This window comes from Apteryx rowi, unplaced genomic scaffold (genome assembly GCF_003343035.1).
Source record: "Apteryx rowi isolate R43461 unplaced genomic scaffold, aptRow1 scaffold_84, whole genome shotgun sequence".
Classification (NCBI taxonomy): domain Eukaryota; kingdom Metazoa; phylum Chordata; class Aves; order Apterygiformes; family Apterygidae; genus Apteryx; species Apteryx rowi.
The window spans coordinates 1,701,865-2,152,650 of record NW_020451138.1 but is presented as its reverse complement, the minus strand read 5'-3'; the positions used below and the strand labels follow the sequence as shown (position 1 = coordinate 2,152,650).

Genomic DNA, 450,786 nt, shown 5'->3' with positions numbered 1-450,786 from the left:
GCGCCCCCCAGCGGCCGCGACCCGGCGCGGCTGCCGTCCAGCCGCGGGGCCGGGCGAATCGCTCATCCTGAATCATTGATTTCAAGGGTTTTCGCCCTTTTTCGCTGTTAGCAGATAGTGCGATAGCAGCCCAGCGCTTTCTCTAAACTGCTTCTTATTTATAAGCCTCTGCTACACAGTGGCTACACACAGCTACAGGTTTTCACGTGGGGCGTTGGGTGCTGCGCCAAAAGTGCACAGAGCACGGTGCAGGCAAAGCACAGGGGCTGCTGCATCACCCAGCCACGGTTCCCCCGGCCAAAGAGACCTCACTGCACCACAGCCCCTTGCAGCACTCAGGACCCTCACAGCACCCAGGTCCCTTGTGGCACCCAGGTCCCTCGCAGCATCCCTTGCAGCACCCACATCCCACACAGCACCCAGGCTTCTTGCAGCACCCAGGTCCCTCATGGTACCCAGGTCTCTCGCTGCACCCAGGTCCCTCACAGCACCCAGGTCCCTCACAGCACCCTGGTTCCTCGTGGCACCCAGCCCCTCACAGCACCCAGGTCCCTCATGGCACCCAGGTCACTTGCAGCACCGAGGCCCCCCCACAGCACCCAGGCCGCTTGCAGCATTCACATCCCTCATGGCACCCAGGTCCCTTGTGGCACCCAGGTCACTTGCAGCATCCCTCACAGCACCCACGTCCCACACAGCACCTGGGTCCCTTGCGGCATCCAGGTCCCTCGTAGCACCAGTGTGCTACACAGGCACATCCCAAGGTTCAGGTCTGGCTCCTTCCCAAAYGCAACGTCGTTCCCCAGCTGAACTGTCACCAAGCTTCAGGTCAAACCTGCTCTGTGATCACTCTTTGGGAATTCCAGACTACCCAGAAAACTCCAGCAGCTGGTCTTACTTGTTAGGACATGCACTCTAAAAAAAAAAGCCAGGCACAATTCATGGGCCAGGCAAATTCCTCTGATCACTGGCATGTCACCTCAGCTGGATGTGCCACCAGTGACTGTCACCTCRGCCATGGCTCCACTGATCACTGCCTCCATAGAAAACATGGCTCTTTGCTTTTATGCAACTGCAACTATTGGCTGGTCTGCTGCTTTTTGGGGGGGTTCTTTTCACTGAAGGAGGCTCTCTGTACTGTATGTATTGTTCACCTTTTGTCACAAAATCACCTTCAGTTTGGTCTCACTGAAATCAGCAGCAGAATTCCAACACACTTCTCAGCACAAAAGGATCACATCCCAAGCCTGTAAGAAATGCACAATGTGCATGAGATCCRCAAATACAAAGGAAAAGGGTGGTCTTAAGAGAGTCATATACAAATTGAAGAGCAGCCCCACAGAGGTGAGGTATTGAAAAACTCTTCTCGACTTTTTTTCTATTCACAGTTACTCACTGAAGGAATGTAAATGTTATCAAATCCAACAGGGACTCCCTAGAGACCAAAGATACAGTTCGGAGTTGGTATCAGGCAAGTAAGTGGTGGAAGAACAAGGCAAAGATTAGTGCTGCAGAGAGATATTGGCCTAAAGAACAAAAGAAGGTTAAGCCCTGAAGAGTCACTCACCATGGAAAAATATCTCTTCTCCTCACTTACATTTTGGGATTTGTTTTATGGAATATTTGAATGACATAACAGAAACTTAACAAAGAAGCCTGCATGTATAGAGAAGCTGAAGGATTATATAGATAGCACAGCAGTGACTTCTGATGTGGCTGTAATTGAATTATGTTTCAAGTTTTCTAACAAAAGAAAACACAATGATTTTTTTCCCTTATTTTTCTGTGTACATGATGATAAAAAAAGCCTGAAGTTTTGTTTTTTAACATTAATGGTTTAGGAATTCTGGTCTTTCCCATCAAAGGACTTGTGAATCAAATGAACTGCTGGCATAACTAGAGCAGAGAGTTAAAGCTGAGCAACTCAGACTGGAGTCCAGGTACCAAACTACACAAAACTTTGTGTTTCACAGTTTGCAGACTATGAGTAGGGAAAGGGCAAGAGCAAGGAACCACAGTGTTTCTTAAATTTGGTAGGAGACCAGATACTTTAACTCCCTCTAAAATCTTTGGGCCTTTTTCATACATGGTAAAAAGAAGCAGAAGTCATCAAGCTAGTCTTAAGCTGCTGTGATAAGCTTGTTGATATTCACAGTTCCCAGCAATGGCAGTCAGTATGTGCCATTTGAGATTAGGTACAGAGCAGCTCTAAAGTTATTTGTGCCATCAACTTCATTTTCCACTGCCTGTTAACTCCTAGAGAGCCACCCATCAGGAAGGAAAACTGTCCACCCTGTTACTTTTTTGAAAAGCCCCATCTATATTGCTGGCACCAGACATTCTGTTTCCAATACTAAATTAATAGAGATGGGCCAAATCCTCAGACCTTTTCTTCAGGAAGAAATCCTCTGCCATCTGTGAGGCTTTAAAGAGTTGACCAAATTCCCACAGTCACTATTCTTCTTTTTCAGTCAAAAAGACAGGAGCTAAGGAACTATGCCTCGTTCTTTTTCCTGGCTCTTGCCCTTTCCTCCCTGAAGTGAACAGCCATTTTCTCCCCTCTCCCATCCTGTGCTCTCGAGGCTCTTGCCCTGCCCTCTGTGAGTGCCTGCATTTTTGACTCATTGATTTGCCCATCACAGAGCACCTGACTTTTCCATCCTAGCTGATGCTTCATGAGGGCTGATGCAACATCCCCTTTTCCACAACATGTTTTTTTGAGATTACAATTAAATATACACTTTAAGYCCCCTTAAAGTTAAGCTGCCACTTCATGCATGCATCAGACCATCTCCAAAAAGAAAAGCTTGGATGATCTATATCTACAAACTGCTCCATTAAAAAAAAAAGCTTACAAATGTTCAAAAGCTCTGCAGCATTGACTGCTAATGGACATCCAGTCCTTCTAAGCTGTAGCATATGAAGGACATTTGTGGACTCGTTCTAAATCCAGACTTCCTCTCATCCAGTGGCAGCTACATTCTCAGTCCTTCAAAATTGTAAGTCTTTCACAAGTCATAAAAATGGTTTTGAAGTACTGCCTTTTATTTTAATCACCATCATCAGCTTCTTTTGAGTTGCCTGTTCATTCCCGAGCATTCAGGAGTTGCTCACTTAGTCTCAGACTATCTCTCTCTCTGAAAGAAATAGAGTACTTCCTAAAATTGGCAAGTGAAGTTCTTATGCTATCTCTTGATTCCTTTTGCTGGAGCTTTAACAAATACCAGCTCAAAGAGTGGATAATGCTGCTGCTGGCTTCTAACAAACTTTGCTTGGTAACTAAATATTTAGGAAACATTTCTCTCCTGACAATCCCCCCTCCAACAGACACACATTATTAAACTAATAATCAGTCTGTTTTGTCCTTACRTATTAATGTAATAGTGCCCTGTTTGCATTGTAGGCACTGTTTCTGCAGTATGCAAATACAGATATTAAAAATGATTTCCTTTCTTTTTTAAGAACATACCATAACATTTAATTAAAGTTCTGATTTACAATACTTGCTGCATTTACAAATCTTAATATTTTGGGGTTAATTATTTGACAAGATTTCTTAAAATACCTAGGACAGTCTTACTGACCCTTGTATGAGTATGTAGGCTTGTTCTAAATGGGATTATTCCATCTTCTATAATTAGTACTGTAGCATGTACATGAGCAGCTTTAGTCTGTGGAGACCTGATATAAAGAAACAGCCTAGGCAAGTCAGACCAGACAGTACTGACTAGGGACAATGTGAGGATACTGGAAATACAGAGATGATAGTGCTGCTATACTTGCTGGCGAGCGTAAGCCTGGGACAAGACACATTTTCAGTATAAAATACTCTTTTATATGGGGATGTTATAAACTGAAGAAGACCAYGCTGTTCTGCTTAGGTGTGTGGCTGAAGAGCTTTTATTTGGCTGCAGCTGAAATTTAGTGACAAGTTTTTGTATGGAAAACATTGTTTTCTGATACTTTCCAGTGTAAGAAAGACTTTAGGATGCAGGACAAGATGCGATATTGCTAAGCCTGTCTAGTATCTGAAGACCTCACAGCTGCATTTTCCACATTTATGCTCTGCCCTTTCCACCTTTATGTCTGAAATAGGGTATTGCACCTATCCCCATTTTACTCATCAGAAAACGCAGGTACAAAGAGACTGATACCCAGGTTCTCAAAGTCAACCAGAAGCCTACGTCCATAAATGAGGAGGAAATGTGAAAAAAAAAGACTCTAAATCTTGACCTAAATGAATTTCTGCAGACAGAGGAAATACATAGCAGATGTGGATATCACACAACCTTTCACTATGTACCCAGTGTTTTTTTTACAAAGTGAACCATTRCTGATTTGTAACTGCATTTTGGCAGGGCTCTGAAATTGTAGACTTGTTAAAGAAAGGCAATCAGAATGAATAATTCTGAGTTGTCTAAGGAACATTATAATAAGTAACTGCTGTTCATCAGTTTCTAAAAATAAGTTGTCCAGAGTCCGCCTGTGGGATTCTGCTAAGCCCTCAGCTGACTTGCTTCCAGCAGACTATTAACCGAAACCTCTGGGAGGCTCAGCTCTGGAGCATGCTTTCCTTGTGCTAGAAAAGACATAACTGCAGGTATGTAAAATTTGACTCGCCTGGACTGCTGCATTACACTGCAGTCTACAGATTGTTACTTTTTACCCTTTCCCTTAGTTACTACCAGTGCTGAGTGTTAGATGTTTTGACTGAACAAGGCAGGATGTCTAAGACTTAATGTTCTGATGAACAACTATGGCTGGAATCATACCACCTAATAGGAAGTGCCTAACTCAGGGGCATTTAGTTAGGCACCAGGCTGTGCATTCAGGAGCTGAATCATCCTCAGGAGCTAAACTATAGAAAGAGTCAAAGCAGTTCCCCTCCTATTGCTGGCACCTCAGGCAGGAAGAATCTGGATCACAAAACGCAGAAAAAACATTTGATTTATATGACATTTCTGCCACCCAGGCATCTTTCATRGCCATAGCATTTAACTACCAGCATATGTGGTCATCCACTGGGAAAATACATACATGACCTATGTATTTCCTTTTCTYTTTTCTTCCAGAGAGAAGTGGTAGGGCTGGGAGGGAGGTTTTAACTGAGAATGTTGTTAGGCTTGATGTATGTTACTGGAGTTTTAATCACTCAGTACAGCCAGAATACTCATTGCCTGAGTTGAGAAACCATGTCCTTTAACAACAATCTACTTTGTTGCCAGTTGCTTTCTACTATGTTTGCAGAATTACAGTAGGGTCACATGGGATGAGTGGTTGGAGCCTTTAATAGGAAGAGCCACATTGCTTTCTGGCCTGATTTTCTTCACTTAAGGCAAGACAAGAGTATTGAGGCCCATAATCCTTTTTGCCGGAATTAAACGGGTGATAGACAGTAGAGTAGTGACTACACAGGAGCGAGCAGAAAACAGCCACTGGTAGAACAGAAGACCTCATAAACGGCAAGTTACAGGCTATTAGTAAAATGTTGGAGTATACAGAACATTTCTCAACAGCCACTGAAGAACAGATCCACTCTGAACTTTTCTTCATGTTGGCTAGCATGCATATACAGCATATCATACGTGGGCTGAACTCGACTTTCAGGACTGTAATCGGCCATGAAAACAGGCGGCAACAACAGTGCATGTAGAATTTCTCTGGGAATTACAAAGAAGGAAGGTCATGAAGCTCTGGTTGTTCTACCCACTCTCAGCAATTCTGATACATCTGTACCACAATGGTCTAGGCCAAAAGCTTTCTCTTCTCCCACAAGAGAGACACTAAATTTGCATTTCAGTACAAAAATGTAGAGCATTTACTCATCACAAGGAAAATAAATGCCTGTTTACATCTCAGGAGTTATGAGTTTAGTATCTTTGCTTCTTCCTCTGCCTATTATGTATAAGGCAAGTACAGTGTTCTCAAGGGAAAAAACAGAAGGGAAGTGAAAGTTGATTTATCTTTGTATTATAATCCCAACACTCAGCAATGAGCTTTCAAAAGGCAACAGTCCCTGGAAAGGAGAGCAGTGCACACAGTTTATCTGTCCTAGCACAGTCTACTGTTTCTTTCCTGAAGTCTTCGCATATATGATCCCTGTTGATCAGAAAAAACACCATAAATAAAATAGTTCAATATGTTATTTGATGATACATTTTCTGTGGTCTAGGGGGACTGGAAATGCTAAACTGTATTGTTCAGGATCAGAAAGGAAAAGATATCCCAGTTTTGGACACAATATCCAAAGCCATGAGATTTATGAAACTGAGGGCTTTTGCAACACTGTGATAAATTCTATATTTAAACAGAGCACTCCCACCACACAGAAGCAGAAATGTAACATGTCTTTTGTTCAGAGATTTACCATGTTTAATTAAATTATTCATTTTTTTCAATAGCTTAACCATGTATTCAGTTAAATAAAGTAATTAACAAAAGTGTTCAAAGTGAGGCAATATTGTCTTTAGGTTATTTAAAAATTGTGTTCAGGTATCTGTGGGACATGGAAAACTAAAATCAAACAAAGTACATAATCTTTGCTTCTCTAATAGTAAAATTTAGTGCCAAATTCTGCTCTCGGGTAAATCGTTATAAAGCATTATTCATAATGAATAATGGCATACATTGACACTACATTGGCATATTTCTGGATTTAAACAAGTGCAAATGATCTGAAAATGTTCTTATGTCTTACAAGCTCAGCACACACCAAATACAGACCTGGTGCCTAGTTCCAACACATACTGCTCAGCTGACCTAGAGTAAGCAGATGCAGCATCACTCAACCAAAATTTGCTGATTGATTTCACCAGAATATAATTTGGCTAACTGACTTCAATTTGCCTGATTCAATGAATGAGAGCACAATTTGGCTTCTTTCTTGGTGCAAAGGRAACCAACCAAACATGACTTTCACCAGGCCTTAGTTTTTGGCCTCAGATTTCAACATACGCTATTACATCAGTCAAAAGAACCACAGAAATTACTTATCATTTTACTGTTCCTTAACACATTTCACACAGTCCTGCACTGAGCAGAATCACAGATGAACCTCAGAACATACAGAGAGCACAACCACTACACTGGACATGAAAAGGAAATTTTATTAAACATGTTTACATAACATGAGTTGGAAGTTCATTTAAAAGCACAGGGGAGTGTTAAGACAAGTGGTCAAAATAGAAAGATACTATTGAATTATAACTAGTTGGTTTTTGGCCACTAAGACAGAATGGAAGCTAGTAGTGGTGCACCAATGCTTGAGTTCTTCCTGCTCAGCAGGTCGAGCAGTAATCAGTCTGCGCCCTATGGAAAGATGGGCAGAATAATTCCGACATGTTGAATAATAAATAGTTCACTTGGTGCAGGCAGTATGTCTATGAATTAAAACCTAGTGTGTACACAGTTTCTACATGTGTTACAGCCCCACAGTAGGAATCTACACCAAAATATTTATTAGAAGGAATTTGGTCCGTACTACATCACGTTTTCCATAGGGTAAAAAATAAAGTCCATCTATAGACATTTAGCACCAGACTCACAGACCTAGCCTGGCTAAAACCTGCAAAATGTCTATAAGAAAAATGGATGGCTTAGATTTCTTGGTTACTTCAGTATAGTAATTACGAGCAAACTGTACAAGTACATGCAACATACAAGCTGGTCTATGTGGAACTAACATACATTATTAAATAACCTTTTTCATTTCTTTTTACAAAACGTGCATGCAGCTTCGAACAGTTCCAAGTCATGCTGCTCTATTTGTGTGATCACAAAATTGAATGGCCTGTAAAAGGAGGGGAAACATATCAATGCACCTGCAGAGTCTGCAGTTTTTAGCACATTTACAGAAAATCACAAGGGATTTCAAGGCCAAGAACTCAAACGAATAAAAAGCAAATTGAAATTTGACTTYTTTTTCTCCAAAAAGTAAGATATCTTGCGTTAAAAAATCAAGCCTTGTGCTTGCATCAAAGAAATGTAAACTAAAATTTGATAAAAACATTAGTAAGTGCAGAATATTTCAACTGGAATTTCCAGTGAAACATTGAACAACTCATACCATGCTCTATCCAGGGCAGACAAGTGTGTCTGAAGTGACACACATCAGAGAAGCCTGGGTACAGCTGAAAGTGTCATATGCTCAATCCATTCCTGGTCAACATTTTGGGAAGTCAAATATACATTTATACACAGAAACGTAAATATTTCCTCTCCATTTCTAGGAGGAAAATTCCATTACCAGTAACATATTCAATGTCAAAATTATGACTAAAGCTGCTTTTTACCAGTCCCCAGCATTAGTTGCAGAATTCTTCAAAATTCTTCCATGCAAAACATCATAAACATAAAAGTTACTATATATAATGCAAACGTATCTGCTTTTTACAAAGAAAAAGTGACACTGTGATGATTATTTATTTTTAAAATATAACCTTGATTGGTCATTTGCTCTGGATTTCCACATGAAAGACTTTGAAGTACCAGAACTGAGAAATAATTTGAACTTGCTGGAATAAAATTGTGGCTGTTGAACACTTTAAGCAATGCTTACAGAGATATACTTCAGCCCTTTTTTTGTTTGGTTTAGAAAAAGAAAGGAAGGGTCTCTGTTAACATTGTGAGGACTTCTACAAAACTAACAGAATCACATGGCAAAAAAACTAGTGGAAGTAACAAGTACAGAAAAACTGCTGAAACACCAGGAAGATAACACTGCTTGAGGGCTCTGTCAAAATGTGAAAAATACAACATTGTTAACAATGTGAGAGCTTCCAGTTTGACTAATTTTTGACTTGATTTGAATCTAAAGGTCCCCCTCTCTTTTTTTGGATCAATATAAGCATCAGTGACAGTTGCTAATAGATTGACTGTATGTATGTGATACACCTTTATTCTGTCAGTTTAAGCCATCTTTTAGCAAACAACTCAGACATATTTTTGGATAACTACTACAAGCAAAACCAGAAACGATTGTCTCTCTCCAACAGTGTTTTTGAACATGTGAATATCTAGTTCCAATTGTTATCCTGGGTGATGTTTTTATTAGACAGCACCTGCTACTATGATCTAATGCAGGGAGGCCCAGCTGAACTCTCCAGAGATGACTGGGAAGCCCTGCGTGTCAGGGGAGTCAAGGTTGGATCCACTAGTGATGAAGGCGGAAATAATTTATACCAGCCTATTACCACACTGGACAGATCAAGTTCCTCCAGAAGGATCTGGGCAACTCCCATGAAGCATTTGTGATCCATTCGGCCATAATCTCCCCAAACTATTACCTGTAAGAACAGAAATGCAGGTTCAGCATTGTCCCACAACCTGTGCTCATATGTTCATTCCYACTGTATTTCATTATGTGTTTTGTAAAGAAAATATTATTCTTAAGAGTGAATGATTGCTCCTTCCTGTGGGAAAACCTAATGGCAGGACTGGAGCAAGAGTCAACAAAAGAGAAATGTTTAATACAGCCAGACATTTCACAGGTCTGAAACCACAAGCCACAAGGATGTGTTTGCTGGTATTTATAAAATCAAATGCTAAGTGAGTTGGAATGGGGTTAGTCATATTGCTTAAACTTAAGTAAATATGTATGTGCTTACTAAATGATAGCCTAAATGGGATTAAGAAGCAACTGACCTGAAGGACTTTACCCTGTGGACTTTCATCAAAAAMCAGTGTCTGTTGGTACAAAGGATCAAGGGTCTTCCGTGCAATTCTTGTCTTCTTCTTAGCTATGCATGCTCCATTTTCCAATAAATACACTTTGACATAGGGAGCTGCAAACAGAACATCATGAATTTTATGTTTGGACATAAAAACTTCTACATTGCACTTCTGAGCTGGAGGACAAATGCCATAAAAGGAAGTTGAGTGGAAAGAAATGACACACACTATCTTCGCTATATAATCTGAATGCAACTACCTTCATTAAATAAATGACACAGAACATAAGAAATCAGTTTGATTTTTATAAACCTTGAATTTAATGATCCAAGATGTTACTAATAACAATTCTGTTTCATGTCTGTCAATTTAAAAACACTTTCCTCTGCCAGGAATTAGGTGTCACTGTTAGTTACTCTGAAGTCTCTATGTATATCTAGGGGTCACAGATATATCAAAAAACCCCAGAAGACTGATGTTTCATTGAAAGGAATGTTAAAACTAAGACATTCAGATAACAAGGGCATTCATTGCTCTTTCATTTTCAGCTCCTAAGGAGGTTATAAAGTACCATTTTGGCAAAATGCACTCTGAAAACAATTGTTCCAATTGTTTTGGTAAGCAGCGGCTGTGGTGGAAATTATAAATCTCTTCTAATAAAGATTTTTGTAAATAACTACAGTTTCAAAATAATTTTCTTATAAAATGATACAATATTAAATCCCATTCTTTATAAAAATTATTGGCACTGGCACTGGTGCAACCTGCTATGTTGAAGCACTGTTGTACCACAGAAGACCATGGCATGTGGCTCTATCACCCTGCTTGTTCAAACCACTTTCATCTGTTTCCATCTCTTATTTTGATGAGGAAAAAATGCAAAGGACTTCTTCAGCAAAGCCTCTCTGAGAGATAAGATTTGCCTAGGACATGCAGAAATACTTCTGCAAAGATTCCTTCCAGAAAGCATATTGAGTTGACAAAAATCACTCCTTGAAATGTTGCATGCAATTAATACATGCAAGGTGGTAAGAAGTGAACGTAGATATAAAGAATATATCCATGCATGCMCCCATTGCTGAAAAACAAACCAAACTAATGCCAATGTAGTGATAGCTAACGAAGAGCTCAAAGGTCTCCAATCCCCAGTTCATCAGCATATTTCATATTCTTGTTTTACAGTCATATATTGTCTATTTTCCCTTACCTGGTGTCGACTTGGAGCCAGGTTTTTGCGTGAGGCCTCGGGCTCTAATGACTTCTACTTCTAATTGGCCCTTTTTATCCACCATTCCAATCTGAATATCACCTGAGAGGGAGAAGAAAGAAACTCACATTTAGAGAAGAAGTATGGCCTGGGGGATAGGGTGTAAGAAACACAAAGACTAGTTTGCTGTTAGTCTGCTGGGTGCTGTTGTCACTTCTCCTCCTTAGTCCTTACATTTCTCCATCCTTAAAACAGGAATGAAAGATGCATACTTAGGAAGCACTGTGCCCTCTTGGTGAACAGCTTATACCAGAGCTCAGTATTGATGTTCTGATCCAGGGAGGGGAAGAAGTTTTACAGCAATGCTATGGTATCACCACCAACCTTCTGATTTTGCATGGGTGAACTATGTGGAAACTTCCTACCTAGGACCACTGTCCTTGTGGGCCAGTCCCTGACATGCCCTGCCCTGAGAGCAGTCTCACTCTCATGGAGCCTAAAGCCCAAGTTCAGGTTCAGAAATCCACTCAGCTGGAAGTTTCTGCCTCCAAGCTGAGATGCAGGAGCTGACAGTATGAACACTCCTCATCTGATGCAACAGGAGGGACAACGGGTGAAACAGGCTAACTTTGTAAACCTCAGTAATTACAGTTGTGTGACGGGATCCCCAGTGTAAGGCAGACTGATCAAGCAGATGAGGCACAAGGTCATAGTACAGCTTCAGAGAACGATGTGCTGCCCTCCAGGAGCTCACAATGAGGTCTTTTCCTCCAAAGGTCTCTTAACAAGTGCAGGGGTGATGATTTCCCCTGTTTTTATCAATATTTCACACCCATTTTGGTGGGAATAAAATCACCCAACATGTTCAAAAAATCAGCTGCTTTCTCACACAGACTACTGAGCAGCCAAGCAGCTGTCTCACTAGCTGAGTTCTGACGAACGACATTTCCAGTTACAGCTGCAGAAAAGGAAAACTGCTTAGTCTGGGACCAAGCACTCTTCTGATCAGACTAATAAAAGGCAAATGAAGAGAGAAAGCCTTAACAATGGGCTGATGCTCAAAACGCCAGATCTCTTTAGCTTCATATATAATGGCATCAGCTTAGACTCAGAAACACACAGTATGACATATGCAGCTATATGATACTTGTCCAAATTAAAAAAATAATCTATATCARTGACACACCTGGCTTTGATTTTATATATTATATATTTGATATGCAAACCCTGAATTACTAAAAAAAATCCCAGTATAGGCAGTCCTGAACTACAGAATTTGGGGCATCCAGATTTATAAACACCACATTTTGAAATTAACTGGGGATGAGATTTTCATGTGCTTGTCTAACAGTGTATTGTAGCAGTGTTTATATCTTGGTACTTGAGGTATGACAGAACAGCAAAGAAGATTTTTTATCTATCAAATTTTGCTTGAATAAACAGAATTCTGTGTTGCACTAAAAATAGTTCCTAGGAAAATTCCAACGAACCATTTTGAGAGTGCGCCTCAATGTTGCATATCCGAATAAAAACATGCTACAGGCAGACAGCAGGGGGAGCAATAATACAAACATTTTCAGATCATCACCGACTAAAGGATGTCACATGAAAGAGCTTCTGAAAACTGCTAAGAAGCACCACTGAGTGCTTTTKGGGGGCCAAAACCTTGCTTGAGCCTTTAGTAAGAAAACAGCTCTAAGAAGTGGAAATAAACATATTACTCAAGTAATCTGCAGGAAAATATTTACACAGGAAACAAGATTAAAATAAGAAAACAGATGGAAAAAATCTAGATCCTTATATATGTGGATAATCCATASTGACTGAGACACTTAGATTTTTATTAGGTGAATAATGTCACAAATATCTTCTCTTTCAAAATAAAAAAATGTATGTATTTATAAAATTTGGTGCTTAATAATGTGCTAGCCAAGCAGCAGCTATTTGTGCTTTATGGAGTACTCAAAGCATTCTCAAGAAAGTTTCCTTTTCATTCTGCTCATGAGTTGAGAGGGAAACACCCTCTTGTGTGATTTTTCTTTCTGTCTTTCTTTCCTTCCTCAGAAGCGTCTCAGCGGCCCTTCCTGCACCTGATCTGAGACAACTTTGCTGAAGCATTGGCCATTCATGAGTTCCAACATGAGGAGTACGTTCAAAGTAGCAAAGATGAGAAGAACTCCACACTTTGCACCCTAAACATGTAACATTTGAAGCATATCTAAGAATTGCTTACATATTCATCAAACTCTTCCAAAAATACTTACACAGTGCTATGCTGCTGCACAGCTTATAAACTTATTCCCTATTTGTAACCAGTGTACAGTTAATGCTACTATAGGGAAATCCGGACTGGTTTGGAATACAGAACAGATCACAGACAGCCCCAGGCGGCTGCTGTGAGAAAGGATTTTGTCACTTTCATTATAAACACTGGCTTTATCAACAGCTGATTTTTGGGCACTGCAAATGTGGGCTGAAATTTCAAATCCTGAGGTTACTTCAGGATGAACTAAGCTTGGACGAATGCAGCATTTGGCAAGAAACTGTCACATCCAATATAATCTGTGGCAAGCAAGCATAAACTTTGAACTGCTGAGATTTGGCAGTAAGCTAAGATTGGAGAAACCGCAATAATTGTGAGTGGGAAGGAAAGCGCAACCCCTATTTCAAAATGCAAGTAAGATTAGCAGGCACCTCACCTATGAATCAAATATTGTTTTTCACCTCATTTTAGATGCCAGTGTGCCAGCAATACTAGTGATCGGGGACAGGACATTCATGTTTAAGGTGAAGGAAGTCACTGTGTAAAAGTTTTTCGGCTGCTGCMGTCTGGCAGTGTGTATTATGCTTTAGTTAATGACTATTACTCATCTAACATAGGAGAATGTATTATTCTTACCCATGGCAGGGGTTGCTAGTGTTTGTCGGCCTACTAACTGTGCAGGTCCAAGTCCGTCGAGGAAATCACTAAATTGACTGTCAGCACCCAGCCGTACTCCAGGGAATATTAAGCTGAAGCAGAATAAAAGCTGGTTAAGCATAAGTACAGTAATAATTCCTTTTGTCCTGTAGTATTTTCTCTAAAGTACTTCTTATACAGTGAAAGCAGCTCAGGATATGTAACCACAAAGTGTCCTGCAAAGCTAGAAACAAGCTATCTCCCGTGGACCCCAAAGAAGTATAGTGAAACTTCCACATATGGAACCAAAGCAGTCCACGCAAACATTTCTTGCCAAGGAGTTCTCCAGGAGCACTGAAGAGCCTGACAGGTGAATAAACTATGAGCAACCTTGTATGAGAAAACAGAAAAAAACTCACAAGATTTAATAAACTTACTGAGTTCAAAATACAAGACTATATATTCTGCTTGAATACACAGGCCATGCAAACATTTTATGAGATGCTTCTGGTATTTCACATTGGTTCCTCAATTCAGCTGATTCAAAAATGTCAGTTTTAGAATTTTTATGCATTTCTTATAATTTCTGCATATTTCCCTCACTGCAGTTTTATATGGATAGCCAATTGCGACTTCCTGAAATCACACACACAAACAGAAGATTTCACTTGGTCAGGATTTTCTGATGATCTTCACTATGGGAACACTATGAAACATATTTGAAATTCTAGCAGACAATTGAAAAGGGTAGTATGCTGCATATTTGTATGTGTTAACTTGATTTTGGTCTTCTGCTATGGTTTTCCAGTTATCATTCTTCATTTAGTCCAAATTTACCTAAAATAGGATTTCAGGATTTCAGTATCTTTGTATGTTTGAAGAGCTCTGTTTCAACTGGTATTCATCTCAAAGAGACGAACTGGAATCCAGAAACGATSCCATTTCCTCAGCAATCAATGGAGTATCAAATTGAGTCTCTCCAATATTTACTCACATTAACATGAAGGTTTGTGTACAGTAACTTTACTTGCAACTATGAAATATGAACCCATCAAAAATGAGAATGAGATCTCTTTGCCTGTTCATTTTCTTCACCTTTCTTCCAGATTCTTCCCTCACTCTCACCCAGTAGAATTGTCCACTTCTTCCCCTTCCTTTTCCAGTTTCTTAGTCCCTACTTCCTGTTAAATATTTCCATTTGCTTTTGTCCATTCAGGGCTCTGCATTTCTGCTTGCCCTAACTTTCTGCCTGTGCTCAGGATAGTGGGATACTGCTGCTGTCAGCCATTCCACTAGGAGAAATGGCAAAGGGCTGCAACAAGATTCAGAAGATTCCAGCCTTTCTGCCAAAGCAAATGTGTCACAAGAAAGAGTATCTTTTTCTTTCTCTCCATTTCATTTATAAGGATGAAGGTTATAAAAGACCAAATCCAAATCTATATCCCATAAATGGAGAAATGCTGACTGCACATCACTCAACACTGACATTTCTTCATTCCTGAATGCTTGATTTAATTTGTAATACTGTCTTATCTCTATATGTACATCCAAACACCATCTACATCAGTTAGGATATACAGGGAAAACTCATGTATACACTAAATCTGATTGTTGTAGCTGTTTAATAAAGCAGTTAAACAGGCAGACATTGCTACTGTGGATTAAATCCAAAGGTAATAATGCCCTAGCCAAAATATTCTGGTAGCCAGATCTTGATGCTAATCAAGTCTTGCCAATCAAGTAGGTGCCAATCCATCTTTCAGGACACAAACTGAACCATAATACATTGGCACAGCGAACATATGCTTCTTCAAGCTGCTTTCCTCTTGTCATTATTACCTGTCTACCATAATGTCAAGAGTGAACAGCACATGAAACACCACTCAGCCAACTCAAATAAAGTTCTCATTGATTTTGATGGGAACCTCACAGGAGACAGGAATAACCAGGCAAACAGCTTTGCTATTCGAATGTAGGCTAAGTGTGAATATAAGGCACTATTAAAAATGGATTCATGGTCACACTGAAAGTAACATCTAATGTTAAAGGTGACATTTCTAAAATTTCTAAATAGGTCCAGAGGATGGAGGGAAGGAAGGAGAAGATTTTAGGATCAGCTGCTGCAGTGTATGTACCCCTGACTATGTGATGTAGTTGTGCAGCTTTACCTCCACCTTGCAGTTGCATCTAGTTCTCATTCTAAATATAAGCCAGTGATGCACTTGGAGGAAGTGATTATACAGTAGAAGCTTGTTTCATTGGTTGTCTTTCTTACAATGCTTTATACATTCTTCATGGACTCTTCATGGACTAAATCCAGAGCTGCTGTAAACTTACACTAGTCTACCAAATTGCAAGCTTGCAGAGCACCTGACATTCAATCTCAAGTAAAATCACAGAATCACAGACAAATGAAAGACCTCAGAAAAGTCTTCTAAGCTACAAAGCACACTACCATAATGAACACATTCCTCTGGCTTGAGTCATTATCCCTTTTACCTGTGGCTTTCTATCCTGTTCAAGGAATGTTTTTCTTCAGTGCAGAAAGATACATTTAACTGTTTACTCTTCAACCCAGGAAGTTTTGTTACATGCTATCTGCCTTCTTAGGCCCATCCTCTTGGGGTTCCCATCATATTCACTGTTAGATAGTGGTCTTCTTTTCATGTCACTGTTTCTTTGCTCTTGCCAGGAATTGAAAGATGGATGTGGAGATCAGGGACAGTGATTAAGGTTAAACTCATGCTAAAATTGGGTTTGGAGCCAGAAACTAGTTGAGGTTTACTGAGGGCCAGGAATCAACCAGAAGAGATGGGAACTCTACCAGACCAAAAGTCTGGGACAGAAATGTAATCAAAAGTTAGGGAATTGGTGCCAAAAGTATGGATCTGAAAGGCAAGCCAAATGTGGTCAGATGATAGGAAATTTATCGTATGAAAGAACTGAGAGAGGTATGGAGGCTTGTCAGAGGCAGAATGGGTGCTGGGACAGTGGAGGTGGGAAGCAGGCATAGGAGCTGAGGAGGCAGAAACAAGGCATAAGATACAGGACCAGCTTATGACAGTTCACTTTAACTTGAATGTGGACCCTCTTTCTAAGGATTCTTTTCAAACTAAGTCTCAATACACATGCCCAGCCTGTTACAGACGGCAATAAGAAACAAGCACCCTGTTTACCTCCTGGGCTTGCTCTCTTCACTGCCTTGCCCAGAGGCTGGTTCTCAAGTCAACAGTTTAAGCCTCTACTTTGCAGTACCTGCCCTCTAGATGCCTGCTGGGACCTGGCTGGTCTGGCCTTGCCAAATGTGCTCACACACTCTGAGGGTGGAGCACGGGATTAGGCTTTTTCCCAGAAAGGGCCCTCATCTTCAGTGCTGGGCTCCCACCTCTCCCGTATAGCTGACCAGGGAAACTGGCCAGTTCCCAGCAGGGTCCAGTTTATTGGGGCCTCACCATGGTGACTGGTGGCATAGAGACCAACGTAGAAAGAGGAAGGATGGCAGGGTGTAGTGCAGAAAATGACCTATTGTCTGATGATGGAGAAATGGAACACTATAGAGCTCCTTGCCATCATCATGGCTACTCTGGCTCTGCATGCCTCATAGCCCTTACAATACAAAATCCACTAACAATCGTGGCAACAAGGTAGGCATACAGAAAGATGATGCCAAATAAGTCCCAATCTCTTTTTTTTTTTTTTCTGGTCTACAAAGCAGATTTGCCTACCTCCTGTTTCCACTTTTGTATGAAGCAATCTTCTCACTTCCAAGAATTCTCTAGTGACCACAATACATTCGCAAACAAGGTAGAGTCTCACTAAGATCTGTGGCTGGAGTCTGGAGGAGGCTGGAGTATTCATGCACATTTTTGTGCCAAATCTGCCTTTGTTTGCCTTTCCTACATACTTAGTCATGTCAGCAGTGAATTAAAACAGCTGCCCCATTACCCACAGTTGTGTGCCTGATTTTAGCTGATGGTGCAGTTGGATGCTGGTTTTAGAATTCTCCACAAGAGAATTGGACTAACTCCAAGCTAAACTTTCTTTGTATACAGTATTACTGAATGGAGTTTCATATCACAGGGGTTTACATACAATATCTGAAGCTTAACTCTGAATTAATCCAAACATAATCCAAAGAAAAACTACTCCTATGTTTTTCTTTGAATAATATGTTCTGAATTTAGTTCTTTCTTGGTGAACAAAATACCTCAGTGGATGGCAGGCAAAATGTGAATCTCTAAGAAGTGCTCTCTCAGTTTCAATTTTCAAGAAATTGTCTACATGCCTAAAATAGTTCAGTTTTGCAAACATTTTCTCAAGAGGAAGAATTGCTATCCCCTTATTCAAAGCAAACCAAGTCTGGGACTTCTATTCACAGACCAAGTTTTCTTACTAATATTTCAGTAGTTTTCTTACAAAGACAAGAAACTTTTCCAACATTATTCATATTTTAATGCCACTTACTTGCCCTCAGAACTATAACTATTTATGCTGCCATCAGTGGATTCCCGACTTGGCTGTCGAACCATACGACTTCTCATTTCTGCTGCCATTCCTGTCTCTGTGCTTCTCTGTATTGTGCTCTTTAGCTTCTTGTTGCCAGCCTCTGAAAGCAGAGAAAGAGAAGTGATGGTTATAATGACAGTCTAGCACAAAACCTTTCCTTATAGCTGTTCCCTAACAATGATGATCTGACTTGACCATTACTATTCAAAAATACAAACTAAAAAAGATTATTCTGATCAAAGAAGGAATGCCCCTTCTTCATCTCCAAACTGGTGATGGTTTCTCTTTTAAAGAGAACTGAAGCCTGAAGATCTTTCTTTGGGTAAACTGTTAGAAATTAGGTATGTTATAATATCCTTTATACAGTCAGAATGTAGACAGAATGGCTGTGATAGTGTTTGCTAACCGCATACTTGATATCTCTAGCCACCTTGTTAGTTCAGCTGGATGACCACAAAAAAAGTTAACTTACAACTCTCACAGAAAAAAAATAGAAAAAACCCTTCATGCATTCAAYAGAAAAATGTTAAGTACTAAAATGCTTAGCATCAGAAATAAAAGATGTGTTTTGATCCAGCAAAATCTTGCTTTTCACCTCTGAAATTCTTCAAAGTAAACTGTGAACTTTATGTAACTTCTGATCTTAGCACTTTCTAAGCAGAATTAACTCTGAGAATCCATTTGGAAGATAATGGCCTTCACAGAATCTAGGCTTGCAACTGAACATTATAAAGTAGYGTAATTCTTGTGAAGTTATTTAATGACTTGATCCATTTGGAAAAGCTTCCATCACACAYTCTTTAAAATTAAATTTGAGTTCCACTTGGAAAATTTCAAGTTACACTTGAGCAAGGAGAGGTCCCAGCCCATTCCAGKGGTAATTCTGAGCTCAGGATGCAGTGGCTGATTTAAAAACAATTTGTTTATTGCACGGGGAAAAAAAACATGCTTCTAAATGATAATGATCACTCTGAAAAATGTTTAACTGAAATATTTCTAGCAAAGTCTCTATGTAATGTAATCACATGTGTTGACTTCAGACTCAGTGTCCTGTTTGTTTTCATTCAACTGGCAACATTATTCTTTTTCAGGAAGTAGCAGATTTGACAAAGTTTCACATAAATGCATGCAAAACCATTTTTCAGTGTTTCTCCCACTCATTTAGGTGCTCTTTCATTCACTGTCCCCAAAGTCTCTATTTCCCTTTCACAGTCAGCTTAGGGAAATACCTGAAAAATAAATGCCTCTTCCACCTCCACCTGCTGTGGAGGCTGAATTGCTCTGAAAACTTTTCCACTTTTCTGTTTCACATAGATATAGTTATGTTTGAGGCTATGACAAATCTTGACCTCTCTTCACATTAAAGTCACAGATTTGGTAGTGCACCCTGTCCTGCCCATGGCTGAGGATAATTAAAATTGCTGCGGAGAAGAGCTGGCCTGCACTCTTTGGGTCTGCGGAGCTGGTAGAGAGCAGGAAGAAATCACACAGGGGACAGCAGCTCTCCCTCTGCATGGGTTATCACAATAACCTCTTTGGAGCTATCAGAGAGACAGAAAACATGGCCAAAATGCAAAAGAAAGAATTTGTATATTGGGCTAAGAAGAGACACAGCCACAGCAAAAGTAGCTGTGGTTTTCCTTTTAGGCCTTCTGGACAGTGGGTTGTATGTCTGTGGCCATCCAGCAGCAGAGACTCAAATGTCTCTGAATGGAAGAAATCAGCTACGTCCAGGACAGCCGTAGTTTMTTCACTCCCTTCTGAGGCCAGCAGCCCCGAGTTTTTGCTGTGGGCAACTGAAATTCATCCAGATTCCTGGTTCTCAGTTAGCTTAAAACATACTATTCAACATCTCTAAGTATGAAGCAGACGAGGCTACACTCCTAGACAGCATAGATGGTTGTGGAAGGTATTTCCTGCAACTTAAGTGATTCTAATGCAGAAAATCAGAGCATTATATTTTGAATCCCTAACCTTTAAAACAGATGATGTGTCCAGCACATCAACCTTGAAATGTGAGCTGAGCATCAAAAATGAATGATAAGGCAGACCAAGAAGTATAACCCACATGCAGAACCCTGTGACAAAACACTAGTCTCATATTTTCGGTAGCTACGCATTTGCCACCCATGTTGTTTTGTGCCTCTCTCTGTCTTGCTGGGACCTGCCTGAAATTGCCTGCTTGTTTCCATCTGTTCCCACAAAGGGGGTTTGATTATGTGTTTCACCCCCTGTATCCTTTTCTGGAGCCAGTCAGATCAGGCAGCATGACCAGATAGCTAAAATATAGTAGAGCCTGAAATGCAGGCAGCCAAACAGGGTTGCCTTGAGGACTGTGAGCATTCTCGGATCAGGAAACAGGAGAAATGAGACACTGAAGGGGGCTACAAGCTCATCACGAGCTTGGCACAAACTGGGGAAAGGGAGTCTGCTCTGGGCCACCTGGACAATGCTGTGGGTGCAGAAACTTAGCAATTACAGCCAGGTTGTTAGGAAAGCATAATTAAAAAACATATTCAGAAAAATAAAAATCACTGAAAAAATATCCACTGACTAATTTACAGAAGTGAATATTTTAGGTCTGAGCCAAAACTGGGATTACAAATTAGAAGCACTTTGTTATGACAGAGTAAGTTAATATTACCATGGGTAGCATCAGTGTTGCTGCTTGAACATACTTCTTTTCACCACAGATTTCAAATGTACAGACGGTGAAGTAGGAAACCTTGTGCATGGCCATGTGCAAGCCTAAAACCTTATCTTATTATGTTATAAATACCAAATTTTCTTGTTCGGGATACTTTACAAGTCACTGTTCTCTGTCTTACTGTACTGGATTCCACTCCTTTTTTTCTCTTCAACATTTTTTTTCAGGTTGAAGATAAAAAGAATTGTCTTTTGCTTCCTCTTGTAACTGCTAACAGTATTCACAATGTTTCCTGGAAACATCCACAATGTTTACTGGGAAAACTACACAGCCCCCTTGTATATTTTATTTTATAATCACAGTCTTAACATTCTTAATAAAATCAGAAATATAACATAAAAGAAACCCAAGACAGAATGATAAAATACAGAATGAGTTTTATGGCATAAAGAGAATTGCCTTTACCCATGACTAAGAAACACGCATTTCACAGATTTTTCAAGTGTTACACCAGTCACTTATACACATCATATTTTTTTAATCCACTTATAGCACAAAAAGAAAAGAGAACAGTTTACCTCACTGGTATATTCTTATAAGCTTCTCAGCAAAACCTAGCTCTGCAGCAGGGGTGGTTAGAATACAGCTGAATTAGAAACTGGTCTTTGTTACTTCTTAAGCCCCTCTGGTACTGGTACAAGTCATTCTGGTGTACAACTTCCAGTCATACCTTGACTGCACAATGAAATGCAGGATYTGGACAATTACCAGTCTTTCTCCAGTTCTTTATAATGTCTGTCTGCTTAAAACTTTCATTTTCATCTTGAACTATTTTAAATCTAGCACTTATGTGTATACCTTTGAAACCCTGTCCCTATACAAACAGTACAGATTCGTAAAAATATTTAAGTTCAATATCTATGCTATGATATACTGAGAAGATTTTCATCTCTTGTCTGGATATGTACTGGAGAGTGCTTGTTCCAGCTCCTGATTTTTATTACTGTTTGATATGTACAATTAAGTTTTATAATACATTACAGATATTTGCCTGCACTATGTAAATTACACTATATTCATCATGCAGACTGAAGATAAACTGACTCGATAATGAATACCATTTAGGGGCAAAATTTACTCCAGAATGGCCTGTATGCTTCGATTGTGTAAAGCTTTCTGTGTGCAGAAATGCAGATTAATGTGCATAAATTGCTTCTAAACACAGTTTAACAGCTACAAATTAGAGAAAAGCTATTACAGAGCAATTGAGATGGAACATTTTGGCAGGTTTAGTAACATGCAAAGGGATCATAAAGTAACCATCTGCAGCTATAAAATATTCTTAGTTTGTATGCTTTTTGCAGTTTATCAATAGCCTTGTTGTAACACCCTTGCTACAACACACCGATGAATGTGTGCACTTTGCTGTTTCACTCCACCTATTATGAAAACAGCCTGTCTAGTGATTCCTCTGTTGATCTGACAAGAAACTTGTTCCTGTCCCTGGTTTTCTCAGACAAGAATAAATTAATGAAGATCCTGATCTATGTAATGATGAAGAGCAAAACACAAGTTTCTTAGTGCATTCACTATCTTAAATTTACACAAAATACCAACACAATTGATATGTTCCACTTTCTGTATTTCCAAATCACCTCGAAGTATATTAACCAGGAGCAAAACACTGTTGAAAGCAGAATTATACTAGCGAGAACAAGTCAGTGATTGTATCTATAGAATTAGGATGGGCTACTACAGATACATCAAGGCTAACTTTACGGTGCTAAAGGCATCCAGTCCAGAGAGCAATCCCTGGGTCCCAGGACAAAGAACCCAAAACGACTCATATCCACATTGCTCTGGGGCCATGACTGCCCCCAATGAAGGCATCACCCGGGCTTCCTCTGGGCCCCATATGGTGTCCTCAGACATAACCACTATATTTTGCAGTTGTTTCAGTTCAGTGAGTGTGAAATAACAGGAGGGGCTGTGTCACAGCCTGCTGGAGTAAAGCTTTTATCGTGTGATGCCAACAGTATGTATTTCATGGGACAGGGCTGGGGGCATAAGGGCATGTGCCAGGACACAAGCTTGGTGGCTTAGTCAATAGGACTCTGTTAGCAAACTGCATAGAACAGAAAAAGCCAAATCCGTTATGGTCTTATGCATACTGAGTGACCATGACCAGAATCATACCTGAGGGCAATTAGTTGCTTAACACCAAAAAAAGATCTGGGAAGCAAATTTACACACATGCAGCACCTATGCCTGACCTGGATATATGGAATGGAAAATTCATGAATGGCTCAAAAGAACACCAAGGAAAACAAAGCATAGACCATTGCTAAATCCACTAATGAAAGGTGATAATAAGCAAGGTACTAACGCTAGTGTCCTTGCGTGACTCAAGGGTAAATGATTCATTGTATCAAGCATGCTCTTGCATGCAGAGAAACAAGCCTAGAAGGACTGCAGCTCCAAGCCAGCTCTGACCGAAATATGGCAGCACCGTGACCGTACTGTTGGTTCACTGTGTGAGACATCAGCAAGACTATGCCAACTAGCATATTAAGGTTCACCCTCAATTCAAAGAAGAGTAACAAGAACAGCAAAGCGGCACACTGCCTTCTGGCCACTTCTGCTGTGTTACCGACTTTGCAGCCTCCAATTTGCCTGGCTGGAGACCCGCTGAGTTAGTTGTTCTGCAGCATCCCCCTCACTCTGCATGTCAGACTTCTGAACAACAACAAATCGTATTTGCACATGAATCAGCAAAGCGCCCCTTGGCCTGTAGTCCTAAAACAGGCAGCAAAAGAAGGGAAGAAACAGTTTAAATGACATTTGTTCCTTTTATATGTGTACACCTCTCAGATGGGCACAGTTCATCTTTGATCTCAAAGCTGAGATCAAAGATAAATAGTAAAAGAAGATGACATTTAAATATAAATGTTCCCTAGACTTTTTATCCTACAATGATCTGCAGCATTTTCTATTTTGCCTATTCTGGCATACTCTCTTGATTCATATAATGTTGTTTATAGAAAGACATCTGAAATATTCCAGTAAATGGCTTTCAAATGTTTCCTCCAACACTGTGTATCTCACAATATATTCAAAGAAAGCAGAATACTGTTTATATTCTGTAGAGTTTGATCCTGAGGTTTAAAATCCAAATATAAAGCATCATGTCTTTTTTCCTATTTCTGTTTACTAAAACATATGCACAAGTAAAATTTATACTATTATAAATAACAAAACCAATAAATTAATGAATAAAGTTTTGAAACCTTCTAGAAAGAATGCTAACCTTTTTAAGCTGGGATAAATTATCAGGAGTTTGAAAAGAATTGCATTTCATAACAATATTAGCAAATTCACACATTCAGCTGGCAAACTAGTTTCATTCCCAACAAATATCTTCAAGTAATACAAAAAAGACAATGTAATTAATCCATTAATATAGACAATATTTTTTCTTAAATATTTGGATGCAAACAAAGGAATAAAAAACACCAAACCTAATAAAAGGAGGCTTGACTGAAATGCTATTAACAGTTATGTTAGTGCTTCGATTTTCATTACTGAGCCATTTGCAAAATGTATGGCATTTTAGCCAGTGCATTGCGGAATCTCAGCCTTTGGTTGCGTTACTCACTCAAAGGCAAACTTGCAAACTCAAACTCTTAATAGTTTAAATTTAGATTTCAAAGCAAAGTAACTTTAGTTACCCAACAGCTCCTATTGATTTCTACCAAGCTGAAGTAGTACTTGGTGAATAGATGACAAAAACTGTTTAAGCTCCATGTTTAAAATAAGAAAAAAAAAGTAAATAAGAACCTGAAAATAAGGCCACTATTTAGTACCTAGCAATGGACTTATGGCCTCAAAMCTTTAGGCAACTACCTTTCCAAATCCTGCGTCCTTAACAAAAGATGGTCTTGGTCATATTTGACTGAAAAAAAATATGTAAAAACAAGCATGTGGTTTTATATGATTTTCCTGACATATATGATTTTCTCATGTCAGGGAAAAGAGCTGGGTCTAACTGTATCAGACACATGTATCTTAAGGAAAAGCATGGATACCTGCTCAGGAGAAGTTCACTTACAGCTTCTTAAAATACTAACACTTTTTGTCTCAAGGTTTTTAAATTAATAATTTTGGCCACATACTTGTTATGAGGTGAAATGAGCCACTCTGTCAGGCAAAATGAGGCAATCAGTGATGATGTATGGTAATGAGTTTTTACTGCTGGGATTGCTAAACAGTCTTTATAAACATACAGAAATAACATCATCCTAATTTTCTTATTCACATACATGGAATGAGCTGTATAAATTTAGAATATGTAAATGAAACTGATAATATGCATACATGCCCAGTTCTTCAACTCTTAAAGCCTATTTCAATGAAATTCAATTAGTAACATAACAAAGTCATGTTTTCAACAAATTATTTCCTACATAAACAGTTTATAAAATTTCAAGCACTCATTTTCTCATATACTCATTGGGTTTGTTATAGAATGGTGAAGAAAGAGACATGGAATGAAATGAGCAGCTCACAAGAGCTGTTTGCACTTCAACATTAACATTTTTAGAGCAAAACATAGTGTTATATTATCACATTGCTTATTGCTGGCTAACCCTTACAAGAAAACTGGCATATGGCGTAGAGATACCATTTGTCCACTTAAAGGGTGCTGGGACACAGATGCCGGTTAGAGCCAGAGGGGAACACAAAATTGGAATACAGAAAAGTCAAAGAGATTCTTCAGATAAAGCAAAACAAAGTTTTATTTCTTTAAGGATGTAAATATACTTAAATAACCACATGAAGTCCTGAAGTTGTTTTTGTTTATGGAGAGCCATAACAATTTTAGTATATTTCTTTGAGACTGCTTTTTAAATAAGGGTAGAAGCAAGAAAGTAAAACACAAAATGATTTCAAATCAAAATTAATACCAAGTCACTCAGTAAAAAGCCCAAACAAAACCTCAGGAAAGTGCTCTATCTTCCTTAGCTCCCAGGAGTGCAAAAATGTTGAACATACTTCAGATATACATAATTCACAGTTACAAAGCAGCATTTATAATCAGAAACATAAAATAACAGTATGATTACTAAAAAAGAATATCTTATAAGATGAGATGACCAATAAGATAATTTTTAAGACATCACTAATAAGACAACTTATTAATTCTATGCTTCTTCAAAATTTCCTGAAAACTATGTGATGTACATAATGGAAACCAAAAGTCTAATTCTTTTAATAATATATATAAAGACTGTAAGTTGAAACGCTAACAAAAACACTGCTTGCCAAAGTATTTTCCAGGAAAAAAATATTATATTCCCTTCTGTACATTTGTATTTGAGTAATAACTCAGAGCTAATTTAATGAAATAGAACAGGAATCACAACACGTTACAGCTTAAACAACAGTTCTCTTTTTCCTCAGAACTTCCATTCTGCTAATTGCTTGGAATATTCTGTAGCTCTTCCGTAGTTTGATTGTTTAAACTGCAACTTTAAGCTTTTCTAGTTGTATTTAATCACTACCAACATCTCCAGTTTGCTATTACATTTCCCTTTAAAAATGTTTCTAATCTGCCTTTAGAAATCATTTCTTGTATATCAAATCAAGAGTATCAAATTGTTAGTTTTTTTCTCAGTGCCTGCAGCTTTGCAAAGTTATAACCACAGATTAACACACGCTGCTAATTCAAACTAATACAAAGGCTCAGCACACTAACACACAGAAAWTACAGGCTTACCTCTTTGGTTTAAGCAAAATTAAATGTCAGCTATGATATAATCCTTAGCAAGCAGTCAGCACCTAAAGAAGCTTCACYTTTGCTTAAACGTCTTGAGTTGTTTCTGGGTAGAATAATCTCTGGGTTCCTCCTTTGCCTCTCTCTCTTYCTCTTTCTCTTTTAACCACTTGGCACTGTAGCTCTGGGAGGAATGATCAAGTTGCTTCAGCCACCAGTTCCTTTTACAACCGTGATTACATTATAGGGCCTTGGAGTGAAAAAGTACTGAACTACCTGCCAGCTAATATTTCATAATATATTGCTGAAAGGTTCAAAAATTCAGTCAGCGGTGTATTTTCTTGGGATGTGTAAGTACAGAAGAGCACAAAACATTCTTGGCAACCTTGTTCGATGCATTTTTTCTAATATAGTTGTTCAGAACTAGATCAGTAGAGGCAGATAAACCCAGAAACATATTTCTCTATCATGTTGAATTTGACTCATTCTGCATGAATTTTGGTATAAATCCACCCGAGAGATTGCAAAACTGAGAAAGCATCATCAACACTCATTTACAGTTACATTGCAAGAAATCTTAGTGATGTTATTGTCTTAAAGTGCCTATCTGTATTTTGAAAATAGTATTTAATTATGCAAATACTCCTTCCATCTTTAAACTYCATTTTGAGGGAGGAAACAGACTTTGCTTTGGGGTTGTTTCCCTGTCAAGTTATTCAGTTTCCCTCACACTAAATTCTAAACATGTCGTATGTTTTCCTCTGGCAATTGGTTCTTTTTAAGAACCAAATAATCTAACTCACTTCAAAAAAGCTTGGTCAAGCATTATAGGGTTCCTCTCACTCCCTTTTACAAAGTAAGAGGAGGTGTCCAACTTAATGTACTGAAAGAACATGTCTTTGATTTCATCACTGCTGATACATACTGAATTAGGATATTAGGCCAATTAAAGACAGAAGGGGGAAAGGAAGCAAGTTAGCATTTGTCAAGCAAAAAGAAGACAAATTATTTCAACACAAATTATAATGGGAAAATAAAAAAAAACATGTATGCAATACATTTCTCTCTTATGGATGTTCAGTTCAAGTTATGGTACAGTTCTGAAGATTTAAAGTATTGTAAAATTATTAATGAGAAAAGTGCCATAAATTATATTGTGGATTTCACTTAACAAACATATAATAAGACTTTTGATTTCAAATGCTCTATAGGTGACTAATAGATTTAAAATCCTATGCAATAGGGATGTGGTACATCTCAAGTCATGCCTACTCAGAAACTCCTAGGTATTTTCTTTGTATAGGCACAGAAGTTTCCCAAAAGATTGCAACAGTTAAAGCAGTTTTTATCTTCTTGCTCTGGAGTACACATACAAAAATGATGTTCAGAACACTACAGAGAAAGGATTGTTCACAAGCTTTGTATGATGTATTTAAAAAAAAAAGAAAAATACAACCAAATGGATAAAAGTCATCTTCCAAAGTCCAATGGCATGCTAGGAGTGAAACGTTTGCATTGCTAGCCGCCAATGCACACACATCACCTTTGCAAGGGACATGCTGTCAGCACGTGTACRGAAAGCACCCTGGACAAGGCTGGGGCCCACAAGCAGTTTAACATGAAGTTGGTCACTTCTGCCAAGGGTGCAGGAGGGTTTCCCCACTCAGGTGTCTTCTCTAAGCCTGCGCACCTAGTGGAAACTTAACAAAGGTTCACATAAAACCCACGAAGGGAAGGCTTTCATGCTGTATGCTCCCAGAAGCCCCCACTCCCATCACAGCCTTTCCCCCTTTAGGTTCCTGCTCCTTGTCCCAGGAAAAATCATTCCTTATATTTCTTACTGGTATTACCAGGAATCTTTTCCAGGATTACAACTGTTTGACCTGCTCTTCTGGATCAGTAACAAAAAGGCTCACCAAAAGCTTGGCTTGTTCCTTCACCACTGCAGGAAGAGAGAATTCAAGCTCATCTGCTTCTTGAAATATTAGCCTCAGACTCTCAATAGGGTAAATTTTTCTGAGCAGTCTGCAAAATACTGAACCTGAAAACTACTTCCTTTAAACTTTCCACATTCCTAAACACAAGTTTGCATATATCATCATCAGTGATCACATGGACATTTCAGTTACAGTAAAATACAGCAATGCTCTTCTTCATCCAAAGTATCTACTTTAAGGTTTATTCTGCTTTTGAACTTCAAAACTTCATTGCATTACCTCTGAGTGCTGTTTGAAATATAAATATATAAAGTCCCAAGCAAGCTCTGTTGTGATGATAGGAAGAAATAACCCCTCACTTTCAAGGTCAGCTGAGGTAACAGCTGCCAGAAGAGGGGCTGAAAAGCCAGAGAGGCTCCTTCTTTTGCTCGGCTAGAGCCCCAATCTGTTCAATGTCAGAGTTGGTGCAAAGTTTATCTTTTCATCAGGTTTTTATCTTAGCAGTAGTTAGGACAGGCAAGTAGTGAGTGAGACTGTTACTGAATATTTCACTTGTAAGACAGCCGCTTCTGGCATTATGTTCAAACTGTTTTACATGAGTTACAATAGTCAGTATGTAAAAACACCTACAGACTTGGGCAATGGGTCTGTGCTAGATAAACACTGCATAACTGGAAGATATAATTGTTCCCTTTGTGTTTATATTATTGAAAGTGGATGACTGTACACAAAGACTCAGTTTAGAGACAGACCGTTCAGCCAAAGTTCTCAAATAGATGCTCCAGAATAACTCTGCTAAGAAATTGTAAGCTTTACATCCAATATTGCTGGTTTATGTCAGTTATCAAATATGCACTGAAGAAAACTCTGCTGACAAGATGCAAAGGTGCTGCATACAGAAACCAGCACAAAGAATTACCACAGCAACAGTACTGCTTTGATTGCAATGCAAGGTAGGGCAAAATGTGAGATAGAAGGGTTTTGTTTTCAACACCTTTCCTTTTGCCATTAAAACTGAATTCAGGTTATTTTTATAGTTTCCTATGGCTGCCCATTTCTCATTCTTCTCAGTTCTCCTTTCTGGGTTGCAAACCTTGCTTACTGAGGAAGCACTGTCTTTATTTAAGGCAAAGAAGATGAGACAACAGCCAACAAAAAAAGAATACTTACACAAACAGAAGAGAAGCTCTGTGTCTTCTCCAGTAAATTATGCTAAATTTTCATTACAAGGCAAGATTTCTTTATTGCAACCGGTGGCTTGTGTGATAATACATTTCTGTGTATAATTCATCTGTTACAAACATGATAAAAAGCTAAGACAAACATAAGGATGAGAATTAGCAATATACTATAAATTAATACTTGAGAGTATCTGAATTACAGCCAACAAATTTAAGCAAATTGTTTACCAAGTTTTAAAGCCCTTTCAAAACAGGCAGAATGAGTTGAAAAAAGAAAATGAAATGGTGCTTATATTGCCTATTTTTTATAGAAAAACCACCCCCCMAAAACAACCACTAGCTATTTATGAAGTGAAAATGCTTCCAAAGCTCTACATCAACAGAAAAACAGGTTTACTTGAACTGCAATTTTTCAATGCAATGGTGCAGGTATATTAGTAAGTTCAATGATTAAATACACATTTGTTGAACTASTGTGACATCTGCAAATGTTGCTCTACATATGCTAATACATACCTGTCATTACAGTACAAAATGAAGCAAATTCCAATACTTTCTAACTATTTAACAGGCCATTTTCATTCTTCTACATTATGTAAAAGCAGAAGCTGAGATTCAGGACTAAATTTTATTGCTRTTTGGACATAGAGGGCACTGACAAACATATCACAAAGAAAGAGATGGAAAATGAGTAAACTGGAAATCAAAATTGCATATGAATATCAGCACCAAAGAAAATGAGAAGAGGTGGCAGAAAATCAAACAGCTGCATATGAATGGAAACTTGCAAATCAGTATCATCCAAACAAACAAAAAAATCTACAGTTATCCTGAACTACAGATTTCAAAGTCTGAATTTACTTGTCTGTGGCATACAGAAGGATGGCTCCCAAATGAAAATATAATAAGCCAAACTTATTTTCATGGTGCTAGGCTTACTCTTGATTAAACAGGACTTTTTATTTACCGCATTTTTTTCTATATCCTGGCACAGAATAACTCAAACCAAGTAGTACTACATCCTTCCAGAGATTTCAATATCTATTAGCTCATAGATGAAGATCATAAAATACAAAAGTAAAACAAACTTGCCTTTCATAGCAGGATTACACCATGGTGCTTGAGTCTTGCAGAGCTAATGGTTTGAAAGTCAGGGTCTTTGGAACAGATGTACTAATCTCTTGTTATCATATATTATACAAATTATTTCAGATAGCTTTTATTTTTTCTTGGAAATGACAGATAAAGCTCTATTTGCTGCTCAGGATTACTATCATCATTAATGAGAGTGCTTCTTTTGGGGTGTGTTCATACTGTGAGAGGTTARCTGGTACTGAATATCAGACAGTTATAAAAATAGCAATCTCCAGCAAAAYACTAGGCAAAAATAAGATACGTAAATTCTATGCAGATAACACATCATCAGAATAAGGATTAAACATAACTGCTGAACAGAAAACGAAGCTTGAGACTGCTATACACAATATGAATCAAAATCACGTAAGGTAGAACATTAGATCAGAACAAGATCTTGCTCTGTCATTAACAAATACTGTTTAAGGAAACATTCATATTTTTTATTACAGCCTCTACGGTATATTACATTTTACAACTCCATGAATAGAACAGAAGCTAATGTGATGGAAATTTGTAGAGCAAACAACAAAAAATAAAATATGTACAAACCCTAGCTCATTTATACAAAAATGACATTACTAGCCTCCTGAATAAATAAAGGTAGGATGAACATAATAAAATTAGCTAACTGGCAGGTAACTTCTAATAAAACCATAATGAAAGATGACATCAATGGCTTGCAGATAAGGTCAGGCATCACAAAAGAGAAAGTCTGGGAAGTTTCTTGACAGGTTAAATGACATAGTTACTGCCAGAGTAAGAAATAATAGAAGAGTTATTTTGAATAAGCTTAACTAAGATACATAATTAGTTTAGTAACTGTGTTGGAGCCTTCTAAATAATAATGATTACATTCAATTAAATACACCATGTTTAGAGTAGGAACAATATCAAAACCAGCACGTTAGGTATTAAAAAGGGGGAATATTTTTAGAAAGGAGAATCTAGTCACAGGGTTTAACCTGTGCATTAGTGATACAACTGAAGAGTGTGTTGGCTTCTGTTCTGAAGAAACGCATATGAAGATAAGCTCCAGTTTCTATCTAAGTGAGTTTCGTTGTGCATTTCAGTGGGGAGCCAATGTCACCATACCATGACTCATATCTAAAGATTATTTTACTTTAAAATTCTTTCATATAAATGTGCCTGACTGATACAGTTTCCAAGAGAAGGTATATTCACAATATCTCTTTATTCCCAGCTTTAAATATATGTATTTAATATTTTAACTAAAATAACATGTTTTAGAGAAATAGTGAAATCAGAAACTTCAAATATGGGCAGAAATACAGTCATGTTTGCTTCTGCAGGGATTTTTAAGCCAATGCAATCATTCTAACCCTTGACGTGATAGTCCTATCTCCTTCTCTCAAGATTCTACTATGTGCAAGCCAAGCCGGGAACGTAGGAAGATGCACAATGAAGAACAAAGCTTTTTCAAACGCCTTAATTTTTTTATCCATTTTCTGTCATTTTTAGAGGATCTTAGGGCTTCACAGGTTCATTGACTGCATCAAACCAAACATGAAAGCATGGGTAATTTGAAACAAATATGAAGTGCATGGTCCTACTGAAACTTTTTCTTCCCTTTATATCCAGAAGAAAGCTTTTTTATGTCTTATAATAATGATTCATAAAAGCATGCAGAATTTTCCCCAAGGCCCCAGTTCATCTTGTGTGGATCTCCATGGGACTATTCCCTGACCAGAGCTCAGCCTAAGCCGAATACTTAATGCATCACATTTAAATAAAACTAACATGCTTTTAATGTGACAATATAGTATTTCAATTAGAGTGATGAAAATTACGTACATTAGTGATGAAAGACAACTTTCCCATAACTTCCTGCTCAAGCACAATATGTCTGAAAATTTAAATGATTTATAATTACCTATTTACAGAGATAACATTTATATAAAATAATGCTATATTTTGAATATAACTCACAATCAGTCTACTAATATGAATCCACTAGTTTATAAGATATTCTGTTCTAACAATCCCARTAGCACAATAATACTTTAAGCATCAATCCACAGTCAGAGTGAAATTCTGGTCTGCTTTTCTCCAGAATTTATAAAAGGAAAGGAGAACATTAGGCATCTTCCTATTCAGCAAGGCAGGTTATCACAGTATATTCAGGTACTTCTCAAAGATAACTTATGACAGCAATAAACTTTTGACAGAAATACTGGCAATCTGAATATAAAGATCTTACAGACAGTTCACCACTGTACTATCAAGTACKATAATAAATGTCACCATGCTACTTTCTGAGATATAAAACATCAACTGCAGGAATGGTCAACAGAATGTGAGTATAAATGTTTAAACTTTCAAGGCTACCCAGTGATGGATGAATCTATTTGTAATTATTTTAGAACTAATGACCTAGTCACATATCCTATGCTCTTCTTCACAGTTCAGTTGAGTTCACCAAAGATTTTAGGGATCTTTCTACAGTTAAGTCCTGACTCAGATGTGGTCAACATACCTTGTATAGTAATATCACTAAAATATGGCAAATAATCAGGTATGAGTACCATTACTTGCTCATTAACAGCTAATTTACTACTGTGGAGAATAATTCATTCTATTATTCTATTCTATTATAAATTCTATAACTTATTCTATATTAGAGTAAGTCCTTYCTGTTAAATAGACACATTCTCACTAGGAGGATACAAGAAATTAAAATGCTAAAAAAAGCCAAGGATGTTTTTAGCCATAGATTCCCATTTCAATAAGGCTTACACTGTTCTAGTTTGAGTTATAAACACATTTAATACATATGTGATAGTCAGATAAGTTCTAATGTATGGACATTTAAGGTCTCATGGCATTTTTGCTTTGAACAGTATGTCTAAATAAAGATGACACGCACACACACATGCTCACATACAGGCACGCTGTCGGCACTCTGGGTTATTTCTGGACACATGACAGCATTTCAGTAAGATTACTATATCTCTTATAACACACTTTTGAGTCTTTTAGAATAAAACGATTCAAAATATTTTTTAATTTGGTAATTGTAACCATAGTTTTTTAGGAAGTTGGCTCTTCTGCAGACTGTGAGACCTTCAGTAGGTCACTTCCAGCACAGGAGTTTGTGCCTCAGTAAAATGGGGCAATGCCACTTACCGTTCCTTTGTGAAATGCCTTGAGTTCTATGATTGCCAACATTACAAAGAACAAAGAACCATCACTACTATTAAAGAGTTCTGAGATGAACTATAAAACTTGGTATATTAAATAAGAACATATAAAATAAATTGCAGTAGAAAGTGAAGTTCAAAAGTACACGCCTACAGTGTCCATGGCAGTCTTTGCTTCAGTTAGGACTGCAAAATGATTGCCAAAAACATTGTTACTGCAAGTCTGAACAGGATAGAAAACTCTGTACAACAAACAGAAAAAAAAATCTGAAAAGATTTATTCTATGGAGCCGTCCTCTTGGTTCCCAAATTCTGAAGCTTTGAAATCAATAGGTTTTTTTTCAGCACCATGCTCTCAAAAGCAATTTATTCCTTAAAAATAAACATATCCCACCAAACAGGAGAACTTTTTATGCATAACCAGAAAATACCTGTGCATGTAACACTGAGCAGCACATCTGTAATTAATAAAGACATGCTGGGATGCAGACCATCAGGGTCTCACTTTTTCAATTTTACTAATTTGTGCCATTCTCAGTTCCTTTTAAAAACACTGATTATCCTACTTCTTTACTGCTCGTGGCTTCTGTGATAACTATTGCTGACACTGTAGTGATAGGTACCACATGAACACAGATAAAGAGTAAAAGATGAGAAGAAAGCCAGGAGAAGTCAAGTCTGTCACTCTACATTGACATCATTCAGACTTGCTTTTGGGACCAATCATTGATCCAACTGGAGATTTGGGTTGTCTCACTGTTTTTCTCCTTCATTTTTAATGCAACAAAAATTCATGTTGTCCAAATGTTTTTGCTCTTTTAGCAGCAGATTATTTGCAATGAAACATGGAAAGTAATATTAATACAATACTAAAAAAGCATAGTTCAAATAAAAGCATTAACACATGGAAAAGTTAGCCCCCCCAGCAAAACCAGGATAGCCATGTTTACTTCTTCTTATATGCAGCACCAAACACACGGCAGCACTAGATGAGTAGCAGCACAGTGGTGGTTATAATCGTCTCAGATTGCCCTTTCAAAAAGAAAKGGAAAAGCATCATCATATTCCCAGCCTGTAGAAACTGGCAGTATTGTTGCCTAGTGTCACATAATAGAGAAAACTTTGTATTTTCGTTAATGGTACTCTACAAAAAAGAGCGTTATTAGTGAAATTACCTAAATTTTCATCAGAAACAAAGGATCACAGGAAAATGCTATTATTACATATTCCGCCTGATGAATGACAATGTATGAAAGTCTTGGATCATGACAGTTCTGCTGATAGCATTTCCTAGTTAAAGTTACAACAGGATTACAATTCACTGATTACTTCCATCTACACAGTTATTCAATTTAGTTTGACTGGCAAGATTTATACCAAGCACAAGATGAAGATATTTGCTCATCAGAATAAATAAGATATTTGAGACAATCATCAGATGAAAAAACACCTCTGGTTGTTTCTTCTGATTTGATCACATTTAAAATAATTAAGCAACTGCCTTCTTGAAGGCTTCTCATGGCAATATTTTTCATCTGAGATTAAATGTTTCACTAGCCTGTATAGAAATATATTAATGGCTCCCTTCATGCAAACAATCAATGCAAAGGTATAAAACAGATACACATACACACGCAATTCTTGATTAGTATTCACGCAGAGGCCTAGAAAATTCTGACTTTACAAGTCTATAGACGCTGTATTGGAGCTAGTCATTCCAGACTCTTCATTTGAAGATGTGGTTCATTTTTAGTATTTCAGACATTTACTTAATGCCACACCCAAAAGCGCACATTTCTCTCTGCTGGCTAGAAAGCAAGCCTGAAGTGATAGATGGACAGCTACTTCATGGACACCCATACTTGCTTAGATTAATCCCATTTTTTGTGATTACTGCTCCTGGTCTGCGCCTTTGAAGAGTGATGCCTCTCTAGTTGTCATTAGCAGTGCTCTTGCTCTCTATCCCACAGTCTGTCTCCAGCTCATGAAGAACAGGTTGCACCATGTAAGTGTATCTAAAAGGCATTATCTGAGAGACATGGACACATGGGATTGGCCATAGAAGAAAATAGCGTCTGGAAGTTAGAACTCAATCCTTTCTAGATATAGCCTCAGATTTTACCCCAGAGAATAGTAAAACCCATAAAAATACAATCTCTATCTTGGTTCAATACTGGTTTAATAATTGTTTTTAAATGTAATACAATGGTAAAATATATTGTTTCAAAAGCAACTGTTTTCCAAAAATGGATGAACAAATATGACTGAACTTTGGAAACGGCTTTCAACACTCCTCAATGAATGCCTGTTATTTCCAGTGCCACAAAAAATGTGGCTTAGCAAAGGCCAGCAAGAGTGGGAATTTGTATCTAAAATAATTAGACCTGAATTTAAACTGTGCATAAGGAGTTTTGTTCAGCCTTGAGCAGGTCATCTGTATTCGGTAAAATTTCCTAAGTGACCTTTCATATTTTGAGGTACAGAAAATCTGTGGGAGCCATATTATTAACAGCTCCAGTCTATGCATTATTCACTGCATTCAGCATCATGTCCTTATAAAAATGCCACCAGCTGACATTCAGGAAAAAGGCTGGCTGGACCCAAAGAAAAGGAAGGGAGATAAGGCCATCTCAGATGAGTGTGACTGGCTCATTGGTGCCATCTAAGGGATATCCAGTACATAGTTACTCATGCACACTTATTCCAGACATTTTTCCTGGAACCAGAGCAAGTAAAGAAATGAAGGCAGCTGCCACACTCAATTGAATGACGCTGTGTGAGTGAAACAATCCATACCATTAAATATTCAGGCACCAGTATTTGCAGAGGAAGATTTTCTCTGGGCCACAGTGACTAGGACTGGACAGGGGCTTTTCGTCTTCTTCATAGTATACCCTGCAATGTCAGCAAGCTTTAAGGGATATTGCTTTAGTCTGTCCCAATCTGGAGGTGGTCACTGGGAAAAGGCCACTCTTCTGAATATTTGGGGAATATGGTCAGATGTTTAAAAACACATGCTCCAGAATAAGCACAAGACAATTTATTGGGCCAGGGATTTTGGCCATTGGCAAGCTTTAGAACAGCAAACAGTGGAAGGCCCACTGGATGAGCCTGAACCTTGGGTAAGAATGAGACTTTGGGAACCTAACGAAACTCTTGCTGTTTTACCAGCTGAGCCATAAACCTTTCTGCTCCCTTGGAATAGAGAACAGAATAAAGGTACGGAAAATATGAATATTGCCTGAAGAAAAATAGGTAAAACTGTATTTAGAACTATTTAAGTGCAATCGAAGCATGGACTGTCACTCAATTCCACCTCGGTGTCTTATGCCACCTTCTCTGTCACTTCTTTTCCTGGATTCCCCAGTCAACAACAATGGCTCATTTGTTAAGAACTAAGTACAGACCTAGCCCTATAATGACTGCATAAATACATCAAGGTTGCCAATTCCAATTTATGCTAGAGATGATAGCTCTCTTCTTGCTGTAATGAGGCTGTTGCCAGAGCTGTAAATTTTTCACATCAAGGGGGAGGTAAGTGCAACATAAGTGCAACTCAATTCTGTCACATTTAACTGTGGGAATGGCTGTGACACGCAAAGCCATTGCTGAGACTCCAGAGAAAGAGTTTGGTCCCTAGATTAATCAGATCCTCTGGGCAACCTTTGTTAAGTCACCCTTTCACAGCATTGTGGACCATGTGGAACACATCTACCTAAGCAGAAGAACCAGGCTCTTAATATGGCTTGCAAATTTCCCTGTAAAATATTTTCCTTTAAATTATTCCTTTCCACTAAATTTTAACAGAATTTTCTATTATTACAAAAAAAMCCCMAAAACAACAAAAAAACAGGCCTACCCCACTATGCATTTACCCATCAGTTTGTTTTCAGTGCCCCTTGAACATCTTCCCTCATTAAAATTTCAGTCATTCTGGAGTCTGGACTGAAGAAAGCAGATGAATCTTGTCAAAGAAATCCCTCACCATAACCATGATCTCTTGGAGAGAGCTGCACGGGAGAATAGATGGATAGTAGGATAATTTTCAAAGGGAGAGTGACAGGTAAAACTGATTTATATATAAATCCTAGGTCACTTCTATATCTAATTCAGTGTTTCAGTCTGGCCAAGATCTGAGACAGAACACTTTACACCATCAAATCTAATCAAACTGCAGAGCTATAAATAAACTCACAAGCCATCAACAGCAATGTGAAATCAAAACTAATCAAAACAGCAGCACTGAGATTCCTCCCTGGAAGAGATCTTCATATATTTTAACCTGCTTTACGAAAGGAAATCTATTTGCATGTACCTGCATTAAGATAATTTGCCAATCTGACAAGTTCTGTCCTGAGACCAGAGAAAACATTCCAAATAAATGGATTCCCAAGAYACTGAATTTTACCCCAAAGACACAAAAGCCTCCATAAAATATCTTTCAATACTGTTTCACACAGTATTTGTTTAAAAACAGAACAAGTTACCCAGTTATCCCAACCTTCAAAAACAGAAGTTGGGCTTCTGTTTTGGGCACCCACCCTATCTTGTCCATCCATGCCTTTCATACTTCACAAATCACAAAAACAAAGTAAAGCAGAAAGACAACTGCTTCCTCTAGCCTTGGCATTTACCTGCCCTGGGTGCTTATGTCTAACCACACTTGGGAGCTGTAAGCCATGAGGAAACCAGAGAGGAGGCAGCAATGCTGCTCAAAGGAGAGGAAAGGAGGTTTCTCTTCTTTCCTGACAATGTGAAGAGGCATTATCTCACTTTGCCTTCTCACACAGACCATTCTGCCTTGGTTTCTTTCTTTAGTAATATAAAATCTTGCATTTTTCTTAACTTGGAATGCAGCAAAAATGGCAGAGTAATTCTAACTTGCCAAAATTCCATCACACATGGAATTTCTACTGGAATTGCCAGACATTTACAGCTTCCCAAAAGAAAACTACCTCATTTCTATGATTTCATTTCTTCTAAAGCAATGGTGTTAAGGGTATCAGGCACCAGAAACTCAGTAATTTTGCAATATGAAAAATGACTGTGCATTTGTAAATAAAATAAAATATGTATGAGTGTYTGCCAATGAGTATCAAGGACTTTTATAGCCACTGAGTGATTTCAGAGCAATCCTCAGATAACTTAAGAGGACAAACACAAAACAGATCATTGCAAAAAACTGCTATAGTTTACTTTTTCCGTTCTTTGAATGTCTCATTATAAGTCTATCACACTGCACTGAAATATTTGTAGAATCTAGTCTGAAAATCTAAATATATTGTCATATTTTAGCTAAATGAACAGCAAGTTAATGTAAGGATGAACCTGCCTTTCAACAGAGGAGACCTGAAGAAATAAAGAGAGGCAACAYGTACTCTATACTGAGGTCAAAGCAGGTAATTCTACTCAGGTCTGCTCAATAGGAAGCAGTAATTCAACTTCAATACTGCATAGTATTTTCATTGCTTACTTAGAGCAAGCTAGACAAATAACCCATACATGTAGCACCTATCACTGCAATAGAAATCAATACATATTTAAACAAAGTTTATACTTTAACTATTGGTTCCCTCTGGAAGTTATATGACCACTGTATTCCAAAAATGACATACTTGTCAAACTAAAGAAAAGCTGGCACCACATTCAAAACTCTGATGAAAAGTGTAAATATATGCCACAGTTGACAAAAATATTTGCATTTTGACAACGTGCTAACAACTTAGTCACAGATACCAAGATTTCTAAGTTCTGGGGCTTTATGTTTTCTTTGCCTTCTCTTGGCAATCTGAAGAAAATTTACCAGGTGCCACAAACTGTCTAATTTAATGGAGTGGCTAAAAATTACTAAAAGTGTAATTTAAACATATCTTGAAATACTCACCCATGTACAGAGGAAAAGAGGCAAAAGWGAGTATAAAAATAATAAAGCATATTCAAATATAATCCTCTGTTAAATTCTTACTAGTCTCTGATGATTTCCTTAAAAAGAAATCACACCAGCTATTTTATAATGAAAAAGTCATTCATATGCATAGAGAGCAATCATTTCCATAGGATAATCCCCATTGCTCATGAATAGGGTTCACACATAAAAGTGCAAGTGTACTCCAGCAGATGGGGCAGTGAATGATAGTGAAAATCTGAGCTTTGTTCTGAAGTTCCACAGTTCCACTGATTGCCTCAACCCTTTTTTTACCTTTGTATACCACATTGGTTGGCAGGAAGCAAGTTTGCATGTAAATAAGTTCTGGACTAGCAAGTTTTATGATGTGCTCATTTTCATCTCTTCTATCTTTGTTCTATTTTAAGACTTTGCCAAACTAGTTATTACTGATACTAGTTTAATTTATGTGCTATCTAAAGCACAGAGGAGACTCTGGGCAATAACTGTCCCAGGACACAACCAGAGATCAAATTCCTTTGTCACACAGTTTATATTAGACTGTTGCTCCTTCTCTTCTTGGCAGCAAAATCAACAGCATATTTGGCTGGCCACTAGCCCTGGCTAGGGGATACACCGAGAGACCAATGCACGTGGGCATGAGGCCGGTTCTCTCAGTTCTGTGACTGCCTTTGTTCATCATCTGTCCTTTCCTGTCCTGCAGCATTGCTGCTATCTGGGTCTCAGTCAGCTGAACCCAAACTCCCTCGTAATCTGTAAAAAGCAATGGAGGAAGGAGTTGCTTTTAGCACTGTGCCTTGGGTGTGCTCAAAGAGCAGATACACTGTGCAGGGTGGCTGCTGCCCAGACACTTCCCTATTCATATGCAGAGCTCCTGCATGGCGAGACAATGCTACTGCACAGTTGCTCTTCCCATGTACCAGCACGGCTCTCCAGAGCTGGGTGAAAATTGTCAGCTGAAATGTTTTTTTCAGCAAAAAAACAGGAAAGAAAGAAAAAAAAGGAGCAACAGTGCAATGTTTTGTGAACCAATATCTGTTACACCTGCTGGTGCCAGATTTTTGTTTTAAAAGTTCACTCATATTTATTCATATTTATTTGAGAAAATAATCAAATTGAATTGTGTCTTTTCAAGTTGAACATCATAAACTCTCAGACTTAATGATTTGCTGAAAATCTTGAAAATTATTTATAAAAAATCCTATGAAATTGAATTTCTGTAATAATCTTACTGAGTTCTGATTATTTCATTATTTATGAATTGAAATTCATAGTATCTAAGAGCTATTATCTGATTACTCTGTACCACAGAATTCTGTTAATTACTTTACAGATATGTAGATTATGTATAAATACATTAACATCATTAGCAGCAATAAAAGCAGCAAATGATATGATCCTTGAACATCCTTTAGAAAACATCTGCTGATGTTTTGCTTTGTCCTAGATTATGTTTATTGGTTTTGATGTGGGTTCTGTTGCTGGTATTTCTACTTCTAGCCAAAAAAAATGAAAATTGCCTCAAAGGTCTCTTCGCATTCACAGTTGTAAAAGTCTCTGAATAAAAGGCTAAAATATAAAGAGTCTTTGAATCTAGAACTTCTTTCCTTTCAGCTCAATGCACTTTTTCTGAACTCGCCAGCATCTTAGCATCAAATGTACGATTAACTCTTCTCTCTTATACCAAACTTTTAAGAYTTTTAAAAGTAAATTCTATTTTCTAAAAATTTCAAAACTACATAATTTCTTGGCCTACACAGTTGCAGAGATATGATATGCATATTCGCATTTAAATCCCTGTGCACTCAAAGTTTTAATCACAGACTACAGAAAAGTGTTTCACTTTTTTTTACAGATATAGTACATTATTGTGCAGTTCATAAAATAATGCCTTAATTCACAGAATCACAGAATGGTTGAGGTTGGAAGGAACCTCTGGAGACCATGGAGTCCAATCCTCTACTCAAAGCAGTGTCACCTACAGCAGGTTGCCCAGGACCATGTTCAGACGGGTTTTGATTATTTCTAAGGTTGGAGACTCCACAACCTCTTTGGGCAACCTGTTTTAGTGTTTGACCACTCTTAGAGTAAAAAAGCTTTTTCTTATGCTTAAATGGAAATTTCTGTATTTCAATTTATGTCCATTGTCTCTTGTCCTGTCACTGATCACCACTGAGAAGAGTCTGGCTCTGTCTTCTTCACTCTCCCCCACCAGGCAGTTATATACATTGATAAGATTGGTAAGATAAATGAGGTTTCTCTTCTGCAGGCTAAACAGTCCCAGAGTCCCAGCTCTCTCAGCCTCTCCTCATATGCGAGACGCTCCAATCCCTTCACTATCTTTGTGGCCTTTCACTGGACTCGCTCCAGTATGTCCATGTCTTTTACTGGGGAGCCCAGCACCAGACCCAGCACTCCAGATGTGGCCTCACCAGTGCTGAGCAAAAGAGAAGGATCAGGCCCTCCTCCTGTAGATGGCAAGTTAAAAAAGAAAAAAGTGTCTCCCTATATTCATAATAACTTATTAAAAAGTAGGTTAGGGTGAAGGGATCTGAACTAATATGCTGCAATCAGAGAATAAGCTATGTTCATATTTAGATGCAGAGTCCCACTTTGACCTTGACTGAAGCTACATAGAAATTACAAGCAAGTAAGCAAAATATTAAAGATGATTTGTAAAAGGAAAGACTGCAAAGAAAATTTCAGTTGTGTGTTTGCAGGGAGGAATTAACAATATTTTTAAAACATTTTTAAAAATTATTGCAAATTCAGTTATATGAGAGAAATAATACCATAAATGGTCTGTAAGAAATATCATACTATATTGGCCAGATTTCAAAATTTCTCTTTCTCCCAAATATTTTGATCTGTTCTCTACAGCTCTGGGTTACATTTAGTAAGAGTAGCAGGGAAATGGCCATCATGTGAGAGTCTGCAAAATTCAACAAAACGTAGTGACATTAACAGAGTCTTGAGCACCCATTTGAGTAGAAGATTTTATGTGACTGTACCAGTCACTTCTTCCTGAACTCCACTTAGACAGTAGGAACATTCCTGTGAAGGAAAWACTGCAGATCTATCCACTTCTATTCTTCCTGGTTTTAAACTAGACAGCCTTAGCTCCCAAATCAGCACTTAAAAATTGAATGAGTTGTTTCATGCTGAACAAGGCATTTCATTCAAACCAAAATCAAACTTTATTCTAGTTGACAGGAGGACTATTTTGAAAAGAAAGAAAAAGATTAATTTCAGGTCTATCACTACCAATTCAGATCATACGATTTTATGTAGGAGTGGTTTATTTTTCTGTGAGACAAGAATTCATTCCTGGGCTACAGAGCATGAGTACTTTTCCTCTGGAGAACTGCAGGTACTCTAAACCTTTCTATAAAATCCCACAGTTCCAGAAGGTTACATATTGCAGACGTGATYGGGCAAAAAGTAGGTGAGGAGTAATAAAATTCAAGTTTAAGCATGACATTCTGTTACAGATAGACATTTACATACAAATGCCTAATCTGAAGAGAGATTTTTTTCCCTATTGACAGTTCTTTGGAATTGCTTTATTTCCTTTTTCTGTCATAATTTTGATAATATTTCAACTTAGCATTTATACTTGCATTAAAATTTGTGAACTAAGTGGGAATCAGATGAAAAAGTAAACGATAATTCTCTTTAAACAAAGCTCAGTAAAATCCACTAAGAATTATCAGTAGGCCTTTCTATAAAATATTTCATAAACATCATTTTATAGACTGATTCACCATTTTAATATAGAACAGAAACATAATGTACACTTTCATTAAATACATCTGACATATTTTGAAATTATATTTCTGCAATATGTGTATCACAGCTTAGCTAAAATCAAGATTGTACTTTTTGAAAGGAATAAAGTGTCCTGAAGCCCATACTACTTATATGTTGGAAACAGCCAAAAGTACAGTTAATAGAGGTCAATTACTGTAGTAATATCTCTGCTAAAAATCTAGGGAGAAAGTGCAAATAAACAGAACAGCAAATGAATACTTCTGATTACAAGTTAACCAACTGCATACAGGAGCCAAAGCCAAAATTTATATTTCAGGAAAAAGGAAAAGAACCACATGTAACACATTCAACAGAGCAGCTGGACTTTGTTTGAAAATACTAGCCCTTATTAGGAAATCTTTTGGAAGATGAGTAACTGGAACTGAATTATGTTTCTATTAAGGGTAGTGAATTCCTCAGCTRGACGGCAACAGTAAATAAAAGAGAACATGCTTACATTCACTCAATAGTTTCAAAGAAGTAAGTGTCACTATGAGAACAAAGAGTTCCTCTTACAAAAATAATCAGGTCTTTTTTCTGTGTTTTTAGTATTATTCTTCATCTGTTGTTTCCCTCTTCCTGCTGCAGAAACATTTGAGTGCACAAAGGATCAGAATGAAACTTTTGCTACTTCCAAAGGGGTGTTCGGTGCTACTGGGTTGTCGCGTTTAGAGCCCAGCTCTTGTCACTGTCCCTAAGGCACCATCACCAGCATGCTGATGCACTAAAGACTTTTTTAAGATTGGCTGAAAAGAAAAACCCATGTTAACGTCAGTCTCCCCTCACTCTTCCTTTTTGTGGAACAGAGTAAATATCTTCACAGATCACCACAATTATGCAAAGTAAATTTTAATGGCCTGCTCTGGGAAAATTAGCAACCAAGACAGAAAAGACTCTCAATGAGACAATATTAAACAGCAAGACAAATCTGGGCTGATGGCTAAGGTGCAGGAAGGAGGAAGGGCTAAGGTGCAGGAACGCTATGCTTCTGTCAGGTTGCTGAGAGCTACTTTACAAGTACAAAGAGTCTAATGTTGAGGAAAAGATTTGCAAAGTGTGCAGTCCTAGATAATGAAATGGAGATATCTGTAGGTAACGAAGCTTGTATGCAAATGCTAAGCATTCTTGCAGAGATAAACAGCCAGTGCAAAAAACAACCTTGGAAATGCTCCTCCAAAACTCAGTGGACATACAAGTGAATTACAGAAGAAAAATTAACCCTGTGGAATAACTGCATAGCTGTAAGACTCATACTAATTCTGATTTCTAAGAAGATTTTCTGGATCTACTTCACTATCAGAAAATTTGAGATCTTGTAGCATTTTACCTGGATGCACAGGAGATAGTAATGAAAAACAAACACAACATAAGAAAAGAAATCCTACAAAAACAGAGACAGGATATTCTACTAGCTAACAGAACAAAAAAAATAGCCTATTTCATCCCTACCATGCTAAATGCCTTGGAAAGTTTAAGATACCTTTCTCTCTGTTCTGTTAGAAACTTTATTCCAATTTTTAGACAAAGTCAGAAGTTATTCACGACCAATTTATACCCATTTTTTCTTATACCACAGATACTGACAACACTGCCCTTCAGATTCAAAAACTCTTCTGCCTTTTTGATGTTTACTCTCACCAAATTTTTATAGAACAAGCATATCCCTGTTCAACCTTCATTTTTACAGGCCGAACAAATCAGGCAATAAATCATCCTTCAAGGTCTCTATTCCCACAATCAGCCAGCATTCATTTTCTTGAATGTGAGTGACCGGTATTCCAGATGAGTTGTCAACTGAGACTCATACGACAATGTTAACATTTCCTTAGCTCTCAGGGAAATACTTTGCCTGATTCATCTAGGATAGTATTTGCTTTTTTCATGGCCAGATCTTACTGCTAGCTTATATTCATCCGGAGATTTTTATTATACCCATGTTTCCCTCTGATCCTTCTAGATGACAGGCTCCCAGATTACACCTGGAAATCCTCATTAGTCATTCTGAAAGGAATGATCTTGCAATGTATATCACTACATTTTATCCTAGTTCTATTATTCTGGCTGTCAGATTCATCAACCCTTCCTTTACATCTCCTGGAATTGATATACTTTCCAACTCAGTGTCAGTAGCATATTCTAGCAGCATACMTACTGCCTCTCATTAAAATACTAACAAGATCTGCCTACAATTTTTGTCTTGGGAACTCAACCAGTAAGCATTATCTGGCTGTTGTTTTATTAAAACCAGCTTCTGCCTCCCTCTTAACCAGTGTCTTCCATGACATACAGCTTTCCTTAGTAATGTGCATATTCTCCATCCAATCTAATAATAATATATGATTTATTGAAGTCCAGGTAAAGTGTATCTATTGTACTTTGTCTACCAAACAGATTTCTTATAAAATAAATGTAATTTTTTAATAAGCACAATTTCTTTCACTACAGTGATGAAAAAGTTAACTCAGACATTGTGAGGTAAAAGAAGCAGATTCTAAGAAATGTATTCGGGTCATTTTTTATAGTTGAGACTTGATCAATCAAAAAGAAATGTGAAAAAAAAAAGAAGACTGACCACTAAAAGAAAAGGTCATTGTGACCCTTCTAAAAAAGTAACAAAATTATTTCCCTGAGCTGATGAAAAGAAGAAATGGCTTTCTGGAGGAAGACAACAAACAAACTACTCCTCTTTTTCCCCAAAGCCCCCACCCTCAGGCATGTTTTATTTCTGATATATCATCTGCCTTATCTTTCCCTACTAATATCTAAACTTGTATGAAATCTCTTGTTATCTTATAAAATTACTACAAGGATGGACAGAAAATTATCCTTGCTGACATGACCAAACATCGCAAAAATGAAAGACTGGGTTTTTTCCTTTCGGCATATACTCTGAAATGATGTTGCTCTGAGGTGGGAAGACTGCTATGCTCTGCTTAATTTTCATGTTTCTGAGACAGTGTTATTTTTATCACAGCATAATGCTGCTTGTTAACAGACAGTAAGTAGTCTGTTAGTGAGCCACCATATTCTGTATCGCTAGAGTATGCTTTCTTTGTGTAATGGATGGGGCTGTCTTTCCTAAATGTTGCCTAAACTACAATCATCCAACAAAGTCACGGGACAAGGAATTCTTAAGATTGTTCTCAAAAAGTGAAATGTGAGAGAGTCAACCAGACTAAGCAGAAGTTTTCTTAAAGCTATAATGAGCACACAAAAATATCACTGCTACAATCTACTGTACTGTAGAGAACCTGATTATTAGGACTTGACTGCTTGCTGACAATTTCCTCATTCAGATGATAGTTTCTTTTCCAAAATTGGGAATCTTGATTTAATTCAAGAGAATACACAGAAAGCCACTTCCAAGGGGGAAAATTTCAGGAAATTACAGAAAATATACTCTGTAGCAGCAAATTGCATGGGAGGGTATGTGCAGTTATAACAGAAAAATAGCTGTAAGTCTCTCAAGTGGTTTTGCTCAGTTTGCTAGTTACTTTCTGAGTGCAGCAATCAGACACCCTTCAAAGTCTGTCTGCATGAGCATGAACAGACCATCTCTTCGATGTTTAAATGTATTTTGCATGTATCCAGTTCACATGTGTACACACAGGTGAATAGTGTTTTACCATCTGTTTTCAGTTTGTGAAAATACTTGATTTCAGCTCCACCTTGTAGTAAAAAACCTCTGTCTGAAACATTTATGACTATGGCTTGATTTCTGGTTGCTGAAGTTAAACTTTACAAAGAGGAGACAGGCAGTTAATAACTTTGATACTTATGTAGCAATAGCTCATCATGGTTCATACCATATACATGGCAAGGTATTTCCATTTGGAAAAAACACTCAGTATCAATTCAACACAAGACTGGAGAGGATGACTGGGTTGTTGCGTACAGTCTCCTGACTTTGCATATCCTGTATCATTCAAACCCTTTCACAATGGCCATCTTAAAACCAGTTTAGGTACCTACCTCAACTATTCTCATGTAAAGGCTGTTTGAAAATCTCACTCCTTTAATGGTTAAGAACATACTTGTGGTATCTAGCTTATATGGGCTCTGTTCTTGTGTTACAGTCAAAATGCCTCTTCTCCCTATCTAGTTCCTTGGAGGAAGGAGTAATCCCTTGTAGACTCCCCTCTCTTGTCCCTTGTCCCAGTATAGAGCAAAATCAGATATCATTTGTTAGACTAACCAAATATTAACAGTTTCCTCTCATATGAGAAGCTTCCCATTCTTCTAACCTCCGTATTCTCCTTCCCTGCATCTCTGTCACTTTCACCTGTTTGTCACCGGAGTCATGGGACCAGGACACAATATTACAGGCAAAGTCTCACCACAGCGTCTTGTGTGAAATCATTAATGCTTCTCAAGCAGTGCAAGTGGAAAACTAGCCAGAATACTGATGTTAACGGTGTTCAGCACCTTGGAAAATAAAATCAATCTCAAAGGGCTCATATTTTGAAGAAACAGAGTCCATGTCTCAGAAAGCTCACCAGTCACATCTCTGGTGGTTTTATGCATATTTCTCTCAGAACTGGCATTTTCAGTCTTTCTATCTGTACTGGTTATCATGTTCTGGATGTCTTAATTAAGCAAACACTCCCAAATTGTTTTGTAATTCCTTTTAAATTCCTTTCTCACTGTTTTTGACTGAAAGTTGGCCTCCATTACAAGTGACTGAAGAATGAAAATCCTCTAAGTCCCTCAACAGAACAAAAAACACAGCCAGCCAGCCTTCCAATTTGCCTTAAAGAGAAAAATCTCTCTTCCTTCCTCAGTAGGCAATTGTATCAGGCTGAATACGTCATAGAAATGTGACACTATGTTAATCTAGGGTAGCAAGATAGGCAGTTACAATGGCAGAATGTTTGCAAAACGCTTTAAGCACTTAAAAAGGAAAAAATGTGCTCTTCTGAACCCCTCTCCGCTGACCAGTGGTTAGCAAGCAAAATGGAGAAATCCATACCTCTGCGTGTACCTGGAGAATTTAGAGGCACTTGGGATGGGAATACTTCTGTTTATGTGAGATTGAGTTTTTCCCTTCCTCCAGAACAGTTTTCACTGGTGATCCTCCTACCAGTAGGGCCATCTGCCCTGCATTATTACGTCTTCATTTATGGTATAAATTCTTTAATACTCATCTGTGAGATTCTTCCAAAAGTAGTAGTTTCTATCTATTGCAAAACACACCGAGAACCCCAAACCAAAATGCAGTACAATCAATATGGCCCTAAGTCACTGTTTGGCAAGAAAGCTATAATATAAGAATATCCATAGGGAAAGAGACAACTGCATCACAAATCAAGACAACAGATTATGACATCCTATTTTTAATTTCTTAATGCACTGTGAATTCTATCCGTAATTAGTCAATTTAAATAGAATTCTTATAATTTAGTTGCTGTAATTATTTGAAAAATCTGCAGTTAAAGGGTTATAAAAATTCAACAGGCAAAGACAAGAAAGCCGGGTAAGTTGTATTATAAATGAAATACTACAAAATACACCAGGACCTGTTTTCTTTTTTTTTATGGTCTTATTTATTTTTTTTTTAGCTGTGATAGCACAAGCAGAGCTGGATTTTCACTAGGAATACTGCCAGCAGATTGCAAGCTTTTTTCAACAAACTAAAAAATCTACCCTACTTGTGGGCACAATGAGCAAACCATATGAAGCAAAAATTTCATTGTTTTAATGTACCATTACAAAAAGCATTATGAAATCTTAAATATAATTGAAAGGAAGGTGCAATAGAAATATATACTTTTCTTTGTAGATTTATGGAAAATTGAAAAAAGATCTTTTCACCAACAATCCTATAAGGCACAAACTCAGAAAGAAATGTTTTCCAACAGCACTGAACAAGAAGGAGTACTTGCATAAAATAAGGTGATCATGGATTCCTTCTAAATCTAACATGCAAGTGTATCTGCCACATTTACGCACAGAGGTTCATGTATGTATATCTACATTCATACATGCATGCACAGGCTCACACACACACACACACACACACACACACACGCTTCTCTTTCCATTTAAAGAAAAAAGATTATCTCTGAGCAATAACTGCTACCTAGAAGCTATTTCATACAAACCATTTCTCTACTTACATAAGATTAAACATGTACAATACACTAAAAGCAAGAATTTTCTGTAAAAAGTGGCATTCAGCCCTTACTGACCATTTTTTCAAATGGAAAACAGAATGATGAAAGCTGATTTTACTAGTTTGGAAGAGATTAGTAAACTGCAATTTTCAATCTGTGTGTTCCTCCAAAACATGGAACCACATATTTTCAACAAATATCAAGCCTTTTATTTCTAGTCTTCTGTTTTAACTGAGTTCTCAGAAACAAATGTATATATAAATCATGAGCAATTTTTTCAGACATGAAAGTCTCAAAAAATATTGTTTCTTTTCAAGTTACCTGACCAATTCAGGAAAAGTAATGGAGCCTACTTATACATTTCTGCATTTTTTATACTTCTTTAAAACGCATGCTCCATGTCAACAGCATACCTTCAGTTACTGAAGATCTGTAGCAGAAGTTCATATCTGACACTGCTTTTGTGGAGGCCTGTACACTCTCATACCAGTTTTAATACTTCAGTATGTGGCTATTAGAACTGATTTTCACATCATTAATCTTAAGGGTCTAGCTTATAGTATATCAGGAAAACAGATATTTTATTGTGAATGGTGGAGACAGTATTCAGTTACCTAGGTACAACACATTAAAATAAATTAGAATTGTTTTTAGATTCCTCTTCCCCTCATGTACCCTCTAATTTCTAGCCCAGTAGCAGCTTTTTTAATCTAAGCTGTGATCTTGAGTTTGTTTCAAGTGCCATTGAAACCACTTGAAAAGAAAAAAACCCACAGAAGTAAAGATCTGTGTCTTGAACAATCTCTCACGCATTAGCCTTACGCTCCAGGAGGGATGGGTAAAGAGTTTAGACAGAAGCAAAACTAAATTACTGTGGGGATATTTACCTCACAAGGACTCTCTGGCCRAAATCCTTTTTACCTTTCATCTTTGAAAGAAAGTGTTTCCCTGATTTAGGATATGAGTATTTAGTCTCCAACAATGAGTTTCCTTTGAAAAAAAATCCCTATCAAGTCTCATGTGTATATTAACCTAAAAAATGTATTAATTCAACTCACTTATTTATGACACATAATTAAATGCAAAAATATTGGGTGATAAAATATGCCACATACTATTTGCTCTCATTATACCATATTTAGTACTGTTTGCCTGAGCCAATGTAAGGCAAACTAAAAATCATTCTCAACTCTGTTTTACAATATTGAATAATACATAATCATACTTTTTGTATTTGATTTGGTGTTTACACTACATCATCACTTTAAGGTAAGAGGCTCCATTCTTTGCAGAATTCCTATATTTTGAAAATTGAACCCAGCAAAATTGGGAGAGCAATGTTATCTTTATGTGAGAAATGAGAACATCTGAACTTTAAATAGATAATGCCAAAATATGTTCAGAAGTCACAGTTTAGATTTTAAGTTAATTACTAACTTCCTTTGAGGAGTAAGACCAAAGGTTCGTGAAAGGCAAATTATCCTAAGTCTGGTAGTCTCCTATGCTTTCCTCTTAACCATATAGCCCTGATTCCTGGTCAGAGCTGGACTACTGAGTAAGATGGAGCAAAGATATGTTCTGGTACAGCCATTCCTATTTCAATGTGATTTAGGAGCTAAAAGGAATGCCAGATCAAATCATAAGAATGCTCGGTAAAACAGTTAAAATATTTTGTTCTTTATTCAGTGGAGTAAAACATCAATTTAAAATACTTAAGAACCTGTCATTGATTCTGATGCATCTGAAATAAAAACTTACTGTATATAACTTTCTATATTCTAGTTTCTACATTCAGGCAGAATGCTAATGATTCTACTGCATTTTTGAGCAACAAAATATTACTTCCGATTCTGGGCTTCAGATATGCCTACTATATTTCTCATTCAGTCCAGCTGCATGATTAAGTGCTTTTTGGCTTAAAATTCATAAGCAGTTAGTGTAGAAAAGTATTAAAATCTATTTGTTGAAGCTGACTGAACTTTACATTTTGAAAGAACCACTCCTACAGCTCATCTGGCAATAAAAGAAAAACAAGAAAAAAGGATGAGATATTTTATGATATGAATAAACAATATCATTACTTACCTTAATTTAGATTATCCTGACTATGAGAATGGAGTGCTGCAATATGATTGCATTCGATGCTAGGCTGAAGCTTTTTTTTTTTTTCACCCCTTTCTTTTAGTAAGAAAGAACCCTTAGGGTCAGATCCTGCTCCAACTCAAGATGAGAACAAAAGTCTTCACTGCAGTTCAATAGGAGCAGGACACAGACTTTAAAACATTTTTCCTTTTGTGTCTGTCTGTATGAGCTTTTTTTTCCTTCAGGCCACTGAGATGACTCTTTTAAGATTTCTGAAGTAGTAATAAGGATTTGGAACTCTTATGCTCCTAATGAAGCAACATGCTGTAGTCTAACTTATCTGAATTCACTGACCCTATTTTGCCATTGTTGTTTTTAAATAAAAATATCAGGTTTACTCAACTAAGAAATCAAAAATAGTTTCTTAAAGCATATTTTTGKTACTGCAGGTATAACATTTTATATGAATTACATAATTGACATTCATTTGCTCAGATTTCAATTCCCCTATTTGCACTCAACTATCCTGCTAAAAGAAATTTCATATAAATAAAAGACTGCTCTTAGCCAAACCATTATCCACTGTTGATACCCACATATATCTCTTTGTGTTTCTTTGCCTACCTGCAAACAAAGCTTTTAAGACATAAATACATTTTTTATTGATCAGAACCAGGAAGTTGCGATGGTACATATTGTAAAAGATGTTTGTATATGATTTCTTGTAGATGGCTAATGGTCAGACAAAATTAGTATCTCAAAAATCCTTTCAGAGCTGGAAAAGCTTCTCCTGAGAAGACTATATCCAGATACACGTAACACAGATGTCACAGATGAAATTATGATAAACTATGCTTGGTGAGTCCTGTTTCCAAACAGCATGTGCCTCACTCACCTGTTTGGCTAAGCTGAGATGTGCTTCTGCTCCTGCGAGACACTATGGCAACCACTTTGGCACTAAGGCTGGAACGTCTTTTCTTCCCACCTGTTCCAACYGTACCAACAGCGGTGTCCGACTGACTCCCGTCGTTGTGCTCCAGCTTGTACATCTCGCCACTCACACTTGTGCTCTTAGTGATTCTCCCTGACGTCCCCATCCGTCTGCCTTGCATTTTAGGAGTAAATGTACTACAGTTACAAAGCAAAAACAAACATGTTAATTTGCTTGCGTAACAGTGTTTCCAAAACCAAAAGCTTTTTATTAGTAAATTAATTTTAAGTCTTGACACATTTTCATTTATTTGATTCACATATATGTGGTTAATTTGACATTCCTCAGACCATATATTCCCACCATTGCAATTTATTCTTCATTTTTTTGAGGCGTAAAAGAAGAAAGAACACTTTCCTGAAATTTTTTCAAAGCTACCGAAACAAAGAAACATGACATTTAAAAGTCACATGGAGCCCTCCTGTATGTATCTATTAACTATAGACAGCAATACAACAGTAATTTTACTGCCCAAGAAAATGTATATGGGTCAAGAGACCACATCTAGGTTAATACATATATCTTGTAGGTGTTATTTGTAATAGCCTTAAGCTCCAACAGATAAGAAGTTATCATCTTCTATGTCTTCATACTTCACAGAAAGAAAAGAGAAAATAACCAGTAGTATTTTCTACATTTTTGCTCTCTCACTTTTTAAAAAGTAAATGCAACAGTCCTAGTATGAAAGAAAAGTAATTTTCAGGCAAAAACAACTAATAACCCAAGCAAACTTCCATTGACTGACAGGGAGACAAACTGACCTGTCAGTTCTGTTTCATTTTCCTTAGCCATCTCATTGCATTTGAATGCYTCCATATGAATTGCCTTTCTGGTCCTGCACGTAAAGACTGAATGAAGTATTCAGAAACACATTCTAGAGAACAATCTCTTATAGGCACAGACATACTAATATACAGTCCTGACAGTGCTAAGAGCAAGTGGTGCCCTAGCTGTTACGGTGATACTAAGTTAGCCATCACTCTGCAGAGACCTAGAAATTTAAAATGTAGCCTGACTCACTTCATAGGTAGTCATTAAATCAGTTTTAGGGATTTTTAAAAGTAATTCTATATTTTGAAGTCAAATGTAAAATCTATTTGTTGAGGGACAGTCATGTTAGAAACCAATTCCCTTCCCAGCAGATGTGATGACCTCCACCCCCATCACCCTAAAAAAAGAAAGAAAGGGTGCATAGGCACAGGCTGCAGAGTTTCAGAGAGCTAGGAAATTTTGCCAGTGAGGAATGAAGGAGTTTACAGAAGGAGGAACCAGCATGTGGTGAGGACCTTACGTTCTATGGATCTGGACTGTGCTACAGCTTAAATCAGTCCTGTTCAAAGACAGATCCTAGGGAAGCATAAAATGTTGTATATCTAAATTGTGTTTTACTTACGATTACCAAGATTTATTAATGTGCAATATGTAAGAGCTGAAATAATAGACAATATTTTCCAAGAAGCAGCAGGAAAAGCAACATCTTTGAATAAACAACACTCAAAAGAAAGGTAATTATCAATATCTCTGTAGGTATTTAACTGTGTTCAGCACTTAGGATCTCCTCCTGTTAAACCCCGATAAAAAATATTTCCTGCCTTACAGACACAACAATGTGCTGTGCTGCATTGCAGTGCTCACAGATACATTTTAGGGGACCAACCAAGGCACACTGAGCTTAAAATAGGTTTTCTTTTTCTCCCTCCCACCCTGTTGTAGCTTTAATGATTGGCTTTTGGTTTTGCATGGGAAAGATGGAAGGACACCTGTATTTTCATATTCCTATGTAAAATTCCCTTGTATTTTGTTGTACATCTCTGTGAACACACACTTCCTYACATGCAAGCATGTGCACACACACACACATGCACTCACACACACATATTCAAGGCAAAAAATGCCTTACAATATTTTCCACTTTCAAAATAAGAGAGATTTCTTCCTGAAAGCCTGTAAGAAGTTATAAAACTCAACAGATGAGATACAAATGGAAAGAATGACGCCATATTTTAGGCAAATATTAAAATGAATGTGTGCCATTAAAAAAGGACATTCTTGACTGCAAATTCTTCTCACATGAGTAGTTCTCTTGCTTGAGCAGTAGCTCAAGTCACTCGTACTAGTAAGAGTTTGTAAAGCTCCAATGTTCTTGCCTTAATGAAAGACACATTTGCTAAAATACTTTAATTCTGTGCCCACAATTTTAAGTTCAGATGGTGCAAACAGAAGAATTAAATACATTAGCACCTGAGTGTTCCTAACACTCCTAATTTGCCTCAATTCCATTATTTATATTACCTGCATTATATGAAGCTTTCTCATGAGTGACTGCATGTTTCCAAAAGTTAAGTTATAGCTTCATTTCAATGCATTTTACATACAGAAGTAACAATAAAATAAAAATATTGCTATCTACATCTGAAGGTAGACTTCTCCATGGCAGACTTCAATCTGACTGGCCAGACTGACTGGCTGAAAACATGCACAGTGCAGAGACAGAAGGTTTGGACATGTAACATTTCTGACAAGTGCTTCAGTCAGAAGCATGTCCGCTATGGTTGAAAACAGCATTCTAGGAACATTGTGCATTGCAAAAAGCAGAGTCTGAAGTCACTAGATGATTACTAGATGATAGACGGGAACACAGAAATTGCTTAGATGTGGGTCAAACACTTAACTTACTCCCTTTAAGCTATTGGTGATGCAATATAGAATAGAAACACTTCTTATGATGCTCTTTCTTTTATATTATTTTATATAAAATGTTTATTGACATTTGTCATTAGTGAAATTTATGGTTTATAAAAATGTGTCTACGCTATGCTTTTGAAAAACAGTACTGTTGTTTTTGCTTTCAGTTCTAGAACAAACAGCTTTTAATTTGGGCGGCAGGGGGGAGGGAGGGAGGGCATGCTTTAGTAAATGAGCACCCTACCAAATGCATACTCATTAATCAAGTGATGAATGATGCCATCTCTTCTGTATCTCACCCAAGAGGGTGGATTTGATTCTGTTACAGTTCCAGAAGTCATAGAGAGCATCTTTTTAATCTGAAGCAGCATAAACTCATAATCAATGAGTATCTGCCATTCAAATACTCATTTCCATAAAGGCAATTAATTGCCCACATTCCTGTGGTATATGTCTTAGCAGTCATGATAGTAACTAACAACCTGTTTCACAGAGCTCAGAGATAACTCTAGATTTGTATTGTATCAGCACAGTAACCCATTTCTCCAACCCTCCTATGGCCCTTTCTCCCCCACAAAACCTTCAGCGACCCTACCCATCCGTGGCATTCAACTTTTTCCCATATACCTTAAACACCACCTGGGGAAGAACGTAGCGCATGCTAATGCTGGTAACAAGCTGTGTGAATGAGGCATGGCTAATCAGCAGGCCAAATGAAGCAGGTAACTATGGAGTTCCTGATTCAGTCTTTCATTCACTGGGCACTGTGTTTCTCTCCCCTATCCAGCTACTAATTCTGACAAAATCTTAGGAAGATCTCTGTGATCTCTACAGTTCTTCACATTGGACAGTTAATGAAAAGTTATCAAACAAGATTTTCCTGGGGGAAATAAATAATCTTTTCTTGGCCTTAACAAAAATCATGTCTGTAACATATTACAGATGCTTACTTCATAGGCTACCTATACTACTGTCTTTTAAAGTAGTGATGGTCACTAAATAATGAGGTTTTTATTGTTCATAGAACGCCACAAGCTCAACTTTACAAAATATGTAAGCTAGCAGTTACTTTTGTTTCAAGTATACACATATTTCTTTCTTTCCCTTTCCAATATGAAACAAAAATGAGTCAGGATTGCCCAACATCTAAGAACATAGTAGTCATTGTTCCTCAAATAGCAAATTGATTTAAAAAGCAGTGATGAACGTTACAAAACTTTCGCTGATATCAGTGCCTGATAAAATTGATGAATAAAATAATTTTTCTACAATTTGAGAAGAGTTAGGGAAGATTATCTTTTTTAATTTCATTGGAAAGATGAGAATTCTTAAGTTAAATCATACCCATTAAATATTTTAATACTGTATTGGGCTGTTTTGAAACACTTCAATCACCTTTTTAAAGTAAGTGAATACTAGTTCAGCCGCTGTAGCCAGATAGCATATTCATAGAATGAAGGCATATTAAACAGCCACAGGATAAGCACCTGAGCACTGCATAAGTTGTTCTTTACCTGGACTCTGACTTGACAGAAAGGCCCTCCTTTACTCTAGCTATACTAGAAAATACTAGCTTGTGTTGGACAAGTTTAAACAAATACTGTTCAGCTTGTTCTCAGCAGCCCTACTGTACAGGCTGAAGAACTACTGCAGGCTGTGCTCACTCCAGTTCTTTTCTAAATGACAGCAGATGCAACTCTTCCTGGATATCTAACCTATTTGTTAGAAAACAAAAATCTCCTTAGTAGCAGGATTTCAGGAGATTTGGGGCTACTGGTAGGACAATTACTTGAACTGTTTTAGAGTATCTCCTACCCATGCTGTAGTGGTGATGGTTGTTCATGTTAACACTTAGTTCAAATCTTCTAAAACAGGTTCTCAGAATATTTGTAACCTGGTTAGAGCACATATTTATATGTCAGCCAACAGACACTGAAGCAGAGCATGAAGAAACTTGGTTTTTCTGAACAGAAAATATCTCTAATCCAGACTTGCAAGGTTTGCTTTTTCTAGTTCTTTTTCACTTCTCTACTAAGGTCATCAACCACTCCTTAAGAACTTAACTGAAATGAGTAATGTGTTACCAATATACCATCAGTGTTTATTGAAAACAGTATACATAATACATATTTTTATATATACATATATTTAAACATAGTGTCCTACATGCGGTTAGATATTGGTCTATAGCTCTACCACAGGATTCTGACTATGGTCAGAAAATCATAGAACGTTTTCTCTTTAAAGAGAAGTGATGCTGCTACCTTTTATACTTATCAAGAATGAAAATACAAATAAAATATAATGTTATAATACTGCCTGAATAATTGATCAACCTGCAGCAATATTTCAGAGTGGTATGAACAAATCCAAGTATTCAAATAGAGTCTTAGCTTTGTAACACAATACACTAGAGCTTGCCAATGGCGTTCCTACACCCTTCAGGTTCTGAACAATATGTCCCTTCACCTCCTCTGTTGAGAGGACAAGACCCCATACTCATGCTCATAGGGCAAGAGTATTCATTGCTTTGCTTCTCTGGAGGAGGCAGCATTTTGCTATTACAAGCAGACGGCAGTGGTGAAAACTGGGGGGGGAAGAATCACACAGGCCTCATTTTACAGGGACCTACTTTCCACTTTGATTAACATGGGTAAGTCGTTTCCACTAGCACTCAGACTAAATTTCAGTGACTATTTCTGTGATACAGATGATGCCTCCTGTTCAAAGCATTCAGTAGTCATTTTGTTCCCATTTTGAGCCACAGAGTTCTTGTCACTTCTGTAACTGAGTTTATGAATCACTACCTTAGCAATAAAGAGGGAGAAAATTGSAAATATTTCTGTTGACCTCTAGTTTGTTGACATACTAATTTATAGAACATTATTATCTAGAGCAATAAAGATTAGGGACAACAAAATTTGCCATGGAATTAAAGAAATAATTGTTCATTACACTATTGACTTTGCTCTACTGAATTTCAAGTGTTTGTAAATATAACAGAGGCTAATGCTAAGATATTTTTATGACAAACCTTACTTTTCTGTGTAATGAAGCTCCTATTGTTGATGCTTTGATCTTACACTTACTAATCTTATATTTACTAATAAGAGTTTAGGATAGAGTGATATCAACCAAATGAGAAATAAGAGCTGATAATTTAATAAACCTGAGGAAAATCCTATTTTTTCATGTATTAAGTTCCTAATTCAAGGGCTGTAAATACTTTCTGATTAATTGGTAAATGACTTTTTTGAAGAACACATTTATCTCAGTTTTTCATTCTTTGTGACAGATAGAGGGACTTAGAAATTCACCTTTAAAAAAAAGATTGGGGAGTCTGGAATTCAAATTAATCTTGTGCTTGTTCTTACCTTGCAAATATCAAGTCCTGCTTTCCTTGTCTTGATTAAATAAGTTCTAGTATGCATAAAACAGCTGTTAGTTTTCTAGAACAGAGCTTAAAGGGATAGGACCAGAATTCTGAGTGTCAAATCCCTCAGCTGTCCGATACTTCCACCTGCCGTAACTAAGCAAATAGGGAAAAGATTAAGCTTCCTTTGCATTCRTTTAATCCCTGAGCTAGTTGATTCTTTGACATTAATTGCAATAGTTTCAAAAGAACTGGCATTTCAAATTCAGACATCTTACACCATCTGATTGAATACCCTTAAACACAACATTTTTCCATTACATTACTGGCTATCACTTGGAGAAATGGCTCGCAGCTCAAACTGCTACTTTTGTCAATACACATAGAGTTTAATTTATGAAGCAAAAGACCTGCATGAATTCACATATTTCCTTTTGCATTTAACCCTTCTGATAATAACATATCTAAAATCTTACTCTACTCTATTGGATTTGCTGGCATTATTACTGCATTAATTTATATACAGACATAAATTTTTGCAGGCCTGTGGCTAAAATTGGAATATTATGAAGTTATGAAGTCAATTCAAATCAAGTTATCACAATATGATATATCAATAAATTGAGTTTTCAATAACAGGGCAACTGAGACTAGCATCTCAATCAATATACTCCATTTATTTCTAAATCAAATAATTCATCTAGATTTTTCTTTAAAATTATTGATTTTCTTTAGCAAGTCTTTCAGAGACTATTTCAGCAAAAAAAAAGTGATATTATTTTTAATTATTGGCACAGTAACATCATCAATATGTATATTAACAATGGTTATACAGAACCTATTTGTACATCTGCTTTATGGACAGAACTTGTATTTCAAAAATACTGGAATGATAACATSTATTTGTAATTAAATTTTAGTTCATCCTAAATACATTCTGTTCACTGATAGCTCCCTCTTTTTAACAAGAGGTCATGTTCAGTTTTCAAACCGCTGATTCTGTGTACTTCTGGGCCATGCGCGATATATTAAGACAAATGAATCAAGTCACTAGCAGCTGTTTCTCAGCACAAATGTTCGAACTTTGTTCCAAATGTTTTAGTGGCATCTTACAAGTTCTTTGCTTATGAGTAGAATTAAAAAGGCTTACATGAAAATTATATATATCTGGAGGACATTATATACCAATTATATTTTTTCCTGCTAAAGCAAGTATTTTTATCTAGATCAGCTAAACATGCTGCAAGAAGCTCAGCATTTCAAAACAGACAAGCCTCAAAGATATTTAGTACTACAAAGAATCACCTGCTTTGTCTTTCATTGAAGCAAACCACTAAAGCGAAACCCCCTGTGACCTGGCAGGAGAAGGCTGGGCTCCGCGCCGCGGAGCTGTCCTTCAGCACCGCGCTCAGGTACCGCCCCCTCGCCTGGGAGCAAACTGCTTGTTTTCCGAAGGAAAAAAATGCTTATTTTTTTCTGCAAAAACGTATGCAGTTGAGATGGAGCTTATCTAAAATGATATCTGTGCTACACAAGGCAAAATTAAAGCTGTATTTACATCTAAGCAGTCAGTGTTGTATGAGAAAAGAGCACTTTCAGTTTTGTAAGTTACTGCACAYACATGAAAGTTTACTTCACTTATATCTGTGGGAATGAACTATTACGATAAAAACACTTACTGAAAGAGCAGTAAGAGCTAGAAGCTTCTATAATTAACCCTGAGGTAAATTCCATAAAATAAATACAGTACAAGAACATTGTGGGTTGGTTATACTTGCTTAAAATATACACTGTAGTGTACACAACTATATAAAACTGAAACAAAGCCAGTCAATTATGCATATTAAATCAATGTATATCTGTTTGAATATAAATACCTTTTACATATATTCAACATGCATAAAAAGATGCTGCAAAAATGATTTGGATTAAAAATATAGTATATAGCTATTCACTTAGCATTTCTCACTGTATCAATACCTGCCGATAATACATATCACCCAAAAAACAAAGGGAGCAAGACACACGAAGTTAGAACAAACTTTACCCATAAACTCACCTATATAATGTCTGGAAGTATATCCTTTTAGGGAAAAAATCTTAAGTGATTAGCCATTGCTCAAATTATAATATTTCCTTCATTCTCTTAGACTTACTGAAGATTTATAAAGAAATACTCTAGGTGTTTATGCTCATGGTCACTCATTTTTACTYCATCTGTTTTTCCAATAATGCAAGCCATGATTAAATAAACAATCCCTTGTATTCCTGGCTGTACAGATGATATTTTAACATAAGTTCTTTTCGCACAGTTGCAGAATCCCTGGCCTCACCAGCAGGAGCCAGTAAGCTTCCTGTCTCTTCTGCTGAATGCAGCCTCACGAACTACTTCATAGCCCCTTTGGCACCCTGTTGCAATGAGGTAACTCATGAATACTAATAACCTCCTAAACATTTTATAGTTGTGGAACAAAGGGAAGATGAGCACTCCTTTACAATGAGGAACATTACAGTTCTAAAAATAAACTAAATCTTGTTATTAGTAGTATATCAAATTTAATTAATAAATCTGAACTGTAAATTACCTATTGACAAATTGCTCTGTCAGTCTCTGAATATTTAGCTATATTCACCTATGATGAATTGCATTTGCTGTAAGATTAATGACTGTACAATTCATAGTATTTCATAAATTAATTGAAACATGGTGCTTTACAAACCAAAGGACAAAAACACACACCTTATTAAAATTCTCTCCAACAAGTCAAGGGATTTTTTTTACACCACAAGGTTAGTTAGTTCAATGAAATAATAATTTTGTACATTCTGAACAGTCTGCATTTTGTACAACTGCAGTTACATATTGAACTAGCATGCATATTGATCGTACATCAAATCCATGATATAGCTATTAGAATCTGAAACTACTTGCTTCTCCTGTAAAGTCACCAAATAGAGTCCTATTGCCACATTATGATAGCTGAAATACAGCCACTCTTGTAGATCGTATCTGCTCTTGACAATTTTTGTATATTGTCAAAAAGTGCCTCCCAGGAATACAGATATTTCACCCGGAATTTCAAAATCCCGGCTCCATTGTGTTCAGTGGGAAAACTCTCACTGATGTCAGGACTGTGGAAACTTTCATCACAGATGTACCCTCTAGGAGTGTAACTGGTTAACAACCTACTCTGGAAGATCAGGTTATTTCCAGGTTAGAATACAGCATCAGAATCAGTTGTTTGAAAATGCCTTTCTCAGTAACATACTAACCAGCGAACTGTGCAAATTTCACAGCTCTGACAGACTTCTATTTTTCAAACTTGTAAAACTAACATTTCTTAGTGAAATGAAGGAATAATAATTCAGAAAGTAATTCTGAACATTACCAAAAATGAGCAAATTGCACCTATTTTGCAAGACTATTTTTGCAAGTTAGTTTTTATTCTTTGAAATAAGCATAGAAATTGTCTCTGCATGTAGGAGTGTATTAACCATGGCTGTGAGGGTGTGCACACCCATGGCACCACTGACCTGAGGCCAACTAATCATACAAATCAGAAATGGAAACCAACAGAAAAGCAGTTAGCTACTGCGGGGGCTCTACACAGGGTTAAGTATTGCTACTAATGCTGACATGGATAGGCCGATGAAATCAAGCTGCAAACAGGTCAGTTGACCCAAACTAGACTGCAGATAGCCATATATATATTTTTAAATCTATATAAAGAACGTATTCATTGCAGTGTGTGGGGGTGCATTGTGTGTGCCAAATATAAAAATGTGTTGTTTTTCAGCCAATTATCAAACATATAATGCAATTTATTAGACCATTAATGGTAGCTATCAGAAGTCAGGACTCATAAACTTCAGATTCTAGTTGCTGATTCCACAGATAAATTATTTGGTAAGAAAAATGTGCCATTTTGCTGTTTCCATATTGACTAAATAAAGGAAACCTGAATGAATGTTCTGGTACTAAACTAAAATCCTAACTAGAGAGTTGAGGAGTTCCTGAGAGGAAAGGTAGGTCTTGGAAGAAATGCCAATAAGCAGGATCTTGCTGCCAGATAAAATTAAGAGCTCTCTTGAAAGACAGTCTGAATGCCATTTAGTTATCAATCCAAATGCTTCACATAACTGATGACACAACACAACTAATGAGTTACAACGATCAAAACCAACAAAGCAATAGCAATAATAAATTACCTGAAAACAAATCAGAGGCAGAAAYATGCTCAGATCAACAATTTCCTGAATAATTGCTTACCAAATAAAATCACACTCAGAAAGCATTCTCTCTGTGGACAGTTGAGTGAACAAAAATAAAATTCACTAAATTAGGACACTGGCTAGAAGGACATTTCAGAGAAAAATGTTTTAAACTCTTATTGAAATGTTCAGAATAAATTTATGCTCACCATTGAATGGAGGAAAGTTTCTTCAGTATCAAGAGAACTGAAATAATCAGTTTTTCTTTCTTTTTAAAACTTTAAGCAATGGCATATTATTCTCCGTGTTATAACATACTATACTGCTTTTTCCCCTCTAATGCATGAGGTATTAAAGTACCTGTGATCTCACTGCTCTTCTTTTAAGAAGGCTACACCTTTGCTATGAAATACATTATTCTCTGTTCCTTAACAAAAAGCAAACCGTAGCAATAACTGTACAGATAATAACAACAAAATAGGGAATGGAGCAGGAAAATTGGAAAGGCAAAAGGAAACAGTGGAAGGACAGGACTAACGGAGAACAAATAGAGGACATTTTAAAAACATAAACAGAACTGAGATGAAGGTAAAGCAGGTGAGAGCTACTTTGATGTCACAAGCCATGGCAAAAGTTAGCTTCCTGTATTTCCTCATTCTAAAAATAACATGAATTGCCTTTTAAAAATGTTCTTATACTGAAAGGCTATGCATTATATTTTATCATAATCAACTGCAATAATTAAATGAAAAAACAGTTAAAATTACTTTTCAGTCTTTTTCAAATGATTAGGACAGGTGGCTGGTAACATGACAGTTTCTTTGAAAGAGGAAGCATAATTAGATAATTAAAAATGTACAAGCAGTGCGTCATAGTAGATTTTTCATGTACAGATGTTGTGAAGGGATTACAGACTTCATCTCCCTCTCTCCCTCCCTGACAGACACATAAAGCAGTTTATAATAATGATGGATTTAAAAAAAATCATTATCTTTAGATAATGAATAATTAGAACATTAATTGCTCTGGCTTCACCTTGGTTTTATAGATAAATGACCTCCGAACCAGACGTTTCTATCTGTAATAAACTGTTTAGGGATAGAAAGGATACATTATTATATTTTTAAATAGTTTAGCTTAATTGTTTTCATGTGTCTTGCCTCCATGTCCATCATTTGGAGGCTAACACCCTCTATTTTCCCCCATAAAAGCATGAGTTGTGACTCAAGTTACATCAGTTTGCTTACCCTTGCCGCAAAAGAGATCATCTAAGGAGGAATAGTAATTAATCTCCATACACATTCAATATTTTTGTCTCTTTAATGAAACTGAGAAATGAGCTAGTCAATGAAACAGTTTTGATGTTGGTTTTTGAGCTGCAGTGATTTGTGGATAATCAGAAACAAAACAGGATTGCTGATTTACTTCAGATATTATGGTGGACCCTTACACTGTAGAGATATTAGAGACCGTAGAGATTTTAGATCCAAAATACAGGTGAATTATCCTATTGGTTGCTTGGCTCTTAGCAACATCTATCATTCAAGTTTATCCAAAAATATGGTCAGTTAATTAATAACTTTGACAAATATCAGCAATTTGGGCAGAAATTTTTCATGCTTGGTTTCTTCTATTTATTCTAAGTTCCAGCTGAAATACAGTGAAGAAAATGTCTGGTCATTTTGAGGCAGCTAAAAACCCCCCTCCTCTCCACCCCCTTCCCCACTACTGTACAGCAGCATAAAAAAACAAATAAATTCACTTCACTCTAAAAAGTACTTGTGGCAGTGCCTGACTGAAAGATGCCAGGGAGGTGGCCCTTCTATCAGGAACAGATTGATTCCTGTTCTTTGGAATATCTATGTAAACTTGTTAAACTAACATACTTCAAAACAAAACTAAACAAAAACCTCTCATACGTTCAGACACTTGGAAGAGATTAACAGTTAAAATACCAGAAGACTTTTTATTATACAACCACGTTGCACTCACTCAGTCACAGCTCCTATTGCTAATCAGACTGTACATTCCCTGAATATTACAATTTCAGCTCAAGGAGAGAGACAGAAAGTCAATATTTTCCAATAATTGCTTCTCTTGGCTACTGTGGAGCTGGGAAACTTGGCAGAAGTTGGCCTATCAAAGATGCAGAAAAATTGCATCTATTTTGTTGGAAATCAGACAAAACTCAAGACAAAGTCACCTGATTGGAGTGCAAAAGAGAACAGAGTTGGACGATAACCTCTGGAAGGAGAGAAACTGGTACACGGTGAGACTGAAGTGTGTGKGGGGGGGATAAGAAAAATTGGTAATACATTTTTTTCACAACTTCTTTTGGAGACAAAATGGTTCCTAAGAATCTCTGAAACTGAATGYGAGCCTTTCCGCTATATCATCACATATATTTATTATTTTATGACCCTCCCATGAGACAGTCAAATTATCTTTTGTAAACAGAACAGAGGCACTGAGGGATCAATGATTTTTCAGTGAGCTTGTTAGGTAGTATATAGCCCTCCATATGTCCAACCAGCCACATGGCTTCAGCTTGAACAGTGAGTACAAACTGGATTTCAAAGTCTCTGGTAGCACCCTTGGGGGAACAAAACAACCTATGCAAGCATGTAGCAGCAGCCTCTGAGAGGAGAAACCTAAGATGACACTAGACACCCCCTAGGGTATAAACACAACTGGTCAGTTCTGGGTCACTAAATAATACAGCCTTGAGAGCTGACTAGAGCCAGTTTCTGGGTATAACAAAGAGAACCAAGAACATACATCCAACACATGTAAAACTATATATGATGAAAACACAGAGGAGGTAACAAGAAACTACAAAAGCAGTTACAGCTCCCGCAAGTATGGAACAACAGAGGAGCAGAGAGAGAGGAATTGCTCCAGCATGGTCAGCCCCCATACAGGGCACTGCACCTGCCCAGTGCTGCTGCTTATCTACAGCAGGTCCCCTCACTTCGGCACAGAAAGCATGATGCTTTTTCAGGTGCCATTGCTATACAACTGGGTTAAGTAAACTAGAATTTTAAAGAACCATGTGTATATGTGTGTTTTCTGCTCCCAATTTTCCACATGATGAGGGGATTGAACGCACAGCATGAAGCCAGAGTAAACTCAGATGCAATAGGCATTCGAGCATGTGATCACTGATGAGTACTTGTTTGAAGTGACTTGTCCATCATCACATAAAAGCTCTGGGACATAGGCCTGAAGAGATTTCAGTTTTCCAGAGCAATAATTAAGTAGCTGAGCCAACAATTCCCCCCTCTTTCACTGAACATGTTCTAGCTTCTGGAACAAACAGAATTAGAGTTTTAAACACGACAGTCTCTTTATATGCACAGTCTTCATTCATCCCTGGGATGGGCCCATACTGTGCACTGATTGATAAAATATCTGTGGAGAAATGTGGTAAGATAATTAACTGAGTATGTCTACACACAAAAAGGCCAGCTTTGCACATACATTTGAATTCAGTGCTTTATGTCATTAAAACAGTCACATGAAAGCAGGATGGCACATGTAAGCACTGACGGAATATTTTGGTCATGTACACAAGCAACAATCCTGCTGTCTTCCAGTCACTTTCTCATGATTTTTTTTTTTTAAAGTGTATGCCAGTCTAATAGCCATAGGATGCTTTTTAAAGTGATCAACTGTAAACTTATCAATTAAAAACTTTAATTTTTCTTTCTGTTTTCAGGTGAAGTATTGTAGACTCAGGGGTTCTGGTGATTTTAAATTTATCCTGACAGCTCTTTAAGTCAATTTGCTGGTAATTCTTCCGTTTCTGGTCATTATCAGTTTCAGTCAGTGCACTGAATTGCTTAGCCAGCCAAACTTTATTACAGTTGTAATTTTCTAACTTTCTACATCTGAGTAATCTTTATCGATAAACTTAAACATACCTTCACTATTCTGTCTGAACTCTAGTATTTCTCTGTGCTTGATTTTCTCTTTTAGCTATGTATAAGTTATGTTATTTGGAGGCATGGAGGCTAACTATAAAATCACAGAGTAATGTGAAAAATCACTCAAGCCAAATTAGTGTATATACTCCTTCAGCGCTTGTTCAACAGAAAACAGCCCTCATGGTTACTGTTCTGTGGAGTCACTCTTCATACAGAGACATGAAGTAACACAGGGACCGTAAACTTCCTGTAAATAAAGTAGCTCTGAAATCAGAAGCCATATAGCTGCCCTTAATGGCACTGTGCCCAACCGCAGGAGCCCTGAAAGGCAGGACCCCTGGCCTGGGCAGGGCAAGTTGCTGACACAAGCACATATATTGGGATAAGGCTGCTATATATGAGCAGCTGCAGATGCACTATGTGATTATACCAGGCACCCTAAAAAAGGAATCAAACTGCAAACTACAGAGACATACTTTCAGCCACTGTGACAACTAACCCAGGGGAATATCCGGACACACAGATAAGTACGGACAATAGGCAGCACAATGGTACCCCAGTGTCAGTTAGAAAAATCCCTTCCTTCTGCTCCAACTGTCTATTCCTGTTGTTTGTTTCTTACGCTCTGTTGCAGTTTAGGAAAGCCGTCCTACAATTCAGACATCACGCTCCCCTTAGCTATATTCTTTTAGTTTTCTTAACAAAGTCTGACCAGCTCACAATGTGATAGTTTCTGTCCTGCTAACAGAAGGCAGGAAGAATTTTACAGAGTTTTACCTAAATATATCCCTATCAAAAATATTCATCCTTTTAACTTAATGGCTTCATACTAATAGACAGAAAGTAGAAGAGTTTACTGCATGTATATTTATCTACGCATACATAAATACATTCACACAGTCAATATTCTAGACATGCCTGTATACGAAAACTGAGAAAGAGTACATGTACTCCCTCCTTCTCAGACAGTCAGGAATGCAGATGGGGCAACCAATTCCTAAAGCTGACCATTGCTGGAAAGATCCCTAGAGAGGTTTTATCCTTATGACTTTATCTAAAGGTCTTGAACAGGCTTCCTGCTGCATAAATGCTCTTTCTTTTCAAGAATGAACACTGTTATCATCCTGGAGCTTTGACAAGTAGATGCTCCTCCATTTCGCAGATCTGATCACAGCTAACACGCACAATTGTCCACATCTGGAAGCTCTAGTCATGCTAGCCGTTAGGAAATCTGCATTAGTTAGAAGTTGCATTTTGCACTATATTGTGTATATTTTTCAACACTATTCGGCTCACACTGAATGGACTTACATTCATATTTCTCAATTTTAAACCACTCTATTTTAAGCAAAATAGCAGCATACCACTACTACTCAACATTCAGTTACACTGAAGACTGACAACTTTTCTATCAGCTTGACCTTTTGATATGTGTAAAAAATTAAAGAGTATTTTGATTGTTAAAAAGATCTCTCTGTTCTGACAGGTTATCTCTCTAGGAAACGTCAAATAAAGGTCTCTAAGTATCAGTTTCTTAGTCACAGAAACTAGTCGAACTCTGAGCTTTAAAATAAAAAGATGAGCTGATGTGCTTTTGAAATCCAGATTCACAATGCTGCCCCTAGGCTCATGTTTTCCAGAGCATAATCTTCCAAATAATCATTAAAAGTGTAGTAATGCTTGTAAATTATGTCTACAGCAAATAGATCACTATCTTAAGTACAGGCTGGTTTTAGAGAGTTTCAAGTGCTATTTATCACACTCTCCTCTGAAGGTCAAGTTATCTTTTGGCTCATAAACTTCCAATTCAGAAAGATTAAAAAAATTACAGTGAATCGTATTTTTAACTCATATTGAATTTTCTGAATCTTTAGCCTTGTTTCCTGTGTTCCTTATGCAATCTTTCATTTCTGTCACTTGTTCCCCAGATGACTCATGGTGGTGAGTTTCAACCAGAATTGCTACAGAGGAAAGGAGTTAAAGATAACAAGTTGTAACATGTTTTGTGAAGTTTGATAACTAGGCAGAGAAGAGAGACCTAAAAAGGGTCCCTTTCTGAAGAAAGGCTACTATAGTTATAGCAGCAATAGTTATCTATTCTTTTTGGTCTACCAGCTGGCCAGTCAGCACAAGCGTAGTTCAAAACCACCCATAATGGTATTACTCCTTACCTCGTCTTAAGGGACATGGAAAATTGCCAGGAACAGTCTGGGTAGGGGAGGAATGGTGGGAGATACAGTGGAGGAGTGAGGTGGTTGCAGAGAAGGTTGCTCCAGGATGCAACACTTCATTAATTGACCTGTTCAAACACTTCTTATATGCATGGTCTTTTCATTGGGATAAATATTATAGTTGAATTGAGTTTATTTTTTATCAGCCCTCCATGTTTTGGTTAACACATGTTTGTGTTTGGTGAGCACAGCACTAACACAAACATGTACCAGGGACACGAACATATACACATAACATACACTGCAAATGGGGATACTAAATGTGGAAAGCCTGCATCAAAAACCTGAATCTAGTACCCACTACTGATGGTCTTGATGTCACCTCATTTTATTTTTGCAATATGAGTTTTATTAGCAACTATGGACTGGATAAGTGCAGTTGATGATTTTAAAGCATACTACACTTTTAAAAATATTGATTTTTATAGTGCTGCCCCATATGCCATCCTTTGTTTCATTAATACTRAGAGACTCTTTGGATGGAATAAATGCTAACACCAGTCACATAGTAAAATGTTAATTTAAACATCCTATTTTTAAATAAAGACTTTGTAATGGAAAATTCCAAGATGAAAAGGAATCTTCTGAAAACATGGCAGACATATGGCATGAATCTCATGAGGACTTTTATTATTTTATTTTTAACGGGCAGGAGCCATGGAAAGTCTTCAGTCTGTCAGCAGCACTGGCTACATTCTGGATGCTATGGGGTGCCATTTGAGCTATGCAACTGAGTATGTTCTTCATAGTAATATCAACTAATTAATCTCATTCAGTATTTAAACACAAAACTATAAATCACTGAAGTAACCTCACCATAAATGTTGCTTATTACATTAAATAAAAAATGAGTCTCTACTCAGTGATCCTAAACGTCTTGTTTACAGTAGAAACCTTGACTACAAAGAAACAGTTCTACACAGGCAAATTGTCAGCAATATAATTAGTGTTGTAAATACAACAGTCGTGCTGGTATCTATAACAGTCTTTCTCAGATCGACCTGGAATTCCATTAATCTTTTAGTCATGCTGTACAGAAGTTAAAACAGTCTAATATTTTAGTTCTAATAGTGACTTCAATAGTTTGTATTTATAAATGACAAATAAAGAGTTGTTAAAAACATATCTGGGAAATCAAAACAGATAGTCAGTACTGACATGTGCTCAATTAGTTTCTTATCACAAGTGCTGAAAGAGTCTAACTCCTGAAGCTAAGGGAAACGGAAAGCGCCTGACAATTCAACACAAGTACTCAACACAATGCAGAAGTCCAACCAGCCAGAATTAAAAGTACAAACAAATGTTAAACATCCTGATTCAGCAGAACAGTTGCCATGTACTTCAATCTATCCCTTTCCAGCAAAGCATGAATGGCAAAGCATAGCATATGTACTTTGCTGAACCTCTGCACCAGTCGCTAACCATAACCCTTCCTTGGTTGTGTGGGAGTTCTCATACACCTTTCAAAGCAACACCTTGGTCTTTCTTGCACATGTAAGCTGTGTCTTACTATCCTTCTCCAAGTTACTGGTGCTCACTCACTGTTGCTTGTTGCTACTGTGCAACAAAAAAAAAACCTATTAATCATTTTCCCATTTATTCTCCCCTCCCCTCAAAACTGTGAAGCTTGTTGACATTAAGATATGTTTAAAGGTTCAATTTGCTGAAAACTCTAAACCCCAAATAGTTATCTTAGTACAAATGTCAACACGACAAATGCACACAGAAGAGAAAGATACCTTCCGAGGAAGAATTAAACCACTGTGTTTGGCTGGCTACCCTATGCGATGTTTGTTTTCAATATTCAGAGTGACTGTTTAAACACACCGAGATCCCAGGTCACCAGGGCAGTACAATTCAAGGGAAAGCAATCTGAGCTCTGTAATATTCTCTTGAACTAAAAATTCCTTTCCTTCCATGAAGAAAGAGGTGGTCTCAATGCAAGGTCAGACTGGGCTGTTCTGACAGAGCTACTCCAAATGTCCCCACTCGTACAGTGTCACTGGTTTGATGACTCTTTGAGTCAGAGTCCCGGATGTCTGATCTCTCTCTGCAAAACTCTCTCCTTCCTTACTCTAAACTCCAAGGGCCTATGAAGTTAAACAAGAATGTGTAAGACAGAGAATTATATGTTTTTCTGCTCTGTTAGAATCTCTGAATCATAAACATAAATGTATGACCTTGCACTTGTGTGGGAGTTAGCTGAGTAAAGGTGATAAACTGTAATGAAGTCTCTCTTAAATCACTTGTATTATTTTATTTTTTTGTATGACARAAAATGGAAGGGAGACCTCCTGCTCAAAATTTCCAAAGAAGAAGGAATATTAACAATAGAATTTTCTTTAAGGTGAAGCAGTTTAAGGTAATTCTCTTTCTCTCTCTCTCCCTCTCTCTCTCTCTCTCATAAAAACACACAAAAATCCCCCACTGGTCAAAGCTGAAAAAATGGACTACAGGATGTTCCAGCAACAGAAAGTCATTCAGCAAATTTGATCAAATAGGCAATGGGGAACACTGTACATTGTCCTCACCAGTAGGAGACAAGCTTGAACAGGGACCAACAAAAGAAACAAGTATGTTTTATCTGGCTTTGAAGAATTCAGTTCTACTCATTATATTATTTAGTGGGAAATTACATAGGTTTAAAAACTTTGCCCTTGAAAGCCATCTAGTACTAGAGGACTATTACCTAACAGACAATAGTATAATAAAATGCAGTTGCTAAACATTTAAGTTGGAAAACAGATATTTAGTTCCTTAGAAGTTTAGAGATTTTATGTCCTTACAAATGGTGTACACTATCCTAGTTACAGCTTACTGAACTGTAACTCAGAACCTAAAGGTTAATCTTGTAGGTGTATGAAGTATGACATTTGAAAGTTGATTTTGAACTTTAATACCTATGAAAATCAGTAAGATTTAAATATTCAAATTAGAAGGAAAAGCCACATATTTCTGATTATTTTTGTTATTTGTACATTTAAGCAGGAAACAAATATATTACTGCATTATAAATATATGAATTATTTTAGCCAGTATAATTCAGTTCTAATTAATCATATTTCCTTCTTAGAAAGGAGGGATACCTGTTTTCATGAAAGATGATGTATTTCATATATATGTGAAGTGCAGTCTAGTCATCTAGAAGTTGCACCTGAAAATTACAGGTTCTACAAATTGTCATGAAGAAGAATACTCAGGTCCTCAGTCAAGCTAAATTTACAGACAAAGTTTTAGAAATAAATTGGGGAAATCTCTCATCGTTTTGAACATTAAAAATCATGCAGAAGAAGAAAAACTTCAGAAAAGAGGACAACTTCATTATAAACTCTCCAAATCCATGCCAGTTCATATTATGAACAGAAATGAGTATTGTTTCAATGAGAGTGCCTTTGCATAGGGGCTTTCAAAGTTGGTAAAAAGTCATATTAATGTATGGATTCTGATCCATGATTCTGATAGATTACAACTGTAGCCATCTGTAAACATGCAAATACTTAGCTATGAAGGCTTTAAAGCATATATAATATGAAAATCCTTTAGAAATGTGACTACATACAATAATTGTGAGTTAAAATTTCCAAGCAGAAAGGCTGATCTGATTCATATGCGAAAACAGATGCAGCATAATGCATTATTTCTATTACTGCTACAAATACGCAATCAAGCTGTGGCTTTAGAAGTGTGGCCTGAGAAGTTTGGGACAGACTCTCCACAATGACATTTTGAAATGCTGCGCGTGGTTGAATTCCACCACAAAAGCAAGAAACATCTCTATGAAAACGCAGATTTAAGGACCAGATTTTCAATTTGATACAGACTGGTATTGCCACACCGTGGTTTGTGAAGCTGTGGAGATTTGTAATAATTGGGATGCTGCAACATCTACATACAAGATGAATTTATTTTGTTTTCGACTATGACATCCTGCAGGCTCCCAAAATCCTCAAAAGAGGAACCTCCGCACTTCCATGTGCATGAGAACGTCTCCTTTGCCAGACAAGGAAGGATCTGGGTTGAGGGCATTTTGCATAACTAGAAGAATATTCCCTTTTATACAGAATACAGAATACCATACCAGTATAGAGAGCTTTAGAAATCAGGAACACCCAATTTAGTTTAGGATACCCAGTCTAAGATCCATCCTTCTTGTGCTAAACTACAGGAGCTGCAGTATTTCACTGCAAATTTATATAGCTCAATCCTTCTTTCTGTATATAATGTGAACTACCCCTGAAACAGGTTTGTACAAGGATGATGGTATCAAGCCTATGTAAGGTACAAAAAATTCTGCAATATCCAACACATTTTCAGAAGGTTTAGATGCTTAGCATGGCATGTTGAACACCCCAAACAAAACCAGTTTGAATGTGCCTGTGAATTTGTTCCCTTTTCCCAGATGATTTGCTTTTTTTGATGAATAAATAGCAGTGTTCTTTTGCTGTAGCTTCCACTAATTCTGCCTGTAAGTATCTATAATAAACATTAAAAGATTTTACATTTCAATTTTTTCTATATCAGTGAAAAAGATTAACTACACTGTACACTGCAGCACAAATTCAATATACAGATTTTAATTACTCTTGTAATTAACACGAAACAAATGGGTCTCTTTTTTTCAAGACAGTACAGCGATTCATCAACTGAAATACATTAAAAGCCTTTGGTGTGTTATATTCTCCTGGACTGTCATGACATGAAGCTAAATTTTGTTCAGCTGGCTATGTGATGCATATGAAGTGAATTACTGAACCGACAAGGATGGATACAGCCCCAATCTAAACGGAGGGTGGGGGAAGGAAGGAATAACTTTATTGCACAGCTCACATAATATATGCTTATGGTGGCAACAGTTTGCACTACTGGGAAAGCTGAGAGGAGGTCAGAAGATCCTTCAGACTCTCTCCACTTCATTCTCCCATATCACTGTAAATTATGTCAAACTAGCTTCAACATGGCAGGATGGAAAACCAATGGGATAAAATCTATTTCCAAACCAGGGAGTCCTCCATGGCTACACCTCCTTGAGATATCCTTTGCAAATCAACACTGCTGTCTTGTCCTCAAYGATACGGCAAACCTCCAGTTCCTCTATCTGGCTCCACATTCAAGACACTGAGCATTTTATGTAAGAGRATAGTGTAATAAGGAGTGTAAAATGAAACTGAACAGAAACAAGCATATACATTTACAAATGTTACCAAGTAAGAGGGGGCTACAAGCACAGAGAAGAAGCCAGTCAGCACTCACCACGTCCTAAGGGACTCCAAGCAGAACATCCCCGTGTCAGTCTAGAAGAGGGGAAGGGAGAGGTCTTAATTCAAACCACTGGGCAAAACAGACATTTTGTCTGGCTTAGAGTTTGCAAGCTCATCTCCCTACAAGCTTGAAGAAGCTGGCTCCACAGTAACCGACAGAACAAAAATTACAACAGGATGAAAAGGACAGGTGATCCTACTCCATGCTAAGGAGTCTCCTGCAATTACACAAAGCCAGAGACTGCCGACTCAAAAAGCGGGAGTCTCCAGAACTGTCACAGTAACTAGGAAAGTCCTCAAAAGCATTGAGAAGAAAATGCCATTTAAATGGCCTTATTTCCTGTCAACTCCTGTCATGACAGTACCATCAGCAGAAGTAACATTAGATTAGTTTCTTAGAGACTGACACAGACATAGCAGTGGTTACTTCTAATGCCCGCTGAGAAACCAGAAGAATTGTTGGAGTTGAACCAGAAGTGTGAGTCCATAAAGTTAACTTCGCATGATATACTGGCTTTGTTATCTTCAGTTTCACAGCCACATTCAGAAGGCATCAATTTCTGTGCATCCTCAGACACGGTCAGATCAAAATTTAATAAGTTCATTCCTTTTAAAGGAAAAGAATGAACAAGAGATTCATTAGTATGGGACATTTTCTTTTCAGTATAAAAATTTAAGTATATTTGGAAACTACAGTTATAACTGACAGCTAATTTGGATTCACTGAGTCTTCCCTCTCAGTAAATATTGCTAATTAAATCTGAGAGGGGATAGTAAAAGACATAAGTTTCTCAGATTTCCTCCCCATTTTAATGGCATTGAGGGCCTATGGAGAAAAGGCCAGGAGCAAGCTTCTGAAGGGAGCACTGTGCAGTGGTCCATGTTGGTAATGGCTATTTCTTCAGAGATGCTCAGTATCTGCAGAGAATGGACACTGAGGGAGATGCTGGGAACTAAGGAATCCATCCAGGTGTAGCTATGTCTCCAAAGGCACGGCTTCTGACATGATGGTAGTTTTTTGACCATTTTTGCCACTTGCTAAGCAACTGTTCCAACCAAATGTTATGACTATGAAAAAAGCAAATGGAATCTTTCACATGTTGATTAGGGCAGAATTAACAACACCATATAAGATACTGGTGAGACTTCATCTACACTATATTCTTCTGGAAACAAAAATTCAAGAAGGTTTAATTCCAATTAGAAACTGACAGAGAAGGGCTGCTAGGATGACCAGGAAAATGGAAAGTATATAATATACAACTGACTAAAAGAACAGCTAGTTTAACCAATAAGTTACAGTTGCTTGCTATGATACATCAGGGAGTAAACAGCAGGGAGAAAAAACTTTAAATAAGAAGCCAATATTGGCACAAGGACAAATGTGAACAAAATGTTTAAACTCTTTGTGAATAAATTTAGGCTGTAATTAAAATAAATTTTCAGAACATCAAAGGAATGAGATCTGGAAATACCTTCTAAGAGAAGCAGGCAAGATCAAAAACAACTAATTAAGTTCAAGATGGAGCTTGAAAATATATTAATATGCAATAGTTCTTTGTGACAGGATGGGTTATATTCACTGATCCTAGAGAGGTCCCTTCCAGTCCAAAGGATTATTTATATTTTCAGAGTAGATGTATGCATAAGAGTGTTCATGCCCAGAGAAGTAAAGCAAAAAGCACAGGGTTCAAGAACAGCCTCCTAAATTGGTTAAGAATCAACAGTTTTCTCTGTGTGTGCATGTGTGTGTGTGCATGCGTGCATGTGTATAATGTGAAGATCTGAACCTGAAAGAGGCCATAAGGAAACCCAAAGGAAGAGGTGAACGCTAAAAGCTAGCATGCTATGACAACAGAGGATTACCTTTGATGAATGCAAACTGAGCTGCAAAGTACGCATGAGTGAGGTAAAGGGTCAGCATCTACAAGAGATGATATGAAAATGGGAGAAAGACCTCTGGCTTTGAACGCAGATGAAACATATCTTTTCTTTCCTGTCACTTGTGTTGTTTCATACTTTTTAACTGTCATCTATTTTTCATTCTGTATCTAAATATTTTACTTTCATTTAGCTTCAACCTAATCTGGCTTGAATTAGAAGTTAATTCCAGATACAGAATTTTACCTACCTAAGACATTGTTCATAGAATAACAGACTTGCTGAGGTTGGAAGGGACCTCTGGAGATCATTTAGTCCAACTCCTCCTCCTCAGAGCAAGGTCAGCTAGAGCAGAGAGGATGTGGAATTTCCATCGTTGTCCATGACTGTATCCACTCAGGTTTTATATATTTATAATATCTCCAAGGATAGAGACTCCACAACCTCTCTGGGCAACCTGTTCCAGTGGTCAGTCAGTAAAAAAGCTTTTTCTTACATTTAAGTGGAATTTTCTGTATTTAATTTGTGCCCATTGCCTCTTGTCCTGTCACTGGCCACCACTGAGAATAGTCTGGCTCTGTCTTCTTTACTCCCTTCCATCAGATATTTATACACATTGATAAGATTCCCCTCAGCCTTCTCTTCTCCAGGCTGAACAGTCACAGCTCTCTCAGACTTTCCTCATATGAAAAATGCTCCAGTCCTTTAACCATCTTAGTAGCCCTTCACTGGACTTGCTCAGTAGCTCTATGTCTCTCTTGTACTGGAGAGCCCAGAACTGGACACAGTACTCTAGATGCAACCCCACTAGGGCTGAGTAGAGGGGAAGGATCATCTCCCTTGACCTGCTGGCAACGCTCTGCCTAATGCAGCCCAGGATGCCGTTGACTTTATTTTCTGCAAGAGCACATTGCTGGCTCATGGTCAGCTTGTTGTCCACCAGGACACCAGGGACTTTTCTGCAAAGCTGCTCTCCATCTAGTTGGTCCCCAGCCTGTACTGGTGCATGAGGTTATTCCTCCCCAGGGGCAGGACTTTGCATWYCCCTTTGYTGAACTTCATGAGGTTCCTGTCTGCCCATTTCTCTAGCCCGTCGAGATCYCTCTGAGTGGCAGCACAACAGTGTGATGTACCAACCACTCCTCCCAGTTTTATATTGTCTGTAAACTTGCTGAGGGTGCACTCTGTCCCATCGTCCGGGTCATTAATGAAGATGTTAAACAGTATTGGCTGCAGTATCGACCTCTGGTTACTCTACTAGTGACCGGCCTCCAGCTGGACTTTGTGCTGCTGATCACAACCCTTTTAGCCAGGCAGTTCAGTCAGTTTTCAGTCCACCTCACTGTTGACCCGTCTAACATGTACTTCCTCATTTTGTCTGTGAGAATGTTACAAGAGACAGTGTTGAAGTCAATATGTCCACTGCCCTCCTGTCATCAACCAAGCCAGTCATCTCACTATWAAAGGCTATCAAGTCGATCAGGCATGATTTCCCCTTCATAGATCCATTCTGATTACTCTCAGTCACCCTCTTTTCCTTAGGATGTTTGAAAATGGTTTCCAGGAGGATTTGCTCCATCTGGTAACCTGACTTTAGTGATGAAACAAACTGACTCCAAATACTACTGCAAGCCAAATACAGAAGTCTGGTTCTGATTTAAGTCAGTATTCCCAGAACATCTGATATTTGCCTGGACTTCCACTAGAAAGCATGACAGTTAAGCAAAATTCCCAGTACGGTAACAAGAAAGATGTTTGAAATAATTTCATAACTAGACAAATTTACTCATGCATAGCTGTTTGTTGAAACATCCACCTGAAAATGCTAATCAAGTTAGAAATGAAGAAGCTATTTTATATACTTATATGTAGAACTTGCATCAATCATAATTCCCTCTTGTAACCTATTAGAAATGTTAATCAATAAAATCTTCAGACTGAAGATGAACTAATGGTATTTGCCATGCAGGCTATGTCACAGCTTTCTGACAAGTAATTCAATTACAAATATACTGTGGGAATGAGATTAGCCTGGTGCCTTAAAAGGTTTAGACAGAGTCTTGTGGTTGATCAAGATTTGCTTTCATTCTCCCAATGTTACTAACTTGTTCAGCATTCTCAAGTTTCCTAATACTACAAAACTTTACATYTGGAATTTGAACCAAAGAATGGATAGTGTGTCATCTATTCAAATAAGATGCACAGTATTTCTGTGTTGTTATGCTTCAATTTGTTTTATCTTTATTATATAGACAGTATTTTGTTCTGTAAATGATGTGTATTATGAAATACACAATGTAATTTGAATGTAATGTAACTCAAGGAGTTATACATGAAAATTAAATATTACTGAACAAATGCAAATTGTTACACATTTACAGTTAATGCATACGCTATAAAAGTCATAAGAAAAAGGTGTGGTTCCAGGCTTTAAAACCTTTACTGATTGCAAAAAGAAATAACTATTTATAAATATAAGGTAATATAGAATACATTGCCTGAAATGAAAGAATACAAACCCCTCAAAATTGAAAGAGAGCAAGCTATTGATCAATTCTGCCTGGATTGATGGGAAAAAAGCATTAGCTACCTTTTTTAAGGATATTTCCCCCTTTAGGATTTGGGAAGAAAGGTCAGGAAGCTGTTTATGCTGGCAGGAGTGGCAGTGAAGTCAGTGGATATAAATTGCATTCACTGTGACCAGCAACCGCCGCCCTTTTGACATCCAGGAATAATGATACCTTGTACAGAATTACAAGAAAACTGTTGCTGTTTTGCTAGTGACAGCCTAAACAAGACAGTGTGTTGTACCTTTATATGCCTAGAATCTTAACTTATAACCCTTTTCACAGATGCATTAATTTGAGGGATAATCAGGTTACATTAACTAATAATATTAACTAAAACTACTGCTTTCTTAAAAACAGCTAGCCCACTTCACGTTCAGAAATTGACACCACAACCCYTTACATGAGTAAGTAACCAATGTTTTTCAGTTCACATAGTGATGTTAAAGGGGTACAGTTTAACTTCAGGTTACTAATCTGATGGCTGGAGTAATTAATCTCCAGCCACACTTCTCCATTTAATTTAGTTAACTCAGCTTGCTGGTGATTATCCCTAGGCTTCATTCTCCTCTACTCAATGTAGAGAGAGAGTGATGCAGAGCAGGAACCTTCCTTGTGTATTCTGAATTTGTGTATTTTTCTCTTGACTACAGAGGGCACCAAAGGATACTGGYTGGATGAGTTAGTTAAGGGAAGTGGCTAAAACTGGGTCACCTGCTTTAAGCTTCTACATGCTTACTAGGTTCTTCATAGCTCTCATCTCCAAAAGGTACGAAAGTAGCTGCATAAAAAAGGCAGTTTAAGTAAGTTTCTGTGTTTAAACTTAACATTAACAAACTCACACACTTGCCATGGTCACTGGGCTGATGCACTTGCAGATGAAGATGATTGTGGAAATATGGTTTCAATAAAGTAGAAGACGGGAAGTTTAAAAATGCTTTTTTTCTTGCCCCTCCTGCTCTAACCTTAACATGCGGCATGACTGATATATGTTAACATCAGGTTCTTTGGAGACAAAAATAAAATTAAACATCAAATTACTCATAAACTTTGAACTTCAAATCAGTATTTACTTGAACTCAAGGAAATACTAGTAACTAAAAGAAAGAATTAATTTCACTTCATCTAAACTAGTCCTTTAGGATTCCTTCAAAAATTAATGTAAAAAGAGAACAATTTGACCATCTTTGACATCTATCTGAAGATGAGGTGAACCACCCAAGATAAGAGGTCTTTGCCTCTTTCTAAAGATGACTTAGGGAAGTTAGACAAATAATCTAACACATAAGTTTTAGATGAATTCCACTGTAGATGCGTAGCTTTTAAGGCTGAAGTTAAACAGGATGAATCTCGCTCTGAAAAACTGCTCATAATATAATCAACCCCTTACCCCAAACTTACTCTTCACTTCCATGTAAAAAGTAAGCTGCACAAAAAAGTGATTAAAACCTATGTGACAGAGGCTACCAGTAGAGACAGAGGAGTGGTGGAAGCTAACTTTGCCTCAGGTCATCAGCAAAATGCCTTCTTTTCTTTTCTTCAACATCTAATTTCTTTCCTTTTTGACCTCTCTTGATATCTAATTCCCATGATACATCACTTTTGCAGGTCTTTAAGGACTTCAGCCTTTCCTTAGTCACCAAGTGCAAATATTCAAAAATAAGCATAGATAGCTCGCATGGAAAATTATGAACAGCAGAGGCTAATCCTAAATCTGCTGGATACAATGCTTTCTAACAACATAACATGAATATGATTTTAAACCTCAGTAAGAAACAGTATTTGACTAGCATTATAAGTACCTATGAGTTAAATCTAAAAATGAATTAAATGATTAATTTTAAGACATACTATATCACAAGACCAGATTCATTATCAGTAATGGTAAAAGAAAGATCAAGTACAGCATTCTACAAAAACAGTATTAAAAGTCTGATCTTGCAATGTTTGCTCACATGAATGGCCCTATTGATTTCAGCAGTTTTATATGCCCAAGAAACATGTACATTCATAGGGACTCAGTCCAGGATAAGACTTTTACAAGCAAATAATCTAAAAAGTTCCACTGAAGTGAATGGGTCAGCTCATGTAAGGAAAGTCAGTCTTATACAGAAAGTCCTCAAAGAATTGGGATGAAACAGTAGAGAACCACTGATAAGATCAGATTTCAATGTGATAAATTTATGAAAGTGATTAAATCCAGTCCATCTCTATACTTTTCATGATCTTAAAATTTTGCTCCATTGCATTAACTGCCAAGGCAGTATACTAGGCATCTCCCACTGATTTTAATGGGATTTTGGGGGAGAATAAACACATCAAGCTTAGAAGAAAAAAAATTATGACTGACTTTCAAAAGCAGTTAATTTCTTTCTCATATTTGTTCACCTGTTCCCAAGGTGCTCTCTCTGCAAGAGATTGAATCAGAACAAGGATTTGACTCTAGGTTTCCCCCTTTCCAGCCTAGCATGAGGTTATTGATTCTCCTGCGGCTAAGACCCTTCTGATATTTGTGATCAGACATTCTGAACCCAATGAACTTTCCTGATAAAATCTTCTCACCAGAGACATATTTATGGGAAAAAATTCTATTTTGTTCAACCTGTCAAAGATACTGTGACAGTGCCTAGTTGAGGAAATTCGGTGTCTTGAAAATATAGCCATTTTGGAATGATTAAAGTCCTCTGTAAGAGACAAGCACTAAGAAGTTACGCTCCAATGAAATGTAGCATTTAAACACATGATTTAAAATAATTTTAAAAACACAAATAACTTTAAATACATTTACAGTTCCACCACAATGTTCTGCTGGATTATAGATTACATTATTAATGCAAGTCTCAGGTTATGATTTCACCCATTTGAAACATGTTTTTGAATATATTTGTGAACTTCCTTTAACGACAAAATGAGGTGGGCCTAGTTCAAATATAGAGCTCAGTTTCTGAGTCCCCCTAACATCCCTTCCCATGGAGGAAGCAGACCAAACTATACCTTGCAGTTGAACTTCTTTGTTGGCAAATCTGTTTAGAAATGTTCTGAAGCACTAAATAACACATCCAGACTTTTATCATACTCATTTTCTTCATAGGGACAATTTTTTAGAGTTCTTAATTCATCCCCTGTCTTGTAACACTTATGTAAAGTCAAATGTGTGAGAGCTCAGATGCTAGTGGATGTGATCATAGACTACTAGCCCAATCCTACATCTATTCTAGCTGGTGGGAGTTTTGTCATTGACTTAAATCAAGATAGGACTCCATCTGTATATCTCAAGAAGTACTAAACTGAGAAGTATATTATTATCAAGGAAGAAAGARATATTTGACTATTGATAACATAAACTACTTCAACCACTTTTGAAGCAGAGATTAAAGATTACTATATAAATATTTGTTTCAATGACAGTGATTTATCATGTGTGTAGGTAGGCAGATAAATACAGAGATAGAAAGAAAGAACAACAGAGTTGTCTTATGACAGAAAATTCTTCGGATGACAACTATAGCAAGATTTCTGCTCTAATACTTTTTTGGCATATAGTTTACACTGATTCATGCTTAKTGATGAGATGATAGTGTGTGTGCAAGTTCCACTTGCAATAAATATATTAATCTGCTCTTTCTTTATGGCAATTTTTGCTTTCTGTTTTAGAAGCACAGGCGCAAAAAGTACTGTCATCTTACGCTAGCAATGGAAGACTGTATGTACACAGATACATTTCATAAACTCTTATGTTGCTGTGGTCATCTAATTTCCATCATTTCTAGTTGTATTTTGGCACTTCAACAAGAAAAAGATGTGTGATACAATTCAAGCTGCATTGAGAACTCACCTGATCCTGCCCCGAGGGCGTTCAGATTGCTCTGACATAAAACTTGTGCTGCTGAGGCGTGAGGCACTGCTGGTTCGGGAAATGGCTGACACATCACTGACATCGCTATCTGATGATTTGGCAGAGACGTTATCACAACTTCTGTACTGATCTGTTTGTATATTATACTAAAGATCAAGAAAAGAAAGGGTGAGGAGTCTCATCATGATATAATGTATATATTGAGACAACAAATGACCTAAGTATGACAAATCTCTCTAACTGCTTTTAGATGCAACAAAATTTCATGAAATTCAGTGGAACACTTATATTAATGTCTTTATGTCTATTGAAGAAATGAAAAATGGTATTTATGGAATAAAACAGATACCTGAAATAAACTACAGTATTTAAATTTAAATAGGCTGCTGGTTCTTCAGTACATTGTAATTATAATAATAATATATTTATGCAGTGGATGCACACCTTCTCAAGCACGTGCTTACTGTCTACTTGACTATGCACTTTTTTCCCATTTTTTCAAATATTAAAAATACACTATGAAATACCTGCACAGAATCAGTTGGGAACAAGAGAACTTCATATGGGTCTGGATGAAATATAATGCTACATGAGTTTTGCATTTAGGGTTGATTCCAATACCTAAGTTCTATCAGAAAAGAAAAAGAGTACATTTTCTACTTTCAGATATCTCTTTGTATCATGATACTAGAGAACTAGTCTGGCAAAGCTAAATCAGCAAAAAATAGTATTTGTTTTCAGGGAGATCAATTCCCTGATCTAGCTGGGTGTATATGAGAACTAGCAGAAGACCAGCAGCAGGAATAGGTGGTCGGGGTGGACATTACTACTCTTTTGTTAACAGCAGAAGCTTTGACTGGTTGAAACTGATTGCAACACCACACCCTCTATCACATACTACTCACACAGTCATATTACCTACATTATCAGTAAGAATATATACAAAAAGGGACTTCAGCCCCTGTAATGTCACACTTACCTAAATCTTCAATCATACAGATAAGGATCAAATCGTAGTCAGGTTCCCCAAAATAAAATTCACTATCATTAGAGAGAAAGGGACCTATGGCTGAAAAGTGACTTAAATAGTGGTATACTTTTCCAGTGCATATTATGTGAAAACTATTAACAAGTGCTAACATTAGTCAGTTCTTGACATGACAACTCTAGGGAGTCCATTTTCCAGATCTGTGCTAGGTAAAACTGCAAGTCATAAAAGTTTATTTATGAATTGCACACAAAGGTGTGACAGTTTATGAATAGCCCCAGCTGAACTTAGCACTGGGTTACAGGCTGAGTCAGTCAGCAAATGTCATGATTTAACTTTAAAAGCCTGGCAAACATGAGCTGAAGTTTGTGCAGATGAATGTATCACAGTTCCTGTCCTCAAGCCATGTTTTTCTTCCTTTGCCCCAGTGCTTTTCAGCAGCTCCCTCACAGGTCTCCACAACACACTTGGGAACCTCTTGTAAAACAACCAAAAGCAAGACAAGGAAGCTAATTGGAGTAAGGAAGGGGAGGAAATAAAGAGGATACTAAGGACTGATTTTACATATGGGATTCCTGATGAAAAATCAAAAAGTTTATTTAAAGTTTAGCTTCTCAGCATGTGTTTCAGTGTCACTCAGCTCCTGTACAGCCAAGATTCAGAACACAAACCAACTTCTGAATAAAATCCTGTGGGTTTGACCTGAGGAGTGTGCCCTGCAGAAACTCTTAGCAATATCACGTTAGGGGTTTGCATAGACTGCCTGAATAAAAACTGTTGAGATAGAAAAAACTCTGGCTCACTAAAGGTAGATTTTCAACCTCAAATACTAAGTGAAACTCAGCAGCATGATTCCAGAATACCACAACACCTTGGAGCTCAAATAAAATGTCTCAGAGGCAGTGACATGGAAACATATGCAGCAGAAATCTGATTTAATAAAGTAGGTGACACAGAGGATTCAGGAATGCCGATATTTAAAAACAGTTTCAACTCCAGTAAGGATTTATTTGAAGATTCTCTTTCCAAGTGACTTTGTGTGACTTATCTGAATATAAATTACCAATGGGGTTAAGGTGAAACTATGCTGATATATTTATCCCGACCATCTTTTGGAAATAGCTCACAGGGTCTTTTAAATATTTTCACTGCTTGCCCTCTTCCAGACTGCAAAAAGCCTCTCTCCAAAACTAAAATACAAAACGCATCAATTCTTATCAGCTCTATTTCATAATAATGAAACATTTTCATCTCTGTAGATATCACATTTTCCTTCTAAAATGTATACTTTAAAAAATTCCAAGCAAGAGTAAAAGTGATAAAAATTTCTTACTTTTATGGCTAAACGTACATGTTCAGAGGCTTGGAAACCAAATGGTTACTCTTTTCCAGTTTACGTTAAAGAGTTCCACTCCTTAGCCAGCATTGCTATTTTATGCAAAATTCCCATGGAATTCCTAAAGGAATCCTTAAAACTTTCCTAAAATGAGACATCTAAAAATATGAAAAGCCTCTAAACATAGGAATGTTCTAGTTTTCCATTACTTTAAACAGAACTTGATCAATCTGCAAAGGAAATCTTGACCATATTAAAATAAATAGGAAAATTTCTGTTGACTTCAGTGGAATAGGAATGTTACTCTACATATTTATTTAAACTACATCTAGAAATGATTTCTCCACAGTAAAGTTTTAAAAATACTTACAATATAAAAATGAAGTCTCTCTGAAATACATGGCTTGTTATGCATGGCAACAGAGTAAGTGCTCCAGAAATGTCTCCATGCCTTATTTGCATTTGCTGGAGACAATCCGACTTCCCCTCTCCATCACAATGACGTCTATTTACTTTTCTTCCTCACCAGAAAGTTTACATTCTCATTGTGGCCTTAATGAGTCTGTATATAGCTGTTACGTGACAATGTATCGTCTGTGCAAGTTGAAACTTTGCCCCCTTTCAGTGGAGGACGGGTCTTGGTTTGAAAAAGCATACAGTGAAACTGGAAAGTGCATACAGTGAATCTGGAATGATAACAGAAGATTCACGTGGTCCCTGGGCAGGAATAATGTGCTAGTTCAGAAGACTGACACAATCTGAGCTCTCCACTCCATCAGTGAGCAACCATAACCAGATGCACTTCTTTCCTACCTCTCTCTCTAAACCTTTCTTCTTCTTAATGTTGAGGGACATACAGGCTTGCTGGCCTTTCTCCCATGCCAAATCTGAATTTGGCCTTTTGTTTAACATTTAATATTCAAACACAAGAATAAGAGAAGTTGAACACAGTGGACTATATATGCTACCTGGGGAATGGGAGGACCCTCTGGTTCACTCTTGCTGCACCTGCTCCATTTTTCATGGGCCACTTATACAGGCTGGGAAGGATGGGGAAGAGAGATAAAAAGCAGCATCAAGCATGGTTGTCCTGCTTACTGGTTAAGACACTTGCCTGCGAGAGAGAAGATCTGGGTCCCAGCTTGTGTGTCAGTGACTGTTTAGGAACTCAGCCTCATAGAATGTCTGTTCAATATTAAATATGCAACCATTTGTTGCAACAGGGTCTTGAGCCCMGGTATCCCCTCTCTTAATTGAGTGCCTATTCACTAGGCTATATAGTTGTCTTCCTACCTAGTCCAATACAGTCTACACAAAATGGAATTGTTTTAAATATCAGACTGGCTTAACAGAGTGGCTTTCAGGTGTTGGTAGACAAAGTATTTCACAGTGAGCTGGGAGATGATAACAAACTAAATACAGGTCTTCTACTTCTTGCCTTGCTATTCCAACCACAGAGTTATTGTACAAAACATGGAGCTTCCCTTTCTGCTGAGATTGGCATGAAATGGTTCAGCTTTTACTGTCCCTTTGTACCCTTTCCCAGGACTGTGATTCCTGAGAGAGTGAGAGAGAGAGAGAGAGAGACCCTTTCCTTTCAGAGATATTGGGATTAACACAGAAAGTGGTGATGTTGACAGATAATGTTGAGTGCTGTAGCATTTACATTTTAGTTGTTACTGTTATGAATTTTGCCCTTTCTTCTCATAGCAGATGTTTCTACTGAATTCCTCATCCTGTACAGGAAGCATACAACTTTTACAAACGTCTACCTCTTCTCAGTACAATCTGATAATTAAACAATACCCTCAGCTAACAGTCTCCTCCCCAATTCCTTATCCCAAGAGACTTACAAGAAGACTGCGAGAAGGAAGAAAAAACCTAGACTTTTCCTGTGTCTTTCTCCCTTTCCTTCTTGCAGATTCTCCCATGGAAGAGTATAGACTACTTGAGAATTTTGAAGTCAGCTGATATAGCCAGTTTATTCTGTTCCTAGTGAACTTTTCTTGGCAGAAAATTCATATAAATAATTTGCACTACTGCCAATCAAGTACCTTTTTAAAATTCCTTTGAAAGATCGCTTTATTTTCCTTACCGATATTTCAAATAACATGAATGGTTTGGGGGAAAAAAACAGATGAACAAAATGAAAGCAATTTCGAAGTTTACTTTTTTTTCCTTCAAAAAGAGACAGAAGTGAATAGTACTCTTTCACACATCACTGCTAATTAAAAGAAGAGTATTTTACTGTTGCAATACACCTGAACTTATAATTCAGACGAAAATTGTTATAGTCTAAAAGAGACCCACTTATTTGATACGTGCACTAAAGTAATGCCTGAAGGTTTCCAATTGGGATCAAAGGTAATATGATTTAGTCCCACTCATCTGGAATCCTACTGCTCTTCAGAATAACACCACGTTTTAAAAATATAAATATATTTGTTACAGTTTTCCCTATCTTGTTACACTTACATAAAACACAAAAATAATTTTGAAGCTTCAAGATTAAGTGAATTTTCAGAGCAATCACTTCTCTCTCAACTCTGTGTCTAAAGCAGTTAAAGCCTGTGTAGCACTTCCATTCCAAAGTGTACTATTTATCACATGAGAGCTGCTAAGGTTTGCAGCAACTTTGATACCAACTACTAAAGAGTTCTGTTTTTCAAACATTAATAGTAGCTAGCTTGAAAAGCCCAAATTGTCTGCATTGTCTGTCTGCTTCTGTATTACAAAGACAGACATTTTTTTCAATATAACTATCTCAAATATAAACACTTGAAATGCAGTTCTTCCATTCACTTTACCACCTATGGAGCCTCTTACTCTTCCTCTATGTCAGCAGAAGGAGAAAAAAGGGCAGTGACGAACTCCAGACATGTTAATGCCAATGGAAAGAGCACAGATGCAAAAAAAAAAGACTGTACATCATGGATACTGTTACAGTTCTTCAATGACTAACAAAGTTAGAAATTTACTAATTATAAGGCATGTTTTAGAAGTAATTTAATAAACTACTGTAATTATGTTATATATTAATAAGCATTTGCACTTCTGCATTTCTCTCTCCACCCCCATGGATGATAGAATAGTTCAGGGTTTTGAAAACTGAAGGAGTGTCCCCTTCTTCGACTACAGAAAAAGCTCAGGCAACTAACCTCTAAAAGTGAGTGCATGCCTCATTAAGTGCTTAAAATGAGGAAAAATAAATCCAGACCAGAAACATTAAGGGCTAACAGAGAGACTTAAGCAAGACTTGAGATCATACCTATCTTTTGAGGCACCTTACTCTAAAAAGGAATTTTGCCCAAACATGCTGAACCATCCATGAAGCACCTTGAGTTTTACAACTTTTCAGTGACTCTAGCACAGAGTTCCTCTAAAGGCTGCATGGATTCATGGCCCCGCAGTCAGCATCCTGGTGCTTCTGGGCCACCATCTGTGACCCCCGCCAGCATAAGGGTCTGTGTCTTAGGAGTAGCTCACGTGATGGTCCAGAGAACTGTAAGTAACTGCTTCTAGGTAACTCTTCCCAGGTCTGTATCCAGTTCAAGTACTGTGAACATCACTCAACTTTCAGATGTCTAACGGCCAACAGTAAAAATAAGCAAGTCAAACAACAGAAAAGCTGTAAGCAAAGCCCAGGAATCAAATGAATGGATCTTATTGAATTTAGTGAAATTGTATCAGTACAAGAGAGATTGTAATATCAATATGCTACTTATTAACTATTTTCTCTTGAAGGTGGAGGAAAGAAGATGAAGGGAAAATATCTGAGATCTCCTGGAGAATCCCTTTCTATACACAGCCCTAAGTACCTTGCCCAGCATCACATAAAACTTTGATAATCAAAGCTTCCTATCATCCTGAGTCTCCTGTCCAGCCTGCCCATGTGGACTTTAACTATCAAGTTAAATCTGTATAGAATGCCATTAAATTAATGCCACCATTGTACTTCACTTGCTTTTAAGCTAAACGCTTTCAAATCACACACACTGTTAACTGAGTTAGTAGTGCATTCAACTATAGAGTGATGCCATTTTAAGTAAGTACTACAGTGCTCTGATTAATAACTCTCTTAAATAAACAGTCCTAAAAAACTGTGTTGTGCACTCTCTGGAAAGCCGGAGCAACTGTAGCAATGTGTTTGTGTTCATGGTATCTGTAATAAAAGCCTACTGAATTTTGAATTACAATCCTAACTAAGATATTCTTTTATTAATATCTGTGCAAATCCAGAATTATGCTACTGAAGTGTTTTGATTCTCCTAGACACAGAAGCAGCACAAACATATGACAGGGATACTATCCACTACAGCTTTACCAACATACAAGAAAGGAGAAGAGAAATTTATTTAAAGTTCTTTTTTAAACGCTTTTACCAAATCCACACAGTATTTTTTTAATTTGGCTTTTTAGAACTGAACTGTTTCATACAAATTACGGACCTCTTCCACTGGAACTGAAGGAAGTAAGTATGTGAGGACATATCTGTGAGGATCTCAAAACAATTAGAGTAGAAGAGCCATCAAGACCTATATAAATGCTCTAGAGCAGACAGTTACCTATTCCCAGTGTGTTCATTGAAAAACAACCAAGAACTATTTAAAAATGTTTACACACTAATCTGCACAGTGTATGCTTGAAAAACATGCATACACCATCCATGTCAGCTGATTGATATGAGAAGCAAAAGGAGTATTTTCTTTATGTACAGCACAGCATAATTTCTCAAATACATATAACCACTTCTTTCCTGAAGCACTAGGCCAACATTGCTACTTGAAAAAGGAAGCGTTTCTGTTAAAAAGTGACAACCTATGCTTGCAACTATGATGAACAATTTCTTAATAGTTACTATTTCTTTTTCACTATTCTAAAATGTCTATTAGACCACTATATATTTTGTCTTTTTCAGTTAAAATAAATCCTGCTCCTGCAACTTTCAAAGATTTTTCACAGATTTTGGGACCAGAAATTAGGCATAGTCTTAAGTCCTTAGAAGTCAGACTCATCAGCTTTACTGCATCACTYGATATGACTTACTAGATCTTCCTCAGAACTGCCTAATCTGAATCTGTCTTGTCTATTTTCTTGACGCTTTCAGCATTTGCTGAAGGTAAAGAAAGACAGTAGCACTAAGAAGAAGATTGCTTGGTTTAACAATATAGTCATCATAGTGACATGAAGCAAACAGTTACATCACTGAATATTGTACAGAGTGTTAGTATGTGCTAATTTGTTCTTATCACTTAAAAATTTATTATAGATACATATAAAATAGATATATCTATTCATATAGATATAAAATTTATTATAGATTGGATTATCCTATCCAGGCAAAAATTAATGCAAAACCAAAGACCTCCAGTTGGAGTAAGGACCACACTATTAACATGTAGAAAATACCTGAAAAGTTAGGATTTAAAATCCAGTAGAAGTAATTCATTTTCCTTACTTCTTTTTTATCATGGAAAGCAGCACACATCTGTCAGAACACCAGGTACCCAGAACGTGTTTTTCTCACCAGAATGGACAAAGAATTTGCTTCCTTAACGTTGTGGTCATACATTTTTTAAAGTTTCTGAATCAACAATACTTCAACAGAGTTCTTTCCATCTAGTACTCATCATGCTGAGATTTCAAGTTGGATTTCATTTCCACATATACTTAGAACCTAAAGACAGAAACTCCAGACACTAGAGGATAAGGGAAATTGGTAGCATGGCAGATTGATGYTTTCCAACAACCACTTTACTGTATACCAGATTCACAATAGCCCTAGTTTGAAAAATTCATTGAGGAGCAGAAATCATGCTTACAATAAATATTAAAGACAGTCAGACTTAAAAATATGTTTTGTAATGGAAAATATAGTTTATGAACTTTTGAATCAATGTGTAAACATGGTTAATCCAAATAAGAAATCTGGCCTTTAACTATGAACTGAGGTTGATTTTTGTTCATCCCGGCCAAAGTCCTCATATCACGCATTACTTTTCTCACTAGCAAACTTTATCAAGCTCATTTTTACTGTGTTTTCAAAATGTTAACTGCCTGGGGGTGCCACACAGACACAGTGCATAAAGTCACCCTCTTGTCCTGAGCTGACAGAGTGGATCTCCTGTGAATGTTATAGGAAACCCCATATCAAATGAACTATTTTAATTATACAAATTCTGGCTTCTTATAGATGATCTCATTGGAAATTTCCATCCTATTCTTTTTTTATAGCACTGATATCTGGCAGTTCGGCAACTGAGGGCCTAAAGCATTGTTTCCATTATTCCTCTTCCCTCTGAGAACTGTTTTATTTAAGTTCTACACTCACAGTGAGGTGGTTTCAAAATAGAAACATCCTTATTAAAGTTCCCTTCACATTTAACCGTAACAAGATCTTGACCAAGTTTTTCATCCATTAGATGTTATCAGTTAGATGTCTGATTCCTGATTTATCCATTCCTAAGTGACTCTCTGATTTTTCAAACTGCTGAACAAATTTTGATATGTATTACTTTAACCTGTTCCTCCCGGAACATGCATCAATTCTGTGAAACACAGGGAAGTGATACTGAAGGGGTAGGGACAGAAAGTCAGATGGTGCTACTACAGTGAGTGTCAGGAGCATTCTGACGTTCTCAGCTGCTGAGAGCTGGACAATGTGTGCTGTTTTCTGTAAGGCAATGATTCTGCAAATGGAGAGTTCATCTCTTTTAAAACATAGAAATAAAAACCTAAGTGTTGAGTTCTTATGTATATGGAGGAAGTCTTGCAAATATGGCTCCTAAGGCATCAAAGGCAAAATTAATCAAAGCTGTAATTTTCTCTCAACAACTTCTATTCTGAGATCTTACTTTTAATGCATGCTGTTGTTAAATGTCCTGTTTTTTACAGTACACTTTTACATTTTTACTGCCATCCCGTGGTCCCCTGTTGTAAACACACTACTATCCTGCAATTCTCAATGGCAGTGAAAGAACAGAATGGCAGGAATGCTGTCAGCAGACCYGAATTATGGCTGGTTTTGTCTTTGCCCTTTATTTAGACTGCACAAACAGTGCTGTATCTCTAAGAAGGAAACATAAAAGTGTAACTAAATGTCTTCCCTCACGAGTTCTGCAAATGATCCCCCTCAGCCTGGCTGCAGTTACCGCCAGTTTTGCTAAAGGCAAAATGTCTTTAGCAGCTACACAGAAGATGCAGCTCTAGCCCCTCACAATTTCACTTGTAAGAGGCAATGCAGATCCATGAGACATTTTCAACAATTTGCTCAGAAGCCTGTACAGTTTTAAAGTTACACAGCTGTGGAATACCATTTCATCATTTTATAGAACAAACATATGGTGGCTTTATATAACTTCATTAATGCAATTTCATATACACATAATTATTAGAGGAAACCTTTATATTTTCATTAGAAAAGGAGATCAAAACTCAGAGTAATTAATATGCATTTCCAGAAAGGAAGTATTTTATCTGTGAACAATATTTGGATGCAAAAATACTATATGAATATGAGAACAGGCCCACAAGATCAGATCTAACTCTGTTTAGGTTTCTATACATCAGGCAACAGTGAAGGCCTAGARGAGAATAAAAGAATAGGGCCATCATCCAACAATACTTCCATGGTCCACTTTTCCAGCCTCCAGTAATTTGCAGGCCATGGACTTCCTAAGCTAGACGCGACATGATTTTGTTTAACCACTGTTGATGGATTTTTCTTCCCTGAGATAGTTTTGAAGTGTTCTGCATTTTGCAGATTCACTTTAGATGACATCAAAGACTAAGTCTACTGCACTTCAGATGGGGCTAAAAAGGATTTTGAAAAGCTATTACTCAAAGATACTTCTGTCAGGCTTTATACACAGTATTCTTGAGGGTTATGTAATATTTTAAAGAATCATGTTTATTCCTTCAATTTCCAGAACAAAATAGCATTTTCATACTACTAATTTTACCTTGGTATATTGCTCACGCTCATGTTCTTGACTAGAACCAGACCCTGATGTCTGATTATAACGGTGCACTTTCATTTTCATCTGTCTCGTGCGCTCCTCCACTACTAAGCTTGCTGCAAAAACACATAATGAAAATCAATTAAAAGCAGTGAAAAACTTTTGAAAAACAAATAGTTTAGCAACAATTTTAACTTATTTCCATCTCAACAAAACAAAGAAATGTACAAACATGTAGAACAAGCAGGGTGTAAACACAGAACGAAGGAACACTAATGTCACTTCCGTTGCCAAGAGTCTTTACCTGAAAATGGGCAGACATCCCAATTTTCTATACATAATCAAGTTGGTGCAACAGATATGAAAAGAGCAAAAGAATTTAGGTGATAGGCTGAATTATAAACCTGTTAAGCCCTCTGGATGCAGGGGACATAAATCCATGGTCACCTAACCATGCATTTGCTTAACTGTAGAAAACATTATAGTAGCATTCTAAGGGTTAATACATCAAACATGTATGAAAATTTTCTTTTGAAATAATTAACTCCTACTGCTATCTTAAAACATGACTGCTTACCAAAGCTAAAAATTATTTTAAAGAGGAATAACTTCTCTATTTAACTAGACAGTAAAAAATGCAATAAATAGAAGAAAGTTTCTAATAATTTTATTTACAAAAAGTCCTTTAAAAAAACTTCTTTGCTCTCTAGCATTCACTTCTATTTTAAAGAAATTGTATGTTCCTATATTTTCAATTTCCCTACTATAATGTTTGCTTAAAAATATCTAATCCTAAACTTTCAAGAAGCTGTGGTGCTATAAAGAACATCTTCTTTACTTTGAACAAATTATGACAATCATTATGACAATTAATACTGGCTGTGCTTGCCACAGGAAGATAACCTTAAATTAAAGATGTATATGAAAGCCACTGTACATATGTGAAAGCATTTCCTCATTTATTCCTATACTTTTGTTCAATATTTGTTGGGTTCTTTTATGAAAAGCTTTCTTAAAATAAGTTAACCTTTGTGGTAGTACATAATTCTCAGAAAGAACTATGTATTCTGACATTCTTAAACTTAGTAGCACTATAAATGCAAAGCAATTCCAGTAAAATCAAAACTTTGAAAACTGGTACTCTGTAACATTTCTAGAACTTGACCCAAATATACATTAGCTAGTAACTATTCTAAATTACAGGAACACTCACTATGTTTATCAGTTTTTACATGGTATAACATTCTAAAAGAACAACTTTCAGTTGGATTTTTTTGTGCAGTTACAAATTCAAAGCTGATATTTATGTGGAAAACCTTTCCAAAACGCTTTTCTGCTTTTGGGTCAACCATGGATTTATATGACTCTCTCCAAAACGATTAATTTTAAAAGTCAATAGTTTTGTAAACAGTCACTGCCCAGATCAGTGACAGGAGAAAGACACTAATTTTAAAAAAAGCTTGGAATTGATTTGCAATCAAAAAACACATAAAATTTCAAATACCAGAAAAATAAACACTCTATCATGTGTTTATAGATCTGTACTGGGGATTAAAAGGTACCAAAGTTATCATATATGGGTTTTATGCTGCTAGTTAACTATGAGATTCTTTATTTACTTTTTCTTTGTACTTTGCAAGTACAAAGATACACAAATAAAGCAGTACACATAGGGTTAGATATTTTAAACTGTGTGATATTACCCAAACCATGATTGTGCACACACATACCTCCTGTAATGTGTTCATGGAAATCACAGGATGTCTGTGCACTAGTTGGGTATGAAAAAATATATGAAAATATCACTTTGAAAAATATGTTGTTTTCATGTTCTACTTACACATTTCTTATTTAAAATAGGAGAATTAAATATAGCAAATTACATTAAAGTGCTGCTACAGGTACAAATTTAAGGCAAGAAATAAAGATATCATAGTAATCTTTAATCTCCCACACTGCAGAGGGTATTCTGCACATGCAGAATGTCATTCTGGGCCCAGCGAGTATTCCAGATGACCAATTATGTTGGTAAATGTGTACCTTAATTGCAATGAGTCCAGTTCCACCATCAGATATGCAGGCACAGCTCCAATTACTTCAATGGAAGTTGCATGGAGGTATCTGAAGGCAAAATTGATCACTTTAGGTGAAATTTTTAAAGATGGCCTCTTATTTTATGGACAGGTATGAAAGGATTAAGATATGTCAATTAGTGACTGAACTCAAAAATTTAGATATCTTAATCCTATCATACATGCATGGAATAGACTGAGGATGTAAGATAAGAGGGAATATTGAGACCCCTTTAAAAATTTGGCCCTATATGTGTACTGTGCACAGATTATAGTTACGCTAAAAAATAACCCTTTCATTGTGTGACTTTTAGGTGTTATACCCTATAAATTGTACATTATACTAAATAATTTGTATGAAAGAATGTTATTCTATTACTTATGATACTTGACAAAGAATATTCTATCATATAATAGAAGACATTATTTCAGTGATTATGCAAAAAAACTACTGCAGTCAAGGTTGGGTAAATATTCAACCTTAACTCAGTAATCCCTGATTTTGTTGTCTTTTAATCCTTAACCCGAACCCCACACTTATGTCCTGTTTCACATTATTAAATACCGTTATATAAAGTAACATGAGAACAACTAATGAGGACTGTGAAGAAAATCTAAACTCCCTAATGGAGAAATTTGGTTTTATGTGCACAGTAAAATGTATTTAGCTCATCAGTTAGCTCTTTTCATGTATTTCTAAGCAAGCAATTGTCCAAAATGTAAGTCTGTTCTCCTAGAAAATACAACTGTGTTCTTTTTCACTTTGTTTACCATGCACATCTGAGCATCTGCTGCATCTAACTGAATTCTGTGATGGAAAGTTTAGTCAGCTCAAAAAGCAGCCTGGTCTGCTCTTTACACGTTAATCACAAGAAGCAGAACGAATCTGAGACAGGAGCAAAAGCACATTACCAGAAGCTCTAACAACCATAGGCAACATCACCATGCAATCACATTGCTTTCTTGGAACACGGTTAGTTACCACAGGTAATGCAAACTTGACATAAACAATACTTCAAGAACTTAAACTGCCTCTGAGAAAAATATGGGTCTGACTTCTTCACGGATATGAGTATTTACAGAGTGCTTTTCCTGGAGCTCTTGAGAGGTAGGACTATGCACTGGAATCCCAAGACCTCTAAACTCCACAGTGGCCCTAAAATTAAAAATATGGAGATGTACTACAAGCATCTCAAATTAGTGGTACAGCTACCACCAGGATCAGTTGGGCCAACATGTCACTGTAGTGTCAGAAGCCACACTCTAATCTCTTTTACAGCTGCTGATTCAGACATGAGATGAATCAAGATCACAACTAACTGAAAGAGGAGAGCTCATAAAGTAGACTGCTTAAATAAAAGCAGCAAGTTTAGAGTCAAAGCTTTTATTATAAGGGGTTTTTATTTTCTTCTTATGCAAACCACATGAAGGTTGTATAACAATGATGTGCATACGCAATCAAGCCATGCAGAAGAGAAAAGACAGACATATGAATGGAATCAAAACGTCAGACTTGAGCTCCAGTAATATATTTATAAACCGGTCTGATTCCTCGTATTCCCAAGCTATGAAGAATTAACTGCCCAATGTAGTGCTGAATGGTCTTCTATCCAGCAAACAAACCTCCCTTAGCTATTACTTAGTTTATTATTCAACTCACTGCTAAGTCTCATTTCGCTTCCACTGTGAATGGAATTTAAAGGAAGAAGACTTGGTCTACAAAGATGAAGACTTTCTCCTATCCCATAGGCTAGCAGCATCCATCAGCTCCTCCGGGGTCTTTTCCTCAGATGTCATTCAAGAAACATCCTTTTGAAGACTCTGCACCCTGTACTGTAATTCATGAGAAAGCTTACAGGATTCTAAATATGTGACATATTGGAAGTACAACTACACATCTGGACTTCTAATCTTTGTRGAAGTGCTACTGGTATGAGTAAAAGAACAATTTAACACACGTACATAAAGGAAGAGGGTTTTTTTACTCATAAAGTAATCTCAAAAACTTGAAAATATTTCTTGTTAAAAACTAAGGACAGTTCTTGATGCATGCTTCCATTATATGGAAAGCACTTCTCATTTTTTATTGACAGCCTATAAAATATATGATCTCCTTCAATTGTCTAAAATATACAAATCCATAATAGGTTACTAATAGGAGGCAGGGAATAAACTAAAGAAAATGGCTACAGCTCTCTCACTTGCAGCCTACAACCTACTCTCAGAGAAAATTAGGCCAGACCAATATCTTAAAGGAGATGGCCATTTCTTAATTTTTCAAAAAGATTATCTTTTTACTAAAATTTTATACCCCTTTTAATATGTCAGTGCTATGGTAAGGTTTTTAGAGTCACATCTGATAGCATTAGCTAGTTGAAACTAGAAATGAAACTGAACTAATTTTGAGTTTTTAAGTCCTCTATTTAAGGTCTGAAAGTGGGAGTAAACAATGCATTTTTGTAAATTATCTTAAATGGTATGGTGCTATAAACACCTGTACACTAAGTTGACAGTATAATCTATAAAATATTTATATGTGGGTTCATCTAAATAAGGACTGTACCACAGGCTGAACTATTAAGGAACAGCAAAAATGTGACAGCTGCCTTTCTAACTCTAGCTTTTAATTCCCAAACCTGCATGTTTAGATATCCATCTCTTTCACATTACAACAGTCATCAAAGACAGTCTAAATTCTGCAGACTTTAGAAAGCTTTGGATCTTGATAATAAATAACATTTAAAAAGAACTCACTTAAACATTTGAAAGAAGGGATTAAAATTATTTTAGCACTAAAACTACTTCCTGTGGAGCAATGTGACCATCTTGATTCTTGACCACCTTCAAATTCCAAGCCAAACAACCTTCCACCCAACACTGAACTGCTGGACATACTACACATGTACCACTAGTGAAAAGTCACAATATCTGAAGTGGAGACTTGCTGCTATCTAGCAAACAATAAAGCAAGAGATCAGAAGGGAAATTTTGGCAAAGTATATCAAGATAAGTCTTTATACTTAAGAAAAGAAAAATAAATCCTTAAATGCCATACAGATGAAAAAGATAGGGAGTTTTAGGACATCAAAAAACTCCTGGAAACTGGAAGATACTCAATTTATCTAAGGGCAAAGAGATTCAGATATTTTAGGAAGACTATCATTCCAAGCATACAGCTGTCAAAAAAGATTCAGGGACAAGTCATGAGAATTATATGAGGTCCATAGAGCTGTCTTGCAAAAACAGATTTAGTGATTAAAAAGAAAGCAGATATATGACTTGATTTCGGTCCATAATCATTTACATGTTGGAAGATTTCTGAGAGTAGAAGGCTCTGTAATTTAGCAGATACAGGTACAATAATATCCAAAAGCTAAAAAGAAGTTAGAGAAAAGTCAGACAAGTAATATGATCTATGTTTAAAAAGTCAGGTAGTTAAGCACTGGAAAAATTTTCCATCACTTGCAGCCATTACATTAAGTGAAGATACCTTTCTAGAAAGGCAGTCTTGCTCAAACACAAATATAAGCTTAATGCCACAACCAGAAATGACATTACCTGGTCAGTGATTAAAATAGATAATCACAGTCCTCTTTGCTAGCCTATATAAAACCGATGAATGTTTTAGTACTGGTTATACCATTTCCTGTAAAGGCAATGTCTGCAACAAACACAGATTCTGCTCTTGAGCATATATCTGCACAAGGTGGAGAAAATAGAAAGGAGGTGTGGGCAAACAGTACAAGCTGGAAATCCTCCAAGTCTTACCTGTACTATTAACTGCTGGAGTAAGCTAGGTAAAAAGAAGAAATTGGCATCAAGATGGCTGTAACCCTTACCAGTATATATCATATTCTTTATGATGCAAACTTTAAGTGAAAAAGTCTGAAAGTGAAAAATGACAGAAAGATTTGCATACACATGGAAGCTACTGAAAAGTAAGTTGAAATGAAATTTTATCTCATAAAACCTATTTCACAGTAGCAATGTATCAGGGCATTCCTATATTGCACCAGGTGTTTTTACTGTGGCTTAATTCACTACCTAAGAGCACTGCTAACTCCCACTGCACCTATGCTTTAAAAATATGCTAATATGCTAAAGGCCTATGCTTTAACAATAAAATGGATTTCATTTGATCTTCCAGGGTATACCTGGAAGTTCAGGACTTCCACAAGCGCTATAACAAATACGGGATTACTGGCAACAATCAGTGGAATCTACTGCCAGGACTGTGAGGCTACAGATCTGTCAATTAGCAACAGAGACCACGACTCTGCTCTTGTGCACTTTTCTCCCTGTTTGCGCACAGTCAAGGGAACAGCAGGTTCAGGAAGCTCTTCCTCATTACAGAAGCTGGCACACAGAGATCTGACCTGTTCTTCAATCTCAGTGTTCATACTAAGAAAAAAAGGTGAACCAATGACAAACAGCTACAATGAGGTCTAGAAGCATGAGTAGCTAGCCCTTCTGCACTGCAAAGGCCAGGAGCTCTATCTCTCTACACTGCCTAGACGTTCTGTGGGTTGAAATCAGGAAAAAAGTGGTATTTGTTTTTAAGAACTGAGAAGTGGAAACTGGAGAAGAAACTAGGCAGAACCAATGGCCAGAACAAAGGCAGGGGAACAAAACAGCAGTAAGAGTTGGATTGGAGAATTACCCACTGGAGTGCGTAAGGGAAGTGAGTGAGAGGGAAGGGGAGTATTCATGGAAGGACTGGCTGTGTAACAGAAAGGAGAGAACCGAGAATGGTATTGGACTCAGAAAGAGTGTTTTAGAAATAATACAGGAGAGTCTCCAAGTTACTTCTTTGCAGCCTTCAGGCTAAATTTTGCAATGTGCACACACAAAGCATCCTTGTGGTACGCTTCATGACTTTAAAAATTCACAACAAACTAAAATGTGAAATCTAAAAAACACCCCAAAATTTGAAATCATGAGCAGATAAATGTGTTTTGAAATCTAGGGTTCCTAATACTGAAAAATCAATCTATTACTAACACACAGACCTCATTAATCGCTTCTCTGCACATACAACTTTAAAAAGTGCCTATCAGTTAGATTTGGATGTGAGGTTGACATGCTCTGAAGCAGGCCCTGCAGCCTGGATCCCTGGACATCACTAGAATGTGTTGTGGCTCCCTTTAAGCTTGTGTGCATAGGTTTCACTTCCATGACAGTTGATATGACTCTAGGTCTCTTCCCAAAATAGAAGTGAGGTATGACCAAAACACAGATTCAAGCTGTCAAGCTCGGAAATGAGTTTGGGTCCCCCAGTATACACAGAGGCATAGMGGCCACTTCAAGTTGAACAACTTACTCCTGAAGGAAGATATGCTAATATAAAAAACTGAACTGGCAGCTGCAGCAGTCAGTTTGCACTTTTTCCTCTAGCAGTTCCAAAGAAGGCCCAAACAGAAGCTGCTATTTAAAAGAAAACAACAAGAAAACACATACTTTTTAGAATCTGAAAAAAATTAATCCACTGATTTTGGCAGCAATCCAAGTCAGTTTGGCACTTTAGCAATCTGAAGATTTTACAGTGACCCTTCCCACTGATTAAGTGGAACAGATGCTTGACTTGTGTATTTGTCTGGCTGAAATGTTCTTCACATCTCCTGCAGAGTTATTTCTCTTTTCATACAATATCTGGTGACATCCAAAACCCCTATCTCTCATTCATCTATTGTCCATTCTTTTTATCTCTTGGTCTTCCCTGGGGAAAGTCAGAGGTGACAGTGGGCTACTAGTGCCAGTCAGTTGARCTTCAAGTTATTCCTGGTCCCCCAGAATGGCCACTGCTCCACTTTCCCCTTATTCTGCTCAACTCTTCTGCCTCCAGGCTGCAGCTGCATTCAGCCCCATCCTGCCTGGGAAACCCCTTGAGCCAGAGGAATCTATGTGTGGAAAGATCCCATCACCTTCTGTCAACTCCCAGAATCTGGCCAGGTCCCTCCAAATGTGGTGGAAACAAGCTCTTTTACAAACCTACAGTTATATAGGCATGTTCTAGTTTCTTTGCCTAAAATAAATTGTTTTTAACAAAGAAACATCCACTGCTGTCTAAATTAGAGTGAGGTCTCAGAACTTGAAAGAAACATAAACAATAAACTGGAATAATTGATTTGCACTGTTCTGTTTGAGAGAAATATAAAGACAGAAGAAAGCAAAAATGATGGACTCAAATAATTTGTAAAATCAATCATTCTTAGTGCTATTAATACTGCAAAATAATCTGTGAGAGTGAATATCTGATTTCAACACTATTTCTTTTTCATCTAATTCTTTTCAGATTGTGATGAAAACACTCTTGAGCATTGACATGGATGTTGGTGTTCTTAGCTAGTAAAACAGCTACTGCATTTTACCTAAGAAACTCTGAATGGATCAGTGGGATCCATCCTTTCACAAAATAAAGAAGTCGTAGCAGATATTCTGATTCAAATCCATGATACAAATTGGCTTTGGTCCACCAAAGCCTGGATTCAGACCAGAATTTCCCCAGATCTAAAGAATTCAACACTGAAGTTCACTAAAGGTTCATCTGTGCTATTAATGTTTATGTGGTATAGTATTTTGCTGTTAACATTAAATAGGATTGTTTTTTTTCCCTCTCCAAGTTTTATCCTGACTTTGAGATAACTCTTAATTCCAGAAAAAAAATAAAAACAGGACTTATCTGCAATATTGCCTTGATAGGGACAAGACAGATTGCACTATTCACTTCCTGGAACAGACTTAGTATCATCAAAGCTCACTGACTGACAGATATTAGCACAGACCATGGAGAATTCATAGGAGGTCAAAACTACACCTGCGAGAATTTTATGCCTGCCTGCAGAAACCTGCCCTAGATCATGCTTAGCTTTCTGAGAGGGTTAAGGGCTTGTCATGAAAATAAACAGGTCATGTTGAACTAACTTTTCTTCAGAATGTCTCTGCATATAACGGATAGTGTCTGGCCAGCATCACTTTCAACTATCCTAACCACAGATCTATGAAACATCCTTCACTGATGCCTGTAGCCATGGCTGCGTCATTACCATTATATTAGAAGCAGACATTCAGACCTCAAGAAGGGCTTAGGTAACTCTTAATTAACTCTTAGTTTTTGAATAAACTTTAACCCAAACTAGCAGGTTCTGAGCCAGGTAAAACACCATGACCACTCCTGTTAATACTATACTCCAGCATATAGCATTTCCATGGGAAAATTAGACATCACAAGAGAAATCACTTTCAGATTCGAAAGAGGGATATCAGATAGCATACGGATATTTAAGAAAGAACCTTATCACTGGGTAAACACTGTTAACTAAATATAACATACTGACATGGAATATATTGAGGGAAAAGCCAGTATTAACAGTTGCCAAACATTTGTAAAAAATTACATAAATATTTACCTTTTGTGGAAGAGTTAAAATTCTCTTGTTCTTCAATGAATTAAATGCACGGAATGATGGAAACAGAAAAAGAAATCAGCAAATTTAAAGTTAGATAAAGAAATGTGTTACAAGTGACAATGGCATGTACAGTAGGCATACTACAGCATATGTAAAAGTAATGTAGAAAATTAAAATGATAAACCATGACAAATAATAAAGCCTATGATCTCTTCTTTAAAATTAACAGGAACAATGAAGTCACTAAGATCCAGATTGTGGATTCTTTAAGTATTCTGCTACAGTAGTATTGTCAAACCCAAGTTTATGAACGATATAAAATCATAAAATTAAGTATCTTTCTAACTTCTGAATCATATAGCCCTATTTTATGTTTTGAAGCCTTTTTCTGCAATAATGAGTTTTACATATTTACTTTCTATGAACTGATATTCAAATTACTTGACTATTGAAAAAGGGTCTTTAAGGAAAACCTAAAACATTATGAGGCTTGAATTAATTTGCAAGAGTTAGCAGTGCTGACAGAAAATACTCTTCAGTGTGAGTAAAGATTCCACAAGCTGCCTCAGAATATGTAGTGCCACCTAATAATTTCAAAATAAAACCAGAAATATGAAGACAAAAAAAAAATACTAAAACATTAAAATCTAAAATTAAAATGACTTATTCTTTTCCTTTGGCACCTCAAATTTTATACTGATAGATTTGAAAAAAGGTTTTAAATGAAAGGGTCTGATCTTTTACCATTACTCAAGCAAAACTCTCACTGGCTACAATGAGACTTCAATGATCAAACACATATACATAAAGCTGCTTTTCTCTAACTATTCATATTTTAGGTTCTTAAGCTGATTAATGATGAAAAGATATTTGCAACTCAAATGTATTATTTAACAACATACTGTTTTTTCATATGAAATTCTGATTCTTGTTTGTTAAAAGGAAACTGAACATCAACACACTTCATTCCTCTATGTTGTGATTATCTTTAGAGATTTGTATATGTTTACATACATATATATTATATACATGAACTTTATAAAAGTAATCACCATTCAGTACAAGCACAGTCTTCAAAGTAGTTTTCCTTCATGAAACAGCAACACACACACACACACGCACACACACACATGCACTTCAACGTGGATACAAGATATGTACAAGGCTCGTGCAGTTTTTTTCTAACACGGGTTAAGATACTGCAACACTTAATGGAGGTATAATTCTCTCTTTCTCTGGTCACACTTCCACTTCTTTAAAGGCCACTGCATAAGGCTTATTGCTATTTATGTCACTGTAAACAGATACAAAAACACTAGTTCAGTCATGTTTACAGATGTTCTTTAGATGTAAATAGGCTGCTGATTATCACAATCCTTACTGTCATTATAGGACTTCTGAAACATGAAACCACATTCTTGAGCATATGAAAAACAACTGTCCTGCAAAGAGTCAAATAAAAGCAGACACAAGGAGAATGATGTTTGGCCTGAATTCACTCCAAAAGATCATTTCTAGAAAACCAACAACTATCACACCTTTATCTTGCTAGTTCATAAATTTTAACAGCACATAATATAACTTTTCTTATTCACTTGTTTGATTTCTGTCCTAATATTATCTACGGCAGCTAACAAGTAGTGTAGAACAATGCTACAGATCTTCAGTCTGTATTCATTGATCAGTAAGATGATTAACCACYATACAAAAAGTACACAGACCCACCCTAAAATCCTATTCAAGCAAGAATTCCTGTGAAGTTCCATAGTCGCTATGACAGAGAATGGACTGAGCAAAGATTGCAGAAATAAGCTTTATGCAAAAGTATCATTAAAAAAAACCCATGCAACTACACAACAAAGTTGTTAGATAAACAGCACGAAAAACAAAGTTAATGCAGAATCCCCCCCCTTAACTTTCACACACGATTTGCAAAGTTCCGTTCCAACGTTGCGCCAGTAACAAACACTGATGCAAATCTCTTACAATTTGGCACAAGATGACATATTGAGAACACGGCATTGTCCTTACCATGGCTTAGAATTTCACTGCTTTAGGCACTGAGTGAAAATACCTTATTATTAGGTCCTTTTACAAAATTGTCAGGAAAAAAAAAGAAATAAAAAATGCTTCTTAAGTAGAGTAAGTTCAGATAATGACTACTGAATTGTGATTTACTGAAAACAAAGGCACCCAGCCATACTGATATAGACTAAATTTCATAATCTAGCATCTCAGAACCTTATCCTGATGTAAGATCTCCGTGCATCTTGGAGTCTGGGAACTAGTGCTGATGGGGCTGCACTGGAAACAGGTACAGCCATGCCTTGCTTGAATATCATTGCAATTAAAATAAAAATCCCCTTGCTTAAAAGAAGTTTACAATCTTAACTAACTGCTTTAAAAAGTCTTTATGTATTGGACTTGCTAAAAACATTATTTAAATTTTTACAACTCTTCCAAGTGAAAATACCTAGCATTTATTTTTTCTTCCAAACTATCCTAGGCAGCTATTCCCTTTAGAACACAATCTCCAAGAACTTTTTTGTTTGTTTTTTAATTATGCTATTCTGAGGTTTAGTAAAAAGATTAAAATGGACTTTTTCCTTTACATTTATGGTTCCTGATCAGTAGCACCTTGTACCTCGTTTTCTCACAAGTTGACCTTTTATGACCCTCAAACTGTTGACCAGAGCAGCAACTAAATAGACATGACCTGGTACAGACAATGAAATGACGGGTTTTTTTWAGTTCTAAATGTGACAATGACAAAATGGAATGTCTAAGATACAATGTCAGTCCTAGAAGAAGCCTTATATTAGCATGGACATTATCATTTATAAGAGAAGACTGAATGTTACAGTATCACTGTTTCTCAAGATAAAACTACTAACAGCCTCTTGCTCCTTCATTAACTCTCATTTTTTCATAAAGTGAGCTTTAAAGAGTAATAAAACTACATTAATAGAGTCTCCTATGCCTCCTGAATATGCAAATAGCAAAGGAAAAAAAACATTCTTGATTTAAAGAAATTCAGTCTTTTTACAACAATTACTATGATCTGTAAAACAGATTTAGATTCACAGATGTATATATTCAGATGTGTATTGGTCCCTTCTGACACAAGAGAATTTGTGTAGAGCGTAAAACCTAAAGGATTATTTTAATATCAAAATGATAACTCACAGTGTATTACAGAGAATTCTCTTGAAACACAGGATATCCCTTGAAACACAGGATGTGTCACGAACAAATAGCTTTGTTTACAAATGAGGGAAATGAAAAGAATTTTGAAATGCTACTCCCTATAACAGCTGTAGGTTGCACTAGATTTTAACATCATTTATATCCACAGTGACTGTGAATTTCAATTATTAAGAACATAGTTCAGTTCCAAACACAGTTAATGGAAAATTTTACACTGACTTCAACATGTTTTGGATTCAATCCTACATTAGGGTCAAATGTCTTCTAGTCACTCCATTTGACCATGATACGGAATTGCCAAGGATTAAAGAGATGAAATAGATGTCAAAATTTGATACATTAATTCAGAGCAAATATTATGGTTTTATAGCCTCACTGAATTTATTTTCTTACAGAAGCTTGAAGTTTATTCATACTGTCATAGGTATTTCAGAAGATATTGACAACAAAAATTAAATAGTGTCATTTTATGAAATTCTACTAAATTTAGTCCTTATTTGCAAATATAGTCTCAGCTTGAAAAAACTGGTAAACATGGAAAAAAATAGAAAATTTCTCTTTCAAAAGGACAAGTCAGTCACCTAGACGAAACCAAAGTAGGATGTAGAGAAGGAAATCTCTTTAGTCTTGGATTGCATTGCAGTAATACAGCCATATTGACATAGGGGGTATAATGCATAACAGTGAAGTGAAGGATATGTAGCGTCTTCCTTGTACATTTTATACATGTCACAAGCGTATCAATCACAGATGTAAATAAGTATTCAATGAAACAGCATTACTTCAGGGATGTTCATGGTATCAACAACTTTCTAAACTTACAACAGCTTTAGCCTTCTGTTTAACTTTCAAATTTTCTTTTTTTTTTGTTCTTCTGTATAATTACAACCCACCTCTACTCATTTTCATGGCATTTTATTCGCAGCATAYTAATTACCAAAAACAAGAGAAAGATGATAGATGAATACCCAAAGGAAAACCAAATTAAAATTAAATTAAAAGCTAATTCATCATTTGTAGTCTACCAAGTTCTGGAATTGCAAAAGAAATACGAAATAAACACGAAATTCATCTCTCATTATGTTTCCCTAAAAAACTCCTAACTTACTAATATGTAAAAATAGAAGCTGTAAATGTAGTCTGTTGCTAGTTCATAACCCAGAGAGTCCTTCGTTCATTAGGAAACAAAACTAGAACGCTCAAATATAAAGTTGAAACTGAGTAAGAGCCACTTGTATTAGTATAGCAATCATTCACAATAAACATGTATTAAACAGGAAAACATTTTTGATAAAAGGTTATTTGAAAGTGTAGTATGCCATCACAGCTCAAAGCCACAAAATTAATGTAAGCTGATTGTATGTCAACATAAACCATTGTGCATCATATAAAAAAGCTATGGTAATCTAACTTTATAAAAAGGTCATGGTCAGGAACATTATGTATTGAAGAAAAAGGTCCATTAACTGTTGTAGAAGCACTACAATATATCAACATTAGAAACATTCCTTTCATTCCCATGTCGAAGAAAACCTTGTAGTATATGGCAATCTGAGTTGTTGCTTGTAGTCAGTGAGAAAACAGGCTTTTAAAGATAGAAAAAAATCCTAAATGTACACATATTACCCACTGTGATATTAAAACTAATTTTACAGACATTTCATTTTCCCATAATAGCTCATACTGTGTGTAGAGTTTGTTGCTAGAAAAGAGCAATATTCATACTCATTTGATATTTGTATGCAAAAAACATCTTCCACAACCACTAGGCCTACATTGTGCTTTCCAAAAAAGAACGGTTCTCTTTTCATGACTAATTTATTTTTGCGAATGTAACAGCAGATAACCTGTTCTTTCACATTTCTCATGCTCATTGTTTTCATTCTTTACTCACTGGACCAATGTCTCACTCCACAGGAAAAAAAAATTATGATATTTATTTATTATTTATTTATGTTAGCAATGCACAACAATTAAAATAAATCACAAAATAAGAAATTAATAATATTGTTTTGTTGTGAAAATTTTGTCTCTTGATTTCTTTAGTTGAACACAAACTAAACGTGTTCATGGAAAAATGTGAACGGAAACTATAATGACTCTAATAGAAATTTTAAAGTGGACAGACAAAAAAGGGTACTAAAAAATTAAGGCAATTATATCATGTGTAATAATCTGCTAGTCAAACTCTGCTGGACTTTCCAGACTAGAAATATGCCTCCATTCTCTTCTATTGCTTTATGGGTAGAAATAGAGCATTGAATATGTAGTTACAAAAGCAGACTTTGAGTAAAGCAAAGAAAGGTAAGAAATCAAAGAGTCTGAGCTATGATGAGCTCATTATTTGATACCTTGCTCTATACTGCCACTTCTTACTGGAACTTGCGGTAGCTGTCTTCCCCTGCGACTGCTGAAGGATGTGTCTGCAGGAGGAGACTGTGTGGGACTTCCTTGTTGATGTATTCTGCAGATGAAATGAAGATAAAAATAAAATAACCCAAATGAAGAGAATTTATATATTCTGAGTTCTAAACACATATTTAATTGCATATACAGAAGATAGGTTTGAAGTAGTTAGCTTCTGGTGTATGCCATACGCACATACTCAGGTCTGGATACCTAGTGAATTTATATGGCTTTATCTTTAGTTTCTCTAACTATCTTCAACTCAGGAAAAAGAGCTTCAGTCTTTTTTTTTTCTTTGAGAAAGTACTATTCAAAACCCAATGAACTGTAAGCAGTTTTCTAGGAATCATTTGTGATTATAACACACGATTCTAAGAGTATGATTGTTCTGCTGCACTGGTACAAAGACAGCACAAAATGCCACCTTTATGTTTTATTAACATTTGTATTCCCTTTGTGCTGATGCAATAATTGTGTGAGGCCACAGAGAATTGGACTGTAAGCAACTAATCCCATGGGATAATGTTTTTTTTTCCCTGAATTTGAGCAAAAAAGAAAACTTTTATTAATGTTGGTATTGTGTGCAAGTGTGTGTGTGTGCATACACAGTACAAAATGGAAAGTGCAAAGAGCAATGTGTAAGATTTTTAATATTCCCACCTAAATAAATATTTTAAACCCATTAACTTTGGCTGAATTCTAGCTAGTATTATTTCAGAGCCCCTTGGCTACTTGGTTTCTTACAGATATACTGAGTATCTGAGTTTAACACATCACACATCTTTGGAACGCTCTAAGTTGGTAAGGCAGACCACTTCCAACAACTAGGGGAAAAGAAAGGAAAGGCGAGAAGCGCATCACTCACAGGGAGAGCTTACCTTTAAACTTTCTTGCCAGTTACAGTAATGTCACACTCATCATAGCGGAGAGGCACTGTTTGTCTACTACACTAAAGTTGCAAGTAGATAATTTGCCAACCATTTGCAATTTTAAGCAAAACATTTGTACGTGTTCAAAATACTGTTAGGGTTCATAATATGTAGATCAACTGACTTTCTCTTAGCCTGTAGGATGAGAGTTAGCTGTGTGAACAGCATGTTATTTCCTGCACAGTGTTTAAGCAAAATGCTTTGATAATTTGCATATGGATACAAAGCAAAACACAACAATGGAAGGACAAAACACAGCCAAATTTTTACTCTTACACTGCATAACTATTTAAATTCAACAGTAAAAAGTACCGTCTGGATGGTGAAGCTAGGCGGAGTAAAGGATATGGGAGAAGTGTAAATACCATGAAGAGAGGATAATCTACAGTGCCAGAATGAGTGAACGCGCCATGTATGCTCAGGAAAGTACAACACCACACTGACACCTGGGAGGCAGAACACGAAAGCTGGGCTGTACATGGAATAGCAACCTTGTCAGAAGTGGAGAAGGTGGTGCCGACCCTCCGGGCGCTAGGTGATGTACAGAGCATAATGGTCTGATACTAGAGTGCTCACTCGACCTTGAGCGAGTGTGATGTTTTCCCCTAATGACTGGCTGTTCAGTCGTTCGTGGGGTTGGAAGTTCCCTTCCAGAAAGACATGGTAGCAGACCCCTAAAACATCAGGGCCAAAAAGAAACTGTTCAGTTGTTAGCTCCAGGCACACTTCCCCATGCCCCCCTCCACCAATGAACAAACCACTGAGCCCAGCTGCAGGACCAGTGCTGACATTTCAGACTGAGGTTATTAATTCAGACTACAAATCAGTTTTCAAAATGACAAACTGCAGAACACTTACAACTGCACATACACATGACTCTACTTGTGGAGTTGATATACTGCACTGAGTAGAGCAGTTAGCCAAAAACTCCAGCTGCATCTTGAACACAGCAAACACAGGCTAACACACATCACAGAAAAGTACTACCACAGAGTAGGCTATGAATATCTAGTTTTAACACAACACATTTCTGTTTTCAAAGTACATGTTTTATTTTGATTAAAAATATTAACTAGATTCCAATTAATGTCCTAAAAAAGGACAATATGTAAGCATATATGTAATTCCCTTGGTTTCCTTAGGAGCTTGAAATAAGTTATGTATTTCAGTATCTTTCTGCAGTGATCCCTAAAATAGAAAGGTTCTGAAGGAACACTAATGAAAACATCATTAACATATGCAGTAAAATGATTGTGTTAGGAAAATAAAGCATAATTATTAGTAGTTTAATAATTGCATATATTGTATGTATAAGATAACCTGAAACACTACAGGTTTAGAGAGTGATAAGGTAAATCTAGCACCCAGTGTTTGAGCTTTTGTTTCCTTCTAAGTATTRCAACAACAGAAGAACGCACTCCCCAAACTTTCTAAGTGTGTGCTACCTTTGGTGTTTTTTAAAACATACCAAAAAGCCTTTCCATTTATTTTTCATAACTGAAAACTTCCTCACTTCTTTGAAAGTTAATTCTCTACTTCAGAGAATTTAAATAAGAATTATCTGAAATAGCTGCTATCTCTTTTGTACTCAGTCATACAGTTGGTTCAGTTAAGATGTCATTCTCTAAACAGCTGTCTTCTCACTTTGTCCTCAATGAATGGAAGCTACAAGCAAGACTGGTTACTGTCACCCTTCAGTAATTTTATTAACTGTAGATGGGGGCCTCATTTCTTTAGATAAGGACGAAGCCAGTGCCAAATTTGAAAACAACATCTTTTGAGAAGGTGGCGAGTATAACACAAAGATGCCTCCCATCTTGAACTTTGTTCTTTGGTGGTATTCTGGACAGGAAACCACTCTAATCACAACCATAATCAGAGTGTTTTTATGACATTGTTAAAGGATTGCAATAAATTGCTTGAATGCTCTAATTGCATATTTCCATCCTCTGGATTTCTTTTAAGCTTAACATTAATTCCAGGCCTGCGTGGGGAACACCTGTAACATTCTTGCAGAGATTGATTCACCTGGTTGCAAGAGAAACCAAAGATAAGGAAGATGAACTGAGTTCTGAAAATGCCTGTTTCTCTGTGTTGACTTAAAGGGAATCCACACTATTGCACACAACCTGCTTTTAAACATCTAATATAAGGCAATACAGAGCCCACTCTGTTTGTTTTCACAATGGAAATATGCTCAAATTTAACATGGTCATCATGTGCTCAGTTCCAATCTGTTTCACTTTAGAGGCTCACTATCCTGGAATTTATCTAAGAATCCAATGAAGCATTAGGAGAACTTGTGCCTCAGCTACAGAACAGGCACCTGACCCGAAACTCAGAAACTTACTGCTGTTCTTTCAGTAATACACTCTTTACAGACCTGTCTCCTTCCACTAGACAAAAATAGAGAATCTGCCTAATCAAAATGAAGACAAATCAGACTCAAGACTTGCATTACCTGGGGTTTTAGATAGCGACAAAAAATGCTTGGGGTGAAAATGAAGACTAGAGCTAAAAGGAAACTGCAAAAAAAAAAAAAAAAAAGAATGCAATTAAGGATTTACTGGGTTAGAAGAAAGACCAGTTGCTGAAAGGAAGAATCCTGCAAATAGCTGGTCAGGAGAATGAGACAAAAAGGAACAAGTATGAGAGACAAAAGCTGGTGTATGACTGAGGAACTGAGGCAGAAGTGAGGTATAATAGGAGAGGAATGAGACGTGGTGAGCAATGAGACTGCAACCAGCACGTATGAGCATATGCCATCTCCAGGCACTGTTGGTCCTCACAGAGGAACGCAACCCCGCAAGCAGCTACTCTGTTAACCCAACTGGCAACCGTCTGTCAGGGAATCTAAATATTCCAGCACTGCTTTCCCATCAGAAAACTCAAATTCCTTTCTCTTGAGACTCATGCCTGACTGCCATGTATTAAATGAAACATGCTGCTGCATAGGGCACTATGAAGAAAAACTAAAACTAAGTGATAACCATTGATCCAGCACACCTCTGGCAGCRCATCCTATGGCAAATACAGGAGGTACCATACAGTTAAACACTGCATCATAATGTTGTGATAAAACCTGACAGGCAGCCTCAACTCTGGCATTTCTGGGGTGAGCAGTTAGGGGTAAAAGAAAACAAATCAAGAGTGGTGTGAAACAATTTTTCATCATAGTTTTGTAGTCTTGTTCATACAGACACAAAAAATGTTAGATGTTCTAGTAAGCAGTTTTACCACTTCAGAAAAGGTTACAGTCCCATTTTGAAGGTTCACCATGGAATTATTAAGAGAACTCTTAACCTCTGTAAACTATTCTGAAAGGATTTGCTTTCTTCCATTTATGTAAATTTCCTAAGATATCACAATACATAGAAACTTAACCTTACATATTATGTTGAAGGGCTTTATAAAGAAGCTGACAGTATGCTGGTTCTTATTCCCAGTAATCACCTTAACTTGACAAGATCTGTGAATTGGAAAACAAGGGCCAAATCTGAGACAAAAATGGATATTTGGGGAAGAACTAGTATTGAGCTGTATTTGCCATTTGACTGGCCTGTTAACAAAACCTTCTGGCATTAATGCAATGTTAACTTTTTGATTAAATACTAAACTAGAGCACTCGGATTTGTTTAGACATTTTTGTGTCTAACATCTAGCAGTAGTGAATCACTTTATGGAAAACAGAAGCCTACACCACATGCTATGGAGGCGTAAAAGGAACAGGCGTAATTCACTTTCCCCTACACTGCTGTTGCACTGGGTTCATTGCTTTTAAAATCATCAGAATCAGCGCTCTCTTTTCTGCTGGAATGTAAAAAAAGTAGCTATGCAGACTGACACTTTTGGAAACTTTCCTTAACTTGGGGCAAAAAAAATCAGACTGCTTTTTTCTAGTTTTCCTAAACACCTGTCAAAAGTTTTCACACTGCTTAAAAAAAAATACACTTGGCACTAAGTGGTGACTACAGCCATTACCTGGTGACTGATCAATGAAAAAAGGGAAAAAAGTTCATCAAAGCACATGAATCATTAGTCCAGCTGAAGGCCTCTTTAGTACCAACTTTCAAACCATTAAATCACACAGAAATTCTGCATATAAGACATTATATGCAACATTTCACAGTTGCCTCTGGAGTCACTTTTTCTCATATACATGAAGAAATGCTCAGATGTATGTTATTTTGAGTTAAAACTGTAAGAAGCCCTGAAATGTCCAGAAAAAAAAAATCAGACCTAGGGTGGTCATTTTAAGCAGAGAAACACATTGCCTACACCTCAAATAGCCCATTTTTCCTAAATATAACTACATGCTTATCCTTAGAGGTAGAACACATGTGCTGCTAATGTATTCAGCGTAACACTTCACAATCATAGTCCCTGCAAATCAGTTCCTACCATCTGCAATATTCGAAATTCCAAGTATTTCAAAATTATGATTCACACTCCCCATATAAGATTAGTATTAAACCACAGGATTTAGTGAAGTAAATGTTTTTTGATGTATGCACTGATGATGATTTTAGAAGAAAGACACCCTCAGGTTGTACAATGTCATTTCAGGTTTTAAATGCAAGCATACATACGGATACACGGACTTCTCCAGATGCAGGTCTTGTGGGATTTTCTTTTGGACTCCGCCAGTCTCTCTCATTCTCTTTTCCTTGTCCTTTTGCCACCACTTTCTTTTCTAAACTCTTACTTATCCTTTATGCTCCCATATTTTCTATTTATGTTCCCCTTATTTTTTCTTCTCCATTTACTTTCTATCCCTCTCTCATATTCTCTTCTTTCCCAGCTTCTTTCAAGTTTTTTAGCCATACAGCATGAATGATTATCAACAACTGTGAGACCACTGTAGCCTCAGTCCCACTGGAAGTCAGGGAAGCAGTAGCTCCCTTTACTGTTCAGAAATCAGAAAAAAAAAAGGGGGGGACCCCCCCCCCGACTTTAAAGAACTCAATGGCAAAACCCTCCCTGCTTTAAAAGCAGAAAGGATTTCATCCATAATTTAGGCAATGTCTCTGGTCTAACCTGAAACAGAAACTCTGCTGTTGTGACAATGAATTCTTCAAAAACAAGAAAAATATAACCATTGACTTTAGGTTAGGAACAGCCAATCTGGAACATGAAGCGGTAAAATGAAATAAAAGATGTGAATTTTTGCTGCATTATGCACATTTTCTTTGAAAATAAAAATGTTTGTTGTTCATGGAAGTTTTTCAAACCTCACAAGGTAAACAGATGTGCACTTCTGCTAATCAAAACTCATATAAATCTGTTTCTGGCAAGAGCAGGATCTCATCCCTTGTTACTATTCATACTTAAGCTGACACAAACTTTAGAACTTAACTAGATCTAGCCATGTTTCAGTACCTATCTTTCCTTTATTTTTTTCACTTTTTCTTTAGAATTTGAATACATAACCCTAAATTACTGTAGAATCAAAGCTGAAAGTTACAATCATAATAAATGTACAGGAAGATTCAATGAAACCAGAAATTAAGTCCCAATGTTGATTTTAACTTTATGTAATGACAGATTATAAGATTTTCTATAGTTACTTAAACATAGAACTTACCATTTGTATATTATAAAGTTAAATTAGTCTCTCTGAAAATAAAGGTCTTTCCCCAGGTAAAATGCATATTTGAAATTGCCATTTTTGTGCATGTGTGATATCAGTTGTGCTGTAGCTTTTATGTTACGTTAGTACACTATGCCATGCCATTTGTTTGTTTGGAATTTGATCACAGATCTCTTGAATTATTAATCTGTTTATATACTTTTTTCATCTTCATTATAAAAGACAAAGATTTTAGAAAGAAATTTAGTAGTAAAGCACAAGAAATGTTTAATTCCATACCAATTAAATATGCTACATATTCTGCTCCAAATTTCATCTTACAGAGACCAAATTAGTGGCAACGGATCTCAGATTTGGCTCATTAAATGGACTGTTGATCTTTACCTTTCAGTTTATATGCAACAGTGGAGAAAGCCAGAACAATTTTGTATGTATGGCAACATAGCAAGCAGTGGTAATAATATAGATACAGACTAAATAATATTGTCAGTTACAACAACATAGCTTTTGGTACTGTTACACATTTTCTGCTTTAACAGTTATATTAGATGTATACTCGAAACACTGGAATCAGTTTGATTATGAGAGATGTTTACTGCATATTATATCATCAATCCTACCTTTCTGTTTCAGTTGCGGAGCTTTTCCTAGTTTGTTTTTGGCTGCTATATCTTTCCACTTTTCTGGACTGCCTGTGAAATGAGATGTCAGAAAAGAAATAAACAAAGAAGAAAAAGAATACAAAAGATATGAAGATTATATGAAGATTATTAATAGTGTATTGTAAAGGTAATGACAGAAATGGCTGACAGATGACGAAGTGACAACTATCTTCCTGAACAGGCAGGTGAACAGGGGGTTTAAATCACAGGACCTTGATTAGCTTTGTTTGAGCCTGATGGTGTRAAGGCTACAAGGTACCAAAATAGGGAACGTAACATTAACCCTGACTGAACATTCAGCTAGTTCCCATTTAAAAATCTGTATTTGATTAGAAACAGCGCCTTCCTCACAGGCCTTTTAGTCCTCTGTCGACAACACCAAAAACCAAATGCAGAGTAGGCAGCAAGAAAAAACTGTTGTAGCAAGGATCAGGAAATAATATTAAATATAATTTAAACATTTTTTTTCCTTAACCTAGACCAGAGGTCAGTCATCACCTCTCAAGCAGCAAAGCAGATCTTTCTTTCAAAGGCCACATTTTGATAAAGCACTAGTTACCTTTGTGATATAAGGATTTACTTTGGTAGTAAATAGTAACAATGAACAATAATACAAGTCAATGAATTTGAGAATGACGGTAAAGCATGCTTCACCTTTATGACCTAGATATATATTATGAGAAATCTCTGCAACAGTCTTCCATGTTATAAAATTTATCTTACTATCCATGGCAATGTGGGTATTTACAAGTTAGGATTTACAAGTTGAAACCTCTGATAATCATCAACATACATTAGTCTTTTGGAATAAAAAGTGCATAAACTATTTCAAGAGCGGACAAAAATGGGTAGTGATGATTATTCATGGTTAAACCAGAAATGCTGACAAACCCTAACTTGCATGTTACACAGCAAAGATGACAAAGAAATATGTAAGGATCTTGCACTGATATAATCAATGTCATATATTAAGCTAGAAAAGAATTACTGAGGGCAAAACAAATAGACAAAAAAATTAAAAAAAAAAATTTTAAGATTGCATTTTAAACCTTGGTGGTTATGAAGAGAAATCTAGTGTCTGAGCTGGAAGATACCTAAACGGCTGTTATACCAAATTATGCTCAAGGAATACAATCACAGTGGATTTTCATGATTTGTACCCATTGCAGTATTTGAACAGCATTATAGTGTAACACAGTATGCCTCACAACAAAGAAAAGAATACAAAATAGTAAAGCAAAATTAATTTTTTTTTTTCAGGAACAGAGATCATTACTGCATGGTTTCCAGTTCTTAAAAGACTACATGTTCTTTCAATAAATACTCTCTCAGATTACAAATTAAAATTCCCTTTGCTCTCCTCAGACTCTTTTCTCCAGTAACTTTTGCGTTTATTGTCTTTATCTTTTTTTTCTTTACCAGGACAAATACAAGGTGCATACACAAGGAAACTCATATTAAATGCTGCAACTTTTATTTAAACCCTAAGGTTAGCAAATTATTTAAACTTATGTGCAGATGCACTGCATGCAGCATTATCACTCAAAAGATACTCTGTCACCACCTTCACCTTCTATTTGCTTTGTTAGGGTGCTTATTTTCCCCTTATGCCTTTACACTTGCTTAGACTGTGACATTAACAGCAATGGAAAAAAAGAGCACATAGTGACTTCTTTGCTTCATTCTGTTCCCTCAAAAGGACCGGGCAGAGAAAAGCTGAGAGTAAGAAAGCCGCTCCGTGAAAAGTGACAAAGTAATATACAGTCCTAGTGAGCTGAACATAGTTAGTTCTCTGCTCTCTGTGCTGCCACTGAGAGCAGCACATCTCAGAAATACGCTTTAAGTCACTAATTCCTTTCTGCTTCTTCCCTCTTGCTCAGATGACGCTGTATGCATGCTGTATATCTCAATAGCACACTACAGCACACTCAGTCCCAGCTCAGCTCTAGAGAACTATGGGCCTCAGCAAGTATATATTCACAGGTAGGCATTCTTTCCTGTCCATACCAAATGTACAAAGTGTGCATTGGGGATAAGGAGGACACTCATGTCACATTAAAATTTAGTTTTTAAATGTACTTAATAGAGGATTATATATTATGTATGAAGAATACATGCATACCAGGTACTTATACATAAAGAGAATAAAACGCCAAATACATAAAAATATTAGGCAGAGCATATCAAGAAGGTACTCATAGCGTTTAAGTACAACCAATGCCTCATTTACTTGGAACTAAAATTTGAGTAAATAAGGATACCTCTGTGCTGCTCCAGGTTTAGCACTTAGGTGGTCTACACTGTCCTGTTTTGGAATGCAAGACTCCAGCGTCCTTGTTCTTCACAAAATTTGGAAACATGGATGTGAATTTGGACAGAATGAGCAGAAACAGAGAGATGGTCACATGCAGTGAAGGTGGAGACATGCAGTCAAATATATTAACCAGAAGCATTAAAGCACTATCTGCTGAGCAAGGCTATGATCCTCATTTCCCCTTTTGTTGATATAATCGATATACTTTAAGGGAATTTTGAAATTCTGAGGTATCACTTTAACAATATATGGTGCAATAAAGTAAAAAATGAAAGGCACAAGACATTTTAAAAAATCTTTATATTCTATATTTTGAAAGGCAGCACTGTAGTTTACCATTATCCCTCACAAGAATTAATCTACAGGATTTGTTCATTAGCCTAATATATTAACCTATATCCAACACCTTCCCCTTAGGATTTCAAAAATACATATTTTGCCATTACATTGTCAAATTCTCCTGAAAACGCAAGCAAATTTCATATATAGATGAAAATTTCATATTCTATTGCAAACTGTTCTGCTACAGTGATAAGTGAGAAATGATAATAATCCAATAACAAAAGCAGAAAAAACTGTCTCAGCACTATTAAATTTTTTAAAAATTCAAATGATGTTCAGAATATTTCTTAACTTCTATAGTATTATTATTTATGTTGAAGCTGTTTAAGAACCTCAGAATTTGTTCACAGCTTCCAATTTGCCATGAATATTATTAGCTTGTTGGTTACCAAATGGAGCACATGGTACAAAATAAAACTTTTTCAGGATAAGGTGTATTAATGAACGATTTTTTAAAACATACCTCTTACTGAGCAAACTCAGCAAAATTTGTAGTCTACTAATAATCTAGGGTATATATTAAATTTGCATCTAAAATTTTAGTATGGTGAGCAAGTGCTAACATTCCTTTTAAGGTCATAAATGTAAAAGCTAAACAACCACTGAAGAAGGTGAACAGTTATCTTACGAGTCATAATACAATGAAAAGTGCTGACTTCTACATTCAGCCATATTCTTAACATTTGACAATGTCACACAAAAATAATTTTCTTAGCATGAATGCTTGAAATTTATTTCTTTATCATTTGAATACCTCCTAAGAAACTGGGAAAAATATTTCTCATTTTGGACATAATCCTACAAACACATGGATAACTTTCTCATTTGAGTAACCTCACGAAACACTGCAGGAGTTGTTACATCTGTGAAAGCTGCTGTCCCACTTACTCCATCTTACATGTGGGTGGGATTTGCATTTTGGGTAAAAGGAATTAGAGCCAAACACAAGAGGTCTCTGCAAGAAACTCTTTGAAATAGATAAGCTTACATAGTAAATACAGCATTTAGAATAAATACTATATCTATTCTGAGGCCAACAAGATTTTTGGGCAAAGTAAAATTTGTCAGGCTTGCTTTCAGAAATTAAGTGGAATCACAGAGCACAGAAAAAACAAACCTGTGTTTTGTGAAATAATTGCTATAGTTTTTAGAGTTTTCATCAAGAGATGAAAATTAATCAAGATTGTATTCTATTTCTTGCTATTTACATTTCCAAAGCAAGCCTTCTTTCAAAAATCTATAACATACCGCTTTTTTTTTCAGAAAGAGATTAACAAATGTTTCTTTATGGCAACATAAGAATAGGGACACAGAGAGCCTTTATGCTATATTTATGCTGATTTTCTTTTTCTGATGTAGAGGGATATGTCTGCATAGTGGGATCTTTCCAGATTTTTATGTAGAAACATAACCAGCCACCCAGGAGTTTTTGGGGGACTGCTGAAGCCATTGAGGATTTTTTTTCTAACTATGGTGAAGGCTGAGTCTCTGTATCGTTTTCACAGAGAATTTGATACAATGGAATGCGTTGGAGAGAAAACCTCAGTCTATATACTGATGCTCACTTACGTCTCCTGCCACTTCTAGACAAGACCCTGTACTCAACAGTAAGAGCGTACAGTAAACATGTGGTCTCCTATCCTCTCCTAACTTCTTCATTCCTGAAAACTCCCCCACTAGACACTTTCTTGCTAAGCACCAAGTAAAGGAGGTCAAGAATACCTACATCCATAAATTTGCATCTAGTGGGGAAACATGTACTTTGAAGAATACCTTCTAAAACAAAAAGAGATGATACATCTCATATATTCAGAATGGATGGTTTGCTAGTAAAAAAAAGTTCTTACTGACACTCATAGTACCTACAGGTTTTGATACCATCAGATCACCATGGGGGATGAACGTCACGACAGACTCTCACACTACATGGAGATGTTTTTAAAGAATGATGAGATCAGCTACGTATGGTACAGGAAAAGAGTAATTTTTTTCCTCTTCATTTCCTACCTTTTTGAAAGTAGACATCACAAAGGCCATAACTTTGCTAGAAAACTACAGCTGCAGTTTGTTTTGTCATACTTCTAACACATCTTATTACATCTGGATATTCTTGAATCTGAGCATGGATATTTTTAGTTTCTGATCCTTCCAGAAAACTTACTAACTTGCTTTTGATTTAAATAATGGGGAAAAAAATCGAGTCATCTGGATGTATTTTATAACAGCGAGTTATATTTGTAGCAGGTTTCTGATAGGTACGTCTCCCTTATCTGGGGCTTTAGTGTATTTCCTATGGATGTATTTTGTACCAAATCACAGATCAAGAAGGCATTCCAATATTCAGACAGGCTATGCACACTTGATGAAGACTCACATGCTTCAAAAGTTATTGCTGTTGAGTGTAAACAAAAATCTACAAACAGAAATGCATTAATATTCTCATCAAAATTAAAAATTAATATTCACAAAGCAACAAAATAACCGTTTTATAAAATTGGGAATCTAACTTTTTAAATAACCGATTATTGACTGTTATAAACTACTGTAAAAGAGACCTCAGTGTTTTTTGGTGGGTTAGTTTACTTATTTAGCCTTAAGATATCAAGAATGTTATGTTCAATATTCCCTGATTTTTCCTGAAGATTTCTGAAAGGCTGTACCTATGTGGCATGTGAGCTGAGTGGTCACAACTACTCTGAAACCTTGGTCACGCCTCATATTCACACAAAGCATTTCAAATTCATGTCTCGCAATTTTGTCTCACAGTGTTGCTGGGAAGACAGGAAAGACAGAATCTACCAGGCCAAATGAGTCTGCCATTAGTCTGTACATGGCACTCCTCCAGTTCTCTTCAAGAAAGTATCGGTAGGCTACTTACCCCACAGCTGGCTTCAAAATCACTCTTACACAAGCATATGTGACCACCAAAAGCTACCTCTCATTAACTGAAAGTATATGATAGCCAAATTTAAAATGGTTTATTTTATCTAGTCTTGATTATATGTTGAAATTATATAAAGATTTCTCAAAAAGCACAGTCTGAATAAAATTCCCACCTACCATTAAGTGCTCAACTTTCATTCTCATTATTTCATCCTTTCACAGTTCTCCAGTTACCAGGAAGTCTTGCACTTTAGAAAGGCTTTCTAACTGTAATCTAATATAAAAACAAAAAAGACTCCCAAAAACCAAAGTGGCAAAATAAAACCAAAGCCTATTCTTTAAAATGTCTGAAAGAAATAAATGATATGAATTTGATACTAATTTGATACTAATAAATGATACAATTCTTAAACATTGAAACATAACCCATTTCTTCATTTTGTCAAGGTATATCAAGTCACTTGTTCTGATATGGCAGGTGAATGATTTCCAGAATAACAATAATCTTGCCAAGACCTTTAGTACAATTTACGGTATGATTATCAATAAATACAATACTGCAAATACTGAATTTAAATGATCAAAATTAAAAATAATGCACAAGTCACATGTTTAAGAAATGTACTCAGGAATAGTTCTTGATTCCACCTTGTATGCAAATTGGGCCAATTTGTAAGATAATTCTGGAATGTATGCAAATGAAGAGTGAGATGACATCTGTCCAAGTCAATTAATCTGTGAAAATGTGATTTGAAAGTGGTGATCAGAAGTTAGTTAGTTACCCTAGTCTATCCTCCAGATATATATTCCCCTGATGCCCACTACATTAGTTGTTAATTTGATAAAAATGTATCTTAAAAGCACAAATGTCACAACTGAGCTGTTCTGACCAACTGTCAGCACTACCTGTCATATAAAGCTATGGGAAATAATCAGAATGAATGTAAACTTAAGCAAAAAAAACCTTTTACAGTAAGGGCTTTGATGCTCTTACTGATATTCTATATACTAGGCAGACTATCTAGCTTTAAATATGAGTTGTGTTAATTCATCTGCTGATGGGCCTTATAGAAGAACCATACTTTCTCAGGAGCTGTGTTGGAACAGTGTGTGCTGGGAAAGCCTAGTCCCACCACTCTGCACTACATGACCTATCCTGGTGATAGGAAAAAWCATGTGAAATTGGAATCCTCCTCAGAGGAAGGTCAAGTTGCAGAGGAGGTTCAAAGGTCAAGACATTAGTCAAGCTCTACAGTGCTCACCTTCCTTTAATTAATCCTCTTCTCTCTGGAAGAAGAAAGTTAAACCACTCCAGGGCAGTTACACAAAACTGCATGTTTTGGACTCCTCCTCATTTTCTATTGGACACATAATGTGAAGAACCCCATGTTCTTGTAAATCCTTTTAATCAGGCAGAAAGAACACGGAGCAAGGAGGCTGCGAACAGCCGGCAGGATGGGGTCAGCCTCAGCTGCTTYGAGCTTCATCATTGTATCACTGCTTTTAGTTACCAGATTACCCACAAGACTTCCAAACACAGCATCCCTTCTGATCCTTTTGATTTTTGCAAGAGCTACAGAAAGGCACAGATTTCACTAAGAAAGTCAGACTGCCATTCTTCTTTGATTCAAAATCTTACTCATAACAGTTTCTAATTCTACAGATGTTTTACTGTAATGTGTTTGCTAACATGTATTAGATGATTTCAGTCTTTGATACTCTCGCCAAACTTCGACTGACATTGAAAGAATTACAATTCTGCAAGAATTAGAGTATTCAGATGAAATCCTTGTTTCACTGATGTATATGATATAAATACCAGTCACTTTAAAGACAACAAGATTTTAACATTAGGTCTGATCCACTGAAGCCAAAGGCAGTCTTTCCATAGACTTCAAAAATGGGAAACAAAGTTACTTAAAAACCTCTACAATTTCCAGAGTACATCTGTGAACAGTAAACAGTTGTCCTATCAAAGGGCCCAGGATTAGCGTTGGTAAAAAGCAGTATCTGTAAGACGTATCTGTAAGAACTCTGTAAGAGTTTGAAATAATGTTTCCCAAACTTAATTTTGTAATTTATAGTGCTGGCTTACACTTGGAAAAAGAGAAACGGTATTCAAACACAGTTATAGGTTTCACACACTCTCCACCTTATATTAGTGGAATACAGCCAGCATCAAGTAAGAAAGACAGATTACAGTACAAATGTAACTATGGTGGATAGTCTYAAGCAAAGGTAAACACTAGCACTACAGTAATTGGAAAAAAAAATTATCCATATATCTGTCCTACAGTTTTAAGACCAACTTCATAAGAGTTTACAGAAATATGGATTATTTACATGAATCACCTTTATCCTGTCATTTATTATAACACAAAATACTTGAAGGGCAAATTTTGAATTTAAGTACAATTATCACCTATCTGCTTTGATTAAAAAATGGATATATCTATAAAGACAGACATAAAAAATTACTGCTACCAACAGACTACCAAAACTGATTTGAGTAGGAAGTTCATGACAGGAAAAAAATAAATAAAGATGGATGCTTCTATTCATCATAGTTGGTAATTCAGCAAAAAATATATTTAAGGCACTGGCTTTTTTAAGCAAAACCTACCTTTTTAGGAAAACCTGTTCCATGAAGACCATCCTAATTTAGGACAGAACTCAACAACAGTGCCGATTTTTACATACACCAATTAATGCGCGTTACAGACAGTTCCAACATATCAGATTTTTTTCTCTAGAAACAGTGTGTTAAAAAAGAAGAACAACAACTCAGATAAAAATAAATACCTAGACAAAAACAGGCTCTACAACAGATACTTATCATATTATAAAGCACCACAGTGAAAACGCCACGAACATTTACAGAAGCAGGTAAAAACAGACTGAAGAACACTGACACAGATGTTGCTCTGTTGTATTAGACATCTTATTTCATGGCTTGTCACTGTTCAGACAAACAGAAAATTTGAACAGACATTAATTTCTAGGTGCTTTATAACAGTTCAACAAATGCAGAGATGATATCTAAGTTGCTGTTTTATTTTGGGCTTCTGGAAGTTAGAAGTCTATTTTTAAATTTCAGTATACTCCTGTGAGAGTGCAAGATGCAGTAAGTCACTTTTCAGCTGGGAGGACTTGACCAGTACCTGTCATCCTCCGGAGATGCATGCTGGATATGAATCCTGGGACTAGTAGGTCGTCTCCTCTCTAGGGAGGGGGACCATCTACCCCTGTTTGCCCATTCAATAAAACAGGAAAAAAATAGGATATTTAGTTTGTGACAAAATTAAAATATATGGGGTTTGGGACTGGAAAAATACCCTCAAAAGTAAGGAAATGGATAATGTGTCATTTAATAATTTTTCTTTCTAACAGTTTTCTAATTCCCAGGTGTACTGTCCTTACGTCTGTTTACTGCAGAAACATTATAGCTGAAACAAATAGAATGTGTGCCCAAATAAACAGGATTTAGACTGATTTAAATCTTTCTCATAGTGTACCATAAGTTTTCAAATATTCTCAAATGATAGATTATCTAGAAGTCTGTCACTCACATAGAAAGTTGTAATTCCAAACTAGAAGAGCTTTTCAGAGACTGTATGATGGTCACTTTCTGTTGACTGTTGGCTGACATCCTAGTTTTTCCTAGGTCTTTGCATTGAAAAAAATGCATTTTCAATAAAAATGTAGGGGTACAAATTAGGAGAAAAATTCTAAAGCATGAAGTGACCCTTTTTTTCCAATACAATGACAAGAGTCATCTCCCGCTCTGTTCATCAGTTCTAAAGCTCCCTTACTCCAACTGCAATGGATGGGCCTGAATAGCCTCTTATGTACTGCATAGCTGCTAATACGAAGAAGCTCTGTACATTTTAAAGGCTATACTTTTGATTATACTATATATCACAAAACAGAATGACTGTCTCAAGCATTTGCATCTTCATATTCTGTTCCTTTTGAAGTTTTTCTAGCAGTAGACCCTTTGCATCCATTCAAGTATTCTCTTAACTGAATACTTTATTAGAAACTAGAGCACAAATTTTAAAGATGCAATATGACAGTACTGATTACTTCCTAAAAAAGTTCTTTCACAGAACCAAGAAGATAAAAAGTTTAAAGTGGTGATTTCTCACAGGAACATTACTCAGTAAGCATTGTTACTCTCTTAAGTAACTTAAAGTACTAATGCTAATGTTTAATTTATTGTGTTAATTTAAATGAAGTGAGCAATACTGTATCCATTTTTCATTAAACACTGTCATTTTTACATACTGTAAAGGCACATTAATTAGTTACAACGAAGCTATTCATGTCTGTGTACAAGAACTGAGGTAATTTTTTTCATTTTAAAATATATACTAAAGCTGCATGCAGYGAACTTTTGTTCATTTCTTGGTAGCCCTGAAGTGCATGCCACTAGGTTACGTGTTATATAATTAAATAAAAAGATCTGGTTTGGGAAGGAACACTGGTGTCTTATATGTTTTTTCTTTAAACAGCTCACTTAATTTAGAATGATAAATAATATACTACAGACATGCATTGCTTATTTTGTGGTGATGTTATATGGCTGTGAAGTGCACTTGTGAGTACAACAATTTACAGTGCCAAAATATACTGTTTAATTTACAAAAACAGCAAAACATAAACTACATAAACTCTGCACAACTATCTAATATTTCTGAGGAATTTTTCCAGTCCATGTAAAAAGGAAAAGAGGGTTAGTTTATGGAACATGCAAATAACAAAGGTTTCAAGGAGATTAGCATCACTTGAACATCTAGGAATATATTTCAGAAGATTTGAAAGGAAACAGGTTGTTAGTAGTTAGTTTCTTTTTCTCTCCAAAGCAAGAGTTAAAGAAAATGTTATGCATCAGTGCACTCAGTCAAAGCCCTTAATATGCTGATATCTACTATAAATATTAAATAGCATTTGATAAAATTAACTAGGTCATGCAGTATGAACTTTGAGAATATGCTCTCTTTCATTGAATTTTGAATGATCATGAGCCACATTACAATGCAGACAAACATGCAACAACCTATACTTTTACATGGTTGAAAGGAAAAAAACCCACAGTACATTGCACACCTAATATAAACAGCTATTTTCCTATGCATTATTTTAAATATAAATAGTGATAATCAAAATAACCTTTAAAAGCATGCAATATAAACAGCTAATATTCCTAAGTCACTAAAAAACGTTAATAAAATCGCACTGAAATCGATAAAAGCCTGGAGCAGGATAGGACTTAACTGGATTGAATGACTGCTTCAAATTCTCCATCATCTATTTATGAATAGGTAACAGGTAACTTTTTAGCTTTGTATATTTGTTAGGTGGCAGTGACCAGCTGGCAGAAAAAATCCCGAAAGGTTTTTGCAACATTTTGATTCCTATTGCAGCCAATCACCTCAGAATGAATCTGACAGAGCGGGGCTGCATTTTGCAGGTGTGCTGAGCGTACTCTGTATCAACTGATTGCTCAGATGTGCTGCTCAGAACTCCACCAACTAAACCTCCCAGGACCAAAGCTTACAAATACTACCAATTTGCACTACCCATTTTGTGCTAACTGCTATGACACACCACATTTGCTTGCAATACAAGAAACTTAGAAAGTAAATAAAAACCACACCATGTATTATTCAATAACTATCACTGGCTAATATCTCAAATATTACCAGATCATCTAGGGAAGATGATACCATGATGAGAAATCACTAGTGAACTGGTTCAGGATAATGCACTTAAATCCCAGGGCCTGGGTGCCCTCCTGAGCTGAAGCTGCTGACTGCGCACAGATTTCTCTCTTCTACAGACATGACACTCAATTTACAAGGAAAAAAAGTGGAAATTTTGAGACACAGTGAAGAGGACAGATCAAGAACGAAAAAACACACTAAAGGAAGCAGTGGCAGCACAAAAGCATTTTCAATGGCATTAGAGGGTATTTAAGACTATTTTATAAACTAACATATGTCTTGCACATCATCACAGAAACTTCAACAAGACAATTTTTTTGACCAAAGGAGTTAGGAATAAATGGGAGGGGAAAAAAAGACAGGCACAGTGTAAATGTATATACATGTATTAAATAAAGGCTAGATCTTTTTGAATATCCTAGCATACTGTGCCAAATATACGAAGGATTAAGTTCTGTACCAAACTATTGCACCTACAGAAGTGCTTAGGTAGGCCTGCATCAGGGCAAGGTCAGTTTGCCAGTCCAGTTACACTAGCAGACTTTCCTTTTTCAAATGATGTAGCTTACAACAGGAGAAAGAACTTTTTTTCTAATTTGTTTTTAGTGCAACTGAAAAGGCTTATACATTCCAAACTAATACATACACTGCTAAAAGTATCTTTTCTGCTGGCAATACAATGACTTTTACTGGCACAGCAGCTTCTTAGAAATAACAATTGCTCCAACCATTCCAAATGACAAGAAGAATGTTATATAGAATTCAAGGATCAAATTTTTTTCCAGTAAAGCATTAACACAGAGAAATGGTGTTCTATTACCAGTCAGTAACATAGAGCTAATAYCATTTATTAAAAAAGTCAAGTGGACTGTTTTAACTTGTGGTGTCAATTGCAATCTATTTTATACTTTCTGAGACAAAACGTTGGGGGGATGGAGTAGAAAAAATTTTCCATAAATAAGTATACTCATAATTTCATCRAAGAAAATATGTAATGCCACATTTGGAATTCTATTTTTATATTTTGAGGTCTAAAAGCCTGTATTTTTAAATAAAATCTACAATTCTATTCTAAGGAAAAAAAATCCACTTAATAAAAAAAACAAAACCTTCAACATATGTTTCTTACATATAATAATAAAAAAGTGGTGCTGTACCAACTGTACTTCACAAATCCATGTAGTATATCTCTTTGCTATAAGCAGGACCAACTACAGAATTTTGTCTAATCTCTTCTTAGAGCATCTCCAGTAATGAAGTCTAGACAACCTTTCCATATCATCTATTCCAGTTTTTAATTACACTCACTTTCAGAAGCATTTTCTGATGTTTAACAGGAACCTATCTTACTGTAATTTAAGTCCATTATTCCTGTCTTGTCCAGCACAGACACAAAATACTTTCTGCATACCTTGAACTTAATTCTTTGTTCTTCAAACTAAAAGACACCGCTATCATTACAAGTGACTGATCTCTTATCTCACGCTAAAGCATTCAACAGTAAAGGATGAAACCTTCTAAAACTACTTCCCCCCAAAAAAAAAAATTCAATATTTTTTATGTATGTACATGTATGTACATCTTGCTCCAAAAATTTGGTCCACTGGAATAATGACATCTGTGTCCAAAGGAAAGAAATGCATGTCACTAATCCCCTAACAGAACCACAAAGGTGCATATTATTTGCAGCAAAACCATCATGGAAATTTTGAACATAAATGTCATAAAAAAGAGCTTTTCTTTACCCCCATGAAGAACTCAAAGCCAAAAGCAACTATTCAATCACCCTCTGGGACTTCTCAAAGCACAGACAGAAAAATTTCATAGTGACACACTATTTTTCTGGATCATGCCCACAGATGATTCAGCAAAACCTAGTGTTTAGTGATGTTAGAGGCCACTAACACAGACTAAATTTTTTTTTTATGAGGCGCTCACAAAAAAAGCTGYAGATTCTGTTCAGTGCCTAGTGGATAAAAGTTGTTGGAGATGAATCCTAAGAACATGATAGATCTAGTTTGCGACAATGACAAATTTAGTTTCAATTATAATATTTTAACAAAATATTTTACAATTAACAACTATCATTTCATTGAATGCTCAGCTTGATGGATGACATCTTGAAACGAAACTACAAAACATACACTACTTATGTCCATACACTATTAAACAGCTGCTTACATATGAATGCAGCTGTATATATCTACACACATAGTTACTAATCTGCTGCTGCTATAAAAAATTTTTTTTAATCTAGAACAGTATCTTGGATTTCATTGTGCATTGCCCTATTTCCATCATATTTTTTGGTAACCACATATATATTAGTTATGATATCTCAGGCTAGATCTTTAAAAAGAGCAAACTAGTGTATATTTAGTTGAGACATCATCAGTAGAAGACTTAGTCRCTCCTGTACAAGAGCACAATTTTGAGAATACTAAAATTCCAGTCAGGGAGCAGTGGGAAGGGGGGCAGAGGGAGAAGGAAATTCCACATACCATCAAAAGAAGAGAATATTTATCTAAAAGAAAAAAATTCTTACTGCTTTTAGTTACAGGTCCTCTCTCCTGACAATGAAAAATGAGGCAACTGATTTAACAACCAGATTGTGGGTTGCTTGATGGATCATCTTCATATTATTAGCTGCCATACTAATTAAATATAAATTGTACAGATGAAATTATATTTCCACCATAGTCAATGGGAATCTGTTATTGCCTTTAGTGAAGCCAGAATTTCACCCTAAAATGGAATAATTCTCATACAAAAATGCTGAAGGCACTGAAAAATTCCCTTGTAGAACAATCCCACCTATCAAACACATCATTAGTATTTGGTTCACTTAAGATTTTGAACCAAGCTATTATAATATGAAAAATTAAGAAAGTATCCATAATAAACCTGCAGAATTTAAGGAATTAATCAGTATTTAATTTAAATTGTAGAACATGTCTTCCTAAGACTTATGTGAACCTTAATATCAAGTCACAGAGTGAAAACACTAATGCACTGATCACCTTGTTATTTAAACAGATGCAAAAGCAGATGCAGCACATTAGATTAAGAAAGCAATGAAGTTTGGCTGACTGATTTGTAGAAAATACACCGTTATACAAACTAAAGTTCTGGTTTAAAATATGAGTTTTGTCATCTAATTTGTAGATTATGTCACTGCCTTATGAGCAGTCCACAAAACAGGCAAGAAATAAATGTTATACTTTTTAGCAATGATGATGAAGATTAACAATCAAGTGGTGCTTCTTCAAAATACTTCACTTAACACTGCAACGCTATTATCAGCATACTGAGGACTTTTGTAAGCAATGACGTCAGCTTGAACTAAAACAAGGAAAGAAGCCAGAAGCAGTTATAAACTCCAACACACAACTTACATGACATACATGAATATAGGAGCAAAAACGTCTACAAATACCAAAGCAGACATGAATGTACAGATATGTAGAGTACTCATGTGAAGAAAAACAAAACTGATAGAGATCACCAGCACAGATGACAAAAAATTCAGAAGTCTTTATTTTATACCTTTCTCGTTCTGGTGAATGCAAACTAGTATCTGGTCTCAAGCAGTTGGTACTAGCACTCCTAGCCCTGTCAAGGGAGGGCTGTAGTTCACTAGTGCCAGTGCATTGCATCCAATGGTAGAAGAGAAAGAAAAAGAAAACAAAGAAAGGAATACAATGTTAGATATTAACTCATAAAATAATGCTCTCTTTACAGAAAATGTAGAATCACAATGATTTAATTAAGAAAAACATAAAAAGAGCTGACTGGATGACAGTGCAAAGATTTGCTTAGAAAATAAAGCCAAACAAAAGACTGCTAGAAATTTTTTGTTACAAATTCTTGAAATGTTTAAAACTAAATGAGTCTAAACAATATCCACTAGTAAGAAAGTAGAATGAGCAATACCAAACAATAAATCTAAACCCTTATTAACAGTAGCAAACCTTAAGCCAACATAAAAGGATGTGATACACTATATATTATGTGAGAGCAGTTTACAGTGAAGCTAATTTATTCTGCAAAGCCATATTAGATACTAAACAGGAGGGGGAATTAATCCTCAGTTTCTTACCTAACCTGTAGGTCATCTCCAAATTTTGGTATTCGTGAATTAAGGCAACCACGAAGAAGTGAAATATCCTGTCTAATCACTGATTTGGTCTTAGCACATGCAGGCAGAGTTGAGCTTTGTAAATTAAAACTATTTAAACAAAACGAAAATAAATCTGACATGTAACCAAAATCATATACATAAAGAAAAGAATGTAACAAAGAAAAGTGTAACATATAATGTTAACAGTGATATTTTAGTACAGTTTAATGATGAAGAAAATTCTCCCTAATATAAAGTGTTTGTCTTTTATAGGTAAGGGTTAATTTAGACACTTACAGCAAGTTATTTTAGGACTACATCCCTTATCTCTCCATTAACAAAACTGTATGAAACATGAATTTTTATAAGGCAATGCTATTTATTTTTTTAAAAGACAACTAACTACTTAAAGGGGACTCTAAATACTTCTTACCTGTATATGTTCCAATGAGTACCATTTTCTAGTAAAGGCATCTTGGGTGGTAATGTTTTATAGTGCCTAACAGAATTTCTTGAATGTGGCAGAACAGAAAACAAAGCAGAAAAGAACAGAACAAAAACATACCAAAAATAAAAATACAGATAAAGGTAAGGCAAGACTGACCAGAACTTAAAATAAATGCAGGATATTCTACTAAGTTGAAGAGCTTGATGAGTAGATTTCTCATATGTTTTTCTCAATTCAGCTATGGTGATAGGCATTTGGGGGACATATTTATGTATTTACACTTTTGTTAGTATAGACAAAATCATGACAATATTAGCACAGACCAGATTTTGTCCTTGTATTAAAAGTAATCTAAATTCCTTTTATAGATATTTTTAATTAAAATATACAAGCTGTTGTAAAATATTAGGTTGATATTAAACTTGCTGTTTATTTCTGTCAGTAATGCTTTATTTAGACTTACAAAGACATTAACTTCTCCAGTAGCTAAGCATGAAAAGCTTGCTAAAACATCTATATATATAGTGTCCCAAAGTCAATTATAGATGCATTAGCATCTGGCACTTTAGAATGCTAAAGTCTTTTGGAAGTGGTGTATCAGCTTCAAAAACCTCATAGTAATTAAATGCTATTAATAATCATAAACTAATTTAAAAACTAAAAGAACTCTTATGTCAGTCATCACAGCAGAGCTCAAGGGTGCTATATGACAACTGTCTAACATCATATGATTACTTAGAGTACATATTATTTTAGAACAGGGGATATAGATTGCTTTATCCAGTTCTGCCCAGGTGAACAAATGAGAAATGCAAAGGCAGATGGTGGCTGTCTACATTATAACCAGGAGCATTTCATGGTTTAAGGGTTAATAACCAAGTTCCAGCAATTTTCCACATACCCTACACGGACAGAACTGCGGTGGTGTTAGCAAAAGGACCAGCAGCTTTGAGGGTTTTGCCAGCTTCAAGAACAGTCCTTCTCAATAGGACATTTCTATTCCTACTGACACTTAGACCTAGGTACAGCAGATCAACATTACGAACCTGGCTATGTCATCCAGAGATGAAACAACCCCCTTTCTGGAAACCCTAAGATCGGAAAAATCCTAAGGGATTTAACAGAGGAGCTTTGACAGCTGTCGTACTGGTTTAGTTGTCATTACTGCTGAAGTCACTGAAGTTGGAAAAAAGGAATTGGTGTCCATGAGATGCTTCAGTTCATCCTGGCTTACTGCAGATATTACCAATCAAAGCAGGTGTGAGCTAAGAGGTGGACTGCAAGCTGCATGGTCTAGAGCACAAGTATGCATTCCTTTCCACCGCCTCTGCTACAAGGCAATACCTGCCAGCGGACAGACAGGATGGACAGCTAGGAATAGTGTTATTTAAAACTGATTTAGCAAACTAACCACATGACTCAACTTGGTAGCTTGGAGCATCTCAGGTTAACATGACAGACCCTCAACTTTTCTTTCGCATTTTAAGCTGAAGCTGTCAACTATTCATAAAAGGATTATTCAGAAAGTTGTCTAGAAAACAAAAATAATGCCATACAATGCTATTTCTAACATGAATAAATGTTTGTCAGGCCATTATAAATGAGAAAGCAGAAAAGATATGCAAAACCAGTATGCCAAAAGCAACTATTCAAGTATTTGGTACTTATTTGAACATAAGAAAATAACAGCAATAACTAGAATGGCAAACTAAAAAGGTGAGCAAGGGCTGCACTGTCTGAATTTTGTGTTCCTCTTGTTCCTCTTACGTAATCTAAGACTGCCTATGGAAAATTTTTATCAGAAATTGGTTATCAGGACAGACTGAGTAGCAGATTTGTAATGCAATTGGAAATCTATAGTGGGTGGGCAAAGTTCATCAAAAGTTCATCACACAATGTTTAATTCATGGATTAAGTGACAATTTAAACATTGTCACTGAAGAACTGCAAAGCAAATTATAACCTTTGAGAGGAAAAGGAACAATCCCATAGCTGGGAGGGGAGGAAACTGTAGAAAATGCATCTGAAAGAAAAAGGCAGTAGAAAGGAGGCAGAAACTACTAGAAACTATTATGTAGGAGAAAATCCTACAAGAGGGGATGTACATTAGATAACATGGTTTTAAAAGTTCCATGGTTTTAAATACATAACACCTACCTAAAAACCCTTAATAACACCCAGTTCCTGAACCAAAAAATGGTTAACTACTTCATTTATACCACTTGCAGATGACAAAACCTATGATTCTATTGATTCTAACTGAAAGATCTTTTCCGCAAGCTGACATGTATTCCTAGTAAAGTTACCAGATGTGTTAAAAAAAAAAGCGGAGGTGGGGGGACAGAGTTAGATTTATTAGTCAAGGGTATTTCAGTCCCATTTACTTTTGCAACACTGGGAATAGGGAGCTTCAAGCACTGGGGGAGATACTACTAAAGATTAAAGATGAGCCCAAACTGCAAATTTTATGCATGGATCTAATTTTTAGCACAATTCTGAAATGAAAGAACAAGTAATGAGATCCCCTCAGATGTGGGATTCCAAGGAGCCTTTAAGTCATGCCCTCATAAATCACTGTTCTTTCCTCTACAAATGACCAAAGCCAGCCTAGTATTAGGTGTCACAAAAAGTAAAGATCATTGGCCTGTTCTCTGCTGTACTATGGACATTTTCAGCTAGTGTAGACTATAATCACCATTCTCCATGGCTATACTACACTTAATACTCTATAAGATTTAAGTTAAATATTTGGAAAGGTCAAGTTTTTCATTATGGCAATAAAGAAGCCCTCATTCTATAAGGATGAGCAGCCAAACACTTTATTTATTAATACATTACTATAATTTTATGCTACTATAATTCCCTAATATCAGACACATGAAATGGGATAAGACTGGTATACTCTATTGAAGAATCAATCCACAAATAGTTATGGAATGCTTTTCAAGTTAGGAAGAGATAAAATATGACTGTCAGCAGCAATTTTAAGAAGCTCTTTCAAAAGTATCTGGCCTTGTTATTTATTTGTTTAGCAAGTAGAAATGTATCACTTCTTAAATGTCACAAGGTCAGTCCTATCAGCTTGCTCATTCTGATTCAGAATAAATTACTTTCCATTTAAATGATGAAAAGAATTTTCAGGAAGTTCTAATTCTAACTTGTTCTCTGCTTAGACCAGCACAGTCTATTTTGGTCTTAAAAGATTAATTACCTGACTACAATTTTTAAAAATCTTTCAAAATAACGCAAGGAGAGAGATCAAAATTAGGTTCTACATCCTTCAAGGTAGTAAATTGCTTATATTGCACAACACTTACAAATGCATCAAAACATTTTAGACTCTCATTCTAAACCTGCAGGCAAGCTTAATTTCAGACATAAAAGCTAAACAAAAGCCCAAATCCCACTTTCTCTTTTTCCTCACAATAAAGTAATAGCCTAGCTGAACTACACTAGATCTATTCTGTTTGAATTTTAGGTGCTGTGGCACTTAGAGGAGTCTGAGATGTTTTRTACATCAGTCCTGCAGTCTGGGATTTGGCATGCTAACATACAGAACCTGCAACCCTTGCCCAGCTCATCATTCTTCTGAAAATGTATCTTCAACAACTTGCTGTCAAAACTCTAAGAAGACGGGTCTTTGTATGTAGGCTTTTAGCACTGTGCAATAAATAAAAATGGAAACGAACATAAAAAACAACAAAATAGGAATGTATAAAACTATAATAATACTGGCATGCATTGGGAGATCAGGACTTCTGTGACTAGACAGATAATCTACCACAAAACGTAGCTGCAAAATCAGTACTTCAACTACTTTATCCTTACTACTGAGGTTAACAAAAACATACACTTATTTCGATCTGATTAAAAAAAAAAAGAAAACAGCGAAAAAGAATAATTGACACCCAAATTACAACACATTAGAAAATTCTTTACTTATTAGGACATAAATACAGATATGGAAAACAGTTGGGCACGCAAAGTATACAAAACTAACCAGATGTGTTCATGATTACCAAATTCCTGTATTTACCTGATGGTATGTAGGCACTCTGCACTTCTTCCTCGTTTTGCTCTGGGCAGCATAAGAAGCTCACTGCACAGACAGGATGGGTGGTGAGTGAAACAGATATAATTATGAAGCATTAGATGACATGAGTTATGCCAATGATATGCAAATGAAAACATAAAAAGAAACAAGAAGCTTGCACCCAGATAGATAGCCTGATAATGTTCAAACCCAGGCAGCACTTCTCAAAGAATGTGAGCCAAAAAAAGCCTGTGACAACTACATTTGCAGCAAATTCCTTTTGCTTTGGCACCTAATTTTGTGAGTTTTCTCCTTTCAAAATTCAGAAGTACTGTTTCCAAGTTCTTCAAGATAAAAGCTAACAGGAATCCACAAACCAGTTATATTTCACTAGTAATCTCCTTTTTCAAGAAGTAATTGCTTATTAAAATATGGAGAAATATTTTAGAAAAAGGAAAGACAGAGTCTTCTGGGTTTTTTTAAGCCACAAAAGCATACATGAAAACACAGTGAGGGCTACTTAACTTACTGCAAACTGTTTTATGCTGTAGCAAATGCAATGGGAAGAGTAACCAGTTGCCCTTTTAGGAAAAAGGAAAATATATGTTCACTGAAAATATTACGTTTGGACAAATGTAAGTTCTGACTCAAAGCTCTTCACAGTATTTTGCAATGCAGTCCCTAAGGAAACAGAAAATTTGCTAATCAGCCATCAGAATTTTGTTTCTAGTTGTTTCCATTTCATGGACCAGCCATTTATTATAGTATTACTTTACTGTAACCAAACACATGCTACAGCCAGCAAGATGGTAAAATTAATATATATTTATGCCTATGGTAAATATGACTATGATATGACATATCGCTTGAATTTATCTTGTAGTTTTATGCACTTCAACACAATCACAAAGACGAAGCCCTAAAATTCCTAATTATCATAAACAAGAAAGTAAAGCTAAACTTCATGGAAACATGTTTTTAAAAGCTGGGAATCATATGAAGTACTATGGCGACAGAGAGAAAAAAGATTACAAAACATATAAAGGAGCAGTTGTTCAATGAGTTTTGTGCTTCTTACCATTATAAAATGACCAACTTAACTGATGCAGCATAGGTAAAATTTATGTAAAGTTCTAAACTTGGAAAATTGAAATAATCACTTGTAAGTCACATGTGAGATTTAAGTTTGCATCTGGAACCACTAGCCTGATTTTGATGCAACAAAACATATTAAAGGTGAACTGAATTGTTTTTCTTAAAGCGCAAAATAACAAACCCATTCAAGCTCAGAGGACTAACAGAATTTATCTTCAGGTTTCCAAATTACAAATAAATATAATTCATTTTAAGACAAAGTTAACATTTTCTGTAGATACTTAAGAGTTTCTGTGATTTTCCTGCAAGAACTGAGGAAATTTAACATCAGCACTACAAACATGCAGTTTCATGGACTGCTTACTTATTAGAGACAGTAACTGCTACGGGAGAAGGAAGATAAAAACCCCARCAGTCTGAAAGCCAGTAGATGCAAAGTCCAGCTTAAATCTCAGGATACTTTGTTAATATTTACTCTACCTTTGCTAAGCCAAAGCCTATCTATTATAACTGGCCCATGGCAAGCAGTGATATAAAATACATCCAGGGGTAAGGGATATAAAATAGGAAATCCAGCACGAAAGCACCTGGTTAAAAAATAAAACAAAAGAATCCATAGCAGTAGGGCACTGATAGTATCAGAATATACTGGTGGTTCCATAATAAATTAAGATTGTTTTGCAATAAAGATTATTCTTCTAAAACAAGTGTTTTCTAATGGGAATATTTAAGTACTCAGATTAACAGATTTTATTTAGGAATAAAAAGAACATAAAAAATTGAAAGAGCTATCACTTTGAGAATAAGATAATGATACTAAATTCAGAGCAAAGATATACTGCTTAGCTAGATTTCCTAATATAAAGCTTTTCCTAGTAGATATATATATTATTTTCCATAAATATACATATTATATTATATGTATATAATGTAAGTATATATAAAAAAGGTGAAGTGGACAAATCAGTTCCCCTGGAAATGTACTACACCAGATGCTTTGGTAGGAGGCTATAAGAACTACTTCTATGACAAATTATTCAGAATATTCAATATTAATTTGGGACCAATAACAGATCACTGAGAAAATGACCAGAAGTAATCAGGAACCAATTACAGATCACTGAGAAAATGACCAGAAGTTATCAGGAACTGCAATTTCTGTTATCAGAAAAATCCTATGGGCCCATTCTCATTTTTCTAACCAAGTGTATGTTAGGTATGGTCATGAAGGCACTTGTTTATATGAGGGTTTCAGTAAATGAACAACAGATAATACTGATACTAATACTGATACTAATACATAATACTGGTGGTAATACTGAATAAAGATTTTTTGAAAATCCTTGGATGTGAAAAAGAATCTTCCTCAACAAGGACTGCTTTGGCCTTCCCTATGATGCTGGTTGTATTTAATGACAGACARACAGTGGAAGCTGTAAGAGCTAAACAGCTTCCACAACTGAAGAAATCTGGGAGGAAGAGAAAAAGGAAAATGGGAAAAATGAGACCACTGCAAACAAGATTCTTACTCAAGGACAGTAACTGGACCTGTGTTTAGATCCTGCAGATAAGCCATGTATATTCTTCATGTTTGACCTTTAACTTCCGAAAAGTGTTTTCTGAGCAATGACAAGAAATGAAGACCATTTCTTACTCCAGTCTTAACACATTCAGAAGCCCATTGCTGCTGAGCTCTGTTCTGATGGTTTATCCCCATGACAGCCTCAACGCAAGCCCTGTTCTCCAAGCATAATTCACGCATATATCATTTATACGCTTTGAGATGTTACTGTAAGATAATTTTATATACAGCTCTCTATATTTATTCCTAGTGAAAAAAGTTACTGTTTAATGTCTCCTCCTCTTCAAATCTGCTCAATAAGCAAACTGTTCAATAAATATTTTCAGGAATATTTTGAATATATCACTACTTATAAATGATAACATGAAACATTTGCAACAGTGGAAATTACTTGAATTAGCTTAACGATAAATCTGATTTTACTACAGGTAAAAAGCATTTCAATTCACCTCTAAAAGCAAATTCAGTACCACAATCCAACTCAGACAATTCTGTACATACTTCTTGCCTATAAAATATGACATGGAAATTTTAAATTGTTCCGAATAACTCATTAATCCCCATATGTGTGTTATCATATTAAAAAACAAAGCAGGCAAGATCATATACAAAACTGAACTAGTTTAACTGCAAAAGCCATCTGTTATTCAGTTTCTATGTTGCTTCAAAACTGGACAAAGAGTTCCAGAGATTTTTATGCTTCATTTCTATCACATGTCTTCACATTACTATAGAATGCATTTTCTGTATTGAATTTGCTCAATCATTTGGAAAGGTTTGTCATCCTTACCCATAACAAATGTTAACTTACTGTAAAAAAATTCCAAGGTTTTCACTAGGACAATTGATAGTTTATGAACGGTAAAACTTTGCCATTACAGCTTAGCTATCTGATATTTTGCTAAGTAAACAAATGCCCCACAAACGTTGATAATCTATATGACTGTCACCATTAAGTTTCCCAAGCACTGAACTAAAATACCTTTTTAACTTTTTTCAGGTATAAACTAAGCAGAAATTTTCTTTTTTCTTCCATTTTATTAAAAGATATTTCTATATAATTGAGAACATGTCTACTGCTAGAGAACCAGTGTTCTCTGAGGAGTGTAGTCACTGCATGTATTCCGGGGAGAGATGTATGTATGCCAAGCATTGAAGACTAGAGATTTTTGCTAATTACAAGCACCGTAACTATCCTTGCTATCTTTGGTTACTGCACCAAGTTCAAGAGAATGTTATATAAGATGTTGTGAGACCACATATGTAGATGTCCAAAATATATTAGCATAGGAATACAAACTACGGTATGTGCAACTCCCAAGCAGTAGGAAGGCATGCCTGGTATTTTGTTGACTACCAAAACAGACCAACATGTGTCTGTGTTCTCCGTGCTACAAGGATAGCTATGGCATATATGTAGATTAATGGATTTCTAGCAAAAACCTCTGGGTTTACATTCATGAAACAAACAAAGGAATACACTCAAGGACAAACACTCAAGAACCATTATTCTAGACACCTGCTATTACTGCCAGCCTAGTGCACATTTTTGCCACAAAGGAGCCATAGATAATTTAATCACGATTAGTTTTGACCATTAGGATGATTTCTCTCTCCTTTCCCATTATTATCAGACTGTGTTTTTCTACTGAACACTTGAAAATCAGGCAAAGAGACACAGACACTTCTAAACTTGTTCCCAAGTTCAGGCTGACAATGTACCTTTCTTGATCTGACAAATACTGACTATCCATGTCTCTGGATCTGTAATCAACTGGACTTCTGGAGGCATCATGGTGTCTAGTTGGAGAGCGTGATCTTCTCATTTGATGAATTTCATCTAAACTCCTGAAAGGCAGATATATGTACAAAATTTTCATTTGTCCCGTAAATAATATACCTTAATGGATTACAGTACAAGTCAGTTGGAGGAAGTCTTTAATCAGTAAATTGTTAATATAAAACTTTTTTAAAAAAATACTGGTTCCTGAAGAAAAAAGTCCCTCTTAAAGCATAGAGAGAAGCCATTTCTACCTTTATCAGAAGTATGTCTATTCCTATGTACACTAACGGACACAGCAAAAGTATTTTTAATGCCTGTACTTAAAGAATAACTGAGAAAACGTAAGAACTGATAATACTTCACACTAAATTAAATGAAAACTTCATTAATCCCAAAATAAGTGTCATAGAGAAGGGGAATAATTCTGTACAACCTTAGGCAGCCTCTGACCTCCATGACAGGAATTTAAAGCTCTCTCCATAAGGAACAAAACAAGAAAAGAAACTACTCATTTCCTGAAAGGTGGATTCTGCCTTCAGTGTAATAACTGGCACTGGAGCAAGAGGCATTAGTTTTACCAAGTATCAGACTAAGGGATGGTGGAGCTGATTATCAAATATTTTGTGTGTTGTGCTTACAGACAGAAAGACACAGACTTTGTCCAGCAAGAGCACATACATCTGTTTGTAAAAGAAGAAAGAGGAACTGTTTCATTCTTTCAACTATAGGAAGAGGAGTAAGTGCCGTAGCCTGTTTTAGGTACAGCCATACCCCTCTATCTATTGAGGACGCATTACGGAAAAGTGCAACTGCTAGTGATAAACAAAAATACTCAAGTACCTTCATAGAAGATTCAGGCACTGACTGAAAACATTTCTGAACCTACATTTTCGTCATGGTACAACAAACAAAGATGATGAATCACAGGGAAAATATCAATAAGAAGAGTTTTATAAGGTTATGATTAAGAATTTGTTTCATGGGTGCTCTTGAGTGATTAATGAGAGCATGCTTCAGGTTCAAATGCTACACTTTAAATTAAGATACAAAAAAACCCGAAAGCATCGTGAAAAAATGGATAATTGCTGAACATGAGAAAAGTTTAACAGGAACCAGTGATGTATTATACAAACTTCAAACTTCAACACTCAGTGTTTCATGATGCCTACCTCTGTAATGGCACATTTGGTAAACGTGAACGGGTCCTGCCCTGATCGTCGCCACGGTGAGGAGATACAGATCGTGAACGATGATGTGTTGTTCTTTGCTGTTCTGGTACAGTTAGCGTTGTAGATTTACTTTCTCTAGAACTAGATCTATAACCTACTGGTAAGAGGGCAACAAAAGGAAATCAGAGAGTAAAAGTCTGGGTTTGCAAAGAATTCAAATGGTTAGTCCTTCCAGGAATACACATCTAAATGTTCACATAACTTTCAAATAGTCATTCAGCTGTTGGATATCTTGACACATCATGCAGTCAGGACAAATTACTAGCATTACCTTTAAATGTCTACATGTATAGAGGCAAAGAAACTGAGATGACTTTCAGTAGGTACTAGAAGAGTGGGGGAGAAGACTGAACTAGTTTTCTGACTTGGGGAACAGTACCCAGAGTAACTCACATTTCAAAATTGTCATACAGTAGTGAATATTTGAATGGAATCTAAGCAATATAGATTATTTCATCTAACAAATGGAAAAGGCATCCTTGTGAAGGCATCCGCAGAGACTCACCAGCACTACTCATATATAAAGTGTCCTTCTGACTTTTGCTTCAGCTAAATAGACAGATGTTCTCCTGCTGAACTTAGCCAAAGCTACCTTGTTTCAAAAACTATGAGCATTTAGAGTACATTCTATAGAATATTGGCTGTTGCATATATTGTAGAATATTTTTTTCCAAATACTATGAATGAGCTGCAAGATTTTTGGTAGTACATTTCTGTTTAGGAYTTAAAACAATTATCAGAATGTTATTCCATTTGAAGTGTTGATATTTCTGTGCCTTTTCCATTTAGCATGTTGTTTGCCTTGATACACACTTTGAATCTCATCCTAAACTAGATAATGAAGGTAAGTAAGATTAACTGCCTATTATCTTTCAGACTTCAATTGCTAACTTCTAGACATCTGACAATAATCCACCCTCACTGGCAGAAAATTTGTCACTTCCCAAATTATTGTTTAGATTCCAAAATAAGCATTTTGCTTCTTCTCTGAATTTATCTAGCAACAGTTTCCTACATCTGTCCCTGTAATACGTTATTCTGTTCAGCTAAAGAACCAGCCTGTATCAGAAATCTTCTCTCTGCACAGGAAAGGACCGTTATCTAGCCATTTCTTTATCTTCAGTTAGATAAATTAAATAAGTTGCTCTTCTTAAGCCTCTTGCTATGCTGGTCCAAGCTTTTTTTGTTCATATTTTGTATAATTTGTATAATTCTTGTAGTTCTTTTCTGACCTTCTACCAAATTTGTCATAGCCGTCTTAAAAGTATGGACTGGATAGAATCAGTATTGGGCTTGGTCATGTTTTCAATGAAACTTAATAACCTGTTTCACTGCAAGTCTGAACCCTGATCACAAATATCAAGGAGGCATTCATGCTTCTTTTCCCCAAATTAGGCATCAGTTTACCAACCTATTCTAATGGACATCTAACCTATCTACATGCATTATTTTAACATTAGACCTGGAGGAAGACTTTTCTTAAAAAGTGGTAAGTAATCCTAGGATCAGAACAYATTCCACCACAGAACAGATTCATCTATATAATATCTAAATGAGAAGGGGGACCTATTAGATTATGCATTTCATCATCCAAGGAACTCTAAGACTGTTTTCCCTGATTATATAACTTATAATATCACAGGCTCAAGAACTGTGATTATCTTTTTCAATATGGAGCAAACTAGTGAAAGTTATCCAAAGATAACTGAAGAGCATCTAAGTGTTGTAGTGTCCTGCACTAGCCTCCAGACTTATATCAACTTGCCAGCAACTTTAATCTCTAAAAAAAGATCAGCTTCACTAATTTCTTCCTGGCCTTAATACATTTATCACTACAAATATGAGACAGAAAAGGCAGGTGGGATGTAGACAATGCTGACAAAAAGGATGACTAGACAGTTTTACTATGGACTTTTTGGTAACCATCAGAGCTAGAAAGCATGTGCAGACAGACCTTTGCAAATGCAGCTATCATTTTGTCTAATTCTTGCTTCTTAGACTTCATACTAGCCAGGGTTGGTGCAAGAGCATGGAACATACCTTTTTTCTTCCATTTGTTGAAGCAGGGTGAGGGGGAGGTCAACAAATCAGGGAATCAGGAAGCATTATGACTTTTGATGGAACTTTGAGGGTAGAATTGGGCCCAGAGAAAACTGCTCTTCATAAAAACATATCACATAGCTCAGAAACAACCAACATCAGTTACCATTATGCTGTGTGCACATGTGCACTGTTCTCAGACTACATTGAGTTTGACACCAGAAATAAAAATAATGAATGCAGTTTCATATTTAAAATGTGACATTATCCAAGTTTGGGGAGGGTAGGTGTTATCATTTGAAAACCAGAAAAGGGCATGGACAAAAAACTTCCCAGAGAGCTCATCAGTAGCTATATACACAGCAAATGCTTGCCACTTATGGGCATTTTTAGTAGCAAAGGTYAGTGAGTGCTGAGTGCAAGACAGCCCTGTGCAAGTTGATCGCATGCATGAAAGTATCTACGCAGAGGACCTAGCAAAAACTGAAAATTTTCACTGAGGTTCATCAACCTTTTAACAAAGAACACCAGTGTTTCACAGGTTTTGATGTACTGTGATGCTGGAATACTTTTATCTGCTGAAAAAGAGTTTCAGAGTCATGTAGTAAAACTAGAAAAAAATAGGAAGCTCTTGCTGACATCAGGACAAGGACTGGGTGCAAATTTTGAAGCAAAACAGGGATTCCCTCAGAAAGATTGCAATGGAGATTCCCTCATCTCAAGTGCTAAGAGATTGCTGCTGAAGATGTGCCTGTTTTTTGTTAGAGGAAGACAAAAGACTACACCAGACAGGAACTGGATGTGTTCCCTCTCCCAGGATGACTAAGTCTGAGCTGTATCTGCTAAAAGACATTTTCTGAACAAGCTTGCTTGAGATAAAATCCTGTCTCTTCAATCAGAAAGAACACTAGTTTACACTTATTTGAAAACTAAAATCAAAACAATCCAAAACTTCTTTACAAGCTTTAGGCAACAAAATACATTTTAGTTTTTTTCACTATAAATTTCAGTTTAAAATATAATTCTAGAATATTTCTAATCCACCTAAAAGAACTATACTGAGGGTAAACCTATACACCCAAATATCCAAAGATGATTTTTTGCTATATATTTGCTATATATTTTTCATAGCTAAGCTGTCTGGAAAACAATATCAGAAATCTGTGCATCCTGTTTACACAAGGCTTATAGAACAGACAGAGCAATAGCAAATAACTTTTAGCTTAAATATCAGCTGAAGTATTGTCAAGCTGGTCAAATTGTATGCCTACTTCCATAGTGACCATGACAGTGACAGCAACAATAACATTTCCTAATATATTCAAATAGAAAGGCTCTGTGCTCTCTAGAGTGAGCAGAGAATTTTTTGCATGGCCAGCGTGATAGCAGCAATAAAGCTCATGGCAGTTTATGTAGAAATTTCTCAGTTGCTCATGGGAAACTCTCAGGTGTGATATGGAATGGAAGCTGCATGGATGATGAAATGTTCTGATGCAGTCTTAACTGTTATTTCTAAAAAAGGACAATACAGAAAATGACAAGGTATTACTGTCACCCTGCTGCTACAGGAGGAAGGTAAGTACAATACAATCATTTATACAAATTACTTATGATAGAAAATTAAATTATTCTGAAGATTTACCCATAGCACAAGCAATATAGCTTATTAAAAATACCCCTTTGAATATTGTCAACTATATATCAGCTTTTTATTTTATTTAATTGAGAAATTACTTGAAGATTTGATTGAAAAGACATACCTGTTTTTGCAGACACTAATGACTTAAACCATTTTTTTTTAATAAATAACTGTAAGCAGAATAATAATTTATGTTTTTGATCATTTTCAAGTCAGTAATTAGAAATTAGAAATATTAGAAATATTTGAAAATGCAAAGACTATTTTACAAAGGCATGAGTGAAACTCAGATAATGTGTTACCATTACAAACGCTAATCTTAAGTTTTGAAAACTCCTCTTCTCTTTACACGTTACTGGAAATGAGGATGAATACTTGTTTACAGCTAAGTGTCCCTGCTCATAATACTAAATAATAATCAAAATGAGTTGTAGGTACATTCTATTTTGATCTTAAAAAAGTGGAAAGGGAATTTTCTATTGTCATATTATCAATTCTATTATCACCTACCAATAACATTTTTCATTTGCAGGCAATGTTTCATCAAGTTAGCCTTGAATGCATGGAAATGTTGAGGTACGTCCCTATAAAATGATCAGCTGTACACTCTGCAAAAGTTGACAGGATCTTAAATGTTTTCCAAATACTAGAAATATCTTTTTTAAAGAACTGAGGATTGGTCAGTTGCAGTTTTTAAGTTATTTAACGATAATAAAAAAGTAGATGATTGAGGAGGACTTTCCTTTGCTGAATCCTACTTATTTCAGAACATATTAAGTATCCTAGAGCTTATAATTTAATGCATTAAATGAAGTAAATTACAGTAAAGAATCAGTGATGAATTTTTATCCAAAATCATACAATAGCATACTAGGAAAAGGGGAATAAACTTCATTTATTAATATACACTAGCTCTCAAAGATCTGATTTCACATTTTGATTCCAGGGAATAACATTACTTCAATCTGCATCACATACTTCCTCTATATGTAGTTTTCTTTTTACTTTTCCAGGAAGTGTAGGAATTATTTAACAGTGGAATGTGACAAAACGTGGAACTTGGATGGTTTGCATAAAGATTATTTTGGATCCAGAGATTTAGTGTAGTATAAGTATATAATACAAGTCCCTGTACTAGGCAAAGGACCAATTTCTATCTTCAAACACTTCTTTTCTTTTTTTTTTTTAAGAAATGCACATAATTCTTTATATTGCCTCCTGCTGCAATGCAGCAGTTAATAAAATATTTTCTTCATATAAATAGATGGAGGCATACTACAGAGAAACTTGTTAAAAATAATTCTGTTACAACTGAGCTTCAAACTAAAGGTGCTTTGAGTTGCTGATATAAACTCTCTTTATTAACAATTCTATGAATTGATTGAAAAAAAAGAGATTTAYATATATTACTGCAAGATACGAAATGATAACTGTGGGCAGTAGAATTATATAAACATAAGGAATGTATGTGTGATATGACAGGGAAAAATATTTTCCTTAAAATATTCTTGAAATTGTAAAACTGCCATTATTTTTGATGTAGCTGTCTTTACTTTCATCTACAAGCTGTGATTCTTTGCAGCTGCTGAAACCTCCATGAAAACAGTCTTCCCTAATATTACTAAATGCTAATGCTGCATTTGCCTTAGCAACTGGCATAACATTTGAAATTATAGTTAAGAATTTCCAATAAATTTGTGAAATTAATCACAAAATTTTCATCATTACTTCTGCACTTACATTGATGATGAAGCCGAGCTTTTGCACTTGTACATTTTGCAGTTATGCATTTGGTTCTTTAGAAAATGAGGACTAACCTTTGTGAAAATTTTGAGATATTAAGAAGGCAAAAAACCTTCTGTTCTGAATGACTATTTTAAGTCAAGAATAGATTAACAACTGTAAGAACATACCTTTGATAAAGACAGAGCTTCTTACCATATATAAGCAGCAAGGTTGGTAATGTAAGCAAATAAGTAGTAAAGAAAGGGGGGCTTTTAAAAAAAGCTTTATATTTTTGATCACATATTGTGAACTGAATTTTGATATTCTTATTTCTGTTGAGAAGGAATATCTTAATCCTAGACTAATCTAGTTGAAGTCAACCAAGACTGTGCCAAAATGGTCCAAGCGTGTACCTGGGCTGCACTGTGATCCTGCATTACGGAGAAACGCGGCTGTGCACCACTCCCTAATGATGTGTGGAAATCTGGACCAGAGAAGAGCAGCAGTGCACTCTGCTGAGGTCCATGACTTTTGGAGAGATAGGGAGGAGAAGAAGTAAAGACCCTGCAGCACAAGGAACCTGCATACAACTTAGATGTAACACAAAAGACTGTTAGATGGAGAAGATACTAACAGTATCACTCCATGCAAATAAAGGTAGCAGGCCACAGTCTTAAAAGATTTAGCAATGTGGTAACTAAGGAAAGATGTTGGATAGGAAGGCAGAAACGCAAATCTGAACTTGGTGCCCACACACATTTGTGAATCTGTGCCTAAGATTCTCGAGCAATTCGGTACACAAAGGGACCAGCAACATTTCCCAGTTCTAGCTGCAAAATACATTTTCATATGCTGTCTAGTCTGTCACACAACAGTGATTTATGACTGAAATTTCTTTGTCCCCAGTGTCTAAAGTCTGCCCCATTATAAGAATTCAGGCTGCATCTACAAAGAAAGCACATACTTATATGTGTAGCCACTTATCTCATAGGAATCACAAACAGATGAACTCCACCCACATTTGACAAAAAATGTACCCATTAAGCTCCAAAAATACAAATTTGTGCTTTGTCAGATCAGCTGCCAGAATGCCTCTAAGCTGACTTTAGAAAAAAAGTTTCCTCACCAGACCCTTCTTATTTCTGCTTAGAGACTCTTAGTTTATTACAAATTCTTTTGTTACAGATGAAATCGAGGGCACACTTGAGCATGCACAACCCTAAGAAATTTCCATAAGAATCATAGTTACTCATGTGTTGACCCAATGAATATAATCGAACGTATTCAGCTGTCATTTTAATTTTGAATATTTCCTTTGTCAGATGGAAAATGATTTATTTAAATGGGAAATGGATGCCTTGAAGAACTGGCAGCTGAGAAATGCCCCTATTCTTAATATGGCATACTGAAATCTTACAGGTAAGTAAGCCTACATGGATACACCAATATCTACATTGCCAATTAAAAAAGCAAAATAATAAACAGGAAAAAGTATTTGGAAATATATGATTTATTTTTATTTGAAATGTTCTCTCTCAGCTGATGGAAAATTTTCAAGATTAATCACCCGATTAAAACAAATATCATTACTGGAGAGAATGGAACTAATTCCGCTCTTAGTTACTCAGGTGCAATTGTATTAAAGTAAGGTAAGAATGCAACCACATAAAAGGAAGGAGAATTTGGCTCACTAAATATCAAAATAATGTTGCCGTAATAAAATAACTAATTTGTTTAAATCAATATATAATGAATAAACAAGTAATCAGGTTATTTTAAACACTGATCAATAAAACAGAGAACTTTCTAAATGCCACCATAATTTAATTCAACAATTTTCATCAGGAGAATCCACAGAAAACCTGATTTAGTACATGGAATAAAGTAATTTAATAATGGATTTAGTAATGGAATAATGACTCTTCAGTGAGTTTGGGGCAACTGGGAAACATATTAATCTAATTTGTGGCAACAGTCAAATGAAATAGAAATATGTGGCATCAAAAATGATCCTCAAAATTTTGAGTCTGTAAAGAGTGCTGTACTCAAGTTAAAATCATAATAATCTCCACAAATATGTACTTATGAACATTTAGGGTAATGATAGTTCATGAAGGCTCATGAAAACTCTAAAAGATATAGCCATGCTACATGCATCTTAATCTACAGCCATGCATTTTCAATACAGTCCATGGAAGACTGCATTATATCTAAGTTTCAAGCAAAAAGCAAAATAAAAAAAATGCTTGCAATAAACACTGAAAACTTAATTACTATTTTAAAATGATTTTTTGAGCTAAGTATCTAATTTTAATAATGCTTGGAACATTATGAAGTAACAAGCAATTTTGAACCATCTAATGGTTCACATATGAAGAATGGTATGTAAAAGAAATATCAATGAATGAATACTAGAACCTTTTAATTCCCCATAATTTAAAAGGACAAGTACCATAGAATAATCAGTAAAATTACTTTTTCCACAAGGCACTTTCCAACATCAGTATTCTCAATAATCTGAAATGATATAATGAAAAAACAAGCGAAAAAGAAGAAGAAAGCAGGACCATGCTGTTCACCCACGCACCTGGAGGAACAACTCCAATACCATCATCAACATCATAATCTGAGATGTCACTATCACTGATTGGCCGAGATCCTGCACAACAGTAAGGTAAACAAATACCTGAACATCTGGTCATACTGTAAAATGTAAAAATATGTTCTTTTAAAGTACTGCTAAAATTCAAAAGATAATCTTAACTGTAAACAATAGAAGAGGAGAACTAAACTGCAGCAATTTACAGCGATGTTTCAGGAGACAGCTGAGCCAACCCAACAGCTTAATGCTGCTCCTGCATCCTCCTGTCTTCTTCTCCTTCCCCTCCCCTCACTAATCCAGGTCTACTAGGTCAGCTCAGCTCACTAAACTAAACTAGCAAAATGCTAACTCAATATAAAGAAAAGGGAATACTTTTGTGCTATTTCAGTGAGCTGAGTAAGCTGAATCAGCTTGCTGAACAGGAAAGGAGATGTGGCACCATATGGTGAGAAAGAGGAAAAGGAAAGAGCACTGAGAGCTTTTAGGAAAGTTCAAATATCTCACAAAAACTAAGCTTTCATTTGCTATCTCTATATGTATTCTTATGCAGCCATTATAACAGTATCACATTTCTATAATTTATTCTTGAACATGCCTCTATTTGCTATACATTGGCTGAAATTAATGACACATTGAAGAAAAATCAGAAAAATAGCTCTGGATTATATTTAAAAATCATCCCCTATGACCTTCTTATTTCTAAATGTACTTWATATTAAGTTAAACGAACAGAGAAGCTATAATATTCAAATATTTTGAAATATTCACTAAATTAATACACATTATACAAATATGCAATCAGATTCCTGAAAAATAGCTCTTTTCAAAAACAACTATACCTCCCAAATACACACACAGAAATTCTCTTTGCTGCAAAAGTAGCTTCTCATCCGATTGTACAGTAAGTATATTGGAGGTTGAAACTAACTATATGCTGAAAACTGGTTTTAGGCCTCACAAGTCTTCAGGCTTTTCTCTTCTAAAACAAAAACTTTTAATTATTATCAAAGAATCCAGTAATGATGAACCTCATCTTTGTATTTAAAAGGAAAGTTGTGCAAACAAATGTTCTAATAATTCTCTTTTGCTAGTGAAAACCAAAACAATTTCAACGTTTCACATACTTAAAAGTTATACATTGACACGTCATAATGTCGTAATTTCACATCTCTTTTGTGCCATACATTTTTGTCATGTTGAAAGACTTTGAAATAATGTTTTTACCTCGCATATGAAAATTCTAATTAAAAATTTTAAAAGATGAATGGAATTTGAACATACTCTGTAATTTTTTGCTAGAACTTTCTCCGCCATGGACATGTCTTCTTGGCATGAAGGGTGATGGCTGAGGCAGAGGTAGTGAAGATTCATCATGTGTTTGTAGCTTATACCAATGTGGTTCATCATCTAAAAGTGCTGTCTCCAGCTCTATAAGAATCTAGTAGAAAAATTATCAGGTTTAATTTTACTTTTAAGGAACGATAAAATTAAGTAGCATGCACACATACACAGAGCCACATCTATAAAATATATATGTATATGTATTTAAAACCAAATAAACAATGAACTAATGAGAAATGCAATTTTATATGTCACCTCTCCAAGAAATTCACTTTCTTCTTCTTGTACTCTTGGCTGATCCCATACGGTTATTTCAAGCATTCGTTCTCTAAAATCTCTACGATGTACGTGTGAGTAGAGAAAAGTTTGGTTCCATTTTGGTTCTAGACTTTTCTTTACTGTTTTGGTCCTCCTTTTACTCTTATCACTGAAACATAAATATTTCTTGTAAAATGCATGTAGAAATAAATCACAAAAGGCCATCTACTTATCAGCACTTACTGTTTTCATTCTTTCTGATCTGATAGTTCCTAAAAGAGAAAAGTATTTGCTGTATAGTAGCACATTCATCCAAATGTCCACAGAGTTAGTTTGATACCGGCTTGCATACCTTGAGTGCAGTTTTTCCTGTATTTAATCTAACTTTAACAAGTTATATAAAGGGATTCTGTCATTTGTAAGCATTAATTTTACAGTTGATTCAATAATTTACAATGGTCAATTATAAAATAGATTTCTRAACTGAAATGCTACCTTCTATCTGGAAGAAAATACATTTTTACATAGGGATTCCTGGGGCGTCCATCTACTCTTGGTGGCAAATCTGTTGCTTGCAGAACATTTACTATTAACTGATGTCCCACTTTGTCATACCACAGTTTCACCTACAAGAATCAAGTTACCAGAAAATATTAATCAAAATGAGAAAAAAAAGAATTTTCATACTGCATCACATTAACTATAATCTAAAAGTAAGCATTTTTTCTCAAGAGGCAACAAGATTTATTTTATTTCAAATCAATAATATTTTGTTAAGTTAGATGGAAAAGATTTTGGTATTATACCAGACTTTCGTATCTACCAAAGCCGAGTAAAATGGTGCTGCCCCATTGTACTTACATTGCTTATCATACTCCCTGCAAAATCTTTTATCTGTGAGTCCAACTAAGTGAGTATATTTCTCAGCTGTGTACCTTTAAAGTTACATTTTAAATGGGAAGCCCAGACTGCAGCAAAGCCTGAGGCATGGCTGAAAGGCATCTACCCTGATTTGTCATCTTGCAAGCCTTCTTATGAAAAGTATAATATACAGCTAAATTGTTTCTTAAATGAATCATAACAACATGACATTTTTGAGCCTGCTGTATACTCAGAAATTAATATAATCACTAAGTGATTTCARTCTTTTAGAGACTCTGTAAGTATCTACAAATCAAAGTCTAAGTACTCACAATATTTTTAATAAGCACAGCATCAATCAGCATTACAGAGAACTCCAGGATGCAACGTTTATCTAAATTAAAATGCATCACTGACTAAACAGTATAACAGTTACAAGAATATAGCTCTTTAAATGCTCCCATAAAGATGATAAAGTGGTACTATGTCTGTTATCTGCAGATTACTGGACATGTACAGAATAGTTACTATTTGCAGTGTAGAGGGCACACGATGGCAAGTTACAAGGCACTTTCATGGGCTCTTCACAAACGTTACTTCCTGCGTTCTCTGGAGTCATATGACAACAACTCTGTCTCCCATGTGATTACAGTAATGGTTTGTGAGAGTGTACAGGGGGTCTAAAAAACATTTGAAAGCTGTTGGACTTTACCAGCAACAGCCATTCCCCTTGAACTCCCCACAGACCTTAACAGAGAATGTGGAGGGCCCTGGGACCAATGCTTGAGACAGTCTGATAAACTTGCATTATTAACTCAAGAAAAACAAAATATGCTTACAGAAAGCTGCCCTGGTAAAACTTGTGGTGCATCCCTTAGAGCTCCAGGGCTGGTTGGAGATATAACAGAAATAGAAGGCCTTTCCATCTTCTGAGACTCAAAAGAACTTGAACCTAAAAACACATGAGAAACTCATGAACTTTCCATCTGAAATTTTGAAGCCAATTTGGATAATTTATGAATTGCTTTTTCTTCGAATTGTATAAAGCTTGAATACACAGTATGACTCAATTTATATATAGGAGAATTTTAAACTGATGTAGGTAGGCTGGTAGAAAAGACTGTCTAGCCCCCCTTATCCCAGATTAAACCGGTCATTTTTTATTCTATTCTAAATAACATATTAAAAAGGTGCTTCTCATACAACACTGACACATCAAACTGTATGTTTTAAACAAAATATTCTCCATAGACAGAATTATGCATGTGAAATCTTTGATGAATAAGCCCATATTTATTGCGCAGTTTATAATTCCAGTAGCCTCTGAAATGTAATTTCCATTTCCAAGGAGTAGAGATGTAGTAACATGTGGGAGCAAGACACGTGTCTGGCACGGAGGGTATTCCTGCCGAAGTAGTCTATCAGCAGTTCTCAGCCAGTGCAGCAGAGCCCTCACTAGTGAAGACAAGCTCATTACAGGTAAGGAGCAGCACTGCAACAGCACTCACTGGCCCTGCTCTAACACAGTAAATGACTCTTTGGGGGCATAGATTTACTGATAGACAGTCTTGAAATGCAAAAAGTATACACTTGTATGGCCCTAACAGCATGGGATGCAAAAGCAAACAATAAAATCCTGCCAACATTTGAAATAAGTATAGCTTTTAATCAAAAGAATATTGTTTCAAATTTCACATATAAAACAGAAAATACTCTGAATTTTTTCATATAAAATCCTAGGAGTTGTCAAAGTTTCCCAGTGCTTATCTTTCAGAAGATTCATAGCTGAAATGATTATACTTGGTGAAAGACCTTAATCAGTAAAAGGAACRAAGTGTGTACTCACTAGACTCCAGTGGGGGATGAGAACTCTCAGGAATCCGTGGAATATCACTAAAACATGAATATACATATAATAATTAGAAACAACTGAAATGATCTTCTGCTATAACAAATAAAACGGTTATGGGACACTTTTTTTAGAAACACAGATCTGTTTTTGTTCTAATGCAKTGGGGAATAGAGGGAAGGAAAGGGGAAATATTTAGGCAGTTGACTGTTTTCCACTAGCGTTCATGAAAATTTTAATAATGCAAACCACTATTTCTTTCAAAATGAGGAACTAGCAGAAGTAACAATATGAGCACTACAATGTTAATATTGTGGATAGATTCCACAATATTTTTACAAATAAAACAACAAAGAGCTTTTATGAAGAGAAAAGTGGCAAAAGGGACTATATCTACTGGTGTTCAAGTATTTTGGGAGAAAAAAGAGGCAAAGAGATAGATTAACTCACTAGTAATCTTTATATAAACGTCTCAATGAGTTCATGGAATGAAAGTGATGAAAATGTCTTATGATAATAAAAAGAAAAGGCAAGTAACATGAGCAGTGTTAAACAAAAAAAAAATGCATTTCTTCAAAGGCTAAAAAATTATCACACAGCATATAACAAATGAATATGGTCATTTTTCTGTATACATGTACAAATACCTAGCATAAAAATACATATGTATATTCAAAATCAAATTGGTTAAGTCCATGTACATCGATTGAAATCTTGCCATCAACAAAATTACTCCTCCATCAAAATCTGGATGATGTTAGCTCCTGGCTCTGTTCTTCTCTCAGCACTAAGTAAGAAATGATGGCTATTGTACAAAAGTTAGTAAACTGGAGCAGGAAAACGGAAATAAAACTCTTCAATGAGTTACTTAAGAAGATTGTTCATCTAAATAAGATGATACCAACTTGAAACTACAATAATATTTCTAAAGAATATTTACAGGATTTGAAGTATAAAACTGGACATTTTAAAGGTATTCAGGCATTTCTCTGTTCAGTGAAACATTATGTTACTGACTTGGAAATGAGTCAAACTAAGGCTCCTAGGTGTATATGTCGTTGTCAAAAAAGAAACAGCTGTGGAAGTGAGCAAAGGCATGTAATGGTGCCCATCTCTTAGAACTCCAGTTCCAAATACAACCAAATTTCAGTAAGAACAGCCACCGACACTGCACAGGCACTTTGAAAATCTTAGCCCAGATGCCCAATCAACTAGTCGTAAATCTGCATTTCAGGTCCTCTTATTTTACATTTCTGGTCCATGTGATTAAATAAAGCTTATCTGAGCTCCCAGCCAATATCTCACTTTAGTTTCCATCTCATATCACTGAACAAGAATGTGCTTCTCCTTGTCTTGACTTTGTAGTTCAAGAGTAATGTGGTTTTCTCAAATTCATGGAAACATAATGGCATTACTCATTCTCGACATGGCATATTATTGTTTCGCAAACATATATCCATAAACACAGCAGGTCTGTGGAGCAGATTTTTTTCTTTTAATATTTTCTTTCTTCAGTTCTCATCATTCTGAAATATTTACTTAGAATATTCAAACTGATTTTTCTGTTCAATATGACATTGTTTGTACTTTTTTTCCTGTGCTAGAATATGAACACTCTCTTCCCCAATATAGCATTATTTGTATTAATATCATATTTCAGATAAAGGAGTGTTTAAACACAGAAGGTTCAACCTCCAGAGTCAAGTTACATATGCCTGGGCTGGTGGAGAAAGACAATAAAATACATTCATTTCAATTTTTCCTGTATTGTACACAATACAGTGGGTAAAGCTTTGGAGGATCAGAAAAGAAGACTAAAAACAAGCCCAAATAATGATTATGTACACATAAGCACTCAAGAATTGATTCATTTTTACACCAACGCCCCTTTACACTGGTAGACTGACAGAACAGTCTAATAATGAAAGAATATGAGAATCAGATCCACACAGTTTACAAGAGAAAAACTAAATATTACTATGAAGACAAAGATGCTATACCATGAGAGAACTGGTCAGGATGATAGTATTTTCTCCACTTAAGGCTAGTAATACAAAAATCCTTTTAAATATTCACCAGGCAAGGGTGAGTGACAAAAATAATCTGTCCTTTTTAAAGACTATACGCATCTGACAGGAAAGAACTGAAAGTACAATTTATAAAATATTTTTCTAAATTCTTCATAATTCTTATGCAAAACTCACAGCAACAGAGGAATCTAGAAGATAAATTTCAACTGTGGACAAAATTCATGGTTTGCAATGGAAATATTATTTGGCAACTTTCTCACCCACCCCTTTCATCCCCACTGTAGTAGATCTCATTTACCCTCAGCAAATCTCTAAAATTTTGTGCTACAGTGGAGAGTGCTTTTTTTATTATTGTTAAGAAATCTTCTCTTCTCTACAAGTATGTCAAACATATTTATCTTGTTTAAGTACAGCTCCACACAGAAATGCAGGACATAAAAAGCAAAGAAATCAATAAATTAAGTATGCAATACAATGCCAATCATAAAACTTGTGGCACAGTATTCTAACAGGCTCTGTCATACACAGCTCTACTTTATAAGTGCTATTGATTTCAAAATCTACATGAAAGAATTTAAAGCTATACTTGTATCAGTATGTGATTTTTTTTAAAATTTAATAATCTAGTTTATATAATCATTTCTTAAATATTATATGCCCACAAGAAAATTTATTGGTGTACTGGATTTTGTCAAATGTATGAGTAATTTTTTTCTTTCAAATGTTAGCATTCTAATTAAAGAACAAAGTTTCTAAAAATAGACTAGTATCTAAAGCTTGTAAGGTAACAAAATGAGTCTTATCTAGACTACTACTATTTCTGGATTGCAGGAAATACTCCGACATCATTATTTACAAAACTGCTTTTTAGAAGAAATAGTAGAAACCTTACAACTTAAAATATTCAAAACTCGACTAGCCAAAGCAATGGTAAAAAAAGGATGACGTAGTTAAAGCACGTATTTAAAATGGAAACAAAATTTTACTCCCCTTTCAAAGCTATGTGAACTTCAGAAAAGTAATGTCAGAAACTATGCAGTAAAGAACTGCCTACACTAAACTTTCTTTTAATCTCTACTTTGAAAGGCAAAGTTAACACTAAGTCTTATGTGATGTTACATATGAACATCTATTGTCCAACCCTTCCACTCCTCCATGAATACCTAAATCCAAACTGTAGCCGAGGTTGAGACTATTGTGTGCAGATATATGGTCTGTGAGCTTCTGGAGTCAATCACTATTCTGTAAAACATATGCACAGCTCTTTCTAATTTTCTGAGTATTAGGGAAGCATCATCCCCTACAAGTTATATTTTTCAGAGTTCCTGAGTTCCTGTCCCCAATATTCATCCTCCTTTTTCCCAAACCATTCTTTCTTACCAGAACCTGTAGCTCAGTCTGTAGTTTGCACCGATTATATTACTTGAGCAACTCTTGGGAATTTAGTACTGCCTGCTTTGTTACGGCTGAACCTTCTTGCGAGGACGCAGAGTACAGTAACAACCCCTACACAGAGGAGCTGAACCACACCAGAGAAACAACAACTTTGGCACTATTAATAATATCTGTGGAAATCCAAGCAAAGATAATTAGGATCAGACAAAGAAAACAGAAGAAACAAAAAGCATTTGTTTTACCTGCACTATCTCCTCTAAGCTCACCGGAACACGCAAGAGACAGTTACCATGCCAGATTTCTTCTCCGAACAGCATACTGCCAGAGGACTTTCTATGCTGTCTTATGTTAACCGCCTCTGGTGTTTTATGCATATTCACAGATATTTTTTTCCCTCATATTTAGATGTCCAATCCATTAATTCTACTTTTTATAGGTTACTTACCTACCTTGTGTTGCAATCATCAGCATTAACGTCAATTAGCTCCTATGGTGTTTCTATGGTATTATTGTGGTTATACAGTTTATTGTTGTTGTGCCTTCATCTGTTAATAGCACTACATTTTTCACATTTTCCCTAATAAACACCCTTCAATTATCCATTACTCATAATTACATTTGCTGATAGACACAGAAATCCAAATTTACAAGACTAAGCAAATTGTTCAGGCATCAATTTTGTAACTTGCAGTCATCTAATTTGTGCCTTTACAGTCCTCCACTTAAGTCAAACTCTGTCATAGTTGGGCTTTTTAGACCTAATATGCTAGAACTTTTTAAATAAAGGCCATTAAATGTGCTGGTACATTATTTGCATTATTAATACCGAGAGATGAAAACACTTAAATTATGCAGACGAAATATCATTTTTCAGGTCTTTCGGGAATCTGCTTCCTCACAGGAATTTGAGGTGTAATGGATTACCACATACTGCTGCTATTAATCAGATAAAATTTTGCCGAATCAGCACCTGAAGTAGCCACAAAGCTTGACTCATTGGCTTGAGTGAGAGTCACTTTCATGAATTTGAAATGCCCACATAATTCAGATAACAAGACAAGGAGAAGCTAGGAAAAAAAAGAGGTAGTCTGTCATCCAAAACAAACAATTTTGCATTACATAACCCAATGCACGTACATCGTAATTAAAAACAAAAAACAAACCAAAAAGTCTTGTGCACTGTTCTTTTTTGTCAACCCACATAAATATGTCTTCTGTTGTACGAGGTATGACTTTTTGTTTTGTTCTTTTTAAATGATAGGCAGGTAAATCCCATCTGATACCAAAAAAAGGACTTTGATTCTTTATTATTGGGGAAAGGAGATATCTTTAAATTTCAAAGTTATATTCTCTCGTCCACTTGTGATATTTATTTGCGCTCTCAAAAAAAAAAAAAAAAAAAACCTCTAATCAGGACCCAGTCCTAGTCAGGAATAAAGTTGTTATACTATGTAAATACTTCCATACCAAGACTCATTTTGTCTCATAATAAAAGTGCAATCTGAGGTGGTCTATTTTTGCCTCTGTCTGGAAAGAAATATGCATGGGTCATCCAAAGCAAAACATTACATTTTTCTTGTTTCAGAGTGCACTTCTGAGGGTAAAATTCACTGTTCAGATTTAGAAATATTCTTTAATATGGAAGTCCTTTTCAATCTAAGAAATTAGACTGCACTCTGCGTTTGGTGCCTCAGTTCAGCAATTGTGGTATTTTCCCTAGATTTTTCTTCAAGAAGATGCTACTGGAATATCTTCATTCTGTACATCATTTTTTGAAATTATGTTTATAAAATACATAAATTACAATAACTCATTTGTTTTAATAATCAAATTATCTTAAAAGTCTAAGGATATATGACATTTCTTAATGCCTCAATAGCAATAAATGTATCTAAAACTCACCTATAGAAAATGCCAATCTAGCACTTTCATTTTGTAAAAATTGTACAAAACACTTTTCAGGTTTTCCTTCAGTTGAGACAAAGAGTTCAAGACAGGTCCAATGGACAACATATTTTTCTTCTGCTGCTTTAAACACATGAAAATCTAGACTTTTAAAAATCTCCTTATGGCATTTTTTTTTTAATTATAAAGATTTAGGTGTGAATCTGCAATTTTCAGTCAAGAATATCTCCTAACTTATCTGACTAAAGGATGTACTGCTCCTCCACAGTCTCCATCTGGACGGTAATATTAGCTTCTCAATAATCAAAATTATTGCATCAAGCTTTCATTTTCCATTAAAAGGTCAAACTCATAATTGAAATTAGTAACAAATGTTAATTTTATTTAAGGACTGTTAATGGTGATCACCATCAAAAAGGCAGAGCTCATTTGCAAAACACAGCTACACTTGCACAGTACAGACAAAATCAAACATCAAAAGCTAATGTGAAACAAATGTAAAAGACGACTGTTCTAGTCAGAAAAGAAATGTTTTACGTTTCTAAAACTAAAAGCTGTTATTAGATTTGAGAGAGAGAAAAATTATATTTGGATGAAATCTGGCAAATTCAGAATGAGATAATAAAATGTATTCATATGGAGGAAATAGTTTACCATCTACCTACAAGATAAGGACTTGGGAGATGCACAGTGACTGTATGTGAACTCTGGGAAGCTGACAGACTACGGATAGATTTACATCTTTTTAATTTGTTTCGAAACTAGCCAGTATTCACTTCTTGGTGTTAATCACGTGACATGGCACTGAGATATACAACAAATGATTCACATTGAAACCCGTCCGACTCAGCTCAAAACGGTCCCAGCAGCAGCCTGTTCAGGGACGGGCTGCCCGATGTGATGTAAAGCAAGTGTGACAATGACAGGGCCCACCCGGTTAAGCTTACCAGCTGAATCAGATTTTCTGACTCTTCCGATGCCTATTTGGGAAATCAAATCTAGAATAACTGTTACCAATAAACTCAAACTTGGATTTATTATAAATAAACATTAAGACTATAAACATCACGTGTTAATGTTAATTTTTGATTAAAACTATATTCATAAAGGTATTTTTATGTTTCCATTTTTGATTCTGATGACAGTATCACTTGACACTATATATAGCCTTTTTAAATAAAACAGATAAAAGTTTTTTTTTTCTTTCTAAAAAGTTCTACTAGTACTGACTTATTTCAAATTCTAAAACGCTCAATGTTGTTGATGCTTCCTTCTACTCACTAATACTTGTGTAAGTTATTCTGATTTAACAAAGTTAAGAACCTGACAAATAGGTTTTACTCACTCGCAGGTCCACCCGGTTTTGAGAGAAGCCTTGCTTAATTCATCATAAACAATAAAAAACAATTTTCTTTTGCCATTTGGCAAAAACCTTGTTAGTATTTTGACCACACAGAAATACTAATATATATCACTGTACAGATTCAAGATTGTAATAGGCAGTAAAGAAAATGGAATATACATAATATTAATAATAAAAAGTGAATCATTCCATTATTAAAAGATAAAAGCTAATGAAGTCACAAAAAAACCCTTTAAAAGTTGCATTAGTAGAAGCAATAACTATGCTTAAGAAGCAAGTCTTTAGCCTTACCCAATAGGCCTTGAAACAATAATTTCAACTTGAGGTTCTGATTTTGATTCTAAAATAATGTTGTAAACTTCTTCATTTGTAGCTCCAGGCAGGGGTTTACCATTCCATTCTAGAACTTCATCCCCTTGAATTTAAAAAGAAGTTTATCTCATTTCCACGTTCTTTTAMAATGAAGTGCAAAACATTCATGAAATCAAAGGTAACTAACTTTCATTCCCCAAAATGAAATAAAATAAAACACTGTTGAAATCAGACAAAGGTTTTGAGTCACTACCAAGGCTCCTTTCTCAGAACACTGCTACAATTTGTACACCACAAAACACGTTAAAGAAACCATCTGTGGAAACTTTAAATATTTCAGAAATAATATAGCACCAGTTATTGTGTTGTGAAATGAAAAAACAGTGCTTTTTGAGAGGTCCTTTATAAACTAGTGGAAATGAACATTGCAAACAGGCTGATCTTCAAAAATGAAAAGTGTGAATATCTAATGTTAAAACTTTTAAAATCATGCCTTTTTATTACAATTTATACACTGTGCATTTTGATTTCTCCACAAAAAAGGACAGCTTTCATTGTCCATGTCAAATAAACAAAAAACAAAAGCAAAGAATGAGTCAATGTCTCCTGAAGATGTTAGAGGGGATCGAAAACAAAACACAATGTGAATTATTAAATAACACTCATTTTTAAAGTTTGCCATTTCTAGAATTTAAATATATATGCATAATGCTTTGTCCTTTGGCATTATTATAAAAGGGGGAAGTCTTTAAATATAGTTTCTAAGGAAAAATCAGTATATAAATTTAAACTGCAGGGACCGTAAGGTAAGTTTACTTTCTCATATCCCATCATGCAGTGGTCAAAACCTCCACAACCTCTATCTAAAGTCACGAATAATTTTATTTTACATTTTTTTACTGAGAATGATATCACGTTTATCAGATTTGGTCAGCTGCTGGCTTTGCTCCCTTCCGAGGAGATAAAAAGCAAGTGATAGAACTTGTGCTTGTTAATAAGCCCAGGAAAATGATCATAAAAACTGACATCCTAACTACCAAAACATGCAGCTTCAATTTCTCTTTGTGTTCAATGACTGTCATTCCTTCATCCCAAACTGCCTACATTCTGGTATTTTAAGAAAGCACTCTAAAAAGGATCACATTAGTTTACAAAGCATTTTGGCTTTCATTAACGCATAAGGGTTGGCAGTTTACTAATGAAAGACATAACGCTTGCTTGCTGAGGCAAGTTTAATTTTCCACTATGAAAGTAAATAATCATTTAATGGAAACTGATTTAAATAGTTTGTATATTTATTACATCGTCTTATCATGAGAGGGGTGGGGAACAGGTAGTAATTCTAGATATTGCCGAGGAACTTGATTAAAAACTCATACAACTTAGTGAAAACACTCCCAATTTCTTTTGTGATTTTGATTATATTTTAAAGCTAACAACAGCTATAAACTAACATGACTATTTTTCCTTAAAATAAAATCTGATTTTTTTACAGATAATTTGTTTAATTTCTAAAATCATCACAGGCATTAAAAGGAACAAGTTTTGCAATTCTTCTAATTTAATAGCAAAAAACAACAGAGAGATATGCTGAATTTGTAATACAAAAAGATCACATGATTTAAACTTAATTTGCAGAGCAATGAATCTATCACATTTTGAAGTAGACAGAATAGGTTACAATAGCTGAGGACCCTCTAGAGCAACCTGTGAGATGTCTGTACTGCTGTTTTAGAAATCTAAGCAGCTTTTTCACTTAGGAGAGTCACTAGTGGAAGAAAACAAGTTAAAAAAATCTCCAATCTGATTAAGCATATCATCATAGTCAGAATGTTAAATTAACAGAAATGGCTCTAATTATGCTTACAAATAAGAACTAAAGGCTAGACCCAAATGGAGATTTAAGTGTGATGACACTCCTGCTAGTTCTAACCAGATAACCAGCAGCCATCAGAGGTACTTTTTCTTTTGCTCAGCTGGTCCAATTCTTGGCCTCTTTGACCAGCCTTACATTGCCTTCTTCATCTAAGATTCTGTCCTTAAGGCTTGCACTCTGATTTCTCCTCTCAGTGAAAGGCATGGAGACAGGAAAACAGGAAAACACCATACACTGCTGCAAATTCAGGTGAGCTGAGCTCCCTGGTCTCAAGTCACACTGTTGTAGCCCAGAGCTGCAAGCGTAAGTCAGCCAAGGAGCTGTTAAAAATAAGTAAAATAGTAAAATAACTGTAGCAAGTTTGGTTGCTGCAATGAGCCATTTTAAAAAATGTTTACATTGTTTATTTTAGGAAGTGTGACAAGCAGCTCSTGAGATAGCAAGCAAAAATTTCACTGGTGATACTCAATACTGACACTTCAGCCCTAACCAACAACGTCTTGTGTTTTGTTCATATATCTAAGCCACTGGAGTTAATAATAAACTAGAAATGTAAGCAATTTTAGCATTCCATAAGGGCTTGAAAAATATTTTTCTGTATTTACAAGATATCAGCATATCACTATCACTTGACTGATGTTAATATATATTAACAGCTGCATTTCCAAAAGCCATAATTTAAGACAATATATTTTGTGTGCAACTGGTTTATTTACCTGCTCTGAGATGCCCCACCACATCGGCCAAGCTACCTTTCTTCACTTTGGTAATGAAGGCACCGAGTCGTCCTAATTCTGTCATTTTTCCTCCAACAACCTGGATAATCATAAATTTGTGAGTTTTCAAGCCACAAGCCAGACATCACATCAAGCATAAATCTATAGACAGATTATTTTTTGCATTATTTTTAAACTAAACCTAAATTATGCATAATCAAACCTTTATTTTCAATTTGGGATTTATGGAGGCTTAAAGAGAAAGTTACATGCACAAAAAAGCCAGTCCTACTTGAAAAGAAGTAAAACTATGACACAGAATTAATAAAATTGAAATTCCTTTTCATATGTTTGCCTAATTAATCTGTTACAATATACTAAGTATCTAAAATTGTTGCAAAAAGAGGGTTTCTTGATAAATAATCAAGAACATGTACTTTATGCAAATAGATGGCTGTTTGGCATGTGCATGAGTGTAAACGGCAAGTGCATATCAAACCAAAGGTATGCAAATCCCAAAATGCAATAGGTAGACCAATTAAAAATTAAAAAGAYGGAAATTCCTAAACCAGTACACTGGATCCCCCACCACGCTTCAGAAGTACCTATCTCTCTAAGTTTACAAACAACTGAGGGACAAGCACCTAAAAGTCCAGCAGGCAATGCCTAATTTAGGCATTTAAATGAAGTGGGTTGAATGTCACTTATAATGTCTTAATTTGGGGTCACTCAATTAACTGGAACTAGCTTTCCTGAAAAAAAACTGTGGATTTAATACAATCTCAGCTATCTTTTAAAAGGAATTTTGTAAATCTTAGCTTAAATATTGAGTCTTATTGTACATGATTTCTGTTTCTGAGTGGCGGTGTAGATTTAAACACTGACCTTCTAAACATTTCCATATGGATGACACTAATGAATGTGGAATATGAGATGACAGTTACTTGACTGAAATACAAGCAGTAAAGCTAGAAAAGGCAGAACTCCATTAACACACTAGAATTTATAGTATATGCCTTGAAAACAGGTAGCTGAATAAACATATACTTCATAATCAAAATGGTTCAGTTCCTTTGCCATGGATGACTGAAGACATGCACAAAAGGATGAAATATATTCAGATCAATAATTTATCTGTATAACTTTCAATGCTTACTAAAAACAAAATATTTTAAATTTCCTCAGCTAAATGTAAAATTTCTGCATCTTGCTTTATTTGAGTTTAAAGACATATTTATAGCTAACTCTTGAGAGGCAAACACTGCCTGCAAACCTTAATTGCTTCTCAGTGCTTGGCAAGACAGTAGCATGAATTTCATGTTATGTTTACCCAGGTTTATACCTACTTTTTTTCTGCATGCAATATCTGGAATATCTGGAATTCAAGGGATTTAACAGAAAAATAAAGAAATGAAGTGATGACTGTATATTAAGTGTCCCCCTGTGTCCAGCCCATCAAGCATATGAGTTGTTACAGCTTCCAAATACTAATGCTTGTTTCTTTGGCTCAGCCTCAAGCTCTAGGGGTCTGTATTAGGCTCTAGTGGGCTACAGTGGGGCTCTGATTGGACCTAGTTTAATTTTTCAAGTGCTTATAACACTATATATGTAGGAAATAAATGTTGTCTTTACCTGAATATGGGGTAAAGGCTTTTCCTGACCCATATTTTAAGGAAAACACCCTGGAATATTTCCTGCTGAGATTCAAACACCATACTACATTTTCAGTCAAACTTCAGGTGCCACTACCTTCATAGACACAAGTCTGCATCAGCCAGCTGTGGTACAGGCACAGGGGCTGCTGTCACACATATAACCAGGATGGGTAGTACCTTGTCCTTGGGCAAAGCAGCAGCTACCCTAAAGCAGCTGCAGGAACTCATTTAAAACCTGAACACCTATTATATGACAACAAATGTAGAAGATGCAATGCAAACAGGCTTGGAAATAAAGGAATATAGTATTAGGGAGATGCAAGAATGTGGGGGGGAATGAGAAGGTCTAGAGAATTAGGATTGTGTGTCAGAACAGATGAGAAAAGGGAGATGAGTGGTCACTACCTCCCACTCTCTACTCACATCCTAAAGGATCTGTCAATATTGGGCATTAYCTCATATTTTGAGGAAATACAGCATGTGCAATAGCATGTGGAATATATTTTTGCCAAATGACAGTATAATTGGAAAGGCCTCTGATTCAGTGTTAGGCTTCTACATATTAGGTCAGTGATAATTTCATTCCTTTAGCATGTAACCCCTTTAATACTTACTTTTAGCCCCAGTAATGCACCTGATTCTTTTGGCATGGTTGTTCTCTTGTTAAGAATAACACGTCCAATTAAGCGATCTCCCTCTTTAGAAGGCTGCCACGTTACTGGATGCTATTAAAAAAACAAGCAGTGGAAATAAAAAAAATAACGATCTTCCTGTTTTCGTATGTACATTTATATACAAATACAATTTGTTAAATCATCATGTCATGGTAAACACAAACACCCTTCTGATGTATGATGTATCTGAGCTTTTTATTGTTATATTTGTTGGGTTCTGGCTTTAGTAAACATATAATTAACATGCCCACTGCAAAAACATCTCAACACTAAGTCTGCAGGTAAAATTATAGAGGAGTTCAAAGGTTAATACAATTAAACATTTAAAACATACCTTAGGTAATAAAATTAAACATTTACATTTAATTCCATAGCCCTGAAAAGTGCTTTTATAAATTCTGTCCTTTAAAATAATACATATGTTATTCAGCTCTGCTATATGGGTTCACTATATAATAAAAGTCAATATCCTTTTCCATTCAAAATCAACAGAAAAATTCACTAATCACAGTCGGTGCAGCCTCACACTCACAGCTTCCTTTGTGGTGTGTAACTGGCAAGGTGAAATATGGTAGCAACGTACACACAAGAATTCATTTTATATTAAAACTCAGGTAATTTTTCTAGTATAGATTTTGACAAAAATCTCTTTCTGATTTTGAGTTCCATGATCTTTAAGCCAAGTTTTCATATATTATGAATAGAATAAAGTTCTAATAACAAAATATCAAAGCTGAACTGAAATAATCAGCAAACATTTTAATTCATACATATGAACCTATTTTTCCCTATTTCTTACCGAACTAATAGGGGATGTCTCCCTACTGTGCCACGTGGCAGGATCCAGCCAGTAGTAATCCAAGTCACCTGGAAGAACATGAATGGAAAGAAATGTATAATCTCTCAGACAGAGCAAGGTGTATGAATGATACTTCTGTATGCATTACTTTTAATGTGCAATAGTTTAATCAAGCAAATACAACACTTGCACTATGATTCAAATTAACTTAGACATATCAACTAACTTAGACATATCAACTTGAAAAATATAGACTAAAAACCTAAAAATAAAAATACATAGTAACAAAAGGACCTCTGTTTCTTCATGAATCACACATCCGAATCAGCAGGGTACTCCAGCTCTTCTTCAGTTTGCCCAGTCATCTTCCAGGGATGGATCCCAATATATAGCATTCACACTCTTCCTCCTCCCCCATCTCCATAATAAACACACAGTGACACAGCTAATAATAACACTAGAGAGAATACTTCACAGAATAAGCACTTAGCTACAGTTAAGGACAGACCAGTAAACCACCCTCAAGAAACTACGAATGAGTTGATTAATACTGTGCCAGGGGRCACTGTGCAGAGATGAACAGAAGCTGATAAATAATAACAGAACACAGATTACAGGGTTAAATAGCCACATAAAAAGAGCAAACAGTACAAACAGCAAATACAAGGTTGTAATCTTTCATTTTGCTCGGGACAAACTTTTACAGTTTTTAAACATTGAGACTAAAACCACAAATGAAGGCATCTGGAAGCCCTGGGTGGCTGGGGCCGAGCAGGGCCGAGGTGCAGCTGTGAGGCTGGGACACTGCTGGCAGTGCGGGAACTGAGGGCAGGCAGAGGAAAACTCAGTCTAGCTTCGCTTTACAGCTGTGTTGTTTAACATATTACAGCTGTGGGAGGTCGACTTGATACCAAAAAATGGCCAACTTTCCTGGTTGCTCTCTGGGAGGAGTGCTGTAGAGGAGTGATATAATTGTGTGCTCTAAGAAAGGGAAGAGGAAAGGATCGGAGGAGGAAGAAYTGGGCAGTGCAATATGGGCTGCAATTTTATTCAGGGAAGGGAAGGGTGCAGATGGTTTGGGGCAGGACTTAGGAGACACAGGTTAGAAAAGATTCAATAGGAGAGTAAACGTGAGATTGATACCACATGAACAAGACCTAAGCATTTCTGTCCTGTTCAATAAAACATACCTGTGATCTCTGAACCTTGGAATTTTTTATTCCTTTGGGCATTACCACAGTATATGAGTGCAGTGCAGTAGTTGGAAACGACAAGGACAACTCTTCATAACSTTCTCTTGAAATAACAGCAGTACATAAAAGCTTGATCTTAAGTAAGCCAAGTGATACTTGTGAAATTTTTTATGCAAGAAAAGAAATAGTAGACTATTCTGCTATTTAGCTTACAGTATCTTAAAAAAAAGAACCAAATCAAAACCAAAACTTTCACCTGAGAGGAAATACAGCCACCTCTCACTGCTGAGGTCTATATCCATACTGACACCCTTCCGGTAATTTCTCACCCTCACTTTGGTAGAGAGTCTTGGTCATTTGAAATGTCAGCGGAACAGTTTAACAAGACTGTTTCTTGAACTCACAAGTGAGTATTTTCTTTTAAGTCTTTAAATGATGTCCCAGAGTTTAAGTTTCATTATGGAACAACTCTTCATAAGCTTTCTAATGACATTTCTAGAAACTCTTTGCTGATCCCTTAACAGCTACTGGGTAAAAACGTTACTTTCATTAAAGTCAGTGACTTACTACAGATACCCCAACCTTTCACCCTTGATATGTTCTATGGCTTAGGAAAACATATTGTATTTTTAATGTACACTGTAGGCAATAGAACTTCACTATTTTATTTTAGCAAATATATCTCTATAACTATAGTTACATCATTACTCCTACTAGTGCGCAGACAACCAACCGAAGTCCAAACAAAGATGGATTTAGCAAGAAAAAGATACAAATCTATACAAAGGCTCTACCACTTTTATGATGCTGTTTTTCCACAAATATTTAGATGCTGATTATGAAATACAAGTTGTATCACTCTTTATAATTAACAAAATCTTTAATAACTTATCATATACATGATCATATGCATAAGCTATTTTTAAACAGCTTATTATTATCATATGCATAACCACATAAGGCAGTTTGGGGTTGCCTTAGCTACTGCAGTTCTGAAATTTTGAGGGCTTAACTTCATATTAAAGATCTTCCAGTTTTGCTTTCAGTCTAGTTCCTTGCACCTTTCAAGCCTTCAAAATGGCAACACCACCACCACCACCAAATTCATGGAAGCAGACTGCCCATCACAAGTGTCAGCAGTAAGTCGGCTGCAGCACAGCCCTCTCCAACTTTCAGTAATGGACTCAGTGGTCCAGAAGAAAGCAGTTTTCTACATAAAGAGGCCTTCTACATGGGAAACAAAACATGCTTCGCCTCCATGTTTCACAGCTGTTTGCTAGGCCAATGCTGGAGCAGCCTCAGTCATCTCCAACATGCAAAGGTGTGTGCCCTAGTGATCAAAAACATTTCTGCTCCTGTCCCCATTGCTCCCTGTTCTCTTTTCCCTTCTTCCTTCCCCAGCTTCTGCTTCTGTGTCCAAGTCTCCCTGCGGCCCTTCCTCTGTTTTTTTGCATATCCCTGACCACCCAGATCATGCATCTAGCATCCTAACTCAAAAAATTCTTGCCGTAGCAAGATCCCCTCACACATCTTCTGTCCTTGCCCCTACCTGCTAATCTTCCCTCTTCTCCAGCTGCCTACCCTCTGCTCCCTTCCTCCCTGTCCATTTTTTTTCCTATTGTCCTTCTTCTGCCTCCTTCTGCTTCTGGCTGTAAGTTGCATATTTTAATCCCTCCTTCTCCTCATCCCTCTTCATGATAAACTATGTCCTCACCAGCCCTTCTTCCCCAAACATAAATCTTTACTTTCTTCTGCYCCTACTATCTGTTCTACACTTCCATAAATTTTAAGCCTTTTGCCTGCACCCTGTCTGGCCACTGACATGGTCATTTTGCTCTCTGTTCCYAGAAGCTGAGAGCAGGAATTGCACTGCAAACTTTGCTGGACTGAGAGCAAGCACCGATGATATACTTGGAGTGTATAAATGTAACTATCAAATCAAAACTCTCAACTGAAAGCAGCTGGTCTATATTTTGGAGAATATTTTGAGAGATGCAAAAATGCCCTCATACCATGCCAAGATCCTGCCAAAAGTAAAGATTCTGCTCCAGATAATGAGGGCAGCTACCACAAAGGAACCGGAGAGAAAAAAGAAAAAAAAATCCTGAAAAATAACCAAATTTTTAACTTTCCATTAAAATTCAATATTAGATAGATCACTGGCATGGAAATTTTTGGCTCAATCTAAAATGATAAAAAGAGTTTTACAATGGAAAGTGTCAGGTAACCTACCTCATCTATTAATATAAAATAGAACATACAAATTAAAACATAATGGACAAAATCCACAAATAAGCTGCGCACAACCACATTTTTAAAAAGGCTAATAACACTTAAACTAGTGTCTTGATATCTGCAGTTAAGCACTCTGCTACCACTATAGTTTTAAAAAACATTTATCCTTTATCATTCAATGTCACTGTTGCTTCTCTACCTAATATCTATTTATGTCATTCTTGCACTGCAATATCCCAGAATTCACATAATTTCACTAGTATTAAAGAGGTGCAAAAACCTAAGAGCATTGTTTCAGAATTTCGTATTTTCTCAAAAAAAACCAACCAAACAAAACTATACACAGAGTGCTCTCTCCCTGGTAAAAATCACTAAAAATAACTAATAAAATAAAAGAAAATTTAAGGCAGTACAGAAAAAAAAATCCTCTTTTCTAATGATTAAATTATCAATTTATAGGCTTGGACTGCTTTTAAACACATCTTAAATAATATCTTAAATTTACAAACATGAAATAATTAACTATAATAGGCTCCTATGAACATAAGATATAGAAACATTGTACCATTATTGTTGTACATTATTGATATATTTATATAAAACATATATAGACGTACCTCAATACTATGTATATGATTAAAAAACAATTGTAGTTATAATTCATGCTTTACTTAGGATTAACGGAGTGAAATAAGTATACACTTATAAAACCCTGTTTCCTGACGGAATAATTCAAAATGTTTATCCTGTCAGCACTGAAATACTTTTCCTATTATCATATCATACTGCTGCTCAATTACTGTACATTGGGACATAACTGATACAATCATACATCTACTTTACAAGGGACAAACGTGTTGAGTATTTCTTGAGAAGTGTTTGGGGGTCTTCAATCTAATTTCAAGATGGGGAATAATAACTCTAACATATTCCTGTTGATTTTTTATCAGCAACATACATGCCTTCAAAATAGAGGGAAAGCAGAATTCACAACACTGAAATGGTGCTCTCTCTAAAACGCTTCAWCTTCAACAGTACAACCCATACCACAAGCTAATGCTGTGATTTTGTGTGAAATCCTGCAAAGCTGGTAAGTGCTAGAAATGACAGCCTTGTCTCTGTGGCAAAGCTGAAGCTTTTCTTTGCTTAAACGTGCACAGAATATGAGAAATATTGTTATCCTGTATGACTAGTCCAAAGAATCTTGAATACTGGAGATTAAATGCCCCAAAACGTTTCCCAGAAACCCAGGCGGTATTCAAAGGCCAGGATATTTGGCGAAGAACCCTGTTCTGGTGTTTTGCTCAAACGCAGGTGCACCAGTCTGCAGCAGTTATTTAAGACAACAGGCAGACAGAGCCCACTGGTAAGGCTCACTCTGCCCACGTTAGGCACTTCTTGGGAGCCTAAGATTTAGCTGCTAATTAATGACACAGTTCTACCATGTACCTAGGAAACTCAGACTATTATTTTCAGAGGCTTCACTGAAAATTAAAGTGCAAACCACCTTCCTAAAGGTGGACAGACCAGATCTTTCAACTAGCATGAAGAGCAGACATATATGCGTTTAACTTCATTAATTTAAAGGCGCAAAGACAGCATGCCTTATACAGACAGTAATGCTTATTGAAAACCTGGACTAGTCCTCTGTTACGTCTTCCTCAGATCTCATGCAATGGGATCAGTATTTTATGAATGTTGATGAATTTTCTCAATGTAAAAATCAACAGAAGCCATCTATCAACCCACAGAAAGTTACAACAAGACCACCCTACAAATAGAAAAACTGGAAAATGTCTTTAGGATACTGTTACAGCCATCAAAAACTTTTGCCTGSTATAACACATGTGATAAATCACATCATTAAGACATTAACAGTAAGCTAAGACAGCACTTGTGAGACCAAGAAAAAGAAGAGAAAGTAAAGAAGATAAAGGTCTTTTTATCACTTCAAAAAATAATTAACTGGATAAACAATATATGTTTAAATTATTATAGTCAAGATGCTGGCTAACCACAAAAGGAGAAAACACACAGAATTCCCTGGCTTGACATAGAACCCTCACATCTAAGTGGCAAACAGAGAAGTCAAAAAGCTGCCTATTGCCTATTTATCCAGAAAGTTTCACAAATTGTTCATTTTCTCCTTGATTACAAACCAAATGACTCGATATGCCTACAACTAAGAATTTAAATCCTTGCAGAATGAGGTCTGTGTTTAACTATTCACGCAGGTCAAGGACAGACTAGCTCATGCGGTATTTGGGAAGAATTTCCCACATGAGTATGAAGTTGAGATTTTATTTGTACAGAAAATATATAATTGCCATGGATGTGAGCTCTCTGCACTAATGAAATACTATTTTTTTTTGTTAAGGACACAAATATTAAACTGAGTCAAGTGAAAAGGGAAATCCATTTGACTTCTCATTCAGTTACTACTGCAAAGTTTTTTTATAAGAATGGTGAGCTCTATGCATGCTCACAATTATTTTTAATTTTATTAAGGACTAACATGCGAGTGACTGATTACTAAAGATTTCTTCAATGTATTCTTTTTATCTGGGCATAAGGTAAATTTTCTGTGGACTGGCTAAAAAAAAATAACATGAGTTTTTATTCAGATATTTATTTATCAATAGTATTYATTTTTTATTATTTGTGTAGTGTGAATTTTTTTGTATTAGGAGTACAGTTTATGCACAAATCCGTGTATAAGGAACTACTGCATTTTCTTCATTATTAAGCAGGTTTCCCAAAAGTTGTAATAGCAAAAGACCGCCCAACACAAAAACAGCTGGACCARTTTGTATGCTTCAAAGGTGGACTTCCTACCTGAATTATCTCAAAGTGTTGTTAGAAGGTATTAGAAAGTACAGATTACAAATCTCACGAATTGAAATTTAAASCCAAAAATCACTGCCTACCCAGTCAACTAACAACCTGAGGACTTGTGAAGTTTTCTACAGATTTAATCTGGCCACCCTAGAGAAAGTCAAGACACATCACAAAGAAGCTACTCTAAGCTTCCTGAATCTCTAGCGAGTCTTTTGAGAAGTCCTGAGCCAAGGGCTTATTATTCAGGGCGACTGTATTTAGTTTCTTCACTCAAATGTTGTAAGATTTGAAGAGTTCATCAACTGTTTCCAGCTAAAGGTTTACTTCTATCTCAGAGATGGTCTAAGATATTATTCTTAGAATGTGTAAGTCTTGTTGCATGCATGTGAGTGTCTGCACAGATGAGCCATAAAGCCCATAAAGGAATGGGTCTTCAAACCATGTCCTGTAAGATATTCAGAAAGTGCATTTTGAGTGCTAAAGAATATAGAGGGACTTAAAAATGTAAAATACTAAGCAAGGCACATGAACTTTCATTTATTCAAAAAGTTCCTTTAAGAGTTTTATTTGAAACATTTTGCTGAGGATGACAGAAAAGGTGTTCAGTACTACCAAGAACTTCAAATCAACAGACAAACATTTTAATTTATTTCTGATCCTGTATTATCCGAAGATTTAAAAATTTGTTCTCTCAGAACTAGTTCCAAGTCCTGATTTTACTGACTTTGATTACACTCTTGAGCTGGAGCTAATACTATAGATGGATGGATGTAGATCTTATTTTTGAGATTTAGAACTTACTTGAATTAATTTGATTGATTTACTAACTTTATTTAATTCTAATTCAATACTGACACTAACTTTTTTTAAATGCATTATCTGAGTTCCTGTTTAGTATTATTAACCCTATTTTAGCCTTGACATGATCTCTTGATCTTATTTTTGTTTAGTACATAATGAAATTTGTAAAATGAAAAGCAAGTTATTTCTTTCAAAAAGCCTTATGGGCTTATAATTTTGGAGACATGGATACACATCTATCCTTTAGACTAAAAGCCTGAGCAGCTCTTAATAATTCTCCTGGTGTTGTGAAGGAATCCAAGTATTGCCAAGTTTGCCATGCTACACTTCAGACTAACAGAATTTTTCCTTCCTGTGTTTTTTTTGGTTTGGTTTGATTCCCTTTGAGAGAGAGGTGGTAAAAGGTATTTTAAAAAGCCCACATAGGCAAAATAGTTTTCAACTGTTTGCTTTTTCCTGTGGAGATTTAAAAATGGTTGAATAAGTGTTAACTGTGAAAGAAGGTAATATTTTCAGTTAGGTCTCTTTTGGTATTTAATTCAATTTATTTAATTTTGGTATTATAATTCAATATCCAAACAGAAAATAAATTCCCCTCAAACTCTAGGGTGTTTCATATACATTGCCAGTAGGTCAGAATTTTAACAAGGAGACGTGCATGAGAAAAGCTGTAACGCTGTGACACCGCAGCCCAGGCCTTGCGAGTCCCGGGGATGAGATCCCGGAGAGGCGCCAGTGCCCTGGAAGCCCCTGCTGCAGAGAAGGAGAGGCGGCTGAAATGGGCCAGGCCCAGAGAGACTTATTTGCACATACATTTTCTCCTGGTGTGGGGAAGGGGGAAAGACAGAGGAGGTAACAAGCAGTGGTTATAAACATGCTGACTGGAGCAATGCAATTGGGACCAGGGCTTCATGTTGTCCACACGGGACCACAGGAAGGGAAGGGAGAAAGACAATGAGCCATTCTGTTGATCATCTAATACAATACACACACACACAGACATGCAGACACACACAAATAAGCCATTCGAGAAATAAACAAGAAAATTACATTTAATAATCRAAGTTAGGATTTACTTATTATGAAAACTTGGGGAGATCATTAATCTCAAATATTATTACAAAAGAGAAAGTTTGAGGAGAAAAAAAGAAGCCTTGCTTGTCCTGAGCTTCAAGATTGATTACTAAAGAGAAATACACTTCAGCATTATTATGATGGGATCTACTCCAGAGCACCAAATGATGAAGATGTGCTTGGTGAGGTTTTTGGTGAGTATTTGGCAGACTGCTCCACAGCACTGCATTTGACAGTAATGAGAGATTTTAAACATATTCCTTTCTCTTCTTCAGAAGGGAATACTGCAGGACAAAAGTCTTGGAGTGCATAGTGAGCAATCACAGATACAAAGAAAGCAATCGGAAAAGAACTTTTTGAGCTTTGCTTCCAACCAGTGGAGAGGAAACAGTTAAGGGTATGAAAGTGAAGCTTTATGATCCTTAAATAGGGAAGGAGGATGAGCATAGAATTAAAAAACAAAAAAATCTTTAGAATTAAAAAAAAAAAACTCAGAGAAAATAATGAAGCAGATATGATCACAGAATCACAGAACAGTTGAGGCTGGAAGGGACCTCTGGAGATCATGTAGTCCAAACCCCCTGCTCAAGCAGGGTCACCTAGAGCACATTGCACAGGATTGCATCCAGGCGGGTTTTGAATATCCAGAGAAGGAGACTCCACAACCTCTCTGGGCAACCTGTGCCAGTGCTCTGTCACCCTCACAGGAAAGAAGTTTTTCCTCATATTCAGACGGAACTTCCTGTGTTTCAGTTTGTGCCCGTTGCCTCGCATCCTGTCGCTGGGCACCACTGAAAATAGTCCAGCCCCATCCTCTTGAAACTCTCCTTTTAGATATTTATACACATTGATAAGATCCCCTCTCAGTCTTCTCTTCTCCAGGCTGAAGAGTCCCAGCTCTCTCAGTCTTTCCTCATAGGAGAGATGCTCCAGTCCCCTGATCATCTTCATAGCCCTTCACTGGACTCACGCCAGTAGTGCCACATCCCTCTTGTACTGGGGAGCCCAGAACTGGACGCAGTACTCCAGATGTGGCCTCACCAGGGCTGAGTAGAGGGGGAGGATCACCTCCCTCGACCTGCTGGCAACACTCTTCCTAATGCACCCCAGGATACCATTGGCCTTCTTGGCCACAAGGACGCATTGCTGCCTCATGGCTAAYTTGGTGTCCACCAGCACTCCCAGGTCCTTCTCTGCAAAGCTGCTTTCCAGCAGGTCAACCCCCAACCTGTACTGGTGCATGGGGTTATTCCTCCCTAGGTGCAGGACCCTGCACTTCCCTCTGTTGAACTTCATGAGGTTCCTCTCCGCCCACCTCTCCAGCCTGTCCAGGTCTCTCTGAATGGCAGCACAGCCTTCTGGGGTATCAGCCACTCCTCCCAGTTTTGTATCCTCAGCAAACTTGCAGAGGGTGCACTCTCCCTTCACCCAGGGACACCGCAAGAAGTTGAACAGGGCTGGACCCAGTACTGACCCCTGGGGGACACCACTAGCTACAGGCCTCCAACTAGACTCTGMGCCGCTGATCACAACCCCCTGAGCTCTGCCATTCAACCAGTTCTCAAGCCACCTCACTGTCCACTCATCCAGCCCACACTTCCTGAGCTTGTCTATGAGGATGTTATGGGAGACAGTGTCGAAAGCCTTGCTGAAGTCTAGGTAGACAACATCCACTGCTCTCCCCTCATCTACCCAGCCAGTCATTCCATCAGAGAAGGCTATCAGATTGGTTAAGCATGATTTCCCCTTGGGGAAGCCATGCTGACTACTCCTGATCACCTTCTTTTCCTCCACATGCTTGGAGATGGCCTCCAGGATGAGCTGCTCCATCACCTTTCCAGGGATGCAGGTGAGGCTGACTGGCCTGTAGTTCCCTGGGTCCTCCTTCTTGCCCTTTTGGAAGACTGGGGTGACATTGGCTTTCTTCCAGTCCTCAGGCACCTCTCCGGTTCTCCATGACCTTTCAAAGATGATGGAGAGTGGCCTAGCAATAACATCCACCAGCTCCCTCAGCACTCGTGGGTGCATCCCATCAGGGCCCATGGATTTGTGGGTGTCAGGTTTGCCTAAATGATCTCTAACCTGATCCTCCTCGACCAAGGGAAAGTCTCCGTTTCTCCAGACTTTCTCTCTTGTCTCCAGGGTCTGGGATTCCTGGGGGCTGGCCTCAGCTGTAAAGACTGAAGCAAAGAAGGCATTCAGTAACTCTGCCTTCTCTGTATCCTTCATCACCAGGGCACCCACCCCATTCAGCAGTGGGCCCACACTTTCCCTAGTCTTCCTTTTGCTATTGATGCATTTCAAGAAGCCCTTCTTGTTGTCCTTGACATCTCTTGCCAGATTTAATTCCAAACGGGCCTTAGCCTTCCTTGTCGCATCCCTGCATACTCTGACAACATTCCTATATGATAGCAAAAGAACTCCAGGAATTATGGATGTTCTTCTAAAAAACAATACTATGGTCAGCAGCATAACCAGTCCAATACAAAGGAAGAAGTACAGTAAATGACTGACTAACCAAGTCATGAGTCTTTCATTTTCTAGAAGATGTACAAACCATGGAATGTTATTTGTAAGCAAATAACTTATGATGTTTGTGATAGAGTCCATTAAGCATGCAGGACAAAATCAGAAAGGTCAACATACAAAGTAAATGTAAACATCAAGGGATGCAAAGATGATCAAGAAATCATTCTGCAAGAAGACTATGGAACAGTTAAACAACAGCCGTTTGGTTCTATCAGCAAATGATACCAAGCAGGCTATGATTATCTGCCTTTTTTTTATTTTAAATTACAGTTCTCATAAAAAGAAACTTGACTAAAATCTCAGCAACAAGTTAACAACGTCTGTAGCAAAAAGATTAGATCTTCTGCCAAAACAGGAAAAGACGAGGTCAGACTATCTAAATAAGTTATACACTGGGCTAATTCACTTCACCCTGGAGTACTTACAGACCTGTCTGAAACTATCCCATTGCCAGGAACAATTATTTCTGAGAATCAGTGGAGTATGGATGAAGTTCCACAAAACTGGAGAAGGGCAAACACTGTACCTATTTTTTAAAGAGAGGGAGAGAAAGCAGGGCTAGAAATTATAGACCAGTCAGCTTAGTATCAATTCCTGGAAAAATACTAAAAAGAAAAAGAAGCACCTACAAGACATTAAAAAAAGAAGTCACATTTAAAGTCAAATTGTCAGTAACAAATCAACATGATTTCATTTCCTACCGCTGCAATAAGATTGTTGATAGGGAAAAAACAGCAGATGCCATAAACCTTCAGTTGAATAGGGTTTTTTTCATAAGCATGCCATGTTAGAGTCACACCACAGAAACTGTTTAAATAAAACTACTATAAGGTGGAAAACTGTTTAAAAAAGCATGCAAGTCATCATAAAAACCAAAGGATGTATTAAGTGGGATCGTCAATATTTGTCTTGGATATAGTAATAGTCAACACTGGCATTAACATTCTAGACAATAAAACAGAAAGCATGCATATTAAATTTGTAGGTGACCCCATCCCAAGCAGGGAGGTAGGAACTGCTAGTCTTAGGAGGGCAGGACTGAAATTCAAATCTACCCTCACAAACTGGAAAAATGAAGTGGAAAGAAGAGGATACAGTTCAGAGTGGACAAGTAAAAAGCTCCACACTTAGACCAGAACAAACAAGTGTAGAAACAGGGAAAGRAAGTCAGCCAGGTAAGGAGTAGCTACGCAAAAAAGATCAGGTGGATTTAGCAGACCACAGCAGTAATAGGAGAGGACAGCAGGCAAGTCTGGCAGCTGTCTGTAAACCACTACCCTTGCACTTGAGAAGCCAGCAGGGTTGGCCACAGGCCAGGCTCAGTGCCTTGCCTACCCACTTACCTGCTAAATACCTCCTCAGATCACATTGGTGGGGACCTTGAGGTTTTTTGCTGTCGCTGTCTGGGGAGGAAGGGGGGGGCGCTTTAGTCTGCATCATGGTTTGTCTTCTGGGCACCTTGCACCCACCTAGCTCCCTAACATGACAGTGACCTTGCTGACAGCTTGGTCTCTCAGGTTCTCTCCTTACAGCACACAGTTTAATTTTCAGAGCTGAATGTTTGGCTTAACTGAAGTGTAGCTGTGAAGGAAGGATATGAATGAGATAAATTTAATGGCCAGTGAGATATAGAAGGTCTGATCTAATAGTCCTTTCTAATTCTAAAGTCTTTTACACAATAAAGTCAAACACTCTCAACAGAGAACAAGACTGGACCAGTGAATGTTGGGCTAGTGTGCTTTTAAAATATGTTTTAGCTCTTCTAAATCCACACTGTTCCAAAGGCTGGAGATGTCCCCAGTGTAACAGCAGCATCCTGGTGCTGCTGTATGCTATGCCTGCAGCACAGCCTTGAATCTCCACAATGCTGTCACAGCTCTGCACTTTTCAATCCCAACTCTACTTCACATATTTATCCAAGTTTGCAAGAGGTCTTTGGAAGGCAGTTTAGAGCTGTCTACCACATTGAGTACCCTGAAGAAGAAATAGGGTTTCACCTTCTTTACGTGGTTCCACACAACTTACTAAGTGTGAGAGTCAGTGCAAGGCTTTGATCTTAACCAAAGACTTTCTCCAGTCTTGTCCTTTAAATTCTGTTCATGGCTAAGGCTGAACCTTGTCTCTTCAACCTTAGCAGCATCTTTCTTTATTAATATTCCCACCTTTCTGTTTTCTTCTCTCTGTTCTGATTGACATTCAACCCCATTTTCTCTAATGCATCTCTCCAGATTCTGCCCTCAGTATACTCTTCTGCTCTTCTGCTATAAGAAAAGAATTTCACACACAGATTTTTTCAAGTGTGTAACTAACAGAACTATAAACTTAGAGAAGGTAAACCATCTTCCATGACTTTTGCCATCATACAACCTTTAGGATTCATTCTTTTAGTGAAAAAGTTACTTTTCAAAATGGACTTTTACAAGCAGCATTACCAGCTATGTAGATAAAAGATTTTAAAGCTTTTTGTTATTCTCAACACTGCATAATCCCCAAGGAACTTTGCAATCATCAGTCCTTCCTCTTACTTCCCCCTATGATCCTTAGTGATTTAGCTGACAGCCTTATTCTGAGTTTGGGGTTTGGACTTTTTTTGTCCTGAGGAGAGGCCTGATGTCCTTCACTGGGTCAGAATGTGCAATGCATCACATGGTGATGCAGAGGCAATATACAAAATAATTGTAACTGTACGGTTATTTATTATAACATTATATTATTATTATAACCACAACTGTATATTATGCTAAACAAATGTATTCTTGTTTTATGTACATGTTTTCTGTAATATTTTTTCAAAAATAATATACAAAATGAAAGTAGCAGAAGCATATTCCATTCTGAATTTGTTAAGGGTATTAAATCTACTAACCAGAGCACAATTCAGGGGATTCAAGGGATGCAGGACATATCAATTATCTTCTCCCAAACAAATCAGCTAAAAATAATTTACCYGAATAATTATTATTTTCCTGAAGGAAATTTCTAAATTCTTTATCTATAATTTCTACAACATGCAAAATATTTTTAAGGCAATCAGAATGTCATTACTTTTAAGAACCGCATTTACATTTTGATGTACGCTTTCAAAATATACCTTTGTGTTTGAAAACACACCACATAACATCACTAATGTTTCAAATTATATCTGACATATGAGCTTTCTAAATATCAACATAACTGAAACAGAGACTTACAAGTAAAATGGTTCCTTACTCCCTGCTTAAGCTGAACATTTGTTACAGTTAATATTTTACATTCAGAGGACCCAACATCTCCACTCAAACTGTACAGTTAAATAAATCTGTCCATTTTAAATATATATCTAAAAGCTCAACACCATAAAGCCACTTGTTTACCTGTCCCTGAATGCAACGTATGGAGCAGAAACTGAAGAAACCCAGCAAACATAGCAGCATCAGCAACAGAGTGGTTAAAAAAGCACAACTGGCATCTAGTACGTTGCTGAATTCCAGCCCGCAACTGTAGCAAAACCRTAAGGCAATCCAAAATCCACTTCTGTATGAAGGAGATATAACCGAAAAAGTCCCTAAGGTCCTTGCGTCCTGATCGTAAGCCAAATTATTCTGCAGCCTCAAATATTCTACATTGGTGACACCAAACAGGGCTACGAGAGCTCTTGTCATCAAAACAAATCTCTGCAGTGTCGTGCAAGCATCGATTACTGCATCGGTTCATACATGCTCACTGCAATGCTAAGGAGTTTCAGTCTCTAGGAGCAGCTAACGATTTTAGGAATCCAGATCTAACAGTCCTCAGGAAAGAAGACAAAAATTGCTGCTTCCTCTCTGGATAGAATATGAAAGGAGTTTCTTAGCTTTTGAAAGCTCATAATATGCACAGGCTCAGATACCTGAGCAATCAATACCACTGCTGCAGTTATTATTTGTATGCAGCAGTGCTACACTGAATAAGTTTTAATAAACTGCATAAACACACCAATCATGTAAAGCAAATGTGTCTGTTACAAGTTACATACAACTTCTCAAGCAGTAGATTTGCTTCTAATGTACTGAAAATATAATGGTCCACAAACTAATTTGTTATTTCTTACAAATTATGGGATGATTTAACACTTTTCTTACATAATATATGTGTGCATGAAAATATCACTTTGTATAAGAAACATATATTCTAAATAAAAGAGAAAAACAGAATATGTATACCATTAGATTTGGGAAAGTCAGATGATTAGAGAATTACATCTAATCATATTTGCTGAAGAATTTAATTTAATCATTTCCAAACCCTAGAACAATAAAATATTTATCAGAAACAGTTTTGTTTTCCACTGTGAAAATATGTCTCTCTGCAGTATATTTAGATACTGTAGGACTTTGGAAATAAAAAAGAACCTGAAACTAAAATGAGAGAAAGCAGAATATAAGAACAAAAAAGTATGATGAACTAACCTGTTTAAATTTCCATCCAAAGAAAAACAAATAAGGGATGAAAAAGAAACGATTAAGCTAAGAAGAGTTTAGAATTCTTTCATCTTTAATAATCTATAGACCTATCAGTAATAATGAAAATATATTTTTAAATCAAGTAGCTTCCTTGTAATTCTTAGTCACATGATCAAAAACAAGGTACTGAATATTGCCTTTCATACACCGTCTCACCTGTCAAACAGTCAACAGCAAAAGCCATGGCTGACATCTCAGCTCATTGCTGACTTTCAGTGTCATCAGTAGCATAGCAGAAAGACAACATAACYGACTGCATCCTCATTTTTCCCTGAATATGTCCTTGTTAGTAGATGAACATTTGAAGGAGGAAGATGTCCAGCTTTGACATACTCCAGCAGAAGGAGAAGATGATCTAGACATCTACTGACTAGCGAACACAGGCTGGGATTTCTACTAAAGCTGGAGAACATATCTTGCAAAGGGAACAAAAAAAGACTAGGCACAGTGTCTGCACCCTTTCGCCCACTGGCCCTTCTGCACTTCTAGCTGTTCTGTCCTACAAGGGCTGGCATCAAGGACTTTGCTTCCTTTTCAAAAGAACATATTTTGCCTGGATTCTCAAGTCTTCTCCTCCCCTCACAGCCAGTACTAAACTTGCAAGGGAATTTTGCCATGACCCAACTCAACAGATAAAACATATTTTGTCCCTAAATTTTCTCAGCTTTTAGAAGAGGTTTTAAAATGTTCCTGTCATTCCCATATCATGCATGTGTTTGTGGAAAAAAAAAAAACCCTGCTTTTCCAAAATATTCATTATTTCATTTAGAAAGGCGGTTTGTGCCCTGTGCTGTTGCTGAAGCACTCACTGCTTCACATTCCCCTATGTGCCAGATATGCGTAACCTCTCTGTGCTCCTCCATCCCAACCTCAGGCAGTCCTCGTGACACCAATTCTACCCGTCACTATCTCTAGCCATCAGATCTGTCTGCTTCCTAAGTAGCCGTGTCTAACAGTGTCAGCATTAGATGATAGATATGCCTCCTAGTATTTGGGGAAAAAAAGGGAAGAGAGGAGCAACGAACAGTGTCCTGAGGTCAGAAAAGGCCCTCTGCAGAAAGGATAGTGTAGCCACCAGCTACAGTGTGTGCTGTACACCCCCAAGGATGGCTTTCATGCCTCCCAGCCACACTCAAAGCCTTTCTCAGTCCCCCAAAGTCACATCTGACACTTCGGGAAAAACACTGATAGTATATTTTACTGCCAATGTCCTCCGAGGTTAATATGAGATGATATAAATGATGTATCTCACATCCACTATACTGTGCATCTGAGGCTCAGACTTGACTATCATATCTTAGCTTCTTCATAATCTTCCTGCTAATAACTGTTTTAAATCTTAATCCATGTATGACACCTCTGTAATTATAAAACTTTCGAAGATCAATACAAAAGAACAAAAGACTGGACAATCTTACACAGATATCCAGCTCTACCAGTTGTCAAGTTTTAAGAGGTCTAGTTCCAATCATTAAATGTACTATTAAATGTACAATTTAAATATACTACTAAATGTACTCCAATCATTAAATTCACTTTTACATCTGGGTGAAATGCAGCTTTCCTCTCAACCAAAATGTTTACACTACTTTTTGATGAAAGAAAAAGGCCAGAGAATGGTCCCAAGCATTAATTTAATAATACAGAAACAGGAATTCAAGGATTAAGAACACGTTTTAAGTGGAAGTTTTAGGAAATGAGAGAAACAAGAGAAAGGATCCATCTTATGGTCTCTGAACCTCAAACCCAAGTTACAACAGAGTAGACATTCTAATATAATTACAGGGGTATTAGATATAATATTAGGTATTGTTTGCAACATAATCATATTGTTGCCTTGTCTGACCCACCTCAGAAACTGAAGAAAGAACATTTACAGAAGTTGTTCCTTGTGACAGCATAAAAATGATTGTTAATGTAATTTTAAGTGTCTGACTACAGTAATTATAGAAAAACAACCTAAAGCACTGCAAATTCAAATTAACACTTAAGAACAATAAAAGGTGCTGCAGATCTACTAGGCTTTTTTAGAGCATTCTCATTTAAGAAGATAGGGAGCTTCTTCCTCTTCCTTGTTTTTCGTTTGGTTTTTGTTTGTTTGTTTGTTTTTTAAAGGGGGAAGCAGATAATCCAAGGAAAACTATGCAATGAGGTGATGTGGAGTGGAGCTAACACAGCTTTCAGTTGTTTGCTCTGAGACTAAAGACTGACTATTTTGGCTGTGATTACTCAAAATCAAATGCTTGTTTGTGCAATAAAATTTCTAAAATCAGAAAAAAAAATTTGAAAACAGTATAGTGTGAATTAACTGAGGAGGCCAGTGCTTTCTCTGCTTCCTTTCTTGAGAAATCTCTGAGCATGTTATTAAGTGATTTCATGTACTATTCAGCAGAACTGTCTGAAACATCTCTAGAGATGAAAATCCTCAAGAACATTAAGATAGAGATGATTCAGTATCAAAGGAGAAAGCTGGAATAACCTAAATTTGAACCCTGGCAGTTTAACTGACTATATAGTCATCTTGCGTACTACATAGATCTTGATTAAATGTGTGGGGACTGGTACCTTCCAAAATAAGATACGGTTGCCCATTAGATTCCTAACTGCGTGTAGTAAGTTGTAGCAAGAGTTTTCAGGATTTAAGCATTCCTTCCCAAAACAGAAAAGGAATTATACTCCATCAGTGCAATTTGTCATTCCACCAGTGATGAATTTCCCAGATTCAGAAGATGCTACAGTAATGGTGCTCAATGCAGAAAATAGGAAGATACTTTTTCATACAGAAAAACAGAATAATTCAGGTTGAAATCAACATCTGGAGATCACACAGCCCAACTCCCAGCTCAAAGTAGGACCAACTTCAAAGTTAGGTCCAACTTCAAGACTAGATCAGGTTGCTCAGGACCCTGTCCAACTGAGTTTTGGTATCCCCTAGGATGGAGAGTTCACAATCTCTCCGGGCAACATGTTCCTCTCATTCTTTTCCTGTGCACTTCTAAGAGTCTGGCTTTAGTTTCTCTACACTCTCCAGTTAGGCACTTGAAGACAGAAAATAGATCCCACATGAGACTCCTCTTCTTAAAGCTGAATAAACCCAGACTCATCAGCCCCCCCCAGTATCTGCTCACCTTCCACTGAACTTGCTAGATTCCAGCCTGTCAATGTCTTCCTTACACTGGGGAGCCCAAAACTGCAAACAGTACTCAAGATGTGGTCTCATGAGTGCCAAAAAGAGGGAAAGAACCACTTCACTTGACCTGCTGGGTACATTCTTGCTAGTACAGCCCATGATGTGATCAGCCTTCTTGGCAGAAAAGGCACACTTCTGACTGATGTTCAACTTGTCACCCACCAGGATCGTCAGCTGCGTTCCAGCCAGTTGGACCCCAGCCCGCATTGGTGCATGGCCTTATTTMACCAGATGGAGGACTTTGTTTTTGCCTTCATTGAACTTCATGAAGTTCTTGTCAGCCCATTTCCCCAGCCTGTTGAGATCCCTCTGGTGGCCTATCCTCCACTGCATTGATCACTCCCTCCAGTTTGGTGTCCTCTGTGAACTTGCTGAGGGTGCATTCTGCCCATTGTCCAGCATATTCACGATGACTGGAAAAAGACAAATGTCACACCTGTCTTCAAGAAGGGCAAGAAAAAGAATCTGAGAAACTATGGGCTGAGCAGCCTAACCCCCTCCCAGGGAAGGTTATGTAGCAAATCCTTCTCAAAGTCAGGTCTGAGCCCAGGAAGGACAAGAGGGTGACTAGGAACCTCCAGCATGGCTTTACCAAGGCCAAATSATGCCTGACCAACCTGATTTCTTTCTGTGGTGAGATAACTGGATTTGTAGACAAGGAGAGAGCAGTGGATGTTGTTTAATTTGACTGCAGCAAGTCTTTCAACAGTGTCTCCCATAATATCTTTGTAGCCAAATCAGAGAGAGATGGATTGATGAGTGCTCTACAAGGTGGGTGGAAAACTGGCTGAACCACTTCACTTAAGGAGTAATGGTCATAGGTTTGAAGTTCAGCTTGCAACCATATGTTAGACACCGGAGACATATGTTAGAAGAATTAGTAGCAAGTATCAGAACAAAGATTAGTGGGGAGGAATCAAGTCATTCCTTTGCTTAGATAGTTGTCTTTCAGACCATGAAATGCTCTCTTGGGATTATAACAATCCTGAGTGTAACCTTTGGCTGTGCTTCCAGAATTAAACTAAGTGGAGAAAATGTATCTGCTTCTGAYAGGGTCACAGGTGGAGACCGGTTGCCACTGGACTAATTAAAACATTCCTGTTCTCTGTGCACTCATGCAACTGAAGAGCACCTCCCTTTAGTAAATGAAGAGGACTGAGTATTTTTCAGATGCTTTTGGCAAAATAGTTACAACTTATCAAAGACAATTGTTGACCGTGACATGCTTGAGCTAATAAGCTCAGTCTTTTATTTAGCTTGGGCTAAATCAGTGTCATGCTGACGTTACTTCACAGCTTTTAGTTCAAACCTCAGTTCCAGCCAATCAGTTCAAAGTGCAAGTGAAGTTACCTGGCATCTGTCTGACACTTCAGGAAACCTTACTCTACAATGTGTTTCCCATGGGCATTCCCTTCAAGTGGCTTACAGCATTGTTCCAAAGGGGCCTTAAAGGAAGTTTTGCAAAACATCACCCGGCATTTTTTTAGTAGACTGGAAGACTATCCCTGCACAATCAAATAATAGGACCCCTTCAAGCACAACAAGCTAGTAGAGAAACACTCTGTTATCTATTGCTTCTATATCCATTGTTTCCAAAATTCCATTGCTGATAGTTTAGTACGGTGCTATCATCATCATTATTTTATTTCCCCATCCTCCACCCTTGATTGACTTGATTGGTATTGACTCATCTGAGGAAGATGATAATGACAGAGAAGTTGTAACCATTCAGAAGGAGGTAACAAGAACACTCAGAAGACGACTTACGTTGGGCATTCAATCTCACATGTAATGGCCAAGATCTCTGCTATCTGATCTTTGTGATCCAGTAATTTCAAAATACATCTATCTCAGTTACTTCATGTATGAAAAAAAGCTAGCATTTCCTCAGGTTCATCATTTTCATGATCCTCCTTGCCTAAAGAGGAGCTACTGATATCAGGTTTGAGAACAACAGCACTGCATTGTCAGATTTACAGACAAATATCTTCTGGACTTCCCCTAACATCACAGCATGATGAATTGATCTCCGTAAGAAAAGAAACTTTGTGGACTATTTTTCTTTGCAACCATAACAATACTTAACAAATTAACTTACAATACCTAAAAAAGACCTGCTGGACACCTTTTCTTCATCCAAAAGTCATTTTAACTGAACCCTAATTCAACCTATTTGATTCAGCCATTCAATTGATAAAGCCAGATGCTGCAACTGGTATGCAGACACTGACTTTTTAATTTACTGAGCAAAAGTATCAAAATAATCTTTTTGTTCCCAACTTCAACTATTATTTCTACTTGTTGTTCTAAAATCTTCACAAGAAACAGATTTCTGCAAACTCTCACGCCCTAATAAACGGGGAATGTGAAAGACCCACACTAAGTCTCTTCCCTGCCTGATGCAGGGTAAGCTGGGACGAAGCACTAGTATGTCTGCAGTACCTTTGGCAGCTATGCTTAAGTAGAGGCTTGAACTCACAGAATTAAATTGCTCAAATCAATTCGATGTTACTACCTGTAGGAAGAGATCACTGGTGCAAAATGTCTTGAACCTGCATCTGAGTATTGCTGCCAAAGGAGGAGCCAAAGCAAAAGCCAGTATTATTAGGCAGGAGGGGCAATCAACAAACTTGGGTTCCAGAAAAATGGGAGGTACAAGCTATCATGACATTATCATTACAATCTCTGATCTGAGTCACCCACATCACCTTATTAAAATGTCTTAACACAAGTCCTTTTTTTCTTCCTAGAAAATTTTTTTCCCATTACAAAACATAACAAAAGTCAATGCATGTTTTTAATTGATTCATATACAGGCTGTGGTTGAAAGGGTGTATAGGCAAGGGTGAAAGACATCAAAATCTCACTGGTTCATTCCAGTCCTCTAGTTGAGGTCACCTCTGATCTCCTAATTCACATTCCCTTCTTTTTTTTCCCTTTCCCCCTACTGCTTTGGAAACATGGCTTACTTCCCAATTTTTCCCACCAGTCAGACTCCTCTTCCCAGCTGTAGGGAATTTAGGAATATTCTCACATAGTCAGGGCATCCTTGGGTTTCTGAGAGCATGGTGTCTTTTCCACCCAGTCCTGAGAAAAGGGTTTACAGCTAAAAGAAGGTAGTAGGGTTTCCAATCCACTTAAGGCAACATGGGAAGGGAGAGAGATTATCCTCCTTGTTCATATACCTCACAGTGATGTATACATGACAGTAAGTCAGACACAGTCACTTCTACCGCATTGCTGTTTTAACTAGAGTCAACTTTCTAAAAATACAGCAGCCCACTGTAATTAAGTAGAAATACTATTTCCCAACTAGTAATTAAAATAAGTTTGATCTGGTTAGAATATGTAGAGTTGTAACACATTTGTATTTTCTGCAAGCTAGAAAATGTATTTGTTGTATTTGAATCAAATAACAATTGCTGAAATAATAATAGCATGAAGGTACTGGTGCAATAAGGTCTTTGCCAATGTAATTTCAGTGTAAATGCATCTCAAAAAACAGATAAGCTAGAATTAGAGAAAAAAAGGGATTACGGGGAAAAGTTACTGTAACAAATGGTTAAGTTCCCCACTTTCTTCCCACTGACTGGGATTCAGCAGCTTTATACTGCAACTTAATAAACTAAGCCCACAGGTGTCCAATATCAGCAAAATAATAATGTACTGGTGCTTGATTCAAACATACTTTTATGTAACTGTGATATTGGTGCAATTCTGTCGGTCACTCATCTAAATAAAACATCCCTCTATTACATTATTAATGTTGTTTTTGAGCATTTGATCTAGTCTGCTCCTGATCTCATCCACAAACCATAATTAGTAAGAATGATGAGATTACGTTATGTATGTATCAAATATACACCTATACACATGTGCACATGCATAATTATGTAGTTATTACGTATGATAAAACTTACATTATTTATCTAAAAGGTTTTAAAAAGGGTTTTAAAATTCATTTTCCTACAAGAACACCTTCATTTTTTTCTGCAATTACTGAAATAGATATGCCTCATATGTGCAAAAAAGCTGAAGGAAATGTCAACTGCTAATATAGGAGAACAGAAGTCTGTCAGGATACCTCTGTCTTATTTCATCTTTCTCATTTTACGTTCCAGATAAAYAGTGATGCTTGCTATCAGCTCTGCATCTGATTAATTTTTTTAATTACCTGATGTAATTTATAGGTACAGCTACRTCACATTTGACTTATAGACACTTCCAAGTCTATGCTATTTCACATGTGCTTCCTTAGYAATTAAATGGTAAGAAATGACAATGCTGGGACTGATGAAAGCATTTGATCCTTTTCTGCTTTGATCCTTTAAAAAATAATTCTTTAATGTTACTTTGAAACCATGCAAATCAGAAACATTTTTTTAACAGAAATTTCCATTTAGTAGCCTGACTACAGGAATGGGAGTGACTAGAAGACACTGARTATCACAGGACTCAATTAAGTTGCAAGAGCTGATCACTCTGAGACAGAAGATATCAGCTCTTGCCAAACCCTACCTGAAAATGAAGTATGTAACTGGTAGCTGGCTACAGTTAGACTCCTGGAGGAGAAAGGGTCTGATCATTCCAGCCAAGGATGAGATTACGCCTTATGTTCATTCCTACCTCTCTGGCTCTTTTGGAAAGCAATTCCACCAGTTCTACTTAAACATTCACTTTGGTGGTAATCAGCTTCCTAGATTTTGCTCATTGTTTCAGCACATAGCTTAAATATTACCAAATCTTTTCATCATAGAATTACAGAGTAATTTTGGCTGGGAGGGACATCTGGAGGTCATCTAGCCCAATTGCCTGTTCACAGGAAGGCCAATTAAATCAGATTTCTAAGGCAACCTGTCCACTTGCCACTCAAGTTTTAAGTAATTCCAAGGATGGAAATTTTACGACCTCTCTGGGCAACCTCATGGTGAAGTTTTTCCTTATAGCTAATTGGAATTTCCTTTGTTCCAACTTCTGTCTGTTACCTCATCCTACTRCTATGCATCTCCAAAAAGAGTTTCTCTCTGGCTTCCCTACGCTCTCTTATCAGGTAGTTGAAGACTAAAATCAAAACTCTCCCTAGCCTTCTCTTCTTTAGGCTGAACAAACCCAATTCTCTCATGCTTTCCTTGGAAATGAAATGGTTTCCAGCCCTACAACCATCTTTGCGGCCCTCTGCTGGACTCACTCGTCTGGCAATGTCTTCCTTGCACTAAGGAGTCAGTAGTAGTCTCACAAGTGCCAAGAAGAGAAAGAATCACTCCCCCCAACCTGCTGATTATAATTCTGCTACTACAGCCCGGTATGCAGTTATCCAGTTTTGCCACAAGAACACCCCGCTGACCCCTGTTCAACTTGCTGTCCATCAGGACCCCAAGGTACTTTCCTGCAAAGCTGCTTTCTAGCCAGTTGGCCACCCCATCTGTACTGGTGCATGGGCTTATTCCTCCCCAGGTGCAGGACTTAGCATTTCTCTTTGTTCCACTTTATTAAGACTCCTGTTAACCCATTCTGCCAGCCTGTTATATACTCTCTAGCTCAGCCATTCAGTGGTACCCCCAATTGAAACCTCCAATTTGGTGTCCTCCACAAACTTGCTGAGAGTGCAGTCTGTGCCGCTGTCCAGGCCATTAAAAAGACATTACACAGTATTGACTTTAGTATTGATCCCTGAGGGGCACCACTATAACCAGCTACAAGCTGCACTTTGAACCTGCTCATCACCTCTTTGAGCCCAGCAATCCAGTCGATTTTCCACCCACCTTATCCCCCACTTATCCAATCCCTCTCTCCTTGATTTGGCTACAAAGATATTATGGGAGACACTGTTGAAAGACTTGCTGCAGTCAAATTAAACAACCTCCACTGCTCTCTCCTTGTCTACAAATCCAGTTATCTCACCACAGAAAGAAATCAGGTTGGTCAGGCATGATTTGGCCTTGGTAAAGCCATGCTGGAGGTTCCTAGTCACCCTCTTGTCCTTCCTGGGCTCAGACCTGACTTTGAGAAGGATTTGCTACATAACCTTCCCTGGGAGGGGGTTAGGCTGCTCAGCCCATAGTTTCTCAGATTCTTTTTCTTGCCCTTCTTAAAGACAGCTGGGATATTTTCCTAGTTCCAATCATCGAGAACCTCCCACAATAGCCATGACCTTTCAAAGTCAATAGAAAGAAGCCTCACAACGACATCAGCTGCTCCCTCAGCGCCCTCGGAGGTATCCTGTCTGGCTGCACGCACTTGGGTTTGTACCCCTGGCTTAACTGTACTGAGACTGAATCTTCCTCTATTGTGGGTAATGTTTCATACACCCACAGACTCTGCTACTACGCTCAGGAACATAGGATGCCTGAGGGCAATCCTTATCAGTAAAAACTGAGGCCAAATAGGCATTTAGCACCTCTGCTTTTTCTATGTCTTTGGTCATGTTACATAGAATTAAATATTGTCCAGAAAACTCACAACTACTTATTCTCAAAAGCCTTAGATGAAACCATGTATTCAGAAATTCTAGAAAACAGATCTTGTAAAGTATGATACGAGGCATGGAGATGCATCTTGGGATTCTGGGATGCATATATCCAAAGGAAATATGTCAGAATCTATAATCTGCCAAAAGAATGTAAAAATTGTATTGCTTAAATTGCTGAAGAGATAGACGATATTTTGACAACATTTTGTCAAAAGTATCCTCTTAACAAACTTTTGCATATATTTCAGGATGGCTTCTTAATATAAACTGTATTGGGACAAATTCTGATCTTATTTATACCCCTTGTGATTTATACCCTTTGTGATTACAAAATCTATAACTGAGGGAAGAATACACCCTATATTGATTAAGTATTTCTACTAATTTATTTTACTGATATTGATTAAATATAGGATTTACCAGCCATATTTAAATGTGACTAGAAGAAGAAAGTCTCACTGTATTTTTTCAATGAAATTAATTTGAATGTTTCGTTAGTAGACAAAAAATTGTTGAACAAATATATTTAGTTTAAGGTTATTGGAACAAATATATTAAAATCTCTTCAATATTTGTTCCCTTTATTTTCTACTAATGCCAAGTCAAAATACATATTTCACAGAACCATAGACCAGTTTAGGTGGAAAAGCCCTGTAGAGGTCAYCTTGTCCAATCTCCTTCCTCCCTTCCTCAAAGCAGCTTCAAAGTTGGGAGAGGTTGTTCTGGGCTTTGTCCAGTCAAGTATTAAGCATCTCCAAGGACAGAGATTCCAAAGCCTCCGTGGGCAACCTGTTCTAATGCATTATAAAATGTGTTAACTATCTAATTAGCGCATGGTGCAAAACACCCTGCCCATCTTGATTGTATGTTAAGATAATGAAATGACACTTTATAAAATATACATAATAATGTTCATATATTCTTACATATTATATATTACATTAATAATACGCAATATTTAAGCAGACACATGTAGAAATGGCTTGATTAGGAAAATAAATCTACTTGTTGATCTCCATCCTTACATTTCAAGTGCATTTTTGTATATTAAAATGGTTATGTTGTCGCTCTAAGACCCAATAAAACTGACAAACATGACTGGGTCCTCACTGAATTCATATTATTATATATGATAATACATTATTTTAAAAATTAGCTCTAAAAAATTCAGATTTAAATCTAGAAACTAGAGCAGTAGTACTGTATGTGCTGACCACATTTTAAAAGGTCAACCTCCATTAAGTACCATTTTCTATTTTTTTTTTTATTTACCTTCCAAATCAAAAAACCACACACATAAATGCAGGCTTTAACAGTGAGCACACTGTTTGTTTAAGCATTGCCAGAAAATTAGTTCTTAATCCTTACAATAATTTTCTAGGTCAAAGTAGATTAGGCCCACGATGGCACAGATAACTGATATTCTGACAATTCATCCTAAATTAATATCATTATTTGTTTTTTTCTTAAAAAAAAAAAGACTACAGGAAAAGGATACTGATATATTAGAATTTTAGAAGGAAATATTTGAAGAGAAGTCAAAATGTAAATTGCACATCTGTTTGTTAAAAATTCTGTTCACCAGCAAATCTTTCAGAAAAGGAATTAACGTCTTCCTGAGTGTTTATTTTCACTGGCTTGCAACAATAGCCATTCCCCTAAGACTTCCTTGGCAATAAGATTTAAAACTCGGAAAAACGAACAGACTAATCAACCTTTCGTATAAATGATTTCCAAGCAGCTTATCTGTGGAAAAGAGCACGCAGCAGCCCAATGGGATCTGTTCCTAAGTGTTAGTTAAATTACTGTTCCCGGCTGGCTGTTTTGCCCTCCTGCGAGCAGTCTGCGCTTAACCACAATGAAGATTCCACTGTTGGCAAATGCAGATGCCTGCCCCGTAATAGATAACTAAAACAACCTGGATACACTGATAAAGTTCAGAGTGTTTACATAAAAACTGGTAGAAATAGCAAATGGCAGAAACTGTTGAGAGTCTACATCTATTTTAATTTGTATTTGCAAGYTGCTTTTGTGAGGTTCTGTTTATCTGTTAGTACAAGTCGCCTTATACTGCATTTTAAGTAAAGTCTGAGCCCATAGAGAAAATCAAATTGCCTGGCATCTCAAATGTTTTTATGTAAACTTACACAAATTTGCTGTGGGAGAGCTCTGGAGCACAACAGTGGATTAGGCAGGAACAAGCATTACCACTTTGAGTGACCCACGCCTCTTTGTGGAATTGAAAAAACTCGCTGTTTACTGGCCCTCAACTCATGSCACTGATGAGGATTAACTGCCTGAGTAGAGGCTCTCGCTCATCTCACAGCTCAGGTGAGAACTGTGTGAATAAACTGCATACAGGTCAAAGTGAGTCAGCTCAGCAGTGCTGCATTGCACTGCGCTCCCCGCTCTGCAGAGCTACCCATCGATACCACCCAAACCTTCCCGCGCCCTGTGCCGGCATTTGCAATTTCCACCTGAGACGTGGGATTGGGGTTTGGGCAATCCAAAGACTATATCCAGCTGCTTTAGAATGGTATTTATTCTCTTGTGATATCTGCTGATAACACAGAACAGTCTGACTTTCAAATGTTTTACAAAGGCACAGAATAAAACAAAAAACTGCAGAATTATATACTCACAAAGCATTCTTTCAATAGCTCTGTTCACTGTATCTAAAAGCACTCTGGGATGATGTCCTAAAAAGTACATATCATGACATCTTAAATAATTAAATACAACAGAGTGTATGAGAAGGCACACTGAGTTCTAATAACACCCAGGCACTCTAATTCATATAAACGTGTACATATTCACAAGCAAGTACACCTCCTGCAAATGAGTCTTACTGATGTTACAAAACTGTGATAAAACAAAGAATATGAAAGCATTCACACACATTATTGTATCTTTTCTTTCTAAAGCAGGATACTGATTCTGCTTGTGAACACTCTTTATTGTGTAGCTGCTGAAGCAAAGAGCACAGTGTGCTCTCATTACACAGGTGTTTCTTGTGAATTAGATCACAGAAAAATTTAGGTTGGAACGGACCCCGGAGGTTGTCTAGTCCAACTGCCTGCTCAAAGCAGAGACAGCTCCCACGTTAGATGTGGCTGCTCAGGGACTGGGCCAGACGAGTTTTGAAACTCTCTGAACACGGACGCTTCACAACCTCTTTGGACAATCTGTTCCAGAGCTTAATCACTCCCACTTTTCTTTATATACCATCACAACAGCCATTAATGCAAATTGTGACCATTGCCTCTTGCCCATTCTTCATTAATCTATAATGATCTTGTCCACTCTTCATTAATATATAATAAACTCATAAATTTTATACACTAAACACTTCCATTATATACATTTGTAAGTTGTTAAACTATGTCCCAAAGTATTAGTATTGATTAGCTGCAGCAAAATTCCACTCTACCAAAACCTTCCGACTTGCTCAAGGAAAGTTTACTCAAGGCGATACACACAAAATATCCCACCAGGCTGTGGGTGAGTAGGGAAAAAATATGCGACTTCTTAACCAGAAGCATCAGTGAGCTTTTCTAAGCACCGGCATAGACAGTCATCTATAGGCCTGTACCTCTAAGCTCCCAATAATTTTTTAAAATTTGGCTCACGGTCCTCAAACAAGGATAGCTTTTTCTTGCTATGCTCATTTTTTCTGAGTAAGGAACCATGCAATGAATCAGTACTACTGTTGAGCTATACTTGTTAATGTAATTTCATGCCTGGAATATATTCCATATACTGTCCCCAACACTGAACACACAAGACAATGTAAACCTGCAGGTGGAAAAATGCAGATGGAGGTAAGACCTGAGAAAGGTTTCTACATTATCAGCTCAAATGGGAAGGGGTGTTTGCATTTCCAGACTTTCTCTTTGATAAAAGAGAAATTGTATTGCATAGAGTGTGATAGACAAAACAGACATTTGACAGCTCCATCTAGCGGCTAATTAAGCAAAATTTTAATAGTTAAGAACAGGTAGCCTAACGGGTTAAAAGGAGCAGAGTATAACGCTTGCTTGTTTTTATAGCAACACCGAAAAAATATTCTTGGCACCTAGTTCTTTTAATAACATAACATGCAAAAATATTAATCTCCAAAAATAAAAAAAACTTCATGAAAATTTAATAAAGTTAGTGAAGTTCATAAACGTAGTTAAGAAAATTATTTTTACATTTTTATTAGCTTATTAAATCATTAAAGCTTTGTTGAAAAATTACCAATTTAAATTTACATTTGAAATTACATTTATATTTGAATTCCCATTTTCAGTAAAAAAAGATACCTGAAATTACATTTTCAGTAAGAAAACGAAATTAATAAAAAGCAAAGCATTAAAATAAATACACTTACTGTTATCTATAAGAACTAACTTTCAAAGCTCAGGTCTGATTCAGAAAGCCATTCCTATCCTGTGAAGGAAGACTCCTACACAGATCTAGAACACCTCTGATTTTTAAAGGGAATTCTGCGTGCCCAGAAGTCTGCCTTAGCAGAGAGTTTTCCATGGCTCTTCTAAAAAACACTGAGAACTCAGATACTTTAAAAATACAGGAATAACAACTTGACCAAGTTGCTTTAAATGGAACGGTTTTTGATAATTAATTTGAGAATGTTAACTAATCAGAATTCAAGCTACTAGATTTCAAAACCTGGATCTTAAATTCTGGAAATGAGTGTTTGGAATTAAATGATAAAATACACATAAGTGAATTAAAATTAGATAAATACGTTACATATTTCTTTGTCCCTTGCTACATGTCTGAAAATTGTTTGTCTTAAATTACATATAAAACTGAAAGGTAGCCAAGAAATATAACCCTTTTACTTTATTTATTCTTCCACTATATATAGTTCCCAGAACTAACAAAATAGATTAAGTTAGGACCATATGTGAAACCAATGTCTTTTAAGTAATGAAAGTTAAACATATGCTTAAATTCCTTACAGAAATGCATTCAGAATTGTAAAATAATCCCATACTAGCCTTAGGCCAAATGAAGCTTACAATACACATTAGACTGAAAGAGGCATTTAACTTAATGTTCAAATACTTATAGGGTATTATCCACCTTCCTTTCAAAGGCCATATTGGATTTGGAAGTTTAGATGAGCTATAATGCCACTGTATATTCCTCAACTTGGAAAATGGACCAAATGGATCAAATTTGCATATAAGGTATGGCAAAGCTACAGGTCACAAAAGTAAAGTGTGCTGGTATTTACTTTTCTAAACTATAAAAGGTCATGTTTACAGAGATGAAGTAAACGCGAAAAGAAAATATTCTAAATAAAATGTATTATTGGAAGTTGCATCATGRCTGGGAAGTATAATAAATACCAAAGGCCTAAAAAATATTACTATAGGTACACATTTATAGCATAGCATCACAGTGTTGCTGAGACTTAAGTTCTCTTATAAAATACCTGTAAGGCCGAAACTGTTTAACAATTAGAAAACTTTCCTATACTATTTGCAGTCAGTCAAGGAAATGAGTTGAGGGATATATGCAGGAGGGACAAGATATTTTAATAAACTAACCATGCACAAATGCAGAGGCTTCAAGTGTTTTAGTRTCTTAAAAAGCAAGTCCTTCAACTCTCCTTTTTAACATTTAGGGCAGACCGAGTGTCTGTACAGGGAGGTTATGAACTTATTAATGGTTATCCTAGCAGCAGACAGGTCCAAGCTGTCTACTATGTGCATTAACCAATAAATAATTGCCCTTAAATTGTGCATATCCTGCTTGCAGAGTCTCTATGCACAGAGTAAAAGATGCCCAAACAAAAATGATCTGCTGAAAAGAGGGTAATAGGATGATCGACTACCTAACTATGATGTTTTTGCAGTCTGTTCTGAATGTGATGCTTTTGTTCAGAGGTTGGACTGGAGGGTTGTTTGTTTGGGGGGCCTTTTACTCATATATACAGTTAGCAAATTATGTACATTCTAGCTTGAATAAGCAAAGGAAACATTTTCTAAATATAAACATTAGCAGAAAAGACTAAAGCAACAATCATACTGAAAATAAAACTATGAAACTTTGTCTTGTGAAAGAAGGGCTGAATGAGATGGTGTAGGACATACAGACTTTTTGTCCAAGATGTGTTTTCAAGATGAGGCTTTAACACTGTGGGGCAGCCAAAGCAAAACACCTATCTCTCTTTGAAACTAAAACCTTAGAATAGTCCTGTACTTGGAAGCCAGGAAGCAAAGTGATCAGTGAACCATTGTTTTTAGGGCTTTAAAATTGTGAGAGGGACCAAACAGAAAAAGTACTGAGACCAGGAATCTACACTCAACTGAACCCTAACTCAGTAGGCAACCTGGAGTTATCCATAATACAATGCAAGAGGCTATTTGACAGTTTTCTGCATTTCTTCTGTATGCTGATAAATGGAAGAAAAGGGTAACTACTAACAATATGTTCTTACATTAAATAAGCATACTATTTTATTATCATCATAGTAACTTGGAGTCCCAGTCATGGACCAAAATCTCACTGAGTTAGGCACTGTACAAACACAAAACAAACCCCAGACCCCTCTCTCCTGAACTTGCAATTTAGTTGCAAGACAAGAGAAAACAGGTAGACAAAAAGGTAGACAAACAGTGACTACATTTATACCAGTGCATTAAACAGTGCCAACTCAATTGCCTTCATTGTTATATTGTTAGAATAGCCCCCGACACAGTTTTGGCCTGGGTCAATTAGCACTCTCATTTATTTGCAGGCAGGAGACAGGCCAGCAATCAATCCCATAGGTAGCTTCCATGCAGCCTTTCTCATCTGATGCACACAAAAGCTTCATCATATGGAAATGTGCCACCTTCTGTTACTTGGCCAAAGACATCAAAAGATGGTTACTTTACTAGCACAGTAAATATGGCCAATGAGGCCATATAAGAGGTGCTCATATTTGAACACTTATCTGCTGGGTTACTGAGTTTGGTATCATTGGTCAAATGGAGACAAGAATCACCTTCCTGGAATGTGAAGATTATATATAGTACAATAGGAAAAAGAAGGAAGGAAGGACACATTAGAGCGATGCAAAGATAGGAAAAGAGTTTTCAGAGAGACATTCAGAGTGGACTGCAAGAGGATGAAACTATGCATATTTATTCAGAGGTAAGACAGACATCTTCATAATTATGAACTTTCTTCCTGACACACTGCAGGTTTTTCATAGCGGCCATTCACTAGCACACTGACTTTAGAAAGCTCAGCAAATACACCAGTCTGTCTATCCAAAGGTATACTGAAAGAAACTGGATTGCTTCCTGTGTATTACAGTAATTAAGTATACTATTCTAAGCAAAAAAAACCCCAAAGATACCAGAAAAATGTTAACACAAAATACTAACCAATAATACCAGTCAAGCTTAGTCTCTATGTTTGGACTCAATACTCATTTATGATGATTAGAATCCCTGTAACTGAGAGAAGCAAATAGAATTTTTTTTTCCAGAAAGTAACAGAATTTGATGTTTGTTTGTGTTTTGTTAACTCTAAAATAAAGTCCTCTTGTTTTCTGAGACACAGAGAGCAGATCTGATTTATGCCTTCRCTGTTAAGCAACTCCCTCCCTACGCAGCCTTTGAACAGAAAAATGATTCCCAGATCTGCACGAGGAAAGATAAAAGACTGTACTATCAGGGATCCATGACAGTTGAGTTACGTATTAAAAAAGAAGTGTATGCCTTATACTATAATTAATTTATCTTTTTCTTTCACAGGATTTTATTTTTCTGCCCAAAAGAGGGAGGTTCCTCCATACAGGGAGGAAAAAGAAAAGGTTTGGACTCCAGTCTCAGGACCTGCTCCCTTCCTTCAGTACGCCGCAGAGACCATCCACAGTTAGGCAGCTTTCCTAATTAACACAGTGTGGTTCTCTTTCGCAGCTCGCCTTTTCCTCTAAGCTCTCAGATCAAAAGAATAACAGTAGATCCTGAGTAGCTGTTCAAATATCTTTTTATTGTATATACAAAAATACATGCATATAGAAAATACACAATAGACTTTTGTATAGCATAGACTGGGGAAAAGGATCATCTTCTGGCTATAATGCCATGTCCTATTTCAAGCCAAGTTTCAACTCTAGTTCATTGCATAGCTGCATTTTAAAAAGTGCTCAACAGCTACAATTAGGGCCAAATTTTTCAAAAGATTTTGGCTCCCTCTAGACCTTGGAAAGTGTTGCATAGCCAACAGCTCCCAGTGTTTATCTAGCACCTATTTCCAATGCATTCTGCATGCAAAGTACTGACTACTGAGAATTTTTGAAAATCTGTCTTTCATGTAGAAACCTGGAGAAGTCCTTAGTTTCCCTACAGGTCCAAATACTTGGCTGCTGAAATTAAAGCTACTCTGCTTGGAGGTGTTCAGTCTTTCTGACGATACAATCCTAATTCCTCCAGGCCTTAGTTCCCCTGTACGTAATGACAATAACAATCTAACTACTGGACGTGTTAGGATGATTTCATTACCATTTTATGAATTAGATGCACAGGGGAACGTTCAGCAGCAAAGAACAACCAATTAATAAAATGATTAATATGTCAAAAATGAAGCAATGCAGAAGATAGAGAATTTTAATAACAAAGAAACACAATGTCTTGCCAACTTCCAGTGTTGTTAGAAAGAACTCAAGACTGAAGGGTACATCCTTTTCTTCCATGTCTCTTGATAAAACAAAATGCACATCTTCTTCCCTTTTAAAAAAACAGACTGTTACTGCAATAAGTTTGTACTGGAAATGGTTATCAAATGTCATTACTTAAAGGATGGCAAAAGGATAACCTACAGTTAGGAGTACTGTGAAATTAGCCCCAGATTTCACCACCTTGGCCCAGAGCCTGCCCTAGGACTGACAGTAGCATTTCTAAAACAGAACAACTTCAGTGCAGGCTACAAAGAAATCAATTTTGTTCTCAGGCAGCCTCTATTTGAATTAAATAAGAAATTATGGTCACAACTGTCCTTAACTTTGTTTAGCTGTCCTCAGAGTTGACATGGTTTCTGGTAGCTTGCCTAAATTTCCCTAGCTATAACTTAACTCTGCAGGGAAATAGAGAAGCTTCTCTCTCTCTCTACAGCTGCCTCTTTCCTGTTCAAAGTCCAGCGATGTCTCCCAGTCTTTTTTTTTTTTCTTTTCTTTTTCTTTTCCTTCTTTTTTCTTTCCTAGACTATTCAACCCCAATCCTTTTCATCCTTCCTTATACATCACGTTTTATAGATCTCTGGTCATTCTCACTGCTCTTTTCTGGACTCCCTCCAACAGGTTCACAACCTTCTTAAGGTCAACCAGCCAAAAGACTTTATTAGGACTTCACAGGAGAATTGTGTCGCATATCTTCCCTGAAGCTCCCATTTATGTGGTTATGTATGTCAGTAAAATGTTGGGTTTTCTTTGCAACTGTATGACTTTTTTCCCACTCATGTTCAGCCCATTTCATTTGCATATGAACGCATGAACTTTATATAATTGCATATACATGAAACTTACTTCTTACTGTCCAACTCTAATTTGGACAGTAGCTGTGAACAGTGGCTGTGAATACTGATAGCACTGACAAGGGTTAACACGGACTAAAATTCTGAAAATACAGCTACTAGATTTTCATTAAGATCTGAAATAGAGGTAGATCTAAATTATTCCGCAAGGACCAGAACATAAATTGGAACTAATTTCTAAGAACTAAAATACCATTTCTAGGGAGATTGTCATTTTACACTAAGTTCCAGCTCAGTTGCATTTTTTAACAAATCCAGCTCTTTTTAAAACTTCATGTCCAACTCTCCAAGCTAGCAGATGTTAAAATATGCTAACAGATGTTACAGTACAACTTGACTTGCCTACACCACAGATTTAAAATACATCAGTGAAAACAGTTAGTTAAAAACACTTAAAAAGAGCCTCTTCTTCCCTGTTGCCTTTTACTGACATTTTCTTTCACTGCATTTACACACTGTGCTGTGTACACATGTTCTTTTAGCCCACAGGTTATTTTTACTGCCAATAATGTTACATCACTAGAAAAATCATTGCAGCAGGGATTTAATTTATGCTTTCCTTCTTATGGAAGCACCCCCACACATGAATTTCTAATGCAGAATTCAGAAGACTTAGGGAGGAAGATTAGATCTGTCAGGTCTGCTCCTCTGTGAACCAGAGGGAGCGCAGCCACATCTGCCCGCTAACGATGGAATCACTTTCCCCTTTCATCTTGCAATAACTCTCTCCTTGCTTTTAATCCTTCCATCTCACACACGCACCAACACTGAGACCCAGAAGAGAATGCAGCAAAATTTTTGCCCATAACACTTTCTGACCAGAAGAGTAATGCTGTAAGAATTAAACTAATCTAGGTCATTCTGTTCCTTCTGGTATCACAAGAAAGGCATTATGAATGAAACATTCACGTCTGTTCTTCACTAAAAGAAACTGGAAGGTAGYGTCAGTATTTTTTTTAACCAAGATTCCAGCTCTGCCATGACCTCTCCTCTTCCAGTAAAATCCATCTGCAAGTACACAAARTGAGTCTTACTTTGCTTTTTACTATTTTGCAGACAACACATGGGTATTAGGTGTACTTTCAAACATAAAATGTGCAAATAAAATACATGTTTAGGTAATTACGAATAACAAGAATGCGAAATGTAAAAACCATTATCACATCTGTTTACGTAAAATTATATAAGCAATTTTCAAGGTCTACTCAGACTGCTCCAATTTTCAACACCATTTCATTTTCCTGTTTCAAAGACCGCATGACAGAGATCTAGAATATCTCCTGTATCTATCATGGGATAAGAAGAAGTTAAGTACAACCTTGTCTGGACACAAATCTATTAGTTCCACACAAATTCTTGTTTTTAAAGAAAACAGTCAAAACTTAGTCCAGATCTAAACAGGATTTGTTTCTTCATTGGATGGCAGTAGGCAGAAGCTGTCTCAGCTTTAAAATGAGAGGGCCTGGATTTCATTTATAATGGTCTGCTCTATGTTATTCTAGCAGGAGCCTTTGAAGTGAGTATAAATGTAATTTATGCCTTCTAAGTGGACTTTCGCATTCCCATGATGGTGTTGTCACTGGAAACTCAGTCCCCAGAATGTTCAACTATTACAGATTTTAGAATAACTAGTCCTATAGCCTATAATAATAACAGGATAAAAATGATTAATCGGCAATCACTAACAATGTCCTTTAAAGGGTCCAGAATTTTTTAAAAGAAAATTTGGGATGACCTTTTTAGACACTGCTAAACAATTCTGTCTCTAAATTTACTCCAACACAGAAACACCTCAAAAGAAATTTTTGGGTCCTCTGCCAAAGAGACAAAATCCCAGTGGACTGCCAAAGACRTGTATCTTCTGGAAAGAAAATACCTCCAGTGTTTATGAATTATTTTTAATGATTTTCATGAAATACATATTAAATGCTTACCGTGAAGATCAGGTAACGTACTCACTAAATTACATTGATTGCTTTGTGTTTAAGAATATCACCTTTTGAGGGGTTTTTATGTTCAGAAGAGAGGGTAATCCCCAGAATAGTTTGTAGAGAATTAAAATACTGAGATTAAAAATTATAAAGTGCTTATCATGAGACGTTAAAACTGTAAGATGCAAATAATTCACTGGTGTAAAGGAAGGAATTCTTTCTACTGTCACAGCCAACTTTTCACTAAAAGGAAAACTGAAATCTCTAGTTAATATGTATCAAGAAATAAATCTCACGACTGATTTCCTAAGTGAATTCATTTAATACCACAAGTCATCCATTTACCTTGTAAAAAAAAAAAAAAGATTTCAACTGCCTCATATACCTGTCCAAAATGGCATTAACTGACATAAAACATGTTCCTGAAGATTTGACAATCACCAAAAAAGAAATGGACACAACATCATACATTTTATGTAATGGTTGATGAAACTCTAGAGTTTAGAGGGCTGGAAGCAGTTAGTGTATTTTTGCCAACAGAACTAACTCTCATTTACYGTACATTTCAAAATGTTTTCATATACTTTTATATTTCATTTCTATAACACCTGATTTCATAATAAATGAGACTTTGCCCACCTTGGCAGAATTACTGTTCACTTTCCAGCTTTATTTACATGTGCTACAAACAAGTATTTTGGGCGGTCTTGGTACATGCATATGCATTTGCATATTTCCCCAGTAACAGTTCTTTTTCACTCGCACTCTTTTGTGATTTTCCAATGGTAAAATATTTTTAATTTCCATACTCTGCATCTAAAAACTGATGGAGCATAAACATCTGCTCAAAGATGACAAAAATAAAATAGAAATGTATGCCAAAAATTATGTTTTATTTTCTGTTTGCATGTTCTTCATAAAAATTGGGCACAGTCATTCCTCTCAAATCTCAAGTAGCACAGCTGTTAACAGATCCCCTGACACTAAGGAAAGCCCAAAGACAGCTTTTCTAGCAAATGCATATGTTCAAATGTAACTTTTGCACAGTTTTGAAGACATCTGGGAATACAAATGTCTTGAGAAATTTAACAATTATTAAAGTATTGGATTCATTTTTGAAAATTTCTATATTGATCCATACATGATGTTAATACATGTTAATGTATTTTGATGTGATCATCTCAAAACTGAATTTGAGTTTTACCTCTGTATGGCAAAAAATGTGGAAGTGGAAGAACAAATGTAGTGGAAGAAACACTCTTAAGTCATGTTAAATTATAGGAAAAGAAACAATAGTCATTTCCTGAACACTGTAGCCTAGCATTACATGAACTAATTGTATCGCAGACGCTGATCATTCACCCAGTCAGTTCATACAACAAACTTCAGGACCAAAGATCTCTCGTGAGCACCCTGTACAGTTAAACACAATTTGCTTCAACCAAGACTGCAATCTGGAAAATTGCAAAATCAGCATTTCTGAAAGTAGAGAGTACACAGCTAATGATTCTGATCCCAAGAGACACTATCTGAGCTACAAAGAGGGCTTTTATAATAGCTGCTAAGGATCTGGCATTCAATTTATTGATTATCAATTTATCTAATTTTAGACAAATTGCCCTCTGAAGGTGCCTCCCTGTCTTCACTGACTGCAGGTGAACTTGCTTACCTATTTTCAAGCTTAGTAATTTAAACATGCAGTAATTTGTAAGGTTTTCTGTTAGTTTTCTTATAGATTTAGAATTGGAAATAAAGGTGGGCAACCATCTAGGTACCATGATGCAAAAACATATCTACTTTATAGGTCATTTTTGGCTATTGATTTTCAATACAGTTTTACACACTCTAGCTTCATCTTACATTCCTATGGGGCATCATTTTCTTTTAAACACCTCTGTAAACTGTTTTCTATATAGTAAATCTATTTTAGCTGTTTCATATAGAATAGAAGCTAGTACAAAAGGTTATTACAATTAAAATTAATGCACACATTTAGTGAATGCCAATATAAAGCAATCAGCAATTGAGTAACAAACAGGTATTTTAAGTTCTTGGGTTTTATTGGTAAGGCTGTTCAAGTTCAAAACTTTACTTGCAATAATTCTATCTTTCTAGCTCCATTTACATTACTTTGGCACCAGATTTCTGACTGAGCATTAATTAGATAAGAGAGTGGATGGAAAGTAGATGGATTCCAGACCCTCCTGGGCTTGTAAACCAAAGCTCTTCAACTAAGGACCTATGCAGTATCRCTCCCAAATTATATGCAAAGCACTAAAGGAATGATGGGTGAAATTCTGCTTGTAATGATACTGTTTAACTGCACAGGATAGGATTATGATCTCAGTTATACAAGGGCTATTTTTTAATTATTTTTTAACATCACATCCTTTTCTGTGGTATTTTTTATTTTAAGGATTTCTGAAAGATTTTCTTAGGTAATGAAAATTCCTGCCTTGATATCTATTCTTATAAAAACACAGCAGATTCATCTTTTTGTTTTCCTACCACTCTAATTATGAAAATAATTTGATATTCTAATATCAAAAAATGCTTCTTCTGCTTTCTCATTTGTATTCACATTGTCTAGTTCTTTTTCTTTATTATAACCCCAACTTCAAAGACCTTCCACTTCTTTCTTCCATGGCAAAGATTGTAACAGTCTTACCAAGATAAGGCAGAAAAACAAACACAGCTACATCTCATAGCTATTAAATGAGTAAGTATACTTCTGGAATTAATGTATTGCATACCCCTAAGCTTACACACACACATATGTATATATAAAAAATATCCGATTAATAACACTGTCCTAGATTACTGACAAGTAGAGATAAGTTAGCAAGGAAGGCAGTAACAATGTTAACCACCTATTGAGTTGGTCAACTACCAACTACCTATTTGCAATGTTTACTCAAATACTGTAGGGTAGCATATAGCCCCCTATGATACAGACCTAGGCCTCCATTGTCTACAGTGGAAGCCTAAATATCTACCTCAGATGTAAACACCGAGGGCTTGATTCAGTTATCTGTAACATACACATCTAGTGTCGTTTGAGATTCTCCAAGGTAGCTACAGAGAACTGGCAGATATGGCAAAGGATTTAGCCCTTCTGGAGCAGCACGCAGGATATCCTAAGGAACTTCACATGGTAATATTCAAATGCCTTTATTAAGGCAACCAAATCAAACTTGTAGGATGCAATTCAAGATACAGATGCTCTTTTAAGTTCTTTCATGACAGCTACACTAGGTTGCACGCTACCACTACGAGATCTTGTCAATACAGTCAATGGAGCCTGTGTCAAGGCTGAACTTCTCACACAGAGGTTCTCCTCATCTGAGCCACCAAAATGTATTGGCAACATCTGTGCAGGGCTGGCAGATACGACAAAGGATACACAGGAGACCTGCGCCATTCTCTAGCAGCAGTTGGAGGTGAAACAGCATGATCTAGGCATCTAGAAGTTAATTTAAGCTACTGAATCAGGCTTCTTCTGTAATCAGTGGATAAAGTAATTCATCCCACCTATTTTAAACACTTTTATGATGGTAGGTGTTATCAGTATATTCATACTAGGTAGCTAACTTAAAGATTCATAACAATGCGTGCAAAAAGTCCAACCTTTAATGCTTTAACAATGCAACAGGAAATCTGTCAAAAACTAAGAGACCCAAGTCGCATGCCTGAAAGCAACTCCTGAAAGATTTTACTTAGGAAGCAAGCACCATTGCAGAACAGACACAGCTGTGCCAATAACACTACTATATCAATATACTGATACCAGTATATCAGTATTTATCATTTTTAGCCTGGACTTTATTTTCACACAAATGAACTTCCAGTTTACAATAATATCCCTCACTGTATATGGGAAATACTCTCTATTTCATTAGCAACCTTTTAAACTGATGCACATAAATGAAAGCAAATAACACAGATGGAAAGTAAATGCTGTGTTACAGACCATGAATGCCAACAGAGGAAAGTCAGGGAAATTTACTGAAATCTTAATTTCAGCATAAAACACTGCCACAAAGTAGGGGAAAAGATGTGTTCTCTTAGAATGACAGAATTATTGAGGTTGGAAAAGACCTCTGAAGGTCCCTAGTCCAACCTCCCGGTCAGAGCAAGGTCAACTACAGCAGGTTGCTCAGGGCCTTCTCCATTCAGGTTTTGAGTATCTCCAAGGATGGAGACTCCACAGTCTCTCCTGGCAAACTGTTTCAGTGTTTTACCACCCTCACAGCAAAAAAAGGCTTTTTTATGTTTAAGTGGAATAGGGGTCAAGATTGCAGAGGTATGGTTGTCATCTATCCTTAAAAATGAGCAGAAAAGCAAGTTTCTGTATTTTGAACTTTGGAAATGTTTGTGCTTTGAAAGTTACACAGGCACCTATTCAAAGTCATACAGAAACTGTGCTACCAGATGGGACTGGAGTTAAATGTTGTCTCTTTTTATATGCATATGTGGAGGTTTAGGGGATGACAGGAGACCACACCATCAGACAAAGACAGACAGAGAGAGTTGCATTTCTGAATCAAAGACATGTCACTGCCAGGAATAAAACAGACAACCTATTGACATTTTGACTGTGAAAACCTGCAGAAAATTTTCACGTAACAAGCATAAATAATTAAAGAGCAAAAAGCTACTTCCAAAGACACAAAAAGCATTCAGCTCACTACAATGACATTTAAAGACAAGTTACTGTTATGAGACAGTCAGTATTCTATCACAGCATTCTCTGCTTATGCCTATTGTATCTGTTTACCATTCATGAGTTTGACTAATTTCTTGTTCAAGAAAGAAGAAAGGCTATGTTTAAAACCATACAGTGTACTATACTTAATCCTTACTGCTGAGTGTTACCAGGAACACATGAAGACAAACTGAAATAACAGAAAGACGATTTATTTGTTAGCTTGGGAGTAAATGCATCCAGATGACGGGTTGGCCAATTCTCATCTCTCCCCTGCATCTGCTATCATTGTCAATGATGAACGTGGCCAGATCTTTGATATTTTATTAAAAGTAGTAAAACATTGCATAACTTAAGACTGGGGTGTCAATAAGATTATGCTTTATAATGGTGTTCTCAGATTCTTATAGAACTCATTTTCAGTTTCAATTTATTCACAGAAAATATTCTGCATACTGATAAAAGAATGAAGCTATGACCAAAGGAGAACAGATGTTATCAAGAAAATAAACTAGAACCCTTAAACTCTATCAGTTCTAGGTGAAAGAGGAAAGAGAATGAGAAAGAAACTGATCAGCTAATGCTACCTATAACCACCTCATGTAAAACTGCAAAAGGAAACATACTGCAAATGAAATGTAAACAGCTATAAGTCATTTCTCAATTTAAAAAAAAAAGAGAGAAAAACAAAGGTGTACAACCAAAAAACAGGCAAAAGAGAAAATACAGATGAAAATTTTTCCCAAACCATGGTTATGTGCATAATATACATAAAGGTCCTTACCTTTTTCACTGACACTTTCACTTTCTATCTCCACATCTTCACAGCTAGTATATTCTGGTGTTGATGCCCCTTCTTCCTCTGAGCTACTAACTGACATCTGCCTTTTCTTTCCACCTCTTTTCGCTCTATGAGGCTTTGGAGGGGATGGCCGCACTGATTCCGACTGGTCAGAACTAAGGGAATCATTCCTTAGCATGGTCTCCATTTTCTCCCGCTTTGCTTTTCGCATGAGAATAGCAGAGCTAGGATCAAGGCGACTCTGTTTTTTAAAGGAATCATGGTTCTTGTATTCTACGTGTTCTATAGGAACTGGACTATGCCTGGGAGTTGGTGGACTATGATTAGATAATTGTTTAGAAACAGAAATTCTTACATCGCCTGTTCTGTCTATAGAGTATGACCTCTGAGTTTCCACAAGAGATTTCCTGTCCTGAGTTCCCTGTAACTGTGAGCGTTTTCCTAATTTATTCTCAGGTACCTCCGCTTCCTCCATTTCTGTATGTGGCAAAGCCACATCACTGTGTCTTCTTTCATGCCGTGCTTTAGAAACTTTAGCATGCATGCGCATCTGCTGTTCCTCAGGATGTGGTTTTACAGGATATCTCGCCAGATTGGGGTCACTCCTGTATCGAGTATGATATTCATCTTCCTTCCTTTGTTTTTCATCATCAGGCACTTCGCCTTCCTCAGGTTTTTCTGGCAACTCTTGTGACTTCCCTTTCTCCAGTCTTCTACTTTCACGCCTTTCTTTACGTTCCCTGTCATCGGCTGGTCCTTCTTTTTGAAGTGAGGATTTTTGCACACGCTTACGCTCACTCTTTAAACCTTTGCCATTCTGGTCTGAAACCAATAATGTCTTCTTCCTACCATGAAAAGGAGTACATTAATTTGAAGAATTTAATGCAAAATAAAAATACTTGTGTAAACTGTTGTGGTAATTAGATTGTAAAACTGGGGAAAGCTATGGCAAAACATACAGAAGGGTACTGAATCTATTAACATGGACTGAATCTACCAGTCTTTTCAACAGTATTGCTGTTTTCCAATACAAAAAACAGCTAGTGTGAACTCTATAAAAACCTAAATTATAGTAGGTCCAAGTAATAAAATTGCAAAGAATATTAACAACTATAAAGGCAGATAAAAAATCTTTATCCATATAAGTGGATAAAGAATCAAATGCATCTTTGTAGTAACTGCAGCCCTATGACAGAATACTGGAGTATGGTTATTCCATTTTTCTGGGAGCAGTCTGGAGAGGCTGGGCTTATGGTCTAAACTCATATACACAATTCATTTCAAGCACCCTGACAGTATAAATATAAATATCACCAAATGGAATATCTCTCATCTGTTCTATTACAAGTAGAATTAACATGGATATCAAAAAATGCAAAAGATAGAATATGTTCAGAGGCAATAATATTTGATCTAGTTTCCTTTATCTTATTAAAACCCTGAAAAGAAGTACCCATTTCATTAGCATATAAAGAAAGCCAGACTGACTCTTTGAGCTAAATTAATACCATTCCTTTCTCTGGTAATGAAAGAGAATAAAAAATGTAATTTATTTCTCTATACAACCGAAGTACAAAGTAATGAATAATGAAGCTGCCTGAAAATTATGATCTCTCGTCATTCATCTTCTGCTTTGGAAGAGTAAGAAAGTCAAACAATCATCAAATCCCCTTGTAGAACTGTTTTTTTTTTTCGTTCTAATCCTCCCAATTGCCCTTTTTTATACCAGTTCACATTTGAATCCATCTGTTTTGAAGAAGACCAAACACAGCTATACACTTTATTTTAGATGAAACTGCACCGGTACTTTGTATTGTGTCACTGAATCTTTCCTACCTTAACTGTTACATATTCAGATTACATATACCTTTTTCACATATGCATCCTAATGGACAGGCAAAGGTGGGCATGATCCACCTAAGACATCTATCTCCTTTTTCTCTATCCCCTTTTCCTCCTGAGTTATTTGCAATACATGGGATCTGAGCTTACCATAGATGCTCTCCATTCAGAACCTTTGGACTTCATTTGAAAGCCTCAGTAACAAATAGAAAACATTGCTATTGTATAATTAATATAGCCACCTAATTTTTGAACAGCAAAGCAGAATTAGAAAAAATTTTGGTGCCCTGAAAGTGTCGTTCAGCTGGTGATGACAGATTTGAGGGCCTTCCTAGTGTTGAGGAAAAATGTCAGTGGAATCAGCGAGGGCATCATTTGTTGGTTTATGTCATCCATTTACAAAACACAAACCCGAGTTTTGCTCCTGTTAAACCAAGACAGACCTCATCCACACAGCAAGTTACTAGACAACTCTCCTCATCTATTTTCAGCTTCAATAGCTATGAAAAAAATCATCAATTATTGTGATCAAGGGAGAATCTTCTATGGCAAATTCAGTTTTGTTGCCAGAGGTTCCCTCCTCTCAATTGCTCTGTCATCTGCCAGTCAGCAGCCAAAAGAACAGCAGCTGATTCATCACATTATCTTCTGCTGACTTGTTCCTCTTCATCCAATTCATTACAGTGAATACAGCTAAGGCGTTTATTCATTCATTGAGTTTTAATATACTAGTTTGCTTAATAGTAATATAATCATTGATAAAATGATAAATGAGGTAGCAAATGTAGGGACATCTCACAGAATGCCACAGGGTTTATTTTTCCAATTTAGTACATTATTTCATTAAGTTAAATGTTTGCTTTTTGTTCAGTAACTTAAAAACACCTGCCACATTTAAAGTTTTATTAAAAAGTAAACTATAATTCTGCATTGAAAGTATACACCCAAATGCATTGAAGTATATGGAAATACCCTTAAAATACAACTATTGCTCTTTTTTCCATTTCTGTTATGCAGAATGAAACACATGCTTCAGACAATGCATTTCCTAGTGAACAGTTATCAATTCCTGGTCAGTAAAAAAAGTTGTTCTTTGTTCTTACATGGTTCTAAGTATATACAGGGCACAGCTGAAAGCCCTGGGTAATACTACTGATCTAGCAGTTGTAATTCCGTGGCTCTGTCAAGACAGAAAGTATTACCTCTCTCTTGGGGGTTCACTTCTAGACCTTGATGAAGCTTGCTTTTGGTCCAGGCCCATAGCAGGCTGTGATACTTCTGCTCCTTTCCTCCTATCAGACTGCACACTGGAAGAAGAGATCTCCTGTGATGAGGCAGTTGCCGTACTTAAGGGAGTCTGTGATCTTGATCGTTCTTGAAGTCTTGCTTTCTTTTCTCTAGGTGCGTCAGAACCTCCCCCAGTCGCAGTATCACTCAATGCTCCGTCCTGGCTGGGTGACGGCTGTGGTCCACTTCCAAAAAACCATGCTCCAGATTTTGTTAGGATTTCTTGTTGCTTTCGACATAAATTGCATACCCACATAACCTAGTTGAAGATAAGAAGAGTCAGTGCAGCTGTCCCTCAGATCCTAAAATACACGCTTATTCTACCACAGATCAGATAGGATCTCTTCTTTTCCTCTGCACTGGTGAAGTTTGTGCTCATGACAGTGCTCAGAACATGCTGCTGGAAGTGCTAACTGCACTGGTGAGAGCCAAGCATCCTACAGGCACATGCTAAGTGAGCTTCTCCAAAACGTGCTGTCAATATACATCAATCCTACCTGTAGCAATCCCCCCACCCCAGCCCTAGCTGTCAGCTGAGTAAACAGTGACAACGTGACTAACGCTGCTGGTGTTCGGGTAGTTGGGGGCTTGTTTTGTTTTCATTGGTGTGAGTCACTGTCGGGACAGGCCTACCGAACTGTGATGGGACTTGAGTCTAGCGTGCCAGAGCTCTGGGCAACCAACTCCCAACCTCAAATTACTCCCCTGCTACAGACAATTGATACAGTGTTTCTCTTTAATTAAGTACTCTCATATAACATATAACTACTTTCATATAACGTATGAAAGTATAACATTATCCTTCAAATAAATTCATCATTTACTGCCTGCATTTTTAGCTACATCCATAACAACTACTTACCAGAGATGTAAGACCTAAAGAAATCTACTAATACAGAACTAAATGTACCAATTAATAGAATGTAAAAGCACCGTATTTTGTACTACTAGAAAATGATCATATACCATCTGTCTTGTTTACAGCTACAGATAATAAATAAATAAGTAATAACCATGTGTCCTTGGCAATCACAACCAAGCTGTGTACATAGAGGGTGCTTCTTAGAATCTTAGGATGCTTTTCTTAATTCCAGATACACTGCTAAACACCAACACACACAATAAAGCCAGACTCTACATTTCAAGTCTAGATACAGTACAAGACAGTCTTATGTACAGGAGCAAGTAACAAGAGAAAAAGTAAGAGGTTAATCAGGAAACTAAAGTGCATGAATGTTAAAAATTGAGACAAAGACAAAAGGAGTTTCTGAGGCAGAAGAACAAAGAAGGACAAAATACCTGAAGAAAATAAAAGTGGCAGGAATTTTGTCACAGATGCAAAGACAGAGATGTGAAGAAAAAAGGCTGAAAGCTATTTGTGAAAATAAAAAAGAAAACTTATGAGTTTAATGTGGATAGGAGTAAAAGAATGGGTAAAATTCTGAAGTAAGAAGATCAGTAGGATGACAAATGTTGGAATGAAAAATATGCTTGAATTATTATCTCTGTGTAAACACAAAAATGATACAACACTGGTAAAATGATAAAACGCTTGTAATGAAAAGGAACTGAAAAAACAACCACTACAGGAAAGAAACTGTGACAGGACAAGGCTCTGTTAGGGAGCTCTCTAATTCTCTGGTGGGGGGGGAGTGCGTGCCCTACAAGGTAAGATGAAAATTCCCAGGCATTTTGCGTATTCAACATAATTCAGATTTATTTAAGATACCCTAGAAGAGACCAGCTGTTTAGTTCTGAAGAATACCTAAGAACTTCCAATACCATTTCTGCACTGTCTGACCATACCACACTGTGAAAATATCAAACTCTCTTCTTCCTGTATCTGAATTGTGCCTTTATCAAAAGAAGGCTGTTATATTTCTTCTATTTAAGAAAGATAATAAAATAGCAATTAAAATACTTTAATTAATTCACAAAAAAAAAATCTAATCAAAAACTACAATTATTCCAGCAGTGGCACAAACATGTCTTATGTTAAAAATAGACAGATAAGCCTCAGTAGGATAATAGGAACAGCAACTTCTTCAAAAAAAATGCTAGTCCTTTAAAAAAAATCCCTTAATTCTAAAACACTGTATTTCCTCCATCTAATTTACATCTCAAAACAGAGATTTAGTCCATCAGACAAACAGAATATTATTATTATATATATAATCAAATAGATTTTTAGTCTATCTGGTCTTATTATTACAGGTATTTCAAATACTGGGAAGACTAAAAGGAAAAAAAAAACTTAAAAAAATGTCTTGACAGACGCTAGCACAATTGTTAGCTCATTAGACAGTGCATGTGTGCATGCATATGTTTGTGTATAAAATTTATGTCAATGCTATAAACCAAAGCCATGAACCAAAAATATGCCATTGCCTATACTTTACTTGTTTACAGAAATGTTAAAAACAAATTTTACTAAAAATTACATGAACTGGAGTTTGTTTAAAGGAAGGAAAAGAATACTACAGTAAAATTGAAATATATGTATGCATGCATATTTCAAATAGTAAAGATGGGGACAGATTTTATTCACAATTTAATGTATTTGATCATTTAAAGTACATACCAAGTATGTAATAAACTAGAAAAACTAATTTACATATTCACCTTTGCTACTGTAATTACTTTTTATGGAAAAGATTATGAAATTCAAACAAATAGGATTAGCTAATGCACAAATAGACACAGATAAATACAGAATACAAAAGAAAGAAATACTAGACATGTAAATACAAAAATATTTTTCCACAGCTGTCTTTAAACACTACCATTTCAACACAAAATACMTACCAGTCACTACAGATTACACATGTAGGAAATCTGCATTATACTCACATAGAAGCTACGCTACCATCACTGTTCAAGATTCTCTTCAGGACTTAATAAATGCTATGTTTGCCTTGAGCTATATTCGGTCCAAAAGGAAAAATGATAAAAGCCTTTTTTTAAGAGGAAAAAAAACCCCCCAAACTTGAGGTGACAAAACAGTTTCAGTAATAAAACTGTATATTGAAAAACATTTTTATAGAAGTATGTGGAGCAAGCAATCTAGCAGCATGCAGGAATTATATCCTGATTGAATATACTGGGATGTGGTCCAAACTAATCTAAACTAAAGCAGGTCTGTGTAATAACTTATCTTAACAATCCACAGATGTTAGGCAACCAAACAAATGCTCTGATGAAGGATTACAGTGCTCTAATGTGGCTTCTGGACCTCCATGCAATGCATCAGTAAAATGAAGAGTGTTAGACAATTTTACTCTGGCCTGTCACTTCAAAAATGGTTTCTGTTTACTTTTTTCTGGATGGTGAGCTCTGATGCAGCACTACAGTAAGTCATTCAGCACATCCATAGTCTGATTTTTGATGCTGGGTTTGTTTCTGGTTTATTGGACCCTTGCATAAATCAATGCATATCTGCACATGAAGCTATTAAAGAGAACCACTAAAGGGGTACTCCTCATTCAAAGAATTCATATGCACAACTCTGGGAAAATATGCATTTTCACAGCACAGCAAGGGGTTCTAGGCTTTACTGCTACATAACAAAAACAAAGTGGTACATACAGGACTTGGCAGAGGTGAGTCAACAATGCCCACACAGATTCACATAGAAAACATTACAGGCTGTGTGAAAACATGCTAGCATGCTTGCCTTCATGTGGAATATGGTGTATTTCATTCACAGAAAAAGTATTCCTCAAACTTACTCTTACAGGTACTGTTGAATGTGATCCACAATGAGTAGGAACAGTTTTCCTGTACTAACACAATATGAAATTCCAACTTGAAAGATCCCATAGTAAATAATATATACAACTATACACACAGAGAAAATGAGCATTTTCAGTTAGAAAAATGAGAACACTTCTTTAAGATTGTATATTTACAAACTATATTTTAGAATGGAGAAAAAGGCTTCTTTGAATTCTAATTTGATGACTTCCTTCCAAACATGCAGTGGGATGCTAAAGTCATGTTTGAGGGAAAACAAACTTTATTCTACATTTGTTTGACACATGCCAGGCAAAATTCTCACTGACGTCAGTGCAATTTCCACAGATAGCCTATATGCAAGCCCAGATTCTTAGGTGGCTTCATTATGTACACATGCCTTCATGGTTTTCAGTTTGGGAATGACAAACTCACAATATGCTGACTCCCATGCATTCCGCTTCATCTAGGTACAGGAAATTAGGCTTACCAGCCGTGTTAAAAGGGCAGGCCACAAGCTATTCCTTACTGTACCTTCATTCTATCATTAGTAATCATTTCCCTTCTGAAGGGTGTATATGCAATTTCTTATCAGTTTATTGCTTTTGCTCATGTTCCTTTAGCCCACTTCTTCTATGAAGACTTTAGTTACTTCAAGCAGACCCAATCAGGCAGACCCTCTTCTCTGCCTGAGGCCCCATTAACTTCAGTGGAGTTCTGCCACATCCTACAAGTCGTCTTTTGAAAGTCAGAGGGAAGGAACATTATCAGTTTTCTCTTATGAAATTTTTCATTCATAAAATCAAGTTAGACCAAAGGTCACTTAATTTTTCTGGGATAACATAATATATATATATCAAAACATGGAATTAGTATACAGTATTACAAAATGAATTATGTAACATAACCCTAGCTAAAGTCTCATGACTGCTTCACTCCATGAAAATCTGAATAAAAGCAGCTGAAAATCTACTCAAATCCCTCAATCCACAACAAATCCAAAATCTAGATAAGCAAAACAAGCAAATCAACTCCCTTTGTTATGAAAATGTACTTGTGAATACACGTTTTCATTAAACACATTTTTCAAAACTGTACAGGCAGTTGAGTCCATCCAGTGGCTTCTGACCACCAAACGGGAAGGTCTTCTCACCACCTCCCTCCTCTAATGCTCTTCTCCCTCTACTGGTTTGTCCTCTCCCTGTTCTTCCTCTTCCTTTCTCTTTCTTACTCCCAGGTACACGGTACCACATGCACCCTTGTACCACCTCTCTTGATTATCAGGTCCTCCTAGGAGCCACTTGAACTCAAAAATGTAGTAGAAATTTACCTGTAATTTTTTGTTGGATTCATTTTATGTCACATCCATTTTTATCATGAATAGTGAAACCATATGGCCAGGAACAAGCAGGCAAATGGGGAGAAGAGCAAGTGTTTTCCATGGCAGCGGCTTACTATCTCTTGTAGAACTACATCTTAAAGCCATATCAATACCAGTACATGAAACTTGGACAGAAATTTTTTGGGCACCAAAGCCAAATGACATGAAATAACCTGCAACTATACTAGGATTTCTGCTGTATTTCAAAACCAGGTAGCTGCATACAAACTGCCTCCTGGGAACAGGCCTTGGAGCACTCCAACTCCCAGGCCACCAGGAAGACTTGATGAGACTCAAGTGCTAGCCAAAATCTTGCCAAGTAACCTTCAGTTTAGTAATTTACTGGTCAGCTTACTAGTTCAGACATTCTAACATCTAGGAACAGTCCCAGATTTGTTTAGTTTGCTCGTACAAAAGTAGCCTAGGAGTCTAGTTCCTGCTTTTGCTGAAGCCTCTCCTCTAGCACAAAGGATTCAAAAGGACAATAAAATTCTTGAGGTGAAGTGAAGCCATATGCAGAAGACAAAAAACAGAGCCAGCCGACTGCTTTGCCCACACTGGTATTCATCAGACATAAGGGACTCAGCCACTTCAGGATCATGATATAAAGCACCATCTTAGCATTCCTTGTTCTTCCATTCCTGTGTGGAGCTGATTTTCTTCAGAACTTAGGTTTTCAGCTTGATATGTTATGCAAACAGTTGGTCCCTTCCCCTTTCTCTCCCCACACCCTCCAATAATGTTTCAACCCACTGGACAACCGCAATAAAATTTTACACAAGCACAGAAGTTTTCAAGGTATTATGTTCCTATAAGTTCATGAAATAGGCAACTCTGTAAAAGCCCTATAAATATTTCATTAGTACAATCCTTTCAGGATCACAGAATCTATGCAGCAATTCAACTGCAAGACATGATCATAAGGAAAGAGGCCTCACTGCTCACAGAACTACTTGTCATCTTAAACTTTGTATTGTCATTTAAATGTTTGCACTGACAACATTCATGAGGTAGCTTTAAAAGCCTACCATATCAGAATTTTCCCCTTGTACCAGAGATATCATTTCATATTCTTTTTCCGCTTGTCTTTCGTAGTTAAATAACTGAGATGTTAACTTTCCAAATCAAACCCTCTGTGCATGATTAAGGATGACAGGAAGACTCGTCTACATGTAGATGCCTATAGGCATGCCAGGTATTTAACTTCCCATTACTGTCAACTGATGTCTAGTCAATAAGGTCAACAGAATCCAAAGAGAATCCACTCACCCTGAAGTGTACACATCAAAATAAAATGAAATCACCTTCCTAATCATAAACTCGTGCCATTAGAAATATGTCAGCATACCCCACCTGGCTGCCACATGCCACTTAAAAAGGGCACAAGCCTACCTCAAGACCTCTGTCACACTTGCCAGCCATATGCATATATCTCATACCAAAAGGCATCAAGAATAGCATGAGAGATCTACTTTTAAGCAACTGAATCCTACATTAATCTTAAGAAACTTATCCCTGGCCTATGTTTCTAAACGCACAATTACAAACTACCAATACAGACAGGTGGAAAATGTGCAGTGGAGTAATAATTCAAAGAGTTAACACTAAAAGTTTTTAAGACAGTTTTGTTGACATTGCTGCTAGCAACAGCATTACTAGTCATCTTAAGATAAAATTAAAACAGAAAACAACTGACTTTCTACACATGCCTTGCTGACAAAATCTCTCAGATACAGCTGCCAATCTTTCTGAATGCTCCCAACAACTACCACAAAAATTAGACATTCTCTAAAGTAATCCTGCAGCAAACTGAGTATTAAAAGTGATAATTTCAGGCAACCATAAAGTTATCATAGGAAATAATATCTCTAAAATAGCCCACATCCAGGTGCAAGTCAGAATCACAATGTACTTCTCTGAGAAGACGGCAGAATCTCTAGCCTTTGCAGTTCAAGCAAGGAAGAAACCAACATTGCTACTGGAGAATTAATATTTTTTGTCTAAAAATTCCTACCAGCAGATTTACCTGCAGTAGTTTTAAAATTTCCCTCTCTACAAGTATTTCTTTATCTACTGTACAAATAAATGAATTAATGCATTTCACTAAGCACATACTACAAAAATTGCATTGATTGATGTTCTTACAATTGCAATCCTATAAAGCAAGACTACAGCTTGGACAAATCTTTGAAATCCTGACCTCAGCTTCCTTGCAGCTCAGCTTTTTGTGTTCAGGATGACTGTTTTTAGGTCTGCTTCTAACTAAAATGATCAAAACTTATAAATTTATAATTTTGAGAAAGATGGAAGAGACTATCATACGAGGAGAAGGGGGGAAAGGACGAAAGGAGAGTTTTGTCTCTTAACTTGGCTGGTTGAAATTCAAAGGGACTCAGGAAGTAGTAGTCAATAGTTTGGATTGATTTGTTCTGGGCTTGAGAATTTCATTTTTGGAAACAAAGCAAACTCTCGAGAAAATTTTATGGAGTGTCAGACAGTACAGTCTTTATTCATCCACAGGTCATCATGATAAGGCTTACACCACTTTTCTTGACACTCCTCAACAGTCCCAAACATCCCAGTGGTTCGGTTCGTCCACAAGCCTTGTAGTTAGCCTTATACCACTTAATTCCATTTTTTCCATATTGCTATACTCCCTCCCCCTTACTCATCTTGTCCGTAATACCTAGCTTCAATCTTTATATTTTCACTTCCTCAGAAACTATAGAATTAATTCCCAACAATAATCACTGCTTTAGAAAGCTCTGTTTGTGCTTTCACATTTTCCTCATAAATCAATCTATCAATTTCTTTTTCAATTTTGTTTCTCTTGCCTGAACTTCCTTCAATTTTTTAACATCTTTCTGGTAATGTAGTATCTGCAAATTACTAGTCATACTTTCCATAATATCAGTCTCCATTTTCCACAGTCCATTAGACTACACTAGAAATCATTATCTTGATAGGTCCTTTTTGTTCCTTCTTCTAACCATACAAAACAACAAAAAGATTTGTCTAATTATTTGAACATTTGACTGCCTTGATGAGCCACAGAGGCATCAACTATATTCCTTTTAATTACTTCATGGTTTCCATAGTTACAGATACACATGGAATATCAACAAGAATACTTTTTAAAATGACAGAAGTCTAACAAATTAAGATAAATGTCATGAAACAGCCTACAGTTAGTACTGATATCAAATTTTAGATGTCTTTCAAAAAACAGAGATTCCCACCAGAAACTTTCCACTCCATTTATCAACTTATATCATTACAAATTGTAGTAAAAATATATCCACAGAACCAGATTGTCTTTAACAGTGCATGAGTGTGTTTATCTTTTCTGCAGAAGCTTACACTAAAACATTATTTATGTTTCAATACTATTCTTTCATACAAACTATGTCAAAATACCTAGCAGAGAGACAAGAGAGCATTTTTTATAGAATAAAAAATAATTCATGAAGAAAGAAATTAGAAATGTGTAGATGCAGAGAAGTGCTGAAGAAGATGAGTCAAAACGAAAACACAGTTAAACAGCAGAGTGGAATTCTTGAGGTAAAAGATAAAATGTTGGAAGGAACAGTGAGTGGGTCAAGTGAAAGAGGTTATAAGAGACCTGATAAGCATGAACTAAATTCTGATTTTATTTTCCCCAACTCAAAGAAAACAAAGAAAACATAATGTTGCCCAGAACATTTGTAGAGTCTCCATCCTTGGAGATATTCAAACCTAAATGGACATGGCCCTGGGCAGCCTAATCTAGTTGGCATGCTCTGAGCAGGGGGTTGGACTAGATGATCTCTAGAGGTCCCTTCCAACCTCAACTATTCTGTGATTCTGTAGGAATGAAGCACTGAGAAATCTAAATATCTCAACACAGTGGATTTTTAACTACATTAACTATTACTACACTTGTAATTCTTCATGCTAGAAGGTCTGCCTCTTTGTTGTCTATCTATATAGACTTCTACCTTAAAGCAAACAGTGCACAAAATCTGAAAAGTTCAAAGTTGAAGAGACACTGTACTCACACAAGTGATTATGCAAGCCCACAGCAGTGAATAAGCTGAAGTATTTGCTTCCAGTAGTGTACGACAGTCTATAAACTGTCTGTATCTATAAGCTACTTCCCTCAGCTATCCTGGAGCTGAAGATTAACACCACCACATCTTGGTGCAGTGACTGAGTGTTTGAAAGCCTCCCATATGAGTAAGTGAGAACCAGGTCATCTTAAATTTATCATACACAATCTCTAGTGATTTCAGTAATTGGTTTGTTTATTTTGTGTCAAAACAAGGTGTGAAGAGCTGAAGGTGTTCCCTCTAGATTCACCAGAGAATGTCTGCCTAAAACTTAAACTAAGGGTTTCCAATCTGTGAAATGTACATTGCTACTGAGCAACTCAGAAGACCATAGTGGCCTCAACAACTGCTAGGAGCACGGGGTGAGAAGGAGGCCTGTTCTGGGTGGCTCTGACTGCAGGGACAATTCAGGGGAAAAAAGCAGTGGACACAAGAGATAAGTGAGGTTTGCAGAAACTGCTTGGAAGGGACAGTAGAGCTGAGAGTGACTGAGCGCTATGCAGACAGGATGCAAAAATCCGGGGGTTGTGAGGAAGAGGATGGTTGTGAAAGTAGGGACAGGAAGCAACAGATGAAGGCTGGCAGGTCAGGAGTTCCCCAGTGGGAATGTCTCATGAGTTGAATGGATAGCAGAGCAACAACTCTGTTAGGACAAAGATCCTTCCTGGCGACATGAGAACTACCTGCCCAGGGAGCGTAAGGAAACATATGCAGTGCATATCTATCTATTTAAACAAATATCCAAAGCACTCTGGCTGGGGAGAGGGGGAGAAAAATTTTGTCACACTGCAGAATAATTTTGTTGCAGTGATCTCTGCTGTACAGCTTGACTGAGGCCTTCTCTGACCATCTTGACTGACTGTCTTTCTACATGCTGTCTTGCAGGCAATCAAGGTGGATGATTACTAACTCTGCTTACCCAGAATCTCCTTCTGTTCCCCACCAACTCATACGCTGGGAGATTCTGGCCGTTGAGTTTTGCATAGAGCTCCCATGTCCTCAGTTCCACATGAAGCCTAGATAAGACTCTCAGAGCCTTATAACCAAATTGTGAAATCAGGCCTCTAGCTTGCACGTGATTCAGTGAGGGAGAGGGTGGCACAAAAGGTATGCTTCCTCCTGCGCCCAGCAGTCCAGCACACAGCCCAGTCCAGCCCTACCACTGCTGCTGGGGATGGTGAGGACCCCTGTCGCTGCCCCTCAGAGACTGAGAGCCAAACAAAGACATTGCAATCCTCCTGAACTGATTTATTACAAATACTCTTTAATATCACATACAGATACAAGACTGAACACAATCCAGATAAACCTAGAAATGTAAGCTTAAATAAATTAAATAATGGTAGCATTCTACCAACTTGACTCTTTATGTTTTAACATTTTTAAGCAAGTGCAAACATGTTCATACTGAAACAGCAAAATCATATTATATGACTGCACATTGGTTTTAGGTTATTCATATGCGGTTGGTGTATCCAGTCTTCAGAATTAAAAAAATATCACCACAGTGGAAATATATATACAGAATTTTGCAAGTTTGGGGGATGTTAAGTGTTAGATGGCACCTACTTATAACAGAATATTTTGCAGCAGTTAGTACTGCTCAGTAAGAATTTTAACACAAAACAGGATTATGCCCTATCCATGATAAACAAATTCATGATGTAGCTTCCTTCATATAATTACAGATACTTATGTTTTTTATGTTATTTGCTAGGTGTAAACTAGTTTCTGTAAATGCATGAAGTGTTTATATTACAGAAGGCACATTTTCTCAACTTTGATATGATCACTGTAGCTTCTTAAATATTTGCAACAGCTATTTTGAAAACAAACATATGCTTCTTTTTTGTGTGACATTCTGCCTTATACAGATCAGCAGTCTGATCTCCACTTCTGAAAAAGCTGACTATACTGACAAATCACAGCATACCATGTGAGTTAGCTAAGCATGTTATTTGCAGTTATGCCCTTCCTGCAAGGATGACAAAGACTTTTTTTTTTTAATTTCACCTTTGTTGATCCTACCTTCTGGGATGCCCATGGTCCTTTCTCTTAATTCTCCCACCTCTCGCTCCAGGTGCAAAGTCTGAGGCTAAGTTGATTAAGTCTGTGCTATCTGTGCTATCAAGCTCGAGCACAAAGGAACCTCAGTAAATCTGGGATGGAAGATTTGAGGAAGGGGAAGAGAGAATATCAGTGTTCTACAACAAAATTGAGTGGATATCTAATATTTAAAAAAAACTGAGGAAAAGCAATGTATTTTTGGTATGGAAAAGTGTAGATTTTTAGGAGAGTAAAGATTGCAGGATGACTGAGAAAGGGGTAAACAACTGTGAGATTGAACACGGAAGATTCAGAAGATAAGAAAAAGGAAAACAGGGCAGGAAAATGCAGTAGAAGTTTCATGACAGTTTAAGAATATCTTAAATTTTTGAACTGATCTAAAACAATGCACTGTTGACAGCCATTCCACAGATCATCACTGGTATCAATTTCAGAAGTCTGCTGTCCTGATTTTACAATACCACTGGCAGATCACACAGGGAAAGAGGAGAGTTTCAGTAAGGTAAGAAGATGTAAAGCAGTGCAGAACTTTACAGTTGGGAAATTCAAACAGTGATGATATTTCATTATCTAATGTGGCTACTGTTACAAAAACAGGTTCAAGAATTGAGATCAGAACTTTGCTAGATGATTAGACAACCATTCTGATCTTCTGCACTTACCTGTACATTCACAGATATCTAATGAGGCTTTGTATTTCCTAAACAAATAAAAGACATTGTGTAGTGATGACTTAAGGGTATGGGGGGAAAGAAGTCACAGTTAAGTATATCCAGCTTCTTCAGCATCAGAAAAACAGGGATGTGTACTCCATGGTGGTACAAATATAGGGACCATGAGCCCTTGGTCCACATTTATATATTGGTGAAGATGTTTTGTGATCAAACGTACAGTCCAGATAACTACTGAGTTGTAGAGACATACACTTCCCTCTTCTTCCTGTGTAAAAGCATAATCATCTTTCCTACATCTTAAGTGTATTTAATGTTAAGTATTCAGTCATATTTAACATAACTGAACACTAAACACAAGCCATGAGGTTTGTAGGAAGCAGCAGTATTTCTTATCAGTTGATCATGAAACACAACTGAAAAAAAACAGCTTTCAGATACACCCAGCCCTTTGCTGGATTCAAAAAAGCTTGACCCTTTTTTTCCAGCTGAAAAGACCATTTTAACCAACCATTCCCAATAATCTTTTGTGCACAGTACCTTTCCTCCCAGTCCTGATTTGACCTATGCATGTTCTCCTGGATCCATTTTAGAACATTTTTTAATAATTCAGATTACATAACATACCTGCCAGCATCAGCCCAGCCAAACAAAACAACTTTGTTTATTTAAATCCAAAACAGACATAATAGACAAATCACACAATTTCGCCCTCATCCACAGACATGGGTTTTTATTTAGGGTTTACTAGAAGATTTTATTCCATTAGTATCTATTGTTTCTAAAATGCAAGTTTAACCATTAATTTATATTTCTCACTAGTTTACAATTAATTTCAACTTCGTATTGAAATACTTTAATCAAGTCAATAGAGTACATATTAATAAGGTTAGTACTGTTCTACTCTAGTTGTCTCAGTAAGTTTTAGTGATTATACTAAAACCACAGGTTTATCCCAGCTAAATACAACTGGTTTAGTGGAGGTCAGACTCTTCTGGCCCTGTGCTCTTTAATAACTTTCTCTTAACCACTTCTGCTCTTTATTGTCTCTAGACAAAAGAATATGGAGAAAGAAGGGAAGACCTGTTGGATGAGACGTGTAGAACAAAGAAAGGCCACAGGGATAGGGACAAACAGGTGCAAAGGTTCAAAGTACGGTGAAGAGGAAAATAAATCTAAAGAGACAAGAATAAATGGAAGAGAAAAATTCAGAGAGAGGCAATACGGAGAAAGTGAGACAAATACGAGAAATTGAAACGAAGCAAGTTTGTTGGAGAAGCAGCAAAATGGGGTTGCCATGTTGTCACACTTCAAAGGTTATTTCATTTGAAACAGAGATGATGCATGGACAGATATAACTTATTTCAAAGGGAATGGCTCTTCCTTTCCTCAGACCTAAAATGGTATTTTGTTTGATTTTTATAAGTTTCATTCTACAGTTTTTCAGATACTTTATTTTGGTTTTAGAGGTCAGAAAAGAAGGAAGATATATGGGGGATTTGGGGTTTTCTTTCTCTTTTAAGACAAATGCATTTTTGGCAAGCTTTATGTCTATTCATGCAAAATCAATCAAGAGTGACATTAATGAACCTACACACACACATGTGCACTAAAACAAGCCACCTAACAAAAGAGCTTACTAAGATTCTTACTACTCAGTAGGAAACAGTGGCAGATTGAAAGTGAGAAACTAAAGCTCTGAAGGGAAACACAGCATTTCAAGCTGCTTTTGTAATAATCACTCAGGATTACCATCTTTTATTTGCAAATCCTTTACTTCTTTTTGTCCTGCCTATTTTAAGTAAACAAGAACTACTCTGAAGTTTCATGTTCAACCAATAGAAGAAACCTTTTTTTTTAAAACATTGGTGATAAGAATATTTCTAGCCTTTGATTTATACGTAAGTCTTGTTCTTCCTTTTTGAAGCATTTGCTGCTTTGATCCTGTCTGAATGTCAAGCTCTTTGCATAGAAGTCGGACTATTGCAGCAAGTTTTTATATGATCTTAATGGCTGTCTTTCAAACTAAATTGAAGTAGAAAAGACTTTTTCCTTTCAGTTTCTAAATCTGTATATATTTACTTATCCTCCATAAGAAATATTACTATATATAGGCATGTAATCATTTTGCTTGAAATTGTTGCTGAGACTATGCTATGTCACTTGGTGTGCAAGCACAAGAGATTTTTCTTTTTGAAACATGTATAGTATTTGCCATACTTAGTCACCTCAAAGAGTTTACAAGACAGAAGCCTGAAAGTTGCTATATACTATATTAATCTTGAATACTGTTCTCTTTCCTTGTTGTTTGAAATACATGAATCATTGCACTTGTTTAATACGTGTGACATTTAAAGTGGAAAAGGAAATTACTGGGCAGCTAAAGTTAGCCATCCAAGAAAGCTCATAGACCTAAAGGAAAAAAAACTAACAGAATACATACCTTTCAGCTATTCGGTAAGATAAACTGCTGAGAAATAGTAATTATGGTTAAAGTATTTGCTGGGGAGGTTATATGCTTAAAAGGATAGAAAAATACAATTGTCATATCTACATTTATAACATAGATGCAGCCAAAAAAGAGAGTTCTTAGTGGCATATGAACAGCTCTATAACGAAACAATAAAATGTAGATTGCTATCTCTTAAATTTGAGAACAAAATGAAAAATGAACACAAACTAATAACGATGGTGATAAACTGTATATCACTGATTGTATAAAGTATTATTTCCCTTTAAAAAAAGAAAAGGATTAAATGAGGATTTCAAGAGGACAACTTTCCAAAGCAAAGTTTCAAAAATCTACACTCTTTACACTGAACATGAGCTATTATTTAGTGCATCAAATCAAAGGATTAAATCTAGTAAATTTACTGAAGAAAGCAGTTACTATACATAAAGCTAAAAGCTAGGACTCTACAGCATCTAGTATGACACTGGTTGCCTATGTTTCCACAAACAAACAGAGCCCTTAATCAATACAGTTAACAGAGCCAGAGAAAGATTCAGAGCAGATTCAGTGTAATTCAGAGCAACCTGTCACTCAGAGGACACTGACTACATCTCCAATAAGTGTAACAAAAGCTTAGACACAGCTCACATATAATGCTGGGTTTTCAGCTGGAACTGCTTCCCACCCAGGCTGGCAGGTAAGTGCGTTAACCTAATCTCTCCTGGACACCCCAGCAGACTTCACTTCAACAGTCCACACAAAAGACCAGGAGGGTAGCTCCTTTGATGTAAGCAACAGGCTCATCTGGAATCCTAGCTGAATCATCAGAAAAACATGTGCATAGGGGTATACAGCAAAGGGGTATAACTGGCAACACAAGATATCCACAGATATGCAAGAGTAACTTAATTTATATGCCAAAAGGGTAGTGAGAAAAAAACAAAACAATACAGAAAAAGCGGGGGAAGAAATCTTCCTCTGTTTTAATTCACTACTCCAGCTTGTTGCTTTTCCTGCYGCATTGCCCCTACACAGCCAAGAAGTTGTCCCTGTGGTTTCTTTAACCCACCCACAAAGATAGTCAGATCAGTCCCTGGAACAGGCTAAGAAAGCTGACTTCTCTGCAGATATACAGCCTGATCCAAATTATCCTAAGGGGTAAAGCTGTCGGGCTGTGAAAGCTCCTGTGAGCAGTTTGCTGGATTGATCTTCAACTGCCCTGTGTCCATTTGTAGAAGCTATTTGGCCAGAAAAGGTTACAGAAGAGAAAAATGAACCTGACTGATACATGCCTATGTAAGTAATAAAATACATGAGTTTTGATCACTTACCAAATGTTGCAGAGATGCCGGTTACACTACTGTTAATATCATCTCAGGAACATTCAAAAAATCTCCTCTAATCATGACAACACAATCATCATGTGCATGCGTCAAATATTTATAGAGATTCCTAGCAACATCTGGTCTACAATAATTAATACATATTTCCCAAAATGCCCAACTTTTTACAATGCAATAATCTCCAATCATTTTCACAAAACTGATCAATAAAATTTTTTTGCTATGGGACTCTGCTTTATGGGCAAGGTAATTACAAATGTAATAAATCACAAAGAAAAAACATTTAATTCCAAGGTTCTCTGTAAACCTGTTACATAAAAATTAGTTGATGCATATTTAGCTCGGTATACTGAAATTGCCCAATAAATGATTAAACTTCAGGACTAAGGAACTTGTAACTCTTTGGAAATCTCAGTCTGTATTTAAACATGATTAGGCTTTACCTCCTGCTTAAGGAAATACAGATTACATTTTCTGCAGATATTCACTTCTTAACCTCTAACCAGTCATTAAACAACCAGTAACAAATATTTCATACCATTTTATACAACAGCTGGGGGAGACGGTTAATTTATCTTCATAGGAAGGAACTGTAAATGGGTTCACACATTAAGGGAATCAAAAAAAAAAAAAACCCAAATGGAAAAAAGTTACAGGAATTCTCTCTATGTATTTGCTTGGTTAATATACACAGTTCTATCCTCAGCCTCATGCATTCTATTTAATAAAATCATATACCTCAGGTGTATCCATGACAAACTGTCATAAGCCCTAACTAATTGCAGAATTGAAGATATATAGATGGCAGTATCCATCTGTTAAGTAAAAGCATGAAAGGCTCCAGGATGTAAGATATAAAAGATGTAAAAACATAGATGGAAGTATCCTTTATGTAGGACATAGCCTGGCTAAAAATACACTGAATTTTAATCCTGGATGAGGATTAAGGTTATTTATTACAAAAAGAGATGGAGAGAACAGATTATATCTAGTCCTAATAATGACTTTGTTCTCCAGAAATTTTTTTATTTGTCAGTTTCTCACAATGCTTAATAATGTCATAAATCTTATTAAATCTTTGTAACACAATTTTTTTAAAACTAATACTGAAAATGTGTGTATCTTTCAACAGAACAGCCCCATAATTCAGATGCTGAATTTAGTTATGTTTAATGTCTCCACATCACTTTGTAACAACTAAGAACAAAGAATTGTAACTCTGCAGCATTCATAACTACAGAAACATTAAATGTATAATAAAGTCATACTTGGTCCAAAAAATCTATATATCAGTTTAAAATCCCACCACTTGAAAGGATCTTACACGAATCAAGGTATAATGATTCAAGCTGAAAGATATAAATTCCAAGAAGAAAATAAACTGATTAAGAATATCTCTTAGGGGAGTGAGGGGCACATTCTGGGCTGTCGAATCAACCTGAGTTTAAATGAAAGAGTTCTCACATGCTCAGGAGAGGGTGGCATACTGTTTCGGTAATGACCATGAAGAACCTAGATTGTCAGAAGCTGAACAGGGGGTTCTGGCAGTTCGGTTAGCAAAACCTTTTTTTACAGAAGGATGGTCCAGGAGACCAGGACCAGGAGAAACCTTCCAGTAACTCTTTAATGAAAGCATGTTAAAAATTGTATCCTTACACAAGAGGACAGTTCTCAAATACCACTGTCTGGCACAATTTCAACTAGGATAGACTGTTTCACAGCAATAAGAAACAAGTATATCTAGAAAACAGCCTGCTACTGGAAAAAACTGAAGGTGCATTGCTCAGATAAAAAACTCCTCCATCAGGCACTGTTGGAGGACCAATAATTCTGACCGAGCTCTTTGTTTGGACATGACGAGACAGTTCTGCTGCTGTATGATATCCCCCCAGCTACCCCACTGAATAACAAATTCCTTCAAGGGCCTGAGCCTAAACAAAGGCTAGGCATTTTCCTGGGCTGGGTCTTCTGCACATTCAGATCTGCCTCCACCCTGTCTTTAAAAAAAAGGGAGACCAACAGTGTCTCCAGTCTCTCAGGCTAAATTCCATTAGAATATCAATTAGAACAGATACCAAGTTTCATAGCTTTTGGGTGAAATCGATTAAAATTCAGAAGGTTTGAAATGTTTGCCTGCCCAGTTTGTCTTCACAAAGTAAGCCCTTCCCTTCAGCCCTGTTCCATGTCCAGCAACTTCCAGTGGCTTCCATGAAACCACTTCTGCAGTCTTCCCTTGGAGTTTTTTCCTRTAACCCCTGTAGCTTGGCTGTAGCTCCTCACACTCTACTTATATGTTGAGGTCTTCTTGGGACATGCTGCCTGCTTGACCCCATGCTCCTGGACATTCCCCACGTGTGTGCACTCAATTTTTCCTTAGATGTTAACTGCCAGACTTTTTTCCCATCCTACCTGAAGCTGCAGATGATGGAATACAAAAGCAACCTCTCTGGGCTTGCCAGAGCTGCCATGTTGCACATGCAGTCCTCCTCATAGATACACGTATGAATTTCAGATACGTTTAAGTGAAAAATTCAAGGAACAGCTCCAGATTATGCACATCTATGATTCCAACTGCCACATGTTTTCTCAATTATCAGGTTGCCTCTGAACATGAACAAATGCTGGTAAGTATTAGGCAACCGTGATCTGACACAATACAAGTATATACATTACACAGCTGTTAACAGCAATAATGGTACTTCTACTGAATTTCTATTGCCAAAGCATTGCACAACATTAATTCACTTCCAATTATTAGACTCACTGTACAGATGCACAGTGGGAAAGTGGGTTATAGCCACATTCACCCCATCCTCACTCAGCTAGGAGACACTGGCTTCCACATTGTCCTCCACCTAACCTTTCAGATCATTAATTTCAAACAGTTGTAAGTCTATCTAATGAAACAAAATTATTCCCTAACATTTTGATACAATAAATATATACAAGTGTGATTTCAGAGGAGCTAGGCATGGACAAACTAAAGTTACCTATACCATTCGCAATCTCTGGATTAGCCATCTCTTTACTTCAAATTCCTGGGTTTGGTACTCCAAGATGACTTCTTACAGACTGAGATTCAAAACATGACATGCAGCACAATGGAGACAAGTATTAAACTAACAGATATTTTAAAAATTTGTTTTTTAAAGGTCATATCATGAATATAAGTATATTCCCATGGAATATCACGAACAACATGAGATGCGCTTCTACACCTCTTTTATTAACATAGTGTATTTGCTCATTAGTTCTGTATTTCATTGAAAAGAGAAAATTTCTGTATTTGTAATACATGGTATATAGTGTTTTAGAAATCTCTACTGATACCGCTCATTTCTGTACTGCTGACAACTAACACATTATTCCATCACAGAAATGAAGCTAACAAAACCACCATAAATACACAGTACCTTGCAAAGAACATTGTTGGCTTAATTTGAAATGGAATAGGGCAAAATAAACTCAGAAATTATAATGACTGCAAATTGGATAATGGCAATGAAAAAGCCAGTGCAATTTTGGGCTATATGATGCTGGAAAGGTAAGAGTCTCTTCATTAAGGGTAATGAGATTGGACTTGCCTTGTTATCAAAAGGTAATAATAAATGCAAAGGAACTCATAATGAATTAAAGGACTTGAAAAAGTAGTATCTTAGGGAAAATTAAGACAATTAAACGTACATATGCTGAATGACAGCAAGAACAGTTTCAAATGAGCATGGTGACAACTCAGTTGAAACTGCAGCTTACTATATACTATATTTTCATGGATTTAAGGCTGAATTTTGCTTTGGTTACTTTGTGTTGCTTTCTGCCTCTAGCTCTGGAGGAGTAGAAACAGATCCATGGAGTGACCATGCTTTGACAATTATCATACCTACAGACAGACATTCTGGCAAAATAGAAGTCAGCACACTTAACAGCTAAGCTAAATATAATGACCATCTCCAGGAGGAAAAATGGGTGTCAGCTGGTATCAAAGACAATTGAGTGACTTGGCCACATTCCCAAACAATTGTTTGTATAACTCTGGAGCCCAAAATCATTTACACAGATATGCTGTCAGCATCTAAGCAACCCTACCCCCCAAAATAACAGAAGATATGAGCCTTAAGTATTTACCGTATAAGCCTTAAATGTTTATTATAATATAAGCCTTAGTGTTTACTGAGAGGGTTAGCAATGAGTTAGCAATAATAATTTATTTCTAAAAGGTCCTGTTACAGAAGAAATCCCCCCAAAAGAAGAAATGCCTAATTTAAATTTAGGATTTTAATTGTATACATGACTCTCATTATAGCTATCTACAAATCTTTTTGATGGCACAATCACAGGAAAAAGGATGACTAAATACTACTAACATATTTTCAACCTCTCAGTATTAATAACTCTAAGCAATGAGATGTAGAAAGAAAAACTGATTTTATGTGTGTGAACACAATTCCTTGCATCATTTTRGCATTTTTTTAATTGGCTGATTCTTTTATCCTAATTTTATAAAATTATAAAAATATTTTTGACTAATGAAGAATGATCAGAATTGTGTCTGATTCAAACTGTTTATGCTGCTTCCTTTTAACTTAGACCAGATAAACATATATTATCATATTAAATCTATATAGTCATACTTACTCAGTTTCAACACTGGACTGCGCTGAAGAGAAAGGGATCAGAACCTATTCAGTAGCAGTGTTACAGTCATAAGCCTTTAGTGTAAACAATTACTTATGGGTACATACTTTTATTATTTTGTTATAAAAAGGTTCAAATTACAATATTCTAATTGGTTTTGGTTTCAGCTAACTATGCAGACAGTAGTTAGCACCTATATTTTATAACCCCTCTGTTGAGATCTCCCAAATCTCGTTCACTGTTTATAGCACAGTGTTGACTAATTTAAGGTACMTGAGCATGACTTCTTAATATTGCACTTCACTGCTAATGTTTTCTACTTTCATAATGCTCTTTCTTCTTAAAGTGCAACACACACACTTATTTACAATAAGCTTCATCTCAGGTTTAAATTGTTACAATTTATTTTGTTTACTGTCCTCTTCCATACACATTTGCAGTTGATGCAGCTATGGAAAATATTTGCCCTTACACAAGATCCTTATCCCAAATCTTTACTTACAGAGATTTAGGGAATAGATTAATACATTTTTAATGGATAAGTGAACAAATATTTTTCTATATTGTTACATTTTCAAAACCAGAGCTATATCTCAACCCCCTAGTATCATTTATCCTTATTACTTTCAAATTTTCAAAGATCAACTGATGCAACACCTGCTTATTTAAGCTAACAGTATTTATTACCTGATAATGTAAAAAAGGAACTAAAAGGAAAACATCTGCTGACGCAGAAGATATTGGAAGCTTTTTTAAAAATCAAGTTACAAAATCTTATTTTACTCCCAGGTTAAGGAATAGTATTTTTAAGGAACAGTGTTCAAAAAGAGAAGTGAATACTCCTGTTTTATACTTTTTAAAATTTCATTAATACATAAGAATACATAAGAAAAAAGTAAGACTTTTCTTAAGCATTTAAGTGCTACAAAATGACACACATTTGGGCAAACAGTGTCAACCTGGGAAAAAGTGTTCTCTGTTCAAATGAAAACACTCTATAAAACACAAATACTGAAAAAATAAAAGAAATTGATAGTGTCCTCCCAGAAGGCAAAGTAGATTATTTTATTGTAGAATGAGCAAAACAATGGAGCATCTACTGTGATCAGGTATCTGTACCATTTCTGCTTAATACCATAAAAAAGCTGATATCTTTTTTTTTAATCTGATTAAACTTTTCTTACATATTCAGCATATGTGATTTTGTTTTAAATAACAGTGAAAAATCACACACTTATGTTTCACTAAAAAAAGTGAGGTCTTACCCATTACTTTAAAAAACGCCTATTTAAGCAGATCTAGCTTTAAAAGTGTGGAATGTCAGAACTTAATTTGCTAGTATCTTTTACTGTGAAGGCACACCTCTCAAAGTCAAGTAGAGTTACTGATTTAAAAAATACTAATAAATACATTTTCAGAAAAGTTGAATCTAAATACTAAATCAATGTATACTTTCACATAAAAACAAAGTCAGAAAAAAAATTTTTTCAGCATTTGCCATTCTAACTTCTTTGGTGAGACTGACACAAGAAATCAGATAGGAAGGTGCTTCTCTTCACTTCGGTGGTGAGAGCACCATATTCCTATCTAGGAAAGCGAGCTTTAATCCCCATGGAGTTCAACAGCGATCTCCCATGTCTAAGAAAATGTCCTAATTGCTAGGCTACAGAGCATTCCTGGGAGAAATCATTCTACAGCTCTCCTGTTAGTGCTGCTCTGCTTTATATCACCAATTTAATTGGACCAAACAGAATGTGAATTTGTTAGTGGTAAAAATACTACTTTAAAGGGAAACAAAAAGCTTAATCTGGTAGCTTTATTTTTTCCTTCTCTCTGAACACTGAGCTAAAAAAGCTTAGTACTTTTTAGTGCTTCTTTTGAATGATTCTGTAAAATTCTGGAATTCATTTGTCAAAAGTGGTAAGTCACAGAAGTATTCCCTAGCAGAAGCTAAGGAGAATTTGCATAGACTACTTTTGACAAGCTTATAGGGTGTGAAGTTACTATGGGGAAACAAGTAACAAAAATAGCATTAAAGATCCCTGCATCTTCTATTTTTCATCATGCATGTCAAAAGATATACATTCCAAGTTGTTAGGAGCAAGTTCTTTTAGCGTACTGTATTTTTTGGAAAGACAAATGAGCACATAAATAATGACTATTTAACTGATTTAATTATCTTCAATGATTTAAAGATCTGAAAGCTCAGTAAGGTTGTCCATAAGAGCTTTAGTCTGCCCTGTACTTCCTCTGTTAAAATATACACTATATTTATATTGGTATGCATGTATCCTCACAATATATATAGGAATACACAAAGATATATACAATACTTGTTTATGTATATATATACAAACCACATATATAGATATCTACAATGCATATGAGATTATACAAGAAGGAGGTGGAATAAAGTTCTCAGAAACAGCCTTATTGACCTTTGAAATTTTATCAATACACTATTTATTTTTTTAAGACAAGTTTTTGCAAGGGGAGGAATTATTACACTCCAAGGTGTTGCTGAAATTTTCTTAACTAAAAAAAACCCAATCGTTCTCATATTCTTTAACTTGAATCAGTTTATTTGAAACAAATGTACTTAACATAAAAGACCATAAAAAATAAGTTAACAGATGACCATTAATAATGCTGCAGGGAATTAAGAAGGTTGTTCTTGTTTAGGCTCCATTACACTTCATGGATTTTCCCATATTGTTTAAGTAGGGTTTCCACTGATCACTCTGTTATTTAGCACGCATGCTAACAGCAAAGAGAGCCATGAAAGATTCAGGAGCCCTCTACCGTGGGTTAAGAAAGAAGGCTGCAGTGGCAACACATTTTCTTAGTCATCAGTAGTAGAATCACAAACAAAGTAAATAGTTTAAATGTTTGGCTAACAGGAAAGCTAAACCTGGATAAACCACAGCAGCACAAGTGGGTGGTTACTGAATTTATGTTAAACTAAAGCTACAGAAAAAAAAATTAGCTATCTAGTGATTCCTCCACAGTCAAAGCATTAAATGAAGAAGCTTTGATCAGGTTAACTTCAGAGCCTAGGTATACTGAGCATTAGCTGCCTGCTTGTTTGTATACGAGAAGGAACTAATCATATACACTAGCTGGACACTGAAAAACAGGTATTAAAGTGAAGTTGAACACAGTTGCTTCAACAAGCTTGGTGAAGAGCAAGCCAGTTTTAAAGACTTATTTTAAAAATTTTATCACTGAAATTTGTTCGACAGTGAACTAACTTTGCAGAAAGGAGAAGAGCTCTACATCTTATCTGAGGTAGATTTCTTCAGCTTCTTACAGGACTCCTTTATCTTTTTTCTTCTTTTATTCACTGAAAGCAGCAGTTTTAGTGAGGGATTGTTGAAAAGCAGTGCTTCTTTCCAGATGCATATGAAACCCAAATCTTTTACGAAACAAATTACGCTGAATGCTACAGAGAGATAATTTATCCACTATCACTTTGCAATTTGCCATGTAATTTTACCTCCTTTTGAGGAAAAATTTTTGGTGCTACAGCTGTGTCAGTCAGAACTTACATAAATTAGCCTGTTAATGGACAATTTGATATAAGACTTCTGTGAAAGGAAATGTAAAAACATTCTTGACAATCCAGAAATTTTGTTCTGACAGTATTAAAAACTTCTGGTAAAACCATTAGTACACAGCTGAATTGCATAGCATAAGCATTCAAATTGTTAAGGCTGAAATTAGCAAGCCATTATGTAAACAAATTTTAAATACAATTTAAAGGAATTAAATGACAAACTCTCTGTAGAAACACCTGGCATACAATTAGAGAAATGTTTCCAAGTTGTCTGTCTTTCAGAGTATAAATCACTGACATAATAATAAAATGAAAATAATTTTAGTCAAACCTAGATCAGAAATGTCAATCCCTAGTATCTCAACACTGACAGTTGACATTATTTTCCACAATCACACAGCACAAAGTTCAGTTAAATCACTTTTTATCTATTATGTACTTCACATCCTGATTTCCTCTCAATCATCCTTTACATATGTAAATAGAAAAATGAGTCATCAAACTGCTCTATTCTGCACACCAACATTTCTGGAAAAAATGGAAAAATGGTGACACGACTATTTTTAAGGATTATCATTTGCTCCCATCTATTTTCATTTTTAATTTGATCAAAAATTGCAATCTTAATGAAGTCTATGAGATGGTAGACTCTGAGTTCTAGAGAAAATTATGTGGTTTACACTGAGGCATTAATCTTCCACCTAATTCTTTCTGACAGTGTTGTATGAATTTCACATACCTCAAAACATTCACCCCACCTCACAAAACRATTTGCTTTTGATTTAAAGAAACTGCATTCTCTCATTCAAGATTACTTTTGTACCCTGAAGTGCATCTCTGTCTCCTTGAGAAGAGAGAAACAGAGCTGCACACCTTCATGCATTAGTTGTTTATAAAGGAAATTTATCTTTCTACACTGTGTAAGCAAATATTAGGAAGAAGTTTCTACAGGAACAATGCAAAAGTCATGGTTTATTATCAGATGTCTTTTGCTACGCAAGGCTCTAGCACAACTGCATTAAAGAAAAGAACAAGCAGTGACAGCTACAGTTTTGCGAGGATTGAATCAAATTTCTGTCTGTTCCTCCTTCAGAGGAACATCAGCCAGGCATTTTGCTCACTTCTCCACTGCCCTACTCACACTGAGAGTTCACATCAGAGAGAAGGGTGAATAAAAYGGAAACAAGTAAATCAACAAACTTATCACTATGTCGGCAATGAAAATGCTGGTGTATGGAACAGGAATAGTAGGATCCAGAGCAGAAGTGCTGATATTCCATGAGAAACTGTGTAAAATATCTAGAAAATACCAAATAACGCCAGCTTGTTTCTAAGCAGCTACATTACTTCCTTCTGAAATGCTGCCTCATGTAAAATCCTGTTACTAACATTCTGGTTTCTTACAAAGTACACACGATGTTCAGTGCTCACAGTGAACAGGCTGCCATAATAACATTAACACTGTTTCTGAATACTAAGGTAATATGAATGAAGAAGACACTTGTATTTTTTCTATATGCCATACAATCACCAACTGTTTTCAGTAAGCACAACCACTGCTGACTTTATTACTAACAGTATGAACACAGTGAATACTCTCACTGAATGACTAAATTGAAGCCTGAATTTAGTAACTAAATTAATGGTCCTCTCATCTGAAAATGCTCCCATCATATGTAGTCTGTCTGCAACCATGTGAAGAAAGAGTAGACTCAGGTGAAAAATATGAAAAGCTAACCAATACCCAAAGTACATGCAAGAACTTAAAATACACATTTAGTAATGCCTTTTGACATATTCAAATAAGAATCATTAAAAGGTATGTGCCTCATTAGCCACTAAGATGCATCAGTTACTGTCAATTAATTTTGTAATTACACTGTAATCACAGAATTCTCGTAATAAAATTAGGATGCCTACTGACTCCCACTACAAGGAATTAATATTTTGGGATGTCATATATTATTTTAAGTAGGGAGAGAAAACTGTATATATTAAGTTCTGGTCTATATTTTTTAAATACTCCTTAAAATATATTTGGTATTTACTTTAAAAGGTAAAAAACGGCTCCAGAGGCTTTCCCTAAATTATTACATCATCTATACTACATTTTAAAAAATATCTTAGCTAAGAGTAACAGCTGGAAGGGACTTCTTAAGGGATCACATACATCCCCCTGCAGTTCACGAGCAACCACATCCTATAAATCCTTTCTTAAACTCACCTTTAAAACTTTACTGAGTTATTTTTTCTCTTCCAATGAGTCAGAGCAAAGATTTTCCCAAAGCTTTACACTACTGACTGCAAAAATCTTTTCCCAAGCCAAAAGCATTTATGGCCAATTTACATGCATTTGGTCGTACTTATTCACTGTCCTCTAGTTTAATGGGTTTTTTTACTGCTTATTATTTCAACTTACTGTATTTCTAGATATCAATTATAATTTGTCTAGCTTTTGCCTCTCTAATCTCTCTAGTCTTCTCTCATACAACAAACTCTTCATTCCTTTGATCATTCTTTGTATGACTTTCTTTCTACTTGTCACAGTTTGAATTWATTTTTATCAAAGATGGGTAACATATGGTACACAACACCCAAAGTGAACTCTCATTAGTACTGCCATCACTGGCTTAAAACTCCACCTCTGCTGGAAATATCTTGAATCTGGGGTCATGCTTGGCTTTTTCTGGGCTTGGCACTTTGTACTTCACAGTTCACCATCCTTTCCAACTTATGAACCCCTAGCTTGTAGGAACTCAGTGCACATGCTTTAATATTAGTATAATTTATAGTGGCAAAAATTCGCATGGAGAGAACAAGAGTCATCTAAATATGTATTAAACTGCTTTACTAACGTTAAACTCACCAGATAAAGAAGAGTTTGTCCCTACATGTAGATTAGTCAGGAATGTTGAGCCACTAAAAATAATTAACAAATAATATTTTTCTGATGTTGCTTTATATAAATTATACCAATTGTTCTGCTTATAAAAGACATTACTTGCCAGTTATTTAATCATCTTTTTAAATTAATTTATACGATATGGTCTGTTAGTTTTCAGAGAAAGGTACCTGTTAAAGCAATTGTACTTTATAAAAAAGTTCCCTATGCTCCTCACATAATCAGGCTCAACTACTGTATAATCTCCTGCTGACCCCCATAATTTTTCAGTGGTGAACAAGAAGTGGCTCAGCTTCATCACAAGGTATAAATGATATTTTCACGTATGCTATTAGGACATTTTCTAAGCATGTGGAAGCTTGGAGTTCAGCAATGGCAAAACCTAAACCAAGGCAAGGATATCTTTAACTGAAGTTAGGACGACCCAAATGAGTTAGGTAGGTCTTCAGCACAGCATCTTCAGGGACCTTAAGTGCTGTGAGGCCTATTTTCTGGGTTTCAAATGGCATCAGTCAAAGATAAACACCTAAATTGTCACCTCATCAAATCAAGAATATACAATCCAGGTTCACCTGGATTGCTCTCCCAAACCTAGGTGGCTAAATTGTACCTACCTGGCACTTTCAGCACTTAAGAGCTTTGCTGTATCTGGTCCTAAAGCTGTTTCTGCTGCAAGAGCACTAGCTTTTTAATACACTCCAGTGGAGTCATCAATGATGCACTGCTTTAGAAACAAATCAATATCAAGTGGAAACCTCTCTCACTCTATCCTAAGTGATTTAGACTAATAGAATGGAAAAGATCAGAGCTCCTGGATTGTTTCACTACATTGTTCAGAGCAGCACATAGAAAACAGTGGAATGAAACTGTAGCAAGCCTGTTTCATAGCCATTAGAAAAACAACCATGTCCACTAGAAAACAAAACAGAAAACTCAGAGACAGACATTAGGGAACCATTTCATCTCCCATGTAAACAGCTGTGTTTAACAGACGTTACTGATGTTGGTGATCACAGTTATTCATCCTCCCCGATTTGGGTAGCACCTTGTCATGAATTGGTGTGAAAACCAAGTTCTGTAGCTATGATAACATAAAGCACAATGCGTAAGCAATTGAAGCAACTGAATTCTTGAACGAGCTGACAGCTCCCCTTCCCACTGCCAGGCGACACAAACTTGTCAGAACACTCTTGCCTAAAGAAAAAAATACTACAATATACAGATGCAAGAGAAGGCATTTTTCCATAAGCTTTGCACTAATTGCAATTTATTGCTGCCCTATGATATTAGCTGTGGAATAGCACCACTTCGTAATACAAGCATAGCAACATCATCTGCAAGCTAAAAGCTATGTTGGGTTGTAATGACTTTACACTGATTTCAGCTGAAGTGACAGTGAAGCTAGCTACTTCCCACTATCTAAGTCTCCAAGTTAAAAGCCTGGAATACCTTTTCCAGACCTGCCTGAGAACAGGAATTAAGCAGACATGCACTTTCCTGCTCAAGCATTGCCACCATTCCCTCTTTGCAGAGGATGAAGAGAAGAAGGGGGAACTACACTGACCTGTTTCTGAAGAGGCACAGGCATGAATGCTGAATAGGCTACTATTGCATCTGGTCCCAAAGCAGTTCTACTGTTTTTTGAAATGTTATCATTACTCATTCACAATGGATTCACTCTGTCTTACTCACTACATTTATGTTCGGCTTTAAAAGATCATCTTTTGCCCGGACAAATATTCCAAATGCAAAATCAAAAGGATGATTTCAGAAGAATTCCCTGAATTTTTGCTGCAGCCAGAAGTGAAACAGAGCAAGCAGTATAAATCAATGTAGCATTGCATTTAAAATTTTAAATTAGATTTCCTGAAGCAGATGGAAGGACCTTGCATGCAAAAAGTCAGATTACTAATTAAAGTCATTTTTATGAAATTAAGCTTTATTATATTTTATTACTTTCTTTACTTTTTATTCTATTGAGATTAATAATCCTCAATTTTTAATGAATTGCTTCCATTGTCCTAATTTTGACAACTGCACAAAAACTAAGAACAGTCTTAGCTTTTCTTGCTGGGCTATCTTTAGAGGTTTTGTTCAGCTAGGGGATGGGAGGGGTATGGTTGTGAGTCTTGCTACTCCTCCCTCCCTCCCCTTTGGATCATTTTAGAATTTCAGTTCAGTTTTTTACATGAATATGTTTCCCAGTTAACTAACAACATTATAATAATAAATGATAAAAAGCATGGATTCTAACCACTTTATCCTCCTTTGGGAAAGCATCCAAGGAAGCAGAATAAAAAGAGAAAAGAAAAAAGAAGAGAAAAAGAACAAAGTAGGCAAGTATTAATAGGCAGATTTCAAAGAAATGCAATTCTAATAAACTCTCTACAAGAGCTAAAAACACAAGATTTCAAAAAAAAAGCTTTAAATAAAAAGATTACACCATTGCATATGTAGAAAATACATATCCCCACCCAAACACAAAGAAGTATGAACAATATAACAAACAATATAGAAGTTACAAATGAATGGAAACTTTCACAGTTTCTATTTCTGTGATTTGCAACAGTAGGTGAAAAATAATTAAAATGTGTTCAATTTCTTTCAGAGTAAAGATAAGCTGTGCTTGATATACTCCAATCAATATTATAACCTAATATATCAAAGTAAACAAGATTTTCACAGACTTGTTCTAATGATACCACCTGCAGGTGATACAATATAATGCATCCACTTAACTTAAAATATGAATATATCAAAATTTCACCCATCACACCTACATGACTTTTTCAGAAAGTTAATTTAACTTAAGTTAATGCACTCACAAGTACATCAGGGTTATGGAAAGCTCCCAAAATAAAGATAAAATGGTATTTTTCAGAGTCATTTTGTTTTGGTTTATATGAAATTTCAGAAGCCATTATTCAATTCAGTTTTAGCCCAAAGAATGTCAAAAGACCATAAACTAGTTCTCTGGTGAATGTGATTATCTGCTGTAGATTTCATAACCACTTTTTACTGTATTTGTACAGATATAAAAAGGTGAGCTTCCCATACAAAAGACTGGCACCTTGAAGCCCTCTGCAGAAAGTTATCTCATCCCATGATAGCTAACAAAGTATTCATACAGTAAAAGGGTATTTGTAAAATATTTTATAACACACCATGGTACTAGATGATGAGCCAAAAATAAACGTTGGATAATGGCCTTCCAAATACAGAGTCTACCAATCACGTAGAAGTGAATAGCCAGTTCCTTGTAATGGACTGCCTGAATGGAGGCTATCCCAGGACAGCCTTCAGTTTTGTGGACAGTTATTGCAGCTAACTGCATACGAGTCAGAGGGAGAAAGATAAATCTTACCTGCCTTAAAGTGTGATACCTAATCCAGATTAATCTATAGTTTCACTTTTAAACTAAATTAAAAATATRCTGACATTACACTCTCAGTGGGGTAAGAAATATTTTTTTCCTAACTAAAAAAGGACTGATAAGAGAAATCTAAAAATGTGTATGGAAAACTTTTTTAAAAGAGATACAAAATAAGAGTACAATCAGATTTTTCTCAATATGGGGTTTTAACTCAACAAAAGGTTTTTTCTTTCATTCTAACCAAAACAAGAATGTTTTCTTCAAGCATCACTCAGTACAACCATATACTACATATTCCCTTATTTTAATCAACTAACTCTGTGAATCCTGTATCCACACAATTATTAAATACATGATTCCCTTTATACCTACCTCATAACAAACTGATGAATGAAATGTTCAAGTAAAATGAAGCATGAAACAAACTGTAGTTTGACAATGCCAAGGAGGCTTTTTCTTAAGAGCACACATCAGAACACTTACATTGTTTGATCGTAGAGAGACACGACCTCCACATCGAGCACAAAACTTGGTCCGGCAATAAGAGCATAAATGGCCACAACCATCTGCAAACTTTGTTTTATGACAGATTCCACATGTTGGAGCATCATCCTTGTGCTCTCCCTGGTAACGGCGAGCTTCTTCCCCTATCTTTCTTACTTGTTCTTTATAGCTTTCAAATTGCTGATGCAACCTCCTGCATAGATGAGAAAAAAGTTTATATAGCAAGAATGGAAGGAAACACGAAACACGAAACGTTGTTTCCGTATAGTAAAACATATTACTTTGGGTACCTCCAGGAGCACCTCTTTACAAAATTTATGCTTGAAACTTCATCCTTCGCTAGAAACAGATAAGTGCCTCTGCCTTTGGACCTGTTCAGATCACTAACATAATCTGGTGAACCAAGACTTCAGTACTGCTCCTCCTTTTATTTTATAGTAAACCTATTTACTACGCAGGAAAGACCTCTCCACACATAGGATTAAAACAATTCTCCTCTTCACGGAGAAACAGTAAGAAAAATACCTATAAATGCAACAGTGCATCTGAGAACTTAGCACAGAGAAGTCAGGAAATGTGAAGGATGGCTTCCTCCAACAACATTATTGCTGCACTACACTCGTGCAGACCTTGCAACCACTCTTAACACAATAGCTGCACYTGCATGAATTGGACCTGTTGGTGAGGGTACCTGGTAATTCAGACTCACACACGTGACATATGTGTGCAATCAAAGAAAGATCACACAATGGGTGAAACTTTGGGCACATCAGATCTCATGACCAAAAAATATACATCTGCTGCTGCTACAACTCAGGGACAGGCTGAGCTGCTTGGCAAGGCACATCACAGCCCCGCGGCTGTGACTCCATTTCCAGACTCTAGGTGCCAGCTGCAGTACTTTACGGCAAGTGCATGGGATGTTGGCACCAGCACTGGTAGTGCAAAACAGGAAATAACACACAATTTTCATGCCTACAGTGAAAGACTTAACCTGTTTGCTTTACAAGGCACATTGAGGTTTTGTATTTTTTTTCCAAGAAAACTTGGTGAGTTCCTCTCCCCTTTTTCTTCCAAGGCACTTCACAAAATGCTTCTGTAGCTACAGGTCATGGATGTACCACATTTTCATTTAAATACATGTTATTTCACATGACAGTGTAAACTGTTGAAAAAAATGACTGATGCACAATTCTGCAAAGGTTTACTCATGTCTTCATGTGCTTATTAAAAACTGTAAGTTCTCAAGGATACTCATGTGTATAAGCACCTTACACACCTTAGCATTTCAGACAGCTAACTTATATCATTATTTGGACAGACAATGAATACTGAGATAATCTATCATACTTACTGACCAGAAAGTAGCATATCAACCCACACAGAAGATATCATTTCTACATTTTTTTATACATGTACACTGTATTCAAAAGCAACAAAATGGTGCACTTGCTTATGCATGATTTGTCTGCACAGATTTTCTAAAAATGTCAAAGATTTGGGTCACCCATAGGCACACTTACATTTTAGATGATTTTTAAATGTAGTATGCAATTTTATGTCTTAGTTACTTTAAAATCCAGCAGATGGCACTAAAGATTGCATTTTCAATCTGCCTTCCAGCTCAATTCAAATGATTTAGTCTCATAATCTCAACCATCAAATTTACTAGAATACAAATATTGTTATACCTTGTCATGGGTACATCTTAGTAGAAAAAGTGCCTTCTCCTAAGTGATACAGCCATAAGAAAGTATCTACTGGCAGCTATAGCATATATGAAAAAAGTTCTTTAAAAAATGCAGTACTTCGCCCTGTTCACACATGCCATACATACACATAATCACACAGAGCACAATTTTTTTCATAAAATCACTGAGACTTCAAGTTCTATTCTTAGCACTCTTTTTTACATCAAATGAAACAATAAAACATAGTTTAAGAATGAAAACTCTGTTTCTATGCATTTTCTTCTGTTGTAGGAGAAACACAAAGGACTCATTCTTTATCAACATGCTAGCAGGGTAACATGTAGATGAAACACAAGGAGTTTAGCACTTTTGATGTTTAGTGTGTCTGTGCAGGCAATTGTTAGATCTAAAAATTGTAGACAAACTTTAAGCATCTATGTTGAAGCTGTGAGCTGAAAGCAGCCTCCTAAACCTGGAAGCACCTAGGTGCCTGGCCTGTTCTGGGGGTACCCGTCTCCGCAGTCTACCTCGTGCAGAAGAGCCTATGGAGAGCAGCACAGCACCTAGTCTTTGCCTAAGCCCCACGAGCATCTTAACTAGGAAAAGCTGTCAAGTTGTGATGAGTTTAGGGAAGACTTACTTTAAACAACAAAGCCAAGATAGGCAACTTCAGCAAGATGCTATTATTTGCCTAAACAAAGGGAAGTGGGGAGTTTAAGGTGAGTCTAGCACATGTTGACTAGAATAGCAGCTGAAATTTAGTGAAATCCAAATATACTTGCTGGTTACTTCATATGTGATCACATCACATTTAAGTATGTTATTAAAATCTGTATCCTTGTGTATGTGGACAAGTAGGACAGATTTAGGTTGAACAGTAACTAAATAATTCTAACTCTTCCAGTTCCTGAGTACTTGACATAGAACATTAATGCATTAACACACTTAAGTCCAGGGTCTTTCTGAATGTTTGGGTTGTGCTTCTGTTTTGCATGTATGATAACTGCTTTGGTTGCATTGTGAAGATTAAATAACTGCTGAATATATTCACATTGCAAAATATTGTACTTCTAAGTGAATTTGGATCTTATGTTAATATTCTTCTATTATTGCTATTGTTGTACTGTCTTTTTTATTCAATGTGAACTGTCATTTTAAGAGCAGGGTATAGCATTTGTCTGTAAAATACACTTACAAAAGGCATGCAACACATGGAACAGTTTAAATTGTAAAAGAGGTACAAATCTGAATTAATCAGCTGATTTCTAGAACAAAAAAGGCTTTATTTTTGCAAGAGTAATGTAAGCATTAATCAAAGAACAGCAAATAAAGAGTTAAAGACTTCCATATCTTGAAGGTGTTGGGTCTTTCCTTCCATGAACCTACTGCTTCTATCCCTTCTCTGCTGTTACCTATTGTTAGATTTCTCACTTCTACCCAAGTTTACTTACCACCTCTCTGATCCTTCCCTATCCACATTTTCTGTAGGTGTTCTCTCTTTCCTACACATTTTTCCTCATAAATATATTATGATATCATAATAATTATTATTATACAGTACACACATGATAGCATATATATATATATATATATATGTAGCTTATAACAACAACAAATTTTTAGTTGCCTTCAAAATCTCAGACTTTACCTGGCCTGAAGGTTCCTTCGTTCTCCCTTGTTCATTCAACACACCATCATGGTTCAACTCTTATTCCTTCAACTTGGTCTTTACCTTCTGTCCATGACATTTTTCACCTCATCAGCTATCACATGATCCTGTTGGGCATCAGCCCTTTCTTCCTCACATGCTGTTACTAAGGGTTTTTGTGATTTCCAGTTCATAGGCTTGAAAGATTTCACATCTACTTTCAGAGAGCCAATTCCTTCCTCCCCCCTTCATTAATATCTGTTTTCTTTTCTCCTCATTCTATGCTGTGTAGCCCTCCTGGCAGAAATCTCATAACTGGGACAAATTTCTCCACTATAACTACAAACTTTTCAGTTGTACCATACTCTCAAAACACCTTGACTTCATCAGTCTCTGTGCTGAGATCTCCTCTTCTTCTTCCCTGTTTTATTGGTACCAACACAAATTTGATCGTACTTACAATTCACAGGTATGTTTCTTTACTTCACTCCTCCTGTCCAAACCAAAACATTTGGCCTAGATTCCCGATTCTCCTTATGGATGACCTGTACATCCAGCTCCATAAACTAAAACAGAGATCTCCACGTACCCCCAGCAAATCTTAGCCATTGCCTCTCTTGTGACTGCTAATACCTCCTCCGTTATGCCTGTCATTCAGGACATCGTAACTATTGTGTCACATTGGATTCAGACCTATTTAGAGCTTCATCTCAAAATGCTATTTAAGCCTCAAAGATTAATTCTGAAAAATAAATAAAACAAAGTTTAAAATCTATCTATCATCAGCTCATACCTCAATTCATTTTCTCGCCAGTGCAAGCTTGTCCTGCTGGTAGTGTCTGATCAGAATCCTGCAACAAATATCATTTTAAAATTTATTTTACTTCTCTCTTTGTATTCCTCCAATGAGCCCCCTTTTCTACTGCATTAAACATAAGTGGCTTATCTTCACCTTCAAAGACTTTCATAGCTTATTCCTACCTTACCTATCATTTCTCATTCAGCACTGAGAATTCAACTGACACTTCTGCTGGAAGGCCACTTCACCTCATCCATCTGTTAAATTTTCAAACAAGAACCTTTGTGTTTTCTCCTTGTTGCCCATAACTTGGGAGTATTATCAACAAAACCACTTCATTATCTTCCTTCAAACTCTCCTTTGCTCTGATGCCTACAAAGATCCAGAAAAAATCAAGCTAAGGCTATTACTCATCAGGCCAGACCATACAGATTCCCTTGTCTGCCTGTATTACTTTAGTATTATTTGCTTAAGACATACAATGCAAGCTTCCCCTGTGATAAAGACTGCTTTTTTTTCTATATCTGTAAAAACCCTCCCTCAGAAGGGTTATAGTCTATGACAAGGGCTTCTAGGCAATATGGTAATACAAATACCCCACCATTATTTTGAAATTCACAAAGTTACTTCTCATGCTTCTTTTTAATCATTTTGTGATTCTAGTCATCTACTTTCTGGTTTATGAGCCTTCAGGCAACATATTCATTCATACTTTTCCCTGTGTCCATGAGGAACAAAATGTTTTTAATGAATGTTGATATTCTCCTATATGCACATGATTCTAGGGACCAAGACTAGTATATTCTGGGAACCAGGACTGCTATAACCATAAAGCTTTTCATTATGAGATTCATGATAAAGTTCAGAGTTGACCAAGGCCAAGGTTCCACTTAGAGATGGCAGAGTGGAGTTCAGACCAGGCCAGCCCAGTTGGAATTAAAAGTTGTTCAAATTTAGTAGATGTTTATGCTCTCTATACAAGTTATGTTAGGTCTTAATTCCAATCCCCTCATTGTAATCTCTTATTGTGCATATACTGACTAGCAGCATTATAACAAGACTGTACAGACTAAGAAAAAAAGTCCCACCCCTTAGTTAGAATGTCCCCTTCCTCATCATCTCAGAGCTGAGGCACACCGGCAAAGCCATGTGGGCTGCTGCTTTGTAGACAGAACAGAAAAAGTTTTATTCACTGGGCTATTATCTAGTGCCTTTTCACAAACACTAAATTCACACAGTAATTTTCAAGCTAAAATTTTACTAAGTGCAGTTTATTTGCAAGCATATAAGCAAGCTCATTAAATAACTTGCATAAAGTGTCATTTTTCAGGTTCCTGGAAGTCTCCTAATGTAGGCTACTGGAAAATTTGATTTTCATATACTTTGTTTTTTTAAAAACAGTCATAGTCCACAAATAGACTTTCTTTTTACACAGCTGAAGAACTGCAAGTCAGAAGTTTGCAATATCTACAATAAGGAATTTACATTCCAACTTCCCACAGTTCCTCCCAAATGACCCTTATGTTTTCTGAGGCATACATGGGAAACCAGAGAGATTACACAAAAAAAGCATAATAGTACCAAAAAAGGTACAGTTGAGGAATTTAGAAAGAAACCATATATGCTTTGCATTAAAAAGCATTTATATGCTGAGATGTATTTAGTATTGAAGGAAGCAATGCCTTTTGTGGAAAAAAACAATGAATAATTCTTCTTTGTTTAAAAATGCATATTTCATGTTTCATGGCTTTTACAAAAAATACAAATCCTTTAAATCAAATGACTTTTTAAAATAAATGTTTTTTATGCTGAGACTTCATCAAAGTATGAAAGCTGATACTATTGCTAAATAGATGCTCAATTTTCTTCACGTGACTATTTCCACTAACTTAAAAAAAAATACAACCCCTTACACTTTATGAAAATTGTATGTAGAAAAGACTCTGTCTCTAATTTTTCAATTAAAAGTGTTTCAGTAGCATTAGGATTTTTAATTTTGGAGTAAAAAATGTTAAGTTTCAACAGTGAAGAACTACTTAGAATTTGAATGTTTTAACAGGCCAAAATTTTTGAAACAAGACTGAATGAGAAAGGAAACAGTACCTTTCAACTCAGTATTGCTCTATTCTGACTCTATCTCAGGATCTAGAGCCCTTGTACTTTTGGGAACCTCTGTGCCTCCTTCCTTGGCTTTGTTAAGGAGGTATAAGCCCTTCCACCTGATTGCTGTTGTGAGGTGGGATATGATAGATATGAAAGATATCAGCCATTCCTGCAAGGTGGTGAGGGAGCTATAAATTATTGAGATCACAGAAGCATGGAAGAGGCTCCAGCTGGCTGCATTAGAGAATGAAAGCCTGGTCAAAAGGGGCCACAGCAGCAGGGAGGCCAGCATTTTAGACTGGCCATAAGATCAGCTTTCACATGAAGTCCCTCAAGTAAGCTTCAGCCTGTGTTATAAGTACAAGCAAAAAAGTGAGTACTATTGACTTTGAAAATGTTAGTGAGTTAAAAGAATAGAAATAGGATRGTGAGCTGCAACTGGTGGCAGGGAGCTACCACTCTTTATCTTCCACAGACTGGAAAAGGAAATAGCTTCACTAATCTAACCATTTTCTAGTATTATCCAACTAAAATTTGTAATTACACTGACCATAAAATAATTACACTGTCCAAATTTAGCGACACAAGGTAAGCTTACATTACTTATACGTAATACAGAATAAAGTCTTATCTGGTGGGTGAGTTTGCATACAGTTCCACATGAACATATTACTCATAAACACTTCGCACCAGGCCCTCTGAAAGCAGCATGCTTTAAACACTGCAAGCAACAGCCATAATCCTCAATGGTTTCTTGGCTTATATCTGAACATCATATTCAACAAAACTTTCTTTTCTGAAAACAAGGAAATGACAATGTACAGCATACATTATCTTAACTTTGGTCTCCTGAAACCTGCCTCTAACATGCATAATGCCGCTGTGTCTTAGGGCAGCAACTGATTCAGTACTGCACTGCAGAAAACACACTGTACTTCCTAAATATTCAACCCTCCTATTCCTTTTACCATCCTGTTTCAACCATGGTGTGTCTACCCTTCCAGCTAATATATGAACTTCACATACTCATCATCAATCCCAAGGGTTAGACTCCTCTCTCATCTCACTACTGCCAACTTCTCAGGCTAGAAGATTCCTGTGTCCTACTATAGTCAATTCAGCACTTTGCTAAAACATAACTTAACAGGTGTATGAAGGTACATCCACTGGTATCAAGCAGAGGACACATATTTCTATACACTCACCTCACTCTTGTACTCTTCCCTGGGTAGCCCCCATAGGCCACTGTTCTTGTTGGTTCTCCTCTTGAGATGAGGTATCAGTCTACCCCTAATACAACCGAAGAACCTTTCCTTAAGGAAGGGCGATGGAGCTAAACACTACCACTGCCACCCAAAAAACTGGAAGGAAACAATTGTGAGAGTCAAAAGAATAAAAAAAAAAAAAAAAAAGAGTGGGCTAAGAACAAAAGGGTCAACTGTAAAAATAGTTCATTGCAGGGAACATCAAGCAGGGCACCCCCAAAATCACACATTGCTTCCCAAAGACCTCCACAGAGTTAGCAGACTATTCAACAGTATTCTGTTCAGATACACAGTAGGACGTAGGAGGCCCCAAAGGCACCAAGATCCTCTCTGTCAGGCTTCCTCTTCCTCATACCGTAAATGGTGAGTTTGACTAGGGCCAGCAGAAGGGTGATGAGAAAGTCTTGCTAGCTGTCAGTGCCTTGGCCTTTGGTCTTAACCAGTAGGGGCATTTCATACACCTCATACCTCCACGGACAGCCTCAAACATCCCAGTCACCTCACATGACCATCACAGCTCTGCTGCACACTGCACTTTTCTTTTAAATCTCTTCACCATGCAGGACAGCAATTCTAACACAGACAGTGCAGCAGCAGACCAGCTGGATTGCTCTGAATAGTTATTACCAGCTCCAGAGCTCAAAAAGTTGCATGAGTTCACACACCTTAACACTGGTAGCAGCCTGAATTTTACTCAAGGTAACTACCTAAACAGTTATGAAAATACCACTGTGTTATAGTCCTCCTCTTACTGAATTGTTAAACAAGCATTCAGGGCCAAACATTATCTACCTAATAAACACAGGAGCTATAAACGTATTAATCTTTTCAAAGATTTTCCTAATTACTCACACATCAAATTTGCAGAAGTGAATTGTCAGTATCCATGCAAAAACTACTTTAGAAAAAACAGCCATGATAACTGAAGAACAGCACATTTACACAACTACACAGTAAACCAGTCTAGAGATTTAAATGAGGTTAGACAGGAGCAAAGGAAAAAAATCTGAGCCCATACAACTGCATTAATGCTTCTGGATAAAACAAAAGAAGCAGCAGTGTAAGGGTAGGAATAAGAAGCTGAGGAAGATGGTGGTAAAACCACTTACTGTAGCAGCAGTGCCACTGCTCCTGCAAATGAACTGTCAGAAATGAGTGTTTTAAGAAATAAACTGGTGTTTTTCAAGGTGCAAACTTAAAATTGTTGGTATGTGACTTCAGCTGACTGGGATATGTGCCTCTTGGGATAAAAAGGGTAAATCCTATTGAAAAACAAAATATACTTACAATTTAACAAGATTTGCCATAGATTTTGCTTTTAAAGGCAAATTTCAGTTCTCTACAATTTGTCAGATGAACAGTTTCCATAAGCGAGATCCACTGTAAACAGAGAGCCGAGAAATCTTTCCTACATGCTGCCTATCAGCATGATCAAACCACAACAAGGAAACCATCTTCCAGCATCTCTGTAACTCTGAAAATCCTTACAATTTAACCTCTGCTAAACTGTGATTACTGACAACTGAGATCAGAAGTCTTCTCTTCTTTCCCCAGTTGTTTTAGAGGCAAAAATCTATTCAGCCAGTAAACAGGATATGCAGAATTAAGCATTTAAATAAGTTTTAGCCAGTTTAAAAATAAAAAAATCAAGTCTTATTTTGACATCAGAAGAGTGCTAAAAATATGGTAACCATGGTTAATTTGCCTTATTCTTTCAGTGAAATGTTTTCATTCTTTGTGCTTCCCTTATACAGTGTAACAGATGAATTGCTTTAGTACAGGTGTATGAGAAAAAGCAAAGATCCCAAAGATATCCAGCTATACTAGTACAATCTGGGAGACTAAAAGACATTACACTCCTTTTACACTGAAGTACTTACTRCATTTGCAGATACAAACAAAATTTTCACACACAGTTGGGTACAAAAAAAACAAAACCAAAATATGCTAGACACAAGCTACTTTTATAAAACCTTTCTAAAAATGTCTGCAGGAAAGTTACTTAAAGAAAGTTTCATCAGGATGCAAAGGGAAACCAATTACTGTCTTCCCTAGCCAAATCAACAGTCTTAATTTGCAATTTTCTTAGAGCAACATGAAACAACACTGTTTATAAAGTAAGTGTGCTTCAACATGTTTGGGAATCAAAAGCACTGATTAGCTGGTGAGGAGGTAATGATCTATAACACAGAGAATGAGTACAAAATCACTCAGTGAGTTTTTTGTTGCTGGTACTGAATCACACTGAACCGACAGCTGTAAATAAGTGCGGAAAGAATGAATGCAAATACCAACAGAATATGATCAGTTTAAAAATAGGTAAAAACTGTGCTACTTAATCTTGGGTGAGTTTTTAGCTTTTTTCTTTATTATTGCTTTAGCAGCTAATAAGCAGTCTAGTATTATAACTGGACATAAAACATGGAATATTTCAGCTACTCAATCATGTGTTTCCTTATCAACTGCCTAAGTGCTATTTTCATTTTCCTCATTTACCTAAATTACTGAATCTTTCTCAGCACCATGTTCTCTTTCACACACGGTATAAAGAAAACACAAAACACATCTCCTGAATGAGCTGACCCGTGTCAGCTGGTGATGGCGTAGTACTGCTTTAACCCCACTATTTCATTGAAAGAAACACAAATTGGTATTTGCAGCAGTAGAGTAAATAATCTCTGGGCAGCATAGGAAATTTCTCCAGTAAAACATTGTTTTTTGAAGTAGCTCTGCCATAAAATATCCCTTAAAATACATTAAATCAATGACTAAAGAACAGCTTGATTTATTTTCTCTTCAAAAGTATCGGCTTGATTTTATAACGGAATATAAAAGTCATTTCTTTAATGTGAAATTCACTTAAATCACATTTTTGTGAACAAACAAAACCTAGCCTCTTTTCAGAGTGAAGCAAAAGAGAACTACAAAATAAGGAAATATTGTTCTGTTCAATTTATTGAATTTAAGACATCCACATAAAATGCTAATGAACACATTTTTTTCTGAGGATGGATATCACATGGTTCCCCAGAAAAGTCACTATCAGAGATGTCAGTCATAAGGAATGATATGGTCCCTGCAAATATTTTGAATAATTCAACAGACAGCTTTGAGGACAAGATCTAAAATGGAAAAGGTAATCAAAAGAGAGTCAACAAAGAAAGCAGGATGGTCTGCTCCTTAGCTTGAAGACAGGCCAATATGTTTTGAATCAAGTAGAACTTCCTAAAATTAAATGGAAGTATATGAGGAAACCTTCAACTGCTTTAAAGGAAAAACAAATGTCCTCAGCATTGGGACTACTGAGTATCCAGATGAAGCTATCAACAAAACAGAACAGCTTTTCCGAAGGAGCAAGAATACTACACGGGGCAATGCTACATAAATGCATTTATATGTCCTTCCCTTTTCTAGTCAAGATTATCTCAGCCTTCGAGATTCAACTTTTCACTCAAGGGATACCAGCCAGAACCATGGAGACCTGCAACATGGTAGGGCTATTCATTTTTGTCTTCTTCAGGAAGGCTGGGTGCTTGTTATTCCATCTGAGGCAAAGGTGACCTGGGTGTCATTGGTATAATCCTGACATTTYAGTTGATGTTGATTTCTCTTCTCCTTGCCAGACCAACACAGATGCTGAACAAGATGAATCTGTGTGCAATGCTGTATGTTAGGACTACCTAAAGACATATTATAAAAGGTACAAATTACTTTAAATTCCTACAGGAAAGAATAGAGAAAATTTTGGTTACTCCTCATTTTGTCTCACACTTTCCCTTTCTCCATTCCTCTGCTTATGCACAAGCGTCATCATTGAAGTTAATGAGTTTTCATCTTGAATAGGAACTGCAAAAAGGGGGCTTACAAATTACATCAAATTGACAGTACATAACTGTGGGTATCTGAAACAGAAGATGTATGCAAAAGTACTGGCTGAATGTCAAAATTCCATAAAGTTATATTGTGGCAGAGTCTATCTGCAGATTTGAAAAAAGAGAGCAGGGACAAGAGTTGGTCAAGTAGCCAACCAGCCATAACATACCATGGAAAATAACTGAAGCTAATGTAAAATATAAAGTACAAGAAGCCTTAAATAGAGTGTGTGTGTGGGGGGGGACATATATGACAGAAAAGCTAAGAAATTAAAGTAGAGGTAAAAAAGATGAATGAAAATCTTAAGGAACAGTTTTTAAAAGCACGGCATGAAATTGCACCTACACAAAATCACAAATACAGATACCAGTATTTAGCGATCTGCTTCTGAATACAGAACTAGTAACAGCTGTATATATTAATGAAGCAATACATGAGAAATAGGGAAAATAAAAAAGAGACTCCATTTATCTGACCAAACAATATTAATATTAATATTAGTAGCATCACTAATTTCAGCTGGATGAATCACTAACACAAGCAGAATTTGTCCTGATCAACCAAGCTACCTACAACAGAGACAATCCAAATTTGTGAACAGCAGAACTACAACACATTAGATGCAACCACCTGGATGTCTTTGGAGATCAGCTACCACTTACAGTCAGTTGGTCGTAYATGCACTTTTAAGCTATTAAATCAGTTTGGAAAATCCCAAGCATGACAATATCCAGGAAAACTGACAGAACATGATCACAGGATCTTACTGCTTTGTAATGGGTACACAGATGTGATACATTTTGTCATTCTCTGTCCCCACCAAGAAGCTATAGGAAACACAAACTTATGAACACCTATTTTTAAATTTACGAATACCTGGCAAGTTGTGTTGTGATCCAGGATTTGTGCATCTTAAAACATTATTCTCCTCTGAATGAAAAACTCATCATGCCTAATACTTCAAATGTTGCTGCAGGCTCCTCTGCCTCTGAATCAATGATGCAAACATTTTTCATGCTATCTGTTCTCCTGACCCCAAAATTTAATTATATCATGACAGTTGACAAAGTGATTTTTTTGGTGTCAATATCATGAGAGATTTAAATGCTGGATTCAAGTGGTATCTGCCATCACTAATGCCAATACTTGCAAATCATAATGGATTTTTTCCATCAAACCAGTTTCAAGAACAGTTACTCAGTGTAACCCTAATAAAATTGCAACTGGCAACTAGAGTAAGAATATACCCTGTTATAGTCTGAGAATATTGTTTTTGTTAGAATCACACAGTGGTAAAGATGCTTAAACACATTACAGTCTGTTACTGACAGTGCAATACCCACAAATCAAAAAGCCCCCAGAACTGCAGCATATCAATTCAGTCAGCTGGCACCCGTTAAAAAGTTTGAAAAGTTGAGAGACGTGGGTACTTGTTCAACATAACAGGAAATTACTGTGGAGCAATTGTTATTAAGACAGCCTTCTGAAACGGTCTTTCTCACACATGCATTTGAAAAAAATCTGAGTATTCTTGGCATTTTTGTTAAACAGATGATAGGTATCAGATGGCAATACAGGGTAAGCAGCGAAAATATGACAAAGCACAGTGGTCTGTAAGCAGAGCAAAGCTACTGAAATTGTAACTACCAYATGGTGGTAACAAACAGGACACGTGCAAAACAGGAAAAAAATTCACAGTGAGGAGTGTGATAGAAGCCAGCAAGATGCGGAACAAAAAAAAATGACAATAGGACTGCAAGAACAACAAGCAGTAATAACATTTCCTATTAATTATATTCAACTGAGTCCCAGTGTGTACAGTATGTCTCCTACCTAAAAATAATTTAAACAGCCTTATTGAGAGCATCTCTAATTTATCATCCTGTTCACCTTCCTTTATAATATCCATATTACAAGGAACAAAAAAAAAAAGGTTCACATATCTATTTTAAATATACCATCACCGTGTCGGAACACAAGACAATGATTAAGCTTTTCCCTTCATTCTTCTGGATGCCAAAGTAAACACAAATGAAAAGCTTATGGAATTTTAGTCAATTAAAAAATTAGAAAAGGAGACCATTAACAGGTTTTATGATTTAAGCACAGTACATAGTAAAATTAAAAATTCCAAGGCTTTTTATATTTCTAATTTATTTTCCTTCCTTTCTTTAATATGTTCTCTACTGAGGTTAAATATTCTTCTCAAGAATACTATTTGAGAAAGAAAAGCCATAACACACTCTCTCTACATTTTTATTACCTCTTTTTTCCCTGAAATATCACTGTTCATAACTGCATCAAGTGAATTGTCTTGAGCTTGAAGTTATTCTCAGTAGAAAAATGCAACCTCTTTTGTTGTGAGCATCATCGCTTCTTGATGCTCACTGAGAATGCGGAAGCTAAGAATTAATCAGTATTAACAAAGAGTTATTCCGCAAAACTCTCTTGTCTGATGAAGTTATTGAGTAGAACATATGAGCCCGAAATTACTACAAACTATTTTTTTCATTTGATCTAAACTTTTACAATAAGGCCTATAGAAAACCATGACATCTAATTTCAGGGTTTTCTTCTTCTTTCTTTTCCATTATCCATCAACAGTTCAATTAACTCCCAAGCTTACTATTTATGTCAGAACTCTTCCCAAAAGATATTCCGATAAATGAATTTACTCCACACACCTTAGTATTTCTAGGTTTAAATTATATTTAGGTAGTAGACGTACTGTACTTTGGCTAGCCAAAAGGAAACAGGATGGATTTTTTTTCTGTAATAACACATATTGGAAAATTATAATAAGGACAACACATCAGAGGGACACCAAGAGGAATGTTTCAGTAACCAAGTGCTCATTAGTCACTTGCACCTAGCACAACCACTAGGGTTCTCTTGAGTAGTCATACCAGTCATGGGTATGATGAGAAGGAAAGCTTCTGCCAACTGATTTTTCATTTAAGTCCTGACAGAACCACCCTAGGATTGATTTTTTAAAAAAAAACCAATAACATACTAAATCAGGGGAATGAGCATTGTTTGAGAAACACTGCACAAAATCTACTGACCTGTTTTATGACTCCATGTGCTACTCTGAAAAATCCATAAATTTGGCACAGAGACATTTTTTCCAAAGGTTTTCCCTCGTTAATGTAGTTCTAACTACTCTACACTGGTTCTCACAACAGCCCATTAAGCAAGGTGCACTGATAAAGCTTCAGGTTCCTAGATTATTTTTGACTGCCGCAGGAGTCCACAGGTTGGCAAGCAACCACAATGCAACAAGGTCAGCCCTCAAGAAAATTTGGTCCAGTGCCACAGAAAGCTCCAAGTACAAATTTGACATTCTAGTCTAGCTGTGTCAGTAGAAAAATCACTGGTATTTTTCAGAATACTTGGCTCTAACCATGGTGTTAGTCTCCTAGCTATTCACTAGCAGAAAAAGGAATTTTAGAAATGTTTCCCTTTGGTTAGCCCTTTGGATAGCCAAAAGCAGTGAGGATTCAGAGTGTCCATCAAAGCTCAGTATTTTCTTGACCTCAAATCAGATTTCTAAATAGAGATAGGTGTAAAGGAAGAATATCATTCTTTTACACTAGCATTTCTTCAATATTGCTATGTTATTGCTTCAGCCAGCAGCCTCTGCTAATCTAAGCAGAGTCCTTGTATTTCTGATGATGACTTGTCCTTCTGCCAAATTCACAGATTTCTCACAACCAAACAGAACAATCATAAAATGGGCCCACTGTTTTGCAGTCCAGCTCTTTATCATGTTTCTTAAAAGGCACTCACTCCCTTTATTTGGGGCATATGATGTAAATTCAAAGCTGTGTGTCAAGAGTGGTTGAGTGGTATTTTTATCCAGCATGTTGCACAACATTCTCTAAAAGCTGAATAGAAAACAAAATGAAGCTAGAGAGGTACCTAAAGCGAGATCTTTCAAAGCAGCAGATGAAGAGGTCTAATCAGCTCTCTGGGAAAACCCAAGTGGAACAACTAAAGAATTCCTTCCATCAGCTATAATCCAACTAAACTGGTGGGATTCAGCTAATCACTGGYGCATTTCTGAAGTAGAATAGAGAACCTGGGAGGCTTCATGAAAATTTCTGGAGCTTGCCAGTAGTACAAATACTGAGATTTTTTTCTATGATTCAAAGAAAATTACCTATCAAGTCATCTCTGCATTGTTCAATGGCTTGGTTTGAAGCCAGAACAGCAAGGAGAGGAGTTGGGTCCAGAACACTGACATTATTTGACCATGTTATTGGGGTGGCCTCATCTCAGTGAGCTTCCCAAAAAATAGGAAGTTCGGTACAACTAGCCAGACAGATCTGTCATGCTGAATGTTGATTCATGATGAATCTGGCATATTTTATGAAAGGTAGCACTTTTCCCACCTGTAAACAGATAAGGAGTAAGTATCTCTGCACAGCAGAAACTCTCATCTTCTCTTCCTCAGCATCTCAATCAATTGCAAAGATTATCAAGATAATATCCTGAATATCTTGGTGTGTGCAGTTTTATGTGAATGTTCCAAAACAAGGGAGATAAAACATCCTGCTAGGACAGCACTACTGTCTCTGATAGTTTAGGAGGACTTGTGTTAGGATATGGTACACTGAAATATTTCTTCATCTCTTCTGTGATGAAGTGAGGCATATACATTTTTCTTATACTGGATTTATCTGCCTGTGCGCACTGTCACTGTTACTATAATTTATTTATGTCAAAAGACCAAAATATATATGAGGAAGATTAAAAAGAAGCAGGCCATTACAAACTCAAATGTCAATGTCCCTAGGTAAGGAATCTGAACAAAAGTCCACTAGATATCCTATTTCATAACCTTTTGTTAGCTGAAGTCACCTGGGGGATAATTTTGTGCTTCATATGAGTCCTTCAGTCAGGCCATTACACATTTACTGTTTGGAGAGAAAAATTACTGATTCTAGCCTGGAGGAGTCTGGAAGCATAGTTTTATACTCCATCTCCATACTTCACTGATTACTAGGGACTTATGACTGGTATGTACAACTGATGAGTGATAAATCATGGACTGGTTGGGACCATTATATTGAAAATATTATCAGTACATATATTGAAATATATTAAAACATCAAGTCTAGGTAAGTTGTCTTTACTACATCATAAAACATGTAAATTAGTTCCTTTTGAAAACCTACTCCTGACTGAGAAAGATGTACAATATGAGCCCATTAACTGCCTTCTAACATGCTGACAGAAAAATCTTCAGTAACTGAGAAAAAAAGACCTTAAATCTAACTTTTGTAAACAGGTTTGAAAATGTCCCCAAACTCTCCTGCTCCCCATTAGCAAAAAACAAAAACAAATGACCTAAGTCCAGAAATTCAGGAAGTGTATAATATTGTGTTCCTACAGGATCTGAAGTTGTATATGCATTAACTTTAAGATAAGAAGTACATCTTTCTGAAAGACAGCAAGTCTTGTTTCGAAAATACTGAGAGAAGATCACCAACTCCTAGGTGAATCACATTTACAGCTAAAATGTATGCCTTACTTCCAAGGACAGTCATTTCAGATTTCATCCCTCAGTGCTTACTGTGCTTTTCACCACTAGATTAAAAAGCTTTTAGTGGTAGACAGTGTATATGTATAAAATTGTTTATATTTTATAATCAAGTCACCTCTTRATCTCCCGTGTGATAAACTCAATCTTGAGATCTCTAAATCCTCCACTGCAAAGTATTTTCTCCAGCATCTGAAACATTTTTGTAGTTCTTAACTGAATCTGCTGTGACCTTTCAAAATGCTTTAAAAACATAATGCCCTAAGAATAGTATCATTGCTTTATGCTTTATACAAATGCCATATTACAAATGGCTAGGATGAATACCAGGCTCACTGGCCCAACAGCCTCTTTGGTCATTTATTGCGTCCCTGTTGAATACTAGGACTACATCAGAAGTCACGTAAACTTACAGAATTTTCCCAATACTCCAAAATTTAACAAAGGAAAAGAGAGCATCAGTCAACCAGACACTTCCGCAACCAAGTCTTCTAGTCTTCTTTTGCGCAAGTAACTAACTATTTATCCCCAGCAGGTGTTGTCTCAAGTCCTCTTTGATTGCTATCAAAATAGAAAGTACTTCTTCATCCTCATAAGATGCAAATACATATTTATATTTCTTTCCATGTACAAACAGCAACATTTATTGAATTCTTTTCTACATTACTAGCAATACTAGTATTTGCATCTGAAAATGGGCCTGTATCTTCCTTAGGGTATCTCCTGTCCAAAATGCATTTCCCAAACAACTCCCTCCTGTCCACAGCTCTGCCAGCTATGGACTTTTTCCTTAATACCCCTTACCACTTCTCTGTACTTCATAGCTTCTGATTTCAAACAGTTTTTATCTGTGTTTATCATGAATAGAGATTGATGAGTAAAGGCAACTGGAACTGTATCATCATGTGCTACTCAGGCAGGTTAGCTATGTAAAATATCATCTTCCCCGTAACATATTCCATATTAAACTTGTCAGGACACTGTTTAATGTAAAGAAATGAAAGTTTCAGAGTATTATATTAGTCTTCTTATTTTTGAGAAATGCTAAAAATATTGCCCTATTTTCTCCTTTCCAGTCTCTAAACAGTTACTTAAAATCTTTCTAGCAGTTTTTATTCAGTGTATATTTCAGATTTTTAAAAGTACAAAAATGAACTTGCATTGTTATGACACTCAAGATTCACAGACAAAGAGTGCTATATGAGTATTTAATATTAATCACAGTGAAAAATGTCAATCTGTTTCTTAAGAAAAAGATGGAATGAATTCACTTGGCCATTCAGGAGCATGTTTTTACCATGGAACACTTTCAAATTTATAGAAAACAGTTTCTCATCATGAAAAGAAAAAAATGCATTTGGTCCCTCTTTAAAAAGAAGGCTCTCACTATTCTAACACAATGCCATCTTCTCTACCCCTCCTGTCAAAAGGTAACACCAGGTAACACATACTTTAATAGAATTAAGAGTTAAGCCTTAACTTACTTTCATCAAACAAAAATTCCATTAATGGCAGCAAAATGCTTCTGTTGTACCCTTACTTCCTTCTTCTAATGTCCCTTACAAAAATCTCAAAGTCTTTAGTTAGAGGTAATTCCTAAGAAACAACTTTGAAATCCTTACTTCATTCTATTTCCTATTTTTAGCCTTTGGATGTTGGCAGGTAGAAAAGTTGACTGTTTGAAAACACTGAATTTCAGCAGAGCTCCTTTGATTTCCTTTTTCAAGCATGTAACAGACAACTAGGATGTCCTCACTGTCAGAAAAGTTTCTTAATTAAGTTCATGAAAAGGCTTTTGCATTCTTGACTCAAATGGCACATTCCTGTTTATTGGTCATGGTGTCATTACTGCCAACTCTATAAATAGTTCGCCCACTCTTCCTTGTGCACGCTATTTCATTCTGCACCAAGGCAGCAGTAAGACATCACAGCCAGTGCTCTTCTGTAAACTCTGTGCCTGATGCTGTCATGACTGGCATCAATAGCAAACTTTCCAAACACCTTGCAGAGCTCACCCTGCTTCTACTAGTGTTCTTCACTGGTTTTGACCGTTAATCTTAAACCACAAACACTACACATTCCAGAATGTCACCATAATTTAAAAAAGTGTTTACTCTTCAATTATTGTCTTTTTCTATGAACTGAAAATCATTACAAAAACATTACAAATCCTACTTCAGAAAAAGGATATTTCTTCGAGCTGAAATTTTATCACTTTTATATACATTTTCTAGAGCTGAAAGGTCATGTTGCATTCTGTGATTTTCTCAAATAACCAGTGAATTTCAGTTTTAACCTTCCAAGTATTTGTTCTGATTTCACTTATCTAAGTGTTTAGCTCTGGCAAGGATATGATTTGCATTTTGTTTGTAAGGAGAGCCAAGCCTGATTCATGCAAGAGACATTTAGAGTGACAAGAGTTGAGACAAAAGATAAAATTTCCAGCTTAAATCTTTGCAGGTGCTGAAAACAAAAAGGGAATAGGTGATGACAATACAAATGCGGTTCTAGGAAAAAAGAGCAAAAATTTAAAGGTACAGTGTCCAACAACTTTTGTACTTCAGTTTTGCAGTTTATATATCTCACATACTTATTTTTAACACTTTTAGAACCTTGCAAATATCCTGCTCTGTGTTTAATTTTCCTCTTCTCTATTTGGAAAATACTAAACCTATTAGCAGACTTCCACTATGGCCAACCAATACTGCTCTATTTAGTTTACTTCCTTGCTTATTCATTAGCTGAAATGATTAAATCCACAGGATTAATAATTATGTAATTTTCTGTTTCTAGATCTCATAATGCAGCAAAGTCTATAATGTATTAGATCCTTGAGGAGACAGAGGCATTTAGAACATTCTTTGAGACTGACTATGGTATAAACAAACAAAATAATACCTGCTTAACGCTGCAGTTTAAGACCTCAGAAGTTCAGAGGCTTTTGGAAGCTCTGTGCWAGCAGACCTCTGGCCACAGCTCTAGAAGAACTGTCAGTCCCATACACACACACATCCCCAAATTAGATGTCCCCGAAAAGCATCTGCAACAGCATCAGATGCCTACATTTAGGCAACTGAATCCTGGCCCTARTTAACATAGTCAATGGAGCCTATAGTGTGATGACCTCATACTAAAGTACAAATCTGTGTTTGATCACCCGAATAGCTCCTTAGACTATTTTGGCTTTATATTTTGGGGTTGGTGGTGGGGGGTGGTGGGGTGGTGTTGAGTTAAAAAATTTGTTTATTTTTAAACATGAATGGAGGCCTCAAAAATATTTATGTGGCTGGTCATGAGTTTTCTAAATTAATCCCATATACTCTAGAATGAAATTCTTTGCAAGTGATAGCATTTTGAGGTGCCTCTAACACATGAACCCACTTCTAAATAGCCTTTTGGATCCAGTTATCTTTCAACTTAAGTCGATGGAAATTTTGCTATTAACTTACAAAGAAGTTTGACTATTTCATTGGTAGTCCTATATACTGGAGGTCTGGCTCCTAGACAACTGTAAAATATTACTTCTTCCTTAACAACCCATCATTTAGAAAGAGCAGCGTTATGTTCAGCTCTTGATTTCTTGGACTTGTATTTTAATTTACAGAATAGCATTAGAACCAGATCTGTTGATACTGTCTCTAGAATGTTTAAAACGTAATTAGATGACTAAATTGTGAAGACTATTCAGTAGACTGACACAATGTCCAAAGTCACTTGCATTACCAGCAGTCTCTTTTTCTCATTCCGTAAGAGCAGCAGAAACAGAGGTCCTGATCTAATGCCCACTGATGTCAATCACAATGCACTTTTTTTGTCAGGTGTGAAAGAACAGTAACTGCTGGGAACCAATCAAGGGTTATTTGCCCGATTCTTGTAAGATTTTAAAATTAAATCATCTCTGGTCAAAATACAGCATACAGTCTTTAAGGTACCTACACAATGCTAACTTAGAAAATTCTCATGAAGGCTATAAGAGTGAGCTCTGGTGACTACTTCCAAAAACATGATCTCCATCAAACATGATCTCCATCCCCATCTGCTCTGCCTTCAGTTCTGGCTGCTGCTTTCTTGGGCTCCTCTGAGCTTCAGAGCGAAGCACATGTGTTTCAACAGTTTATAGGACTAGAAGAAGAGGTGCCCCAGAAGTTGGCTCAATCCCCACCATATGCTTAATCATCCTAACAGAGCAACACACAAAGGAAAAGGAATTAGGGGGTTGGTTCTTTTTAAGATAAAACATAAGCTTTTATAATATGCACCATAGATAAATTTTTGCATTGCCTCTGACTTGAACTGTGGAAACAGATTTCCATGGCTCATATCAGTAATGGGCTCATATCAGTAATGATCCTACTGTACTCCCACAGATAAAATAAATTATTTGTTGTTTTTATCCAAATCTTAGAAACTTGTTTTAAACATGCCATGGAAAGTACTGCCCTATCTGATTTTACTTCTATTCTGCAAATTAAAATAAGAGTCCAGGCAGTCAAACTGTTGATATTTTCTTGCTGCTTTTAAATGACAGGATGTTGAGAATGACAGAAACTGAAGTTTGCAGGGAACCCGAATTCCCTTGCACAAAGCCACAAGAACTTAGGCTTGTCTTGGCCTGACCTGAGCTGATTTTAGTTTGTTTTAGCTATGAAAGCAATTGTCTAGCAGTCAGATAACTATTGTTTAGGTTGTTTTGTTTAGCTTTAGTTTACAATCATAATGATTCTGTGTGGATTGAACTGTCTATGATTGTAGAATAAAATGTGGTGTGGGAGAGCACAGACACAGGATGATACTACGGGTCCCAAACTGTGAACACAAATCACAGTGGTCAATCAGTGGTCACTGCAGAAGGGCAACCTCATGATTCCAGTAAAAAAATATTGATAAAGGTAACAAAGAGAACAGAAAAACTGAGTAACCRAGGACCAATGAAAAAGCAAGTGAGCAAGACTGAGTTAAGAAAACATACAAAAATAAACCCAAGCTGACCAAAGCACCTGGGATGAACAAAGCATCACCACCATGTTCTCCCCCTAGCAAACAGAGGGAAGAAACCCTCATCATGAACATTGTCTCCTCCCAGTGAAGACCTCAAGACACCAACAGCTTGTCATAAGCTCCTCACACTCATTCTGCTCAGGGAAAAATAAAACTGCCAGCCTTAGGTCCCAGAGGAACACTGCAAGAATGAGCACAACAACAGAGAAAAGGGGTAGATACAATGATGGGTTGTTGGGGTTTTTTTTCTATATAACAATTTTAACTGCATTACTGAGACTCTTGTGTATTAATTTAGGCTATTTTAGAGTACAACTACATATTATTGTAACAGGACTAGAAATTTGGACTATTAGACTATTAAAACATTAACCGGACCAGGAATAAATTCTTAGCTCCATATATCTGGCATGTTCCATTTTGCCTGTAACAATGCTTTGAATGTAGGATCACATACACTTTCTATGGGAACCTCAGATATAAAACTGACTGGACTTATAACCATAATTTGTATCCACGTTTGTTGATGCATTTTTAAAACCTGTCATAAACCTGCTTCCTCTATAAAACCAATCAGAAACTTTCAATAACTTTTATATTTCTGGCCTTCTTTCAATTCGGACAACTAGAAGCTCCATTTTTCAGTTTCAGCTAATTTCAAGTGCCAGGTGTTTACAGGTCCTTTTGCTCATTGCATCCTCATCTGTCTCAAGTCAAAGATCCTGTCAGCAAAGCAGAATTCATGCAATGGAKCTTATAGCCTTTCAGCCTCCTACCAATCTTAAAATTTTAGTTATTCTCCCAACCAGTCCCCAGCATTTTTACTTATCTGCCTCTTCCCCCTTCAGTGCTTCTTTTGCCCTCTTGCACATTGAGCCAATTTGGTGTTGTCTGCATCTGATCACCCAATAACTTAGGGCTCCTGAAGAGGCAGAATGCTTATGTGAAATGCCATCCATGATGCAGCTGCCAAACGGTGAGTATTGTCTTGCACACTCTGCCTTAACTTCRAAACACCTCTATCCTGCAGCACATCGGGATAAACCACTTGAACTTAACAGGGGGAGAGGGAGTATTTTGAAGATGTAAAATAGAGCTTAAATTGCTATAAAACACTTCCATGATTAATGACGAATCATTATAAAAAAACAGAGTTGCTCCATTCTGAGTTCTAGAAGAACTACAGTGATTGTTATCTGGGGAAAAAAAACACTTGTTTTTAAAAACAAAGCATTTTTGTTGACATTAGATGGACAAGACAGAATCCCATCATGCCATTCAGAAAGCCACCCTTCGAGGAAAAAAAACACACACTTGCACACAAAATAAGAAAATCCACACATCTAGAGGATGTTCAAGCCCTGATAATGGTACTGTTGAAGTGTCTTCAGGAAGAAACGACTTCTTTTGAAAAGTCAGAGCACGGCAATTTTTAGACATTTTTAGACATTTAAATTGTGTCAACTTTTTTTTTTTTTAATTGTTTCTACTCTTTAGAAAACTAGAACCACAGTAATAATATTTGTGCAACTGTAAGCCAATCACAGTCTCTGTATCAAGCTCCTACTATTTTGATGGAAAATCCTGAATTCACTTTTATAAGCTACATAAACAAACTGAATCTAAATTGAATCTTTCTGGTTATAGCTTAATAATAATCATGTATTGTGCTATCCTTCAAATTGAAATGAATAAATGTTTTGATGGAAACTTTTAATAATCAGGAGTATGCTTTAACAATACTGAAATAATTCTTCAGTCTAAAACAATTATATTTTTAGATGTTGAGTTAAAGAAATGATTTATACGGTTTTGAACTTCAGTTCAGTGTGCTTACATTGCCTTTCAGAATGCTGTACGTTGCTGATGATGCAAATAAAGAATTCATACAATGTACAGCCACAGATTTTCAAGGTAAGTTCCAATGAATGTGTTTCAAGCATTTAAGATTGGAATTGTTTTACTCATTTATATGCTAAGGTTATATTTGTGAATAACCAGAAAATTATACAGTCCCCTCTTGCTATAAATGGTTTACTGTTTCCCTGTTTGATGTCTTAATTGTGCGTACACCCTCAATAACGGAAATGCTCTGTAAATAAGAAATTCTGTTTCCTGGATACCAGAAAAGTAACAGTAAGTCAAGATGTAAAATTTAACAAAGTATCTGGTTCAGATAAGAAGGAAGACAGAGGTCCCAAGAATTTCTGAACTACAAAACCCAAGTATTTTGTCCTTTGAGGTCTTTCTTCCTATGCGTTTTCACTACGGTTGCTGGTTGCTTTTGCTGGAGATTTCAAATGCTAACAGTATCCTCCTATTCACATAGGACCTAGAGCGAAGATCTAGAATACCATTCAGGACTTGATAGTCATAGCACCACTCTTATCCTTTTCACTACTCCTCTGGCACAACTAGATCAAGGAATTCACAGTTCAGCAAGTATCTACCATACTTGTTTCTAATAATACAGCTAAGCACATTTAAAGTTGAAGGTGAAGAGGTGGTAGGTTTGTTCACAGTCAAGGAGAGAACAGTAAGAACATGCAGCAGCCTTTTAGCTTYCTACTGAGTCACACATACAAGTAGGGCCTTGAAGGTACAAGAAGTGCCTACAAGACTGATTGCTGTATTGAGGAGGGGGAGGCAAAAAGGGAAAGTCGTCTTCTGGTATTACCCCGGACTCAAGTGAGTTGATGAGCCATGTTTTGATCCCTAAAAATTAGTCTGCAATGAAAATGTTTTACTAATTTCAAAGACAAAACAATTGACCCAAATAGGAATTTAAGTAGGAGAGTCTTTGAGGGCGAGGTAAGAAGCTGGACAGAGTTTAAAAGCAGGTAACTCCTGCAGCAGAACGGACCAGGGCTATGTAACAGGCATGGTGCTGAAATTTATGAACATAAAAAAAAAAAAGAAAGAAAGAAAGAAATTGAGGTAGAAATTTTTATTCTGGTCTCCAGTATTACAGGGAGTATTAATATCCCACAGAAAAATATCCTGTGCAACTTCTTCCCTGTTTAACCAAACAACATCAGTATTGATCTTGGAAAAGTTATATTTTTTCTTCCAACTACATATCCCTATTACCATAAACTACATGATTACATTAGATAATCATTTATCACACTACACAGTCACAGTTTGGCAATGATACTAGAAGAAATGTGTACACATCTAGATTTAAAATGAAAATAAGCTGTGGCCATCACCCCCAGGGCTTCCTAGTTAGCTGTCCTTTCTTCTCCTATCCGGCATTAATCAATTAAATGCAATTGTTCTATGAAGTCACTAATTTACTTTTGCTCTTTAGACAATATGTTACTTCTTTCTACCTGGTGACTGCCAACATGTGGATTTGTCTCAGATTTTTTCAACTAAACATGATGGGATTTAATTTCTTCTGCTATACAAGAATATACAAGTCTAGAAATACCTACTGTGCTTTAGAGTTAATTAAAAGGGGAAGGTGGCACACAGAATAGATCATCTTCTGAAATCCTCTTCTCCATTCATTATATGAGGAATCTAGGTGGACATATCAGATGGCAGTCCAAGGTCAGGTGCTTGAAACTTTGGTGAAGCAATGCCTGTTTAATAAAAGTTGATCTGAGTCTGAACAACCTACACTTCATTTTTATTGCTCCTGACTCTGCATGATACTTATCCATGCATTTTTTCTCTCTCCTTTTGAGTCTTGCTGCTTTCCTCAGTCTTTTATTTCTCATCTTCACACAGCCCAGAACTACATGCATATTTGTGTATTCAGACCTACAGGCAAATCCTTTGCCTCTCCCAAACTTACYGCCATTTTCTAACTCCTTTTCATGTGCAATTTAAAAGTAACTAAACTTTAAAAGAGTAACATTTAGATTTCAATCATTCTCCAATAGTATTTTTTTTACCATTTTCTCCCTTAATTTAACTCTCATTTATATTTCTGCCTAAAATTATAACTTCAAAGCAGGTCTTTGATAATATTTTATGCTCCTCTTCATTGTAAGTGTTCACAGAAAATATTTTCACCTATTCAGTAGTGTATAAAGTCTGATATTGCATTGTTTACTATTTCTATAAGAAATACCAAAAGCTGTATCTGTACAAAATAACATTTTGAAAACAAATGAAATTCAGTTCTGAACACACCGTGGATTGCAGTGTTACAAGCTACTACAATAATTTCCAATGAGGAACACAAAATCAGAAACCGAGAGGGTCACATCATCCTCATAAGGTCCATGCCCTGAGAAAACCTGTAGTTGGTAACTTCTGATTTACTACAGTACAGACAATCTCTGTGGCATTACCCACTCTCTACTTCCCATTCCACAAAGTGTCTCTGAAGAAGAGGATAGGAACATTATGAGGAAGCTGAGACTAGGCTGGTTGGAAGATATAATATGCTAAATGAGGGACGTGCATCTTATTCAAACCCTTCCTTTAAATTTTCTTATGTTATGATGCCTATAAGTTATTTGACAATGGTTACGATGTAAATTTTGAGACCAGCATCTGTTATGCTAACCAGGATATTCACACGCTTTCTTTGCATGCTACTGCCTGTCTATTTAGACTATAAACTCTTTCAGACTATAACTGTTTTTGTGGGATGCTGTGAGCACAGTTCCAGTAGGCCCCAGGCCTACAGTTCCTAGATGCTAAAGCAATCTAAGTGACAATAACAACAGCAATATTCCCACAGACATTCCTCACAATGAAAAATACAATCCTCACCCAAGATATAATTCACCAGGAAATCTCATTTTCCCAGTTCTGTTCTCCTCTTCATGAAGAAGAAATACTACAGGTTGTCCACAAGTCTTTTCCTCTGCAATATCTCCCAAAGAAGTATATTTTGAAATAATGTTTGTGATTGCCAAAGAATATCATAATATCTGCCTTATTTAGGATTTTCTTTCATTCTTATTATAGCACACTAAGAGTCTGCAATGGCTTCCCACCATATGAGTTAATATTGAGAAAGGTATGAGAGAACAAATCCATGCCTTCTGCCATGAAAACTTAGCATGTCACTTCTATCACACATTCCCTCAATCCTGCTCTGGGATTTCAAGTGCACTCCCATGCATTTCTCTTTGACAGATTAATGCACTGAATATGGCAGCTCATTAAAACATTTTTAAATAAAGTATAGTTTGGGGATTTCTAACGTGAACATGATTTCCAGAATTACTTCAACACAGATTTTTTCCACTGCAGTATTTCCCCAGACATCATTGCAACTGCATCAAAGCAAAGCAGCAAAAGCACACTTTCCATTTTAATTTGTAATTGCAGAGCGCCATAAAATTGCTTAGGGAGGGCTGGGTGTGAACAGCAGTGTTTGGTGCACATATTCAAAGAAATCCTGACTATAAGCAAATGAAATCAACAGTTTGTATTAATGGACAGAATAGCAGCAATAAATGACAGGTCAAATGTCCCCGCTGCACAGCACAGAACAAAAAAATGGAAAATGCATGGGAAATGGCTCAGCAGTGATGGGCAGAGTCATTCCCATGCAAAAGCCCACCATTTCTATCCTTTTTTGCAAGCACAGGATCAGTTCTGAGCCCTTCATATCCAAAAGGCCAAAGAGGTTTGGTCTAAATAGAGAAAGAACAGTCTGTGAACAGCCACCCATCATGTCTAGTCTGTTGGAGGGAGTACCACTGATTTCCTTCAACCTTTCCATACCAGAGAAAGGGCTAGTTTGGGAAACATTCACAAACAGAAAAGAAAGGTGGGCTACATGAGATTGTGGAGGAGCAGGGAAGTCACTTCCCCAGCTATTCTGTCTGCCACCCAGCTTTGCCTCCAACAGGCAATGATTAAGAGAGTCCCCAAAAGTTAAATCCCACCTTTTCCCTTTGCAAGCTCATAAAAGCAAATAAGCTGAATAGGTAACTACTATGCAACACTCTTTTGGATTCACTTTGCCAAAACTGAATCTTTACATCCAAAAATTTGTACATCCATCAAAAGAAAAAGTTAGAGTCCCTGGAGATATTTTCTCACCCTAACCAGTGGACAGACTAACTTGTTTGACACATTTAATAACTACAGGTTATCCATATAGCCATTTTTAAGATTCCTTTTCAATCTACAGGTAGGAATGAAAGAAAGTTGGTGCATTCATGTTTTTGGAAAATTAACTGCCTGGCAAAAAATGTTCAGAACCAATATTTTCTCTAATTATTCTTCTTGTGAACAGAAAAAAAAGTGACTGCTCTATCTCCAACTGAAAGTCTATGAACAGAGTCTTTCCCACTCCCATGCCCTCCTTATTTAATCTACCCTTTCCCTCACCCATTCCCCCTCCTTCTTTGTTCTATTTTCCACATTCATTATCACCTCCTCCTCACCTCTCACATTTTCCCTTTTGTCTTCTCCACTCTCCCTTTTACTTTTTCTCCCCCTTTTCTACTCCTCATCCCACACACCTTCCTCTGTTAGCTTAACTATGTGAGAAATTCAGAGAAGAAGAAAGAGAAAAGACAGAAGAAGGATTTATGGAGGTGGAGAACTAGAAATAGAAAGGGAGAGACAAAGAAAGAAAGATGTGCTAAGCCATCTTATTCATGTCAGCAAAAGCAAGGATATGAACACAGAGTCCCTGATCCAGCAGACAGATGCTAACTGGTAGGAAGCAATTCTGCCAGCAGGGACACCATTTAAGAATTCAATCAATAGCAAATCTCTGGTGAAAACAAATAAGCATGCAATATTCAAATTTAGACTAAAAACCATTAAAATCACACTGGGCTTTAGAGGCATAGTCAGAATTAGAAATTATAGTACAAAAGAAGTGACTGCTTACTAAGAACAATTTCAAGTACAAAAATGGCTGCACAAACAGCCATCTTCCCCCAAAACTAACTGCAGTTTATATTTTTGCACAGGCCACCACATGCATGAAATCTATTTAATAGGACACATTATCTGGAAAGTATATTTTTTAATATTGAGAATTTTACTGACAATATCCATAATTACCAACCCCATTTATTCATTTTATCTACAGAAAGAACTGCTGCACTTTATCAAACATTCCCCTCCCAATAATCATGAAGTATGTGTTGGAGCCTGTCTTTGTGGCTGGGATCCTTCAGAGTTGCTAAGCCCCCTTGGCTTTCATGGTTTCATGGCTGTAGAATCAATCAGGCATTACAGATTTTTTTTTAATTAGATCATACCAAGATTATAATTAGCAGTGTGTGGGAGCAGACTTAAGGTAACATAGCAAAATGTAGAACACTTCCATCCTGCTCAGCACAGTTGATACCAGCACTATAATAGCTGATAGCATCTGCTTATTCTCTCCTTTCTACTCGGGCTTTCCATTCACAGTACAAGCCAGTGAAAGTGGCTCTAAGAGGCGGAAGTGGAGAGTGCCATGTTAGCACCACAGTCACAGAGCTAGCAGGGTGCAAAAGTGATGAAGTCACTCCTACCCTGAGTCTCTGAGCAAGCTTCAAAGTGGATTTCCAGAAGGAACAGCTCAACTGCTGCAAAACAAAGAAACAAACTATGGATTCAACACTTCATGAAACAGATGCTTTGCTGCATGTACCTTTTCCCTGATCTTTCAGAAGGGAGTCTGCAAGTTAGTAAGCACGAGCTCAGCAAAGCAGATTCGCTGTGCCTCATACTCACCCACTGTGAGTGCAGCCAACAACTAAAGAGAAGCACATTGAACCTTACCATTTTTTTTTATTCCCCTGGCACAGACAGAATCAGTCTGAACACAGTGGGTTGCACAATTAAGACCACATCACAAGGTGTAAGAACGTGCACAGCAAATCTTACTTGTTCCTRTGCAACCCTAGAAAACAGGTTTTGTGGAAGCCAAGCTGTACTAAGACAAGCAGCTCTCATGACAGAGGTACCAACTTAGCACAGTTTGCAGACTTTTGTCCTTGCAGCTTTTCAAAAGTGTGGGAGGCTGTCCCTTCTGCAATCCTCTTCAGCAGATTTCAAGGGAAATGCCTCAAGAACTCAGCCATTTGCCCCCTCTCTTTGTCTACATTTCATGACAAGAAAGTAGAATGAAGTTCACTGTTTTAACATTTATCTTAGTAAATGGCCACCTATGATTCTGTATCTGTTATAATAAAAATAACTAAATACCAACAATAAAGGAGCCACCCAGAGGCTCCTAAGGCAGTCAATATAATTTAAAGCTCCACGAGTGCTGTAAGCAAGGAAACACAGCCATATTTCACAGAATCACAGAACAACAGAATCACGTAGGCTGGAAGGGATCTCTGGAAGTCATCTAGGCCTATACCCTTCTCTAAGCAGCACTGCTTTCAAAGCTAGCCTACTGTCAGGGAGCAGCAAGAGCACCTCCATAAAGGAAGAAGAGTCAAGCGCTGAGCACGAGAACACGGCAGGCTGAGGCAGCAGCCTCATCAATAAGCACTGCAGTGCCACAGTACCCAAACAAAGACAGCAGAACAGGTTCAGTGACAGGCTCAGCTGAGAGTCCAGTGATCTCCAGGCAAATCCATAGGGATGAGGTAAATCCAAGGTCAAGCCTCAGAGTCAAGTCAGCAAGTCAGGTTCAGGTCTGGAGCGATCAGAGTCAGCCATGGTCCAGTGATCACCAGATAAGTCCATAGAGACAAGGTAGGTATGACGTCAAGTCCACGAGTCAGGGTCAGGATCTGGATCAACAGAGTACACAGTCAGGCATGGGCATGGCTGCAGCAAGGCTCAGGCAGGGACCAAGGGTGAGAACCTTAGCTTAAACAGAGCTCCTGGTAAGGAGTAAGGGGGCTGCTGAGGCATTTTCCAGCTTTTTCTTCAAACAGCTTCCAGAATGGCTGAGGCATTTCAAAGCTGCACACCTTCATTACCTAAGGTGGCCCTAAACCCAGGCAGCCAAACCCCCAGGGGAAGGGAGGAACATGCTCAGGGTCCTGATGGCTGCACTGCCCAGGGCCTGGCCCACTCAAGATTTACATATCTCCAAGGAGGGAGATTCCACAATTTGTCTGAGCAACCTGTTCCAATTTTTTTCTCCTCATATTTAAGTGGAATTTGCCTTGTTCCAACTTGAGTCAGTGGCCCCTTGTCTTACCATGGTGCACCTCTGAAAAGAGGGCAACCCCTCTCCATTCAGTCTCCCATTGACAGGAACTAATTGCCATCTTAGCTTCTTAAACCTTCTCTTAAACCTTAGCCTTCTCTTCTCCAGGCTGAACAAACCCAATTCCCTCAGTCTCTCCTCAAATATCATGCATTTGTTTCCTAGCTATCTTTATGGTCCTCCACCGGACTCGCTCCAGCCTGGCAATGTCTTGTTTGTACTGTGAAGTCCAGAATTGGACACAGCACTCCAGATGTAGCCTCACACAGGCCAGAGGGAAAGAATCACCTCCCTTGACTACTGGCTAGCTACTCTTGGTAATACAGTCCAGAATTCTGTTGGCCTTCTCTGCCACAAGGGCACATTGCTGGCTTATGTCCAACTTGTCCACCATGATCCCCAGGTATTTTTCTGCAAAGCTGCTTTCTAGCCAGTTGGCCCCCAGCCTGTACTGGTGCATGGGGTTATTTCACCCCAGGTGCAGGGCTCTGCATTTGCCTTTGTTCAACCTCAGATCCTGTCAGCCCATTCCTCCAACCTGTGAAGGTCCCTGTGTATAGTAGCTCTACCTGCCAGCATATTAACTGCTTCCCCTGATTTTGTATCATCCATGAACCTGCTGAGAGCACACATCCATCTCTCCATCAGAGAGACCTGGACAGGCTGGAGAGGTGGGCAGAGAGGAACCTCCTGAAGTTCCACAAAGGCAAGTGCAGGGTCCTGCACCTAGGGAGGAATAACCCCAGGCACCAGGACAGGTTGGGGGCTGACCTGCTGGAAAGCAACTCTGCTGAGAAGGACCTGGGAGTGCTAGTGGACAACAAGTTGACCATGAGGCAGCAATGTGCCCTTGTGGCCAAGAAGGCCAATGGGATCCTGGGGTGCATCAGGAAGAGTGTTGCCAGCAGGTCGGAGGAGGTGATCCTCCCCCTCTACTCAGCCCTGCTGAGGCCACATCTGGAGTACTGCGTCCAGTTCTGGGCTCCCCAGTACAAGAGGGATGTGGCACTACTGGAGCAAGTCCAGCGAAGGGCTACAAAGATGATTACGGGACTGGAGCATCTCTCTTATGAGGAAAGGCTGGGAGAGCTGGGCCTGTTTAGCCTGGAGAAGAGAAGGCGCAGAGGAGATCTTATTAATGTGTACAAGTATCTGAAGGGAGGGTGTCAAGAGGATTGGGCCAGACTCTTTTCAGTGRTGCCCAGTGACAGGACAAGAGGCAACAGGCACAAACTGAAACACAGACAGTTCCATCTGAACATGAGGAAAAACTTTTTCACGGTGAGGGTGACAGAGCACTGGAACAGGTTGCCCAAAGAGGTGGTGGAGTCTCCTTCTCTGGAGATATTCAAAAGCCGCCTGGACGCGATCCTGTGCAACGTGCTCTAGGTGACCCTGCTTGAGCAGGGGGGTTGGACTAGATGATCTCCAGAGTTCCCTTCCAACCTCAACCATTCTGCAATTCTGTGATTCTGTAATGCCTAGGTCATTAATGAAGACATTAAACAGCATTCTCCCCCCCCTCCCCCAAGCATCTGTCCCTGAGGGACAACACTAGTAGGTGGTAAATGCAGTTGGTCAGGAATGATTTGCCATTGGTAAAGCCATGCTGGCTGCTTCCAATCACCTTCTTGTCCTTCATGTGCTCAGAAATGGTTTCCAGAAGAATTTGTTCCCTAATCTTCCTAGGGACTGAGGGGAAAACAACTGCCCAATACATCTTGCTCTTCAAGATGGGTGTGGTGTTTGCCTTTTTCCAGTCATCAGAGATCTCTCCTGACTGCCATAACCTTTCAGAGATGACAAAAAGCAGTCTTGTTGCAACATCTACCAGCTCCCTCCACAACCTCAGATGCATCCCGTTTGGTTCCATTGACTTGTGTATGTCCAGCTTGCTTAAGTGGCCCCTAACTCAATCCTCCTCTGCCATGGGTGGTTCTTGACTCCCCAGGTTCTGTCACTAGGTACAGGTACCTAGGGACAAACCCTACCAGCAAAAATTGAGAAAAAAGAAGCATTGAGTACCCTGGTCTTTTCCACATCCTTTGTCATTAGGGTCCCCTAACCCACTGGCACTAAAAGGAAGGCTGAGGAAAACATGGACCAACTGCTCAATGTACTAAGTAGAAACCTTTCATTTTTCCTTTCACATCCCTTACTTATTTTAGCTCCAGCTAAGCATTGGCTCAACTCCATCTCTGCATGCTTGGGAAATGTTTCTTATATTCTTCCTGGGTAGCTCATCTCTTTCACCTACTCTGTACTTCTTTTCTGTGTTTGAGCTCAGCCAGGAGTTCACTGCTCATCCATGCTGGCTTTCTTCCACACTTGCTCACTTCCCTGTGCATTGGGATGGACCGTTCTTGTGCTTTGAGGAGATTGTCACTGAAGYTCAATCGGCTCTCCTGAGTGCCTATGCCCTTCAAGACAGTCTCCCAAGAAATTCTGCTTACTAGTCCCCCAAACAAGCTTAAGGCCATTCTCCTGAAGTCCAGGGATGTAATTCTCCTAATCACTTTCCTCAGTTCCCTCAGGATCTTAAACTCCATCATCCCATGGCTGCTCTAATGAAGAACACCACTGAACTTCACATCCCTGGTCAGTTCTTCCTTATTTACTAATATCAGATCTAAAAGAGCACCTTCCATAGTCTGCTTGTGCAACATCAAAAAACTATCCTCAGAGTATTCCAGAAAGTTCCAGGATTGTTTGCAGCCTGTCACATTGTTCTTCCTGCAAATGTCAGAGTAAAGTTCCTTATGAGACTGAGAAGCTATGATTGTGAAGCTTCTTCTAGTTGTCTAAAGAGTTATTCACTTCCTCTTCCTGACGGGGTGGCCTGTGGCAGATGCCCATCGTGACACCCATCTTGTTCATCTTCCTTCCTATCCTTACCATAAGCTCTCAGCTGCCTCATCCCTCACTCCAGATCAAAGCTCCATGCATTTGAGCTGCTTCTTGGCATAAGGTACAACCCCTCCACCTTGCCCTCCCTGCCTGTCTTTAAGTGGATCCATCCTGCATTCATCTATCACAGCACTCCAGGCATGTGAACTACCCCGGCACATCTCTGATTTCAGTGAAGTGAAAGCTCTGTGATTGTGCAGTGTCTCCTAATTGCTCCTATTAGCTTCCCATGCTGTGGGTGTATGTGTGCAGGCACCTGAGATGGCCCCCAGTTATGCCACTCAGAGTAAATGAGAAAGCCTCCTCTTTTTTTTACTGCTCACTGTGCACTTCCTCTCTACCCCTCCATGCCTCCAATTCTCTTAAGGTATCGGTCTTCATAGGGCCTTCTTCTAAGGCCCTCTTCACAACGTTAGCAAAGCCGGTTGGCAAAGCTGCTCTTGCCCTACTTTGTCAGATAGATCTTGTCTCTTCCTCAGAGTCCTCACTCTTCAAAGAGCATCTTGTGGTTACAAAAGCCAATGACTTGTCCATGACACCAGCCACGCAGGCAGGAGTTTATCTGTGGGATATATCCATTCCTCCCTGAGCCTTTCCCTGCCATGTAGTCACTCTTGGTACGCTCAAGATCTCTCTTGGCAGTATCGGTGGTTTACACATGGTGAGCAGCAAGGGATAATTCAAATTTACTCTTTTTTCTCTAGTCATATCCCCTTAATCAAATAGACCTCATTTTAAGATGCAAATTTTTCATGCAAACAACTTTGCCAAAATTGGTAGGAACGATTGTAAAAATTCTATTAGATGCTTTCTAAAATACGCTAAACTTCTAAAACAATTTTTTTTTCAGATTAAGCCCCTATCTTGCACAGATTGTATCAGACCTTGGGACCCAGTAGATGTCATTTTCAGATATCACTAGAGTCTTTAAAATGCTATTGATAAAACTAACATATACATTAATATTTGATCTACCAAAAGAATTTGAAAAGCCCAACTGAACCTGAGCAAGGAAAAGGATTCTTCTCCTCATCTAAAAGACATCCCTTTCAGTTTTGTAAGTTGTTGTCAAACAAGTATTCCCCAATGCCAAAGCTACCCTGGTGAAGTTCGTAAAGCTGGCTTTAAAGACATTTTGTGTTACTACAGAGCAGAAAGTCATCTTAAAAGGCTTCAGACTTTGTTAATTTATGTTTGTGTGTGCAGAATGCCCTACACCTATATCTACTTCGGCTTACTTAGCTGCTTGCTATGAACACCTCTTATACAGCGAAATGCTCCATGCCTGGTCTCTCCACCATGATCAGATTCCTATGGAAATTCTGTTACATAAAAGTACATAAGATGCAATATTTTTTGTCAGATAATCAGTTAATTCCATTCTCTACTATAAAATTTTCCATTTTACTGCAGCTAGGATATAGGCATTCTCTCCATACCACGGGGAATTGGCTGCACTCTTCTGTTTCTGTTCTGCCTTCACTACAAAAGGGAATTATATTACACTGGCAGCACCCATCTCATGGCTTATGAGTACTTCCTTTGCTGAAAGGTTGTATCCTGCGAGGAAGAATACAGCAACTAGGAAATGAGTCAAAGAAACACAATACTGGAAGAGAGTTTTCTCTTTCCCAAACTGAGAAATATTTTTGCTAGACTGACTGAAAGCATTATAGACTCTATAATGTTAATTTTAGGAAATCAAAAATAATCAGAAAGCTCAGGGAATAATCATGAGAGCACCCCTCAAAATCCTAAAACTCAGTTCAACTGTCTTGTTACAGCATATAACATACAGAGTTTGTGGGATCATTTCTGCATAAAGAGCTACCAAATGATCAATTCATAAAAATACACACATCTTTCTCTCTTCTATGATATAGGAACTGCCATCCACTTCCTGAAGATATCTCTACAATTCGTGGCATTCCCAAACACCCCATTTTTTACTGTATCTGCCTGTTACATCAGAACTGTGAACTATATTTTGAAAATGAAGATTGAAAAAACATACAACATTGTGTTGAGTTTTCCAGTTATTCTTCTTTCCAGCAGATATTCATATTTTTACAGAAACTAAACAAAACAAAGCTCAGGTAACATCAGTGCAATTATTATATTAGGTGTCTTTCTTTTTCCTTAATAATCCACTATTTTCAAAATACTTAGCAAAGAAAGTAAATCATAGTAGATTTTTACAATTTAAATCAACTGCATAATTATACAAATTATTTGATAATAACAGTATTTTATTTTACTTAAATCTCAGATTTATAACTGCCCCCACAACTAAGTGGAATCGATTCTTGATTTTCTGTTGATCCCACTTTCTGAAACTTGTCAGGAGAAAGAAATGAAAAGGAAGAAGCAGAAACCTTGCAGCTATGTTCTGGACAGAGATGTTCTGGAGAAACAGGTGTGGGGGGGAGGGGGGCAGCAGTTCTCCCGCTGCCTCTCTCATGTCTTTGCCTGAATGCCAGGCACCAGCACTGCACAGAGTTGGGCTCTGGGTCAGTTCAACAGCTCCTCCTGAACCACCACTGCGTTGACCCGCAGTCAGTTTCTCAGACACACCGAAGTGGCATCCTGAGAGTGACACTTCCACTAGAGCATGCAAGAGTTTCAAGAAAAACTATCTTCCCCTAAGTTGGTCTGGTAAGACACAAATCAGCCAAACTGAGTACCCTTGGACATCTTGCAGATGCAGACGTTCAACTTAAAAAAAAAAAAAAAAAAATCCCAAATTGGTATGGATCAACCCACAGGCCAGTATGTTTTAACCTGGGATCCTGAAAACATTCCAATTGATTAAAAATAGCAAAATGAGAAGGCAAAGACATTCAGCTGAACGAAGAGAGAAACGACCAATATTGCTGAAAAACCTTGATCTCTGACCCTGCGTCTTTCCTCACTCTTAGAGGAGGCTTACCACTATCCAATGGCATCCAATCTTTACAGCAAATGCTGTTTTCCTCATTTTCAACTAACATGTCAAAGAGGGTAGTTCTGTCCTGATATATATAATTTTTTTTTTTTAATCTTGATGAGAAGACCACAGTCCCAAATGATAACAATCATTTATCAGTGTTACTCAGAAGGGGTTAACCTAAGGTCAGCAGCACAATATATATTCACTACCTTTCAATATATTAGTTCTGCCTAATAATCAATATACATTTTAAATCTTTCTTCAATCCCGTGAGGAAAAAGGCTGGAGAAACAGCTGAGCAGTGCCTGCATTTTCCATGTGACAGCAGTAGCTTAAGGCAAGCCAACACAAAATACCATTGCACCTGTTAGAGATAACAAAAATAAGTCTTAAAGCCTGTGTTGTTTCATTAGGCTGAGCAAAGGCTATTCAAATAAAAGGAGTAGATATTAGATACGCCCTGAAGATATCCTTCAGATTATTCATTGATACTATCATGTCATATAAAAGCAGGTGCCAAAAAACACTAATTTCAAATGATTTTTGATCAAAGCCATCCTGCTAACTCTGTACAGTCTTTCTACATTTTCATGTGTGCAGTTGTATTGAAAAGCAGAAACCCTGAAGCTCTATGATGCAAACTCTATACCTATTTTGGCTGATAAAGAAACCTTTAAACATTTAATTAGAATAAAACTTAGCAGGATGTATCACAGCTTGGAAGCATTCTGATTTCCAATGTTTTAAACAAAAAATCCAAACTTTCCAGCTTTGTACTGTAAACTGGGCCCTCTGCTAACCAGCATCAATAAAATGGCAGCTCCTGTGAAGGGAATTAAAACTGAAGAAACAATCACTTGATATTTTTAAAAGCTTATTCAGAAAATTCTCACTTTAATTTTATATATACATCCTAGAAAGATGAGAATTTGAGAGGTGCTTGAAGCGATACCTCCAGCGCACAGTTCTGTGATCTATGATACTACATTTAGACTGTTCTTTGTGATTGATCTTAAATACAGAAACCAAAGAAAAGGGCAACCATTTCCAGATTCATGTGACAGAAACGTACAATAACACTGACTTCATGGTTTCTGGCTGAAACCATAAGTGTGATTTTAGTTCTGCTACAAGAGGGGGGGGGGGAGAAAAGAAAAGAGCTGAGATTTCACCAAAATCAGCATACAGGCTCTAGAGCTAAGCTCTAATGACAATGGATATGCTCCACAGCAATATCAGCGAGATGGATCATTTAGTCAAGAAGCACAATCATTATTTATACAGCCCATTAACCAGCTATATATACACATGCACACTAGAAACACAATGGAAACCTTCTTTCAGCTAACATTGCATAAGGTACTTGGGAGAGATAGGGTTTCATATGAAGTTGCAGAAAGAGTCCTTAAAAATCATTTCAAGCTGAATCTCAGAGCCTTTTACATTACAGATCATTTTTTATAGTTAACGATTTTTACTTCCTTCAAAATCTATTTTTAAAAAAACAGCTACTATTACTGCCTAATAGAAGCTTCTTTTAAATCACAAAACACAATTCTATCTTTAAACACAGAGAACATTGCAAAAGTCATTGCAAAAGAACAGTCAGCAGCTTAGCTAGCTTTAGGCTAACAGAAAAACACCTCGCTACAGTCAGTTCTGAGAAATTCCAGCACAGACCACGTCACAGCTGCCTCCACTTCATTCCCCTGAGGATCCCACAGACTGTAGCACATTAGGAGATGCCCTCATTATGCCGCGCGTATGAGCTGACTGAATATCCTCACAGAGTAGATGTGGGCTCCAGTGTGGAGCTCTGGGCTGTGTCTAACCTTGCTGAACTGTACTGCCATTATGTGCAGTGTCAGTTCACCAATTTGATTGCCTTACACTGATTCTTTCCCTTACAGTCACACAGACAACACCTACTGCTGCCAACTAATCAAACAACTTTATATTAATTCATAATTGATTAATTTTTTTAAAAGTAACTTCCAAAACATCAAAACATCTTTCCCAGTCATTAATTCAACCCTCTGAATATTTTATATCTCCAGACATTTATACTTGTGCATACTTATTTTAAGAGCACTTCATCACAGCGCTGTTCCAATTACATACATCCATTGCTTGTTAACTTAATTGCATATGTAAACAGAAATGGAGCTACAACACAAAAGTACATATAAAACAAAAATACATGACTAGAAATGTCTAGAGTTTTATATTATAGCATGGAATAAGCCATAGTGGAAAAAAATGAAATCACATTTATTAATAACAGTGAAACTTAAAGAGAAGTATCTAATGCTATACACAGAATATCTATTCTAAAGACTATTTCTGGCAAACAACATTTTTTATTATTTGTAAGATACAAATAACTRCTCTTGTCTGAAAAGAAACAAAGATTTCATTCATATGGACATCTCACCATGACAAAACTACTTTAAGATTTTTTAAATCACAGCATATCTGGTGCTTTCAAACAAGCAAATATTCACATCATGAATTCTATGCAGTATTATTCATATGGGATGATAGATCAAAAAGCTGACTGGATAACAATAGCTTTTTAGATTTTATTTCCTAAAAAGGGAAGGCGTAAGGAAGATGGGGCCAGACTCTTTTCAGTGGTGCCAGGGACAGGAAAGAAGCAATGGGCACAAACTGAAACACAGGAAGGTCCATCTGAACATAAGGAAAAACTTTCTTACTGTGAGGGCGACTGAGCCCTGGAACAGGTTGCCCAGACAGGTTGTGAAGTCTCCATCCTCGGAGATGCTCAAAAGCCGTCTGGACAGGGTCTTGGGCAATGTGCTCTAGGTGATCCTGTCTGAGCAGGGGGATTGGACTAGATGTCCCTTCCAACCTCAACCATTCTGTGATTCTGTGAAAACTAAACTATTGATTATTTTCTGAGGATTATTGACTGAATATTTAGTAAATTGACTATATGTTGATATAGCCAATCTACCAACATCCTCTCCTACAAAAGTTCTACCACCTAATTCAGCCCTCTGTGCTGCATATAGGTTAAAGAAGTAGATCAGACACTCCTTGAAGTAGGACAACAGGCTGAGACATTGTTCCAAGCACAGCTACTAAACCTATGTCTTTCAGTGGTGCCAGTACCATTCAGTACACAGCAGCTACTGCAAGAGGTGAGACTGCTTTCTCAGCAGACATTGAAGGTGCTCCAGTCATGCTGAGATCAGAGCTCAGCGAGAACATCCACTGTTACCAGCAGCAGTTCCTGGTTCACACTGAGGCCAAAACTCTGCAAAACTTCCCTCCACAAGAGGCTGTTCCCCAGCATTCTCGAATGGGAGCCCATTCCTTTCCCACACAGGATTTCACTTCTGCACGGAGCTTCTTTTCTTTTACTTCTGCTCTAGCTTCCTGATCCTGTTAAGTTGGAAACTCCAGGAAAAGCTGGAGGCCTCTGCCCTTCACACAGATAAAAGCTTTCTCTCTACACAATTCACCTTCTGCTCTCCCTGGATTGCTAGCTTCTAAACCAAATTCCTGGGGAGCACAGTATCACAGCCCCACTTCCCACTCTCTGCCCACTTGCAGCTCTACATTTATTACTTACTGATGGGCTAGAGATGGGGATCATGTTATTATTAACTAGATTAATTAACTGCAGAAATGCAATGCACTGTTTTCTTAGTAACCAAGGAACAACAGTAGAAAGAATTCACCTGCTAGTTTTTCCTCCAAGTCATCAATTCAACTGCTTGCAACTGCTGTCCTGATTTCAGTCATCTAACTTAAGGCTCCATGGGCAAGATGAATAGCAGATATAATGAACACATACCACAGTGGCTACTTTTTAAAAGACTTTTTAGAAGTCTAATTTAAAAAGCAGGATGGGAAGAGAAGAAAAAAGAGACAGAAAAACAGTGGCAGGAAGTGGGAAACTAATTTACATACTTTTTCCTTGAAAATTAGTTCTGTGAGACCTGCAGTGCTTCCAAAAATAAGTGATACTAGTGCAAATAAATATTGAAGCATTAACGTTCTGCAATTCCAGCACATCTTCTCTCTGTAGACATCAAAATATTTTTCAGCAATATTAAAGACTCACAACATAAGTGTTCCATTCATTTTTCATTTGGCTAAACTGTGCACAGGAGAATTTAGCACCCTACTGTAGGTCACACAATGAATCAACCGAAAGGAAATGAGAAAATACAACTGAATGTCAACAGTGGCACTAGATCACATTAGACTTATATAGTTATTTTAAGATACTAAAATTTCTTCAAGCATTTAAATATTTTCATATTAACAAAGTTTTACATCAGCTCACTAACAAAACCCTGTGGTATCTAGAAAAATATACATGATATCAGTAAGATCATGGTAACAGAGTCTGGTAACTTGTCACATCTAAAAGCAGGAAAAACAAAAGGAAAAATCTCATTTGAAGAGAACATCAATACACAGTTCTCCACATTCATCAGCATATGCACGTAAGAGTGTTTTTAAAGAGAAAGTGCACTCAAGTTAAATACAGCTTCCCTGAGCAAAGCAACCAATATTACTATTTATTCAGATAACTTTATGCATTACAAGGTTAAACATCAGTAAAGAAATGCTTCTTTCTATTGAGATTATTACAAACAGAAAACTGTTATAGAAGAGGGGCTTATAGACTGAACAGAGTGAAGCTTTTTTTCTTTTTTTAATATAAAAGGCCAACTTTCTCACCTCATTAGGGCAGTCTTGCCCCAAGGAAATCAGCATGTTCCAGCACCCAAGTGGAAGGGAACACTAATGCAAATAAATGACTAAAAAAGAACTTGTTGTGAATGACTGTGCAGTCACTGCGGGTCATTTGCGGTATTAAATACACCTAGATCACACATTGAAAGCCGACTAATCTTTGTCAACTGAGATAAGTCAAGAAACTTTGTCACTATTTTTTTTCCTTCCTTTTTTAAAACAAAACATCTTTCTGTGAGATTTCCTAAACTGTTTGGACTGGCAATTTTTGTTCAGAAACTGTCTCCAGTGAGGAACAGCAATCAGGTAACTGGCACAATAGTTGAGAAGTTTCCAACATTACTCCCTCAAAGATAGGGATGGCAGATCCACGTTTCCAATTTTCCAATGTTTTATACAACTGCTGCCAGCTTTTTCCTCCATTAGTTATTCTTTTGATGGCTTATTTTCTTTTCTGCTCTATCCTGCCTATCACTTTTTCTACTGCTCTTTTCTACTTTCTCTTCAATTTTCCACTTTTCTCCCCATATCTTTTTTTTTTAATTATGATTTTCTTAAGATCCCCAGCCTTAGCATGGCTGCAGGATATACCTACTCATAGAAAAGCATTGCAAAGTCTGAGAGAAAACTTGCATAAAATTACATACACCAGTGCTATGCAAATAGGAACGCCCCACTGCTCTACCTTACACATCTCCCATAGGCCTACTGACTAGCCTAACATATCAGTCTCCCTCCCCTGTATTCCATTAATTTCAATCCCCTTTCTTACAAGTCCATTTGCCTTTCAAGTCACTATGACCCTGCTCATTGTGGACCATTACCTTCTCCACCTCCCTCTCTCTCCTTCTTCCCTGTCCATGTATTTGCTTCCTACTCATTAGAGCTGCACCTAGAGTCCCTCCACCACTCCAAAGATACCCTCCTTCACTCCTGCTGGGCCTCCCATCAAAGAATGGGAGAAGAGTCAAGACCAAGAAGGCAARCACTATTTAGCAAGGAAGGGTAGATGAGAGTCACATCTGGACCTTCCAGTTTATCACACTAATTTTGTTTAGTGATGACAGGATGCTTTGAAACCAAGCAGCAGGTTAAAAAAAAAAGGAGAAAAAAAAGAAATAAAAATCAAGAAAATCCAGTCACTACCCAAAAGCTAGACAAGTCTGGTTTCACAAGAAGAGAAGAAATTGTCTAGCAAAGAAACGTTAATGGTTAGGTCCAGAGACAGGTGCACTACAAAGGCAATTGTAAGGAACCCCGAAACAGAGAAAATAAAAATGAGAACAGGTAAAGAGCTTCAAGAGTGCCTGGAGAGAAAGAGTCAGCTTCAATGCTTCCATTTTACCAAATGGGAAATTTTAAATGCTTATGGAGATAAAATCTCCAACACTTCCCTTTCATTGTCTGTTTTTYCCATATCTCTTGAAGGTATAGCTTCAGTAATATGTGTCGTCTACACACTTCTGAGAAATATGTTTATCTGGAGATTTTTATTTTATTTTAAAGTCATTTCAGCACTACAGTTTCTACTAACAGGATCCTTGAACTTGTTGGTTAAGGAGAAGCAGAAGCATCCAGTGGGGAAATAAGAAGCTACCATCCGTCTCCAACTCTGAAGAATTCAGGAAGCATACACATGCATTGAAGTCACATACAGTAACTACATACACAGATAAATGTGCATCACAGTATAAAATTAATTCTGGCGCACTGATGGAGAGCACTGAATACACACAACAGTAACTACCTGGGAGGGACTTATGAAAAAATACCTTTAGGTTTACTGCTCAGTAGTTTTGCTGAATAAGTTATTCAAAAATAATCTATCCTTCACATTGAGTGTCTGTTTACTAGAAAATTGACAGTACAGGACTGTTGAGGCTGACAGGCAACACTTATTAACACTGACACTCAGTTTTCCATACTGCCACTTTGCARTGCAACTGCATAATGGGCTGACATTTTCTTTATAAAACAGTTCAGAAGACTGAACTCTGCTCTGTGCTGCAGCTGGAAGTACACTGACATACAACAGGAAACAAAGGAGGGTTTCACACAGTTAAAAATACTATGTTCCTGCCATGTGTCCCTAAGCGCATTAACTTGGTGTTCATCCTTCCAGGGGACTGCTGAAGTTGGCAGAACTGAAGACCACCTTTGCAATGTCTGTAACAGCTGTCAGTATTTTAATGAACTGACATGGGAGACAAACCACCTCAGTCCAGCACAAGAAGGAAATTCTTTCAATTTGGCTAGATTAAAGAAGCCTCTCCTTGAAGAAGACATAGTCTAGACAGAGAAGAGACATAGTTCTGGGTCTTTTTTAATTCACTTTGCTGTCAATAAAATTCTTAATTCTTTATTACTGGACAGTTCACAAGCAAAAAACAGTTTATGCTGTATAAGAGACATGTAGCATTGTTTGAAGATCTAGTAAATGATTTGAACTGCATAGAGCAAATCTGGGACAACAACTTTTACCAACAGCACCTTGTGTTACTAATCACCACTYCCCTCATTTATAAGTATGATGCCTCTTGACTCAGTCCAACTTTAGAACCACCTGCTTTTCTCAAAATGGTTTTTAATTCATTGAAAAGATGGGCTTCATTATCATAATAAAATAAATAGCCCATCTGATGTGCGGTATGAATCATTTTTTCTGCAATCATATTCCTAATTTTAGGTTAGCAGCTTGGRATACTACTTTAATCTTTTTGCACATATATATATACATATATATATTTCTAAATACAAATGTTATCAATAAGAAAGAAATCCTCAAAGGGCATTACATCCTTCTAAGTGCAGTACAATTAAATCTGTTCAACTAGATGGCCATGATTTGGTATGTTCCATAAGCTACTGATTTTGAAATTACGCTACAATACAAAGGAACCAATTTCCACATCAATTTGCATTAATGCAATGCCTTTAAGATCAAGAATTCTCTTCATCCGGTTCTTGCCTACTGTGAAACTATGGCCTGAATACCAGCAAAATGTAACATTTTAAAGGCAAAGTCTACCGAGAACTCATGTATTGAGAAGAACAGCTTTCACTCCCAAATAACAGACATTTTTTGTCATTCTGTCTGAATCCAGACCGTTCACCTGAAAAGCTTAGCTCAGGAAACCTTCCAGTTGTTATTCTGTGCTAAAGTTTGTGTTTTGTTCAGGACCAATTCAAAACACTTCAAAAATCTGTTATATGCTTTTCCACACCAAAAATAAATAAATATCACTGTAGTGTCAAAAAAAGGAATATAAGAGAGTTTGGTGATGAGTCAGCACTTCAGTTATTACACTCTTGATAAATATACTTAGTCTCTTTGAAACCTTCTAAAAGATAAACAAATTATCATAAGTGAACACTTGGCTGAAAACTCATAGGTATATCCCCCCACTTTGCATATCAAATGCTTGATCCTCATCTCAGCACTGACTTCCCACTAAGTCCTATTATGAAAATCCTTGTCCCATGGCCATTTCATTTGCATACACTGTATAATACAAGAACAATCCTTTGTATAAATTATGCATGTTTGTGATTCATCAAGCTCTTTTTCATAGACATGGTTTTCTGCACCACTGGGTAGAATGGCTCCTACAGGGGGTGAAGTCAGCCAAAAGAGAAGCAATTCAACCATAAACAAAAAAGATTAATTAAAAACACTAATTTATGATAGAAAAGAGGGCAGCAATAACTATACACTGCAAATTATGTAAGCTATATTTATCCATCTATTGAGGGAAAAAGGCACCTACAGATTCTTATCTAGCTCTGAGACAACAGTAACTCTTCAAAATGGCATCTGGATAAATTTGACCAATTATATTTAAGAAGTTTTAAAAATTATTAACATGTCAAAAATTTACTTCTTACAGTTTTTCACGAAGAGCTGTGTTACATAAACATTCACTTGTTTTCTCTCCAGATTGCACTGTATTTTTAAAGCCGTTATGGATTCCTATTTTATCCTACGTCTGTTTGATGCCTCAAAGCAGATGGTAGAAATATTTAGTTTGTCTTCAGTTTATTGTGTACATATCTTATACCTGTTTAATGCAGAAAGACTGTGACTCAATAGCAGGAATGAAGGCCTTCCCATTGCCCTGACTACTTCTCTGGCCAGGAGGAGAGACTGCTCCTCTCCTCAGAGCTCCTTGGCATGTGCAGCTCTCGGCATGTACTGGTAGAAAGGAGGGCACAGAAGAAACCTGAAGTAAAAAAGCTGCCAGGGAGACTGAAAGGCTAAGCCACTGTGGGACTGGAAGTAAAAATGCTGCTCTAGAGACCAGAGGAAATCCCATGGAGTTTGTATGACTCGGGAAAACTCTGGAAGTTGCAGGACTGGAAAGCAAGTCTGTAGGAAAGGATCCACCTCCAGGTACATAAGACCAGTTCCTCCTTTTCAAGAGGCTTAAATAATGACCCACCTAGCAGAGTTTTCCCTAGTTAAAAAGATACCTTGTTTGAGATTTTGAGAGCATGCCCTAATAAAACATAATTTTAGCTCCTGGGAGGTTTCTGGTATCTCCTGGTTTGCTTAGCTTCAAGTAGGGAAGCACCACCCCAAGACTCTGTTCAAATATGAGTCATGAGACACACCTCTAAATGAGCTTTTCAAAATCTCTTGAGAAGAGAGATAAAGAATCAAATGAAGGACCTACACAGACACATGAGCTATCAATGCCAATATGTGGGAGTAAGTCTCCTAAAGCCCTACAGTTTAGGAGGAAACGGGGATTAAGTTCTTCCAACATAATTTTGTTTTCTAAAAATGAGGCATGTCGTTTATACTAGTTGCCTACAGTCCCTTTACAGTCAATGGGGAGAGAAAGAAGTGGATGATCATCCGATTTATGACAGACATTTGTGTTAGTATTTATGCTCTCTGGAAATACCTTTTGACTTCACTAACTAGAGAAGAAGCTCAGAAGACAAGGAAGGTTAGAAAGGAAAAATCTCATCCTAAACTACCTGCGGAGTTAAGAGTTCTCAGATTCTGAGTTTTCCTTGCATTCCCTGTTGCATTATAATGTAAGCAGAAACAGAGATCTATCAGTATATGTGGTTTCAAAAGCAGCAAGTGCTTTATTTGCAGTAACTTCAAAAAGATGAAAGCTCCTAAATACAATAAGACTCTCCTAAAGCATACTTGGTTTGTCTAGAAAATACTATGACAGCAATAATGAACACAAAAGTGTTTTGCATTATTAAAGTATGTATCTTAAAAAGAAATTGACATTTGAAGCTCAAATTTATCTTTACACTTTTTTACACTCTTAATTCTGCCCATCAGACRGTCTGGTAGGAGGCCTAGTATTACAGCAATAGGACTTCCCATAATGCAGACCCTAAGAAAAGGCCATTAAGGTAGCCACTCTGAGTACAAGTACCAAGACTGGAAAGCAGCCCAACATGGAGATAATCATTGCTCATGCCAACAGTATTACTTGCTTTCAACACCACTGCTAACAGTGGTATCTGTCATTTCTGCTACTGTTGACTGTGACATCCAATCAAAAAAGTAGTTTACAAACCTCTGACAGAGTGAAGCTGTTTCAGTAAAATGATTATGCATTGTGTGAATTCAAAGTATAATACTTAAGTAACATGGTTGTAAGAGATACTACTGGAAATTCCCAGAAAACAAAGCATTCACTATACTAAAGTCTTAATATTATGAGGGTGTCAGAAACCTATAATATCTTAAATATTACTATACGGATGATATAAATAACTCAAATTGAATCAAAATAAAAATCCAGAAAATTATGACAACTTAATAAGGATTTAGTCATTTAAGAGGACAGAGAGACCTATGAAATGTATTGCACAGAGACATGTTATTTGGATTTTGTTGTCTGCTAAATTTTATTTCACAGAATCATTGAAGCTGGAAGGGACCTCTGGAGGTCCCTAGTTCAATCCCCCCCTACTCAGAGCAGGGTGAACAAAAGCAGACTGCTCAGGACCTTCTACAGTCAGGTACTGAATATCTCCACGGATGGTGACTCTGCAGCCACTCTGGGCAGCCTGTTCCAGTGTTTCCTGTTCTAGGGTTCAAGCATCCTCATGGTAAAAAAGTTTTCTCATGTTTGAATGAAACTTCCTCTATTTCAATTTGTGCCCATTGTCTCTTGTTCCACCACTGGGCACCACTGAGAAGAGTCTGGCTCCATCTTCTTTACGCCCACCCTTCAGATATTTAAAGAATGCATTGATAAGATCTCTTCTGAGCCCGCTCTTCTCCCGGCTGAACAATCACAGCTCTCAGATTCATACATTAGACACGCCAATCCCTTGAGCATCTTGGCGGCCCTTTGCTGGACTTGCTGCAGCAGGTCCATGCCTGTCTTGTCCTGGGGAGCCCAGCACTGGACCCAGCACTCCAGGTGCAGCCTCACCAACATTGAGTAGAGCAGAAGGATCACCTTCCCCAACCTGCTGGCAATGTTCTGACTAATAGAGTCCAGGACAGAGCTGGCCTTCTTTGCTGCAAGGGCTCATTGCTGGCTCATGTCCGACTTCTTGTACACCCCCAGGGCCTCTTCTGCCAAGCTGCTCTCCAGCAGGTCAGCCTCCAGCCTGTACTGGTGCCTGGGGTTATTCCTCCCCAGGGGCAGGATTTGGAACTTCCCTGGGTTGAACTTCACAAGACATGAACTCAGCAGGCCTTTAGTCTGGCTGGCTGTACTTAACTGACAGGCTTTTTCAGTCTTTGGTAGCTGTGGCAGCATGATGTCCTCAAAAAACCACGCACCACACACCATACAGTTACCAGCAAGGGAGTAAAACCCTGTGCAGCACAGCAGAGCCCGCAGCATTCTGGAAGGCCTCCTTCTGCAAGTCCTTACACCACACAGATCAGAGGGCAGGAAAGCGGTCCAGGAAAAAGTTCTCTTTTATTGCTTTTGTATTTTCCCATGGTGGTGTATTAAAAATAGCCTTTGCATTCAGCATCTTTTTCATGTTGTTAGCTTGAACAACAACAAAAAAACCCTGCTCTAACCATATAATCTTCTGCCACCAGAATCAGTCTGTGTGTTCAGAATGACCTACATCAAAAAAAAAATTACCAAAGCTTGTAGTTTGTGTCGCCCCAAATTGTACTGAAGGCTTAAAAAAATAAATTCCTTTGACTTATGGTAGTGCAAAATAAATCCAAATTATTTTAAGGTAATTTTTCAAGTTGCACATAGCTTAGAGACAGTTAAATTTACCTCAATATATATTTTAATGTGAGAGAGAAGTATATTATCAGACCAAGAAATCTTGTTAAAAATTTCAGCAACTCTAAAGAGTTTAAATTGTTCTTTTCAAGATTTATCAAGGTGCTCAAAGACAAGCCAAAGATTCAGATAGACCACGCACTACAAGAAAATCATAGAGATTGAGAAATCCAAAAGAAAGGGAGGAAGGGAGGAAGGGGTATTTAAATACTCAGATTTGATGGGAAGCTGATGAAGTTCAGGCTAGATGAGCAGACAGTGAGATGGACTGAAAACTGGCTGAATAGCAGAGCTCAGAGGGTTGTGATCAGCAGCACAAAGTCTAGTTGGAGGCCTGTAGCTAGCGGTGTCCACCGGGGTCAATACGGGGTCCAATCCTGTTCAACTTATTCATCAGTGGCCTGGATGAAGGGAYAGAGTGCACCCTCAGCAAGTTTGCCCACGATACAAAACTGGGAGGAGTGGCCRATACACCAGAGGGCTGTGCTGCCATTCAGAGAGACCTGGACAGGCTGGAGAGCTGGGCAGAGAGGAACCTCATGAAGTTCAGCAAAGGCAAGTGCAGGGTCCTGCACCTAGGGAGGAATAACCCCATGCACCAGTACAGGCTGTGGGCTGACCTGCTGGAAAGCAGCTCTGCAGAAAAGGACCTTGGGAGTCCTGGTGGACAGCAAGGTAACCATGAGCCAGCAGTGTGCTCTTGTGGCCGAGAAGACCAATGAGTATCCTGGGCTGCACTAGGAAGAGCATTGCCTGCAGATCAAGGGAGGTGATCCTCCCTCTCCGCTCAGCCCTGCTGAGGCCACACCTGGAGTGCTGGGTCCAGTTCTGCACTCCCCACTACGAGAGAGATATGGAGCTACTGGCATGAGTCCAGTGAAGGGCTATGAACACGATGAAGGGACTGGAGCATCTCTCCTATGAGGAGAGGCTGAGAGAGCTGGGACTCTTCAGCCTGGAGAAGAGAAGACTGAGGGGGGATCTTATCAATACGTGTAAATATCTGAAGGGAGGGTGTCAAGACGGGGCCAGACTCTTCCCAGTGGTGCCCAGGGACAGGGTGAAAGGCAATGGGCACAACCTGAAACACAGGAAATTTCATCTGAATCTAAGGAAAAGCTTTTTTATTGTGAGGGTGACTGAGTGCTGGGACAGGTTGCCCAGACAGGTTGTGAAGTCTCCATCCTCGGAGATATTCAAAAGCTGTCTGAACAGGGTCCTGTGTGACGTGCTCTAGGTAACCCTGCTTGATCGGGGGGATTTGACTAGATGATCTCTAAAGAGCAAATAAGCTCTTATTTTAGTCTATAGGCCTCAACATGCTTTATAAGAAGAGAGGTAAAATCATCTCCATTTTATTGATGAGGGTGCTAAGGTCCACAGGAATAAAAATAACTCTGTGTGATATGGCTGGTCAACAAATGAATGAAGAACAGTGTTATCCAAAGGCCTGGTATTATATTAAACAAGAGAGTGTTTTATGCACAGACACCACAGATGGATGAGAGCTCCCTCTCACTCTTGAGGTACTGCAACTTGCTTCACTAGAAGACCATAGCAGACAAAAGGAAACACAAAATGAAATCAGATCACATGTACAGTACATTAATATGAAGTTGTGTTGATTTCTGAAGAGCAGGACAAGTAGTTTAAACTTTATATAGCATTGGTAGCCAAAGGAATAATCTGGCATTGAATGCAGCATGATCTTGTAAGATAACAGTTAAAATAATTGGCTTAGGATAGGTTGTTTTTTCTCAGCTGCCAAAAACACTGTCCACTTCTTGTGAAAAGCTATGCCAATGATTTAAAATAGATATTGCTTTCAGATTAAATCTTAATTATTTATGTAACTTTAAATATTTTATTTTTCTAAATATTTATATAGTATGATACTATGAAATACTTCTATTATAGTACACCTCTCTGAAGTGCATAAGGAAAAGAGTGAGGAACACATTAATAGGTTGCTTGTACAACTTATATTTTTAAAACTTTCTTGAAATGATAACAGACAATAGCCAAAAATTCTCAAAGCACTTATTCTAAATACTTACCATCCCAAACAAAATATATAAATTAATTAGCACTTCAGAAAGTATACTTTTTAACAGTATCCAATTGGAAATAGCATTGGTTTATGGCTACACCAAATTCAAACCCAACAGAAAGTAATCTGCATTCTTCTATGTAGCAGGATTTATCATCTCATAAAGAAAAAAAGCATGAAAATATAAAGTTTACAACATCAGAGTACAACAGAGTTAGCTAAAGGAAAATGTTGCTTCTAAACAGAAGTCTGTATCTAGAGAACCTCACTTTCTATGTATCACAAAAATCTGTTGGTTGAGATCTTGGTCTGGTTTGATTACGAGCAGGTAATTCACCTCTCTCAAAGAAAGGATGGTGTAATTGCTCACTCTGCTATCTCTAAAGAGGACCCTGTTCCCTACTTCTTTTTACATAGTCCCATACATCATTGACACCATTCTTTGATATCTGCCAATCTGGACAGAACTCTACTTGGAGCTGTCAAAGCAGTTGTAGAATTAATTGTAGAAAGGACAGTTGTGAAACATCAGTGTAGATAAAAGGGTGACAAAAGGGCTGCTTCCCTGAACTTGATACTATCAGGTTCACAAATCAAAGAGAAAAATGAGATAAACACTCACGTACCCTTTGAATTCCAGTATATGCTAGGAAACAATACTAAAGAAAGGAAAGGGATTGTTGGTATTTAATCTATCACCCTTCTTTTACTAGTCCATGGTAATACAGGCTAACAGGAGTCCCATCTGGCTCCTCCTAGTTGGAAGACAGTAATCAGTCCAAGATTACTGAGGCAGGAAAAATTAGAGACATTTCAGGACAAAAATCCAAAATCCAAACTTCCACATGACTGGAAGCAGTAACCTCCTACTTTTAATGACAATATATAATTTTCACATAGCCTATCATTCATCCCCAAGAGGTAGTCAACCAATATTTTGATTCTTCCATTTTAGCTTTTCTCAACAACTTAGCTATCATCCTCTGCAAAAAAGGATGAAAGATGCAGGTTTTATTCTCCTACCACATTTTATGGTACACTTGATTGTTGAATTGGTGGTGAATTCTCCAAGTCAGAAAAGCAAACTAAACTAAAATCAGCTTAAGCATTTTGCTTGTACAATGACTTTTAGAAATTTCTAAATAACAACATAGAAATGCATACATATCAAAGAGACATACTGGAAGTAAAATTACTTGCATTTGCAAAGCTTTATATAGCAAACACCCCCTTCATATTACTTCTTTTCCAGATCTGCTATCTTGCTTCTACTGTAGTTTGAAGCTTGCACTGACATGTGGAACATACTAAGAGGAAATACTCTGAAAGCGCAAAATTTGATTTAATAACTAATCCAATTTATTAAATGATCACTTAATTACAGAGCATTTCCCCTTCCTATATGAAAGCTGGGTTTACTTATAATTTAAAGCAAGGATTCAGATATTGTTTCCAAAACAATATTTATACACTTAATGGGCATATTTAGTTTTACTGATTGATTTTACTGATTCATTTTCACTTTTATTTTATCATGTGATTCAACATGACAGCCTGTTACAGACTTCATATTTCCTGCCTGATGTTTCTGAAGTTTAGATTAATAAATATATTTATAACAACATATTTATGCTGCCACTTTGGAATTACATTTAACATCCTCCGCACAACAGTACACATTTATCTACAACAGTTTCACTCTCCCTCTGTAAAATTCTGACTTCCTAGTACCTCTATAAGAAGAGCCAGAATTTTAGGAAATTAATTTCTCACCCACCTACTGTTTTCCCAGGATGCTTATAAAAGGCATACCAAGCTACAAAACCAATGGAAAAAATTAGACACAACTGTTTAAATTATTATTTGCCCTTCCCATGCTTTAAACTCATGACAGATGATAAATCACTTTTATTCTGTGATTGAATCCAATTAACACATCTATAAATAAACTGGAATTACTAATTAGTTTGGGGGTTTAAATGCTAATAATAAGGAGGTGGAGGGCTGAACTAAAACCGTATTTTAAAGTTGCATGTGCATTCAACACAGATGTAAAATTTTTAAATTTGGTCGTTTACACAGAACACAGTTAACTGACGAGTTATTTCTGCAATACTGGCCATACACTGATAGAATATTGTCTGATGTTTTAAATGCAATAAAAAGGCTTATCTACAAATTTTTCAAATTCTTTCTTAAACACTGGGTGTTTTCTTTATCACAGGGTTTCAGTTTGACTCTTTTGCATTGCTGTCTCTCCCAAATAATGTAAACCTTCAAATCAAATAATATCCTGCACTTACAAAGCTGTGGCTTATATATTTTTGTACACATCTTCATCCTTTTTTCATAGAAGATTTGTTGATCTTCTGTAGAAGTATTTTGAGGGGCAACTGTATGCCTTTTTCTAGCATAGACGTGTACAGGCTGTCATTTTTACCAGAACCAGAATTCTCCTTCAGATTAAGATCTCTAAGTTTTGATGTGAAGGAGCTTATTAAACAGGTTCCAAGAATGATCAACTTGCTCATTTAATTGGGTCAAAATTCTCTCCTCCTTTTCTTAATTGAGTAGATAATGCAGCATAAGGATAAAAATCACGTGCTGCATAAATTCCCATACAAAAATGAGGTTAAAACAGTTCTGAGTGGGAGCAAATTTCCATTATATAACAAAAAAAAATTTTTTCATTGATGTTGCAATTCTCCCCTTAACTGCACCTAGCATGAAATAACAACGAAATAATGGTTAAATTAAAAAATAACTCATTATATGTCATACATTAAAATGCACAGTTAGGGCGCCCAGAATATCACTAACTCTGCCCACTGAAGACAACAGGTGACAATCATATGCAAGGCATTTTTAATATTTGTAGTCTGTGAAAAACAGTTAATTTTTTTTTTTTTAATACGCATCTCACCTGGCTTCTATCACAACATGGCAAATTCAGTGAAATATGGCTCTGGAACTGTAGGGTCCAAGTAGAAAGATAATTTAAAAAATATATGAAATTACATTGAGACATGGCATGGAGGTGGTAATAGAGGCAACCTAAAAAAACCCTCCAGAAGCTACGAAGCGGAGGGATTACTGAAGCATTCCTTCCCATTCCACTATCCGTAGCGATCTCCTGGCTTGCTCAGATAATAGAAAGAAAGTATTACTGTCCTAGAAAACATTATCAGATGCAAACAGCATCTAATGTACTTCCCTGTGCTGGAAGGGCGCAGGGAAAGGCCAGCAGAGCGAGCAGGTCCCACCTGAGGGAGCGCTCCCCTAGTGCACGGCCAGTGGCCCCGCCCCCCCCCCCGAGGCCCCGCCCCCCGAGGCCCCACCCCCAGGAAGGGTGGCACGGAAGCTTCCAGAACCGCCCCCCCACCTGCCCCCAGGAGACAGACCCCGCGCTGGAGGTCTTCGCTGTCGCCTGAGCTCACACTCCAGTATCGCACAGTCCTTCCCAAGGTCACCCCACTTCTGGAGGGGGCCRCTGCGCTGTGGACATGCAACCCCGGACATGGCAAATCCCATCAGATATATCTGCCTAGGAAATTTAGTTCATCACGCACTGTGGGTACGCAAATGTAAAATCAAAACATGCTCTAAGGCATCACAGCCAATCTCACTTATTTTTTCCTGTTTGACTGACATAGTCGGGCTTGTGAGCATTTTCTGTCTTCTTTGGTTAAACATTTTTTTCTAAAAGTCCCTGAATATCAGATGATATTCTCAAACAGATCTGTTGGCTGAAAATTCAAAATTCTGTCCAAAAAAAAATTTAAGGAAAAATTTGAGACTAGCCCTACAACAGCATACCAAATTGTGTTCTCGTTCCCTCTTGTATATAAACACCTCTATGAACTAAGCAAACTGTTTCACCTAGAAAAAGAAAAAAAATGCAGATTGCTATCACTATTTCTATTTTAAAATCTAAACAAAATGCCACAATGATAAGTGCCATGTAAGCAGGCAGAAAGGGAATTATAGAAGAACAACACAGCATATCCTAACGCAGCTACGACTCCAGATAATTCAAAACAAATGACCTGCTTATCTGTTTAGGTGCTTACTTTGCACAGATCACTAAGGTGTCTAAATGCTATTTCTAATCCAGCAATCCTGAGACCTCCACCATAATAAATCTAATCACTAGCAAGACGCTTTCGCACAAGGAATGCCCTTCCTAGAACAACCAAGGTACTTTTTAAAGCGCTTTCTAGTTCAGAATTCAAACGCCTTCTCTATGAACATACTTGTGAAGTGAAAATATGGTTGCTGTTTAGATTAAAAGATTCAGAATACCTTTGTGCGTCATGGCTCAAATACCACAAAACATCATTGGAATACTCCTACAATTAAGTAGGAGCATGAAATAAGAGCAGCATGAGTACTTTACACAAAATGTTTTCTCATTCTTGCCTCCCCTATTATAATAATTGATGGACTGGAATTTCCTGTGCACTGGTGTCTAGTGCTGTCTCCCCCCTTTTCATAAACGTGTGCTTCATGTAGATAGACAACTTCTGTACCTTTAGAAAGCAACAATTGTATTGTGAAGACCATCACCATGACCTACAATGTTTCAAAGTCTTAAAAAGCAATGTAATTTAAAACCCAATAACAAGACATTTTAACATATCACCATCATTTTAAGACAGAACCGTCTGACCAATTGAAAGCAGTTTTCTCCCTTGAAGCAGTTTTGAAATCATGTCTAGAAGGATCACTAACTCCACAGGTATCCAAGCTGAAAAAAGAAGAGAAAAATAAATTGCTTACAAGCCAGTACCATTTATTTTAGACTACAGCAAAAGGTTAGTATGGTTCTCATTTAATTTTTTTTCAGCATTTTTAATCAGACAACTGAGTCCTAGAGAAGCATGTGGCATGGCTAATCTATGTTGCTAATCATCGAGACAAATCATCTTTCTCCAGTTTCACATGACCAAAAATATTACTCCAGAATGAATTATTTTCAGAATTTAGGAGATGCAGAACCAGTTCCAGTATAAGCAACCTTACAAAACTTCCTAAAAGACAACTGTAAAAGAAAATCAAATTGCTTAAAAAGGGAACTTTCTAGTGCATGAAGGATGTAAATGAGAATTCAAGCTTTAATTTCTGATGGTAACCCTGAAGAAGCTACAAGTTCGTGCAGTGTGTTCCTTTCAGCATATCTAGGAATTGCCAGCTTTTTATCTCTGTGAAACAAATACCAGAAGTATCTGAGATTTGTTAGCTGTCCCTGTATTGCATTGCAGATGCCATACACCAGATCAGGGCAGGAAGATATTAAACTGCTGTAGGGAAGTCCATAAAAAAGGGCCTCCTCAGAACTGCTGTTCATCCTTAGCACAGAAGGAAGCTCTCCAGAAAGCTTGCAAGCAGCTTTCAATTCTCCATTCTAGGTTCTTCACAATCACAGAGTCTCTGCAGACATTTGACTGTGCAGTTTTTAAAAATGTGGTGTTTTAGCAGTATGGTCTTTCCTCAGACTTTTTAGTATCCTGTAATTCAACAGACATACCTATATATTACAGAAATATACCACATGCTTGGATCTGTGCATCTCATGTGAAGATCTTTAAATCTAAGTCTACACCTGCCCTGAACATGTACTCTGAACAGCATCGCAACACTCTGGTCCCGAGGCAAACCATCACAGTGTGGTTACGTTCACCCTGCTGAACATTCTACCCTTCAAAATAGCATAGCTTTATCAAAAAGTTACTGGGAATGGATCCTGGCCCATGCTGACCATTGAATCTCACACAGAATGTTTTAGAGAGGATTAGTTATACCAAAATCATGCTTAGGTCTATTCGCACAATTTAGCAGCACAAATGTTTGAGTTATGGTGCCCATGCCCTACTGCTGTTTAATTTACAGCCACAGCCTGTGTGTCAAGAGTCTGTTCTCTAGGTACTACTGAGCTTAAACATGACAGATATGGGAGCACTCTTTCTCTGCAAAAGGGAGATCAAAGTTAGCCTGAGATCTGCCAGTTGGGCACATGAGACCCTCTCAAGAATACAGTTGTCTGTATGAGGAAACGCAAACTTACAGTTCAGAGAAGCTTAACTGTTCTTTCTACCTTCCAGTGCCACAGCTAAAACCTTCAAACTCCACACTCTCCAGACAACCCAGGTTCAAGGAGTATAATAACTATGATGCAGGAACTAGAAATTCACCCTCCACCGAGACACAGCCGAGAGCATTTATCTTGAGGCCCTTACCAGAGCATGACCTGCACTCTGTCCTCCAGAGAAACATCACCCAGGGCAAGAAGGGGAAACCAAACCTACGGCCTCTATTGTGGCTTGATTGGAAAAAAAGAAAACATACCAGTTGGAATTAGCAGAGRTGGAAAGCAGCGGAGAAAAAAAAAGAGCAGGTATTAAGTGCATTTGCCCAGTCATTTTGGTATAATACAATATTCTACATCCAAGTATGTCTGTTTTGCTATTACAGAACAGCAGCCCCCTGCAGCAGTCTAGAGTTCACTGCCTCCAAGTCAGCTATCGACTCCAGCTTCTGAAAGGCCAAGGAGTTCTAAGTGTATCGCTGGCAGCCCCTCCATTTGCTTGCCTATATGATTTCTTAGGTCATCTGCTCATTTCCCACCAACTGATGCAACATACTAGGCTAGGCTTCTGATTTTTTTATATAAAGAGGCATTTGGGACACTTCGTGAGTGCTAGAGTCATGGCCAAAAAGAATGAAAAATRAAGCATGAGGACTGAAGCATGAGTGATGGAAAAGACTTCAAAACATGGAAAGCAGAATAGTTGATATCTCAACTGGAATGATGCAGAGGCCTGAATTCCACCAGTCTGCACTGTGGGGTATTCATTCAGTATTATTTCTGTCTCTTTCTAACTTTATTTTTGCATTTTTTTTATTATTATTAATAGCTAAATACTGAATAAATTTGAGCTGGAAAAAATGTGAAGTTAAAGAAATGATGAAAAAAAACAGGTACAGAAATGGGGACACCTGCAAACCTAGAAAGAGGAACTGGATCTTAAAGTATGCAGAAGAGAGGGTGGAGTGTTTTTCCTAAAGGTCTTGCATCCTGTGAAGATCTACCTTGACTCCAGAAGAAAAAAAAAAGTTTATTTTCTATATAGAAAGAATTAAAAAATGAATTGTTCCCCTCATCTCCTTCATCGTACAGAAAGCAAGGTGGAGGTAAATGTGACTGCAGAAGAAGTGATATGGGGATAGACTCAATGGATATACTTAATTTAAGAGCAAGAGAAAGCTATCATTGTTTGCAATCYCATCTTTTGATACATTTAGAAGAGATACATTTAGAAATCTGTCTAGATGGCAGATGTTTGGGTTTTCTTCCCCCCCATGAAAGAGCTAGAACCCAAAAGCTTGTTTAGAAATTAGCTAACAAGCTACTCAATTCTGTGTTAGCCAGTAATTGGTTGTTCAGGAAAATGTATGAGGATGCTATGTAACACATTTTATCTATATTCTGTGACAGTCCTAACTATTTATCCTGGCTTTGGGTTTTATATCTCAGTATAGTCAGGTTCATTTTGTTCCAAGTAGTTAGAAATAAAAGGCTCTAGGACAAGAGACCTCTTGTAAGAGGATTTGTCTATGAATTGGTGACTGATATTTCCAGAATTCTAAGGGCTGTCAAAAAACAGTCAGATGATAAGGCAATCATTTGACTTTCATTTAACTCATTAAATCAACAACCACAGGGAGATAAGAGACATCAACTACTCTTTTTATAGATAGATAGATATACATATATAAAATGATATTTTGTGTCCCAGAAGCTGGGATCAGCTATAGATTTCCAGTGCAGACATCACTGAAGTGACATTGTTGATGCTAAATTCAGTAAGTCCCAAGTTTTTTTCTTGGATGTTTTTGGTTTCAGCAGTGACAGCTAGATATATTTTGGGCAGCTTTACCCATAACTACAGCAGAGGTTTTTCCTTCCTCATCTCCCTGTGGAGGAACAAGAGCTTCACTTTTCTATCCACAAAATCCCATGCAGAAATATGGATGCATGCATTGTATAACACGTGTCCAAGGGCCTCAGATCTACTGAACTTGCACTGTACAGATGGCCAAAGCATGCATTGCAAGTTGCAATAGCTGAATCACTGCCTATGTACAGAAATATTCTACTGCTCATGTGGGCACTCTGTGGTGGACTGCGCATTGATTTCACAGTAAGTTTGAAGCTGTACGTGAATGTGTGGCTAATTACTTATAAACAGCAGTTATTTGTCCAGAATTGACAGACGTCTAACAAAATAAATATTCAGTCATTATTCTAGAATACCAAGACATCCAGCAGTCCAGCTAGAACAGCAGCAGGACCTCTGGATATCCCAAACTGACCAATTCCCTTCCCCCCCTCTACCCCCACAACAAAGCTTTGTAATAACACAACAAAGCAATCTACTGAAGCTATGATGGTTTCTATTTAGCAGGAAGGTTAAAATTAAAAAAGTGGATTTTTTTTCTTTTAATCCTTTCACATCAAAGGGAGTTGTGCCAACAGAGCACACAGCTGCTATAAGGCAACTTCTGGTAAAGTAAGAAGAGGATTTAAACCCAGGAGTTACATTTTAAATTCTTCAGGACTAGAAGAGTCTCAGCCTTGGTATAATTCCTAGCACAACAAGCTTTAGCTCTTGAATCACAGGATGATGACAATAAAAGATTTTTCAGACTAAACAGTTGGACCAAAGAGGCACAGAACCTTCACTCATTGGTAAACCCACTGGTTGAAGAACCCACTGGTTCAGTCTCAGGTACTAAAGAGGAAAGTTTATGGAAACTCCCAGTAGACAGTAAGATTAAAAGACAGTATTTGCAGAAGCACCAGGTCCCATATTTACACGTTTCATGTTGCTAGGACTCTAAAGCAATAATGATTTTCTCCAAAATTTAAAGAGTTACAGTACATATTTGATATATAGATTATTAGAAAAACTAGGACAAATGTGTTTACCTTTCCCCTTCCCTATCACACAAAACTTATAATTAGAAGGTAGTCATTTCTAATCATGACATTGAATTAAACATTGCTTGTGCATATTTTTCACTGTTATAGCCGCACTTCCTAAGCAAGAACTCATGTTCCACATTGCCAAACTCAAGTTAAAAGAAACACACGCATCCATCCACATAGTATACACCTTCATTCTCCGTACTCTGTTTCCTTTATAACCTCTTTCCACTTTCTCATATGCCCCYCTGGTTTTTCACTGTTATTCTTTACAACACTAGCATAAACATTTTTTCCTGCATCTAAACCAGCTTTTCTTGCGGTTATTCAGTTTTTCCTGTACTGAACTATCAAGACTGCAATACTTACTACAATAACCTAGTCTTCAAWATAGACTTAGAGGAGTACATGAACAGAACAGATGTTTTTATACTTGATGTTTATCAAAGCTCTCTCAGATCAGACAGTACTTATCATCTTCCCCTTCATCGGGAAACAGGGCTGTGTCTTATTCTTATGTCACTCACACTGTAAGAAGAAAGCCTGGTTGTCACTCTCCAGCCCTGTACATTTGCAGAAAAGCAGATATAGGTTTCACAAAACCCACACACCACTGTCAGAATAAGTTCTATACTTGTCAAAAGTTATTCTCCTAGTCAATATAAACAGAAGGAACTTCAGAGGACAAGATTAAGTCTGCCTGACACTAGTACAAGCTCTAATTTCTGAGGCTCAAGGAGGGCAACGTCTTCCCTTCCTCCCCCTGAACCATCAGGAAGGTCTGGATATGTAAAGCAGACTACACAACACTGCTGTGGCTATGGCATGTGCTCCTGCTGTCTGCTAGTGACTTCAGGGAGCTCTCCCACCTCTGTGCCAGAAACTCCTCCATGGCCCCAGGAGTTCTGCTGAGACCAAGTGTTCTTATAGCCAGTGCTTGAATTACCCTTGGAAACATGGAGAGAAAAAAATTCTGCAGCATCTTCCCATATAAGTATCAAGCAAAGATAAGTAAGGGAAAAAAAAAAAAAGAAAAAAGCTAGCTAGCTTACTGCAAAAGTCTCCAATACCCTTCCTCACAAAGTCATACAGGAAGGTACCAGTTCTCTTAAACTCTACCTGTTCTTCTGCAGCAAAGAAAGACAGGATCAGTTTTTGAGGGGTAATGAATCCTGAACCAGACTTCCAGATAGTTCTGACAGAATAAGCTAAGAAAAGAACCCTGAATGTGGAACGCTTCCTTACTGTTCTACTGAAGGTATTTAGATGTACTTTTCTTGGAAGTCTCTATTACAGCCATACAAGAGAGAACTATAATGAAAACAGAACTTTTGAAAAGAAAAATGAGTCTAAATATGTAGTGTCTTCTTCATGGTGAAACAGGTCCTTTGGAACTGATTTTCAAAAGTGTTCAGTCTTGAAGTGAGATTTTTGAATGGACTGATATGAAGTCTCATTAGACACTTAAGAGATTTCAGTAAAGAGTCTACCTGAATTTTGAGGTTCCTAAATAATGCCTAACCTTTTGTTTTTGTTTCTAGGACAAGCAAGTAAACAGAACCCACAGCTAGCTGAGAAAGATGAGAAAGATTAATAGCTCGGGTTAGGAAATAGACATCCTTACTTCTGTCTCCAGGTGCTTCTCTTCCACATCTTCTCCATTTTCTTTTTCTGACAGAGAAGCAAGTAGAAGATCAGAGGAATGAGAAGCAATGAGTATAAGGAGCAGCATTCAGTTAAGACATTGGCTAGACTGTAAAGAACCAGTAAACAAAACAACAGAATTGTTTCTGCAGGTACTTCATAAATCCATGCAGCAGCTATAGCACTTATGTCACAGAGGTTTGCTTATTTATGTTGTTTATTTGCTTTTAGTGCTCTAGGATTAAGAATCAAATATGTGACTATGATGTTTCTTACAAATTAAACCACTTCTGTATATAACTGCTAACACGCAAGTGTAAGAAACAACTTACCACACAAGAAGTGCTCTACCAGGTCAGACCGATAGTCCATCTAGTTCCATATTTCGGCTTCAGTAAAAGACAGTAGAAGAGGCTATACAGGGAGATCATGTCAGCTTGGCATGTGTCTGTAGCCCTTGCCCCTCATTCTGCACCAGCTCCTGTTGTTTTGAGGATGCAAAATAAGACGGGGCTCCTATTTTTGCTCTCCTTTAGGAAATGCAAATTCTATGAGCAGTGTTCAAAGAAGACCAAGTTGAAGAATGGCTGACATCACTAATCAAAGCTTACTGGGAAGCCTTTGCCCTATCAAAAAGAAGTGACAGATATTTAGCAATATTTTATTCCAAATTGTCATCAAAGTCCTGGGGAACTGGAGAAATGAGGAGATATTCCCCAAGCAAGACTCCTGCTTCTGCTACCAAGCAGCAAGAGAAACTGTGGCCAGGACTGGCAGGTGGAGAAAAAGAGAAGGAAAGCAGGGAGTTGCAGGGCCTTCCGTCGTCTTTTTCCTACAAAACATGGAGCTCTTTCAAAAAAAGCCCAAGAGCAGCTGCTTTCTGAGATAAATGCCTGAGTGTTGGGAATGGATAAGCAGAGAGAAGTCTTGCTTCTTCAGGCAGAAGACATGGAACTGTGCTTCTCAGCTTGCCTCCCTCATTAATCTCTCCATTTTAGTAGTCTTATCCTTCTCCAGGACCATCTCCTACCTTAAACAAGCTTTGAGATCAGTAGCTTTTTCACTAAAGCATGTAGGGCAAGTGTGTCTGCTATCTTCAGTGTGTATCTAAGGCCCCTCCACCAGATTTGAGAGGATATTAGCTACATCTGAAATGTTACTGAAAGCTCTTGCCTATTACAGGGGGGAAAGCTGCCAAGTTAAAAATAGAAACTGCCATTCTGATTACAGCTGTGTGATGCATCTCACTGATGGGCTGGCTTTTATCTGTTTTATATTTTATTAAAAAGGATGGATCCCTTAAAAAAAAGTACAATTGTAAAATGTTACCTATTTCAGAGCACCAAAACCTGCAGTGCTGACTGAGGACAGAATTTAAAAGCAACCAAGTAGATTGCAATACATGTGCTCATCACTAATAGGTCAGCAGAGAGCACTGTGATGAATCTGCTGCTGCTTTTCTGTTTTCTGAGCGTGGCAGTAAAAGGGATGGTTAGAAACCTAGAGAGGTATTTTTAACAGCTGTTCCTCACAGTTGCTCAGAGTCACTAAACTGGGACTGGTCTGCATGTATTTGTCTGCTTTCAGAGCATCAGGATTCCTCTATATAATGTATATAGCTCTATATAGAGAGCAACGTATGTAGTGTAATCAAGTAAGTCACACTCACTCAGGTCTAATATCAGCTGTTCCCTAGTAGTAGATGAGGACTTGAGGAAAGCCCCAAAAATCACCCATCACTTCAGCTGAATGACCTTAACATGCATAGACTATATATTATTAGAAATATCTGAAAAACAAAATATCACTAAGATGGAAAACAGGTTCAATATATTTGATTTCTTCTGGCTATTGAAACATGTTCCTTCAAAAGGAAAAAGATGATCTTGGTCCAAGTCTTACAAAYTGCATTTACACAGCATTTCACTTTTAAAAATGCAAGAAACAAGTATACTCTTTCAACACCCACATAACTTATGAACAAACCTTTTCTAAGCACCTGCAATTCACTTCATTTGCAAATGGTCATTTAAGTGTATATTCATGCATGGGTAAAAAAAGACTTAGAAGTCCATGCATGCTGCTGAACTTGAGCACCTGGTCATTTGTCCATCTCAAAAGAGAAACCAACTCTACTGCAGCAAGGGATATTTATTGGTACGTGAGACTGTGCTAGTCCAGCTCCAAGATAAAAAGATAAAAAACAACTCACATGGGAAAGTGGTACCTCCAGACATATCCAGCGTGCACTAATCTCTCAGCAGGTCACATATAGCATTCTGTCTTTAAGGGTGTATCGTTCTCTGATGTACATATATAACACTTGTTAATACTAATGAGAGTACTGAGAAACTCTTGAGAATAAAGGGAAAACATTGCCCCAAGGGGTATGCACTCACTCCTGCTGAAAGCAGCGAGTGCAGTAATCTGAGCTTCCTGAACTACAATATGAAAACTCCTGAGAAGATTAAACATACATGCACTTTCGTTGGAACATAGCCATCTTGAAGTCTGCCTTACATATATCTTAATTAGAGCTTCTGAAAGAGCTTCAAAGAGGCTACAATGTACATTTTAATTAGCTATTTGTTAAAGATAGACTGGAGTTCCTTTGAAATTCTACCATCTGATAAAGGGACGAGCACATTCTGTCTGAGGTGCTAAGTAAACAATACATTCATAGTGCTCTCATCTTCATTTAATGTGGAATTTTTAGCAGAGTAATATATTCTCTCAGAATACTTAAACCAGGATCTGACCCAGGATTCCACATACAAACAGGTCAAATACAGGAAAGTCTAGATTATTTCACTTCTTAAAGGGTAATTCTGGTTCTTAACATCATAAACCCTGACTTAGATGACTTAGAACAAAGAACCTGCAAGTTTGAAGTGAAGCCCTTCAATTTAAATGCAGTGGCAGCATGGACATAAACCCTGTCTTAAATACTGTATCCCACCAGTACTAGATTGGCATGCAGTGATAGCTCTGGAGCTTTGTGAGAAGAAATCAACTGCATATGCCAAACTACAAAAGACTGAATATTTGATTCAATAGCATTTACTTACACCCAGTTTTAAAAAAATCAGATTTATAAAATAAAAATGAAAGTCTTTCAACCTGCTGTAACCTCCCCACTTTGGACACAAACACAAAATAAAATCTTGTCAAACCTGTCTATTAGATTGGCAGTCACTACAACGAGGGAAAAAATATAGATACAGCAATTGTAAGAGTGGGCCTATATAGGATAGTTTGCTGCTTTTGACACTTATCTTGAAATTAAACTTTCATTTTCATTTATATCTAAAAACTATTTGGTCCAAGAATACATTCCCTACGCACCTCAAAATTTCTGTTTTGTCAGTGGATCAAGATCCATTAATTTCCTAAGGCTGCTTTTTTTAAAGCTGAAAGACATATTCCAGATGGTAGCACAAACTAGAGAGCACTCCATGAAAGTGATTTACTGCTTTGAGCTGAACATAGCACCATTAGATCTCCAAGTTCATGAAACTGTGATGGGCTTGAGGAGAAAGGAATTAAAATATTTTACTTCATTCTAAGCAATTTATTTTACTTGGACACATTTAGCATATATCTTCTCATTAGATTCATCACGCTGYATTTCAGCAGCTTCTAGAATCACTTGTGTTTACCCAAACATGTATCTTCTGCACCAGTCTGAAAGGCTGCTGCTTCTGGCTCCACCTCTCAGCTCTGCAGTTTTTATGAATGACTAGCAATCACAGATAATGAATGACTGCCAACTGCCCACTCAACCTTTTCTACTCTTCCCTGCACGTACATACTAGGAAAGCAAACAAGCTCCATGACTGCAAATGAGCCTTCAGTACACTTTACAATGTATGGCATTCATCTTTCAAAACAGGAACTAAATGTTCTTCCAGATACTTAGAGTATAGAAATTAAGTATTAAAAGCTTATGCAACTTCTTTTTTTCCATTTTTTTTAAACCAAGTAACTTTTTCGGCATTTAATCAAAGTGAAATTGTCTTTTTCTGAATGTTTTATTGCTTCAGCCACAAAAAGGAAAACTAGAATTAAAGAACCCTCACTTACTTCCAGCAAACAGATTTATCTGGAGCCGAAATGAGAAATCTGTCAGTTGTTTTATAATACTATATTGGTAATGTTTTTACATAAAAGATGCATTCTATCCAGAAGTCACAGTTACTTTTATACCACTATTTTCTTAATTTAATTGATGCATGAAAACAATCATTACAATTTTGCTTGTTTATTACATTGAGAATGTCCTATAAAGAATGTTAAATGCTATAATAGTTAACACCATAGAGCAATGAATCTAAATTTGTGACTGTAAGCAGAGAGCAAAAAATTCACATAGGAGAAACATTTATATTACAGATTAGTCACTAAGGCCAAATGTGAATCAAAGTGTAGCTTAGTGCATGCTCAGACATTACCCTGTTTATAATAGAAAATAAAGTCTGTGTTAGAGCAAAACAAGGTATGTTCCATCCTGTACTGTTTAAGATGCATTTTTAGTACTAGTACTGCAGACTAATACTGCCATTGCTATGAACAAGTCACAGGCTTTGTAACGAGTTTGCAAGGTCTCAGGACTGAGGCTTGTCAGCCTTCCTTTGCCTGAACTTTCTTTGACCCGTCTACAGCTGTGTTTCACTTGGTTTAGCTGTAACAGCAATTTCTCTAATTGACCAGGTGGCAATATCACAGTCACAGAATGGTTGAGGTYGGAAGGACCTCTGAACATCATCTAGTTCAGCCCCCCTGCTCAAGCAGGGTCATGTTTGTTCATCTTTGTATGGTAACCACTATGGTTTTACAACTCTAACAAAGATGCAGTGTAGAGAAAAACAGGCCTGGTACAATAACTGAAGTCTTGAGAAGTGGAGACACACAATGCAGTGTAGAAGAGCATAGTAAGAGATGGGGCACAGGCGTGTCACTTGAGACTCCACGGCCATAAACAACCCACCAATGGTCAGTTAAAGAAATTAAGACTTGGAGCTGGACAAAACTGATTTTAAGGGTAACAAAGAAATAGTATCTAATATACATAAAAGGCACTGTATATAGTAAATTCAAACATAACACAGAGCTGAAGACCAGTGAAGAAAGAGCAAGGTGTAAAAGAGTGTCAGCAAACATTAAAAGGGAACCCAAGTGTATCTTAAAGTAACAAAGGAGGAACCATCAACATCATATTCCTCCAGGCAAAGGGCTCCAGATGCTGACCATGCGCTGTAACACCCCCACCACCAATACACAAACAAAACTACTCACCTTAGGATCCAGAGAAGCAGTGGAAGGCTAAGCATAACAGGCCACAAAGGGGAAGAAACTAAGCCACAAGTGTAACAATTTTAACTGTAGTGTTATTCTTTCTCTGTAATAATTACATCTGGTCTAATAATGGATTAAACTGTTAAGATTTCAATTATACTAACAATATATTCTTGTCTTTATRTATGTAAGGTGAGTTTCCTCTTTGTCCACAAATAAGATCTTGAATGAAACATACTTGATAAGGACTCCTCAACTGAATAACAAGAGATTAAGTACAGTTACATTATTTATTCAACAATAGCATTGTGCCCTTTGGGTCAAGACAGAGATGGAAATTAGAACAAAATTCTTAGTTCCCTCTATAACTTTTTTCTTCTATATTAAATAAAAAGTGTTTAAGAAATGTCTTTCAATGCTACATCATCAAATTATATCAATGAAATGAAGTAAATGACAATTTAAATAATGAAACACGTATCTTCCAGCTAATCAGGAACAAAATAGGAATGTAATAACTACATCTACCAGTACAGTAGCATMCTGCAGCATGGACTTTTGCCTCTTTTTTTCTTAGATGTATTACTTACAAAAATTTTGCTATGAATTTGTTACATCTACTTATTTTTCAAAATAAGTCTTGTGTTTTAAAAATTAATGGACAATGAAATGTAAAAAGTGAGAAGACTTATTTCTTAATAATGTTACTACGGAGCCCAGAGAAGTTAGTAAAGACTGAAGTCCTCCTGAAGATAAACAGAAGTTGATTTTGCCCCGCTGCTAAATATCTTGCATATTTTGAAGTTATGCTCTAAGAAATAGAGAGCTTACAGAGGATACTAAACAGGCAGACTGAAAACAGTTATAGCCAATTACATGAATATTTTGTGTTTAGAATAGTTAACAAAAAGCTGTGAAATAAAATGTCTCAGAAAAGTCCTAACTATTAATTGGCATTAACTGATAAAAAGTACAGAGCTCTTACATAGAATTTAACAAGCTTTGTATCTCAGGCTATCCAGAAGAGAAAATTGAGATATCTGGGATGTGAGAAGAATGAAGCTAAACAGCTTGCAATTAGCAGATTCAAAAATATGGAAGAGGCACAGTTACAGGAATCCCTTCACTGAGCATTATTCAAACAGAAAAAACATGTAGGTCCTAAGACAGAACCATACAAAAAGTTGTCAGAAGAGGCAGCATGGCAATGTCTTGTGCATACTTTAAGTTCAACTAAAGCAAACAGAAACAATGACTGAAGAGAGCTGAGCACAATAAGTTATCATCTAGAATACAAGTCACAGTTTTGAATATATGTAAAACTAACAAAACAAGATACTTTCAGTAGCGGTTGATACTGAAGCCTAATCTCTTGGCCTAATAACAACAAGTTTCAAGAACAGAGTAAAAGATGTAATGTAACACAACAGAAACTTATACAATGTTTCAGCATAATTGTTACTAAATAATGATCACGAATAACATAGGTAAAGACTGAAAAAAACCTAAAGGGATCTTACCAGTATCTTTAAAATATCGGCAAGTTACATTTCAAGTCATTTCATGCACTAATATGCATTCTTAATTTAAATTTGTGTTCATAACCAGACAATAATACTGGTTCACAGTACTCAGGTTGCCAATCCCATTCTCCATGCACTTTCTCCAATTGAATTGTGCTAAATGAAACTCAAATTCGTGCTCTGTTCATCTCAGCATGTGAATTTTGCAAGTCCAAAATAAAATGTAAAGTAGAAGGTGATAGAAGTGATTTCAACATTTTTGTCTTAATCTCAATGGTTTGACTTCAGCTGAAACATGAAATCATCACAAAATAGATCAAGAGGTTTAAGTGAACTCTTCATCAGATGCTATAGCCTAAAGGAAATCATTTTCTTTTCTCCAATTCCCAGCAAACATTGATATGCACAGGAAGTGTAAAGGGGTGCTAGATATAGGAACTGATACTGGATGATGAATTCAACCTTTCCTTTACATCCTGAGAAACAGTATTAAACAAAAAAACTCTTTAGCAGCAAAATTTTTTTTGCCTCCTTGCAAAACAAATGGAAATGCAGCAACAAAGAAACAGAACAATTCTCACTCCATTTATGGAAGATCAAACGGCTACAAAGGGATAGCAGTTAAGAAGGCCTGAAGATGAGCTCATTCATACCAGATTAGATTGTTTTCCTTCTCCAACAGGAAAAGCTAGTCTTTATTAGTTAGTCTAATAAAAGATAACTGTCTCTAACTACAAATTTTTCCTTGCTTACTTATATCCATATACCATCACAGCTACCACAAAACTACTATTCCCAACGTAGAAGGTGACAGTGGCTGACACACCCTTTGAAGTTTTCTAACCATGTAACAGCTCGCTGCCTTTTCCATCCCACTACACTGACATCCATCTGTAAACATCTATTTCCTGCATCTCGGTGTTCGCCATGCGCAGTTTTTGAGCACTGCTCAGTTTGCATTGGCTGATTTCTAAGCCAGATACCCAAGGGTACCCAAGATGATCAACCATTAAGATTCAAGTAGTCAAGATTTTGTTTATGTGATAGCCGCAATCTTTTTTGCTTCTGCCACAACAAAAACTAACAAAACACTCAACACAAGAACACCATTACTGAGTTTTGCAGCTCTCATGGTCACCCTTCAGCTTGAGGCGAGTCTAACAATCTCCAAGAGACACAGATAGGTTTTTCACTCATTATCCCACACCCAGTGACAAACAAAAGGGCAGGGGAGGAAAACAGCCCAAGCTCCTATCTGCAACAGTGGATGTGCCCCTAAATTTGTTTACATTTACACAGTTGTGGCCCTGGATATTCTACATTTTCAGTAGTCAACATGATGGCTTAATATGCTCACACCACCGCTATTCATAGCATGAAAAACTCAGTAATTCCGCTTTTTTTTTTTTTTGATCTATTGTTTGTAGCTATTCTGATGTTGACGTGATTAGGCTGAGAGCACATTTTGTCTGAAAGCAATTCTAACTGAGGCATGGCCCCAAAAAACACTTATCACAGCAAGATCTGAAATACCATCAGTTTTAGCAAAGTTTTTAGCAGTTTTTTTAAAGAAAAAAAATATTTAAAATTCTTGCATCAGATCATGACTAAACACTACAAACCATTCTATCACATCCATTCAAACAACCTTTGTTATATGACCATGAAGAAAGCCAACATGTTAGACATTGTAACATATTCAAGCAGACAGAGTTGTGTTCACATAATACAGAATCAGCTCTTACCTCAAATATTCTTGATTACAACTATGCTGCCCAGTCAGAAATAGCCGAGAGGTGCAGTTGGACTTCAGTAAGAAACATTTACTATTGAAGTATTTGCAAACCGTCAAATACCAGTGTTATGTCTATCTAGAATACAAGCATCACCCTTAGTCCATGTCCTCACTTTAATAAACATGTAATAATTCAGCTATTTGAAGCTTTGACTCCAAATAGGACAGCTACGCTGATATTTTTGACAGCTGTTTTTCCATTTAGCCACACCAACTCCCACTGCCGCAGCCCCAGCGACTCCTTCAACAGCAGCCTCCGACTGCCTTCAGCAAGTTTCTGGTCCCCCTCTGTGCAAACCATAGCCTCCGAGACTTGCGCCCTTGGACCCATCCAGAGYGTTAGCTGAAAGGGTGCTTTGCCCTCCCGAACTAGGGCTCAGCTGTTCCCAGCAGCAGCCTCTCAGTGCCTGGGAGCCTTCACTTGTGGCCTGTGGGCTCAGAAATGGCCATCATGGAGCATGCAGGGAGTGCTCCCCCGACCATCCTCTGCTGAGTGAGGAGGAGGCACCACCAATGACAGCTGCTGGGGCTGTTAAGACAAGCCCAGACCTGCTACAGGTGTCCTCCTGCCACAGCACTACTTCCCTATCCGTCCTCACCCACCTGGCAAGGGATCTGGGAAAGGGCTTCTTTTTCAGACATGGGTTTTTCCTTAAATATCCACAGAATAATCTGAAAATTAATCCAAATAACCAAACTTGTGAATTTTTTTCAGCATTCTCCTAAACTAGAAACAACTTCATCACAGTAAGAAAATTAAGCACCTTTTTTATTATTTTCCTGGAGCATGAGATGAGAGGATAGGAATGTGAAGCAATTTTCTAGGGAAAACAAAACACAACTGCGTGCTGCACAAGGAAAAGATTGATCAAGCAGCCTTGTAGGAGCCTGCRACTCACAGACAATATATTTCAAGTAGCAGCGTTTGTTTTTTTAAATATACCTAGCTGACCAGACTCCCTCATCCAAGACATTTTACGAATCTTATGGGKTTTTTTTTCATTTCTCAACACTATTTCAATATAGAACCCAAATAATAAAGTAACTAAAGCACCCATTCTGTCCAGTGCCATAATGTTTAAGGATACTTTTTTCATTGCTTTTAAGTGATGAGAAAAGGCCTCCATGTGCAGGATCAGAACTAAAGGCATGTGACGAGAAATACACTACTATAAAATGAAAGACCATGACTGCATTACATTAACTTAGTTCAGAGGTAAACTTCTGACAACATAATCATGAACAGGTATGATTCTGGGTGAGAAAGGAAGCAGGTGAAAACTTGCTCTCAGGCAAGTTCAGGCAGAACATCAATTGTGTTAACAGCACGTCAGATATGGTCGCTACAGAAACATAGTAATACCAGAGTTTAAGTGTTGCAGAATGTAATACTTGCACTGTGCAACAGTAGGTATAAACATTTTACCAGCTCCAGCAGGGCCTAAAGAACATATTGCAGATTGGGTGGAAGAGAAATGATGCTTAAGGAAGAGGAAAGTGGGTCTTAAGCACTCAGATCCTTCATCACCCAGCACGTGCAAAAAACATCAAAACAATTTCCACAGATCATATTCTCATGCCTGATTAATTGGGAGCCAGGGAGGCAGGAAACAAAAAAGTCACCCTGAGTATTTCTCACGCTGGTTCTAGGAAAAGTCATTAGCAGGAGCATTTTAACCACATATTCAAACCTAACTCTAAAAATAATACAATTGCAAAGAAATGGAGCTTATACAGAGAGTTTCTTCACACCTTAAGGTATTATTTGGTAGTTTTGGAACCTGTCAGCACCCCCAACCCCTTGCCCAGTGTCAACCCAATTGTTCTTGTTTCTGGGCCAAGAGCTTTTCCAAGAAATACCCTCTACTCTGCCAGCTCTTTAGCTTGCTCTCACTGACATTTTCAGCCTCTGTAGGCTGTTGCCTGATTCACAGACTGCTAATCTCTCTCCCTTAACTTACTAGCATATACAGCTTATTTCACTGCGGCTATACTTTGTCGCTTGACTATTTAATTTAGGCTAGTTAACTTCTCTTACTCAAGTGAAACTAGCCACACTATACAACAGCATATAAGCTTTGCAAAGGCCAACAACTTCCTGGGCTGCATTGGGAAGAGTGTTGCCAGCAGGTCAAGGGAGGTGATTCTTCCCCTCTACTCAGCCCTGGTGAGGCCACATCTGGAGTCCTGGGTCCAGTTCTGCACTCCCCAGTACAAGAGAGACATGGACATGCTGCTGTAAGTCCAGTGAAAGGCCTCAAAGACGGCAAAGGGACTGGAGCAGCTCTCATACGAGGAGAGGCAGAGAGAGCTGGGACTGTTTAGCCTGGAGAAAAGAAGGCTCAGGGGGATCTTATCAGTGCATATAAATACCKGATGAGAGGGCATGAAGACAGAGCCAGACTCTTCTCAGTGGTGCCCAGTGACAGGTCAAAAAGCAATGGGCACAAATTGAAATAAAAGAAATTCCATTTGAACATAAGAACAAACATTTTTACTGTGAGGGTGATCAAACACTGGGACAGACTGCCCAAATAGGTTGTGATAGATATTCAGCACCTGACTGGAGAATGCYCTAAGCAACCTGCTCTTGCTGACCCTGCTTTGAGTAGGAGGGCTGGACTACACAATCTTCAGAGGTGCCTTCCAACCTCAGCGATTCTGTGATTCCGTATTCACCATGGTGCCTTGTAGGTATATGTTCCATGATTCTTTGCACTGCACTAAGATTTTTCTTATCTTGATGTATATGCTTCATTATTGCTTATGGAATCTGCTCAGAGTTACAGCAGTACAAAATCCAGCACAGCTAGTTCAAAAATGTCTTCATTCAAGAAAACTTTTCCAGRAACTGCATTTGTTCCATGGTTGTATCTTCACATGGTGCAAAAAATTCATGTTTCACTAATACTTCTTCAGTGGTGAACCTTCAAGTGCTTGTACTCACTGATGAGAACATAACCAGCAAACACCACCATCGCAGTTCCCTCCCCATTTGGCAATGTACTCGTTGCAATAGTTGTCATAGCCTCTACACTCAGCTCCTGTAGCCTAGGAGGGAAGGGGTCAAATCCCTCATCACACAGTGAACCCAGGTTCCCATCCAGGAGCCTGGTGGATACCAGGGGAACAGGCTGGAGGCTAGCTTGCTGCTGTGGCTGCTGAATGTTGTACCTAAACAATACACTGTCCTGTACAGTACCATTTTCTGGTGATTGGCGGATTAACTTGCCTGTGCTTTCTGGGTCAGTAGCAGAAATGGGAGAAAGCAGTGAACACTGTGGAAGGCCAGTGGCATGTGAGCTGAGCTAGTCTGCATCCAGAGTACTCATTATGGTAGCGGCTGATAACCTGCATTATTTCAAACTTAAGCCTATACCACCCGACAAGTCAATCAGAAAGGGAGCTAAAAGCACCATCACTTTAAAGAGAAAGGGGGTTGTGTGGGCAGGACTCAAACTATGGCAGTATCTGAGTAAACTCTACAGTGAGAAGTTCTGTTGAACAGCCTTTCTTTGGAACACAGTGAGTGCTCAATAGTGTCTCTGGCTAAACTAGGTCTTAACTAAACACTTCTGAAAACAGGTAATAAATCCAGGTTTCTAAAGGACTGACAGGCTTTCAGTCTGTCAAAAATGCCACTGTCTCCCTGGCCGCTAACACCAGCTTCATCCACTGGCAGTAGGAGGAGGAAACAACATTTTATTTATGGTTTTCAGTAAGTATCATTGTGACAAATTGTCAAAGGTAGAACCAACTTAGTTTTTGAAAGCTGATAAATAAAAAAGGCTAACAACTTCCTTTTAATGAAATCCAAATTTAGCTTTAATAATTAGAATTTTTATAAAAAGGAGATTGTCTTCCAAAGCACAGGCTGGCACTAGTTCATCTTGTCAGATTTGACAGCATGAAATCATAGTACAAATGACAAGATTCCGCAGCTGCTAAATACTGTCAAATATGCTTTAAAAGTTTTATTCTTATAAATTCATTAACACAAGACCCTGTTTTTTGCAAAGAACTGCCTCTCTTCCCCAACATACAATTTGAGCAAAAATGGTTCTAAAAAAAGCCTCCACGCTGTTAAGATTGCTTGGTGTTCTTTTAACCCTTAAAAGCCCTGCTGCTCACAAAGCTGTGCCAGGGCCCTACAGACTTGACAGAGTGGATTATTTTGGAAACAGCTAGGAGAGTTTACCAAGTAACAGTTTTGACAGCTGTTCTGTTAGAGATTGTATAAATGCACAAACCACTTCAGTTTAAAGACAGCCAGCAAAGGTTTAAGCAAACCCAGCTTGTACTGAAGCAACCACTCAATCCACTAATGCAACTCAGCTGCTGACTGTAGGCTTCTGCTTGCAGTGAACAGCTAGTGAAAAAACATTTTAAACTGCTCCAACTACATTTATTGGATTTAATCTTTCTATGCATAAAGGAAAGATATTAGGCAAATCCATGTAAGTCACATTATATGTGAGGACTCACATCAGAATAAGCCTGGCTGAGCTTGGGTAAATTGCTGTAGCTGTCTGGCTAGACAACCCATTTGGCACATGTTTTCAAAAACATAACGAAAATCCCAAATATTTTAATATACAAATTAGGCACACATCCTTTCAATAACTACACTGTATGTTAATAATTTTTTATATGAAAATGGCAAAAATGTAATATTTGAATTCAAAAAAAACCCTAAAAGGGTTGTTGTTTGGAGGACTAAAGTCACTCTGGCAATAAAGATAAAAACACTTTCAGAAAAATATATTCTGAAAAAACTTATTATAGATGTATTGAACTACTTAATTATTTTTTGCTGCATGTTCAGTCTGATTTGTTGAAAACAATGCACAATTGAATGTTTCAACAGTCAAAAATGCCATTACATTCAAGGTGGCTCTGGTGAACCAGTCCAGTGCTGTTGTCATTTAAAAAAAAWAATAATAATAACAATCCACACTGGTCAGACATAGTCAATAAAAAAGTACTRCACCTTATAACACAGTGATTCTGCTCAAGACCAGTCTTAGAGAATTCCCTTGCCTGAAAGAGGACGACTGCAGACACAACACACTCTTGCCCACCTCATCACAGCAGTTTACAGAAGCATCTACCAACTACTCATGTCTTCAGGCACCATACAGGATCATGACTGCTCCTAGTCTCTTTCAGTGAAAAAACACTTTAAATCAAGAAAGGTTTCTTGGCCTCTGCCAGGTAAGAACTTCAGCATGAACATAGATTCAGTTCCTAGGAATACTTTTATTATTATTATTATCTCACCACTAATAGAAAACTACCTTCTTTTATTATAAAGTATTTGCATATCATTATCACTTACCATTATCATTTTTATCTGGATCAAGATATCTTATTTTTATAAAATTATCTTTTCCTGTGAAAGATGAGAGTATATTTTCTGTTTGTGATCTAGCTTGCTTTCTGACCTCTGCGTTATTGAAAGCATGGCTCATTTATTACTACTTTAAGTCACCTCATTTCCAAGTACCACAATTAAAGTTAAGTTGGGCATATACTATCTACATATTTTTTACTCATATTTGGTTAAGTTGCTGCTTCTATTCTTATACTAATGCTGCCTTATTTTAAGACCTATTAATTAAATGACAGCTCTACAGTATTTTTTGAAGCTCCAAAATACTCCAGTCACTGAAAACCCTTCGGCTCTTACCTAGCGCTTCCTCATCAGCAGACTTCACAAAGCGCTTTGCAAGGAAGTCAATACCTTGTCCATATTACACAGACTGGGAATAGAGGCAGAGAGATCAAAATGTCTTTTTCAAGATAAACCGGTAAGGCACTGGAGAGTCTTCTGAATTCCGAAACACAGATCTGTTAGTAGGAGGCACTGGTTATTTTGAGCATTTATTGATGGTTCTTGTTTCTCTTCATTATAACATCACATTCAATTCTAGGCAGTCTTTGACAGCTCTGTATCCACAGTCCTGCCTGTTAATGTGATATGCTGCCCTAAGGTTTTTTTTTTAACATTTTTCTTAAGTGCTCATTAACACAGATTTAGGGACAAGATCTCCTTCTGCACTGTAACTCTCTACTGTATAAAAGAGGCATCCAGGAACTGCTTCCAGTCTCTTGATTTTGAGGAAGAGGACTTCACTCTGACACATAACTGCTGCCAAGCTGACACAAGAGGTGGGATTCATCTCGCCTATCTTTATACACCTACAAAAAAAGATATCTCCATCTGATCTACTCACTCAAGGCTCCCTTTATAGTCAGTGAAGAGAAATAGGCACTTCTAAGGCACGACTCATCTATTTTAGGATCTACCTTAGGATGAGATGAATCGCACCCCACAAGTACCCATTCCTCTCCAATGATTATAAAGGGAATCTAGGATGACTAACTCAGATGAGATTTCAGATATAGACATATCAAGCTTATATTTGTTAAGCTGAATCCTATCTGTGGTTTCTAACAGAGCACTTACTAGCAAAGGTTTGGATTTGGCATACATAACATACCCAAAATATTTGCAGCCAGATTTGCATCTTTTATGCAGTCTAAACAGCCATAAGAATGGTGGTCTGGGACCACCTGGTCCTTAGCATTTACATCTGGTCCTTAGCATTTACAGATGATAATAGTAATCAGCTATTTCTCTAAGCCAAGCTATCTCTAAGCTATTTCTCTAAGCACAGTGAGGTTTAAGCATGACCACTAGTATTGCCCTAGCATGAAAAAGACACTCTCCCTTCTATATTTCACATCCAGCACGAAGTGTCAAACATGTCTTTCAGCTTTTACAGTGACTGACATCTGACTGTGAATTACAGATCCTTGGATTAAAGAATCCATTATACAGAAAGTTTCAGAGCTACCCTCCAACATTGTGAGAGGGAGCTCAGTCAATAAAAGGCTCCCAGGTTGTCTGTCAACAGGAGTTCTGCTCTTGACTTAAATGGGAGAAAGACTGGGAAAAACAAACAAAAGTCTCATTCAAATAGGTATTCACCAGTATTGTTGGTGCTCAGTAGTTTCCTCCTTTCCCACTGCCTAAAGCAAATAAAATCTGCCTTTTTTCAAAGCAGCATCCTCTGTCTCAGGGCAGCATCGTCAGGCTTACAAGGTGCCTACAATGTATGAAGGTGAGGAAAAAGGTGCCTATTAATGGGACTCAGAGAGACAGCCAGGAATTGAAAGCTGACCCATGAGAAATGCCAAGAGAACAACCAAGGACTGACACCCCAGAAATGCAGAGTGCCTTTCTCAACTGCCCAACAAGGACTAGAGAAGGATATAATCCCATACCTCACTTAGGAATTAGGCACCTAAGTAAAAAAGTTAAGGAGAAGCAAGACCTATTTTCTCCCCTAGCTACTCAGTACTAATCCTCTGAACATACACTGGGTCCTTCCGACCCCTGCAACTCCTCCTGTTTCTGTGAAAATGAGACACAAATTGCAAATTTAGTTTACACACTCTATTTTTAAAATGAGTATTGCTTCCTATTTTTTCAGGTCAAGTCAAGCTGCCCACAAGACAGTTGAAACTCCTTACGTCACCATAAGATGGAACAGAAGGAGGGCAAGTGAACGCAGGTAGTGATCAGGCTAAGAGTAGTTTGTATTTCAGTGCCATTGCATGTAACTGAAGGTGGAAGTCATTTTGAAAGCTGGCAGTTCTTCCCTAGAAAAAACTTTCTCCTTTTAAAGATCTTTACATGTAAATCTTTACTGAACATATTTCATACTAAAAAGCAAATCCTGGATATTGAAGGATTATGCTATATTTTCCATATATAAAGTACGAAACTCCATTCAGTAAAAAGCATAAATATGTAACACACTGGAATCCATCACCATTTTATTTTTMATGTGTACATGGTGTGAGGAAGGGGTATGTGGAATGCTAATATTGTGAACTAAAGTCACTGCTGCTGTTGCTATTTGGTTAGAACTGAAAAGGAAAAGACTGTTTTTCAGTTGGCTGCAATAGAAATCTCATGAGAACAGCTGCTGTCATTKGAGTTCAGGCCAAGATGGTAAAATCTGAGAAAAACAACTGATCCTGTGAATTTCCCACCACTTGGAATTGAAATCTAGAGGTAGCCGCATCAGACATTTTAAAACAATAAAGTCCTGATTCAGCGCAGAAACTGAACCTCCTAAAACACTTATATCGTGCTTTGTCCTCTAGCTCAGTCCTCATCTTCCCAGTCTTTAAAGGTCCAAGCGAAACGGTGGCCAGCAACTATACATCACAAGGAATCTTCCACTTTAAAAAGTCAAAGCTCACTTGAGCAGGAATTAGATTTATCATAGATCAGCTGAAATAATGAAATTAACTCTTACAAGATACTTATACACTCACTGCCTTCTGCTTCCAGAACACATCTTCGGGCCTGCCTCTTCTAATGCAGCATACAGAAATACACTTAGAATAAACCTTAGTAAAATAAATTACTATCCTACATACACAGCTTTCCAAAGCTGACAATGAACCACACATAACAGATGTTAATCTTGCCACTTATTGCATGACTGGCTGGATACTGTGGTAATGCGGGTGGTTTCAACCTGAATAGACTGTAATATCAACCCACACTCACAGAAGTAACCGAACTGTGTCACTGTTGTAACAACAGATTTGTTATTTGTGTGGACTTACTCAAATAACAGAAAGATCCTTCTAAAATTATCTAATACCTAAAAAGTATTAACCAAGCATTCAGACCACTACTGAAGAGTCATAAGATAAACTTTAAGAGCTAGTATTTGGTGATGCTAAAAAACAAAGATCATATTTGAGGCACATGAAGAATTCTGAATACTGTCTTGAATGTATTCCTCTATTTTTGCTCTTTCCAAACTCTCAGCAAAAGATCACAACTTTCTTTTTAAATCTTTTGTTATTAGAAATTATTCACATTGAAAGACTTTCAAGTAATTTTCACTTTAAACAAGCCTTTCAAAATATTAATTATCTTAAAATTGAGTTATGCGAATGATTAGGATACATGATACTTCTGCTCCCTCACTGGATGAATGCAAGTCTTTAAAAGAGGGATCCAAGGTGAATGTTTGTTGATAGTTCACATTACACGTTTGTATAAAATATTTGTAGTGATTTCTTCAAATACACTGTCCATCCAAACAATCCTGCAAGTAAAGATGCATGGAAAGCAAAAACAAAATGTGAATAAATGAAAATGAATTTGTTTTTAAATGAGAATGAAAATGTGTAGATGATGTTTCTCTATGTTTTTCTAGTTCTCAGGGCACTCACCAAGTATTCACTGAAGAAATGAGTTTGAGACAGCAGTCTAGGAAAGAATGTAACCCTCTTCCAGTATTTTGGCAGGAAAACTGCAAAAGGGTTATCAGCTACATAGACATTCCTTCTCCTGTAAATGCTCTTCTACATTCTGGGCCTACAGATGTTAACACTGACTTTAAAGGAATATTTACTTCAAAAGTTAAAAGCAGCCACAAGAGTCTCCATTTGAAATATTGGAAATGTTCGTGGGAAACACTGTGCCCACAACAAAATTTGAGTGATCAAATTTAAATGACTTCAAGCTCTTTCTTGGTTCTAACTTTATACACTTGCAAAAAATATCAGAAGACCATGATCTGACTGCAGCTGGTCAAGAAATTCAGTTTTACACCATACAGACAAGATGATAATAGCAGAGTACAACTAAACCTTAAATTTCAAATCATATTGTATCACAAAAACTTACTTCAAAACTATCCAACTGTGTCTGAAACCTAATAATTTCGGACACAGTGGTAGGTAAAACCTTATTTCCTTGCATTACAGTTAAGTCATTAATATTTCAGCAATAACTATGGTACATCAAAATAGAACCAATTAATCTGACCAGTCTCCTGACATAGGCTTATAACTTTTCAATTATGTTATTAAAACACTGGCTAATATCAATTTCATTATAAAATTCTATGTATTTTTGCTTTACTGTTTATATCGTAGAATTCAAAATATCTAGGTATCTAGAATATCCAGGTTTACAGTATTAATATATGAAAATATTTTCAAAATCAGTAGCAATTAATGAGATTAATTAGGCATGGATAACCATAGATGATCACCCTGAAAAAAATATCTTCTTCAAGGAGACTATTTTTAGAAAAAAGGTATGATAGTTGAATACATACTTTTTTTTTTTTTGGCATGTTATCCAAATGTTAAGTAATTTTAGCGTCAAGTAATTTTACACACACTTCTGCAATGGGCACATATAGTAAATAAAGAGTAAAAAGCTGAAATTTAAGAGATTTAGATCCTGTATAAAATCTGAGAGTGGCTCTATCTTCAGTTACTCATGTAACCAAAGTTCCACTGAAATCAGCTAGAGCTTTTGGTAGACAATGCAAGCAGGACAGCCCATGTAACATGTTTAAGGTTTAAATATTCTTTTACTCAATTTAACACAATCACAGATGTATACCACTGGAGAAAAGTCTACAGAAACAATATCAGTTTGCTTTTTCTAGAATGATTAGAAATATTTAAGCAATGTACATAGTTTAATGCAGTGAACTCCACCATATCCAATCAATACTAACTGAATTGTTAATGAATAACATTCACAATCTTTTCATTTAACTCAATGTTCTATAGAAATGCATGCTGAAAATGAATAAACGGAAGTGCTTTAAAAATATTGTTTAGAAGTAATCTTAAATTCAATATTTTTCATTACCACATAAACTAAGCTCATACACCTCTTTTTTTCCTGAGGGCATTGATATATTACTCTCTAGAGAGGGCTTAAACTCAAAGCTGTTAGCCTATCATCTTACAAAGTCTCTGCAGGATCTTGATTTCATACCTTTCATCAAATTTCCAGCCAGGAAAACATATGTTAATCCAATGATATATTTTTGTTATTGTTGTTAATAAAGTCAATACATTTATTATTTTAGGGGCTTTGATTTTCTTTTTTAACTGGACTGAAGTATGGGGAAAGCAAGGAGGTTCATTGAAGAATTCTAAATTACTAGAAGCAGTACATATTAACATATATTTACATTATTTAATTGTAAATAACCTGGTAGCCACAATGTTTTCTCCCTGTTATTTAAGAATCCCAAAGCATGCTGCCTCTGCACAGCACGTGGAAACAAAGGGGGACATTTCACTGCAGCAAGGCCTTTTACACCAAGCACGTCAGTACATAAAAAATAGCCCTATCAAGCAGTTTAGTGGTAGTTATCCATACGAAATTTGAAGCACCATCTTCAGTCAGTTTGTTTAAAGTTTCAGGATTGCACCCAGAACAACATCAGTCTTTAAACCCACCAGAAGCAGCTTGCTCATTCTTCTCAAACAGCAAGGCCTCACATACAGCACCATCCTGCAATGCCCACAGGACACCAAAATGAAGAACAGGGGAATGAAAAGCAAACAGCGAAGCAGATGCAGCTGGAATTCGATATAATTGATTCTGATTCTTTTAACATTCAGTCCTTGTAAGTCACCTCACAGTTTAAGAGTGTTAAAACGCAGGATTATTGACAGCAGCTAGGGCCAGCTATACACATGACAAGTTACGGTGCCCATCTGCATGTGATGGTGGTTGGCTTGGTTTACTTGAGTGGGTTAATCCACAAGGTAAGCTTTCATAAATACAAAAGCAAACTAGAGAAGTAGACCAATTTTAACCCTCCTTGCTTGAATAAGGGAAAAAAAAAAAAAACAGACTCAAATATATTTTAACACACAAATGTAAATGAAATAGGTTTCTTAAAAAGACTCCCTGACTGTACTTCAGACCCATAAATGCATACTGTTTAGAAGTTAACAGCAAATCTGTCATTTCAGTGCGAGTAAATGAGAGTAAATCTTTATTGCTACCTGAATCGCAGATCAAAATGAGTATCTATTTACCGTATTTCCCAATAGTGATGCAAAATCAACAGGTTTAATTTTTTTATATTTTCTTTTTATATAACTAATGATTCTGGGTGCTCGATTAGTCTTTTAAAAAAGACCAGGTTTTCAAACTGCCAACCTTGAAAGCCCTCTAAGGTGTTTCAAGCTAGTCATCTAACAATTGTCATATTTTGGTGGCCATTTTTAAAACCAAGGACACTGACTGTGCTTAATAGGCACCATTTTTTCAATATGGGTGAAGAACTATGACATCCTGATCAGAAAGTGCTGAGGCAATGCAAGGAAACATTAAAAACAATGTTCCTGAACACGTATCACAAGTAGGGGGCAAARAGAACTACACAGAAATTAAACTTACAACAGTAAACACAGATGTGCTTCAACAGGGAATGAACACAGGAACATCAACGTTATTTAAAATGATAAACGGTAGTCAGCAAATTCAGGTAACAGATGTGTTGTAGCATACAATAGGTCAATACAGTAACACTTTAAAAGATGAGCAAAGGACGATTCATCCTAACTTATATCCTCCTTTAATTTATTTTGAATTCTAAACCAGCATTTTTCAATGCACTGACTACTGACATGCTAATATGGTACGGGAGTTTCAAATACTTAGCTTCTGAAGAGATGCATAGTTGGGTTAAGACACTACAAAACTTTTTAACACTGTATATCTTCTAATTTTAAGTAAACACCCATTTTGTCCTTACACCTAACTCCTACTTACCAGATTTTCTGTACTAAGAGGTGGGGTGCTATTGGCTGCACAGAATTCAGCAAAAACAAAATCTAAAAAATAATTGCAGTTGGTGGAGATTAGCCTATTTTTAAGTACAGGTTTACAAAATGAATACAGGGATTTCCTGTTTAGTGACCCTTTATGGCCCTGGGATAAATCTCCTTGCTGACCGTGCTCTTTTGAAAGCATTCAGCTTTTGAACCATTCTCATTTGTTCTGCACAGAATGCATGTCGTTTCAGAGAATATGGATAAAAAAAAACCTTCCTCAGCACAGCTTGTTCATGCCAACGTATCTTTTGGATAGTGGAAAAACTAGTTTTTCTTTCGTCCAGGACAATCTTTCTTACTTGAAGAATATAAGGATTCTGGACATTAAAAGTTATCCCCCTCCTCTATTTCAGGATCTCCAAAGCAAGGACTGCTTGAAAACAGAAAGGACACAATTTCCTACACCGTTCTCCCAAGATACCTGATGTCAAACATACTAGACAAACTTTTCCCAGTTTTAGGAGGAGCTACTAAAGGAAGTGAAAGCTTCTCCAAATGGAAACAAAGCAAAAAAAAAAGAAAAAAAAGGCAAAATATGACAAATCAAATCTTAATAGTGGGCACACACTTGATTCTTATAAATCACATTATCTCTAGCCAGAGCCCTGGGTGCCACTGTTCTTTTGTTCTGTGTTTGTGCAACACCTAGAACGGCCCCTAACCAGCTGACTGCCCAAGCACAGGACATACCACAGCACATGCATACCGGCAGATGGGAGCACAGGCGGAGAGAATGAGTCAATATTGGTCCGTAAGACAAAAGAGCCAGCACATGAAGTCCCAGGTGTAACTGCAGACCCACCAGGTGACAGTGTCACATAAACCAAGGAAGAGCAGAACTGTTAACCATCTTTAAGAAGGGTGGGGAAAGTGATTGAAGCACTCATTAGTCTGAGTGTGCCATGTTTTATTCTGATCTACACAGTATTCATGGCTTTAGCCAGACCTCAGTAGCACGTAATGCTTTTGAAGGAAAGGACTGTCAAAGACAGAGGTAGATTTAAGAAGTGGCATAAAATTAATATGGGTCTTCCAAAGGAAGATCACACCAGACTAGTGGCAAGAGCCTTCTTTGATAAGTTGACTGATTTTTCTAAACAAGGGGAGATGTAGTTGACCTAAGTTTTAATAAAGCATTTGATACAGTGCTAAATGCAAAACCTCTGGTTAAACTGGAGATGTGGGTTAGCAGAATAATTATAAGGTTAGTAAGAAACAAGCTAAAGAGAAGGCAGGAAAATGTACACCTGAGAGGTGTACTACCAGGTCAAAGGAAGATGACTAATTGAGTTTCACAGAACTCGTATTAGAATTGCCTGTATTTATCATTTACCTTAATGGTCTTTGCACAAGAGGCGTAATTGTGATGAAGTCTTCTTGCAATAGAAATTCAGGAGGCAAGGTCAATTAAGAGAAAGACTGAAACGTACACAAAGTCAAATGATCCTGAGTAACACAATAAGATTAAATTCAGTAGTACAAAATGCCATGTCAGGCAGTTACAGATTAATAACATCTATTAAAAGCTAGGAGTTCGTTACCTGGAAATGAGTGAGGAGAAAGAGAGAAAGACCGACCAGGCCAAGTGTACTAGTTCATCACAGCCTGACTGGGAACCACTAATGCGATCCCAGAGTATGGTACACTTATATAGTATACTTCTCATAGAGATGGGAGAATTCTGCCAGTGTATAAAGCTCTCATAAAACCTCACCCGTACTGGGAAGAGCTGTTGGCAGCCTAGTGAGAGTCTCATGAGGTATCCAGCTTAAAATGTTCATTTTGTGTATACGCCAATATAGAATAGCCACAGTCACAGATGGCATACAAATTGATACTAGAATTTTAATTTAAGCATTTTGGTAACACTGTATGTATTATGTTACCTTAAATGATTTATATGCCGTAAATATTGTAGTTATATATATATTAAAGTTTCAGCTAAAGGCCTTCTAAACCCTTGTTAATGCAAGGTGTATTGAACAAAGAGGGAAATTAATTAATGAGGGAGCAGGAAACAGCAGCCTATGATGTTTTACTGTAGAAAGGAAAACAGTACAGGAAGGTTCCCCTCATTTTGTTAGGTCAACATGCCAATAACAAGAAACAATTAGTAACACTTAGTAATAAGCAACGATTAGTTTTGGCCGTGCTTAGAATTGAAGGACTTATGGACATTCAAATTCAATGAATTAGAAAAATATATCAGCATAGTAAAAGTATACAGGCAGAGTATGAAACTGGTATGAAAGAAGAGAGATGGCAGACACCACTGGAATGATCAGAAAAAAAGATGAAGAGGAATGAGCTTCCCTTTCTTCCAGAGCGCTTCCTCAACAGAAGTCAGTAATTTCAGGCTAGTGAAGCCAATTAAAGCATCTGTAAGTTGGGTATCTTGGTAGCCACACACCAAAAATTCTTGACTTTTAAGAATAAATTATGGCTCTGACCAGCTGCTCTCTCTCTCTATTTGTAGGGAGAGGGGAGAGAGAAAATCGCCTGTAACATTCTGGTGGACAAAAAGGCTACTAGGATGACTTGAGTATGGAGCCTGCCTTAACGGCGGAGAGCAAAAGAGCTCTTTTAGTAATAACGAACCATACAAGAACATAACACTGCTTTCTGTAACTACATCTGGGTAAACAGCACAGAGAAAAAGAGCTGAAAACAGTACTGACACAGTAAGAAATATGTATAAACTGGTTAGGAAATAAATTTAGCCTGAAGTTTGTAATATCCAACTGTTAGAACTAAGGAAAGATCTCCTAACTTGGCAACTGGAGGCCTCGTGAAACAGGAACCTTTTTGGAGAGATTTCACTGGATACGTGGATGCATACAAAAAAGTCACTCCTAACATATCTGAAAATACTGAGTCCTCCTCTGCAGCTGAGTACTGAAAAACGTAATTTTTAACCAGATTCTAAAAGCATCCTGTGAATGTCAAAAATAAATGCTACAGAGCTACAAAATGGCCAGCATCCTATGCTTTACTCATCATTTTATGGCAGCCATAAGTATACTGGGAATATCACTGAACGCACCAAATATTTAGATTGAGCTCTTTGGGTCAGGCAATAAACACTGAACAGAAAATCCGAATCAGGCTATACCATGCAAAAGGAGGAGGACAGACAGCCTGGGTAACACAGATAGAATTACATTGTTACTCAGTTTAGATATAAATATTATCCTGATGATTCAGATATATGATCATCTTTTCATTGCTGGTCCATTAAAGTGCAAACACAGATAAAATCATGAAGAGGTATTTTTAACAGTTATTTGAATTATTTGGTATGTTCACAATACCTAAATCATACAAGAAACTGCTAAGAACCATTTTATCACACAAAAAGTATTCTTAAGAAGCTGTAATCCAAATTATGACCCACCAATACACAAAAGTAGAAATTTCATCCAGGAWTCATTATTTGACAAGTACCTTTCAATATAAAAATGAAATTGTGTGTGTGACATATATGGCTTTCCTTCAAATAAAGATGTAAAGGACCAGCAGCAAATCCAACTACTATACAGTCGGAGCTAATCTAGGAAGATATGGTCAGTACAGTATATAAAAAAGTCTTTTCTCAAGCTAATACGGATTTACAAATAACAGATCAGAAACGGGCAGCAGCCTGAAGTACAGCCCAAGAGTGGTGCCTTGCAAACTCCAGCACAGAAACAGTGTCTTGGCCATATGTGCTATTTTATCGTGGCTTGAGGCTCCCCCTCGCACCAATGCCCCGTTCTCAGCCCAGCCGCACTGCCCACCGGATGTTTAGCATGCTGGTTCTCACCCGGAGGAAGCAAACTGCCTCTCAAGGCACAGACATGGGACGAACTCCAGCACTGCTTTTATAGGCAGTTGTTGACATGTGGGTTTGAATCTTTTGATTTTGTGAACGTGCACATGGCTCTCAAAGGCAGCTTGCACACAATACTGCCATTCAAGATTTGTCCTTCTGTGCCTGAAAGGTGAGATGAAAAGCCAGAAAGCCCCTGCTGCTGGCTGGTGATGATGCTGCTGAAATCCCTTGGGAATAAAGCACTAACCAGTCCTGACTAAACACTAGCAGCTGGGAGACATTCAGCATTGTAGACAGCCCTCAGCTACCTCTGCTATTTCACTAATTTAAATTAAAGCATGCTTTTGAACTGATTTAGCCAGATCAAAAGCTTGTGGAGGCATCATTTCAATTGAACTCTCTTGTCTGATTCAAAAAGGTACCTTGAGTACTTCAAACTTACATTTCACAATGCTTTCATGCCACAGTCATTGCTCTTTCCTAAGAGGGTTTGGGGGGGGGGGGGTTGTCCAGGGGAAAGAGGGGGGTGTTGGTTTTGTTTGGAGGGAGGCAGGGGCTGAATCCAGTGCTTGTCTAACATGGTATACAACTGTCAGGCCATGGTCAGGCCACATCTTCTTTTCCACTTTCTTGACTATTGCATGTTTGGCTTCAAAACTGTCCAGTTCCAAATGGACTGTCAACAAGGTACAGAGTGCCTCCTAAATAGATTGTGACCTGGCAGGGAAAGATTTTTCTGGGAATTAGGATCTGTGAATTTGATCTCTTCAGCCAGAGGAGAATCTAGATGCATTGCTTCTGGGACTCCATTGCTATAATCTTGCATAAAAATCTGCTGCACTTTACAAGGCTATCCAGAAGCAGGGTCTGGATCTTGAGCAGCTCTGAGCTCCAGAGAGTAGAAGGAGCTATGATCCTTATGCTGTTACCCCCTTTCAGGGTCTCTAAATATCCCCACTAATTACGCAGGGAAATTATGTGCTGGAATCTACTTACTGCAACACGTGGCTCAGGCCAGGTGCCTGAATTTAGGGACTGTAAAAGCTCAATTTCTATCAAAAGCTATCTTTCTGGACATATCCTGAATGACAGATTTTAAGCCAAACCATGTTATGCCTTCTTTTTAAACTCAAATAGAAGTTCTCCAGTTTCATTAGCTTCAATAAACCATGCATATATGAAACAGAAGATGAAAAGAAAACAGATATTCTATGTTACAGGACAAATCTTATTTATCTTGATTCATTGGTCAGTTTTATTTTAACATTGTTCGCCTCTTCATGGGAAGGTGGTGCATCCCATGGATGTTTTCAGCTGAGGGGTCCCCTCACAGGTATTTTGTGGCACCAGCATAACTGGGAAGAGGACTTGCTTCTACAAGCCTGATGGAGGGTGAGCTCACCCTGGCTCACGTTCCACATAGTCACCTTGCTGATTACGTACTGAAGAGGCAAACAAAAAGAGACAGAACAGATTCTCTTTTTCAGCAACTAGTGATACAAGGTCTTCATATATTCACTTACTTCAGACTCCACAGGCTTTTTCAAAACACAGAGAATTTGAGGGAGACACGTTATATGGTTCACGCACACACAGAGGAGACTAACTCTCATTTACACTAAGAGCTCATCAGCTCCCTAACAGGATCTGCAGATTCACCTGCAGATCTCCCTGAGTACATAGGACACACAGTTTAAAAATGACTAAACAAGCAATATCATAATTTAAGCTACCTTTCAGTTATTAATTTGACATGCTGCTAAAGTGAAACCTTCATATTACGTTTTTTTATTTGCTGATGCATGTTGTACAACACATATATGCAAAACATGCTAATTAAACTTATGCGTTTCTTGATTTCTGTGGTTTGAGTCCTAGAAACCTAAAGTCTTCTTCAATTTTTCAAGAAATTTCTATGTGGAAAAACGTATTTTTTTTTCTATGCAAATTTTTTTTCTGTGCACATAAGCATACACCAGAAACACAAAAGGTAGTGTTCATTTTATCCAGTTTTAGATGTGTAGAACGTAGGCATCACATTTGAGTTGTCCCCCCAATATATCTTACCAGCTAAATGGGCACTTTTAGGCTATGATTCATTTTATCTTAGCATAAACGTAAAAAATAGGTTCTTCAAGGGTGTGATTCATCTGTCCTGTTTCTCTCCATTCCCCATACATGCAGCTTTGGGTAACTAACTCAGACGTAGACGTCTACATTTTGCTATATGAATCCCACTCACAGTCTGTAATTTCATGAGCATATAATGTAAGAGCATAAGATTTCAAAACTGAACAAGGGGGACAGCAGAGACAGTTTCCCTATCCCATCCTACGTGTACCAAGTTAATTATATATGTTACTCTCATGTCATGTGCAGTCTCTAGATAAACCTGACAACATGCCTTGAATTGTAAGACTATCAATATATTGTCCAAATACTACTTTCTATAATATTCAAGCTGAAAGTTATTACAAAGCCAAGAAAAAGCTCACAATGAAAGTCACACTTTCAGGGAAGAAAGGAGGAATCAGATGAAATGGTAATTCAATTGATTCTTTAAATGAAAATTGGTCCTGTGCATTTGAAAGGACAACCTAGATTCAGGCAATCTAGGAGGGAAAAAAAAGTTTGATTTGCTTTTTCACAAACAACTAGAGCTAATCGAATTTCCCTAAATTGATTAATAAAAAGGAAGATGAGGCAGGGGACCCTGAAACTGCTCTGAATATTAACATGCAAACTGTAGCATCCAGATGACCCTCAGCATATGACTGTAGTAAGGAGAAGGCACAAGGGCTGAATTCTCAGTGGTTCTGGGAAAAAGTGGGAGGGATTCTTAATTTTCCCTGGAGAAGGGAGCAAAGGCAGAGTGGAAAGAGGAGCCACTCTTCCCTTCATTCAGAGTGACGCAGAAATGGGAAAAAGCAATAACACAAGATCATTGTGGGAGGAGAAGGAAGAGCATGAGGCTGTCCAGAAGAAGCTGGAAATCATCACATTTTTTATTTACAGTGACGGAAAGCAATATCTAACCCTAGTACCCAGAATGCGGTCACTGTAGAAGTAGAGGCAGAGTCTTCTTGAGCAGCGTCACCTATGAGAAATTAAATTTCACTTCTAATCCCAATTTGCCTTTTTTTTTTTTTTACTTTGACGCTTTTCTCTTGTAATGCTATTTCCATTTTTCTGAGCAAGAGCACAACTATTTCCTTTGCTAAAATATGTACTGTTGTTTCCATTTTAACTCAGTCTAGCGTACAAAGTCAACTCAGATGACAGACACTGAACAGACTGCTTTCACAGAGGCAGAAAATCCAAATAAAGCAGTGCTATAGACAGAAATCTCTGAAGTACCTACAAACCAAGACAAATCTCAGGATTTCAAGCAAAGAGATGTCTTTCTCAATAACCTGCAGGGGAATTCTGTTTAGGAAAAGGTGTCAGAAGAAAGGAGAGATCCCTATTAGTGAGTATTCTCAGTGTCCCCCTGAGAAGAGAGGCAGACAATGAAATAGCTTATGACTTTGAGAAAACTTGTCATTGAGAGTTAATAATATTACAACAGTATATTACATATTAGTACATTAACTACAAATATACTTTACAGAAGTACTGGACCACCACAGCAGTCCACTTACACAAATCCTTCCTGGAATCTCCTGAAGATGCCATAAATACACCTCCACTTTTCTTTCAAGACATTAATTTTAGCTGCTTTACATTTATTTCCAGTTCTGTCCTTCATCTTATAAGAAGAACTAGAGACATTTCCATGTTAACATACCCATCTTTCAAAAGTGGAATGCAATGAAATTTCCATCTTTAAAGTATTTTCTTTTTCCACAACTAAGGACAACTTGTTTCTTCTATTAAAACACTTAGCAAGACTCAATCTCTCCCAGTACGCATCTAATACATTTATGTCCCAAACCTGAAATGAGCACAGATGCAGGGGTCTGCCCACACACAGCAGAAAAGGGCCGTAATTCTGACTCATCTGGTAAKTTATGCTTCTATACTGGTGTTAAAATAATGTTATTATTGCATGAAAATATTTCTATAACACTTATATTTGTCAAAAAATAATATTCAGAGATTGTCAAATTGCCATCATGATTCTTACATGATCAGAATATATCCAATAGGCTGCACTGGCAAGAGCACATCAGAATCCAACACGTTATCTTTGATATTTCTATTGTTTGTAATGCCCTGAGCCACTGATAGAGCTTGGAGGGGCAAGGAGAGAATATGTAGGTAAATGAAAACATTCAAGTCAGTTGTTGTTAAAGACCCAAAATTTTGTGGTGTAAAATTCCTCCTATTGCCAGCTATGCTTACCAACAGATCTTTGTCATGGTCTAACATTGCTGTCTCCCATTAAAGCATACATTCATCTCATGTTCCTATCTCTCTTTAACAAATGCAGAAGCAGACAACCAAGAATCTAAGAAAGTGTGGAACAAGTTAAAAAACTTAAATTAACACTGGCTTGTGCATAGTAATTGCTGAACAAGATAGGTCTAAAGTGGGTATATGTAGAATAAATATAAGGGAGTTTTAGATTTTTTTATTATTATTATTATTTCATGGCAGCTAGGATAGGTTCACAATTCAAGATCAGGATTGAGACTTTTGGCCTGTATCTCTAAAATGTCATTTAATCATAAAGAAATCTAGAGAGAAAAAAAAAGTTCACCCCAACGTTTTCCTTTTAAAAAATTGTAATATACACCATGGACAAAACAGAAAACATAGCAGACTTGCTATTTTGACATGGACGCACACAGACAATTTTGTGCAAGTTTTGACAGAATTTGATTCCCTTTTGTTCAGAAAAAGCTATTTTCCCCTTCCATGCTTGTATTTCAAGTATCCTTACTCTTTTGTTGTCGAATATACCTGGAGGCATACTTACAGAAACGTGCTCCTCAGCTCTCCTCAGCAGTGAATTTGCAAGAATGCATTTCATTTTCTTCTGTGCCAAAAAGATATGAAAAGAAGTTTTCCAGAAAAAAAACAGACTGATTTGAAGTAAAGCCGTTACTCTGAATGACTGAGATGTGTGCTTTAAGAAAAATTTTAACATACTCAAAGGACTATATGTAAATGTTTAAAGTATAAAAGACTTACATTTATGCGTGTGAATGCACACATATGGCAGGAGTAGGAAGAAGTGTACATATGTATGTTACTGGATAAAACAAGCTTATATTTGGGAACAAAATAACTTCTTACACAGATGCAATTCCTAAGATCTTGAGATCTCTTCTTGGAAAGGTCAGATCATTCAACTCTTCTAGATTCTTTCCAAAGTTTGTTATTATGGGTTAATGCCACTCAATTTTTGTTAGACCTACCCCAAACAAGAAGATCTGATGCTTGCTGTACTTCTTAGTAAATGATTAAGAAAACTATGCACTGATTCATTCCTTCCTGCAAGAATCTAAAAAAAAAAAAAAACAAACAAACAACCCCCCCCCCCAAAAAACAGTATTTCCTATCCCTTCCTGAATTATGGCATTTGGATGTGTAAACACAAGCAGTCTGATTACAGTTCAAGGGTCCATATTCCTGGGGAGCCATGGTGTGAGGAGGAGTGAGGAGGAAGGTACTACAAGTTCATTGTTTTTACCCTGGAAGATGAAAAGTGGTGGCTGTAGCTGATTAGTTCTTCAATCACCCAAAGCCATTACTGCATTAAATTAAGATTGCTTGAAGGCACATGGAGCAATTTACCTTGCACAAAATAAAGGAATTAACAAAACTGCATGTAAAGAAAGCACTATCTGATTCCTGGTAGCAATAGCAATACTCTACACTTCCTTAGCACCTTCCATTCAAGGATCTCAAAGCACCTCGGGGCCAAGATTTTCTAAAGATGAATCCCAATTTTGTCTGCTCAGAGGGTACCACTTTCATAGATTTCTGTCTCCCTCACATTGAAGATATCTGCCTGCCTTTTGAGGCCCAGTCCAAGGCTGCTTTCAGGATAAAACTCATGGTCTGAAAAGAGCAGACCTGCACAAGCAGATTCATGCATGTCTGGATGGCACACTTGGAGGTACACAAGACCCAAAGTATACAGGCATATTGGTCAGGTTAACACGTCTCCAGGCATGCTTGGATAAGTCTATACGGCATTTGGCAGGAAAAGCACTCTAGAGCATGCTCCGCAGATGGTGGCATTTGAGACTACTCTTTCTGGAAGGGGCAGATACACTCATTATGGTTCTCTCATCCATGAACAAACAAAACATATTTGGATTATCCTATCCCTTTCCATTTCCTTCAAAGAAGTTTACCCTTTCTCTTCCACAGTATATTCTAAGAAGATACAGTTAAAAAAATAATGATATAAATTTGCTGGGATGTTATGCTCACTAGGGAATCAAAACAGCAGTTTCCACTCCTTTGTGCCAGGTTATGGAGCTGTAGAAATGTAAAGAGCTTCTAAAAGCCACGTTTCCAGGGAGAGGAGAACTCCCTGCATGCTGCAGCTAAGGCAGAGAGCAGCAGACAGAGGTTTTAATTTTGCACACATGTAACTACTTATGTTTCACACAGACACCTGTGTAAGAAGTGAAATCCTCAGGACATAGCACTACAGAAGACCCAGAGTGGTGTCACCATTTACATGCAGCTGAGGACACATCTCTGTAGTTTTGACAGCTGATACCACTCCAGTAGGGTTGATTTCAATGTCTGAAGCAGTGCAGAACTGCACAAGTGCAATGTTGACCTAAAGACTTATTAATTCCCTTCCCTTTTAGCTGCAAATTTTATTCTGTGCAACATAGAATACCATCCAAAGATCTAATTTCACACACATTTCAGAACTGGTTGATGACAAATATACAGGTGGATAAATACACAAATAAATACACATACATGCACATTATATAAGGCACATTTAAACATAACACAGAAAGACCCCACAAATTGCCAGTTAGGGGTGGTCAAGACCCTCATCTGTGATGTGATATATCTTGCTTCATAACCTTTTTTTGGATTTGAGGTCGCACTCTTCATGAAAATGCCTTAGCCATCAGGATCCAGGGTATTTGGATATATTCTCTCCCACACCTGATCCAGCCAATATAAAAATATTGAACAGTTACTAACTCAGTGTATTTGAAACTACTTTCATAGCTCACTAGTTAATACTTAGGAACCTGACTGGGCAAGTTCCACTCCCTACCCCAATGAATATTTTTAAACTTGCAGAATGACTTTTTTTCCTCAGAGGGGAAAACGAGGGAGAGTTTACTGACTAAGAAAAAATAAAAGATGTCATTTTTGGTCACTCTATAACCAACTTATATTAATTATTTTTCCACTTTGGGAGCTACATCCCCCAAAACAATAACCAGCACATGCACAGCAGTACCGACCAGAGTGTATCTTACCGCTTTCTGTCTATATGGACTAGACACAGCAGGGCAAATTTTCAGAAGCATTCAGCTTTCATTCAGGTACTGAAACTAATTTCCTGATTTCAAAAGGATTTGGCCTGTGATAAGCACTGATACTAAGGTCTTGAAAAAACAGAGACACATGCTGACAAAGCACAGCAGTCTCTATACACTATTGCCCTCACCTGCAATTCACCACAGTGATAGTTTCATCAAAGCTAGGGCAAAGGTAAGAAACAATATTAATATACCAGCAGCAGACATAGGTATTCAATACATCGGCATGTCAAATCTCTTTCAGAAACACTGCATCTACATTGAAGTCATCAGGAATAGCGCCCACCAATTTCAATGGGGCAAGATTTCACTACAGGTCTCCTTAAACAGTATCACACAAAATGTACCACACTTTTCATATTTGTTATGATATATTACAAGATAAATATCCACCATTTATTCAGGATTGGATTTTTCAGAGAAAAGAAATATAGTTAATGACTGTAATCCAAAGAAACTCCTTTAAAAACAAGCCTAAACAAGTAGCGTCCCTTATTAACATGTTGTGTTTCTTTCCTTCACCACACCATGTTCCACGAGCTCTTGAGAAATTTCAATCTCCACCAATTTTCATGAAAGTGGAAGATTCAGGATCTCCATATATGTTGCCAAGCACAGCAGAAGGATAAACTTAGCTATTCACTTCTACTATTGTCTGCAGTCTATTCCTAAATCATCAAAAACGTAGTTGTAGTATGGTGATACTTTAACATGGATAAAACTTTGATGAGACATCTTGATTTTGAGAATAGTTGGCATTTAATTGTACATATTTTTAGTCCTTTGTGAATTCCCTTAGTTATACTAAGACAGCTGACCACCCRCAATGGTTGAGTGGAAGCCTTAGGAAAGTATGAAAAGCTGTGAAACTCTTCTCTTGCTTGGACAAATATATAATGCCTTAAAAAATTTATTTATTGTCTGCTACTGAAGGGGAGACATGTCATTATATGTATTCTGGAGTATATATGTATTGCAGAAATGGCTTAAATCATTATGATTTTCTTCATCTTTTCTTGTGAAAAAAACTACTTCCTTCCTAGGAAAAGAGAGCCTTATGAACCAAATCTTTAAAGAATGATTCTACAGAAAATACTCTCAGACAACTTACTTGCTTAATTGATTCCAGTGACTCACTTGCATTCAGGGAATGTGGGGTCATTACTACTTGCATTTTATCAGAAAGACACTCATCAATGCACCACCAGAGACAATTTCCTCCTCAAAAGGCAGCAGCCTCACGCAATACTTTGCAGTAGTCACTTCCTTAGTTCTTGCAGCTTACTCTAAACAAGTCTGCGTTCCCTACTGTGTATTGACTTAATAGCTATGGAGAAGCAGTACACCCTAGGCTGACAAGTTTCATCTATGTTCCCATTCCTCCTTCATATAAGACAGGGTTTTCAGTTAAAAAAAAAAAGTTTAAAAAGTAAGTGCTTATTTAAGAAAATCAAAAAACATACTATAGCCTTCAAAACAGAAGTTACAGAGCAAACAAAACATAACCAGCTTAAATTTAGCTTTGTAGATACTTGTCCAGGTGTTCAGCCCTCTCTAGAATTCAGGCATGGACCCCAGCTTTCAAAACAGTAGTACAAGAGGTCACAGAAATGCTTCAGCTCTTAAGTGCTATCTGGATTTTGAAAGACTTAACTCTCTTGATCTTAACTATATTTCCTGGGAGATAGGTCCTGGAAATGAATGCAGTCACTTCTGATCATCCAGTCTGGGACTATGTACGTTGGACACTTTAAGGACATCTTTCTTTCCCAGCTTATGTCTAATCAGTCGAAGGATACAGGATCTACATAAATACAGAAAATTCTTTATGGAACTGTGTGTCGAGGCACTCTTCATTTATTTCCCCTCTCAATTTTATTCCGTCAACCAGGCATTGTTGGAACTAATACCACAAAATCGTTAAACAGACATTATTTTCATGTACATGCTGTGTTCATTTTGCGTAAAGGTCAGGAAAAACAACCGGTGCGCTTTGAAGTTACAAAGGCAGTTTTCAAAAAGCTCAGACTGCCCTATGCAATGGGATCTACCCAGTCTCTCCTCATCCAAACACCTCTGTAGCAAGGAATATAAAGTCATTGAGAGAAACTACAGCTATAAAGCTTTACCTGTCAATTCCCTAGTAGTGAAAAAGGGGTCTGTTACCAGCCATAGGCTATTCTAACTTGAAAAAGCATTTTAGGTCCGGTTCTGAGCATACCTTGGCTAAACAGAAGCACCTGATCTATACAAAACTCACATTTCCCTAACATGACTTTTCAAAAGTATTTCTAAGCTTTTTGTTTCTTATCTTCATTAAAGATTGGCCTACAAACTCCACATTTGTTGCCCTTTGTTAACCTCGTTAAGTGCTTTCTAGTGTCTTTGGAAAGGGAATATTTTGGGGAATACAAAGATGCAGCTGTTTTATTTGCTTGCAGTTTAAATAGGAAGATGTGGACTATTAAAATGTGTATAGTATATGGATGGCTACTTGCCTAAGCCAAAAGTTGGGTGTGAATGGAATAAGGATAGCAGTCTCATGCACCAACATCATTTTCAGTCTCAAAATGGCTGTGTCTCAGAGGAGCTGAACTATACGACTAAAAGCAGGAATTGCCAGGACCTGAGGGGAGGAGAGGTGTGTTGAGGATGTGGAGAAGAGAGAAGATGAACTTGGAAATGAAGAAAAATGAATGGGGAACAATGAGAGAACAGAGAAGACATGAAAAGGAAGAAGAAATTGGGGAGGAGATAGACGGAGGAAGCAAGAGTGCCGCAAGGCTTATATTTGTGTTAGCAACCACTAAGAATCCAATGTTTATAGCTATAAAATCATATATATATATAAACATATATATTAAAAAAACAGAGAAAAATGCTTTATAAGACATTCAAACAATATGTAGATAAAGTTTCTCCCATCACTCTGTTCCCTCAACCACATGTTATGAAAGTGTATTACTGAAGCAAGCCTCCACCTCAAACATATCTGCTAAAAGTTGGCAAGTAGCTAGTTCCCCCATGCTGTGCCTACTGAAGAAACGAGACACTCTTATGAATATTTTGCATGCCTATCTAAAGGAAAATTTGGTGCTGAATTAGAAAGCGTGGGGAATTTCTAAACAAAAGCACACTAAAACAATAGAATAAATTGTGAAGATCATTAAGAAGAGTCCATCTAGGACCTTTTAAAATGTTATACTTTTATATAAATCTTCAACTTAAAATAGCCCAATGAAGAAAAAAATCCAGAAAGGAGCTATTAAACAGTCCAAACAGTCTCATTTCCATAAAATTCTTCATCTCCTCACTATCAACATCAACCAGTCTTATCTCTACCTCTTACATTTGTAAAAATGTGTGCAAACAGTAATGGAACAAATGACTAGGAGATTACAAAATCCAATTTCCTGCTCCTAGGACAAATATCCAAATACCCACCTATGCTATGTTACTCACTGCAGGAAACCCCATGTGTTAGCTGCTACTTACTATATTTAAAAAGACAAACTTGCACCTCTACTTGTACTTATAGTAAAGTACACCATCACATACCATACACCATTCCAGACTAAGAGATCAGTCACCACAATCACAAGGTTCTGCTATAGCAGCACACTGTGCTGTGAGGGGGAAAGAAAAAAAAAAAAAAAAGGATAAAATTCTAGCATTGCCTTATGCTCCAGATATTGTATTTCTACTGAAATCTTTCCTATGCACTTAATAAGCCATCAATATATACCCAATATTTCATTTTCTTTACAGAACAAAACAAGAGGGGAAAGTAAAGTGTGACTGGCATCAGCCAGCAGTGGAGACCATAATGAAGGACTACATGGCAAGGAGAACTCTCTGGGGTCGGCAGAAGTTCATTTCCAGATTCACAAACTGGTATCTTTCTCACAGCTGAAAAATTTAGCCTAAGAAACTATTCTGCTACGCTTTCATGCATTTTTCTGTTCTTTTGGGCATTAACTTCTCTGTACATTGCCCAACAACCCCTTCCAAAAACTGACGCAGTTCTGGGGCTTACTGCAAGTGTTCTGAGGAGCTCAGGTTTTTAATCTTTAGAATGAAACAGTTTGTGACAAACTGCTATTTTTGTCCAAATAGCATCAGTATAAAAATTATACATACTCTCAGCAGAGTGAAACTTAATGTAAATTTGTTCATCAGCAGCATGCCCTCCCTCCTGAGATTAAATAGGAATATAAATGAAGAAAGTCCCTTAGTACCTGCAGAATGCACATTATGTATAAGATTATCACATGGTGGGAAAAAAAACTTCTGCAGCAGCCACTTATTAAAATATTGAAGGCATATTACTCTTCAGGACCCRTGCACCTGTAGCCTCTAAAATGGCCACTAAATTTTCCAGTAATTTCTGACACTTCAGGGCACAGAAAACTGGCACTGCTACGCTTGGAAAGAAAATTATAGTTGGGGGTTCTTTTATTTGTTTTTTATTATACACTAAACCAAAGTTTATGGAGTCTACTTTAGGGCCAAATAAGGTCTAGAAAGTAGTGAAACTTTTCATTCTAATAATCTGAGTTCTACATTAGCAAGAATATGATTTAAATAGAACTTTACATTAAGTAGCAAGACCCACAGAAAAAGAATATTAAAAAAAATCAGAAATCCCTTTGAAGAACTATTTTAGATTTCCTTTATAAGCACAGTGGAAAGATTTTCATACTAAATGCCTCATGAAGGAGTGTGGCTATGGTTTCAAGTTTCCAATGAACTAAAACAATTAACAGAAGATGTAAATAGGATTTTAAAATGTCTTTTGTTAAACYTGGAGCTGCATTTATTCTTACTGTTATCTGCAGATCCTACTCTGGCTAAAAAGAGATTAAAATCAATTCTTTTCTATATATTGATTACATTTGTTTATATAAAAGTCTGACAAAAAGAGTTTGTAATAACTCCCTTCAACATCTTTTAAACAAATTTCTTATATTTTTTGCATGCCATTTAATTTTTAAAAATACATGTGCTTGGAGAGAGAGGACTTTTGGAGGGAAGACTGGAATAAAAGACTTCTATATCAGAAGAACTATATCAGCTATGTTCTGGTTTATTAGTAGTATGAATTCCTATATACTGTGTTGGCAAACTATATTTCAATCTTATTTGCATATGTGCTTTAAGACCCTCAGTACATTCTCCTAGCTATAGGTTTTCTCATCTTTTTTTCATTAAGTTTAGCAGTACAGAAATTTATCAGAGAATGGCCACATTGACCAACCTGGAGAACAGCTTTTCTGCCACAATTTTTCCTGAAGACAGAGTCCCCAAAGGCAAATTCACGATCACGCAACCAGCACAAGAGGGATTCCTATTAAAAAAATAAGCATATATTTCCAATTTTTCTTAACAATCGGGCCTTGAGTTGCATTATAAATATGACAGAGGAAAAAAAAAGATTTTGGTGTATAGTATAAAAGTTGCATAATTATGTAAGAAGCAAAAACAGCAACACAGTCTGAGTCCACCTTGTTTAAACGATGCAAAGATGGCCAAAGAGCAATATAAGGATTAACAGCTCTGAAATGGGGTCGGTGGTTGCCTCCACTTTTCATAATGAAATAAGACCACAAAGTGTTTGAATGTCCTACTCCCTCTTCTCATGGAGCACACTTTTATGAAAATATAGTTCTGTTAAACATGCTCCCTGTTCATAAAGTAGGCAATGTTTACCATCATCAAATACCAAAGCAGGAAATCTCAACAAATGAAGAAATCCTGGTTGTGTTTCAAACCTTTATGCAGTCACAAATACCTTCACAATGTGCAGGGAGCACAAACATCAAATCCAGACAGTGGGGTCTGTGTTTCTTTATTAAAATCTGGAGATTGCAACAGTCGAGATGKGGTCTTGGCAAACTGCCAGCATTTGGATGTGTCACCTACCTGCATGGTCAATTTTGGACAAAAAAAGCAAATGCAGTGATTCAAATGTATTCTCAACTATAACTTTTGTGCCTAAAAAGGTGTGCCTACACAGAAGATGCCTTACCTGAGATAACAACATGAAATTTCGGAGCTTAAGAGCAGCAAACATGAATATTTACCACAAGCATAACGTGTTTAACTTGCCATTAAACTACCATCCTAAAATAGTTATTCCTGGTCCAGTGTATATTATACAATAGATTTAAAATTTCCTTAGCCAAAATGATTTGTATTTGTATCTGAGTCTTCAAAAATTATCACCTTGGACAAAGGATGAGGCTTAGCCACCCAACAGGTAGTAATCTTTATAGAAAAACCCCAGACATAGTTCCCATCTTGGTAGGCAGAGTGAAGTCAAACCCATCTGCGGATGTCAACAAAACCAGATCCTGTCCCAAAACTGATAACATAATTCTGGTTATTTGGATTTATTATTATTAATTTGTCTTGCAGCAGTGCCTTGAGACCTCCACTGAGACCACAGCCTCACTGGAGCAAAGCCTTGCAATTATCCACACACATGGAAAAGGACTGAGCTGAAAAGCAAACTAAATAACAGAGGAGGACAATGAAAGGAAGAGAGAAGCATTATCTCAGTTGAACAAATACAGAGCTGAGGCACAGGCAGATTCAAACTTGCCCAGAATGGTATCATGCAAAGATGAATCATATCTCAAGTCTCTGTCCAATAACTTAACATCCAGGCTGATACTTTCTTAAGGTGAAATCAAGATGCACAAATCTCAGAGTAGCACTAGCAGAACAAAGATGGATTTTCTGGATGACAATGACTGATAATTGCTGCTGACACTTGTTACATACTGTCAGAAGTCCCCCAGCTACACTTACACCGAGCCTCATGGCAGCTCAGCACATCTTTGAAAAAAATCAGATACCGTCTATAACTCCTGGCAAACAAGCAGCTATATTGCAAGCTTCCATCATAGTTAGCACTTTTGAGAAATCCCAACCATTAAGGTTCAACAAAAAGTACAAAAGACTTGGAAAATGAAGCATCGTCTCATCTTAAAGTGACCCCTCCAGAACTGCTGGAAGACAGCACAAGCTCCGCGTAGCACACATCAGTTGTGGTTAGACAACTGAATATCTAGGGCTGGTACCTTTCAGGTATTTTACAGTAATTTAAAAGAAAGGAAAAGTAATTGATGCTTTCAGAAGAAGAGCAGTATTCATTATCCTGTTCTCATGAAGGATGACCACTGGGACATGTGAGTATGTATCACAGCATCATACAACAATAAGCATAGTGGAAAAAATCATATTATAGGTGTTTGTTTTTAATTCTGATGTGGCTGGCGTAGGCTAAAGCTAGATGCACAGTGACTTATGAAAGGCATCTGTGGCAGGCAGTCACTCCCATATCCTGACTCCTCCAAATTCCAAGCTTTGAAATTAGCACGGGCACCTTGGGGCAAGATATCATTGATAAACCATATAGCTGATGTCACAGCTTTGTATTTCTTCCCCAAATTAAAGACCAAGCACGCTGATAGAAACAAAGCTGTCAACCTCAATCTACAACATATCTCAGATTTGAAATACCCATCTGAGCCTGCTCTCCAGAAATCAGAGATGGAAAAATAAAGAAAAACTATTCAGTTACAGTGCCCTGGTGGGAAAACCAATATGACCTCCTTCCTTACTGCAGCCTCAAGAATATCCCAACTCCCTCAATCTCCTTCCCTGGCAGATCTACATACTTGTGTCTCACCATCTCTCTCCTGCCTTTTTTTCCCCTCCCCTCTTCTGTTTTGACTCGTGAATGTCACACATTTGAAACTATCTTCTTTTGGCTGCTGCCTCTTTGTGTGCATATTTGTGGTCAGCAGCAATCTCTGAACAACTACATCTGCCTGTGTAGCTGTGAAAACATGACTACATGCATTGCAGGTTGAGATTTCATTGTGCATCCCTGATTATGCATACTGAGGCAGACACCTGGTCCATGTTAAAGTATACATCCTTCTACCTTTATTTCCATCCAAAACAGCCAAACTAAGTTTATTGAAGGATTGTCTGCTGCAATCACCCCTCCAAAATGTAGCATCAATACACTCTTACGCTTCTTTCACGTCCATCATCTGACTGCCAAGATACAGGATCACACTACTGCTTATCTGTTTCTCTTCACAGTTTGGAATACTTGTATTTTCTCCAACATCTAGAAAAGAAAGAGCTGGACTAGCTCAGGAAAGACAAGATTCAGTTCTGTGTTAACCACAGTATTCCTGCATGACAATCTCCAAGTCATCAACTATGAAAATAAGGTTAGCACTATAGCTCAATGGGGTCTTCTACACGGAGGAAAAGGATAATAAAGCTTCCAGCTGGAACTGCCCCACCTCAGTCTGTTCTCTTCCCCTTCCCAGCTGTTTCACAGTATGTAGGATCAGAGAGTGCAGGATCTAGGTAGAGACTTCTATGCCACCTCTATAGGGTCTAGATGTTGTGTCCTCTATCCCTTCTCCTTCCATTGTGGCACTGAGGAAAACAGAGAGAGGAACCAGCCAGATGTTCCAGGTGGTAAGCTCAGCTTTTGAAGCAGCTAAGCAGGCCTCTGAAACCCAGGAGTGTGGGGAGTAAAACAAGGCTACCTGCAGTCATGTTTGCCTGTCTCAAATGACACTATGCAATCTATGAGATTATGCACTCATGTGTCTCATCCTAAATACTGAAGTAGCCAAAGATTTCTAATGCTGTCACCCGGTTTACTTCTTCACTCCCCAGCAGCACATTAAAAGAATGAGATCTAGCAAATCCACCGATTTTACCAGCAAACAAGTATAGTTGATGAATAATAAATGTTTTGTATTCACAAATCCATTTCTATCACTACCAATTTCCTTCTAAGATAGATGGCTTCTTGTCTCAGCTGCCCTTCAGACAAGCCCTCCGGAATGCTTTCATGTACTGAGCACTAGAGTGGGATTCGAGRGACTTGGATTCTACTTCACGTTCTTTTGCAGAGAGCCCTTTGCCTGTCTCCTTACCTTCTTGTGCCTCAGTTGTCATAGGTGTAGGAAGGACCATTTACACCTATTGCAAAGCAACTAATATGAGCCAGCTGTTACTACTATCATATGTATACACACACAGGAGAGTATAATGTAATACTATGTATAATATGCACACACACAAATTTCCAGGGAGATCTCCACCCACTGGAGAAAAAAATACAGAAAAGAATTAGTTTTCCTAGCCAAGAACAGCTCCTGATTCAGCAAAGCAGRGACCTCTGGACATTCAGACTACTCTGTACAGTTTTGATTGAACTCTCTACTGCATAGTGATTTGCGCCAGTCCTTTCTCTTGCTTCTTGCCTGCTCAGTCTCTTAGCTGTACTTGCATCTTCTTCTCAAACTTCAACATCCCTATGCTTTTTTTCTTTCCATTTAGCTGATCCCTCCTAACTCCATTCTTCATCCACCCAAAAAGCAGAGATGCCACCTTTAATTAACAAACACACTCCATTCCCTCAGGCACTGAGCCTGCACAGATTAATGTGTATATGCACAGAACCTCCAATGTGCCAGGCTAGAGCTGACAAGGCTGGACAGACACAGGGGAGGGGGCACCCTGCCTACAAGCCTTGAGACTAACATAGTACTTACCGCTGCCTTACAGATGATAAGCTTGTGTACTTTACACTTTATCTTCCTTTTGTCTGTTTGTTCTGTTAGGAATGTAAACTCCTAGTGCAGAGCCTTTCCGCAACCCTCTGTTACACAGCTCCTGTGGCAGCAGGGGTCCTTTCCTAACCAGAAGCAGCACTCTTCTTATGAGTGATAAGATTAAGGCAAATTCCAAACATTCTAAATCACAAAGGCACCAAAATTGTGAGACTGCATTGCATTAACAATCATGGGAATTTGTTTTGGAAAATAACAAGTTGGATTACTATTCTCAGGTTTAGTACCTCTGAGATGTGGCTGGACTGGATTTCCAAGTCCTGTGCTACAAACACAAGGAGGAGATCCAACTACTCTCGTTTGTTAAACCAGACCAGACCTCTTACATTGACCTACATTCCACTGAGGACCACAGGGTCAGCTCAGGAATAGCTAGTGGTACTGCAAAATGCTGAATTTCTGGGGCTGCTGAAATCAAATGCACCGAGTGTTCAGTTCCTGTCTTGGTCCAGCTACTCTGCGTTTCTGGATGCTCTCACCACACCATCTGAGCCTGCAGAGAGCCAGGAAAGCAGCACTGCCAAGCCCCAAGCTTCTGAACCTAATGACTCAGACCCTTCTCTTCACAATCATGAGACTGGCTCAAACACTGAGTATTCCTGAACCTTTTGTTTTCTATTTGCCTTCTAATTTATTTATTTTCACATTGAAAATAAATTTTCACCTCCTCTTGACTTGTGTGCTTAACCATCTCCAGCTCAAATTCAAAGTGAAAGAGACACACAAACATGCAAGTTCCAAGTCTGTTATCAGAGGATCCATCACTTTTCATTATCTCAATCTCAGGGTGCAGAAGTGCTATTTTACCCCTGTTGTATACCAGACAAATAGGCAGCCGCATCACTCTCAGCCTACTGCCAGGCCCCCCAGGCTTCTATCCCTATTAACTCCAGCCTTTCCCTCTCATTTTTCTCCTGGCACATATTCTTCCTCTCTTTAATCCCCACAAACCTGCCCATACGTGCTCCAAGTTCAACTTTTTGGGCCTCAGGTAGCATGTACTTTCTCATGGTTTCCTTTTCACTTGCCCAGTACCTTCGCCTTTTCTGCTGTCCCTCACAAGACTAGAGTCTGCACTTTCATGTTGTCTTCTCCTCATTTTTGTTCTCCCATGGCAACTAAGCAACCGCTGTTTTTCTAGCAAATGGCCTTGCCAGCACAATACAAAATGCCAGCCATTTCTGCAGTCTCTTCTTATTAAAGGAATCTGGTGGTTACCTTGCGAGAACATTTACAACACCTTAGCTGTCATGAGACGCAAGACTGAAAAAAAAATAAATAAATAAATAAGGATTTTATCAAACAAAATGTCTGTTTCATTGATGCTAGTTTAACGATCATTCACAATCCAGAAGTGCTACTTCTCATGGGGAAAGAAACATGCTCTTACCTCAAGTAGCCATAATACATTATATGAGAAATGACAGATCCCTAAAAGCAAAGACAATGATCTCAAAAATCCCATAGGAAGGATTTGGAGAAGGGGGTAGACAAACAAAACAAAACACAAAAGCCAAAATGTTCAAATTTGGGAGTAGCTACGTTTCTATGCAGGCATCTACATGATGTTTACTGTTTTTTAAATCATTTTATTGAAGTATAACTGGCAAAAAATAAACAGTTACTGAGTTAGAAGAAAATCAGCCACAATGCATTAGTTCAACAAAGGTGGAAAGACACTCAGAAACACTTCTTTGTCTTTTAAAACAACGCCACAACCATGTATTCATGTATTCCATTTGACACTTTTCAAAACCCTCAAACTCTAAACTGAGAAAGATAAAACTAAGTCAATAAAAAAACTGCTCCAATTATATGGCCGTACAAATATCCTTATTTGTATGATAGGATTTGCCAGCATAGCTGACAAAGTGGGATCACAGCATAAGCAGGCAAACCCCATTAACTTTAAACGTAGTCAGCTTGTGCAAAAACAGCCATGAAGATGCAAAATCGAACTGGTTGTACAAGTCTGAAAACAGAGTCAGATCAGTCGACTGAGCTGAAGATTTTGTCATTGCTATCTGGTGTCAAGCAATGAAACCAGGACTGTCCAGGGATGGCTTCCAGCTAAGGAAATACCTACCCATGATGTATCCGAGTGACTTTAGTGCCAGTCAGCTACTGAAATCACAGCATGTTCCTGAGCTCTCTCCATTCCACTGCTGCCCTCTCTTGCAAAAGCTTTTTTAAAATAGCAAGCAACTTCTCACCCTTTTCCTCCCCCGTGTATGCTCAGATTTAGAAGGCCTTGCCCTCAACAAAGCTGGGAACTAAGGGTGGGATTCAATGGCCTAAAGATAGGTGTCTAATGCAGTCTGAAATACCCTGTGGTATCCAAGATTCTCTCACAGGCCTGGACAGATACACCACAGGATCTATGGGAGACCCTCTCCTGGAGGAGAGAGGGCCAGCTGAAGACAAGTAGCGGTATCATCGGGCTTCTTAAATAGCACCAGACACCTGTGTTTAAGCAACTGAATCCCATCCTTGGAGACCAAGAAGGATCACACCATGTATCTCATTTCTCCTGTTCCGCCCTGAGCAGAAGCATTCCTGTCAGCAACTGTCAGAGGCAGGGAAGCAGACTATGCTGAATTTCTGTCTGCTCCAGCCCTCGCTCTTAYAGCCACTTGTGCTAGCTAGGTTAAAGAGAGCACAGGCATGGTTTCCATGCTGCCATCATACCTCCAGGGACAGCACAGACATATACTCAGCCCTAACCGAACAGTATGTACTCTGTGCTTCATACCTCTGAGCAACAATCACACAGTTAGTCCCATTAGCAACACTTTATGAGCAGAGCATGACATCTGCACTGAATGAGACATGGAAAAACATTTGCAATTCCTTGCAGTTTCACAGGAAGCTGTCCTTAAACAGAAATACAATATTAACATGAATAAAATAGCTTTTTAAGCCAACTTGATTTGTCTAGGAGTTTAATTTATCAAGAGCACAATTATAATGACTGGAAGGAGAAAGATAAATAACTGTGTTACCAAAATACTAGAAACCAAGCTCTTACGTATTATATATATCATATATATTAGGTAAGATATATATGTAATACATGTAGGTCCAATCAAGATGATTTAAACAACTGGATGATATATGAAGTTGAAAGCCTTAATGAAAAACATACTGTGAGAAAAAGAAATGCATCATAAATTAGTTTAGCATTCAACTCTGAGCTTCAGTTGGGAAGCACCACTGTATTACATGGTTAAATTTGAACTGTGTTCTAATTAACAGACAACATTAGCACTTTTCAAGTTTAAAAAATGTAATAAAAATGGTTTGGGTACTTATGAGAAATATGAGACTGACAGCTCTGGGGTACAGTTCTCGGAAGTACAGACATCTTGGCTTCACATAAGATGGGCTCCACACTTCACAGGATAAACACTTCAGACTACTGGATTTAGACAATCTACGGTAACACATCAAAAAAAAAGCTTCCACATACTCCCAGTAGCCTCAGCTTTAACCTAGAAGAAACACTACTTTTTCTTTTCTTTCAGGGAAAGCTTTGTCTTGTTCATTCAGTCCWTGGTCTGTGACATGGGAGTCAAAAGAGTGGCTGTTGCAGAAGTTACTTACTGATTTGCTTGGTTTATTCATGAGTGCCAGACATGCAAGGGGGGCCTGTCTTCAAAATTTAACACCTGGTATTTTACACTATCAAGTAAATTGCAGACAAGATTAGATTTTATCCACCTTTGCAACTTTCATGTAACAAGAGAGCTACCTTGCATAATGTTCAAACTTGGGCTTTCATAACAAGTTATCAGATATACGAGCACTCCACCAAAACTACATGTGGAATTTCCCTGTCTTCTCTACTTTAAGAACGTTCTCTTGTGTGTCTCAGCTGATCTCCGTTCTTCTACCAGTACACAGGAAGGAAAGCTCTGCTTCGAGCTGAAACACATGTAATAGGAAACGGAGGGAAAAATAAAAAAGCACAGTATGAGATCAACAGGATCATCTTCAAGGGTAATCCTATGTACAGTATGTTGTAGTAACCCACCCGAAGGCAAGAGAAACCATGAATCACTGTGACAAGGTCTTGATTTGAGAGAAATATGGCAAACACTTAAACACAGATAGAAGACGACAATCCTGGCCATAAATTCCCTGAGGACAGGGCTGAAAGCATTGCCAAAGAGCAAACCCTCTGAACAAGAGGACAAAACCCCTCCATAATAGGAAGCGGTATCATCGTTGCTGTTCTCCTCAAGATTCTATCACTTTGACAACTTCACTAATTCTACAATCCCATAAAGGATAAATCCTGGGAAGGCAAAGAGTCAGATCACCTTGGTTGGATGAAGAAAGAGCATTTTGTCATCTGGCATTTAACTTGAAATTGCCAGCTCCTTTTTCACAAGAACTGTTTAAATCTGTCCAGACAGGGACAAGTTTAGAACTTTAAAGATCACCACCAGAAAAGGGGATGTTACAGGTGAACAAACCTATAGTTCAGTCAGTCGGAAGAGTTCAGACCAGTCAGCCCAGTCCAAACAGTTATGTTTAAAGTTATCTTACTGTGAGTGTTATAATTGTTTGAATGATACTTTTTAAAGGGAGAATGCTGGGCTTTAAGTTAATGCAGTTTTACAGAAAATTTGTAAAATAAGTTATAAGAGATTTTGCTTATAAATGTGAGAGCTTTCAATTTTAAAAACTACAATCAATATCAAATCATCTAAAAACACAAAACACAAGAATCATAATATGTTAGTGAGGTTCTATATTCTTAGAATGGATTTCACATTAAAAAAATCAATATCTAATTTTGCTCTGAAATGTAAGAAGAATGTACTGTGTGTTTAATCTCAAAGGAATTTACACACTTTTTACATATCCGCTATCAGAATCAATCCACATAACTCTGCAATCCCCACCTCTGAGTGAACACAGTACCTTTCTATACGCATGTGAAAAGACAGCTTTATGGAGAAAAAAAAAATGCATTAAAAATGCTGGAAATTAGGGTTATACAGAACACAGCTTAAATAAAAGAATACAGATGTGCTCTTACAGTGATAAATGTTTTTTTCAGAAATGTAAGTAACCATATCTTTGTTTCACTTTTCTTAAGTTTACTTTTTATGCAAAGCTTGAGAAATAACTGAACTGCATTTTTGAGGAAAATGTGCTTCCTACTGCAAAATACAAGATTTACTGGGAAGTATCCCATCTAAATAGACTCAACAACACTTAAGTCTTATTCCAGCTAGCAGATGAGCTTTCAGTGACACCTGTTACAAGGCAGAGATTCTGAAGTTAATCAAACTCAGTGCAGGCACCAGACCACAGCAATACAACTGTTTGCTGGCCCATGGAAGTAGCTTGTTAGACTGTAACACTAGTCAGATCTTAAGTGATATGACTGCAGGCAAACCTGATCCCAATTTCAGCTCATGATCAAATTTGACCAATGCACTCTGCATATATCAAGTGATGCTAGGCAACATAATGTCGCAGTTAAAGCCTATAAAACAACTTGCACATATTTCCATATGGCATGGTTCCATATTCTTATGGACAAGTACACATAAAAAGGCTCTTCTAATTCTTATCCATAAAATGGAAACCTATTGCCCTGATACTTTGGAGGTGGCAGTTCTGCTCTCCATCCAGGACCAAAATCAATAGAGTTAAACTAGGATGATCTAGAGTTCTCATAAATTGTGTCCTTTCTTCCCAAGTGCCTAGCCTCATGCACTCTGTACTCCATCAACCAGCTGCCTTGCTGTTCTACAAACACACACACACACACACACACACACACACACATATACATTCTGCCAAACAGGTATGTGTTTTTAACTGTAGTTTAGGTTTTTCATCCAATGTCAAAATTTTCACAGTAGATTACAGTACCAGAGAGACTTATGAGCTAAATTAAATACTCATCATTTGTTCAAGTCCTTTTACAGTTCAAGCTTTCTCATTATGTTTTCATCTGCATCAGTGCAATTTCATTTAATCAGCACAGAATTTAGCCTCCTGATGTCAAATGTCAAAATGCTTCTAAAGTTAATACTGCAAAATTGCAAATGGCTTTATTTTGAAAATAGCTTCATATGAAAAGCTAATTAAAAACCTAGAAAATAATGTATATAAATGAAAAATTACTCTGACTACTTTCTTAAACTCAGGCAGCTATTATGTCTGTTTTTGCTTAGGTCTTGATGCCTTTTATAAGAGCAATGAAATCCACAGAAACATAGTCATACTAACAAATTATGACTAGAAACATGGCTAAATATATTCAATAATCCAAAATGGACTTTCTTTTACATAAAATAAACTGGTTCATTGTCATTTCTCTCAAAAGTCCTATTACTAAAAATTTGATCCTGCAGAATACATCCACATGATTAATCCATACTTATGCAAATTTTTAACTCTTTGGACTGAAAATAGGAAAACACTTCTTCACTGTGAGAGTGGTCAAACACTAGAACAGGACGCCCAGAGAGGCTGTGGAGTCTCCATCCTTGGAGATATTCAAAACGCAACTGGATGTGGTCCTGGGCAACCTGCTCTAGGTGATCCTGCTTGAGCAGAGGGATTGGACCAGATGATCTCCAAAGGTCCCTTCCAACCTCAACCATTCTGTGATTCTGTGACTGTATGTGTAATAAAAGATAGGGCTGTAGGTTTGCTAAATATCTGGAAACAGAACAGTATATCAATATATCTTTTGCAAAATCCTAGTTTATTGTTATGATTTTGGAGCCATAGCAGTTTATTCAAAGACTTTAAAATTAATATATTCTTTGCAAAAAACGTAGACATAATCTTTCTGAACATCAGCTACAAAATGTGTGATGCCTGTTGCCCTTGTAAGCAAAGCTACATTTGTAAGAAGATGTAATATATTTTATTAGACTTGATAGTATAAGAAGTAGACAGACTTTTGGGCACATAATTTCTTTCTCTGATCACCTCAGAGTATGCAGTATTGGTAACCAAGAGAAACACTTGAGAAGATGCTTCGCACTTAGAGCATTCAAGCATGTGAAGACTTCCATTAGCAATTCTCAGAACAAAAAGAAAGCTCTGTTTGTGGGTAAAAGAGTAGTAGACTTCTCTCTGCAATATAATAGCCCTTTTACCAAAATAATAAGGTTGGACTCTGTTGCATTCATGAACAATATCCAAATAAATTTCACATAACAAAGTTTATAATAATAACTCTCAAAAAGGACCATAAAGATAATAACTGGTTTTTGATACAACACCAATCTAACAAAAAATTGGTGTTTATCTAAAGCCCAAAACACAGAGAAAACTATTCTCTGATTACACCACAGATCCTCAAAATCTGAAACAGTTTGTTAGACCAACCACTGACTTCATTAAAAAGTGTAACTCTCTCTACTAGGTTCATCCATGACCAAAAAGCACCTATCAGGAGTTACATCAGTTCTCAATGACTACAAGACTGAGTGCTTAATATGGAAAAGACTGACCAAAAAATTGGGAGATTTCAAAAATTATCCATTTTTATTACACTCATATCTGTAAAAAAGCATGCATAGATAAGATGTGCTCCCCAGTCTTCAGGAGGATCAACAACACTTACCATAAGCACAGTGCACAGTCTTGGCACTGTAAATAATAAGACACACTTGGTGTGAACTGATTTAGAAATGAGTGCAAAAATAGATGTACTAATTCAATCTAGAACTGTCTGGAAACAGTTATTCATCATGCCCTTGTCTCTTCATATCTCTGAAGTGGCAAGTGTATGAATGGTTTTGTGTGTCATTATTCTGAAAATTGCAACTAGTTTTCCTTGCCTCTGTAACTGTGCCAGAAATATATTTGGAACACGGCTTTCTTGTTTAAAACTCTCTCTGGACATATGTATCTGATATGCAATTATATTTTAAAGATGATATTTCAATTATAAGTACAAAGAATTAAAAAGCAATCCCATCGCCTTGTGCTGTTTTAACCTAGATAACAAGTATTCTGATAGTGTCGTTCTTTTCTGCTGTTTTTTGTGAAAACCAAAAATAACCTGGAATAACATTTATTGCCTGAATTCCAAAACTAGGCACCATAAACATTACATAATATTTTACCATGTCTGTGGTGTATATGAGAGGGGATAAACAATTATAACTCTTTACAGATGCAGAGATTTGATAAGCTATCTACATCCTTACAGACCTAATACATGGATCTGACTGGGGGAAATCACACAGTCATGGTCAGACATAAAACTTACAGTTACAGGGATGATTTATGTAGTTATTTCCAAAAAGCAGAATTAAACCATTTAGAGTTTGAGATTGCATAAGACATTCTTATATGTTTTACCACCACTGGAAATTAGAGTCAAACTGCAGGTGCTCAAGGGCTTTCTTTCCCCCACCAAAAAAACATTACCACATTCCAGCACTGTGGTTCCTTGCACAATGGAGAAGCCAAATCTGACTGGAAATTAAAACTTGTAGGCCCAGGGGAGAAAAATAATGCAGTGGGCCTCAGGGATTAGAAAGAAGGAGAAGCTAAAATTGACTAGAAATTTTAAGTGGCTCTAAATGTCAGCAAACAAACATAAAATTTTGATTTTATTTGTCAATTACCAGTTTAAACAAAGGCTGCATCCAACAAGCCTGAATACAACTGTTGCAAATGTTAAGCCACTATTTTTTAAATAGTCTTTTTTTAAGGTATTAAGTTAAAATCCTAAAATGCTCAGTAATTGCCTGATGAAGGAAGCACACTACCTTTTGGCTAGTTGCTTTCCTGTATCAAAAAATTCTTCTCATAAGACTTAGGAAGTAGAAGAGTATTGACAAAACTGAGAATTTTTAATACCACTTTAAAGTTCCCTCTTGGAACACCTCTATCTTCCAGAAGAACAACCAATGGAAGTGTATCCTCCTCCTCTAGAAAAAAGGCTTTTTCTGCATAATTCCTCTTAAGATTTGGATTTAAAACAACTTTGAGCAGTTCCTGTCCAGAGATCATATTCTTTCATCCCATCTTTGTCTTCACTCTTCTGTAGGGCACAAATAATGCCTATGAATTTGTAGGCTCATGGACTTCAAGTCACAAAGTATTACTGCAATGTCAGACTTCCTACACGACAAAGCTGAGTACAAAGCTCTGGAGGCTTCTTGTATCGAGTGGAGAATCATGAGAGAAGAAGCCTGTACAGAAATAACACCATGTGAATTTCAATAAACCCACTGAAACGGGCCAGAAAAGAATATAAAAATTTGGACTTTAGACCTTCCAGCATTTCAGCATATACAGATCTGAAGCCCATTTCTAGAACACGGAAGTGATCTTCATTACTATCTGTCATCCCCTATAGTGCCCCACTCCACTACAGCTTCTGAGGTAATTCTTATGAATCTGTGATTGTGTGCTGACAGTCTCCTGTTGCTGCCTTGGTGGTGAGGTAGGCCCCTGTTAGAATGGTCTATGACTGTCTCATAATTGCTGTACAACATAACTGTGTGCAGTTATGTACAGATTTTGACTACACGCAGCAGTCTCCGTGGACCACTTACTCCAACTTTCTGCAGGAAAAACACTATCAATTCTCTGAAATTCCCTAAAAGCCATGATTAGCCTCCTAGAAATCCTGAGCTCACCGCCACCTGTCTCCTTTTGTTCACAGATTAGGACACCTTTTTGGCCACACTTGCCCTCTCAGAGTAGCGAAAACTTGAAGCCTCAAATGTTGTTAATTTTTTTCTGATGCTTCCCCTAGGCAAAAGGCAAAACTAGCATCAGCACTGTTCAATTTCCTCTTTCCCTACCTTAGTAAGGGCCTTGTGCAGTAGAGAGAAAGCTGCTGGGAGCAGTGGCTATGAGCAATCTTTCCTCTGAATGATTCAGTCATTTGAGAACATATTAGAGCAGTGTTGCCCTACTGGTCTCCCTCTTAAACTTTAAAACTTTCAACAAAGGGAAACGCCAAGTCCTGCCCCTACCAGTACAGGCTGGGGTCCAACTGGCTAGAAAGCAGCTTTGCAGAGAAGGACCTGGAGGTCCTGGAGGACAAATTGGACACGGGCCAGCAATGTGCCCTTGCAGCAAAGAAGGCCAACAGCTGCCTGGGCTGCATTAGAAAGAGCATTGCCACTAGGTCGAGGGAGGTGATCCTTCTCCTCTACTCAGCACTGGTAAGGCCACATCCGGAGTGCTGGGTCCAGTGATAGGCTCCCCAGTACAAGAGAGACATGGACAGACTGGCATGAATCCAGCAAAGAGCCACAAAGATGATGAAGGCACTGGAGCATCTGACATATGAGGAGAGACCAAGAGAGCTAGGATTGTCTAGCTTGGAGAAGAGAAGTCTCGGGGGGATCTTATCAATATGTATAAATACTGAAGGGAGGGTCTAATGACAACAGGACCAGACTCTCCTTAGTGGTGCCCAGGAACCAGACAAGAGGCAGTGGGCACAACCTGAAACACAAGAAGGTCCATCTGAACGTAAGAAAAAAAAATCTTTTTTTTACTGTGAGGGTGACTGACCACTGAAACAGGATGCCCAGAGAGGTTGTGGAGTCTCCATCCTTGGAGATATTCAAAATCCCAACCTGACGTGGTCCTGGGCAACCTGCTCTAGGCAACCCTGCTTGAGCAGGAGGTTGGACTAGACTTTTTCCAGAGGTTCCTTCCAATCTCAGCCATTCTTTGATTCTGTGAAAATCCAGTCCTCCACAATTTGGATTTGTAAAATGAAGTGTCAGGATCAAACTTAGTACTGTCAGGAAGAGGCACAATGTAATATTGAAAGGGACTATCCAGACAACTTCAGGTACCTAAACCACCCAAACAACAAGTAATCTGGATTCTGCTCCCTGCTCATCTAAAGAGCTTAAAACATGATGGTTCCAAACCCCTTCAAATAAAAAGAAAAAATAAAAGGCTTTCAAGCAACAGAAGTGAGGATATCCTCCATTCCTTCTGTCTCATTGCACAAAAAGGAAAGTAAGATTCATGGAACTATGGAAAAATAAGCAAGAGGGAGCCTGACTCAGAGGAGGGTGTCTTGGGTATTATTTATGTATTTTATCCTTTAATTCCTTAGTGCAAAATGAACAAGCCATTCCCAGAACCCTTGATTCTGCTTTTGTCTTCTCAGTGGGATTAAAGATAGGCTTCAGATCTTTTATTCTAAAGATATAATGATAGGCTTCCTCATGATGACCCCATGACTCTTACATTCATTTCTCTACAGTGGCCCAGTTTCAACAGAAAGGATGGAGAACAATCCTCTCTCTCCCTTCCCTAGTATTTATGGAAGGGGAATTAGCACTGGTGGGTTTATGCCATTTAGACTAGGAAGGTTGTGAAACCCTAGTTCCTTATTTTTCCTGTGATTACTATTCAAAATACAAGGCTGGCAGCAGCTGCTACTGTGTTTTGAGCAGAATTCAATGTTTTCTGCCAGTGTTAGGCAAGGTCCAAGTGTTAGAAGTGGAGAGCGAAACAAACCGTCTCCAGGAAACTGGTTAGGAACAGGTGCCTCCTTGCCAATCTGTTAATCTTCAGAGAGTTATGTACCTAGCAGTTCTGACTGGAAACTGCTGGGCACACACAGGAAATTATAGGGGGTATCTGGGGACCTTTCACCATAAACACAGATTCTCATCAAATGTTAAGTGACTTCAGGATTTGGCAGCCCTGAAAAGTGAGTGGCTCCAGTATCTCTGTTGGTCTAGAAACCTGAATTCTACTAAATTCAGATTTGGGCACCACAGTAAATGGTCAAAATAGGGTGTTAGGATCACCTCCTCCCTAATTATTAACTACCATTCCCATGGCAACTCTTGAAACAACTCTGTTAAGATCTGGGAAGACTTTGAGCACCTGTTGGCTTCTCTAGGGGAGCAACTCAGCTAGGATTACAAAACTAGAAGTGATCCCCCTGTGTCTAAGAGTTCAGTTTCCTGCTATTGCCAATACAAGGCAAACAATCTCTTTAACAACCTTGTTAAATCCCATCGCAGGAGTAGTAAAAGCTTTTCTCCTCATTTAAAATTTGCTCCAGAAAATGACTGCTCTGATAATTAGGAACCTCCTTCTAATTTCTGGCCAAAATTTATCCAAGGCTGATTTATAGCTGTTCCCTCTTTATCAGCTACTGTTCCACAAGCAGTGGAGAAAAGCATACTTTGACTGTGCCAGTGCATCGTGCCTTGTTGGGCTGTGAAAGTCCCAGCAGAATAGAACTGGAACTCAACTAGCAGTGCTCACAGATGCTGTGTTTTGGGCATAATACTTAACTAATCCAAGGATATAATGCACATAACTGCTCGTAAGCAAACTTCAGCTTAAATACATACATGTAAATATATATAGTTCCGTGATTTGTCTATGGTTGAAATTTATAGCAGATTAACAGAAGTTGTTTCACTTCAAAGCACCTTATAGCCACAAACAAACAATATAGTTGTTGCAGGCTTAGTGTTTGAATGTACACTTGAAACATTTTAAACATTTTTCCTTAAAATATTTTTGCAAATAATGGTTTGTTTTTTCTCTTCAGCCTCACTGAAAACTTTCCTCCTCAAGCATCCCCACAATTTGTTCATCACATCAGAATAACCTGTAGGTCAACACCTGCTCTTCAGCCTGGACACATCAGCCACTCAATACAAACTTCTTCCCTTTCAGCTGCAGGAGCACCTACCATGTAAAACAGGACAAAGGCCTCCTATGTGAATTAGTCTGCAGAGGAGTCCATGGCTTGTTCTACCACTGGGCTACACAAACGGTTATTCGTACAAGAGCAGTGGAAGCTTAGGCATCTAGAAGGCCAATCTCCATATAAGAGAGTCACTAGAGACTACAGTCTTCAGAGATACCCACAAAATTTAGCACAGTTGGCAAGAAACAGGGAAGCAAGAATGGGCAAGACCTGAGTCTATCTTGGTAAAGCCATACCTCCTCAACAGACTGCTCTCCAATGCTGTTGTCAAAGGTGCGGCAGGCATKAAGGCAAAGTTCTCGAGACCACACAGGAACAAGGAGGCAGCTCTGAAGCCCTGAGACAAAATCATTCAGCTGCGAGGGAGGATGACCTGCCTCCCACTTCCAACGCTCTCTGTATTTTTAATCAAATGACTCTTTAATAAAGGCTGAATTAATAGCCCTGGGTAACAAAAGCATGTATCCCCTTGCAGGGGAGAACTCTGTTTGGGCTTGCTATTGAGTTAGGCTCCTGGGCCCATAAACTTTTCATTCTGCTCTGTACGGGGAACTGAACTGTTTCCACTAACTTAGAACTTAATGGCCCTTCTCAAGACACAATCTCTTCAGGCTGAGAAGTGCATTGGGCTTAGATAACTACTTCCTAACCACCAGGCTATTAGACCTAAGTTGGTCAGAAGCAGTAATATTGTCTATGTGTTAGGAAAGGGGCCACTGCTGTAACACCGGTGTTTTGAGTTGTGTTCAGTGTTGAGTTGATTATCAACATGCATAAGATGTGTGCTGTATTAATGTAAGGTCTTTCAGAGGACTTAAGCACATGACTGTAGTTTGTGACTCCCAAACGGGCTTAAGCACAAGACAGACAGCAAGCCAAGCAACTCACTGCAACCAAGGCACTCATGCACCTGCACATGCTCTGGAGCTATGGGCCCTGGACACACAAGAATGCCTGGCTTCTCAGGTGTGTTATTAGGGAAAGATTTTGTGGACTGCACGCAAGGTGCCTCAATTTTTACTAAGTGCCAGGTAGGCATCACAGTGCTTATGTGGATTTGAGTCTTCAGTAAAGACCAGTAAAGACACCAAACTGGGGCTGCACTTCCTTGCACCGAGGCATGGATATGCTCTCAGGAGTACCTATAGTGACACTGACTCTATTAGAGCRGAATGCAAAACCTGTTCTTTGGAGGTAAAGGTGATTTCAAGGGAATTGGCTAACATTGAAGTGTTCCTCATGTCAAGATGCAGCTGTTCTTAAAAAAGCAAAAGGAGGAACCTTCACAAAAGCCCTCAAACACTTTGCTCCAAGGTATTCAACAGGTAAGAGGAAAACAGAATGTTTCTCTTCCACAAACACAACACAGGGCAGTTTGAAATCTGATATTGAAAGGGTCAGGGGAAGACAGGGTCTTTGTCACTGATCAGGAGTACTGCGGGGAGGAAGGAGTCACACTGGCCAGTAAAGGTTGAACGCAAGTTCCTTTAGCAGTAAACTGCCCAAGGAAACTCAGCAGGCCAATAAACTGACAGATAGGGCAAGTTCCTGAAGAGAGATAGGCAAAACAAGGTTTCAAATAGATGTATATATTTTTATCATTCTCCAGAACAAACAGAGAAAGCATTACATTGTCCATAGTCCTGTTCCCTGTAGCAGCTCCCAGGCAGGCACGCTGCAGTATGTGCTGATGTCAGCATGAACTGACAGAGAGGTTTTACAGGAATGCTTTTAGCTCAGGGTCAGAAACAGGGCTCAGGAAGACAGAGAGGTACAGACATGGTGGAGAGGGACACATCCTCGTCACTGATGATCCWAACCTCTTTCACGTCTCCTAAAATCCATGCAACTTACTCACAAAAACACCTCAAATTCATTCCCTTGGATCCACAATATTATGATCGTTATGTGAAGAATATTGCAATTTAACCAGCAACTTTTCCTACAGTTTTCACCATGAGGAATGCTGGTAATGAAAATTACCAATACTGTTTCAGAAACTTTTATTGCTAACTATCAGGACAGCCAGAACAGGAAGGAAATGCCATACCCTTTTTAGCCCTTATGATTCATGAGGCACCAGGTATCAGACCTCTCACCAGTCCAGGATTGAACGCAGCCTAATTTGCAGATATGGGGACATTCCAGATTTGTATGTGGGCGTTAAAGAAGGAAACATTTCTCTGCCAGGTGGTTTTAAATGAAAACTGGTGGCTGTTTTGTTGAGACATTTGGAAAATCAGAACAACTTTTACTGAAGATAGTAGGAAGGGGCAGTGATGGTATATGACTTTTATAATATAGCTGTGTCATCTGGATAGTACCATTGCATATTTGTAGCATGGCTCTACAAAATCATGGAAGTAAATTCTTGCCTCAAAATCCAATCTATAAGGGTTACCCTCTGGAAAGATGTGTATAACTCTTGTCCTAGGAAAGAAGTAAATGATAGGCATATAGAAAAGGCAAATGATTTTAGAAATATAGCAGTTCCCTATAACATTTAAAATCATAATCCATATGAAAACTATTTGCTATGACCTAATTTTTGTAAACCAATGATATAACTAAAGTGAGTAAACAGGTTCATAAGCTTTTCAGTATATTTTCTATGAATTTCTGGCTATTTAAAGAAAAAATCTATTTAAAATCATAATTTTTCAGACTGATGGAGAGTCTAAACTGTTATTCTCTTGAATTAAAAGAAAATTTAGGAAATAAACTTTTAACTTTGGGCATCACAAACCTTTGAACATAATATAAAGTAATTTTAACCTGAATTAACAAACAATTTTTGATCTCTTCTAAAAATAATTTTTAAAAAGTCTCCCACACCCTTTTAGTGAAACTGCTGAAGACTCCCAGAATCCTACAGAAATGACAAAGTATCATTCCAGAATTCAAAAATGACTATAGGAATGAAAAGCAGAAGAAAAAAGAGGAGGAAAATTTATCCTCTGTCTCATGTTAACAAGAACAGGGCCAAGAAATTACCATCTCAGCCGACAAAAGTTCATTCTTGCAGTGACTACAGGATTTATAGTACTGCTCTACAACATCATCAAAGAACCAGTAATCTTCTTCATCGAATAAAAGGTAAATATTTATAGGGAAGTAGCTGCAGCAGAGAACAAGGAATGGGAGAAGGATAAATGCAGCTTAGAACCTTTGAAGTATTTCTCCTTTTAATTTTCTTCTGATAATTAAAAACTAAAGAGGCATCCTTCACTTATGTTTCCTCACATTGACTAATACAATGCATTTTCCCCAAATATTTATTCGTTCAACCATTGCACCTCAAAGATTAACCACACCCCAAGCACATCAAACAGCAACAGCAAACTGAACTCTTCCTCTTGGACCAAGATCCAGATACCACACTCCCACCTCAGTCCCAGTCCTAGGCAATACACAGCACTAGCAACTGGACCTTCACAATCAGCACCAGTAGCCCCTGCAGAAATCCAAATCCAGGCACCAATGAAAAAGGAAAGAGACAGCAATATAATGAATGAATATAAAGTCCCAGGTTCATCACTTGCAATACACGGCACGGAAGTTTGGAGCCTGCGGGGATTTGGTATCTCCGTTGGTTAGAGGCAGCCACCGGGAAGAGCTGGAACCCACGTCTGCCAAGCACTGATATCTGATGCAGCCAAAAGAAATCCCCAGACCATGTCACACCTTCTGAAGGTCCCTTCCAAACGCATATATATGTAATCAGAAGACAATGAGATAAGGATACACCTTACACAGTGAAGAGATTGTGGATAACAAAAAGGTTTGTATATATTCCATCTTCCTATTCTACCATTTCCCTCACAAAGTGAATAGGCCTGAAGGGTAGCCAGAAGAGGAGAAAATCTGATTCTCCTCCACAGGCCACAGTTTCAATCTGTTTATTCCCATCACTCACAGCAGGCAATTTGGTAACGTTAGGTTTGAAGCCTCCTATTGATGAAGGAAGCTAGAAAATGTGGTCACATGCATTGTTTCGCAAGGAAGGGGGGGAAAGAAAGAGAGAGGAAAGGTTCAACAGAGGCTGTAAGGTCCTGGTTTCCAAATATGGCATCTACCAACACCCCGAGCTCCCCACACCCCTCCCTGCATAGCGCGGAGCGTGATAAACCCAATTCCCCTCCGTCCCACAAGCACGCACGCACGCACGCTTCCCCTCTGTAATGAGCAGAGCGACTAATTACATTTATTTTCTAATTATAAACGCCTTGTTGTCTCCACAGCGAGCTACCTCGCAGCCCCTGCCTGCCTGCCTGCCTGGGAGCCGGCGAGCGGCTCACGGCAGCGCGGCCCCGCGGAGGGGCGCGGGCGGGGCGGCGGTTGGCGGCGCGGGCGGGGTGGCGGTTGGCGGCGGTTGGGGCGCGCGCAGGGCGGTGGTTGAGGGCAGCCGCCGACCCCCCCCCCCCCCGCGGCGGGAGGGAGCCGAGGCCGAGCCAGGTGGGGGCAGCACGGCAGTTTCGGAGGGAAACCCCACCCGCAGTCCCTCCTGGAAGAAGCGGCGCCTTGGGGGCCCCAAACGAATCCCACCTCGGCCCTCACCCCCGGGTCGGGGCTTCCTCCCTCCCCTTCGCCCGCCCTCCGCCGCGCGCTCCCTCGGGGCGGGGAGGGCCGCCGTCCCTCTCCGTCCCGTGGCGCCGGGCTCCCCAGGCAGCTCTGCCTCAGGAGGGGGCTCCCGCGGTGGCGAGGACAACTGGGGGAAAGGAAGTTACGGGCCGGGGGCTGAGGAGGATGGGGGCTCTGCAGCGGCAGCCTCGCCGAGGGGTCCTGTAGGGCGGCCCGGAGCAGGGCGAAGCCGGCCCCGGGCACCGTCCTGCTCCCGGTGTGGCAGCGCCCGCTCCCGCCCGCCAGCAACCGGCGCATGAATGAGTGACTGAATGAATGAATGACTGGCGTCTGCTTACTTGAGCATGGCCTCTTCTTTCTCTTCCTCTTCTTTCTGCCGGTCCATCACTGCCATAATAATGTTCCTCTCCTCCTCTGTCAGGTGGCTCAGGTCGGGCAGCTGCTGCATCGGSGGGGGCACCGTGGGTGGGCGAGGGCCGCGGGGGCCCACCGAAGAAGACATTTTATTTCTGCCTCTCCCTTACACCTTCTACCTTGGCAAGGCAAACCAATCCAGCCTCTCCCCCGCCTCCCTTCACAGTGTAGTCCTCTGAGCAGCAGCAGCAGCCGGCAGCTCTCTGGCAGCAGCGGAGGAGGCGGAGACCCAGCCTTTCATGGTTGCTTGCATCCAACCCAGCCCGGCTGCTGCTGCTTCCTCCCTTTGTTTCCGCGGCTTCAGGGACCTGGGGGGCTGCCGCGCCACCGCCCGCAGCTCATCCTCCTGCCGGGGGCGCGGGGGCGCCGCGGCACGGCGCGGAGGGCTTCCGCTCGCCGCGGCCGGGCTGCGTGCAGAGGGAGGCGGTGTGCGCCGCGGGACGGCCGGCAAGGAAGGGCGGGTGCCGCCGCCGCCGCCGCCGCCGAAACGCTCCGCCACTGCGAGCTTGGGACTGGAAGGAGGAGGGAGGGGGGCTGGTGCCGCTTAGGCGGAGTCCGAGGCGCTCCGCCGCCGCCTCACGGGCGGCAGCGCCGGCTGCCCGTGCCAGGGACCTGGGACCCGGGCCGGCCGCGCCTCTTCCCCACGGTCCCCCTCATTCGTCCCGCGGCCGCACGTTCACGGAGTTGGCCCCGGCACTGCCTTCCTCCTTACGTCCTCCTGTGGGCTCCTGCACCTCGGATGCGGGCCGGGAGCTTGCCTGAGTCCCCAGCGGGACTGCTACCTCGCCTTGGGCAGGGGCCGCCCTCGGGCTCTGGGCAGCCGCCGAGGAGCTCTGCTGCAGGCTTTCTGCGGGGTGGCCTAAGGCGGCCGAGGGGCCCTGGGCTCCCTGCTCTGCCCAGGTGCCGTGGGAGCCATCGCTCCCTAGCCCGTCAGCCATTCTCTCCCCAGCCCCTGGGGCTTTGGCCCCCTTACCTGAGCCACCACTGTGTCCACTCAACCACCCCTTCCTTGGGCTCCTCCATCTGAGCTTTACCTTCACTTGCCTTATCAGCTCCTTACACACCGTAACTGGGCACCCATAAGCTTCAGCTATTCCCCTCTATGCTTCCCTGCAGGCGATGAGTGCTCTCAGCTATACCCATATCTCTGTCACATCCCATTTTTTCCTTGCTGGAACCCACCAAAACTTGCCATGAAACATGCCATAGTCCAAACTGTTCAAGCACACAACAAAACAAAATGTCACTTCTGGGCAGCTTCCGTATTGATTTTTGATTTACTAGCTCACAACTTCATTTGGGGGATCTGATAATTAACAGCCCTTCTCTACAAGAGATTATCTGCATGTAATCCACTGGCTGGAACTCATGCTTTTGCTCATGCTTATGAGCTCCGACCAGCGGTCTGAAGGGTCCCCAGTTCRAATGTGTGCATATCAGTGAATGAAATCATTCAGGCTACTTAGAAGTGCAAAGCTGAAAAACGGAGAAAACTGCACTTTCAAATAAAATGTAAGCTACTATTAACACATGCTGACACTTCAGACCTCTCAGTCACGCTTCTGACGAGGTCACAGCATGGAAACAGCTCTAGTTTCTAGAGAGATCGTCTCATGGGCACGAACCAAAGGAAAAAAATCTATGCTGGCAGTGCTCAATGCTTCTTGCTGCCAGACTCACTGGGTTTGGAATAAGGAGGGGGACCAGCTCTCAGCCAGCCACACTAATAACCTCTTGCACAAATTCTGAGGGCTATGAACCTTCATGACCCTTTGAATTTGAGAGGAATTACTGTGGCCATCTGCTTGTGTCCCCCCAGGAGGTTTCCTGCAGGAAACAACTTGGTAACATAAATTAAAAAGAAAAACCACTAAGCAGTACTGTGACCACCAAAACTTTCACTGATAATGTCTGAATTCAGTCTCTTTTATCTTGCTCAGAAAGTGAAGTCACTCAGCTATTCCAGCACATGAGGGAAACTGAAACTTGAATGACCAACAGATGGCTCAGAAYAGATTAAGGTGGTGTTAAAAAGCAAATCACTATGAAAGGGTGGTAAATATCATAATGTCACAGTCAGTTAAAGACACAGACCCTCTACTAATCTGAGTGGTGATTCGTCCCAGGGTCTGACTACATTATTACTGCTAGGTGTAGTCCTCCTAGCCAAATATTAACATATCAATAAAATCACTTTCCACCATCTGTGACCAGCAGGGAAGGTAACCTTTCTGTTAGAGACTGATGCTGAAGAATTTTTCCATTCATTAGCAACAGGCAWAAAGTACAGCAGCCAACTCTTCTTGAAACTGAAGGAAGCAAAACAGAAACGAATTAGATGGAAAAAGAAGGTGAGATATCAGAGTATCTTTAGTATTAGAAACAACTAAAACATGAAATGATTGGAATGGTAATAGATGTAATAATTATGTTGTTATAGGTATTCACAGATAGTCTAGACTCCTTCACATAATTTAGGCCTGCACATGTCATATAGAAAATGTAGCCTACGTTACTGCAAGAACTAATCAACTGAAGCAGCAGCCCAAAAGTTTGAGAGGCAATGCTTTAAGGCCAACCCAAACAAAATATTAAAGGCCCAAGACTATACAATCTGAATGTCTCCATGACAATTTTATAAAGAAAATGTAACATATGAAGTTAAGTGTGTAAGTTATCCTACTCACCTTTTTTATTAACTACTGGCACAATCATGTAAATCTCTTCTGTATTACTTCATTAATTGCTATATGCTGGGACAAGCACATAACTGCTACATGTGAACTACCAAATAAGTACAAAGAGTGTGAGGAGACTTTACATAAAGTTTCTTAAAACTTAAAAATGAATGCTTTTGCAGAGTAATGGTAGAAAAAGTAATGATGGAAGTTGGAATATGGACTTGCACCAAGTTGATATTGTCAATAAAATCATATTCACAACAGAAGATTTTACATTATCTTATATTTTTGCACAAAGAGAGTAGAATTTTCTAGAGAAAAACGTAAAAGAACCCACAAAAGTTGTCTCATTTTTCACAAGGCTACATTAGGAGACTCACTTCATATCCTAAGTATTTCAAACCTTCAATGGTCATTTTCTGACTTGCCCACATCTGCTTTGTAAATATGAAATATCTGGCATTGCTATCCAGCCAAAGATGCATGGAAAGCCCAATGTAGTTCAATATGTTATATCCTGAAGCTGAAATGATACATGAGAAATTTGAAGAGGGTTTCATTGCCTGGCTAGTAAGAATGCCCCCGATCGGTAACATCCAAAGTCTTGTCACTGATGGGCACCCTATTAACTTCATTTCTTTGAAGTCATATCTAGGGAAGACTGCAGTGAAATCTAGAAATGGAATACAAATACAACTGTTGCAACACATCAAGTAAATTACTTTCTTAAACTTTGCTGTCTTGAGAAACCAATCACTGTAATGGAATAATGAAATGATGAAAAACCCATATTTATGCTGGTTCCTTCTAAATAAAACTAATAAAACCTTCTGCTGTTCATTTAATTGTTCACTTCTAATTGCAATGTTTCTCTATTAAAAATGTTCCTTGAATTAAAATCCTCTGAATTACTAAAATATATAATATAGATTTGTGTTTCACTAACAAGTTCAGCCTTAGTTATCAAGAAATGAAACTGACTTTCTAAGTATTTGAGAATCTTGAGTTTTATCATGCTATGAAGTTGGTGGCACAAAGTCTAGTTGGAGGCCTGCAGCTAGCGGTGTCCACCAGGGGTCAATACTGGGTCCAATCTTGTTCAATTTATTCATCAGTGGCCTGGATGAAGGGACAGAGTGCACCCTCAGCAAGTTTGCCCACGATACAAAACTGGGAGGAGTGGCCAATACACCAGAGGGCTGTGCTGCCATTCAGAGAGACCTGGACAGGCTGGAGAGCTGGGCAGAGAGGAACCTCATGAAGTTCAGCAAAGGCAAGTGCAGGGTCCTGCACCTAGGGAGGAATAACCCCATGCACCAGTACAGGCTGTGGGCTGACCTGCTGGAAAGCAGCTCTGCAGAAAAGGACCTTGGGAGTCCTGGTGGACAGCAAGGTAACCATGAGCCAGCAGTGTGCTCTTGTGGCCGAGAAGACCAATGAGTATCCTGGGCTGCACTAGGAAGAGCATTGCCTGCAGATCAAGGGAGGTGATCCTCCCTCTCCGCTCAGCCCTGCTGAGGCCACACCTGGAGTGCTGGGTCCAGTTCTGCACTCCCCACTACGAGAGAGATATGGAGCTACTGGCGTGAGTCCAGTGAAGGGCTATGAACACGATGAAGGGACTGGAGCATCTCTCCTATGAGGAAAGGCTGAGAGAGCTGGGACTCTTCAGCCTGGAGAAGAGAAGACTGAGTGAGGATCTTATCAATGCATGTAAATATCTGAAGGGAGGGTGTCAAGAAGACGAGGCCAGACTCTTCCCAGTGGTGCCCAGGGACAGGGTGAGAGGCAACAGGCACAACCTGAAACTCAGGAAGTTCCATCTGAATATAAGAAAACACTTTTTTTTTACCGTGCGGGTGACAGGGCACTGGAGCGGGTTGCCCAGAGACATTGTGGAGTCTCCATCCTTGCAGATATTCCAAAGCCATCTGGACAGGGTCCTGGACAACATGCTCTAGGTAACCCTGCTTGAGCAGGGGGGTTGGACTAGATGATCTTTAAAGGTGCCTTCCAGCCTTAACCATTGTGATTCTATGGCAATCCAGAGAATGTTTGGACTACTCACCAAACTCTTATTCAGGAGAAGAATGTCTGTGCAAGTTAGACTACTTTGTAAATAGGTTAAGCTAAATTTGGCAACGGTACTCAATGTTTAATAAAAGAGTCCAGGTGAAGAGTTACAGCAGGAATAATTCTTTAAATTCATAATAGCCATTTTGCATCTACTCTTCCATAACTTCTGCGTGAACAAACTAAATGTAGTACCTTTTTTAGCTGAAACCTTCTTAACTACCACAGAAGCTAGTGGTAGTTTATAATGATCTCTCCAAATTTAAAACCCAGAGAGTCAATGGTTTCATAATGGGCATAGTTTATGCAAAATCCTTTGGAACCCAGGGTTCATTGAGCTTACTTAATAGGTCAAGAGCTCCTCTAAACTTTTTAAACTTTAGTTTTCAGAGATCTTTACAATAAGTAGCCCATAATTCTATTGATTTATGCAAAAGTATTACTGGAAATTAAGAAAGTTTTACATTTTAGGGATCTATCTTTTCATGTGAAACCAAAATCACTTTTTGAGAATACTAGAGAATTAAAGTTTTCCTTTGTAACAGGACTGTCATAAGATTTTCAATTATTTCAGCCATCATTGCTTATATAAAGAAGCATCCACGCTGTGTACAAATTATTTTTTAAGTGCTACCACTGAAATGTCCTTATTTTGCATCTTGTAATATCTTATTTATAAGTACCTACTAGAGCTTAATAATCTTATATTTCTGAAGTCTGAACTTTAGCTGAAGAATAGGTTTGGTATATTAATCACAATCTTTCATATCTGTATTCCTTTCTCTTTGCTTCCTTCTTTCTCCATTGATGCTTCATATTCTCCCTTCCTATTCTAAAAATTTCCACAAGCACCTCACCACTTATCTGTTCCAATCACCCTCTAGCGCACCTTTCCTCACTGCCATCAGCCACATTTCTGCTCCTGCCCCCACCAGTTATATCTCACTGTGTACTTGGTATATGTACAAGACTCACCCCTCCACCATATCTTCACACACTATTAGATCATACTCCTACAATACATCTCCTTTGATTTTTCACAACTCCAAGCATCCACTGTGAGCAAATTTTTTTTATACAGACATCTTTGATCACACTGCATCATACCTCATTCACTGACATTCATTCATAAAATTTTAATCTATTCTTCTCAGTTCACACCAAGTATCCACATATGCCCCATACATGGCAGATGCATACTACCTTTATGGTTCCAGGCATCCTTTCACTCTTAGGAACTTTCCTCCTCCCCCTACCTTCCTTTCAGGTTATCCAAAGGCCATATGCTAAATTTCCAATTCCACTCAATTCCATTCATACTTCCTTTTCAAGCTCTTTTCATTAGTCCAGCTGTGAGAAGCCATTATTGTCTATTTTCTTGCTGGAGGCAGACTGAAAGAAAAAAATGGAAACAGGCAAGTCAGAAGGTTTTCCTGTAAATTCCTTCTCTAGACAAGCAGTGCTTTTTGTCAAACTTGTGGGAGATTGGGGGTACTGAAAGCTGTGGAGGAGTTTTCAGTCAGTTTGGATGTTGTGATGTTTGGAGGGCAGACATGAAGGGTGAGATATCCTGTAGCATCAAGGGATCAAAGTCATTTCTCACAATAGATTTGTAAATGTGGGGCACTGTGACTTCTCTCTCACTCAAAAAGCAGTCAAAAGAATTTAAAAGCTCCAAAGACAGACCAAAATCATAGCAAAATCTCCCTTACATTAAMATCTCATGATTTTCAAGAACAGTTTTTTGTTTTGGGGTCTGATTCATGATTTTTCATGTCTTAAAATTTGGTGGTACTGCAGTATTTTAAGTGAGGGAAGAAGGTCATGGCTAGCTCTAGTACGAGAATAAATGAAAACAATCCTTTTCAAGGCAGCCAACAACCAGTGGGACAAAGGGAGGTTGTTGCAGGTAAGGATTTCAGGGTCTGTTCTGGACAGGATGTGTTATTATACCTAATTTTATAATAAGTGCCTACATACTGCAGTGATGAGTGTCATAAAAACTATCAGAAGTCTTGGTCTTGTTTTAAATATGAAAAAAAAACAGGAAAAAATTTCAGAAAAAGCAGATCCATCAGCAGAAAACCTTATGGATCCTGGTTTTGGATGACAGTTTTGGATCCTCTGGTGTCAAAGAACATGGCTAAATTCACACTTCCACTTGTTCTTTGGTAGTTGCATAAATGTGAGTCTCCCTTATCTGGCTGCCAATTTTCATAAAACCTGCTTATCTGAAATTGGTCAAGAGATTCAGATGTTATTGCTGGAGAACTGACAGAAAAACAGTGTGATTGCATAGCTTTGTTTCCTTAAAAAACAGACTAAAAAGCCTCTCCCCACCCCCATAGGTCTAATTATTCCCTTTGCTCTTCTCAGTTCCCTCCTGTAGTATTTCTGGCATGGCAGTTTCCAGAAAATCATCCCATCCTTCAGGTGCAGCTTGTCAAAATTGCATAAACAGGAACTGTCACCTTCCTCCTCCATGACATGATGCTTCTATATGTGCAGCTCCAAATCATACACCCTTTTAGGTGCAATAGTGCATTTGCAAACTTGTATCTGATTTGAATCTGTTATGAGCTGATTCTTGTTTCAGCCTGACTACTTTCCAAATGTGTTTGGTAATTATTTTTTTATCCCAGAAATACCAACAAGGTTTTAAGTGCAGCATCATTTTCCAGAGTGCTAAGATCAGTTAGCATTTTGTCTCCTTTTAACTACAAAGAAGCACAACAAGGATGGAACTGACCTCAGAAAAGAATATCTTCTACTTTTCTTTATCTTCTAGACCTTTTGTCTAAAACTGATAATACAAGCAGATTCTGCATCACGTTCAGCCCCATTCAGTTCCGGAGAACTCTACATCAGGCCAGTTGCATAGAAGATACCTAAGTTTGTAATATTTTTTTAGAGCTGTCAGAAAGGCTGAGAAGTGTTATGGCTCAGATAGAGGAAACTGAAGCCCAATACTCTTAGTCAGCAATCTGGCAGTTGAAAAAGCGATGATTCAGTTCAAGCATTGAAGTAACACAACATTTTCTATAATTGAAGCACATATCTTTTGGAATAAGAATTTTATTGTTGCTCCAGTTGTTTTGCTGAACAGCTTTAATATCATTAGTAAAGTAGCCCACAAAAATAATAAATATGTAATCTACATTATAATATATGAGTTTTTTAATCTGTTCTCTGCCAATTAAAGTATCTTACCATTATTTTTACTCCAAAGGAAAATCTTCAGTGAGATCTTGAATGTTTTACATTATGACTGCAGCAGAGAGTGCAGTAAAGGTAAGATTCAAATAATCCATATCACTAGATGAACAGGGTGCCTGGTACATTGAAGTCTAGTGCTGGCCATGTAACCAAAAGCCCTGTAACAGCTGTCAGCAGCCCAGAAATACTCTTGTCAAGACAGTCCAAGAAACTCCTGCTGTTTTATCAAGCCTAATTGGCAGTAAACACCTGATTCCCCAGACAGGCTATGAAGAAGCAGCAGGAGAGTAGATTGCAGTGACAGGGGAAAGACTGTCATTCTCCAGAATTGTTTCTGTAATGGAGTATGAACTATGGCAAGTTCTGTCCTATGGTCTATTTACAACCTATGCAATAACCATGGTATGCAGTTCTTATACATCTCTATTTATCCATAAATTGTGAGGTACTTTACAAGGAAATCAGTATTACTACTAAAATAGGCACAAGAATTTTGATTGAACATTTTGCCTTTAACAAATAGGGCAAAGCTTTAGAAGATTATCTTTAATTATCCAACATCTATAGTCAGAGAACATGAACCACCTTTCAGGCACACTAGCCTCTTTTAAGTCCGAAAGAAGAAGAGCAAAACTGAAGCCAAGAACAGCCTGGGAACAGTTGCTCTGCGTTTAACTTTATTATTTTAATCAGATGGACAATTTGAGAGAAAAGAGTGCTTGAAATATATGGAATAGAGAGGATGTTGGTAAAAGGAGTGTTGCATTTGTGGATCAGAAGAGGAAAGAGAGGCAAAGACAGACAGAAAGATAATTATTACCTGTGAAAAAGGAATATGTCAGCTGAGATGTGAGAACAACTAGATGTCATAAAACAAATATCTGTAACTAGTCCATGACTTTAAAAGAAATGCAGGTTCGTCAAATTGAAAACATTCATCAGTAATGTGTCAGTATCTACTGCATGGTTTACATGGAGAAAAATGAAAATGTTTGTTTCAGTGATGTAGAATTTCTTTATTTGATAATGTTATTTTGATTCATTTTGTTTGAACATTTGTGTTATACTAAATTATTAAAATAGCAACAGCTAATGAAAAAAATGTTAGATATGTATTATATTTAAGTTAAATACTTCGTATTGTATTTAAGTTAAAAACTTTAGTATAAGAAGCACAATTATATTAATTAAAGTAAAAGTAAGAAAAATAAAGCTGTGATCATCCCAAATCAACATTTTGGGGAATTTTTGTTTTGAAAATAATTTGGGGGGGGGGTGTTCAAATTTAGTACCCCAGAAAAAAGTAAAGGTATCACATAGAAGCTATCTAGGTTTTCAGCCAGCTGTACCATTTTTATAATTGGGGAAACTGAGGCACAGATGGAATAAGTGACTTTACCCAAGTCATCAAGTAAATCACTGGAAATGAGGAGGAAATAGGAAAAGGACACATCCTATTCCAGTGCTGTAACCATTCATCTGCCTCCCACATCTTAGGGTGCTCTTGTAATCAAGCTGAATAGTCTGAGTAGTTACTTCCCTTAGTTGCCACACTGAGTCACCATAAAGAGTGAGTGCTTCTAATCCACTGCAATACAAAGTAAAATAGGTGAGCTTAAACAGGTAATTTAAAATAGTTGTTTTAATATAGAATAAGGAGTGCTCCCATGACTATTTACCATATGCCAGCTACAGGAGTAGTAAACTAAAGCTAATGGCAGGTTTAACTTTTCAGACATATTGGCACACCTGATACATTTGCATTTAATGGAATCTTACCTCCCCATCCTGGCCTGCAATTGAAGAAATTCTGCTCAGATTGGAACATGGCTGTTGTGCTGATCTTTCTTTTTTTATTGAAATAGTTATTGTGAGCACCAGCCAAAAAGGGAGGTAATTCCTCTCATTTATTTCTTCAAAGTATAGACTAAATTATGCTTGAGGGCTTATAGTTTTCTTAATGTAATGGGTAATGCACATACTGCTTTAAAAGTTCTGTTTATTGTAAATATTGCAAAAAATATGTTAATATTAAAACATGATTTCAGTTCTATACTACAAGGTGAGATTTGTAGAGAGAATTAACGTCTTTTTTAAGAGTGATATAGTTTGCAGAAACAACTTTCAGGAACACAAGTTTTTCTTCAGATTTTGATTGTGAATTCAATTTTTTTAAGTTGCTGTGTTTAAGATGTTTCCATTCTGAGGCTCTCACTAAAGAGAAGACTAAGCACAATGAAATGATTCAAATTCATAAGAAAATTGAAGTGGAACTCAAGTAAAGTGTTCTCATATGTCCAGTGTCATAGTGTGGTATTTTTATATTTCACCTGGAAATCAGCTGTTTCCTTTTCTCTTTCAAAGTGTTATTTTGCTTTTTGTATTGCCAGAAAGATAGAACATACTATTCTGGTTTATGCAAGAAATTTCTCTTTCATATATACAATCCTCTCTATATGTTTCTCAGAGTCCATATGTACACACATACTTGTTATATGCATAAGAAAGTACTGAACTGTGAAGAGGAAGAAAATTCAGAACCTTGGCACCTAAATCAGTGTGTTTCAGTCAAACACTTCCCCCTGAATAATCTTGTTTCAACCATCTAATGATACGATACAACACTCTATATAAAGTTCTGTATTGGTTAAATTAAAAATAAATTACAAAGAAGAATGAAGTAAATAAGTTATCAGTGCCTGAAGAGTATGTTCTTAAAATTACTTCCAAGTGGCCTCCAGTAATCACTCTTATTTTGTTGCCAAAGAATTGTATTCTCAGATTATTTTACCAGTCATCTTTAAAAAAAAAAAAAAAAAAAAAAAAAAAAAAAAAAAAAAAAAAAAAAAAAAAGATGAAACTCCACCTAACTCTATGGTATGTGTTGACCTCTTAAAGCGCGGTCTATGGTCTCAGGTCAATACCTGAGATTTAACTTGAAAAGGTGTGGTTTTGTGTTAAAAATAGAATTAAAATTATGTCTGCTGAAACACTTTTTGTGGTGAAAGTTATGAAGACATAACTAGAGAGGAGAAGATTTTTACAAGTATAAGAATGTCTTTACTTACAGCCAATATTGTTACATGTGCTAAAGACAAAATCAAAGTGCCCGAAAATAAGATTATCAGGGTGAGAAAAATGAAGTGGAATTAATAAATCTGCAATGAAGGTGAAAGCATTTGGGCTCAGCAGCATAGCAGAATATTGGGCTAAAGTAGAGAAACAGAGAATGGAGCTCAGGTATTGATATCAGTAGAGGGAGAGTAGCAGGCTTCAGGGTCAAAACCCAGTGACGCAAACTCTGCTTCAGTTCTGAAAGCAAAATGTTTGGATCAAAAACTACCAATGACACTACAGAACAACTATCAATAGCAGCTGGTTGTCTTCTGTCCACCTTCCTCTTTTTTTCTTGATGGAAGGAAGTTAACCAACAGGATGCTCTCTGTACTGGCATATGAAATATAAAGGGATGAGAAAAGTATACTATACTACTGCTACAGTAGGATTACATGTTTAATTAGAACTTGAGATCAAATGCAAGTAACAAACTAATCACCTTAACAAATAGCACAGAAGCTGTATGGTTTGAAATGCAGGCCCAAACAGGAAGACTGTAGTGTGGGGTCAATACTACAAACTTTCCAGCCAGGAGCTGAGACAGGCTGAGATAAGCTGTGAGAAGTCAGAGGGCAGGTAAGGGCAGAAAGTATTGAGTGACTTCGGTTACCTCCACATAGAAGAGGGAAATTTGACTCCGGCTCATAAAGCAGAGATGAAATGTCCAGACTCTACCAGGGATTCTTTTATGGATGAGCTGATTAGCAACCCCAGATATTGAGAAATGTACAGGATCTGGTTCAAAATTTCACAGTGGAAGCATAGCTCTGTAACAATGAATTGTTACTCAGATTCAATGTCCATCACATGACAAAAACTTCACCACAGTTTTGCTAACCTTCAATTGGGGTGACAGAGAAATAAGTTACAGGTGGTGCGGAGAATGAAGGGCACCAGAGTAGAAGCACAACAACAGTGCATACCATGCATTAGAAGAGGCTTGGGAATTGGCAAAGAAACAGTGGAATGGCTAAGTAGTAGACTAAATGTGGTTGTTAGAATTACAGAGGCATCATTTAAAAAGCTGAAGTTATATTCAAACAAATGAAAAGAATCACAAATTTGGGCAGATGAAATGTAAAAGTATAATCCAGCAGTACAAAAAAAACCTGGAGGAGCAACTTTCTGAAGGAATTACAACTGGTACTAAGTCCTTTTCTTGAGACATCAGCAGCAAAGTACCCGGCAAGCAGTTTGTAGCATTCCTTAACAACTTGAGCAGAAAAGGAGCAGTCAGAGAGGACAAGACCATTGCAGAGAAGTTAAATGGATTGTTGGCATCTAGGTTCATTACAGAAAAAAACTGAGGAGATTCCAACACCAGAATCCATTTCTAAGGGGAACTTAGTGGACAATCTGCCTGAAAATTGAAGTAACTTTGGAAGAGGTTATGGTTCAAAGAAATAGAACAAACAGTAACAAATCACCAGGACCAAGTGGTATTCACCTAAAAGCTTTAAGATGAAATAGCTGAATTACTAGCAGCAGTATGAAACTATTGATACTTGATGATGACTATGATCTTGGAAAGAGAAAGCATGGCTCTGTAAAGGGTTGTTCTGCCTTGTAAGCATCTTGGAGTTCTTTGGAGTGGTCAAAAAAGTATGTGGTTCTTAGTGATCCATATGGTATAGTCTACTTGGAGGCCATCTCCAAGCATGTGGAGGAAAAGAARGTGATCAGGAGTAGTCAGCATGGCTTCACAAAGGGGAGGGAAATCATGCTTAACCAATCTGATAGCCTTCTATGATGGAATGACTGRCTGGGTAGATGAGGGGAGAGCAGTGGATGTTGTCTACCTTGACTTCAGCAAGGCTTTTGATGCTGTCTCCCATAACATCCTCACAGACAAGCTCAGGAAGTGTGGTTTAGATGAGTGGACAGTGAGGTGGCTTGAGAACTGGCTGAAYGGCAGAGCTCAGAGTTGTGATCAGCGGTGCAGAGTCTAGTTGGAGGCCTGTAGCTAGCGGTGTCCACCAGGGGTCAGTACTGGGTCCAGTCTTGTTCAACTTATTCATCAATGACCTGGATGAAGGGACAGAGTGCACCCTCAGCAAGTTTGCCCACGATACAAAACTGGGAGGAGTGGCCAATACACCAGAGGGCTGTGCTGCCATTCAGAGAGACCTGGACAGGCTGGAGAGCTGGGCAGAGAGGAACCTCMTGAAGTTCAGCAAAGGCAAGTGCAGGGTCCTGCACCTAGGGAGGAATAACCCCAGGCACCAGKACAGGCTGTGGGCTGACCTGCTGGAAAGCAGCTCTGCAGAAAAGGACCTTGGGAGTCCTGGTGGACAGCAAGGTAACCATGAGCCAGCAGTGTGCTCTTGTGGCCAAGAAGACCAATGAGTATCCTGGGCTGCACTAGGAAGAKCATTGCCTGCAGATCAAGGGCGGTGATCCTCCCTCTCCGCTCAGCCCTGCTGAGGCCACACCTGGAGTGCTAGGTCCAGTTCTGCACTCCCCACTACGAGAGAGATATGGAGCTACTGGCGTGAGTCCAGTGAAGGGCTATGAACATGATGAAGGGACTGGAGCATCTCTCCTATGAGGAGAGGCTGAGAGAGCTGGGACTCTTCAGCCTGGAGAAGAGAAGGCTGARAGGRGATCTTATCAAYGTGTACAAGTATCTGAAGGGAGGGTGTCAAGAGGATGGRGCCAGACTCTTTTCAGTGATGCCCAGCAACAGGACACGAGGCAACGGGCACAAACTGAAACACAGACAGTTCCATCTGAACATGAGGAAAAACTTCTTCACTGTGAGGGTGACAGAGCACTGGCACAGGTTGCCCAGAGAGGTTGTGGAGTCTCCTTCTCTGGAGATATTCAAAAGCCACCTGGACGTGATCCTGTGCAATGTGCTCTAGGTGACCCTGCTTGAGCAGGGGGGTTGGACTAGATGATCTCCCGAGGTCCCTTCCAAACTCAACCATTCTGTGATTCTGTGATTTCCACAAGACCTTGACAATATCTTTATGATAATATTTCTAAGAAATCATCTCAGTGCTCAGCAGCATTCAAAAAATAAATCAAATGCTAGGAATTATTAGGAAAGGGATAAAGAACAACAACAACAAAAAACCCCACAGTTATGTCTCTGGGTAAATCCATAGTTGGATTTGAATGCTAGGTGCAGTTCTGCCATCCTCATTTAAGAAAGGATGCATTAGAACTTAGAAGAGATTTAGAGAAGCACAGATATGGTGATCAAGAAGCACACAATGGTTTCCATACAGTGAATAGTTTGGTGGGCTGGGATTCTTCAAAGATGATAATTTGTGAGAATGTGAGAGATATCTACAAAATCACGAGTGGCATAGAAAATGTGGGTAGAGATCGACTCCAGTGTAAACATCAAGAGTCATCAAATGAAACTTGTGATGGTGGTTCCTCACACATCAGGTGCCAGATCTGTGGAAATCCTTGCCAAAAGACATTGTAAATGGAAGAAGTCTATACGACCTCAAGGGGAGAATGGACAAGTGCTTGGAAGAATGATTCATAGTTACTAAATGAGCAAATTATAAAAGGCTCAGGAAATCCGCTAAGCTTAAAACAGTAAGAAGCTAGGAGAGTATTAGGGGATACTATCGTGTATGCTTACCATGTTCTTATTCTTCCCTAAAAGTTGACTTATGATCACTATTAGTGACAGAACCCTGGCTAGAGAGACCATTGATCTGAATCAGTATGTCAGGTCTTATGTTCTTAATGTCGTTACCTTCTGGGTTATTTACAGTCCCTTCCTTCTTAAAAACAGAGAATGGATAGTTAAAGTCATCAGATCTTAACTGGCCTATTTAATGAATGGACACACTAGAACAGTTTCTCATCCAGGCTTCAGTTTCTTTCCAGCTTTAAAGCAGAAAAAAGTCATAAAGTCAGTTTTGAGAAACTACTTTGAAATTTCTGTATAAGGGAAATTCCTGAGTGACCAAGTGGCAATGCAGTCRTTCTAGACACCATCATATTCAAGGAAGAGAACCAGAAAAAACAGAAAGTTTGGCCAGGACAATGTCTGCACTTAGATTCTTCCTAGAACAATATTTGGCCTAATAAATAGCCAAGCATAAGTACTAATCTTTTATTTTATTTTATTTTATTTTATTTTATTTTATTTTATAATGCACCCTAGAATTAGCCCCACATTTCAGGGACTACATAGTTGCTGACCTCTCTTGCTCTGTGCCAACTTTAGTTCAGGTGCAGTTTAGAATCTAGCCCATTTTATTGCTGTCCAGAATGAAGAAATACATATTTTATCACAGCAAAACAGATTTTTCTCTGACTGCAGAGTAAAACAAAACCAAGTGATGTGTTTTCTAAACACAGTCTACTTCTTGTGTACACTAGGATCAAAGTGATGTTCAATATCTCATTAAATGCAGTGCTTGATATGTCCTCTACCTTGACAAAATGGAGACAAAACCTTTGTTAGATTGGAGATAGATGAGATTTCCTTATTTTAAAAAGGTCAAGCCAGCCATGTAAAGGAATGTTTGTTAAATTTTTTATAGTGACCTGACCCGAGCCAGATGCATTGAAAAAAACCCCAGAGAATTCTGCCAGCTGCTGCTGGTAGAAACTAACAAAATGGATGTCAGGCTAAATAGCTCTTTATACTGCGCAATGGAAGAGGGCTAAAAGGCATATATAGATCTTTGTCCTTTAACTAAGGGTACGATAGCACATAGATAGGCTGATGAAAGAACTCTAATACAGAAGAGCTTTGGTCAGCAAGGAGAGAGCAAATACAAATTTCAGTTTTTTGGAAAGGGTTGTTGCTGGTCCTCTCACCTTGTATTAAGGAATCTGTATTTTTTCCACTTTGATTTAAAAACCCACATTGTTTTCAATCTAGTGGCTGTACCACAAAGGAAAATCAAAAAACCAAAAGTCAAAGCTGTTATACTTCAAAATAAAGTAAGTTCTTTCTAAGGACCAGAGATAGTTGTCAAAGCAAAGGTAAATCCTTTTATGCTGTAAGAGTTGACAGGATCAGCTGTCCTCTGAGAACTCTTCTGAGACTCAGAGGCATTGCAAACCAGAGAATGATGCTGGTGATAGAGAAAGACCTAAGAAAATCACAGAGATTGCAGTAAATCTGTATCAGTATTAATAACTACTCACCACTGTAGCTTAATTTATGTAGCTGTTTTGGAGCAAACCTGTAGAACAGATGCAATGTAAAGGCATGGCACATTGCAGCTTACAGTCCTATACACACCATACTGGCTCAGGTCACAATTCGTATTATTGCAATGTATCTGCCTTTCAGGTAAAGATGGGCCTTGCGCCTGCAACTCTATCAGCTTAACTCTAAGGGCGTTCTTGAAACAGGTATTTCATTGTATCATACTGCCTCCTATGAAAGGGAGTTCCCTACTTAAGGTGTTTCTGTAGAGGCAAGAGCTCTTATGGAGGTGCTGCTGCTGAAAACAGTTCTGTACCCAGAGATGCAGCACACCAGCTGAATGTCTTCAGGCATAGCAGTGATTTACTTGGCATGGATCTTGCACAGCCTGCTGTCCTCAGAGCACCCTGCTAAGTCTTCTGACCTTCTGCAGGATGATTATGGCTGAATCCTGGAAGCACAGGTTTAACTTGAAGTTCTGGGAGAGCTGTCATTCCAAGAGCTGCAAATGGCAATTTGCAGATCAGGAGGTTGGTGGATTCTTGGCAGCATCCAGAGTTTCTTTAGAGCTGTGGTGTTAGAATTGCAGAGATAGAGCTCCTTCATGCCCCCCTTAAGCAGAAGCGTACTGGCAAGCAGTCATGCTGCTTTCTGGGCACTCTGTCTCCAACTGGTGCACTGGCTTGCAGCTGGTGGACCAAGTCATTCTTGTCCAAGATAGGTCTGCTTTGATAGCTATAGCTGCTCCAACCCTGCGGAGCTCAGCACCAATGGCAGTCCTTGGCTCTGCAACAACTGTACTACAAGCCAGAGAGAGAAAGGATTAATACTACTCTGTTGTACTAAGGTATAATAAAGATCTCTGTCTAGACTTCCTATTCCTCCTCATGTTGTTTCCTCAGAGGTCAGAAATATCCTTCATTCTAACTCTGGCTGATGATACTCTTTGAAGCAGAATACCCCTGGCAGTAATGCATGCATCCCATAAGGCTCAGAGATCCTATCATTTTGTTTAGACCCTTCTTCTGTCTCTTCTCCATCTTTTCAGACCTCAGAAACTCACTTTTCTGCAGCCCAAGACTGACTTTCAGCACTGAGCACTACCCATGCACCAAAACTACTGCCATGTCCCCCAAGAACCATTCAGAAGCTAATTCCTTCCCTGAAGAGCATGCGATTTAAGCATGAAGCAGAGGGAACAGCTGGATACCAGAAGAGAGGGCATGTCAAGAAACAGTGCTCAGTATCCCACAGCATGAGAGGTGATGGTCTCAGCCAAACAGTTGCTATGGGGTTCTTGCCAGTATGCCAAGATTTCCCAGAAAATCTTCCTGTATCTGAAAGTTTCACTTAAGACAAGATATCAAGACACTACTTCTTTGGCTACAAGCTACCTTTTGATCCAGGCAGCTCAGAAGCCTCACAGCTTTCTTTGAGCTCTCCTTCTATCAGATGTAGTTAGCAGGGCCTATGACCAGTGAACTGAATGACATAACACAAGATTTCCTTCCAAATATGTCTATTAATAATAAGATATGTCAGGTTTGTTTGAGTATGTATCTGGGAATCAGTTCACTGGATGTCCTTAAACTTAGATGTCTTCCAAACTCTGAGTAAACAGATTGGATGTACCAAAGATGTGATACTGATCAGTCTGGATGCTTTGAATGAGTTGAATAAGCAGTCTCCATGTTTTTAAAACACAGCTCCTATCTTATGAAATTTTCAAAATGCAGAAGTGTTCCTACTTCAGTTTTGGAGTCTTACATTCACCTGGAGGTTGAATAGAACCACAGTGGTGGAGAGAATACCACTGTCTTAGGATGCATGCAAAAGACCAGAACTGCACTCATGCACAGCTTGTTGGTCATCCTCTGAAATCTCAGAAGAGATGCAGGTGAAATATGGTAGTCAGGGAAAGCAGCGGTTCATTTGCCAAGCCTCTTTTCTTTCCTTGAAGTATTGGAGTATCAGACTTGCAAGAATATGAGAAGATGAGAAAAGATGATAATTCAGTATAAAGGGACAAAGTGTCTAATGTAATTGGACAGAAGGATGAGAAAGAAGGTAGAGACGGAACAAAATACCTAAAGGGAATTAACATGCCACCATTTTCTCATATGTTTTCTATCTTGCCTATTTAGATTTTAAATGGTTTTGACATGTATTTAGTGTGATAATAAATATGAGTCSCTTTAGTATCTCTAAGTATAGCCAATCAGAGAAAAATAGGGATAAAAGTGACTTGAAGAGGTCACCTAGTCCATCCTTCCCCCCCAGGTAGGATCAATTATTCATTTACTATCACCCATCATTGCTGGTAGACACTTGCCTACCCTGTTCCTCAAGACCTCTAATCTGTTCCAGAGATTGAATATCTTTACTATTAGAAAGCTATTGCTAATGTTAAAATTAAGTCTGCTGCAATTTAAGCCCATTGTTTCCTGTTCTATACACTGGGGATGTTCTCATTCTCTCTGCAGCAGCCTTAATGCATTTGAAGATTGCTATCATGTCTTTCCTCAGTATTCTCCTCTACAGTCTTCCCATCCCTGCAATTTCAGACTTCAAAAAAAATAGCCAAACATTTAGAATGAAAAAGCCTTTCTTCTCTCCTTTCTTATCCTGAAACTGTGTAAATTTTATTTAGTACTATCATGAGGGAAGGAACTACACAGTTCCTTAGAATCACTTGCAAGAAAGGAACATGAAAGACATGGGCAAATGAAACACACAGCCTAGCATAACTGTACCCGTCCAGTTTCTCCACATTTCTTAAAGCAAAGCTTCAGTAACCTAATTTCATCATGGCTTTTAAATATGCTTTGATTTTGAGAAGTGGATTCGGATTCTAAGTCCTTGATATTGCAATATCTCATATGTATTGGCAGAACTAAGATGAATGTAATAGGACCTTGTGGAAATGTAATGGTTTTTCCATAAGGTCCATTTTAGAGGCTTTAGGTGTGCTGATCTGTTACTGAAGTAGCTCCACTGAGTTAAGTATCAAGTTACAAGTATTACTGTTACAACAAATTATTACAAATGATTGTTGTAACTGTAAGCTACAAAAATAATACATAAATAATGTATTATATATAAAACAAAGAATTCTTTTAAAAGTGTTAATTATGCCTTAGAACAATACATAAGCAAAAACTAGATAGTTATGACTTTCACTCAAAACTCGGAAAGACTAACATTCTGGTGAGATATTTATTTCTCAGTATGGTTACAAATGTAGCTTATTAGAMAAGGAGCCTGTCTTGCTGATTAAGGTTGCTGCTGTGCTACAGATGTGTAAATGCAAGGGTCAGCAACTGCTAGGCCATTCAATCTTTCTCCTCTGTTTCTCCCCTCAAAAGGGAAAAAGAAAAAAAAGATATTCTGTAGAAAGAGATTCTGCTTCTATTCTTGTTAAAGTTAACGCAACAGGATCCTGCAGGCTTTAGGTGTTGCTAGGAAAGTACTGCACAAGCTGGTCTGCCTCTTTTACTCTACTGGCTCTGTCTTCTACCAGCTGAGAATGCCATGGAAACAGAGGTTGGGAAGCAAAAGCTGGGCAGGTTGGGGATTGGGGATTTAATTTTTTTTAGTACATGTATCAAAGGAGACTTTCTTTGGAATGACAGTGTGAAACATCCTGCCCCATTTCTAGTGATCTCCACAGCAGTGACAGCACTCCTGCTGGACAGAGACAAAACTCTGTGACAAGGTCAATGCAGAAGCTGTTTGACTTAATATCGCCTAAGCAGTACTGAAAAACTTTAAGTAATTAGAAAGGTGAGGTGTAAGAATGCAAAAATGTCTTTAAATGTAAGCAAATACACTCAGTTTGAACTCAGAACCTTGAAGTGGACCCAGTAGAAGTTAATGAATGGTGTGAGTTAGCTAGGGTGAACATAAACAATTAAAAAAGATGAAAAAAAAAGTTTTTAATGATGCTAGTTATATTTTAAGGACTGATTTTCCTAATATGCTAGCAAATATCTTGGAAAATAACATTTCTCTTTCTAGTTGTCATGCTGTTATCATTTCTTGACTATATCAATAAAAACCTGCTCTTAACTATTGTAAGAGAAAGGAACTTACCACTTACCACAGGGATATCTCAGTCCAATTCAAAGGTCTGTGGTCTGCAAGACTCAAATTCACAGTGGAGTTGCCATAATTAAAGTGTTTCTCCTTATCAATTACTGCCAATATGCACAATTTTAGCCTTTGGCAAATGTGGGGCAACACATCTTGTTTTAGTTTGCAGTGAAGAAGAATCAAACTAAATGGAACTGCTTTAATATCAAAAGAGCTTAGTCAGTGATTTCAGTGAAATTAACTTCCTATATGCCTATGAATCTACAAGCATGCACACTGTTGCTGTAGAATTACTATAGCTCAGCTGACATCAGCTAACTCGTAAAGTGTCAAGAACTACATATTTGAGCCTACATTATATGCTGAATTGCTCTGCAACTTGCTACTATGGAGTCCTCCAAACATTAACCAGTTCCTAGTAATATCTTGTTTGGAAACAAAACAAAACAAAAAACAGAAAGTCCTAACAACACATGAAGAATTAATACTAAAAGACTGCTTTACAACAAACTGCTGTCAGGGGAGACTGCAGCCTGATTTTGTACTGACTAAATATTGTACAAATTGCTAAGATTTTGTTGTGTCTGACATTGTCTTGAGCTAGCTAAACTACAGTCATTCATGTTTCAATATTAAATGGAAAGATAGGCATTATCACTGAAATTGTTCAGTAGTATTCTATTATACATAAACGTGCTGTTAGTGACCAACTAGAATACATTTAACTAAGCTAGTTGCGAGAAAAAATAATGATTTAAAACTACTTAGCTGGTCATGTCTTTTAACGATTTATCCATTTCCAGCCAATGAATAGTTTCTATTAAACATCTATCATTATCCTGAAATAGTCTCTTGATAAACAAGAAGACAAGAATACTTACACTGGTTAATCCATGGAGGTCCTTGCAAAGAACCAAGACCACAGATCTGAGAGTTTTAAACTGTCCCATTTATATCATAGGGATTATTTTAGATGGCCAACAGTGATAATCCAATCAGAAGAGATTAGCTGCCTAAACAGAAGCACCTAGTGCCATTTGCAAACACTTCAGATGTTGCAAACACTTGCATGGGGTTCACATATATGATTAAAGGGCTTACAGGAGGCCAAGCAGAATATCTTGTGGCATCTAATCGACATTAGATTCATATGTTTATACATCTGAATCCTGCCCTAGCTGTTATTGTTGTTAAACCTTCCACTGATTGCAAAATAAAGAAGGAAGACCACATTATTAGTTTCACCGCAATCTAACAAGTGGCACCTCAGTCTGGTATTGCAAGATGGCACTCGGAAGATGACACCTATTTTTTTTCCCAACATGCTTTTGCTCCTTCTGATACATTGTTCCATTGATCAAAAGAATATAACTAAGGGGTGGCATGCATCTGACCAGTTTCATAAGCTTTGTCTATACTAATAAATTAAAGAGTACCGTGGAATGGACATAGGCATCAGAGGTCCATCATCTCTGCTTTTCAGTTTGCAGCATGGTTTTCTCCTAGACCAACTAGCCTCTCAGCCAAACATTTCCCTACCTYAGTTCAAGACAGCACAAACTAGCCAATTCCTATAAGGAACTTGAATAAGCCATACTGTTTTACTGCTAAAATTGTTTAAATAGAATAGACTGGGCCATATAGCTCTGACTGGTCTCAGGGCCACAACACAGAGTCTCTCCCTGTTTAGTCTATCAATGTGGAGTAGATGTAGCTGAAGATACCCTCACAAGATCTGATGTTTCCTGTACACAACTTTGCTCTCAACTGCAGAAGCCAGTTTGATCTCAGGAGGCCCAAGAGATTTTTTCCACTGTTGAAGTGTCACTGTTTTTCTCTCTGTGGAAGAATGTGTCTTGGCTCAGGCAGACCTTCCATGTTTCCAGGTTTCACATTTTTCTCTGCTAAAGCAAGAAGTAGGAGCAAAATTGAAATTCAGACCTATTGTCTTTCCTCTTTAATTTGGACAGCATGTTGAATGCTCACCAAAGATGACTTGAAAAATAGGCACATCCTTCTTTGTGCAGTATCTTGCTTTGGCATTTCAGGCAAGCCAAGTTTGGTTTATAGGTAGGATTTGACCAAAAAAAAAAAAAAAAAGCACTACCAGTGTCTTTTTTCCAGTGTGAATGCTGAGTCAGTTTTTGAGAGTATGCTGCATACTGAAGGATTAAATCTCAAGCAATTAAAGGTTGGTTTAAGACATTTGGGTGGTTTAGATCTCTAATCCAGAAAGAAAATGTTTTAAAGCTTCCTAAACTGCAACCTCCTTTGAAAAGAATCAAAGCAAAAGATTTCAATAGCTAACTACAAGGCCTGTTTATACAGCCAAAGACTGGAAAGCATAGAGATAAAGTGATTGCCCTGTTAATAGGGAGCCAGTGGCAAAACTGAAAATTGATGAAAATTTTGATTCCCAGGCTTCTGCTTTAATTAGTAGACTATATGCCAGAGCAAGGAGCAGCAAGAACGGGGCCACTTCATGAGAGAAGATGAGAAGATGACCACAATGCAGGCAGGAGCAGTGTCCTCACTGACAAGGGCATCTCACAATACCTAAGCAAAGCAAACAGAGGAGAGACAGTAGAGGGAAACCATGAACACTAGTGGTTTCTGAAAGAGATTTTACCTGAGGAGAAAATTGTCTAACCTTGATATTGGACAATTCCATGAAAATGCCTGCTCATTGCAGTGAAATTTTTAGAGAAGTGAATAAGCTGTAGGCTATCTTGCCTTACTGTAACTGACGCTGGATTTGAATAATTGCATTTGAGTAAGCAAACACCAGTATTTGTTATGAGTTACAGAAAAAAAAAAAAAAAAAAAGCTAGACCGATAGATCCTGTCCAAGTGTTTACACGGGGAGAGTGAGAATCAGGACAATATATCATTTCCTCTCTTTGTGTAAGACCATTTCAGGCAGACTAGTCCTTTGTAGGTCTTCCAATGTGTTAGCGGCAAGGGCTAAGGTTGTGACCTCTTCATTTTATTGGTAGAGCTGACCCACATCAACACCTACCAAGAGCCATCATATACTGGAAATAGTGTGCAGTACTGAGATATTTTATATGACTTCCCACTCCCTCTTCTCAGAGTTTTGTCTGTAAAGCACATTTGTATATAGAATATTTTATTTTTTAAAGCAGAGGTTAGATAGAGAGTGCAGATATGATGGCACACTCTCATTAATGTGTTTACTTTTAATACAGCAGGCTAGGACACCTTATTCTTTTCTGTATTTGTTTTGTAAGTTGTAGACCCAAATCTTTAGCTGAATTATGGATTTCAGTAGAGTTTTGTCTGTTTCCGACATCTGAGGTACTAACATGCTTAGGGAGTACCTAAAAATAGACATTTACAGAGAGGTAATGAAAATTACTAGGGGGACAAATACTTGTTTAAAAGTGTGAAATTGCTGACACTGAAGGCAAATGCAATAGCAAGTATTGGGTTAAGCAATACCAGCTCAAGCCTTTAAAGACCTCCTGACTGCAGTTGTGAAAAGCAACTGTTGATATAGGTGCTTCACTACTAAGTGTTCAAACCTAGGTGCCTCAAACAGGCTGCTGAAAATGTGCTTTCTGTAAATCAGATTCCATGAATTATTTTGAGTTGAGAAATAGCTTCCTGAAATTTTAGACCAGTTTTTAAATGTGTAGTGCATGACAGGCAATGAAATTCATTTTTGCAAAGCATTATTTAGAGATCTGATGGAACTCCAAGAGCTCTCAATGTTTATATTTCTAAGTATAAGATGCCAAATTAGTTCTGGTTAGGAAAACATTCTTTTCCATACCATTGCACACTTATAGGTATAGCAGATAAGTGCAGATAAGTCTTCTTATGAAGTTTTTAGTATTGGCTCATAAAAGAGATAAAATATGAGAGCCTCCACATTGTACACTTTATAAGTCATTCTTTTCTGATTTTTGTTACAGTCAAGTATAACTGTTGTCCCAATGAATTTCAAATAATAAAATGAATAACAAGCTAATAATCCACTTAGAAAGTTTTGTTTTACTTAGGTAAACCATTCATCCTGATACTTTTTTTCCTGATAGCAAAAAGGCATTCTTTTAGTGCCACTCAGAATGTAGTTAACTATAGGTGAAACAATAAGATGCTGTTGTTGATTAATAAGAGCAAGGTAATTTTAGAGTTTAGTCTTTTGTTGTAGTATAACCAGAACCCAATCATTCTTCAGTATAGCAGCACATACATCACATAAGATGGACCACTGTTCTGAGGCCCCTGGTTAGACAACAATATGTGCTAACAAAAATTTCTGAAAGTTCAGCGGTTTATTCAAGAGTGAATGGTTGCTCTATCTCAAAATTTCCTTGATTTGCTGATTTAYATCCAAATTAGAACTTTTTTTACTGTAAGTATTTATGCTCAGTTTGAAATTGCTACAGTATATATCATTTTATATACAGTATGTATAATCTGCAGATGACACGAGGGTTGGCAGAATCTGAATACAGATATGTCAGTGTGAGGTGGATCAGCTGCTAAACTTGTCTATTTAAACAAACATATAATTTTAGCCTGAAATATCAAGCTTCATCTCTACCAGACATACACAAGCAACTTCTTGAGACTCAGGAGCTATGAAGAAATGTTTATTATGTGGTACTGCAGTCTACACATTACTAACTTGCTTGCTTGAATCTTTTTCCTGATTTGTTTCTCAGCAGTACACACCTCTAGATGTGACTTTCTTTGAGGTTGTAAACAGTACAATCCTCATTTCACCTCTTATCTTTCAGTATCCAGTATACATACATGTTAAAAGTTCTCTGTGGTTTGAAGAGTGAAAACATCCCACAGGAAATGTATGTAAATAGCAGCCGTTAAGGGACAACAAATAATGCATCTTCTGTGAGTCAGCTTTGGCTGCTCTGAATAATATGGTGTAGAAGATAGTTCATCACACACGCACACAAAAAGGATATTGTGGGGTATTTGCTTAAAGGAAAAGTTAAAACATGAGAATATGTACTAAAAATAAGACTCAAAGAGTACTTTATGAAGGCAAGTTAGACTAAGAACAGTCCAGAGTAAAAATCACAGAACATTTGCAATGAAATCTTAGACATACTATCTTCTCATTAGTGAGAATTAAAAGGCAGGAAGATATGAATTTCAGTTAACACAAAAATAGGTCATTTTACTTTTTGACACTAGAACAAATCTGCTTGCTACAGGAACTGAGGTTATTTAATGCAGGCTTTAGTAATGAGTTTGACTTAGCACCTCATGACATTCAGTTAAATAATTAGGAAAACACATAACACCTGTGAAACACATAATGCATGGACTCAGTTCTCAAAAGTGCCTGTCAATAGGAAATCATCCCTGGCTGGTGTGTCTCTGATGGATTTCCTTATGAATAAATCTTACAGTATTCAACATTCTCCTCAGTAATCTAAAAGTAAATATAAAATCAGCACCAATAAAAGCTGCAGATGACACAAGGGTTGGCAGGGTGGTAACTAGCTGAATACAGATATGTCAGTGTGATGTGGGTCAGCTGGTAGATTTGTCTATTTAAACAAACTGTAATTTAATACAGCAAGACACAGCTATCTGTACAGAACAATGGATTCTAAACTGAAAAGCAGTGACTCCAAAATAAATTGCAGAGTCACAGTGAAAAAGGATCTGAGTTCCCATTGTGATGCTATGGCAAAAAGAGCTAGCACAAACTTTGAAAATACAAACAGAAGAGTAGTGAATAGAAAAAGGGAAATGATTTTTACTCTGCATATGGCATTGGTGAGACAATGGAATGCTACCTCCATGTGTGGTACATACATCTTAAAAATAGCACTGAAAAAAATGAGAAATGGCAGGAAAGAGCCATAAAAAATACTATGAAAGACTTACAAAAGGCTTATCTTAGTAAGGAGGACATTAAGATGTGACTTGGATATGTTGTTTTACAGACAGAAAATACGAGGTTCTTATCTCTAACAGAGAAAGCCAGAATACTGGAAGAAGGGGGGATTTTAAATTTTTGATTTCTTCAATTCAGGTCTACCTTCCTTTCATCAGAAAGTTTTGACCAAACAAATTTCTGGTTTCAAGACAGGGGTAAAATGTGATTATTTATGAAAAACAGAGGGCCAGACTGAGTAATCTAGCACCTTCTCTCATCCTAAACACCAAGAGCCTATGTTACATAAATGACTTCATTTTCTAGCATCATTTGGTTGTTTCACAAATAGATTTCATTGTGCTAAGTGATAATCCTACTTCTTTCCAGAAATCACTGGCAGTTTCAAGTGGAAAAATTATTAGTTAATATAGAAAATCTGTAGCTATTAAATAAAATATTTATATTTACAGCACCCTGAGCTGACTAGGCAGATGCTGATATCCATGTACAATGGCATTAATATAGATTATTGAGTATAAATAGTGAAAACGTTGCTTTTATTCATAAATGATAATAGTAGGGTTCTTGCACCGCTGGCCCTCTAAGAACACAATCCATTGAAAAATTTATAGGTATCCAAAAAGTGTCTGCTTTTTCAACCGTCAGTTATTCCAATCAAATTTATCATTTTTTCTACAAGATTTGCACAGCGGGTGTTGGGGAGGTCGCCGCGAGCCCCTTTTCAGCACCATGGCCAGCACCGGTGGCTGCACGCCGCCTCAGCAGAGCCCTTGGGTTCTTTTTGGTGAAAGCCGGCTCCGTCTAAAGGCCTTACACTTCTTGGAAACAAAACTCTTTCATTTATAAGATTCAGTGGATTAGCTTGATTATCTTTTGTAGATAATCCAGAATAATCACAGACAAAGTGAGAAACCTGCTTTCTGAAGTCATTAAAAGTATATACACGCACAGTACATGCAATCAAGCTGCAAACAACAGAGCATGGGTCAAAACCTTGCTCTGCTGGTAACCATCACTGACAAGATGCACTGCCGATTTTAATGACATATCTGAGCTAAAGAGGATAGCTTGGGAAGAAGTCAAAAGCCTGGGCAGAGCTCAGTAGTTTTTTTTAGATGGCAGGAATAAGGAATCCTGTAAATGCCACTGTACTATACAGGGCATGTGAAAGGATTATTTGGCTCACTGTGTCTGAAATCAAAATAAATGTATCTTTTTTCATTTGCCTTCGTTCCACAAGGTCTCATGGGCTTACTCCAGATTTAAAATACCTAAAGGTAAAGGAGAATGGGGCTAAATTTCATCTGTTATTCTCTTTGGATATCCACTGCTTTAAACTTTGTATGATTACTTGCAGATGTGCAAAGACAGTATGGAATGCTACTTCACTAATTTTTCAAACATGTAAAAAGCTATAAAGACTCTTGGTGTTTGGAAATGAGGTCCCTTTCACCACTGATGAAGGAGAGCTCTTGAGGAATATGGGTATTTCTTGATAACAAATGTGAGTGTAGCACATGATAGCAAATCTCTGTTAGACTGATCTAACTGTTGTATAGACTGATATAACTAACTGCTGTAATGAACATGCAACAGCACAGACTTTGAAATGTGCACCCAAGATCTGCAGAGAATTTGTATCACAGGTGCTAGAACACATTGAAGACCATGCCATTGTATCTTCCCTTTTACTACTTGTGCTAACTAGGCTGAAATGGCATTGGCACAACTGGAAATGCCAAATCCATAATTCCACTTTGTTTTTAGACTCCTTTCATGTATCAGACACTGGCTTGGTGCAACTTTGTTTTCAATTTTGGATTCCTTTGACCTGATTTTCCTGTGATTGATATTGCTGCAGCTCCGTTAACTTCAGAGCCTAAAACCAGACTGACACCAACATAAACGACAGACCAATATTTATGATGGCATCCACATGTTGTCCATTATATTCATGGACAATAGTCTACTAAAAAGCCAATCAACTTCCTTCCAAACATGCAGAGTAACGAAAATAAATTACCAATATACAGCTATTATTTTTCGCGGACAAAATGAAATCATGCCAAGCACACTGAAGAGTTTCTGTGTTTCATTGTGCTTTTAACACAGTTTAAAAAATTAAGAAACAAAAATAGCAACTCTTTTTTAGTGATCCAAAACTCTGCTTCTGGTGGATTTTATGATTTTAATAGATTTTAGTTTGTAGTGCACAAATTAAACAGGAATTAACTATCATTTTAATATTCATAAATACAATTTGTATCAAAAAGAGACCAAGCTTCATATGTTAATTACAACAGGAGAGACTATCATTAGAAACTAATTTTATTCTACTGATAACACATTTTATATAAATATAAATAAATATAAAAATATGAAAACAATTTAAAAAATATATATATAATACACGGACATAGGTTCTACCATAAGATTGAGACTGCATGAAACTGTACCACTGCATAGATTTCATGGAAACATGCAGAAGTTAATTTGCTAAATGTGTTTTAGAACACAGTTCTCCTTACATCCCACTTAAATGATCTCTTCATGGGGAACTTACCATCAGATTTCAATCACAGCTGACATTTACTGACACTTATAAATGTCTTCATCTTTGAGTGAGTCTTTTGGGTCCAAACCAGGAGAGCTAAATCCTAACAAGACCAAAGGTTTTTATATATTGGCAATTTCTGTCACTCTTCCATTCATAAAGGAAGATCAGAGTGTGAGGGATAAGCATTTAACTAGCCATCTATGCCCAGACATTCGTATGTCAGATATTGTCTTGCTTATTAGTCTAATAGCAATTTGTTCTAGTGCAAAGATTTGGGGGGTAGGGGAGAGGATGTTGAGAAAAAAGAATAAATAATGTCAGAACGTTCAACATCTCCATTAACTCAATAAGTTCTAAAGCTACAGACTAGCTTTTCAAAATATACATTGTTCAGTATTGCTCAGTTTTCCCTCAGAGAGAAGAGATATGAATAGGCTGTGAGAAGGAAAAGCAAACTTAGCCCAGGTTCTTGAAATGTTCAAGTATAAGAATGCACTTAAAAAGGACAATAGAGAGAAATTTCTGATATTTATTTCCACCAAAATAGGAAGAGCCTAGTCTTCCCTAGAAGCAGACATTTTACTTACTCATCAGTTGACCTTTAGCTATTGGTTGATTTTTACTTTTCCATATTAATAGACAATCCTTAGTCAAAATTCCTATCTTGGATATCTAATACTGTATGGTTATGGTCTTTGCCTTATTTCCAGCTGTACAGGATACCATATAACTCCCATGGACTCCTGTCAGGCCTGGAATAAGCAAGGTGGAAAAAGAATCAAAGAAAAGATAGCATGAATTATAGCACTACAAACCCCCTTACTTGTTAGATTGACTACAGAGAAATTCAGTAATAGTTAGGCAGCCCATGACACCTGACAAATCACCTCATTGTTTTCTCGGGCTTTCATATTTCCTTGTTGTACTAGTTTCTTTTTTGAAACTCGGCTAGTAACCTCTTAGAAGCAGCTACTGCATTTTAGTATTTTTTGTGCCAGACCAACTCGGAAAGTTCACTGTTCCTTTTATCTGAAAAGATTTCTGCCAGAATCTGTTGTAGTTTTAATAACTCTTATGACTGTGACCTCTTCTATATAATCCAGCCTATTATTAAAGTTTGATATTTGTTTCACTACTTTACATTTACCTGTCTACAGGACATGTGCTCTCCTTCACAGAATGGACTTTTTTGTGCTTTGAGGAAGCTGCCCTTAAAGATTAACCAGCTCACCTGGGCCCTTTTGTCCTTCACAGCAGTTTCCCATTGGATTTGCCAAGATGATCCCTGAATAAGTCAAAATCTGTTCTCCAGAAGTCCAGGGTTGTGATTCTACTAACTGTCTTGCTCAATTTTCTCAGGATTTTAAAGTCCATGATCTGTTGCCTTTAACCTATGACAGTCCATTTGTTAAAATAGTCTTCTACTTAGCGGGAAAGCAAGGTTTTAGGTTCCCTCAGTTCCTTCAGTCCCTCATTCTTGCAGGGATTGAATCCGCCTCAGAGACTGTTTTAACCACCAAGTTATAAAGTAAAGTGAGAGCCCTTCCTGTTGCAGCTAGTAAGGAACAAAGCCCTGAGGACTTTCTGTTAAATGCTTTGCATCAGCCATCCTAATTTTGCTTTTATTAGACACAGCACCCTAACTACTATCAAGTCTGGAAGACAGGAATATGCTCTGGAGATAGACTATTATGTAAGTAGGCTTTGAACATAAATGCCAGTTCTTTGAAGGGAATTTGGAACTGTGCAAACCTAGGTCACCAACACAGCCTTGTGCTGCTAACTAAAGAGGTAGAACAGCACCCTGTGCAAGGCAAAGAACTTGTGAGGCCTTCATAGTCATCCCAGGGCAAAGCACATTACATCATACCCTCCTAGTAAAGACCATCTCAGATTTGCATTTAGGAAGGGTGGTAGTCCTGACCTAAGTGAAAATGTAAGAGAGCAGTTCTGGCCATCTCTGTTAATCCAGGACTTTCAGTATATTTGGTCATYCCATGTGCCACCTTCAAATGTGAAGAAAAGTGAGGAAAATTTCAGTGATTAAAAATTAATAACTAATCATTCATGACTAGTAAGAAAAATATGAARAATTTTCAACAGAGGACTATAGTTGCAGGAATCTGGATGAGAGTTGAATAGGCTTGGAGGGAAAGGCATATAGGAAAATTAGCCACATCAACATTGATAGAATGGTAGAAGTTGCTGTAATTTAGGTTCTGCATATTTCTACTTTAACTTCTCGATTTTACCTGTTGTTTTCTGACTTTTCTTGATTAATTCTTTAATGTGTGCTTTCTTTCAGGAAGTGATTCTTTGGGCTTGTTTTGGGGTGGAGGTTGTTTTGGGTTTTTATACTGGAGCAAAAAAGCAGTCAGCCATTTTTATTAGAAGATTGAAGACAACAGATTTTTCTGATTATATATATATACACACACACACGTGTGTGTGTGTGTGTGTGCACTTGTGTGTAAATGTATACATATATATATGCACACTAAACTAAACTAAAAAATCTCATCATACCATCTTACAGCCAAAATGGCTGACATTTCAGAGCTGCGGTTTGGCATTGGAATTGCCCCTGCCGAAAAGGAATGATCAGGGAGGAAAATCATCATGCTGAGTTATTTGAAAAAATAGCTTGAATTTAGAATTGAAAATCAGGATAAAACTGACAAAAAGTTCTTTGTGGACTGAAAAGCCAAAGTCTTATTTTCATCTGTAGCTAAATCTTTAAACCTTGCTGCCATGCAAAATCCAGTTCTTTATTTCTAAATGCAGTACTTCACTTTGACAATGTAAAATAGGTTGCTCAGATAAACCCACCTTACACACCAAACATTCCAGATCAATGTCTGTAACTGACTTATTCAGACATTATTTACCATGTAAGCAAGATATGGGTCATCTTCAAATTTTGTCAGCAATAATTTTTTTATTTTCTCCCAGTTTACTAAAGACATTGGACAACATCATTAGGTAAAGAGCAGATCTCTGCAGGACCAGCTAAAAGCACTTTCATGGATGATTTTCAATTTACATTTTTCAATTTACATTTACAATTACATTTTGCAAGCTATTAGATGGCTAGTTTTTAATTTGCTTGAAGTAGGCAGTATTGATTTTGTACACCAGTTACTTGTACTAACCATGTTTTTAATCTCACTATAAACAATATCAAATTTGTTTGATAAGACACAGTCAACAAAGCCATGTTGATTGCCATTAATTAAACACCTTCTTTTAATTCCTTGCTGATTGCATTCTATATCAGCCCTTTTGTGATTCTGCCCAAAATCACTGTACAGCTGATAGGCCTATTGTTTCAAGGTGATGGTGCTTAGAAGGAAAAAAAAAAAACATGTAAATGAGAGAAGAAAAAACTGTAGCAAACAAGTATTTCACATCTGAATGTCTTTGTTTTCCTGCTCCCTAGAGCACTGGCTGCACTCAAAGGAGGTCTAGCATATGTGTTTATGACAAAAACTGTCACAGTCAGGAAGCCTCAGCAGTGGCAAAGAAAAGGCAAACGGTGTTTTTGATATTTTTTCATTGCAAATAATTCACTTAAATTTTCACGTTAGAGAAATTTCCTGACAAAATACATCCCTCAAACTAGCAGGACAGGAATGGCAAGGGTGATGCTTGATGATGGCAAAGGCTCTGTTGCTCTATCGAGTTATCACAGAGAGAGAACTCTTTCTGTGAGAAGAGCTAGCTGCTTCACAAAACACCATGCTGTGCTAAAGCTGAATGAAACAGAACTCAAATGTAGGGGATAAAAGGTAGCAATTGCTTGGAATATAGGTCAAGTAGTCTTATTGCTTATTCATTAGGTTTTGTGTTTTTAAGTATAGGTTATTCTTGTATTTAATCATTTAAATAAGGAAATGAGGCCTAGTTGACAGTCATTTGATTTAAGATGTTCCTCACCACACCCCTCTGTCTATGATCTTTGCAGTTTCAACGGGGCTAGACAATACTGTATACAAACACAGCTACTGCAGTCAGGCTTACTCATACACTACCACACTAACTTTTTTACATTAATGAACATACTGAATGTAATACCTTTCTCAATAAGGTTGCCTTTCTCTTCACTAGAAAATTGAGCCTGGGATGGCTTCTTGAAAGCTGCCAGGCATTCAACAACAATTTTCATTGTCAAGGGACAAACACCGCAAAATCGCTACTGACTAGTTATATAAATAGAAAAAATGTAATTTTTTAATGTATCCTAACTTTCAAATCTTTGAAGAAATATTTGGCTGGGACTTTGTGGAAACTATATTTTAAAGTTAGGTTGAACTAGGATTTACAGAGACACTTTTTCTTTTTCCAGATAAGCTTCACTGCTGGTTACAGACATTCATAGAGTAATTCTTATCATCCTTAAAGTGTATCAGTAGAATTGCATAAGACCCTTTCCTAGGACCAGAAGTCCCTCACAAAAGATRTTACCTGTTAACTGGGGCTGTACAGCTGTGTGACTCCATTTCCTCATGTGATGTGGGAGTGCTCATAAAACACAGGCTGTTAGTAATAGTCATCCCATACTAATTGCTAGTACTACATACTAGTTACTAAGGCTACATGCCCCAGAACTCATCCCCTCATCCTCCTCTTTCTTTAGTGAATGAGTGCCCACTAATAACTTGCCCTTGTCTATCTTATATTGCTGGAGGAATTCTGATATACAACCCATAAGAATGGATAACTGTGAGTGAATATTTTGAAACTGTTCTTCTCTCAGGAGCCAGTATGCCAGTCTTGAAATTCTTTATGTGGTGGATTTCCATACTCATGGGCTCTCTCTGAAGTTACTGATTGTTTATCACAGACTTCAAAGGAAGTTAGATCAGGATAGTAATGTACAGTTTTTAGCTGCATGATGGTCACTGTCCAAAAGAATCGTAAATATTCATACCACTAGCGTCATCTCTGCCAGATACCTCTTGTCTGGCAAGTTAGTGGAAAAAATGGCATGCAGAGAACTGTTTTGTTACTTAAACTGGTGGGGTTTTTCCTCAGTTTGTCCATAGATGCTTTCTTTTACCTTTTGGCAAACTCCACAGGCAAGTCCTGTATTCCACGTCTCTGAGATTTAAGACTTCCTTTGCCCAGTAGTAGTACCATCACACTCTCTGCTCTCATTAGAAACATCCTTCCTCCTCTCCCTGTTCAAAATCCACTTTTTTGCTCTGTTCCCTATTTTTTCTACTAGAGAAACTAAATGATCAAAATCCATCTGAGATTGCCAAAACACAAGAGGTAAGTATTCCTGTAGAAACAGCTAGGCAGGTGCTCTGCTGTAGACTAGAAACTTTTTTAACCCGCAGAGAAGATGGACAAGATTTCATCCTATATTATTAGCTTAATTGACTTTAAAACAAACCTTCACTGTACTGCCATCTCATGATGTGAAAATAACATGAATGATTTTAGCTCTGCATGCCTAAAAAGAGCTAGAACTTGAAAAGAAAATCAGTGGTTTATTTGGCTCTTGGTGGTAGTTATTTTCAGATCATCTTACTTTGGTTTACAGAATAAAATCATCCTTGATAACTCAGCAAACACCATTCCTAATTTGAAGTTCTTGGGGCTTTACAGGAAAGTCCCTAGTTAGATACCTCACAGAAGCTAAACGTTCCAGAAGAGCTATCTACATAGGCATAGCAGCTCTGTGTGGATATGCATTTTAATTGCCTTATCTATTTTTTAGTGCCGATAATGTTACTAGTTCTTTTATCTCTTGCTGTCTACTCCATCACTTCAAGCAGGCTAAAAAATAATCTAAACAGAAAGGGATTCCAAACTACTCAGTTAGGGTGCTTCCTAATTTCTGATCCTTGGAATACTGACATTTAAAAATAAATGCCATAGACTTAGAGGAACTCCTGTGCCCTGACTCTTTTTTGGACTGTTCTGGGATTCTAACCCTTTTAGTGAGAAGCACTGAGCGTGGGGGTCCTTCTGGCACATGTGGGAATCTATGTTAGAATACTGTCTATTTCATCTTAAAGTAAATGTCTAAGGTCAGGTGAATGGTGTCTGAAAAATACTTATTTCCTCTCTATTGACAAAGAGAGAGAGCAGGGGGATCAGCCCTGCAGTAAATGCTTGTGTCATAGGCATCTGAAGTTACGTGAGATGAAGCCTGCCTTTCCTCATAGCAGAATTCTTCAACTCTGCTACCTAAAATCTCTTATACTTGATAGGACTCCTTCAGCAGGTCCAAATGAGATACTGTCCTCTGAAGAGCTAAAGTCTTGACAGTTTTGTGCTCAAAATCTGCAGCAAAGCAAGGACTCCCTGCCAAAGTGAGATGTTACACATTTACTCAACATGGCCACAGTATGCAGAAATACTGACTTGACTTCTTCCCCTTGTTTGGTTAAGAGAGTCCCTTTTTATATTGACCAAGAAAATGAATTACATGCATGCCTGTGATAAGTCTCTCTAGCCTGTCCAGCGGGCCATGGATTGGATCATTMTCCCTTGAGGAGAACGAGATTCTTATACAAGCTCCTTACTATCAGTGGTTTTCGTTCATGTTGCAGTCACACAGCTGTCATGGGTACTGCTTTTTCACACTTTGAATCCATTAAGGGAGGGGGGCTGGTTTGATGGATCATATACTATAGCAGAAAAACAGGAAGTAAAATGGAAAGAACTTCCTGGGTAACATATCCAACCCTAACTGCTTCAAGCAAACATATAATACAATCTCTTTCATAATTTAATCAAGCTCCATCTTAAAAGGCATTGGATTTTTACTTTGCTACTGTTAGAAGATTGTTCCAGAATCTGAATGTTTTAAGTGCTAGAATTCTTCTTTGAATTCCAAGCCTAGATTTAATTCATGCCAAATTCTCTTCATCTATCCTACCCCTTAGTTTAAAAGCTCTCTTCCTACATTGATCTTTATATTTATAGACAGTGATCATATCTCCTTCCAGCTCTTGATTTACTGGACTAAGAGCCAATCTCCCATGGGCTCTCCATTTCCCTAGTTGTCCTGCTAACCATTTCAAAAATACATTCCAGCTTGAGTTCATCTTTTTTGAACACGGCTGAACAGGACTACATATGATATCCCATATGAGGATTTACCACACTATCCTAGTAAACATTCCCCTGATCAAGAGATAGAAATGAATCCATTTTTATTACCATAGATGTTATAAGTGTTTTACTAGTTTCTGCAGAAGATTTTCTGTCTTTCCAACTAATCCTGAGCAAGAACAATGCAATTCAAAAGTGGCCAGATAGACGGTGATGGTTTGGAAGTCTGAAATCAGGTAAGCATGGCCCAGCCTAGAAAGCAGATTAAGAGAAGTAAGAAATTGCATACACTTTGGCTCCCAAGTGGTTGCTGCTGGTGCCAGCCTCAGGGACTTCTGATATTGCACTGAATGTACTAAATGCAAATAATAGAAGATAACGGTGACTGAATAAAACTCCCCCATAAATCAAGTGAAGTGTAGAAATCTCTAATATACCTCATTCTTGTGCACGGAATAGATATTGATTAACCCCAGAAAAGAGATCCCCATCACAGAAACTGAAATGTTGAGGTGGTCAAATGCTTGAAAGTTTTTGACAAGTGGAAATAGGAGTCTAAAGCRAGCCTACTCCATGACCTTGAGACATGTCAGAACGCTCTAAGAGCTAATAGTTATGAGCAGGATGTGGGAAAAAAAGAAAAAATACATTTATATTTTTTTACTGAAATACTTTGATCAGAAATCCTCTGGCATCACAATTGCTCATTCATAGATGTTGATGACATTTTTGTCAGATATTGCACAGGCCACTAGAAAAGAAGGCTGAAGGGATCTTGATGGCACAGGATGTATCTGTACAAATCAAGATATCCGTAGAAGAAGATCTGTGGTGTTCTGTGTTCAGAAGGTGTGGCAAAGGACAGTGGACATCTAGATGAAATGTGTCCTTGGCTGTCATCCATTTAGAAAGGTAAGGATCCAGTTGTTGGACCACTGTATCCTGACAGTAGCTCTAGTTACTTGCTGCTGATTCATGATATGCCATTTATACCACAGCAGACATTTCTACTTGAACCACATCCAATCCATTTTATGCTTATTCCTTCCTTTCCAGCACATGTCTCTGTAAGAAGTTAGCCTTTCAAGATGGAGTAGGCAGCAATACAAAAATCAATGCATAAATAATACAGAAATACCTAAGTATATGTACTTCATTTATGCCATGCAAAATGGATTTTAATTAATTTTTCAAAAAGGCAGAGATGAATTAGATAAGCAAAAATAAATATGGTGCACAAAATGACATAAAATTCAGGCTATATTTTATGGTTCTCAGATTAAAATGTATGATGACCTTACATTTAAAAAAAGCTATGATATAAATATTCCCCCTTTCAACTTTGGAGAGATTTGTTTTGGGCCCAGTTTCAAAAAATGCAAAGATAAAATCACCTGGCTGGATCAGAACAGTGGTTTAACAAGTCACTAGTAATAGGCAAAGCTTCAGAGGCTGATGAGGCAGCTCCCAGAACTGCCAAATTAGGGGAAAAAAAAACAAAACAACAGCTGACCACCTGGGAATTTCTCCTTAACAGCAGTCAGCTCATTTTCACTCTGGAATGTGAGGATTTTTAGACCTATAGCCTAATTATTCCTATACAGTTATCAAGATTTTTTAAATTCTACTGAGGTCTTGTTGTCATTGTTTTGAAGCACTAGCTTCTATGGACTAATTATGTATATGTGAAAATGCATTAATAGGTTCCCCTCTCATCATCCCTAACAAATATCAAATTATAATCAAGTTATAATTTCACAGATTTTGGTGAGATGTTTTGCTGAAGCAATAAGAACATTTTATTGATGCATAATAGAATAAAGGAAGAATGGAAAGTATGGAACAATGAAAGAGCAGGAAACTAAAGGGAAGAAAAATAAATTGAAAAATAGAAATGAAGGAAAAATATGATATTTAACTATTTACCATAAAAAAAGTTATTCTAATAGAGAAAAGAAAAACAGACATGAATGAAGAGAATATTCTTACACAGAGGTATCTGATAATGAGGGAAAAGAAAAAGGAAAGATGAAATATTTGTAATTACTGAAGTTTAAGACTGTGGAGAACTTCTTTCAAGTAAACAAGCCTTGAGTAAGGTCTTCTCCTGACTGATGAGAAGAAACAGACTGACAGGCAAATGAAATGTTGCTGTTTCAGCCACCCACCCTAGGCAAAAAGATACACAGATTTTCATAAAAGTCACACACATTGTCATGGAAACAAAACTGGAAGTGCTGCTTTGGTGAAGGGTATTTCGGGAGCAACAAAAGCAAAAATGCACGTTTGCTTGTTTCGGTTATGCTGAGCAAAGGAGGTTCATTGTTAAGTTATCTCTGGATCGCTTCCATTATAAAGACTGCATTTCACTCAGTGCTTTCAACCTTTCATTAAATGCAGAAGAAAGGGGAAAATATTAAAATGCTTGATTTAAAAAAAGACTTCATTTTAATAATTTTCATAATTCTCATATTATTTTCATGTTGGAATCCAGAAATTGCTTTCTGGATTTCTAGATTTAATTTATCATCTTATGTGGAAAGAAGAGTTTAGATGTTCTTGAATTGTGGATAAAAATTGACTGTTTTCTTTCAGATAAAACACATGCAAAGGGTGAGGCAGGGGGGAATGCAACTTTGGCTTCTCCCTGACTTTGTCTTACTGATGGAAAATGATAGGGACAGCCCCTGAGGTTTTTGGTGATTCAGAAAAGTGGATTAATACATTGTTTGAAACACAAATAGCATTGCAGAACAGTGTTTCCTAAGAAGGAGTTACCTTGTTTGGCTAAACCAGACTCTTACTAAAAAGAAGGAAAGAAAGGAAGATGAAAGCAGCAAAATGAGTTAGTGCAGGTAAATGGTAAACCAAGCTGGAATTGGTGGAGAAAGCTCTTGTACATCATAGATGCTTAGGATTTAACCAGGTTGGAATAAGGTGCTTTAGCATCTCTGTCCTCTTTCTGATACATCAAGTAGTAAGATATTTTCAAAGCAGAACAACAATGACCCTGATATTAAAAGCATGGAAATGGCCAAACACTTAAAGCTTGCTGTCCAAACTGCTTACAAAGTTGGCTTTTCAGTGAATGTAGTTTAGTAAGAAGTGGCAATCTTATCTCATTAAACAGTCAAACACATATATAAGCACTCATCTCTGATTGACTGTTCACCRTCTCTTCCAACACAATAATAAAGCTTTAAGCGATAACAGGAAACAGGTTCAGAACAAAAGGAGGTGTTTTTTTCATGCACGAAGTTCCCATAATCAGTAGGGAACACTTTGCCAAAGAGTGCTGAAAGTTTACCTGATTTCAAAGGGCCACTAAACAAGTTTATGGAAGAGTTAAATGAAAGAGGGTGACAATCAGTAGAAACCAAAAGTAGCATAGGAACTTCCCTAGATAAAGATGGTTAGAGGCTGGGAGAGTATCAAGTGCAAATACTTGCCTTGTTCTTACATTCTTCCCTAAGCATTTGCATATGGATGCTGTTGGAGACAAAAAATGTGGCCAGGCAGAGCTTTGGTCTGAGCTAGTATGCTTGTTTTTTTGTTCTTACAGTCTAAGCACTTCCTCCTCAGTTGAAAAACTTTCTTCTCATTGCCATGCTACCTTGTGTTCTCATCCTTTAAACCTTCTAGTCACAGATCTTGAAGAACATAATCCAGTTTGTACAGTTCATTCTGATGCCATTTTTTGCTTACTCCATCAAATTAATTTCTTATCCCACCAGGTGCCTTATGACAGATACTGAGTATTTTGTGGTTTGGTTTCACCCATGGGGCTGTGCCATTCAGAGGGGCTGAATGCAGCGGGCAGAGCCAGGTGCTGGTAATGGGATCCATCAACAGCACCCAACACAGCAAGTGATGAACCAGGTCAGAGTCCATCCAGGGAGTCCTGTCAGGAGCAAGAGGAGACAGGGCCACAGGCAGGGCTGGAGATAAGGTTACAACATGGGTGCAAAGACCATCCAGCAGGCAGGGCCAGAGACACAGCTGGGGACAGGCACACCCACGGCATCACTGGGGCAGGGACTGGGCTGAAATGGGGTCCTGGGTCATGGGCAGGGGTGAGGGGAGACCCTGGGAGAGGCTGGGCAGAGCCAGTAAGGCCTGGTAGTGCCCTCAGAGCCTTGATGCTACAAATCAACGCAAAAGTTGAGTTTAACCCTAGTATCTGTTGAATACTGCAGTATTATAAACAGGAAATATAGATGCTGTGGGCGAAGAATAGTACAGTATTATGCCAGGAAATATAAGTTGAAAACCTTTTTTATTAGTATGCTCTTATTAATTCAATTTGTTTTTATTCTGGCAAGTGAATAAAGCTTATAAGCAGATAACGTCTTTTCTTTTTTCTGGCTTTGTCTAGATGTATAACAGTCAGGCTCTTCCTAACTAGCATATCATGTATATGTTTCAACTTTCATTACTCTCTCAAACAGTTAGGTAATTAGCCTATAGAAAATATCTGGCATTGAATTAAATTCAAATGGCTGATGAAAAAAATCAATATCATCAAAGTGACAAATTAATTATACAGTATTCTGAAGATGGTGATACCGTTAGTCAAATTCTGAGACTGCACTAATGATTTATGATAGGTCCATTGTAAGCATTTCTATCTAAGCTAGTTACCCTAGACTTCCTTTTTAATCTGTGAAAACAAATAAACACTTTTTAGGCATGATCCATCTCATCCTAAAGCACACATCTAAAATGTGCCCTAAAAATATCCACTTCTCTCTGTTGACTATAAAGTGTGATGCTCTCCAGCGCAAATGCGACATGGTAGACTGTTCACACTTAGGTGATACAAATCCCACATTGTGTGTCTGAACAAGCTTTAAAATATCATTCAGACTTCCCTAAAAATGATTCTTCTCTCTTCCTGGTGAGCAGACTCTTCTATCAGAAAGATACTTACTGAAGTGTATTCAATTCTGTCTAGCTCCATTTAACATCTGTCCCTCAGCATCACTAGAACATGCCTTGGAGAAGAAAGCAAATTAACTGGAAGTCATATGTCAACTTTGATGTCTTTTTTCCAGGCACCTAGTTCTGTGAAACTTTTCCTTACTCAGTTAGACTGTCAGAGCTCGTTATTGTCATACTGTAGCTCAATGTATTAGCTTCACAGTCTAGGATAGCTTAACACGCATTATTAATTTATAATACAAAGCTCAAATGCCTGACTTTAATTCTGAGAGGGAGATCAGTAAAAATAGGCTCTTAAATTCTCCTTATTATGATATCATTCTATTTATTCTCTTTGTCTTCACTTGGTCACAAGAAAGTAAGGCATATATGATAATTAAGTACACTGTTCATGTCTTGCAAGACAATTGTGATGAAAACTAGCGCAAAGTAAGCTTCTGTGACTGATTATTTTGCTTTTATTAGAAGCCTGGCTTTCTAAGATAAGGCATATCTCAAAACTATGCCATAGTTTTTTAGCCTAAGGAAAGTTAGCATACTTTTGTTAACTGAAATAGGAATTTTGTCATAAAGAGGGTCTTTAGTTAAAAAAATCCTTTTACACAGGTCTGTGCACGCATACATGACTTCTACAGTTTGGTGAAAAATTCCATTTTCATATTTTTCCATAAAAATGTCATTCCATTGAAATCAAAACTTTCTGTAGGAATGGGCCAGTTTTGGTGACCTCTCATCAAACAAAACCAAACCATCCTGAAGCACCCCAATGGGCTCAAAATATTGATCCTACTGGATCACTAGAACTACTTTTCATCTCAAAATGTAATTTTCTCAGTTATGAATTACAACACATAAAATAAACACTGGAAAGAACCACTTTAATTTTACTGAATGAGGGTGAATATTTAAATATGTCATTTTCCTGAAGTTTTGAAATGTTTTTTCTTCATTCTTGTATTGAAGAAAGCAAATTTTGAAATCCATTTCCCACAGAACACAAATACTATTCCCAGTACAACCCTAATAATTTTGGGGGTATATATTTTAGAAATAAATCTTTCTCTACTTAACAACTCTTCTAAAATAGATGAATGATTCACTCCCTGGAGGTGCCTTTTTCTTTCAGATGGCTATAAGGGCAATCTAGGTTGATGAGTCTAGACATTGACAACCAACTCTCAGATATGTATCCTTGGGCAAAACGATTCCCTTCCATTGTACAGATGAAAATACTGTACAATTGCTGAAAAACCAAGGAATGTTTATCAGCAGTCAGCTTTAAAACAGATTAGCTAAGGAGACTGTGGAATCCCCATTATTTGAGCATAAGCATGTATTAAACAAATACCTGTCAGGTATGGGCTGTGCTAGCGTGGTCCAGTTTGTTCAACTCCCTGGCTCCCTGGCCCTGGTTTGGAATAGCCCTGTAGGTCACACACAGAAATACAGCGCTCCTCTCCCCAGGGTCACAGCACAGCAATGCCCTCCTCCCCGAGGAACGCGGCAGCAGATTGCAGGGCTGAGTGCTTGGGCCTGTGGTGATGCCAGGACCCCTTCAGCCATTCAAGGCCTTCATGTGTGGCTTTGTGTGTGGCTCACGTCCCATCACAGGCCAATGCAGGCCTACAGGAATAGGTGCAGGGCTCAATGGGATCATGCAGCTGTACCAAACCTTTTCTTTGGTTGCCATGGACCGTTACAGCCTGTGTATGTTTAGCCTTGCCTCTCAGTAGACGAATGCACTACATGTTCTCTTAAGGTCTCTCCTAGCCCTTACATTTCAGAGTCTTAGATTTGGTCTTAATATTTGAAGATATTTAGGCAGTTCACTTCCAGTGATTACAGCTGGAATTTCACACTTCAGGAAGCTGGGACCTTTGTCACTTTGTACCTCGAGGGTGTCATGAAGCCAAATGTATTCAAGATTGTAAGATGAACAACTAACAGTCATTTGAGCTATGCAAGTAAGCTATTTAAATAAGGAGTGCAAAAGACTAAAACTGACTTTTTATTCTTTCTCCTGCTGCTGTGTCACTTCACATATGCTGATAAGTAATTTAATGTGTGTTTACTGAATAGAATTATGGCTGCCTGACAGTACCTTCCTATAASTTCAAATTCAGCAAAATTCAAAACTTGTAAAAAAAACCAGGAAATAGAGACAAATTGAATTCTATCCTGCCTCCTCTCCCCTTAGGACCAGTAGTCTACAAGTAGACCTGGGCAATCTGCAAAAAGTCCCAGTTCCCTAACCTCAGCAGCAATAGCTGCAGTGCATGATGAGAGCAGCTCAGCTGAGCTGTGGGGCTGAGAGGAGGCAAAGGGCAGGAATGGGAGCCCCTCTCTCAGCCCTTGCTGTGCACTCAAAGAAAAAAAGAGATGTGCTAGTGCCACAGAAGATCCAGTATACTACATTTGAGCACTGTTATGGGTAAGTGAGTAGGTATAGCCAATTTATAGGTTTTTTTGTTGTAAAACTTGTCAGCACTGAAGCTGGAGATGAATATAATTTGTGTAGTGACTAATGGAAAAATGAAAAAAATAGTGTTACATTGCATCATTTGCATGAGGATGAAGGAGTGGGAAGAGAGGGTGAGCTAGCTGTAAAACTCAGCAGTGTGGTGTACTTCTGTGGTGTAGGACAAGTTTGAGCATAGGGAAGATGTAAGTAGCCTCTCTTTCAGTACAGTTTTCAAGACAGACAGAGAAGCTGTGTGCTTATTGTGTCATTGTTCAAATAAGGCAGAATTAAGGTTATCTGAGAACTTATAATAACTCTTCATTTCCTGGTTTTCAAGAAGCCTAATATTTGTTGACTTTCCCATTCTGAAAGGGCACAGAACCTGCCAGCAATACTGCTACTGCCTTAGTTTTTCAGCAGTGAATTACTTGGTTTCTTGAAGAGAATGCATTTACACTTGGTTTTGTACTTGCTAGTGGCCTTTCAAGCAGTTGCAGATATCCATTTGAGATGTGGCTATAGTGATTTAATTCAAGAATGCTAAACTTTCACACAGTGTTTTTCCTCAGCACTTACTGGAAGGGGAAACACCACTTTCCCCATTGCACAGATAAGAAAAGGGTGAGCCCACAGGGCATGGCCACAAGTCACCCTGCAGGCCAATGAAGCGGTTCTAGCGGTCCCAGACCACTCTTCTCTCCACTAGCTGCAAGGGTGCGAGAAGTGCACAGCTCTCATCCCTAGGCTTCTACGCTTTGTTACACCACAGTGGGAATTATGGTTGTCTCAGGAATATTATATTTGAAAATAAAAAAAAAACTTGGATCCATAGCCCAAAACGTCAATGAATTTTCATGATATGATGGTTACAGTAATTTTAAGCATTTAAGAGCAGATTGAGGTATCTCTGTCATCAGCTCCTTCACTCTTTCACATTTCCAGATTTCCCTTTTTCATCCCATTATGGCATTAGTATTTTAGAAGCAGAAAACATTCATGGAATCTGGCAGTTGTAAGAAAAACTCTTTCTTCTTTCCTCAGAAGGCTACCTCTGGAGAACCCTAGCTCACAAATTCCCCAAAGCATATCTCCAGACCTGCATCACTACAATGCACACAAAATTGAGTAAACACGCATATTTTAAAGCACTTAAAATAGCTATTCTTTGTACAGGATATCCAAGTTCTCTGGCCTGTTCCTCCATACGCTATCAGATGAGTGTGGATACACCTGGGAAAGAAACATCTGAAACAACAGCTCTGAGCATGTACCCCAGAATGGGTGGAGGAGGTCACAAATAGCCCCTTTGCATGAGCTTGTGCTGGAGAAAGGTGAAATGCTTAGAGCTGTTTAGTAGATATCCCTCCTGGAGAAAGAAAATGCAAGACTGGGAAAGACCCCACACCTAGTGTCCCATATCCYTCTTCCCACTCTAGCCTTTTGTTCCCCTCTGACCTGAACTTTGCTATTCTCTCTTTCCTTTCCCAGGATCAAGTCCATTCCCTTTCCCTCCTGCTCTTGCCTCACCCTTTACTCCTCTAACCCTTCCCCCTTTCCTGTTTGCCTCACAAGCACTCACTTGCATGATCCACTTTCTTTAAAAAGCACCTTTTGAGGGTCCAGCTGTGTTCTGATTACATTTACAGTAAAAGCTCAAAGCTTCAGTAAAATCACATAGCATCAATACTTCAACTCTTCTTTTTCCAGATGTCTGCCAGACAACAGATTCAAGCAGATAATGGGTAGGATTGAGTTCTGTAGTAGGTGCCACATAGTTCATTGATCCGCTCAATTTATATAAGACCCAGCAGGGTGAACATCCATCCAGCCTATCTACACGCATTGTAATACTGTAGATTTTTCAAAATTGCTTCTTCACATGAATATCAAAAGCAACTCACTAACTGGGATAAGCATGGATAATTGAGACTTGACAAAAACTACCATTTATTCTTTTGATTTATTAAGAAAAAGTAATAGAAGTTGCCAAACTTAAGAAGAGTTGCATGGGGATATCTGTATGTTTTTTTTCCTTAATAGATGTTGTATTTCAAGGATGTTTATCCATCCTATGAATTTCAGGGCACTCACAATTCACAATTTCCAAGAAAAAAGACATTTTCAGTCTTTCTTGTACCTATAGCAAAGTTTTAGTTTTGCCATAAAGTGTACCCTTTGTAGAATATTGAGATTGTCTTGTGAGTGGCATTATGTATTGGATTCTGTTAAATTTATAAGAGGGATCTCAGTGGGCTTCAATATGTTTTTGCTTAGACTCAAAATCTGTGAGAAATCCTAATCTTAAAACTCAGCAGGTGAAGCTTATCAGGATTCTATGGTGAATCTATTCAATTTAAGATATGCATATTTTTYCTCTATATTCCACTTATGCGTAATATCTATGAAAATTTAATTTACCATGTATGTACCTCTGAAATACTTGCTTCTTTGAAAAAAATTATGAAATTAACACTCTGTCACTATACTAAATTATATTCTGTTAAAATGCTAAAAATAGCTAGGTTTCTTCACTATATATGATGCGAACAGCTAAGATTAATTATGGGAACCTTTTATCACACCTTTACCTATGTTAATTGTAATTAGAGCTAAGTGAAAACACTCCTATTTATTTGATTCATTTTACCCTTTTGCTGTTTATAATTTGTCTGCAAACAGATCAAACCTTTCTGGAATTCATTCTTTCTTTAAATTGCAAAATCTGTTTGAAAGCTTGGCACTCTAATTTCATAGGTGAACAAATGTAACCCACTGGGTTTTACATACAGTTCCCCATGGACAGCAGGAGGCTCTTCCAGTGATGGGATCAGCAGACATAGACTGTCCTTTTTCCTCCGACCCTCATGGCCTGGTGAGTGCAGAGGGGCAGGCTGCTGACTCTGAGTCACCGGGCTGCTCCTCACACAAYTCTTTTTCCTGTTCCCCCAGGTGACTGCTCTCTCTCAAAGACACCAGCTCCTATGCAAGATTGAAAGGCATAAAAGTAATCCATTAATATTTATTATATACTCTGTAATTTTGAATAATAATTTAGAATAGAAAGAAAATTGAGGGAAGGGAATTTGGGGAAAGAGGGAAATCCATTTTGACATGAATCCTTTTAAAGAAAAATTACTGCAATTCCTTCACAATATTTGAGAAAAAACATTACAGAAGTCAAAAACCTTCTGTAATACCAACCATTTGAAGGTCAAAAAAAGTCAAACTCACATTTTTCCAGGAAAAAAAAAATCCCTAGCTTTGGTTAACATAGCCTAGGAGATACAGTTTTTTCCCATAATGTTGAAAAGGGTTTTAGAAGACCTTCTCTTTCCTTGCTTCTTGCATCATGGTAATTTCATTGAGTATTAGAGTGCACTGAGCTTCACTCCATCCCTGGAAAGCAACCATCACCAAAGGTTTTTAAAAATAAGGTGGAAAAAACTTTTGTAAGGAATGGCTTCGGTATAGTTGGCCCTGCCGTGGGGCAGAGGGATGGACTAGATCATTGTTCTTCAGCATGTGATTGGTAAACACTAGTTGCCCATAAGACAGCATACCACTTTCTGTGAAATGACTTTCTTGCAGTGCATAAACACATTTCAAAGCAAGCAAACAAACAAAATGAGGAAAATATTTCTTTACAATTAAACTTCATTTTTATTTGGTTGTAAATCAAAACTTGGGGACACTAACAGAAGGTTGTTGTGTGGATATTTTTCTTACAGATTAGTGATTCTTGCATTGGAAATGGTAGAGAAACACTGGACTAGAAGTTCTTTAAATGACTCTCCCGACTCTTTTCTGTGATTGGAAGTTATGAAGAGGGTAGGTCCCAGACATCACTTTATTTATTGCTCCCCTTGTGATTTTAAGGCATAAATTTTCTGCCCTGTACTTCACTTTGGTGATGCTCTTTAATCTACTGCTGTTGTCCAGAGATCAGCACTTCATGACATATAGCTTTATGCAGAAGCGTTGTTTGATTCACTTATCTCCACTGAGGGCCCRACACTGAGTGACCTATGCAACATCAGCAACCTTCGGAAGTTCTAGCACTGCTGTTAGATGATGCTGTATTAGTGAAATCTCATCACTGTGAGAGCACTTTATTTTATTGAAAGTGCAATTAAAACAAAATCAAATATTTTCATTAACTGCAACAACTAAAAATTATACTCCCATTTGCTTTCTTCTCATTAAGAACACCTGCATTTGAATAACTTTTCAACTGTGTGTATTTGTAATTAATGCAATTACAAGCCAGGGATCTGTTCCCAAAAGCAAACAAAAATTCTTTATCATCAGTTTTACTATTTTAATTAAAATAAGACTTTTTATAGTGACTTATTTAATGTCTGTTATCTGAAAAGTACATATACAGATAACAAGTCAGCCTCAGTGTTTGGGACTGCCCATTTATTTTAGAGCTAGTAAAAGTTCTGGAATCCACAGAGGATAAATTGTTGGGTCCAGCCCTGGAATACTGAGTGTTATGGCTTTGTTGGTTTAAAACCAGGGCCTATTGTTTATTTAACTTTTAAAATTTATCTTTTTTTTCCAAGTTAATATAAGATAGATAGGAAGATACCTATTCATAAAAGGGGAAAACTTTAGGTAGGTTGAGGGAGGATTAAAAATGTTCATGGCAAAAAAAGAAAAAAGTGAAAAATGATATAGTTTATAAATAAAATAATATAAGCTGGGGTTGTCATTTACAATAAAGGGGCTAAAGAGCTCTAGGCATAGTCAAGGAGATATTGTGCTGGATGCTGCACAAACACATGGAGCTTGGAGCCTTTGCTTCAAATAATTTATTATCTGCATTTTTAATACTACAATCTTTTTTGCAAATTTCTCTTGGGACTTCAGAGAGTCTCAGAGTCAGGCCTCAGCTTTCACACAGTCTACTCACAAGCATTAGCACAGGGCTCTGCTTCTTCATGTAAAATTCAGTGATGGACTCTAGTTTGAAACAAGAGCCACAGGTGTGTGTGATCAGTAAGATGACATGGGGAAAAGATGGCTAAAGAATATATGTTGGTAAAGTGGACACTTAGTGAACAACTTGTTCTTCTGAAAAGTTTTTAAAGAGGTGCAACAACTTAACTATTATCCATGTGGATAATTTCTCATGGGTACTGCAGCCAAGTACCTCTTCASAGGCCTCATTCAAGGAGGGAAGGATGCAGACAGGGTTCAAGAAGATTTTGCCTATATCACAAATACAGTGGAAAAAAACACTGAAGTCTAGGCAAATGTAACTCCAGGTTAGGTTTACTGAGATGTGAAAGGGAATTATGACTGGGATAGAGAGAACACATTTAGGGAGAAAACAGCATATTAATCTGATACTGAATTCACACTTAATAAAAACCATCATGTCAGAGAAAACTGAGTTCTACATCACTGTGGGTCTGCTCTGCTCTTGCTTCTTCTCATGCAGCTGCTGCCATGGCAAGCTGTGTGGAACTGGGCTGACAGAGAAGTTAGGGGAGCAGTGAGAATCATCCTGGCAATGAACTCACCTCTCCTCCATACCAAGCAATCCTATGGAAGGGAAAGTTCTGCACCTCATATTTGCCTGATTGTTTAATTCATGTATTATCTCCTTAAATGTGTACCAGAAATGGAAGGACCAAAGGAGACAGCTTACCATCCAGTGCTCCATCCTTATCGCTCACTGTAAGTATCTGGCTGCCCTAGGACCACTTGGCCAGAAAGCTCATTGCACTTTCCAGGTAAGTCTACTGGGGAATTCACTTAGCTGACTTATAAGGCTGAGCATTTATTGACAGGGAAGTCTCATTAAATTCCATATTTTCTTTGCCTAGAAGAAAATTAGAGATCTTTCCTCCATTTTCATTTTTCATCTTGAAAGTGTATACACCAAGAAGTATGGAATTCCCTTCGACTCTTCTTCCCAGTAGTGAGAGCCCACCTACCTTCTACTAGACCTAAGATACTAATACACATAGATTTTTCTCATATGATGTGTTCAGCAGCAAAACAAACTGTACAGAGAGAACAAACAAGCAGAAAAAAAGATACACTGAACAYACCATTTTGCAAATCCTCCTCCTCCCTCTCCTCCCTCACAAGTACAGGGCTCACAGCCACGCTCTCAAACTGTCTGATTTCTTTGGTTCACTGCTTAAGAATCCTTCAAGTGAAGGACTGGAAAAAAGAAATTGTATAATGGCCTGCCAAGGTTGCAAACATACGTAATGTACAAAAAGGAATCTTTTAAAAGTATGATCTAATCCAACCGGGAATCGATTCAAGAATGTCCTGTCCGCTACATAGGAGGTCACATTAGTTCCTTTGGGGTTATATATTGTTAAACTAAGAATTTGTTATGAGGTTATGAGGTACATCACCAACTTTATGGAATCTTTTTGCTGTGCTGTGCTGTTTCTTCATAAACATCTGGAAATTTCCTGGTCCCTGCAACAGCTGTCACTGGATCTGGCTTTATGTCACAAGGACTTCCGTCTGGATCAATATTCCAACCTTATAAACTAAGAGCAAAAATACTTAGATTAAATTCTATGGCTCCATTGTGTGGATAAGGAACTCCTAAAATCTGGCATCTAAAATTGCATTACAGTTAAACACATTTAGAATAATTGGCACTTTTTCTTATCAATTAAATGAAATAAGAAGCATATTTTAATATGTTTCAAAACTCACTAGATTAGAGCCACTGAAAATTTGAGAGAATGACAGGATCCCATATTCCATACATTGTAAATTTTAACTATGACTCAGCACTTCAATTTCAGTGTAATTTCCACCTCTATAAGGCACTGATGGCATTATCCCTATTTACTTCTACTGTCATTTTAATATTTCAATATTACTCATTACCTCAATGTAACACCTAAATGATAGAGGACTTACAAATCATACTTAGCACAGTCTTCATGAGAGACTGCATAGTTTCGTATTATTTTACACTGGTCTCACTTGTACATTATTTAGAGTCTTGACTTTCAAACACTGGAATAATCCTGCTGAAATAATCATCCCAGGAAATTTGCTGGAATCCATGAAGTCCTATTTCCTGTAGATGTGTCTCTCAGGTTTGAGCTCCAGTACGAATTCTCCAATGGGTTTTCAATAAAGAGTGTTCTTACATGCGTCCTTTCCTTCATGATCTCTCAAGGCACATCCTCTCCCTGAACGTCTTCATTCAGGAAACTTGTAGAAAATTACCTTAACATTTTCTACTATCTCAAATTTGGTTGAAATTGGTTCCTAGATTCAAAAGATCCTGGACAAGTAGGCATGAGGCAGAGAATTGAAAAAGACAACCAGCTGACAGAAGGACACAAAAAACCCAAATTTCATTTTCCATTGGAAAGCATTTTGAATAGAAGTTTATAAAGCTATGTACAATCAAAGCCTAATTTCTTCATAGTTTACAAATCACAGATTATAATTAGATACTATACAGTTTCTCTTATTTGACCTCTCAAGTATTAGTAAACCTTACGTACAAAATAAATTGCTTTAAATCAGGTCCTAGTGAGACTGCATGTTATTCCTTCACTAATAGTTAATCGTAATAAACTTGCCAGCCAATATTAAAACTTGAATTAAGTTAATGGACCATGATAGATATCTGACATATTTATGCAGGGGTTCTTTTAAACATAGCCATTGACGGACTATAAAATAAAAAGGAATACATTCCAGGAAATAGTTTTACAAATTTATCCGAGTTTTTTTGCTGTATTTTCAGATACCAGCCAGCAGCTAATTAAAGTTTACAAGAAGAATGTTTTTTTTTATTCTGAAATTAAAACCAGGATGAAATTGAGAGTGAGAAGAAGAAYGGAAAGATGTTCCTTGATAGATTAGGTAAGAAAGATGCAAATTTGTTCTAGCAGTGTGTAATTATTTCAAGGAATCTACTGCTCAAAAGAAGATAAATGATATATTAGAAGAATTCTATAAAAATCCAGGTAAGAACTTCTAACGAGAAAATTGATGATTATTTTAAAAGATGAGTCTGCTGTCACTTACACATAATGGGAAAAATCTCTTAGTTTTTTTTTTGTCTCACAGGAAATTGAGAAAAGCAATTAAATTCTTCAAATTTGAAAACTTTTACTAATGACAGGTTTCCGATAGTGTTTAACAGACATTACTGACTGCACATACTTCAGACTTTAATACAAATATTTATTTCCTTTACAAAATAGTTGCTTGGACTACTGCTGTGCAAACAGAAACAGTCTTGCACTGCTTAAAATAGACAAGGGTCATTTGAACTATAACAGTTTGTACGCCAAAGTCCATCCTTAATAAAGACTGCAAATTCATTGTCAGCCATTTTAATATCCAATGTACAATATATGCTGTCAAAATGAATTTTAAAAAGAACAAGTAGACTTTAGGAAATATAGCTTATTTATTAGTCAAAACACACATAAAAACCAACATCTAAAACCTGTTCCACAAACTATATCATGTTAATTACTTAAAACTTCCTTTCTGTGGTGGTTTTCATTGCTCTCAAAAATCCTTTGATTGCGCTGAATAGCTGTGCAAATCCTGAGTCATTTCAGTCTGGAAAGATCTTTACCCAGCGGATTAAGGTAGTGTTAGTGGTGTGAAGTATCTGAAAACTACGTTAAATCTGAGAGCCATCAAATGAGATTAGTTCTATTCCTTTTGTGTTGGACACATCTTCTACACTGCAACACCTCTGTATTTATGTATGTATATATTATGAAATAGGCATTTTTCAGTGTCTTTTGATTTAGCAAAGGGAGCTATCATCAGATAAGTAGATGCTTGGTGTCAGACAAAATTCAAACACTTTTAGGTGGAAAGTAATTCTTACGTGCTTGCGTGACACCCAGCAAATGCAGCCTAATCAGACTGAAGATTCTGGTTTCTGTGGCAAGCTAAAATAATACACATTTCCTTTTTGTTAAACAATCCCTCTTTAAAAATGTCCCTAGGGTTCTTTTTGACCTAGACTTCAAACTGGCAATAGTATTTTGGATCAGTAAGCTAGTTTGTATTTTTTGCATACTCATTTTGCAGTCTAATCACAGACATGTTGGGGTCGTAAATGAAAGAATGCAAAGTATGAACCTTCTTATGAATCCTACTGTTTTGTGTGTAGCGCAGGCCAACTCCTTCACCAAGTCCAAAGTGAAGAAAACACTGTGTGTGTTCAACCAGACATCATAATAGCACACAACTTTGTCAGAAAAAGTTTTTCACAAAAACTGTCTGTACAGTATTTTGACTACATCCTGTGATAGTGAACAAGTCCAAGGGCACTATATACCAATACTGGCACTTACCTTCTAGAGGTTTCTCTTCCACCGGCTTAGATACTTTGAACAGAGTGACAGAATAGAAACAGTAAAAGAAGTTGTTTAAAATGAGCCCTATGAAATAGTGAAATCACAGAAATTTAAATTTGGAAAAGTCTCAGAATGGGGATGGACCTGTTGAGAACAAGATTAAGCATATCTAGACCAGCTCTGGCAGATATTTGGGTAACCTATTTCTAAAATCTTCCCATAGAAATTTAAAAGGAGAAGCAAGATAGTGGGGCTTCTGTTGCTTTAGAACTATCCTTCAGATAGAAGCCTTTCTTGCATATATGTTTTGATGAAAATTAAACTGTTACATTCTTGCCCAACTGATAGCTCTTTCCTTTGCAGCAACCTTTTACAGACTGGAAGAGTTGATGTGCTCCCTTTGAGAGTGTTTTTATATACACACACACATATACATACATATGTATGTACGTATGTATATAGCTAATTAACTCAGATCTGTTGGATACAAGTTTTTAAGTGTCTACTGAAGTGTTCTCCCAAAAAAGTCACTAAAGTTCCCTTTCTAATCTGTAGAGTGAAGGAGACTCTGAATGTCTCCAGAGTAGATCCTGTTTACATGACAAACTGGAGGTCTTCCCAGACACTTAGCTCTTTCCCTTGACTGCACAGAGACTGTAGGCACAGTTAAAGAGGATTCTTCACTACACACCTACCATTAAAGTGCAAGTCAGACACATAAATGAGAATGACTGTTTCCCACTCCCCATTTCTTCTACTGTCTCTTAGAGATCATATTTTCTAAAATGTTTATGTTTATGGTTGTCCTCTGGCTTCTTTCTAAAAGTGTGTTGCTCCATGGTAGCCCAGCTGATGCACTGTTTATGCCAAATAGCGCAGATCAGTTACCTTCTCTGCTGTATATATGACACTTACTTAATATATCACAGAATACGCTTTGCCTTTTCAACAGCAGCATCATATTGCCAAACTGAACTGAGTTTCTAGGCCACAGTGATTTCTTTACCCTTTTCTGTGGTGTTCCAACCTACCAAACCTCAGGAGGGGGAAGGTGGCAAGGGTATTATTCTGACACTGGGATCTATTGGTTGGATGAGACACTGTGAGGAAGGAGTGACACTGAGGTGACAATATGGAATCAAAGCTAATTAGAAGTCTGACTATTTACTTCACTGAAAACAGAAGCAGATTTTATGTTGAAGGAAAATTGCATGTCTCATGCAGTGCTTAGCTTTATATTCCCTTTGAGTTGTATCTTTATGCCTATTTGCATGAAACTACTTAGAGAGTTTTATTACTATATTGAATAATAGAATCCAGAGCTGGTGGGAACTGAAAGATGTATCTAGTCCCAAGGCACAATCAATTATATCTATGTCATTCCTGACATATTTGTCAGACTGGCTTTTAAAGAGGCACCACAGTCCACACCAAGGCCATCTATTTCAGTGCTTTCACTATTACTGGCAAAAATAATCTAATGACAATATTCAACCTGAAATTTTACTATGATTTAAGCCCATTTTATATTTTCCTACTCCCATGAACCCAGAGAACAGATTATTATCTTCCTATTTTCAAGTCTTTTACATAATTGAAGAATTGCCATGTCTCCCCAGCACTTTTACCTATTTTATGGTAACACATTGTTGATTCACATTTAACCTGAGCACCACCATCCATTCATTCTTCATGCTACACTTTAGATAAGAACTATCATCTGAATAGAGCAGTACTTTGAATTTGTCCCTGAACTGCATCCTAATTTTCTCAGACTGTTTCTCTGCCTCAGTATTAAACCTCTCTGGGGTGTATTTCAGTCCTCCCAGCTTTGAACTGTCTATAAACATAAAATACATGTAATCAATACTGAGAAATATAGCTTATGGTTATTATATATCTGCAAGCCATTGCACACGAGATTTTCTGCATGGTGTATGGGAAGGACAAAAGGAGATGGAAACAGAAGAACAGTTTGAGATCACTACGATACAGGAGTAGTCACACCAAGCACATTTATTCACAAACAAAAATTATTAGAGAAGTGATTCATGTGAGCAACATTATCCCTAAGCAATTCTAATTTATGTATCTTACATTAACAGAACACGGCAGAAATCCACACTTGCCCAACTTTAGCGCCAGGCACATCCATATACAAGTCTATCCTTCTCTTAACTATGTTCTTAAATCTCTTTTGAAGAGGTGTCTTAGGAATATTGGACGTTTTGTGCTTTACTGATGCTTAAATTTCATAATTGAACCATAGATGCAGTTTCCAAATAAAATCCAGCTATTTATCACTTTTTGTTACCTTAATCAAATTTTGAGGTACGTTTAAAAGGTACACTGATAAATCATTAAGGCCTGCTCTATGTCTTCCCCAAAACAATGCCCATCATACGTAGCACAAAGGCTACTATTCATCTCTTCGACCATACACACATGTACTCAGCTATCTGAAAATGCACTGTTTAGTTCTCAAACACTGTTTTTTAGTTTGCACTTACCCTTTACAAGTCTTTATATAATCATCCCAGAATGCTTTTACTTTTCATTTTATGAGATAACCATGGAGACTTGAAAGGGTTGACGTTTCTCAGAGAGGAGTAAGGCACTGCTGCAGAGTCTTTGTAGAGAAAGTAATCCAAAACTAATCCTGTTTATTTCAGCAATAGTTGTTCTATAGCCCAAGCAGTCAACATTGTTCAGAATTTTTTTTTCTTAATCTGGAAGCAGTTCTAAGAGAAAAACAGAAAAAGAATATTTAATTGTTGTGATCAGTTAGCAACATGATCAGCTATGTCAGAAACACTGCAACAGCAGCTTCATGTGTTGTTCCCCGGCATGTTAAGCAAGTTAATTTTAGCAATCCTTAAGTAATCTCAGAACATGTGTTCATTCTTTATGAAATTGCGGGATATCTTAGTAGAGGGATTTCATGTAAATTATTTATGATTAATACTGTGGCTTGGTTTGGCTTATGTTCATTCTCAGTGAAAGAACTTTAAACTTCTTAAGTGGAAGCAAGATTTGAAATATTAAAGAGGAATATTTATATATACATTCTCTTTCTATCTATGGATTTCAGACATGAGATAAAAGGTTTCTATTGTTGATTATTTCAGCTCTCTTGGTACTACTGCAGAGCATTCACTGCAGAGTTTGAAGCTACAGCTTGGGGATTTCAAACTGACAGAGAAATGCTCCAAACTAGCACTCTCCTTTTGATTTGCCAAAAAGAAGTCTGTGAGCTAGCAACAGCAGTATTCTTACAGTACAAGAAAGATCAAATATAATGAATCACATTTGTCACTCACTGGAGAAACAATTACATTTCTCCATTAAATAATAGCAGTTTGTACCAGGTAATGATTTCAGGAGTCCATACCTGAGCCCTAACTGTATTATGCATCACTGAAAGTTTTGTCCTAGGTAAGAGAGATGTTAATGGACAACACAGTCACATTTATACTCAAAATCTGCCAGCTTCTCACACTCCTTTTTAACAGATGTGCTCAGATACAAAACAAGTCATGCTGTCCAGCCAGTTTTGTTATCTTTAAATAAGAATATGTTTAAAATAAAAATTAATTCAGTAGCTGCTCAAGCAATTTCCATTACCCAGTTTGATGCTCCCCATTATAGACAAATCTTCTTTATGGAACCATACAGTGACAGATCRGTTCTGCCTTGTTATCAGGTATCCAGCAAGTGAGTCTCATCAAACAACTCTGGAGACTATAAATGATGTTCTTGTTTCCCTGGATACACCCTTGTGTCCTTTGCGATTTTATTTTCCTTTGCCTTTCAAAAAGAATTACTAAAGAGCAGAATTTGAACTTACCCATCAGATTCAAGGTTGTCCTTTGTCTTCAATGAACATATTTACTATTTGTTATGGCTACTGTATTAAAGTAATTTTGTCATCTAAACTCTTGCACTGTAAGACAATGCCCAATATACAGCACTTTTAGTTGTCTTTCATCTTTTTGTAATAGTTTTTTTTTTTTTCTCAGCTTGAAATTCTGGAAACTCCCCCCCCCATGATAACCAAATATTCTATATCTTGCTATTTTCTCTCAGTATGTAATAAGATTGACCAAAGCAGTTCTTTGTTCTGTAGCTGCATTCTCTGTACCCTTTCCTATTTTTGCGCTTTACCTATAAACTTGAACTTTCATATTAAAAGAAAGGAAGAAAAAAAAAAAAGGGAAATCCATGGATCTCAACTTCCCATATCAACATGCTCCTGAACTCAGTAGATCATTTTTGAAATTATAGCAAATCAGTTCAACTAAATGAATTCCTAAACTCTGTAAAATCTGATTAAAGCAATATATAATCTGAAGTATGGTATTTTCAAAGCTATAATAGGAGTGATGGTACTTTAGGTAAAGCAGCTGTTGACCAATACAAGAATATAAAAATTTGTCAGGCTGTTTGACCAGAAACATTGTATTCTACTATCCATTTCTGAATGCAATATTAAATGAAGCCACCCTCAGGTTGTCTGTGTCAGTCAGCAGCTCAATACTCAAGGACTTGCAGATATAATAGTTGTTAGAATTATTATTCAACCAGAAAGCACACAAAGTGAAGGCAAACTCTCTGAGAACATTAGTCCAAATGTGTTTTACTGACTATCCTGAGCATGTTGGGGGGTGCTCAGTCAATTAAGTTACAAGAGAAAAAAAAGTTTAAATCCAAGTATACTGAAAACAACCATTCAGCAGCCACCTTGAATGCAAGCTGAACCTGAGATTCAGACATATATTCTAAACATATTCAGAAAAATATTCTGCTGTGGGTTGACAATGTATTGCTGACTTAAAAATTACAATACGAAATAATAAGAGAACTATGTTATGACTGTTTCCTATAACATCCTCATAGACAACCTGATGAAGTACGGACTGGATAAGTGGTCAGTGAGTTGGACTGAAAATTGGCTGAGCTGCTGGGCTCAAAGGGTTGTGATCAGTGGTACGAAGTCCAGCTGGAGACCAGTCACTAGAGGTATACCCAGGGGTCAATACTGGGGTCAATAATGTTCATAATGACCTGGGTGATGGGACTGAATGAACCCTCAGCAAGTTTGCTGATGTTACAAAACTGGGAGGAGTGGCTGATATGCCAGAGGGCTGTGCTGCCATTCAGAGGGACCTTGACAGGCTGGAGAAATGGGTGGAGAGGAACCTCAGGAAGTTCAATAAAAGGAAATGCCAAGTCCTGCCCCTGGGAGGAATAAGCCCATGCACAGTGCAGGCTGGGGACTGACCAGCTAGAGAGCGGCTTTGCAGAAAAGGCCCTGGTGTCCTGGTGGACAAGTTGACCATGAGGCAGCAATGTGCCCTTGTGGCCACTGGTATCCTGGGCTGCATTAGGCAGAGTGTTGCCAGCAGGTCGAGGGAGGTGATCCTTCTCCTCTGCTCAGCACTGGTGAGGCCACATCCGGAGTGCTGGGTCCACAGTACAGTTGTATTGTGGATTTTACTTCCAGTTCCACTGATATAAATACAAAATAATTAAACATTTCAGTGATGGAAAACTGCTGCAGGATTCATATCACACCCATTACTTCATACTTCTGTGTAACATAAATAACACTTATGCCTTTCCAGAAGGATTTTCAAGGTGAAGAACCATCTTTTCCTCACCTTGATACAGATTAATTTAGCAAAAAATAAAATCAACATTTTAATGAAAGATACATCAGGACAACAATGACAGTTCTCCTTTTTTCAGCATATGTTATATGACCAATGGTCTTACAGACTTTTCCAAAATGCCTGTGTACTTCAGCTCTCTTTCTTTAGAAGAAAAAGAAATAGGTGCTGAGATTTCTCTCACACTACTTAGCAGTCCAGAATTTAGCTATCTAGGATAAATTTAGTCATCTAGGTCTCCCTCTGTCATCAACCGAGTGGCAGGTACTTCCAGTGAATGAGTCATTTCATCTTATTTTAGACACGTATCTTAGGATAGTATGAATCACTCTGAAAATCCCTCTCCCTATGGATTATAGAGGAAGCCTAGATGACTAGCTTAACCCGGACACCTAACTTTTAGACAGCTAAAGTAGCTGCCTGCTATTTAGTGTTCCTGTAACAATTATGTCAATTAGAAAGGAGTATTTCTTTGAACATAGAAAGGTGTCAACTAAAGGCAATATTGAGACAAGTTCATTTTAGATAGGCCACTGAACTATCAGATCATAATAGCATTAAATTGTTATCAGCGTGCCTTGATTCTAACCAGTGATCCTGAGGTGGAAAGTCCATATTCCTCTGCCAACTTCTTGAGCTAACTAGTTCACATTTCTACACTTTGATAAGGCAGGTGCAGCTGGGCAAATATCCTGGCAAACAGCAATCCTGTAAATCAGTGACTGAGTATGTAAATTTTTTTCTAGCTAGTTCAGCTAGTCTTTAATCACCATTGGGTAACATTGCTTATTGTTTTTATAACCTTCTGATTTAAATTCATAAACATGTTTGCAGAAGAATGCATTCATACAAATTGTATTCAAAATATGTAATTAGACTTGAAAAAGAATGAAGTGTTATCACAGTGGTAAATGTCTGTTCTGTTTTTCCCTTCAAATTGGGCTGCATAAGGAAAAAGAGATCTGCTAATTAAATTACAAAATTCTGAAGAGGTCAAAATAGTGTAGCACAATCCAAGCTCTAATTCAAAGAATACAGGAAGCAGTGAAATTCGGATTTGTCATTCTTTGACACATATTGTAACAATATAGTCAGGAGTTTTAGAGAAACACACGTCTTTTTTTCCTTTCTCTCCCTCTGGGGTCACTGCACTATGATCTATTTTTATACGGGAAAAAACGTTTTCATTGTTAAAACAAGTTTGCCGCTCCCATATCTCCTATTCAATCAGAAATCATTTCAGAAAGCCTAACATGTCCTCCTTTCAACCTGCTTTGAAGTATTTCTATTGGTTATAGGCATCATTCATCCACAATATTGTAACCATAAAAAACTTTATTTTTTAAAAAGTGAAATAATCATGGAACTTCCAAATGACTCATGAATGAATAGTATATATTGAAAATATTTTCTTTAAAAAATGCAAAAAATAGAAAAGAAACAAAACAAGCAGAAAGATCATAAATTTAACTACATGCCTAAAAAATCTTAGAGGTACTAATGTCCAGATATGAACTATCTTCAAATTCTATCTTTAGATAGAAGGGTTTGAAAATAGTAGGGTTTGTCTAAGGAACACACAAATACCCACCAAATATGACGTAACAGATACTCATCAGATAAGAATGTTATATTCTTGAAACTACCATCAACCTGAAGCACTAATTCTGAGTTGCCAGCTTCCTCATGAGGCTCCCTCCATTATCTCAAAAAGCCCAAATGACAATGGGATTTTTGTATTTTCCACCCCAAGTTCTTCAACTGTTGCTCGTTTTAGAAGGTGAAAGGGGAAATGAATTTGTTGCTGAAGAGGGAAACCCTGAGGGGGAGAGAAAGGAAGTGAGAGAAAGATGGAGAAGATTGAAGAAAGAAGAGAAAAAAGTCAGGAGCAAAAGTTGTCCAGGAATTGTCTGTGTCTGACTGATTACAGCTGAAGACAACTTTGCATTACCAAGCAAGAAGTCAAAATGTTCAGCTACAAAATACAGATTACCATGATATTTAAAAAAACAACAACAAGCAAACAAACAAACAACCAAACAGTCCATCACCATTAGTAGATATTCTTGTGAGGTCTGTGAGGCCTGAAGACGCTCTGGTGTGCTAGCTTAGATCCATGCCACAAACCAGTACCCGGTCAGTGCCCTGGGCGGCACTGAGTGCAGCTCCACTGTTGGAAGTGTGCGGTCATTTTTCTAGAACACAGCATTGTGTTATAGTGTCCTCTTATCAAGGACACTAGAAACTATCTGATACTCAAAATCAGAGCTGTTTTGTTTGGCTTTGCTTTGATACATTGATTACAAAGCCTATTTCAGTTCTCTGGGTGAATGTGGTATTTAGAACTAAGTTTTAAGACTTCCATGTTGAAACCTTGCCCTTGAAAAAGTATCATCCTATAATCTCCAGAAATCTGTTTTCACACACATATAAGCCAGTTGAGTTGTTTACTAGATGTGCAAACATTTGGATGAAGAAATAAATCTTTTTTTCTAGTGTAGCCAAGCAAAACCCATGATATAACCTCAACATGTGAGCGTCTTAATGGATCTGTTTCATATTGTGCCAATTAATATCCAATTGCAAGTAGCTATTGAATGTAAAGACATACATACTGATTTATTTCAAAGTTGCCTTAATATATTTAACTGAGACTATATTATGAAATAATATTAAAATAGGGACTTATCAAAAAGYATTAGAGGCTGCTTACAAGTACATCTAATAAAGAAAAATGAGAGTATTTTCTACTAGAAGAATTGTTTCGATCTGCAACTTGCAACTCTATCCAAAACCTCCAAAAAAAAAAAAAAAAGCTCTAATGTAAAGTATCATATTTGCATTTGTTTTATTTATTAACAAATATTCCTGTGATGAAAATTGTGCAACAGGACCTACCTTYTGATACTTAGCAATGCTGTCTTTTCTACACTCAATACCTATCTTCTTCAAAACAGTCCTCATTACATTTTTTCATTTGTTTATTCATACGCTGTTAATACTGCAATAGCTTTAGTCTTTTCAGTAAAAGATACTGTGGCTCCACTCTCATTCTTTTGTCTTTCCTTAAATATCAATTGCTAAATTGCCTGCTTCTGTAACTTTAGAATAATACTTAATCCTGAGTTATTTTTCCATATGGACTTATCTGGAAATTTGCTAGCAACAGCATTGATGAAATCTTCAAGATGACACCTGGTTTTGCAGGCATCTAGCAGTCCAGTGTGCATGTGTAAGCTGTATTTTTGCTTATTAGAAGGCAAATGCAGTCTATTCCAGCATTTTTATAGTTTTGCAGCCAATGGTACCAAAGTAAACAATTTCCTCCACCTGGGATCAGCATAACAGGCACTACAAAATTCTCTGTATTTCTGGTCTTAAATTATTCCCCAAGACCTCACAAAATGCTTGCATTCTGTATTGCAGCTCAGGCAGAACATCACTGCTTTCTTTCCCATGTTTGAGAAGAAAGTTACCATAGTGCTCCCACTTTTAAACAATTCCATTGGTTTCCCATTCATATCACTGTCGATTTAAATGTGCATTTTGTTTTCAGAATCCTCCCACAGCTTGCTCCAAAATTTCTCACAAATCTTATCACCTGCTACATTGCATTTATAACATCATCTTTGAGCAATCTGACCTCAAGTCTCTCTTATAATCTTTCTTGACATAAGAGACAGACATCAATTAGCTATCTCATTTATCATACTCATTTTAAAATATACCTCTCCTCTTCCCTGCTTGTTTTTCCTGCCACCAACCTTACAACCGACTCCTTTAATTTATACATCAGAATTTCCTATCAGTATGCTATTCATGGCCTAGCTTGTGTGGTATCATACCATTCTGTATATTTTGGGGTCAACATTTTAAAAAACACATCCAAAATTCAGACTTTTAGACTGATATGCAACAGCACTGAAAACTGAAATTGAGAGAAACTGAATTGAGAACCTGACTCAGGGATAGAAGAGAAATAAAAGGCCACGTTTTCCAAATGAACACCTTACTTTTTGATGTTTCCTTTATAGCTATTTTCCACATAAAACTCTACAAACACAATGATGTCTTTTTTGTAAGTTTTGCTAGGTTCATTTCTGACTACTAGAGTAGTACAGATATTCTATTAATTTATATTTAGAAGTAGGTAGAAGTTAGGTAGAAGTTAAGAGGCAGAGATATAATTCTTTATTATCAAAAAAAAAAACAGACGCTTGCTCAAAACCAGCCTGGCAGCAGCAAAGCGGTACAGAAAAAAAGAAGTTTTCTGAAGAAATAAATTGAAGAAAATTCTGGACAATCACCTTTCTAAACATGCCTTTGAATCTTATTTTATGTACTTTGCATATACTTTTTCTAAGTATTTCTTAACCTTAATTACCACATTGGGATATACTTTTTATTGACTACATAAATCACTTCCATCCAACTAACTTCATCACTTAAATTTCCATGGTTCTACTACCGTTATATMCCAGCTTTGTACTTCATTACATATGAAAACAATTCTAACAAATAATCCAAACATTTGAACTAAGCAAGAATATCATGTGTTTATGTTCCTTTCTAACTGAAACACGAGGTCGTTATAACCCTCCTGGTAACAGAGTAACTTCTATATATAAACATACCTGCAATGTAATGTACTTACGCCTAGCAAACTTCTAAAGCTTAATTTTTCCCTGCTTACCTTTCTGCAAAATTAAACCACCTCCACAGTGTCAACTGCAGGTAATGATGATGACCCTCTCAGTTAAAGCCCGTGGAGCTGCATTTACTAAGTTTCTTTGGAGTTTCTTTTTCTTATAAACTCACTGGACAAGTCACATACAGGAAAGTTACCTTCCAGTTTGTTTTGCACCAAGAGGTGCTGGCTCATGATCTCAGAAAGAAAGGCACTCAGACTACATAATGTACCACTTAAAATGCCATTTGTTAGAGCTAACACTATACAGAAAAAGAGGATCAGCACAGATACTCCTACCTCCCTTCAGCTGCTGGGAACCCCGGGTTGTGCAGCAGCAAACAGGCCTCGCGTGAGGGCACAGCACACTGTGCAGATCCCATCCGTGGAAAGTTTACCCCATTTGGGTCTTTTGAGCCCCTACAGGATTTTCTCAAAAGAAACCAGTTCTATCCATCATTTCCACTGTCAGTCAGAAAAAAGGATGCTCCCGGGAGAACTTGTTGCTTGACTTTCAGAGAGAGGGTAGGACAGGCAGGTGGTGTAATTACTGGTGCCGAGCAGGAGCTGCCTGCAGGCGCCTCTGTTACATTTAGCCGCTGAAGTTTACCCCGCAGCCCAGGGATATGTGCAGCACAAAAGAGGCCCGAAGGCCAAGCTGTCCGTGCAGCACAGCGCGTTACTGCCGGGGTCTGCGCCTGCGCTGGGCCGCTGCTATGTGGGTCACTAGCTCCTTGCCGTACAAGTTTCTTCCAGTAAGGATCACTACACCCTTTTGAATCTTAAGATGGAGTCTTAGATCCAACACAGGAGTTCAAGGATTCTCTGCTTTACTTGGTAGCTCCATTAAAGCCTTTAAGTTACTAAAAATTAACTACTTTAATTCCACAACAACGTGCTCCAACTTACAGTTTCATTTTATTCTCATTTCATCCTTCAAGTACTGTGACACCCAGCATGTATCTGCCCTACTGATGCCTCTTCATTTGTTGCATTCTGTGATATACTGCGTTTAGGGTCACTACACATCTGCACAGTGGTGCGACAAGAAGTTCTGGAGAAAGAAACAACTTCAACAGATTTTCATCTGTCATTTTATTATTTTTCTTTTTCCTCCAACCCGCAGACAGAAAAAGCCTCTCTGAATTATTTTGAAAGAACTATGCTATCTTTTCCCCCCTTGCTGTCCTATACATCAACAAAGCCTTTAAACTTTGGACTTCCTCCTAAAATCCTCACTGTGGAAACTGTCTACAGTCCATTASTCCTATGGCCCTTGGTAAGATTACATACATGACAAAATACTGAGATTGAGCCTTGTGAACTGCTGAAGTGTATTATAAAATTACCTAATAATTCCTGCAATGTTCTTAAATTTGAGACCTTATCTCAAGTAATATTTAAGCAAACATATTCTATCGTATTTTAAAAGATAAAGATGGTTTTGCCTAAAACATGGGCTAAGCTAAGTTACAAGCTCTCTTTTAATTACAGAGTTTAGCATGTTAAATGTACATCATTAAGAATAAACAGAACTACACTTTTTTCCCAATTTAATCAAAATTTAAGGATGAAATAAATATGAGAGACAAGTAAGAGAAATACATTCTAAATCTTGGATTTTTAAGTGCTTTCAGTTGTTGAGATTGCTACAGAGTTTACAAGTGTTTTATGCTTGGGAGTGGAGCTGGACCAAAACAAGTAGTACTTTTGCCAGCTCTGAGGGTGCTGTCTTCTCTGAACTGATTGATCCACAAATTCCCTGCACTTGTTGGGAACATGTGTAAACTTCTGTCAGATGTACTTCTGTCAGATGTAGGTTTTTYAATATTTGCTCATATGTACTACACAGATTAACCAAATAAGAATGACTAAAAAGGTTTCACAGAGGAAAAGTAAAGCTTTGAATAAACAGTAAAAGAATTGAAAATAGCTTCAAAAAATTGAACTTGATCCTGCCTAATTTGAAGGTAAAGTGATTAGAATGGAGCAGGCTGGARTTTATAGACTTTCTAGACTGTGAGAAGGATTTCAAAAGCACAAAGGTGATAGATGAATATGTTTTTTCAGAAGAGCAATGACAAGAATGCAACACAGTTTCAGGGCTCTTATATTGCAATAACAACAGGCAAAAAAGGAAAGGAAAATGACGAGTTCTAATTTAGGTTTCTGCCAGTAATCAGTTTTACACTTTGATTGACATGTGTTTAGGACTCTCGCTTAGAATGTGCCCTTCAGCAAAGCAGGGAGTTTAATTGAGACCTTCCATTTCTTGTATACACACATCACACACAGATAGGAACCACCAGGATCATTCTTAAAGTTTAGCTTTGAAAACTATTCAAACACACTCTGTGCTTGATTCAAACCTAGGATTTGAATTGAGATTTCCCGACTACCAATATTGTATTGTATGCTGCTTTGCCCTCTTTCCAGCATACAGTATTCTTCTAGAGCTGCCTGCTTCAGGCTCTCCTTTAGGACCATTCCACTGCATATAACACACTTCAATACTGTGAGCAATAACATGCTATAACTTCCTGTTTTGGGTAATCTGCTACATGAAAGACACTTGAGTTCTAGTGTCATTAAAAACATATACATATACAAACATATACAAAAACAATATTGATACGAGAGACAGAGATCACTGTGCCCCTGAATACTCTCTGTATTAGTTTTACGTATTATGGAAATGCACAGATGTTGTGGGTTAAAATCTCCTCAAAGGAGGAAAATGAACCAGTCTCTATTTAACTTCTAGGTAGAAGGGGAGAAACTGTCATTGCCATTTGTGATTCTAGCCCATTCCCCCAAGAAGATATTTCCAGCTAATCTATTCAACATACAAATTAAAAAATCTGGGTTCATTAGAAATGTATTTGAGCGAATACCATACCAACTGATGCATATTTCACTACTGATTATCTGAAAGAAAATTTAAGAAATATTGTAATTTACATTTTAAAAATAAACTGATTCTCAGAAGAACTGGATTTCCCATCTTTTATAAACAGCAGCACAGCACATGGTATGAAGTGGTTTACAGACTTAATCGAACTATGCATGTGAATGAAGTTATTCAACATGCATAGGCTTTTGCAGAGCATGACCTGAGCATCCTAATGCTGCAGTGATCTTGGTATGACAGTTCTGTCCACATGTAAAAAGTGAGTTTCATGTTTGCAGACTTTTTGAATTAGTATTGTGTTTCTGCATGTTTGTGACACATACCCAAGAAGCCTTAATCTTGATCRTCTCTGTATGGCCTGAGAATTCAAGTAATAATAAAATACAGAACACTGCTTTCTGTTCTACATCATTTTATCAAGATCTTCATATAGTTTATGAAGACAATCCATACATAAATATTTACCCAAAAAAGACTCACTATGTGTACATTGTAAAAGAGTTACTTTTACAATGTATTTTATTTTCTTTGCTATTTCCCACAATTAAAACTTCAGTGAGATTCTAGGGGAATTCTTACTCTAGACAGGAAGGCATGTCCTTATTTATATGGGTTCTGTGGGAAAATGAAGGCATAATTATAGCGATATTTTAGTCATCTGAGATGCAGGGTAGACACTATGATATTTAGCTGTTCTCGCACACACACATCCTCTAGTCATACGTGGTAAGATGATTTACTCCCCCAGCTTCAGCCCTCTAGGCCTTACTTACTGTAACACATTCCCACCTCTTTCAAGTGTATCACATTCAGCTTACAAGCGAGAAAGCTTATCTCCACAAAGCTGCACATGCAAAAGAACTAATTTATTCTGTATATTTTTAAAGTTGCTTCTATGGCAATTACAATATGCAAAGCTCTCATAAGAAAATTAGCAAGAATGAAGTCAATAGGTTTCTAAAGAAATTTATTTTAAAAATTTTTACATAATTTTAGGAGAGATTCCTGTTATAGAATTGAATAGATTGAATTAAAAATTCTAAATAATAATTATAAAACTAAAAATAATACTCTCTAGTAGGTTCTGTGGGTTTTCATAGCATTTATTTATACAGAATCTCATTAAATTCATCTTCAACAACTTCTGTGGGACATTTTTGTCAGTATACTTGCTTACTCTGCCTAATTCCACTCTTCAATATACAGTATTTTTCTAATGCAATAGCAGTAGAAAAGATACGAAAGAAACGTTAATTGAAGTGGATTATGCTGCTATACAGGCTATCTCTACAAAAAGGTTTAAAAGACCACCGTCTCCCAACGAAATAGGCAGAAAGCAGTTCAGTGCTGACTCATAAGGGGTGATATATTGAAAAATTGCTTTTACCTTATTGGCAACACATGATAAGGTAGAAATTCATGGTGGTTCCCTCCAGGCAGTGCTGGTAATCCCTTTGTTGTTCTGGTGTTAATCTGGAAACTGACTGTGACTTGGCTTGAAAAAAAAAAAAAGAACATAAAATGATTTGACCAGAACTGGAAAGGGGCTCAGAGCAGACAATGACAAAGCCGGAGCTAAAAACAACATCTTGGCTGAGTCTATTGCCTGGCTAAAAATCTGTTCAGCTGTTTCACAGAAATTCTGAAAAGGGGAGTGCAATATACCTCAATTTGCATTGGATGGCTGATTCTGTTTTAAAGTATACACTTGCAATACTTGTATGACACTTGTATTTTTATTACTTGCATATACTTGTATTACAGATATGCACTTGTAATAAATTAGAACAGGTAAATGACAGCCTAAGTTTGTACTGACTTGTTTGTTTGTCCTGACAAGGAAAAATCCTGCCTCAGGAGTTCAAATTCTTTTTGGTTGTGCAAGTATAACTTCAACTAAATTGATGTAGAAACAGATTCAGTATTTGTTTACACACAGGACTCAAGCCAACATGATATAACAGTTCTATTAAGTGACACACTTGTTTTGGTCTGAATCATGACTGTGTTAGGCTAACATTAATACTTCAATTTAAGGTACTATATCAGTTTAGTGTTCAGTTATCCACGCAAACAATTTAAATAATTCTTCTAAACTATTTTATCCAATTAGTAGGAGTTTCCTGTTTTGACACTACCTCTAAAAGCAAGATATATATTTTATTAAAAAACAGAGGTGCTCTTTAATAATTCATATATAAAACTTAAATTTCTGTCTCTTTGTTAATCCTATCAATAACAATGAAAACCCATCCAGTGTAGTTCCTTCTAATTAAACCACACTAATTCATTTTAAACTGACATCCAGGATCAAGACAGATCTTAAATTGAGTGACTGTGTATTGCCATAAATCCTTGTTCTTTTGCTCTCCACAGTCGTGTCAGCTCAACTCATAGTGTGTCCAGAGCAGATTGCACTTATTGGTCTCCCAGGAACCTAGCCTAGAGCAACATGAAGGAGGAAAGGAAGAAGCAAAGAGGCTGGTGAACTAAACAGGAACAGTGAAGGACAGAAAGCTGGCTGCTGGCCAAGTAGTTTGCAAAAATTTGGGGAAATTCTTGCTTATATTTTTTACCATAAAGATAAGGAACTTTGGAAATGATTTTTTTTTAGAATCAACTTTTAAACTCTATTTTTCAAATATTTTTCTTTCTTGGAAGATTTTTTTAAAGTGATTCTTTTTATAGCAAACAAGTACTTGTTCCACCAGCTGCCTATTATTAAAAAAATAGCAAGCTTATTTCTTTTGTTATCCATCTAGGATCTGAAAGGACATATATAACTTATTTGGCAGCTGGTGTGTTTCAAGATGAGTTTAAGACTCAGATATGATATGTGTCCTTACAAGATTCGGTCACCTTCATGATTATACCTAGTTTCGATTTGCACACACTCACACAGTTTGAACTTTGAAAATAAATACGCCCAGCCTGTTGAAAGGAGAGCAGAAGGAAGGGCTGATGGGATGTATCGTTTGGTGCCGACCTGCGGAAGAGGTGGCATTTTTCTAATTTAACTCGAGGAGAAATCAAGCGGTGGCAAGCGACGAGGAAATTAAAGGCAGTGTAATATCTGATATAAAAAGGTACATCACTAAGAGGAAACGAAGCCAGTTACATCACCGCAGAACGGAGCAGCGCGTGGAAACCTTCATGTCCACAGGCAGCGGCCGCACAGACCGCCTTCCCGCTCGGGGGCCGCCGCGGGCCTCGGGRGTTGCCACGGGCCTCGGGGCCGCTTGGCGTCTCCCGAGGTTTGGGGGCAGCCCCGGCCCCCGCCCGCCTGCGGCAGCAGGGTGAGACAGGCACCGCCTCACACACCTCACATGGTGGGAGCGGGAAAGGTGGGAGCAGACTGCTGCGGCAGCCAGTGCAGCTGCCTCAGCTTACACCGCTACACGAGCGTTTTATTTCTGGACACCCACGGCGCGGCCCCTTATGGCCCAGGCCTCGCTCAGGGGGCAGCGCCGCGGCCGCGTCAGTGGCAGGGAGCGGGCAGAGCGTGAGCGATGRCGCTTCCGGCGTATGGGCGCGCGCGGCCCTGGGCGGCCATCTTAACTGGGGGCACGGCTCCGCGGCGCCATGTCCCTTGAGGGCGGGCTCCCTTCAGCGGCGCGGCGGGGGGTGGAGCCGCCCGCCGCGCCGCCCTCTGCCCGCCCGGAGCCGCCGCCGCTCGCCTGTGAGTCGTGGGTCCGCCGCGGGGCTGCGGAGGGGCGCGGCGGGCGGGCGGAGGCCTGGGGCTGGGGCTCCGCTCCCCACCAAGGGGCGCGGGGCGGCGGGGCTGAGCCGGCCCTTGGGAGGGTTTCGGGGGTTGCGCCGCCGCCGAGGAGAGCGGCAGCAGAGCTGGGCAAGGCCGGGCGCGGTAACGCGGTGAGCTCGTTTGAGCTGGTTCCTCAGGCGGCGTGTGGTAGCCCCGCAGTGAAGATAGCTGGCGCTGAGGAACTGGTGCCGTGTGAAGAGCTTCACCTGCTCCGTGCCCTGGATTCAGGGCGAGATCGGATCACTTCTCTGCCTCTGTGTGGAAACAAAAACTTGAATGCCGTCACCAGAGGTGCGTGGGCGCTCTTGTTGCTCACAGGAGGCAATGAGCAATAAAAACAAACTGATAACTACCTGGTTTTAACGTCTCGCTTTTCTGGGCAAAGTACAAAGTGTTGCCGGGGGTCAGAGGTTTGAAGTCTAAGCAGTGTAGTTAGTTAAACTATTAACTCAGGCTGGGCCGGTACCTTTTCTTTGTCTATGTTTTTAATTATTGTATTTGAATAATGGAGCTATTCATCTAACCTGAAGATCAGTTAGCAGGTTCAAGACTCAAATGCTTGTTTCTGCGTAACTTCTAAAGTAATTATATCTCCAAACAGGATTCAGGCTAAAYCACAAAATCATAGAATAATTTAGGTTGGAAGGGCCCTTTTAGAGGTCACCTAGTCCAGCCTCCTGCTCAAAGCAGGGCTGACCTCAAAGTTGCATCAAGTTGCTTGGGCCTCATCCAGTTGGGATCTGAATATCTAATAGGAGCTCATTCACATGAACACTCAGCGTTCTGAAAGGTAAAATTGTTGAAGTCAAACTGAGTATATCCGTTGAATTTGTCTGAAGGGTTTTTTCCACRTAGAAGGGAATGAATGCTAAAGATTCTTGCTTCCAACAAGCTAACTAMGAGTTGCCTGTTTGTACAGCTGAAAGGCTCAGCAGGAATTTGGCAGGATGAAGCCTGTCATCGTGGTGCACGGTGGAGCTGGCCGGATCTTTAAAGAACAAGAAAAAGCATGTCGCTCTGGGGTTGTCAGAGCTGTGCTGCGAGGTTATGGGATCCTGAAACGAGGAGGCACTGCCTTGGATGCAGTTGAGGAGGCAGTACGATCCATGGAAGATGATCCTCATTTCAATGCAGGTAACTTTTCAAGAATGTTATTGTTATCAAGAATTAAATGGATTTAGAATCATTAGGCATTTAAAATGTTTTGTCATGCTAATTCTGAAAATGCTGACTTGTGTTTTCTTTTAATTGTGCACATTGCAGTGGAGTAAATATTTGCATTACAAATACCATGCTATTTTATTATACAGGGAAATAAGGTATGTATAGTACTTTCCTGTGAGCACGCTTAGGCAGATGAATTAATCTTTCTCAGTTTTCAGACATTTTATACCTGCTGTTTCATTCTGGTACTGCAATATTACTGTTCTGTAAATGTTCTATTACTGTGTGGTGTCTTCAAGACATGGATTCCTTAATGGAGTATATGTATAGTTAATGTTCATATTTAAATCGCTTGAACATAGCTTTGAGCAAAATTTGAGCCTTAATGTTTGGCCTTTACCTATTGACTGAGGAAGGCTGTTCTTGGGGGGAAAAAAAAAAAATAATGCTTGCAATTAGTACTTTGGTAAATAATATTACAAAAAATAATGTAATAACGGTATGTAATTGAATTCATACATTAAAGGTATTAAACTGAACTTCGTAACAAATAATGTGTTTGTATTTTCTAGTATTTTTCTCCTTTTTATATGACCTCAGGTTTATTGTTTTGATGAATTTCAGTGGGAAATATTTCCCCACCCCCACCAAGGTATGTCAGTAATGAACATGAAAAAGACTTGTCAGTGTTCGGCATTTTAGATAGTGTGCTTATTTGTAATGTGGACATTCTGTTTGCAGAGATTCACTTGTTTCTTCTCACCTTGTAATTGGGGGTGAGGGAAAGATTTTACTTAAAGTTATATTGTTTGTGACTGGGGTTGAACCTCTTGCATTTTAGAGGAGAATCGTGAAGCAGACTTGGAGGTGTGATGTGTGCTATGAGGCTATTATATAATTAACATCAGGCTTGTGTTCTCTCCTGGCTTATAACTTAGCATATTAACTTATAGTTCTCTTTACCCATTCTCTAAATCTGTCACTAACCTTTAGAACTTTGTATCGCTTAGGTCAGTAAATCAGTACCTATTTGGCCTTTAGCTCATCATACTTCCTGGGGTATGTCTCAAAATATCTCCTCTGGCCAGACAATTTAGATTTATTGTTTTAAAAACATCAACTGCTTCAGGATAGGAAAAATCCCTTATTCTTGAGGAACATCTCTGACTTCAATGGAGTTCTCTTTGATATTAGGTGTCCAGTTGTTGATGTGGAAGTAATTTCAGTATAAATTTAAGTGTAAAGATTCTTTGCATCTCTTCCTTAATCATTCCATGAAAACGATCGCATACTTTCTTGGTTTGTTATACATTGGTTTTGATGATTCTGTAAAGCAAAGTTATTTAGACTGGAAACATATTTTAGCTCTGTGTGACTTTCTCTGTGGTGAAAGCCTACTTTATAATGGTCTGCTTAGGCTCATTTAACTTGTACACAACAGCCTGAGGATTTGTACACTTTTCCTGGTAAGCAGAAGCACAATAAGTAGCAGTAATCTGTGTTTTGAATATGAGTTTTTTTTATTTATTTTTTTTAACCCTTCATTTGGGATCTTGTCACTAGTGTTGCTTTTTTTGAGCCATGCTGAGCTTTGGGAAATGGGTGAAAAGGGGTGCAATGACACATGACAATGTTTTCCTTTTTATGGAGCATTGATTTGGTTCTTCATCTGGAGACATTTTCACTGGCTTCTGCTCCACCTCTATTTCTGATTTGTTTCTGGTGTTGTGGGAGGAAAGGCTGGGCAGGCACTTCCAAGCTACCTTCTTTCACCAGAGCAAGAATTCCAGCCTCTCTCTGAGTTCAGTAATTGAACTGACAGTTGCGAGCCATGTATGCTCATTTAGAAATGATTGTATCATTTGCGGATAGGACCTTAGTCTCTACCATATCCAGTGACCGTTAGTTATAACTTAACGTATGAAGTGCGATATGTGTATTTGACAGCCTTTTTCATGGTATGAGGTCATGTTTATCCTTGATGGAAAATAAGCTTTTTTTTTGTCTAAGGGCATTTACTCCAACTTATTCTTTGTTTTAATAATTCAATATTTATACCTTGTTTGTAATATATTAAATGAGCAATTTTTAGCAACGCTTGTTTAAACTGTGGCCTTGTGAACCTTATGCCCTTGTTCAAGTTTGACTATTTTGATCTAAATGGCAAGTAGTCTTGTAATCACTTATGTATACATCTAACTGTGTTAATGCTCATTAGATACAGCTGCTCTCAGTAGTTGGAGAGGATGAGCTGAAAGCTATGTGAAGAGGGCCCTGATTGGAGTGGCTGTTTAAAACTTGCCATGTGGCATTTATCTCTGTAAAAGAAAAAGCAGTTTTATTGTAATGTTTCTAGAAAAACATGGACATTGCTAAGAGGCAACAAGAAAGATTGCGAAGCGTGCACATAAGGATCAAGCTATGTCCCTTTTCAAATAGGGTTCAGCTGTACTTTAGTTGCATCTCCATGTAGGCTTGGTGTTGGGGCTCAGAAGCTATACTGTCTTCTGAAATTACCGTCTTAGTGAGTTGTGCAGCATATAACTTACAATAAAGTCATCGAGTTCTGCTTGTGGTGAGGAAGTGACCGTGGCACTCTTTCCTTCATGCCCCATCTCTAATGATTAGCAGTATTAACTAGCTTAGTCTGTGTCCTTCAGATACAAGAAACGTCATTCCGGTACAATGGTCCTTGCACACTCTTTCCTTCTTAGCTTTTTTGCTGGACTTAGCTACGGTGTAGTCTGTAGATAGAGGGAATTGGGGTAATGTTCCAAGCATCCTTGCAGTAATTTGGAAAATGCCAGATGCATTCGTTATTTGTGGTCCCTTAGATTTTCCCTCTATGTGTTTCTGCTTTGTTCCCCTGCCCTTGGCTCATAACTGAGCCAACCTCCCCCCCCCCCCAGTGCTGCTGCAATTACATAGTATCCTCAGAGGCAGGTAGGCCTCACCTGTCATGCTGGAAGGCAGGTGAAAAGACAGGCTGATCTGGAAGCACACTGGTAACCAGCCAGGAGGCATTTGTAACTGCAGAAGGAGGGATTTGTGCTACCTCCGCTAAACAAAAGTTTTGTATCTAGCTTTGCCTTGTTGTACCAACTTTCATTGTCATCAGCAGATAGGTCTAGGTAGATCTCTAAGACAAGTGGGATGAACTGTGCTTTGAGGGTGCCTGTCTCTCTATAAAAAGAGCCTTTTGTAGGCAGCTACCTTCAGCCAGATGAACTCTCCAACAGTTTTCTGCTCAGGATATGACAGGAGTAGCTTATTTAAGCTTTGGGAAAGGGAAGGACCCCTTTCATTTAGCAAGAAAGAGGAAGCTCAGTTCTATGTATGTTAATTTACAGGAGGTGGATGCCTGACACAGATGATTAATCACRGTGAATGAAATCCAAAGATATGTTCCCTGAGAGATCTGCAGTACGTACGGATTTCTATAAATGCAGTCTTGAAAGGGACTGGTAGGACTTCCTCTGGAGCCATGCCTCTGGTCACTGGTGTCTGAGGAGGCTTCTAGTTCTAGTGGGAATTTCAAGATGATGGGCTACCTTGTGAGAGGGAACTAAGCATGTTGTGACATGGCTTATCTAAAAAAATAATAAAGACTTATTCCTTGCATCAGAATAAGGGAGAAACCAGAAGAATGATGTTAGCACAGGGGGCACAAGGAAGTTGCCTATAAGCTCTCCGTAGATCAGAGTAGTCCAGAAATTAGCAGGTTCTGAATGATGCAGGACTGAACTCTGGAATGGTTTTTGCTTTTGGAGAGGGGCAAAAAATAACTTTTTGGGGCAGAGTTCAGGTGTGTGTGAGTTGGGGGGGGGATTTTGAAGATTACAGGAGGAGGATTACAGGATTTTGTTGCCTTGTGTAACAGAGGATTGAACTTTCTGTACCAGTGTATTTCAGACCTGAATGTAAGTCTCATGTCAACAGTTGTTAACAATGGTTTCTGACTTGCTATAATGTTGGTTTAACAGAATAAAAAACTGTTTTAGCTTTGCATAGTCTTCAAGTCTTTCTACCTGGGTTAGAGTGAGTCTACCAGGATTTTTTTTTACTTGTTGTTATGTTTAGTCTTCTCTATTACTATTAGCAAGACTTGTGCACTTGATCACCTACAACTTACCATTCTCCTGTGGTACAGTTATTGGCATTATTTAAAAAAAAAAAAGAACTGTTTGCATTATCTCATTTTGAATCTCATTAATTTTAGATTAGGTTAGTGATAGCACTGATAATTATAGAAGAAAATAACTACCCAGCATTTTATTACTTGATTTTTTTTATTTTTTTTAATTCCTTCRTCTGCTGTTTTTATTTGGCAATGAAGAACTTGGTATTTCAAGTTTTTGGTACACTAGTGAGTGGATGCTTTAGCCTTTTATTCTGCTCTATCAATTTCAACAATTTCTTGGACTGTTAGTGAGATACTAATCTCCTGATAGGATCGAACCCTAAACTATTTTGCTGGGTTGTGTTGTATCCTACTGTTGGAAAAAATATAAAGGTAAAATAGCTTTATGTGCACATAAAGTGATTTGGGGGACAGAGAGTCCTGTTTATGACTGTTTATCACTTTATCTTTTATACCTAATATACCATTTCAGATGGGATTACACTAATGGCATTGCATATACTGAATTAATGATTTGCATTTGAGTCACAAGTGCGTTTTCCATCTAATAAAAGAATAAAAAAGAACCCTTCATTTTTAAGTAGTCATTGTACCATGTGAGACTTCTGTTAATGGCACTGGGTTTTGCCAAGTATAACCATACTTGGCAGYGTTTCTGCAATTCTTTTTATAATCAGGAGGTAGTCACTCTCAGTAAGTCAGAAGACAAACTGGGGAAGAGAAAGCCTGCTTGATAATGTCTAATAATTGAATCGTGTGATGGTTAGCTCTTAATAACTTTCTTCTTTTTCTCTTTCTTCCCTGGTGTGTTTGGTCTTTTTTTTTCTCTCTTGTCTTTAGGCTGTGGATCAGTTCTAAATGAAAAAGGTGAAGTAGAAATGGATGCCATTATTATGGATGGAAAAAATCTAGCCTCAGGAGCAGTATCTGCAGTTAAATGTGTAGCAAACCCAATAAAAATTGCTCGACTTGTCATGGAAAAGGTATGCTGAATGTGTACTTGCATATGAAACTTTCTTTCCCTTAGGACTTYATCCAGTATATTGATACACCTTGTTGATGATGTTTGTGTAGTACTTTAAATTGGGAAAGAAGGCAGAAGTGGGTGATAGTGTTTGGAAACTATGGTCATGACCATAAAGAACTTCTATTTTAAGTGTTTAAGTGCTGATTAAAAGTAACATTCTAAGAAAACCTCAGTTGTGACATGCAATTGGAAGTTCAAGGAGAAATTGATCCAGGCATGTCAGTCTTCTGCAGCGCCATAGCTAGTGTTGAAAGTTTTGGTGGGGTGTGTGGGGGGGGGGGGGGGGGGGTTGGTTTTTTTGTTGTTTTTTGGTTTTTTGAAGGTAACGCTAGCACTATATGACAGTGACAAGATTTAAAGAGAATCAAACTTACCAGTCAGGGCAGCAAAATGATTACTACTAGCCCTACTTTCTACATAAAAATCAATCCCATGTTACTCCCCTAAGAATTCCCTCTTACCATCTGCCACAGYAGATTTCTCTTGTTTTTCAGAAATGGTGCAATTGCTATAGTTCAGATGATATGTGTGATATGTGCATCTGTTTTACCATAACTGGACTCTGATTGTGATCAAAAARTTTGCACCATTTCTGGTGTGTGCATTTTTTATCCTGCTAGTGCAGCTACACTGTGGTTGAAAAGGGATTGTATTTGCAAGAACACTTATTAACAAAGGGGATTTATGTTTCTTTAACCTTTCAAAGTGACTTTTGAGAAAACAAAACCTCTTTTTCTAATCTATAAAGAAGATTTAAATGCAGCTTGTCCTCAGAGGCTTTCAAAGGATGTAAGAATTATTTTTGCCATTAATTGGAGGGTAGTTCTGTTTTTAAAAGCAGAACTTTTCAGTAAAATAATTAATACAGATTTTTTTAAAATGTGTACCTACCAGAAAACAATGTTTAAATTTGTGATGAATAAACTTTTTGTCCCTTTATGTGGGATTTATCCTGTTTAACCAGGACAAATAAGTGGGTATAATTGGTAGACAGCTTCACAAGACCAGATGCTTTGTAATTGGAGAATATAGGTGGAGGTTCAGGGGAGGCATCTCTTTTAGGATGCTGGGGGGAAAAATTTTTTTTTTTCTTTTTCTGTAAATCATTTCTTTTAATGCCATTGTTCAGTTCATGTTCCGAATTCACTGATTTGGTCTCCATCCTCTAATGATGAAATCCCATTTAAGTCAACAAGAATAAAGTCAAAGCAGCAGAAATTTTTTTTGAGAAAATAACATCCCAAAGCATTTAAAAACACACAAAAAAACAACCAACCCCTGCCCCCCCCCCCAAAAAAAAACCCCAAACCAAAAAACTTTCCTATGTCCTTGTCATGTATAATGAGGTCTGTCTTGGCATTGTATGACACTTCTAGTGCTCAAAATGTTGAGGCTAAATTTGAAATAAAATAGTAAAATCCAACTGTATAGGACCAAACATAATTGTATGGCTCTAAAAACACGAAATGAGAAGCACTTTCATTTTGTGGTAAAATGTATTGCTGTTTGCCTGGATGCCAGGAATTCTGCGTTGACAATAAAGATCAAATATATATGTTAGCATGAACTGCTTGATGTATCTTAAGGTAAGTTTTTGCAGCTTCTGTGGTAGATATTACAAATTGGAATACCTGATGTTGCTCTTTTGTTGATCTTAGGTAGGAATTATGGRACACCAACCCAGGCTATTTCACAGTACTTTCCAGAGTGCATTTTATTTGTTGTGTTTTACTGTGGATAAACCTAATTTTCTTCTGACATTGCACGTGTTGTTTTAATGGATACCCTGTTCACAGAAGATAACAGCTAAAGGAAAATATTCTATTAAATAAATGAAAGCCTTTTCCATATATAGTATTTCTTTTCCTTGGGGGAAGAGGGAACAAGGGAAGAAGAAAGTTAGGTATGGAATTAGAAAATACTTTGAACTCAGTGACCTTTAGATGATGAGGTTGGAGTTTTCATGGGGTCCTGAGCATGTTTAAAGAAAAAACAAAAAACACCACCACCAACAAAAAGCACCTCTTGTAATTATCTGTGTTTATGTTCCTTTTGTGGAACAATAGGGGCTCCATCTGCTGGTTAAAGTAACTCCTTAAAATTTTGCTGCACATGTGTATTTTGTAGGCTGTCACACCATCACTGGGCTCAAACTTGTCCAAATCCATGGTGTAGAAGAAAGGAGGGCACCAGAATAATTGCCATTCATGACTGACTAAAATATTGAACATACCAGTCTCTAGAGACAAAGGGCTTAGTTCATTAACTAACTAATCCAACAAATCCTTGAGAAAGCAATTAAATTCCTGTGAAATCATTACTGTTTGCAGTGAACAAAAACATGATGCACTGAAAGGGCTTTTTTTTTTTTTTCCAATGGGGCAGGTAATCCCTGCTCTTCCCCAACGCATTTATTGGGTGGATCTCGTGAACATTGGAACAGGGCTTCGATGCAATGCATGAGCTGCCTGTGTATACATTTTCTCCTACTGAATCACCCAGCTCTTTAAATTAGACAAAGGAGAACTTAATGTAAAACATGGGCTCCTTAACACAAAGGTGCTAACTTTTGCTGTGTTCTGTGTGATGCCAGGATTGTTAAATAAACAGCATTTTGGTCTGAATTCCAGGCAAGTGCAAAAGCTTGAGGGTCTTTTTCCTCCCCATGTGCCATAAAATTAATGAAACTTGCTATCATTTGTTGTTTCTTATTCAGGCCTCTTTTTGTCTTTTTGGACTACTTTGCATAAATGTGTCCCAGAAAAAATTAGGCACTTAAAGTTAGCAAATGTATTCATGAAGCTGTAGAAGAAGGATGAGATAAATATGCTTTTGTGTTTGTTTGACAATGTTCTACCCACTCTTTTGATGAACAGTATACATTGAAGGAAAAACAAATTGACTTCTCCCTCAATAACTTTTCCCAGTGAGGACTGCAAAAAACTATCACCGAAGCTTATTCCTCTATATGCAAATATTTCTTGTTTGTGGACCTCATGGGTAGGCGTGTTATCAGAATGTGCATATTGGAGGGAACACTTAAAGTTTAAATAATTTTTTTTTTTAAAGAATAGTATTAAGTCTCTATTCCTGAAGCAAGTAAGTGATGGAGGAGATGGCCTTCTGATATATATAAAGTCAAAAAGAAAAGTTCAGTGGTATTTTCTAAAAATAAAATTTGCAGTATTGAATCATGTGCCTCTGGTGGTTTAGTTACAGTGGCAGAGGGGGGCAGTATTGCACGAAGAAGTTCTGTTCCAAGTCCAAGAACACTTCAGCTTTGTCAGAAATAGGTAGATCTTTTATTGTTTGGTAATGTCTCTTACTATGTAGTATTGTTGTCCCCTCTTTCAAACATACAGACAACTTTTTCCTTGTAACCCTTAGTCTTGTTCTGTATAGCAGTGCTGTCATGAAGTAAAGACTTAACTTGGAAGAAAAAGATATTTAAATGTTTTTAAATATTTGCCATTAGGGCTACCGCATATGTGAATGACCATTCAGGAGTGGGTTTAAAGTGTATTCACATTTCTTGTTTGTATAAAAGTTTGAGAACGTTAGAGCAGAGACTGTGTTAGGCTGAGGCAGAGCTCAGTATCTGTGGTTTGGGAAGAGGATCTGCTCGAGTCTTCAGTCCTTCACAAAAATGCAATGCTGTGGCTTGCTCGTAGTAGTGATTGCTGGTCATTGCTTTAGAAAGCCACAGAAGTTGATGGCCTGCAGCATCTTAGTGCGAAGCTTTGAGACTATAATTGTTCTGCAGAATCCAGCATGACACAGAAATACTGAAATTTCTGGCATCCTAGCTTTAGAAGGAGAAGCAGTGTACATGCCACTGCGATGCTCTGCAGGGCTTATAAGCCTGGCTGTCTGACACATGACTGCTTCCAACATCATGCAGTTCTACTTTTTGGACCTAAGCTGGTACCTGTGTGCCGTGCTATAAGGTCTTAAGGCCTTAAGTGAGCTGCTATGCTCTGAAATAACTTTGTACGATATCATTAGACCACTACTCTTCCAAAAGCTTTTGCCACTTTGAACAATTATGGCTGTGCACTGGTATAAGAAGTTGATGCTTATTTTTGGACGCTTATTTAAAAAAAACAAAAAACTAAATGAGATTTTAGAACTCCTAATAAAGTAGAAGGACTAATGAATCAAATCTGTTTGGCAAGTTTCTGTAAAATAAAAATTAAGGCATACAGACTTTGAAGCACGGATTTAACTAAGGCTGTTGACTTAAGATCAAGTAAGTGCATTGCTGAATAAAGGGATCAAAATGGAACTTCTGCAAATCTAAATATTGTTAGAAGAGAGCAAGTGATCTTTTTGTGAAATCTGAGAACAATATTCTATTCATAAATATGAAATTCAGGGTCCATAAGAGCAGCAGCTAGTAAGGGAAGTATTATAAATAAAATGATTCAGCTGATGTTAAAAAACACTTTAGCGTATGATATTTAAATCTTTTTGTTATTTTACTCCTACAAGGTGTAGTTACTTTGACCAAAGCAGGGATTTATTTACCATTCTCTTCTTCTGATTAAAGTCATTCTAGATCTCTTAGTTAACTGGACAAACCAGTTGTCTAAACAAGTAATGACTTGGTGATTGCCTGAAAATGATACAAAGAAGTTGCATGCAAATTAGCAAAAAGAGCAAACTTACCAATTTTCCTTTTCCTGCTATAGCCAATATTAAATAAATGAATGTAATTCTGTTTTACTAATGCTGAAGGCTTGTTGTGGAAAGCTGTAACATTCTTCTAGTGGAAGAGGAGATAGGCATAGAAATCGAAGTTTAAAAATAAAACCAAATCTGGAATGTTCTTTAGATACATATTTTTAAATGAAGAGTGATTATACAGAATTGCTCATACAAGACAAATACTGTCAGTGAACTTCTTTTCTGCCTTCCCCAGACGAAACACGTGCTGCTGACTGACCAAGGTGCACACCTGTTTGCTCAGGCCATGGGTGTTCCTGAGATTCCAGAGGAGAAACTCATAACTGAAAGATCCCAGGAGAGATGGAAGAAGAACCTTGAGCCAGATTCCAACCCTGAAGAGTTTCAGAAGTAGGGTTCTCATAAAATATGTTTTGTTTTTAAATACAGATAACTAGTTTGTGCTGTTGGTCTGAAAAAACAGAATTTGTACGGTTGTTTTCAGATTTGAGAATGCTTCAGTTCTGATTGATACATGATTTGATACTGTCTTCAGAGTATGTCCTCAGTGAAAGTGATGAAACATCAAATCTTCAGTGTATTTGTTTTGTGTAAGTAACTGGAGCTTAATGAACAAACTTCTTAATGCTCAAGAAGGAAGATTGTTGCTCGCTTTGACTTAGCGTGGGTTTTGTGGCATTAATGGCGGACAAAATTAGAACTTGTTATTGCTCTTAAAATCGCCAGATACAGAAGTGCCTAGAGCAGCTTTAACAAACAAGGAGGTGTAGTTATTTACCATAGAAGAACTGTGGTTAAGAAAAAAATCTACAGTCCACATTTTAAAACAGCCATTATCTATGCAAAATATATATATATGTATATAATATTTTTTTTTAAAGCTGATTTTGGAAAGTAAATGTTCAGGTGTCTCTTTAAACTGGATTAGATAGTTAAACTGCATCTGAGTTTGGCCAGTAGGACCTTCTGAGTACTGGTATGGCTGTTTATAGTGGGGAGAAGAAAAACTAGACCAATAAGTTCAGTATAGTGGTGGATGTTGATATGTATGTAATTGGATTGTATTAGAAACCAAAAAATGAATGTCATTTGAAAAATAAGCAAACCTGGCACAGGAAGGTGGAGTGGAGGTGAAAAGAAGAAAAATCATCAAGTATCAAAAATATTTTTTCTACCTTGGTGAGATAGACATAAATTACTGTTTTAAGCTTCCATTTTTATGGCAGTGGTTGTGGCATAGGAAAATACTGTGTTACATACTGTTGCTTGTCTGTTCTGTGAAGTAGTAGTAATGAGGGAATAAGAGATGAAGAATTTGTAGATCAGAAAGAGGAAATTTCTTCTGTGGGTGTGTTAATTAAAATCCATGAAATGGGACCACAAAAAACAAATTATATGTTACTTCTGATAAACTGCTAGAAAGAAAAACAAATTCACAAGACCAAAGTGAGGTTGTTCCTTGATCAAAGTTATCAGTTCATCTTGTGTATGACACAAGTTTTTTGATACATTGTCTATCAAGGACTGTGTGGTGTAATTCATTCTCAAGAATTTTGAGGATGGAGTAGCCCCCACTCTCTCATATGTAAGTTGGAACGACATTGTATCTGAGTCTCCATTCATTCTGCATAACTGCTTAAAAACCCCTCTCATTTATAATAGTGTTAGGCATCTTCAATTTCAGCACTGTCTTGATCTGCCTTCTGATACTGGAAGGCTTGTGTATTTCTGAGGGGCTTGAGAATTTTGTCGTCTTAGTCACCATGTTCTTTTTCTGATAACCAGTGCCCACAAACATCAGCACAAACTCAGAGTTGAAAACGGGTCTCTTTGTTAGGTCATTTGTTACTGTACTGTGTGTAGAAAGTTCTTTTTCCTCGTTGTGTCCACAGTGATTATGCAGAAACCTGCCTGAGGTGAATGGGCAGAAAGTGAAAGTATTATTTATTAGAGACAACATAATATGAGATCATACTGGGAAGCTGAAGGTTGGTGTGTACTTCACTGTCAGTCCTCAGGTCCTAATAATGTATCAGTTGACTGTATTGTAAATCTTATGGGTTCATGGCTTTCCAAGCAGAAGTTTGGTGCCTCCAGAAGAGACCTTTGTCTTCTGCTGGTTATAAACCTGCATTGATTCACCAAATATGAATATTGAGAGCATATTTCTGAGAATATGTTAAAGGTTTATGTTTCCATTGCATGTACAAAATGACATCTTGTACCCCTTTTGCTGAGAATAAGGTGTGGTTTGTTTTATCTTCAGTCTCTCATTCCAAAGATCTGTAACAGATGGATGGGTGGGAAGCCCATCTGCAGCATCATATCAGTTTGAGATGAGGTCCATCTTCACGTAAATGTCAGAGCAGTCTGTAAGGTGTGTGATTCATCAGTCAACTTTGATTTGCTGTGAATGAAGCGTAGGGACTGGCAGTATAATATTTTACATAAGCAGGAAGGAACTGGAAGTTGATTTCCTGCAAGATTAATTGTGGGTTTCATGATGTACAAAGACTTTGCCTGACATAACCTCCCAAAATCAAAGCTAATTAAAGACCCTCACCAATGCCCAGACAACTTCCAAAGGTATTCTCATTCCGGCACCTGTTGGGCAGTTCCTTGAAGGATCAGTACAAAGTCTTCTCCTTTGTGGAGGGATTTAGATATTTTGAATACATCTCTCCTAACTAGATACTATTTTATGTCATGACATGAATTACCAAGATTGGAATATGCAGACAGACACTCAGACTCTTGCTTCTTGATACTGTATTGCTTCTCAATCAATAACTGTTACAGTAAGTTACAATAGCCTTTCTCACACTCTCTTGCCCTCTCTCTACTATACAAATTGTTTTTAAGTAGCCTCTTACAACTGACTTTTCTGTGCTGAAGAAATCAAGTAATTGTTGAGACTTTTCTTTTTTTCCTCTTCAGTGCATGAAGATTTTTAAGCTGGTGTGCAGCTCAAACAGATTCTACTGGCCAAGTGATTTAAACCCCAAGATTCTTTGTACTTTGTAGCCAAGTAGGAAAATACATATTAATGATGCATTATGAAATACTAGTTGAAAGGCACATAAATAACCTTTCCATTTTGTGACATTCAGACATTTAGGGGGATAAGGAAGAAGAAGGAGGAGGAACAGGAAGGAAACAATTCAATGGATTCATAACAACTTTGCTCTCTCTTTCTGTATTTACCTGTTTACATGCATTCCTATTAATAATTCAAGTTAATCTCCCTTTGAGACRGTGGAGACAATTCTTGCATCTTTGAGTTACTGTGCAGGGGAAAGTTGTGTGTCAGGTGTCATATGCAAAAAAAACCTACTCCAGAACTCTAATGGCTAGAAATATTCCTGCCCTGTGGGGTATTTTTGTTTTGTTTTTTTTTCCTCCCCAAGTGGAAGTTTCCATGCTGTAAAGGTAAAGTCATAGGGGAGATCAGACAGATCAAAAAAACAAGMGTGTTTTCTGTGTTATTAATTATAAAGCTGTCAGAATTGTTACGTATTGCTTGTTGGTTAAAAAGATAGTGTGTTTTGTAATGAAAAGCATGGTAAAAATGGCTTTATCATGAGTGTAGATCAAACTTTTTCACACTGTAATTTGCAGTGATTTTTTTTCTGTTTTAAAGCTACCTGGAAAATAGATGCAGCGTGCTTTGGCATGTATGCTTTAATTCTACCTGATTTTGTGAACTGTTTTTCTTGGCAGAGACCTGGGAACAGTCGGTGCTGTTGCTCTAGACAGTGAAGGAAATGTAGCTTGTGCAACATCTACTGGAGGACTCTCTAATAAACTGATTGGCCGTGTTGGTGACACAGCATGCATAGGTATGGGGTGTGGGGACTTCCCTCTTGTTTTTTGGAGGTATCTCATTTAAAAAAAAACACATTGCATACATTCTTGCTTCTATCAGTAAATTGAAACATAAATATTAGTACATATAAAACGTGTTCTAACATTCAAATATATCAAAACTCTAGCTCCTTAATGCAACATGGAGACTGCAGGTAGGGAGTAGGAGTAGAGGTGAGTTGGCATCATCATCCTCCAACACTACTTTGATCTGGGAGAATGGGGATGGGAATTTGTTGTTCTCCACCCTTCCGTAATAATACCATTTAGGTCTGATTTTTTTTTTGTGTGTGTGTGTCCCCTTTCTGTGCATTCTAATAATTTTATCCTTATTCCATGCTCACAGTTAAGTCAAAAATGTAGCCTGTTCTGCACTAAAATACTTTTTTCTTGATACTTAGGAAAGTAGGTGTAATTGTAATTACTGCGGTTTCATTATACCAGTGAACCAAAAGTCTAAAATGACTGGCAACTTTGAGTAAATTCCTGTTCTTGGAGAGCCCAGATAAGACTGCGTCAGAACCTAATAGATGTGGTGTGGAATAAAGGAAATATTTTAAGAGATCTCTTATCCAAGTATAAAAAGACACTTGAAATCCTTTCCCCAGGCTTGTTCCTCTCATGGTTCAGACTTGCCTTTTGATTGCTTCAGGGTTCTACCATGGAGTTGGGGTTTGGGAAATAATTATTTTTAGTAAAATGTGTTCCAAACTCAGCACTGCTGTTGGCAGCTCATTATTATCATAGAGCTAATACTAGCTTTTTCTCACACCGAGTTACTGATATTCTGGTAGCCTCTGCATTTTGAGAGTGATTTTTGAACTTCATTTTTGATTGCAGCCTTCTCACTGAGTACTGTTGCTTGCAACTTTTGCCCTTACTAGAGGTCTGCAGAACTGGATACAGGAAAAGCTAGTGATGCTTTTAACTATCACAGCCTCTTGCCCATATGCAATTTGAAAAGGGAGTTGACAGACTTATCGTGGCAATGTTTTTCACGTGTAAATTGGGATCTGTTGGAAGGGGGCTATCAGATGAGGAAAGCAGGAGAGGGAAGAATCTTTCATTGTTCTGGTTGGCCTCTTTCCCCTCACCCACTACCTTGTTTATCCATATAATCCCATGGTAAGCTCCTCCCTGCACTCCTGGGAAATATTTTTCTTTGGAGATGTGCTAGAAGCAGGGGTGTTGGGCAAGCGGAAGCTTGGTGGAGAACAGGGTGTGGAATGTGCCTGAAAAACAGGGATGAGAAAAGAGAGGAATGAGTTTGGCAGAAGAAACACCCTGCTTGAGATGAGGAGTTAGGATTTCTTCAGGGGTGCTTCATAATGCTCCGCCAGGGCCCAGGCTCTTCAAATCTCATCTGCTTTTGCCTTTGCAGATAAGTCCCCCACAAACATTGGTCAATTCACCTACGTCTTCATTTCCTTCATATCTTTCTGAGTAGTGATGTTGTCTGACCTGGCTTTCTGCATCCCATTGCTATTCTGCTGATTCTCAAAACACTGTCCCTTGCTGTTCTGGAAAATATTTATGCCCACCCTGTGAAGCTCTGGCCTGCTCCTGCTTCTCCTGCTCCAAGCAGATCACTACTCTTCCAGCTCTCTTAACTTGACACCTGACTTCATCCTGCTGTTGCTGATTTCTGTTATACTTTCTACTGTTGAAATTGTGAGGCAGAAATGAGAAAGGAGTCAGTTGTTGACACTGCTCCCAGAAGTGAACAGAACTTCCATACCATTAGGAAGAAATGTTAGGTACCTTTTTTAAATAATGCAGAGCTTGTAAATTGTATTACAGAATATTACCTTTTTTCTCTGAAAAGGAAGTGGAGGCTATGCTGACAACTATTCTGGTGCCGCTTCAACCACAGGACATGGGGAGAGCATTATGAAAGTGGTCTTAGCCCGACTGATCCTCTATCACATGGAGCAAGGTATATTCCAAACTTCCTGTAAGCTAAAATACGGAGGATGGGAAATGTTGCCTAACGACAGGTTTACGTTTATGTACCATYATTATAGAGCAGTTGTCCAAAGAGTGGTTCCCGGAAGTATGTGGTTGGACTATCTCTCTTAAAAACAAACAAGCAAAAAACCCCTGAAGTATTAATAAAGCTAATGTAGCCTTAAATGGGCAGAAATATCTATGCTGCTTGATGTTTAATCATGTCTTATATCAATGTATGTTGAAAGATGATATTGTCTACTCTGTCATGTTTAACTGAAGCTTTCTTTAAGAAAGTTTTTTTTCCAATTTGAAACTGTGATTTTTGTGAACAAAGAAATAGAAAGCAAGTAAAGACATTTTTAAGGAGGGAATGGGGGAAGGTTAGAGAGAAAAGAATCAAAGCATCACAGAATGGTTGAGTTTGGAAGGGACCTCGGGAGATCATCTAGTCCAACCCCCCTGCTCAAGCAGGGTCACCTAGAGCACATTGCACAGGATTGCATCCAGGCGGCTTTTGAATATCTCCAGAGAAGGAGACTCCACAACCTCTCTGGGCAACCTGTGCCAGTGCTCTGTCAMCCTCACAGTGAARAAGTWTTTCCTCATGTTCAGATGGAACTKTCTGTGTTTCAGTTTGTGCCCGTTGCCTCGTGTCCTGTTGCTGGGCATCACTGAAAAGAGTCTGGCCCCATCCTCTTGACACCCTCCCTTCAGATACTTGTACACATTGATAAGATCCCCTTTCAGCCTTCTCTTCTCCAGGCTGAAGAGTCCCAGCTCTCTCAGCCTCTCCTCATAGGAGAGATGCTCCAGTCCCTTCATCATGTTCATAGCCCTTCACTGGACTCACGCCAGTAGCTCCATATCTCTCTCGTAGTGGGGAGTGCAGAACTGGACCTAGCACTCCAGGTGTGGCCTCAGCAGGGCTGAGCGGAGAGGGAGGATCACCGCCCTTGATCTGCAGGCAATGATCTTCCTAGTGCAGCCCAGGATACTCATTGGTCTTCTTGGCCACAAGAGCACACTGCTGGCTCATGGTTACCTTGCTGTCCACCAGGACTCCCAAGGTCCTTTTCTGCAGAGCTGCTTTCCAGCAGGTCAGCCCACAGCCTGT

General features: G+C 37.5%; 2 protein-coding genes across 4 annotated transcripts in view; one reads left to right on the top strand and one right to left on the bottom strand.

Moving 5' to 3' along the window:
• Positions 1 to 9,065: 9,065 nt before the first annotated feature.
• Positions 9,066 to 363,333, bottom strand: RIMS1 (regulating synaptic membrane exocytosis 1). Of its 2 annotated transcripts, XM_026089988.1 has the most exons (43): positions 363,170 to 363,333; positions 358,829 to 358,855; positions 348,384 to 348,418; positions 347,682 to 347,692; positions 343,627 to 343,651; positions 334,951 to 334,969; positions 284,279 to 284,299; positions 251,314 to 251,328; positions 241,751 to 241,964; positions 240,149 to 240,160; positions 210,983 to 211,326; positions 207,921 to 208,783; positions 166,154 to 166,221; positions 165,295 to 165,405; positions 163,026 to 163,125; positions 160,413 to 160,536; positions 153,879 to 153,935; positions 153,426 to 153,472; positions 152,419 to 152,531; positions 151,214 to 151,344; positions 150,716 to 150,887; positions 150,401 to 150,557; positions 149,105 to 149,176; positions 141,054 to 141,210; positions 139,824 to 139,949; positions 135,428 to 135,490; positions 131,377 to 131,454; positions 130,923 to 131,036; positions 130,370 to 130,459; positions 124,259 to 124,342; positions 117,820 to 117,897; positions 115,517 to 115,588; positions 109,798 to 109,980; positions 108,323 to 108,435; positions 102,765 to 102,794; positions 93,290 to 93,402; positions 82,984 to 83,150; positions 52,920 to 53,152; positions 18,240 to 18,381; positions 13,776 to 13,888; positions 10,877 to 10,978; positions 9,643 to 9,782; positions 9,066 to 9,284 (listed from the first exon to the last, which is right to left on the bottom strand). In XM_026089988.1, the coding sequence occupies exons 1-43, from the start codon at positions 363,331 to 363,333 to the stop codon at positions 9,066 to 9,068; spliced, it is 5,319 nt and encodes a 1,772-aa protein (XP_025945773.1). The 2 variants fall into 2 exon arrangements, with proteins under 2 accessions (XP_025945773.1, XP_025945774.1); XM_026089989.1 differs by lacking the exons at positions 52,920 to 53,152; positions 82,984 to 83,150; positions 93,290 to 93,402; ... (33 more) ...; positions 358,829 to 358,855; positions 363,170 to 363,333 and adding an exon at positions 18,472 to 18,492 and having other exon boundaries at positions 18,240 to 18,367.
• A 69,351-nt stretch (positions 363,334 to 432,684) lies between these two features.
• ASRGL1 (asparaginase like 1) overlaps positions 432,685 to 450,786 on the top strand; it is a 21,310-nt gene continuing 3,208 nt past the window's right edge. The window contains exons 1-6 of one of the 2 annotated variants that reach the window (XM_026089993.1): positions 432,685 to 432,759; positions 433,760 to 433,974; positions 438,986 to 439,128; positions 444,094 to 444,248; positions 447,579 to 447,697; positions 449,548 to 449,658. In XM_026089993.1, coding sequence (XP_025945778.1) covers positions 433,788 to 433,974; positions 438,986 to 439,128; positions 444,094 to 444,248; positions 447,579 to 447,697; positions 449,548 to 449,658 — 715 coding nt within the window. In that variant the 5' untranslated portion in view covers positions 432,685 to 432,759; positions 433,760 to 433,787. Of the gene's footprint in view, positions 432,760 to 432,833; positions 433,132 to 433,759; positions 433,975 to 438,985; positions 439,129 to 444,093; positions 444,249 to 447,578; positions 447,698 to 449,547; positions 449,659 to 450,786 lie in introns of those variants that run through there. The other variant, XM_026089992.1, reaches the window with a different exon arrangement.